This window comes from Thamnophis sirtalis, unplaced genomic scaffold (genome assembly GCF_051295495.1).
Source record: "Thamnophis sirtalis isolate CommonGarterSnake01/CBP01778 unplaced genomic scaffold, rThaSir2_p1.2 scaffold_9, whole genome shotgun sequence".
NCBI classification, from domain to species: Eukaryota; Metazoa; Chordata; class Lepidosauria; order Squamata; family Natricidae; genus Thamnophis; species Thamnophis sirtalis.
Window position 1 is genome coordinate 61,936,648 of NW_028261389.1, and position 565,901 is coordinate 62,502,548.

A 565,901-nucleotide genomic window follows, 5' to 3' on the forward strand; every position below is an offset into this window, starting at 1 on the left:
TGTGTGCACACGCATGCACAGTACAACTAAAATTGCTCTGAGCATGCGTAAAAGCAAAAAACAAGATGGCAGTGTCCATGGTGTTGCCGGGCAAACTGGTTCAGGGGTGTGGCAGGCCTGGGTCACTGCTGGTTTCAGCGACCCAGGCCACCAAGTTACTACCAGTTCAGCCAAACCGGTCCGAACCGGTAGGAACCCACCACTGATTTAGCTGCAAGAAAATCCCACCAATAACTTTAAGGCACTTACATACAAGGCTTACATAGATTAGTTCTGTGCTTCTGTGATTCTTCATGGCCTCTTCTGCCTTCTGCTCAAATTGGCGTTACCTGACTTGCAATGCAGAACTCTTTATGTGTTCCTGAGAAAATTGACTTATCATTGGTACAAACACCCGCCAATCTCTTTTTTCTCTTTATTTCTGCTGCAATTGTTAAGAAGCTAGAGTGCTTTGATGTTTTCACACCAGGTTTCAGGACAATCTTGCCCTCATAAAAAGAAATCTAGCATGAGGGAAGAAATATGGTGATGAAAGACAGCTGGGGCTCTCTCATTGATCAGCTGAGGGAAACCCTGCTTGGCTCATCTTGAGTCTTCATAACAGCTATATTCTAAGTGAGAACAGTGGTAAGACTGCTATTAAAAATTTGAGATGGATCGGCCGATATGAATAAAATCCATATCGCTGGAGAACTCATTCTGGACTATCAACGCATTCTTTTTCCAATGGCTTTTATGCATTTTAATCAGAGCTTAAAAGTAGCCAGATTTGCTAAATTCTGAATTGTCCATTGATGATTTGAATGAATTTGCCATGTTTGTAGGAATTACAATGGGAAGCTAAAAGGATTGCTTTCCTGTTTGTTGTAGCATGTTTGCATTCCTCTCCCCCATTTTTCTTTTCCAAGATGAAAGCAGAACAATTTTGGCAATATTTTCCTCTACAGATAATCCTCACTTAACAATCAGTTGAATTTAAGAAGGGCCTCTCCAGAACTACTTGTGACTTGGTTTTAAAGTTCTGATGGCCACACATGCACACGGCCTGATCATGTGGTTGTATTTTGAGCTCTTGGCAACTGACTCGCATTCATGGCTCTTTGCAGAGTCCTGTGGTAAATGGAATTTTTTGCATTTTTTTTGCCAGTTTCTGGCATCTATTTCCAGTTTCTGGCAAAAAAACAAACAAACCAACCATTGGGAAATGGGCTCACCTAATGACTGCCACATTTGCTTAATGTGTTTGCTTAACAATTGCTGCAAAAATTATTGTAAAATTGGATGTAGTCACATGATGACTCACTGAATGACTCCCTTAACATGCAGCCATAATTCCAGTTCACTTATCGATGTAAGTCAAGAACTACCTGTTATTTTTTGGGGTGTGCTAATGGGATCCAATTCAGGATTTCTGTCAGTGATGATTATATACTGAGTTTTCCTTTCTTTGTTAAAAAGTGTTATTTTATGACTTCTAAAACTGAGAGGCCCCAAAATTGCCCAATAGATGTTTTCCCAGTATTTGTATTTCTGCAATGGAATAATTAGGAGTGCAAAAACTTCTTTAAATAATTAAAACAAAGAGATTGCTTGTATGATGTCAGAGTGTGTTAGAAATGATATTTCCTCTGTAGAATAATCAGAACAATCCTTAAAGCATTGTTTATAATATCATACAATTCAGTTAAAGCAGTAAAAACAAATTAATTAAGAGAGCTTTGGTGATAGTAAAGTAGCTAATTGGTTCATATTGTAAGATTAAATTCTGTATATGAGATGCACCACTGAAGATGAAAAAGAATGTTTCAGTGAGCTCGATATAAGTAATTTGGGGAAAAAATCTTGTTATTTTTAAAAAGAGAATAGTAAAACATGAAATACATTTCTCTTTAAAATTCAGTATTAGTATTATTGTTAGATGGCTCTAATTCAATGTTATTCAAAAGAACAGAATCACAAAAGTTTGCAATTCTTGTTTTTTCTAATGATGCTTGTGCATGTTAAAATTTAACTTATTTTGCATGTTCCAAGCCAAGGAATGCTGCTTTGGGAAAAGGTTTGAGGCATGATATATATGCTTTTTAAATTTATTTTGTTATATATGTCTATTGCTAAAAACATTTTGACACTGTATCGAGAACTATGGAATAATAATAATAATAACAGCATTAAAAGACTTATATGTCCTGTTTCAGGAAAATAATGAATTCTTGAGGGAATTTGGTACACAGTTTCCCCACTGAATTCTTACTCTAGAATAATTCAAATTAGCTTTATAATGATGTAAAGTGTAGATCTATTTCTCTGTATGAAGTTCACATAGCGATTTCAGGTCAATTAGTGTTTCTCAGCCTCACAGTCTGTTATGTGGGAAAATGGAAATGGTATAATGCTGAATGAAAGGCAGGAGATAAACCAGGGGTGAAATCCAGCAGGTTCTGACAGGTTCTAGAGAACCAATAGCAGAAATTTTGTGTAGTTCAGAGAACTGGCAAATGCCACCTCTGGCTGGCCCCAGAGTGGGGTGGGAATGGAGATTTTGCAGTATCCTTCCCCTGGAGTGGGATGGGAATGGAGATTTTGCAGTAACCTTCCCTTGTCACACCCACCAAGCCCCACCCCCACAGAACCGGTAGTAAAAAAAAAATGAATTTCACCACTGAGATAAACCTAATAAATAAATATACTGTATGTTGAATGGAATTATTGGTGACTTATCCTAGCCCTTTCAATCTAAATTATTCAATTGAAGTAGAATCTCCCCATTAGACATCTGATAGTGGGTATATGTTCTGGAAGGATAGCTAGAAGGATAACTATTTTAAGTGTTTAGAGAGTTTGTGTTAAACAATTTGGAAACATTTGGGGCTTTCCTCCTAAGCTCCAAGCCTTTACAGGAATGTGACTGGATATTTCCTTTTGTGCAAGTCATCAGCTGTGGGAGTTTTATCTACATCTATTTACTCAAGAGCTAATTATTAGAAGAAACAAAGTTTTGTTTTTCAACATGCTGAGTACCATTTCTTTTCTCAAAAGCAGTATAAACTTGCCAGGAAAATTTCTTCAGCCTCTTGGGCCAAGAAATCAGTTAAAAAAAGAAGGAGTGCCTTATTCTGGATCTCTGATATCAAGCCGCTTTTATTTTGTTTTGCTTTTTTTAATCTTAGATATTAATCATGTAGTGCTAATCTTCATAGCAGTCATTGTTTTTTCTCATGGTGCCCTTGAACGATGTCGCCTCGGGCATGGTGGATATATAAAATGGCAATCAGCACAGTAATTCTTGGAATTGATTTGATTGTCACTGCTGCCAAAGACATGGAAATGGCATAATAAATACAACAGACACAAATGATAAAGGAAGTATTGTTCAATGGTAGCACAAGTACTTTGCCTGTAAAAGGTTCAATATGAGATATAGCAAATTGGAAAGAGAAGGTGGATATTCAGAAACATACCAATCTTTTCCAGGCACATTGGAGACTTTGCAAAGTGGAAATAAGTAGGGAAGTGCACAACCTCCTCTCTTGACTTATGTACAAATATATACACAGTTTTAATGGGATTTTGCCTGACTGAAGATTGAAAGAACCTATTCAAGGGTACCCTATGGAAAAAAATGAAAAAGAACAAGAACAGGGAAACCTGTGCATGCTTCCCCCCCGCCCCCTTCCTGATTATTTGCTCCAGTACGACTCATAAAATGTTAGGACTTGAACCATATGTCAAAATTATAGATGTTATTGTTTGGCAATGTCATACCTCTCCCATCCCCGATGCATAATTTCTAACTCATGTACAGCATTGCTACTGGGTATTTAGCAAACAGGTTAGAGCTATACTCCTTTTCTATTGGAAATGGAAGTTTGTGCATGTGAGCATTCCTGGAAGTAGAAATCTAACCTGAGCAAGGGTTAGTGAAGCATGTTTTATAACAATTATTTAAAGAAACACATTTTAGAGACAAACAAAGTGTAATACCTAGCTAACTGTTCTACCACGAAGAGAGTCAAAGAGCATGATGGCAGCTTAAGAAGGAATTTATTTCAGCTTAGAAATCTGTCAGCTGAAGAGCAAACAGAATTATAGATAGAAAGATGTAATTAATTATCTATTTACATCTCAGTGTCCCTTGTGGTCAGTGCATCATGAAGTGCTTATAGTCAAAGCCATGGGATTTGGATCTTCAACATTTGCAGCACAAAATACATTTTTTTTAAAATGTAACCCCCCTCCCTTCTGGTCCTTACAGTAAGAACCCCTTTACAATAAGGGGTTCCCCAACAAATAGATGACTAAATCATGCTTCAACTCTCTCATCTTCAAATTGGTGCTATTTTGGATAAGATTTCTCCTAATATTCAGTTGTAACCTAAGCTTCCAAAATTGGAGGGAGCTTCTTTGAACTTCTGTATTTTGACACAACAGAGAACAGGTGTTTGTTTCTTTTTTTAAATAAAACCAATCGTCTAGTTATTTTATCACTTGAAATTGCATTTCCCTCTACTTTCTCTTCTGCGATTTTGAGTCTTTAAAATATGCTTTCTTCTCTGGCTCTCTTTTTGAGTCTTCTTGGGAAACTACTTTGTCAAACACAACATGTGGATGAGTTTATCAGAAATAAGCAATATATTTCATTTTTTTTAAAAAAAAATCAGTTTTGCACCACATGCAGTAAGCTTCCTTGGATTTGTTGGTTGGGCTGTTTTTCTCGCCCGTCTCACACTATGTCTCTCATCAGTCTTGCAGCTCCAAAAATTGAAGTTTTCTCATGTGCTGAAGTATTACTGAGGTGCTAGTATTTGTGTTGGGGGTTTCTCTTGCCTGCATTTCTCGCATCTTCTTAACTTGATTTTTTTCTTAACACATCCACTCATATGTTTTCTTTCCTAGGTTAGCTTGTCCTTCTCTTTTATGATTCAATACTCCAAGAGAGGGTGGTACTGTTTTAACCATCCTTCCCAGGCATCAGCAAAACTCTGGAACTCAGGAAAGAACTCCCCTATGATCCCTGGATGGTGAATCCACTCTTCTGCACTTTCTTTTTTTCAGACTTTGAGAAAGACAGCATCTTTACTGTTTAGATTTGTGCAGAAGTTTGAAAAGGGTTGGGCTACCTTAAGAAGTAGCATAGTAATAATGTTGTTCTTGCGTGAGATCCAAAGCATCTCTTGCCTGTAATTTTTGAATCATGTGCAACTCCAATGCATAACAGTGCCTCTGGAATATGTTGATTTAAATATAACTAATAGTGGGGATCACATATTAAGATAAATCGCTTTGTCAAAAATTGTACTATAACCCATAATGGCCTGGTTCCCATAAAACACTCCATTTCAGAGAATGTTTTCGCACATCATTCTATGTTAAAACCAAGCAATCTCTCTTTATGGAACCCAGCCAATTATCTGCATACATCTATAATCTGTCCCCTAAAACAGAGTTTTTCTGTGCTACATGTTTTTATGTATAATTGAGAAAAAAATAATTACAGTCTATTCAGATTTTCCCCATAGGTCTTCCAGAGAACTTTAATGCTGCGAGTCAAATAAATATTGAGTTATTCCATCTTTTTGCCTTTAGTAGATTTTTTTTAATTATACAGAAGTATAGAAAGGTTAAAATGAACAACAGTACTATAAAACCTAACCTGAAAGCATATCCAGTCTGGTATCCAGCTAAAACAAAGATATAGAGTGTTTTAGCTGAAGGCATGTTTGGACTTTTGAGACCATATGGTTGGGACACTCAGAAGATGACTCTCATGGGAGATCTACCTATTAACAAAAATAGTTATCATGGGAGCATGACCAGTCTCAAAGCACCCATTTACTAGATGATGAACCATTGTTTTGAACTGAGCACTTCCTACCATTCCAAAGGGATCTTGTGGGGTTGAAGAGTATTGCTATAAATAAATATGCTGAAGACTAGTGCTTTGCGCTGTGCCATATTCCGGTTTATTTCTTTAAATTAAAACCATATATTTAAAGCTTTAATTCAGGGAGGGAATCTGGTAGTGAAATCGGCTATGAGCATAATCTTGAGAGACAGAAAGAAGAATTGCAGACTAGACAATATTCTGATGTGGGAAATCTAGGTCCAAAGCAGGAATATAAGCCTCAGAATTGACCCTCCCTAGTTTTCTGGAACATAAAGAAAGAAGAAAGGAAGTACTTTCAAGATTATGTTATTGTAATCTTACAATAGGATTGTATTAGTATTCTTGATTTTGATGTCCTAGTCTGCAAACTGAGTACACCAAATTTGCAGGGGAGCTGTGGGGAGCTACCAGCTTCTTGGCATCATGCTATTCATGCCCAATTTAGAGATCTAAATCTAAATACAATAGGAATTGTATTTATATAACTGTATCCATCCAACTATTTATCAGTCAAAGAAATATTTTAATAGTTGTGTTACAATTTGATGGCTTTATAATACAGACCTAACCTGTTAATATGGTTTTCATTAAATATTCAACACTATATCTGGTACTTATATTTGCCCAGACCTATAGAACTAGGATGCTTAGAAGGTTACAAAAACAAATGAACAGATCTCTGGGCTTAGATTAATGTGTGTGCACAAACTGAAGAACTCTAGCATGGTTATAATTAAAAGAGAACAGTGTTTTGTAATGAATGTCTGAAATAGGACTTCCTGTATGCCATGCTCCACTGATTTTTTGTGCTTTGGGAGCCAATGTTTTGTCCATCTTTAATCTATCACAGTTATGAATGTTTGTTTCAAGGCAGTGATCATGATAACTTGATGATCTATTTTGCCACCAGACATATTTTCAATAAATAATTTCCACAAGGATGCTCATGATGTTAGTCTATTGGCATAAAACCAACAAAGTATTGTGTAATATTAGAAGAATTCTTACATATTATGTCATCAACTTTTACAGAGTCCTCTACTTGGAGTTGGAGGGAGGTTAGGTAACATAATGTTGTATCAGGAGGCAAAGTCCTTGGGTTCTGTGCTTACGTCAGGTATTGGGATGTGAATACAAAAGGGTGGAGTTGATGTTACGATGTCATGAAATGACAGAGTCTCAGTTTGCTGAGAATGCCTCGCCTCACATATATCATTTCTAGTGTATGACAACTTTTCTCCAGAATATTGACTTCCCAATATATTAGGACTACAACTCAAGGAATTTCCAGGTAATGTACTACTGGGAAATCTGAGGCTGTAGATCCAACACTTCTTGAAGGGAGGTCATACTAAGGCCAAGAAACGACATAGATCAATCCAATCAGAATTTAGTTCTCTATTTGCTTAGACACAAATACGGAATCTTGCCAGATTAAGTCTTTATTACTCCAAACCTAATGAATATATGGTGGGAGATTCTAGGGAGTGCCTCTCCTAACTCTCTTCCTCTGTCTCGTATCCTAGGCGGTGCTGCCTATCTTGTCTCCCTACCCTGGATGTGCTCCCTCCTTCCTGTGAAACTGCCACTTATGCTACTGTGCATCACATCAACTCTCCTTTCATTGGCACCATCCCTTAAAAGGTATCATATTGGGAAAGGTAACATATGACGTAGTAAACATTGCCAGGGGCATCCATGGAAAGAAGGATGTCATAAAAATCAGGATGGTGACTGTGGTGTGATTGAAATCCCAAGGATTACTTGTCATCATGCTGCAATCTTGACTTTTTTAAACCTTTCCCCATGGATGCACTTGAAGGTATAATATAGTTCCTGAGGAGCATAGTGGCTCATGAGTGCAATAGAGTTCCTGAATTTTCTTGATCAGGTTTCTGAACCATGGTTTGTACTAGATATTATTTTGTAAATCTAGAAAGCTGTGGTTTATTCATAGTTTATTAGATTCACATAATACTAGTAACCATAGATGTGGTTAGTTTAGTTTAGAAATCACACTGGCTAGATTCCCACAGAATAGGAACAACAATAGGAAAAAAAAGAAATTGTGGGGAGGAGTTGAGGACCTAAAACTGCCCCTAAACTGTTTTATGTGCTTGTTGGGGTCCTTGGTGACCCTTCTGCTGAAAAGTGATTGAATGGTTTCCTTCAATTTACAGGTAAGAACATGAAATCTGTAATGTAAGACTAAAATAGGCTTCATGTTGTTATTTTAAGGCAGGGGTGTCAAACTTGATTTCATTGAAGGCTGCATCAGGGTGGTGTTTGATCTCATGGGGGGAAGGGGGCATGGCCAGCTTGACATCACTCATGTTGGAGGCACCTGTGGTGGCCCATGCACTCTGCCAATGAAAACGAGCTTCTGAGCTCTATTTTCAGCTGCAACTGCCTTCTGTAACCCCCTGCCAGTGAAAACGGAACTTGCAAGGACCATACGCAACCCTCCTGAACTCCATTTTCACAGGCAGAGGCACCATGTGCCTTTATTATTTCCAGGGAGACTCCACGGGCCAAATCTAAGCACCCTGAGGGCTGGATCCGGTCCCCAGGCCTTGAGTTTGACACCCCTCTTTTAAGGGGGAAAGATTCCATAACTCCTATCCAGTTTATAACTAGTATGTATGTTTTATGAAATAGGCCTCTTTTGCATTAAGATTCCCCACTCCCTCCCATAAAGATAAGACAAACAATGAAATGCAGTTCAAGAGGCTAATTCAGAAAAAGAGAAATAAATAAAAATGTAATCTGGCATATACGAAAATAAACATATAGAATCTGAGTCATTAGCAGGTTTCTGCTCAATTGGTGAGAATTATTATGTGCAATGGAGCTTTCCAATATTGATATTTTTATTGGTCTAATTCTGAGATTTTATTAATTTTTGAGAAGCAAGCTAAAAGTGCCTTCAGGGGATGCCAACAAGGAAAGTGTTAGACAAATCAGAATCTTCTTTTCTAATGATTCAATTTTGGGTGTCTTTAAAATTAAGGATGATGTTTATTTATCCCATAGCTATCCAATACTGAACGTACACAGTATTGTGTGCCTCTGAACTGGGATTGTTCTTTGCAAGGAAGAAATTGCCAATCTTCTGACAACTAGTAGAAGCAGCAGTAGCCAGCTGTTTGAAATGTAAATTCATGTCAGCTTCATTTTGTATCTTTCAGCTGTTTATACCTGTAGACTCTGTGAACAATAAAAACTATGAAATAAAAAGGTGCATTGGTTTGGTACTAATTATGTGATTGAACAAAATTTGGACAATTTTATTTTGTCAAAGCCGGAATGTCTATCCACTATATACCCATTAGGTTGAAGAAGGCTGTTCTATGCTGATAAATAAGCTAGATTTGATTAGTGACTGTGATTTTTCTTTTTGAAATATTAAAAAGAAATGTATATATCCTAATCCAATGAGATGGAGGCCAACAAACTTCTATTGAAAGAAGCCTAGTATAAGCATTGATTAACAGAATAACAGAATTGAAGAGGCTTTGGAAGTCTTCCAGTCCGCTGCTCAAGCAGGACACCCTATACCACTTCAAACAAATTGCTGTTCAATCTCTCTTTTAAAAAACCCAGTGATGGAGCACCCTAACCTGAGGCTAATAGAGATTTATAGTTAGGCAAAATTGTGTTTTTTGATCAGGTAAATATGGAATATGTTTACTACATCAAGGTACATTCTTGATTTTAATTCTGTTTCTTTCAAAATTGTCCAAATCATCCTTGGTTTGGGGGTGTCATTCTGGAAAAATCTACACCAAGAAACTCCAAGTTTTCTTTTTTCTAAGCCTTACTGAAACAAGAAGGGTATGACAAAATAAAAACATACATTTTGGATTTTTCTTCATTTATTTCAAATATATATCAAAGTTCTTAATTTTTACCATCTTTTATCAAAGCTATTTTAAAATGACAGGCTATAAGAATGATAAGGAAAAAGATGTATACAAAAGAAACTGGCTGATATCTTCCCAATTAAAAGTGACCTTACAAGACAGTGACCTGGATAATTTTCCTGTATTGGATTTACAAAAGTGGCTGATTAAATTTTTGAAGAATTTGTGGTAAGGGACAAAGAAAAGGTGAACAATGAAATCTAGGACATTGTTTGAAGGGACTAAATATTAAGATTGTTAAAAGTAAAGGGAGGTAATATAAAGTTGATTCATTTGATCAATGTTAAGATGGATATGTTGTTATCTCTGGTAACCTTTAATGGCTTTTGCTTTATTGACAGCAGGACTAGGTGACATTTTATGGATTTGTTTATAGAAAAGCGACAAGAAATGGGAAGAGAACATTTGTTATACTTTCTGTTCCATTTCTTACTGCAGAGAGGATAAGGTTAAAAGATTCCTTAGCAACCTATCCAAAATAACCTTATTCTCTCTGCAGTAAGAAATGGATGGAACAGAAAGTACAACTAATTTCTCTCCCCATGCCTGTCACACTGTGATAGATATAAGAAGACCAAGATTACTGAAGTCAAAACAGAAACAAAACCAGTAATCAGCACATGCAGAACAGAAGGTAACCTGATTGTTGGTCCTGGCAGACAAATTTGATAAAGTTTGTGAAAGATGTTTTCTCAGAAGTCTCTTCCAGAAGATTACACATGCTCAAAAAACAAAAGGGAAAAAAGAAAATTATGTTTTCACTCTTTCAGCTGTCCATCTTGCAGCAGCCAGAATTGATGAAAGAACTGAGATGAATGGTTACTCAGGGAGGCCCTTCTTGTTTTACAGAGCTATAAAGTAAATAAGCAATTTCGTTTTGAAAAGTTTTTTTAATGACAACTTTAAATTCAGGAAAGTATGATTCCAGTACAGTTTCCCCACCTGTTCACATGAACCTTTTTAAACGATCAGTAATTGCTTTTCCCTCTCTAGTCTGTCTCTCTTCCCTTTTTACATCCCCTTTGTAATTTAGTTTAAGTGCATTTCTATTTTCTTTCCTTTAGAGGTTGTATTAGTTTTAGGATATATTCATTTCTTCTTCTTCTTTTTGTACATTTCCTGTGGCATCTCGTTCACATCTTGATTTGAATTGATTTCAATTTTATTTTGATTTTAGAAATTATAATGGGATGATTTGGTAAAAGAGAACATGAGACATCTAGAGCACCAAAGGAAAAGATAATCAATGACGTCAGCTGAGGACAGGTAAGAACCTTCATTAGGACTTGCCTTGTGGTAATAAGGTGGCAAAATCATCTTATTTTCCTGTCCGTATTATGTTTACAGATAGATATCCAGTAGTCAGATTTTGGATGACTAGATCACTCCTGGATAAGGAGGAATCAGGAGATCCTTGCAGAGATACTATTAAGGATCTGTGAGAAATAGTCATTTGGCTTCATTCTGAGTTGCCACTTGGCTTCATTCTGAGTTGGACTCTGGACAGATCCTTTTGAAGTGATAAAAACATATCTAAGCTTTTTAATTCAAGACGGTCAATCCGATGTAGTTAACAGTCTTGTGGCTTTGAACTTGGATCAGAGGTGGTTGCCATTTTTTTTACTACCAGTTTGGGCGTGCTCACACACTCATGTGCATGCACACGATGCTTCTGCACATATGCAGAAACATCCAGATGGGTGGGTGGAGCCTACCACCGCTGCTACTGCTAGTTTGGATGGTTCGAGCTGAACCAGCAGCAACCCATCTCTGGCTTGGACACCTGTATTCTAAATTCATACCCCTTCTAGCTGGTTAAGGTCTCCTGGGAAGAGTTGGATCCAAGGAGTGGTTAATGGCTCAGTGTGGGAGAGGGAAATACCATTTGCCCTGAACAAGAGAGCAGCGCACTCCTTTCTCAAGAGGCTATCCTTGGACTCAGTCTTGCTATATAACTTTTGTCCAATCTTCAACCTTCCCTTATTTGAGAAAGGGTGTTGAGAGGGTGGTTGATGTTTAGTTTCAGAGGACTCTGGAAGAAGTGGTGTCAGGCCTGCAGCAGTTCGTTTGTGTGTTTCACAAACATTTTCGATAATTTCTTTGCTGTGGTGCCGAAACCCAGGAATTGACAAGTGGATTAGCTGGACATTTATCAGTCTGGATTCAGGTTGGGATATAATACCAAGATGCCATTGTTCCAGTGGTGGGTTTCAAAATTTTTTGGAACCTCTTCTGTAGGTGTGGCCTGATTTCCGGGTCCACTGGTGGAACCTCTTCTAACCAGTTTGATAGATTTGATGAACCGGTTCTACCGAATAGGTGCGAACTGGTAAGAACCCACCTCTACATTGTTCACACTTATGGATGACCTCTGAGGGGATCATGATGGGATTTGTGTAGCCATCCTGGCCCTCTAGTATATCTCAGCAACTTGTGATAGCATTGCAATTACGTGGGGTGAAATTCAGCAGGTTCTGACAGGTTCTGGAGAACCGGTAGAGGAAATTTTGAGTAGTTCAGAGAACCAGCAAAAGCCACCTCTGGCTGGCCCCAGAGTGGGATGGGAATGGAGATTTTGCTGTTTCCTTCCCCTTCCACAACTACCAAGCAACACCCACAGAACTGGTAGTAAAAAATTCTGAATTTCACCACTGGGATTAGGTGGTACTATTTCACAGTGATTCTCTTTTCTCCAATGAGCCTTTGTGTTTTAGAGAGTTTAGCAAGTATCCACATGCTAGTGAAATACAGACAATAGTATTTAACATTTTAACTATTTAACTCTCTAGAGCGGGCTGTATTTTTATTTAGCCATTATACTTCATGAATATATGGGCATACTGAGCAGGAAGAACAGGAAACCGATGGTCTGCATGACTGAGAACACACAGAATTAATTTCTCCCTTGAGCTGGTCCTATTTTTAGGCAATGATGGTCAGTGGTTCCTAGTTTATGGCAGCTTCTTATAATTTTGTGGTCACAAAGAATAAAATATTTGGGAGTAAAAATAGGGTGTCCCCTATTTTTGAAACTATTGAGGACCTACTAAAGCTGTGGGAGCAGTCTGGTGTGAGTTGGATCTCCTTTAAACTAGAATATATGAATGTGTAATATGTTTCTGCACACATGCTACTCTTTAAAATATTGTGGGTTTTGTAAACAGAAAGGCCTCTTGTTGGTAGAAAAAAAAACCAATGTATTGCTTGAAAAAATGAACCTGTCTTTGAACACAAAAGAAGTGATGTTCTCACATCACTTGGCTTCATAAGAAACAATGTGGATCATCCATCCAGCTGATCAGTTGAGGTGCACATTTGTAACATGAGCAGTAATTAGTCACCTGTTTAAACTTTGCTTTTGTTAACTCCCATCTAAGCTTTCCAGTGTCTGGGTTCACTGCACTAATGCAGCTGTTGTTATCCAATGTGTCAAGAATATGTAAAATTGGATTAAGTGGGTAAACCATGGTTCGGTTAACTGCGTTAATCCCCTCTGTGATATTGCTTCCTTTTTACTGAATAAGATTGATTTTTAAAAATACTATCCACTGTACAATCCAACTAAATTTAAATATTGCTGTACAAAATTAATCATTTTCCTAGCAACCAACAGCCTCATTCCAGGACCATCTATGAATCATCCAAGTTTTGCATTATTTAACATTTCAAAATAACATATAGGCAAAGTCTAAGAAATCAGAAACCTGAATTTATTTTTAAAGCAGGAAAAATGCAATTCCAAAAATCCCATAAAGATATTTTTAGATTAAAAAAAAGTTGTGGCTGATCTTCTTTTCCTGTAATATTGTCTAAAGAATAATAGTTTCACAGAAATACATAAATAAAAGGTCTAGAATCCTCAACACTTTTAAAATGAAGGACACAGGATCAAAAGTGTGTGCCTCTTATCCACTCTTTCCAAGAGCTCATCAAAAGCTATTCAACAAGTGGACTGATAAGCTGTTTGCCAATATGACTTGACGACAATGTTCCTATAGTCTGCAAATAAGTATTGATTTAATCTAACACTGATAACATAATTAGCACTATGGGGTGTTAATATGTTAATATTAGGGGAAATTTGTTCTTTGTCATTTCCTACTAAAGGCATTGTGTTCCCATCCCATTTTGTTAATATGAAATAAAGAATAACAGCACTGCTTCAGAGATGGGCTTCACAAATTTCAGCAATGGGCTCTCTGCCCGGTTCCTGGGTGGGCATGGCCATAGGGGGCGTGGCTTACTCGGCCTTTACACCATGGCGGGGAGGGGGGTGTTTTCATCTTCCCCAGGCTCCGGAGGCTTTCCTCAAGCCTCTGGGAGGGCTAAAACTGCCTCCCCGGGCTCCAGAAGCGCTTCCGGAACTTCATGGAGGCCTGTTTTTCCCCCTCCTTGAGCCTCCAAAATGGGCCATGTGGAGACTCCTGGGAGGGATGGGGTGGGGTGGGTGGGGCCAGCCAGGGTTGGCAATTGGAGGTTCTCCGAACCAGCAGTAATGTTAGCTACAGGTTCTCCTGAACTCAGGTGAACTCATAGCAGCCCTCCCCTACACCAGTACCATCCCTATAGTCAACTCAGGCAGATCTGGAAGGGAGCCCTGAGAAATAAAAACAGAGCATTCTTGTTCACTGAAATGGTCCCTAATTCTGACCCTAGTAATACGTAATGTAACACTAATAAAACAACTGTCCTTTGTTAACTTACTTATGACCAGGGTCAGAATTTTACATAAGAAATGAGAAAATATTTTATGTGAATGAAAAAACCAAATGTCTTGGACCATCTAAGAGTGTTAGTGCTAGTGGGATTCCTATCTTCAATATAAGCTGATTGTGTTACTTTATTTAAATAACATTTTAGTGAGCGAGCCAGAGAGCTAATTTTTAGGCCTAACTGAAATGTTGAACAAGTTCTGCCCTAAGTTGAAGAGGGGATATTAAAACTGGCAGGCAAAGTGAAGAGCTGTCAAAATGGAACCTGGGGCTTCTGCAGAACTGTTTCCAGCCATCTAAAATCCTACAAAAGCCTATTTGATGGCAGTTTACCAATGTCTTGGGATGACAATGAGCAACAGCTGATTGGCTGATATTTCTTACCCAGTAACAGACTTTACAATGGGAAAAATCGGTGAGACTCCAGAGGTTGCAAAAAATAATAGCTGTGCATCAGAGGAAATCAACAGGTAATGCAACAGCATAATAGATGAGCCCGTTTTCACTGGCAGAATGCTCAAGCCACCACAGATGCCCCGATATGAGTGACGTTGAACTGGCTGTACCCGCCCTGGCCACGCCCCCGTGCCTTCCCCACAAGGTCAAAAACAATTCTGATGCACCCCTCAATGAAAACAAGTTTGACACACACCTGACTTCGTTTTTTATGATGTCTCCACGTTTACACACATGCATATGTTTACATTGAATTACATATATTTAAACTGTATTATACTGTATTAAAGATACAGATGCTGTGATCTTGAACCAGGATGTTGCAGAATACTGAACAGCCCCAAAAGGTTGTTGTTGTTGTTGTTGTTGTTATTAATAATAATAACAATGACAAGTCCACAAAGTCACTGAATTTATTTATAAAACAGGAATTAGAGTTATACATTTAAAGACATTACAGTGGAAAATTATAGAGAGAGCAACTATTTAGAATAGAATAGAATGGAATAGAATGGAATAGAATGGAATAGAATGGAATAGAATGGAATAGAATGGAATAGAATGGAATAGAATGGAATAGAATGGAATAGAATGGAATAGTTGGAAGAAACTTTGAAGGTCTTCTAGTGCAAGCCCTTGCTTAGGCAGAAAACCCTACACCACTTCAGACAAATGGTTATCTAATCTCTTCTTAAAATCTTCCAGTGTTGGAGCATTCACAACTTCTGGAGGCAAGTTGTTCCACTGATTAATTGTTCTAACAGTCAGGAAATTTCTCCTTAGTTCTAAGTTGCTTCTCTCCTTGATTAGTTTCCACCCATTGCTCTGGACAATAGCTTGACTCCCTCTTCTTTGTGACAACCCGTGAGATATCGGAACACTGCTATCATGTCACCCCTAGTCCTTCTTTTCATAAGCCTAGACATATCTAGTCATTGACATATTTAAACAATGGCTTAGTAGAAATAGATTTTGTATGAGAACTACTTCTGGGGGTAATAATTTGTCATGTTGGAGGCAAAGGAATAAAACAAGCTAGCCATTTAGGTGGGGGAAATCATATATTCAAAAATGCATATTTGCAATCTGAGATTTAAAAACAAAAACAATCCCCCCCCCCATGAACTATCTTCCCATAGAAGTGGCACAAAGTTACCCAAGTCAGCATTTACTGAAGAGAGTTGTTGGAAGCGAGGCGGCATACAAATAAGTTGTTGTTATTAGTTACACAGACATCCAAAACTATGTAGTTGCACTTTCAGAAACCAAAGCTGCTTATTACTTTTCTGCTATAAATGAATGTAATATTTCTCCAAGTCATCTACTGAAATTAATAGCAAAGGAGTAATTTACTCTTCTACTGTTCCACATTGAATGGGATTATATCCTTTAATTTTTTTTCAAGTAAATTAATTGATTATAATTCTTTAAAAGTAAGTCTTCTATATTTACCTAATGAGATGCAAAATATCCCCACTTACTGAATATATTCTTTCCTTTCTGGTTTTCTATGAATCATAATTAAATCCTAATAGTTAGGGACCTGGGCTGTAGTGCACGTGGCCGAAGGCAAGAGCAGAATTTCTTCCCTTTCATAATCTCATTTTACATCACTGCATTCAGCTTAATTTCCCAAGTCTTCAGAAGTGCTGAGAGTGTTGAAGGGAAGAGGAGCAGGAAGCTCATATTAAACCCCTGAATGCATACCTTTTTCTTAGAAATTTCTATAGATTCAATTTAAAGTTTTCAAGCTTTCTCGCTTAGGGTCTTCCAAATCAATAGGATGTTTGCTGTTTAACGTGCTTAACAACTATATGCTATAATACCATAGCTTCTCTCAGTCCCTTCTCAGAAATGAATTCCAGATTGGATAGAATTGCACTCTTACAAAAATCATTTGGCAATACTAAAGCTATGCTTTAAAGTATTTCTCCCTTGAACGATTTTATAAATTTAGATATAAACAATTACTGGTTTAATGCATCTGGCTAAATCACGAAGTATGAATCACGATTCCTGGTCTAAACTCTATTTCTTGTGTTTACACAAAATACCAAGTGTGAACCATACTTTATATACTTGCCTAAGGCAAAGCATGAGCAGTCTATGACTAAGAATCAGTGGCTGATTTAAGTGAACTTACATCTACTACATGCAGACAATCAGAAATGACAATAACAATATTCCCAAGGAACAATGGAGCTGTTTACAGTAGTTCTGGTTTAACCACCACTCATTCAACCATTATTCAAAGGCACTGAACAAGTAGTCCTTAGAACCCATCCTCAAAGTTCTTGCCACGGTGGTCACATGATCAAGATCTGGGCACTTGGTAAACAGGTCACACTTACAATGGTTACAGCACCCCACCACTATTTTACCTGCTGGCTTCCCACAAGCAAAGTTAATAGGGAAGCCAACAAGAAAGTTACTCATAATCTCTGATGCCTGGCAGCAGCCACTCATGTTCTAGCCACACTCACACTCTGCTGGCCACATGTTCAACCTCCTCTGCCTGGCATCAGCTTCTTGACTTGCTTGTAAGTCACATGAAACTCACTTAACAACCTGTGATCCTCGCTTAACAGTAGCAACAGGAAATAAAGGGATATAGTCATGTGATGTCACACTTTATGACTGCCCCCCTTAGCAATGGAAATCCTAGTCCCAATTGCTATGATTAAGTAAGGACCATCTCTATATTGAAGACAAAGGAGAATTAAATGCAGTAGGTAGAATGGACAAACTGAATTATAAACCTGCAGCCTTAATTGATCAATTCTTCAATCTCCTTGGCTGGAATATTGCCATATGGGAAGATAAATGCTCAGAGCGTATTTCTAGGAACAATGTCAAGCAATTTGATATTCTCTTTATGAAACATGGGTCCTGAAGGTGATGGAGCTTCCAGAGCTATCTCTGAAGGCTCTTCAAAGTTTCATGAAAGGGATGCCTAAAGCAGGCCTGGCTAATTAGATAAAACGCCTCCTTGAATGTTAAAATTACACACACCTTCCTTCCGAGGGTCCGCTAGCTATAACACCCCTTACTGAGCTGCGTCACAGACAGTGGTTGATAACAATCAATTATGCAGCAGTCAATTTAATTAGGTTGAAGCAGAGGGCTGGGCTGATCATTTTAAATGGCTCAAGGTTGAATGATGAATCTGGAGAATATACTTTTAACTCTGGAAATGGAAGCAGTGTGGCAGGCTATGTATGATTGTTTCTGTGTGTTTAAAGAACCATGTTAAATATTTTCAGATTGGCTTCCCAATTTCAGTGATCATCAACCTCTTACTACAGAACTCATTCACTATAGGCATTAGGGACTGTAGGAGAAATTGCCCACAAGCTGCTACCCTGAAGCTAGTAGCATGCTCTGCATTTTTTCCCAGTGATTTTTGATGGCAGTTTCAATGTCTTCAGTGTCAACAACAGACGTTCAATAAGTCTTACACATTGGGAGATGAATCAATATTTTCTTTCTGTACTTGGCCTATCTACAGGGAGATTTTTTTGTAGAATGCACAAACTTTGTCTTCCATGCTAAACACATTATGACCATGGCCCTGCAGCGACCAATTAAATTCTTTTAGCTCTTTAAATATGTCAGCCAAATAGCCAAGGCAGGACACCAGAAGACATTTTCCAACTTTTCTACTAGGGGTTTGAAACATTCATCAGGAACAGGTGCGTTTCATCTCCTAGCTCAAATAATCTCGATAATGTTCAAATAATCTTGACAACCAATGTACTTCTTTATGAAAGAGAAGAGAGTTGTGCTCAGAATCAAATCCTTGCATAATTGTCAGAATAAACACCATTGAATGGCCAGCTTTTGATGAAATGTATTATTTTTGCAGCATCCTCCAAAATCTCTTGTAATAATGAGCTCATCCGTATAGAAGCAAGTACATGTCTATGCAAGATGCAATGATTTGAAACAATGGAACTATTTCTTGGCTTAGCTCATGCTATCATACCAGAAGCTATTCCTGTAATAACTGCTGCACCTTCGGAACAAATTGCTACATATCATGTCCATAATATTCCGTGTTCACTGGAAAAATTATTGATTATTGTGAATATCTTTTCCCCAGTCATTCTGCCAGTAGTTGGCAGCAAAATAATACATGTACTAATATATTGTCCAAATCAGGAACACGCACAAAGACAATTAATTGTGCTTCACCAGCAATGTCAGTGCTTTCATCCAATTGAAATGCAATTTTTTCTGCTGTCATGATCTTTTCCACTACTGGGGCCATATCTTGTATTCATCTTTGGACAGTGTTATCAGAACATGGAATATTACGAATAGCATCAGCCATTTTTTCATAAAAGAGAATTGAAACAATTGCAATGGCAGATGGAACCACAAGTTTTCAACAATTGTGTGAGGCTTATTCGTTTAGCTACTATCAAGCACAGGAGATTTTTTCAAGATGATTGTGAACTTTATGAAAGCAGAATGGCGTTTTATAAATATCTTTCTCTTCTTCATGAAAAATGCTACTGGCTTTTCTGTGTGTTCTTTATGTTTTGTTGTTAAATGTCTCGGGAGCAAAGAAGGCTTCGTGGAATGCTTGGACAGTACTTCACTGAGATAATATGAACAGGAAGCAGCTGATCGTTTTCTTCCACAAAATAAAATCCAAACTTCAACTAATCTTTACTGTAATTTTGATTTGGTGCCAGTTTTAATTTCTTCAGTGGCGGTTCCTTTGCTGAATCACTTTCCCTTTGCACTGAAAAACAAATTTATCCATATTTATTAATATGCACCACTACTTTGGGCTCAAGTCACACACAGTGGTAGCGAAACTGAATAACCGGAAAGGAGAAAAATGACATGGCACATGGCAAGGAGGAACCCAGTGGCATGTTGTGGTTGGTAAAGCGTAGGTGGGTAGGGGTGGAGCCGACTTATCAGCCCAGAATAGACACTTTGACCTTGAAGTTTCCTGCCTTTTCTTATATGTACTATTTTAAGTGCAACAGGAAACGGTGAGTCATGGGTTGGAAACCTTTCACCTCCTTCACGGAAAATATGGAGCCAAATCCACAGATAGTCTTTCCAATCCAATGAATAATACATGATGACTCATGCACTGTGTTTCACATTCAAAACACTGAGAAAAGTGTAATGGTATTTTCTTGCCTTGGACAATGTCGCGTGCCATCTGCCAGGTGCCAAAGTACCACCAGTGGTATGCATATCACTGGTTGAAAAGCACTGTTTCAGCTTACTAAGAAGTAGCTTGTAGTCTACTTTGTCAAGTGCCTTACTGAAATCTATGTATATTATATCCATTGCATTTCACTGGTCTACTAATTTAGTTATTTCATCAAAGAATGAAATAAGATTTATTTGGCATGAACTGTTTTTGACAAATCCATGTTAGTTTCTGGTTATGACTTTGTTTGCCTGTGTGTATTTGCAGATTTGTAGTTTGATGATATTTTCCAGAATTTTTCCAAGTATTGAGGCCAGGCTGATTGGTTTGTAGTTTCCTCCCCACCCCTTTTTTTTTTCTTTTTGGAGGTGGGAATCACATCAGCTCTTTTCCAGTCGTCTGGTCATTCCCCAGTGCTCCAGGATCTTTGAAAGATATGGTACAGTGGTTCTGAGATCCCATCTGCCAGCTCCTTCAGAACTCTGGAATGTAATTTGTCAGGTCCTGGTAATTTGATCTCGTCGAGAGTGGACAGGTATTTTTTTGCCATTTTCTTTCTCATTTTAATTTGTATTCCTAGTCTGTGTTTTACGATTCTATTTTTGGTAGGTTGGTTTGTATTTATTTATTTATTTTTGCATGAAGATCGACGCAAAGAATGAATTCAGCAGCTCTGCTTTCTCCCTACTGCCTGTTGCTTCCTTGCCATCTTAATGGAATGGATGGAATCTTATGAGATCATTTTAAACCAAATGGGCAAATCATGTAGTGCAGGAAATGTTACTGCTTACATAAAGTTAGTAATGTATTCAGTGAATGTGTGCTGAAATGCAGTGCCACACAAATAGATGTTATTTATCTTCTACATTCTCTCAAGAACTACTCAACCCTCGAGAACAGATTTTGAAAAGATTCTTGAAGAGGAAAGCAGAAAAGATTTGCAGTTTCTTTGAGAAAAAGGCATCTGGCAACAGAAAAATTAGACTGGATTTCACCCACAGAGGTAAGGTAACTTCTAAAAGTGTTGCCTATGTTGTACTGTAGTTAAGTATTAGACTGATTTATATTGTGAATTATGTGGTTCTTCACCACAAAGGTTAGTAGATAGTGTTGCTTGAGTATGCCAAGAGTTGGAATGAATTGTCAGTGGACGTACAATTTCCTTTACTAATGGATTTATAGAAACGCCTGTCAAGGCTGGTGAGAAAAGTAATAATAAATAATTATTAGTTATCCCTTGTGGTGCTTACATATGATTTATTAAATTGTGCGAATTAATTTACAGTATTACTATCATTCTCCAATATATCAAATGGGGAATCCTTAGGATTCTCTTTTCCTTCATCCTGAATTTCAAGACAGGGAATTAATGGGAGCTGATGTCTGAAGCTGTATTTTAGAGATTTCCCCCCACAAATCAACACACATTCAAGGAGTGCAAATAATTTTTACTTTCTGTTTAGTATGCCAGTCAGCCAAGTTCTTAACTATGTGAGTTGGGATTTAGAACTCACCTTGGCCATTATTCACTAGTTAATCTTAGTCCCACCATTATCATTTACCTGCCAGCATTCAATCACAAAATGATGTACATATTTCTTATCCACCGCACATGCAGATAACAATAAGATACAGAAGGATGTAGGTCTCTGACAACTTTCACACTTGGAAGAGAAGGGATCGGTGGCAATTAGATTACTTGTCATTCCTTGCTAAATTTTGCTGTTTTTTTAATCCAAGCTAAACCATGACTTATTTTTATATCTGTTTAATATATAGCACCAAGCCCAAGACAATCATTTAGAAACCCCAATGGCTACAATCATACAAACTAATTGTTGGCAATTATTCTCCTTGTGACACTCTATAGAAATGAAAATTGGGCTTTGGAAAAACAAAATAGAAAATGATTGACATTGGAGAAGATGCCTGAGAATAACAGGGAGAGCCAAGAAAATAAATAGATCAAAGAACAAATAAATCTGCTGATGTGCAAATGACTAGGTTCTAAAACCAGGTTTTGGTAACATTACTGTATGAGAACATCTAAATTTCTTAAGAAGTCTGTAATGAGGGGAAAGTAGAAGAAAAGAGAAGAGGACATGCTTTAGTAAGATAGATGGAATTGATTATAATGGGTGTACTGATGAAAGATTTGAGGGCTGGATTAGGCATTGGTTAATCTGGATAAATCCTAAAAATTGATACCAGTCTGATGTCACATAATCCAAACCCAAGCAAATTACACTATTAGCTGTTGTGGCCCAGCAGGATCTGGTTGAGCTGCTGATGGACTCGGATAGCGAGGAACCATATGAGTCTGCCAGGGAAGATGTGGAGGACCCTGGGCAGGGTTCAGACTCAGAGCAGGGACCAGTGAAGCTGGTTGGCCACCAGGAGGAGCCTGAGGCATGGAGCAGTAGGGAGGAGACAAGACAGTTTATACCTGACGCAAGGTTAAGAAGGGCAGAGAAACAGAAGCAGCAGCTCCGGAGGCAGACTTAGAGATGATAATTAAGCCCAGGTGGTTGTGTCTCGGCACCTCCCAAGAGACTATATAAGTGGAGAAGTTGGGAAGGGACATTTGCAGGACACAACCATTTGAAACAGTATTGGAAAACTCTGTCTGTCTTGTATCCGTGCCTGTTGTATTTTGGGTTGCTGCCAACTATTCTTGTATGTGAGTCTTGTCTGGACCTTCAGTCAAAGGAGTCGATAACTCCGTGATGAAAGAGTGGCAAACAGCCATGCCTATGTCTGGGTGATTCGCAGGCTGGAGGGGGGGGGGGGCAGAACAGTTTGTGTCCTGCCGCATACAAAACGAAAGCTACATTGAGCCACCATGGAACAGCTCCGTGCTGACAATGCTCAACTGGCACAGCAGCTGGCTTTGCCGGCTGGCCAGATCAACGTGCTAATCCACCTGTGCCTCCAGATAGACGTCCAGTTGCAGAGGCAGGGGCCTCACCGTGTGTCCCAGGAGACCAGTGGGGTGCTGCCAAACCCTGCTTGTCGTGAACTGAGATGGATAGACGGCACACAGGAGGGTTGTGTTTTTATTGCGGGGATCTTGGCACCTGGCCACAGTTTGCCCCAAGAAGAGTAGGGAGCCTGCGAGGTCTGGGGCCTACCCCTCAGTTCCAGAACAACTTGGTGGGAAACAGGCAGAGCCTGATCTGAGGGAGACCTTAGGTCGGGGGCACACTTAAACAGAGATTGACGGCCCTCTCCGGCACATGATCTTGGCAGCATGCATTCTCCTGTCTGGTAGTCTGTTGGGGATTCCAGCCCATGCCTGATTGATTCCAGGGCTGCCACGAACTTCATGGACGAAGCATTTGTGACCAAGTACGCCATCCCTCTGTGTCCGGTGGACCCACCGATGCTGGTTGAGACCATTGACAGCCGGGTGCTCCTGTCAGGGCCTATCAAGGCTGCCACGCAGCCCTTGCACCTGGTCCTCGGGGATCACGAGGAGGCCATCCAGTTTTACATTGCTTCGGGCCTGTATTTCCCCATGGTCCCGGGCTTGGCTTGGCTGCGGGCGCACGACCCTCAGGTTTATTGGTCCCAGAACCTGGTGACATTCCCGTCCCTGCAATGTGTCGACTACACCCATCACATCTGTGCAGGCCAGGTGCTCAGTTCGCCCAGGAGATCCTTGCCGCCAGACTTAGCGGAATTCATGGACGTCTTCAGCGAGCAGAGGTGGACCGCCGGTGCCGCCGCACCGGTCTTATGACTGCCCCATTGACTTGGTACCGGACGCGAAGCTCCCTGTGGGTCGCCTGTACTCCATGTCCAAACCAGAGTTGGCTGCATTGTGGGACTTTCTGGACAAGAACCTCGCCCGGGGTTTTATCCGGCCCTCGTCTTTGCCACTTTCTGCCCCAGTCTTGTTCATCAAATTGCAGGGATGGGGACCTGAGACTCTGTTGCGATTATTGTCAATTGAATGTCATCAAGGTGCACAACCGTTACCCACTGCCCCTGATTCCTGAGTTGTTGGAGCGGCTCCGGGAAGCGACGGTGTTCATGAAACTGGACTTGCGTGGCGTTTATAACCTGGTCTCAGTCTGGGGGGAAGAAAGTGATATTTCACTGGGGGCCCACAGAACAACATGTGTTGGAGGCCCTGAAGCATGCCTTCACGAAGGAGCCGATCCTGAAGCACCCTGATCCCCATCGTCCATTTGTGGTGGAGGCGGACACGTCTGACATCTTGGTGGGCGCAGTATTACTGCAGGCTCACGCCCCTGGCGGTACCCTTTTCCCTTGCACTTTCTTCTTGCGGAAACTCAGTCCTTCCGAACGGAATTACACCATCTTTCTGTCAAACAATTGACAGTGTGTTCTGGTGTTATAGCTACTTAAGGTTAGACCAAGATGTTTTTCCCCAGTAATTTTTGCATCATGATATTTTCAATGCAAGGTCTCAGTGAACAGATAGAGTTAACTTATTTGTATTACCTTGCTTTTTACCCGTGTGTTCACAGGACAGAACCAATACAATATATGTTATACATATTAATGTTAATCTTTATGACAGGCTGTTTTATTTTTATAGTCTATTACATCCATTGGATCAAGAATTAGTGAAATTTAAAATTGTGAATCTGGAAGATCTTCTAGCTATGGTACAGAACTAAATAACATGTTCCTAGTCTCTTTCTCATAGCTCTTCTCTAGTAGCTTCTAGGGTACTGTTGTTTTAAATTCCAGGAAGCAGATTTGCTAGTGGTCCATGTTTACTGTAAATATTAAATTGATTATAAAAGGCCACAATTTTTCATGCTACTGCATAAATCAAAATCTTTTTCTTCCCAGATTTATTTTTATCCAAGCAAATAGTCTTGTCTAGTCGGTTTAATGACAATTGTACATTTCTGCCTTCTAATAGGTAATCCTTAAAATAGCAGTTGTCTGCTGTAGTGGAATTATTATCTGCTTTAAATGTCAGCTCTGTGAACTACACAATCCTATGATGGCAGTTTCCATTGAAGAAATCTGTTACATATTCCGTACTAGCACAGATGTGGGTGGCAAGACAAAATATCAGATATCATTATGCTCATCACTGTTTATTGGGAAAGGCTTGTGAAATCCTTTAAAACTGAAATCAGTCAAATGGGAATGGCAGGGCTGTCTTTGCTTGACAGCAAGGAAAAGATTTAATACCACACCATGGAAAAATTGAAATTCAGGTCTTAGCTTTCTGAAAGCACAGGACTAAATTGATGACTATAGAGCAGAAGCTTCTTATACCTGCCAACTTTGGCAAACCCAACAAACATAGAAAGAGGCTTCATGCACACTCATCAATTGGCAACCATCACAACAAGTAATGACTTACAAGTGTGAATAAATCACAGATTTTATGGCTCTGATGCCACCTGGAATATAATGTTTTTTGTTAATGGGGTTAAATCAATATACTTGGTTATCATTCACTAATCATGACTTTGGTGGCAGTAATTACAATAAAGGCAATTATTATATCACTTTCTGCCACTTACCCCAAAACCCTCTAATGTTCAATTTACACTCATTTTAATTTCCTACAAATCGGCTCCACTTACACCTTTCCATTGTGTAAAATACACAAATCCCTGTAATCTTATCCCCAAGGATAGTTATGCACTCCAAGGATGAGTGTGCATGAAACATCTGTATCATCTAGAACAGTGCTGTCAAACTCCCCGCCCACGGGCTGGATGTGTCACACGCTGGCCACACGCATGCCTGATTTAGTGAAGGGCACCGTGACGACATGCATTTGACACCTCTGATCTGGAATAATGCCAAATGTATTAGGTAAATTAGCTAATTAGCTGTCAACCTATGGTATTGATTAGTACTGATAACTTTGACCGGGAATACCTAAACTAGTAATGACATCACAGGGAAGGAGTCTATGACAACTCACCATGGCCAACTCACCACTGCCAACTTGCCACGGGACAGCTCACCACAGGAAAAGAGTTACACTAATACTGAAGAAATAGTGGCATAGACTCATGAAAGAAAGGATGCCAAAGGAAAGACAAAATGAAATGTGAATGACAAAAATTAAAACATTATTTAAAAAAATATTTTAAATAATTAAATTGAATTCTTGAATTATCCTGCAGTGACTTGGCCATCACGAGTTGGCCATGGTGGCAACTTGGCCATGGTGAGTTGGCTGTGGCAAATTGTTCCGTTCCGCAGGGACAGCCTACGACAACTCGGCATGGCCATGGTGACTTGACTGTGGCAAGTTGTCCCATTCCGCAGGGAAGTGATTGAAGATGGTAGAGTACATCCATTAGCTGATCCATTCATGGTGCATGCTCAGAAAAGATGGCAAATTATTTAGTATGGTAGTAAAAGTTTCCTGCCTGTCTTAGCTAGGATTCCAGTAATCTTTCCAACAGCAAACTGAAATACACATACCCTGTGGGCAAATTATAATTAGGCACATCTCTTGAATGGTACAGAATAGTTACATTCAGCACAAAAGTGGTATGTGAGAAGAAGAAGGGTGCCATATAAAAGGAAAGCAGTAACTGAACAGCATAGATACGTTTATTTAACTGAAAAAGAATGTGGGAACCAATGGTTTGTTAATTTCCTATCTGAGCTTATCTATTGCTTGTTTTAAATGTATTTACCTAAACATGGTTCCACATTGTGATCAATGCTTAATGACAATCTCAGATGTGGACCATGAACTGATGACATAATAAGCCTAATAAGAAATAGCCAACTTTCTAAATTTAGTTTACTAGGCATGGTTATTATCTGAATAAAATATATCAACTCATATTGAATTCAACAGCAGAAAGGGAAAATAAAAAAAGCAGCATTGTTGAAACAGCAGATTATTTATGGTATTTCATGTTGACAATATTCATTTTTAACTGTTGATAAGAGAGTGTAGATAGCAAGATACAATGCAAGATATCAAAGCAACATTGAATGTAAAGGATGCCTCTATGCTTCTTAAAATAAAAGAAAAAAACATTCTAAGTAAATGCTTAGAATTATCATATCTGCTTTGTTCAAATTATCATAGCTGCTTTGGAAGAAAGCTCCAGAGCACTTTATTCTTGTATCCTGCCTGCACTTTATCATTGATGCCCTTATCACCAAATTATCCAGCCCTGTTTTAAGGCCCCCTATTAAGCCCTAGCTCTAAGAGTCCTAGGAATATAAGTATTCTTAGATAATAAAATAGTTCTTGTTTTCCTTTTACACATATGTAAAGATAAAGGTTCCTCTCGCATATATGTGCTAGCCGTTCCCAACACTAGGGGGCAGTGCTCATCTCCATTTCAAAGCCAAAGAGCCAGCGCTGTCTGAAGACATCTCCATGGTCATTTGGCTGGCATGACTCAATGCCAAAGGTGCACGGAAAGCTGTTACCTTCCCACCAAAGTGGTTCCTATTTTTCTACTTTCATTTTTACATGCTTTTGAACTGCTAGGTTGACAGAAGCTGGGACAAGTAACTGGAGCTTATACACATATAAATACAAAAACTCTGAGAAGTATTATGTCAAAGCATCCAAGTCATAATGAATATTCATTTGCTTGCGTTCTCAAGATCTGTTTCTGGGATCAGTATAAAAGATACCTTTCCATACCAATATGTTCCTCACCAAGGTTAATGCTAAGAAAATTGTTTGTGTTTTTATAGTGCATTGATCCACAAAGTAGCCGGTCACATTTTAGCTGAGGGCATTGTACAAATTCAGATTATAGGATTAAATTATGGTTGTGTCTATCATATGAACTGATAAAATTGGATTAATCCATGGATAAATACAAATTTGAACACAATTTCAGGGTGAATTGGTAGAGATGCACCCTAATTCACATAAAGATGAATTTTGCAACTGTTACACTTATTCTAAATCCGATTAAGGAAATTTCACCAATATTAGTATGGTGCAATCAAACAATGTAACTGCATAGCTACTTCTTCCTAATAATTTAGCCTTAAACCACAAGCACATGACTGTTCCAATATAACTATGAATAAGCTTACTGTACAACTATATTGATTATCTCTATGTAGTTGGTATGAAGTTAACCCAGTAAAAATTAAGATACATATTTTAACTCCTGTGCATTATTTCACATTGATAAATTTATGGTACAAAGGTTCAGTATCTTTTAAATCTTCTTCAATATCTATAACTTCTGAATTGTGTTTCCCTCAAAACACAGAACATTCATCTGCTCTTGAAGGTCATGTGGCAATCAAATCTTTTATTGCACTTTTCAGTCATAATAGATTTTTTTTTAAAGTGATGGGGGCATCTTAGTGTACTGACATTTTAAGACAGAAAGTACATGAAATGCTAATAAAAAATTAGTAAAGAGAAATGAAGCACCAAACTGGGAGAAAAAAACATTAAAAAGCCTAGCTTTCGATGTATACACAGCAAAGACTCATCTTCTTCAGTCTCATCAACACTTGACATGGATGATGATTCTGCGTCTAACCATGTTTGGTGCAAATCATGATAGTTAGTGGGCTTCTACACTTTTTAAAAATCTTCTCTATCTTTTGATTTGCGAAAAGAGTTGTAACCTTTTTTTTTTTTTTGCTGTGAAACACAAGCGCATTCTGTTCCGCAAGAATGGCTGAAGAACAATGTGCAACATTATTTCAGTCTAAGTTAGTGCTACAACAAAATAGGATAGTCCCATGAATAATTCCTTTGAAAGGAGAAGCGAGGTGTAAATACAAATTCCTTTCGAAAAAAATATCACCTGAGTTTCATTGCATGAGTCTAACTTTTTAACTATATTTTTAACCGCGTTAACCATTAAAAACTAGATCAGCTGTAGTTGTGTGTGGGGAATTCCAGTTACAAGTCTTATTATCCATATACTGTACTTTTCCATTTTCAATTTACAACCCACTTGACAGCATTATAGACTGTGCTAATAATTACAGACTGTTTTAGAACAGGATGTTACAGTGACATACAGAATGGATATTTACATTTAGGGAACCACTTGCCATTGTTTTCCTTTTTTGGTTAATAGACAACTGCCAATCAAACTGTGCTGCAGAAGACATTTGCCAGTTTTTCCTATGCCATCAACTGCTAACCCCTACCCTCATCTATGAAAAAGAACACATTTTGACCAGTGGTGGGATTCAAAAAATTGTACTATCAGTTCTATGGGTGTGGCTTGGTGGGCGTGGCTTGGTTGGACATGGTTTGGCAGGGGAAGGATACTATACAATCTCCATTCCCTCCCCAATCCAGGGGAAGGTTACTGCAAAATCCCCATTTCCTCCTGATCAGCTGGGACTTGGGAGGCAGAGAATAGATGGGGGCAGGGGACAGTCAGAGGTGGTATTCTCCAAATTATTCAAAATTTCCACTACCAATTTTCCAGAACTGGTCGGAACCTGTTGAATACCACCTCTGATTTTGACCCTTCTAGGAATTAAACATTGCAGCATGTTAGTATATCAAACTTTATATGCCATGCATCCTGCATTTGGGCTTCTTTCTGAGGATGCCAGTACAGTGAAAAAACAGGTGGGAGGCTCAACATGCCAAGCAAATCCTCCAATACATTTCCGTGTGCACAAGGCAGCATCATGTTCTTACCACTGCAATGATATTTTGCTTTGGCAAAATGTGTTTTACCATCTGCAAGAAAAGCCAATTGCAGCCTAGCTAGCACTATTTCTTTTAAGGGTCTATGGAGATTCTCAATCTTTCAGGTCATAGTTGTCCCAAGGGTGCTTTTCAAAAGGCAACTGGACTTTCTTGAGTTTTTTCCCCTTGAAAATGTGTTGTTTCTCATCCAAGAAGCTGCTTCTTCAGAACTGAAAAAGCCTGAATGAGAAGTGAAATGTTTTCAAGGGGAAAAAAACCCAATAAATTCCAGCTGCCTTTTGAAAATCACCTTTGGGTCATATTGCATCTAAGTTGGTCAAACTGGGAGAACCTCTAGATGTCAATAAGGAGTTTGTGATTTCTGCACAATTTGCTGTCCTCTGGCAGCCCTAGCTTAGCTTTGTTGCACATTTCTCATTAAAGGAGAGGAACTTTGAAGGATCTACTCCTCTTTTTGGAAGACCTTAGCATATGTTTCTGTAAGGGAATGGCTGATTAGGCATAGGAAGGTCTTGTCTTGTCAGACATTCTGTAATAAACACACACACACACACACACATCACTTTAGTCTTTACTTTCCACATCCTCTGTGGTTCCACCTTCAGGCTCTGGTACTTCTCAGATATTTTATACTTTTTTTCTGAAGTTGTTGTTACTTAGCACTGCTACATCTTTAACTACCACCATATTTTGATCCTTATCTACTACCACTGGTTGATTGATTAACAGATTAACAGAGTTGGAAGGGACCTTATAGGTCATCTAGTCCAATCCACTGCTTAAGCAGAAAACTGTACACCATTTCTGACAAATGGCAGTCCAATCTCTTCTTGAAAGTCCCAAGTGATGAAGCCCCCACAACTTCCAAAGGCAAGCTGTTCCACTGGTTGATTGTTCTCACTGTCAGAAAATTCCTCCTTATTTCTAGTTTGAATCTCTCCTTCATCAGTTTCCATCCATTATTCCTTGTCTGGCCTTCAGATGCTTTGGAAAATAGTGTGACCTCCTCCTCTCTGTGGCAGCCCCTCAAATATTGGAACACTGTTATCATGTCTCCCCTTTATTAGACTAGCCATGTCCAGTTCCTGTAACCGTTCTTCAAATGTTTTAGTCTCCAGTCCCCTAATCATCCTGGTTGCTTTTCTCGGCACTCTTTCTAGAGATGCAACATCTTTTTTAAAGTGGGGTGACCAAAACTGGATACAGTACTCTAGGTGTGGTCTTACTAGGGCTTTATACAGTGGGTATTGGTACCTCACTTGATCTTGATTGTATCCGGTATTGATTGTCCAGTACCTGCATGAATCTGGGAGTCTGTGGGATCTTAGTACTGTTATTCTCCATCACCTTCTGTAGAATCTTCCATCTGGACTTGTGAAGATCTAGCTTATGCACTGCAGAAGTTCCTATACACAATGCCAGCTACTTGGTTATATCATTCATTGTATGCTGTTCCCACCTGCATCTTACATTCTGCCACTATCTGTGTTGGACTGTCTCTGACGCCTCCCTTCATAGTCTACCTCATTTCCTGAGCAGAGTGGTAGATCTTGCTTCTGTATATCTGGTGCTTAGTGACTGTTCTTGTAGTGACTGTTTCTTGATTTGATTTGATTTGATTTGATTTTGATTTTATTGAGATTTGTAGGCCGCCCTTTTCCCTGAGGGGACTCAGGGCGGCTCACATAAAATCGGGGAAGGGGAGATACAGACAATAACAAAGACACATATAATAAAAACAGTAACCAACATGCATTCATCATTCGGGGGGGGCAACTATCTTCATCCCCAGGCCTGACGGGCTAGCCAGTTCTTCAAGGCTGCGCGGAAGGCCTGGACGGTGGTGAGGGTACGAATCTCCACGGGGAGTTCGTTCCAAAGGGTCGGGGCGACTACTGAGAAGGCCCTCCTCCTTGTAGTTGCCAGCCGACACTGGCTGGCCGATGGAATACGGAGGAGGCCCAATCTGTGTGATCTTATTGGTCGCAGGGAGGTAATTGGCAGAAGGCGGTCTCTCAAGTATCCAGATCCACTACCATGTAGGGCTTTATGGGTGATTAACAGCACCTTGAAGCGCACCCGGAAGTCGACAGGTAGCCAGCGCAGCTTGCGGAGGATAGGTGTAATGTGGGTGAACCGCGGTGCACCCACTATCGCTCGCGCGGCTGCGTTCTGCACTAGCTGAAGACGCCGGATGCTCTTCAAGGGCAGCCCCATGTAGAGCACATTGCAGTATTCCAGCCTAGAGGTCACGAGGGCCCGAGTGACTGTTGTGAGTGCCTCCCGATTCAGGTAGGGTCGCAACTGGCGCACCAGGCGTACCTGGGCGAATGCCCCCCTAGCCACAGCCGTCAAATGGTGGTCGAATGATAGCTGTGGATCTAGGAGGACTCCCAAGTTGCGGACCCTCTCTGAGGGGTATAAAGTTTGGCCCCCCAGCCTGAGAGATGGAATATTGGTGGAATCCTTGGGAGGGAAACACAACAGCCACTCGGTCTTTTCTGGGTTGAGCACAAGCTTGTTAGCCCTCATCCAGTCCATAACCGCCTCCAGACCCCGGCTCATCACGTCTGCCGCTTCATTGAGTTGGCACGGGGCGGACAGATACAGTTGAGTATCGTCCGCATATTGATGGTATCTAATCCCGTGCCTGCGGATGATCTCTCCCAGCGGTTTCATGTAGATGTTGAATAGTAGGGGGGATAAGACCGAGCCCTGAGGCACCCCATATGTTAGGGGCCTAGGGTACGATCTCTGCCCCCCCACTAACACCGACTGCGACCTGTCCGAGAGGTAGGAAGAGAACCACCGCAACACGGTGCCTCCCACCCCCACCTCCCGCAGTCGTCGCAGAAGGATACCATGGTCGATGGTATCGAAAGCCGCTGAGAGGTCAAGGAGAACCAGGATGGAGGAATGTCCTCCATCTCTGGCTCTCCATAGATCATCAGTCAATGCGACCAAAGCGGTTTCAGTGCTGTAACCGGGTCTGAAGCCTGACTGGAAGGGGTCGAGATAGTTTGCTTCCTCCAAGGACCGCTGGAGCTGAAAGGCCACCACCTTCTCAACAACCTTCCCAAGAAAGGGAAGGTTGGAGACTGGACGATAGTTATTAAGGACAGCTGGATCCAAAGATGGCTTCTTTAGGAGGGGTCTCACCACCGCCGCTTTCAGTGCGGCGGGGAAGTTCCCCTCCCGAAGAGAGGCGGTCACGACCGCCTGGATCCAGCCTCGTGTCACCTCACTGCTGCTGGTAACCAGCCATGAGGGACACGGGTCCAGTACGCAGGTGGAGGCACTCACAGCCCTCATGGCCTTGTCCACATCCCCGGGGGTAACATCCTGAAACTCAACCCAGGGGTGTTCCATCTGATCCTCTTGTGCCTCGGCTGGAACTGCAGGGGTGGAGTCCAAGTCCGACCGAAACCGAGCAATTTTGTCCGCTAAGAATTGGGCATAATCCTCAGCTCTGCCCTGTAAGGGTTCCCCCGCCTCCCTTTTATTTAATAGGGAGCGGGTTATCTTAAACAGGGCGGCTGGGCGGGACTCAGCGGACGCAACCAAGGTGGCTATATGGGATCTTTTCGCTGCCCTAAGCGCTCTGGTGTATTCCTTGGTGCAGGTGGTTACCATTGCTCGGTTCGATTCGGACTTATTGGACCTCCATCGGTGCTCTAGGCATCTCCTCCGGCGCTTCATCTCCCGGAGTTCCTCGGTGAACCAAGGAGGTCTCCGGGATCCGCCGCCTCGGAGGGGCCGTAGTGGCGCAATCCGGTCGAGGGCCTCTGATGCTGCCGAATGCCAGGCAGCAGCCAAAGTCTCTACCGGATTGTGGGCGAAAGAATCAGGAATGACCCCGAGTTCCGTCTGGAACCTTAATGGTTCCATGAGTCGCCTGGGGCGGAACCACCTGGTCGGTTCCTCCTCCCTACAGTGGGGGTTTGGCCTCCGGAAGTCGAGCCTCAGTAGGCAGTGGTCTGTCCACGACAGGGGTATGATGTCATTACCCCTCAGACCAAGATCACAAATCCACTGCTCCGAGAGGAATACGAGGTCGAGCGTGTGCCCCGCCGAATGGGTCGGGCCCCGAATTACTTGGGTCAAGCCCATGGCCGTCATGGAAGCCATGAACTCCTGCGCCCCGTCAGAGTTTTCACCGAGCGACGGCAAATTAAAGTCCCCCAGGACCATCAACCTAGGGAACTCAATTGCCAGCTCGGCTACCGACTCGAGGAGCGAGGGGAGGGCTGCTGCAACGCTGTTGGGAGGCAGGTACGTTAACAGCAGACCCACTTGACCCTTGAGGTCCAACTTTTCTCAGTGCTGTCTTTTAGTCCAGCCCTTTCCAGCCACTGTTAAATTTACTAATGTCTGCTACCTCAACTATCTGACAATGGTGCATTCCATGTAGGGTCTTGTCTTTCCATGGCATTTCCTCTTCTTGATATTCTTCCATATCACCTGCTGCCTTGGAAATTCTCTCAGCACTGATCTTTGGGTGACATCTTGATGATGTATTCATGAATACTGTGGTTTACATTCAGGACAGTAGTTTTGGCGCTCACCAGATCCTGCCTGCCTTCTTTCCAACTGGTATACAGTCTCTGAGGATAGAACCTCTATATACTCCAAGAGGCTTCTCAGTCTTCACATTGGCAAGTTCCAGATTCTCCTTTGGCCAGCTCACAATACTGGAGGTACATGTTCATGACATGGATCTTGTTTTTCCCATTGAGGTGGCTCTTCAAGATCTGCCTTATCTTTTGTAGGCCCATGGGTAATACTACTTTCCTTGCCTCTTCATCTGGTTCCTTTGTGATTATGGGGATACTAAAGTGTACATAGCCATATGTCTGCTATGTGGCCTGCTGGTAGTTTCATCCCACTATCTTTCAGCTTCAGATGTTGCCTACACACACAGTTGTTCTTCTGGATCCTGTTGAGTCCAAGATATAATATGTAGTTGGTTTAAGAGCAGTTGTAAGAGCAGTTTCAATTTCAGTAGGTTGAAGTGTGTAGGAGATGACAAGGACGAAGTCAAGCGCGTCCTGAGTTTGGAGTCCCTTCATACCCATAAGACATCTAAGTCCAGCATTCCTTGAATTTTGTTGACCCTTATCTACCACCAATCTGCCTTGATCATTAGTAATTCACATTCTTGTAGAGAGATAGCATGAAATAAATTTATATTCATTTGAACAATCCAGCTTCACAATTTCTTGCATCTTACATTAGTTATTTCTCTGTTAGTGTGGATAGATGCAGGTCCTCTGTCTATCTATTGTTCCCCCATACATTTACTATATCCCCAGTCATTAGATCTACTGTGGTAGTAGTATTCCATCAATTCCACGTTCTCTAGTTTCATGCATGTAAGGTTTGTTCTAGCAGTCCATTTATTGTCAGATTGTTCTGGTTCTACAACATCGGACATGACCCTTGTTAATCTGTGTAAAAGGTTCCCCTCATGCATATGAGCTAGCCTTTCCTGACTCTAGGGGGTAGTACTCATCTCTGTTTCAAAGCCAAAAAGCCAGCGTTGTCTGAAGACGTCTCCATGGTCATGTGGCTGGCATGACTAAATGCCGAGGATGCACGGAAAGCTGTTACCTTCCCACCAAAGGTGGTTCCTATTTTTCTACTTGCATTTTTATGCGTTTTTGAACTGCTAGGTTGGCAGAATCTGGGACAGGTAACAGGAACTCACTCCGTTCCTTGGGCGCTAGGGATTAGAACTGCTGAACTGCTGACCTTTCTGATCGACAAGCTCAGCGTCTTAGCCACTGAGCCACCGCGCGTCCCTTTAATCTGTGTAACATCCGAACCAGCAACACTCTCCTAGATCAGAGTATCCCAACCTTTCTGGCTTTCTGCACCAACTGGTGGGGGAGAAGGGATGGCTACACCTGAGCAGCGGGCAAGTGTGCACACAACTCCATTTGCACGAGTGGTGAGTATGTGTGCCCAATGTTCATGCAAATGGAGCCTAAATGCCACACTTGCCTGCTTCTTCTGCAAATGAAGATACAGACGCTCCCCTGCCACTTCCGTGGTCTGGTTCCGAAAGGCTTGAGGTCTGGTAGTAGGCCGCAGCCTGGGAGTTAAGGACCCCTCTCCTAGATCATGACAGATTCATTTTTGAGATAGGCAGATGAAACATTAGTGGATATTTCCCAAGAACCATTTCTGTAAAGAACTATAGCCAGTGGTGGGTTTCAAAAATTGTTCGAACCTACTCTGTGGGTGTGGCCTCCTTTGTGGGAGTGGCTTGCCACCCATGTGACTGGATGGGAGTGGCTTGCCGCCCATGTGACCGGATATGAAAATGCCGACGACACTTGTCAGAACCACCTTAAATTACCTCACACTCAGCACTGGCATGCATAAGAATATGATGTAAACTTGTTTTTTAAAAGGCATCTTTGGTTTGCGCTAAAACAACTTCAACACACGCAATGTTCTGATTGCACCACAAACTCAGTAGTCATCCTTACCTTTCACAGAGGCACTGAGTTTTATAAATATGAGCATGATAGTGTAGAATAATCATATCCAAGGACCAGTGGTGGGTTTCAAAAAATGTTGGAACCTCTTCTGTAGGTGTGGCCTGCTTTCCGGGTCGACTGGTAGAACCTCTTCTAACCGGTTCGGTAGATTTGACGAGCCGGTTCTACCGAATAGGTGCGAACTGGTAGGAACCAACCTCTGACTATAGCTACCTGCCAGGATTTGAACTCAGATATCCAATGTCAAAAGCAGCATCCTGATCTGTCTATCTAGATCCCTCCATCCCTCCAACCACAGTCATGCAGGCAAGCAGGCATTCTGTATTATTCTGAGGCATTTGCAGGATGGCATAAACCAGATTTAAGGTCTTGTTAATCTCCAGTCATGGGTTTTTAGAGCTCTATGCCTGTCAACTTTCAGTGGTAGGTTTTCTGCCTATAGGTGTCAGAGTACAGTTCTTGTCAATGCTAACTCATTTTTCCTTAATTAAAATGTCATGGTTCTGTTGTCATTGACTTCTGTTTGTGACATTCCCTGGGCAATGGTTCAAGTATGTCTAAACAGAAAGATAATACAAATATAAAACAGTGCAGCGTTTGTACAATGAAGAGGAAGTTGAAACAGCAAGGCGTTGAGGTCTGTAAATATTTTTCATGCCATAAAACCCACATTTTATAATTTGCACAACGTTAAAGTGACGGCAAGTAGATTGAAAATGCTCTTACTTTTATCACAGTATTTAGAAATAGCTTTTTTGCATGCACCTAATAGCATATTAACATTTCACAGATGTTGATCTCATATTCTAATTCATAATTTTGCCCACATTTTGAAAATCAAAGCCCAGGATTTTTTTTTTTTTTCAAAAAGCTCTTCCGATACAGGATCCATGACAAGAATATGGTCAAAAGCAAAAGTTAATTTAAGTAAGCCAATAATTTTTAAAAAACATATTCTTATCCCCACTCCCCCCTTCTCTCTCACACACACACATCATCACTTCATCCTGTGACTAGAAGAAATAGAAACCAGGCTTAGAGAAAGCAGATATTTTATTGCTTGCTGCTTAAAGAATGATGATTTGGGAGAAAGGCTGGGTTCAAACATTATGTTAAGATTATCAAACATTATGTTAAGATTATCAAATGGATGCCATGATATCTTCATCATCCTCATATATTTGAGAAAACCCCCAAAATTAAATTAAGAATACTTTTAAAATAACAATGGCAGCCTTGCAATATTTTCACAAGAACACCAACCTCTCCCAAAATTTCAGTATTTACAGGTAGTCCATCCTTAACTATGTTCTGTTATGATCCTGCTGAATAAATAACTCTATGAGCAGTCTTCAGATTTGCAATTATAGCTTCAATCCCATGGTCACATGAACAACAGAAGGGTAATTCACATCCAATTGGGCTTTATGACTGTTACAGTATCCCATATCATCCGATCGCCATTTGCAACTTTCACAGCTGGCTTCTGACAAGCTGAGTTAATAGAGAAGCCAGCAGTAAAATCGGAAAACCCAAATGCCTTGCTTAACAACCTGGGCTGATTTGCTTAACAATTGCTGCCGAAGTTGGGCAAGCTCATTGTGGTGTCGATGTCTTGCTGAATAACTACGTTGCTTAGTGACACAGTTTCCAGTTCCAATTGTTAAGGGTGTCAAACTTGATCGTGCCACGTGATGTATCGCGATGTATCATGATGTTTTTTGTCTTTGCAGTGGCGAGGTGGGCGTGGCTTGCATGCGATGCATCTGGCCCGCGGCCACCAGTTTGACACCCCAGGTTAAGGACAACAACTATTCCAGAACTAGGCCTGTACTTGCATTGGCATAAAAGTGAAAAGAGATCATGTAAATCTAAGAGAGCTGTGGTGTTCCAACTACCTTTCCCATCCTTGTTCATTTATTGTCTGGCATGATTTGATTTTAAATTCATCTTATGTTGTATTGTTGTTCTCTCTAGGTTCCAAATTAATTACTTTGTCATTTGTTCTGGCATCTTCTGCAGCATACCGCTCAAATCAATGAGATAATAAGCCTGTACATCTTCTTGCTTCCCTTCCTGAGCTGCAGCAATATAACCCACCCCCCAAGGCTGCTTGCTCCATGGTGGCTGATTTCCATTTATTTTATTAAGCTAGCAAGATGCTTCTTATTAGAATCTCCCAACAGAATTTGAGAAAATACTTTGAATCTGTGGGGACATTTGTTGATTTACCCCAAGTCTCAGAAGGACTGTGGTACAGCTGTAGATATGTGAACCCAACCATTACAGTTGGCACACCATGTTTTATGGCTTACCGCTATATGTAAATGAAGTCAGAGCAAATCATAAGTTAGTGCACCTATGAGATCTTGCCTACATAATGCAGACTTTAAGTGGAATTCATGAACTAATAGATTGAATGGTAGCAATTGAGATGGTTGTGGTGGATGCTAGTTTGGAGGTCTTCTCTATATTAAAACACACTATAAATTAAACACCAGAGACTGCATGAGATACAAAGTTAAGAGACTTATTTCCACCAACCTCTTTTTTAATTACACACTGTTTTCAAGGGTCTAGGACATTTAGGTGCTGACCCTTGGCAGTGCCCGCTTTGTTCCCAGCTAATCACCATTGCCGAACCACAGCAGACTTTCCACCTCTGATGGTTGTCTGTCAGCAATTGTTCACTTCCAGTGACCCCTCCTGGCCCTCCACCCCCGGCCTTTCATCTCGGCCCCTTTTATGGATGCATGATTTGATCCAGGTGTTTTGCTGCACTGGACAATTATCCACCAGCCAATCAAATGATGGGCAACAGTGATGGCATGGGGGGGGCAGTGCACAATTAATAGTGGGTGGGTGGAATTGTCTGTGGGGGGCAGCGCACAATCAGCAGCAAGCAGTGAGAGGCAAAGCATGGCAGCAGGCTGTGGGGGGGGGAGAGAAGTGAGAGGGTTGCCAATTTTTTTACTACCAGTTCAGGCGCGCTTCCCCACGTGCACAATGCTTCTGCACATGTGCAGAAGCGTCCGGGTGGGTGGGCGGAACCTCCTGCCACCGCTACTGCCTGTTCTCCCAATCCAGGCCGAACCGGGAAGAACCCTTCTCTGGAGGAGGGGATATCTGATAGTGCTTTCAGATTTGAGATCCACTGTCTGAGAGGGAAGGATGGGGGTGGGGAGGAGGGTGCCCCCTCCTCCCTGCTCAACCTGCTGTCTCTGCAGTTCAAAAGACAGCACAGCTTTAATACTGTCCAATAAATGATTTGAAAAGAGGGACTGGGAAGGAGACAGTTCTTGTCAGCAGCAGAAATATCAGTTACTGTGCAAAACTGTTTGATCTGGGAAAAAGGTTTTCACTGCATAGAGAGGAAGCAAAGACTCCCGCCAGCAGACAGACAGAGCCACAGCCCACAGCTCACCACTCATCCCCCAACAGCCCCCACATTGCCTTGCTCACCTGCTGCCAATTGCATGTGCACCCCCAGCCCCTGCGATCACCTTGCCTGCCTGCCACCGATCACATGCTGCCTCCACAGTGTCTGCAATTGCCCTGTCCACTGACAATCATGCACTAACCCCGCTGGATTGTCAGCAAAACACCCAGGTCAAACCATGCCTCAGGGACTGGGCAGAACTGGAGGGCCAGGTGGCCATTAGCAGTAGATAATCGCTGGGAGTTGGTTGGGTGCAAAGTGGGTAGGACTAAGGGCCGGTGCCTAAACATCCAATTCTAGTTTTCAGACAACAAAGTCAACCACATGGCTTGAGAATGGGAAAATGACAATACCAGCATTCTCATTAACTGGACTTGTTTTTTGTTTAGCATGTGCACCAATCACATATTAGCAGGAGAAAGATCCTGGTGCAATCCCTTTTCTCCCTGGCTAGTTTTCTGGGTGATTGATTGATTGAAGCCTCTCCTACCTCTTCTCTGAAATGAATCCTCAGGATGTGCTACTTTTCCACCATATTGTGTTTAAGCTGACCTGTGAAAGCTGTATTATGAAGATACTGGATTGATAGCCATGGAAAATTACAAGGCCTTTTGTGTGTCTTTTGGTATGTTAGAATGCAGAAACAAATGGATCTGAAAGAAGGGCATTTTTACTACCTTGCTGCAATAAAAGGCTTGTCTCCTTCAGCCTGAGAACAGAATGTTTTGCGTCAAAAAAATGAACAACATTAACTAAACAGGCTGCCAATATTCCTTCACAGTTGACTGCTCTGGTATTTTATTTAAACATACACACTGAGCACTGTGGATGACATGGCCGGCTTATGAAGGATTACTGATTAATGAGTGACAATGCAGATACATGCTAGCAGAGCTTTCTATTAATGCTAGAGATCTCCAATGAGCTAAATTTGGTCAGCAGCATTGATTTTGTCAAATAAGCTAGCAGAATCCGTGTGCTGGAAAGTCTGCAGTTCTCCATCAAGAGATAAACAAAAGTTAACTTAAGTGGCATCGAGAGCCTAAAGGGAAATTATAATAAATAATGGTTGGAGCTTTGTTTGTTGCTTGTATGCCTGCTAAAAAAAAGAGCTAAAAGCTTTCTAGCCTTGAGAAGTCAGCAAATTCTTCCAGCCGCTTGAAAGTCTGTGAGCAAAATATGTCAAGAGTGGAAGATAAATTTTACTTCAGACTTTTAATCAATCTACATCTTTTGATCGCAGTGAATCATTAATTGACCTCGTAAACTCTAATTAGTGGAAAGATTTAAAATATAGCAAGTGAATATAAATACATAACAAATACATGAATGTTGCATAGTTGCTGCATACATATAAATGCAGATATTATACATATGTATACTTCATATTTCTCACAAACACACACATACAGAATACATATATACATAATATGAAATCAAGACGAAATGGTGTGTGAACTTGTCACCTTTCTGTTGCTTCTGCAGCAGAGGTGGTATTCAGCAGGTTCTGACCAGTTCTGGAGAACTGATAGCGGAAAGTTTGAGTAGTTCGAAGAACCCGTAAATACCACCTCTGACTGGCCCCACTCCCATCTATTCTCTGCCTCCTGAGTCCCAGCTGATCGGGAGGGAATGAGGATTTTGCAATAACCTTCCCTGGAGTGAGGAAGGAATGGAGATTTTACAGTATCCTTCTCCCTGCCATGCCCACTAAGCCACACCCACCACGCCGCGCCCACCAAGCCACGCCCACAGAACCGGTAGTAAAATAATTTGAATCCCAGCACTGTTCTGCAGGCATTTTCAGCTCCCTGAAAAGGGGGTAATGTAATGGGAAGTGTTAGAGAAAAAGCAATTCCCAATTTACTCTCATTCAAAGTCTGCTTATTGAAGCAAAGCTCAGGGTCAGTTGCATGCATTTGATCACAAAGCACATGTTTTGCGTGTTGAATTTTGGGAATCAATCCCTGACATTACCTGGGCATGTCTTTTTGAAATATATTTGGTTTAGGCTGCTTGGACTGCGAGTGCGATTAAGTATGGCTGTATGGCTGCTCCGACCCTCTGGAACGAACTCCCCGTGGAGATTCGTACCCTCACCACCCTCCAGGCCTTCCACATAGCCCTTAAAACCTGGCTGTTCCGACAGGCCTGGGGCTAAAGATTCGTCGCCCCCTTTCGAATGGTATGATTGTTGCGCTTTTTAACTATGTATTGTTTTGTGTTGTTGTTAAACTGTCTGTATCCCCTTTTCCCTTCTTTGAGTTGTGAGCCGCCGTGAGTCCCCTTAGGGAAAAGGGCGGCATACAAATGAAATAAAACTCTAAAACTCTAAACTCTAAACTCTATGGTCCTATCCTTTAATAATAATAATAATAATGAGGGTGTGCACAGAATGCAGAATGCCTTTCCTCTCTCACAAGTAATTGCAGCCATAATGTCACGTATGGAACTGAAATAAAGAGATCCAAGGCCAGAGTCATTTCCCTGAACTACAGTCCTCTTTTTGGAACTAGGCTGTTAGTCTATACTAGGATATCTAATTATGGGTTACCATGGCACAACATGAAAAGGCTTGCCGTCTCCCAAAGGTTTACCAGCTGAATTTGAAGATTGTTAAAATATCTGAATCACCACTCCTTTCATAATCGGTCCTATCCTCTCCCTTCACTGAAGACGCTTCTAAACCCTTTTGTGATCTGGAAATTCCACAAGCCCCCAGCAAAAATTTAAGCGGTGCCTGTAGAGGAACATCTGTCTCTTAGCAGCATTGCTCACATTCCTGACTGTGGGCTCCCTGCAGACTTTTTAGCTTCTCTGCATGCTCCTTCCTGAACTACATACATCCTGGTTATTATTTCTCAGGACTCTCCAGAACATTTTCCTTCATCCTTCTGTTTTCTGCCTCAAATCTCCCATCTTTTTAGTCTGAGGCGTTTCTGATCGAGAGGGCAAAGATATGCAGTTCATGTCTCTTCCCAAGGTTTGATGAACAGATGGAATTTCATAAAATATGGGATGTACTCCACTAGCAAAGACACTGGAGGAAAAGTCATAGTATTATTGCATTTCCCCTTTTATGGCTGCGACCATCTGGCTGAGGCTCCATCTACAGCTCTTCCAGGATTCCTTACCTAAGCCACACTATTTGCACATGGTACACAAGTCATGTCTTGGCCCTCAGCCAATAGTGAAGCAAGTCTGATGCGCCATTGCAGTTAATTTGCTTTGCAAGTGTTGTGTGTTAAAGCTAAATTTAGCTTTCACTAAATTAGCTAAAGCTAAATTCTAAATTTGTAGATAGTTGCAACCATGCAATTTCTAATGTCTAAGATAAAAGTTCCCCTTGCACATATGTGCTAGTTGTTCCCGACTCCAGGGGGCAGTGCTCATCTCCGTTTCTAAGCTGAAGAGCCAGTGCTGTTCAAAGACGTCTTCATGGTCATGTAGCCGGCATTACTAAATGCCGAATGCGCATGGAAAGTTGTTACCTTCCCATCAAAGTGGTCCCTATTTTTCTACTTGCATTTTTACATGCTTTTTAACTGCTAGGTTGGCAGAAGCTGGGACAAGTAATGGGAGCTCACTCCGTTACGCGGCACTAGGGATTCTAACTGCCAAACTGCCGATCTTTCTGATTGACAAGCTCAGCATCTTAGCCACTGAGCCACCGCGTCCCTCTAATGTCTAAGCAAGTATAAAAAAATGTGCATCTTTCTAGAATCTATCATGAATTTGGAAAGTAACCAGTTGTTATATGAAAGCCTGAACTGCAGTCAGGTTTCTTCTATCCCCTACCTCAATTGTTCTTTTCAATACCTAAGTCTGAGTTTTCCTTTGAAGGGTGTCTTTTTGTAGTTTAGTGGTATGAAAACATGCTTAAAAATGTTGACGATTTACATAATTAGATTTTCTATTTGTTTAGTCTTCTGCATCAATTGGATATAGATCTGCTAAAAGTTTTGATGAAGAGATGAATATGAACGGACTTGTAATCAACAATTTGAGACCCGTCTTTGCAAAGGTAAAGTCAACCTAATTCAGTAAGAATGACTTCGCAATAGAAGTGCATGGGATTGAACTATAAATTGTGCATCCCCAACTATGCCAGATTTATAATTTACGTTGAATTTTACCTGTGTTTATCCTTTGATGCAGGAATATGTATTTAAAGTAAGCTCAAACAGACAGGCTTTCCTTACGTGTAGGCTGTGTGCTGAATGCAGATGGAGCCTGTCACATTCAGTTGCCTCCAGCTGTTGTTTCTTTGTCTGCCCAACCTAAGACCAGAGATGAAAAAAATTCAATGATCTTTGTCAAAAGAGGCCATACTGGCCTTCCATAAAGATCCTATGCAACAGACTTCCATCAGCCTCTGTTATGCATACAAAAGATGTGCTTGCAACAGCATAACTATTACTATGGATTAATTCAGAAGCTGGGTCTTAGACTGTAATACAGTGAAGGGAGAAAAACACTTATTCGCCCTGCTATCAAATAACTTTGGGATTCAATTATTTCTCATGCAATAGATAGTCTCTTCCCCACCATCTGCAAATGAGTGATATACTGTCCACTGTATAACATGATATAATCCCATACAATTTTTCCTCCTTTGAACTCTATTCCATGCTAACAAGATATTCACTGTGTGTTGTTTGCAAAGAAAGATAATTAATGTCCATGAAAATAAAGATGCATTTTCTGAGTTTGCAAACTCAGAAGATGTATTTTTGTTTTCATGGACATTAATTATCTTTCTTTATCACTCAGTACAGGTAGTCCTCAAATTTGCCTGTAATGGAGCCTGCCCATCATGGTCATAACTCATGATGGCCGTAAAGTGTAGGCAAGTCTGACCAACTGATTTGATATGTAACTGATCTGATTTTTTGCAGCAGTGAATGCGATGGTCATAAAGCGAATGCGGTGGTCGTTAAGTGCATGTTGCAGTCATTTGGGCCAGTCCCCCCCCCATGGAAGTAAATGCTGAGTTTTGGCAAAACTGCTTGAAATGTGGTCACATAAACCATAAACCATTAATGCAGCTCCGTTGCCAAGAGCTTAATGTGTGGCCACCTGACTACATGGGTGGAATTTTGAATCCAGGTTGTAAGTACCCCTCCAGGAGATCCACTGGAGCTTTGAATGGTGACTAAGACACATAGTGGTAAGTTGAGGACTACCTGTATTATGCTAGGATAAGAGGTATGTCTGATTCATCTACTGGAAGAGGTACAAGTAGAGCAGTGGTGGGTTGCAGGCGGTACACCCCGGTACGGCCTGACCAGTGCCTGCCCAGAGCACCGGGTACCATTCTGGTACGGTGCTCTGGAGGGCCCACCCGCCCGCCCTTGCTCCTTACCTGTCTTTAAACTCTGGCGCTTCCACGCATGAGCACGTTGGAGCGTTGCGGAGGTGTTGCTGGATGGTTAGACGCATGTGCGCACTGCGCACGTTCATGTGGAGGATGCCAGGCCCCGTTGCAACTGTACCGGTTGCAACAGGATCCAGAACCCACCACTGAACTAGAGCCATATAAAAAGCATTTGACTGCCAACATGCATACCCAAGTTCGTAAGAGTGCATGGACATGATAGAAGACTTTCAGAGGATGGAGAGAAAATTGACTTTTTAAAGCTGTAATTTTCCATATTACAGACGATGACCAGTACTGAGATAGATGGCTTGAATTACAATGGAGCACACCATTGGAAAACTGGGCTGGGAACAGATCATCTGCAGATAATTTATCTGTGCTAAGAGTCAGCAGAGGCTTCCTGGCACATAATCAAAGCAGAAAGCGAATTTAATTGCAACTTATTATGTATGTATATGTATCGATTTACATGTATGCTTTATGATGATGAGTGTCTTTGGGTTAAGTCCCTAAGGTGAAGAACACTGTAATTTACTTAAGAGAAAGCATGCATTGTCAAGGTAGCTCCAACAATTGAGTTGACCAGGGAAATCTTTGATGCATTTAATGCTTTCAGACCTTATTATGGAAGACATGATGGAATCTCATGAGATCAGCTTGGAGGAGCCTTCTCTACCCTTCCTTTGCCACCTCTGCTTGCCCGTCATCATACTCTTGCTATTTCCCAGGGTGCAGCATGCCGGCTTTTTGCTAGTTTGTTTACAGTTTTGTTTTTGTATTATTAGCTGGCAGGAATGAGGGCAGATGGCAGCAGGTGGTTACAGCTGAGCTGTCACACTGTGCTTTAGCTGGAATGCAAAAAAGCTGCAGAGATCTGCTGCCTAGTGTACAGATACTGGACTGTGGCCAGCATCTTCTCAGTACAATTTTTCTTTAAAAAAAAAAAAAAAGGCCTCCGGAGCGTAGATTACATTTTAAAATGTCAGGAACAACTTTTCTCCCCCAAGTATGCAAGCAAAAAAGCACAATTCCCCCCAAGCTCTGTAGATGTACACAGGCAATGCATATAAATATAAACCAGGTGTAGAAAGAACATAGAAGGCTAAACAATATTATGTGCCTGAGTCTTGCAAAATCAGTGGAAAATTATGTGCAATTCTTGATGGTGCATTGTACAAAGAGAATATGGTATTATGATTTTTTTTCTTTTCTCGGTGTATTTTTCATCTTCAGTAATGTTACACAACAGATTTTCCAGAAAACTACATTGTTGTATAAACTTGAAAGAAGCAGAAATTGTATAATGTGCAGTTCTTCAAAGGGAATTATTGAAGTAATTGGTATTTCATTAATTTTTAAAAACGTTGCTTGGATTATTTCTGTGTTCTGTCTTCCATAGAATGGAAAGATATGAGGTTGGTAGATGTTTTCACCACCAAGGAAAACCAGTAGACATATAAAAGACCAAAGGAAACATACTTAATTTTTTTCTACATCAGTGCTGTTCACAGTGTATATCATGAAGTCCTTTCTTTTATTAGTATATTTTTAGAGCATGACATAAACAAATCTGGAATGGTCTGTAATTTTTTTTCAAATTTAGGGCATAAAAGTTGTTACACATGGAGAAGGGATGTGGCTGCCATTAATTTTGCTCCCAGCATGCAGGGAAGGCATATGGGGTGGGTTTCTGCTGGTGTTACTGCCGGTTCGGTGCACGATTTGCACGCTCCATGTGCATGTACAGTTGCCTGTAAATAGGTCTGCACATGCACAGAACATAAAATATGTCAAACAAAAAAAAACCATGCTGCAGCGACCAGGGAAAGTTTGGAGGCGTGGCGAGCCTGCTGTCCCTACCGGTTCAGCAACCCAGTCGCAATTTCCACTACTGGTTCACCCAAACTGGTGCGAACCGGTAGCAACCCACTTCTGAGGGGCATCTGTCCAAAACATAATGCTTACCCTTCCATGTACCTTTTATTTTACGTAACAAAACTAGATTTTCAGTATAAAGAAGGAATAATGGTAGCTGCTATGTCATTATCCATATACAAAATCCCTTAAACCTGTACCCATCCTGCAATATTCCACTGTAGATTCTTGAATACAAAGAATCTAAAAAATATGTATCAGATTACATATGAAAAAGAAAGATCTTAAAGTAGAATAAACTCAAGAATATTAAAAGAAGAACATTCACACTAGAATATAAGCCAAGTTCATTCTCCTAAATGTAGCACTACAAAGTCTCAACTATATATAGATGCATGTTGAAGAGCAGATGCCTCTAATTTGGTAAATGTTGGTAAACAAATATGAGTGCTGAAAATCTTAGGCAAATTATATGGGAATCTGAAAATTCAAAAGCAATATCAGTGAACATTCAACTATGTCAAAAGTGCCTGTCTCACAAAATGGAAGGTACTAGATCCTTATGAGCATTTCTAGACTTCTAGATAATTTTAAATACTTTCAATTAATGTATTTGGTGAACTGGGTGGAGTTAGAGGCATCTCATAAAGTGTACAGGAAATCTTTGTTTTATCACTATTTTTATTTAACCTTTATATTCAGTGGCTGGAAAAACTGTGATGTCATGAATATGGTCTGACCTAAGCATAGTATAAATACTACACCATAAATATGGTCTGACCTAACCATAGTACACACAATTGTCTGCTACAATGTCCTACCTGTCAATGACTACTCCAGCTTCAACCTCAGTAATACACGGGAAAACAATAGATACAAACTCAAGGTAAATTGGTCCAAACTCGATTACAGAAAATACGACTTCAGCAACAGAGTGGTCAACGCCTGGAATGCTCTACCTGACTCAGTTGTTACATCCTCAAACCCTCTCAGCTTTAACCTCAAACTGTCTACTGTGGACCTCGCCCCATTCCTAAACACCTTCCGTAAAAGGGGTGTGCATAAGCACACCAGCATGCCTACTGTCCCTGTCTTACCATCCCCATTTACATGTACTCATTCCGTGTTCATGTTTATACTTATACCTGTTACCTTGTACATGTTTGACAAACTAAATAAATGAAAATAAAAGAAATAATTATTTATATAATTGTCTCACTGTTCTCCATATGATCCAAGCATAGTGGTGGATGTTCTAAAGAAGGTGTCAAGACAATTGTGAACTAGATGGGATATTAAATTGAATTGAATTTACATTAAAGTTTAGCCCAGTTTGGGACTGTTTGGATTGATGGTCTCTCTAATCAGGGAGGTGATATTCAACTAGTTATGGATCAGGGGCGGTTCCTGCCAGTTCTAACCTCTTCTATAGAAGAGGTTCCACAAACCTACTGTGCCATTTAGAACCGGTTCCAGCTTCCTTCCCCCGCCCGTCCGCACCATCCTTGCCCTGCCCACCACTCATTGATTGGCTGGCTCACCAATCTCCCCGCCCGCCTCTAAGAGTCCTATCTAAACTTAAAGTCTTAAAGCTGTCAAGTTTGAACATCCCTGGGGTTTTTCCCCCTAAAGAGTTAGGGATGCAAGGGTCTTGTAATTTGACAGCTTTAAGACTTGCACACTTCAGTGCCAGAGTTCCTGAGCCAACATGACTGGAGGAGGAATTCTGGGAGTTAAAGTTCACAAGTCTTAAAGCTATCAAGTTTGAACACCCCTGGGTTTTTTTTCTAAAGGGTGAGGGGTGCAAGGGTTTTGTAACTTGACAGCTTTAAGACTTGCGTGCTTCAAATGTCAGAGTTTCTGAGCTGACATTTTGGTTATTAAGCAAGAGCATTGTTAAATGAGTTTCACCACATTTTACAAGTTGGCCACGCCCACCCAGTCACATGACTGCCAAGCCACTCCCACCCAGTCACATGGCCAGCAAGCCACTCCCAAAAAGCAGGCCACACTTACAGAAGAGGTTGTAAAAAAATTTGAAACCAACCACTGCTATGGATACAGCTGCACTCTGTACAAATCAGGTTTGCAGTTTTATATGCTTCCAAGTTCAGGTTTGTTTATGGGTCTGTGATGCCATGCAAGGTCTTTTACCTATTTTAGTTAATATGTCTATTTATTTGAAATAAACATTGTCAGCTTATTAATGTTTGAATTGATAAATATCCTATCATATTTTATTATCTTGTTTAAGCCACAATCTATCCTTTCATACCTTTCGATAATGTTTTCAAAACATTGAAATAATTTTAAAGTGAGATTCTTACAGTAATCACCATAGAATCATTAGCACTAAAAAGAATTTGCTGAAGATAACAAATATTTTAAAATGTCTTTTCCATCAAGGTAACTTCCAAAAATTACAACTGCGGTACCAACAAAAAATCTCTGCTGAAAGCAGTGGAATTTAGGTTAGATATGTTTGAAGACAAAACAGCCTCTAAGTCAGGGCTGTCAAACTCCCAGCTCTTGGGCCAGATGTGTCATGTGCTGGCCATACCTTTGCCCGATTTAGCGAAGCGGAAAAAGTCCCGATACATCACATGATGACACCATGACACCATGAGTTTGACACCCCTTCTCTAGGTACTTCACTCTTAAGCTATGAGGAACTTTCAAGATTCAGAATAGAATTCTGAACAAACTGGGAACTAATGCAATTAAGAAAAAGAGGGAAATGATGAAAATGTCCTGTGAAGTTGTGCTATGTTCTATGTAGATGTGCTAAGCTTGCAATCTTTGGAAGCATTTCATAACTTCTTCCTTTGAGGAAATAGACTTCATCTCGACTTGAACACTGGTTTCTATATAACGAAATGAAAATCAATGATGAGAAAAAATAAAGTTCTACATTTAGGCAATAAAAATCAAATATAGAATATGTAGAACCTCGGTCAATAGCAGGAACCATGAGAAGACTGTTGAAGTCCTAGTGGACAGTCCTTAAATATGATCCAGCAGTGTGCTGCAACAGGAATTGGGTATATCTAGTTTAATGAGAAGGACTGGGGTGACATAATAGCAGTATCTACAATATCTAAGAGGTTACCACAAAGAAAAGAGGGTCAACCTGTTCTCCAAAGCACTTGAAAGCAGAACAAGAAGCAATAGATGGAAACTAATAAAGGGGGGGGGGACCCAATGTAGAGATAAGGTGGAATTTCCTGACAGTTAGAACAGTTAGTCAGTGGAACAACTTGTGTCCAGAAGTTGTGGGTGCTGCATCATTGGAGGTTTTTAAGAAGAGATTGGACAACCACTTATCTGAAGTGGTATAAAGTATCCTGCTTGAGCAGGGGGTTGAACTAGAAGATGTCAAAGGACCCTTCCAACTCTGTTATTCTGTTAATACTTCTCTTAATCTTGTCTATGAACTATGTATCTTTTACTTTCTGGATTTTGCTTGACTTTCTGCAAAATGATAATGTTTACAGAAGTCTTCCCCAACCTGGGCTCCCAACTGGATGTGTGGACTTTAACAACCAGAGTTCTGACCATTGGGAATGCTAGTAAACGATGTCCACACATCTGGAAGGGGATGACTGGGGGAAAGCTAAACTACAGAATCCACGAATACTAGGGTACCCTACACAATGAATTGAATTACTACATGTCAGAAAAGCTAACAGTTTAATTTAGGGCTTGGATAAAGGCTTTTCTTGCTAATTTGTAGCCAGAAACTACTATATGTCATCTGATGATCTACTACTAGATCAAAACTACAATTTATCCACCCTTAATAATACCATGTGCATTTGGCTCTTTCTGCTAATGCACTGATCCTCATTCGACATCCCATTTAGTGTGTTGGGGCAGCGATCGAACAGACAGCCCTAATGCTCTGTCACATGAACAGAGCTGAGGATATGTGTTTAATCTGACAGTGAGTTAGATCAGCTGCACTGCAGGTAAAGCAAAAAGAAGTGAAGTAACATTCAAAGCCTCCACTGGAATGGTGTAACAATGCAAAACCTTGCTGAAAAGAAAGGGATGAGTGAGACCTTCCCCTTTGTGTCCCTGGGCTAGTTTCCAAGTTCTAACAGCAGCATTGTAAATGACTGGCTGTAGTTCCATTGTGGGACTGAATCTAATCAATAAATCATCTGTCGTTTGTTGTTATTCTACCTGTCATTTGATTATTTTTCACTATCTATATTTATGGTGTTTAGGGGATTGTTTTTTTCTTGTTGTACCTTTTCCACCTCATTAGTTCTACATTAAAGTGTGGTTATTCTCAGGTCAGAGTAATTGGGACAAAATCAAATTCCATCTGTTTCTGTCAAAAGAAAGAAGTAGAATGAGGTAATTCAACAGGAATTTTCATTTGCTTTATATTGCTTGCCTTCCACAGCATCATAACCTCTTCTGATTGATGATGATGATGATGCATTAATAGTAATAAACATACAGTCTGTTTGTCCAAGTTATGACTACATTATTTTTATCAGATCTTTTAAAAATGTGGTCTTTTTAATCATAATTCAATTCTAACCAGGGGTGGGTTCCTGCCAGTTCTAACCTCTTCTATAGAAGAGGTTTCACAAATCTACAGTGCCGTTTAGAACCGGTTCCAGCTCCCTCCCCCCACCCATCCACACATCATCAAGATGAAGAGCAAGAGGAGAAATTCTGGGAGTTGAAGTCCACAAGTCTTAAAGCTGTCAAGTTTGAACAGCCCTGGGGGTTTTTTTCTAAAGGGTTAGGGGTGCAAGGGTCTTGTAACTTGACAGCTTTAAGACTTGTGTGCTTCAAATGCCAGAGTTTCTGAGCCAACATTTTGGTTGCTAATCAAGAGCGTTGTTAAGTGAGTTTCACCAAATTTTACAAGTTGGTCACACCCACCCAGTCACATGACTGCCAAGCCACTCCCACTCGGTCACATGGATGGCAAGCCACTCCCATCCGGCCATAGGCTGGCAAGCCACTCCCACCTGGTCACATGGCTGGCAAGCCTCTCCCACAAAGCAAGCCACAGAGAAGAGGTTCTTAAAAAATTTGAAACCCACCACTGATTATAACTAAAAGTAAAGGTTCTCCTTGCACATATTTGCTAGTTGTTCCTGACTCTAGGGGGTGGTGCTCATCTCCATTTCAAAGCTGAAGAGCCAGCGCTGTCCGAAGACGTCTCCGTGGTCATGTGGTTGGCATGACTAAATGCCAAAGGCGCATGGAATGCTGTTACCTTCCCAACAAAGGTGGTCCCTATTTTTCTACTTGCATTTTTACATGCTTTTGAACTGCTAGGTTGGCAGAAGCTGGGACAAGTAATAGGAGCTCACTTGGTTACATGGCGCTAGGGATTCGAACCACCAAACTGTCGACCTTTGGGATCAACAAGTTCAATGTCTTAGCCATTGAGCCACCATGTCCCTTCAATTATAACTAGCGACTAGCATATTCTTATCAATAGGTAAACTGACAAAATCATGCAAAAGAATCTACAGTATTGATTTATTTTTTCTCATTTAGATTTTTAGTTCTCTGAACGTTTCATATAAATATAAGTTAGAAAATGGCAAAATGGATAAATCTAACATGCACTACAAACTAGACATGTCTCATGTGGAACATAAATTTCAATGGGTACAATGGTGATTTACACCATAATAAGTGTATTTAGAAGTTCAGGTTTAGATATATTCCATTGAGTGTGCTTTATTTTGACTTGGTTCAATTGAGGCAGCTATAAATGCTGGGGGGGGGAGTAAGGATAGTGTCCCACAAAATCCAGTAATGGTTAAAAGCATTCCATGCAATAAATCTATGTTTTACCAGTTTCTTTTCATTTTCAGTGAATCACTGTGAGTATTCTGTTGATTTGTGGGTTCATGTACACTTACATACAGTTCATTTACCCTAGGAAGTGTTCAAACTAGAATGATTGAAGGCTGATTAGCAAAACTGTCAAGGCAGGACTGTAAGGCAGGCATTCAGGAGAACCACTCACTCAGCAGAATCCAAGATCACCAGATTAGCAGTTTTATTATCTCAAGAATGAACATCTGATAAGATTTTGAATTCTAGAGTTTAAACTAATAGTGGTAGAACATTGATACTGAAACAGAAACTGTAGGGTATTTTATTTGAATACCTCAAAAAAAGGCAGTTAATAAATTATGTTTGCATGAGTCACTGAACCACAAACTGGTTAACCACATTTTATCTTTGTCTTTGTGTGCATGTTTGAAGATAGATGATATATGATAAATAGATAGATAGATAGATAGATAGATAGATAGATAGATAGATAGATAGATAGATAGATGATAGATAGATAGATAGATAGATAGACAGAAGCAATAGCAATAGCACTTAGACTTATATCACACTTCACAGTGCTTTACAACCCTCTCTAAGAGGTTTACAGAGTCAGCATATTGCCCCCAACAATCTGGGTCCTCATTTTGCTGACCTTGGAAGGATAGAAGGCTGAGTCAACCTTGAGCCGGTCAGAATTGAACTCCTGGAATGAGCAGTGAGTTATCGTGCAATACTGCATTCTATCCACTGCGCCACCACAGAGATAGATAGATAGATAGAGAGATAGAGATAGAGATAGAGATAGAGAGAGAGAGAGAGAGAGAGAGAGAGAGAGAGAGAGAGAGAGAGAGAGAGAGAGAGATGGAGGATGGATGGAGGATGGATGGATAGATCTCTGAGTCCTATGTAACTGGTAATTCAATAAACAATGGGTGATTTATTAGAAATTCATGTTTTATATGAATTCTGTTGTCCTGGGAAGATAGATATGATATCCCATGATATTTTAATGTTTTTTTTAAAAAAGTTTAATATTTAGATTCTCCATCTGTATTTAGGATGTTTTAATTTTTTGAGTGTCAAGTTCTAACTGGGACTTGGATGTTCATATTAGAGAGTAGCAAGTCAAGAATAAACAGAGTGGTAACACATAGAATACAGTATTTTCCAATGCCACTATTTTACTTATTTTCTTCAATTATAAGCTAGATATCTTCTGAATAGTATGATATGGTAGTAGGTCATGAATTCACCAATGCTACGTGATGGCATTTAAAAAAATACATTAAAATTTATAGCATAGTGAAAGCAGAAAGAAAATATTATTGGGAGCAGACTGCGTATCACAGTTCCAGAAAATTATCACCTTCCAAGATCAATTTCTCTATTTTTTCAATCAGACCTGCTTTCTGATTTGAATTGATTCTTTGAACATTCTCCTTTTTTGATGTTCTTGGGGTATCATATTCCAAGGGCTTGAGATGAAAGGTGGATTTGCACAATGCCCTAAAACATAAGGATGTTATTTTTTGGGGGGGATGAGCATATTGTGTGGAGTCTGTCAATTGTGGCTTTCTCATCAAACAATCCTTAAAATAATGGCTTGTGGTACTGTGTGATCTCAGCTAAACCCTCTCTACGTGAGATAAAGGCCATATTTGCACAAAATGCTTAACCAAAAAATCACATGTGGCTGTCTGCAGGGTGCTATTTTACTCCCCTGCTTCTCACTCGTCTAACTGAAGGATAGACAGCTTGTTCAAAAAGTATTCACCATTATAAGTGAAATTACAATTAAAAAACCACACATAATGACATGGAATAAAAATGATATCATGGTCTCATTCATGGGAGTCTCTTGCTGAAGGTGTCACATAAATATGACCATGTTACCCATCCTCCAGTGCCCTTGAAATATGGAATGTACATATAATAAAGTAACAATTCTAGCAGCTGTTTGCTTTCTTCAGTGAAACCTATTTAAGGCCTAATTTTAATTAGTAAACAAGAAGTCTAAGTTGCTGAAATCTTATTAAAAGATGCAAGATGAAAAAAAAAAACATAGCCATGTATAATAATGATAAAGCAGCAAATAATATCCCCATTTTGCATATAGCACTAGCAGCATCTGTTGGGCTGGGTACATTAAAATCAGCAAGATGGTAGGTGTGGCATTGCGAAATTTCAACCACAATGTCATACCCACTGGGTTTCTGATGTTGACATCCTCCATGAACATCTAGGGATGATGCAACCAATTCAGAAGGTGTCAATAATTTAATAGCCAAATGCTCAAGGTAGCTTCTCCCTGCCAGATAGTCTGCAGAACTTGCAATTCCCAGAATTGTTTGCCAGTTGACCTTTGGAATTTCAATCTCAACTAACACATGGGAGAATGTCAGCTAATAGAAAACCTGATGAAGAAGTTGAGTCTTGAAGTCACATAACATGCAATCTGTTTGTGGATTAAGAGAGAACCCAAGTGTGAGTATCTCCATAAAATGTTTATGAACTAGAAATTAAAGCAATTCAGTTCATTTACATAAGGCTTATAAGAACTCGAGTATAGAGTAGTTTGCCTTGAGTACAGCTAGGCTAACAACATAGGTTCTCAGAAGCCATGTGTGCATAGTTTGACATGGTCCTATTGGAAGAAGGTTTTTCATGAATAACTATATACTTGTAATGAATTCCACTGAGTATAAATTCTTTATGGAAGCATTCACATTTATCTGAAGACAATAGGTGTGATCTGTAATTTTCCTTCCAGCTTTAAATTAATCTTGAGTGGTATTTAGGTCTCAGAATGACTCTGACTTGCTGACTTTGTGACTCCCAACAACATTTTAGCATGTTTTGAATGGATCCTTTCCCTATAATTTGGTATGGTCTCTGGCAAAAGATAAATAAATGGATGAAGGTAAAGTAGTAATTGTAGACTACAAAGTAAACAAGGAATTCCCAGGTGTGATGATGCAAGTTAAGAAAAAGTTTCCAGTGTGGTGTTTGTATATGAAAAGAAAATGAAATCAGAGAAAGTGACTGAATCAAGAACTGTAGAAGCTTTATTTTATTGTTACCATCTCCTTTAGAATGGAATGGAATGGGATAGAATAGAATAGAATAGAATAGAATTCTTCATTGGCCAAGTATGATTGGACACACAAGGAATTTGTCTTCTGTGCATATGGTCTGAGTGTACATAAAAAGACAAGAAACATTTGTCAAGAATCATAAGGTACAACGCTTAATGATAGATACAGGATACAAGTAAGTAACCAGGAAACAATATCAATATAAATCGTAAGGATACAAGCAACAAAGTTACAGTCATGCAGTCATAAGTGGGAGGAGATAGGAACGATGAGAAGATTAATAGTAATAGTAATGCAGCCTTAGTGAATAGTTTGACAGTGTTGAGGAAATTATTTGTTTAGCAGAGTGATGGTGTTTAAGTCACTTGGATCACTTATCAACAAAAACCACATATTTAATTGAATTTAAGGTTTGCTATCCTTACCTGTATCTAAATCCCCTTAATCATGTCTAATTAGGATACTGATATAACTTCCTTCCTTCCTTCCTTTCCTTCCTTTCCTTCCTTCCTTCCTTCCTTCCTTCCTTCCTTCCTTCCTTCCTTCCTTCCTTCCTTCCTTCCTTCCTTCCTTCCTTCCTTCCTTCCTTCCTTCCAATCTGCTTTCTCTCTGAGCAGCTAATTTCTCTTTAATTCAACACAGTAAAACATTTCACTTAGGCTATCAAACCATACAGCCCGTCTCCCGATATCGAAGGGTTTGGTTCTGAAGGTTCCGTTTTCCCCTCGCCTCTTTTAAATCAAGCGGCAGGGGAAACAGATGATGGTGACAGCAGAGAAAGATGACTGAGGCTTGAAGGTGACAGAGCCCGGAGGGGGGTTACAGCGATAGCAGCGAATGGGTTCGACGCTCCCTGCCGTCTCGACAGATGCTGAGGCAGGAAGGGAAGAAGAGATCCTGCGCTCCCACTGTGATTTGCTGAAGATCGCGCTTGGGAAGAGGGGGAGGGAAAGGAAAGGAAATGGGCGGCGAGGGCGCCGGGGGGGGGGGAGGCCAAGGGCAGGGAAAGTGCTGTTTCCTTTCTTCGTCTTGAATCACTTTCCCTTGTTCTTTCCCCCGCCCATAAGGGCCGGGAAGGAGAATCAGCCACTCGTCCCTAAGGGCAGGGACAGCGAAAGGGCTGTCTCTAGGAAATGGCTCCCGGGCGTTAATCTCTAGCATAAGTGACCAGGCGGGTCATGGGAACTGCTTTTGCTTTCGGTCCTTCTGGGGCCAGGCTGCAGCCCCGGAGGAGTGGGAACCGAGCAATAAAGCCCTGGCGCCGCCGGCGCCGCCGCTCTTGCGAAAGGGAATGGCGAAATAGAAATAGACTGGGACAAACGGTTACTCCTACAGACTAAGTTGCCCTTGGCAAGCCAACCATGCCGAGATGGACCAGCCTGAAAGAGACGGCGCTCGAGTGGGTGGCGGCAGGAGACAGCGCTGGGCCAGGCCTATGAATGAAGCTAAAATCCTGACCATTGTCTAGCCATAATTCTGTGCGTCTTTTCGTGTTTTTTCTCTCCTGAGAATGGTGATCTCGTGTCACTGCCTTATAGAACAGATTGACCCAGTGGATTAAGCCACGGTGTGCATGATGTCGGGATAAGTCTGCTATTGGAAGCCAATTAATGATCTGCTATGATATGCCACCTAGCCAATTGTTGAATCAAACCATGATTAATCAACCATGCCCTGTGAACGCTGTAAGTAGCCTTAAGCAAGCTATTAAGCACAATCTAATTCATGATGTGCTCCATCTCCAACACTAATTAAATAAACGAACTTATTGTGACATTGTTTGGCTGATCCAGTAATGGGGCTTTGAATTCTTGGGGGGTGCCACCCAGAAATAGAGGTGTGGTTTCCCTCTGTTTTGGGGCAGAAACCAGGTAAAACGCTGCTGCATTCACACTGAATTATCTTTTTCTCCAAAACAAAGCCTATCTCCACCACCTGGAATCTTTGTCACAACTGCTGCAGTTTTTAGCTGTTGCTAAACCGGTCTTAAAAGTGCAGTAACCAGTTGCCAAACATTTTCCCATTGTAGTACTGAAGGCTACTGTAAATATTACAGTGATAATATATGGCATGTATTTTGAACGCTTGAAATGCATTCTGCTTGCCATGTAAGTATTATTATTACAGTCTAGCAACCTGCATCCATGTGTAAGAAAATAAGTATTGTGCTCATGAAGCCTTCATTAAATAACTAAGGCTATAACAGTAAATACAATTATAGTAACAAACTAATCTTACTTGGAAATAGGGGCTACTTATTTCAATAAGATATACCAGTACTTCCAAGAAAATGGAACTAGAATTTAGCTGTTTTATGATGACCCGCTAATCACTGCACTTACTTCAGAGTAAGCAGGTGGTGTTTCATGTTAATAAGGAAATCTATATAATCACCCAGAAATTATATAGATTATATGTATTCTATTATATTACTCAAATTTATTCTTTAAATGTCTCACTTTTCTTTCCTCCAGGATCCATCAAACCACAACTTTCTGAGTTTTGTCTCCAATAACTCTCACTTTTCATGTATTTGATTTGCTAATCAAATACATCTAACTCTCCAAGGTTAATTTTAGACCAACAATCAAGTAAGCAATACCTCAATCAATAAAATTGCCATAGCCATCATTAAAAAGCCCAACCAAAGAATCTCTAAAACCACCCTCATCCACCCAGATAGGCAAGACACCAGAATATAAACAGCAAATAGCACTCTTTACTGATGATGTTACCTAGTTAGGGTAATGAAATGTCTGCAAGAAAACAAGCAAGCTCAGAGAGCATCAGGACCTCTTATTTAACTCCCATTTGTTCTTTCTAGATGAACAAATCATCTCAACTTCTCCATTTTTGGTACAGCTAAGATGTTTGTATTCAATCCACACTCATTCATTCATCATTCATCCATTCTTCACCTTGCCTCTTCTTCTAATAGATGTATTTCTTAAATAACCCATTCCCAGTGCATTCAATTCACTTGTTACAATTCTCCTCACAGCCAACTCCTAAGTGTGTCAATATACTGCATGTACCTTTTGTATACATAGCTGCTATAGGGTGAGGTAAGTGTTGAAATATGCACTGTAATGTCATGACCTTGAGATGCAAGACAGGTTTTCTGCTGTGTTATTTCATTGTCATTTAGTTGCTTGCAGACACCTAAGCTTAGAGACAAGACAACAATAGCTGAAATCTTATCCTTGTACAGAAGAGCAAGAGTCATTGCAGTTATGGCATAGGAACAAAATGCCTCAAAGCTGACCAGTGTTTTTACCATTAGCAGGAAATGCTGACAACTTTTATCTGTTCTATTTTCCTAAAAAGACGTTGCGTGGAAATTTATGTAACACTCAAAATAACAAACTTTCTAACTCTTTGCTAATCTATTGCATTCCAATTTAAAATCTTGGGTAGGTATGCAAATGTCACAGTAGATGGCACCACTAGCCAACCTTGGCTGACCTTGGAAAACATAAGCTGGATTGGATCAGTGTAGTAAGTAAGGGGACCACAAAGAAATGAAACCCCAGATCTGGGAAATACCTAAGAAACAAAGGAAACAATGATACAGGGGTGGCTCCTTGGGTTCCCAGGAAATGATATTGATCTGATGAAGTCTTTATTAATTTTTTTTAAAACAATGGTAGATCTCCAGGGTTTTTTATTGTTTTTTTTTTCAGATACAGGTCTTCACATCCAGGAATAAAAAGTCATTAATGAGCAAGGAAACAGCCTATAGGTGATGGTGATAAATAACTTATAACTTCATAATGTATGGACATACATTTTCTGTGTATTCCTTTGCAAATTTCCACTGATAGGAGTAAAAAAAATTCACAGCGCTGTTAGGAAGTATAAAGAAGAAAGCAAGTCACACTTAAAAATACAATATTTTGCATGAAATGCGGGCGGGCGAGAAAACTCCCAATTTTTTTTTTCCAAGCCACCAATGCGGCTTAGGAGAAAGAAAGGCGCGCGTTTAATGGCCTTTCTTCAACCGGCCGCTTAGAGAGAGAGGGGAGGAAAGCTCTTTAACCCAGCCGTCAGGTCAGACGCAAACTCCCGAGGCCCTACAGGTCCCAATTCAGGTTCCGGAGCCAAACCGGGCCCAACCTCCTTACAAACAGCGGCGCGTCCTGGCGTCAGCAAGCCGAAGCCTGAGCGGTGGGGCAGAGAAGCCCAACGAAGCGGAGAGGGAGAAGCGAAGGCCGCCCTCCCCATTCCCGGCGCGCGTTCCATGCCTTTTTTTTTTTAATCCGGAGATTTCTAGTCGCGGCTACCGACTTTCCACGGAGGCGTCGGGCGCTAGAGGGCGGGCGGAGAGCTTTCCCTCTTTCCCAAGCTGCCAGCTCGGCTTTGTTATTTCTTGGCCCCCCTCCGCCTCCCACCCACCCCCCCTCTCCCCGGCCTGGTCCCTCCATTTCCTGTCTGGCTTTGTGCGGGCGACGGATATGGGCAGCAGCCTCTTCAGGTGTGTCTGCTACGGGCTGTTTTCCTCCTTTCCCGCGGCGGGGCTGGCAGGAGGGCGCGAGCAGAGGCGGGCGCTCCGGCGCATCATGTGACGAGCCCCTCGCTCTCCCTGGCGGCGTGCCTCATTCCCGCCCGCCTTGCCTTGCCTTTTCCCCCCCTCTTCTTTCGCGGAAGGCGCCGCTTTCGGTCCGACTTGTTGGAGGCGGCTGTCTGGCTTCCAGCGACGGCAGCCGGCGAGGTTGCTGCCTCCTCACAGCATGGGCAGCCCGTTGAGCGCGGCGACTCCTGCCGGTCTTTGGAGCTGCCTCCGGGAGCTGCTCGGTTGAGGCGCAGCCGGTCGGGAGAGCGCGGCTCCAGTGCCGGGCGGCGGCGGCGGCAGCGCCTGCAACCCGAAAAGAGAGCCGCGCACACAAAGGCGCGCCCGGCTCCTCCTCAAGCCTTCCAACTTGGGTAAGTTTTCCTCCCCCCTCCGTTCTCGGTCCCTCCTTTTGACAAAAGGGTGGCTCCACCTGTTGAAAGCCTCGAAAACCCCTCCCGGGATTCCTGATTTGCTGATCCGCCGAGCAAACAAACAACCCAGCCTCTCTCGGAAGCTATCCGCTCGCCGCTTTCCATTCCGAGGACGCCTTCAAGTCGGTGCCCCCTGCGCTCGTCGGTTTCGCTGGAAGGAAGTTCGGGGCTTCGGGACCGCTGGGAGGCAGGCAGGAAAAGGGTAAAGAGGACTCGATTTCTCTCTCTCTTCCCCCCCCCCCGGCCCGGTGGTGTTTCAGTAGAGCGACCGCCGCTCCTTTCCCCGTGCTTTTTCTTGAAATAATAAGCGGCCGTCCTTCCATGTTTGAACAGCAGATGGTTCCCATTAAGGGCAAGTCCTGGCTTTCGCCGCCGAACTCTGGCTGGCGGTGCTGTGTGATCCAGCTCGTTGGAAGCATCAGGTTTGGTTACATGTGAAACTTTCTCAAGATCTGCGGTGTGGACGCGATCTCTCTCTCCCCCCACCCCCCTTTCCCATCGCGCTTGTCACCATTCAATCCTTAGGGAGAGGGAGAGAGAGAGGGTTGGGTTGAGGGAATTGGGGATGGCAAGAAGTTTTTCGGTTCCTTTTCAGACCTGTGGAAGAAAGGGTGTTTCCCCCCCTTTTCCCTCCTGGAGTTTGTGTCTGTGTGATTACTTTCAGAATACCAAGCTGATTTTATCATGCCTTTGCGATCCGCCCGAGTTATAGAATTACACAAAAAAACCCTTTTCACTCGGCTCCCATTCATTCCTGCTGGTGGGAGTCATTGGTTTGAGCGGCATTTCAGCCCACTTGGACTTGAGATCTCTGTTTTGACACACTCTGAGATTGAAGGCAGGTGGGGGGGGGGTGTTGGCGTTTGAGGGGGGGAGGAAGGCGAAGGTTTAAAACGAGCTCATAAAGCGCTTCTCTTATTTTGCTGAAGGGAACTGGGCTCTGTACTCCTCGTTTGTGACTCACTCTCACTGGGTTTATTTGCTTTGGAACCGGGTAGTTTTTGTCTTTGGGGTTTTTTTGCTCTGCAGTTCGTTCTCCCAGTGACTCTTTCCAGGCATGAGATTGTGACACCTGCAGTTTGTATGGGAAGGTATTTCATTGGCTTGTCAGTTTAATTAGCCAATAAAGGGGAGATAACCATCCTCTGGCTAGGGTACACATACTACAAAATCAATCTTTGTGCTTACTTTGAATATTTTATGCCCACACCTAAGATAGCATGTTAATAACCCAGTTGTGGATTTTAAAATTGGCAGTTTAACTTGCTATCCTTTAAGTTCCACTCATTCTGTCTGAAATTCAGCTGTGTAGGTGGCCTAGAAATTTAGATTCCACCCCCCCCTAGTTGCTTTGCCAAAAAAATGAAAGATAGTTACTCTCTTCTAACTTATGCTCGCCTGATTTATCTGGCTAAATTCCAGTTTCTATCATATCCCTTCCCATAATCCAGCATATCAGGACATTTTTGTGGACAAAATTGCTTTTACTTCCCCTTTTTTGCACCTATACAGGTATTACAATGAAGCAAGGTGCCTCTAGAGCAGCAATCTTGTTATGGTTTAGGTAGTTGCACTTTGGACAGGCTTACTCAGAAGCATACCTTGTTGAACTTCAAATGCGGAACTCCCATGAAGCTATGACAGGCATGTATAGGATGAACTAGTTTAGTTTTCCCCACCCTTTGTGTTTAGATATTTTCATGTTTTAATTTTGAAAGAACCTTCCTCTTCCTGGTGAATTTTAGATTTATTCCTAACACAGAATTTGCACAGTAGCATACTTCCAGATGGTGGTTGCCAAAAAGTGATCAGTGGGTTAGAATCTAATTGCTTCTCACATGCTGGGCTTCTAGATCATGACATAGCAAGGTTAAAAATACAATTTAGTGCATAATTGAAAATAGCACTAGCACAACAATTCCACCATAAAAAAAGAAGGAAAGGCTCTGATTTTGAAGAGGGACAAGTGGCTGAGAAACTGGGAATAAAGAGATAATAGAGGTTCTCCTTTGAGGTACAAGCTTTTGTGATGAGGTAAAACCTAGGGATGTGAATGCTGAAACAAACACTGGTTATAGGTTGGGTCTAGACTTAAGTCATCTTGAACTTTTTCCAGGGCCTTTTTGTAAATCTGACAGACATAGGGCTCTATGTCCATTTCAGTACCCCCCCTCTCCCTTGCTTTGCAGCATCCAAGATTGTGTGTGTGTGTTTATTTTAGTTTAACATTTTGTCCACTAAAGAAGCTCAGTAAATGAGAGTGTGTGGGAAAGAAGATTTTCCCTGCAAGAAAGAAGACTGCAATACAATTCTTATCACTGTTTCAAAATATTTGTGTTGATGCCTTGATTGAAACATGTTGCTCCGTCTCCAGTTTCAAATGGAATATTTTCATCAGGACTCACCCTGTGTTTGACATTAAAGCATTTGTTGCCATTCGTCCCCCCCCCTTTAGAAGACTTTGAATTGACCCTATGGTTGAGCAATGTTTAATGCTATTCTGGAAAGTTCTTTGCACTACTTCCCATTGCAGAATTCTAGGCAGATATGTAGAAACTATAGGGTACATTTGTGGTTGATAAATTTTACCATTTGAACATCAGTTACTTTTTTATTACGGTATTTCACTGTCTAGCATGTAGACTTAATGATAAGTAAAATAGATGGTTTGCTTAAGGATCTTGCCTGCTGTTCCCTCTATCTATTAAATAATTATTTTCTGGTGAAATCATACAATAGAGATAGACAAGCTAGATTCACACCGGTATTTTTCTTGTTTCTGGGTTAACACATTGCTATTGTGGTTTGTAAACTTTGTTTTGCTAATATATGCATCCTGTCAATAAAATAATACATTCAGAAATATATAATTATAGAAATCTTGCTTTAATGTCGTACATGTACAAGGATATAGGTTAGGAATATGGATATAATAATTCATTGCAAGGTATAAGAAAATTATTGAAGTTGTCTTTGATGTTTTGCTGATACACAGGAATTATGTCAAATTAAAAAGTGATTGACTTTATGAAGAGTTTCCTTAATCACTTTCATAATTTCAAGACTACACAACAAAATGCTGGTTGGGTTTGATTCTTTCGCTACATCTCTTCAGCTTTGCTTCCCTTCCTTCAGCCTCTGCTCAGAGCTCATTTGGGATTGCTGCCTAAATATTAAAGTGGTAGGTCTCTTGCTAATTAATTTGGGGCCCAATCCACTAGGATTTTAATTAAGTTGCACTTAAAGTGATAAAGACAGACAATTATTGCCCAAATACTCCTCATTTTTACAGATAGGATATATTTATTATTTACATTGGGTTTTTTTAAAAAAATGTATCTTAAAGGTAAAGGTTCCCCTTGCACATATGTGTTAGTCATTTCTGACTCTAGGGGGCGGTGCTCAACTCCGTTTCAAAGCTGAAGAGCCAGGGCTGTCTGAAGAGGTCTCCTTGGTCATGTGGACAGCATGACTAAACGACAAAGGATGGAATGGAATGCTGTTACCTTCCCACCAAAGGTGGTCCTTATTTTTGTACTTGCATTTTTACATGCTTTCGAACTGCTAGGTTGGCAAAAGCTGGGACAAGTAACGGGAGCTCACTCCATTATGAAGCACTAGGGATTCGAACTGCCGACCTTCCTGATCGACAAACTCAGCATCTTAGCCACTGAGCCACCACATAATGTATCTTACTATTCCCCAAAGAACATCAAAATTTCAACAATAATATAAAACAAAGAATAAATGTAAAATATATATCTACCTATATCTTCAAATAGACATCATGATAACTGAAAAAACATTTTGGCCTATTGAGCTCCATTCAGGATACATTGAGAGGATAGTCTGAAAGTGATCCTTAACATATTGGGTTTTCAGCTCATTATATTTATTTATCAGTTTATTTTATTTATTAAATTTCTATACCTTTATATCATCTCACCTAAGTGACTCTGGACATTTGTTGATAAAAGCATAGAAATACATGGATAAAGGCATAGATTAAAACAGAATTAAAATATTAGAACTTCCAAATAAAGATCAAGATACCAAATTCAAAAGACTAGGGGTTAACAAGGAGTGGGACATTCACAGCCCACCCACCATCCCCAGGGTTTCCTTACATTTTTAGACTCCCATGCTAATTGGAAAAACCAGATCTTAACACTCTTCTGGAAAACTGAGTTGGGGCTCCAGGGATGGTAGGATATTCCATTGGGTTGGAGCAGCAACTGAGAATGTTCTCCTCCTAGATCCTTCTGGCCAAAACCCTTTGGCTGATAAAGAAACACAGCTTGTCTAGCTGGGACATATCAATGTATTTGGGACAAGACTGTTCCTCTGGTATCCTGGTCCCATGCCATGAAGGGGTTTAAATGTCCAAAACCTTGAATTGGATCCAGAGGCAAACTGGTACCCATAGCAGCTTGTGTAGCTTGTGTTATATGCAACATCCTAGGGGCATCCAAAACTGCTAATGCTGTTGCACCAGTTTCAGCTTCCAGATACTCTTCAAAGATAGCCCCCAAAGTAGAGCACATTGCAGTAGTCCATCCCAGAGATGATCAGGGTATGATTCACTGAGAGGAGAGCTGCTTGATTTTGAAAAAGGATGTAACTGGCACACAACCCAAAATGCAGTAATCACAACTGCCACATGTACCCCAAGCAAAAGTCATGAGTCCAGGAGCTGACTACTCACAGCCACTCTGCCTTAGCAGGGTTCGGATAAAGCCTGTTCTCCCTCATCCAGGCCTCCTCAGCCTCAGAGCACTGAGAAAGGATATCCATCGCATCACTTACTTTGCTTTTAGTTTTATAGGAAGCTTAAATGAAATAAAATAAATGTTTATTAATACAAATCAAGCAGAAAGGGAAAGAAAGGATCCTATACCAGCCTACGATCAGGCAACAGCGCTTTATACACAATTTATATTGTTGATTTTGTTAAAGTTTCCATTTAAGCATTTTGCAAGAATTCTAGCAGTTTATCACTTGTTTATTGTTGTTGTTAGTTGCAAAGTCATGTCCAACCCATCACGATCCCATGGACAATGTTCCTCCAGGCCTTCCTGTCCTCTACCATCCTCCGGAGTCCATTTAAGCTCACGCCTCCTGCTTCGGTGACTCCATCCAGCCACCTCATTCTCTGTCGTCTCTTTCTTCTTTTGCCCCCAATCTTTCCCAGCATTAGGCTCTTCTCCAGTGAGTCCTTCCTTCTCACTTGTTTGGTCCTACTTAAATTGGGACTTTCATTTTGTTCTGTAAGAGAGATTTTATTCATATTGAGAATGACATGGCTCGTGTGTGCAAAGTCTTCATTTGTGTATTCTTTTTTGTATTTCTGCCTATTTGATTATAGTGGGAGAATGGATTTGTTCTCATTATTAACTTTGCTAGCCCTTGCCTCAAGGTTCTATTTTTAGCCTTCAGGGCTGCAGTCATTTTAACACTTTCCTCGGAATAGTCTCCATTAAACTTATCCGGGTTTTCTTCTTGGTAGACCTCTACTGTTAAACTTTTTAAAAAATCTCTGTGATCATTTTTATGCCTCATATTTTGCAGCAGAATAGAATATCCAAGTACAATGCAGACTGTTTCTTATATAGCCACATTTTTTTTAAAAAAAATTGATTCTTTGTTGTATGGGAAATTAACAAATTTAGCTCTTCAATCTTCACAGAGTCTCAATAAAGTTATACCAGATCACTTACCAGTTGCTAGTAGTTTAGACACAAGTCAATTATGGACTTGCTGGCTTCAAGCTTATAAAGGTGCAGTATTTCGATGTCCACGTTAAATGAAAATTTGGAGGAAGGGAAGACTTGCTGCTGCCATTAATTGAGATCCAAAAATATTTTCAGATCTAATTGTGATTATTAAGAGCTCTAGTAATAAATACAAACTATTAACCTTTGTATTACTGATATCTATTAAAGATCAGTGCAGTGATTTGAATAATATGTATAATATGCAAATCTACACATCAGGTTATTTAAGAGCAATAGCACTTAGACTAATATACCACTTCACAGTGCTTTTACAGCCCTCCCTAAGCGGTTTATAGAGTCAGCCTCTTGCCCTCAACAATCTGAGGCCTCATAATAATCTGGGCAGTATTTTTACTTACTTTTTTAAAAATATACCATTGCAATTAATGTACTTTGATTGTGGCCAATTCCTATCATGTAAATTCTGGCATCCTGCAATAGCAGTATACTTTTCTTTTTTCTTCTTAAAATTCATCTACAAAATATTTTTTAAATCTTTACAGTTTTCATTTTCTTTTTGTGAAATTTCTTTTTTAACCCTTTTGCAAGAACAATATGTTTTTAGGTACTCACGCCCACTCACACGTAAGAGGAACAGAAGTGATTCATTCATAAAGATAAGTAAAATAACTGAGAGAAACACTGTTCTTTCTCACTGCAACTCACTGAGATGTTCTCATAGATCCCTGAAAAAGTTTTCCTGAAATTCTTGGTTAGCCAAGACAATAAACATAACTCTACAGATAGTTCTTCCTTTAGATTCAATAAGGACTTTTTCATTACTCTGACTTCACTAAGTAGTCTGATGGAAACTGTAGTTTCTACAAACTTACCTTGTTGCTTGGTTGTTTAACACGAGTTTTTGACATTTTTCGTTCAATTAACTTGATGTCCAATAATTGTTAGATCAAAATTTTAAAATAGATCATTCAGCATTTTAACTGGATTAGCAACATTGCTAGGAAGTTCATTCCACATACAGTTTGTAATGTGTGTAATTCTGAAAAGGAGGATCAAGCTAATTTTTTATAAAATCTGGGCATAGAATTTTGTCTGCACCTTTTACCCTTTATCTTTACAATATCTGGGGTTAAAATTGCAAATCAAGTTAGAAGTTATGGTCATCAAATGGGGATGACAGATCCCTACCTAGAATGGCCATGGCCATTGGTTGTGCCCTTCCACAATTTGATTCTTTTTCAAAATTAGGTAGAAAAGCTAATTTTAGGAGAGTTTGTTTTAATGATCTCATCAAATCTACAAACTGTAAACTTCTGTTACTGTGCCTTCCCAAAGATCTTAGTGTTTGAGCCAATCTCAGTCTATCTAATGATAATGTTTTTGAATAAACTTTAACAGAGTTTTAACTTTAGCTTTATGGTTTTGAAATACATTTGAACATAAATTGCTGTAATCCATGATTATTCTGTTGAAACATATTTGCAGCCTGGTCTCCTAGAAGTAAAGTTAAGAAAATGTGTGCTTTTAATTTGAAAAAGAAAAATTGTGCAGGAGGGTGAATTGGTGACATAAAGCAAAATAAGTATAACTGAATGATGGATAATTCATCAAAGCACTTTGTATATGAGAGTTTTCATGATTATTATAGCATTTTAATTTTTCTTGAACCTCTCTTATCTGTAATAACAGAAATAGCAGCTACATGGGTAGTAATACATAAAACAATAATAATAATAAATAAACATTGCAGGCTTTTGAAGCACTGCCAAAATGCTGTAGCAATGTGGCCAAATATAATATTCTTAATAGCAGTGTCATAAGATGAATAGATATTTTTCTTCTAGTTGTGCTTTCATTCTTCAAACAGAATAAAGCTCTATAGATGAATGTCCACTGCGGGATAATGCAGTTATCATATTTAAGTCCCGATCATAGTAATTTTTATTAACCACAGAAAGGTTGCCTGTAGAACAAATACTTTTGGATGATTCATACACAGACTATGCAGAGAAAAGCAAAATGAAGCGAAGAAATACTTTCAGTGCACTTCCTTTGCCAGTTGTAAAATTTCTGAAACCACTGAAGTGATGGAGTTTATGCTGTTTACTTTGACCCAAAATGAGTTTTCTCTCTATATGGCACTTTTGATTTCAGTGTTCCAAGATTTTCATACTCTGCACATGTTTAAAGTGAAATGCATAAGCTGAAGCCAGAGATCATGTTATCCTTGAATATCTTAGATATGGCCCCAGAGACCTTTTATTAAATTGTAATTTTGAATGAGACAAAACAGAAAAAGCATTCAATGAATAATTAAACAGTGTGTTGTTAATATTCATAATTAAATTAAACTTAATTGTATATGTATAATCATAGACATGGAAGGGATCTTATAGGATATCTCATCCAATCCCATACTCATGTTAGCATTCATTACATTAAAAAAATCTGAGTTTTTCCTTTTTTTGGTTTGTCAGTTGAGTAATTCTTTTCCCAAAATCCTGAAAGAAAAGCTTTCTTTCTATTTGCTGTACCTTTAAGGAAAAGGTAGAAATACAGTAGTTCTATGTCAGGGGTGTCAAACTGATGGCCACACCCACTCCAGCTCCACAAAGGTAAAAATGTTGCAAAATGTCACATGACAGCAATGTGACACGGCAAGTTTGACACCCAGATTCTACATCATGTACTTAGTCAGTAAATGGAAAATAATCTCTTCTTGGTCAAGTTACCATCCATTCATCCATTCATCCATCCATCCCTCCCTCCCTTCCTCCCTCCCTCTCTCCCTCCCTTCCTTCCTTCCTTCTCCAAAGAACTATTTTTTTTCTATATCCCTTTTCTTTTAATCCAGAAGGAAGCTAAGAAAGAAACTGTTTCCTTCTTTTCCAGGCTAGTAAAAATGTTCCAGCTCTATTGAGTAAGGTGATTCTTTCTGTTGTGGCCCACCAGTGGCCAGCGGAGCTGATGGCAGACTCAGACAATGAGAAGGTTGGGGAGAAACATGGGCCAGTTCTTGAGTCCTGGGAAGGCTCTGTGTCGGAAGCAGAGATAGGGCCAGGGCCGTCCAACAGTTATCAGCTGCCTTCAGTCGGAGATTAGTGGGGCAGAAATGCTGTAGCCTATTCCTGATGTGCACATGCGCAGAGCAGCCAGGAGAAGGGAACAGCTAAGGAATAAGGGCCAACTTGGAAGTAAAGGCACAGGTGGATGATGAATGGCCCCTCCCACATGGAATAAAGAGAAGCGAAAGAGGATTGTTGCTACAACTTGGTGTTTGAAAGATATCGGCCTGACAGCTCTGCAAGCCTCATAAAGGTCTGTAGTTGTGAACTCTCATGAAAAACTGTTTGCCAGTACTTTGCTGGAGAGGAATTCCCTTTAACCTAAATAAAAGAGGTTTTATCGGGACAAGGAGTCTGCTTCATGATCTTGGGAAGCCTAGTTCAGAACACTTTCTCTCCTCTTGACCAGAATCCTCTTTTCCACTTTCTTTCCAAAAACACGACCTGCTGTTTCTTCCATTCTCAAATTAAGCTATGCCCCTGCTCTCCTTTGGTATAAATATGTGTGAATACTATATCTTTAAACTTTCTGCCCTTTTCAGTCTGGTGAGAAGCCTTGATGCTCTTCATCTTTCTTTCATTTAACTAATGTTCTAAAGTCCCCGCAGACTACTATTCTTTTTAAATAGCTGTGTCAGCCTTTCATTTGTTAACTGCTTAAGGTATCTGTCTTTGTAAACTATTAACTGTAACTATTGAGGGCAAAGTAATTATTTGCTCATATGTGATTGCCTCTGTGTCATTAGCGTCAGATATTATCTTATAGAATCATTTATTGGAAAGTAGTTTAGAGGTTATCTAGTCAAACTTCTGTCTCAAGGCATAATCCATTAGAATAGTTTTCACAGGTGATAATCAGAAGCAGAACTTGCTACTTCAGTTTGTTCCATCTTCTCACATTCTTAAAGTCAACAAGTTACTCTTGATGTATCGCTTGAATCTACTTCTGTGTGATTTCAATTACTGGGTTTGCTTTTGTCAGTAAACTCCTGGAAACTATCACTGCTATCCAATGATGTGCGGTGAGGATTATGGTTGGTGAGGTAAGAGCGCGACAGCGGCAAGAAGCAACGTCCCCACTACTGTGTCCAACAGGCCAGGCGTCTCGCGTTTATGTCTGCCATAAACGCGAGACACCTGGCCTGTTGGACACAGCAGTGAGAACGTCCCTGCCGCTGCCGCGTTCTGCTGCCTTCCCCCCCCCCATGCCTCCTCCGACCCCACCGCTGTGTCCAACAGGCCAGGCATCTCACGTTTATGGTGGACATAAACGCAAGACGCCTGGCCTGTCGGACACAGCAGGGGGGGTCAAGGCGGCAGCCGGCAAAGAAAGGGGAGAGGAGGAGGAAGAAAGGGAGAGGGGAGCAGGACGGGGCTCCCAGTGGGGGAGAGACGGCTGCCCCTCTCTTCTCAAACAAACTCTCTCAAATTGAGTGAAGAAAGAAACACACGAACACACAGACATACACAAATTACAATAAAAAATTACAAATTAAATTACAATAATTTTGAATCCCCCCGCCTCCCTCCGTCCGATCCACATACCTTTTCCAGCTGTGGATTTCAACTCTCCTCTTGTCTGCCCGCCATGATGAAAATGTAAAAAATTAAATAAAAAGGCAACTTAGGCACGATTTGCTGCTCCCAGATCAGGAGGCAGAGAATCACGTGCCGCCTTTGCATAAGGAATTTTTCGTCTTTTAACCCTTGCTTAACTCTGAGCAAGGGTTAAAAGGTGAAAAATTCCTTATGCAAAGTAGGCCCGTAGTTCTCTCGCCTCCCCCTGCAGTTAGCACTAAGCAGACTCAGAGTCATCCACTGTGACTCTGGAGTCTGGCAGCAACTACCTTAGCCTTTTTCCTTTTTATTTTTCTTTTTTCTCTCTCATGATACTGGTGAGGTCCCACCTCCCCTGCCTCCCCTGCCTCCCCTGACTGCACGTCCCTGCTGCTATCAATGACTGGTAATCTTCTGTCCACTAAATGAGAATCAGTGCTTGCTTCTACCCAATGCATATGCTACATTCTATTAGGATAGCCATCTGCATTTATTTGTTCTTATTAAGTGGGTTGTTCAGAAATAAAAAAAATCAGTTCAGGACTGGTCTTTTGTATGTTTTTTAAACCTCAAAAGTTTGCAAAAACCAGTTGTTATGGTCTCTCCTTGAAATTTAGGTAGTGGTTATAACTGCTAGCACTTTCCTGGCTTAGAAAGAGAAGAGGATTTACTGAAGAGAAAAGAATTTTTCTTTTAATGTCCTCTTGAATCAAATGATCAGTTTTTTATAACTGATATTTTCAGAGATGGGTTTAGATCACGGGTGTCAAACTCGATCGTGTCACAGGCCAGATTGTGATATATAATGATGTTTTTTAATGGAGTCAGGATGGGTGTGGTCTGCGCAGTGCGCCAGTTTGACACGCCTGGACCATTAGATGAAGCAGGAAAAGCTTGGTAGGAGAAAACTGGAGATGCAGAGAGATGAACTGACAGGACCTTTATCTCCTTTGCAACCTCTTCTCTTTTTTTAAAAAAAAGTTTTTGCTTTTTAAAAGTACAATTCCATGCCTTCTTTCTCTGGGGCATGGGTGTCAAACTCAATTTCATTGAGGACCACATGAGGGTTGTGTTTGATCTCAGGCGGGGGGGAGGGTGTGTGTGGCCAGGATGGGCATGGCCAGCATGACATCAGTCATGTTGGGGGGGGGGTCTGTGGTGGCTCGAGCAGTCTGCCACAAAAATGGGTTCCCAAACTCCTTGTTTTCACTGGCAGGCTCCCAGGCTGCGACAGCCTCCTGTCAGTGAAAACAGAACTCCGTTTTTGCTGGCACTGGTGCCATGAACCAGTCCGCTATCCAGGATAGCCCTGTTGGCCAGATCTAACCCCTGGGCTTGAGTTTGACGCCCCTGCTATAGGGCAAAGAACCTGTAATATCTTGTTTTTTCTGACTTTCTAGAGGTCTGATGACAAATGTATCAGTAACATTTTCTCTTGAATTGTTTTGGTTACCTAATAATATGTTCTGTACAGTAGTCTATGGTTCCAATTGCACTGAATTTCATTAAAATTAAGCAAAGTTTCAAACATTAACATTGTTTCAGTGAGCTTTTTTTTATAATCATGGATTATAAATTGATTTGTGGATTAAATTGTGGATTAAGAAAATCTATCACATGCTTTTCAGAGTCTTTGGGTGGGGGTGCTATTCCATGCTCCCCAGGGGTGGGTTTCTCGCCCCGTTCCAACCGGTTCGGTTGGAACGGGGCCGGCGGCGTCCTCGTGCACGTGCGCAGTGCACGCAGGCGTACTAGCATCTGTGCAATGCTCCAGCTGCTCCTGGAGGATCGCACAGGCGCTGTATGCGTCCTGCGCATGCGTGGAAGCACAGAACTCTTCAAAACCGGGTAAGGAGCGCGGACGGGCGGGCGGACCCTTTGCCGTTCCCGGAAGTTACTTACTTACGGGTTCGCCGACCAACCGGTTCGCGGGGACCGCCGCAAACCGGTTGAAACCCACCCCTGATGCTCCCACAACTTATCTTTTTTCCTTTTTTCCCTATGCGGATGATCACATTTTAGAATGCTTTCGATCATTGTCAGCAAGTGCCTGTATTTTTAAGAAAGATGATATGTGGCTGATAAGTATTGCAGAAGGTAAAGAGGGTTCTACAAACCGAGTTGTTCATTGTAGTTTGTCAGTTTCTTACTGGGCACTAAAGCAGGGGTCAGCAGCCTGCGGCTCTGGAGCCGCAGGTGACTCTTTCATCCCTCTCCTGTGGCTCCCTGTTGCTGGTCGGCACCACACTTTTGAGAGGAGCTTAAGGTTGTGGGGTGAAACACAGTGTGCCAGGAGGAGACTCTACGGCAATGGACAGGTTTTCCATTCGACTTCACAATTGATAGGACTTTCGGTCAGGACAGGTAAATGGAAAAGGACACCGTGCCAGAAGGAACTGGACACCGTACTCTATGGTGGGGGAACTGGACTTCCGGTTGACTCCAGAATTGAATGGGGGGCTTCCAGTTAGGACCTTCGTGGCTCTTTGAGTGTTTAAGGTTGCCCAGCCTTGCACTAAAGAAACATTGCTATCCTGGTCAGGATTTTGCCTGTCTCTAATTTAGGAAAATCATTCAACATGCTTTTCAATCTGTCCAATATCTATACACTGTGGAAAGCTTAGTAAAATCCAATAGGTATTATCAAAGAGTAGTATGCAAAGTCCATTGTTGTACTAACTTGGAATTTCCAGAAATGAATAAATCAGTTTAGATTATCTTGAAATCAATACTGCATGTTTTAAGAATTCAGAATTAGTTTTTAACTGCCTCTTGGGAGGAATTGCTTCCCTGGTCTGAATTAAAAATCTATCTCTTGAACAACAAAATTTTCCTTTTCTTTTTTGCTAATAATCTCTAAAGCAGGAGTGGCTAGCAGTATGAGGTTAACAGACCTGACATTAATGACATTTGATGGAATAAAGGCGATAGAATGAGTCACATGTATGTTGAAGGCATCAAGGTTTTTTTCTGCTTTCCACCTTTTGTGAGCTGGGCAAGATATTTTTTTTAATAATTTTAGAAATTTGGTTTAAATTTGTTTTAAGCCTATTTCAGAACATATTTGTGTTTTCTGCTTTGAAATGATAGAACCTATTCAGCCAAATTTAGCAGATCTGGATGATGGGATGGGAGGGGAGGATTCAGCTCCAACCTGCAAAGTTAGAGGCAGGACTGTTTGTCTTATTCCAGGATGTAAAAACATTCTAAAGCTCTTTTAAACAGGTGTGACTCCTCTATTTTTGTTTTCTCGCTACAGTGCTATAGAAATATTTTTTTATAATCTACTTCCCTTTTGGAGTTTCCCAAAGGGAAGCAGGTTATAAAACAAAAAAAAATGGCTTTTGCTTTTTTATTTCTTTAGGACATTAGAACAAAACTAATGTATCATGGCTTTTTATTTCTTTAGGATATTTATAGCTCACATTTTGACAAAGTTTGCAAAGCTGCCAACAATCTATATACATTTTTTAAAAAAATGCATCAGTCATTACATTATTAAATACATAAACATATACATTAATATGGAGACGAGATTAATGCTGGGAAAGATTGAGGGCAAAAGAAGAAGGTGATGGCAGAGAATGAGATGGCTGGATGGAGTCACTGAAGCAGTAGGCATGAGCTTAAATGGACTCTGGGAGGTGGTAGAGGACAGGAAGGACTGGTGGAACATTGTCCATGGGGTCTCAATGGATCGGACACAACTTCACAACTAACAACAACAATACATTTATAACAATGTAAATGTTATTGAAAATGAACAATAGAATGTACTAAGATAAATTATTGAAGAAAATGCCAGACAAGGCACTTTGGGAGAGTTGTTTTAAAGTCAAGTGCCATGAGAGACACCTCCCTGTCCTTTTCTTTATATTAGATTTCAGGGGAAGTATAAAGTATAAGATTTTTGACCTTCTGAAAGTCTAGCTAGATAATATGTGAAGAAAAAAACACTACGAATGTTTTTGAAGCCTTAAAGAAGTTTTTGAAGTTACAATAAGCTTTCTTTTTGCCTGGAAACCTCTCCGAAGTCAGTGCAGTTGAATAATGTATTTAAAATAGTTTGTATTAAAAGTGTTACAGCTGTGATCCAAGCTTACTAAAACGTTGGACCATTTTGAAGAGAAGAAACATATATAATGTATTTGAGTACTAACTTAAATAGAGGAAATGTTGATCTCTAAAGGAAATGTTGAAACATGAATTGAAAGCTAAGATATACCTTGGATGGATTCAACCAACTATTAAATAAAATGGACCAATTTACCCTTGGTTACTTTCATCAGCCCAAAGATTCTATTTACATATTTTAGGGAAATACTTTGAAATGACACAAGCTTTTGTAATAAACATATTGGCGATGTCCAGAGATGCATTCTCAAGTTGTTTACTTGTCTTCTATTTGCTTTTCCACTTCCAGGTTTCTTGGATTCATTCTAGGCTATGACTCTTATTCTGGTGAAATTTCTTACAAAATATATTTTTATAAAAGAATGGGGTCTATTTTTAATTTTGTTCTCTAAGCAAGATTAAAATGAGATACCCTGTATCTCTTGTCTTTCAATAACAAGAGTTTGATTAATTTAGGTGAGAACTGATTCTGTCAGACTCTGATGAATGTTAAACTTGAGTAGTTGCATAAAACTATTGGGGAGAGGAAAATAGTGAACAGTAATCCATGTATGGAAAAATAAGTGAAATAGGTTTTCAAAAGGGTTTGTCTATGGAATAATGCATAAGCCACCAATTTATAGTGAATTGATTAATGTTCTAGGGGTGCGGTGGCTCAGTGGCTAAGAACATGAGCTTGTTGATCAGAAAGTTTGGCGGTTCGAATCCCTAGCACCACATAATGGAGTGAGCTCCTGTTATTTGTTTCAGCTTCTGCCAACCTAGCAGTTCGAAAGCATGTAAAAAATGCAAATAGAAAAATAGTGAAGGTAACAGTGGGAAGGTACGCCTTTGACGTTTAATATGGTGTTAGGGTTGAAGTAAGTGAAGTAAGTGAGAGTCCTTACTACAGAGAAACAGCCACATGACCGCGAAGACATCTCCGGACAATGCTGACTCTTTGGTTTTGAAACGGAGATGAGCACCGCCCCCTAGAGTTGGGAATGACTAGCACATATATGCGAGGGGAAACCTTTACCTTTACCTTTGATGAATGTTCTGGGAAATCACATCCATAATTTCTATTTTGGAAAATACCAGTTGGGCATTATGTGAGGTGAAGTCCAAACCAATGAAGTAAAATGAGATTCCAAATTGCTTCTCTAGGAAGTAGCATTGTGAGGAGGGAAGCTTACAGCTCATTAAATATGCTACAAACAGCAATCAGTGAATTTCCTTGTTTTTGGTCATTGATACAGTATATTGTTATTAAAACTCATAGTGTAAAATCATAGTGTAAAATCAGAAAAATATTACATCTAGTAGGATTCCATTTGTTTTATTCTTTTGTAGATATAATGCATATTATCTTGTTGTAAGTGCAGAATATCTGCATGCATAATGTTTGTATTTGCATAAAATATGCTATAAGTGCAGAACAATTTCACTAGAACAGGGCACTAGGAGGGGTGTTACATAGTAATGTTGATTTAACATAGTAATGTTAAATAAAATCCACTCTGGGGGCTCATAGTCACATTATGTTTGGGCTTAAGTTAGGCTGGTATAGAATACATAGCCATTGGGGTAAGCTCTTAAATCAATATAATGAAAGAGAAAAGTAGACAGTAGTAGTCAGGCATTGATTTTATTTATGCCAACAGTTTCTGCATGGCTTCTCCTTGGTAGTTAAGGTTAGAGGCAAAGTGTCTATCCCACTGAGTATAAATGGCCGAACAAATTTTGTAAAACTGTGAATTTATTAGAATAACCTTACAGTATTTTAAAGATCAAGAATTCAGATACTAGCAGCATGGATGTTTTTCTTTCCCAGAAGAGGTGTGAAGACATATTTGAAAAGTTCCTGAAAAATAGTAATTCACACTTTATTTTTCCCCCTAATATGCAGAAAATGAAATACTTGCATCTTATCATTTGGGGTGAGATGCAAGTAGAGGGATCAAACTTTATTTACAAAATATGGTGTTAGGGTTGAAGTAAGTGAAGTAAGTGAGAGTCCTTACTACAGAGAAACATGTTTTGTAAACAAGGAACAGATGCGGGAAACCTTGAAGGCCAGAAATAATCAGCAAGACTGTTGCTGAAATGATGAAAGAAGGCCCAAGATTTAAACTAGAGGATTCCATGCAGCTGTTAGACTCAGAACTTCTTCATATGTGCAGCTTATAATTCTCTGGAGTAATTCCAGATGTCTACCATTTCTTTGATTGATTGGGAATGTGGACTATGGGAAGAATTTAATTTCATTGCTAGATATTGGCGGATCAACCCAAAGTCTTTTTTTCTTGAATATGTGTATCTAAAGGATTGTTTGTATGTAGCTTACCATGGAATTCCAAAATGTGTTACAGCCTGTCAAGTGTGATTGATGTTCTTTGATGGCTGAATGAACCTGAATGGATTGAAAAAAACTTTATAAGCATATTTAGCTAATACAAACAATAGTATTATTTATTCTGTTTTCTGCTCCCGCACATTCTACTCCTGTGGGAAGGGGAAATTATTTCTTTTGTACAACGCACAATGCTGGGAAAGATGGAAAAAAAGAGAAGAGGATGAGTAGCAGCAAGGTGGATGGGTTCAAGTACACAAAAAGCAGTTGAAAAGGGAGTGTGGAATTAGAATTGAATTTAAATGCCTAGTAAGAACGTGTTTTATGGAAGAATGGATTGTGACTTCCTGGAGTAGTCAAACCTACTTACCTTTGTAGGTCTTGTGAAAGAGCTGTGGTGGCACAGTGCTTAGAATGCAGTGTTGCAGGCTAATTCTGCTGGCTGACAGCAGTTCGATTCTCACCAGCACAAGGTTGATTTAGCCTTCCATCCTTCTGAGGTCAGTAAAATGAGGAGCCAGATAGTTGGGGGTAATATGTTGACCCTTAGAGAGGGCTGTAAAGCACTGTGAAGAGGTATGTACGTCTAAGTGCTAGTGCTAGTGCTTCCCTAACATAAAATACAAAAAACTTCCAGAAACGTCATAGAATGTCAGTGATCCTTCTGATCACTCAAATGATTACAATTAATCCTGTAAGATGTTAGCTTTTTTGGGGTGATGGTTGTCTAGAGCATTTTCACAAAATGGTGCCTAGGAGTGGAAAAGGCACTGGAAATTGCAGTTTATTGTGACCAGTAGCCCTTCTTTTCTGTATCTCAGAAGCAGTTCGCTCTAGTGGTTAAGGGACTTAATAAGAAACCAAAGAACTCTTGACTACTAGTCCCACCTTAGGCATGAAAGCCAGCTGGGAGACTTTGGAGCCAGTCACTCTCTTCCTGTCCAGCCTACACCACAGGATTGTTGTTGCAGGGAAAATAGGAAGAAAGCATAGTAGATATCCCTTGAGTTATAAAACAATAAAGATGAGATTAAAAATAAAATAAATAGAATAATAAACTTCACCGAAACAGCCACATTGTGTATTTTATATACTTGATAAAAGAAACAATAAAATATCTGCACAACTTGCTAATGAAGATATAGTATTGCTCAAGATAATATCAGAAGCTCAGTGAATCCTTTTCACATGACTCAGCTATCTATGGCCAATCTTTCTCCTGTTTGATTTCATAATAACCTTTGCAATGGCCAGCACATACTTATTTTTCTGTTGGCTTGGAGCTGGGATAAAGATTCATGGATGTCTGCCCCCTACCCTCCACCCCCAAACTGCAATCTAATCAACTTTACAGAGTCCTGCATCCTGTGTTGTCTTTCTGGAACATAGATAAATTAAAGTAACCTATTGTAAGCTGCAATTACTAACCAGAACATGAAGATCTGCAGGATAGAATATTCAACAGTTGTAGCCTTGTGATTTTGATAAAGCTAGTACTTTAGAAAGGAGACTAATTCAGTTTAGGAAAGAAAGCATTGCATACTACTAATTTCACTGTGGATTAAGTTCTGAGTTAGATGTTCCATTAAAATATTGATTGTAGTGAACTTAACTGCATATGTATGTTTTCTTTCAGTGCAGCATTCCTTTTTCAATATTATTTTAATCCATGCATTTAAAATGCATTGTTACATTATTGTAAATTACAACAGATACTTCCCCCCCCCTTAAAAACTGTTATTGAAACATAATATTTCAGTTGCTCTAAAACTTTGCTGGTTAATTATCATTTTGGTATTTGTTCTGTGTGCTGCTGTTGTTCAGAAAATTATTCTCTGTAAGGGATGGTAAATTTATTTTTCTCAGCTGAAGCAATTAGTCACTGTCTTTTCAGGCCTGCAAGTGCATTTTAGGTGACTAAACAATTGCTAAATTGTTAGTGACCCATCCTGTACTAAAGTAGAGAACGAGATCATCTGGTCTCAGTTGCATACATAGTCCTTTAGTAACAATCTGAAAAAACGAAGCAAGTTTGTTTTATTTTGTGTTTCTCATGAATACATATTGCATTTTTGCAGATTTTCTCAGGATATTTGAAAAGAGATGAATTGTGCAAGACCTAACCGCATCAAAGCTATGTTGCACACTTGTGTTCACATATGTACATGCATACATACACACTGTAATGGTTAATTGAAAAAGGCTGCACATTATGCAAAACCAAACAGGTCCCATTATGGCTTAATGTGAAATGTGGACTATTATACTTACCTCTTGAAGTGTGCACAAAAGGCCACCTTGAATCTGATTTAGGTTCCTTCAACCAAACATAAAAGGTAAAAATAAAGATAGAGGTTCCCCTCGCACAGATGTGCTAGTTGTTCCCGACTCTAGACTTAACCAGATTTACTGTATATTAAATATGTAGCAGCCATTATTTAAAGCATAAAAACAATAGTTTCCTTACCTTTTGAGTGGTGTGTGTGTGTGTGAAGGAAGATATGTGGGGAAACAGTTTAAAACTAATAAAGGTTAGTCTCAGCTACAGCTGCCACAAAAACACAACTGAAGCCACAAGCTGCTGAAGTTATAGAGTTGTCTTAAAAGATTTAAGTTGCTTCTGTTCAGCAGCTAAGATCTTAAGCCCTTTTTAAAATAAACAATAACAACAACACACAGATAGTGAAATGAAAAACAAACCCTGGAATGATTAAGGGACTATAAAAACAGTTTAGAAAGCATAATCAACCAGGATTTACAAATGTCTTTGAAATAGTATTTTTAGTCAGGTATAGAAAATCGTTAGCAAAGCTTGGATTAAATCCGTTTCTCTTCAGAGCACATCACAGGATAGGGTTCCCAACAATCCAGTAGGTCTTCCCTCTACCATAGATTTGCATAGCTGTACTTTGTCAGATAACTTTAGAGCACAGGGATAAATCTGCAGGAATAAATGTTTCCTGTGACAGGAAGGTCCAGGAGATAAAAGGCGTAAGAAAGTTGAATTTATAAGTGGGCACTGCTCCTATTAAGAGTAGGACTTTGTACTCCTGGTGATCTTCTCTCAGTAACTACATGAGCAGCCAATTTAACAGTATTACTGCCAGCACGGAATCACTTTTTTTCACAATCTGATAAATCTTCATTAATTCTGAGTTACTGAGGCCAATTAAACAAGTGGATTTCTAAGCTATTAATATCTAAACTTCTGAAGGGATGCGGTGGCTCAATGGCTTAATGAAGCTGGAACTGCTGGCCACAAATGATCTGCACTCTGGTGGGTGGAGTGAGCTTTCCTTGCCCTATCCCTAGCTCTTGCCCATGCAGAAGTTCGAAAGCATTCAATATTGCAAGTAGATAAATTGATACTACTTCAGTGGGAAAAAACCTAGGTGTGTTTGTGTGTGCTGAGAGTGGAGGCAGGCCAGGGGTCTGTTTTGCATTTTGTTACCACTGGTTCGCCGCCCATGTGCACCTCACTTCCATGCATGTGCCCGGACTTCTGCAGCCAAGGTGGCGCAGTGGTTAAATGCAGCACTGCAGGCTACTGCTAGATCAGCAGGTCAGCGGTTCAAATCTCACCGGCTCAGGGTTGACTCAGCCTTCCATCCTTCCGAGGTGGGTAAAATGAGGACCCAGATTGTTGGGGGCAATATGCTGACTCTCTGTAAACCGCTTAGAGAGGCCTGAAAGGCCTATGAAGCGGTATATAAGTCTACTGCTATTGCTATTGCTATTGCTACATGCGCTGTGCTCTCTGTCGCACCTTCCGCGCATGCACCTGGCCTGAAAAACGTGCCTAAATAGGAGGGCATAGAGCTGGGGTGGATGGATAGGCTATCAGATTTCCGCTACCAGTTCAGGTGAACCAGCTGAATACCACCTCTGAAGCTGGCGCTATATGTGGCCAGATGCAAGGCATTGCAACACAAGGTGAGGTGAGACCGGTGGAGGAGCCTGGAAGAGCCAACAACACAAGCTCTGTTAGTCAGCTGGTGTAAGCTAGTTCACTCCCTGCAGTGCCCCAAGGATAGGAGTGCAAGTGCCGAATAAAATGAACTAGCAATGTAGATGTCAGTACTGCATTGTGTATGTCTATCATGTGTAGATTTCCCTGACATTGTATGCCATATGCTAAATAAATAAATAAACCTCTGAGGTGAAATTTAAGAATGGAAGCATTTAAAAAAATGATTCTGGTTTTAGAAACTGTACTAACAGAGCTGGGCATGAAATCATGGTTCCTTTCAGTTTTTTGAAGGATATCAAAGGTGAAGGATATAATATTCACAATATTATTCATAATATTCATCTAGAATAGTGTTGCCTTTTATCCCTTCCTAATACCTTTTGTGCTAATTAAAATGCAAACCAAATAAAAATTCTGTTTTGTGGGTTCATGCAACTCCTGTCTTTCAATCAGATTATCAAATTCTGATCGCTGTGGCATTAGCAAGAATTTTAGCAGTAAATGCTTGGGAATCACACATGGAATAGATGTGATCTAATTTCTGCAATTTGTCTACTTTTCTTGCTTCTTCCATGCTTTTCTTATAGTTTTAATGTCTTTAATAGTCTGGATTTTATCAAATTGAATCCTAGACTAGAACCCTAAATGTCTTTTAATGTCTCTCTTCTTAGTGTTGTTGGTGAATATTTTACAATATTCTTGCTAATGCACTGAAAGGTCTTAACCTGCTCTTGTGGGAATTTCTTAACTAGCAAGCTGAGCTGGTAGCATTCCTTTTCCTTTTCTGTGAGATCACTTCATAACCCTTGGCTTTTAAATCTCGAGAAAGAGGTGATAATTTGTAGAAAAACAATATCCTTGCCAGGTTCTTCCCAAAGCAGTTGTAGAATAAATAAAGCACCTAGCAGCTATTTTTGTATCCCTTCCCACTTTATTTGAAAATAGTAAGAACTCTGAACTATTTTTCACCCTCTGTGGCGCATGTGTTAAGACATCTTAACTATCACATTTTTTTCATAAATATGTGACTGGACTTAAAATTAAAATTTGGATACTTCATTTTGGACACGTGAAAGGTAAGCATATAAAAGAACTAATGGAGACTAAGCTGTTCCCCAAGACAGAACACATTGCACTTTGGTCTGCTAGAGTGCCCAGATTCAATTAAGCTTAAATTTTCACTTCAATTACTGTAATTCCCCCTTCTTTCTTCCACACTGAATAGAGATGCATGAAAGTTTGTTTCTCTCCTTAAGGCAGAGGTGGGGAACGATGGCCCCTTTATGACTTGTGGGCTTCAACTCCCATAATTCCTGATCACTATATACTTAAATACAGTTTTAAAAATGATAATTATTTATGAAGAAGTTGTGAGAGAACAGGTCTATGCCAATCCCATTACTATTCAAACTTGGAAAAAAATAATGTAAGCAAGATACAGGTTGAGTCCATGCCAAAATCTCACTCATGAAAATTGAAAATGAAAGAACAGATTGGGGTCAAGTCTGTTTGTTCAGCCATCTTTTGCATACTGTGTGCTGCAGTTCTTGCAATCTGTTAATTGGACGCCTTTAAAGAAATATTAGGCCCCTTCCTGAGGTTAACTTACCCAGGCTGGGATCATGAATACAGCATAATGGTCTCATTTTGTCAGAGAGCCAGTTGTATTTGATAACAGAAAACCAAATTGGAGTAGTGAAAAAGTATTCCTTTCATTCTAGCCCACAGATATCATTGTGGAAAAAAACTAGAATACTTTATTGCATTTTCCACTGCGTCAGACTATATTTGAAATAAATATAATGAATGAAACCTTCTTCCCACAAAGCACTCCCATATTAATTGAGGACCCAATAATTTTTATTTTATTTACAAAAATACAATTGGTTTCATAAAAATATGTATTTCTAGCCCCATAAATAGTAGTGAACACAAGGTCAAAAATGATCAGAAGGGACTCAGAGTTCAGGATACAATCATATGAAGTATTACATATCAGTTTTACTGCCAACCTGCCTTCCATTGAGGACCTGTACAATGCAAGAGTCAAAAAGAGGGCTGTGAAAATATCTAGACCCCTTGCATCCTGGACATAAATTCTTTCAACCCCTATCCTCAAAAAATGCTATAGAACACTGCACAAACCAAGGTGACTAGACACAAGAAAAGTTTTTCCCTAAATCCCATCACTTTGCTAAACAAATAATTCCCTCACCATGTCAAACCATTCACTTAAGGCTGCATTTCTATTACTATTAATCCTCTCATCGTTCCTATCACCCATCTCCTGCCACTTATTACTCCAGGACTTTGTTGCTTGTATCCTTACGATTTATATTAAGCTCCCCTCTCTTGCGCAATTTTTAAATTGGTATGATGAGTGCATGAGATTGTATGTGATTGAGTGAATGTCCCACTTTTACTATTTGTTACCATTGTATTTTATATGTTTTAACTTTTATGTGGGGACTGCTTGGGTGAGTGAATGAGTATGTCTGATTCGGAGGACCTGGCGGGGAAAGTGGGGGCCATTGAGGTGGTTGGGGGGACTATGCCCACGGGTGAGGGTCGGAGCATTGCGGTCATGACAGGGAGAGGCAGATATGGCGGGGACTTTAGGGCAGGCCATCATCGGGGAAGGAGGGCTCGCTGTGTCATAGAGATCCCTCCTTCCGGCCCTAGGAGTCCCACTCCAAGGTCAGATGGCGCGGGTGTTCAGGACCCTGGTCTCAGGCTGCTGTCGCTAAATGCCAGGTCTGTTGTTCATAAGGCCCCCCTCATCCGGGACTTGATAACTGATGAGGGCGCAGACCTGGCATGTATTACTGAAACATGGCTGGGCCCTGAGGGAGGAGTCCCCCTCGTCGAGATGTGCCCAGCCGGATTTCAGGTGCTACACCAGCCGAGAGCCCAGGGAAGGGGTGGCGGTGTGGCTATTGTAGTCCGGGAGTCTTTAGTACCTCGTAGGATCCCTGCTCCGGAGCTTGTCGGGTGTGAGTCCCTGCTAGTGAAGCTGGACCTCAAGGGTCAAGTGGGGTTGCTGCTTACGTACCTGCCTCCCAACTACGTTGCAGCAGCCCTCCCCTCGCTCCTCGAGTCAGTAGCCGAGCTAGCGGTTGAGTTCCCTAGACTTATAGTTCTGGGGGACTTTAACTTGCCTTCGCTCGGTGAACACTCTGATGGAGCGCAGGAGTTCATGGCTTCCATGACAGCCATGGGCTTGACTCAAGTAATTCGAGGCCCAACTCACTTAGCGGGTCACACGCTTGACCTCGTATTCCTCTCGGAGCAGTGGAGTTACGATCTTGGTCTGAGGGGTAATGAGATCATACCCCTGTCGTGGTCAGACCACTACCTACTGAGGCTAGACTTCCGGAGGCCAAACCCCCACCGTAGGGAGGAGGAACCGACCAGCTGGTTCCGCCCCAGGCGACTGATGGATCCTGTTAGGTTCCAGACGGAGCTTGGGGTTATTCCTGATACCCTCGCCCACAGTTCGGCGGAGACCCTCGTCGCTGCCTGGCACTCGGCAGCTTCGGAGTCTCTTGACCGGATTGCGCCGCTACGGCCCCTCCGGGTCAGCGGCCCCCGGAGGCCTCCTTGGTTTACTGAGGAGCTCCGGGAGGTAAAGCGCCGGAGGAGACGCCTAGAGCACTCGTGGAGGTCTGATAGGTCCGAGTCGAAACGGGCACTTTTGACAGCATGCACCAAGGAGTATATTCGGACTTTAAGAACAACAAAAAGAACATATATTGCCTCCTTGGTAGCGTCCGCCGAGTCACGCCCAGCTGCCCTGTTTAGGATAACCCGCTCCCTCCTAAACAGGAGGGAGACGGGGGACTCCCTACAGGGTAAGGCTGAGGAGTATGTCCAGTTCTTGGCGGACAAAGTTGCCCGGTTTCGAGCGGACCTAGACTCCACCCCAGTAGATCCAGCCGAGACACAGGGAGAAAACTTGGCAAACCATCTCTGGGTTGAGTTTCAGGAAGTTGCCTCTGGGGATGTGGACAAGGCTATGCGAGCTGTGAGTGCCTCCACCTGCATACTGGACCCGTGTCCCTCCTGGCTGGTTGCCAACAGCAGTGAGGTGACACGAGGCTGGATCCAGGCGGTTGTTACTGCATCTCTTCGGGAGGGGTGCTTTCCCACCGCGCTTAAGACAGCGGTGGTAAGACCCCTCCTGAAGAAGCCGTCTTTGGATCCAGCTGTTTTAAACAACTATCGTCCAGTCTCCAACCTCCCCTTTGTAGGGAAGGTTGTTGAGAAGGTGGTGGCTCTCCAGCTTCAGCGTACCTTGGAGGAAGCTAACTATCTTGACCCCTTCCAGTCTGGCTTCAGACCCGGTTACAGCACAGAAACCGCTTTGGTCGCATTGACTGATGATCTCTGGAGGGCTAGGGATGGAGGCCATGCTTCCATCCTGGTTCTCCTGGACCTCTCAGCGGCTTTCGATACCATCGACCATGGTATCCTTCTGCGACGACTGCGGGAGATAGGGGTGGGCGGCACTGTTTTGCAGTGGTTCTCCTCCTATCTCTCAGACAGGTCGCAGTCGGTGTTAGTGGGGGGGCAGAGATCGTCCCTGAGGCCCCTAACTTATGGGGTGCCGCAGGGGTCGGTCCTATCCCCCCTACTATTTAACATTTACATGAAACCGCTGGGCGAGATCATCCGAAGGCACGGGATAAAATATCATCAATATGCGGACGATACTCAGTTGTATCTGTCCGCCCCGTGCCAACTCAATGAAGCGGTGGACGTGATGAGCCGGGGACTGGATGCCGTTAAAGACTGGATGAGAGCAAACAAGCTGATACTCAACCCAGACAAGACCGAGTGGCTGTTGTGTTTCCCTCCCAAAAATTTGACCACCATACCATCACTCAGGCTGGGGGGACAAAATTTAAACCCCTCAGAAAGGGCCCGCAACTTGGGAGTCCTCCTGGATCCACAGCTAACTTTTGACCACCATCTTTCAGCTGTGACCAGGGGGGCATTTGCCCAGGTTCGCCTGGTGCACCAGTTGCGGCCCTACCTGAATCGGGAGGCCCTCACAACAGTCACTCGAGCCCTTGTGATCTCTAGGCTGGAATACTGTAATGTGCTCTACATGGGGCTGCCCTTGAAGAGCATCCGAAGACTACAGCTAGTCCAGAACGCGGCCGCGCGAGTGATCGTGGGCGCACCACGGTTCGCCCATATAACACCGATCCTCCGTGAGCTGCACTGGCTACCTGTTGGTCTCCGGGTGCACTTCAAGGTCTTACTCACCACCTATAAAGCGCTCCATGGTAGTGGATCTGGCTATTTGAGAGACCGCCTTCTGCCGATTACCTCCCTGCGCCCCATCAGATCGCATAGAGTTGGCCTCCTCCGTATCCCATCCGCCAGTCAGTGCCGACTGGCGACTACTCGGAGGAGAGCCTTCTCTGTTGCGGCTCCGACACTATGGAACAATCTCCCCGTGGAGATTCGTACCCTCACCACCGTCCAGGCCTTCCGCACAGCCCTCAAGAACTGGCTAGCCCGTCAGGCCTGGGGATAATTTGATTTTGCCCCCCCCCGAATGCTGAGTGAATGTTGAGTTTTATTATCTAATCTTTACTTTGTGCACATTTCTTTTTTGTTATTGTCCCACACTTCCTTTCCCTTTGTGACTGTAAGCCGCCCTGAGTCCCCTCAGGGAAAAGGGCGGCCTATAAATAAATAAACAAATTCATTCATATTGAATGTTTCCTGATTGCTTATTTCTACCCTGTGACTATCATTAAGTGTTGTACCTTCTAATTCTTGACGAATGTATCTTTTCATGTCTTTTTATGTACACTGAGAGCATCTGCACCAAAGACAAATTCCTTGTGTGTCCAATCACACTTGGCCAATAGAGAATTCTATTCTATTCTTATTATAGCGTCCAAGCAGTATGTTGACTGTGGTGCCATAGGTCAATACATCAAGATATTGTGAGGGTGACAGATTTAGAGATCATTATGCTTTTATTTATATTCCTTATATCTCTTATTTCCACTGCAACAATTTTTAAAGAGAGATTTGCAGGTTACTGGACAATATGCTGATTACTTTTAGGAAATTCTTAAAGGTAGACACCATCCTGAGACACACACATACACGAACACACCCCAAAAAAGAAAATAAAACTTGAAAAGACATGAAAAGCATTATAATGTTGTTAGGCTTGTTCCACTTAAGCATCCATCTGTCCAGGCATACTCTCCCTCTCTCTCCCTCCTTCTCTCCCCCCCCCCCCCCCCCGCTCTCTATCACACACAATCACTGTCATAAAATTGGAATCATGCAGTGGCTTTTGAAGAAGCATCTTTGTGGGTTTTTTTAAAAAGAACATTTAATTCAGTTGCTTGTGCTCTCCTTGTTTTAAGTTATGACTTTGTTGGACATGTATTTTTAGAACCAACCATGTCCTTCAAACAGCAGTGCAAAATTTTTAAGCCTCGTTTAGACATGTCCCAAAGGTGCTCTTTGAAAAGGCAAGATTCTCTTTGTTTTTCCTCCTTTTCCTTTGGGACAACCATGACCTGGATGACTGAAAAATCTCCATAGATACTCATTTAGACATATTAAAATGGACCTCTTGAATTTTCTTGATCATAATGCTAATTGCCAGTTCCAAATTTAAAAAAATGCCAAATAACAATTAACTCCCCGATGCATAGAGAAAACTAGCTAATAAAGACAAAAATTTACTAGCTATGATATTGTAGAATGAGCCAAATGAGAGGATTAGAAAGGTTACTGGAGCTTTTGTTTCAAAGGCAGCACAATACTGTGTCTCACTTTCATTGGTTCTTATCCTACATGCAAAGCATCACATTGCTACACATATACATTTCCTAAACAATCATTAAGAAGCCGGCTTATCATTTTAATTTCATTTCCTCATTTTAAAGTTCCCTTGACATGCATTTTAGATTAATGGTGATTATTTCCTTGTATCTGAGTTACTCATCTAGAAGTATTAGTGGAGAGTCTTTATTTGTCACAAGTTTTTCTTTTCTTTTCCTACACAATAAAGTATGTCCTAGGATAAGGCAGGGAAACGTTTCTCAGTTTTAAGAAAGTACCTAAATATATGGTAAAGGTAAAGGTTCCCCTTGAACATATGTGCTAATTGTTCCTGACTACAGGGGGCGGTGCTCATCTCTGTGTCAAATCTGAAGAGCCAATGCTGTCCGAAGATGTCTCTGTGGTCATGTGGCTGTCATGACTAAATGCCGAAAGTGCATGCAACACTGTTACCTTCCCACCAAGGTGGTCACTATTTTTCTACATGCTTTCGAACTGCTAGGTTGGCAGAAGCTGGGAGAAGTAATGGGAGCTCACTCCGTTACTCAGTGTTAGGGATTCGAAACACTGAACTGCCAACCTTTCTGATTGACAAGCTCAGCATCTTAGCTACTGAGCCACCACATCCCTGTATACCTAAATATATACTAGAAGGAAATATTGTCCCTTTCTCTTAGTTATCCAGGAAATTATCTCGTAGCTATTGAACAGTAAGAAACAATTACTTGAAAGTAAGGTTGATGGAGTGAGTCAGATATCTCTTAATTTTTACATTTTTTCCTAAGGGCAAGGGATAGGTAAATACTATAGCTCTCTAGTGTTCACAGGAAGAGAAATTTAGTTTTTAGAGTTTAGCTAAAACTGAAAGAAACATGGAGCTTCATTGACAAGCTCTTTACTGTGTCGCCATTTTGACTGGCTTTTCACAAGGGATGGATGACAAAAAGCTCCAGGGCTTATAAACATGCAACTGCATGGCTTTTATCTGACAAAGGCAGCTAAGAAGAGGCCCAGAAATTAAACCTGGTGCCTAGCAAACCCATTTATGGTTGGGTTTATAATGCATGGTAAATACACTTAACTAGCATTCCCATATCTGTTTGGAAATGCAAGGAAAAAAATTATTATGTTGTGAAGCCTTGTCAGAGAATATCAGAACAAGCTGCATACCTGCTATTGGTCCTAAGAACCTGGGTATGTAGAAATGGTATCTTTCCCTAGAAATATCTTGGGCAAAGTTTTTTTCTGGGGAAAAACCATTTAAGATGCCACAGGAGATACTGAGTTCCCTGAGTCTTCAATTGTATCCAAAGCCAACATAGTGTTGGAAAAAATGTCCATCTGGGTTCAGTTCCAAGTGGGGGAAAAGACACTGGAAACATGGAGGCTATTTGGAAAGATGGTTTAATGCTGGGGGACCACATGGTTTGAGGTTGTGGGTAATCAAGCACATGGGTGAAAGAGAAAGGGAGAGATTTATACCTTTTCTTGGACTTCGAACATGCTTCCTGTTCCTGTGTAAGGGCAGGTATCACATTGGTTGCTATAGGGGTCATGTGCAAATACGTTTGTCTGAGAAAAGTGTTATTGGGCTGATGTAATATCCCTAGGTACAATGAGCCCTGCTTTTAATAGGTAGTGGGCTAATCCTATCATGTCTTGAGGGCCATATCTTAATTCCATCACCCTGGAGCTGAAGTGGGGGCAGGGAGCTGCTTTGTTTTTAAAACATGTTTCTCCTTTTCTCATCCAAGAAAATATAATATTCTGTCTTTTTAAATATTTCCTAGAATATTTCATTCTTCTGAGAGGGATAGGTTCTAACTTTCTTCGGTAGGACAACTATTTTCCCTTTTTGGAAATCATCTCCTTAGCATTGAGTTCTTGGAAGGTCATGGTATTTAATAGAAAACTCCTCAGACTGCTCGTACTTATTTAAAAATAAGGGTTGATTAAAGGTGTACATAGTTGAAGTAGAATTCTAGGAAAATTCCAGTTCATTTCACTTTAGAAAAGTACTCCAAGCAGAAAGAATCAATAATAAATATAATATTGTAGCTTTGATTGATAGGGAATTCAAGAAACTATTATTAGATTATGTCTATTGGTTGCACTGTATTGTGTAAAGGCATTTTTTCCTAGTAAATGCTGAGTTCTGGAGGTAAATAAAAGGTTAGTAGAGGTGTTTTTTTTTTTTTGTTCAAACTATTAATCAAATAGTTGCAAATTTCTTTCCAAAATATTTGAATTGAGAATAGTTTGCTTATTGGAAAGCTAGATTGTATAGCAATGCAATATAAATACAAAATACTATTTGTATTTATTTTGATTAAAAAAAGAATATAAATTGAAAATTCAGCAGGTATAATGTTCTGCTAAATACAGTCCTGTTCTATTCAATGGATAAAATGCTGTGCTTTATCCTCATGATAAAAACCAAAGTGAAGAATAACTAAGCAGTTAGATATTATAGGTGTACAGATCAGACAGGTCCTCTTTGACCACTGATTTAAATTGTTGGATTGATTTAATTCAATTTTTGGTCAGTAATATTTCTTAAATATTAGGAGCCGAGGTGGCACAGTGGTTAAATGCAGCACTGCAGGCTACTTCAGCTGACTGCAGTTCTGCAGTTCGGCTGTTCAAATCTCAGCAGCTCAGGGTTGACTCAGCCTTTCATCCTTCCGAGGTGGGTAAAATGAGGACCCGGATTGTTGTTGGGGGCAATATGCTGACTCTGTAAACTGCTTAGAGAGGGCTGAAAGCCCTATGAAGCGGTATATGTCTAACTGCTATTGCTATTGCTATTAAATTCACACAGTTGTAATTTCTAAATTGATCTGTAAAATGGAACTAGTTTGGGGTGTTGATTTGACTTGGAAGAAAGCCTGTCTGAACATGTGTAAAAAAAAATCCCAAATCATCAGATCAATTCGGAGGCTAGTGATTTGGTTTCATTGTTTGATCAGAGTTGATGATTCAGTTAAGAAAGTTGATTTGATTTAGTGATTCAATCACTGGTGCCTTTAAAATGAATTTTATAGCAGTGCTTCTCACTATATAATCTCTACATGCACACTTCTTTTCTGAATCCTCCTACTTCCACCTTTGTTTTAGAGGTAAGATAAAAATATGAATTCATAATTGAATGATTGATTTCACTCTATTTTACAATCTATAGAAAAAATAACTGTGCTATATATTTGCATTTTGGTATCTGTTACTATAAAATGTTGACTTTTTCTTCCAATCTCATCTACAAGCATACTCAGTCACACGCATGCGCGCGCGCACACACACACACACACACAGAACTTTGAACAGTAATGTTTAATATACAAGACAGTCGATTTTATAGCATAGAACTGAGAAAAAACTATTAAATCAAAGCATTAAAATATCTTGCTGTAATAGATTAATTTTCTGCATTTGCAGATGACACAAAAAGTGGTAACAAAGATGCATAATGGAGCAGCTATTACACTGATAGCATATTTAATAGAGGAATGGTTTTGTAAAATATTTTTCAGGAGCCAAATGTTTCAACAAGAAGACCCCATAGCACTTTGAAACAAAATTACCTATTCATTTCAATGGAAAAGAGTGGTTGGTTTTTTAAATATATATATATGGATTTAAACATGTTTAGTCAAATTTGAAAATGGGAGCAAAGTTTTTAAACTTATGCCCATCCGAATAAACATGACAAAATCCTGTTGAACTGGTTTTTTCAATTGTTCTCTGCTATGGTAGTGGCTGTAGGAATAGCTAAAGGGATGATGTAGCTGCATGCTTTTTATGTTATCTAATCCTGTGCGCAGAAGGTGCCACCCACAGCAACTGCAGTTTTGTTTTTCTTGTGGGAGTCAAGAGCTGACTATATTTAATAGTATGAATTCTTTAAGAAATATGTTAAGAAAATATTCAAGTGCTCTGAATACCAGTATATGTATCTACCAGCAGTGCAGTTTCTTTCTTATCTAGAGGAACATTTGATTCTTAAGAAGATTTTAGACTGCAAGGAAATGTTCAGTTCTTGAGAATAACAATCTGGGTCTAAATTTGGAGCACGTTATGCATATTAATTGCCATGGGATTGTTTTCAGAAACAAAATTGCGTAGAATGCAGTTATTTTCAGTAGCTTATTAAATATACTCCTGTTTTGACTTGGAGTGTCCATCATTCCTTACTACTGACTGTGCTGGGAGGTGTAATCTAAAATGTTTGGGGAAAACCAGTTTTGACTACTCAGACTAAAAATTACTGTGATCCTTGGGAAAAAAAAACCTTGGTATGTTCAACAGCCGTAACAATATAAATTTGTGTATGATATTGCAGGTTATCTGTCTTGAAAACTATTCCAGAAATTACATCTAACATAAGGCTGAATGCATTAAGCCTCTAGTTCTGCTCACTCTTTACAGTTTTCATTCTCTTGTTTAAATTGTGAACCCAACAGAGTTACAGTCTGTTATTAAATTATGTAAGTTGGGGAAAAATGCAAAACTATTTTTCTCTCAAGATTATTGTCTTGAAAAACTTCACTTTTCATTTTATATTTCTTTCACATTCATTTGTTTCAATTAGCATGTTACCCTCCCTTCATCGGTTTTCTGGAATAAAAATTCAGTAGCCGCTTCTTTGGGAAATTTCCCAGAAAGTCTTAAATATTGTTGGGAGGGGAAGAAGTAAGAAAAATGCCAAAAAGGGGGGAAAACAATAATTGTCTGGCTTCTATTTCCTTCCCTGGAATGCTGCAGAACATGGGCTACTCACCCCATTTTTATCTATTTTTGGGAATATCTATCCCTTCTACTTTCTATGTGCCCCCTCCAATATTCTATTTTCAGTGAACAAGTATGAATATAATGGCATTCTGTCCTCTTCTCAGCAAGTGTTTTGAATGTGAATTAATCTCTGCAGTTCTTATTTAGCTTGATTTTTGACATATCTCCAAAGAAATATATAGTTCTAACATTAGTAGATGTCTTAAAATAATATTTCAGATGTCATCTATAATAAATAAATAAACAAACAAACAAACAAACCGAATCACAGTTGGCTACTTGCTGCAAATATATTTCATGGTATATTGAGGTACACATTTTTTTTTTAATTATTCAGACATATGTTGAACATAAGAGAGTAAGGTATTTTAATACGGTTTCTAGAAAACAGATGTATTAGTAATTACATATCTTAAGGTTGATGAACATCTGTGAATGAGCCTTGATTTGATCAACTGGAGAGTTGAGATTCAAATGGATACAAGATTTGCTCCAACGGGAATACGATTCACTTTAAGGTACTTCATCAAAAAAAATTTCAAAATGATTCAGCCACAGATTCCAATGGGAAAATGTCAAAAAAACTTCATTTTGTGGCAGCATGGGAAAAATAATAGGAATATTATTTTTACTGAACCATTTAGAGACATTTAACTATGTTGAAGTTCATCTGGATATCTCAAGATTTTTATCGGTATATATTTTTCACATAGCTCTCATGCTTCTTTTAGGTTGAGATAATATTATAAATGAAAAAGTGACAGCATGATGGCCATCAGAATCTTTAGTAAAATCTTTTAGCTTGAGCTGTATAACTTTCTCTTATAGAGAATGGGCTTAGAACAAAGAGATGGGAGTGCAGAGTTCCCAAGGTACTTAATATCAACCCCCAAGTCTTGGTAGGTTAATATTTATTTTTCACAGCATAATTAAACTAGTATTTATTAGATTATTTTCATATAGTAAATGTTTGAGGATCAATGAACAACCTGAAACTTCAGTGAGCTAAAGAGCTTGGAGACCCCTGGTCTAAGGCTAGAGCAAAAACAAATTTTGATCTGAAATAATTTAGTTTTAATTAAAACCTATTTGAACTGCATGTGTGATTATTCTCCATATTTTAAAGATATTTTCCCTTTTTTATAGTATTGAAAAGTATCATTCAGGACATTTTTAGAGGTGGTCTGGAAAACACTTGAAAAATTTGAGGGTATTTGTAGACATATAGCATTAATATAATCGTCCCTGCAAATCTGTTGAGAAATAAAATGTCCAAATTGAAATGACCTTTTACTGACAAGCATCTTATAAATATAATAAGGATTCTGGTATGCAATTCTTATGCTTTGCTCTGCAATAATAGAGCAATCTTGGATTTTACCACAAAATATGTATAATAAGAGTCTTTGGGACATTCAAATCCTTTTATATTATTACATAGCCATATTGTTTGAGACCACAGAAGATAGTTTCCAAATAAATACATTTTCCTTTCCTTTCCCACATATAGTTACTGAGACATGAGTGTTCTAGTAATTTCCAAATCCTTTCATCAGATGGATTTAGCAGTGTGTGGGTGGTGCAAAAAATGTACTTGAGCCATTTGTTACACTAAGTTAGGCGTGTGCTATTCTATCTTGTGAGAAATGTAGCATGTGGAGGAACAAAGGCATCTCATTCATCAAATTGTATCATGGTGTCACTAATTCTATTTTTGAGTTATGAATTGTGGGTGAATTTATGAAAGATACTGGAAGAAGAATCCATCTGTCCCTATGACAAGATGTTAAAAACTTATAGTACGGTACAACAGACGGAAAGACTATTCGACATGAGTAAGTATTGCTTCAAAATACTTACAGAAAATTTAAGTTTTTAACATGAGAATTTAATCCACTATTTTTGATTTGATATAAACAGCTACATGTACATTACTTGCTATTTATTAAAACTACAAAATAGTGTTAGCCTCGCCTTAGGAATATGTTCTAAAAGCATTGGTGGGAAATGAGTTATATCTCCAGTTTTTTTTAAAGATAACAAGTCAGAAATTATAAAGTGGAAAGAAGCTCATAGATAAGCTTGATTAAGTTAATGGCTAAACTCATTGTCTAAATGATTGCTCTGCATTATGAGAAAATTGTTTACCTCTCCTATTGTAGAGAACTTAGCCTGCTGCATTAGGTAGAACCAAGATTTTATGCTAAGAATAATACTGACTCTAAGCAGAATTTAGAAAATGCATTTCTTGAAGTCCCATGCTGTGTCTAGAAATTGTTTCTTAACCATCTATTGTCCAATATGTCAGCTTATTTGAATGATACAAGGATCTATTTTTCTGCATCACATTTTGTATAGAACAAAAGCAGTGGCTTTTCTTTCAAGTACATTTATAAAGACCATAGTAGTACTAGAAAATTCAGTCCAGAGGATTTAAATGGTTTTTTTCTAAAAGAGCTATGTATCATTGCTATGGTGTAGCAATGGATGATAAGAACGTCTTTAAAAAATACCAATAAATCAGATATGATTTTAATTTCTGAAGATCTATTAATTACTTTTGAATAAGATTCAAAATTCTTTTGCAAGAATTTTGCATGTGCAAAATTATGATACCTAGATACATCAGATTATGTAGTGATATATCCAGATATAATGCTTTGTGTGGAAAATTAAAGATATTTGGAGACATCCATATCCAGTATGCCATCCATAGGAACACATCCGTTTTTGTATATTGAATGTTAAAATCATCCGTAGCTACAGTGTTTTCTATGACATAACCAGGGGTGTGATTCAGTTGGTTCAGACCAATTTGGGCGAGCTGGATGCTAATTTTGTATTTGGTTTGCCGAACCGGTAATTGGAAGGAATGGCTGGCCCTGCCCATCCAAACCCTCCCCTCCCAGGATTTTCCACGCAGCCTGTTCATCATGCCAGGTAAGTGCAGGGCCTGCACAGAGGCTCTGGGAGGGCGAAAAATGAACCTCCCAGAAGTCTGGAAATGCGCCTTTGGACTCCAAGGAAAACCTCTGGAACCCGGGGAAGGCTAAAACATCCCCCCTCTTGGTGCAGGAGGCTGAATAGGCCACATACCCACATGGCAATGCCCACACAGCAACCAGGTGGAGAACCAATCCCACCCCTGGACATAATATATTCCTTGTCAACCTCATTTTATTTTTTGTTGTTGTTCCTTAAGACAGGGGTGGGCAAATAATTTTCCCAAGAGACGACATGAAAAATTGGGACAGTTATGTAGGGCTACCACTGCCCCGCCCTTTCTGCCACTGCCCCACCCTTACCACCAATGCTACAGTCCAGGCCAAGACTGCAAGTGTGGCCTGCAGGCCATAAAATGTCCAGATCTGCTTTAAAACCCAGCCTTAATTCTTAACAATGAGTATAATTATTACATTCTAAACTCTGTTTTATTTAGGTTGCAAACCCCATTAAATTATCACTAGATGTCCTATAGAAAGCTCTAATTCTTTGGGGTCACTATTCTAGGTACTCCTTGACTTATAATCACAAATGGGACCAGAATTTATGTGGCTAAGCAAGGCAGTTGTTAAGTGAATCATGCAATTGTTAAGCAAATCGAGACACCCCTCCCCCTGGTTGATTTAGCTTGTTGGGAGCTGGCTGAGGTCCCCAATGTAGATCATATAATCATATGACACTGCAGCTGTCAAACAAATGCTGGTTGCTAAGCATGCAAATTTTAATCACCCTAACCATATGCTTCAATAGTCATAAGTGCAAGGACCAGTCTTTAGTCAATTTTTTTTCAGTAATATTGTAACTTCAAATGGTTATTTAACAAATGATTGTAAATTGAGGACCATCTGTAATCCAGGTTCACAGTGCCACTTTTAGAATGAGTTTCTCTTAGTGTGGTACTGCTAATATATTCTAAAAGATTGTGTTATATGTCTTTACAGGAATCTGAGTATCAAACTGAGATTCCAGGAGTTCCCATCTGGAACTACATAGTTTCCATTCCCATTCTGCATTCTCATTTAAGATCTATTTGTTATCTGAACAAAAATGTCATTTCAAAAAACTATGGGTGGGGTGGGGGCTGGTGAGTGAGCCTTCGGCAACATTCGCTCTATAAGATGCACAGACATTTTCACCCACATTTTGGGGGGGGGGATAATTAACTTTTTTGAAACACTTATGGAACACTTATGGCCTCCTCCGGGTTCCATCTACTATCCAATGCCATCTGGCTACTACCCGGGGGAGGGCACTCTCTGTGGCAGCTCCAGCCCTCTGGAATGAACTCCCCGCAGGGATTCGGACCCTCACCTCTCTCCAGGCCTTCCAAAAAGCCGTCAAAACCTGGCTTTGCCGGCAGGACTGGAGGTGATGAGTTCCCTCCCCTCTCGACTTGTATGATTATGTAACTTTTGCTTATTTTAATTATCTGTATTTCGTTTTATGTTCCCCTTTTTCCCTTTTTGAATAGTTCGCCACCCTGAGTCCTCCCGGAGAAGGGCGGCATATAAATAATAAAATTCAATTCAATTCAATTCAGTTCAACAGCTGGAATCTGAAACTGAGTTTAGCTGAACTGTGAATGTAACTGGGTTATTATTCATCAACTCAATTATCCCCAACTTGCTTCTTGTGTATGCTGGCATGTAAATCTAGAATGAGATGTTCCCTTGTACCATGGCCAGTAGCTACACTAAAAGATAAATTAGTTTGATCTTTTTGCTATTTTATTGGCATTTTTAAACATTTCAGGTAGGGGTGCTGCTAGGGCTGCAAAAAAGATTCACAAATTACACTTGCTGAATCCAGATCCCACTAATCAGAACTGAACACAGTTTCTTCAAACATTCTGTAGGAAACTGATGCTTGGAATGCTGCTTGAATGTTCACCAGTGAAAAATGTTGATTTCTTCCAACTATTTGGGCATCTGACTACACAAATTAAAATAATGTTGTTTTTGTGTTGGGTCTAATAAACTTCATTTTTAAATAATCTAGATGCTTTTACATTCATCACCATCATTAACATCATGATCAGGCTGTAAGAGCCACATCTCTGTCATAATCAGTATGTCCAACCTAGTCAACTTTAAAACTTGTGAGCTTCAACTCACAGAATTTCCCAGCCAGCATGCTGGGAAAGTGCATTAATCTTAAAATTACCAAGGTTGGAACCCCTGGTGTAAACAGTGAGAAGCCATAATAAGGCCTTTCCTTCCTTCAGCAAGAGGAGAGGTAGCAAAGGGAGTTGCACTATGTACCCATACAGAAAGGAGTCATAGCCAAAAGGGTGTGGCCAGGAAGGTTGAGTCCTTATCAATCACATGCCCTATCCAAGCCCTATCCAAGGCTACATTCCTCAGTTATCAATTTGATCAGGAAGGTTATGGCTTAAGAAAACTAGATAAATTGCTAGAGTGATGTTTATTTATGTATTCATCTAATTTTATTTATAGACCATCCTAGCCTGTTACAACTCATTTTAAGAGGAGAGAGCCAGATGCATTCATAATGAGTTCCTAGAGCAGGTCTGTGTGCCTGATAAAATGAGGCACGAAGCTGAATGGAAAGTAATCCACAGCTTCTTTCTACAAACCTCCTGCTTTGCTATTTGATGAGATCATGTGGCCCATATCCTATCACTCTCATTTTATATAAAATAATCAAAAAATCCTGAATATTTAAAGTCAATACTGAAAGCCTGTATTTCTCAGTCACTGTTACTTAAAATAAATTGCTTGTAAATCAACAAGCCAATCTTCCAAATGCATAAGGTAAGGATTATGTTCAGAAACCCAAAAGGATAAAGAGACATTTCTACAGAGTTAGTATAAAAATTATTAGAATATATGTATTTTTCCACCTCAGTTTAACAATGGGTGCTTTTTTTATACCTGAATAACACATGACAAATGACAAGTACATTGCAAGAGTAAACAACTTTATGGTGATTCTAGTTTCTTATCATCAGTGTTTGTAATAGCATTTATAAAAACCAAGAATATATTTTTATTTTAGGAAAGGTGTCATCCAATTTGCCTAACTAATGGTAAAATGTTACATACATTTTAATAGACCCAAGGTCCACTCCACTAAATAATCCATATTGGGATTACTTCCTTTCCCTAGGAAGGCTATGATAACATACATAAGGTGGTGATTGAATAATTCCCAACTAGGTAACTACAACATAAACCACAATTCATGGTTTACAAACCAAAATTGCTAGTTTTACACATTCTAAACCTGAATCAGCTAAGCCACATTACGATTTAGCATTTTGAGTAAACTTAGCTTGGCTGATTTTTTTAAATATATGATTGCACATTATAGGCTCCTCCAAAGTATGAAATGGACAATGGATGACCACTTATGAATGCCTGATTGTCCATCTCAAAGTACTCCTAGCTCTTGATAATTAGAAGACATTCCAAGATGTAGACTGCAATCACAAATCCTCTTACAACCACTTCAAGACTAAAAGGATCGTAATTATATCTAGTGAGGCACTCAATATCCTCTGGACACACCATCCAGTCTACAATTTTCACATCATTTCAAGGAATTCTAAAGTGAAGGGGAAATGCCTCAATCTGATTCAAATATCAAATTAGAGCTTGTTACAAACTCCATATGACTTAGAGCAAAAATCAATTCAATTCAGCAGCTATAAAGAATAACTTTGTCCACATTACGTATGTTCACTTATGCATTAATTGATCACTTTATCTTTGAAGAAATGGTCAAGCGTACTTAATCAGCCACAAGACCAATAAATTAAGAAACTGAAGGAGCATAGTAACAGCACATACTATATTTTTCGGACTATAAGACTCACATTTCCAATCAGCTACTGTATGTCTATGTTCCTATTGATTATCTTTTTCTTATTTTGTTCATTTACATATTATGGTCATTCTAGGAAACTTGAGAAGTCTTTTCCCTTTCGTGCTTTCTAATTCATTATGGATACTGTGTTGTGAGGAACAAAATGATTTGATTGACAGGAACTTACCTCCAGAAATGTCTGTTGGCTTGTTAGGACAGGGATCCCGCCAACCCCGGAGCCACGGCCCACTACTGGGCCATGGCCCATTTGGAACCAGGCCATGGAAGTGGCAGGCAAGCATATACGCAGTTCCATGTGCATCTCCCATTTGCATGAACAGTGGGCGCACATGCATGCCATTGGTGAAAATGGATCTGCATGTGCTTGCCAGCCACTCACGCTGAACCATCGCCTCTCCTGCCCCTGCAGTCTTCAAATCTGGAATGGTGAGGGACTGCTGTGCTATGATAATAAATAATACAGTTATCTTCACATTGTCTTTTGTTTTAAAACTCCTAAATTAGGACATCTTGGTTTAAAAAATTGCTTCAGGGTAGAGAGGATCATAAAAAAGTAGATATTACTGGAAGCAGAATATTCTGAATATTTATAATATGACATAAATATGTTATTAGGAATAGACAGAGAACGTAATTTCATATATAGCTGGAGTTAGGTTTAAGATGACAACACAGCTAGAGTAACCAGAAATTTATTTTATAATCAAATGACTTGATTATCAAATGACTTGGCTGTTTACTAAGCAACCAATTCTGTCGGTGCAAAGTTTAAAGTGTGTTGGTTTGTAAGAGGTCATTAAAAGACAACATATAAATGGTGAACCAAACTTGATATGCTGTGAGGTACTTCCTTATAATATTGCTGGATAACCTGTGACCATTGAAGAACATGAAGCAATCATCAACATTCTAAAAAGATCAAAATTCAGAAGAGGTGAATGATAGTATTTTATTGGAAGATAACTTTCTTCCAATGTGGCCACCAGCATTTTCCTTATCATTCTCCAACACATATCCATGTATAAAAATGGTGGTGGTGGTGGTGGTGGTGGTGGTGGTGTGTGTGTGTGTATGTGTGTGTGTGTTCCAGCATAACTCTAGAACGCCTCAAGCAATTTCAACCAAACTTGGTACACAGATGACTTACCTTCTGGAGAGAAATACTGGGGGGGGGGGGGGTAAGACACTCCTAAATCCCCTCAGGGTATGCGTTCTGTTAAGATACTATCTGTTGTGCCTTAAAATGGCTTCTACTGTACTGCCATAAAATAGCTTCTACTGTACAGTGCAGTGTAGTTGCCATGGTAACGGCCTCACAGTACTCCACAAGGGGTCTCCCTCTGGTAAGGGGGAAAATCCAACATTAGAAATTACGTTTGGTCCAGACATTTCCCCCCTATAAATAAATACCCAGGCAATGCCAGCTTATCAGCTAGTTGTAGTTAAATGAAAAGCCCTTATCTCATATTAATATCCAAGAATATCTTTGAGCCTCAGATATATTCTTAGCTGGATATTCTTAGCATGTCCAGAGAAAAGATGATAGAGTCTGGAGGCTAAATTGTATGATGAATGACTACGGAAACTAAGTAAGTTTGACACCATGGGTGTCAAACTCATGTTGTCACAGCAGTGTCATGTGATATATCGGGACTTTCCCCCCGTCAGTAAACTGGGTGTGGGCGTGACCAGCATTTGACGCATCTGGTCTGTGGGCTGGGTCTACAGCCCTGGTCTAACCTATTGGGAGAAGGATTGGGGGAATATGATAGCTACCTTGCAGTACTTGAGGGGCTGTCATAGAAAAGAGGGGATTGACTTATTCTCCAACGCACAGGGCAGACAAGAAGTAATGGGTGGAAGCTTGTGAAGGAGAAATCCAACCTAGAACTAAGGATTTTTTCCCTGATGTTTAGAACAATTAATCAATGGACTAGATTGCTTCCCAGAGTTGTGGGTGTTCCACCACTGGAGATTTTTAAAAATAGACTGAACAACCATTTGATAATTTTATAGGGCAGGGGTCAGCAACCCGCGGCTTTGGAGCCGCATGTGGGCTCTTTCATCCCTCTGCTATGGCTCCCTGTTGCTCAAAATATGCGTCACAACTGCCAATGTGCGACATCCACTGGCACATGATTTATTGAGCTTTTCAAATCCCAGTAGGCCAACCATGATTAAATGTAAGAAAATTAAAGTTTCAGAAGAAAAGGTCCCTTTCAGTATTATGTATCTATGCTCTATATTCTGTATTCCAATAACAATAATTGGTAATTATAGCCAACTGCTATTTGTTTACATTTATCCACCTTTACATGTTTTATGATTTGCTATAACTAGCTGGCAGCAATCTTGTAAAAGGGAATAGATCCATGAGTTGTGGCCATTTCGTGAGAGAAGACAAATGCATTTGAAATTTCAAATAGATACACTGTCTACAGAAAGATAGAACATTCCTACTGTATTCTATGTGTAACATTGTTTTTTTATTTAATATAGTTTCAAATTGGAAACAATGTAAAATAGGGAACTATGTTGATTTTGTAGTTAATTTGGTCTCCTTTTGAATATGAATACCTGGATCAGATATCTTCCATTTTAAAAGTTCAAGTAATTTTGCATTGGTTTTCCGAAAACATTTAACTTTTGCTATTCTGATCTTTACACCCTGTAGAGATGTGTTTCTGACATCTGTTGCATACTTTGTATAAGTTCTGCAAAAGAATATTTGTTCATCCTGCATAGATGATGCTAGAGTGATTCTTTGTGGCAACAATTCTTAATGTGGTCATTGCATATGTTCTTACTGTGAAGGTAAGGTAATCAAAGCTATGTTATAATGCTGTAAAACTAGGCTAGCATTGTTAATAGTTGTTAATATGCGTTGAAGATACACAGGTTCAAGCCCCTATCTGATTCATAGATCTATAAGTACTGTTGGTTTTCTGATAAATCTATCCTTATATTGATCAGTAGCTTACTTGTATTAATTTTAAGGCAATCAGATAGACATGTTTTCCTTTTAAGGTTTTTAATAGTTTTTTTAATATAATTTTTCTTTATTTTTAAACAAACATAAACAAAACATAAAACATAAAAGCCATCCTCCAGTTACATGTATGTTGATTGGTCACAAAACTCCTGTGCCTCCTCACCATAGTCTTCACTTACAATTTATATAGAATCTCATATTATCAATCTAATATATATGTATACAAATATTATCATTATTAAACATTTATTTGACTATAACTATTATTACTTCCTTTTATGTGAGATATTCTAAATTTTGAATAAATTTATATTATGGTATTTCTTTACATCATCCTAAAACCATCCAGTAATATTACATCTTTATATTGTATTCTATATGAAATTGTTTATCTTTGGTTACAAAACTTTTGTGCATCCTCTCCATAGTCCTCATTTACAATTTATATAAAATTTCATATTATCAATCAAATATATATATATATATATATATATATATATATATATATATATATATATATATATGTGTGTGTGTGTGTGTGTGTGTGTGTGTGTGTGTGTGTGTGTGTGTGTGTGTGTGTGTGTTTAATTTGTGGTGATAACTAAATAAAGGGAGACTAGTATAGATCTATTTCAAGCTATTTAGCTCTCATCAGCTAGCCACACCCTTGTTGGGAATCGAACCTGAACCTGTGCTCTACTACTGTGAACCACTGTCACACATCTGCCTAAGATGCAATACAGCACAGGTTTGAATCCCTGTAAGGGTATGGCTAGCTGATGAGAGCTAAATAGCTTGAAATAGATCTATACTAGTCTCCCTTTATTTAGTTATCAGCACAAATACAACACATACACACACACACACACACACGCATTATTATCATTGTTAATCATTTATTTGACTATAACTATTATTACTTCATTTTATGTGTAATATTCTAAGTTTAACTAAATTTAAATTAGTTTTTATTATAGCATTTTATTACATCATCCTGTATCCTTCCAATAGTAGTGCAGTCTTATATCTCTTGCCATTTGTAGTATTTGTGTTCTAATTGCTTTCTTGGTAGATCTTATATGGACACCTCTTGGCAACTTGTTTTCCATTGCATATCTTGTAAAGACTCGAGACCTCTCGTCTGTTCCTTCCATCAACTTTCCTTTGGTTATCACTGATGCTTCTGCAAAAATTTCTAACATTACTTCTGCCCAATTTTCTCCCTTTTCTTCTTCTATATTCTGGAATCTGAGGTAAAATTCTAATCTTGTCAATCTCCCATTCCGATATTCCACTCTTGTCTTTTCCAACCACACTCAATCTGCTGTTGATATCACCAATTTTCTTATCTATTTGTTCATCTTTTTCTTCATTTTTTAAAAATCGCATTTCATCATCGTTTGGTAAATATTCTCATTTTTTTCATCTATTTTTTCTGTTCTTTGTTCAATATTCTCCATTCTCTTTTCAATGCTCTCTGTTCTTATTTGTATTTTTTGATTTTTTTGCATAATCAACTGCAATGTCACTTCCTTTTCTTTTTTGTGCTGTGACATTCTCCAGATAGTAAACCCTGCCACTATATAGAATCCAAGGCTTTTTTATTAAGTTCCAAACAAGTTCACTGCAGTTTTCTCTCTTTCAAGTCAAGGCTTTCTTTTCACTCCAGTCCAGCTATTGATAGTACCCTGGAGGAGCACCTGTATAAACAATCCGTGCTCATCCCGCTATCATTTTCAATAAACAAGCTCAAAGACCTTGAAATGTAGATCAAATGTTCAAAGAAAGAAAAGAAAAACAATGTTTCCAAGCCCCCAGGCCTCTAAGTGGCAGTGTTACTTCTTTTCTTCTACTTTTACTCCCCTCTTTATATTCCAAACTTAAGGAAAAAAAGAAAAGTTTTTAAAGAGAAAATGTAATAGAGCGTTGAAAAAAGAAAAAGAAAGAAAGTCTTAATCAATAAGTATTAGAAAAAGAAAAATAGAAGAAGAAAAAACCAGGTCCAATTTAAAAAGTAAGAAGTGTTTGTAAAAATTTCATCAATAAAAAGATTTTTAAAAAATAACACACTAAGTTTGACTCAGACTTAATCTCACCACTTAACCTCTTCTGTCTTCAATTTTAACTTTACTTTTGATCATTTTGGGTATTCTCTTCTCTAATAATAAAATTTACCTCACCAATTTGACACACTTTCTCTCCCCCTTCCATTCTGGAGCTGTCCCAACTTTCAGCAGCTTCAATGGCTGCTTCTCTATGGCCAGAAAAAAGGGCTTCTCCTGAATCTGCCAGCGACTTTGCGATGTCCCTGGGATAAGCAGGAAGTGCCCTTCTCTATCACCGTCTCTACTGGATGGTTTAGGTCCAAAAGGACCATCCAGCGGCAGAGATATCGATGGCGATCCTGGAGCTCTAAGATCGTATGTCGTATTGTCGCAACATCAGCCATTTTTAATAATTTTGAGTGTAGGTTAAGATATTTGAAGCCCATACTATATAAACTATACTAACAATGGGCGTATTTGGAATTTTATGAGTGGTAGAATGGTAAGGTCATTCTGGTTGTAAGCATAGCAATGAAAATCCATACATCAATTTACTAGGTTAAAAGATAAATTGAAGTAGGTGCCTTTTCCCAATCATTCTTAAAACAAAGTGCTTCCATAAATAGTGTTAATTTTTATAGTGAGTGTCTTGTCCTCTTGTGGGATCAGTTCCTGCTTACATTTACAACAGAGGACTAAATCAGGAGAAAGTGCCCATCTATATTGGAATCTTTTTCACCAATTTAGCAATAACTTTTTCAATAGCGTAGCAAGAACTTGTCTATGGTGCAAATTTTGATCCTTCATATCAAGGACCGAAACTTCTAGTTTGACATCAATGTCAAATGGTATAATGCATATACCGGTTGCCTTCAACTTCAACACAAAAGATTAAAAATGATGATTTTTTTTAAAAAAAAATGGGTAGGGTAATTTGGACCACAGGATGTATTTGGACCTCTGCTTATTTTTCTGCATGCTTATTATATGTGCAGTCTCATTTTAAACTGATGTGTTTGTCATACCTTCTAAATTACAGGTAGTCCTTGCTTAAAGTCATTCATTTAGTAACCGTTGAAGTTTCAGAAACACTGAAAACAGTGACTTATGACTGTTTTTCACACTTATTATGACCGTTGCAGCATCCCTGTAGTCACATGATCAAAATCTGGACACTTGGCAACTGGCATGTACAGTGTCTCAGGGTCATGTAATATCCTTTTGAGACTTTCTGGCAAGCAAAGTCAATGGGAAGCCAGATTCACTTAACAATCGTATTACTAACTTAACAGCTGCAGTAATTCATCTAACAACTGTATCAAGAGATCTTGCAAATGGGGCAAAACTCACTTAACTGACTTGCTTAGCAATGAAAATTTTGGACTTGTTTGTCAAGGATTGTCAGTATGTGCTGTATAATTTGAATCTACACATTAGGTTCCAGCTTGGGAAAAACTATGGACAACGATATATTCAAGATATGATTTCCAGCATCCATGAAGACTTGTTTACTTAAGACCAAAGAACTAGAGTAAAAAATTAAAGCACAATGGCAATTCCAGTGTGGAATTTCACACTGGTAGTTCCACTAGGGCAATTCCAGTGTGACAGGCTTGTAATGAAAGTAGTTACTCTCAAGAAACAATATGCTCTTATATTTAGTATCACTGCTTTGGTCGATTAAGGTGGCTTTTTTTTCTGTTGGTTCAAGGTTTATTGCTGAACATTAAAAGCCTTTTATTGCAGCCTTTGGATGGATGATTATACATAAAACTGACACCACTGACTTTATGGGGATGCTTTTAAGGCACTGCATTTAGCTGGCTGGATGAACTAGAGTTTGATGTCTATGAAATTATATTAATGTATTATATATAAAACTTTGCTCATCACAATCCATATTCCATTCTCTACAAAAGATCTATATGTTCCTTGTGGATGAACTGTGAAAGCTTGCTATGTTGCTCTTGATTTTGGAACTAAAACAGCCAATGAAATAAGTGTCTATTCTATAAACTTCTAAATTAGTTTTATTAAACTGTATTACATAGCTTTGAAATAAATCTAAAATCCTCAGATGACTTCTGCCTAAACACTCATAAAGCATGGTGGAGGGATCTGTATCATGATGTTAAGAGGTAGGACTACAGTATCATGTCCATTGCAAATCTCAGTGTCGTGTAATGTGATTGTCCTAAGTTGTCTCTGGAAAAATTGGTTTCTCCCTTTGAAAACTTTACTATACATTGTTTACAAGTTTTATTTGGAGTATAACAACTATTTTTTATCTTCAATTAATGTACAAGAGCTAGATGACAACTGGAAGTGTTAAATGTGGAGGAAGAGAAGAAGCAATGTGTTATACGTTCTATAGGAGAATGAGCTTAGAAAGAGTCATTTCTGCCAACTTCTCAGAGATGTATATTTCAAACTAATATGCTAATATTTATACCAAAGATTGGTTTGTGTGACAGACAGGTAGCACTTTCATTGATGACATATCAAAGCACATCTGTTTAGTCTTGTCTTCTTTAATCAGAAAAAGAAAAAGGTAGATACGATTTTTAAAATTGAACTTGTTTGGTTCTTCATTACAGAATGTAGAGTAGTAAAGATGTTGCAAAATTGGTAGCATTGAAAGAAAAAGCAGGTTGAGTAGGAGGGGCACTTCTACTTCTGATCTGCTAATCAACTTTTCTAAGGAAAATTATAATTATATAAACTATGAAAAATTTCAATATTTTTCCATAGGTGAACCGCTATCAAGCTGCCTGTGTTTTGTTTGTTTAATACTGTACGTGACTCAGCATTTAAGTTCTGTTGTTTGAATTAATTTTGCTGCAGCTGCACGGTGGGTTTATTTCTTAAATATTATTCAAAATAGAGTATTATAATTGGATCAATAAACATTTTATGTTGATGGCATTTAAATTATAGCAGTAAGTTGCAAGGTTAAACAGCTTGGTTTGTTAACAATGAAATGATATTAGCTCTCAATGCACAGATTCCACTTAAGATTTATAGGAAATCCTGGCTGTGGTGCAAAAGTTGTACATAATAAAGCTTATCATAGATGTGAAAAAATGAATTGGTTATCTATAATCAAGAATGTGATGTGTTTTAAATCTATGAAATTCGAGAGCTGGTGCCTCAGTAGAATAAAATCTGCAATTGATCAGCTTTGCCACATCACAAGTGACATCACTTTAAAGCTGGCTTTGTTTTAAATTATTAAAAAGACTTCCTCTTTGTTGCCAGGTGGCTAAGCGCTTTGTAATGCTATTTTCCAGGAGAAAAAGGGCCCATTTTGCACCAGTATGATGGGCTGATCTGATTTGCAGAAGTAGCTGATTTTATATTAATGCTGCATTTGATTCTGAATTTCTGGATGATTTGGAGTTGTCAGGGATGGCAACCCAATTCAGGTTTTCTCCACTGACTGATTTCCCCCCATCCTTCCTCCTCCCACACACTTCTCTTAGAGTAAAATGGTTACTTTTGGCATTGCTAAATTGGAAACATTATCAGAAATTATTCAAAGAAAGTAATCCTTATAAAAATAATGTATACTCAGGGCTGGGAGCATGCAGCACAATGTTTATCTGAATCAGCTAGAAGTTCTTTATAAATTGCAGAGCTCCACTAAGAAAAGTCATGTGTGACTATGGATCTTGGACTAGAATCAGTTTTTTATTTCCTGTCCAGCTGCATACCAGGAATGCTTGGCAGTAGCATGAGATCTAATCTGAATAATGAACTGATTAAACTTTTAAATCTGGCATAGTATGGGCACCGGCAATTTCAGTTGTCAGTTCAAAAGATACTGGACTCAAGGCATGTTTAGTTAACTCTGGATAGGTAATGGAACAATTATATGGTTGCTAGTTAAAAGTTTATTGTAGGTCAGCCTTTTCCCCCTGACTGTCTTTATGGGTTTGTTTCTGATCTGATGTTATTTTGGATTGTGTTTTTATGTATTGTTAGCTGCCCAGAGTTGCTATAGTGATTGAGATAGGTAGCCGTATAGAAAGAGAAAAAAAAAGAAAAGGAAGAAAATCATTTCACATTTAATAATTATTTGACAGGGATGGGACATGTTTCAGAGTGCAGCTCGTATTTCATCCTGGCTAACTTTGAGACAGATGTTAGTCTAGATTAGCAGAATCAAAGCAGAGAGGAGAAGCAGTCTTCTTTCTTTCTATTTGCCCTTTTTGCAGATTGCTTTCATACTAATGAAGAATAGAAAAAAGATCCCTTCAATGCAAATGGAATCTTTTTCATAAGCCTCTCCCACAATTTATCTGAGTTTAATCCTCCCTTTCCAGTTACCCTCTTTTGAAATCCTTTTTTCTAACTTAGCAGTTGCCCATCAGAAAATCCCCTTATATAAATGGAAGTAGGTAGGACTGGAGGCAGGATCCAGAGGTTCAGCGGGGTCACTCTGGATTTTAAAAAAAAACCCAAATTAATTGTAGGGCAGGGAAACAATTGATAAAATAAGCTCTACTATTGATTTGTACCAGTCATTGCCTATAAAAATATTGCATATTGTCCCTAGTGTAAATAAAAATGATCAACAGATTATTTAGAGATTTTCATTCTACATTTTAGAGGATTTCTGGTGGGAATGCTATATCATATTAAAGTACGTTTATTTCAATATGTTGTACTCACTTTTTAAGATTGATTTTTGTTCAGCTGGATCCAGTGGTATCTAAACCTAAACATTCTATTACCAAGCCGTGGCAAATATGTAGGAGTCTCCAGAAATTTTGGATAAGAATATAATGATAGGGAAAAAAAGGAATGAATGGACTTAAAGGTCATCACCACTTTTCTTTTAATTAACACATTTAATTAAAAAGCATAATATCAACTTTGATAAATATGACAGTAGGTGCACTAACATTAGTCATTGTGTATATATTAGAAGGAATTCCTTGGCACGCCCAAGGTAAAGAGGTGGAATGCCTATCTAGGATATGTTGGTACTTGATTTCTAATGAAGTTGAACTGGGAGAGAGGAAATAATCAATATATTTCATATTTTAAATTGAAACATGTTTTACTTTATATGTGCTAATGCATTTCTCATGCACCTAAAAAACTAATGAAGGTTTCAGTATACTTTACCTAGTGTTTAATAAAGTTAATTACATGTTACAGATGTTTTATTTTTGGAATAAGAGTTAAAGATTTATATTTAGACATCCTGCATATAGTGACTCTGCAGGATCTAGAGACAGCTGCATTATTGGGTGATGTTAAAATTATGCACAATAATTTTTCTTTGTCAGTATCTGAAGTCAGATCCGTGTCAGAAAATGAAAAGTATCATTTTCCTTACATTATATAGAGGGGAAAATTAAATGAATCATTTTCAGACACGTTGAGCTGAAGAAGTCCATTGTACAGCTCAATCTTCAGCTTTGGCCATGCCATGTGGCCCTATGATCACACATTGAGTCACAACATCTTCATGATTGTGGCCTTTGCTTATATATCTGCCCAATCTTGACAAGCCTAGAAATATCCAGATTTAATAGGATTGTCATTTCCAAAAGTCTATTCCAAATATCCTTTCCAAAAGTCCATCCTAAAGGCCACACAGACTAAACATTCTTATCTTTTACTGCATCTGCAGAACATAAAACTTAGAAAGCCAGATGCAGAAGTTTGTATTCTGTCCATGGAAATGGGGACAATCAGATTGGAATATTGGAGGTATTGCAACCTCACATGGTCACATAACATCTGTAATTACTCAGAAGGATGATATAAGGCATGATTCCATGATATGCTATAACTGTAATGTTCTAGTATGCTGTGTCACTTAGGCTATTAAATGTCAGCCTAAAAAATTCTTTTCCCAGGGAGCTCACTCTGTAACTTTACACCAAGACCAGCCCTACCTATCTCAATGGTTTCTATGAAAATAAAATCTCCCTCCTTCACCCACATTGGAAAATCCCTCTCTATCTCTCCTAATGAAATAGCCCCAGGGCTTCAGTCTTCTGGCAGTCAATACTACTGATGCATATTTTTCATTGTCATCTAAATCAATTTTCTGGACACTTGGTATTTCCCAGGGTTGGGCGATAATTTGAAATGTAAGAAGGCTAAAGTAGAGTTTTAAAAAAGATTCTCAGTCAGGGAATATGGAATGTCAGCGAGGACATTCAGTCCCAGTGTTTTCAGTTTTTTATCTATAAAATGGAACAGTTGAATTAGGAATATTGTTAGTGTAAAATCTATGAATGAGTGATGTTCCTGTAATTTAAACGGTGGGGAAGGTGGCTACCCATAGGTTTTATCTCAGCATAAAAAGCATTTTATATCCTTTTAAGATAATTTTCCTTTAGCAAAATTAGCAACGTTTTATCATTCAGTGATTTCATGAATAATTGAAAGACCATTGAAACACTCCAAGAAGAAAATTCCAGCCTGTGAATTGCAGTTGCAAATGATTAAAACTAGGAGTACATTTTTAATAAGACTGAAAGTCATTCAGTTGCTTACTTGACAGTGTAAACTGGTAGATGTGAAACATTTTCTGTGCATTAACTTTTTTAGGTAGAATATGACAAGAAACAGACAAATGTATTTATAAACATGTTCTAAAAACAAAACTTCAGGGTTCCTGTCTTATATAACTGGCAAGACATGAAAACTCAGTTTAACGTCTGTATCCATAATGTATGCTGCCATATGCTATATGTTTCCATTCCTTGTATTTGAGGAAGCGTGGGATTGTGATAGTTGTGCCAATTAATTCCTCTTTCTACATGTGATCTATGCGGTTCTGCGAGTTCTACATGTATTCACTATCATTTTCTTAAATCTTCTGCGTTACACATACATGTATTTTAACGGCATTAACTATTAATTCTTTTGCAATAATGTAAAACTAATATATCTAAAGTGAGCTACCATGTCTCCCCAAAAATAAGACAGGGTCTTATTTTTTGACCCCCGAAATAAGCACAGCCTTATTTTCAGGGAGGTCTTATTATTTTTGAGGTGCAGGAGGCAGCGAGCATGATCACTTCATGGCTGCTGCTGTGTTGCAATATTTTTGGGGAGGGTCTATTTTCAGAGGAGGTCTTATTTTAGCGCATGCGCTCAAAAGCCCAATTGGGCTTATTATCCAGGGAGATCTTATTTTTGGGGAAACAGGGTAGTTTGGTATAGTGGTTGAGGTGCCAGGCTAGAAACCAGGAGAGCTTTCCTGCCTTAGGTATAAATACAGCTGGGTGACCTTGGGCCAATAATTCTCTCTTACCCTTAGGAGGAAGAAGGCAACGGCAATGACTCCTGAAATCTTGCCAAGAAAAGTGCAGGGACTTGTCCAGGCATTTGCCAGGAGTCAAAGCTGACTCAACGGTGTGTGCGCGTACACACACAAAGTCTAGAAGAAAGAATATATCTGTGTCATATGAATGTCATAATTCAACCAAACCTGAAAGCAGGCTTGGCATATCGCCTCCCTTTAAGAAAAACCGCCATTGAATGATACATCAGCAATACCTTGCTTTCTATTAGAAAGCAATTGTATTGGAACACTGACAGCCAATTAGCTTGGTAGCATTAAGCATAGCCTCATTTTCATGTCTTTCTTGGGACATCTTAGAAATGCATTCCAAAGTTTTATAGCTTTCTCAGTTAAATTATCTAGAGGACTGTCTGATTATAATTTTTGGAGGCATTTGTAAAAGAGTAACACCTGCATGGCTTCTAAATTTGTACTTCCATGCCGACGACTGGTAGTAATTACCATTCTGAGTCATTCTCTTTTTGCTCATTGCAGCTTCCTAGTAGAATTTAATTAAAATTCTGTGCCCTAATCTGGCAACGATCTAATGTTAAGAGCCAAACTCATGCCTTTGCTCATGATCTTTGGAAGACATAGCCCCCTCTTCTGATATGAACACTTTCTAATTCATATTCTTAACTGTTTAAGTGCAGATGCAACATTTTAATCAGTTTTTACTTATAGTATGCTGAATATAAATTTATCTTAACTACAGGTTCTATTTCTTCAAACTTGTCAATTTAGATGTAATGAAAAGAGGCCATTTAAGTAAAGATTTTGGGACCAGTTTTCTCTGTGGTCTGCACTTATTCTTAGCAAAAGCTGCATCATACTTGTAACATAATAGGGTATTGGGGGAAAGAGAGAGGCTGGGGAGAACAGGACATATTTTATCCCAATTTTTTGTGGTCAAGACAAATTATATGACAAACAAGGGACTTTTCATTATTTACTCTATGTAGACATCTGAAGCAGGAGCCAAGGATGTGTTTCTTTGTGTTGCAATATCAACTCTGTTCCTTACATAGTTCCATTACTAACACAAATACAAAAACTGAGCTTTTATCATGACCACACAATGTGCCTTTTATTGTTTTGACAGTGCTGTGGTTAGGAATAGACATGTAGGAGAACTGGCAGAGCTAGGGAAAGAGGTGAAAAGAGGGATCAGCCTAGAACCATGATGGTGAACATATGCACGTGTGCTACAGGTGGCACATGGAGCCATTTTTGAGGGCGTGAGAGGCATTAGCTCCAGCATGGGTGTGTGCCTTGGCCAGCTGATTTCAGCCTTGATTTTGGACCACTTTTAACCCTCTGGAGGCTTTCCTAAAGCTTCCGGAGGGAGAAAAGCAGTCCAACGGGCAACCCAGAATTCCATTCCCGAACTTCCGGTTTGCATGTTGGGCTATTTTTCACCCTCTGGAGGCAAAAAACAGCCCAACATGCAAACTGGAAGTTGGAAAATGGGCTATTTTCACCTATGGAGGGCCGGAGGAGGCTGTTTCGCCCTCTCCAGGCTCCTAGAAAGCGTCTGGAACCTGGGGAGGGCAAAAAATGGATCTACCATGCCATTATGAGCCAAAAGAGGAGGAGAGCAGGGGTTACACATCCATGCACGGGGGGGGGGGGTCGCAGATGCTTGTGTGTGGGTTTGCGCACATGCACGGGGGAGGGCACATAGAATTATAGGTGTGGGCATGTGCACGTATGAAATTCCCCCTCCCCACACTCCCCATGCTTTTTGCACATGATGGCAAAAAGGTTAACAGTCACTGGCCTAGAATCACATATGTAGACACAACTATCAGTAAAGGAGAATATTTGTAGGTAAGGGTTGAAATGGTCCTTGGTCCTCTCTGAGCTTGCTTGTTTTCTTGCAGATATTTCATTACCCAACTAGGTAACATCATCAGTGCTTGCACAATACTTAGTTTTGCCAATGAAACAGCTGCAAGTAAACAAGCAAGCTCAGAGAACACCAAGGACCCCTCAGACACAACTATGTGCTACACCCCTTGACTGCTGTTGACCTTTATCTGACTCTAACTAGATGTTGACCATAAATTGAGAAGATTCTTATGCAAAGGCTTTTAGCAATAAATCAGTTAAATTGAACAGTCATGTGTGGACCTGATCTTCTGCAACTGACAAGATGCCTAGTTACACTATTTTAGAAAAATTACATTTATTGAAAAATTGGCAAGTGTGTTGGGTGTTTTGGCCAGCTAAGTAACATCATCTACCCGATCTTGACTGATCAAATCTAATTAAGATGGAGTCTGGTTAGGACTGAAATGAGAGACTTTCAGAAAATTCCAAACTGTGAAATTAAAAGAACATATGTGAAGAAGTGCAAAACCACTTTCTAAATATTGCCAAGAAAATGAAATGAGTGTCTATTAAGTTAATGGTGAAACTTAATTTGAAGGAGACTTTTGATTTTTTTTAAATGGAATTATTTTATACTATTCTATACTAAATGCAAATATTGATACTCTTACCTGTTTTTTTATGAAAGTAACAGAACTTGGCCCAGAATTCTCTTTCATATTTTATTTTATTTTATAAATATAAGATAAATATCCACTGAGTTTGCAACAGAGTTCTCAACAAGTATAGTTTCCCTTCTGTAATTCCTCCAGGAGCTGATTGTATTCCTATTCACCAAAAGACCACCTTTTACTCATCCTTATTTCCTAGATTCCCCCCCCTCCCCAGTACTGTATGTACTGAATTCAGAATTCATTGTGTTCATTCAATAAGTAAAGAACCAAGCTGTTCAACATTAGTCACCCTTGGTTTTCTACAGCGAGGCATGCCCCATTCCCAATTGGGTGCAAGATAATGAGAGGTGAGCAGTATCAAAAGGTTAGTGCTACATCAACCTAAACTGCTATGCTTTTAAACAAAAATTCTCTGTAGGTAAAGAATTTATTGGAGCTTCTAGTCAAAGCAAGTACTTCTGTTTTTTTAATATATATTTGGCCAAGAGGTATGTTGTTGACATACGTGGGCAATGTTCAACCTGAGAATTGTATGTGACCTTTGAGCCTTGTTTTGTAATCCTTGCAGCACATTTGACCATAATTGCTAAAACTGTTGAGGTAGGGTAAGAAAATAGTTAAAATGTGTAGTGTGAGTGACCACACCATTACAAAGGACACCTCACCCCAAATGTATTTAAGACTACAACCTTTTGTGGGAATGATTCCATGTATATTGTGGTGAATGTTGAATTGGTAGTCTGAGAAAGTACTCTGTAACTTTCTAATTTTTGTTTCACCATTTCCTCTGGAGGGAGTAATGCTGATTAAGTTGTTTGCCAACAGACACTTAATCGAGCACTAACTGTTTCTAAAGACACATGTATTAGGGAAGACAGGATATTCGGAAGAATTCAGGAAAATGGTGAAAAAGGAGTAGATTATTAGTACAGTTAGCATGGGATGGGGGAAGGGAAAACTCCTTGGTACCAGCCATAGTGCCAGCAATGAGTCTTTTTAGATGACAAAAATGAAGTAAACAGGAAGTGTCAAATGTCAGGGGACAGGAAAGCCATAAAAAAGAAAATAAATTTCAGAAAAAAATGTTTTCAGATGCATCTCAGATCAACAGTTAATTCCAAGAAGAGGCTCAGTGAGAAGGCTCACTTGGAAGTCTCTTGGTTGGATTTTATATAATATTGGTACTTGGCCACTGTATGGCAAAATTTAAAATGATCTGATTGCATACCCCAGGAAGCTGGAAAGAGAGACTGATCTTGAGCTAGGAAAGTATTTGCCAGCCAAATCTTATTAATGTATCCTGTGCCATCCACCCTGTCATTTCTTAAAAGGTCAATAACTAATTCTTTTATTCCATCATACGCAGGCAGCATAAAGCCATTTTCCCTCTTACATAAATAAATATTGCTGTGCCTTTGATTTTCATCCATTTTTTAAAAATGCATATTTTGCCTTTCTGCCAAATCACATTCAAGGTGGTCTTACAAAATGCCATAATAGCATAAGAGCAAAGAGCACATCATGGTAAAAGAATATGGTTAAAAATGTAACAACTAAAGAGCTGATTCCATACATCACAGCAATGTTGTTGTAATTCTTACCTTTAGATGCTTCAGACTGCTCACTGTATGGATGATGTTGGTTTGATGACCACTGAATATGCCATAAGATGATGGGTTGGCATGTGTATTAAAGAGCTGCTATTGAAGAGGGACAGCCAAAGTTATTGAATCTTCTTATCATTATGACTAATACAACTATGTGAACTATGATGAATTGAATTTATAAATTGCACTGTCAACCAGCATATCTCCAGGGAAATGAACAATAAATGTGTCAAAACGTATCAAACCAACTTACTCCATTAGGGACATGTGCTCTTGATGGGTACATCTTTGCCAGACCTTGCTTTCTGCATGAAAATTAGTCTCACTCAAAACATTATTTTCAAAGAAAGGATTGGCTTGTTTGCCTTTGATTTCCAGGGTGACACTGTTCTTTTTATTGTTCTAATCCCAAACCATATTTTGAAATATAAGTAGATGATATACATAATCAAGTAAGCCTCTAGATTTGATACATGCAAGTCAGTTGCAAGAAAAGCATTTTCATTCCATTTTGATAGATTAAGGGAAATTATTTATACACACACACAGACACACGGACACACACACATATATATTATAATATAACACAACACATATGGTGTGTGTGGTGTGTTTTAAAATAAGTTTTACCAAATTGTATGATATTTTCACTAAAGTTCACTAATCTGCAGATGTATCAGATTCTTTTAGAAAAGCCAAAGCTACAGTATTAATTTGTGTGAAGCTTGAATATGAATAGTGGCTGTAACAAGGGTAATTCAGGATACACATTTTAAGAATATCAGATTTTTTCAATAAACTAGATTTGGAGACTAGCCTGTTAGAAAAGGAAACTGAATAGAATGAACTTAAGTGTGAACATTTACTGTTAAGATTTTTTTTTTTTGTCCAATGAAACAATTGGCCAAATAAGCTAACTTGTTTAGCTTATAAAGTCTTTGAGGATAAAAAGCTTAAAGAGATCAACTGTATTCCTTAAGGTAAAGGTAAAGTTTTCCCTTGCACACATGTGCTAGTCGTTCCTGACTTTAGAGGGTGGTGCTTATCTCCATTTCAAAGCCGAAGAGCCAGCACTGTCTGAAGACATCTCCGTGGTCCTGTGGCCAGCATAACTAAATGCCAAAGGTGCACGGAACACTTTTATCTTCCCACCAAAGGTGGTCCCTATTTTTCTACTTGCCTTTTTACATGTTTTCGAACTGCCAGGTTGGCAGAAGCTGGAACAAGTAATGGGATTATTTTGTACTATTGTATAAGAACAATGGCCTGTAGTTGTTCTGCTTGTAAAATTTGGATAGGTATTGTTAGAATTCTAAAATTGGAATAAAATTCTCCCTATCCTCTTCACCCAACTAGATACCCTCATTAACTTGTATGTTTATGAGTAAACATGTTCTGTTATATTAAAATCAATATAGATTATTCCAGGACATAAATAACATCGCTAAGTAGTTTTTTTTTACATAATTAGGAAGTCTGTTCCATGTTTCGGCTGATATTTATTTAAATTTAATAAATTGTGCCATGAATATTCTCATACATATTATTGTTAAATTAATTCATAGTGACCTTCCAATTCAGGAGATTTTGTGGAATCTTTATTTCCATGAAATAAAACCATACATATTTCCATATGAATAATCTACATATCAATATTTCTCAAGCTTTTTGAAATATATACACATTCATGGTGAACTGGGAAAATCAGAATTTGAAATGTTTAATTGTGCTTTTACCATTTATAATCACCCCCATTTCAATTGTGCTTAGCACAAAAATTTGCCTAATTTTCCACTAATTGGATTGGAAGCACCTTCTTCACACTTTTCGCTTAGCTGAGTGAATCTATGCGGATACCAAAAAGAAAATTACTTATGACCATTTTTCACACAACCATTACAGAATCCCCATAGTCGTGATAAAAATTACAAACATGTATGCATGCATGCATGCATTCATGCATGCATGTATGTATGTATGTATTTATTTATTTATTTAGTGTCACAACCCCTGGTATGCCTAAATATGGGAGGAAGCCTACTGCTTCCTATCTCTGTCTATCGGCTCGTCACAAGAGACCATCCAGAGAGAAACCCAATATTTTTACTGTTGCCTTTGTTACATTTGGGTTGTATTTGTGCTGATCTCCCTTTATTTATTTATCAGCACAAATACAACACGTATGTATGTATGTATGTATGTATATGTATATGTATATGTGTGTGTGTGTGTGTGTGTGTATCAGAACAAGTAGCTGATACTTTTTTCATAATGCTGCTAGATGCAAAGAAGCACACAATATTATCTTCATTTATGATGGAGAAAGACATATGGCCATACACAATGTTCATTTGGATGGGAGTAGAATCATGACAACATCAAATCAACAAATGATGAAGGAGACTTGACATTCAGTCCGATCAGGTACTGTGAAGCATCAATATATTTGATGGCCATTTATTTTTTTTCTTGGTAACAGCACAGAAGTTGTTTTCCACCCCATTCTTACAGATTTTATTTTTAACTTCTCATTCTAACAAAAGTTATGGCATCCCATTGGACTATTTATTCAAGACAAAGAAAAAGCTTTCACACAAAATGTGATTGATTGTAGGAATGTGTTTCCACAAGATAATGAAGATCACTACCTGGAATGGCTGTTAAGTAAACTGACAGAAATTCACTGGCATCACTGAGACATATGGGTTCAAAACTGGGGAAAAATTAAATACTTGGTCTATTTCACCTAACAGCACTCTTTCTATGTGCTTGTATGTCATCTTGTCTTTCTGTAGTATAGGATGAGTAGCAAGTGAGTTTTCATTTGAAACCAGATTTGCGAGATTATTCAGCTATGTCTAAAATGAAGAGCAGGCATATTTTGCACTGATTCTTTAACTTTTTTATTGTTTTCTGGAAGTATGTATTTCCTGTCAAGTCAGTCAGCCTGCCAAGATAAATAATCTTAACTACAGTATCAAGAGTATATTTCTGTGTTTGCTCAGAATCTTTACTGCTGAATCTGTGTCTGAGGGAGAATTAGGAAATACTAACTTTTTTTTAGAAAAAATATATACAAAATATGTATGTAGATAAAGTAGACCAGAAAGCTGAAATGTTTTTTCTCATAGATTTTCACGGGTATATATATGCTGGTCTTGTTGCATTAGGGTCTTTTCCAGTGTAAGATTGAGATTGTCTTGGCAATCTGTTTCTCACTTGCCATCTTCAGGCTGGTGCTTTGGGTCCAGTTTTATATATGTATATGGCATAAATTTAAAGCATAAAAAGCTGCTACAATAGGTATTTGATGATGGCACACACACACACACACACACACATATGTGTGTGTGTGTGTGTTTTATTTGTGTTGATAAATAAATAAAGGGAGACTAGTATAGATCTATTTCAAGCTATTTAGCTCTCATCAGCTAGCTATACCCTTACTGGGATTCGAACCTGTGGTGTATTACATCTTAGGCAGACATCTTAGCCATTAAGCCACGGTTCTCCTCCTTATCAGCTGAAGCCAGGGAAAAGTAATTGTAGTTACAGTATTATAATTTCAATAAAATGTAAATAATTTAGGCTATGCTATAAGGGGTCTGCAGGTTTTGTAAGGTAATTTATCAATCATCAAATTAGTTTAATCAATGCAGATAACTATGGATAACTAAGGAATATGTTGGACTGGAGCTGGCAGATGATGGTGATGAGGATTTTAAGAGAGTTGGGTAGTGAAATTAACAGGTTTATGGGATGTTACCATGTTTTCCTGAAAATAAGACCAGGTCTTATTTTCTTTTGACCCCCAAAATAAGTGCTTGGCCTTATTTTTGGGGAGGTCTTATTATTTTTGAGGTGCAGGAGGCGGCGAGCATGGTCACCTCATGGCTGCTGCTGTGTTGCAATATTTTCAGAGAGGGCTTATTTTCAGGGGAGGGCTTATTTTGGCACATGCACTCAAAAGCCCAATTGGGCTTATTATCTGGGGAGATCTTATTTTAGTGGAAACAGGGTATATGTGAATCAAAGTATCCCTTCCTGTAATCAGATTAGTTTAGATAATAAAGGCAAAAGTAATAATTTATGATCCAGTGTGATGAAAAATGATTCACTCTTCTATATTTGTTGCCATCATCAAATACCTATTGTATTAGCTTTATATGCTTTAAATTTATGCCACAATAAATGATAATACATGTGTGGCAGAACAAGGCAACTGGTGAGGAATTAACATTATTTTCCAGTTGGGGAAAGATTCATGCTTTGGCCAAAGGGGGAATTCATGTTAATTATAAATAAAAGTAGGTCTCACCCTAAAGCCCTGGGCCACTGAAAATTTTTCCTTAGATTTGCCTTCCCTTCCTGAAAACAGGAAGTTTTACATTCAGTTCAACATGCATGGGACGCTTTTTGGGCTGACATCTAGTTTTTGAAAAGGTTTAGTTTATGGGAAGTGACACAGAAACCACAACAGAAAAAGTGCATGGCTCCTGAGTTCAGTTGAGTTCAGTAGAAATTCTAAATGAGAAGGCAGGGAGACCTTTGGTGGGTATACAGTGAAGGTAAAGGTTCCCCTCACACATATGTGCTAGTTGTTCCTGACTCTAGGGATGGTGCTCTTTTCTGTTTCAAAGCCAGCATTGTCCAAAGACATCTCCGTGGTCATATGGCTGGCATGACTAAACATCAAAGGCGCACGGAACACTTTTATCTTCCCACCAAAGGTGGTCCCTATTTTTCTACTTGCATTTTTACACGCTTTTGAACTGCTAGGTTTGGCAGAAGCTAGCACAAGCAACAGGAACTCACTCTGATGCGCGACACTAGGGATTCGAACTGCCGAACTGCCGACCTTTCTGATCATCAAGCTCAGCATCTTAACCACTGAGCCACTGCATCCCTTTGGTGGGTATATGATGAAGTTACATCCCCATAGCAGCTACATAGCAGGCACATACTGCTCTTGGAATATTTCAGTGTAGAATAATGTTTGGAAAAAGAATGCCAGAGATCAAAGTTAAGAGAAAAGGAAAAGGAAAAAGAATGTCACAGTTGAATTTTGTTACTCAACACATAATCAAGATGGCAGATAATGTCATGCTTTAAAGCTCCGTTTCCTAGGTAAAGAATTCTGAAATATAACTCACCAAGCCCAAGTACAAAGGCAAGATCTTCAAATGGCAGAAATGTCAACAAGTTAAATATTTTTTGGATTTCTTCCAGTAAGCTTGTTGTTAGTAGGAGTCCCAGAGGAAAGAGATGTGATTAAAAACAGAATAATTAATGCTATGAAAGACTAAAGCTGAGAAACTTCCTATAGGAATAGACCTCCACTTTTAGATGCAATTGTATTTTGTCTTGTGTGGACATGCATGCGAGCGCGCGCACGCGCGCGCACACACACACAGATAGATACATGATGTGTGAATTTTTAAAAAAGGTTTCCTTGTTATTATTATTCAGAGATTCTGTCTGATATATATTTAAAATGAAAAATATTTGATGTTGCAAAATATGAAAAAGATGCTAATAACCTGAACTGCTGTTACTCCCATAAGGGAAAAATATAGTTTTTAAAAGGAAAATTGTTCTTTGTGTGTATATTTAGTTTTAATATCTACTGTAACTTTCCTTATAATTAATTGCTTTAATACAAAAAATTTTCCTCTGAAGTATTTATCCTTGACAGTCTGGTTTAAAAGTAGTTAAGGAAACAAAGTATTTTAATAGGTTTGTTTTGAAAATATACTAACCTCCTCTTCCTTCTTATTTTCTCACCTTTCACCTTCTATTCTACATCATCTTATTTGGTTACTTAAGTCAGGTTTAGTGTTCAGTAAATTTAAGCAGAATGAAATTTCTATAATGTTACTGGCTAACTTGCATACTAGCTAGGTTTAAGTGGATTACATAGATGTACTGCTTTACATTAAGTTGGTGACAATTCCAGAGTTTGAAATATGCCACCTGCTAGCAGAATGCAATTACATTAATATTCCTATTCTTACATGGTGGGAACTGTTATTAATTGTAAGAAGAATAGTGGACTTAAATTGCTTACTTATACCATGGTAAGAACTGCATGGTGCAACTCCATAGATGGGTCACCTAAAGGCCTCTTGGAATTGCCTTGTTTGGTTCTTCACATTTCATATAAGAACTACTTCAATGCATCTAGAATAAAAGAACAAGATGTTCTTTCCTTAGTTTGCATTGCAATATCCTGTCACTTCAGACTTTTATCTTATGCCCTATATATATAAAAAATCAGAAAGCGACTAACTTCAAACTCTGATGTAATGTCTAGATGTAATGTTCAGTGAACATGTCTTTTAAAAAGCTAGTATGTCCTATGAGTTTTTTCCCCCTGGATTTCAGAGTCAGTATTTAGATTGCATCCGTCATTGCAATAATGGATTTGGTGTCTGGTAGGATTTGAAAACAGCCATACTGGTGCTGGATTTAAAGCCTGCTGCCCGTATTTGAAAAAAGAAAAATAAAGGAAATGTGATGGGGAAAATGTGAAGGAAAATGGTTTATTGCTGCCATTATTCCTTTTAAGGTCAGTAAAAATTGAGGTACATTCTCCAAACATGCTGAGCTTGGTAGTTAATTTTAGGTGTGTGTGTGTGTGTGTGTGTGTGTGTGTCTTATCATAGAACCCAGTTTGTAATAATAATTAGCTTATAATTCAATGCATTATGAAAACTCAGAAGATGAATTTATTCAGTAGAAAAGTTAACATATTATGTGAATGCATCCTACTTGAACTATTATATAGACAGGATGTAGAATCATAGGGCTAAAAGGGCTCTTGGAGGTCTTCCAGCTCAACCCATTATTGAAGGGAGGAGACCTTCATCCCATTCAAGTGACAACCCGGTCTATTTTTTGAAAACGTCTATTGTTGGAACATCCACAACTCTGGGAGGCAAGCTATTCCATTGATTAATTGTACTCTCTGTCAAAAAAATTGTCTTTACTTCTAAGTTGGATCTCTCTTTAGCAAGCTTCCAACCATTACTTCTTGTCTTGCTCTCTGGTGCTTTGGAGAATAGATTAGTCCCCTCTTCTTTGCCCTTCAAGTACTGGAAAACAGTTATCATGTCTCCCCTAATCCTTCACTTCACTGGGCTAGACATATGAATCACATTAGTTTATATTGTTTTTCTGGTTTATACTATTTTGCACTTTTCCTTCTAAGTTGAAGTTTTTCCAGTTCTGTTTCTTGTCTACAATTCTCATGGATATGTCATAACTCCAGCTAAGCGAATCATAGCATAAGTCAGAACCATCTAGCTAGCCGGACTGTGATCTTTTGTTGTTTTCCACTTTAGATGGATGCGTAGTGAAAGTCATCTTTCATTTTCCTAGTTTTGATAAATGGAATGGGTAAATCCAAACCTTTAAGCTTGTTTCGTGGATATCTGATTAATTACCAATTATTATTTGCATTATTCCATTTGTAGACCAAAAAAAAGTGAGTATTAAAACTGTCCAAATTTCTATTTTTCCCACTGCCTTATTCTGGCCTTTACCATTACTGGTTTTCCAAATGAATTGCTTTCGTCATGCCTCTTCTTTATCAGTGATCTTGGTCCTTCATTGTCTGAATCCAGTCAACAGTCTCACTTTGTCTAATCGCTCGCTATTCCCCCCTTTATTTCCAGTCTCAGCTTTTCTTACTTCTCTTTTATCTTATAATTACTACTGTATGGTTGAGGATTCATTATTTCTTCTTTGTCAGCTACCTTTGATTTTGTGCTTCTGATTCAGAATATTCAACTGATAGTTCCCCAGGAAGCATTTCATTTCCTAAAGTCATTTGTTCTGCAACTAGATTGTGAGATGGCCAAAAACACTTAGAGAAAACAGAAATCTCTTAATACAGGCAGTCCTGTTTTACAACCATTCATTTAATAACAATGGCACTGAAAAAAGTGACTTACAACTTTTTTTCACACGACTGTTGCAGCATCCCCATAATCACGTTATCAAATTTCAGATGCTTGGCAAATTCTTTCATATTTATGTTGCTTGCAGTGTTGCAGGATTATGCAAGTCAATGCAAGTCACTTTACAACCATGTAACTAACTGAACAACTGCAATTATTCACTTAGCAACTATGGCAAGAAAGGTTGTATAATGGAGCAAAATTCACTTGACTTAGCAACAGAAATTTCTCATTTAGCAATGTTGGGTTATCAGTTATTATCAATTATGATTCTAAGTTGAGGACTACCTGTTTTCCTAGTTAATCAGTTCCTATTGTTAGTTCCTATTATTCCTGATTGTCAGAAACATCCCTCTTTTTATCTATTTGGTTCAATACCAGGGTGGATTTGATTTAAATCACTAGTAAAAAAGATTGATTTAAATAACTCGATTTAAATAATAATTTTTAGAGACCAACTGTCATCTCTGTCCTGCAACAGCTCCTCCTCCGATCCGTGGTTGACTCACAATGTTGCAGAATCTACAGCCTCATGCTACATACCTAAGCTCCATTGCATGCTGAATAAACGAAATTATTTGTTTCTTAAATAGAAAACTATCTTTAGATAGTTTTTTTCCCTCCAAAATAATTTTATTAAAATTAATGTAATAAAAAATCTGACTTAAAGTTTAAAAAACTCTGATTTTTTTATTTTTATTTTTTTAAATCATTGATTTTTATTCACCCTGTTCAATGCCTCATAGCCAGCATGTGATTTGCCAACTGCAGAAAACTACTTGTAAAACAGCAAACAATTATTTAGTTATGGAACAGAACCTAATATCCCCCTATAGGTTCTCCTCACTTTAATTAAATTATCTATCTTTCTCTGTCTTCTAAACCAGGGGTCTCCAACCTTGTAACTTTAAGACTTGTGGACTTCAACTCCCAGGGTTCACAAGTCTTAAAGTTGCCAAGGTTGGAGACCCCTGTTCTAAGCAGATTTGTTAATCAACTCCTACGTCAGTTGACATTTCCAAAGAGATTCATACTTCCATTTCGATTTCATGGTTATTATTTTGTGACTTTTTCTAACTGTATTGTAAGCGTGACATAATAAACTTTTCTTTTGTAGTGACGCCCAAGGATGGTCATGGGATTAAAAACCAAGTTTTCTGATAAGAAACTAGAAGAATTAAATTATTTGGCCTTGAGAAAAGAAACAAGCTCAAGAGAACCTACTGTGACTTCACAGAGTCATTTAAAATTGTGCAGGAGCAAATAAAATTATTAAATAAGATCCCACACAGATTCCTAGTGCAGAAATAATGGCCTTGAATTACAGGAAGAAAGCTTCCAAGCTGAATAATAGACAAACAAAAAAACTAACAATAAAACACCCCCCCACACACACACACCCACACCCCACACACACACATGTAAGAGCAGTTTCAACAATGGAACTCTTGCCACAGAAAATGGTGAACTATCTTTCAGTGGAAATGTTTAAGCAGAACTTGGTTAGTCTTCAGTCAAGTTCCCTTCCCCCCAATTCATATTCCTGGGCTGAGCAGGACTTGTATTCAGGAGCCCAAGGGGGCCCTTCCCATTGTATAATTTTGTGAAGCTGTTGTCTGCAAAACTGTCCTTTGCAGACCAAGCAAAGATTGGATAATAACCAGTTTAAGCTATTGAAGGAATGGGAACATGGCAAACATCCCAGAAAGGACCGCCAATGGTTTCTTGAACTACAAAGGTGAGGACAGAGACATATACTTTCAGACTTGCAAGATGTTGTTATAACACTACCATAAATGTAGTGTGAGTACTCATGGTTGGTACTTTTTGTGTGGGCTGCCTCTAGAAGGTTGAAATCAATCTTGAAAATGTCAAATTACAATCTCTCCCACTTTCCTTCAGAATTAAAAAAAAAACTAGGATAGGTTTTTATGAGATGTTTACCATGCTTCTTTTGCTTCTATGGGGTAAACTGTCTCTTATCTAGGTAAAGGTAAAGGCTCCCCTTGCACATATGCGCTAGTCATTCCCAACTCTAGGGGGCGGTGCTCATCGCCGTTTCAAAGCCGAACAGGCAGTGCTGTCCGAAGACGTCTCTGTGATCATGTGGCTGGCATGACTAAATGCTACCCTCCTACCAAAGATGGTTCCTATTTTTCTACTTGTACTTTTTTACATGCTTTTGAGCTGCTAGGTTGGCAGAAGCTGGGACAAGTAACGGGCGCTCATCCGTTATGCAGCACTGGGGATTCAAACCATCAAACTGCCGACCTTTCAAACGACAAGCTCAATGTCTTAGCCACTGGGCCACCACGTCCCTCTGATATGTCTCTTATCTAGAGGTTGCCTAGTCTTCCTCCTCCTCTTGTCTCTCAGGGACGTTCTCACACATTATTACAGATTGAGAGATCCCATAACTAACTGAAAAACAGGTAATCCTTGACTTGCAAGCATTTGTTTAACAATACTTTAGATTTATGACGGCCTCCAGAAATGTATCTTACAATCTGTCCTTGAAGTTACAACCATCGCAAAACACCTGCAGTTGCATTATTGCAATTTAGATGCTTGGCAACCAATGCGCATTGAACAATAGTTGCAGTGCCATGTGACGGCAGTTTGCTACCTTTCCAGCCAGCTTCTGACAAGCAATGTCATTTGGGCAAGCTGGATTCACTTAACAATGACCTGATTCATTTAATGACCATGGTAGAAATGGCTGTAAAATTTAGGCCAGTCATGTGACTCATTTAGCAACTGCACTGCTTAGCGATTAAAATCCTGGTCCTGATTGTAGTTGACTGCTTGTTGTGTGGTAGAATAGATCACTCATGGTGTTCCCTAAATTCCATAGTAGTTGGATTCAAACCCAGGAAGTATATATAATCATAACTAGGACTGGTGACAACACTGCTACCAATAGGATTTTCTTGTGGAAATCCCAGTTTTGCAACCATTGGATACTTTATTGCTATTTTAATATGTGCTAAATCACCCACTTGAAATAGCAGCTGCTTTCCCTAATTAAGCCTAAATACAGAAAATACAAATTACTAGTCCTACAGGGCTTAGATGAGTGCTTAAAAATATGGTTTCTCTGTTTATGTATATACAGCTTGGAAACAAAATGTGTAGATTTCAGTCCCCTGAAACAGTCTCTAATATGACCGTGATCACATGTTGTAAAACTCAAGGAATTTGGCCAATTTATACCACCAAAATTCTGCAACTGAACCAGAATGCAGATAGGAAGTTGCAGGTGTATTTTAAAGCATTCGGGATTCTACCTTTTCCAGGACCTGTAGTTTATTCTCACTTTGTATCCCTATATTGCTAGTGATGCTTGTGTTAATTACTATTTTTGAAAGAGGATGTTGGTAGGGGGTATGGTTTTACTAATTACATTCCAGGGTGAAATTATATGATTGAAAGCAGAGCAGATGAGCATTTTGTTACATTTTATTTTAAAGACCTGAGATTGTTTTGGAACACTACGGAGATCTAGGAACTTTCCCCCCTTCCTGCTGTGGGCCTAATTGGTACATAATAACATTTTCAGATTACCCCTTTGCCCTAAGTGTTTTTGAGGCAACCATACCTATTATATTGCATTTGCAAAAGTACATGGTAAGATGCCTTACCGTCTTGTCTTTTATGGCTAGTCTATTGACTTTTATTACTAGTCCATTCAATCAGACCTGGGTCTTCTAATCTTAAATGCAATCAAAGTTAATTCTTTAACTTCTAATTCTTAAATGCAATCAAAGTTAATACGACTCTTCCTTCTGAAAACAAGGGAGAGCATTCCTGGATTAATGAAACTCTCATTTGTGCAGCAGGTTAGCATATTTGCATTAATACTATGTGGTGCAAGGGCTAATGAAGACTTTTCTAGGTAAGAATTAGAAGTTGAAACTTCTTGTAGAACTTAACTCCAGAAAGATTTTGGGTTGGAGAGACATTTGTGTAAACATAAACTCTTCTCAAAATATAAGAAAATTACTTCTGTTTCATGCCTGAATTAATCACAAGTAAGTGATTACTCAGCAAATTAAGGTATTACTACAGGGTAAATTCCAGTAAAATTAACTAAGTTTGAAATTAGCTTCCAAATAGAAACTGATCACATCTGATTTTCAGTGTCATGTAGTACAACCATTTGTTTAGCAATTGTTTCAAGTTACAATGGCACTGAAAAAAAGTGACTCGAAATAGGTCCCTGCTGTTACAAACATTTCAGCATCCATCCTCATTGTTACGTGAACAAAATTTGGGTGCAAGGCAACTGGCATGTTGCAACACCTAAGTCATATGATTGCTGTTTGAGACACTCCCAGCAAAGTCAATGGGACAAACCAGATTCACTTAATGATTCTATGATTCACTTAACAATGCTGGTGATTCGCTTAACATCTCCGGTAACAAAGGTCATAAAATCAGGGATGACTCATTTACTAACCTCTGTGGTTAGTAACAAAAATTCTGATCCCAGTTTTAATCGTAAGTGGAGGACGGACTGTAATATGGATTTGAAGGGAAGATGGTGATTTGAAATGTTATGGACATGCACATTAGACCTGCCAGTATGTACTTAAATCAGTTTCTTTAAAGGTTGTTGGTAGCTTCATCCTGATTGCCCATATACATTCCTAATCATCCTTATCCTTTTGGAATACCGATCACTGCAAAGTCCCACTGATTCATTTCAGCTTGGGCATAAAACTTCAAGGAAACATGTAAAGGACTAAATATAAGAAGCTCTCCCGCCCACCATCCTGATGGTCCTCGGTTTTATACTTTGCCTCCATGAAAGTCAGTTGTTTAGCAGTTGCTACAGATTTACATTTGGTAAGTCTTACTTCATTAGATTTAATCAGCCACTGCTTCAGCAACACATTAAATTGTGTTTCTAGCGCTACTGTTCTTAATTTTATTTTTAGACCCAATTTGCAGCTGTTGGTCTTTTGGATCAGTGACTATTAATGCAAATTCGAGCAGATTTTGATTATAAATTTTAATGTCTTCTCAAAAGCTGTTAAGATTTAATGTGTCAAATCTGTACCTTTCATTAATGGTCATTTAAAAATGTATGCATCTGTGCGGTTATTAGATAGAGAACGTAATTCAAGAACATTATCTCTAAGCTTATGCACGGCTTCAACTTTTAAATAACTTTTGAAAATATGTTGTGCAACTTGTTTCCTCTGTCTGTGATCCAAGTCTATTAAAGAATAAAAAAGCCAGATAAGATTTCTAGGGTTACATTAATCCAGTGTTTCTCAACATTGGCAACTTTAAGATGTGGAGACTTCAGACAACATGGGGAATTGTGGGAGTTGAAGTAAACAGGTGCTAATTGCTAAGCTTGAGAAACACTAGATTATACATATACATACATATACATACACACACACACACACACACACACATATACAACATACATACATATATATATATGAAATTGCTTCTTGTTTATTGGGTCTAAACATTTATTGTATACGAATTAATTAAGAAGAAAATCAAATTCATTTGTTTCCTAGCAACTACTAGAGTATAATAGCTACTAGACTCATCCAAGTCCCCTTCATCAAATTCATATTTCACTGTTTTCATTTACATGGCACCTCATACTCATGTGCCTGTAATATTTCCCAGTCCCTGAATTAAGAATAGCTGGCAAATTCTTGCTCTTAAATATAATCTTTATTGTCATTGTACTTAAATACAACGAAATTGGTCTTGGCTCCAAAATTCATTTAAATTAAAGAACAATGGCCAGTATTAGAGCTTTTCAGTGGTAACACCCCAATTATGAAATTCTATGTTAGAATAAGATATGACTGGCTACTCACTGCCTCTTTTGAAAAACAATGGACACCATATTTCTATCCAAGCTGTTGTAGGATAGCTGCCTATTCTGAAACTGGATTGTCTTTTAGATTGTACTTTCATTTTCTTTGTTGCAGTAAAATTTGTGCTTAGTACATTTAAGGATTCCCATTTTTAATGATATATTTATTTAATACAATATTTACTGTTGTTTTCATTATCTTCTGATTTTACCTAAAAGAAACAATGGCATAGGAGACATATTGATGGATTTGTCTGGCTTTCCCCACAATAATTGGCTGTCACTCAAGGGTGGAATACACAAGACAATGTCACACAATCTTTTGTGGAACAACTAGACAGGTTGATGTTTTAGGAACTAGCTCTGTGTAAAGCATGATGTTTAGTCCTATTCTGATTAGAATCTTAGCAGCATTCTGCTTCAAAAACTATTCAATCAGATTCCTTGGCCCAGGGAAACGTTGCTTCCTAATTTTTTTCAGACAGTTTAAATTAATGCAGTGTTTTGGCTTGACAAACAAAACTGTTTGTTTCTGTTACACTAATTAGCTACTATTTCTGCTCACTCATAGAAAATAGAATGAAAGTTTTCTGAGAACAAATACATATACTTCCAATTAACAGTGTCAGTAGTTCCAAAATTGTACACATGTTTCTTGCCAGGCATTTTGCCCCAAAGCTTGATAAACTGCCGCTTATTTGTGGAGGCGCAGTCTTTAAATCTCTGCTCTTTTCATCAATGTGTACATTTGACATGTCTGTTGATGCACCGTAACTTCTACTTCATGCAAATAGGCATGCAAAGCTCTAGAATATATGAAAAGGTGGATTATACTTAAGAGTTTAAAAATAAGCATTGTGCTCATATGCTAGTTAGACCAATGCCCTCAAGCAGTACTGAGAGTGAGGCCAGATCCAGGTATCCTGTTGCTGCCTCTTTAACTAAAGTACTGTTGGTTTTCCCAGATACAATGTATGGCTGTGAAACTTGGACCATAAGAAAAGCTGAGCACAAAAGAATTGAGGCCTTTGAATTATGGTGCTGGAGAAGACTCCTGCGAGTCTCTTGGACTGCAAGGTGATTAAACTGGTCAGTCCTAGAGGAGATCAACCCTGACTGCTCTTTAGAAGGCCAGATCCTGAAGATCAAACTCAAATGCTTTGGCCACCTTGTGAGAAGGAAGGACTCACTGGAGAAGAGCCTAATGCTGGGAAAGATTGAGGGCAAAAGAAGAAGGGGACAACAGAGGATGAGGTGGCTGGATGGAGTCACTGAAGCATTAGGCGTGAGTTTAAATGGACTCCAGAGGATGGTAGATGACAGGAAGGCCTGAAGGAACATTGTCCATGGGGTCATGATGGGTCGGACATGACTTTGCAACTAACAACAACTATTGGAAGAAATACGCAGTCCAATTCCAAGCCGGGAGAAAGACACTGGAAACATGGAGACTGCTTGGAAAAATGGTTTAATTATGAAGCAGAACCACATGGATTCTGGGTGGCTGAACACATGGAATTGAGAAGGGGAGTATTTATACCTTCTCTTGGGCTTTGCACTTGAACTTCCTGTTCCTGTGCAATTGGCTGTTGTAGGGGTCATGGCTGGTTTGTAAGTTGTCTGAGCTACGTTTGGTTGAAGTTTGGAGGATGATTCAATGAAAGGGCTTGGGCAATTCCTATTGTGGCTGAGGAGTAACCTACTGGTGTTTAGACTTTGCTGCAGGGAATTTGCTTAGGAATAGAACTATCTCTTAAGTGCTGACATCTCCTGAGGGCTATTAAGAAAGGTGGGGACTATTGAGAGTGAGTCTGCTTCCTGCCTCTAAAAAAACATGTTTTCAGGGAAATATAATATTCTGCCTTTATTTTAATTTCTCAAAATATTTCATTCTTCTAGGAGAGGGGTGAGTGCTAACTTTCTACAGCACATATGTACCCAACATGTGACTTCAGGAACATTCCTTGCTCAGCAAGGTGGTTGTTCTTAAGTCAGATGTGCCTAGTTTTACAACCTTTTTTTGCTATAGTTGTTAAGCAAATCATGTGGTCATTAAGTGAATCTGCCTTCCCCCATTGACTTTGCTTGTCAGAAGCTGACCAGGGAGGTCACAAATGACAATCATATGACTCTGGGATGCTGCAATAAAAATAAGTACATGTTTGTTGCCAAGCACCCAAGGTTCGATCACATGATCATGAGAATGCTGCGACAGTCGTAAGTGCGAGGACCAGTTATAAAGCACTTGTTTTTAGTGCTGTTGTAACTTGAGTGGTCACTAAATGAATGATTGTAAGTCGAGTATCTGTATTTTCTTGATACCAAAGAAGAGATATTTTTGGTAAGAATGTACCAGCAGGTGCAGTGGGCATGTCCACAAATGAGGAAATCTTTCTGCTTCAGATCCAACAGCTGCCGATCGCTACTTAAACTGTATTTAGAGTATTTAAAAAGTCTGGTTTCTACTAAGCATTTGTAAAGCTCAGCACTCAAGTTAATGTGGTAAATTTCTTGCTATTTGATTTTCCTTCTCACTCATACTTTTAATTATCAGAATCTGTCACACTTGAGTACTAATTAAAAATCATTAGTTTACAGCTGGTTTAGCAGTTGATGAAAAATTGATTCTAAAATTAAAGTTTTGCCCTAAGGCAGGCATCTTCAGATTTTTCTGAGCTTTATTATTTAGTAGTAGTAACTTTGGAAGTATTATCAATAATGCAGTCACTCAACCAACATTTCTGCAATTTTTGTACAACAGTTGCAATGTTCAAATATAGGTAGCATTTTATGCACAAAATAGTTTATATTTTAGTAAATTGGTTTTACACACCTAGACTTTTTAATATCCTACAATGAACTACAGGTAATCCTCAATTTACAACTAAAATTGAGCCCAAAATTTCTGTTGCTAAGTGAAACATTTGCTAATTGAGTTTTGCCCCATTTTTACAACCTTTCTTGGCACAGTTTTTAAGTGAATCACTGCAGTTGATAAATTATCGTATTTTAGGAGTATAAGACACACCTACCCCCCAAAGCAGGGTGAAAATCTGGGTGCATCTTATACACTGAATACAGCATTTTTGGCCCCCTTCACAAAAATGGGTGTGCAGAGGGTTTGGGATGCCTGCAAAGTGCTCCTGGGGGCTGGGGAGGGCAAAAACAAGCGAAAAACAGGGTGGTTTTTGCTCATTTCCCCCCCAGCCTCCAGGAGCACTCTACAAGCCTTCTAAAGGCTATACCTGACCTTTTTTTGGCAAAAAATGAGGCGTGCAGAGGGCTTGGGAGGTCTGCGGAGTGCAAAACCTTTTTTTTAATTTACCTCTTCAAAATCTTGGTGCTCCAGTGCGTCTTATACTCTGAAAAATACAGTAGTAATACAGTTGTTAAATGAATCTGGATTTCCCATTGACTTTGCTTGTCAGAAGGTCATAAAAGGTGATACCATGATCCCCAGGACACTGCAAATAAATATAAATATGAGTCAATTTCCAAGTGTCTGAATTTTGATCATGTGAATATGAGGATGCTGCATCAATCGTAAATATAAAAAACGGTAATAAACCACCATAAGCTGTTGTAACTTCAAACGGACACTAAATGAATTGTTGTAAGTCGAGGAGTACTGTATAAAATACTATAAATGAAAGTTGTAGGATATTAAAAAGTCCAGGTGTGTAAAACCAATTTACTAAAATATTTTGTCTATAAAATATTAAAATACTATGCCCCTAAATAGCAATAGCACTTAAACTTATATACCACTTCACAGTGCTCTAAGAAGTTTTACAGAATCAGCATATTGCCCCAACAATCTGGGTCCTCATTTTACCCACCTTGGAAGGATGGAAGGCTGAGTCAACCTTAAGCTGGTGAGACTCGAACTGGCAAATTGCAGGCAGCTGGCAGTCAATAGAAGTAGCCTGCAGTACTGCATTCTAACCATTGTGCCACCTGCACATATATAAGCACAGGCATAAACGAATATGCATTTACTTATATATATATATATAAAGATGCATAGGAAGCTAACTAAATATGCATATATTGATTGTGTGAAACTTCTAAAGGTGGTTTTTAAAAATCTGTTCCCTAAAAGCACTCGTTTAAAATGAACGATAAAAACTAGGTATTCTATTTCTTACTATTAGACAACAAACCTACATTTATTTATTTGTCATTAAGTCTCACATGAAGTCAATTAGACTTTCAGGATACATTTAACTGCTCTGCAACTAGATTATAATTCAAAACAGCTGAGTTGCCATCATATCTTCTAGAAGGCAGTGGAAATATTATTTGTGGAAGTGTCCCAAAATCCATTGCTATTTTTATTATACAGAAGATTTAAGAAAATAAAACTTTCATGTGAAGTTTTTTTTAAAAAAAAATCACCAGAATAGTTTTCTGATTGAATTAGAACTATTGTCCTGAATTGGCAGCTTTTACTATTTCAAAGAGAAATCTAAATTCCTTTATCTAAGTCCAAAAAGATTCTTCAAACCATTTTTTCTTGAGGAAACTTACAGTATATTAATGATATGCAGTCTATGCATGAATAAATAATTTGATGTTTTAGAATAAATTGCGTGAATTGTAATATTTTCCTTTTTAAATTCCTTTCATTTGCTTATTTACTTGCACAAAAACTCAAGCCCAGTAAATGATGATAAATCAGATAAGAATGTATGTGGTCCAGAATTTATGTCTAAGGAAATCTAAGATGATGTTTATAGTCCAAATTTTATTGAAGGTAGCTTCCTACAATTGCTATACTTTTTTATGGAGTCACTAACTGTTACAAAAGTATTGCATCTGATACCCAAAACGCAACAATGTTAAACTGGTAACCTATGTGAATAAGATCTTCATTGAATCTGCTTTATACCATGTGATAATGATAACAATGAACAGTTTATTATTCATTGTATTATTACAATTTGTTTAAATGCACGGGTATCATTGAAACAAAAGTTCAGAATTAGAAAAAAATATTAAAAGAGAAAGAAAGAGAAACAAGAGATGTCCTACATTGTTTGAGATTTTATAGCAATACGTTGCAGTCAAAGAAAGATGAAATGTTAACTCTCCTTATTCGATAACTGTTAATTTGCCTTCAGCATTTATATTGACATATCATTTGTTTTATTTATATTTGGTCTCCAGTATTTAGTTGTATCAGCAAAGGTTAAAGTATTCTTTAAATTTACCATTTGTGCTACTTTTTCAAATGCTTGTTTTCTATATAAATTTTCCATTAAAACACTATTAATCCAAGAAAGTTGTAATGTTAGTTTTCAAGTTCCATAGAATATATATATCGGAGATAACAAAGAAAGTTGAATTAATTCACTGTGTTCTGCCTTTGATAGGTCATAAAAATATAGAAAATAATTGAAATTAAAGGTTGTACTTTAGGAGGCTATTCATTTTTTTCAGTTTGTGTCTTTTCCTAGTTGTGCACAGTGTAGCTAGTACAATAACTGCCTTGCCTTTTAAGCAATGGGCAAATCTCATTAAGGATTATATTGATCTCATATGTTCCATTATACTTGGAAACAATAAAAACAGAATCTATTATGTGTAATAAAAATGGTTTCAAATTGAAAACTTTTATTTTTATGCCAGGTGAACAAAGTTAGAAAGTAAGACTGTTTTGACTACAACTAGGAATATGTTTGTTCTTCAATCATGCTATATACACTATATTGCCAAAGTATTCGCTCACCTGCCTTTACTCGCATATGAATTTACTGTAAGTGACATCCCATTCCAAATCCATAGGGTTCAATATGACGTCGGTCCACCCTTTGCAGCTATAACAGCTTCAACTCTTCTGGGAAGGCTGTCCACAAGGTTTAGGAGTGTGTTTATGGGAATTTTTGACCATTCTTCTAGAAGCGCATTTGTGAGGTCACACACTGATGTTGGACGAGAAGGCCTGGCTCTCAGTCTCTGCTCTAATTCATCCCAAAGGTGTTCTGTCGGGTTGAGATCAGGACTCTGTGCAGCCAGTCAAATTCCTCCACACCAGACTCTGTCATCCATGTCTTTATGGACCTTGCTTTGTGCACTGGTGCACAGTCATGTTGGAAGAGGAAGGGGCCAACGCCAAACTGTTCCCACAAAGTTGGGAGCATGGAATTGTCCAAACTGTCTTGGTATGCTGAAGCATTCAGAGTTCCTTTCACTGGAACTAAGGGGCCAAGCCCAGCTCCTGAAAAACAACCCCACACCATAATCCCCCCTCCACCAAACTTTACACTTGGCACAATGCAGTCAGACAAGTACCGTTCTCTTGGCAACCACCAAACCCAGACTCGTCCATCAGATTGCCAGATGGAGAAGCGCGATTCGTCACTCCAGAGAACACATCTCCTCTGCTCTAGAGTCCAGTGGCGGCGTGCTTTATACCACTGCATCCGATGTTTTGCATTGCACTTGGTGATGTATGGCTTGGATGCAGCTGCTCAGCCATGGAAACCCATTCCATGAAGCTCTCTGCGCACTGTTCTTGAGCTAATTTGAAGGCCACATGACGTTTGGAGGTCTGTAGCAATTGACTCTGCAGAAAGTTGGTGACCTCTTCGCACTATGTGCTTTAGCATCCACTGACACACGCACCCCCATCAATTTACATGGCCTACCACTTCGTGGCTGAGTTGCTTCCACATTCTTATAATACAGCTGACAGTGGACTGTGGAATATTTAGGAGCGAGGAAATTTCATGACTGGCTTTGTTGCACAGGTGGCATGCTATCACAGTTCCATGCTGGAATTCACTGAGCTCCTGAGAGCGACCCATTCTTTCACAAATGTTTGTAAAAACAGTCTGCATGCCTAGGTACTTGATTTTATACACCTGTGGCCATGGAAGTGATTGGAACACCTGATTCTGATTATTTGGATCGGTGAGCGAATACTTTTGGCAATATAGTAGGACAGCCTTCTCCAAACTAATGTTTCAAATATGGAGTGCATATGTTTGAAGAAAAATTAGTATATGATATACAACCTTGAAATATCCCAGGTAATTGATCTGCAGTTAAAGTAGATACACTATCCATAAGCACAATTAATTGTTAAAGTCATCAACGTCAACTCTGAGCTGGCAGCAGAGTTGGACAGTGAAGAGTTTGGGGAGGTTCATGGGCCAGCCCTGGAGGCTGGCGAAGGCTCAGACAAGGGCTCTGCATCAGAGGCAGAGGTGAGGCCAAGGCCATCTGGCAGTTCTCAGCTGCCTTCAGAGCTAGACAGCAGTGAGGCAGAGGAACAGCTGGAGCCTGTTCCTAGTGTGCGCATGCGCAGGGCGCCAGAAGAAAAGAACAGCTAAGAAATCAGAGTTGACTTGGAAGTAAAGCCACAGGTGGATGGTGAACGGCCCCTCCCATAGGAAATAAAAAAGGAGTGAACATTCATTTGTTGGTTCGTTAGTTCATTTCAGGAGTGTGAATCTCAGAGACTCTGTGCCAAGTCTTTCCTTGCATAGCACTGCATTTGGAAAATACCATATTTTTCAGAATATAAGAAACACCTTTTCCCTCAAAAAAGAGGCTGAAAATCTGGGTGCGTCTTATACACTGAATACAGCATTGTTGGCCTACCAAAACCCTGCCCCCTTTATAAAAATTGATGTGCAGAGGGTTTGGGAGGCCTGCAAAGTGCTCCTGATGGCTGGGGAGGGCAAAAACGAGCAAAAAACAGGCCATTTCTGCCCTCCCCGCCCCAGGAGCACTCCACAAGCCTCCCAAAACTTCTGCATGCCCCCTTCCCCCCCAAAACAGCCTGTTTTTGTGAAAAACAGACCATTCTTTTGCTCGTTTATGTCCCCCCATCCCCCAGGAGCATTCTAAGAGCCTCCCAAAGCTTTTCATGCCCCCCTTTTTTTGCAAAAAACAATGTGTGCAGAGGGTTTGGGAGGCCTGCAGAGTGCAAAAACTTTTTTTTAAAAAAACCACTTCTTCAAAATCATGGTGCATCTTATACTCCATTGCATCTTATAGTCCGAAAAATACGGTATTTACATTGCAGCTTTCTGAGCTAGATAAGGTCTGTGGTCATAACTTCACCTTTGAAAGACTGTTTGCCGGGCCTTTGCTGAATGTGAATGAAAGGAATTCACATTTATTTAATAAAAGGGGTTTTGTCGGTACCAGGAATCTGCTTCGTACTTTTTGGGGAAGCCTAGGTCAGAACAACTGTCCAAGATTTTTCACTGTGCAACAGGCCTTTTCTCATATTCAATGTTTGTTATTTTGTTTCATTGCACATATTTAGTAACAAAAGATCAAGTACAATTAAAACATAAATGCATTTTGGACATTAGCATTTGATCTTCAGCAGATCGCAACACCTAGCTGATCTCTGGACTCAGAAAACGAATAGGGTGATGTCTAGTTAGTTCTTGCGTGAAAAAAAATCAGAGAAAACCATAGCTGTAGGTTAGAGTCCAAAGAACTCCGGAAGAAGGGAATGGAACCTTGCAAAGTTTTAAGTTTCTAAGAAAAGTACATGAATACGTGTATCTACTTATCAGGAGCTGAATTTGTTTTGAAAGGGATTTTGCGTTTCTTGATCTACAATCTTAATTTGGATTCCTTAATTCTGTAAGCTCTAACTAATCTTTTTTGTTGTTATTGTTGAAAGCACAATATCGCATATCTTGGAAATTTGGCTCTAGTTACTCAAACCAGTTACTTACCCTGTAATAATATGCCAAGCCAACCTTTTAATTTTCAGAAGGGTTTCGTTGATTTTTATATAGTTTTTTTTAAAATCTCATTGTAATCTGACAGATTTTTGCTTCAGTTACAAATTAAGTGTATGGCTAATATTTATATTCCAGTTACAGGTAGTTGCTACATAATGACTGCAATTGGGACCGCCAATTCTGTAACTAAGTGGCACAACTTGCAATTTTATTTGCTAGCTTCTCCATTGATCTTCTATGCAGGTAAAATGGCAATCCAATGGACGTTATGGTGGTTTATAGATGCTGCCCGTTGCCTGAATCTTGATCTTGAGATTGTAGGGACACTGGATCCATAAATGTGACAACAGATTGCAAAGTTACTGTTTCAGTGCTAACTTTGAGTGGTTGCTAAACATTTGAATTAAGTGAGCACTACCTGTAATTAATACGTTCCTTGAGAGAAATTTAGGATTTATAATTTCTTATATTTATTTTTTGATCACTGACTGACTAATTTGTTTGTTGGTTTGTTTGCATTTTAAAACTGCCCACAGAGGGACTTCTTAGTATTAGGAGTAAACTAGGATAATCAGGAACCTGCAGTTCCCAGCTTGAGGAAAGCTTTATGTCAATATAATCCAGCTTTTTTTCATGAAGAAAACAACCAAATATCAACCCATTCCAAAGGGTGGATGGAGGAAAATAAATAAAATATAAACCAAGAAACATGCAGCCATATGTAGCTTTGATTGCTGGAAAGTGCAGTAGACAATCTTGTGTTTCTTTATTGTCTATTGTCCGGGACCCTTTCTGGTGAGAAGTAAGTTATTGAATAAAGGTTTAAGTATCCGGAGCTGAGATTCATTTTTCTGTCTGGCTTGAAGCCAACCCTTAAAACTGATTTAGACCTCTGGTATGTGATAGGTTGTCTCTATAGGTCCTTAATTATGGGGGACATCTCAAATCATCCTCATATAATTATGTTTCACAAAAAAACCCAAAAAACCCTGATGGAAATAAAGGCATTTGCTTCTCTTCCAATAAGGCAGGATTAAGCTACTACACAATGAAAAAGTCTGGATATTAACACACAATGCTGCAGTCTAATTCCAGTCCATTACAAAGGGAAAGATCATGTTTGTGTTGATAAACAGCAGGTTCTGAGATGATCACTGCTGTTTGTCAAAAATGATTTTTATTGATTTCCTTTTCCATCTCTTTTTTTTTCCCAAGGGAAAGGGAAGAAATCTACATGGCTCATCTACTGAAAAATAAATGTTCATACAATATCATGCTAATTTTCTAGTGCTCTTGCTTGGAAAAAATTTGTACAACTTTTATCTGCCACATTATGGGTTTTGATATATGGTAACATATCTTCTTAAATCAGACACACACACACACACACACAAAATTTCTTACTTGCCCAACAATAGCTGCATAGCTTGCCTGAGAGTCCATCTGAACTTACTATTCTGAGGGGAAAATATTTTGTGTTTCTATCTTTAAGCACTAGAAAGGAATATGTATTCTTAAAAAGATCCTTTGAATTAGTGGAATCTCAATTTTAGAGGCAAAGAATGATTGACTTATATGAGTAGAAGGAAAGGATATTTAATTCACTGCTGGAAAAGAAAGTGCGCAAACTAAGAAGCATTTGTTCACACTGGAATAAGGTAGTCTTTGAGTTTTTAAATGAATTAAAATCAGCATCTTTTCTATGTACTTGAAGATAATGATTCACTCTGGAACTCTTTAAAAAAAAGAATTTTCCATCATGCCCTTGATGTTTGCTGTATCACTACTTCAAATAAGAGAACTTTTCACATGTTAAATTTTTAGTTAGATATTTTTGTAATCATGTTAGCATCTCAGTTACACAGTATTGTCTGAAAAATGCCTATTCCAGATATTAAACTAAATAGCTAAATAAATGGATATTTTATGGCATATAAAATCAACCTTAATGTAATTATACAAAAACACTGTGTGTCTTTCGTAATGAACTTTCTTCAATAAACTGTTTATTAATTTGTTTCATGATACAACAGAAACTTTGAATTAATATTTATACTATATAAATATATATAATTTATAATTATATATATTTATAATTTATATTGTATTAAAATAAACTATAATATAGTTACATTATAATTTATTACTTAAAAAACTTGTAACAAGGGAGGAGAAGCTTTTAAATATGGACATAACCTTGTTTACAGACAGTTTTTCTGCTGAATAGCTTACATTAAGAATTAAAACAAAAGTATGGAATTCAAAGGTATAATTATTCACAAAGCCACATTTAGAAAGCACCTGAAAAGAGAGGAATGGACTTTTCTGTATAATACAAGTAGGTAGGGTACAAAATAATAGTATTAAATTACAAGAACATAAATTCAAGTTAAAACTTAAAAAGAATACTCTGACTGTTATGGGGATCTTGAGGGTAAAACCACTTCCAAGTGATATGGTAAGGTCACCTTTGTTTTATCCTGTATGTCAAGCAGAAGCTGGATGGTCATCTTTTATTTGGATTCATGGAAGGGGACAAGAACATGACCTAATTTGCTGTGCCAACTATATGCCCTTTGTAGACTTTTTTCCCATTTCAACTGCTTTTCTCCTGAACAGGGAAAGCAGTTAATTTACTCTCCTGTTTTCACTCCGCCTCCCCTCCCCCCCACAACTGCAACTTTTCTTTTTAACAGTGACAATGTTATGGAGAAATTGACAGGGAAAAATTGTTGAGTTGCTAAAATTGCTTACTTGGATGTAACTAAATGGTTTGTGGACAATATTAGTAACTCGTGAATGGTATACTTTAAGAACATAGCTCAAAGCAACTCATGAATATTGGAATTCCAAGAAAACTCATAATTTTTTAATGACCCTTGTTGAAAGGTCGAAGACAGCATTTATGCTCTTTCTTCTTCTCAGTAATTAGCAGTCTGAATGAATAAGTATGCCAATTTAATAAAATAGCAGCTCATTTGGGGATGCAGAAAATTAATTCAGGATTCCAATTAGAAGTACCTATATTGTAGTAAATGACATTTTTTAAATTCTGTAAACAAATCATTTTAGTGACTTTAAAAAAAATTAAGACTTACAAAGTGCAAAAATACTTGCTTCCTTTGGACATTCTCTTATTTTTCCTCCCAATGAATTAACTCAGCTGTGCCTTCATGCGATATCTAGTTTTCACTGTAACTGTAACAAATTAATAATTGCCAAAGAAGTTTAAAGGGATATTCAAAAATGTTTACATCATCTGATGTGTGATAAAAGAGGCTTTAGTATTCCGGAGTTTAGACATAAACTTGTCTAGATAGTAGCACATATCAAATATATAATAAAATATAAAACACTACAAATTAGCAGGAAATATAATGAATAGATTATATCCGGTAATTAAAATGTTTTGAGAATAAGAAAAATGTCTTGACAATAACAAAAATGTTTTGATCTGATCTTTACAAACAAAAATGTTTTGATCTGAAGTTTACAAAATTTCATCCTTGGGGCAAAATAAACTATCTTTAACATACCCAAGAAAGTTGGAGAAGAGCTTGCTTAGATAATCTTATAGAAGGCCACGATGAGTTAAGAAAAGAGTCATATATTTGTATCTGAAACCATTAGTACTTGAAAGATTGAATGGGACTTGGAATGATAATAGACAGTCATGTGGCTTCCTCAGTAGCTTCATAACTTAGCTTAATTGTGATTATAGGTAAAGGTAGAACAGAATTCCTTCATCTTCTTGGTTAAGTGCTTATCCATGTATTCCATGTATATATTGAAAACTTATAGGATGAGATGGAGCTTTGGGGAACCCTACAGCATAATCTTTTACCTTATGTATAATCCTGCTCATATCCCTTCATGGCTTTCTTTATTTGTGTTGCTTTAGATCACAGGGTGCAACCAGTTTAGCAACATAAAATCCATTTTAAGAATAAAAGGATGTTCAAGAATATTCCATTATGTTCGTGTTCTGCGGTATAAGTATATGGATGGCGATGGTGGTACAGTAATGGAAGTAATATACGAACCAAATCTCTAAGAATATTTAAAACCATAGAAAGATTAAAACATGTTTACCATGTAATGTTTGGGTCCTTTGTCAAGAATTACATTAGGGATGGAAAGCAGAATGCAAAGGCTTGAACAGTTTTAAATATAGGCATGCAACTGTCAGCAAGGAAAAGACAGTTATGCTTAAAATAAATGCTTTCAGACTTACCACCACCCACAAGATAAGGTTTTTTGCCAAAGGAAATGAAATATAATACATTTGTTCTCTGGAAAAAAAAAGTGTAGTGATATCACCACTAAGTGGCATTTCAGGCTACAAAAATAGATGCTTCGCAGTGTGAAGTCTTAATAATATCTGTCTGTAAATTAAATGTTAACTTTATTATGCACTACACATACAGCTGTAGTATTCACTATTTAGAATTACAGCCTAGTTTCTAGTTTAGAAAAGCCAGTGGACATATTTATAACATACAGTGCTATCAGTGGCAGCTCAGTGGAGCATCTTGCAGTAAGAGACCAGTATATTTTTTAACACTAAATATTGTGGGCCATGTGGATCATAGAATTCATGCAGTATATGTACATGTACACCTGGTTAACAATAATGGAAGTAGTGTATTCTTACTTCTAACTGCAGTGCAAGAAATCATCTTTATTGCAGCCACATTGCTTTATTGTACACAATGCTCACATTCAGTGTTCAGTTGTTTAGTAACATAGCTTTTCATCATTCACACAAGGCTGGTCCTCTGTTCTTTCTTCTCTCTTGTTTCCTACCAATTACATAGATACAAAACATCAGAATTTGTGTGTGACTAGTATAAGAGAATACAATGTGGCTGTGAAATACTTTGCTTAATAATGTGGAAAGGCTTGAATGTCTCTGTTGGCTATCAGCTAAACATTTTGGTTAAAGTATATACTTAACCCTATTAATATGCCAATGTTGTTACAGGGGTAGCTCTAGGTAGCATACAGTTTGGTTTCTAGTATTATTGACTATGTAAAATTCTTTCTCTTGGCAATATAGGACAGTCAGATTCAGTCTTGGCAAATAAAATGTAATTAATTACTTCCTAGACAAGCAGTAAACACAGATTTAATTGATTGCAACAGAAAAGCCAATGACCTTACTTGCTATGCTGTGTGTGTCTATAGGATAACCTAGATCTAGGGGAAAATTTACATTTATTTACTTTGCAAATGCCAAGTGATTTATTAAAGACTGAAACATATAAAAGTTTATATTTCTAAAGAATCATTTAAAGACATCTAGGGGAAAATGGAGGCTACAGAATTATAGCCACACAGTTCCTGATACTTGAAATTTTATCAAAAAGAATTTGAATATTCTTGGGTTGACTAAGTCAAACAATATACATTTATTCTGATTCTTGCTTGGGATCTTCCTTGCCAGGTTTGAATAGATTGTAAGTAATGACGAACTTGGCAATAATGTGGTTTACCTGTGCTGAAATTGTAAGTGTATTTTGACTGCTTGGTATGCTTTGAGTAACACAACCATAAAAAGAAGCATGTTCAAACAGGCACAGTTGTAGTTGGATTTAGGAAATTATATTCCAGAACTATGTTCCTGGTTGTTGAAGTCCCTTCCTCTGTTGATGAAATTTAAGGGCACACTTTTTCATAATTTTTAAATGGCAAATGAAGTACAAATCCTATAATAGACCTAACAATGCCTTTCACAATGTAGCCCTGAGCTTTGCAAAAGCCTAACTACTCCAACAGACATAGTCCCCAGTTCAGCACAGTATGCTAATAATTCCATTATTTATGTTTCTCAATAATTGACACCTAAAAATAAGAATTAAGGTAAATATGTTACCATCATGACCTTTAACTACCATTATGAAAGCTGCAGGGATCCCAACCTCATCTAGATTTGAAATACAACTGAGTGAGGCCTTATTATTACTTGGAGACAATATCATCAGAGAACACTAAAAATGTAGACTTGTATTGGGAAGCTTAAAATAAAAGTTCCCAAAGATAACAATAGGTCAAGTAATACCAGATAATATCCTAATCCCATGAAATCATTAGAATCTGCTCTAACCCTAACTCGGAGTGTCTTTACCACTACCTCCATGAAATAGCTGATATCAGGCACCATTTTGTTAATATAAACAAAGCATGAAATAATGTCTGCATATTTAGAACTTGTCCATGCCTTAAAATCTTGTCCTTAGGCCCATCTCTGAGAACTTTTTTTTTAAATCAGTGATGTGATATTCAGGTATAAGGAAGAAGGCTATCTTCATGGGCAATACTTTCCACATAGGGGCATCCCTCCCTCAAACCAGATTTATGTAAGCAATTTTCTTGATATTGTTTGTAATTATTCCATTATTATTTGCAATCAATTGAGTATAGAATTACTGATGCACCCACAGATGCATTGTTGTTATCCTTACCGTATGGAATAGTATGATAGTATGATAGTATGATAGTGGGGCAGTGGCTAGAATGCAGTACTGCAGGCTACTTCTTTGACTGCCAATTGCCAGCAGTTCAAATCTTACCAGCTCAAGGTTTACTCAGCCTTCCATCTTTCTAAGGTTGGTAAAATGAGGACCCAGATTATTTGGGGCAATATGCTGAATCTGTAAACTGCTTAGAGGGGGCTGTAAAGCACTATGAAGTAATATATGTCTAAGTGATATTTTTATAAGCAATGTTATACAAAATGTTTATGGAAGTAAAAGTAGGAAAAATTAGGCATTTAGAGATAGATAGATAGATAGATAGATAGATAGATAGATAGATAGATAGATGATAGATAGATAGATAGATAGATATGCAGATATACAGATATACAGATATACAGATATACAGATATACAGATATACAGACAGACAGACAGACAGACAGACAGACAGACAGATAGATAGATACCCGTATTTTTCGGAATATAAGACGCACCAAGGTTTTGAAGAGGCGATTTTTTTTTAAAAAAGTAGGTAGGTAGATATAGGGATAGAGAGAGAGAGAAATAGAGAGAGTGTGTGTGCGTAGGTAGGTAGAGGGATATATAGAGAGAAAGAGAGAGAGAGAGAGAGAGAGAGAGAGAGAGATACAGTAGATAGGTAGGGGGAGAGAGAGTAGTTAGGTAGGTAGGTAGATAAAGAGAGAGAGAGAGTAAGGTAGGTAGATAAAGGGATAGAGAGAGAGAAATAGAGAGAGAAATACAGTAGATAGGTAGATGTGTCTGTTGGTACAACACTTGATCAACGTAATTCTCATCAATCAGTTAAAGAGCTTTCCAAAATGGAAAAAAAAGGTTTTCACATTCTGAAAACCTCCCAAAAATGGCCTGTTTTTCACAAAAACAGGCCCATTTCCCCCCCAAAAGGCATGAATAGTCTTGGGGGGGGGCTTGCAGAGTGCTCTGGGGGGGGGGGGAAACAAGCAAAAAATGGCCTGGTTTTTTGCGAAAACAGGCTTGTTTTTTGTCAAAAAAATCACACACATAGCCTATGGAGGCTTATAGAGTGTGGCTGGGGGCAAAAAAAAGGCCCATTTTTGGCTCATTTCTGCCCTCCACAGCCGCCAGGAGCTCTCTGAAAGCCTCCATAAGGGTATGTGCAGCCATACCCTTATGGAGGCTTTCATGCACGAACAAGGGGCAGGACTTTGGGAGGCAAAAAATGCTGTATTGGGTGTATAAGACGCACCCAGATTTCAGCCTCTTTTTTGAGGAAAAAGTGTGTCTTATATGCCAAAAAATACAGTAAATAAAATACTAGTCAACAAAACTGTCATTGGAAAACCATCCTTATTTCCAGAAAGCTCGTACACTGAGTCATACTTTTCATGTTCTTCTATAAACTTATTGCCTCCCCCCCACCTTTTAAGGATGTCATCAGTGCATCCATGCATGACTTTCTTGAACATTCCTTTATCATGACTCCAATACTCTTCCTATATATGTTTCTTTTGCAAAAGTTACGCTTCAATCCTTTTTATTCAACCAGACCACCTCAAAGTACTTTTCACATGTTTGTGACATAATTATTTGTTTTATATTTCTCATATTTGTATCCCACCAGAATCCAAAGACCTCTTTTAGACAACATTATATACAATCCATCATTATTCATCACACAATCTTTCTTGACCTCTCTTGTTTTAACACTCAATTTTCTTAATTCCCTCCTTCCCACACTATTCAACATGTATTTTTACTGGCTAACATTTACCTCCATATAACAAAATAAGCAGAAGGAGATAGCCCTTTTTGCATGTTTCAACAACAAAAATATGTTTCATATTGTAGGCAACATTCAATACCTTTCTATCATCACTTACACATGTTAACATTTATCCATCCCTTTTCCTATCTTTAATACAGGTAGTCTTACCTTCGCAATCACAGTTGACTCTATTATAAGTCATTAAGTTAAGGCCATTAAGTGAGTCACTATATGATCCAACTTGTTTTTACAATGGTTTTTATAATGTACCAGTCATAACCTCTAGAATGGGTCATAAATTTAGTCTAGTTTATTTTCTTTATTGATTAGCTCATGGGCCAAATCAAAGTGCAAAGTTCCAAACACAAATTACTAAAATCTGATAAAAACAAGTTAAAATGAGACTGGAACAAAATATAATAACTTAATATATGGGCAAATAAAACACAGCAACATATTTCAGTGTCACCCCTACAATCTACCCCAATCAGTCCCACATAGGCTAATCTAATTAAATTATTGAAGTAAATTATCTTAGGTACTATTTTAAATGGAGGCAGATTGGATGGGTGCCATATATGTCAGTTTTATGTAATTAATACTGCTAAGTTGAAATAATAAGGAAAGTAAACACTAGTAAATTTTCATAATGCATTTTAGATAATCATTTCACATGTATCCTGGAATGCCTAAAATAAAATGTTTAAAGAGTTCTATTTGATACATTCTGCTGAGCATCTAGTTATTATGACCTGTATGAGATCCATTTTAATTCTGTATTTTAAGTTCTATATTAGTAAGCCTAGGGTATTGACAGTATCAGCATGAAATTGCTCTTTAAATGCTTGGTCCTAATCTTAATTTCAGGTCATTTGAGAATTTGGGCTGAACAAACTAAAGTTTTCTTTAAGAGAGAAATTTTCAGAAGTGCAGAGTATATAAGCATGAGGCATCAGATTCAAACTGGGTCCTCATACAGCAACCCATCCTTAATGCTATTCTGAATCAATATCCATGGCAGGTCCAGTTTATGGGAATCCTGCAGTCAAGGAAAGAAAGATAAAGTGCATATGTAACTTGGTTGTAAGTCAATACAAAAGCTATTCTGACAACTGACTGTTCCTAAATATCTGTGAGGTTAACATGTTGGTGTGAAGCGACTGCCCCATCTACCAATATCTTGATATTACTCCAGAACATGTAACTGTAAAATATAATTAACATCCAGATATCTAAGAGATTACCACTGTTGCATTAAGGAATCAACATTGTAAAACACTCAGCAAATAATACAAAAATGTAATCCTGAGTACGCTTTCATACTATTGTTCAACAATACATTATTCAACAATAAATTGAATAACATATAAAAGCTGATTACCTATCTACTGTAAAGATTTAATTTTATTTAGAAAATTAGACATCTGTTTACTTTCCTAAACTGGTAAACTTTGAACAGGACTTAATAATTAGGAATCTAGTATATTTTGTTTACATTATATAGATGCAGAGATTATGCCATGAATGCATCAAGTCAAACTGAGAATCAGAGTTCATTTAATTGCCCATCTCTATCCTACAAAATTGCCCAGTTCTTGAATGATGTGATCCTACAAATATATTGGAGAGATTGTCCCTATGAATGATTCTCTTGGCATCAATCGCAGATGGAATATAGTATCATATAAAATAGGAGAATACTGTATTTGGAAATAAAGTGCTAAGAGGCAAAATATGTACCTCAAGTTTGTCTCTAGAGATCTTTGCAATTTTGGCATGTCTTTGTCAATGTGATCGTTTTATTTTGAATGAGCACTCAGAATCATAGACTGCAGAGAGAAGCAAGACATTTATTCTGTAAATTGCAAAGCAGCTTGTCAAAACCTAGATCCTATTTCTTTGAAACTGGTAGATTGTTGCATTAATCCTCTACGTGTAATGTCTTTTTCAAACTGGAGCAATGCTAATGGGCTAATCCATAGGTCCCGGACTACTCTAAGGATTTAGGAGTCTGAATTAATGAAATTCTCTTTCTTACTTTGAATTGCATAATTCTGGAAAAAGTGCTTATTATGCCTATGGAAACCATAAAATAACAACAACCCAACCTCTAACTACAAAACCTAATGTCCTGCTTAAGAATCATGACTGATATTACAATTCAGATGGTAGCACCGAATTAATTACACAACTTTCTAGTCTGATGAAAATGTATTTCAGTTGGGTAAATCAAATCCAGTTATTTACCATTTCTAAGTTCATAAAAAGTTCCAATTTATTTATACTTCAGGAAGCTTATTAAGGCATCACAAATCATTTCAGTGAAAGTAAAGCCTTTGCACAGCTATGTGGATGGATTTGTCAACAGGTAATCCTCAATTTACGATTGGTTGCTTAGTGACCATTTAAAGATATGGCAACTCCAAAAAAAAAGGTACTTATGACCCAGATTTGAAGTTCTGACATTCATGTCCCACAGGCATGTGATAACATTTTGGGCAGCAACTGTCTCACATTTATGGCTATTTGCAGCATTGTATAGTCACAGATCCATGATTTACAATATAAATGCTGGAAACCGACATTTACTTCGGCTTTCTTCCCAAAAAATCTATTGTAGACAATGGGTTTGTGTAGACTGTGTTATTCATTTAACAACTGCTGCAAAATAGTGTGAAATTGGGATGGTCACATGATGACTTGCTTAATTACCAACACCATAATGACTATAATTCTGGGATGAATTACAATCATAGGTTGAGGGCTACTTGAATAGGCACGAATATTAGCATTCAACCTGCCACCATCTGAGAGCAAAACCACATATTTAATAAAAGCAAGTAGCTTCACCCTAGACCAGTGATGGCGAACCTTTTTAGCATCGAGTGTCCAAATTGGAACACATGTTCATGCACATGCATGTGTGTATGCCAGAGCGCTGGTGTGCCGGAAAACCGAAGACCAGATGCCCGGTGCACATGCATACTCTGACCTTTGGGTTTCCAGCGAGAGCTAGGTGGTCTTTGCACACACCAGAACATCGGAAATCTGAAGACCAGCTGGCCAGCATGCGCATACCTCTTTTTTGGCCATTTTTGGCCATTTTCAGATCATTTTTTTGTTACTCTGGTGCACGCGAAGAGCAGCTGGTAACGGCATGCGTGCCCACAGAAAGAGCGCTACATGACACCTCTGGCACGCGTGCCATAGGTTCACCATCACGGCCCTAGATCATCTAGTATAGATCTGTTTCTATAATCTTGCTTATTTTCTTAAACAATTTATAATTTCATGTAATAAGTCAAAAATACTGTAAGAAAAGGGCCTTTTTCTGTCACCTTGTCTGTCTTGAAGTGTAATATTTCAGACTATGAATGACAAACGGCCTCTTAAAATGTCCCACACATTCTCTATTCAACAAACAAACAAATATTTTTTTAAAAAAATGCATAATGCATATAAAGTGAATCTCTTCTGCAATATATACCATTCTTTTACTTTTGCTTCTTGCTTTGGAATTTAAACCTGCAATTCTTACATCTTCAGGCATCTCCCTCATTGCTTTGGTGTTCTCTATCATACCTTCTACAACTTGATTAAATGCCCAAGAGCGGAGCTAAATCAGTTAGGAGCACAATATGCATATTGGGTTTGGGAAATTCTCTTAGATTCAGACTGCAGACAGCTTATTATATTTTTAGAAAGATTAATGAAGAGATGCAAAATGTAAGAGAGCATGGGATAAAAGAGAATTGAAACCAGCATTTAATTTTTAAAGAAATATCTCAAACCATACTGAAAGTTGTTTTTTATGCAATATTCTTTTAGACAAGTTGACAGAAGGTGTGAAGCTTAATCAGAGTTTTTTTTTATTTAAAAAGGGCATTTTCATCCTGCTCTTAGGAAATAGCACTTTGATTTTTATGTCAACTATATTTTAGTGCAAACTTCTCATTTTAAAGCTGGTGAACACAATTGCCAAATGTTAAGCCCTTACTTGAAATGCTCCCTGAAGATCTAAACTCACTTCTGCTTACAGAATCCTCATCTGGTGATTATTCTGTCTTTCACACATACCTTCCTCATTATGCCAACTGGGTATAAACAAGATCAAATTAACTGAAAAGCAGATATAAATATATTTTATTGTTTTGCTTGAAGGATACCTAATGCACAGGCTTTTCTTTAATTTAAAACAATGTACTTAGAAGCTTTCATGGCAATGAAATTGCTGAATGGAACACTTTTATTCCAGCTTTGTGTAATTTGGCAATTTTTCTTTCAAGAATGAGGCTTTTTGGTAATGTGTTCAGTAATCAACTAATAATATAATGTGGGAGTATTGACTAAAAATATATTTGAAATGTAACTTCTGACTAAAATTCTATTTCATTAATAAATATTTTAAACAATGTCACTGGGATGGCACTGATGTTTAAAAGGTATGAGTCGTGTGTGTGTGTGTGTTGTATACATACAAACATACATACATACATTTTTTTTCCAATACAGTGACCTATTTTCTTAGATGTATCTAATTCTGTGATATAAATAGGAAAGTAAATCAATATTCTTTCTACAAAACAGGAGCTAGTATATTTCCCAGCTTTTTAAATTATATAAGTAGTTTGCAAACTTATTCTGGACAATGATCTGAAACTGGAAATATTTTCAGAGATATGTATTACAATTTATCATCTTAAAGTACTAATTGCTTATTCAGTCTTAACTTCTGTCTACATGGAGGAAGGCTTCTCAGAACGTACGGTAAGTATTTATTACTGTTTGATACATTTTTATTTATTTGTTTAGAGCATTTATATTGCCACCTACTCACACATGGCTACTCAAGACGGCTTACAAGATAGAAAAGCATAATATAGAAGAAATAAACTCTCACCACAGAGAAGGCACTTTTTCTGGTTCCCACCAGATATATCTCCTTAGGGACAGGACCTGCATTATTCCTTGTCTCCCCTCTCTGTGAAACTCCAGATTACACAAAGGGTCTGTTTGGGACAGAGCCACCGTATCCAAGACTAAAGATAGCAATTCTCCATGGCCCAAAGAACCCTAAACCCAGAGTCACTCGGTCTTGCCAGGGTTCAATTTCAACCTGTTGCTCCCCATCCAGCCTCTAGGCATTGCCTTCAGGCATTGCAAGAGGAGGGTCACAGCATCGCTTAACTCATCAAGGATTGAGATATTGATGACATCTCAATCCATGGTGATGGGTGATCTCACCGAATGGCTTCATGTAGATGTTGAATAGGAGCGGAGAGAATACTGAACCCTGCAGAATCCCGCAAAGCAGCGGGTGAAGGCTGGATCTCTCACCTCCTATTAACACCGAGCGGCCACAGAGGAAGGAAGTGAACCAGGATAGAACAGAGCCATCCACTTCCAATCCCTGAAGCCACTCCAGAAGGATAACATGGTCGATGGTATTGAAAGCTGCCAAGTCAAATAGAGCAAGGATGGATGCACTACCCACATCCTGCTCACACCAGAGATCATCAAAAAGCATAACCAATGCCATTTTTGTCCCATATCCAGGCCTGAATCCTGACTGGTAGGGGCCTAGATAATCCGTTTAATCCAGAAACCTCTGGATTGTGATTATTGTGGGTTGCAATTCATGAATTGTTTTTAATGTGTTGATGTCATTAAAGTTGTGGGTTAAATATATTTTTGTCTTTCTTAATTGTTGTGGCTGTAGTTATTCTGTTGTAATTGTTTTTCTTTACTTTGATTTAAACGACATAAAATGTCAAGATAACAATATCCCAAAGTCAGTGCTGTAATTTCTTTCCAACCAACCCATATTTCTTTCTGCTTACGTTTCCCTCAACCTTGACAAGCAAAGTTTTTTTCCTAACTCATCATCCGCTTACATATGTTTAAAGTATGTGATATTCTCCTTGCTGATCATTGCCTCGAAGGAACAATCCTTTATTTAGTTTAAGATTAATTGAATTTTTTTTTTGAAGCTCATGGTGCTCCAAATCCATAATGTGAAGGTGCCTTGTCTTCTTTCAGTCAGTCTTTTGATGTCTAGCATACAAAGCATGCTTGGATAGGAAGCAGTACAGTACTGCTGGAATGATTTTTTTTCATTAGCTATTGTGATGTTTAATGTCATAGAAATATGTACTGTAAATCTTTCATGATCTTGACTACGTTTGTCATTGCTTTCCTCCCTATGTTTGATCCCTTTATTTTTCTAGTGTAATGCCTATTTTTATCTATTCTTGAATTTAAAAGTCAAAGAATCTTTGCTTAGTTAACACATCAACTTTTAAATCCACTAAGCATGCTGGTTGACATCACATTTCTCTTCTCAATATCAAATATTAACCCATATTTTTCACTTTACATTTTAAATTCTTAAGGCTTGCTTGGCTAACACAATTAAGTTGTCTACTTTGATTCCAGGTGTCCTTTCACTGTAAGAATTAAATAGATATTATGTATCTCTATGTATTCTTGTCCTCCTTTTCTATTCTGAATCACTTTTTCTCCCAGATTAAGTCCTAAAGAAGCTTATCATTCACAAGAACAGAGGTGGTATTCAGCAGATTCTGACCAGTTCTGGAGAACCAGTAGCAGAAATTTTGAGTACCGCATTTTTCAGAGTATAAGACACACCAGAGTATAACATGCAACAAGGTTTTGAAAAGGCAAATAAAAAAAGTTTTTGCACTCTGCAGACCTCCCCAAACCACCTCGTTTTTGCAAAAATGGGCCTGTTTTTTTTAATAAAAAAGGGCATGAATAGCCTTTAGAGGCTTATAGAGTGCTCCTGGGTGTTGGGGGGCCCAAAATGAGCAAAAATGGCCCATTTTTCGCTCTTTTCTGTACTCCCCAGCCCCCAGGAGCACTCTGCAAGGCTCCTAAAGGCTATGAATGGCCATTTTGCTGAAGGGGGCTGAGTTTCAGGAGGCAAAAAATTCTATATTCAATGTATAAGACGCATCTAGATTTTCAGCCTCTTTTTTGAGGGAAAAGGATGCATCTTATACTCTGAAAAATATGGTAGTTCAGAAAACTAGTAAATACTGACTGGCCCCGCCCCCATCTATTCTCTGCCTCCCGACTCCTAGCTAATTGGGAGGAAATGGGGATTTTGCAGTATCCTTCCCCAGCCATGACCACCAAGCCACAACCACCACACCCACAGAACCAGTAGTAAAAAAAAAATGAATCCCACCACAGAAAAGAACATTATGATATCTAGTACAACCATTTACTTTACTGTATTCCACATTCTGTTATAGTCTATATGTAATCTGCTTTCCAGTTTGCAGTCTCATTCACACAATACCCATCTCCTTGATGTGTTCACAGTTCTTGGTCATACAGCATTTGATTATTCCAGATCTTCTGCTTTGGAAAATTAAAGAATTCAGTCCTTTTAAAAGAAAGGAGAGATTTCTAGAGATGTCTTTGGAGAGAAGCTGAGTTAAAAGTAGGATTTTCTATGTCCCATCTAAGCAGCCTCTGAGTAACATATAAACATTGCAGAAGCTGGAGACAATCAGGATATTGAAATCGAAAAATGCACAATTTAGGTTTTTGCCATTCTTATATAAAATATATAGCCATTAATTTGTATTTAGGATTTTGATTTCCTGTAGTGTGCTTAATTCTAAATTTCTACATGTCTTGATAATCATTTATTTATTTTATTTGTAATATTTAGAAGTTGCCCAACTACAAAATCTTTGGATTACTTATATATTAAAGCATACGAGACAATTTTTAAAAATAGCGAAAGTTAGAATCGTTTAACTTTATTCTTGCATCAGCTTTCAGCTTTTTAAATTTTTTTAGAATCTTCTTCTGAACTAAAATATTTTATACTATCTCCAAATTAATTAGTCCTGGCTCAGCATAGCTCTTTCATTTTTTAAAAGTTTAATCTATATACTTGATATCATTAATTTGCGGTTCATTTCACCTTCTGCATCTTGAAATGTCAAGGCTGATCAGTCTGAACTTCTCTGTCTTCTGCTTCTTATTAGGTAGCCCTTTTGAGTTCACTGTTGTTATTTGATATCCTCATATAGAATGTGTGTTTATATCGCTAAAAAGCAGCTGTGGCAACAAGCAAGGAATTCTTTTCTTTTACATCCCATAAATGTTATTCCATTTGCCAGGCAAAATATTAATGCAGTTCCAGGTTCTTTCCATACATTTTTAAAGTATAACATTTAGAATCTTGCTACTTAAGATTCTTGCTGCCATAACAGCATCGCTATTTCTATTTTTTGTTTTTAAACTGTTTATTGGAAATCAAATTGGTAAAATTAATATACCTATTGCATTTAACAATACAGGTAGTCCTAGACTTATGACCACAATTGAGCCCAAAATTTCCATTGTTAAGTGAGACATTTGCTAAGTGAGTTTTGCCCCATTTTATGACCTTTTTTGTCACAGACATTAAGCGAATCCCTGCAGCTGATAAGCTAAGAAAGTTAAGATCTTTCTTGCCATGCTTGTTAAGTGAATCTGGCTTCCCCATTGACTTTGTTTGTCAGAAGGTCGCAAAAAGGGATCACATGCAGGACACTGAAACCGTCTTAACCAGTCATCGCCAAGCATCTTAATTTTGATCATGTGACCATGGAGATGCTGCTGTAAGTGTGAAAAACGGTCATAAATCACATTTTTCAGTGCCATTGTAATTCTGAACAGTCAATAAATGAATGGTTGTAAGTCAAGGAATACTTGTATTCCTTGCTCACCAGTCTAGCTTCACTCCAGCTTTTTTGTGAAGTCAGGCGTATTTCTAAGCATCTCACCCAGTTCTTTAATTTCCCTAGTACACTTAATGTACTTTGTGGAGGACTTGTTATAAAGATCCTACTTGTATTTTGCTTGAGGCAAGCCAGTTAACCCTTAAAGAAATAATAAAAAAGTGATCCAAGGAGGATTAATGGACATTGAATAAGTATTCATGGCCATACTTACTTCTGTGGATATGAAACTTCCTGCTTGGTAATCCCTGACTATTTTAATAGGATGTTTTGGGCATTATGCAAGCAACAGGAGTGCATCATTGCAGGAGTAAGTAGAGTGACACAGTGCAGCTTTAAGACAACATACATGGTTTTATGGCTACTCTCTTCAAAAGCTCCAAGTAAAGCTTGTCTCAAGCTTATTTTTCTGTCCCTTGATGTGGTGTGGAAAAAAAAAATCCACAATCATCTGAATAGCATAGAATGTCTACTATTTTTTTGTGATACATTTTGTGAATTGGATCTTGACTTGCTTTAGAATTAAAAATAGCAATAGCACTTACATTTACATACTGCTTCGTAGAGCTTTAACATATTGCCCTCAATAATCCGGGTCCTCATTTTACCACTGGTGAGACTCAAACTGCTGGCAGTTGGCAGAATTAGCCTGCAATACTACATTCTAACCACTGCTCCACCATTTATTATGTAGGTAATGTAATATGCACATTACTTATATTTTATTTTCCACTTCTAAATAATGTAAGCAATCAGATGTACTAATCAGATGAATTTGCTTTATATAACCTATTTAGAAAATTTGCTTTATTTAACTTATTTATTAAATTTAGGCATGGCACATCTCACTGTCCAAGTGTCTCTGAGCAATTTACAAATACAATCATAAAACAATATAAAAAGGGAGCAGAATGAAGGATATAATTAAAACCTAGTTTTAAAATGTGTTGAAGGGCCAAGGGATTTATATTTATAAATATAAAAATGATCTCAGAAAGCTGAATCTCTATATTATGAATGGTAGAGGTGGATGAAATTAATGTGGTTTATATTTTATTTTTATTTTTCTTCAGTTCAATCATGTCTGATTCTCAGAGACCGCCTGAACAAGCACCAGCTGGCAGACTTTGGGCCAGTCACTTTTTCTCACCCCTAGGAGAGAAGCATTGGCAAACCATTTTTTTGGGGGGGGGGTGAAACCTTACCAACAACATTGTTGGGATTTGTCCAGGCAGCCTCTAAGAATTCAGTGGAAGATCTCTCTTCCCCCCCTCTCAAATTGTGTATAAAATATGTACAAATGTTTGTGTCAAATATTTGCCAATAAATGCAGAAATAGGTAAAACATGTTTTTGTTAGAAAATGATGGATGTTACAGAATGTGACCCAGATTAATCCTTCTACAATAGATATTCCTCCTTCCTTATTAAAATGATAAACTATGAAACCAATTGCTACATTGGGTTATTTTAAGTTCATCATTCTAATGAAGAATTCTTTTTTAAAAAGTAGGATATAAACAATTTTTGAAATAGAAATTGCCTATTATTTTATTCCAGTTTGAACTACTTCAAATATCTCTTCTAGTGACAGGGTAAACGATGACTGCTTCTTCACTGATGATACCTTGTAATTTAGGTTTTCTCCTTTTTAATGATGATATTTTCAAAAAAAAAACATTCTGGCAAAATGACAAGAGGGATTCACATGATTTAATGAAAGAAGGCAGGATGCAACTGCCCATATGGAGAGGCAAATACTTGATGCTCCATAATACAGCTGACAAAAAAACTGAATTTTCTTCAGTGAATTTCACTGAAATTCACTTTGTGATATTTTATGTGGGGAAAGAAACAATTGAAATGACAAGCCTTCTGAAAGGGAAGATCTGCCTTTTCATGTATCATTAGTTTGTACCCAGGAAATGTTGGTATTTTCAGTTCTACATGCTTTTTGTGTATAGCCCTAAGATACTTGATGACAGGCAAATACACATTTGGATGGTAATTTTGTAATATTGATAACTTCAGTTACAGCTGTACAGTGAGTGATTTGTATTGGGAAGTCAGCAGAATAAATATGTGCCAGCTACTCTTATGAAATGCCTCTGCTGTTCTCATGTGGCTACTGTTTATCTGAGTATTGCTTTCAGTCAGTTGTGACACTCTGTGTGTGTGTGTGTGGATGTGAAGAAAGGGGGGGAGTTATTGCAGGTTTTTTAACAGAAAATTGTTTTTAAGCTTTCTGCAGAAAAGCCACAAATAGCTGTACAATCTGCTTTAGAGAAATAGGCTATAATGCCAGTGGGAAATGTGAACTGCAGAAATAATTTCGTTCTCTCTCTTTGCCTTTCTGTGATAGAAAGTAGGATAGACTTTCTCATCATCCTCTAGTATGCATTCATTGGAAGTGGGATATAGGAAAAAGTACAGCAGAGTGCATTTTAAAATGAAACCATGGCTTTAATTCCAAATATTGAGGCCAGTTATATTTCATTGCTTCTGAAAAAGTCTGAGCAGAGAAATCATTTTATTCATTTATTCAAATGGTATTAGAGCAATCTCACACAGTGACTCTGGGAGGCAAACACCGATTAAAAGCTACACTACAACATATAACCCATGACACCTGGTGAAAACACAAGCACCAAAATGTCATCTTACAGCTCAACTATCAGAGGTGGGTTCCTACCAGTTCGCACCTATTCGGTAGAACCGGTTTGTCAAATCTACCGGACCAGTTAGAAGAGGTTCCACCAGTGGACCTGGAAAGCAGGCCACAGCTACAGAAGAGGTTCCAAAAACTTTTGAAACCCACCACTGCTAAAGGGTTAGGGGTGCAAGGATCTTGTAACTTGACAGCTTTAAGACTTGCATGCTTCAATGCCAGAGTTCCTGAGCCAATGTGACTGGAGGAGGAATTCTGGGAGTTGAAGTCCACAAGTCTTAAAGCTGTCAAGTTTGAACACCCCTGGGGTTTTTTTTCTCTAAAGGGTTAGGGGTGCAAGGATCTTGTAGCTTGACAGCTTTAAGACTTGCATGCTTCAATGCCAGAGTTTCTGAATAGCTATTTGGACCGACCTAAGTACTAATTCATAATTTCATAATTCATTAATTCATAATGCCACATGGGCAGCAAGCCACTCCCATCCAGTCACATGGGCGGCAAGCCACTCCCACAAAAGAGGCCACACCCACAGAGTAGGTTCAAACAATTTTTGAAACCCACCACTGTCACCTATGTTCTTGGCCCAAATGCCTGGGAGAATAACCAGGTCTACAGACTCTTAGGGAAAGCTAAGCTAAGCAAGTTGTATCCATCTGTATCTCTTGGGGGGGATTTATAGGGCAGGCCTTAGCCACAGAGAAGGCTCCCCATTGCAAGGTTTAAACATAGCAGTAAAGTATTTTCAAAATCCTTGTCTCCCCCCCCCCTTTCCAACTTTTTTCTATGGATGTTGTATGCAACAATTATGGGACTCTTCTAAACCATATTGAGAGTGTGTGCGCTGTGCCTTGTTTAGTTTGGGTTAGTTGTGTTGTCTGGCTTGTAAAGTACAACTTGTGAGTTATTGCTTTGTGCAGTTGTGCTTCTCTTTAGCAAAACACGCTTAAGTAAAACTTAATCTTAGTAAGGTATGATATACAAACCAATTCTTTGTATTTATTGATATAGGTGTAGGAGAAAAATGTATTTTGCATTTGAAGATGAAATTATTTCTTTTCACTTTCCAGACTCACGGAAGCACAATAATTAAATATTTCTAAATCTCTGAAGATTCATTATGATTGCTGATGTTGATAGAAGTTCAAATAGAAACTGGATGCCTGGTCTTACTTTCTCGTTACATGATAATACTGATTTTTGCACTTGTGGTTGCTATTGTGGTGTTGTGGCCTGTGGGCTGCTGGCCCCTCCAGCCGCCAAATTAGAGGAGGAGGCCAGATGGGAGTCAGGGGTCAGCATCAAGCTCTGAGGGAGAAGTGGGAATGGAGCTGGCAGAAAGATAGAGACAGAGGGGGAGCCTGGGCCAGCCGTCAGCCCTTGGATGGAGAAACAACAGCCCCATGTCTGGAGGTGGCTGATGAGGAAGAGAAAGAACAGCTGGGTCCAGTGTCTGACGCATGGATGCGCAGAAAGCAGAAGAGAGGAGAGCAGTGGAAATTTGTGGGCAGACTTGTTGGCTGAATTGAGAGAAAAAAAATTTGCGCTCCTAATAAAGGAATCACTGATTTAAATACAGAGGGTTTGTCGTGTTTGAGAAGCTGCGTCAGAACAAGTAGGTTTACAGGAAAAATCAGTTTTAAGTTATATAAAATACACATGGTCAGGGTGAATATATGAAACAACACTTAGTAAACTTGTCATCTAAAAATTATTGGTCATGTTTTGGAAAAAAAAAGCCGTTTGTGGATACAGTGTTTTTATTATTTTTTTAATTTATTTACTCTATACTTGTTAAAGTTTTTCATATGATAAAAAAATAAACCGAAAGAAAAATGAAAGAAAAACAGAAAATGACAACAAAGCTAAAGAAATATACCAGTATCTTCTAACTTTCTTTTCAACACATAATTAGACTCTTATTTTCCCCTTAACACTTCAATATTTTATGAATCCCCTGACACACACACACACACACACACACACACACACACACGGTCCACATCTTTCTTAATATTCAATTCTATAAATGAGAACTTCATTTTTTCTTCTTTCTGCCAAAATTCCATATAAAGTTTCAGGTGTTTTTAGAAACAAAAGAGTTTTGTGTGCTGACCAAACAATTTAGTTTCCTATTTCTGCAAGTTCTGACATGTTCACAATCCATTTCTGACATAGTCACTTTTTAAAGCACATGCCAACATTTGTCACTTCCTCCAGTATCAAACAGGTCATAAGCAGGCCAGACATTTTTAAAACTGGTTTATTGACTTTAGTTTAAATATATATGCTCATTCCATTTACTGTATTTAGAACTATTATAATTCTATTTTATGCCTAAACTGAGAGGCCATCTAAATCCATTTTAAGAAGTGATCTAGACTGTGTTTTTAACAGCTCAACATATATCTTTGTGTTTGTTTTTCTTTGCTCCATATCTTTCCCTTTTTTTGCTCAAATAGATTCATTCGTTCATATAATAAAATATTTAACTATTTTGTGATCACTTGCCAGAATCATTTTACTGGCTTTTCCTGTGCAATTATGCATCAATTAATCTTGGACAAAAGCATTTAAAAATGCACAGAAGAAAAATGTGTCTGGTGAGAAGGATTTCTCCCTCCCTCAATTCCTTTCTTAAGATGACTTAAAATAAATGTGCTGTAGTCTGAATATTACAGCATAGAAATAGGCAGTCAAATATCATCCAGGTATCCTAAACCAAAGCTTTTTTTTTACACTTAGCTATTACAATCGGGAATTATGGGTTTTAGGTTGATTATCATGTTACAGCAGCAGAGATTTCAAAGAGGGTTAGTATTAAAAATATTCCTGCCTCATTAGCATTGTTTTATATTTAGTACATGTTATAAAATACTTTATCAATAGAATTGTTCAAAACTGGGATTGAATTGCTGAGCATGCTGTCATGCAAATCAGAAGCAATTCATTTAGGTAATAAAAATGATGGTACAGGGGATTTTTCAAATTTTGAAATAAAGTAAGTAACAAATGGAAGTTTTCAAAATGCTAATGTCTGTTTAGTAATCTGACTACCTCTCTTTCTAATTAAAATTATCTTCCCTCTCAATATTGATAAATTCAGTTTGACAGATAATTGCATTCTTTTACCTGTTCTCATTGTTTACTTACCAAACTTTCTTAATTTTCCAAAGTTATTGAAAATCTTCAGGCTTCACATAGTAATTTTCTTATTCTGGTGTTTTTTTTAAAAAAAAATGTTTACACTACTGTAACATTGAAAGTATTTTACTCCAAAGGTAATCTACAAAAAGCTCATATAAAAACCAGCATTTTCAATTTAACTTCATAAATTAAGAAGCTACCATATTTTTTAATAATGTTAATTTTAATATAGGGTTTTGAAACATATTGACAGTACAAATGAAAACCCATGTTAAAAATTCTACTTTAAAAGTCCTGTAAGTTTCATAAGACTGGCCAGCAGTTCGAGGACTAAGAGATTCTGGGAGTTGTAGTTCAAGAAAATCTTAATGGCCATAGATTCTAAGATTCCACACCTTGTGCTATACAGCTAGTTCCAAAGAGTCTTTGTATATCAAATGTTTTAATGCATAAACTTAACGACTACAGATAGTCCTCAACTTATGACCACAATTGGGCCCAAAATTTCTGTTGCTAAGTGAGACAGCATTGAGTTTTGCACCTTTTTATGTGCAAAATAACTGTGACTTTTCTGGCCACAGTTATTACATGAATCATTGCAGTTGTTCAAGTTAGCAACCTGGTTATAAAGTGAATCTGGTTTCCTCATTGAATTTCCTTGTCAAAAGACCACAAAAAGTTATCACATGGCCCTGTCATAAATATGAACCAGTTGCCAAGCATCTGGATTTTAATCATGTGACCATGGTAATGCTGCAACAATCTTAAGTGTGAAAAACAACCATAAGTCACTTTTTTCCAATGCTGTTTTAACTGCAAATAGTTACTTAAAAAATGGTTAAGTCAAGGACTTCTATATTTTGTTAAATTGCACCACTTAGACACTGCAAGTAGATATGACACTCAGTATCATTGGGCAAAATATAGGACAGTTGGAAGAATGTCATAGGAAATTTCTAAGCCAGTGGAAGAACCTTCCATGAAAGAAATGGTTTTATGTGATCTGTACTGTGTGACCCTGCACAACTGCTCTAGATATTTGGGGATCCTCTAAAAAGGGGGGGAAATGATAGCACTTGCACAGGAGGAATTATTGGCATTTGGTATTCATTATCCTTTTTGCTAAAAGAAGAATTCTGAAAATTCCACTTAGTAATGCTAGTGTTGATTGGGGATGGGGGTGGGGAGGTCACTGACAATCCAGTCTAACTTTACAGGAAATATCTTTCATACACCGAGCACATTCCTCCTGAAAAACATTAGGAGTCCCTCAAAGTCTGCAGTCAGTGCTGCTCTGATGTGAACCTTAGCCAGAGTAGGCTCCACATGGTACATGAGACTTTACTTCATTATGGAGCATGATGAGGTCAGATAAACTTTTATGCCCCGGTGCTACCTTTAAATAGCTGTATACAAAACAATTTTCTCTAAAATCTTATTATGAAAAGTCTTCAAAATAATTAACTGGCAGATGGAGCCAGATGTTGCTTCAGTCTCTGGTGTAGAGGAGAATCCTTATTTTATTCCAATGAGCCTTTTTCTACGCTTGGCTCCTTTGTTGGCATTCGCAAGTAAGATGTTGACAGAACAAATTTTGATTTAATTTTCAAGCCAGATCAATCTTTATTATAGTCATAGATCAGCATACGTTTTAGTTTTAATTAGAAAGAGAGGCAAAGAAAAAAAAAACTAGGATTAATTTTCATCTTTCAAAAACTGGGGGGAGTGGCTCCATATAAATCATACCTAGAGCTGATTTAGAAATATTCCATTGTGTTTATTATAGGCACCACTGAAAAATGTTCTCAAGATTAACTCATTCATTTTCTTCTGGTGCGGGTGCTGCTAGTAATTGCTAGTACTACAGCAGATCCCTTACATTTAGTGGATGCTCATATACTGAAAAAGATGTGGGCTATCTTGGTTAAGTTGCTGTTTATTCTTACACTCTCAAAGATTGTTGCAGGCAAAATCATAACCTTCTTATAATGAAAATGCATCAAGGAGCCTTCCCTGTGGTGGGTAGCCCTTTTGCTGAAAGGGTAGCATGCCTGTATCTAATATTCTGTTTTGGATGAAAATCTGCTTTTTGTTATTTGGGAGTTGGTTTCCAGTAGAGGAATGCAGAGATAAAATTGACAAAGGAATGCAAGAACTGTCAGCAGAACTGTTAAGAGATAATAAACAAATGTGCCAAAGAGGACACAGCTCCACAAAAGGAGGATGCATGAGAAAGAGAGTGAAAACAACCCTGTCTTGATTCTATATAAGAGATACATTCTGGCAGGCTTTCAAGATTCTTATATTATACCCTATAGCAACTTTGTGGTGTCTGTTTCTGTTCTGGTCTACTTTGAAGAACTGGCCATGTCTTTTGCCATTTCTGATTCTGATACTTGTTTATTTCTTTGTGGTTTCCGAGTGTGTGATTTTGAGCAATTCATTAACTGTTTTATTTGGTTTTTACTTTACTTGTTATGGTTTCTCTCGGCAACAGGCAAACTATAAATACTGTACACAAATAATAGTACTCCTTTTTCATAGTTGTTTTGTAGTAAGAATGAAAACCCCTACATATTGTATTCAAAATCCTGTGATCCTCTATTAAGGGGCAAAAGAATGTACATGACAAATTGAACATCAGTTTATTTTATCTTAGCTATTCATTAAATTGTTGCTCCCTTTCACTCAGAAATTCAAGATAGTACATATAGCATTTCCTTCAGTGATTCTCCCCCACAATAACCCTATGGCAAATAACAACCAATAATCTTTATTACAACCCAAGATCAGAAATAAGTTGGACTGAAAGCAGATGGTTGGCTGAAAGTGACTCAAGGAGCTTCTATGAAGGAGGGGAAGTAGAACTGGAATGAATCTCACTCCTCATCCCACACTTAAACCCAGTGGTAGTCAACCTGGTCCCTACTGCCCATTAGTGGGCGTTCCAGCTTTCATGGTGGGCGGTAGGGGTTTTGTCTGATATTGAAGCATTTTCCTTTTTAAAAATTTCATTGACTTTTTTAAAAAAATTCATAGCATTATTTAAAAACATTTTCATTAGGTATTCATAAAATCACCATTTTACTACTAACAGAGATACAAAAGTGAGCGGTAGGTATAAAAAGGTTGACTACCCCTGCTTTAACCACTAGATCACTGGTTCATGTTTGCCTATGTTTGTCACTTTCTCCTATGGCTAAATATCCCACTTATTTGTCCCTTTTTATTGGTTTCCTCCAGAACTGAAAGCTAGAGAGCCAATTAGGAGTAGTGCTTAAGGCAGCATGCTAGAAACTGGGAGACTCTGAGTTCCAGTCTTGCCTTGGGCATGAAACTCGGCTGGAGAGAGAGAGAATTCACAGCAAGCCTGTTTGGAGTTAGGGGAAGAATAGTAAATTGTGAAAGACAATCAGTAGGGGGGGAAGCTAATCCTTCCTTTGGCTATATGTAAATGGGTAATAATGTACTGTTGATAAGAGCAGAGATGCCAGTAGAGCTAAGGGTCATCACTTGTGGCAGGTAGAGATTGCTAAATGCATGGAACCATGGCCCAAAAGTGCATTTAGGTTTAGCTATATAGGTATCCTAGACTTAAATAAAAGGGATGAACTTTCCACTTCTGTTTTGTAAGTCTAAAGTACCGTAAGGGGAAAAATATGCAGAATACAGGATGCTGTTATCTTGGGTAGACAGAGAGTTGAAATGTTAGATTGCCACAAGACAATGTTTTTCTTGATTTCAAGTTTTAAAAATCATATCACATGAACAGCAATGTTGCTTGGGGGTATAAATGGATCGTGTCTGTACTTGCAACACCTGCCTTGGTACTTCATGACATTTCTGAATATGGAGATGATTCACTTAGTGTTTCTGGAGGCATTTCGAGCCGTGGTCTGATTTCTCTTTTCAGAACAGGTGCCAAAGAAATTTAAGTTTTCTGTACCATCTTCAGCAACCAAAAAAAAAAAAAGCAGAAAAGAAAATGAAACAGTTTTTCTCAAGAAGGTGTACGTTTCGTTTTTAACAACTTTGCATTCCCCTTCTGTTCTTAATATTTCACTGTTCAGTAAAGACCCCTTTAGTAGGAATGGCAAACTGCTTTCAGGAGTATAGGTTTCTTTGCTAAACCTTAGGTTGCCCAAATGTAGCAATTTTAAGATCTGTGGACCTCAGCTTCCAGAACTCCCTAGCCAACCGTGCTGGCTGGGAATTCTGGGAGTAGTCCATAAGTTTTAAAGTTGCCAAGGTTGGACAACAGGGTGTTAAACATAATCCTGTCCCCTGCCTTCCTTTTTCCCCCCCAAACCCAGTATTATGTGCAATTCTCTCTCATTGTCTGTGTCTGTTGAGCTACTGCCTAAAACCATTCTTCCTCCTCCATTGGCATCCATATTAAACCAGAAGTTAATTTTATTAACTCCCAAGCCAGGATTAAGAGCTCTGTACGTTTCTTGGTGCATCGCAGTAGCTGGGAGCTGCCCAGTTCTCCTTACCCTGGGAAATCTGCCATCCAAGCAGAATGAGATATCGTTATAATCAAGAAAATCTCTGTTGCAAGTCAAGAGCATTCACTTCTTGACAGAAAATGCAGGATAGGGTTGCACATACTCTATTTTGCATGCATGCTGGGAGTCAGTATAGCAGACATTAAAGATAAACACCTCTCTAGAGTGAACTAGGTTACCAGTGGTGGCAGGAAGCTCTTTTAAATCACTCCTCATTGAAGGCAGAAGTAAAGAATATTTTAAGCAGGGATTTCAGTTCTGATGAGGTAATGAAATATATGTAGTCAAACGCTAAAATGCAGGAAATGAGTAAAAGTCAATATTGGAAGGAGGGTATATTACTGTAATGATTCATACATAATATACAACTTAATGATTTAGGAGATAGATACTGTTGACATATCGGCTAACATGAATATTCTCTCTCTCTCTCTCTCTCTCTCTCTCTCACACACACACACACACACACACACACACACACACAGACACACAGACACACACACACACGAATTAATATTAAAATACCTGATTATTTCACTTCAAAATTTATGATCAAATTTTCTGGAACAGACTCCAGCGCTAAAAACAAATTTAATTTGATAACTGATTGCCATGGGTTGGGGAGGAGCTAAGGGGCAGCATTCACAATGAGTCAGAATGAGCATACAATTCATGTTCAGTAGGTTGATTTAAATTTAAATATTTGATTATTTTAAACAAGATATTACTTGTCTAAATAGATATTAGAGGAACATAGTGCTTAATTCTTTTTCTTCAAACAGATATAAAGCAAAGGCCAGGTGACAGGTGACATGGTGTTTTTTTTCAGTTTCATGACTCTTGAGAATAAGTCATCAAGATGCCACCCAAGTGTTCTTCAGGTAAAAGCCATGTAGCTTCTCCAATAACAACTAAGAACAGCTGCAGGACCTATGAGGCCTTCTCCAGACTTGCTTTCCCCATCTTTGCTAGTGCCATCTTAGTTATTTCTGGGTTATTTGTCAAAATTACCTAATTTCCTTTAGATTTACTTCAGAACTCAGTTTTGTGTCTTTATTCATGGCACCTATCTTGACATGCTCATGTTTGAATGCAGAACACATTTTCTGTCACAGCCGAAAATGGAGCTCAGAACCCTATTTTCACTGGCAGAACACTTGGGCCACCACAGGCACCCCCGACACAAGTGATGTTATACTGGCCATGACCACCACCCCAGGTCAAACACAACCCTGATGCTGCCATCAATGAAATCAAGTTTGACAGACCTGATTTAAACAGAACTTGCCTTTCACATTTGTAGAATTCTTCCACAAGAGAATGGATACAGCCTTCAGCTTTCATTCAACATTGGATAGCTGCATCCAGAAAAAGAGTTATATCCTCTCTTTATATCTGCCATTTAATAAACTCTTCTCCTAGTTAATAAACTGTGGGTGAAACCCAAAAACTGAAAAGCTAGTTATGTAACCTGGAAACTTGAGTCTTCAAGTGATCATCTGTGAATTCTCACAACTCACCTACTATCTCATTTGTTGTTAGGTAACTAACATTCCTTCTTGGTTCACTCATAGATTTAGTCACAGATTCAATCATGTTTGGAATGCGTGAAGGATGAGATTCTTTCCAAAAATACTATACACTCCGGAAAACTCCAAGCTAGCTTTGTGCATAATTAAAATTAATAATTTGTATGTGAATTCACTGAAGATTACTTTAAAAACTCAGATTACCAGCCAGAAACTATTTCTTGCCCATGAGCAGTGTTCCTGAGAATTTTAGACTAAAATATGCCTATGGCAAAAACTGGTTTTCAAAGATATTTGAATTTTAAAAATTGTATTTTTGCATTTTTACTATATAGTAGCTTGTCAGGTTTTAAAGTTTTAGAAACTTTGATTAATACATAAAGTCTGGAGAACATTTTCTTCTCTTCTGGGAAGGTGACAGAATTTATTATTTTTGCTAATAGCTATTTGCAATTTGCTAGGCTATTTAAAAAAAACATTCTATTTAAATCTGTCATTCATCTTACTTCTCAGTATTTGAAGAAGAGGACTAAGCATGCAGGATAAAGAGAGAGAAAAACTATCATTTGTGTTTAATTGCAATTTTATTTCCATTCTTTAATTAGAATTTTTCAGTATATCAAATGACATTCTTTGTCCAATGTTCAGAACAGCTAAAAATAGTGAATAATAAACTGGATGCAAAAATGACCTTCCGGAGGAATGTCCCTGTTGCTCACAGTTCTCTAACTTCCTAAAAGAGTATATCACAAAAATAAAAATAATCTTTCCTCCCTTGTTTCAGATAATTAGACACATTTCTTGACACAAAGTTCATTCTCAAGATTATCCTTAAATTATTGGTCTATATTTTCTTTATGCTAGTGGGAGAAGACTTCACACAAAAATAGCACAAATGCATTTCCTCTTTCTTCTTTAAATACTTTGGACCTAAGCCATGGACATTGCTATACCACTTAAATGTTGAAATAATTAAGTAGTCATCTGCAGTATTATAACAAACAGTGGGGAGCATCATAAAATTAACAGCTACAATTTTGCTCAAAGCTTGTATGGAATTATAAAGCCTTAACAACCCTTCTGAAAAGTCCATTGATATAAATGTGGTTTCTCCTAAAAATCAGTTTAGGATACTTCAGACTTAGTGTAAGAAAAATCTCCAATTTTAGTTCTCTACAATATGGTTTCTATTTTATATAGAATAATTTTATTAAACATTACAACTAGATAAAAAGTAGTACGAACTAAAAAAAAGAATAGAAAGAAAAATGGAAAATATAAAAAAGATGAAAATTGAAAAGAAATAAAAAGATAAGACTAAAGAAATAGAAAATAAATATATAAAGAAGTAACTTCTATCTTGATCATACCAAATATCAACAATTTTAGCAACATATTACTTTATCTTAAAATACAACAAATGATCTCTCTTTCCCATATTCTCTCTCTTATCTATAAACAAATTCTTAAAACTTCTTATTTAGTCTGGTTTGCAAAAATCCATTAAGAACTATCAGAGATAACAATATATCTAGTTCAACTTTGATTCTAATACACCAAATTTATATTCTTTCCTTTTATTTTTTACAGTCTCATTCTTTAATGCTTTTAAATACCCACTTGAAAATCTGTATGGGTGTAAATAGTTCTCTAACTAAGAATTTAAAGTGTTAGAGAGGGTTGTATTCTAGACCAATGCTTTGTAAACAGTCACGTTAATGAAACGTCAGGATCCCTGTATGCTTCATATGCCAAAGTTCCATGATAAATTTATTAATATTCTTTTATATGCTGATAGGGTTTTAATGAGGTAATTTCAAATTGGTTTGTAAAAACTGTTGTGAAAGCTGAATAGCTATCCTGGGTAAGCTGATTTATCAAAGTTATTTCATATTTTCTACCCAATATTTATTGTCTCCCTGGTAAATGACATTTTTAAACAGAAAAAGTTAGATATCAGATATTTTTATTATAGATATTTTTTTTGTATTTACCAGATATGCATTTTATCATTGTATTTTCTTTTTATCTATTTTATTCTGGGATTATATGTTGTATTTACCCCTATTTTACTTTCTTTGATATGGTCATAAAATTAATAAATTAATAAACTACTGGTAGATTACTACCTGAACACTTTTCAATGGAACAGAGGCAGGTGCTTTAACAAACAATATTTGTGTTAGGAAAGAAATAGAAATATCAACCTAGAAATAGTCGTTAATAAAGAACAAGAGTTGTCCAATTTAATAAATTTTATAAAAACAAGTTTTACATAATTTTTTCTCATTTTTTTTAAATTGCAGATTTGGCAGCTCTATCCAGAATTAGAATCATTGAATGCCAGGGGAGCCAGTACAATTTTTGTATGGATATGCTTACAGACATACATTCTTCCTGTTTTTAGAGCATTTTATGGTACTTGAAGAAATCCTGCAGGGGATAAGCGTCCCAGTTATCAAGGAATTAACATATGAATCACTACAGGTAATAATTTTATTTTTTTTCTAAACAGTATTAATGTGTTATATAAGAACAATACTTTGATAAGAAATTATACCAAAACATTGATTTATTTGACCAGCTAGGAAGAACGGCTGTCCATTGTAGTTGAATATCTACATATAGATATTCAACTACATATATAACTAAAAGTACCTACCTACCTACCTACCTACCTACCTACCTACCTACCTACCTACCTACCTACCTACCTACCTACCTACCTACATACATACATACATACATACATATATATATATATATATATATATATATATATATATATATATATAAAGCAAGATATATATTTGTTTTTACTGTTTATTTTATTCACATATTGTTTATGTCTCTGTATTGCACCCCCCTTTTCCCATGAATGTAAGCCGCCCTGAGTCCCCTCAGGGAAAAGGGCGGCCTATAAATCCCAAATAAATGAAAATGAAATGAAAATCTTGCTTAATTATTTAAGTATATTTGTGTCAATATACAATTACAAAAATGAATAACTATTTTACCATTTTACCAAGGTTCATTGAATAAAAAGTCATATTCTGCTGTAATTAATAAATTATTTTTCCAAACTTAAATATTTTTGAAGTGTAAAAATATATTTAATCAGTGTGTATGCATGCAATAATCCAAAGAATCACCAAGCCCTTCATTATTGTCATTAAAATGAATACTCTTGAATCCTTTATAGACATATTGAGATTTAATATTCTAATAATCTAATAAATAAATAATCATGGTTTGAGGTTTTTAGCAATATGGATTCCCCCCAGCCCCTATGTTGATAATAAGGTGCTTCAATCCACATCAAAAAATACTAAAAGACTCCTTGTCCTTCACTGACTGTAAACAATGTTTTAAAATATCATCAACTATTGCATTTCATGAACTGGTGAATATGGAATTCATGATTATTTTTTGGTACTTCTGGATAGTGGAAAAGATTCTGTTCAATTGTCATGGCCGTCAACATATCTTGTGTACCATGTTTAGGATTCAATACTTTTCTTGATATTTGAAGAACGATGTATGCAGCCTTTGATGTCCCTATTGTGGAATGCTTTTGAGTATGGTTTATCTATGGTTCATTCAGTCAACAGATCTGGGATGGCAGAGTTATGCATTCTTTTGAATCAAGCTTGATTCCTGGTGACTTCATATTACATGTTACGGAATAATTATTTCATAACCAATAAATAGTAAAGCAATAAAGAGAAAAAAATTATTAGCCATGATATCATAGGACCTGTCCTATATGACAGGGTTAAAACGATTATAGTATTTATAGCTTCATGCACAAGCAGACCAGAGTACATTTATTTCATTGGCTACACATATATAACAAAACGTTTCATCGTTATGCATATGTATGTACATGCATAGGTATATTTTCTCTAAATTCTAAATTCATTTTTAAATCATTTTTAAAAATAACTATCATTTCAAAATCACTGAATTGCCATTTCCACATCTTGTAACTGTCTTGACATACTTGGCGAATTTATTTCTTTGCTTGTTTATTAGATTACTACCTTCCCACAGTTTAACAACTCTGAATCACTATAAACTAAGTATTATGGTAGTCATTTCCTTGTATATTACTTTCTTGTCAAAAGATCCAGTCCATCACTCCTCAATGATTGTTGTGTGGAAACAGGAAGAGAGAGGAAGAGAGTCTATTGCCTTGAGTTCCAATATAAAAGACCAAATTTATTAAACAAGCCCACAATTGTTAATATGGGCTTCCGCACAGCCCTCAAGACCTGGCTAGCCCGTCAGGCCTGGGGACAAAGATACTTGCCCCCACCCGAATGATGAATGAATGTTGCTTATTATTTTACTTCTTTGTATTGTGTGTGTCTATTGTTTGTATACCCCCTCCCCTCATTTTATGTAAGCCGCCCTGAGTCCCCTCAGGGAAAAGGGCGGCCTATAAGTATTAATAAATACTCAAAATACTCAAATAATGCTTCTATAAACAATGGGAAATGAGTTTGTGGAAGTTTGTCGATATGCCATCTTGTTGTGATAATGAAAATTGCACTTCTAGCAATAACTTGAGGGGAGCAAAAGAGTTAGGAAGAATATGGTTTTTTAAAATAAAAAAATGGGAAGTTGGGATGGATTAAGGCAGTGGTTCCCAAATTTGGCAGTCAGCTCTGCTGGCTGGAGAATTCTGGGAGTTGAAGTCCACAAGTCTTAAAGTTGCCAAGTTTGGGAACCACTGGATTAAGGAGTTGGTAGGCAGACAAACAAGCAAATATGGATCGAGCTGATCCAGGATCATTGAAGGGGGCGGGGGATGAGGCAGTTTGGGATCAGTCTACCTGCCACAGGGAGAAGATCCAAAGAAGCAGAAAGATTCAAGTTTTATTTATCACAAGTAGTTGCAAGAGTAGTTTAATGAAAATCCTCCATTCATGCTACAGGCAACTGAACAGCAGCTACATTTTAGCATAAACCTGCTGTTGTATTATCAGGAAAGAAAATAGTTAATCTTATGGATTTTGCAACAATTAACGTATTTCATTGTCGCAATGAGGCTTGGCATAGTTTACCTGAATGATGCTGGCACAGTTACCTGGCCAAAATAATCAATCTCACAGAGTAGCTATTATCTTTTTATTCATAATTATGCTTTGAGCAACATGAAAAAAAAGTTCATCTAGTTGGTCCTTCTTGTATGCTTTGTTTTGTCTGGTGAATCTTAAACGAATGAGGAGATTTTGAAATTTTGCTCTGTTTGCCTCAGCTCTAGGTTGATGTTTCTATTCTTGATTTACAACTACCAGCTATATTTTGGGAGGAGTGGACGGTGGAAGCAATGCCTCTGTTAAGAAACTCCATTGACTTTCTTGATGATAGTATGAAAATGATTCACTTTGGTTATTTCTAGGACGGTTTTAAATTTTGAGCCTAGCCTACAGACCAGATATTCCCTGGTAGTTTCCCACCCACTAAACAACCCTTTCGTTATCCTTTCAAGGTCAGCTACGTGCTGCCATCTAGCTGGCCATTTATGTATTAATGACCCTAAATCATTTAGGAAATGAGTCCTGTTGAAAAACAAGGAGAATCTTATAACAGAGACAGCAGCAAGAAGAGGAATTAAATAACACTATGAAAAAAACTAAGTGGATTTGGCATTCCTACTTGTTAATAGGCAAGTGGATTCTGTCATGATGCACATAACCAGCTGCAAATGAAGTGCTTTTTGTTTTAGCATAGGTACTGAGCAGAAGTTTAAGCTTTCCCTTAGGAATAATTTGATGAAAACATCTGCCTCTAATTTACAGGCACCTGAAAAGGAAAAACAAGAGAGAAAATTTAATTATGGAATCTAGATTCAGACAATGTGGTTAAATGAAGGGAACAAGGTTTTAACATTTTGTACTTTGAAATATGCGTGACCAGAATAATGTCATAGAAGCTGCTGTGTGTGGTTTTTATTTTTAACAGTCACTTTCATATTTTCAGTTTGATACCAATTTCAGATATTTTAAGCCTCTTTTTGTAGCTTGAGGAGCCACAGAACAACAAATGCCGGTGGTGGTTAGCAGTGTGTTACAGTGGTCTGAATGTTAGATTAGATTCAGGAGAATAGATTGAAATCACTGGTCTACCATGAAGTTCTGACTTTAAACCAATCATTTTATCTCAGGCTCCTCATAGGGTTATTGTGGTGAACAAATGCTGGTGGGGTGAAGTAATTAACAATATTAATTCCTTAAAGGCAAAGGTCCCATCACACATATGTGCTAGTCGTTCCTGACTCTAGGGGGCGGTGTTCACCTCTGTTTCAAAGCCGAAGAGCCAGTGCTGTCCGAAGACATCTCCGTAGTCAAGTATCTGCCATGATTAAATACCGAAGGCGCACGGAACACTGTTACCTTCCCCCCAAAGTGGTCCCTATTTTTCTACTTGCATTTTTACATGCTTTTGAACTGCTAGGTTGGCAGAAGCTGGGACAAGTAATGGGAGCTCACTCCATTACACGGCACTATAGCAATATAGCAATAGCAGTAGACTTATATACCGCTTCATAGGCCTTTCAGGCCTCTCTAAGCGGTTTACAGAGAGTCAGCATATTGCCCCCAACAATCTGGGTCCTCATTTTACCCACCTCGGAAGGATGGAAGGCTGAGTCAACCCTGAGCCGGTGAGATTTGAACCGCTGACCTGCTGATCTAGCAGTAGCCTGCAGTGCTGCATTTAACCACTGCGCCACCTTGGCTAGATATTCGAACTGCTGACCTTACTGATCGACAAGCTCAGCATCTTAGCCACTGAGCCACCACGTCCTTTATAATTACTTAATCCTGTATAAAAAAGATTATTTGGACTTTGAACAAACTAAAGTCCAAATGCAAATTATAAATTAATGTTGTGAAAATTATTCACATAGACATTTTATCTACCACCTGTTTCAAGGTTAGGAAACTTGGTGATGGTGCCTACTAGTGTACTTCAAATAATTCCTGCTCCCTAATTTAAAAAAAAATGGTACTTTATTTAGATACTTTTGGTTAACAATAATAAATTAGAAGCTGGCATTCTGCAGAACAAGCAGTCCATTTTTAGAATCAATTTGTTTGCAAGAATGCCTGGCATAGCCCTTCTTATAAAATTAAAATGATGGATGAGTGGATCCTGGTTCTTTGTTAGGCAGTATGCCCATCTCTCTGCGGAGGGGAGGGTGGTGGCAAGGCAGTAGTAGACATCCGGAAGATCTCTAGAGATTGTGACCCTAACCCATAACCTGCCATATCATATGGTGAATGTGTGACTGCCCACACTAGCCATTTTGCAAGAAACAAACCTCACGGCATATCCTAAAGTTTTCAATTTGCCCATTAGAAAAGAAATTAATTAACTTTACATCACTTGGTAGATTAGATCAGAAGATCAATTCCACATGAATATTAGAACTATTTTATTTTCTTTCAAGTCTGACTAGGCTACACTCCCCCCCCCCACTTCCTTATTATTCCAAGGTGAATCACGAAAGCATCTCCCTGAGTTCTTTTGGAATATTACCTTGTTTCCCAGGGTTTAAAAAAATGTTGTAAACCTTTGGTCTATCTAAGTTTTTGGATAATTCCATCAAATCCTCTTCTTTACTCTCTGCACTTTATTTATTCATCTCTACTATGCAGATTTCTTCTAGCTATAGAAAAAGTTTTCAGATTCCATCACCCTGTTGGCTTTTTGCAAAGCTCTAAAAACCAGGCTATATACCTGGGGCTTGGAATGTGTTAAGGGTCCTGTTATTTGCCTTTACTATTAGTTGATTAATCATCACGGCTGCTGTTTGTATTTATTTATTTCGTGGTGTTTTAATGTTTTTTAAATTGTTCTAGAATTTTAGAATTGTTAGTTGCCTAGAGTTACTTTGTTTAGTTGTACAGTGAAAGAAAATGAATGAATGAATGAAAATAGACAAATAAATTCATTTTCCGATATACTGTATTATGCTGGAAGGAACCTTATGGAAGGTATATTTATTAAGAAAATAACTTTGACCCATCTTGCACTATATCAAATCTTTAAATCATCCACATTCAAGTTAGTCATTGCCTAGTATTCTTTAATTACTATGCTGAATGAAGTAGAATTTAGCCAGAATTGACTCATTGATTAATGACTTGTACACTGGTTCTAATAAAAATAATAATAACAAGGATGAAATATTAAGGTAATAGAAGGCTAAATTCTTAAGCAGAGATGTATTGGTTAAAACATTATGCTAGAAACTAGGAGACCATAAATTTTAGTCCTACCTGTCAGGCACAAGGAACCAGAATGACAACATGAGCTGACCAAAGTTACTTCTTTATTGCTGCATGCCAATTTACAACCATCTGGCCTGCATTCTCTAGGGAGCAGATGGATAAAGGTTTTAAAATACTGGGGGAGTGAGATCCCTGTCATTTCCTGCTATGCAAGGGCTCTAAGCCCACCTCCTTCTTGACACCTCCCCCCCTAACTGGATTCTTCTCCCACCACACACTTTAGGCACAAGATTATTTGGGTGACCTTGGGCCCATCATTCTCTCAGTCCTAAGAATGATATAGTGACAACCAGTTGTTGAATTTTGCCAGGAAAACTCCCGAAACTGGTCCAGGCAATCACCAGGAATCAAAACGAGTCAAAGACACAAAAAACATTTTTTTAGCAAACTAAGTTGCATTTAGCAAATTCCTTAGATGCAAACTCTTTTACAGAGATGGTGGATAGTAATTATTTTAAAATCCATACTTCCTAGTGGTTTCTGAACAAATGATGACCTACTTCCACCAAGGTGCTATAAGCTTGCATCAGATTCCAGGTTTAAAAACAAACCTGGAGTGAGAACACCTTCCTCTCCCAAAAAAGCTCATTGCACTAATTGTGTTCAGTGATTATGGAATTCTGAGTGACAGCTAAGAAGGAGCCAGAAAATGCGAAAGTAATTGTAATGCTGGGAAGAGTTTGAATTTTATTATTTGTTACTACATGACCAATACGATCAATTAAAAGCCTATGCTGCAAATGCATTCCAGAGAGTTTTCCACAATATGAAATTATTCTCATAATTAAATTGATTCCCTGGGTTATTTTCATTTGAATTTTAGAGGAACTAAAATTCAATACATGTTCTATGCAGTCTTTTTTTAAAACAGTTTTTCTTGCTTTTAAAATAATAACAGAACATAGTTGGCATCGGACTCTCATGGCACAATGTACTGTTTTCTGGTAAGCATCACCACTGCAAAAGAACCAGTATATTAACAATAGTGAAACTTAGTAGGGAAATAACATATTGTAGTGTAATATTGTCAAATGTAAGCCCCTTGAAATTTAAAGGACTTTTTTTACATTCATAATCCAAATCTCATGGTAAAGGATAAGGATAAAATAAAAGCCAGTTTCTCAAGGTTATTTCATTTAATATTTTGATTAATCCTTACTGAAATGAATTATTTTAACCATTAGAATTGCTTAATCTGCCTAATAGCTTGTGAAAATTAGTTGGCATTTTATAGGGGGAGTGTTTCCCTTTTCTGCTGTGGAGAAAAGAAGACATTAATGATGTATTTTCGGTCCCAATGAGCTCTACTAAAAATTTTCACCTGGGAATTGCTGATGAGGTTAGTTAGGAAAAGCAGGGAAGAGGTTTTGACCTTGAGAAAACATAGAAAATCATCAAAGTGTGCTATTGGACCTCTAAACATCCTTGTTCAATTAGAACATATTAGTCAACATACATCAATTAACTTTTTGGAGTGCTTTAACAATATGCCTATTTGCAATCGCCTTTTCTTCTTTCCCATTGCTCCAGACCTTGTGTATTTCATTTTAAAAGCTTTACATTTATTTTCATTAATATTGGAACATAAGTTTATGGTGGTTATTATGCCACATTCAACTAATGGAGAAATTTCTTTTTTTCTAATTATGGAAAAGGAATAGGTCCCAAGAGAAGCTAGCGAGATTGCCTTCTAGGAGCAGAATGAAAATTCAACAGGCGAACAAAACACTCAGCTACTGAGAGAGACTCTCTATAGAATTGTAGAGAGGACATAGAAATAGTCAGTAGATTTATTTGCATTTTGTATGGAAACTATTAAAGAAGGACAATGTGTTGTGGGATTTAAAGTAGTCTGAAATATGCAGAGCAATGAGGCATGGTGGATGTTTGAAAAATGGAAATCTTGCTTTGAAATGAAGTCACTAATTTTCTATGTACCGTATAGTAAATAATCTCACTATTTGAGTTCAAAAGTATGCAAATATCTTTTTTTACTGGAGCATGAGTTATGACTGTAGTAATGTTCGTGAAGGAGAATATTTGCCTTTTGGCATACATTTCCTCTAATACAATATAAGAGGAGCTTTTATGTCAAATTTGTTACATTTATTTTGTATTCCTATGACACCTTGATTTTTGGAAAGAACTTGTCTGCAGAACTTATTTTTGCAATCATACAGCTTTCAAAGTGCAAACTATTTTGATATCATGCATGTTAAAACTAGAAAAGGAAAAAAATGAACAATGAAGATTAAAATATTTTTTTCATTACCAAATATTTAGTATTGGTAAGAGGAACTAGAATTAGTTAAAGAATTGCAATTCATGCTTCAATATTTCAGTTCACTAGATGCAGGAAATACATTTATTCAGGATCCAAAGATCTGTGCATATAAACTAGAAAAATGAAAGAAACACATATACAATTGGGAAAGGTTCAGTTTTTCCTGAATTAGGATTTGATTGAATTATTTTTCTCTTTGTCCAAATCTTCTAAGTTTACATCATTTTTTCTCAGTGATAAAAAACAATGATTTTTTCTTTTCTGAAAGTTTCTTCCTTTCATTCTGATGCCCAGATGAAATGATGAGTTACTGTATTTTGAACGTAGTATTTTCTTTTAATGTGCCCTTATTTTTGCATGCATGCATGAGAGAGAGAGAGAGAAAGAGAGAGAGAGAGAGAGAGAGAGAGAGAGAGAGAGAGATGGAGGCGGGGGGGGGCAGGGGAGAGAGAGAGAGAGAGTCTGAAGTACTTCTACCTTTTTAGTTTGCCTCAAGGTTAATTAATAATGTAAAGATCTACTTCCTGATTATCAATGAATCTTTGGAAGAAAATCTAACCATATCAGTCAGAGAAGAAATTAAAACATATAGCATACCTACAGAGAGAAATAGCTGAGTAAAAATTATTGGCAGATGCCAGTAATCTAGAGAGCTGTTTCAGTTGTCTTTTATATGTACAATGTTGTTCTTTCTGTGAAATATTTTAATTACATAAATAGCAATAGCAATAGCAGTTAGACTTATATACCGCTTCATAGGGCTTTCAGCCCTCTCTAAGCAGTTTATAGAGTCAGCATATTGCCCCCAACAATCCGGGTCCTCATTTTACCCATCTCGGAAGGATGGAAGGCTGAGTCAACTTGAGCCGGTGAGATTTGAACAGCCGAACTGCAGAACTGCAGTCAGCTGAAGTAGCCTGCAGTGCTGCATTTAACCATTGCGCCACCTCAGTGATGGGATTCAAAAACTTTACTACTGGTTCTGTGGGCATGGTTTGGTGGCCATGGCATAGCTTGGTGGGCGTGGCAGGGGAAGGTTAATGCAAAATCCCCATTTTCTCCTGATTAGCTGGGACTTGGGAGGCAGAGAATAGATGGGGGTGGGCCAGTTAGAAGTGATATTTACCAGTTCTCCTAAGTACTCAAAATTTCCACTACCGGTTCTCCAGAACCGGTCAGAACCTGCTGAATACCACCTCTGGATTGAATGTATCTTTAAACCATCATGATTCAACTTGCTACTTTTAAAATGTGGTAGGGAAAGGGTGGAAAGCATCATAAACAAAAGTTTTGCAAAATCCTTTCTTGCTGACAATGTGAATGAAATCCCAATAGCAGCTCTATTTTTAAAATGTTTTTGGTGGAGATTTATTTTCTGCTCACATAAGCGTGTTTTCTCAGAATATTGATGGATGTGATAACGTCAGGGAAGCTTTGCTGGAGATGTTTGATGGAACATGTGTGGAAACCAATTCTGATCTGTTGTGAGAAGCAGAGTAGCATGTGATGGTTTTTAATAATCCTGTATAGTTTTTTTCCCAAATTCTACAACTTCTGTGTTTGAGAAGGAACTTTAAAGCTGCAAATTAAACAAATAATTGTTCTCCTTCAATAGATTTTCTTTTTAAACATGGGACTTCAGCTGCATTTGTATAACTGAAAGGTTGCAGCTGAATCTGGTAGTATAATTGTACATTTGCACTGATTTAATTGCAGGGTAAAACCACATTATTATCCTTCAAAGGCCCAATGATACCCTGACTCTTTTTCTCCCCCCATATATATGGCAAAGAATCTCTTCACAGTAATGGCCATTAAGTCACTGGCAGCCTGACAACTAGATTGCAGGGTACTATTTCCTCTTTCTTTTTCCGAAAAAGAAAAAGGAAGAGAGGCTGGCACACATGTGACCCAATGAATCAGACAATGGAATATGTTGCAAAATAAGAATCAAGATTTGCCCACTTTATATATATATTCCTTGTTGACAGTATAATCTGTATGGTAGTTGTACAAAAACTGTTATGAGACAACTGTGTCAAAAATCAAACTTTCCAATTAGAGGTTCCTGTGATGCCAACGTACGTAGCCAGAGGCGAAGTTGTTATCATATTTCTATAAGATTTGGGCTTTGGTCTGCCTTTTTTAGGCATTTTGTAGTGGAGGTTGCAAAATTCTGCTGCGCTGCTGGATTTGGTACAGTAGAACTGTTCAGCCACACTAGTATGGATGTATACAAGAATTATCTAGTATCTGAACCAGCTGCCTTTTCACATAGCTCAGGGATTATTACAATATATACATCAGCTAAAATTTTGCAGATTCCTGACTGAATGTCTGCATTGTGCTCTCGTAAAATTTTGGAGATAACTTCAACCATGAATCCACAATGTAGCCTTCGGCAAAAGAGGATCCTAATGATTTACTGTTTTATTAAAAGGATTCTGGAAAGTATGTATGGAAATTTTAATGACTACTTTAAGTACTGTGTAATAATTCTTCAGTCCACCCATTAAATTGTACAAAAGTGTCCATATAATTTCTTACAAAATCCCTGTAACTTCTGACCCTCAGCAACCCTTAGCCACATTCCCCAAGAAGAGACTGGGTAAGAATTGTCGAGTATGGCTCAGTGCAGAGCTTGCCCCTTAAGTACAGAGTATTCCAGTGCCCTTTTAAGGAATGGTGACCCTAAAATCCGCCTGAAATAAGACAGATTCATAACTGCCAAACCTACTTTCATGTTTCCTTCCTGACAGCTATTATGAGGGTAAAATAAACTCTCATTTTAAAGACAGGCAGAATGAAATGGAGACCATTCAAAAGCATAATTCATATTCCTGTTTTGTGAATGACAAAGAATGAAGTAGAGAGATTAAACAAAGTATATTTTATTTTTGAGGGTCCTTGGTGTTCTCTGAGCTTGGGTGCTTTCTGATAACACTGGTGATGTTACCTAATTTCAGAAACATCTGCAAGAAAATAACCAAGCTCAGAGCCACCTCATTTCAATCCAGAGCTACAAATATACTCCTTTATTTTTTTAATTTTTGTTTTCAATCTGACTTTATGTTATAAAAAATATTGGGAACATAGCAGTGGTGGGTTTCAAAAAATTTTCGAACCTACTCTCTGGGTGTGGCCTCCTTTGTGGGAGTGGCTTGCCAGCCATGTGACCTGGTGGGAGTGTTCTCTCTCTCTCTCTCTCTCTCTCTCTCTCTCTCTCTCTCTCTCTCTCCTTCCTTTTGTCTCTCTGTCCCTTTTTTCTTTTTTTCTTTCATCTCTCACTTTTTCTTTCTTTTTTATTTATTTATTTATTTCTTCCTTTCTTTCTCTTTCTCTTTCTGTCTCTGTGAGTCTGTCCGTCTCTCTCTCTCTGTATGTGTGTGTGGGGGGGCTCTTTGCCTCTCCCTCCCTCTGTGTCTCTCTATGTGATTCTCTCTCTGTGTCTGTCTGTCTGTCTCTCTTTCTCTGTGTGTGTGTATCTCTCCTCCCTCCCTCTGTGTCTGTGTCTCTCTCATTCCTTCTATCTCTCTGTGCCTCTGTCTGTCTGTCTGTCTCTATCACACACACACACACACACACTCACACACACACTTAGACACAGAAACAGACACACACACACATACTGTGGTCACCTTGTTGAGTGTTCCAATCACATTTGAAACACTCAACAACTGGCCTCTATTCATGGTTTTTTTGCAGCATTCTGCAGACATGGGGGCAAAATATATGGTTAAAAGTACTTGGCAGCGGCATTCTTCCCTGGGGGGCTCTGCAGAACATCCCAAGACCAATGGCTCCGGTTGAGGGGCGGAATCTTTGCCGTGGGCCAGTAAAGCTTCGTCCACCAGAGGCAGCAGGACCAAAGCCCCTCTCCCAATTGGCCCTTCCTCCCTCTGAGGGCGAGGGACCCGGCTGCCCCACTGCTTCTGGCTTCCTTCCGAGAGTCTCCTCTCTCCGGGGCTGTAATTGTGCAGGCTGTGCGTGTGTGCTTATGTTTTCCACGGGGGTGATGGATGGGCTCTGGAATCGCTCCATGCCTTGGAAAACATAGGCGCGTGCGGGCAGTGGGACAGCCGGGACAAGGGAGTGCAACCCGCATGGCTTGTTCAAATAGCAAAAGAAGGGACAGGAGAGGAGGCTATTTGAAAAGCCCCGCTTGGAACTCCTTTCCTTTTCCTTCTTTTGCTGTCTGTACATGCAGTGCGGGTTGTGCTCCCTTGTCTTTCATAGCCAGCTCGTTTCCAATTGGGGTGGGGATCCATGGAGAGGGACGGAAAAAATCAATTTCTTCCCCCCTCCCCCAATTGGAAATGAGCTGGCTATGAAAGACAAGGAAGCACAACCCGCACGGCTTGTTCAAAGAGTAAAGGGACAGGAGAGATGTTCGGCTGTTTGAAAAGCCCCGCTTGGAACTCCTCTCCTGTCCCTTCTTTTGCTGTTTTTACATGCCGAGTGGATCATGCTGCCTTGTCAGCAAGGATGCTTTGCAGCAACAGGGGTCAGGAGCGGTACCGGCGTTCCTGGAAGTTAATTACTTCCAGGTTCACCGACCAACCGGTGCACATGAATCGGGGCAATCCAGGAGTACCCACCCCTGGAACATAGTAAGGTCTACTGGAGACTACTGAATCAGTCAGTTCTGGTCGTTCCACAGTTGATTCCTCCCCCTTTGAATAATGCTGAATTTAAAGAAAAGCAATAGCACTTAGACTTATACACCACTTCAAAGTGCTTCACAGCCTCTCTAAGTGGTTTACAGAATCAGCATATTGCTCCCAACAATCTGGGTCCTCATTTTACTGACTTCAGAAAGATGGAAGGTTGAGTCAACCTTGAGGCGGTCAGAATCAAACTACAATACTGCATTCTAAACACTGCACCACCACGGAAACTTAATTATGGTTTTAAAAACTTAAAACATAATTCAATGGTTCTTATTCTCAGGAAAGCATATTCATGTTGTCAGTGAAAGAACTAGTGTAACCCAATAAATAAAAGACTGAAAATAAAGCAATACCTTACCTGATTCAATTTTTTTTCTTGGCCATGAATTGATTAAGTAGTCTTAATAATGATCCCTCTCCTTACCGTATCTCTGGAAATACTGTAATATACTATATATTAGCACTCTGAACACTTGAAAGTATATGCATTTTAAATATTAATAAGTTCTATCTTAGTTGACTTAACTGTTGGAGGCAAACACTTTGAATAGTTGAAAATAAGACACTTTTCAATATATGGTTTACATGAGGAGATCTATAATGATTGAAAGTTTATCACATAAACTTTATACCAGAGGTGGTATTCTGGAGAACCAGTAGTGGAAATTTTGAGTAGTTTGGAGAACCGGTAAATACCACCTCTGACTGCCCCCACCCTCATCTATTCTCTGCCTGCCGAGTCCCAGCTGATTGGGAGGAAATTGGGATTTTGCAATATCCTTCTTCTGGAGTGGAGTAGGAATGGAGATGTTCCCCTGCCATGCCCATCAAGCCATGACACACCCACCAAGCCATGCCCACAGAACTCGTGGTAAAAATGTTTGAATCCCATATATAAACAAATAAATGCAAATCCATATTTTGAATGATGGATGAAACTGTACTGTGTACTCAAAGTATAGCACTATATTATAAAATGGAATTATTCTAGAGTCACATTTATTAAATCATTAGTCACATTAGTTTAAAGAAGCAAATAACTTAATGTTTTATACCACATTATTTAATTGATTTAGGTACACAGCTGGTGTTGAAAGAGAAAAATGCTGCACTGCTTTCTTGAATTTCATTGTTTGTTTCCCATATCATTTATTGCTTCAAAGATAAACGGTTTCATTATCTTTCTTCAAGACTTACATGACTGCAATGTAGTTATAAGTTTTTAATTAAATAAGTTTTTAAATTAATTATACATCAGCTAACAGTTTGTAATGCTGAGATCTCTGTAAAGACCAAAATAGGCTTTTTTAAAAAGATGCCAAACTATATCAGGGGCTGCAGCTTGTAAAAGTAGTAATTGCTGAACTCTTGGGCTTCAAAGCAACTTGTGATGTTACAACTGTTTAAAAAAGCAAGCATAGCATTGCAAAAAGGTAAAGGTTTCCTCACACATTTGTGCTAGTCGTTCCCGAATCTAGGGGGTGGTGCTCATCTTCGTTTCAAACCCAAAGAGCCAGCGCTGTCTGAAGACTCTCTGTGGTCATGTGGCCGGCATGACTAAATGCCGAAGGTGTATGGAATGCTGTTACTTTCCCACCAAAGGTGGTCCCTATTTTTCTACTTGCATTTTTACATGCTTTCAAACTGCTAGGTTGGCAGAAGCTGAGACAAGTAACGGGAGCTCACTCCATTATGTGGCGCTAGGGATTCAAACCACTGAACTGCCGACCTTTCTGATCGGCAAGCTCAACGTCTTAGCTACAGCCATCGTGTCTCTTCTCAGCAGTGCATACAAGGCTGTAGATAATCTAATGATTGTCATCAACTTACAACTCACCATTTTATTACTGTTCAAAGTTATTATAACAATAGCAATAACACTTAGACATATACTGCTTCATAGTGCTTTAGAGCCATCTCTAAGCGGTTTACAGAATCAGTATATTGCCCTCAACAATCTGGGTCCTCGTTTTACAACATCGGAAGGATGGAAAGGTGAGTCATCCTTGAGTTAGTAAGATTCAAACTACTGAACCGCTGGCAACCAACATTCAGCAGAAATAGTCTGCAGTACTGCATTCTAACCAATGTGCCACCACGATGGGTGCTATATAGCCTGTAAAGCACCTTTGATCGTTGTATAATGTCACATCTCTCTTACTCCCCCCCAATGGTCATATAACTGCATGTCAGGTAAGACCACCATCTTGCATTTATGACTGGTTGTAGCATCCCCTGATGCTTTTGCTGCTTTCTGGCATATTTTTTTTGCCAGTTTTCTGCAAAAAAACACCAGCTTACTTAACAGTTATGCCATTCACTTAACAACCACCTTGAAAAACATCAGAAAAATTTATTCAGTGATGTGGGTGCCTTGACCTATGACTATAACCATATATGACTGAAATTCTGGTCCCAATTGTGGTCATAAGTTAAGACTTACCCCTATGGCTTTTTAAAAATGCAAGAAATTTATCCTATTTAAGTCACTCTTAACAATTTAGCCTCTAGCATAGTTTACATTAAAGCAAATTGAACTTAGAAATCTAGATATTTTTTAATGGACCCTTTTCCTTAAAAAAAAACACTGGCACTTTTCATTACAAAATCTTTTTCAGCAATATATTGTCCCTACCTATATTGTAAAAAATACAGTGAAAATGTATTATATTTCCAAAAAGGTTACTTTGCAAATGTTGGTGTGGATAGCCTTTTGAGATGGAGTAGATGAATGAAATCATTTGGAAAAAATGTAGAAGATACTTTATTTTAGTTGGAAACATCTGATCCCTGAATATGTCTTAATTGCTTGTTATAATAACATTTTCCATTTCAGAAATATTATCTAAAGTAAAATGAAAATAATCCAAAGGAGATCAAAGTAGTGGCCATGATGATTATACATTATTATTACCAATAGAACATGAAATTAGCCATATATACCTTTTCCCCATGGGAGGGTATTCTTGGATCTTGCTTTGGAGATTATTTTTAGCATCTGTTTGGGTTCCCATGGAAAAACCATTTGCTTCTAATTCTTTTGATGTAATCCATCCAATTCTTGGGATGATTTGAAATTAACTAGAGCATAAAATATTATTAATTTGGAATAACCTTTAAATATACCATAACTTAAATGGAACTTGCACTTAAATTACAAGTTTTCATTTTAGCATAATACAGTACTAAAATATTAACTAAATCCACAGAATTATATTAATCTGTACAGTTCACAAGAATTTGGTTAGACATCAAAGCCTTGGAAAAATATATATTATAGCTGTCTACTCTGTCTTTAGCATTCAATGATGAAATTATACTTTTGCCATTTTGTTAAGGGTGATGACGAAAATTCATTTGTAATACATTAAGCTTGTCACACTTTATTGGGATTAGTAATATTTAAAATTATTCTTTGCTATATTTTAGCAGAGGAGCGGTATTCTATAGAAACAGAACAAATATTAAGCGGAATCATTTTGGAATATTTTGATGTTCTCTAAAATTAATCTGCTGTCAATTTTCTTTTGGAAACACTGAAGATTAATGGTAATGATAGAATTTTAAAAAGCATGGGAAATGTAAAAATCTGTAACTTAATAAGTGCTTTTAAAAAGAGATAATGTATTTGCCATTTTTGCATGAATTATATTTCCCCACAAATTATATTCTTCAGCATTCAACAAGTACAATTATATCTAAAAATAATGTAAGGTATCAACTCTCCACATAATATTTGTTGAAGAATATTTATAAGATATTTGAAATTCCCAAGGTTAAATCTTTGCTAGCTTGCCACTAATAATTTTCCATCGTTTTTCATTTTTTCTGTATAATACCGTTTGGATACAGATTGTGGTCAGATTTACCATATGTTGAACTTTCCCTTACTGTCAGCTTTGCTCATAAATGTGTGCATAAAACTGGATAGTATCAGGAAGAAGTAAGAGTGCTGAGGAATAGCTCAGCTATCCAGTCCTTTGTCTTTAAGGTCCCTATTGTTCTTTCCCATAATATACTGATAGGAAAATAAATAAATAAAAGTTGATGCAGTTGAGTTGGCCAGATAATTGAAGTTTGATATGGTCTTCCAAAAATATTTCGTTATTTTATGTTCTTCGTCTATTTTATAAATGTTTTAAACACACAGACACAGTGAAGTGTCTGCAATTTGAATATAGCTGAAATATTTTGATGTAGAGATTATGTTGAGTATTAATAATAAATAGTGAGGTTATGAATATAGAATGAAGAAATGAAGATTTTTTTAAAGCTGATTTGAGAATTCCCAGGAATAAAATGTCAGGGAATAAATCAAATATTTTTTTAAAAAAGTTCATTTCCCCTCACTTCAAGAAAGACAATTAATTGAGAGTCAGGTTTTATTTATATAGCATATGATTTTAAATGAGAATGTCACTAAACATCTGACCCAGTAATCATTATTATTATTGTTGTTGTGTATATATTTAACACTTGGATTATATATTGACCACATTGTACATGCTTGTTTATTAATAAAATATTTTGTACAAATCTTTGGACAACAGTTTTACATTATTGTGAAGCATCAGGTTGAACCAAATCTTGAAGTACATTAACAGGCATCAGATATAGAGAACACTTCTTTTGTGTGTTAGTTTGGATTCTACATACTTCACTGTGTCCTTGATTTCCCTTTGTTGAGTTTGAGTAGGATCTGTGTATATATAACTCCTTTAGAAAAAAAATTTCTTTTCAACAGCAGATTTTACAGTATTTCTCCGAAGGAAATAACAAGGCTTTTATGAAGGTGTTCTAATGTTTAGTTAATGCCTCAATGTAAGAGTAGATTTTCCAGCTTGGTAAAGATTGATAAACCAGCTACGTATGTTCCTATTATTAGTAAAGAGACCTGTGTCTTCACAAATTCATGTGGAAAACAGTAGAAAGAGAATCAGAGAATATCCATCCTAATGAACATGGAGATACATTGGTTTTCAGTTAAACTCACAAACTAATAAATTAACTTGCTTAAATTCTTGTATTGCTTACCATTAAGCCATATATATATTTTATAAAAGAGAATAGGAAATTAATATTTTGGTGATCACTGATGTAAGCCATTCTGTGTATGTTATAGATTTCATTTTAGAATAACAAAGTTTACTTTTAACTTGGTGCTGCCAGATGTGTTTTGAGGTTCCAAACTGTAGAATTCCCAGCTAGTGTTTGATATATGTATTGGTTAGGAATCCTTTAAATTCAGCACATCTGGAAGACACCAGGTTGAGTAAAGCTAGAATCTCTCATTCCAAGACTGTTTTTTTCATAATCTGTTCTTTTCTTATGTAAGTAGGAGTGTGCTGAGTATTTACTAAACTAAAGTAGTACACTTTTCACTGTGACATCAGAATGCTGTTTGAGAAAAAACAAATATGATTTGTGTAAATTTCATATGTTCCATAAGCCATAGGCTTTCATTATGCTTGATTTTATTTTATAGCTAGGAGCATTGGACCAAATTCCAAAACTATGCCAAATTTCATTTAAGTCACTTGAGTGTTAGACATCTGTGAGTTTTAATAAGAAAAGGAAAGATCAATTTTTGGCGGCTGTCTAAAGCATGTGTATGAGATTGAATGCACTTTGGGAAATAAAGCATGAATGTATAAATACAGGAGAAAAAAATGTTGTCATCTTTCAAGCATTATAAATAACTTCCTGCCTCATAATCCTTGTGCAGAATTATTTCTCCATATGCTTGCTTTGTATGTAATTTAAATATTGCTAAATAACTTTTATTTTGAACTGCAAACTTTTTTATTAATTACTGTGATGTATCTAAAGATATCTTAAAAGATTGTCGCCACTACAGATAAGATTCAGTCCAATGAATCTTAAGTTTTCTCTTTATGCTTCTCCCAGGCATATGGGAGAATAATCTCCCAATTATACTGCCTTTCTTTATATATCTGGTTATCAACACCCAGGAGCATGTGGTATGGATTCTCTTTGGAATCTACCCAGATAAGAACATGAGTAACTTAAAAAGAAAGCAAATGATTTATTTAGGTAATATAGCACCCAGAACAATTGTTATTTGAAACAGAATATTTTTAGCTCTTTAATAAAACCTTTCCAATGTCACTTAATTCTGATTGTCTCCTTAAAATTCCTTTCAACAGTATCAGATCATCTGAACAGATTTATCTTCCCATTCTGTCAATTGATTCAATTAATTTTTCTGTTCAAATAGTATATTATAATCCATTGTTTCAATTTTCTTATAATAAATAAGAAATATTTTATCATTTTTACTTCAGAATAAAAGGAAATGTCTTTTTAAATTTCATGTACAACATAGAAATACTTCTTAAAATACAGAAACAAATACATTACTGGAACATACCATTTAAGTTAATATATATACTAGTATCAATCTGTAGGTTAATGATTCAAGCTTATTTTCTAAACATACTTTTCTTTAACTTACGATCAACAGGAAACTGCATATTTCTTGAAAAGTACCATATAAAATATTAATGCTTTTAATGATGGTTATAGAGCTCTAGGTTCAAAAAGTATTTGAGATATCAGGCTTTGTATAATGCTACCTTTGAAACATTAATGCAGGCACTTTGCTTCATAATAAAGTACCATGATATATTGATTTTAAATTTCCATTCATTCCCTACCTCCCAATTATATGCTGCAATAATTGCTGCTACTTCTTAATGTGTTTGCCCAGATTGTGAATATTTTAAATCTCATTTTTAATCTAGCATGTCACTTTATTCCAACCTGTTTAGTTGATTTCAAAAGAAAACAAGTTTTGCTTAATTAGTGTATAGAACTTTATATAAAGAGAATTGGATTTTAGAATCCCTGAGTGGAGCTTTAAAAAGCAAAACTATTGACTAGGCTTTTAACTAGCTTCAGCAAATTATCTACATACTTTTGGCTTTGTTTCAATTTAGTTAATGGGGAAAAAGTTTCTTTTCACATGAATCTATGGAGAACGTGTTTTAGTTTCTCACAGAATTATGTTGGGAAATTCTAAGTGGCAGTTTTTATTTTCCTATTAAGTTACTTTATGCATTGCATGAAATCTCATTTCATTTCTCCTAAACGAGACACCAGAGGTGATTGAGTGTTTTAAACCATTTGCATATCACATGTATCAAAGATTAGTACCTTTTTTGGTAGGCCAGGGTTTAACTAAATAGTTTTAGGGAAGTAGATGCTCGCCTGGGTCTAATAGAGATATGAATTGAATACAGTATGGAATATATACTTTTATAAGCAATATTTGCTACTGTTTTTCTTGATTCTTGGTGGAGTTTTGTCAAATTTTGTTTTCCATTTTTATCACATCATGATATTTTCTGCCTTATATTAAGATTTTATGTGCTTCATCCTCCAAATGGTAGTAAACTCTGATTTTAGTCTTTTATAATAAGAAAAAGTCTTGTGGGCTTCAAAATAACAGAATTGGGGCAGCACTAGCCTGCACCTTCAGGCCTTGAATTTTTCAAAAAAGTTATGTCTGCAATCACCTTTGGAGCAACAGTGTAGTTTCAAACATTGCTGTACAGTACTTAGAGAAATTTATTCTGTATGTGTATCTTTCATTTGAGATACAGTTGGTTACATAATAAGCTTGCTGAAACATTTATACTTTTGCTGCATTGCATGGGAAGGTTTTAGATACATTAATTCAGATTAGTTTTATATTTTGTGTAGTCCATCTCTTGCATGAACTCAGTGTTCCTTTCCTTAATGCCCTCTTAAGAAAAATGCTAAGCAGTTGAGAGGGAAAAAATGGATTTTACAAATTAATTTGTCTATCAGCAGGGAAGTTTCAGTTGAGTATTTGTTTCTTTATATAACATATCACACAAAAGGAGCTGAATCTCCACCACAATCAGCCTAACTTAACCTTGAAATTGCTTAATGATTCCTGACATGAGTAACGTAGTATACTACCTTTACAGTTTGTATTACATTCATTATATTGAACAGCCAACTTAAAATGGCATTGATCTTATAAAGTTGCTTCTTTTCACAAACTCGAATGCTTTAATTAAGGCTGTTCTACACTAGAGATCTTTTGGTAGGATTAATTTAATGCAGCCTATTGTATTTATGATATTTTTGCTCATACTAATTATTCAGATGACCTTTGCAGAAGCTGAAGGAATGTTAAAAACTTTGTCCTGATGTGTTTATATGTGAAAAGGAGTGCAAAAATTCCATGATGATAAAGGTGCTCTATAATAATAAACCCTCTGTTTCAAAGCTGAATTTCATGCTCATTCTGATGTAAACATCCATATCAATGTATATGTAACAAGCCAGAGTAGAAAAATATATGTGAACTAAGCCTAAGTGAAAGGTGGTTTTATGTCTTTACTCCCACAAAGTCTGGAATTTGCAATATAATTTTGTATTTCATTCATAGAAAATATAACATTTTTCTTCCAGAAAGTGTATTTTGAGTGAAAAAAAAATTATACATATACAAAGAGGCTTTTTTCCATTGCTTTGTCAAGTATTCCAGTGGCAATGCTTCCAGCACTATTTGGAGTTGGTGAGGACTGATCCAGAAGTGGTATTCAGCAGTTCTGACCAGTTCTGGAGAACTGGTAGTGGAAATTTTGAGCAGTTCAGAGAATCGGTAAATACCATCTCTAACTGGCCCCACCTCTAACTAGTGTCTGCCTCCTGAGTCCCCGCTGATCGGAAGAAAATGGGGATTTTGCAGTAACCTTCCCATGGACTGGGGAGGGAATGGAGATTTGACAGTAACTTCCCTTGTCCAAGCCCACCAAGCCACACCCACAGAACTGGTAGTAAAAAAAATTGAATCCCACCACTGGACTGATCTTGGGAGCATATTCATATACTGTCAAGCTCTTTCTACCACTGAGTTGTGAACTGCTGATCTATGATTTTTTTCAGAATAGTATAAATACCTTCCATTTTTAGCTTTTCTGCTGAAAATTTCTGCTTTCCTTTCTGCTTCTTGTTAGCTTCTAAACCATTAAAGAAGGGGTGTCCAACTTTGGCAACTTTAAGACTTGTGGAGTTCAATTCCCAAAATTCCCCAGCCAGCAACTCTGAGGGTTAAGTCCATAAAACTTAAAGTTGCCAGGATTGACACCCTTACTTTAAACAATATTAGCAGAAATTACAGAGCACCATGAAATTTCCATAAGGAGACTAGATATAAAACGTGTGTGTGTCTGTGTGTGTTTACAGGTCAAGGATTGTGATAATCTAATTCAGGTGCGGTTCTTGAGATACTGTGGTTAATCAATTGGGTTCAAAAACTGTTGCCAGTTTGTTCCTGCAAGCCAAGTAACAATCTTCTAGCCAATTGTGGTCTGCCATCTGTCCACTTTACTGTATCTCATCCATCATCCGGAGAGAGCTTTGATAAATTTCAAAAGGCCAATTTGACAGCAGGTAGTGTGGTATGTCCAATAAATTATTTAATACTGTACTAAAAATACTGCAATATGTTATATTCAGAACAGTAAAGAAAGTCTGAGAAGTTTGAGAGGAAATAAAACTGAGGTTATCATCCACAGATGACTGAATTGATGTTTGATGTTTAATGTTCATTGTCCACCTCCATATGGACATGAATCCCAAGATTGCTTAACTGAACAAGCAACATGCTTGACAGAAGTACAAGACAACAAGTCTAATGCAGTGAATTTAGATCCCCTGTCAAAAGTTAATTACTCACTGAGTTTATGCATATCTTATTATTTGCATATGTAATCTGTGAGTAGTGTAAGCATAAGCCCACACTGGTACATGATAACTTTATTTCTATATTATTTTATATTCTTCTCCATCTCCATTCAACATTAATTATTCTCTTATTATCAACATATAGATATTGCTTTCTAAAAATAGAAAATGCAGTTGTATTTTAATTATTTAGTAGATTTTTATTCTGCCCTTTTCCAGGATCTCTATGTGGTGCTCTCTCATTCCATTTCCCTGCCCTCCCTCCCCCAAAACCTGGGAGATAGGAGATAATGTTGAGCTATTTCAATCTGACAAGATAGCCAAGATCAAGTAACAGGCAGAGCAGGGATTCCAGCTGTTTATTGTTGTAGACGAGAATAACCAACAATGAAAAGAATATGAAAAAGAAGTCAATACATGCTTCATTGATTGTAGAAATGCCTTTGATAGTATCAGTCAAGAATGAGACAAAATTGTATATTGTCTCCTTATTCATTAGCAATAGCAATAGCAATAGCAGTTAGTCTTATATACCGCTTCATAGGGCTTTCAGCCCTCTCTAAGCGGTTTACAGAGTCAGCATATCGCCCCCACAGTCTGGGTCTTCATTTCACCCACCTCGGAAGGCTGGAAGGCTGAGTCAACCTTGAGCCGGTGAGATTAGAACCGCTGAACTGCAGATAACAGTCAGCTGAAGTGGCCTGCAGTACTGCACCCTAACTACTGCGCCACCTCAGCTCTCATTCCATGTATATGCTGAATATTTATGAAGGAAAATGAATTAGTTTGATTTTAAAATTGGAATTGAATATAAAGACAAAATTAATGACAACAGATACAACAACCTACCTTAGAATTGATCATCAAGATATAAAAGTGGTAGATAATTTTTGCTTTTTAGGATCAACCATCAACAGTAAAGAAACATACTTCTTTATATGTGCCTATATCTACAAAGATCAGACTAGAGCAACTATAGTATTTCCTGTGACATTCGATGGAAACAAAAAGTGTACTTTGAAGAAGCAAGACATGAAGAGTATTAATACTTTTGAACCTTAGTATGATGTCTGGGAAAACTCTGGATAGCCAAGAAAACAAACAAATGGATCATAAAACAAATAACCCAGCATATGGTAGCTTAGGTTGGACTTGAATATGAGTATCCCTGATGCCACACACACTCACAGACATAATATATGCATTTATAAAAATAGATGAACAATTCAGTGGTGGGATGCCAATTTTTTTACTACCGGCTCGGTCGCACTCACCCACATGCATCTGGGCGGGTGGGAAGAGCCTCCCGCCGCCGCTACTACTGGTTCGCGCAATCTGGGCCAAACCAGGAGCAACCCACATCTGGAGCAATTCTTTATATTTAAATTAGCCAGAATTGAAATATAGCAAGTTTTTATCTGTTGAAACTATATCTGTAACATTTTTGTGTGTACCGCTCTCTTAAAGATGATTTAAAAGAAAATGAAAATGTTGTTTTGGGTTAATAGCATGTGTGTATGTATAGTCATATAATTATTGGTATTGCATAGAAATCTCTTATTACTAATCTTGCTGGAAAACAAGACACAAGAGATTCATAATTTTTTTTAACTAGGAGTCTAGAGCTGCAATGTCTCATAAAAATCATAAAAAATGATTGCAGTTTAGGTCAAATGGGTAAGAAGCACAATATACATTTAGCTTCAGTTTAATAAAAATAACTTCTTAAGAATGAAGAGATATGACACCATGAGTTTATTAAACAAAACAAAAACAGCTCATAATAAAAGACTTTCAAATTTAACATATAATTGAACATTATTTCAGACTTTATATGGCAGTAAACCAGATTTGCTACTAGGTGTTGCATCAACCTAGCACCTTGATGGTGAACCTATGGCACGCATTCTAGAGGTGGCACACAAAGCCCTCTCTGCTGGCACGCACGCCATCGCCCCAGGTCAGATCTCCATAGCGTTTCTTTCGTGAGCTTCTGTTTCCCTGCAAACAATGAAACAGAAGCTCACACAAGAAAAAGATCTTACCTCTTGCCACACTGCCAGTGTTAGGATGCCCTGCTTTCTGCTGACCAGCTGGTCTTTAGATCTCTGCTGTGCATATGTTTAAGTTTAAGTTTAAGTTTTATTTTATTTATATGCCGCCCTATTCCCTAAAAGGGACTCTGGGTGGCGAACAACTTAAACGGGAAGGGGAAACATACAAGTGCAAAATAAACATATTAAAATGACCAACAACCACACCTGTCGAGAGGGGAGGGGGAGCTCATCAACCCCAGGCCTGCCGACACAGCCAGGTTTTAACGGCTTTTCGGAAAGCATGGAGAGAGGTGAGGGTCCGAATCTCCACGGGGAGTTCGTTCCAAAGGGCCGGAGCTGCAACAGAGAAGGCCCTCCCCCGGGTCGTACCCAGATGGCATTGGCTGGTGGATGGAACCCGGAGGAGGCCGGCCCTGTGCGATCTAATGGGTCTTTGGGAGGTAATTGGCAGCAGGCGGTCTCTCAAGTGTGCATGAATGTGCGCATGTCCACGCATGCATATGCACATTCATGCAAACCTTTCAGTTTGGGCATGCACACGCATGCAGCTTGGGCACTCGGTGTCTAAAAAGTTCGCCATCACTGACCTAGCACTTTGTCATCCCTTTCAGAATTTAGCCTAGTGCATCTAATACATACACATGTTCAAATTGAGTGAAAAAACGTTTGTTGAATTATGCGGATAACATAAGTTTAACTAAAACAAGTTATTGCTCCTAAAAAAGATAACAGAACAGATCCCTAAAATATATAACAGAAAAGAATTTAAAAAATCCCAAGAAAAAAATGGATCCTGTCCTTTCATTTTAACCTTCTGTCTATTCCTATCTTAGATTCAGAGCTATATTTCCTTTCTTCAGTATTTTGTATTTACTAATAGTAGAAATGAGTCCTGGGCATTTTAACATAGTGGATATGTCTCAGTTACTTAGTTATAACATTATTTTATTAATCAGATTTTTTTCCTTTTCAGTGTTATGGAGTTTTCTTCCTCAACAGGTAATCAGTATGGTGAAAGTTGAAAGGCATCATCTCTAGAAGCAAGACAGGCTCAAAGGAATGCAGTTTTTATATTTGTCACTCTCTTAATTACAACCTGTTTCTAGGGTGTGTGTTTGTGTGTGTGTGTAAAATGGTCTGGCTCATTCTTTCATTTCTATGAAAAATTGAAACTAGTCAACAGTAGCTGGTACGCATTTTCATTAACGTGCTAAGGCACAATCTAATATTTAGCAATAGTAATAACACTTAGACTTATATACTGCTCCATAGTGCTTTATAGCACTCTCTAAAAAGAGTCAGCATAGAGTCAACAGCTTGGGTCCTTATTTTACTCACCTCAGAAGATGGAAGGTTGAGTCAACCCTAAGTTGGTCAGGATCAAATTCTTGGCAGTGGGCAGAGTCAGCCTGCCATACTGCATTCCAACCACTGTGCCACCATGACTCCTAGAATTATAATTTATACTAATATATAAATTATAGAATTTATAATAATTTATTTAGAATTATATGTGTGATAGCTGAAACAAGCAAAAGAACTCTTTCTGATTTTCGTGTCATTGTTTGCGTGTAGAAAAATATAAATCAACAGTGATTTGCATGATGTCCTGCAGATGTTTTGGGCATAAGTTTATCTTGCTCCTTACCACCATTCCATGGCATATAAACCTTTCTTCAAAATCAGTTTAAGGCTGAGTTTACACATCATGCTAAGCCATTATGTTGCTTAGATTTTGTTTGTGACATTTACAAAGACTGAAATTAATAGTGGAAAATTTACTCTGGGGGCAAGATGAGTAAGAAGTTGTTTAATTATATGAGCATCTAAATAATCTAAGTTTCACATTCAGCCCCCCACCCATCTACCCCAAACTATAGAAATATGTAAAATAGATTTGATTTCAATGATTATATTGCCTCTGGTGATAATCAAGACTATCATTTAGGTTAAGCAAAAGAATGTATTTTTAAGATTTCACAGTTAAGTCTTTGCTTTATTGCTGTTGCAGCATAAGAGCTATGAAATATCTGACTGGATGAATTAAGTTGGAATCAAGCAATTTCATGGCTTGTTCTTTTGTTTACTGAGTGGAAGACAGGAATAAAAGAGGTGAGGATAGCATTGATGTGCTTCGAAATAGTCCTCAACTTTGCCTTTTATAAATAGTGTGAGGTAATTATTGTTGAATGAGTTTAATGCAGTAAAGCAGTATTTCTATGATACAAAACCTGATTGAGTCTTGGAGGTAGACTAGGAAACTCTGAACACACATATTTGTATTTGCATTATGCTAGCACTTTTAAAAAAGTTTACATTTACATGGTGAAATTCCCATAGTGAGATCAACAAAGCATTATAAAGTTGCATACATTAAAGTCTGTGTTTGTCAGGGTTTATTTCTTTTAAAAACAAAATGACAGTATATATTTAATATTGTGTTTAATGTTTCAGTTTGCTGTTTAAAAATATGTGTAGAACAATTTATGCATTTCCAGGTTCCCAAACTGATATAGTTCCGATGCAATATTTAATAGAAATCTGATGTTCTAATTCAAGTGTTTTTATATCCTGATTTTATCACAGAATTTAAGATAGTTTGTATAAAGTTTCAACCTTTTCTCCTTCCCATGAATTAAGTAGATGTAGTCAGATACTGGATTTTAAATAAGAAATCATAAGCCTGTCAATCATGAAAGATTTGATCATTATCTCTTTTATTCCAGCATCAGATTTTGCTCATTGATTACATTTATTATTTTATTTTATTAAATTTAGAACTTTCTGAAATGACTCTGGGCATCATACAAATTAAAAAGAAAGGTAGTGGAAGGTTAAAAAGAAAAGAATATATACACATGGACAAAATCAACCAATATCAAGGAAGGAAGGAAGGAAGGAAGGAAGGAAGGAAGGAAGGAAGGAAGGAAGGAAGGAAGGAAGGAAGGAAGGAAGGAAGGAAGGAAGACTGATTGACTGACTGATGCCAAGCAACACAAACCCCTGAGGTTGGGAGGAAAGCCAAGTTTTTAAAGAGGTCTCTCCAATGAAGAAAATCTCACTTTGGGCAAGTTGAAAGTGGTTCACATTGATTTCCTTACCTGTTTTTTATTTTCATCTGGTGAGCAGGTTAGGCTGTTTGCAGCAACTGATCCAAAGCCATTCAGCCTTAGATCTGAAACCAAGTAAAATTTTCAGTCCACTACTTTCAAATCCACAGAACTTTTCAAACATTTCAGATGCCATTCTTAACTTGGTTTCTAGGATACTTGCAATAGCTACTGTTGAAAATAATGGACTAGATTAATATTATTGATGAGCAATATCTTTCTTACCAAGTATCCAGAATATTGTGTGACATTTACTCTTACAGACTACTTAATTATTTGTCACTGAAGAGTATTTGCCTTGGGTTGTAATGGGAAACCAGATGAAATGGAAGAGTAAAAATTTGGTCCCAGTTCCATGACTTCATATTTATATTTTATTCTGGACCTTGAAATTTAGACACTTAATAGTGAAATAGTCGGAAGGAAGGAAGGAAGGAAGGAAGGAAGGAAGGAAGGAAGGAAGGAAGGAAGGAAGGAAGGAAAGAAGGAAGGCAGGCAGGCAAGACAAGACAAGACAAAATATAATACAATGAGGCTGGTTTCTGTAGAAGATGTTGCGGGGGGGGGAAGTTAACTGGCCTTCTTAGGCATTTAATCTGCATGGATTTTTACTTTATAAAATAGAATGAGAAAACACATATTCTTTACTACTAATGAGCAATAAGAGTTGTACAAGACATGGAATGGAGGTATGGTTTCTTTCTCCTCCACCCCGAAACTGCTATGAAAATTACCCAGTTTTCATCTTCCCACTTTTTATAGGACATAAAATTGGACAACACTCACATATATGTAGAAAAAAGAAATCTGATTCTTTTTCAGATTATGTTTTAAAAAGACTTTCAATGAACATAAAGGATTTGCAGAAGTAGTCTGGCCAGTCAATCAGAATAGTGGGCAGTTTTGTCTAGATCAAAGAAGAGACACAAATCTGAACACTCTAAAGATGCTGAGCAAACTCATTTAGCCTATTTCTCAATTGACATGGTAGACTGAAAAGAAAGAAAGAGTGTCGCTCTAGTCCTGAACTCAATTCTTGGATCAGTGACCAATTCATTTTTCAGCAGAGAAAGTTGTCTGCAGCTATCTTCTTTGTCCTGCCAGGACTGATAAATTATGATGCTTCTCATCCTGGGTTCCTGCATGTTTTTCCATTTTGCTGATGGTTGCAAACTATTTTGGTGGTGGTTTGTATAATAGATGATGTATTTCTACCTTCTACAGTTGTGACTTTAAAGACTGTATTTAGTAACACCAGTGGATGTCACATTTAATACTTTCCAAAAGTTACAAAATAGTTCTAAATATGGTTTATACTACAGCCAATATGTGAGCATTTTGTAATGTCTGATAGTTCCTCTCTTGTGCCTTATTGTCAGTAAATAATTGAATTTTAAAAAAAAAACATTTCTTTGTGGTTAGGACAGTTTTTGTGGCTTATTTGTAATATAGGTTGGTGCTAGCATGCTTTCTCAGTTTTTGACATTAATACAGGAAAACTCTTATTAGATCATTGCATCTGAACCAATTTCTAGTTTTATATAATTTCCACATTTATACTCTCTGGATGAAAATCACCCTTAATAAAAGTTATTAAAACTGATCAGAAGGCATTCTCCTAAAAGAAATTAAATTACTCTTGAAATCTGTTAATCTGCTTGTAACATGTGTATATATATATCTACCTTGCCTGCCTGCCTAGTTGGTTTTTGACTGTAAATCAATAACATTCAATAGAGTCTGATTTATTACTTAGTTAAGGTGTATAACTATGTCCACTCACTGGCTTTGGGGATAGTTTCATAAGGAGAGGCCAATATCTGTTGGCCCCGTTGTGTGTCAAATTGATTTAGTTCTTCTGTGACTCTGCTTTGTGTTTTACTGCTATTTCAGTTTAATGCCTTGCTATTTCTGTTGATGCCTCTGTGCCTTGGTTTATTTTTTTCCCTCTCACTTAAAGGTTGTAGCCTTTTTTCCCTTTGGTTCTTCTATATCTTTTCCTCTTCCAACATTTTGATTTAGATTTAGAGATTTGTGGGAAAAAATGTTTTTCTTTGTCCCTTGTGGTTTTTGCAGTTCAGAGACTTGATAGTCAATAAAATATAACATATGTTTGATGTCAGTATATTTTTATGATGAAGGCTGTTCTCCAAAGATATTCTGGTTATCTGTGGGAATCACCTTTAATGTATCATTTCTTCAAGTCAGCTTCCACTCTCCATTTGTCTATTAAGTGGAAGTTTTTATCTCTAGATAGATTTAATCAAAAATATGCAAGTTTACTTTTTCAAAATGTGGGTTCTACAATAATATGATGGGTACACATGAGAGACTAAGCACACACACATGCGCGCGCGCACACACACACACACACACACACCATACATTGTATATTATTAATTTTCTATCACTAGAACTTTGTTTGAATTTCATCATTTTTTTAAAAAAGCTGTCTAGCCTGAAAACTGCTTTTACTAACTTTTTACTTTTATTAAACATTATTTTTCATTCTTTTTTAATACTTTCCATTAGCCAGGTTCATGAGAAGATGTGCTTTTGTTTTTTTTTTAATAGAAATGCTTACGATTACATAGGAAGAAAAATGAAATCTTTTCATTATCCTTTATAGTCTACAACAATGTATCCCAACCTCACCAATTTAACGTGTCTGGATTTAGAGAATTTGGGGAGTTGAAGCCCACATATCTTTAAAAAAATGGAATTGGGAAACACTGGTCTGTAGGGCCCATTCATAAAGAAAAACTTTTGATTTGTTAAAAATAGAATAGAATTCTTTATTGGCTAAGTGTGATGGGACACACAAGGAATTTGTCCTTGGTGCAGATGCCGTACATAAAGAAAATAAAATGCATTCTTTAAGAATAAAAAATACAACACTTAATGATAGTCAAGGTTACTAATAAGCTATCAAATTGTACTAGGAAACTAATAAAAACAATATAAATTGAAAGACACAAGCAACATGGTTATAGTCATAGAGATAAATAATAGGAAGGAAGAGAAGAATAATAGTAATACAGTCTTAGTAAATTATTGACAGTATTGTGGGAATTAGTCGTTAAGCAGAGTGCTGGCATTCGGGGAAAAATTGCCCTAGTATCTAGTTGTTCTGGTGTGCAATGACTTATAACATCATTTTGAGGGTAGAAGTTGAAACAATTTATGTCCAGGATGTGAGGGGTCTGTAGATATTTTCACAGCCCTCTTTTTGTCCTTTTTGAGGATCTGTATTTGCAGTATACAGGTCCTCAGTGAAAGGCAGCTTGGTAGCAATTATTTTGTCTGCAGTTCTAATTTCTGTTGAAGTCTATTGAAGTCTTGTTTGGTTACAGAGCCAAACCAGACAGTTGTGGAGGTGCAGATGACAGACTCAATAAATATTTCTTATGTAGCCACAGAGTGATACACAGCAGAAATTAAGATATTCTCTCATCAATACATATTCTATGTGTATGTGCTGTTGAGGGAAGTCTTTTTGATGGGCCGCTATTAGTATGCAAGCATCTCTTTAAGAATTAGTTGGGATTTCTCTCCCCTTGTCTAAGAATCAGTGGTAAGTTGCTCCCAGTTCGACCCAGATTGAGCTAACTGGTAGTATTGGTGGTGGGAGGCTCCACCCACTGCCCGGATGCTTTGCACGGTTCCACCACAAAACCGCGGTAGACTAAAGCGCGCTCGACGAAAGCGCGTACCTGACGTCATCACAGCGCGACGAAAACATCACGCTGTGAGCGGTAAAGTTAAAATTAACGTGAAAACCTTACCCTAACCCCCCCAAACCTAACCCTAAACCTAACCCTAAACCTAACCCTAAACCTAACCCTTAACCTAACCCTTAACCTAACCCTAAACCTAACCCTTAACCTAACGCTAAACCTAACACTAACCCTTAACCTAACCCTAAACCTAACCCTAACGCTTAACGTAACCCTAAACCTAACCCTAACCCTTAACCTAACCCTAACCCTAACCCTAAACCTAACCCTTACCTTTACGTGAATCGGCTTGCTTTAAAAGCGCTTTTTAAAGCGCCCTTTTTTCTCCGTGGTTGTATTTGTCGCGCTGCTGATGACGTCAGGTACGCGCTTTAATCGGGCGTGCTTTAGTGGACCGCGGTTTTGTCGTGCCAAGGCTTTGCACATGTGCAGAAGCATCATACGCGAGTGTGCCCGAACTGGTAGTTTAAAAAATTGGCAACCCACCACTGCTAAACCCCTGATGGGATGTTTGTAACTGTTTATAACTGAAGAATGCAAAAATCATCTTGAATGTGATGTATGTTCAACCATGCTTTTTGCATTGTGGTGTATCATTTCAAGTGTTCAATGAAAAATGATAAACTCATTGATGTCTCGGTCTGTTTTATTATTAACTTAATTATGACCCTGAATTGACAGCCCATAAAACTACTTTAGGTAACCTTGTGTTTGTGTAAATCTATCTCAGAATTCATACAAAGCCTCCAGAAAGGATGACAAGTTCAATCATGTGAACCAACTTATTGCTTTTCTTCTTTTTTTAACTCTAGCAAGAGTCATCTCTCCACTGAACATTCTCATCCAAAGCGTAAACTGATTTCTCCATTACTAACTAGACTTGTTGCAACACATCTGTTTTACATTGTGCATGCCAGGTTTTTGCTTAAACCCCCCAAGCTTAGTGTTGTTTCCTTTTCCCCTTTTCTGAATCATTTATTCTGCATTCCAGAGCCAAGTTATTTGGTACGAGAGTGGTGTATGCTCAATTCACTATTTTGAAAAATTCAAAAACTGCTCCTAAGGAAAAGGTTTCAAGTGAGTAAACCTGCAGCTTATAAGTACAGAAATGAATACAGTTAGAAATTGGAGGCCACATAGGCCAGTTTGATCAATACAAGCTTTCCAAGAGATTTTTAAATGCCTTTATTGCCGTGCACTTCATATTGATTATTACTAGCAGATATTTTTCTGTGCATATTTTCATGTGTTATCTTTAATAAGGTACAGCCTCATGCTTGCAATAATTTGCTTCATGGGCTCATGTCGGTTTAATATTTAAATTGAGAATGATAAATGATAACATAGTTTGCTTTCAGAGGGACAATTGTAGCTCTGTAAACGTGTACATTTCTAAAATATAAGCTTGCATTGATTAGCTTAGCTCATTGTGCTTCATAAATCATTTATGAACAAATTAAGTTACAATTTAAAAGGTAAATAATGCCTTACTCTCCTCTGGAGGGAAATATTATTTTAGCAAATGAAGCAGTGATCAGTATCATCATTGGAAGATTTCTGCAAAAACAGCTTGTATTCTCCAAATACTAGAATGGGGTTTTTTTCTATCATAGTCAACATTCTGTAAAACACTTGGGGCATTTATTTGACAAGTCTGAAGTTATCTAAGACAAATGTAAATCGTTACATATTAAAAAAAACAAGCTCAAATGTATGAACAGCAGATAGGAGAAAAACAAATGTTTCTTTTTAATCTTATGTAAAAAATTGAATTTGAAGTATTTTAAATTAATTCAGTTTTGATCAGTGTTGCTTGGCAAGTTTACATTTATCTTTCTTTCACTTTAAAAAAGTGACTTAAAATTAAAAGCTCTTCTTTGAAATAAAAAAAAATCCACTGGTCTTATTTACAAATCACTCTAGTTCTGTTTAATGTATTTGGTTTTGCTTAAAAGTAGAGGGAAATGTATTTTCTTTATAAATTGTTTTCATATTTTTTTCTGAGCATTACAGTATAAAGTAGAACATCAATATCAAGAATTTGGTACAATTCCCTGCATTAAAACCGTGTCATTGGTTTTTTTTTTCCTAATCTTATATATTTTTCATGTGTGTTAGATGCATCATTCCTGCCCAACAAATCACTCTAATGGTACAGAATAGAGGACGTAAAGGGACACGGTGGCTCAGTGGCTAAGACACTGAGCTTGTTCAATCGAAAGGTTGGCAGTTCAAATCCCTAGTGCTGTGTAACGGAGTGAGCTTCCATTACTTGTGACAGCTTCTGCCGACCTAGCAGTTATAAAGCACGTAAAAAATGCAAGTAGAAAAATAGGGACCACTTTGGTGGGAAGGTAACAGCGTTCTGTGCCCCTTCAGTATTTAGCCATGCCGGCCACACAACAAAGGAGACATCTTCAGACAGCGCTGGCTCTTTGGCTTTGAAATGGAGTTGAGCACCTCCCCTAGAGTCGGGAACAACTAGCACATATGTGTTTACCTTTAGAGGACATAACTCTAGGAGACCAGAGACTAAACCATATGATGAACGGATTCAGGAACTGGGTATGTCTAATCCAAAATAAAGGATTAGAGTGACTTGAGAGAAATCTTCAAACATTTGAGGGACTGACACAGGGAAGAGGTGAGTCAATTTTTTTCCAAAGCACCTGAGGGCAAGAAAAGAAGTAATAGATGGAAATTTATCAAAGAGAGATCCAGTGTAGAAATAAGAAGAACTTTCCTGACACTAAAAACAATTAACTGTTGGAATGGCTTGTCTCCAGAGTTTTGGGTGATTCACTTAATGACTGACACAATTTATGCTTATAATTCCAAGCTCAACTACAATTGTACATTGAGTACTATTTGTTCTTGCTCTAATATGAACGTAGGAATTGACTGGGATTGTGCTATGTGTGAATCAAACTGGAAGTTGCCTGCAATAATTTTCCAACAATATGATCATATCAAATTGGGATTGGTTTAGTAAAGTCTTAGTGGGTTGCTTATGAATACAAATTGACCAGAGCACAATACTGTAAGAGAAGGTTAATGATTAAGCCTAATGAATCCCTGTATGGGCTTTCATTTCATACTCTTATGTAGCCTTTTAAGAACTGCCAGTGAAAAGGGCTGAACATCAAATAAGTGTAGAATTCTAGACGCTACTTCTGAACATATACCAAGGATGCCCTGTTAGCAATAGCAATAGCAATAGCAGTTAGACTTATATACCGCTTAAGCGGGTTACAGAGTCAGCATATTGCCCCCAACAACAATCCGGGTCCTCATTTTACCCACCTCGGAAGGATGGAACGCTGAGTCAACCCTAAGCCGGTGAGATTTGAACAGCCGAACTGCAGAACTGCAGTCAGCTGAAGTAGCCTGCAGTGCTGCATTTAACCACTGCGCCACCTCGGCTCCCTCTGTTGAAGGAAGGGCACCCTAGCATCTCGCAATTATCTGCTATATGTTTATAATTGCCTCCATAAATTGACTAGTTACATTTCATCATTTAATCCACATTTTTTAAGTAGATTATGATTTTATTGTGGTCGCTAAATTCTTTCTAATTTTTCCTCTTTCACAAAGGTCTTCCTTTAATATTTCAGCAATTTGGCTGTTGATATCTTAGAAGTTGGTATCTGTATAACTGTCAGATTCTTCTCTTTTAATCTGGCAAGAAACAGTTAATGCAAGGAAAAAGAATCCAAAAGGTTTAGTTAAGAGTATTTATTAAAAGGCAAATGTTTCAATACTAACTCCAGCAATTGTCCCACTTTCCAATGAGAGTCCTACATACAGACACTTTTAGGGAAGCAAAAGCAGGAGTTTCTGCATTCTTTCTATGTCTTTTTTGCGAAGGAGCTTTGGATCCATCTCTTCACTCTAAAGTTAACTTAGTCTTCTTAATGGTGTTAGAAATAACTCTCATTCTAACAGATATAGGCTTGTGCACTTAAAAGTGACTTTTCTCTTGGCAGCTGGAAAGTAGAAGAGACCTTTGCGTTCTCAAGTCATATGGCCTATGTGGTTGTATGTTTCGTTAACACTCTATTTTACTTTGAGATGCTGAAGTACTGTACACTATAATATGAATTGCTTGATTTGTCTTAGAATATTATGGCTTATCGACCATGATTTATAAATTAGCATATATGATTTTTTCTAAGTCTGTGTTCCTAAACACAATCCATGCTTGAGGATTTGCATTGTACACCACAGATTGCCTCCTAGATTGTACAACATACTGATAAATACCTTAATGTTATCAACCCTCCAGCTGCCCACTCACTTTTCCTCAGATGATATGTGGTTTGTTTAAGATTTGCAGAAAGTCTTATCTAAGGGAGGGGAACCATAAAAGCTCTTCTTGCATATTAATGTATGAAACTAGAATCAGATCTTCAAAGACAAGGGCAGCAACAACAGAAGATGGCCCTGGGTATAATGATTTTTCTCAATCCAGTCAGTCAATTAACAGGTTATTTAACCTCATGAATACAGGGCTTCTTATTTACACAAAACCATCTGCAGCTGTGCCTAATTAATATGTTGATTTAGGAAAATAAAATATTTTATTTTCTTTAAAAGGTTGATTTGTGACTTCTTTTAACTGACATTCCCATAGCTGTCTAGCTTTCCTAAAAAAGATAAACTAAGGAAAAACCTCTTTCTGAATTAAGGCAAAACAATATTAGGCTTGCTTTTATTTCATAAATCTCATGTAATATGGTGATATTTTTTCTATCTTGGTAAGAAAGGAGTGGAAGTTGGTACTTATTTTGGAATGAGGTTTCTAGAATATACTAGACAGCAGGAATCACACCTTATTTAGAGTTTGCATTGGAACGAGAGCTGATGTTTTTAAATACTGTATATGTGACAGAATTTAGAGATGATCAGTTCTTATTAAGAACTAGTTGATAACCCGGCATTGCCCGGATATTTATTTATAGGGGGGAAATGTCCAGACCAAATGTAATTTCTAATATTGGATTTGCCCCCTTGTGGAGTATTGTGAAGCTGTTACCATGGCAACTTTACTGTGCTGTACAGTAGAAGCCATTTTAATGCACAACAGGCTGTATCTTAATAGAACACACACCCCAAGGGGTGTTAAGGGTGTCTTACCCACCCTCCACCCCCACAGTATTTGTTTCCAGAGAATAAGTCATCTGTGTACCAAGTTTGGTTGAAATTACTTGAGGTATTCCAGAGTTATGTTGGACCACCCCCCCCCCCCACACACAGCCATTTTTATATAGATAGATAGTGTTGTGTTTAGATAATACATCTGTCTCTCTGTAGTGGAGTCCTATTTAATAAAGAAATGGGATCTTTGAAACTTACCTTTCTGTGTTACTAAACATGCCAATATGCAGGAAGTTAAAAATAGTTCATACTAAAAGGAGTAAGAAGTGGTTTTTATGTAACATTATTCCCTCATTTTTTCATTTCTGTGGTAAATAGAATTTTATCTAATAGAAGCCATACTGTTCATCAATACAAGTAGCTTGCAATTCCATTTGTCCTGCATGAATTTCATATTGCTTAGTACTAAACTTGCCTTGTTTCTTCTTAAGAGACATATTCTAAGAGCTAGCTACATGCACTGCTTATTTTACCGTGTAACTGGACTATATTTACCTTTTCCTCTTTTAAAGGTTGAATTTTAAAGCCAAGCATTTTTAAATAAAGCCCCCTGGATGTGAACTTGATCATATATATTGGCATCTTGATTTTAGACCTAATCAGAGAGTTATCATTGGGGAAGCAAGCTTTGAAATGGCAAATTGAAAAGTACCAGTTTAGTTCCATATTACTTCTTCTCATAGGAAGCTATTCTGTCCTAAATGTTCTAAACAAAATGGAACATCTTCATGTAACTGGGGGGAAAGGGCACCTTTGATTTGCACAACTCTTAGCACAACTCTGTATTCAGTTCTGGCTCAGTATATATATATTTTCTATATTTGTGTAGTTGATGGGGTTGTGAGAAATGCAAGGGGCTGATTTAAGGACATTCTCTCCTCCCTCCATTCTCTCGCCATGCAAAGAATGGCATGGAATCAGGCTTTTGGGTGGCAAGAAAGCATCTTTGGCTTTCAGCAGTTTCCTTCAAGAAGAGAGAAACCTTGAATCTATTCATCTTGATGGCCTGGTTACCCATAGTTCCACTTTGCAGTGGGAAGATGAGAGTGAGTTCTTCTCAGCTTTATTGTATTTATGAATCCCAGAATTATTACTAGTGCGAGTCTGAAGTCTAGTGTCATCTCAGTGACAGATTTAGACTGTGGGAGAGGATAAGACTAATCAAAGAATTGAAGCTTGTATAATGTTTCTTGACATCTTGGCTCTTCACCTTGTTTGGATTGGAATAGTGAATAGTTTTTCTTGGACCTGCAGGATAATTTAACATGTGTTACATTTGAAAGAATCAATCTGGGTAAGCAGAGTTGTGAATCCATACATTTTAAGAGAGGATGAAAACTTTATTTAAAAAATATTTCTCAGTTTAAATTAATCATTATGGCTTAGGGAGAAAAGAAGAGAAGTAGAGTTCAGTTGTTCTTTCCACAATAAACATGAAAAAACGTTTCAATTTTGTGTGATGGCCATTATAGAAGATTTTGGTAAGTTTTCCCAAATGGGAAGTTGGAATATAAATTGAATAAATAATGAGGGTATTGAAACAACAACTGGCTGGAGAGTTAGAGTGCACCAGATTGAGAAAGCATAAAATATCACATTTGGGATACTGGAACTATTTAATGTATAACATGTGCCACTTTTAGAAGCCTACCATTTAAGAAAATGTAGTCTAAGGAATAAAACCAACATATAATTGCTGCTACACTTGTGCATGTAATGCACATAGCCAAGAACAAGCATTTCTTTCTGCAAATGAAAAATTAATAGAGGGGATCTTTTCCAGAGATCCTTCACTGAATAAAACATTTCTGAATATGTTGCCAGATTGTCCACCCTTTTCAGTTTATTTAACAAAACAAGAGATAATGTGCTCTAGTAAATTCTTTTATCCAAAATGATGACTCTCAGTTTTCATGTGAAATTGTATTTGTATAAAAGAAATTGAATGTCAAAAATTATACATGTATATCCATTAACATTAATAGGCTTGTTCCATTAATATTAAACAAAGCACCTGATTAATTTCTCCTTTTTTCCTTTTTTGCCTAGAGAGTCATTAGGAATATATGGTGTTTTCATTGCTGATTCAAAATATGTAATTGTATTCTTGAATCCGTTCTAAAATGATTTTGTTGTTGGTTTTAGAAGTGAATGAAAGACTTTGCTTGCATCCTAAATAACCACACACAAAAATAAGCTTTGTTATATGAAGCCCTGATTGCTCACTGGTTAAAATGCAGTATTGCAATCTAATTTTCCCTACTGCCAAGAGTTCGATCCTGACTGGCTGAAGATTGACTCAGCCTTCCATCCTTCCGGGGTCAGAAAAATGAAAACTAGATTGCTGGATACAATATGCTGACATTTGCAAACTGGTCAGAGAGTGCTGTAAATATTGTGGAACAGTAATATAGGTCTAAGTGCTATTGCTATATTTTGTTGCATCTAAAACCTTTTCATAGGTTTAGTTGTAAGGAACCCATCAAGACATGTATAGTGTTCATATTGCACATATTGGGATCTATATAGTAATTGATGAGAATTCTGCATTTCAGTTGAGAACTAGTTTTAAATTCATTTAAATTAACTAATTTTAAACTTAAATCTGGTAGCATGGACAGTTTTGTATGCTCAGAAACAACAAATGTATACTGTTCTGCAGGCTGCATTGATTAGCAAATTGCTTCTGGTGATGGGACTGGTGATGACCTTTAAAGCCCTACGTGGCAAGTTGATTTAGAGACAATGTCACCTCAATTACATGCACAATCTCATCCTGTCCAGCGAAAGGCTGGGGTATGTTGCAGGTCCCAGCTTCATTTGGTAGGACCCAGGAGGAAAGCCCTTTCTACTGTGGCACTCATCCTTCTGCAACATTATTTGCCCCAAGTAAAGTTGGTCCCAACCCTTTTGTCCTTCCAGAAGGCCCTCATTGGGCCTGGGAATCCCATGGAGCCCATTAAATGACTGGTATACGTGTGATTGTATTCTTCCCTATCTTTTTGCTATTATTTAAAAAAAATCTTCTTAGCTCTTTTAATTCATAAATTATATTGATTTTTTTGTTTTAATTGTGTGAATTACCCAGATTCATATGCATGGACAGCTATATCTATTTAGCAAATAAATAATCCCACTGATATGTCCATCAAGAATATGAAAAAAAATATGGGAACCTTTCAGTGGAGAAAATTAATAGATAAAAAGATAGTCTATCTGGTCTCCTTCTGCTTCTTTTGTCAAAGCTTATCACTTAATCATGACAACAGTGTATAATGGGGGCTCTTTTAAGAACTAGCCAACTGGGAATATAATAACTCTAAGCACTACTTGCTTTTCCAATCAGTTTTGTAATCCAAACACTACTTTCTTCATGCAACTCCCATCAGTAAAAGGGAGTTGACTTTTTCCAGTCCAAACAACTGCAGAATAATTTCTGATTGTTCCTCCCATTTGTAAGAATGTATGAAGTGTAAGTAAGTGTAAGAAAGGGACGCGGTGGCTCAGTGGCTAAGACACTTAGCTTGTTGAGCAGAAAGGTCGGTAATTTGATGTTTCAAATCCCTAGTGCCACGTAATGGAGTTAGTTCCCGTTATTTGTCCCAGCTTCTGCTAACCTAGCAGTTTGAAAGCATGTAAAAATGCAAGTAGAAAAAATAGGAACCACCTTTGGTGGGAAGGTAACAACCTCTGTGAGCCTTTGGTCTTTTAATCATGCCAGTCACATGATGAGGGAGACGTCTTCGGACAGCACTGGCTCTTCGGATTTGAAACAGAGATGAGCACCACCCCATAGAGTCAGGAATGACTAGCACATATGTGGTAGGGGAACATTTACCTTTACCTTTTATGAAGTGTGTACCAAGCAACAGATTCGCCCATCAGAAGCTCTTAGCTGAATACATTTCTCTACAGGTGTTTTTGACTTCTTCACAAATATATGAGCTAATTGTAAGCATGTTTCTGGCCTATATATGTAAATTATATTCCTTGATTAATTAAATTTTTGTTCTTTTGTTTGGTTTTCATTATCCATAGACTTAATTTATTGGTGGCCAACTAATATTTGTCAAATTGATTGATTGATTGACTGAGAGACAGACAATAAATAATCTTGAAGCATACATATAGGAAAAACTGTTGAATAAATGTAAATTCAAACCACTTAGGCTTGGTATCATGTAATATAGCCATCTAGGGAAGGGACGCGGTGGCTCAGTTGCTAGGCACTGAGCTTGTCGATCAGAATGTCAGCAGTTCAGCAGTTCGAATCCCTAGCATCGTGTAACAGAATGAGCTCCCATTACTTGTCCCAGCTTCTGCCAACCTAGCAGGTAGAAAGCATGTAAAATGCAAGTAAAAAACTAGGAGCCACCTTTGGTGGGAAGGTAACAGTGGTCTGTGGCCTTTGGTGTTTAGTCATGTTGGCCACATGACCATGGAGACATCTTCTGACAGCGCTGGCTCTTCAAGATGAACATCGCCCCCTGGAGTTGGGAATGATTAGCACGTATGTGCTAGAGGAATCTTTCTCTTTCTCTTATAACCATCTGGAAGATTCTTCCTCGACAGCCAATTTATTTTAATACTAATGTTTTGAATGTTCATGATATAGAATATGCACGTAGTATGTATTGTATTCACAAGAGGCAGCAAGAGAGAGATTTCCAATTATGTCTGCTCGATCAGACCAGAGGCCTTTGGAGCTAAGCATTCCCTTTCCCACAGTGATGTCTCAGATGTCAAAGGGAACCTGAGGAACATAAGAAAAATAACCATTTCCCACGGTTGTTTTGCAACAAAAACTGTACAGGGTGGGTGGGTGGGGGAACCATAGTTGTTATGGTTAATGGTCACAGATAGCCTTATGTTTAATCCATGACTATATTGTTTCTTCTTGGATTCCTTTGTAATAAAAATTAGACAAGACATTTTTCAAACACTCACTTCAAACTTTTGCTTTTCTGTCATTTTTTTTTAAAACGGTATCATGACAACCAAGTTTCTTCTAACTTTCCTGCCTGTTGTATCCTTCAAAAACAACAATATAGCATCTTTTAAATAAATTCATTTCTTTTGACTTTTTGAATATTAGTTGTCATGTTCTGTGCTTACCTCCCACACAGAAGATGCTTCAATTAGCAAATTTGAAAGAGTTACAAGTTCAGGTCCCTCTCTGTGGATTTAGTAATCCTTTTTTTTAATGTTCTCTCTTTTCCAAAGATTTCTTGTTGACATGAATGTTTATTTATTTTATTATTTCAGAAATAGCTTCATTGTGCCCATCAATGCATTTCTAGAAGCGCCACTATATATAAAGATATAACTATCTTTCTAACTAGGAATGTTGATTTATACACACACACACACACACACACACACACACAGACACAAATCAACATTCCTAGTTAGAAAGATAGTTCTGAGTTTCTTTGTGGAAAAAGGCATTATCAGGTAATAAAACAAACAGGAAAATAGAATAAAATAGAATAAAATAGAATAGAATAACAGAGTTGGACGGGACGTTGGAGGTCTTCTAGTCCAACCTCCTGCTTAGGCAGGAAACCCTACACCACTTCAGACAAATGGTTATCCAAAATCTTCTTAAAAACTTCCAGTGTTGGAGCATTCACAACTTCTGGAGGCAAGTTGTTCCACTGGATTAATTGTTCTGACTGTCAGGAAATTTCTCCTCAGTTCTAAGTTGCTTCTCTACTTGATTAGTTTCTACCCATTGCTTCTTGTTCTATCCTGATGTGTTTTGGAAAATAGCTTGACTCCCTCTTCTTTGGAACATTGCTATCATGTCTCCCCTAGTTCTTCTTTTCATTAAACTAGACATACCCAGTTCCTGCAACTGTTCTTCATATGTTTTAGCCTCCAGTCCCCTAATCATCTTTGTTGCTCTCTCTGAACTCTTTCTAGAGTCTCAACATCTTTTTTACATTGTGGTGACCAAAACTGTATGCAGTATTCCAAGTGTGGCCTTACCAAGGCATTATAAAGTGGTATTAACACTTCACATTATTTTGAAATTGTATTTAGTAGTCCTGCTTGTTTTGTGGACATAGTTTTATGTTTTATGTTTTATATTGACTGATTAATTACTACAAATAAATGGCCACAGTTCTGTTTTGCAGCTGATGATTTCTATAATCAGTGAACATATCTGTTTCCAAAGAGATGGGCCTTCAGATTTCCTGTTCCAAATCGCTGCAGAAGTTTGTTGATAATGCATTCTTTTTACTACAATTTAGCTTATTCATCTTGAGATGTGACTCTTAATCATAGCACCAAGTGTAGTGGTTATCCGGAGTGTGTTATTTTTCCTAGAAGTTATTATAATTCAAGAGAACCTAAGTGGCTCTTTTGTTTCAAATTGTCAACATAGTGCCGTTCCTTTCGATGCACATATTAGCAGACACAGTTTAGCCCTCTTTGAGCCAAAGATATGAGTTTGCATGACCAGAATGAATTTAATTTATGAGTTTATCCTCCTAGCATGTATAAAGACTTCTGAGGGAATTGACTCTTTTACATTTAATGAGTGAATGCTTGTTACACTTTTTTAATAGATAATTAAGGCCATTGAAAATTCATATATCCATTTAGAAATCCACTGTTTTATCTATTGCCACTTCTCAAAGAATCAGTGGTATGTGACAGCAAAACTACCATTTTATGGATTCAGAAATACAGAAGATATTCACATCTAATTATTTTATTAGAAATTGTGTTTACTTTCAGCTAAATTCTCCAAAACAGGTCCTATGGGAAAGAAGAGGGGAAAAAGACTGGTTAAAATTGATTGATTACATGCCATCAAGTAATTTTCGACTCCTAGTGACCACATAGATTTTCTCCATTAAAATTGCACTGTTGTTATTCTGTCCTAGCCCTTCTTTCACTTGAAACAGCAAGAAACTGGAAGCTTTTGCTGAAGTTTCACTTTTGAACTGATTTGTTCTGATTTTTATACTTTTCCCCCTGCATGGACTGGCTGTTCGTGTAAAATTTCATTGGTACCCGGCCATCAGTTTTGCTACCTGTGGTAAAATTAAATGAAAGTATGGTGGAGGTTTCAAATCAAAACCAGAAGGAAGGTACTCTGGCCTTCTCTGCATACAAGGACATGTTCATCCACTTTGCTTTACTTGCTGTGTTACTTGCCATACTTTCCCATGCACAGAGAGCCAGGAACAGCTTGCACATGTGTTTTGCATGAACTCAGAAAAAGATACAGCTGCTTTAAAAATCTGGGGGGAAATGTTCTGTATGAGTTCCCGGATGCACTTCAAAGCATCTTTTGAGGGATTTGCATTGATCTATGAGCAATTTTGCAGTCAAACACATTTCTGTTCATATTTACTTGCTCATTTTCTATCTAGATTGTTGCTGAGTTGATGCTACTTTGATGACGTATAATAGAAAAAATAACTACAATTTACCTAATATTAAATAATGGTTTGTTAAGAAACTCTGGACATGCTAATTAACCTGAGTGCCAGGAAACAAGAATAACTATGGGAATTTTTATCAGTATATTCCAGTTCTTCATACTAAGATTCACAGTGATTTATGGAATACAGATAGTCCTCAGTTTACAACAGTTCATTTAGTGACTGTTCAAAGTTACAACGACACTGAAAAAAGCAACTTTCATTTTTCACACTTATGACCATTGTAGTATCTCCACAGTCACACAATCAAAATTTAGATTCTTGGCAATTAACTCATATTTGTGACACAGTTGCATTATCCTGGGGTCATGAGATTGCCTCTTGCAACCTTATGACAAGCAAAGTCAATGACGAAGCCAGATTCCATGTTACTCTTAACTAGTGCAGTGGCAATAAAGGTCATGAAACGGGGCAAAATTCACTTAACAACTGTCTTGCTTAGCAACATAAATTTGGGGTTCAATTGTAGTCATAAGTGGAGGACTACCTGTACAATGTACTATTTTGCATGCAGATAGGAGTTGGGATCAAAGAATGGAACGCAGAAACTTCCTTGATGAGCCAAGCTGACAAAAATGCAAGTTTATTTTAGACCTCTACAACCTATGGTTGCCTGAGCACTCTGCCAGCAAAAATGGACTCCTGAGCTCTGTTTTCACTGGCAGAGGCACCGTGGGCTGATCCTTCACTGTTTCCAGGGCAGCCCCAGGGGCCAGATCTAAGCATCTGTGGGCTGGATCCGGCCCCTGGGCCTTGAGTTTGACAGCCCTGTATTAGCATATTCAAACATTTTATGTTTGAGAAATATTCTCATTTCTGAGGATTAACTGCCATAGAGTGAATTATCAGTAAATGTGTTCATAGCAACAATTTAAATGACTCTGATTTGGCACAAAATTAGTTTACCACATTCATCAAGGGATAATGTAGGAGAAGAATGTGTGCAAAGACTTCTTCCATCCACTAAAACTATTGCAGGTAGGCCTTCATCTACGACCGGTCATTTAATAATCATTTGGCATTATGAGGGTCTTGGAAAGCATTTCCAGACATCATAAAATGTTATGCCTCCCCCTCCCCCATAGACACTTGACAACTACATTTCTCATTGGTTGCAATGCAATTCTAAAGTGACGGGACTGCAATTTGCTACTTTTTTGTCATTTTCCAGCAGTTTTTACCAGTTTCTGTCAGGAAGTGCCCATTTGGTAGAATCGCAGGATTCACTTAATAACTATCATAAAAACAGTGGTAAAATCAAGTCCAGTCATGTGGGTATCTTGTATTAATGACTATCATGAGTCAGCACTGATATTCTGGTCCTTTGCAGGTGAAGTTGACGATTACCAGTTAAAATGGTAGGAGAAAGACAAACCGATCACGATAACTATTTAAATTATATGAAAAGCACAGAGTTCAGTAATGGGAAGAATGAAGAAGTAACAGAGGCATAGTATTTAAACTAAAATTAACTGAAACATAACCAAAAATATTTGAAACCTCTTATGGAATGTTTTCAAACATATACATGTTTCCCCAAAAATAAGGCAGGGTCTTATTTTATTTTGAACCCCGAAATAAGCATTTGGTCTTATTATTTTTGAGGTGCACGAGGCCCCTTAACCTTGGCCCATGGCCTTCAGATCAGTTGATCGGTGGGGGGGGGGCAGAAATTATCTCTCTGTTTCAGGCACATTCTTGCCAGCCCTAGCTTCACTGGGCCTGCCGCTCTTTTTGCACTAAGAGAAGGGGCATGGTAGCGGCCTCCATGGGGGTTTGTGGGAGCAGCCTCCATGAAGCCATTCCACGTGGACGGCAGGTGCATGTGGGGCACCTGGGACATGTCCCCCCCAAAATGGTGTGGACTGGCTGCCCATGCATTTAAATATTTTAGGAGAGGGCTTATTTTTGGGAGATAGCTTATTTTAGGGCATGCGCTAAAGCCTGATTGGGCTTATTATCTGTGAAAGTCTTATTTTTGGGGAAACAGGGTAGTCGAAATTTTTCCTTTCAAATTTAATTAAACTAGAAAGCAATTTAACATAGGTCGCTATTGTCAGGCGTTTCAGATTTTTGTCCTCTAATACCTTCTAGCTATCGTATTGATACTGAGGGAATGACTACATCGCATTTTCCTTAAAAACAGCTAGGCAGCTTTTCACCATTTAACCTATATACATCTCAACATTTCGGCAATTTCTTTGTCTGCATATAGTTAAGTAATTAATTAATTATTACTTGATAATTAAATAGTATTTTAAAATAATCTTTTTACTTATACGCTAAAGAAGAAAAGAGTGTTTTAAATATGGAATAATGCAATGTTGTTCATTATGTGCACCAAATTGTGATATTCTTGGCAACAACAGGTGAGTCATAAAGTACTGGCAGATCACTGTTGTGACTGCATCTGTTTATCCTTTTCATGATGCTATTTCTACTCCATGAATGCCTGTGGTAGAGTAGACCACTTTTGGAAGAATGTTCTGAGAAAGGGCATTACTTTGCTTAACTAACTATTTCAATTCTGTTGTTCTTCAATCTGTCTATTTAAAAAGTCACTGGTCATGCAAGCAGAATTCTTTTATCACTCATAGTGGGACCTTTTCTCTTTGAACAATCTGCTTTCAACAAAAAAATTCAAAGGATAACATTTGTATCAATGTGACCATGCATTTCTAATCTTTATGCTACAGAAACTTCCCATTCATGGGTTCAAATTCCCATTCAACCATAAAATATATTTAAATCAGTCACAGTACTCAGTCTATGCTCCCTTATAAGCTGTTAAAATGCTTTTTAAATTCTTTACAAATGGGAATCTATCATACTTTTTTCTGATAATTTTAACAAGAGTTTAGGGCAATGATTAATTCATATTGGTTATGACAGTAAAATATATTATGTTGACATGAAACATGTTGAGTGTGTTTCAGGAAAATGAGGCTTTAATACATTCAATACATTGATTTTAATTGTCAGGAAGAGGCAGTGTTTTGCAGCAAATTAATGTCTGTGAAGTCCTCTGCAAACACATTCTTGATCTGCTTGTTTGTTTTTATTATCTTTTCATTTCAAATATTTTACTTCAAATAGATTAACCTGTGTGGGCCTAACTTGTTCAAATTTAGTAAAAAAAAATGTCCACAATATGCGAGGCAGAATAAAGCACTTTTCATTTTTCAATGTTATTTCAAATAGCCTCAAGAAAAAAGATCAAAATGTTAATATTACATTTACATAAAGGTAAGACGTATTTAACTGCATAAATACCTTTGAAAAGGTAAATTAGTTTAAAACATTATTTTTCTGTTATAAACTCATAATACTTAAGAATGTCTGAAATTTATTTTTAACTAGTGAAATAAAGATTTTGGTCTTTATTTTCTGAATTGTTACTGATAAATTCAAAGAGAGAGATATTATGTGAAAGAAATCAAAACCATGAAAATGAATCTTGAATTATGTGCATATAGCCATTAGACAAGGGCAGTTTAGCCTGAGCACTGTTTGGTGTCAAAATACTGCAGCTGAATGGATTATTTTATGAGACAAAAACATCTGCATTTAATATAATCCCATGGTATATCATGTGATTGATGATCTGCATAGGGGAAAATATGAGAGCCAATTTTAGAAAGCTTATTCAGAAGAAACAATGTCTGGATTATGATGCTAAACAGACATTTTATTTATATCCATGACTTTACTGTGTATCTTCCTGAATCTTCTGGAAGAAACATCTTTTGTAAACTTGTGTGGAAATAATGTGTGTAGTTTGTACAACCTTTGACTAGACTAGGGATCAGGAACTGACATTCTTTGGATTAAGATTGCTTTACTAAGAGATAAAATACTACTGCCTCAGTTACTAACCAGAAGCAATTTTAAAAATTATTAAAAGCTATTAATGGTTGATAATCAAGATTGCTGTTTTCTATTTTCCATTCTCCTGCATTGATGACTATATATGCAAGTTCTAATAATAAAGATGCAGAGATTTTCTATTGCTAAGAAATTAAAATGTAAACTAATTATACTTAGATCCTGTGTTTTACACAACAATATTTTGCTGGATCTTGCATTTAAATTCCACATGGTGTTTTGATCAACTCTTTATAAGCCTTTAGACCAGTGGTTCTCAACCTTCCTAATGCCGTAACCCTTTAATACAATTCCTCATGTTGTGGTGAACCCCAACCATAAAAAAAAAATTGTTGCTACTCTATAACTGTACTTTTGCTACTGTTATGAATCGTAATGTAGATATTGATTTTGGAAGACTGCTATCATATCACCCTTAAGTCCTTCTTTTCATTCAACCAGACAACTGTTCTTCATATGTTTGAGCTTCCAGTCCCCTAATCCTCTTGGTTGCTCTTCTTTGCACTTTTTCTAGACTTGAGTCTCCACATCTTTTTAATAGAGGCAGCCAACATCTTGTCTGCTCCTAAATTCTGGGTCTGAAAAGAATCACATCCTGGAGTCTGGACAATCTTGGCTGCTATACAGTCATACACACATATACACAGAGACACACAGTGGCTTTATTCCCACAGCCTCCTTAACTAAGTTGCCTGCAGCTGCATTCACAAACTTGCTTACCCTGCCTGGATGGATCTTCAACCTGGTTTGGGGTTGTTTGCAGGAGTGCTCTTAACCTTGGTGGTGGTGGTAAGCTTAACCTTAATTTATTGGGCAAACGTCGTGCATTGTTTATTTTTAATTTTTTTTTAAAGGTTTTTTATTTTCTTTTTCAAGTTCATTCACAAATATACATTCTTATAATTACCATTAATTATATCATTATCATTACTCATTTATCGTTATTTTCTTACAAATATATAGAATACAGTTTCACTTTCCTGCCACACCATTTTATTTTTCAACAACCTTGCTCCTTCTATCTTCTCTACCTCCCTTCTCTGCCTTCTTCTTTCCTCCTCTCCTTCCTCCCTTCTTCTTCCCCTCTCTTTCCTCCCCTCCTCCTCTCTTCTCCACCCTCTTACCCTCTCTCCTGCTCCTGATTCCCCTCCTTTACTCCCTCTGCTTTACCCTTTCTTCCTTTCCCTCCTCATCTTTCCTACTTTCCGTTGTTGCCCTTGCTTATTTACTTTCTCTGATGGGTTCTCGGGGTGGCATTTCAGGAAACCCAACTTTATATTTTCATACATATCATTTTCTCTGTTACATTTTATTTCTAATAATAATTCCACTTGTATCATTTTCTAAATTGTTATCTTGCATTGCATTTTATTTTTGCTCTTTTCCTTTGTGCATGGTTTATGGTACTTTTAGCAAGCAGGTTTTCATTGTGTGAATGGGGCTCCTGAGCTTGGCTCTTGATGACAGATCTGGTTGTGGATTTAGATATAGTTAAAAATACCTGGCAGCGGCGTGGAAAACATACCTGCGCGCACGCCCAGCACAATTACAACCTGCAGCAGGACCTAAGCCCCATCCTCCCTCGCAGGAACACTTTCCCTCCATTACGAAGTTTCTGAGGCTAATTGTACAGGGTGTGCACATGCACCTATGTTTTTTACGGCGTGGAGCCGCAGCGATGCTCTGCTGGGCCATTCCGGAGCCCATCTGCGGGGATTTCAAGGAACGCGAGGTGGAGTCTAAACTTTAGAGTTGCGTTGGTCTCAGCGACCCCTGTGAAATGGTTGTTCGAACCCAAAAGGGGTCACGACCCACAGGTTGAGAACCGCTGCTTTAGACAGACAAATCAAACTTCGTAGACAGCAAGTGTTTATGTAGTCTTCTCTTTGGTTTAAGGTTATATAGTCTAGGAAAGACTACTGTGATTGCCGTAGGGAAAAGCCCAGTAGGATAGATTACCCAGACAATGAAGTCTATGAACTTGGAGGTTAATGCACAGTTGGGACAACTGCTTGGATCATCCAGTCTATCTAAAAATGTTTTACAAAATTCGTATATACACTCTTAACAAGTATGTGGTGACTCAATGGCTAAGACACTGAGCTTGTCGATCAGAAAGGTCAGCAGTTCAGTGGTTTGAATCCCTAATGCCACATAATGGAGTGAGCTCCCATTACTTGTCCCAGCTTCTGCCAACCTAGCAATTCGAAAGCATGTAAAAATGCATGTAGAAAAATAGGAACCACCTTTGGTGGGAAGGTAACAGTGTTCCGTGCACCCTCGGCATTTAGTCATGCTGGCCACATGACCACAGAGTCGTCTTCAGACAGTGCTGGCTCTTTGGCTTTGAAACAGAGTTCAGCACTGCCCCTTTGAGTCAGGAACAACTAGCACATATGTGCAAGGGGAACCTATACACTCTAAATTACTGAAGGGATCCGTAATTACATTTTTACTAATAGCCATGCCTAGTTTCATGTTACATTGGCTGGAGAAATATGATGTGAATGAAGACTATCATTCCAAAGTTTACATGTTTAGTTTGAGCTAATAGCTATTATTAAAATTTGGTAAATCTTTTTTGTTGAGTTGAAACTCTGTATTTAGTGCATTGATTTTCTGTTTTCCTACAAAACCAGAATTGTTAGATATACAAAGCTCTCAGATCTTTCTTAGCCATTCCAGCAATTCTCTGTTTGGCTGTCAGTGAGTTTGTGCTGCAGTGTGATGGAGACTGATAAATTAAATGACAGTTAACCTTGATACCATTTCAGCCTTGAATACAATAAAAAAATATCCATCTGTCTGCCATAATCATACCTTTTGTGCATTGTAGTGAAATTAATATATTGTGAAGACTGGTTGAGTGATTTTGCACACTTGATGGAGTCAACCTATGAATTATCTTAAAGATGTACCTTGCAGAGTTATTTCTTTTTCATTTGTTCCTGTAAGGAAAGCATAGGCAATTCAGAAAGAAGAAATGTATTATTTTGCTCCTGCTGCAGACCTAGTCAATATTGGATTGCCAACACCTGCCGTTTACATTAACAAAAGAAATCTGTTTTAAAAAAACCTATACCCATCAAAGGGAGTATATTGCTTGTGCTTTGAAATAAATAGATGTATCTTCTGTGTTTAAAACAGACCACTAGCAAGACATCAGATGAGCATGATGGGAATTATAAATCAAAATACCTGGAGCATATGAGACCTGGTAAATCTGTTCTAAAGGTGCATGTAAGTTAGCATTAAAAATATTAATTTTAAAATAAAAGATTATCAAAAGAAAAGTAGGATTTAAAAAGCCAAATTCACTCTTCTCTACACCATTATGCAGTCTAATTATGAGCTGCTTCATGTCATGACGATGGCCAAATTATGAAATCTGTTTCATATTTAACAGAGCTGTGCAATTCTGGGATCTGATCTCTAAAAGATTGGGCTACATGTGACTATAGTACCTGCACCCATTACTTTAAAGTACAGGTAGCCCTCGACATACGCCTGCAATTGAGCCCCAAATTTATATTGCTAAGTGAGACAGTTGTTGTGAGTTTGCCCCATTTTACCACAGTTGTTAAGTGAATCGCTGTAGTTATTAAGTTAGTAACACAGTTGTCAAGCGAATCTAGCTGTCCTGTTGACTTTGCCTGTCAAAGGTCACAAAAATTGACCCCTAGACACTGCAACTATCATTATTATGAGTTGGTTGCAAAGTGCCTGAATTCTGATCACATGACCATGGAAATGCTGTAATGGTTGTAAGTATAACAAATGGTCATAAGTCACTTTTTCAGTGCCATTATAACTTCAAACGATCACGAAACAAACTGTAAGCTGAGGACTATCTGTATTCAGGTCAACAGCACAATTTCAAGAAGAGCAACCACTACTAATTGGCACTATGGGGACTGTCCTTGACCTGATACTTGTTCCAAAACTCTGTGTTGAAGATCAGATCTCAGGGATGGCCGGTCTTGTCACATAATCACAAACTTAAGATCCCATAGATTAGGCCTCCTCCGAATTCCATCAGCAGGCCAATGTCGACTGGCAACTACCCGGAGGAGAGCCTTCTCGGTGGCTACTCCGACCCTCTGGAACGAACTCCCTGTGGAGATTCGTACCCTCACCACCCTCCAGGCCTTCCGCGTAGCCCTTAAAACTTGGCTGTCCCGACAGGCCTGGGGCTAAAGACTTCAACCCCACTCGAATGGTATGACTGTTGTGTTTTCTTTTAACGGTGTATTGTCTTCATGTTTGTAACTTGTTTGTTCTCCCCTCCCCCTGAATTGTGAGCCGCCCTGAGTCCCCTCAGGGAAAAGGGCTGCATACAAATAAAGTAAAATCTAAATCTAAAATCTAACTCTATCCACCAAATATTCTGCCATTACCAAGAGAAGTTAAGTTTGTTGGATCAGAAACAAGGCAGACTCTCTGAAGATGGATTTCATCACTTAATATTTTCCCCCTTGCTTGGTTTCATAGCAGTTTTAAATTTGATAGTATGGCATTTGGATTTAAGATGGTTGATCTCATTTTTTTAATTACTTATTAAAATTTCCAATTCTAACTCATTTTGGGATGAATATTTCAAAATTAAAAAGCAATCCTAAACAATTTTTATATATGGGAAAACAAATAAATAAATGGCCCAGCCTTATTTAAGAGAAGGAGGTAGTAAAAGCAGATTTTTAAAAACAGTTAATAGTGACAGTCAAATAATATAAAAGGATGTATGCACAAAGCAGAAAATAGCAGGATGAATGGATTTGTACAACACAAAAACCAAGCAAACTACTCCGAAAAGTGATGCCTGAATTCAATCATCCTGTGATTTCAGGAGTCATTCTGAGAGTAAGATGGGCAGTCTTTCATTTGAATAATAAATAAAGGCTGTTTTAGAATCAGCAATTGTGATTTATAATTTAGTATAATATATAACAGTATCCAATTTTTACGATTATTTTATAAACCATTTAGTGACTAAGTTCATTCACTTAAAGCCATTGTATATCCAAAGTTTATTAAACATATCATGATTAACTCTGTATAACGTAGTAATAAATTGTGATTTACAAACTTCAGTGGATTTAAATAAAAGCCAAATAAATTACACGTTAGATGAATCAATGGAGTCCTTTGGAAATTAACCAGTGTGGGAAGCTAGCCGTGATAGTTCAACCATTTGAATCATTTAGCTTCCTATGACTTCATTTGTTCTATTGTTAGTTTTCAAAGAGAAACTTCAAAATAAATAAGAATTAATTTTAAGAAATTATGTTTTGAAGAATGCATTGATATTTAGAAAGTTCTGGCCTGTTTTCCTCTTTGGGCTTTTTTTTTGTTTGTTTGTTTTAAGGATTGCTTTGAACCACAGCTACGGACATAATCACTTTATGCTCAGATTGGCACAGCAGAAAATGACTCTTGATGTCTCTCATTTTATCTGTCTCACAGTTCTGGCCTTCCTCTTTTGCAACAACAGGAACACCGTGTAATCTGCAGACAGTTGTTACATGACTCAAATTTTATGTACAACTTAATATCCTTTTACATTACTGAAACATTTTGGGGGGGGGGGGGAACTTGCAGCATATTGCAAATTGTGCTACTGAACACAAGCCTGTATACTATGTTCTCTTGTTTTCCTTTTTAAGCAAATGGAGAAGATTAGGAATGTCTCAAAAGAAAAGGCTTTTGTTTGATTTAAACAAGTTAATTATTTGAAATCTACAAAGTTACGTAGTATTCTTGTCATCAGAAACTGCACTATGTAAGTCTAAAATGTTTACATTTGAAATAAAAAATCAGCTGAGAATCTGCTTCTAAAGTTAAAAGGTAGCAAGTCAACTAGGACAGCTTTGTGTTCTGTGATGTGGGAGAAGATACAAAGACAGCTTTGAGCTATTTCTTCGAAGTGATGCACCGTTAAACTTTTTAGTGTAAATCAGGGCTGTCAAACTCACTGCCTGCAGGCCTGATGCGTCATATGCTGGCCACGCCTACACCTGGTTGAGCAAAGGGGGGGGGAAGTCCTGATATGTCACATGGCACCACTGTGACGACGCAAGTTTGATAGCCCTGGTGTAAATGTATTTCTAGATTCCCTACTACCCATCCTTTCCTTCCTGGTTTCTCAGCTTCTTTATTCTTGTTCAAAATTGGCAGAGAGCTGCCGCCAAATGATATCTTCATCTCACAATATACGGTATATCTAAATCACATTGACGAACTTATTTTTGTTCTATTTAAGATAAAAAAGTAATGCATCTGCAGCAGGCTCAATATTATAATGTTCTCTGTTAAAAATAGCAATTGGTTTAATCAGTAGTAACTGCCTGCCCTTAGAGAGCACATGATGTGCAAATGAACATATCTGCACATTCATTCAGCCTTAGAAACAGTAAAGAAATGTTAAATTATACAAGAGGCACCAATTTGTTTTTAATGATACATTCATATTTTATTAAGGGTATATAAGTTTACCTGATTAGATATCACTGGCAAAACTGTGAAGCTTCCTTAAATTTAAAAACCTCCAACATGTAAATATTTGCAATGGTCATTCTCTCACATCTGTGTGAAGACTTCTCTCACATCTGTTGAGTGCAGCTGCCCTTTCAGTAGAGAGAAAGTTTTCTCCTTTCACTTACTTCCTTGATGATTTTGGAAAGTGGCCAGACCCCAAAAAATAAAACCCAGAAGTAGAGTCCATATAAAAACTAACTTTCTCTGTTCCTGAGGGAACACCTGTAAAAACAGCAGTAGCTGTTTCACTCCACTGATTACTATTCATAATAGAAGCAAAGGGAAGTGTCTGAGCTAAGGCCATTGTTTATTTCAGAAGAAGACTAGATACACAAATCTGTATCTATTGCTGCTATTTTTGAGTGGTTTAGTGTCAAGATTTCAAATGCCAAATCACTGAATATAAGCAATAATATAAAAGCTCACCCATCCCCCTTTCTAGTATTTTGTTCTACATCTCCATGAACCCCCATAACATTCTGAGTGAATTAAAGGTAAAGGTTCCCCTCGCACATATGTACTAGTTGTTCCCGACTCTAGGGGGCGGTGCTCATCCCTGTTTCAAAGCCAAAAAGCCAGCGCTGTCCAGAGATGTCTCCATGGTCATGTGGCTGGCATGACTAAACCCCAAAGGCGCAAGGAACACTGTTACCTTCCCACCAAAAGTGGTTCCTATTTTTCTACTTGTATTTTTACATGCTTTCGAACTGCTAAGTTGGCAGAAGCTGGAACAAGTAACGGGAGCTCACTCCATTATGCAGCACTAGGGATTTGAACTGCTGACCTTCTGATTGACAAGCTCAGCATCTTAGCCACTGAGCCACCGTGTCCCTTTATGTCCTCTATTCTGTACCATTAGAGTGATTTGGTGGGCAGGAATGATGCATCCAATACACATGAAAAATATTTTAAGATTAGGGGGAAAAAACCAATGACATGGTTTTAATGCAGGGAATTGTACCAAATTCTTGATATTGATGTTCTACTTTATCGTCTCTATTCTGAGTGAATTACAAGATGTTAAATATCACTGGTAGCAGGATCAGTTCTAATCCTAGGCAACCTAGGCATTTCCCTAGAGTGCCAAATTTTAGGGGAGGGACAGCAAGAAAATATACAATGTATATTTAAAAATATACAATGTGAGTCTAAAGTCTGATCATCTTCCCTGTAAATTTCTGCAGTTCACAGTTGCACATCACAAAAAAAATAATATATTACTGCAGCTCTGGCCCATAGAAAGCTGATCATACTACTGAAGCAAGGCAAAGGTCAAATAGGAAGGTATGGAGCAAGCACGTTGTTCCAGTGCAGATGCCTAAGGGTTAAATATAATTACACTGAATTGTTGCCATATTAAAACAATGAGTTGCTGATATAATTAAAATTATTTACTTTGATGGACAAGTAAATAGTACATTTTTTTTGTTATTTTGAACGGCCATCCATCTCACCATGTGAGATTTGCACATGGTGTAAAAAAATAAAGCAATTAAAATAATACAAACATTAAATCATAACAGCCAAGAATAAATCATCCACCTAATGACTAAATAAACCACAAAATGGGTCCCTGCATCACTCAGGAATCCTGGCACAGAGCCAGGACTTTAAAGATTTACGAAAAGCCAGCAGGATTGGGGCCATCCTGATTTCTGGACAAAGAATGTTCCATAAGGCGGCACTACAGCAGAAAGATATGTCTTCCAGGCTTTGCCAACTAACATTCCTTAGCTGACAGAACCCAAAGTATACCTCATCTGCCTGATCAGATTGGAGAGCTAGAAAGAAACTGCGGAAAGGTGGTCCCTCAAATAACCTGATCCCACATTATGAAAAGACAACCAGTATCTTGAATTGCACCTGGAATTGCAGTCTATGAATTAGACCTAGTTAATTCATAAACTGCAATTTATGAATTGCAGTTTATGACAATAACCAGCGCTATTTATTATCTGTGATACCACATTCTGTACCCGTTGAAGTTTTTGCATGCTCTTCAAGGCCAACCCCTATGAGTGATAATGAGCAGGGCCCTTTGGTCCAGAAATGGGCACAACTGGCCCTAAACTGCACACTAGTCAGTGCTATCTCATCCAAGACCAACAATGGAAAGCCTTCAACACCAGAAGGTCAAAAAATCCAATGTTGCTCATTCTTGTTTGGGTTGAGCTGAAGCCTGTTGCATCCCATCCAGGCCACCACAGAAAGGAAGAAAACCAACATTGCATTGTGCCACTTCATTCTCAGCATCGATTCAGGAAGGTAACACAATCAGTGGTATCAAAAGCCACTGAGAGTTCAAGAAGAGAGGAAGAATGTAGTACCTCCATGCCTATCCTGCCAGAAGTTATCTAAGTGTATGATCAATGCCATCTCTGTCCCACATTAAATGGATCTGAATCTGAATCCCGGCTAAAATATTTTAAATTTAAATATGCCATCTCTATCCCACACCTTGGCCTGAATCCTGATTAAATTATTTAATGTGATTTACAGTAAATAGGGGGACATGCCTGAGAAAAAGGGGAAAAATGATTGGGGCTGATCATAAGCATCAAGCTAAAATACTTAAAGAAACAAAGGGGTGCCTTTTTGAAATTCTTAACAAAATCAGAAGATGAACCAAACCATAATGGGGCACCAGTATATGACTTTGTCCAGGGTGCCAAAATATATAGAGTCAGCCCTGCCTTATAGATCCCTTTGTGGCATAGGTCTGACATCTGCTGGAATACCTATCCCCAACAGCATTTGCCAATCCTTCCTGCTCTAAGACAGGGGTGTCAAACTCGATTTCATTGAGGACCGCATCAGGGTTGGGTTTGACCTCCAGGGATCAGAGTGGGCATGGCCAGCTCGACATCCCTCATGTTGGGGGGAGGGCTGTGGTGTCCCGAGTTCTTTGCCGGCAAAACCAGGCTCCTGAGCTCTGTTTTCAGCTGCCACCCTCTGCCAGTGAAAACGGAGCTCCATTTTCTCTGGCAGAAGCATCACAGTCTGGTCCTTCACTGTTTTCAGGGTTTCCCATGGGCCAGATCTAAGTTCCTCGTGGGCCGGATTCTCCCCCCCCCCAGGCCTTGAGTTTGACACCCCTGCTCTAAGAGGTTGGGGTTCTCTGAACAGTGTTGTCTGGCAGGAACCCTTTCCCATTACAGTGCCTGCCTTCTGAAATGATTATCTACCCCTCCCCATATAGAATATACAGTTGGCCCCAACTCCTGTTTTAGAAAGGCTCTTAAAATATGATTCTTTCTTTGAGCACACAGAATAAATTAATTGGAGTTCCTGCCTAGATACATGAATTTAGCTTCCTGGCCATCAATTAATTGTTGTTGTTTAAACTGTAATTTAATAAACTAAATTGTTTATGTTTTGCTAATGAAGTAAACACTCCCCAGTGTTATAATTGCTCAAGCTGAGTGGTCATATATTTTCTTAACTAACTAATGACTTAAATAAATAAGAATCCTAGATTATACTTTTTAAATAAAGTCATCTTGAGAGTGCATGAACTAGAGTTTTGAATGGAAGAACTCTCTCCTCCCCCCCTCCCCCAAGAATTCTGAGGATCAGAATAATTTAATTGCATTCCATTTTTCATCAGGGTTATTTTTTGACGGAGCTCAGAATTCTTGGAAAGAATAAAAGTTGTTTTCACACAAGGCTGAATTCTACTAGCTTCTGTCTTGGAGTTTATTCTTAATATAAACAATAAATGGCTAAGAAAAGCTTCAGGCTTCAGACTTGATAGAGGCACTATAAAGTCTGAATGAGAAAAATATAAAATATAATTTTTGCACAAAGCTTTTGAAATAGAAAGTTCTAGCAGTTCATTCTGTTTCATCTGTCAGATGTTGTGAAACTTTCTAGACCCCAAATCATAGAACTGATAAACAATTTGGACAGAGGCATCTTGTCCAAGACACTACAGACTTGTCCTTTCAACTTTGCTAAAGTGGAAGACATAAGAATTGTTTATAAAGGAAGTTGTAAACATCTTGATAGGAGGTCAGGAATAGTTATAACTAAGGCTGTGTTTGTTTGAGCCAAAAAAGAATCGTGAATTTTCAAAAAATGAATCCTAGTATGATATCATTTTATGGGATGAATAATTTAATAACTAGAGATATTGCTGTTAATACATTTTTTTCCTTGCTTGCACTTTCTTTTGTGATAATTTAGCTAACAAGCCCATTCAATATTATCCAATATTTTAGGATACTCATTGGCAACATCTGTTCGAACTGGACTGGAGTTTCAAGTGAGATGCTTCATAGTTGCATTCTTGTTTCTAAGCTCAGTAGTTTTCAACATGAAAAAAGGAATATATGTCTTTGTGGTTTTTAACAGGACTTGGGAGAAATTGTTGTTGTTATGGTTTCTTGCACAGTGGTCCAAATGTTTAGACTGGATTTGGCATTTTTATCCACCTGTCGAGTTCTTCCTAAGAACGTAGAACTGGCAGATGTTGTTTGATGGAGTTAAATATATTATTGCAGGATCAGACTCTTCCAAATTAAATTGCATTTTGCAATTGACCACTAATGAGTCTGTCAATACCAGAAGTTTTGGGATTGCATCCAAAGGGCCTATCACTATTGGTGCTATCTTTGCTTTCTTTTGCCACAGTCCTTCTATTTCTATTTGCAGGTCTTTGTATTTTGTGATTTTCTCCAATTCTTTCGCTTGTATTCTGCTGTATAAAAATACTGCATGTTCATAATCCAGATTTTTTTTTGTATTTCTTATGAACAATTACATTTTGGGTCTTATGTGGCTGGTGTTGGTCTGTTTTAATTATTAAATTCCAAAGCAATTTATCTCCTTCACTTTCTATTATTTTATTTATGTTGTGGTTCCAGCAGGTTTTTTTTTTGCAAACACTTGGTATTTCTTAAAGATACTCCAGGGCACCATTGTTGGCATACTTTGTCATGCCATTGATGGTAGTCAAACTCTTGCGTTCTTCTTCTAGCAGCTAAGTGATCCACTGTTTCTTTAGCTTTTTTGCAGAGGTGGCACTTACTATTTATTGCTGTCTTTTCAATTCTGGCTTTTTTATTCACTTGTTCTTAAGGCTTGGTATTGTGCAGCCAGAATTATCCCTTTTTCCTCTTTCTTCAATTTTCCTGCTCTTAACCATTGCCAGGTCTTATTGTTATCTACTTTACCTGCTTTTTTTAAAAATGTATTTGCCTTGCCACATCTCTTTCCTGTTCTTCATTTGGTCCTTCTAGTAGCCCAGCTTGGTTTCATCAATATTTAGTAAATCTCCATGGTATAGTAGTTTCAGTAGTTTCTCATTATCCGTCAGATATTATTCCAATGCTCCTTTTTCTTTTTCAACATGGTGACATGCAATATTCCACATATTATTTATAAGTTGGAAAGCTTGCATTAATCTAAGAAAATTAAACCCAACGAAGTCAAATGCAGCATTCTATATTTCAATGAGAGCAATAAGAGAAATGTGTGCTGTATAGATATAAAATTGCAACAACGTCACTTGGAGAAATTAGGATGCAAGAGAACTCAATATTCAATTAACAAAGCAAAACATTAATTGACATCATACAAAAAATAAGTTAATGTAACTTTAGGCTACCCTAAAGAAACATAGTTCCAAGTCAGGAACATACAGATTATTTACTTTATTTTGAAATAGTGTGATCTCATCAACAAAATAGCAATTCTATTGAACGGTTCAGAAGAGTGCAACAAAAGTAGTTAGTCACAATGGAAACGAAAATCAATCAAAAGTATGTTAAGTATAAGCAGGAAGAGAAAAGTTTGAGGAGGTACACTGTCTTTTTTTAAATATGTGATGAGTTGACCAAAGCATTGTTCTTCACTTTCCGGGGGTCAGGAGGGGGAGATGTAATAGAGTTAAAGTAAACATGCTATAGCCAAAAAATGAAGACCTGGACAATGTGTGATGACTACATTGCAACAATTTAATTAATTTTGATAGTACCCACTGTCTGCTTGTTCTAGATTTGATTTAGGTTTGATAGGATGAATGACTAATTATAAGACTACAGGAATATTACTGTATCATGAAACAGTAGGTGTGGCATTGCAGCAAGCTGTAGTAGTTGCTGAAAACTTGATTTTATTCCAGGTTAGTGTTACATGTCAATGTAGGGCATGTTCAGATTAACCGTTTTAGCCTATTGTAATAAATTAGGATCCAAGAAACTCCGAGTTTTTTAATGCCAAACTCTTCATCTGAGTGTAGGCAAATCTCTCATAACAAAAATGTCATACTATGCTTTTCCTTACCATTGCATGTTTTATCTCAGCTTTTTATATCATTGCTCTGCCTTCAAAAATATGTCAAGGAATTGACCTTCTTTGTTAATTAGATTCTAGTTGTTACTTGGAAAGTTGGCAAATTTTTGCCTTTATATGCTCTAGAATCATTGCTTCATTATGACACTTCTCTATGCCTTGCAGTATTTTCTCAATGCATAGTTCTTTATGTTCCAACATAGGCAAGTTGTTTGTGCCTTGTTGAATTAGCATAACATTGCAGAATGTTTCTGTGGAATGCTTTTTAAAATCTTTATATAATGTATTCTATGATTCAAATAGGAAACATATAATGTTATGCATTTAGAATAAAACTGAGAAACAATTTGAAATTTGCTAAAATGAATAAAATGACTGAGCAGTCAATTCTACCAGGAGTCAGACAAAATTGCCTAATTTAAATTAATCATTTATTTTCTAAATATCTTATTTGTTATAGTAGGTATAAGATTAATATTTGTTGCTCATTTTTAGATGTAACCAAATAATTATAGTTAACATTCAATCATCAAAATCCACAACTTCAGAGAAACCACTGCTCGCTCTCTGTCTGTAGTTGTAAACACTAAGAACTGTTGCTGTTTTGATAAACAAATGTTAGCCATATACTTTTATTGACCATTTTCAAGTTGTGTTTCTCTTGTGTTGTGTGTGTGTGTTTAATTTTTATTAAGTACATTTTCAACAGAATCAAAGTAATAAATGAATTGAAGAAAAGAAGAATAAAGAAAGTAATAAAATAAAGAAGAAAGAAAATGAAAAAAGTAATAAAGCAATTAAAATCTTATAGAGTGTATATCACTCTATAAGAGAGCCCAGGTGGCGCAGTGGTTAAATGCAGCACTGCAGGCTACTTCAGCTGACTGCAGTTCTGCAGTTCGGCTGTTCAAATCTCACCGGCTCAGGGTTGACTCAGCCATCCATCTTCCGAGGTGGGTAAAATGAGGACCTGGATTGTTGGGGGCAATATGCTGACTCTGTAAACTGCTTAGAGAGGGCTGAAAGCCCTATAAAGCAGTATATAAGTCTAACTGCTATTGCTATTTTTTAAAAAACCGGGCCTTTGGCTTGTTTGGTTTTCAACATTAATTAGTTTTTCTGTTATCTGTTCTATGAGTTTACTTTGATTTGCTTTCTGTTTCAATTTTTTTTGACTATCTACATGTAGTACTTTTGGGAACACAAGGTTTGGGTTCCTAAATAGCTGAGGTCAGATTGGACAATATGATTGTCATGTAAAATATAGTAAACAATTTTAATGCATCCAGTTGTCAAAGGATTTGTCCACAACTGGCACATTTGTTTGCTACCCATAAAAATTTGCGGGAGGCTCATCTGCAAAGCAAAGTGATAAACATCACACTGGTAGTCATTTCATTTGAAAAATATTTGTAGTCGTTACCAGGGAAATAATTCACATGTTACCAGGAAACCATTATCAAAGAAGTAATTAGCAATCAGAGAAGTAATCTGTTACTGGGAAAATAATTTATATTTAGAATCTATGGTATTCCCTATTTTACTTCTGCTGATATCCATTTGTCTGTTTTCCTGGCCTCAGCAGTATATGCAATAGTTGCAACAACAGGTAAATTTATGGATGTGCTCCTCAGACTTAACTCTCGGACACTTTTTCCATCTTCCATCTCTTCTTCTTGGGCTATTTTCCCTGTGCAACTCTCAACAACTCTTTCTGTGTAAAACAATGGGTCAGATTTTATTATACAATTATTACTTGGTTATTTCATCACCTTATATATCATGATACATAGCAAGTTCTTTTTCTTTGACTTTAGTATAGCAATGGAAGAATCAGAACAGGAGCAAAAAAAATGTAATTAAAGCCCCGCCCTTTTTAAAATGTGCATCAGGATGCACTTAAGGTAGGCTTCAAAACATAGTGAGGTGGAAGCACATAACTGACTTCTAGTTCTTTCATGGGAATCCATCAGAAAATCTCAGGACTATAAACTAAGCCTCAATAGGTTGCAGTAGCTGCAGTGTCCAGGAGTTCTGGATTTGTCATTTGCAATATTTATAGTTGTTGTATAGTAGTTATAGTATAATCTTTTGTTGTCACCCTGCCAACAAAAGTGTGTATTGTCAAGGCTATGGTTTTCCCAGGTGCAATGTATGGATGTGAAAGTTGGACCATAAGAATGGCTGAGTGCCAAAGAATTGAGGCCTTTGAACTATAGTGCTGGAGAAGACTCCTGTGAGTCCCGTGAACTACAAGGTGATCAAACCGGTCAGTCCTAGAGGAGATCAACCCTGACTGCTCTTTGGAAGGCCAGATCCTGAAGATGAAACTCAAATACTTTGGCCACCTAATGAGAAGGAAGGACTCACTGGAGAAGAGCCTCATGCTGGGAACGATTGAGGGCAAAAGAAGAAAGGGATGACAGAGAATGAGGTGGCTGGATGGAGTCACAGAAACATTAGGCGTGAGCTTAAATGGATTTCAGAGGACGGTAGAAGACAGGAAGGCCTGGAGGAATGTGGCTTGGGGTCACGATGGGTCCCATACGACTTTGCAACTAACAACAACAAACTTTATAGGGTGTTTCTTAAATCCAGATTTACTTAAGAACAGCATGATTCATTTACAACTGTAATAACAACCATGGCAAAAGGTCGTAAAATAGAGCACAACTCATTTAACAACTGCCTTGCTTAGCCACAAAAATTTGGGCTCAATTCACATAAGTCAAGGACTATTTGTAAAACAGAATTAAAAATAACATTCTGGAAGAACACAGTGGCAAACCACTTCTGTATTTTTGCCCTGAAAATGATGTATTTAAAAATTCAACAGCAGCAGCAGTCAAAATGAGTTTAGAGAAGAATTTTAAGTTTTTACCTTGTAGATAACAAGTAATGAAATTTTGACTGATTGTTTTTGGTCCTAAAGTTATGACTAATAGGTTCCTTGTTCATGTAACTACTATGTAGAACTGCAGACAGACACACACAAAAAATCTTCTAAACAAAGCATGAAAAATTGGAAAAGTAAAATAAGAAATAAAGCCTGAGGTTGAGCATTTTTTTAAGCTGTTTTTAAAACTCTTTTTAATGTTTGTGGTTTTGGCTCTCTTTAGCTGGCCATTTACATTCATTTCCCAGAGAACACTCTTGAAAGATTAAGGAATGTCTGTGGTCACTATGAATTTCCTCCCTCCTCCAGGAACAGTAAATTAGTTACAAGAATTGACAAAGTCTCCAGAGTGAATTAACTCTTTCTTTTTGGAAAACAGCTCATCTTTCATTCCAGTTCTTTTTGAAAGGAAACATCACCAAAGTATTGTGTTTCCTGTCAGGACAAGTTGTCGGCATAATTGAAAAAACAAAACAAGACAACATTTTACAGACAAGACCATTTTTCTTGTTACTTGATTTATTTTTTGCTTAATATTGTTATTTGATTGTTGTCCCCCCCTCCCAAGTCATATTTTGTGAGATGGGTGACTGTATAAATTCAATAAATAAATATATTTTTTGTTTTAACTAAATATATGGTAAATATTTTATTGACTTTTATGGCTGGGTAGCGCATTTAGGCCTAAAAGCAGGTTAACATAACACAACACAACACATGTATTTATATGACAATTAGTATTAAGAATATTTGGGTTTCCTATAACAAACCTATCTTGTTTTACCTTAATTCTGGTATGTTCTGCAAGCCAACTGATATGCTGTAGTAATAATAAAATATCCAAACTAGCAATCATAGTTCTGAAAGGAACATAGATTATATCAAGATGCTTAAAATACAGGTGAAACTCGAAAAATTAGAATATCATTTCAGTAATGCAACTTCAAAGGTAAAACTAATATATGAGATAGGCTCATTAAATGCAAAGCAAGATAGTTCAAGCTGTGATTTGTCATAATTGTGATGATTATGGCTTACAGCTCATGAAAACCCCAAGTCCACAATCTCAGAAAATTGGAATATTACATGCAATCAATAAAACAAGGATTGTACATAGAACAATATCAGACCTCTGAAAAGTATAAGCATGCATATGTACTCAGTAATTGGCTTGGGTCCCTTTTGCAGCAATTACTGCCTCAATGCAACATGGCATGGAAGCTATCAGCCTATGGCACTGCTGAGGTGTTATGGAAGACCAGGATGCTTCAATAGCGGCCTTCAGCTCTTCTGCATTGTTTGGTCTCATGTCTCTCATCTTTCTCTTGGCAATGCCCCATAGATTCTGTATGGGATTCAGATTAGCTGTGTTTGCTGGCCAATCAAGCCCAGTAATCCCACGGTCACTGAACCAGGTTTTGGTGCTTTTGGAAGTGTGGGCAGGTGCCAAGTCCTGCTGGAAAATGAAGTCAGCATCCCCATAAAGCTTGTCTGTGGAAGGAAGAATGAAGTGCTCCAAAATCTCCTGGTAGATGGCTGTGTTGACCCTGGACTTAATGAAGCACAGTGGACCAACACCAGCAGATGACATGGCTCCCCAAATCAACACAGACTGTGGAAACTTCACACTGGACTTCAAGCATCTTGCAGTGTGTGCTTCTTCATTCTTACTTCATACTCTGGGTCCTTGGTTTCCAAATGAGATGCAAAAGTTGCTCTCATCAGAAAAGAGGACTTTGGACCACTGAACAACAGACCAGGTCTGTTTTTCTTTAACCCAGATAAGATGCTTCTGACATTGTTTGTTCTTCAGGAGCAGCTTGACAAGAGGAATACGACGTTTGAAGCCCATGTCCAGGATCCGTCTGTGCATGGTGGCTCTTGATGCACTAACTGCAGCCTCAGTCCACTCCTTGTGAAAGTCCCCAACACTTTTGAATGGCCTTTTCCTGACAATCCTCTCCAGGCTGTGGTCATCCCTGCTGCTTGTGCACCTTTTTCTTCCACACTTTTCCCTTCCACATAACTTTCTATCAATGTGCTTTGATACAGCACTTTGGGAACATCCAACTTCTTTTTGCAATTACCTTTTGAGGCTTTCCCTCCTTATGGAGGGTGTCAATTATGGTTTTCTGCACAACTGTCAGGTCAGCAGTCTTTCCCATGATTGTGATTCCTGCTGAACCAGACTGAGAGACCATTTAAGGCTCAGGAACCCTTTACAGGTGTTATGGCTTAATTAGCTGATTAGAGTGGGACACTTTGAGCCTAGAATATTGCATCTTTTCACAATATTCTAATTTTCTGAGATTGTGGATTTGGGATTTTCATGAACTGTAAGACATAATCATCACAATTATGACAAATCACAGCTTGAACTTTCTTGCTTTGCATGTAATAAGTCTATCTCATATATTAGTTTCACCTTTGAAGTTGCATTACTGAAATAAATGAACCTTTGCATGATATTCTAATTTTTCGAGTTTCACCTGTACATTGTAATATGCCCTAAATAAAACTAAGAGTACTTGCAGTTGGAAAAATGTACTAATTTCTGCTTCCCATAGAGTGAGTTATATTGCTTTTTTGTCCCAATTCTTTAATGTAAAAAAAATGCAGTCTCATCACAAATATATGTAGATTTATTAGGACATGTTATCCAAGGATATTTTTGGGTTTAGGAAATAAATGAAGGTTAAATCTATTTGTGTCTGCCTGAAAACTGCCTGAAAAATAAATTCCTCTAAGGCTTTGTTTCCCATCTGTTCCAAATTTGATCCCATATTCCTAAATAGTGGGGGGAGGGAGGAATATAGTCAAGAAGAAGAGAGAATTGGAAAGTTTCATTGTATAAATAAAAAATTCTTTGTACTACAGTGGTTGTCACGCGGGAAACACTTAATCTTTATCTTTACATTAGTTTGTGCTATTTAATCCCAAACTAAAATTTAAAATGGGGTGTGTACAAATTTTGTATATGTGTGTGTATGTCCCATGTGCTTGCTTGCTTTATATATTTATTTAAACAATTTATATATCCATCCAGCTCAACAATTTATCTGGGCAGTGTCACGTTATAAATAAGACTGTAAATATTAAAATAGTAAAATCTGAAGAGAGTTTATTACTGCACAAAATGAAGTGGGCAAGAATAAAACTCTAAAGCTAATACTGTATCATTCTATTTTGAAAATTAAAATGATGTTTACAAGATTTCTTCAGCTTCCATATCAAATTCAATAAAATTTCCCAAGGGGAACAATAAATAATTCTTTAAAATAATGAGTTTTGCTGCTGTTATTAGCTTCTGGACACTTTTGTTTTAAGTTATGTCATTTCAAAATATATTCATTGCCAATTAAGTGAAGATGGTGATTTAATACATTTTGAAGTATCCTTTTGATACCTAAAATACATTTCTAAAGAAAAAGGAGAAACTGATTTCTTTGCAAGAAAAGATATGTCGTAGACTGCTTTCATGCATTACTCTACTGTGCTTTATTTCTTATTTATGATCTATGTCCTGACACAAGGAAAAACCCTTTCAGTAAATAATTAACGCATTGGCAGTTCCAGCCTTGCTCAAGGCATCTTGTCTAAATGTTTTGTCTGGAAAATAATTATTTGGGTTTGAACTGATTTCTTATTTACAATTGGCATAGATCTGAAAGTAAGTGTTTTTTTTTTGCTTTCTGGAGTTAAGTGACAAGTATTCCTTTTGTTACAATGTTTGAGTCTCTGTGAAGAGTAGCCTTATTCAGGTTTGATACTTCAATAAAGTCAGGGCTTGAATGCAATTAAAATTCCTGCATAATCAGGAATCTTACCAATTAATGGAAATAGAGATACCAACACCACATCCAAAGCATGGAAATCAAAGGTGTGAAATATTACCTCTGCTGTGATTGCCCCAAGTGTATTACTCTATCATTTTCATATATAATTCCCCCAAAATTAATTGCTACCGTAAATAGTTGAAGAAAAACAAGGTTTGGTTTAATAGAATATATTAATGTTCCATAATTTTGGATTGCAAATTAGCTAAATTTGGTGTGTGTGGGGGGGGGGGGGAAATAGCATTACCATCTCCAAAACTACTACAATTTCCAGAAAAAAAAACATAAATAGAGGGCCTCCTTTATTTGTGGATTCCCTTGTTCACTTTTGTAGAAGTTGATGAATCTATTCCTGTCCTCTTGCTAGCCTAACTTGGTTGGCCTCAGAGGACTAGGGGTGCACTGAAGTGGGCAGCAGTCAATGTGGTCTTATTAGATCAGAAATGAAGAACTGATTGTCTGCCTCCTTAGAAGGATTAAGCAAGTTCAAAAGTTCTAGAATTGGGAAGAATTCCTCCTCCTGGATATTAATTGGGCTTTGGGATCAAGACAGATAAGCCAGCTGAAAGAAAGTACTGTGTTTTTTTTTTCTTACTGAAAAATAAAAATGTTCTATATGCTGAACTCACTGTTTTATTTCTTCTTCCATTCAGCTGTGTCCCAATTCTTGGAGACTGTTTGGAAGAGACCATTCAGAAGTGATTTGTTATTGTCCCCTTCCTAGAGCTGAGACAAAGTGACTGGCTCAAGGTCACCCAGATGGCTTTGTGCTTAAGGCAGGAGTAGAACTCACAGTCTCCTGTTTTCTAGTCTGATACCTTAACCACTGCACCAAACTGGCTCTCAACTCTGTCTTAACTCTGTGTTAGCTATACTAGTTTGTATTTGTTGTAATCAAATCTATACTGATATAATATAGTATAGTATAGTTATAATTGGATTCTTATTTGTCTGTGGTATGTTTAAATCACTCACCGAGACACAGCTTTAAATTTATAAATGTTCCATATTTATATGTTGATTAAACCAATGCATGAATTTTCTATAAATTCTCAAAAACAATTTTCTCAAACACACACAGAGAGACACGCATCATGAAAAAAGGCTTTCATCTTTTCTGACTTCAAAATTATCGTAAATTTATTCTCTCTAAACATATGCAGTCTAAATACAGGTAGTCCTCGAGTTATGAATGTAAGGGAGCCTTCCCATTCTATTTGCTACTAAAGGATTCGTGGGTGAGAATCTTGTACCTTGAATGGGATTACTCTTCGTTTCGCCCACACATTCTCTAATAGAATACAAGGCTCGTTAAGTGCACATAAGGCATTTCAGGATGTGGAAGACCATGGGGGGGGGGGGATAGTGATGGAACAAGCCACCTGCCTAAGACCACCCAAGGCCTACCCAACCCACTGAACTACCTCATGCTCCCCACAATTGCTTCCCAGCCACCCAACCTGCCACATTAAGTCACTTACCTTGCAAAGATCTAGCAAGCAGTCTCCTCTTGGCCACATGTGCCCCTCCAGCACTCCGGTCGGGCCTCCGTAGGCCTTGCCTGATACGTTGCCAGTTGAAATGGAACTTCTGAGAAGTGGATCCACCTCTCAGAATCTCCATGTCAGCTAGCAACATGCAGGACGAATTTTGCAGAGCCTGTTCAGTTGTTCGTAAGGGTGAACAACTGCTGTGGTGCTACAAGAGTTGTAATTTCAGGGGTTGTTTGTAAATGCTGAGAGGCCGCTTATCACGTAACTTCAAACATTCACTAAGGGAACGCTCATAATCTCAGGATTACCTTTAGTAGAATGCCTTGGAATCCCATTCATATTTCCATAATTACTTAATTCAGGAAAGAGCTAGACTAGCTTATTCTTGACCCTGAGAGACAGAGAAGTTAGGATATCTCTTCCCTACAAGCAGCTACCCATCTTGTTTCTCTTTCCTTTCAAAACTCTGTACTTATAGTTTGAGTCATTTTAGTTTCATTCATACATATATATTTCTTGGGTCTTCCTAATATGATCTTCAGCCTTTCTAGATTCACATAACCTGCTCTATTTGCAAAACTTGTGTGTATTCTTCAAAGCTTCCTTCTGCCTTCCCAAAAAATATAATACAATATCTTAGCTGTGAACTTGTTTTTAGCAATCTGCCACTTCACCACACTCCTCTGTCATCTACTTTTTCCCATCAATAAGATGGTTTTTGATTTAGCTGTCACTAGCCATCATTTTATCTATTATTTGTGCTTTATCTCCTTTTCACCGTGTTATGCTCTATAAATTAGAACGTTCCCCCCTTTCTTTTAGTATATACTGTCCTTAAGTGTCCCTTTCTTCCTTTCCTCATTTCTTATTTGGAGCCCATTTATAGATGGGGGAAACCGCACAAATCAATGGTGTGCTCTGTTCATACACATACACATTCTTTCATATGTTAGAAGCCAGAACAAGACACAATTTTACTCAGATGTGCAAAGAGCAGGTGTGTGTATTCATTTCACTGCTGGGAATTCACAAATAGGGTAGTTTGTAGTTGATATAATAGTTTGTTTATAACTATTCCAAACCAGGAAGCAGTTACACAAAGAGTTATAAAATTTTATGTCATGATTAAAGTGCAATTTTGCACACCTATGCAACAATAAAAAGTTAGGGGCAGTTTGATTCACATTATATAAAAGAATGTAAACTGTTTAATACAATTATTCACATATAAACCCATCAGTTGTCTGGCACTGATACGAATTCAAACAGAAAATAAAGGAAGGAAATGGTAGATAAGAGAAAGTAAGAACTAGAGAGGAAAAAAACAATCACCTGTTCCAGAGAAAAGGAAGTACAAAACCTTTACTTTGGCTTAATTTGTGTGGCATTTAAAATAACATCCCTAATACTGGCTACTTTTGAAAACATAGTTGCTGAAGCCTGTTAAAGCAATTTCCAGCACAGTTCTTTTTAAAGGCCAAAAAGAAATAAATAATTCCGAATGAAAGGTTTGGTTATGTTCAGAAAAAAGAGCCCTACATCTTAGACTAGTCAATAATTCCTGTGCGCTTGAGGTCTTATAGAGCAGATTTTGAAAGCCAGAAATTTATATAGAAAGTTTTTTTCTGCCCAACATCATAGAGGGGTTTTGAAAATAGGCCTTGCACTTGGCAGATGGTTTATAATGGCATAAAGTGCTCTTACAACATCTCTGGATTAGGAATACAACTAAGAGATCATGAAAAAAAACACCGTGATTGTAGCCCTGATGGAAGCACAGAAAAGAGATGGGGCAAGGGGAGAGCCAGACTAGCTAACCCAGGCAATAGGTAGCAAGACAAAGTAAGAAAGAGTAATGATTACTTCAATCTATCAGGGTCACCAGATTTCAGACAAAGGCTTCCAGAGGCTTAACATACTCAGGGCTGTGCTCAGGATGAGTCACAACAAAAATAGGTGTGCCTTCTATTGTAAAAAAAGAACCTCCAGAGATTTAACATTATTTTATCCAACAAAAGAAAAAGGAGTGTTGCTGAATACTCTTGCGATAAAAAGTGCTGTTGGAATGGTTTGACTTGCAATAGTTATACAGCAGGGTTGTAATATTTTCTCTGCCAGGTCTTTGAATAGGCCAATTCAAAGATTCTCCTCTTTGCTTCATTAGTGCAATAATGGTTCTTTCAGTCAGTATCGCGCTTTAGACATTTTTTCTTGGAAATAACCTTCATTCTAATTAGTAGAAGGGCACATCTAAAACTCCCTTAATTCAGTCAGCATCACAGTTATGTGGACAATAATAAACACAAATTTTTGGTTGCGGCATTTCTGCAAGTAACTTAATTAAACTGCACTTCCTCTACAGTGAAACCAAATTTGAGCTAGGATCTTTAGCTAATAAGTGAAAGCATTAGGTAGTATGCTTCGACATGTGACCCTGCATATTTGGATTTCCTTCTTTGCAACAAATGGCTAATCTGTGATGGAAAATGTGTTTAACACCACTCGATGTTTCTTTAAATGTCTGATCAGAAAATTTTACTTACATCTCGTGATAGCCAAATTCTTGTGCTGAATAGTATTAGCTTAATTAAAACCAGAAACAAAAACCAAGAAATCCAGATTAAGAAAATTATGGTATGCAGTAAAAGTTACACTACAAGATGCAATCTGAAACGGTCACGGGGGCCAGAATTTTAGTCTTCGACGTTTTCAGACTCATGCTGGAACCTATCCTCAGGAAACGTCTCTCTCATTGTTCCAGGCACCACATAAATACTATTCATGGAACTAGGAGTGGTTCCGGCAGGCCCTACTGCTGGTTCACTTGTGGGTGTGCTGCGCATGCACGCTTGATGTGTGCTGCACGTGCATGCACAGTGCAATAAAAATTGTTCTGCGCAGGCACAGAAGTGAAAAACAAGATGGCGGAGCCTATGGTGCTGCCCAGGGAACCAGTTTGGGGGCGTGGCAGGCCTAGCTTGCTGCTGGTTCCAGCGACCCACGTCGCCAAACTGCTACCAGTTTGGTTGAACCGGTAGGAACCCACCACTGCATGGAACAGCCCAGTGTGCACTTTGTGAATAAAAAGAAATTCTCTGAGGATGGGTTCCAGCATAAGTCTGAAAGCTTGGAAGACTAAAATTCTGGTCTCTGTGACCGACTCAGATTGGATCCTGCAACATTATCCTTGGGCATGTATATTTGCATTCATTCGTGAAGGGTTACACTACCATGTGTGATGGGATTTGGAGACAAAACAGATTTTCTGCATGAGCCCTATGTTACGGGATTAAAAAAAATAATACCTGTTGAAGATTGTCCTTGCCTTGAATTCAGAGAAATTGATGCAGTAATTGAGTTCGTAGTAGAAAACATCTTAAGCTGGTACAGTCCACTTTGGAGAAGTCACCTTAAGACTCCCAAATGACCAAAATTGTTGGATAGCAGTAATAGCAAACTGTAGTGCAATTATTGCTAGCAAGAAAACATGAAGTTCTCTAGAATTGGAAGAGGATTTGATTTATAGAGTTACTGTGATTTTATGGCAGACAGAGAAAAAGCATGGACTTTCATAACAAAGAGCCAACATTACTCCCAAAATTGAGTTCCTTTTTAGATATAGCAAAAAATAAAAAGCTTGATTCAGCCAGATAGATATGTCAATATGTTCTACCAACTCAGCTAATAATACAGAAAGAAAAGTTGACTTCAAACTTCCCCACACCAGCTTCATACTTTTTCATGTGAAAATTTGCCTTGCCTATTCTCTATTTTTATCATCAGGTTTGCATAATTTGCTTAAACAAGTTGAGAAAAGTTATGTTGTTGTTATTTATTTTTACTACTATATACTGTAATAAAACTTCTTGTTACTATTCTATAGACTATAATAGATTTTGTTTATGTTTTGCTTCTAAATGCAGCCATAACATTTTACCTTTTGATATAAATAATGAAAATCCCAGAACTGGTTCAAATAAAACACTTTTACACACCAACGCACTAGACCAGGGGTGTCAAACTCAAGGCTGGGGAGCCAAAGCCAGCCTGCTGGATGCTTTGATGTGGCCCATGGGGCTGCCCTGGAAACAGTGAAAGACTGGTCCGGGATGCTTCTGGCAACAAAAATGGGCCCCAGAGCTCCGTTTTCGGCTGCCAAGGTCTCCTGCAACGCTCTGCCAGTGAAAACGGAGTTTGGCAGGGCTGCTCGTTACCTCTTTCTTAGGACATGGGTGTCAAACTACAGGCCTGGGAACTGGAGCCAGCCCACTGGGTGCTTAGATTTGGCCTGTGGGGCCACCCTGGAAACAGTAAAGGACTGGCCCACGGTGCCTCTGCCAGCCAAAATGGCGACCTTCCCAAGCTCCATTTTTGCTGTTAGAGGGTTGCACAAGGCCGTTGCAGCTGAAAATGGAGCTCGGGAGCCCGTTTTCATTGGCAGAGCACTCGGGTCACCACAGGCACCCCAACATGAGTGATGTTGACCTGGCCACACACACACACACACACACCAAAGTCAAACACAACCCTGATGTGGCCCTCCATGAAATTGAGTTTGACACCCCTCCACTAGACAGAAAGTATTCCAAAAAATGTCCATTACTTTGTTGCTGTAAATTGACAAACTACACAAAAGATTTTGTAATCCTTCAACTGGGCTACCAAAGAAAACCATTATGGGTTGTGTCTGCCCAAAACCTGTCATTACAATTCAGCTTTTTGAAAATCCTTTTCTTAATTTTAGTTGTTTTATCCTAGGTTAACAATTCTGTGATGATTTCTGAATGGGTGTATGTTCCCCACATATTTCATACTATTCTCCTGATTCTTTTGTTAAATATTACAAAATTTAAGAAGTTATATAAGCCATAACCAGTTTCATTCCCACAATAATGCTAAAATGACATGTTATACAAGCTCTGTCAAGCCATGGAAATAGTAGGGCAGTGAGTTTCAGTGGACAGAATAACAACAGTAAATATTTGTGCTCAAGCTCTTTAATATAGAAACCAATTTTATTTCTCAGAGAGCCATGAGTCTTGACAAATTGTAGTGTTGGTTAATATCAAATTATGTTGAACTTCACAAATAAATTGGCTTTTCCCCTCCTAGCAATGATACATTGGATTTCTTTTCATGAGTTTCATGCTCTGTATATAGATTCAATAAGTTCAGCCACATGACTGAAAATGAGGGCAAGTTTAGTCATAAAAAGCCACTAGTGGTTACAGTCCCAGACTAGAAACCAGGAACCTGTTGAGTTCTAGTCCTTCCTTAGGCATGAAGAACTAGCTGGGTGACTTTAGGCCAGTAATTCTGTCTCAGCCCAACCCACCTTTGATTGTTGTTGTTCTGGGGAAAGGAGGAGGAGGAAATAGAATTTTAGATGTTTGCCACCTTAATTTATTTATAAAAATAATAAAGGATATAAATAAATGACCCAGCATTTTCTCATAATAATTATTTCATTATATCATAATCATATTTAGAAGTTTAATCCTGCAGACCACAGATGTCAAACTTGCAGCACCACATTACTGGCATGTGACATTTCATGACATTTTTCCCCTTCGTGGAGCTGGGGTGGGCGTGGCCTACGTGTGACGCATCTGACCTACGGGCCGCCAGTTTGACACCCCTGCTGTAGACCAAGGACAGAATTTTCTCATCACATGAAAATTTAAAAGTGCTCAAATACCTTTTCTTACAAATAGGTTTGGCATCATTTTCATTAATTTAGTGGTACATAAAATTGAGGCTGAGAAATTATTTAATTAATCTCAGTATAAATGCAATGATGTGTTGTAGCATGAGAAGTAGCATTGTCATTCATAACTATCTAATCCAGAATTATGTGGGTTGTGTTTTTATGTTGCTAGAATTCTGTTAATTCTTTGTATGCATAGATCTTTCCTGGCACTGAAAAGAGGATGAGTGATCTGCATATGGATACTGCTGCACCTCAGAATAATCTTTCCTTTGTCACTCAAAAGTATTGCCATGGATATTTTCAACTCTCCTAGCTTTGTAAAAGTGTGATTGTATTTAATTAAAGATCAGCCGTTCATAGGGGATATATCTTAGTACAGTGTTAATGACAGATGGCATTTATTTCCTTACACATGGTTTACTTTCTTAAAATATTGCTGTTTAATCAGGATGAATTGAAAGATTGTAAAGGATCAGATCTCAAAACCTGGGAGAGTTTTTTATTCCTTTTCTGTGTTGAAGCTTGCATTCCTGGAGTTTGGTGTTTGCCAGTTTTATTTCTTTCTGTGGGCTGCTGCCCCCCTCTCTCTCTCTCTCTCTCTCTCTCTCTCTCTCTCTCTCTCTCTCTCTCTCTCTCTCTCTCTCTCTCTCTTTCTCTTTCTCTCTCTCTTTGTGTGTGTATGTGTGTGTGTATTCTCCTGGGTTGGTACAATAGCAAGATTTGATTTCTACAAAGATAGACAGGCTCTATAAATGAAAATCCTTTGAAGTTTTTAGACAGTGACATGTGGGTAGAAGTGCTTGAAGTTACAAGACCAAATAAATATATTGACAGGTAATTTAGGTTGTTTATTTTCTTCACACTCTTCCTTTCATTGCAGCTACCTGGCAGCCTTGCTATGCTTTCTGATTTCTTTGCAAAGCTCAGTTGCATTGTCAGCACAATCCAACTAAGTGAAAGTAGTTCCTTCTTGCTTTCAGTTTGTCTACATTGCTTTCAGTAGATCTAATGAGTTGTGATGTTCATTAGTTAATTGGACCTGTTCGGTATGCAGTTGACTCCAATGGCTTGTAGTAGCTCATTAAATGTAGTTCTATAAAAGTACATTGATGTTGTTTTCTAAGTAGGAATTGCCACCTGATCTCATTTCTGAAAGGGAACCACATGTTTTTTCACAGTATGCTTGGCATTACATGACTGTCTTTGGCTTCTTTTTCAGATAACATAGAACACTAGGAATAAATGTGTATTTCAGCAAAGAGTATTACCCCCTATAAAAAAGAAAATATTGACTACAAAAAGAATTTGTTGCACTCCCTTACTATGCCCTTTGTTAAAGCCAGATATGAAATTTTGCTATCCTTTTGTTATTTATACCAGAATGTCAGTAAGCTTCTGATCTCAAGCCAGTGTGACATGCAATTGGCTGTGGTATGTTGCTGTCTATAACATTCTACTTTTCCTAACAGAAATTAATGGCAACTATTCATTGATGTATAAAAAATCATCTGTCAGAGATGTTTTAGTTTGGATTCCAGCATTAAGTAGGGGATTAAACTGAATGTGATGGCATAAATGTCCATTACAGCTCTGTGATTCTGTGATTTTATATGCTTTTACATTTTAAAATTGGAAACTCCAATTCTGATTTGACACTCACAGCAAGAACTCAAAACTGTACTTACAGCTGTAGAAATAATTTCAGTCTAGACCTCATTTAAACCTAAAGCTGGTTATGGGAAAGGACCTAACAATTGATGCAGCTTCCTGTTTAAATTGAGTCAGTGGCTTCTAAATGCCAATTTGCTATTTATCTGCTGCATTTGTGTAATAAGGATTTCTGTTTAAACAGCAAGTCTATTATAAACAAATATTCTGTGCACTTTTTGTTCTATATCTGGCTTCATATTTTAATCTAGTTCCTTTGAGTAGTCTATCAGTCTAACTCTCTGATAGCCTCCAGTGGTGTAAACCTCTACACATCCCAGTTGATGTGTATGCAAGTGGGCATTGCGAGGTCTGTGAAAACTGAGTCCAAAGCACATCTAAAACTCAAGTTTTAGAAATTCAAGTGTCTTCAAAAGCTGCTTGTTTAATATTAAATGTAATTTTTTAGCATGTTGTCTTACAAATTAGTAATAGTATCTCATAACTGGTTTTCCCCATGGACTTTAGTTAAGTATTGCACATCACATTTGTGCAGGCAATGAGTTTACTTTTAAAATTTTCTGAACTTGATCATAGGCCTGATCATTTCATATCATGGGATGGGATGATCAAAGCCTTTACACAACATTTGTATTTTGTGTCGTTAAAAACTAGAGAATCTCAAATTTGCAATCATTTTAATTTATCCCAACTGTAAAACTAGTTTTACTGTATGTTAAATAATGTTGCTTGCTGTTGAAAAAGGAAGCAGATGGCTTTCTCAGACAATTACAGTAGATCTCTGGGTCACAACTAATGTAAATAGGTTTTGTTTTATTTGCTCAGTTATGACAGCAGTTTTATTTCAGCAGTTATGACAGCAAAGGCTGCTTTTTTTTAAAAAAAGTAAGCTTTTGCTATAATGAGAAATACATTTCTTACATAATTAGAAAATAATTACAGCAATATTTTTATGCATTTAGGACTATCTTGTACATTTCCTTTAAATGAAAACAATTATGGCTGACTGTTCAATCACTTGTCTAAGAAACAGTGTACACCAAGTTAGATTATAAAGTATAGTCTTTATTGTCATTGTACAAAAGAAATACAACTAAATTGATTTATGCTTATATTGGCTGGGTATCTTTATGTTTAGCTGCAAGATGCATGATTTTTCCAATAGATGAAAGAGGTAAATTTGGCATAGGATTGCTAAAAGTAGTCAGCAAGATTGCCTTTTGTTTTAGACATGAAAGGTGAACTTTATGATAAGTAGAAATTGTTTTTGTAATACAAAACGCTCATATGAAAAACAAATTAAATTATGCCTTCAGTTCAGGTCTTTCTCTATTTTTCTTTGTTTTGTGCTGTGTGGTTTGTTCCACTATCTGGCATGTTTTATTTGTAGTTTTTCTTTTCTTCTTGTCTTTTGTCTTGTTCTTCCGTAAAAGAAGTAATTCCAAAATTCCTTTTATTACAAAGCCAATTCTTTTAAAGTACTCAGGGTTCATCCTACAAGGAAGATTTAATAAGTATTCTCATTCCTTTTTGGTTTTATATTTGAAGGATTACTTTATTTACTTAGTCATTCTTCCCTGCATATATATAAAATTGGCATCAAAAATATACAACTGTTTTGCAAAGAGGTTTGCACCACTGTAGGGTTAGGGTTAGTCCCTAAATCTCATAAAGAGAAGGAAATAATTTTGTCTTGTTTTTTAATGTATAAATTTGTAATATGTGCATACAGTAAACCTAACCTTAAAAATAGCTAAATATAACGTGAAACTGATAATACAAATGAGTCACTCATTTTATTAGTTTTCAATATAGTTTAGAGTACAGTCAGTATCAGCTGATGTTCAAAACATGGCAAGCAGATAGAAGTCATCTCGATGTTACAGCAGACCGTACACTTGAACAATTTCAAGTGTAGGAGGTCGACTTAAGGGCAGGGGGAGGCAGCCGAGGGATGGCACAGGCACCGCCCCGCCACAGAGAGCAAAGTCCCAATGGGAGAGAATGGGAGAGAGGGGCGGAGGGGGCTGAAGGGCTTCAGCTCCCCTTGACAAAAATGGCCGAAGCTTGTCGGAGGAGGGGCGGAAAGGGAAAAGGGTGCAGTCGCAGCCCAGCCACTCATATAAAGGGACCGTTGGGACAAAGCTGGAGAGAGGCCGAACTGTTCCGAATATACTATACTCACGAAATGAACGCTATGGTAAACAACACAGCTCAATTCCAACATAATGTCACACGAAATAATTACATCAAAATGAAAATAAATCAAAATCTGTGAAAATTCAATATAACAATGCAATCGGAAACATTGAAATGGAATCGTGAAATATTTAGTATAGTGTGTGTTGCTTTTACGTCCAACATATGGCGCTGGTTTTCAAAAAAGCATGTTTTTACCTGTCACAGGTGTGACATCTATACAATATAGGTATATAAAAACACGTGCATATTCGAATGCAACGTTGTGTCAAAATTTCAAAGCAATCGGTGAAGAACTTTCGGAGATTTAAGATTTTGAACAAACGAACATTTACATTTTTATTTATATAGATTGTTGCTTGACACATCTGAAGAACACCAGGTGGGAGAATGTTATATTATACTTTGTACTCTGCTGCTTTGGAATGTAGAGTAACACAGATGCCAAAAATGAAATCTGTAGTGCACACCGGAGATATTGTGGCTGAGTCTTTTGGGGCTTGTTACGTTTTCATTCCATTTGCCTTACACTGGAAAATGAATGTACCTGAGTGATGTGTAAATTGCTATAAATTGCAAATTAGTTAAGTGCAAATTACTTTAGAATTTATTTTTGTAACTGAATCCTGTAAATTAGATTACCCAATGATTTTGTGGGAGGAGGGAATTCCTGTTACATTTATATGATTGGGTACTTATTTTATATCACATAATGAGGACTGTATTAAAGCTGTTAAGTACAGCTGCCAAGAATTACCTTTCACAACTTCTACAGTGTCTTAAAGGCTGATGAACCTTTTTTCATAGATAAATCACAATTTCAGAAAGATACAAGAAAGCAACTGCCATAATATTATTGCTGTATTGCTGCTACAGCTGGATAATACAAAATATACAGTGGTATATATGATGGAGATCCCTGTGAGATGAGCTGAAATAATGGCAGTTCTTCAGTTTCATAAACAGTGGTGGAATCCAAATAATGTAACAATTAGTTCTCTGCCCTAATGACCAGCTGGGTAGGTGTGGCTCTGTCATCATGTGACTATGTGGGCGTGGCCAACTCCATCACTCAGGTCAATGGGCGCTTCGCCTTAGCTCTTACAATGTAAAAAGAATTAACCGGAGAGACAGTTTCTGTAAACAAGGCAATAAAAATTAGGCTAGAAACAACACCAGAATGTTTCTTTCCTGCTTTCCTTACAGGATTAGCTCTGTAAAGTGAAAAAAAACGAAGTAAGATTTCTTCCAACAAGTGATTTTCTGAACTGCTTAGAAAGTTAACAACTAGTTCTCCCGAATAGGTGTGAACTGGCTGAATCCCCACCACTGTTCAGAAATATATTGTTTCAAAAAGATCTGCTAGGAAAAATACATGCCAGTTTGATAAGATGGCTGACAGAATTTAAGAAAACCCATTTTCCATATTATTTGTTCAAAATACAGAAGGCGACTAGCTCTTACTCCTTAATATAGTGGTGTCTAATCTTTCTGGCTCATTGGATCAGAAGAAGCGGTGGCAGGGGTGGTGGAGAGGGGTGTGGTATGCAAGTGCGCCACTTTCATAAATGCAGTTTCGCGCGCCCCACACATTACCTCCTTGGCCTAATTCTGGGGTGGGTGGGTCTTGGAGACACCCTGCCTTAACAGAAGGCCTGTGTCTAGAGAATTTTGTTTCATTGCCTATCAAGTCAAAACAACTGAGTACTATGTTAGAATTTCTTAATGACACAATATGCTATTTTTGGATCACTTAAAACATATTTGAAGATTTTTGTTAATCAATATGTAAATAATTGCCTAATTCATAGGGAACCAGAGTTAGTTAACATGCAAGTAGGTTAAACAGCCTAAATACAGAGAGAAAGTGGTTCAAAGAATAATTGTAAGGGTATATCACAGTGATGGTGAACCTTTTCAGTACCAAACTGGAATGCGCATGCACATGCCAGAGTGCCAGAAACCCGAAGACCAGATGCCCAGCATGCACATGCCTGGTTTTCAGGCTGTTTTTCGGGTTGCTTTCAGGCCATTTTCAGGGCATTTGGGGGGCATTTTCAGGCCATTTTCTGGTGCTCTGGCACCTGGAAAGACCAGCTGCGTGGCCTCAGAAACCAAAAGAGCAGTTGGTGATGGAGTGCGTGCCCGTAGAGAGGGCTCTGCATGCCCCCTCTGGCATGTATGCCATAAGTTCGCCATTCGGGTATACCAGCTTTATAACATGGCTTATTCTGAGCTACAAAAAATTAGAACATGTTATGCATAAACTGAGGGATAGAATCAAGATCACGTGAAGTGTTAATGCCACTTTAAAATGCTTTGGTAAGGCCACACTTGGAATCCTGCATTCAGTTTTGGTCACCACAATGTAGAAAAGATGTGGAGACTCTAGAAAGAGTGCAGAGAAGAGCAACAAGATGATTAAGTGACTGGAGACTAAAACATATGAAGAATGGTTGCAGGGACTGTGTATGTCTAGTTTAATGAAAAGAAGGACTAGGGGAGACATGATAGCAGTGTTCCAATATCTCAGGGGTTATCACAAAGAAGAGGGAGTCAAACTATTCTCCAAGGCACCTGAGGGTAGAACTAGAAGCAATGGGTGGAAACTAATCAAGGAGAGAAGCAACTTAGAACTGAGGAGAAATTTCCTGACAGAACAATTAATCAGTGGAACAGCTTGCCTCCAGAAGTTGTGAATGCCCCAACACTGGAAGTCTTTAAGAAGATGTTAGATAGCCATTTGTCTGAAACAGTATAGAGTTTCCTGCCTCAGCAGGGGGTTGGACTAGAAGACCTCCAAGATCCCTTCCAACTCTGCTATTGTATTTTATTGTATTTTATTGTATTTTATTGTATTGTATTGTATTGTATTGTATTGTATTGTATTGTATTGTATGTTATAGACAAGAAAAACCTTATGAGTATTTGACCTTTAGATGTAGTTCTGTGCAACGCAATCCCTAGCCATAGCTATTCTCAATATCAATTGCTGCAACAGAATGTGAAATGAGTAAGCAGTGTAATCTCATTGTGTTGTGAAAGATACATAAGGGCTTTGGACAGAAAGTACAAAGGTGAAACTACTAAAATACTGACTGTAGTCATGCAGTGACTAATTGGGTTGAAAGTTAAAAAGCTGTATTAATGCAGAAGAAACAGGTATGACTCCATTTTTATGTACTTTAGTAACAAAAAAGATTTAGAATGACTTTTATTGCAAATATAAATAAACTCTGCCTCCTCCCTGAAAATGTAAAGATGTGGCCACAAAACCTCATTTGCAAGCAAAGTGGATAACAGTGCAGAAAGGAGTAGCCAAGATAGAACTTTTTCTCACTCCTCAAACATTGAGGCATTGTAAATATACTGGGTCGAAGTGGATTCTCTATGAGAGATCTGGAAATATTTATGGAATATTTGCATCCACAACTTTGGGGTGAATTTTTTTTACAGAAATTAGTTCTGTAAATCTGCTTACTTTGATTAACCTTGTTCTGCTTACTCACAAACGTCTCCTTTGGGAGAGAAACAGAATCTAATAACTAACATAATTCTGAACTTCAGAAATGGGAAAAGGGGATTGTTTTTTTACATAAACTTTAGAAGCATTTGATTCTAAAACATTTCAACTGTAGAAACAAATCAGTAGTGGGTTCCAGATCCCAGTATAACCGGTATGGTGCAACGGGGCAGGCGTCCAACACATGCACGCATGCAGCATGCACACAGCACATGCATACTTAATGCCAGCGATGCTCTGTGACAGTCCGCAACGCTCCGCCGAGCAGCTGGAGCATCATGGAGGTGCCATACGCTCCATGTGGGTGCGCGGGAGCGCCAATCAGCTCAAATACAGGTAAGGGGGGCAGGTGGACCATCCGGAGCACCATACCGGAATGGTACCTGGTGGTCCCAGCAGGCACTGGTACGCCCGTATGGGAGCATACTGGTCATATCCCACCACTGAAGCCAATTCTCAATTCTAAGGAAACAACAAAATTCATTCCGGTCACATCAGATTTGAAGGCATTCAGAAAGCAAATTTTAAGAAGAGTGAGTTTTGTACTTCTTCAATATACATAACTGCGCTCACCTCCATAAAAAAAACACAGTGGGAGATATGCTGAATTTACTGTGCATGTATGTGACATTGAACAGAAAATTGGACCATCTTGACCAAGAATATTTGTTCTGCCACTGGACAGCATGTTCCATGCAGTGTCTTTCTGAAAACTTTTACTCTTTTTAAGCTCAGAGACAATATCTTGTCTCTTAATATCATTTTAAAATGTATGGGTTTATATGGCTGTTTAGATCCCAGTTCACACATTATTTCATGCATTTAAAGGACATTATGCCTAAAATTCCAAATTCCTGAAAAATCCTTCGCATATACACAGCTGTACACATAATAAATCCTACATATCAAATGTAAGGAGTCAGAGTAGACCAGCGGATACTTCTTCCTTTGCCACTACTCATATCAATGCAAGTGTAGATTAAAGGGGATTAGTAAAACTGAGTACATACTAATTTTTTAAACATCTTTTCCACTTCCTGAATGCTTTTGCCAAGTCTTTATTTTTTATGACTTACAATGACGAGTTGATAGATGCATAAAATTAGTTTTCCCTCCAAATTAATGTACAAATGTTAACTTGTCATTTGTCAACAGGGGTGATGTGTGACATTTGCAATTCATGACACCAAAGGAAACACAGTTGCCAAAGGGCAACGTTAATATTTACAGTTATCTGAGCTCAAATTCCCACCTATGGTTGTGCTGACTCGTTTGGAGTTGCAGGAGTATTCCAAATTGGAAAAAGAAAAAGAAATAACTTTGACCCTTGTATTCTGACTGATAAATGCAAATGACAGAATCTTTTCCAAGTTTTGTAATTCCAAAGATTATAAAAAGGGTAGCAGACCAATCTCCAATTATGCACTGTTTATCATGGGTTCCCAACTGGGGATGTGAGACGATATTCCAGGGGGTGCAAAAACTTTGGTTTAGAAGTTTCAAAATTATAGTGTATATACATAATTCAAATCATGCATTTTACTTTTGTAAGTGGTGTGAGAATATCTCAGAAGTGTTCTACGACTGCGGGGTATAGAAATGTTTGGGAACCCTAGTTTAAGTAAGAATGGATTGTCACTTCAGTCATCATGCAGCTAACTGAAGTTATGAAGGGACTCCAAGAAATATGCAGCTGTTATGCAATCCAGTCATCTAGGACTTCTGAGGACATGGAAGATCCTGTGCCTTTTACACTTTGTTGAATGTGTGAAAAGTAAATCTAGGGCTGCTGTAGTGATCTCCAGTTAGGAACTGACCATATATGAAAAATTCTGTATTGGAATTTACATTATATCACTATTTCAAGTTTCTACATAGCCATGGAGTTCCCTATATGCTTGAGACCTGCCATTATCTTGCAATTCCTCAAAGATGAGGTATAAGTAAAAGAATGAAGCAATTGCTTTATTTGCTTAATATTGTCCAAATGATATTAATCTTATAAGAGTAAATCTCAGCTATTTTATTGGATGGAACAGATTATTAAATGACCAACTTTTAACTAAGACTGCTTGGGAGAAATGTGGAAATCAGTGATATAAAACAAGGAGAGGTAATGCTGTGCTTTCCAGAAATGTTAAGTCTTTTAACTGGGATTGAAGAAAGCTACAGTCCAGTCATATCCAAGTGGCATCAGATTGACTATCTTTGTTTGATAAATAAGTAATATTTTGGCAAGACTCATTGATTCTGCAGTTGATAAGAACATTTCTCTGGTATTTATTTCCTTAGCATTACTCCCTTACTTTTTTTTAAAAAAAACTAATATATTTCAGGGGTATCACTTACATGCTTTGCCCCAGTTTGCTCTGAGTTTTGAGTTGATTTCAACAGTCTGGAGATCACCATGGCAACATTTAGAAATTATATATGCTGTAGAGTTGAAGTTTCCTTGACATTGTCCCTGGGAGAGTTCTTGATTACCTCTAGGCTAATGGAGATAGGAAGTAGGAAAAGGGGGCAAAAGGTAAGCGAAGTCTGGTTTTGTATTTCCATGTGAACTTGGAAGATCATAGTAGGGTTGTTGCTCTCCTAGGGGGTAAATCAGAAACTAGTCTATACACATAATGGGTTTCTTAAAGTTCTGTCATCACACTGTGTGGTGTGCTTTTGTTTTTGAGTTTTGAGTAGTTCCTGTTAGTAAATTTCTTCTGAAGTATTTAATTTATGAAATACGTTTTAAACAATAATATGAAACAAAGTAAAGGTTGAAGTTGTATTCTGTCAAGGGCTGAAAATCTAAATTCAAAATTGAAGTAAATTGGAGTTTGTTTGTGCTTTCATAATATAAGCAGTAAGTTATGGACTTACTAAGTATATTATCTCAGTTACTCCTATGGTACTAAACACATTTATTCATACGTCCATCTTGTTGTTTTTGTCTCTTTTCCAAAAAGTCAAAAGTTGTACAAAGTATGAAAGTTGACAGCTTAAAACAAGGCTTTTGTGTCTTTCTTCATGAAGTTAATTTTAAAGATCCCCTTAAGAGGATAACTTTTTATTTTGGATTGGTTTGATTTTATGATGTGAAATCTTTATATTTTGTCACAAGAGGAATGGGGGTTGGATTGCAGACTTTGTGGGACCTAGAAGCAATAATGAGGAATTAAAATAACAAAAATTAAAGCATGAAGAAGGCTAGCAAAGTATCTTCCTGCAACTATAGTTGACGTTTTGCATACTTCTATATTATGGAAGTTCTGATTAAATCTAAAAGACATTTGAAATCTTTACTATGTTCTTATATTATTCTGACCCTGTTACTAACAAATTATTTGTGTCCTACAATGTGCTAAGTCTCAACTAGAACCATTTAAAACCATTTAAAACCATGTTAATACTGATGCAAGAGCAAATATTCTTTTGTGTCTCTAAATAATTCAGTTTTTTTCCTGGGGAAAAACATGACCAAACAGCCTTTTCAGTGACTTATACTTTTACCAGCCTACATGTTACTCTATGGAAAGATGCAATATATTGCTTTTTAGAAGAGATAAGGATTGCCTATGGTAACCTTACTAGAGCTATTTCAAATCCCTAAAAATCTATCTCAAATTTTGAATTTCCTATAAAGGGAAAAATATGTTTTTTTTAAAAAGCCACCTGAAGACTACTTTTGTTTACATTGGTTTACTTCAGTATCAGCTTGGAGAGTTCAGAATAAGTCCCAATATGCAACTTCCTCAAAATACCACTGTAAAGATGAGGTATTACCAAGTCAGAAAGAATTTTGTTTACTTGATCCTGCCTCTCACAACAGAATAAAGAACAGCTCTATAAAGAACCTATTTCATTTTACAAAATTCCCCTTTCCAGTCTGTATACTCCCATTGTCTCCCCCTTCCTCCAAGGTAGTTTATTCTATCATCTTGGCACCAATGATACAGAAACATGGGAAGAATAAGCAAGTAAGCAATATTTTTTAAGCACAATAAAAAGTAATAGGATATCCAACTGTGCAGAAAAAAGCAAAGAAGGTAAAAGAAACATCTCCTCAAATTGGCCTTATTCACAGAGCTTTTATGGTACCACAATCACACATTTAAAAATAATTGCTTCATAATTGTGATTCATTTCAGCAGCATGAAATGTCAGATTCAACATGGCAAACCCATTTCGTGTGTGAAAAGCAAAGCTTAGGTACTGTTAGCAAACTGTTAAAAGTGAGATTTCTTTCCAGAAAAGAAAATAGCAGTTGGATAAATTCACAGATTAAAATGGAGAAGGAAGCAGTTGATGCTTAAGGCAGAAGTTAAGGGTACATTTTGTTGGATTGAATTTCACAAGGTATCTTTACTAGGGCAAAAGAATGAGGAATCGATCCTGTTTCGGTAATAATGTGTGATGGCTGCTAAACAAGGATATGAAAAAATGTAACATATTTTAAGTCTTTTTCTCTTCCCCAAAATACCTTAGTAATAAATATTATACTAAAAGTAAGTTTGAAAGAATTACAAAGGATAAGATAGTTAGTATGTAGGGCAGCATTCCCCAGCCTGGTCCCTTCCTGATATGTTCCGTTTCCATCAGTCAATTATCCATTCTGTTTGAAGGATTATGGATAATAGTAGTGTTGTGTAGTGGACTTTAGTAGGCAAGAACTAGACCAGCATTGCTGCAACAGTATTTATTGACTCACAAATGGAACTGAGGAAATGTAGGCAGATGCCTGTGATTTATACTCTAGGCCCACAGGGCCTTAACCAATCATAGAACTAGAAAAAGCCCTCCCAAATATAAATGTTCTAATTTTTCCTCCAAAACAGTTGGGGTCATCTAAAGGTTAGTTTCACTTTAGCACAGTTAACAATTTAGGTCATCTAAAGGTTAGTTTCACTTTAGCACAGTTAACAGTTAGGATCTTCTAAATATTAGTTTCATTTTAGCACAGTAACACAACTATATACATTCAATACATAACAAGTAGTGCCTATAATAATAGGTGCATTGGGTGCAATTCCAAAATATCTAGAGCACCACTTGGACACAACCGGCTTTGACAAAAATCACCACCAGTCAATTGCAAAAGGCAACTTTCCTTGGAACAGCTTATGGCCTTTGACAATATCTTTAACACTGTTAAACAAGGTCTGGGATAGGGGGTAAAAATGCCAAATGCAGTCTAAACATCTGCCTGACTTTACAACAAATAAATAATAATAGCATAACAAATAATAGGAAATAAAAAATGAATCTGGAAATAACATAATGAAAACATGAACAGAATGCTGGCAAACAAAAGCTTTCATTACACGGTCAATTTCTACAGGAAATTGAAGTGGAAGTAGATAAAGATAAAGCCTAGCAATGACTTATAAATGGAACATTAAAATAGAAACTGAAAGGTTGGTTTTGGTTGCTAAAAAGCTAGCTACTCAAATTAATGCAGTCAAGACCAGAATTGAAAAATCATGAAATGATTTAAAGCGCAGATTGCACAAAATGCAGAAGAAATAGTAGATCATATACTCAGCTTGTATAAGGAGATCACACAAACTAATTATAAACAACATAATGAGGTCGCCAAAATGATTCACTGGCACATTGGTAAAAATCATCATGTACCAGTAATAAAACTTTGGTGGGAACATAGTGTTGAAAAAATAGTAAAAAAAATGAGCAGGTTAAAATATTGTGAAATTTCCTAATACAGATGATAAAGTCTTGGCTCATAACACCCCAAATTGCTGTGACCCTTAGAAAATCTGCACATTGACAGCTGTTAATTGCAAAAGGCCACTCTGCTTAGATCCACAGATATACTAAGTTGATACATTACAACACTGTGGGTTCTTGAGAAGAACTTAGTGCATCAGAAGGTCAACACAAGCTAAAGAAGTGGCAACTGTGGCTTAATGTTTTTGTGAACAGATTACAGTATAATAGTGACATAATAATTTAATAGTGACATAAAGAACCAGTAGGGAAGTGACATTTTTTGTATCAAAGCTGTTATCTGATCAGACTAATAGAATTTTCTCATATCTCCTATTAAATATCCGAGACTGTGGTATTTGTGACAGCACCATAATTTCCTGTTGTTTTGTTGTACTTGTTAACTATTTTTTGTTGTTGTTCATCCATTATTTGTCTTTGTACTCAGGAGCGTGCATAGGAAAGGTAGAAACATATCAAAAAAATGTATCCAAGTTCCCCTGTGTCATTAATTTGAAACAAATTCATTTGTTTTGGAGATGGTTAATCATTCCCCTATTTATATGAATTCATTAAAATCAATGCAAATAAAAATTAACCCATTGTTTAGTATACAGTATATGGACAAGACTGAAGTATTGGATTCTACTCTTAGCTTAAGCTGTGCAGTTTATTTCCTTTATTTTATTTTGACTTGCTATAAAGTTGTATGTAAATGCAGATTCAGCTTTAGGATTTTGTAGAATCATATTAATTTGCTGCCTTGTTACAGTGATATACACAACTGTGGTTGCACAATGCACATTTCATCAACGAAAATGGTTACAAGCTAATTACCAATAAACTTTGCAGCAATTAAATAAGGAAATGGGTACACATCAATTGCTACAACTAGTAGAATGCAGCATATTAAGAATTAAGGTTTTGATGTCTCAGCTTTTGTTATTGCTAGATAAAAAAAGAAAATAAAGTCTGCTATTAGAACCTGAAATCCTTATAATTGTTTGTCTGAACAGATTTTTCTTTTTTTCTGTCATTAAAGTCTGTAGAGATTCTCAATCATCCAGGTCATGGTTGTCCCAAAAATAAGGTGACCAGATTTTCAGATTGGTAAAGAGGGACACCATTGACCGGGGGGGGGGGGGGGCTTGATTAAAAAATTTATATTTTGTCAAAAGGTCACACAAGGCCCCAGGACACTGAAACTATCATAAATACGAATCTGTTGCCAAACATCAAAATTTTGATCACATGACCATGAGGATGCTGCAATGGTCGCTAAGTGTGAAAAATGGTCGCTTAGTGTGAAAAATGGTCGCTAAGTGTGAAAAATGGTCATCGGTCACTTTTTTCAATGCCATTGTAACTTTGGCCACTAAATGAACTGTTTGAAAGCTAAAGCTAGCTTGCATTATAATGCCTTATGCTAGCTTACATTTTCAAGAGAGAGAAGCTAAACTCCTTATTAGAATTGAAATAGAAATGAATAGAATAGAATAGAATAGAATAGAATAGAATAGAATAGAATAGAATAGAATAGAATAGTTTATTATCCAAGTGTGATTGGAGACACAAGGAATTTGTCTTTGGTGCATAGGCTCTTAGTGTACATAAAGAAAAATAAAATAGAATACATTCATCAAGAATCAGAAGCTATAACACAGTGATAGTCTCTCTCTCTCACACACACACACACACACACACACACATACACACAAACACACACACACACACTCCTCCTCTGGATTCACTGGGCTGTTTATAAATCCCCCCTCCTGTGCACACCTTCAGTCTGCCTCTCTCTCTTTCTCTCTCTCTCTCTCTCTCCCTCCCTCCCTCCCTCCCTCTCTCTCTCCCTCCCTCCCTCCCCCCCCCTCTCTCTCTCTCACACACACACACTCCTCCTCTGGATTCACTGGGCCATTTATAAATTCCCCCTCCTGTGCAAACACCCCTTCAGCCTCTTTCTCCCCTCTTTCTGGATTCACTCCGAAGTTTTTAAAATTAGCTCTTCTGTATAGAGACCAGGTTATCAGCCACGTGAGACATACACTGTGTTTCTATGGCACAATAATCCCCTCTCCAAACAACACACAATGCCAATTTAGAAGCCCCGAGGCAAAGCAGCAGTCCGGGGGAGGGGGAGGGGCTGAGCTTGGACAGCCTCGGAGGCAGCCGCCAGCTCCGAGACAGAGAGAGAGAGAGAGAGAAAGAGGGAGGGGGAGGGAGGGGCTGCTCAAAGCAACAGAAGAAGAAAAAATCCGTGAGGGAAGCCCACGGTCTCCACGTGGAGTAAAGTCTTTTCCTCCCTCAGCCATTGGCAACAGCTCCCAAGGACACGCGGGCGGGAATGCGCTCGGCTCGAAGAATATACGCTCCCAGTTGCTAGGAGAGCCTCAAGGCGGCTGGAGGCTTTTTCGTAACTTAAAAAAAATTGGGACTTTAAAAAAAAAAACCCGGGACACGGGACAAATTTTTCAAAAGAGGGACTATCCCGCTGAAATCGGGACATCTGGTCACCTTACCCAAAAATCACCTTTGGGACAACCATGACCTGGATGACTGAGAATCTCTACAGACTTTTAGCTATGGAATTTGAAATGAACACACTTTGAATGGTGAGGGAGTAGGAATAGATTTCCAGAGGGGGGAAAATTGCAGACTACATGAACCAGGAGCACTACTCAGGTGACCCTGAAGGCACAAATAAACCTCCAAGTGCTTCAATGACCCTCTAAAAGAATGCAAATGACCAGCTATCTGCAAGGAATATAAGTCCTTCTATTCTCCACTATCCTGTCAGAGCTGAAGAAGCTTCTTGGATGAGAGCGAAACATCTTCAAAGAAAAAACAAAAAAGTCCAGCTGCCTCATGAAAAAGCACCTTCTGGGATTTCTGTCATGAACTGATATAAATTAAGATAATTAAGGTTGCTGCACCTACAAATATCTATTTGTGGAAACATTGGATTGAGGTGCAAAGTTGGAAGAGTTGGTTGTATAACTAACTTTATTAAGGTCTTTGACCAGTGGGTGTGCACATATAAATACAATTCTAAATACATTATAAAGCAGCAAAAATAAGCGAATTAATTTTAATTTAATTAACTTTTTAAAGAGTTAAAAGAAAAGGGAAGAAATTTTAAAGGTGTCAAAGAAATTTTGTTTGTCAATCTTTTCTGCCTCACTCCCATAACAAGGAGACAAAATTTGGCTTCAATACAGATAATAGTGGTCTTATGTTTTACTATAAGATACTGTAGTTGAAGTACGATCTGTCATCTGTCCCTAGGAATTCCTTTTTGAGGGGCTAAATTAGCATATCACACATGTTCAAATAGAAATTGCAGTGCAACAAGACCTGCTTCACATCCCCTATGTTATGGGAATCACTCTGTTTTTTAAAAACTTGTTTTCAAAATTCTGCTTTTCCTAATATTGAGGCCAATTGTGAAAGGCAGTTGCTATCATGCTTAAACAGCTTCCGGATATTGGTCAGATCAGATCAATTTTATTATGGCCTTTTGTCATTGAATAAAACAGAAGAAAAAATGGGAGAAAAGAGGGAAAAAATGTATAAACAAAGATAAGCATACATAGCAATTCATCTTAAATCTTACTGTGCCAATATAGATAGAAAATCAAACCTTGCAATATTGAATATTTGTCTATTCATGAACACCATTGAAAATGCTGATTATTAAATAAAACTGCTGTGCAACGTTTACCCCAGATTACCTACAGTTCATCCATTAATTCTTATCCTGCTCCTCCAAGTAGCAGAAAACAAATGTGTTCCTTTGTCATAAGATGTTCTGACAACTTTTACATGTCTACATATCCCTTTCTCCAGGCTATGCATAATTGAGTCTACTATCATCCTCATTGGCCTAGTTACTAACAATTTTACTTAATTGAATAAGACTTTCTCCCCAGAATATAATGAAGTATACAGTAACTGGGAATGGAGGCAAAAGAAAAAAGGAAGTTGAGAGAGAGAGAGAGAGAGACAAAGAGAGAGAGAGAGAGACTATTTTCTAGTACATTTAGTTTAAATAAAAATATTTTATGTGTAGTGTCCCCTATGTTATAACTCTATAAATTGTCTGGATTCAAAAGTCATATATCATGCAGTAAAGGAATTGTGCTTAAACAAAAGATAATCAATAAAGTGTTGTTTCTTACCAGGCTAGAAAATTCACCATGTACCATATATCCAATGCAGCCATTGATTTATTCTGCCTAGATAGTATTCGTTCCAGCATCCTTTTCTTAAAGCAATTTTGTTTGCTATTTTTTTTAACCAAATACAAGTATATGAATGCTTTATAGGATTCTAGATTATCCTCTGTTAAAATGTGTTGTGAAAAAAACTTAGTGTTGCTTTTTTTGCTTAGATAATTTCAGTAATGTTTTTAGCATTTTGCAGTAATCTATTTTGATGAAAAGTTGTCCATGGAGATGTAAACTTTCAAGAAAAACTGCAGCACTTTTCAAGAATGAAGCAGTCTTGATGGACACAGTCCAGGCCGCACATCAATTTCCATGAGGAAAATTGAGGCTAGGATGATAGAAGCTTATTCTACATATGGATCTACCAGTTATCAGATTTTACGATATTTTCTTTTGCCAAATAGAAGTAGTTAAGAACAGAACCAACAAGCTATATTTTAATCCCTATCATAACAACATTAGAGAACCGAGGGAAAAATCACATATCTTATCTTAGCTAAACCACTCTGTAAGCATTCCATTTATTTTCACACGTTACTTCATTAAACCATCAACTTCCAACTAGATTCCCAGGAACACCATTCCATAATTCAAACTTGTTACACTTTCTCTAAACAAGCAAACATACAACATTTCTCACATTCATACATTTTTCAGTGACCTACTTAAGAGCAAAAATGTTCCCACAGCCTCTTCATGGTCGCATTCTTTGTCCTTTCAGTTAGAGTTCTGCAAAATTCTGAGATAGATTTAAGAAGCTAATACCCTGTTAAGTTTTGCTTTCATCCTTACTACCTTTCCCTTTGAGTACAGAACACTAATGGCACATTTCCAATTATTAAACAAGGATTCAATCTGCACACAGACATACACACTCACACAAAACAGATTGTAGAAGCAAACCACAGTTCTTCAGTTGGAACATTAATACCTACGGCTTTATCATTTTTCAGTTTTGTTTTATGTTTATCTTGACATACCCAACATGATATTTTTAAGCTTATGCTTCATCCTTTGTAACACACTAAATCTCAAAGATTTTTCTTAGAGATCCAGATGGCGCCCTACTTACCTACTTACCTTTTACTGCTTTGGAAAGCAGTAAAAGGAAGATTTTGGGAGATATTTAATTATACAATAATAATACAATACAATAGCAGAGTTGGAAGGGACCTTGGAGGTCATCTAGTCCAACCCCCTGCCTAGGCAGGAAACTCTATACCTTTTCAGAAAGATGGCTATCCAACATCTTCTTAAAGACTTGCAGTGTTGGGGCATTCACAACTTCTGGAGGCAAGCTGTTCCACTGATTAATTGTTCTAACTGTCAGGAAATTTCTCCTCAGTTCTAAGTTGCTTCTCTCCTTGATTAGTTTCCACCCATTGCTTCTTGTTCTACACTCTGGTGCCTTGGAGAATAGTTTGACTCTCTCTTCTTTATGGCAACCCCTGAGATATTGGAACACTGCTATCATGTCTCCCCTAGTCCTTTTTTCTCTTAAACTAGACATACCCAGTTCCTGCAACTGTTCTTCATATATTTTAGTCTCCAGTCCCCTAATCATCTTTGTCACTCTTTCCAGAGTCTCCACATCTTTTCTACATCATGGCGACCAGAACTGAATGCAGTATTCCAAGTGTGGCCTTACCAAGGCATTATAAAGTGGTATTAATACTTCACGTGATCTTGATTCTATCCATTTATGCAGCCTAGAACTGTGTTGGCTTTTTTGGCAGCTGCTGCACACTGCTGGCTCATATTTAAATGGTTGTCCGCTAGGACTCCAAGATCCCTTTCACAGTTACTACTATTGAGCAAGGTACCACCTATACTGAACCTGAGCATTTGGTTTTTGTTGCCTAAATGTAGAACCTTACTCTTTTACACCATTGAATGTCATTTTATTAGATAGTGCCCAATGTTCAAGTTTGTCAAGATCCTTCTGTATCTTGAGCCTATCTTCTGGAGTGTTGGCTATTCCTGCCAGCTTGGTGTCATCTGCAAATTTGATGAGTTCCTCATTTATTCCCTCATCCAAATCATTGGTGAAGATGTTGAAGAGTACTGGGCCTAAAACAGAGCCTTGGGGTACTCCACTGCATACTTCTCTCCATGTAGATGCAATTCCATTGAGGACTACATGTTGACTGCGGTTGGTTAGCCAGTTACGAATCCATCTGTTGGTGATGCTGACTAACCCAAATTTTTCTACTTTATCTAGTAGTAAGTTATGGTCTACTTTATCAAATGCCTTACTGAAGTCCAAGTAAACTATATTGACGGCATTCCTCTGGTCCACTAATTTTGTCACATTATCAGAGAATGCAATAAGATTAGTCTGGCATGATCTGTTTTTGACAAACCCATGTTGGCTATTACTTTGTTTGCTTCTAGGTGTTCATTAATTCATTGGTTGATTATTTTTTCCAGAATCTTTCCTGGTATTGAGGTCAGGCTGATAGGTCTGTAGTTTCCTGGATCTATTTTTTCCCCTTTTTTGAAGATGGGAACTACATCAGCTCTTCTCCAGTCCTCTGGTAGTTCCCTGGTGCTCCAGGATCTCTGAAAGATATAGTTCAGTGGTTCTGAGATCTTGTCTGCCAGTTCCTTCAGAGCCCTGGGGTGTAATCCATTTAAATTATGATTTAAAAACATTGGAGGAAGATGAAAGTATACATTAAGTTACCAGTTTGGTTATATCTATGCCACATGCACATTCCAAGGGGATAGTAAAAGCAACATTTGTCAGTTTGGGTCATCATGCCATCAAGTACGGAGAAAAAATAATTGAAAAGCAGCTATTTTTAATTTTGATAAAACAATTGTTTTACCTTGCATGCCCTTTTGCTAACTATATTTATACCTTACTTAATGGGCTTCCAGGGAAAACTGTGCTCTCTGTCTCTGGAGACACAAACTGTTCCTTTTGTTCTGGTAACTTTTCCAGTGTAAAGTAATTATATTACAAAAATGCAGGTGACCTTGTTTTTAGCCTCAGTGGTAATATATATAATCCAAAGACTAACTGTATTTAATATTAACCTATTTCAATATATTGTGTAACAAATGAAGTTTTGAAATCCACTCTCAAAACCACATATGTTTTTAGAGTAAACCAGGTGAACATCTGATAATTATTCTAATCAATATGAAATTATTGCAGGGTTTTAAAAAGCTATGCAAGCAATGTGAATATGCTTTTCTGTGATCCTTATGTGTAACAGTATATTACTATTACTTATTACTGTTAGTGTTACTTACTGTTACTTATGTGTCACAGTAATAATAAGTTTCTGGAGAAACTTAATATCCTTGCCTTTTATTTTTGAAATGGGAAACATTCAAGTCAACTGAATACAACCTGAATACAGTTTTTTTTAACAACTAGCTGTGTGAACTGGCAGTACTCCTATCTTTGTTCTGTATTATCCAGCTCTCTGACTTGCAATAATGTACTTGTTTGTGCATTTTCTCCACCAGTGAAGGTAAAGTCAAGAGATACAAAGAGTTGGATTCAGTCAAGCTGGAAAGAGAAGGATATTTTTGTCTAACATACACTGAATTTTTAAAAGAGCCTGTGCTGTTCCCTCAGCCATATATAAGTACCAAGTAAAGGAGATCTGTAATTTTCTCATCTGGGGACATAGCATTGACACAAAATTTCTATGCTACATCACTATTAGCTATTATGAACACTGTTAGTAAAAGCAAAAGTATATAGTGTCAATGTCTACTTTTGTGATGTAATATTATGCCATAGATGTAGAGGGTTTTTTATGTGAAAAACATTTTTATGTGGAAAACCCAAGTGTTTGGCTTCTGTTGAAATATATAAACTTAACCTCATTAAAGAATGTCTCTCTAAAAGAATGAAAATGGCTAGCTGTTTGCAAGGAATATAAATCCTTCCACTCCCCACCATCCAGTCTTGGGTGAGAAATGAAATGTCTTCTAAGAAAAACAAGGAAGTCCAGTTGCCTCTTGAAAAAGCACCCTTGGGATGACTGAGAATCTCCATAGACATTTAACCCCATTAAAGTTTTATTAATTAATTTTCAGTTAGGTTCAGAGCCGAGGTGGCGCAGTGGTTAAATGCAGCACTGCAGGCTACTTCAGCTGACTGCAGTTCTGCAGTTCGGCTGTTCAAATCTCACCGGCTCAGGGTTAACTCAGCCTTCCATCCTTCCAAGGTGGGTAAAATGAGGACCCGGATTGTTGGGGGCAATATGCTGACTCTGTAAACCGCTTAGAGAGGGCTGAAAGCCCTATGAAGCAATATATAAGTCTAACTGCTATTGCTATTGCTATTGCTAAATAATCAAGAATACCATTTTTACTGTTTTCTCCTTAAATCATTATGTATGCATTTACTTCTTCATTATATAGATTTGTGACAAGGAATAATCTTTGTGCAGCTTGCCCTAGGTTGCATCTATGCTGCTTGGCAGCTTTCCAAGCCTGTATCCATCCCTCTAGCTCCATTAGTTAGAGGTGATGGGATTATACCATCTGCAGGGCACTGGGTTGGCATGCCACACATTGAATAGAAAACAGCTGTTTAAAATATGCACATTTGATGTTGTATTTGACCTCTTCTGTAATTCTATAAACATAATCTAAATTAATTGATTGGCATCAAGTCAGTGTCAACTCTTAATGGCTACATAGATAGATTTTTCTCAGCATGATTGGTCCCCAGCCTAATTCTTTAGGTCTTCCACTGATTACTACTCTGAGTCCATCCACCTTGATGCCATTTGTCTTCTTCTTCACTTACCTTCCACTGTTCTCAGCGTTATAGACTTCTCCAGAGAGCTAGTTCTTCAATAATATGTGTGAAGTGTGATCATTTAAGTCTAGCCATTTGGGCCTCAATTGAGAACTCTGAGTAGGTTTGTTCAGTGATCTATTTAATTGTTTTTTGGTTAATAATCTAGATAGTAATCTTCAACTGGATTACTACACTTGAAAAAACAGCTTAAATGTTCCTTTCCAGTTCTGAGGTTCTAAAGTTGTGTGTGCATGGTGCAGAGGTGGTATTCTGCCGGTTTGGATCGGTCTACCCGAACCGGTAGCGGAAATCGTGGCTGGCCACCCTGCCTGGCTCTATGGCATCCTATTTAGGCCCTTTTTTAGGCAAAGTGCATGCACGGAAGCCTGAGTGCATGCACATTCACATTTGCGAACCGGTAGGGAAGGTAAATGAATACCATCCCTGTTGTGGTGTGTGTGTATTACAAATCAGTTATGTTGCTCCTTCAGTGAGTTCAATGTCAACTTGAACTAGAGAAGTCCAGTCATCAGATTGTTCTGTTATTTTTATTAGCTTTATAGAAAAACATGTGACCCTGGGTTCTTTTTCCTACGCAGACAAGGCAAATAAAAAGGGGAAGAATAGTTGCTATCATACTTTTAAGGCCTTGTAATATTTTTAAAATACTCTATGTATTAGAGTATTATAAAATAGCAACTGGGCTGATATTTCCTGTATTTTATTGTGTTACCACTAAAACAAATGCCCTACTCTCCTTTCAAGATACAGAGGGGGAAGTAAGGCCCGTCTTGCGAAGTCTGTCAAGGATTTAAGCCCAGCATTTAAACAAATTCCAAGCCTTGAAAGCCAGTCTCTTTCTATCTGCAGTATGGAAAATGCTGACATTTGCTCATTGACACATGAATTCTAAACATTTAACCATTTGGAATTGAACCCAAGCTCACTCTAACAACTTTTGTGTGATTTGTCTCTTACTGACATTTATTGTTGTCAAATTACAGCTGAAAGTCTGAATTCTTTCCATGTCTATCAAAATATAGGTAGTGTCAATTATTTGACATAGAATTACAAGAGCTATTTGGTAGCAAATATTTCAGGAATACATAAAATTGATGGATTGATAATGTACCGTCAGACTGGTGTCAACTCTTAGCTATCTCATAGACAGACTGAGGCATATATTTGGCAGAGAATATTTCTACAGTTAATATCTGAAACATGTCTTTCTATTTTCTGTATATACTTAATATGTATATTCTGTATATACTTAAACTTGTGTGTGTGTGTGTGTGTAGATGATAGCTAGTGAGCGAGGGAGAGAGAGAGAGAGAGAGAGAGAGAGAGAGAATGAATAAACATCTTTGTTATACTTTTTGTTTTAGCATCCGGTTCCAAAGTACAACTTTGTTCATGCAAGCAGAAATGTATTTTCCACACAGGTTGGAAGTTATGCAATTCAGCTAAAAATATGCATTCACAGAGGAGGCCACATCACTTCTAGCTTAGTGTCAGTAGCTCTTTTCTGACGAGTTGAGTTGACAACAGCAGTCTGTCTTGTATCAAGGTATTTGCTTCAGTGATAAAGTGGTCGTTGAAATGTTAATCCATCTATCGACTAGACAAAAAAAAACTTTTCAGGCAATATTTTCTATCTAAAAAAATATTCCAGTTTTTATTAAGATACTTTCACCATTGTTCATCTGTATGATATCAGTCATACTGTTTGACAAAAAATGAACTGCCAGTTCAATTCTGTTCATTAACCACAATAAACCTTTGTGTCTGTGTTTGAACCACTAATTGGTAATTTAGAATTATGAGTTGTACTCCAAGATGAATATTAACAATGTAAGAAGTAGGAGACAAAGCTATTTTTGTTAACTTAACCTATCAATGTAATCTGCTGGATTTTTGGCACATCACATACTGTTTTATAAGCACTAGACTTATCTAATCACAGAAATTTGGAGTCATAGGTGCGGGACTCAATATTCTAAAATTTTCTCTATCTTGTACAGATTTTCTACATAATGATATGCATAGTACTAGCTAGATTTGGAAAAGATTTTTGAGTGTTTGAGAAAAGTTTGGGGATAAATGATAATAGAGAAGCTTTCAAGGAGTAGAACTATAATGGTTTGCATAGCAATTAAGTCCTATCCAAAGCAAACAGTAGCAGAATGTTAGGAAAAAAATAAAACACAATTTTGTTTATTAATAACAGGAAGCCAAATCTGGCAATTATTGTTTGCATGTTATAGAAACTCCTGTTTAATGTAATTACTACATAATTTCAGTATTGGAAATGGCATAAGCCATGTGATTTTATGTAAATGCATCCCTATTCACTTACATTAGCTCAAGATGAGGGAGAGTGCAGAACAGAATGCAGAATAGACTATTTCATGTTTTACAATATATTTTTTAAAAAATCTTTTTTTAAAAAAATCCTAGAATAAACCATCAAGCTCCAAAAGTTCAGTCAAACCATTTTGGATCAGATGTGATTCAGAAAAATAAAATCCAGCATTGTACTAGATTTCAGCCAAACCCAAATTTGAAATGTTTTGGAAGAATCCTAGAGTGATTTTTGTGGGTAATTTGGGCAAGAGATTCATACCAGCTCCTCCCCACTCTCTTCCCCTCTTGTCTCTCACCTCCTTTCCCCTTCTGTAATATGGACCTTGGCATATTGGTCCATACATAGAATAAAACAGCATTTCTTTTTTTCCATCTATAGATCAAAACATCCCCAAAATATGCTGTGGGTTAAACATGGGTGATTTGAAGCCAGATATTCTGTATAAATGATTCATGCACATTTTGTACATTTCCACTGAAAAAAGCCTGTCCTAAGCTGGTTGTTTTGTTGTAACTGTGGTGCCAGGTAGTTGAAGCATGCATGGAGCCATATGTGTTTTCATTTTTCTTTTCTGTGTTTTGCAAATGCAATCTATAAGCTAGGTTTCCATTTCTTCATATTGTTCTAGCCATATTTTATTATTCATGGTGGCGGCAGTAAAGCTGAATGGCCTTTTTCCAATCACAGAGTTATAGCAGAGCCTCTAACCATGATTATATCAGACAATCTTGCGCCTTTTCATATTTTTCCTTTGCTGGGAACAGATCAATTTGGCCAGGTTTTTACAGTGTCTAGAAGTGGGTGATATTTAAAAACTCAAATGTTCTTCCAGTAGCAGAAAAAAGTACATGCCTGGTATTTATGCAAACGTCGTGTTAGCAATATTTCTTTGATGATACATTTCTTTGTATGTGTAATTATAGGTTTCTTCATGATTTCTGTGTATTTTTGACATTGTTAGAATTTAGTCTAGCTCAAATGAAAACACTGCACAGTGATAATTTGAAATAATTGAGGTGTACTATGGGATTATTTTTTATGCAATATGCACAAATTATTCAGCTTTATAGCAGCAACAGCAGTGCATACAAAACACCAATAAACTTTAATCACACTTATGAGTTTATATGTGTGTTGATTTCATTCTTATGTATTTCTCAAGTTGCATTTTGCAGTATAATAACCCAGATTTGATGGGGTTTAGAACTACAAGCTCTCCTCCTCAAAACAGTACCACAGCTAAAACTATAAAAAGGGGGATATATATATATACCCTGAAGAGCAGAGCAGCAGCATTCAAGTAACCCAGAATATTGGAGCTGGTGATAAAAGCTGCATACCAGAACTCTTGAAGATTTCTTTGCTAATTGGGCATGCAGTATAGAAGTATTCAAATCAAGATAGATCTTCAACTAAAAGAAAATGTAGCATGTGCTATCAACAACATGCCTAGTTTTATTAGCTTTGATGAATAAAATTATGATATGTAGACTGTTGCATGGAAATCTTTTTAATAGTTCTAAGTTGTCATAGAAGTAGTTAATATCCCACCCTGCAGTTGCCTAGCAACCCCAGAGGTTTTTATCCCCTCTGCTCCAGTTAAAAAAATGCCAGTGAGGAAGAGAAGCAAGCAGATGGTATACCATTTGCCTTATGAATCATCTATTCCTTCTCAAGAGCTTGCATTTGTACATGACAAATAATAGACCCAAATGAATTCTATACAGTGTACTCACATTATATTACATACCTACATATCCATCTTGTTATTTCCTTTGAGAGTAAGCAGAGCTATGCAAAGTGCCAAAAGGGAATAGGAAATTGTCAATCAAAGAAACTAAAGGTGTGAAATAAGAAAAAGAAAAGGACATCTTGTTTATACCAAGACCGTTTATTATATCTTGTCATACCTCTCTATTGTTGCAAATTATTCTTGCTGCTTAGATGGGGGAATAAAGGGAGAACTCATCAAATTTGAAGACAACACTAAAATGGCAGGAATAGCCAACACTCGCCAAGATGGCCTCAAGATCCAGATGGATCTCGACAGACTAACAATATGAAATCCAAGATAGAGAAAAGTAAGATTTTACACCTAGGCAAGAAAAATCAAATATACAGGCACAGATTAGGTGAAACCTAGCTCAATAGCAGTAACTGTGAGAAGGATGTTGGGTTCCTAGTGAACAATCACTTAAATATGAGCCAACAGTATGCAGCAGTGCCAAAAACGTCAACACAATCCTAGGTTGATTAACAGAAGGATAGAATCAAGATCACGTGAAGTATTAGTACCGCTTTATAAAGCCTTAATAAGGCCACACTTAGAATACGGCATCCAGTTTTGGTCACATTATAAAAAAAGATATACAGACTCTGGAAAAAGTGCAGAAATTACATATTCCAATATTTGAGGGCTACCACAGAGATGAGTGGGTCAACTTATTTTCCAAAGCACCAGAAAGCAAGATAAGAAACAATAGATGGAAACTAATCAAGGAGACAAGCAACCTAGAACTAAGGAGAACTTTCTTAACAGTGAGACAATTAACCCTTGGAACCCTTTGCCTTCAGAAGTTGTGGGTGCTCCATCATTGGAGACTTTTAAGAAGAAGACAAATGGACAACATTTGTGTGAAATGGAATAGGGTGTCCTGCTTGTGTTGGATTAAAAGACCTCCAAGGTCCTTTCCAACTTTTGTTTTTACATTTCTCATTTTTTTTATTTAATTGATACAATCACAACTTACTTGAAACTTCTCTTAAGTATTCTTTTTTGTATATTTATTTTGCAATTTGATGCACATTCCTTCTCTCTTGATATCCAAACAGTTTCAATGTACTGGTCATTCACATTTGTATTTAATGCACATTCATTCAACAGCCATTCATTCTTGACCTTCTCTCTTGTTTACTATCCTATTAACCAAGTACTGTTAGTGTTTACCATGGTAGGTTGCCAATATTTTTACTACCGGTTCGGACACATTCACACACATGCTCACGTGCACACTTATGCGCATGCGCAAAAGCATCCAGGCGGGTGGGCGGAGCCTCCCATCACCACTACTACCAGTTTGCCTGATCTGGGCTGAACCAGAAGCAACCCACCTCTGGTGTTTACTAACTAACACTTGGTTAGTGTTTACTAACCAAGTGAATAATTTCTACTGTCCTCACCCTCTACTCTTTCCAAAAGCATTTATTCCATTTATTTTGACACATTATTTTGTTACATCACATACCATATTAATGTTTAGCAATCAATTTTCATTCCCATGCAAAATATTTGTATGAATAGTAAGTTATATTTAGGACTCAGTGAGAGTTAAATGTAAATTTAATATTAAATTTAGAATTAACGATGGTTGATATGGTTAGCGATAGATTTAGATTTATCTCTTGGGTTAGGAAAATATTTGTGTTGAAACTACAGTTAATTTAAACAAGGGTTAAATTAGAGTTAATATATTTTGGTTAGATGTAGAGTTAAGGTTCCCATTAGGGTTGATTTTTATGGCTAGTGATAATGTTAAATTTACATTACAGATAAGATCTAGGGAAGTTAGTGTAGATATTTGAGTTAACATAAATCTAGGACTAAATTTTGCAATAAACGTCCATTGTTTGAATTTGAATTTGAATTTATTTAGCTTGTATGCTGCCCTACTCTCGGAAGACTCAGAGCGGCTAACAAATAAGAAGGGAAGGTGGGGGAATACAAGAAATAAAAAACAACAATTTAAAAATTCACAACAATCATAACTTAGGATGGGGCTGGATAATTCAACAGCCCCAGGCCTGCCAGAACAGCCAAGTATTGGTCACTTTGCGGAAGGCCGGAAGGGTAGCAAGGGTCTGGATCTCAACGGGGAGATCGTTCCATAGGGCCGGAGCAGCTATAGAGAAGGCCCTCCCCCGGGGGGTCTGTTACATTCATCCATTGCTCAGTGACTTACTAATGGCCATAAATATAATGTATGTACAACCTATCTGTTATTTTTTTCATCAACAATTTCTTGTACATGTAGTTACAACTGTTGACTTACAACAGTTCATTTAGTGACCATTCAAAGTTACAACAGCACTTCCAAAAATGACTTATCACATTTTTCACACTTATGATCAAGTCGACATCCCCATGGTCATGTGATCAAAATTCAGACACTTGGCAATTGACCCATGTTTACGATAATTACAGTATCCTGGGGTCATGTAATTCCACTTTGCAATCTTCTGACAAGCAAAGTCAATGGGGAAGCTAGATTTACTTAACAACCATGTTATTATCTTAAAATCTGCAGTGATTCACTTAATAACTGTGGAAAGAAGTCATAAAATGGAGCAAAACTCATGTAACAAACATTTCACTTAGCAACAGAAATTTGGGGCTCAATTTAGTTGTATGTCAAGGACTACCTGTATTTATTTATAGCAGACTGATATTCACATTCGTCTTCTACACACCACTATTGTTCCTGTACCTCTACAGTTTTCCTTCTAACATTCTCTCGTTTTAGTTCCATCCCAAATATTTCATCGCTTTTAAATTGTCTGTGTTAGAGATTCCTTTTTACAATTCTTTACCCACTTCCAAAACAAAATGTTATTTCCATCAAAATGAATTTTGGAATTGGAATTGGAATTTATTCAATTTGTAGGCCGCCCTATTCCCCAAGGGGACTCAGGGTGGCTGAACAAAACCCAAGGGAAGGGGAACAATTACAAAAAGTAAGACAAAACCATCAGACGATGCAGACAATTTAAAAACACAGCAGACACAGCAAATTCGAGTAGAGGGGGGGGAACTCACCCCCAGGCTTGCTGGGACAACCAGATCTTCACGGTCGCCCGGAAGGCCCAAAGAGTGGTGAGGGTCCGAATCTCCACGGGGAGCTCGTTCCAAAGGGCCGGAGCAGCCACAGAGAGCCACACTCTTTTATTTCTTTATTTTAATTTTAACCATATCTTTCTTTCTTCATTTATATTGCTTAATTTTTTTTTCTGCCTGTACATGTTTTTCAATCTTGGCAACTTTAAGATGCTGCCTGGGGAATTCTGGGAATTGAAGTCCACTCACCTAAAAGTTGACAAATTTGAAATCCCTTCTCTATATTATAATACTTTTTCCTTGCTTTTAACTTTTTTTACTCATATTTCTTTATTAGCTCATTCATTCATTCATTCATGTGCTGTCCATTTTGATGGCTCTTCCATCCTCTTTCTTTTTCTCCCACTTTCTATTTCTATTTCTAAGATTGCTCTTCCATACTTCCTCATAGGGGACGTACATTTTTTGTTCCCATAATCACTTACACTTTCATTCTTCCTTTTTCTTGCTTTTTTTTCCATGTCAGTTTTTCCCCAATTCCACTCTTCTAATACTACTAAAAACTGACAGCCTCACATTAAGAACTTTTTATCACCACTGAATTCTTCACTAATTCTCCTTCATCATAAACAATCCAACAATACCTTTACACTACTTTGCACTGAATTCATATGAACAGCCTGATATTTATGCCTTGTACTCAAATCAAGCAGACTATTTTTGGAGCAGATGCTCACCTACCATAATCTTGAATCTCCAAATAGCCTGATTTCTTTTTCTATATTCTACTATCATGTCCTACATGCGATTCATGACACCTAATGGAATAATTTCCCCCTTGCTTCACATTCATTGAGAAGGTTGCACTGTTTCTCAAAGTCATACTTTGTTCATGTGCTATCACTAGTCATTGGATTGTTGGAGGTATGGTTTCTGCTTTCATATGCATTTGGAACAATCCTTATGATATCAATTCAGACTTGAATACATACATAAATTTAGCTCTTTCATTTATAATTAATCATAAATTTTCTTCTGCCTTTATTTATCATCTCCATCTTCCTCATAGAAGAAGGTTTTGATTGTCATCTGATTTAATCATACTCGTACCAAATTAGTATTCCATGCTCACAATACAGCAATACTGACCAGTTTAGACACATGTAGACTAGTCCAGGTAGTCCTCAGCATGCAACCATTTGTTTAGTGACCATTTGAAGTTACAAAAAGCACTGAAAAAAGTGTCTTAGGACCATTTTTCACACATCACCCCTATGGTAATATGATCAAAATTGAAATGCATGGCAACTGGAATGTATTTATGATGATTGCAGTGTCCCGGGAGTCATGCGATCTCCTCTTGTAGCCTTATGACAAAGTCATTGGGGAAGACAGATTAACTTAAAAACCATGTTAATAACTTAATAAATGCAATGATTGATATAACAACTGTAACAAGAAATGTTGCAAAATGGGGGAAAACTCATTTACTGGGTTTCCCCAAAAATAAAACCTAACCAGAAAATAAGCCTTAGCATGATTTTTTCAGGATGCTCATAATATAAACCCTACCCCCCAAAACTAAGCCCCAGTCAAGATTGTCAGCCGGACAGAGACATTTAGTACCATATTTCCCCAAAATAAGGCCTAGTCGGAAAATAAGGTCTAATACGTCTTTTGGAGCAAAAATTAATATAAACCCCCCTTCTTATTTTCTGGGAAATATGGTAACAACTGCCTTGTTTAGCAATGGAAATTTTGTGGTCAAAGGCTGAGGACTACATGTATGGCACAACATAATAAAACCCAGTTTTATCACAGGATGCTGATACTTTGCTAGGCAAGGTGTGGTTTCTTGCAAGACAGCATCTCAACAATCAAAATGAAGACATATACACTATTCTAGATATGCATATATTCAGGATGCTGCATATAATTTTACAGTTTTGTTGTGTGCTACTTTGTAATTAGAAAAATATCACTTACTTTATTCATTTTGCTGTTGATAAAATAATAAACTAAATAAATCTGCCATTCATCTTTCCTCTGTAATTTCATTAGAGTAGAAGAACGAATTAAGAAAATGACATTACAACCTAATGTCTCTTTTCTGTTCCATGATAAAATATTGACAGAAACATTTTACACTTGAAACTATAAATCTACAGATCTATATAAAAATATGCATGAGCACTAGGCTAATGTAGCTAGACATCTGATCTAAGATAGGATATTCATTTTTAAAAATAGGTAAGGCTGCAAAAGGAACAAAAAATAGAATAGAAGCTCATGTGATTTTATATCCATCCATGTTTTGGCACGTAACATTGACATTTGTCCTATATGTGTATTTTTCATTAAAATTCAAGAATTTTAATTCAGATTTACATTTAAATTATCACATTTTACATTCTGTTTATGATGTAGAACCTAAATGCTCAACAGGATATTTTATTTATTTTTATTTATTGGAAGTCAAACAAAAACAAAAACAAGAATAAGAGAATAAAATACAAAGTTCAGAAACAAACTTCTGATTGGCCCACTGGACCTGTTTTTCACCCTCCCCAGGCTCCAGAGGTTTTCCTGAAGCTTGGGGAGGGTGAAAACAGTCTCCCCCCCAGAGGCCCTCTGGAATCCGGAAACGGATTATTTCCGAACTTCCAGTTGTCCCGTTGGGCCTGTTTTTGCCATTCCTAGGCTTCAGGAAAGCCTTCGGAGCCTGGGGAGGGCGAAAAACTTCCCCAACAGGCCAACTGGAAGTTAGGAAACAATCTGTTTCTGGCTTCTAGAGGGCCTCCGGGGGGGGGGGGGGAGGCCATTTTCACCTTCCCTATGCTTCAGGAAAGCCTCTGGAGCCTGGGGAGGTCAAAAATCCTGCCCCTACATTGGGGGGGTCGTACATACATTAACGGGGCGGGGGTCACGCATGCATGAGCAGGTGGGTGGGGTGCATTGAATTGTGAGTGTGGGCACGTGCGCGCACAATAGCACATGCGCACACAATTTTGGCACACCTTTACAAAAAGATTCTGGGGTAAGGCATTCCAGACTTAAAAATCATATTTTTTACAGTCAAGTTTAGAACAATTTACATTGCATTTAAAGTGTTCGTGTGCATATTATTGTGATTTAAACAGAAAAAGTCATTTACAGGTAAAACAATACTATTTATAATTTTGTATGCAACACCTAGGTCTGACCGTAAGCGATGCAGTTCTAAGTTATCCAAACCAAGAATTTTGAGCCTAGCAACATAAGGAATTCTATTCTATATTGCCTAACCTGATCTGCAAATGTTTAGAGCTTTGTGTTGTGCATGATTATGGGTAAATAAATCTGGAGACCAAAGTAGTGGAGAGATGGGTAATTTATTTTCCCCAGACGTTCGTGTGCTGAAACTTCCATTATCCTTGTAATTGGCTATGCTGACTAGAGCTGATGGGAATTGGAATTCAACAAAATCTGGAGACTCGTGTGGTGTTTATCCCTGGACTAAACTGTTGAAATATCAACTTGTTCCTCTAAACCCTTTTTTGTGTTGTGGAGAGAATGATACAAAGACAGGATTTGTAGTAATAGCTTTCGTTTTCAGTGTTTCTTCTGAAGTTTATGTTTTGAAAAATATCTTGCACCGGGTTTATAAATTAACAAACAAATAAAGTTGGAGAACCTGCAGCTCGGAGTTAGCCCAGAATGCTTCTTAATGTGAGCTGCTTCTCTTGGTAAGAAGGGAATGACTGCCTTGAGGGGGTGAATTTTCATTTAAAGATAGAAGGGAGCTTTGCAAAGTTATTGCTAGGAAACCTCCTGGGGGATAGTCTGGCCCTTTAGCTGAATTAGGATCCTACTTTTCTAAATAATAATGTATTAACTAGCAATATTCTGTTTCAATTCAGAATGCGCTGTATTTAATGAAAATGACAAAGATCAGGACATCATTAGGCAAGGTGAGAGGCTCAGAACAGAAACAACTGAATTCATGAGAATTGATTTATACAGCAAGTATGTAAAAAAATTCTATGTTTTCATATCTAACAGTTAAAAGTTTAAATGTTTCGGGAGGGGCTAGAATTTTTCAAACCTCTCTCCCACCTTCTGCCTACAATTCATGAGGAACTTTATGTTAACATTTTCTCATGCTTGCGGTGATTGTTTCTACTTATGCTTTCTATAAGAGAGATAATATTTCTGCTATGAATGTAGGCAGTATATCCCATAATCATTAGTGAGCTTCAGTAACATGCACAATTTTGCAATGCAGATAAATATGAATTTGATACTTGCAGCTTCTTTGTTTATATTAAGATCCCTTAGGCAAAAGGAACATATTGAATGGTTAAAAAGAGGTGAGCATATTGGCTACAATGCTGCTGGACATATTTGTTGCCTCCGAGCAAAATGATCAAAAGGTCACGTTTAGAATTCTCTCTCTTAGGAGACCCGCAGGAAAATATTCCTAAATCAGCAAGAATGCATATTCAGATGTAAATATATTTACATGCCACTCCCCAGAAAAAGATAAAAATAAAAATGTCCTTATGACAGAATCTTGTTGGACATCTCTCCAAAAATAAAGAATAATGTAATGGCCACAGTATATATCCATTAAAAAAAATACCATATTTTTCAGAGTATAAGACGCACCTTTTTCCCTCAAAAAGAGGCTGAAAATCTGGTTGTGTCTTATACACTGAATACACCATTTTTGGCCTCCCGCCCCCTTCACTAAAATGGTCGTGCATAGCTTCTAGGAAGCTTGTAGAGAGCTCTTGGGGGCTGGAGAGAGCAGAAATGCCTGTTTTTTGCTCAGTTTTACCCCCCCCCCCGCCCCCAGGAGCACTCTATAAGCTTCCTAATGGCTATCCATGCCCTTTTTTAATGAAACACAGGCCTGTTTTCGTAAAAAACAGGCTATTGTTTGCTTGTTTTTGCCCCCCCCCCCGGAGTACTCCGCAAGCTCCCTAAAGGCTATTCATGCCTTTTGGGGGGGGGACGGGCCCGTTTTTGTGAAAAATGGGCCATTTGGGGGAAAGTTTGCAGAGTGCAAAACCTTTTTTTAAAATTTTCCTCTTCAAAACCTTGCTGCGTTTTATACTCCGGTGCGTCTTATACTACGAAAAATATGAGAGATTGTTGTGTGAAATATGCAAATAATGCTTCTTCATACCTGCACTGAGATACTATTAAATCAATGGGCAGACTTGGTATTGCTAGCTGATGTTTGCTGTCATGCTAAATTATATATTTTTAATAATTTATTCTTGATCTTTGGTTTGGAATACAAATGTGATTTTCAACTCAGAACACTAACCTTATTAAACTTGATACACTTATTAGGATTTTTCAAAGTTATATTCCTCTTGGGCAGATATTTTATTTTGGGGATCTTTGCTAAGAAAAGCAAAAGATGCTATTGTTTGCACTTTAATGAATGTATTTATTTTATTTATTAAATTTATAATGCAGCGCATATCTGCTACACCGCCTAAAAAATTACTTCCGCGTGCTTTTGGTCATAGATGTGAATTTTTCCTTTTATGTTTTTTGTGTATCATTAAATAGACAGGTACACCCTGATAATACTGCATGTGTTTGATGCCCAAAATGAAACTTTTATTCATGCTGATATTGAATATGACCACACACATACGCGTGCGCGCGCACACACACACACACACACACACTCAGTATTCAGCCGGTTCGGACCAATTCTAGCGAACTGGAAGCAGAAATTTTGAGTAATCCAGCGAACCAGCAAATACCACTTCTGGTTGGCCCCACCCTCTTTCCCTCACCATTCTGTGTTCTATATTCCCTTGTTTTTAAGCTCAGCTGATTCGTGCAGCATAACAGATTGCCGCATCTCAGCTGAGCTAAACAACAACTCAGCTCACCAGCGCTGACATCGAGGGCAGTCTTTGCCTGCTGGTGCATGTGCAAAGCATATGTGTATTCAAAGCAAGTGCACACACGCGATGCTTGTTCTCATAGAACCAGTAGGAAAAGATTTGGAATCCCACTGCTGCACACATATCACAGACACACAAACACACAATTGCTTGGAAAGATACAAATGGTCTGTAGTAGACTTTGGTTGCTTTGGTCACTAATCAGATTGTATTCTGCCTATTCTGTTCTGTTGGGGATGGCATACTGGTCAGATTTTCTCCTTCTGGTTCTCCTCTGCCAAACTGAGATAATATACCTGGGGGCGGAGTGGTGGTTATGTTTTCTTCTTAGTCTGCTAAAGCTTAGAAGGGAAAACCTATAAGGAAACAATGGGAGCTTTGCAGTGGAAAGTTATGCGTAAGAAGGCCAGTAAATGAAACAAGGAAAAAATACAGGTAGACAAAACAGAAAATAAAAATCCTAATGAACAACAAGCCAGATAAAAATGGGAGATATGTATAGAACAGAGAAGAAAAACAAAACTGTCCAGTATTATGGATTAAAGCTACAATTGTTTCATACTTCTAAACCTAAAAATATATTCCTTCCTTTTATAGATAGATTTATTTGCATATGTGCTAGGCTCTATGTAGATTCCAAATAAAGAAAAACACTTCTTCTTTTGTTGGTTGGTTTACAAATTTTACAAATTGCATGAACATTTGGTTATGAAAAACCTCCAGAAAAATAGAAGTTAGATGTTTTGAGAATATGAGTGGAGTTCAAGAGGTGCCTGCTCCCAGTTAGAGATTTAATGAAATGTGATATTAATCTGCTGACACATAATCTGAATATTGTCAAATTCACAGATGATTTGAATTTGCATTAAGCATCTACAGGGCTGGTATTCACTTACTTTTCCTACCGGTTCGCAAATGCGAGCATGCATGTGTGTGGCTTGAAAACGTACCTAAATAGGACGGCATTGAGCCGGGGAAGGAGGCCCACTTGTGATTTCCACTACCAGTTCATGCAAACTGGTCCAAACTGGCTGAATACCACTTCTGAGCATCTACCATATTGATTTGGGAAAAAGAAGCAAATAGATTACTTGGATTTATGAAATACAACAAAACTGAAGTCTTTTTTATGACATAGTCCACATTTGGCTCAGTAATCCTTCAGTTACTCTGATAAAATATAATACATGTGTCCCAATTATAGCTACCAGCCATAGTTAAGATCTGTTAAAGTCTGTTCGTGAACACTGCTGAGGTTCTCAAGTCCCAACCCACGTAGCTGATTTAGTCCTCTCCATACCAATTCTTCATATACAGAAAGTGAAAATCAAAGTTGAAATATTTAATAGTCACAAAAGTATTCAATTTAAAAAAAATGTTAAAAAGAAAGAGTACATAATTAAACTTATAAGCTCCCACTCCTGATATGGAGACAACGTGTAGATTTCATTTACTAGTTTTAAATTTGCTCAGGGGCTATATATGGAAACAAGGCAATGAAAGTTTGTAAAATGTGAACAGTGAAAGCGTACACAACAATTCTGAAGCAGGTTTTCTGTGCAGTCACAGCAAAATGTATGTTGGATTTATGTTAACATTTGAGTTCTTCCTTTCTATTTAATATTAGTAGACCAAAATGATAGATTTCTTTGAAACTAAATTACACTTCACGTAGAACATAGAATAATGATGAATAAAAAGATTTCCATGTTTTGAAATATATATATATATATATATATATATATACTTTCATTTGAAATAAGAGTGCAATGAAAAAAAAATTACCACAAAGGCAAATACCATTTTCTGACCTTCCAGTGCATTGCTTGCTTGAATAATTTGTTCTAGTTTCGAAATATGTGTTCCTTTTTAAAGGTACACTGCAATAAGTGTATCTTTTAATTGCTTTTTATTAATGAGAAATATATTTGTTTAGTAGTATTGTTACTTAAGAAAATTATTGATAGACTAAAAATAGTCCTTTGTTCAGTAAATTTCTTGATGATTTTTTTTATTTAGTAAAGTTCTTCCTCATTTATTTAATCGAGAGACATTCCAGATATAGTCCTTGAAAATAACCTTTGAGTTATAAACAAACAAGACTTCACAGAAACATTGGAATAATAGCATCTAGTCCTTTTTATCTACTTTTATATAGCCAGAGATAAAGGGGCAGGGGATAAATTTGGGGGGGAGGGTTTCAATAAAAGGGCCATAGCCCTAGAGCACAAATCTGGACAGAAATATACATAAAAGGCATTTATTTGTAATTTTTAACAGTTCTCTATGATTAGATGCATTATCATTTGAACTTGATAGCAGACATATAACCCAAATTCTAAATTCAAAAATCTAGTATGCAGTTGTTCCTGCTTAAATTATAGGCAGGTTAATAAGTTGGTGAAAGAAAAATACATTTATTTTTTTTCCATTTAGCTTTCTACATTTCTGTTACACGCATTCAGTAATTATGATTATAGCTGTTCAATCTAATTAGGCCATGAAATTAATCCCATTCAAATAATGCTGATATAAACAAACAGGGTACAGTGAACTGGTTTGCATTCTTTTACACCCTTCACCTAGTTTTATTTCATTAAAAAATAAGAAAAAAATGAAAATTGGTTTTATCGAATGCAAAAGGGAAGTGAGTTTACCCAACCCTACTTTTATGGAGTAAGCATTTTTTCCCTATGTCTTCGGACCAAACTTATTTAATCTAAACTAGAGACAAAGTGTAAACATGACACCAGCCTCGTTTTTCTTTCCTTCCCCTAGCCCAGTGATGGCTATCCTTTTTCTTGTTGGGTGCCAAAAATTCGAGCGCATGCATGCAATAGCACACACACATGCTGGCACCCATAACACAAAGCGTCCCGACACATGCACATGCGCGTACAACCCTGCCCTCACACTCCCACACACATGCACCACACTGCTTGCCTCCAAGCTGTGCTTGATATTTCCTCCAGGGTGGGCAGGGGAGGATGTTTTCACCTTCTCCAGGTTCCAGGAAAGCCTCCGGAGCCTGTGGTGGGTGAAATACGGGCCCTCCCAGGCAAAAAACTGTTGGGCCTGGGCCTGTTTTTTGCCCTCCCAGGTTCTGGAGCCGTTCCTGAAGCCTGGCTTCCCCCAGCCCTCCGGAAGGCCAAAAAATAAGCTGGGTGGCATGTGCATGCGCTTTGGAGCTGATGGCTCACATGCCAGCAGATATGGCTCTACGTGCCACATGATTGCCATCATGGCCATAGCCTGTCTGCTTGCTTGCTTGATTTGATGAAGACTTCTTATGAAAGCAGAATTTGTTTTTGATTCGGTTTACTTTATAATATTAAAAACTAATGGAAGAAGAAAATATAAATTGGGTTGGTAACTGAGGGAAGAAAGTGAATTTGCATGAGTTAAAATTGCCTTGATATATTGCTGTGAAAGCTTAATTTTGCATATTAAATAAAGAATCCATGGGAAAGTTCATGCTGAAGGCACTGCTGAAGTTGGTTGGGATTAATGTTCTCAATGGATGTTATATAAGAACTTAAGAAAAGTGCTGCTTGATAAAAATACAGTAAGTCCAACATTCTGTGTCCCACAGTGGCCAATTGATTGCAGCTAAGAAGTTCACAGGAAGATCAGTCATACCTTCATGACCTCTTTTCTGTGTTACTGCAATGCATTCTACGTGGGGTTTTCCTTGAAGAGCATTCAGAAGCTTCAGCTGGTACAAAATACAGTTGCATGATAGTAAATGAGGTTGATATTTGACACCTGTAATATCCCTATTGCAAGTTCACTTCCAGGTGCAATTCAGGGTGCTAGTTATCATCTTTAAAGCCCTTCATCACTTGAGAAGGGTTTACCTGAGCTTACCTGCTATTTTTATCTGTCCAATTCATTCCAATTCATTCCGATGTATCCATGCAGTTAGTAGGACACATGCCTTTTTTTTTAACCATAGTTCCTGCCATCTGGAAAATTCTCCCTCCAGAGATTAGGATGGCCCCAGCTCTGCTGGCCTTTTCATATCTCCTCCTCCTCTCCCTCCCCCCAAGCATAGAATGTTAAAAGAAAGTTTTTTTTTTCAAATAATAGCAGAGACCTAGCTGAACGAAGTATGAATTTCCAAGGCAAGCAGTTCAAAGTCAAGCTTAAAATTTTTGATGCCAAATCAAGGGAATGAAGAAAACAACCTGGAATTATAAATACCTAAATTCTAAATGTCATGATATGCAATCCAGATACTATATTTGTTGTTTCTATCAAGAGAGCATTGTTGCTATGAAAACTTAAATACTCTGTCTACGGAGCATGCATATGATAAGTTCAATATCTTGCTGCTTGCTCATGAGTTACACACATAAGCAAAGTGCAAGAATCCCAGAAGAAGTTGCTGGGGGAGGAGGGAACAGACAAGTAAATACCTGAAGAGATGTTTGGAATGTGGTCTGGAGGTGAGGGGCTACTTTCCAGAAGGCAAAGAGGCAGTGTAGCTTAGAAAACCTGGCTGGCAGAAAGAGGGTTAAAACAGCTTCTCCCTACTTTTTCCCAGAATATATATGTAGTTGGCAAGATTCTGTCTACAGGTGAAGAACAATAAAGGAAACTCTTCATGTTCGAGTATATTAAAGCTCCTATTTCTTGATTATATTGATCTCTATACTTACATTTTTTCCTCAAGTTATATAGGCTGTTTATCCATGGATGTGTCTCATTCAAAATTGACTTTTATTTCTAAAACAAATTTCCCAACTTTATTATGCACTGGGAGGAAAGGTACTTTAATGTGCCGCTTCTGAATTTTCCAGAACCTGGTCTCAGAGATAATTTTGTGTTCTAACAATGTGGGAGAACGCCCCCACCCTTCCTCTGGCCTGGCCATGTTATCTACAAACATATTAGTTTTTCTCTAAAGAAGTGCCCCCCCAATGTAACAGAGGGGCTGAACTGTTTTTATGTGTGGCCCATTAAAATCAATTAGCTCTTGTTCATATTCCCATGAAGATTTAAAGGGTATATTAAAGAAAGGCAAGAAATCAGAGGAATGCATGCCATTCTTACTTGCCATTATACCCTAGGACTAGAGACGTTAGAATTTCAGAGTCTCTGATTCAAACATCAAATATAAAATAAAGAGCAAAACCAGAAAATGGTCACAACATTGGGGGAGTATAGCTCCTAGCCAGTACAACCATACTACATTTTATGTTCCATATTATGGTATATAGTTTTTCATGAAATATTATAAGATAATAATAGGCTTTAAAGTGCACAAGACTCTTTATTGCTTAAGAAAATTAAACTTCTTTACTAAAAAATATGACCCTATGGCTTGAGGGGGAAAATGGTACTTAGTTATTCTGGGAGTGCTAGTCAGGACATCAGTCTCCCGAAAGCCACTAAAACTGCTTGTTAATTATTGCTTAAAATATTATTTGTATATGTATGTCTCAAAAGTGTGGAAATTAATATTAGGAGTAGAAGAGTAGAGTGAGCAGTTGGCCTCTCACTGCACTTTAATTCAACTTAGAAATACTTGGTGCAAACAAGAAATTATCTTCTTTCTCATTTGACTGATTGATTCTGAATAAAGAATTGTTCATTTCCGTTCTAATTAAGACTTCAAAGGACCAAAAAAGATGTCTAATATTCACTATTGCAACTGTAAACAATTCATTAGAGCTTAGAGTTTTGTTCCAGAGTTATGCTGCTATGAATGGTATCATAATAGCATTCAGAAGGTATTATTAACTCCCTGAATAATATTGTTCCTTCAGCCTTTTCAGCCTTTTAAAAAAATAAGTTCTGAATTTCTACTATTGTCTAATGTCAGAATGCATAAATTTGAAATAAGGAAAAAGCTCATAAGCAAGTGGGGGGGATGGTTTTGCCCGAAGTCCATTTTGTCAGATTCAAGAATTGTGTGTAGGAGTATCTTTCTAGAGAGAATGAGTGAATTCTTTAAATCCAAGTAGAGCATATTGCTTAAATGCAGTCATCTGCCCATTCTTAAGAAAATGGATTATTTAGCAGTGCTGGACCTGTCTCAAAGGTGCATTTCTTGACAAGTCTAATTCACAATGTAGCAAAGAAACCACATCTAAGTGACACTTTCCTCTTCAGGTAGTCTTAAAATATATATTGAGTTTGGCCAAGGTTGTTCTCAGTTATAGTGGCATTATACACAAGTTGAAAAGGAAACTATTCATTTTCAATGCTTTTCAAATCCTCAGTAACTTTGAATAACACTTTAGAAGACCAGATATGTGTACGACTGAATTGTTCATGCAGTTTTTCTCTGCAGCTCATTATTGGGGATTTTTAAGTTAGCCAACGGGGGACTGAAAACATTTTATATGAACCTCACTTTTACTATAAATTCAACTTAATGTCAACATAAGTAGACATAATTCAGAGCTTTGGAGCTGGGCTTTGTATGCATGTGGATGATATTCACCTTTATATTTCATGAACTAAGCATTCAGAGGCAGTTTCAAAGCACTGAAACTTCAGTTATGATGCAGGATTCAAGTTGTTGAATATGAATAGATTGGAAGAAATCCAAACTAGCTGGAATAATTCCAACAGTAAGCAGAGACTGCTTCGCCTACAAAATATTATTTAGCTTTCTTCTCTGATTGATTTACGAAGGGTGGCCATTAGAGGTGATCAGGAAATCTGTGTCTCTTTTTCTTGTAATTGGAAGCATTGGTTATAGTTTATACAACAATATTTAGTCTATATAGCAGTGCTTCATTGAATGCCGAAAGCATATAAGAGCAAATCTCAACTATCTGATACCTCCTCTTATGAAAAATATAAATAGTCTTAGCAAGGAGAGGTATACTTGTTCAAGTATTATGCCTTTTGGGATATATGTCTTCCAAAATGCATATTATATTACTGTATGTATTAGTTTGCGTCAAGGTAGTTCCATACATATGATTTGCCAGGAAATTAAGTGCAATTTGTGAAATGAAACAAGAAATACCACATTGAAGAAATTGGGTTATCAAGATCTTGAAGTCAGTCACCCTGATTTTTCAGAAATCTCACATGGCAAAATGCCAGCTATTAAGAAGATTATGGTGATAATTGGACAAAGCCACGGTTTGGAACATGGAACATGTGTAAATTACCTTCTTTTAGAGGGATCCACATTCAAGTCAGACGCATGAATAACTGCAATTTGTTAGACGTGCTCTGGAGATATGAGTCTTTTGAAACATTGATTTATTTGATTGGGCACATCCACCTTCTATGTGGAGACAACCAGGAACAGCTTCCATATGAGAATGAAGGGCAGTTCTATGTTATTAATTCAAAAAGAGTGCTTGGAATGCATATTTGTGCATTACAAAGCAGGTTTTCTGAATGATTTGTAAAGAGATACACATTGCATATAATGTCTTTTTTCCCCAGTTTATATCCTCCCCAGAGATATGAAAGTTTTTAAACTGGAAAAAAACTTTACTGTGCAAAAAAACCACCTTCAGAGATATAACACGTTATTCCATTTTCTTTCTGTAGATTTTGTAAGGATTCTATATGCGGAGTGGAGATGTCCAAAACTTAGTCTTTGTACTTCTTAGTTGCTGCCCTTTCATTCTTTCATAAAAACTCTGGTAAGGATGACTTGTAACTTAATATATAGCTTCAGAAAAGTTGAAATAATATTATCATAGTATGAACTGTATATTAGTTACCGTACATAATTCATTTTTTGAAAAAAATCATATAGCTGAGAAATTGTGTTCAAAATCTTGTTAAGTGAGAATTAAGAGAAGTAATTACTTTTCATTGGTTCAAAAATATGACATATATAGTATATTTCAGATTTGTATTTTAATTATTTTTCATTACTGTTTATCAGTACTGCACTGGGCTATTAATAAATAGTGTACTGTGGTCAAAGTTTAAATTTAAATTTTAGTTTGATATTTGTCCCGTGATTCATTATTTTGTGTTCTGTAATTCAGAGAATATGACTTGTTTTATTATTTTGTAATAATTAGTTGGTCAAAAACATTAGTAGCAAAAAAATCATTTTAAGAAAAATCTGAAAGACTATTTATATGCTATATCTGGGATGGCAAACCTATGGCACGTGTGCCACAGGTGGCACACGGAGCCATTTGTCAGGGTACGCAAGGCGTTGCACTGTCAGCGTCGTTCAGCCTTTTTTTACGGCATGTTTCACTCTCCCCAGGCTCCAGAGGCTTTATAGGAGCCTGGGGAGGGTGAAAAGAACCTCCCCCCCTGGAGGCCCTCCGGAGGCTTCAGGAGCTTCCCTGAAGCCTCCGGAGTGCAAAAAACTGGCCCTATGGGCAAACCGGAAGTTCGGGAACGGACTTACAGTTTGCTCATAGTGTCAGTTTAAGCCCTCTGGAGGCTTCAGAGACCTTCAGGAGGCTTCCCTGAAGCCTTCAGAGGGCTTAAACCGGCCCTATGAACAAACAGGAACTTCCAGTTTGCTCGTAGGGGCATTTTATGCCCTTCGGAGGCTTCAGGGAAGCCTCCCGAAGGTCCCTGAAGCCTCTGGAGGGCCTCCAGGGGGCGGAGGAGGTTTTTAAAGATAGTAAAGGTAGAATTTCTTTCAAGTTAAGTTGGATTTATGAGGACTTTAAAGACCATATTGTATTTTGTAAAATTAAAAAAGATGATCTGAATTCCCCCATTCATAAGATGGATGAATGGTGGTTTTAAATGGAAAATGGATTTCTTTTATGTAGGACCCAGACTGTAATTTATAATTAAGGTTGACTTTATCAAGCACTTTCCAGATAAAATTATAGCAAAATTTATAAATGGAAAGTATTTTCCAACAGCTGCAGAAATCTGTATTTTTCCCACATCTGTTTTTTTCTTACTAAATCTTCTTTTTTACATCTCCAAATAGCTAAGTGGCAGCACCTAGCTGACCTGAGCTCATCTCAAAAATATGCAATAAAAGAAATTACTTTTCCCTTTAAAGTGTGTTATACGGAGATACTGTCATGTTCCAACATATGGTAATTCATCACTTCACACCTAATAAATCTTTATATGCAAGAGAAGTAGGTTGATATAACACTTCTCCTTTCCCAAGACTCTTGGGAAAACATCAAAAGGTGCATTCAAAGATGCAGAAAAGCCACAGGAAGGATTGATAGTTAAATGCTTTTGAACTATCAAGGATACCCAGCTTCAAACCAGAAAATTTCTGATCTTGGATTATTTAAAATCAGTTGTCTCCCAGCTATGTTCAATGGTGATTGTCTCTCCCCCCCCACCCCCAAATGATAATTACTATCCGCTAAAGCAAAGAGAATAATAATTGACCTTTGTATTGGAGCATAACATTTTGCCCAATGCAACTTGCTGGTGTTAATGAGTTAGAACTTTTTAAATGGAATATAATTGCCAGGTTCTTGTGTTTGCTCTGACATGATGATGAGCTTCTTACATTAGAGTATAGGATTATACCATATTCATTTCAGTAGACAGTGACTCCTGAATATTGCAAAGAATCATAAAAACAAGAATATGCTGCTTGGGTTGAAAAATATGAAACAACTGTCTTCTGCACTCCTGCAAAATTGTTAGATTATGTCTTTGCAGTTAGACGCTGATTTTCCAACACCATTTCTCCACAGAATGAATCGCATTTAGATATTTAATCACAGTTCAGGACTGTTGGCAAAGCACTTATAATTTTCAATCAGTTACTGATGATTCAATTTATACAGTTGGGAATGATTTCTCTGTCCTTAAGAAACCATACTTCTAATCATATTCTCCCTTATATATCAGTAAATTTAGGTATCCCATTGAACATAAGGATAGAAATTAGTCACACTTGGTTTATTTCCACACTCACCCCTGTGTGAGCAACAGGAAATGTTAGATTTGTTGGCTAGACTAGCACATCAGAAAACATCCTGGAAGAGGACAGTGACAAATTATATGCTTATTACTATTAAGAATACTACATGGATATGTTTATGCAGTGATCAAAAGTTCTGCTCAGTTCATAGGTCTCTTTTCCTAACAAGTGAAAACACAGAATTCTCTTCATAAGGAGATAAGGTTAAACCTCCCTGGAAAGATATATGATTAATAAGAAGATATTTATAAAATATTTATAACATGAAATGCATGTTTGCTGTTGTATTTGTTCTAATGTAGCTCTTAAATAGGATAACCCTAACCCTATAAGTGAAGATGCATATTCAAATATAGTACAGATGAACAGAGCTGTGAGTTGAGTTATGATTTGAAGTGCAATTTTATTTACTCCCATTTTCCTAGACTATAAAGTGTTCTATATACTCACTTAGTCCACAAAGTGATTTGATGTACAGAAATTCTTCTGCATAGCCAAATATGTCTGTGTGCATTCACACACATATATACATGCTGCATTTGGGCATATGGCCCCTAATTTTATTATTTAATTATGTCATGGCACCATCAGATCCCATTTCAGAGGAGGAGGTAGAGTAGTTGGTGCTGGGACCGTCCAATGGGGATGAGACATCTCCCTTGGAATGTTTGGATAGGCGAGAGACAGAGGAAGATGCTGTCCCAGTCTCCTCAGGCATTGGGGGAGATGATCAACTGGATAGACAGCTGCCTGTCCTCACAGATATGGAGGATTGGCTTTGGACAGGCAGTGGTTCTAACAGGCAGCAGATCCCCTCTGATGAGGAACAGCTCCCGCTCCCTCTTGATCCAAGGCACGGAGAGTAGAGCAGAGGCAAGATCAAAGGAAGGCTGCTTGACTGCTCGGGGGAAGTTCATCCCGCCCCTCTTCACCAGGAACACCTGCCATAAGTTGACTTAAGGAGAAGCCAGGGAGTTTATCTCTTGTTTGATTTGGCTTACGCTCCCCTGGCTTTGGAAAACTCAGCCTTGACTCTTGTTTCTGCCCGTGCCTTGCCTTTTGCCTTGTGGACATTATGGACTTGTCTTTGGCCTCATCGATCTGTCTGGCCTTTGGAATTGCATTGCTCTTTGGACCTTGACTCTGGATCTTGCCCCTTCTCTTTGGAATTTTTGGCTGCCCTTACAAATTGGTTTTGTCTAGCTTTTGTTTGTGGGACTGAGGGTGGCTGCCTTAAGGGAAGTGGGGGAACCTTGTAGGATAATTTGTTGTGGCAGCCAGTAGGACAATAAAGGACTTTATCAATGCCTGCCTCTGCCTAGGTGACCTGGATCATAGCATAATTAAAATATTGGTGAGCTAACTTTAACTTTAACTTTAAGAGGGATTAATAAGCCCTCTTAAAATGCCTTAAAACAATATTGTCTTACAAAAGTATTGTTATCTGCCATTAGAAATCCGTTCATATTCATGCACCATTCGAAGGGTGTTCACCCCAAAGGGCATAGCTAAATATCTATGGAGACTCTCAGTCATCCAGATCATGATTGTTCTGAAAGGTGCTTTTTCAAGAGGCAACTTGACTTTCTTGTTTTCCTTTGAAGATTACAGGAACCATTTGCTTTTCAGTTTAAGATGCACACAGACTCAGACAGACAGATTTGCACTACTCAGGGGGGACACAGATAAACCTCCAAGTGGCCTCAATGACTCTCTAAAAGGATGCAAATAACAAGCTCTCTGCAAGGAATATAAATCCTTCCATTCCCCACCATCCAGTCAGAGTTGAACAAGCTTCTTGGATAAGAAGCGAAATTATCTACAAAGAAAACAAGAAAGTTTAGTTGCCTTTTGAAAAAGCACCTTTGGGACAAACATGACCCAGATGACTGAGAATCTCCATAGACACTTTGGTTGGTAGAGTTTCCCCAAAAGAATAATTTCTTCTCTTTTCTTCCACTTTTTCCCAGAATCTTGAGATCTATATCTTTGCAAAAATTATTAGGATAATTTTAATCCAATCATTCTTGGTTCAAGTGAGAACTCTGATTGCTTTGATAAATGATTGTGTTGTTTGCTTTCTTAGTTATCCATAGTATTCTCAAGAATCTTCTCCAGCGTCAAAGTTCAAAAACATCAATATTCTTTCTACCCTGCTTGTGCAAACAATAGAAGGTGACTGTAAGAATCTTATAACAATAAAATAGTCAAGGCTGATAATATCTAGAGATCCTAACAGTTAAAACTTCTTACTTATGCAAAAGAAATATCAGAGCAGACATAAAGAGAATGACAGTACATTTCTCCTTGAAAACGCTGTACAAGAATAAATGAAGATTAATTAATTAAATTTTCAGAACTTTCCTAAATGTTGGCTTAGGCCTGAAAGACTATTTTCCTTGGCATCTTCAGAAGCTGGTTCATAAGAGATTTATTTATTTAGTTGCTTATTTATGTGTTAAACGTATATGCTGCCCATTTCACCAAACGTGACTCTGGGTGGCTTACAATGCTATTACAATAGCCCAGATGGATATCATTAAGCAAGGTATGTTTTTTCCAAAGAAGGCCACTGATTGCATACCAATTGGTATAAAGCAGTGGTTCCCAAACTTGGCAACTTTAAGACTTGTGGACTTCAACTCCCAGAATTCTCCAGCCAGCTGGTATAAAGAAATGGATCTCTCTCTATATATATAAATGGCTGTGTATGTGTATATTCCAGCATAACTCTGGAATGACTTGAGCAATTTCAACCAAACTTGGTACACAGATGACTTACACTCTGGAGACAAATACTGTGGGAATAAGACATCCCTAACACCCCTCAGGGTGTGAGTTCGGTTAAGATGCAGCATGTTGTGCCTTTAAATGGCTTCCACTGTCCAGCACAATGGAGTTGCCATGGTAACAGCTTCATAGAACTCCACAAGGGGGCTCTCTCTGGTAAGGGGGAAAATCCAAAATTAGAAATTACATTTGATCTGGACAATTTTCCCCTATGAATAAATACCCAGGCAATGCCGGGTTATCAGCTAGTAAGAAATAAAAGTCCTGGTTACTACAACTACTTGAGATGTCCTGGTTATTTTAGAGTCCAGAAGGATTCCCACAATCTAGAGTACTTGCCAGAAACAAGAGAAGGGCAGTAAACTAAACCGCAAACATGAGTCCTCAGTCTTCCAAGTGCTTGTTTCCCTTTCCTCAGACTGATATTTTGTTGAATGTCCAAAATAGTGTGACTAGATGTGCACTCAACCCACTCATTGGACCTCAAGGGTCAAGTAGGTTTGCTGTTAACGTACCTGCCTCCCAACAGCATTGCAGCAGCCCTCCCCTCGCTCCTCGAGTCGGTAGCCGAGCTGGCAATTGAGTTCCCCAGGCTTATGGTTCTGGGGGATTTCAATTTGCCTTCGCTCGGTGAACACTCTGATGGAGCGCAGGAGTTCATGGCTTCCATGACAGCCATGTGCTTGACCCAGGTAATTCGGGGCCCAACCCACTCAGCGGGTCACACGCTCGACCTCGTATTTCTCTCGGAGCAGTGGACTTGTGATCTTGGTCTGAGGGGTAGTGAGATCATACCCCTGTCGTGGTCAGACCACTGCCTACTGAGGCTTGACTTTCGGAGACCAAACCTCCACTGTAGGGAGGAGGAACCGACCAGGTGGTTCCACTCCAGGCGACTTATGGACCCCTTGAGGTTCCAGACGGAGCTTGGGGTTATTCCTGATACTCTCGCCCACAGTCCGGTGGAGACTCTGGTTGCTGCCTGGAACTCGGCAGCGTCGGAGTCTCTTGACCGGATTGCGCCACTACGGCCGCTCGGAGGCAGTGGATCCAGGAGGCCTCCTTGGTTTACCGAGGAACTTCGGGAGAGGAAGCGCTGGAAGAGATGCCTAGAGCACCTATGGAGGTCCAACAAATCCGAATCGAGCCGAGCACTTCTAACATCGTGCATCAAGGAATACATCAGGGCAATTAGGACGGCGAAAAGAGCTTATATTGCCACCTTGATCACCTCCACTCAGTCGCGCCCAGCCGCCCTGTTTAGGATAACCCGTTCCCTCCTAAACAGGAGGGACACAGGGGATCCCCTGCAGGGTAGGGCTGAGGACTACGTCCAGTTCTTAGCGGACAAAGTTGCTCGGTTTCAGTCGGAGTTGGACTCCGATTCTGCAGATCCAACCGAGGCACAAGGGGATAATCTGGTAGACCACCCCTGGGTTGAGTTTCAGGATGTTGCCCCTGGGGACGTGGACAAGGCCATGAGAGCTGTGAGTGCCTCCACATGTGTACTGGACCCGTGCCCCTCCTGGCTGGTTGCTAACAGCAGGGAGGTGACACAGGGCTGGATCCAGGCGGTTGTTACCGCCTCCCTTAGGGAGGGGGTCTTTCCCCCCGCACTTAAAGCGGCGGTGGTGAGACCCCTCCTGAAGAAACCATCCTTGGATCCAGCCGTTCTTAACAATTATCGTCCAGTCTCCAACCTCCCCTTTGTGGGGAAGGTTGTTGAGAAGGTGGTGGCCTTTCAGCTCCAGCGGTCCTTGGAGGAAGCTAGCTATCTTGACCCATTCCAGTCCGGCTTCAGGCCTGGCTACAGCACAGAAACTGCTTTGGTCGCATTGACCGATGACCTCTGGAGAGCCAGGGACAGAGGCTTCGCCTCCATCCTGGTTCTCCTTGACCTCTCAGTGGCTTTTGATACCATCGACCATGGTATCCTTCTGCGACGACTGCGGGAGGTGGGGGTGGGAGGCACTGTTTTGCAGTGGTTCTCCTCTTACCTCTTGGACAGGTCGCAGTCGGTGTTAGTTGGAGGGCAGAGATCGACCCCTAGGCCCCTAACATATGGGGTGCCACAGGGTTCGATCTTGTCCCCCCTACTTTTCAACATCTACATGAAACCGCTGGGCGAGATCATTCGGCGACACGGGATAAAATACCACCAGTATGCGGATGATACTCAGTTGTATCTGTCCACCCCGTGCCAACTCAATGAAGCGGTGGACGTGATGAACCAGGGACTTGAAGCTGTTAGGGACTGGATGAGGGCTAACAAACTCGTGCTCAACCCAGATAAGACCGAGTGGCTGTTGTGTTTCCCTCCCACCAATCCGGCAAGTATTCCACCTCTCAGGCTGGGGGGTCAAACATTATACCCCTCAGACAGGGTCCGCAACTTGGGAGTCCTCCTGGACCCACAGCTGACTTTCGAACACCATTTGTCAGCTGTGACCAGGGGGGCATTTGCCCAGGTTCGCCTGGTGCACCAGTTGCGCCCCTACCTGAACCGGGAGGCTCTCACAACAGTCACTCGTGCCCTTGTGACCTCTAGGCTGGAGTACTGCAATGTGCTCTACATGGGGCTGCCCTTGAAGAATATTCGGTGACTTCAGCTAGTCCAGAATGCGGCCGCGCAAGCGATTGTGGGTGCACCTCGCTTCACCCACATAACACCTATCCTCCATGAGCTGCACTGGCTACCTGTCGATCTCCGGGTGCGCTTCAAGGTGCTACTTGTCGCCCATAAAGCCCTACATGGTAGTGGATCTGGGTACTTGAGAGACCGCCTACTGCCAATTATCTCCACGCGAACTATTAGATCTCATCGATTAGGCCTCCTCCGAGTTCCATCTGCCGGTCAATGCCGACTGGCAACTATGCAGAGGAGAGCCTTCTCGGTGGTAGCTCCGACCCTATGGAACGATCTCCCCGTGGAGATTCGTACCCTCACCACCCTCCAGACCTTCCGTACAGCCCTCAGAATCTGGCTATCCCGTCAGGCCTGGGGCTAAGACTGTAACCCGCCCGAATGGTATGAATGTTGTGCTTTTTAATTATGTATTGTCTTATATGTTTAAAAGTTTGTCTCCCCCTCCCCCTTGGATTGTGAGCCGCCCTGAGTCCCCCCAGGGAAAAGGGCGGCATATAAATAAACTTCTATCTATCTATCTATCTATCTATCTATCTATCATCTCTGATTCTTCTCTGAACAAATGTTATGGGAAAACAATAAAATAATATTGGTTGAGCCATTCTAAATCAGACTCTTCCTGTTACAAATTTGATCTTTAAGATACGCTTTTAGATCTAAGGCATGGAATACAATTATCCTATTTACTCAGGTGGGCTTCAAAAATTTTAGTAAGGGGTTCTCTGCTCACTTGTGGGGTGGGCATCGCCATGGTGGGTGTAGCCTTGTTGGTCTCCTGCACCACAGGGGGGTAGTTTTTGCCCTCCCCGGACTCTGGAGGCTTTGCTTGATTCTTCAGGAGGATGAAAATGGCCTCCCCAAGTTCCAGAGGCCCCGATTTTCTGGTATGCCTGTTTTTCACCCTCCCCAAACCTCCACGCGTGCCCTACACTTACCTGCATCCAAAATGGGCCGCATGTGGACTCCAGGGAGAGGTGGGGTTGGCAGGGCCAGCCAAAAGTGGGATTTGGGAATTTGCTGAACTGCACAGAATTTTAGCTAGAGGCTCTTCTGAACCCCTGTGAACCCCCAGCAGCCCATCCCCGCATTTACTGTAGAAAACATTTTTAGTCGGAAAAAAACAGGTTTGATTTCTAGCAAATGTAACAGTCGTTTCATCGTTGCACAAGTAGCACAGCTTTTTATGTAATCTTCCACCTCCGATTCCATCTTTGGCCACCAAAATTGACGCCTGGCCAGGTGGAGTGTTTTTAGGAATTCAAAGTGGTCTCATAGTTCCACCTCATGGCTTTGCTGTAGAACTTCCAGCCTCAACCCTGTGGGGACGTACAGTTTTGACCTTTTCCAGGCTAATTCATTTTCCATCGTTAGGATATTATGGTTATTGTTGAGCCACTGGTATGTTGGGATCACCAATTTCATAGCTGTCATCAGCTTATCCTGCTTCAGTTAGTGACTTGGGCCCAGAACCTGCAGCACCTGCAGCAGAGACAAAAATCCCAGGGTTCCAACAAGTGCCCCCCCAAAAAACTTGTTGGGGGATGTTTTGTGGAGAAAACTGCAGTACAGGAAGAAGGAAGAAGTTGTTCACCCCAACATTTCTTCCTCCCACCAAAAGACATCCCAAGTCACTAACTGAAGCCAGGATAAGCTGATGACAGCTATGAAATTGGCGCTCCCAACAGACCTGTGGCTCAACAATAACCACAATATCCTAACGAAGAAAATGAGCTGGACATAGAGTTTGAAGACAGACGATACTGGAACCAGAATAGAATGACGTTCACATTTAACTAAGAGCTACAGTTTGGTCTTAAAATTGTTTTTGCTACCATTTGACCTGTATGAGCATTACAAATTATTTTATTGAAGTTTTTTTTTTTGGTGCTTCCAGAAAGATTCTATGATCAGAGAGAAGTTCTCTGATTTATCATTGAGGTGATTTACCATTCCATTCAAATTGCTGCTAATTCCTTACTAAATGGTTGAGTTTCAAATTATTCTCATAACATTTAAAAGAGAAATCATAAAAACTACTTTGGTGTTTCTTTTGCACAAAGTGGTTTCCTAAAATAGATAATAGAAATGAATCAAGCAGATAAAAAAATCAGTAAACAAATCAAATATGACTCACCTTGGCTGTTTATATATGTATTACATTATTTCTCTCAACAGGAATGTCAGGAAAGGTTGAAGCACAAGATGAGCTGCTTTATTATTTGGCAGGTTTTTAAAGACAAGAAAACAATGAAGGGATATCTATTATTGAGTGCACTTGAAAAGTTTAAAGCATTTAGGGGAGTGGATTTTCATAAGCATAATGCAATTGACAGTTTAATTCATATAACATAGTAGTTAAGCATGGACAGGAATTCATTTGTATTCCACTGACCATAAATAATAATCCAGATACCAAAATCTTATTTTTTGTCTCTGATATCTTTAAAATAGTAGTTAACTTCACTTTCCAAATATCTAAGCCCTCCTAATAGTCTGAAAAGGGACGTGGTGGCTCAGTGGCTAAGATGCTGAGCTTGTTGATCAGAAAGGTTGGCAGTTTGGTGGTTTGAATCCCTAGTGCTGCATAACGGAGTGAGCTCCCGTTACTTGTACCAGCTACTGCGAACCTAGCAGTTCGAAATCATGTAAAAATGCAAGTAGAAAAATGGGGACCACCTTTGGTGGGAAGGTAACAGCATTCCATGCACCTTTGGCATTTAGTCATACCGGCCACATAACCACAGAAATATCTTTGGACAGCGCTGGCTCTTCGGCTTTGAAACGGAGATGAGCACCATCCCCGGAGTCAGGAATGACTAGCACTTATGTGTGAGGGGAACCTTTACTTTTAATTGTCTGAAATCATTAGGTTTTTTTTTTCCTTTCTATTGTTTGAACTCTTAGGAAGACAATATTCTATAAAACACTGGCTATTGAGCTTGTTAATGAAAACATCTAATCATGTTCTTGGATCTTAACATTGGTTCAGTCATAAAAAGAAAAATGGCTGCTCTTTGTCTTGGGGGGGGGAGTCTCATCTTGGAAGACATTCTAAAAGTTACAATTTATTGTCAATGAAACTGGTACACTTAATATTCAGGCTTTTATTCCTAAAGTTGAAAATGAACCTTCTTATAAAGTGCCTGCAATGTGATGGAGCCATCTAAAATGGTTTCCATGCAAATTGTATTTTACCTTTCTTAATAACAACCATTTTCTTCTCCTGTTGTAAGAAAAGACACCTGCAGTGTGCTATCCTTTTGTATCCTTCTTTGACATTTCTTTTTTCAAAGTATTTTCTGCTCCTCGAAAATATTTTACTCTATAACTGAATATTGCTCTTTATAGTGCATATTTATTGGTAATAATCTGACAAATTTGATTTCCTGAGAAGGATTTGACTTAAACGGAATTGTAAATAAATAACCCCAGCCCCTGGAGAGTGTGAATGGGTAGAGGAAGAGAACAGGTTTCTCAAAACAGAATGCTTTGCAATTCAATTAATCCCAACAGATGTACAGGGCAAATGAGGGGCCTTGACGGTTTTCGGAGGATGAAAAAAGAATGCACACAGCTTGAGATTGAAACTGAAAAGAACTGCATAACTAATAAGGTTCTGTGTCAAAGACCCTTTATACCTCACAGTTCTGTGAGATTTCTGAGAACCGTCTTTAACTGGCACCGCTGTGGGATGGAAATTTAAATATGGCCAGAAAAGAAAGATTGGGTATCAGGCAGAGAATAAAGAAATTTTAATTCCACCAGTTTTAATTTATTTATGTATTTATTTATGTATTTATTTATTTATATGTCAGATTTAGATACCACCCATCCGACTCTCAGAGTAACTTAATATATGTGCTTTGACAAACCTCATGGATCCATTTCTAGTATTTCATATTAAACAATATAAGTTACCATCTTGGGACTTTCATCTCTTGAACAGGGAGCCTGCTTTATTATATTCTGTGATGTCCTTCTTCACAGGGGCTCAGATGCAGGGGACTAACTAAATAATCAGAAAAGTGCCATACCTAGCTGAGCTTGGAAATGAGAAATCAGGTTCAGATCTTAATTTTAATGTTGAAGCTCCTAAGGTGGCTTTGGCAAACTTGCAGTCTTTATCCACACAATCCATTTTAAAATGAGGAAAAAAATAGAAAATCAAGCATATATCTGTACATGCAGCAGTGTGCATATTGATAATGGAATAGACTAGAATTCTTTATTGGCCAAGTGTGATTGGACACACAATGATTGGAGTAAGCAGGGTATGTTCATATTACTGTAATGTTCCTTCGTCCGAAATTTTGAAATCATTTTATTTATTAAAATGTATTGAATAGACATGATTAATTTGCAAATAGTAACTGTTGTCATGTTTGAGAGTTCAAAACTCATCTAAGCAAATGGATTGTTCTATATAAAAAAAGAGGGGACAGTGCTTCATCTGGGCAATATTTACATGAATCCATGAAGCAGAAAACTGAAATGCTTTCTGAATTACCTCCTGCAGTAAAGGCAGCAGGTATAATAAACTTCTTTCACCCGAAATGAGAATTGCTGGGGCCAAAAGAAGGACTTTGTAAATTGTTTCAGGGCTGAGGAATTGTCTTCCTCTTGAGGTGCATGAAAAAATTCAGATTTTTTTGCATCTCAAGAGAAAGATCACTCCAGTGACCAAAATAACTGAACCAGAAAAGTCACAGATAGCTTATACGTGAAATAAATCATAAAAATGTATTTAAACTTTGCAGCAGATAGGCAAGGAATACAGCTAAGTGTAGAGTGTGTCTACATATGTTGTCTACCAGAGTTTGGAGAAACTGAAATAACATTTTTTCATGAATGAATCTTGAAAGTAACACTATTAGGATATTAGCAACAAAGTAAAATCTAAGCAAGGATTATAAAACACAAGTGAATTACTATGTCATGCAATGATGGCAAACCTTTTAGGCTTGGCAAGTCAAACATTTGGAAAATGCCTACTATGACTCTGCTGGCATGTCACACACAGCCCAAGCAAAATAGAAACAATTCTCTATCTGTCCCCATTTAGGCCACATAATAGCAGCGCCAAAGGTGAGCCTGAGGTAGAGGTGATTACTTTCAAGCAGTGTTTGCTTTCTGTTAACAGGTGCAGCCTCTGCAGCCTCCAAAAACTGTGAGAAGGCATGCCTTGTTCTTGCACGATTTTCTGAGGCAGTGGAGGCCAAGCAGGTTCACCATCATTGATTTAATGCTTACTAAATCATATTCGGCAGGAATAATAAAATAAACATTTTGCATCACCTCAGAGGACACTGTAAGGCAATTTTAATAAGTACTGACCTCTGGTGTGGGACACTGTTGAGTCTTTCTGATCTCATTTCCCTTCCCATTGATCTCACTGCATGGCATGGTCCAGGTACCCTTACTAAAACTGAATCTCTTTCACCTGTCTCTTGAGATCCAGATGAGATCCATCCTGACATGGTAAATCTTATTTATGATTATTGGAATTTTTATTCAGCCTCAATTTCCCTCAAATATTGGAACACTGCTATCATGTCTCCCCTAGTCCTTCTTTTCATTAGACTAGACATACCCAATTCCTGAAACCATTCTTCATATATTTTACCCTTCAGCCCCCTAATCATTCTTGCTGCTCTTTTCTACGTTCTTTCCAGAGTCTCAATATTTTTTTGTATATTGTTGTGACCAGAATTGGATGAATTATTCTAAGTGTGGTCTTATTAAGGCTTTATAAAGCAATACTAGAACTTCTTATGTTCTTGATTCGATTCCTCTGTTAATATAGCCTAGAATTGCATTGACGTTTTTGGTTGCCGCCGCACACTGTTAGCTCACTTTTAATTGATTGTCCATTAAGACTCCCAAGATCCCTTTCACAGTTATTGATATTAAGCCACGTTTCACCTAACGGGTACTATACAGTTTTTATTGCCTAAGTGAAAAACCTCACTTTTATCTCATATAATTTCATTTTATTATATAGGGCCCAGTGCTCAAGTCTATCGAGATCTTTTTGGATTTTGAGCTTGTCTTCTGGAGTGTTGATTATTCCTGTCAGCTTAGTGTTTCCTAAAAATTTGATGAGTTCCCCTTCTACTCCCTCATCTAGAACATTTATGAAGATGTTAAAGTGTGTGTGTGTGTGTGTGTGTGTGTATGTATGCATGCACCCACCTTCAACTCAATGATTACTCTTGGAAACGTCTCCTCAGTTTTCTTGGCCAATTATCAATTGTATTTGCCTCCTTCCTAGGTCTAAGAGAGACTGACTGAATCAAGGTCACCCAGCTGACTTTGTGCCTAAGGCAGGACTAGAGTTCATGGTCTCTCAGATTTTACCTTGATTCCTTAACACTACACCAAACTGATTCTATTGTTAGAGAGCCTAATAAATTAATTAAATTAAAAAATAAATCTTGCTGCATTCTCATGTAATGAAAAACGTATTTGTGTATTCCGAAGTATATTTATTATCAGCAAAGTTTAAATCCTTGATTCGGTGTAGGATTCAATAAGTCTCTGAACTTAGTAATGTAACGTAGTAATGAAAGCTTAGTAATGTAAGCTTTCCCTACATTTTCCAGAACTCTGCACATTGTTTCACATGCAACTTGAAAAGAGACAAGTCAGTACAACCAGTTGTAAAGCTCACCAAGCATTTAAAACTTTAAGATTACAGGGTATAATCAAGGCTGTAATTGAGGATAAGGTAAAGGTAAAGGTTCCTCTCGCACATATGTGCTAGTTGTTCCCAACTCTAGGGGACGGTGCACATCTCCGTTTCAAAGCCGAAGAGCCAATGCTGTCTGAAGACATCTCCGTGGGAACACGGAATGCTGTTGCCTTCCCACTAAAGTTGGTCCCTTTTTCTACTTGCATTTTAACATGCTTTCGAACTGCTAGGTTGGCAGTAGCTGGCACAAGTAAGGGGAGCTCACTCCGTTATGCAGTGCTAGATATTTGAACTGCTGAACTGCCGACCTTTCTGGTCAACAGGCTCAGCATCTTACCCACTGAGCCACCACGTCCCTGTAATTGAGGGTAAATATCAGCAAATCTGTGCTAAACAAAGGGTCTGCCCTTGTTACTATGTTATCTTTTATATTACCCATAATACTTATCAAGTCTCAGAGAAATAAATTGAAAAAGGTAGACAATTCTCAGCTAAGTTCAGATGAAGAAGAAAAAAAGATGCTTTCTTTTATCTGATTTTAATAAAGCCATATCAGAGAGTATAACGTTTGCAGAAAATAATCAACTAAAATTTACTAAATCATGTGCAGTTAGTTTTGAATTAAGATTTTTTTAAGCCGCTACTTTTTGCAATGTTAATGTATATAATAGTCAGTGACTATACTCATTTAATAAACAAACTTAAACAACTTTCCATTTTCTGTGGCTTCTCACTGAGTCTATGACTTTTCCTCTTCCTCCTATAACTAATCCTCAGCATTTCCTTTCTTCTGTTTTTATTACGGCATAGCTGGCTATGTGCCATGTGCCAGTCTTGCATGTCTATTAAATTAGTGTTCTCTAATAGCAGATGGAGTTTTGGTTGCTTCTGCATGTTCTTTACTGTAGGCTGTTGCTAGTGAGTACACTAATCAAGTTTATTGATTGTTAATTAGAGCTCAGATAAAAATAGCTGGGCTTTAAGTAATTACTGAGCTAAGAAGGCATTGGAACAATATAAGCTGACTTCCAAAACATAGAATAACCAGTGAAAGGTGAAGAGATCTACAAGAAGACGAGGGTTGATAATATGAAAAATTTAATTACATTCATTTTAACCAAAGCTTATCACAGGACTTTAATGTGCAACGTTTCACTACTACCTTCCCAAATAAAAAATGTGGCTTTAAGATGTTTCATTTAATTAAACTGATTATGAATTAAAAATTAATGTCAGTATAAACAAAGAGTACAACTCTAAAGCCCCAAACCAGTTATTTTGCAAAGTATCATAGATAACCAGGAGCTCGCTCAATAAATTTTCTGGACATTGTTGGAAACTCGAATATCAATGCAAAAACACAGATAATTGTCTTTTAAAGTATATATGACTTCCAGGTATACTGCTTTCAATGTTTGTTTTATGTTCAGATTCACTATTCAATGTGCGAAACTTATGTGTACCATATACATTTAAATAACTCAGAAGATGATGGGCTGAGCAGAAATGATAGAAATCAGAATAAACTAGGCTGCAGAGAAGGCAAATATTGGATCGCATAAACTCATTTTCTAGTTAAAGGAGTCATTTGATTTCAACAATATTTATTATTGTTTTCTGTGTCTACAATTTAAATGCCAAACTATGGACCTGTACATCTCAGAAACTGAAGCAAAAGAAATTCAAGGTTATACAGTGCATATTTGCGTGTGCCTTTATCCTATGGTCATTTTGTCTGCATTACTTTTTTCACATGGGACACTCATGTTGGTAAAGCATGACCTAAAAGCATCTGGGGAGAGAAAATGGGGGAGTATATACAATGATGGGCTGCTTCCGGTTCAGACCGGTCAGGCGAACTGGTAGTTCCGACAATCAGCTAGCCCCACTCACTTGCACCCGCCCTTTCCTGTCCTATATTTCCTTCTTTCTAGCTCAGTTGATTTGTGCAGCACAGCTGATTTACAATACAATACAATAGCAGAGTTGGAAAGGACCTTGGAGGTCTTATAGCAATAGCAATAGCAATAGCAGTTAGACTTATATACCGCTTCATAGGGCTTTCAGCCCTCTCTAAGCGGTTTACAGAGTCAGCATATTGCCCCCACAGTCTGGGTCCTCATTTCACCCACCTCGGAAGTATGGAAGGCTGAGTCAACCTTGAGCCGGTGAGATTAGAACCGCTGAACTGCAGATAACAGTCAGCTGAAGTGGCCTGCAGTACTGCACCCTAACCACTGCGCCACCTCGGCTCTTATTAGTCTTCTACTCCAACCCCCTGCCTAGGCAGGAAACCCTATACCGTTTCAGACAAATAGCTATCCAACATCTTCTTAAAGACTTCCAGTGTTGGGGCATTCACAACTTCTGGAGGAAAATTCTGCTCCACTGATTAATTGTTCTAACTGTCAGGAAATTTCTCCTCAGTTCTAAGTTGCTTCTCTCCTTGATTAGTTTCTACCCATTGCTTCTTGTTCTACCCTCAGGTGCTTTGGAGAATAGTTAGACTCCCTCTTCTTTGTGGCAACCCTGAGATATTGGAACACTACTATTATGTCTCCCCTAGTCCTTTTTTCTCTTAAACTAGACATACCCAGTTCCTGCAACTGTTCTTCATATGTTTTAGCCTCCAGTCCCCTAATCATCTTTGTTGCTCTTCTCTGCACTCTTTCTAGAGTCTCCACATCTTTTCTACATCATGGCGACCAGAACTGAATGCAGGATTCCAAGTGTGGCCTTACCAAGGCATTTTAATGTGGTATTAACACTTCATGTGATCTTAATTCTATCCCTCTGTTTATGTAGCCTAGAACTCTGTTGGCTTTTTTTGCAGCTGCTGCACACGGCTGGCTCATATTTAAATGATTGTCCAAGATCCCTCTCACAGTGACTACTGTTGAGCAAGGTACCACCTATACTGTACCGGAGCATTTCATTTTTTCTTGCCTAAACGTAGAACTTTACTCTTTTCTCCATTGAATTTCATTTTATTAGATAGCTCCCAATGTTCAACTTTGTCAAGATCCTTCTGTATCTTAAGCCTATATATTTCTGCGCCTCCACTGTTCTACTTACCTTAGAAAGAAAGCAGCTGAGCTTCAAATTGCTGTATTTTCAATGCTGCACGCAAGAGTGTTAGGTGCACAATCACCGAACCGGTTGTTAAACCAGTTGGAGCCCACCACTGAATGCATAGTACAGAACAGGCAAAAAAATCCCAGTTGTTCTCACTGAGTGGTGCCTTTCTTTAATTGACTTGTATGATTAGGGAAGATTCATGCTTAAATATGTAGCTTCTATTGAGTTTTGCCCTAACTCTTAGCACAGAAGAAGGGGCTGAAAAATGAAAAATTGCATGCCACCTTTGTTTTATTTCTTTTAGGAATTAATTAAATAGCCATGAAAGCATTAACCTTTCATGACAGAATTTCTCGAACCACCTTTAAAAAGGGATAGTGTTAATGGATGCACTTTATTAGTCCAAGAAAAAAATAAGTTCTGTTTTAATTAAAGAGTGAGAAGATATGGTTTTCTCTAGTGGCCTCCATGATTAGTCACCAGATTAACTGAATGCCAATTATTCCAGAATTCATCGTTTTATTTTCTCTTAATGGGCAGCGTTTCCCACTTCCTTCTCTTTCAGTGGTTTTGCAGATAATCAGTCGGGCCTCCTATGAGAGATGCAAGGAGTTGCTTGTTTTTCCTTTATAGAACCAGGAAGCGAATTAGCAACGATGAAATGCAGAATGCAAATGGCAGAACTTCACTTGTTAAAAACAAAGAATGATTGCCATTGATCGAAGTTCTGTGTCCACGTTTTCCTCACTGTAACATTCTGCTAAGTTTCTCTTCAGTGTTTTTTTTCTTTCTTTTTGTCAGTAATGGGAAAATACCAACAGGAATGGCATTATGTCACAGACTTAACTTTGCTACATGTTAGAAAAGACGGAAACCTGGGAGACATTTTCTGTGACAACCCTACCTTTTTAATATTCAGAGTCTTTCACATTAAATAGGTTTACGGTTTTGTTTTGTTTTCAAAGTATGTATTATAAAAAGTATGTATTATATAAAACAAAAAAATATTGTTCTTTACACCTTTCAGATTTTACTTAAAAATAACCTTGTGAGATTTCCTCAGGTTTTTTTTCCCCATTAACGAAAAAATGTTCTGTATTAGTATGCATTTTAGGCTATGATTTTGACATTATGAAATATAACTGTGTAAATAGACAGCATCATTTTCTATCTCCCAGCCTTCTTTATGAGTTATTTTATACAGTTTTCAAAACTTCAGTATGTTTTCATTGTTTTAAAGCTGTAAATCTCTACAAGGTTTGTATTAGACAAGGATATTATAAAGTTATCAATTAATCAAAATGGGCTGCCTGTTACTAGAAAGTAATTTTAAAAATCTCTGGGGTGAGAAGACAATACCTTCCTCCTGCCTCAGATTTATTTGATTTGTACTGCTTTCACACAATAAACCGTGATTTGGTCTTTGCCCAACTGGGTAAGATAATCTAAAAGTAAGTCTAAGTAATTTAAAACAATTAGTCCCTTTTAATAATTTAAACAATACAGCCAAAAGACAAACAGAGGTAGTGGCTCAGTGGCTAAGACGCTGAGCTTATCGACCAGAAAGGTTGGCAGTTCAGTGGTTCAAATCCCTAGCATCGTATAACGGAGTGAGCTCCTGTTACTTGTCCCACCTTCTGCTAACCTGGCAGTTTGAAAGCATATAAAAATGCAAGTAGAAAAATATGAACCACCTTTGGTGGGAAGGTAATAACATTCTGTGTGTCTTCAGCATTTAGTCATGTCGGCCACATGACCATGGAGACATTTTTGGACAACACTGGCTCTTTGGCTTTGAAACGGAGATGAACACTGGCCCCTAGGAACAACTAGCACATATGTGTGAGGGGAACATTTACTTTTACCTTTAATATGTTATTGTAATGTAGGTACTGATGAGTCAATATAGAATGAGCCAAGGTGGCGCAGTGGTTAAATGCAGCACTGCAGGCTACTGCTAGATCAGCAGTTCAGCGGTTCAAATCTCACCGGCTCAGGGTTGACTCAGCCTTCCATCCTTCCGAGATGGGTAAAATGAGGACCCAGATTGTTGGGGGCAATATGCTGACTCTCTGTAAACCGCTTAGAGAGGGCTGAAAGGCCTATGAAGCGGTATATAAGTCTACTGCTATTGCTAGAATGCTTGCATCTACCTCTGTTTGTCCTTGGCTGTATTGTTTAAGACTAAGTAGTTTAAAAGTGGCAAATCTTGTGACCATGTCCTGAAATAGCCACTCATAGACTGAATTAAGGTTTTGATGAGTACAATGATATGCCTTACAGGGAAGATCCCCAACCCCCAATTGGCAGCTGGTGCAAAACCCTGCCCTCTCCACCCCCACCTCACTGCCACCAATCCACACAACCAGAAAGGTTGTATGGATTGATCTCTGCTTTGCAGTTTAGATTTTTGGTATTTTTCATATTTACAATTTGTTCATTTTCAAAGGTGTGTTTTGTTTTATTTGAGGAATTCATAATGTAAACTCTTTTTTTTTCCAATTTTTGCTCATCAGGTACCACAGAGAAATGGCTTTATGGATTTGGTTATTGAGCATCCTGGGCTACTCCTGCATTTCTTGCGCATTACGGTCAAAGAAATTGGACACGTTCCAGAGTAAGACAGAACTTAGTCATCTAGCAGTGAACCATGATACGGGGACAGTCTATTTAGGAGCCGTAAATGCCCTGCATCAACTCACAAAAGACTTGAAACCCTCAATAGTTGAAGTAACCACTGGGCCACATTTGGATAACAAAAAGTGCACACCTCCCATTGAAGAAAGCCAGTGCTCTGACAAACAAATGACGGACAATTACAACAAATTACTGTTGGTGGACACGCAAGAGAAAAGAATAGTCGTTTGTGGGAGTCTATTTAGGGGCATATGCTCCATAAGAGAACTTGAAAATATTTCCAACAGGACTTACTATGAGACCGGCAGTGGGGAGAAATCATTTGTTGCAAGTAATGATGAGAATGTAGCCACTGTGGGGCTGATCACCTCCTTGAAAAAAGGCCGAATGATGTTTGTGGGGAAGGGCAATGGGGGGAATGACAACGGGGTCATAATCAGCACGCGGCAGCTTTTTAATGGAGATGGGAGAGAGATTTTTGAATTGTACGCTGATCCTGCTGCTATTAAATCAGCGTACCCTTACTCAAGCTCACAGCAGTTCCTCTATATCTTTGAGGACAATAAATTTGTTTATTTCATTTTCAATCAGAATGAGAGGCAGGCCACTATAAATAGGACACTTATTGGGCGACTCTGCAAAGAAGATGAACATTACCACTCCTATTTTGAAATGGACCTGGAGTGTAAAGATGACACTGGCCCTTTTAATCAAAGCAATGCAATCTATGCTTCTGTCCATGGAGAACTCCCAACACTTCATCCGGCATCATCAGAACAAGCTTTTGAGGCCCCACCCCAGGACAAGCTGCTCATTGGCCTTTTCAGAAGGATGGAAAAAGACTCTTTGGTGTCTGCCATGTGTGTTTATAATTTGAGCGATATCAACAAAAAAATGGAAGAAAACAGGGAGAAATGTTATACAAAGGATTCACGCAATGTATTTTACAAACCATTCAGAACAGAAAATGCTCCATGCAAAACTACGTCGCACCAGGTGAGTTGAAATAATTAAGTTGCTGTGGAAGATGAGCATTCATCTGATGTTTCCCATCCATAGGATAAAACCACAAGACTCAAACATCATTAGTAAGCCCAAATGTGTCTTTTTTTACCATATAGAGATAATCCTGTATAATATTTATAAAATCTTCTTTTTTCTGAGGCATTATTTCATATGAAAGACCCCTATTTCAAACTGCATTTCATTTATGTTTTTATGCTGGCCATTCAAGGGTTTCAAACAGGCACAGTTCAGTCAAACCTAAACACGTCCATGAATACCTTTCAATAAAATAATTCCAATTTAAAAGTGCTTCCTGTTGGCTGAATTATTATGCCTTCATGGTTTCTGTATCAAGGGACAGTAGTTGCTTCTGCAAATAGATTTTTTATAGGAGAAAAAAATATTGATTATATTAATGGCAGTGTATCAGCAGCATTAGAGCACCTGAGTAAAGATTACAGGTCCTGCATATGGGGAACAATCTTTCTAATGGCATGTTAACATTGTTGAACATAATGCAGTTTTATAATCTATTGATCAATTCACAACTTACTGAGATGTCATAATATGCAGCTTTTCTATTTTTCTGAAACACTTGAATTTTCAGATCGATCCTAGTTTCAGGGTTTAGAGGATAATATTTGTTTGAATTTGTGATTCCTAATTCATGCTTCCTTTCTTAGAATTCAAGTGTAACTTTTCCATGTGGCTCTGAACATTTACCGTATCCTCTGGGAAGCAAAGAAGGAATTTCTGCAGAACCTGTGTTCAAAAAGGAAGGGATAAATTTAACAGCAGTGACCTTTGCTGTGGAGAATGGGAAGACTGTAGTATTTGTTGGAACATCAGACGGCAGAATTCTGAAGGTAATTTCTTATGTAACTTAATGCTAAAAATTAGATGAGACAGAATACTAAAATTATGACCATCATAAATTGGCTATAGACCTAAAGTTATTCCAAGCGATTGTTTGACTTTTAAGTAAAATAAATGAAGCCAAAAGCATTTGAAGGATAAATTCTGAGAAGGCAATACAGATAGTTCTTGACTTAAAACCATTCACTTAATGACTGAATTCAGCATTACAATAACACTGGAAAAAAAACCTCATGACCATTTTTCACACTTACAACCATTCCCATGATCAAAATACATGGCTTGGCAACTGGTTCATTTTCATGATGGTTACTGTGTCCAGGAGTCGGATCACCTTTTGCAACCCACTGATAAGCAAAATCAATGATGAAGCCAGATTCACTTTACAACCATGTTACTAACTTAACAACTGCCTTAACAGTGGCAAGAAAGGTTGTAAAATGGAGTGAAGCTCACTTTGAAACAGTCTTGCTTAACAACAAAAATTTTGGGCTCCATCGTGGTCATAAGTCTAGGACCTTCTGTACCTTGTTTAAAAGATTATGATACTGATATATAACTCAGAAATTAGTTCCTCCCTCTGATTCAGATGTGCTTAAAGTTCATAAACTCATAGTTCAAGAATATAATAATCTGTGCATAACAATCCTACTTGGGGCAGTTTCTGTCATAAAGTGGTTGTTAACCAACTGTTGTGGCCCGCCTGCAGCCAGCAGAACTGGTAGCAGACTCAGACAAGTGAGGAGGTTGGGGAGGAACATGAGCCAGTCCTGGACTCTGGGGAAGGCTCTAAAGAGGGCTCTGTGTTGGAGGCAGAGATGGGGCCAGGGCCAACCAATAGTTATCAGCTGCCTTTGGAGTCAGGTATCAGTGGGGCAGAAGAACAGCTGAAGCCTGTTCCCGATGTGTGCATGTGCAGAGTTGCCAGAAGAAGGTAACAGCTAAGGAGCAAAGGGTCAACTCAGAAGGAAAGGCACAGGTGGACGGTGAATGGCCCCTCCCATAGGGGAATAAAAAGGAGCAAAAGGGGAGGGAAATTTTCAGGAAACAATTAGTTCAGTTCATTAGGGTGAAGATCTGTTCCTGACTTCTTGCCAAGTAATTGCTGCTACAGCATGGTGTTTGGAAGATATCAGCCTGGCAACTCTCCAAGCCTGATAAAGGTCTGTAGTTGTGAAATTTCAAGAAAGACTGTTTGCTGGGGCTTTGCTGGAGAGGAATTCCCTTTAAACTAAATAAAAGAGGTTTTAACGGAACGAGGAGTCTGCTTCATGATCTTGGGAAGCCTAGGTCAGAACACCAATACACATAAAGGCAAGAACTATATGCTCCTCCTCTCATACTGCTGTTATCTCCACTTCAACTTCCTGGTCATCTCCACACACTGCTCTGCCCTTTTGGCTGCTCAACACTCTGCTGCTTTTTCTTATGCCTGTCACCACCCACCATCCCTAGCTGATCTTTGGGGGGAGGAAGACAGCAACGATCAACTGGGGGAAGTTGTGGGACAAAGAGGAAACAGCAGTGGCATGCAGGATGGCTAAAAGGTAGGGATGGGAGAACATAACTGGATGGAGGAATTCAAATGCATGCTGCATTGATAAATGCAAGAGGACTGCTAGGTACCCAAATTTTGATCACAGGACTATGGGGCACTGTAACAACTGTAACTTCCAGGATCAGCCATAACTAGCCATTTTGTTTCCTGCTGTCATAATATCAAACAGTCACTGAATGAATGGACATTAAGTGAGGATCACCTACAGTTGAAATATAGTTTTCAGTCTAAAATCAGTGCAAACTCAACCTTCAAAGAAAACCTTTCCCAAAAGACAACGATCTATTAGTTTATTAGCCAAACATATTTGATTATGTTTTTCAGATTTTTTTAAAAAAAAAAACTCCTAAAGGGTATCTCTTGACTTTTGGCAGGAAGATTTAGGAAGATTTTTAGAGTTGGGGCAGGTATATTAAGCTTCTAAAAAACTTAAATTAGACATTGAGCATTAAAATATTGCTGAAACTTTTTTTAAGAAGGGGGAGACATTATAACTTTTGACGAATCTAGAAAACCTTTTGGAAGACATAAAAGGGACAAATAGCAAGAAGAGCTGATGGCAAATGGAGCACAGCAGTCAGAGAATGGATCCCACTTGATAAAAAGCATCCAGGAAAGGGACCTAAAACAAGATGGATCGACGATATCAGCAGATATTGTAGGGCAAATTGGCAAAAGAAAGCTCAGTACCGTATCTTTGGAGATGTACGAAAGAGGCCTTCATCCTGCAGTGGATAGACAATGGCTAATATGATGATGATGATGAAGAGGGTGATAGGAAGGCTGAACTCTAGGCAGAAATTCAATGTTGTCATTTCATTTATGGATTAATGTAGTGTATATACCAGACTAGTCATGGCTTAATTCAAAAGACTCTGGTTAAATCAGGGCCTAATGCAATAGTGAATGAGATCTAAATCATAGGTTTTCATTTTATCTTCTTCCCTTAGATACTTGACATCTGTTCACTGGCATAGCAATATGAGCAAACTAATTTATGTTCATTATGTTTGGCCTATTAACCAGGATTAGAAATATGCTTAAATATTATTTCCATTTTTAGTAGCTGTGCTTCCTGCAACAAAAACAGCTTTCTGGCATCTTAAAGACTACAGCAGCTGTTATTGGGAAAGCATTGGATCAGAGTATTTAGTGGTGGTCAAAACCCAGCAGAAAATATGTACAGTGGATTTTAACGAACTATTTTCTGGAGTGACACAGAAGCATTTTTACAATTATGAGTTAATTTCCATTTGAGGCTGGCAAGCAAATAATTTGTTTATCCTAGTTTGCTTACAAATTTGTCTTGTAATGATTAAGACCTACATGATAAGGGAAGAGGAAAGGAACATTGGTCCAAAATCCATATCCAGTTACTAAATAGCTTTTAATCAAATACTAATATCCTGTTATGCATGTGTTTGAATAAACACTTGGGACCTCAGGTAGCCTCCTTTCCCTCCTGTCCCTTATGTAAATAAGGTGTAACTTTATTTTCAACATGTCTTCATATGTCTTTATATAAGAATCAAAGTAGAGATTTAATTTTTATCTGCTGATCAGGATTTAAGCAGGTTTGCTTAACCAATCATGGTTTCTTTAAGTCTACGATATTTCTTATTCTGTAAGCAAAGTCTAAATCATGATTCTAGAATTACATACCATAAACTCTCACCCTGATAGTGGTTTTAACACTTTAATAGATATCTGCTAAAAATAAAATGGAACTATTGGAAAGTTGTTTGATAATATATTGACTTGCCTGGACCATATTGCTTCATAATACATCACAAAAAGGGCAAATCAAACTTTCCATTTGTCCTGGGAATAAAAACATTTAAAGTTATCAATACTATTTAAATAAAAACATATTTTCTCATTGCTTAAAATTATTTAATTAGATCATTTTAACTAACAAAAGGTGTGTATTTAAATACATTTTAAGTGAATAACCATTATTCTAATTTGACTGGAAACAGATAAAATAATATACCTAATCTGCATTTCAGGCAGCTTTGTCAAATCCTGCAAAGGAATATGCCAGCATTCTTATTGAAAAAAACAAGCCTATTAAAAAGGATCTTCTTCTTGATGCTGTCCATGAGAACCTATACGTGATGACTACAGATAAGGTACAACATCTTTGGTAGCAATAATGAGATCATAAAAAGTGTTGTTAAATGTGTATTTCTGCATCATAGGGCCTATCTGCAGGACTATTTAATGAGCCATCAACAAATTACTGTGATGCTAAATGAAAATTACAGCAATTGCATGTTTACCTTTACTGGCATGAGAAGCAAGTTAAGTTTTCTTTATTCTTGAATAAAATAAATAAAGTCAGATATTTGGGGAAATGTATTAAGAAATTTACAGCAGAGGGAATATGGCTGTTATATTGGCAGAGAGAACGCTTTTCCCACATTTTGTTTCCACAACTAACATTAATAGCTCTCCTTTAATTCACACACACAGCATCTATTTCTAACATAACATTTGGTTTGACCTTAATTCAAACCCATTATGAAAACCACTGGACCACAAGGCTCAGTTGCAAATAATTGTAGTGATTTATTGTCCAACTGTAGCTGGGAAGTACCATTAGAAGATGACATGCATCTTGCAGCAGAGTTAAGATAGCAACAACAATGATGCAATATTTGGTGCAAAACTACCCTCCCCCCCACAAAAAAAATATTAAGAATTATCAGAATGTTTGACACAGGAAAACAGACAATACAGATAGGAAGCCAGTATGTATCATATAGAGAAACCATTAGATATTTTCTTAAGCTCCTGCTACATCATTTCAGTCAGCAGTTCGACAGTTTGAATCCCTAGCGCTGTGTAATGGAGTGAGCTCCTGTTACTTGTCCCAGCTTCTGCCAACCTAGCAGTTCGAAATCATGTAAAAATGCAAGTAGAAAAAATAGGAACCACCTTTGGTGGGAAGGTAACAGTGTTCCATGCACCTTTGGCATATAGTCATGCCGGCCACATGTCCATGGAGACATCTTCAGACAGCGCTGGCTCTTCGGCTTTGAAATGGAGATGAGCACTGCACCCTGGAGTCAGGAACGACTAGCCCATATGTGCGAGGGGAACCTTTACATCATTTCTGTTAATATTATGGAAACCATGGAGCTGCTAGAAGCTTGAATCAAACTTTTATTCTTCCTGTACGCTATTCCAATTTTCATGTAGTAATCGGAGAATACCCACACCATCAATTCCCACAATCTCTTATGTTTTTGTTTATCATGTTATTTAACCAGATGTGGTTGTTCTCAAATGTAGTCTTCTAAATTAAAAACAACTCACACTAGTTATTATTGCTGTTCACTTGATGGCTTAGATTTCCTGCCTCCTCCTATTTCTTGAAAATGCTGTTAAGAATAATCAGCAGAAGTTTGTTTGTGAAATAGGTACAATTGGCAAAATTTACAGTGGAAAAATCTGTACTGAACTTTTTCAATCAATACATTCATATATAATTTGTATTGCGTTATAAATTCATAATGATTTGCTTCGAAAGTGCTGGGATTTTAAAATGAGTGCTTTTGTCATATGGCTTAAGAGCCATCTCTTTGATATTAAATTGCTTGAAGGAAGATATTGCAGGAACTTAATACGACTAACAGTTATGAAATATGACATTCTAATTCTTAGCACATTGACTTGAAATAAATCCTATTAGACTCCCAGAGTGGTGTCTTTAATAAGGATGTATATAGACCATAATATTCATTTCTCATCATGACTGAGTGTTGGGGAAACCCTTCACTCACCTCCCAGCCAAATTTGAAGTGAGGTTCAAAAATGTTAAGCCTTCTATCCCTCACTAATTATCATGAGAACTCCCATAAACAACTGTATGTTGTAATTATTTACAAAGTGTGTTCTAAACTTTTTTTTAATGAGGGCTGACGACAAAGGATCCCAAGTGTCTAAGGCACTTTGTGAAAACAATTTGATTAATGAAAATTTGGAAGTAAGAAATAAAGGGGAAGAACCCAAAGACCATTGAATTTTTATATGAACAATGAGAGTTTTTAAAAACTCTTGAGTGGCATTTTGAGGCTTGGAGGGAGGGGCTGGGTGGTACTATTAATTTCAGCTGCCTTGTGGTTGTATAAGCATCCAGTGAAATGCAATCTGCAACATACTTGTACTGACATTTCTACAGAAAGAAGTGATCATTGCCGTGACATGAAGGAGTACCCATTAATCCTGCACTCCTAGTTCCAAGAGAGTGCTTCCTTCCCTTCCCCCCAGCTCTCAATTATGCATTATAAAGGATAGAATTGTGGTACTTACTGTGCTAATATCGCAGCTCAGTGGGCAGAGGATGAGGAAGGGATGGGTGTTTATTGCTAGCTAGGAGTTATTAAAACTAAATGGAATCCCAGGTTCAAAAGCAGTTTATCACAGAAGATCAGATTGAGTGAGAATTGTTTCAAAAGGGGAAAAAACTTTGCAGTAGTTTTCAGCATAATACTACATCATACAAATGTGTTGTTAAGTAGGTATAAACCAATCCATCATTGGACTTTCATTGGATTGGATGGCTCAGAAGATACTGATCTTCCGGGGTTAGAATAGTATTGGAGAATGTTTGTTCCTGAGATTTTTTTGTTAAATTATTCAAGGAAAATGCAGGACAAATTGTGGATAAGCTAAGAGTACAAAATGTCTTGTTGGAATACCATTTGTGTGCAAACATCATTTTTCATGGTTTCTTTTTCAAAGTTACTGTGATATTCTTATTGGTTTCTTTTCTAGGTATTTCGTTTGCCTGTCCAAGACTGTGTTAGTTACTCCACCTGTAACCTTTGCATCCAAGCACGGGATCCTTACTGTGGCTGGTGTGTAACAGAAGGAAAGTAAGTGTTGTAGCAGCAGCTAAGAGAGAGATATCTTAGTATGCAAGTTAATTCTTTTCACAAGACCAGGACGTTGACTAATTTCTTCCAAGCATTTGTATGAGAACTGAAAAATCTTCATCACAAATTATCACAATATAAACATATAATGAGCAGCAGGGTGGAAACCAATTTACATTTTTTTCTTGTATAGTTTGAATATAATTTGCATGAAAATGGTAGTTGCCAAGCCACAGCTGGTGAACATTTAGTATTTATCTAGTGATAGTCTTATTCTTGTGTGTTAACCCTAAACGGTCGTTAATATAGCTCCAAAAATTATGCTTATAAATCATTAGAGGCAGAAGGGATAAACACTATGCCAAATTTTGCTTTCTTTTGTCTATGTTTCTAGCTAAAAGGTTTTTCATGTCTGAAGCATTTTCTAAAAAATTTTTTTTGCTACTGAAGGATAAACTAGAATTTGTAATGTTCAGCATGCAATGACAGAGACTTATCCAGGATTACGTCTGCAATGTGGTGGATGCCAGGTTTCCAAATCCTTTCACACTTGGCAGTTCCTTAATGGTGACAGTTTACATTAGTCAAAATTACAATTTGGTTCACCTGAAGCATAGACATTACAAAACTGAGTTAATGACAACAACAGAATTCTTGTGGGTTTTTTTTAATTTGCCCATTTAAGCATTGATACTTATTTATTAATTATTTATCAAATTTACATAATATGCAATCTCCCCTAGATGTATCTCTAGACCAGTAATTCCCAACATGGGGCCCATGCCCCACAGGTGGGCAGCTTGATTTTCAATGGGGCAATTTGAACCTTGTTTAAACCAAGGTAATGGCCTTTTAGGCTTCCTCTGTGCGAGTAGAGTTCACTTTTTGAGTAAAATAAGAGTTATATGTCACCGGGGGGTGGGGGGGTGGGATCAGGATTTTAGAGATGCTTAGGTAGGGCATGGCCAGAAAAAGTTTGGGAAACATTGCTCTAGACAGCTTACAGTCAACAAAAACAACAAAATTAAAAATTAAAACAATAAGTATTAAAACATTTGTTGTTAGTTGTGAAGTCGTGTCCAACCCATCCACTACCATCCCCTGGAGCCCATTTAAGCTCACTCCAACTGCTTCAGTGACTCCATCCAGTGACCTCATTTTCTGTCATCCCTTTCTTCTTTTGCCTTCAATCTTTCCAGTGAGTCCTTCCTTCTCATTAAGTGGCCAAAGTATTTGAGTTTCATCTTCAGGATCTGGCCTTCTAAAGAGTAGTCAGGGTTGATCTCCTGCAGGACTGACCAGTTTGATTGCCTTGCAGTCCAGGGGACTCACAGGAGTCTTCTCCAGCACCATAGTTCAAAGGCCTCAATTCTTTGTTGCTCAGTATTTCTTGTGGTCCAACTTTCACTGCCATACATTGCAACTGGAAAAATCATAGCCTTGACTATACACACTTCTCTAGATTTGCCATAGCTTTCCTCCCCAGGAGCAAGCATCTTTTAATTTCTTGGGTGTAGTCCCCATCTACAGTGATCTTGGAGCCCTTAAAGCCCTTAAATATCTTTAAACATTACCTTAAAATTAATAAAGATGAAAAGGAAGTGAGAGATAGCCACAGTGTTTTCAAACACATGTTGAAGGAACTAGAAACTAACCTAACTAATAATTAACCAGAAATATAAGCCAATTGATTAGAAAAATTATTCTTAGCACATTAGTTTCGGTTTTATGTTTATGCTTTCTTAGATTTATATATCAACTGTCCACTGGAAATTCAGTACCATTTCTCTTGTTTAAATTTGTGCAGCATACTGCATACAACATAATTAAAAAGTGAACTATTTTACCTGCCTATACACTCTCTGTGATTTCAGATTGATCTCTTCTGGGTTATGCATAAGATTAAATCTTACTTCTTGAAAAACCTGTGTCATAATCAGGGATGGTTATTCACTTACCTTCTCTACCGGTTCACAAATGTGAATGTGTGCACATCTGTGCCTGCACTTTGGCTTTAAAAAGTGCCTAAATGGGCTGCCATAGAGTCGGGGTGGGTGGGTGAAGCTACCCATGATTTCCACTACTGGTTCAGACAAGCCAGTCCAAACCGGCAGAATACCATCTCTGACCATAATACCAAAAGCTTTTAGGGAGAGGATCTCAACATATCACAAACAATAAATCCCAGTCGATATTGTTAAAAACACAAAATGTACAAACACAACCTATATATGCATATACAGGTTATTTAAATTTACAAATGTGAGTGGAGAGTTTTTAGGAAAACTTTAAGCAAGATTTTATTTCCAATTTGAATAAGTTTTCATTTTATATATATTACCTTTCCAGTCTATATCTTTTCCCTTTTTTTACCAGTATTAACATTTACAATTTAAAGGTATTATATGGAATTGCCTGTCTTTTTATTGTTTCTCTTTTTTCATTTCTAGAATTTACAGTCATTAGATAAAATTTCCAAGCTTTTACATTGCAATTTTGAGAGAAAAACAGTTCATGTTATTATTGTGTTTTTTTCACACAGTCAGCCAGATGTTTAGACTGGATTTGGTATTTTTATCCACCATAGGCAGTTGTTATTATGGTTTGTCATACAATCAATCAGATACCCATGCTATATTTGGCAGTTTTTGACCACCTATTGAGTCCTTCCCAAGGACCTGGGATAAGCAGGTGTGGATGTCTGATGTTGTTGCAGATATTATCACTGGATGTAAGCTGTTCCGAATTAGGCTGCCTTTTGCAGTTGACTGATGGTAATTTTGATCAATGTCAATGGTGTTCAAATAGTGCTCCAGATGTTTGGGATTGAAAGAGCCAATAGGCCCAGGAACAGCAATATCAATAAACTGTACACTTCGGCCCTCTACAACCATGATATCTGGCATGTTGTGCTCCAAATGACGATCCATTTGTATTTGAAAGTCCCACAAAATCTTATTTTGTTGTTGTTGTTGTTATTGTTGTTATTGTTGTTATTATGAGGTTAATCTTTGGTGAGATGGTTGGTAGTTCAACAGCTCGAGTCCTAACCAAGGACCTAGGAACTGTTAAGGTAATGTCGGAGGATATAAGCTGTTCCAAGTAGGGTGGTTTTTTTGTAGAATCAGAATATTCAAGTCTGATAAATTTAAAATTTCCAAATAGCGAGGTAGCCCTTTAGATATTTCTCCAAGGGCTCCAATTTCAATCAGGACAACGCACGATTTCTTTTTCCACATTCGCTCAACTTCAATTTGCAAGTTCCGGTACTTTGTGATTTTTCTTGCTGTTTATCTTCAATTCGTGCATCTCCAAGTATTGCAATGTCAATGAACCATAATTGTTATGTCAGGTGTGTTGTGGGCCAAGTGCCTGTCAGTCTGAATTCTGAAGTCCCACAAGATCTTGACTTTCTCATTCTCTAAAACCTTCTGAACCTGATGTTCCCAGTGGTTTTTGCTCTACTACTACTACTACTACTACCACCACCACCACCACCACCATCACCACCACCACTATCATCATCATCATCATCATCATCATCATCATCATATACTGATACTACCATTCATTCTACCAGCTACTGAACAATCTATTCATCACTTGACTGAAGATCAAGCATAGTAATTAAATGATATTTCAGAAGTATGCTTAAAATTTGCTGAACCAAAATTTTTGAATGTCTCTAGGCTTATTTTTAATCAGTAACAGAAGGAAGTATGGGTCTAAATTCTGTTTCTAAGTACAATTAACCCCATGGCAGAACCAAGTGGGATTTTGTGATATGAAGTTCATAAACTTGGCACACAGTTTACTTAATTATAGGAAGAGCTAGGTTTGGGGGATCCTGCTTCCCCTCTAAATATTTAGAAGATTTCAGCAAAATTACCGAAAAGTAGTGCAGTGCCAATGCATACTGTCTGAAATATTTGGTCATTGCCACCCATAAAATATGAATAAAATAATCACATTTCCTGGAAAAGTAGCTTTTCTTTTGGCTTCTGGTGATGACTTTTTCTCTCATTATTTTGAGGTATCAAAGATCTATGCAGGAAAATGTATGGTTTGATACATGTAGTAAAACCAAATCAAATCTGTGAGTGGCACCAACAAATATTAAATAATAGTGGCCTTGAGGAAAGATTTGAGACAAAATTAAAAAGAACCACATTAAAAAGATCAACATCGCTTTCTCAGGGATGTTTCAAGAATATACTAGAAGTTAGAACCTTAAAGCAGAATACAGTGAACATAAAATTTATTTCTTGTAGCATTGGATTCTTTTATTTTGGTTACAATGTTATAGTTCAGGGGTCTCCAACCTTGGAAACTTTAAGACTTGTGAACTTCAACTCTCATCTTTGCTGGCTGAGGAACTCTGGGAGTTGAAGTCCACAAGTCTTAAAGTTGCCATGGTTGGATACTCCTGGTATAGTTAATACTCTACATAGAAAACTTGTAGTATTCTAGCTAAACTATAACTCCCAGCACTCACCAACATTGTCCATGTCATAATTCAAATCTTGGACCAGGACCAAGGTTCCCAGATTCAAATTCTTAAGCAGTTATGAAATTCCCTTGGTATGCCTAAAGTAAAAAAAAATCTTACAGCAAAGACCTCTCTAATAAGGAGGAAAAAATGGATGCAACATATGCTGGACACTTGGAAAAAGCATAAAATACAAATGTTAACAGTTAAATGTGAAATAAAAATAATGAAATAGAGACATGCTTACCTTTTTTTAAAAAAAATATTGAGGAATATTGTGGCATATTACAAATTTCCTATCCTGGAGCTTAGAGCTCAAACTGGGGATTTCATTTGCCAGTAGTAACAGCACTTTGGTGCAACACAGTATGTGGTAGATACTCATTAGTCTTAAGTGTCAGTAGTGATAATGTCTTAATTACGTGAAGACAGCTATTGTACACTGCCAACATTTTATTTTAGTGTCATATTTACATAATCCCAGATTACATATGTCAGATTTCTACCATTTAGCAGTATGATGCAGATTATTAAATTCATTCATTCATTCATTTTATATGCTAGCTTTACTAAGTAGACCAGACAAGAAACACTACCAAATCAGCTAATTCTACTTCATTGTAAAGTTACATTAACAACTCTGAAGGTACAGATCTCCTCCTGCCTTCTTTACAAAATTACAGAGGGACACTTCTGAGTCTCTTGCTCTACCCACTATCCAGCTGCAGACTAGTTGTCTCTTATCTGATCATTCCGTAGGCAGAGTTTTGTGGCTTATTCTCACAAGGCCTTTCCCACACACCATTGCATTGTAGTCACCCATTTCTCATATGTGACTCTGGGCAGCTCACAGACTTTAAAATAGAAAACAAAAATAGTTACAAATAAACAATTACAACTGTTAAAAACCAATTCAAACAGTTCAAAGAGAAGGCCTACTGGTTTCATTGCCACATGGGATTGGCAGAAAATCTTGGAGGAAGCTCTAGAAAAGCATTGTTGGTCTGAGTAGACATTACTGAACGTATTCATCAGTGTTAGCTTTTCCCAAAGGTATAGGCCAAATAAAGTTTCCTGTAGTCCAGGAAAATTTATCATAACAATTTGTGACTCTGCCCAGAAGAGTTCGAAGTAAGATAGTTCTGTTTCTATTCTACTTTGCTACTTAATTAAAAATATACTTGATGTCTTGTATTAAGCATGTGATATTTTTTAACATGCAAGAAATAGAGCATACTAAAATACCCAAGACAATTCAACTAGAATTTGCAATTCAGGAGAGGTAACTTTCATGATCACTCACACTGAGCTGCAAATAAAAAGTTTTTGCCAAGTGTGCCATTCCGTGTGGGTTTAGACTCGTTGATAATTAGGTACTTACAATATCTCATAATATTTTCAGTTGTCTAGCTTCCCTGTGTCTGCTCATGAAATTTAGGTCTGCCACAGCTGCTGGTTTGCTATCCATCTCAAAAGATCTGCATTAATGGAATCTATTCCTGTAGAATGCATGTGGTTGTTTCATTGTATTTTTATTTTTATTTACATTTCATGCGTATGAGGCAATAAAATATTCAGCCACCCAAAGTCACAGTAAATTTTGATGGGCTCTCCTGCATTTAGCTCTATTTGGAGTTGTCGGTGCTATTCTATTCCTTAAAATTATTGACAAAACCTGAAAGTAGATCATATCTCAAGAACTTTGTTAAATTCATATTCCCTCCAGCAATGAAAAATAACAAATTCCAAAGCCAGAAATGTTTGCTTTTCTCTCTGGCACAGTAAGAGCCTAGGGAGCTAAGCCTCGGGCTAAAAATAAAGAACCAATGACAAATTTGAAAAGTGCTAAAGAATAATCAAAACAGTCCAGATTTATATACTTCATAAGCAGTTTAGCTTCTTAACAGCTAAAGCTACTTTTCCATTATATGTTTCTTGAATATTAGATTAGATTTTCCAGTACTGTACAGTAAATTGTATTTAAGATAATTATTTGTACACTTATTGTTGTCATTTTAAATGCTCATAGGTAATTATCTTGTCGTAAAGAACAATAAGTAAACTGAACGAAAAGAAAAATGAAATATTAAAACATTTAATGTGTGCCATCTGTCATTTATCAATTTGCATAGGTTTGAATGTCATTTCATTTTGACTGAGTGCTGAGTTAAAAATTTTAATTACTTTGGATAACATTAGGCGTTATTATTTATTCCAGATGCACAAGGGAAAAGGACTGTGGAAGATCAGCTAGGGAAAATAATTGGCTTTGGAGTCCTAATGGTGAATGTTTGAGTATTACAAGTGCTAACCCTCAAAATATGAGCCGGAAAGTTCTGAGCAAGGTAAATGTGCAATGAATTCATCATAAATATGGAAAAAAATGTTTGGGTGGTTGGGAAATAATTGTTGCATGGTCATACATAAATTCAGTTTAGATTATTTTAATTAGCATTATTCTTTGTGCTTGTTTAATTTGGTGTATTCTTGTGTTTACTACTGAGAAAATGCTAGTTTTATAGAAAGTCTTGAATTTCTATTTTTGCTTTTCAAAACATCTGGATGCAAAAAAGTGACATTTGCCTGTACCCAAAAAATTGACAGTTTAACAGACATATATAGAGCTATATTTTGAGTTGTGAGAGGCAAAGAGGTAGTTTGACTTAAAGATTCCAAGTTTTGAAAATACCAAAGTTTCATAATATCTACTTAGATATCTACTTGCATGGTTCCATGCAAGTAAACTAAGTACGATTATATCCTATGGCTTCTCTATTACTCTTAATATACTTTTAATATAGTGTTAATCAACCTTGAGATCTTTAAGATGTATGGATGTCAACACCTAGCTAATCTTGCAAGCTGATGAATTCTGAGAGTTGAAATCCACATGTTTTAAAGTTCCCAAGTTGAGAAACACTCCTGTAATATCTGAGAAAAGAGACATGCCAATTTTGCAGATTAGCCTTCCAATCAGAGCTTAAACTATAGCTAAACAAGTCAAAAACATTATGAGAACCTCAGCTGTTATAATAATAACCCTGTAAACCCAAAACTTTGAAAGGAAAAACGCAGAATTAAATACTAAAGAAGATCCTTCTTAGGAGATATAATATAGAATTAGATTTACTGGCTATTTCTAGTATATCCAAGAGACAGAAACATCTGTTGTTGACATATCTTTAGTAACTGTGCATTTTGCACAAAATGATCAAGAGATTTCCTGTTAGATAATTCCATTGTTCAAATGGTAAACTACAATTTGGGAGTCCTTTGCAATTAGGTATTTATAAGAAGGATACCGAAGCATGTTGTGGTGGGTTAGCAATTGAAGACTCAGCCTTAATAAGCAAGGTATCTTGCTGAGATCATCATTACTATAAAGCAGTAAAAATCCTAAGTCATGAATTTATTTTGTTTAGAAAGATAGGATACACAGGTCTGCGACTAAAAAGCTATTTGATTATTTTCATCTAATTTCCATGTATTTTGGTGTGCTGAAAACAAATAAAATATTGAAAAAACTCCTAGACGTCATGATTTGCCACAACATGCAAAATTGTGTTCAAATTTATCAAAAAAATTTAATTTTTGGTATTTTTTATATTATGGGTTTTTAACCAAATTTAAAGTCCAAATTACTATTAATTAATTCACATAAGTGCATTTAAGATATAAAATGGCAAAAAAAACCTTAAAGGGTTTGTCCGAGTTATGTAAAAAAAATATAGCACCATAAATCTGATGGTCAGCAATATATACATAAGCTACGCAAGTTTTAAGTCTGTGCTTCTGATGGTAGAAGGGGTTAATCTTTCCTGAAGAATCCAGTGGGAGGGAGACACAGGGCAGATAGCAGCAGGTCAGTGCAGGGGGCATGGCCAGAACTGTGACGTCTCATGTACAGATACAGAGCTGCTCTCTCCTGCGTGCCACACTTGTGCACAAATCACCATCAGTTTCTTGGTTCTAAGCTGTTCACACTTTTTCATTGCAATTCATGTTAGCTCATCATTCTTCAACCATTATGTTATGGCTCTGCGAAAGTGTATGAATTTGCCAGATGAATTTCTGTTTCATCTGTGGTGAATATACAGTGTTGAAGCAACAGCAGAATATTACAGACTTTGTGAAAAAAGTATACTTTGCATACTTTGGACTAAAAATCAAGATCAAGATAAAGTTTGGGCACCTCATAAAGTGTGCAAACGGTGTGTTGAGGACCTCCAAAACTGGTTCAAGGGTAAAAAAATCTTTCCATTATGGGATTCCTATGGTATGGCAAGAGCAAAAGAACCATAGTGATGACTGTTACTTTTGTTCATCTGATGTGAAAGGGTTTAATTCCAAGTGGAAGCATTCCATTTCATATCCCAGTCTTCACTCAGCAATTCGTCCCATCCCCCATGGAACAGATATACCAGTACTCAAGCCCTCTGCTACCTTGGAAGAGATACCTAGCTTTGATGAAGGTGAAGTCATACCTGAACCAGATGACGAATCAAGTTCTGACTTTGAAGATGATACAACACCAAAATTGTTTTCTCAGGAGGAGATGAATTATTTGGTAAGAGACTTGAATCTTCCCAAAGATGCCGCTGAGTTACTTGGATCAAGGCTGAAAAGCAGGAATTTATTGTTGCCAGGAGTGTCATCTTCATGGTTCAGGCATCGTGAAAAGGAGTTTGTTCCTTACTTCGCCCAGGAAGACAAGTTGGTTTATTGTATCAATGTCGAAGGTCTGATGGGTCAATTTAAAATCAAATATGATTCAGAGCAATGGCGTCTTTTTATAGATTCTTCAAAAAGAAGTCTCAAAGCAGTTTTACTCCACAATGGTTTTTACGCTTCCATACCTGTAGGTCATTCCACACACTTGAAGGAAACCTATGAGAACTTGGAATTGATTCTTCGTAAACTTAAATATGAAGACCATGGTTGGCAAGTATGTGGGGGCTTGAAGGTCTCGTGCATGCTGCTCGGGCAACAAGCTGAGTATACCAAATACCCTTGTTTTTCTGTGTCTATGGGACAGTCGAGACTGACAAAATCACTGGACCAAGAAGAGTTGGCAGCCGAGGGTGCTAACAGTCGGTGAAAAAAATGTCCTCCGAGAAACTTTGGTACCTTCCCATAAAGTTCTTCTATCACCTCTCCACATAAAATTGGGATTGATGAAGCAATTCGTAAAATCACTTCCAAGAGATGGAGAATACTTCAAATACTTGGTCACCAAGTTTCCATGCCTGTCAGAGACAAAATTGAAGGAATGTGTGTTCGTCAGACCAGACATTAGAAGACTTATAGTTGATCAAGAGTTTGTCAAAGCCATGACTGATCCTCAAAAAGAAGGGTGGATTGCATTTAAAGAAGTCACACAGAAATTTTTAGGCACTAACAAAGATCCTCACTACAAAAAGATCGTCGGAAGAATGTTGAAAGCATTTCAAGCTTTAGGTTGCCTGATGAATTTGAAAGTGCATTTCCTCCAGTCCCACCTTGATTACTTTCCTGAAAATTTGGGAGCTGTGAGTGAGGAACAAGGTGAACGATTCCACCAAGACATCAAAGAGATGGAAAGGAGATACCAGGGAAAATGGAGCATTACAATGATGTCAGACTACTGTTGGATGCTTCAGAGAGACATTCCAGATGCTACTCACAAGCGTAAATGTACCAAGAGGAGCCTCACAAGGAAGAAGAATTGAGCTTAGTGTGTGTAGGTGAGCTCATTTCAGTTCAAAAAAGGATTTTCATGAAAATAATAAAACTTTAATTTTATAAGTCTATTTTCATTTATTTTGAGGTATTGCCTTATTTAACATAGTTACCTAAATTGTCAGGAAACGTGATGTCCTATGACAAAATGGAGGTCATTTTCGGATTCAGCACACCAAAAAACATAAAGATTACGTGGAATAACCAAAACAGGTCTCGGAAAATTTTTTTTTGCAGACCTGTGATATATCCCCTTTTCTTTCAAGACAAAAATATTATACTTGGAGGGGAAAGGGTCACAATGAATAGGAGAAATATTATATTATGATTAATTATAGTACAAAAAGAAAGTATCTTTTCATCTCTTGCTCATTCCCTGACTGTATAGTTACATTTATCTGTTCCCATGGCTCATTTTTTTCAGTGTTCTGATTCCTAAAGGCAAAACTCTCTCACTTAGGAAAATAGGCCACACAATTACTTAAAACACACAGCAGTTAAAGGTGATGGCAAAACAGAATGGAACTGTGAAGTCTAACTTGTTGGAAGACGACGTCAGCAGTGTTTCTTAGGGAGCTAATCAAATCAATGAACTTCTTAACCCATTCCATACTTTTTTCACCTTTTTTTTGAGGATATTGATTTCTTAAGGTTGTAGGAATAATTGAATATTGGGGTGCACATTCTGAAGTGCTTGCAAGGCAACCAGGCGTCATCACTCTTCCTCAGAAAACATCTCATTTTTGTCCTTCACCAAACAAAATGTTGTGTCGGCTCTATTTGTTGGGAAGTTTGTCTTTGTTGTACTTTCAGAATAAGTTCCTTGATTATTTCCAGCCTGACTTGTAGCTCCCGCTGTGTGTTCTGGCTTATGCTGTTCTGTGGACAGCGTGCTTTAATTGTGCTGGAAAAGTTTAAACAACTTCTGTGCTGAATAGATGCTACATTTAGGCTGAAGTGAGAATTCAACAAAAGGCTTGTTGTATTCTGTAGAGACATAAAAGCATGAAAACAATGGCTTATGTCTTATTTCAAAAATATGCAAGGTGGGTTTTTAGGGGACAAAGCACCTTTGCAAGTTACAAAGAGAATTCCATCTAGAAATTTAAAAAGAAAAAGTTGAAATTCATGCAGACTGTTCCAAATTATGTTCTGCTGGGACCACCTTGTTGTTCTTTTTACAACAAGAATGAGGCAGTTCCAAAGGTTTATCTCAAAGTACATGACAGCAGACTGTATTATGGAAATATGATGACAACAGAAGAGAGAATGAGTAAAATCTATTAATAGTTTGATTTGGTTTCCATAATATCATCAAAAATATCATTCTTAAAATTAGAAAAAACATTCCAATATAAAAAGGGCAAAATTTATCGTACATTGGGCTTCTTGAAATAACTCTGTATCTAACATAAGGTGTCATTTGAAAGTCAGTTTATGAGTCCTTGCTGAACTATTCTCCTTGGAAATAGCTAATCAAATATATGACGATACCTTGAATACCCAAGATGCCTTAGATAGCAACAGATGGTTGGTCTATAAAGTTATTGGAAGCATCTGTTGTCTGTGTGATGGAATCCAGTAACATTAAGAGAGCCATAATTGTCTCTGTGATCTAAACAATATCTACTTCAACTAGCAAGGGATCCTCTACTGAGATCTTTGCCCCAAACTTTTCAAAATTGGTTCAGTGCCAAGTATTGAATCTTTTAAGCTTTTGTACGTAAAACCTGTGGCTGCTTTCCAAAATTAATTCAGTTACTAGTAATTCATTATAATGCCACTATTGTTTCATTAACTTTATGCATTGATCAGTTTTGCTTTATTTTTGTACAGAGTTTTACTGCGGCGCTTCTTTGTTGCTTTGTTAGAATCTGTACCGTTTCTAAGTATTGTTGGTTCTTACAATTCCAGGTAGAATTTACTATAAGCCCTTTGCCAGACTTAAATGAAGATGACCAGCTTTGGTGTCAGTTTGGTGAAATGAGGCAGCCCGCAGAGAAACAAGGGGATGCTGTTATCTGCCAACCTCCAAATCAAATTCCTCCAACAACCAAAGGCCAAGGTAAAGAGACAGCCCCGTGTTTAAAGCTCAAATCCAAAGTTTGAAGATCCTATTTTAACAGCTGCTTGAAACTACAAATGTTGTGTGGGTTTTTCTGTGATTCATTTTTCTTGGCATTAGCCTAAGAATGGTATCTTTAACATTTTTTTCTTCTTAGAAATATTAATAGCAATTTCTCTGTTAATTCTGTTTCATGCATTCCAGGCATATTTTCCTCCCTTATGCATACATTAAGTATTACAAAAAAGCTAAAAGGTGAAGGATGAACATCTCAATAGGCATTTCATTTCAAATTGAAATTCATTCAGCCTGCTACAATTGAGTTGTTTGTTGCCAGTAAACATCAGGGTATTTTTTTTAAAAAAAACATCAATATAGTAGTTACTCTTGATAGGATAGTCTCCTCCCAGAGGATGCATAACCTGAGGATCTTTCAGCAGTCATGATTCTTGCTGAAATAGCAAGTGTAAACCATGGCTAGGGAGACATTTGTTCAGTTTCAGCTACTGCACTTATCTTGGAAAAATATGCCTTGGCAAAGGTGACTCATGTTCAGTTCACCACATAGTAAGATTACTATAATACTCTCTATGTCAGGATACCCTTGGAGATTATTTATAAACTGTCTGGTTCAAAATTTCATTGACAAGACTCCTGATAAGACAACCATCAGAATGTAAATACAGCTGGATGAATTTTCAAAGTGCTATCCATCCATTTTTAAAGCATTGGATTATATCAGACAATGATATGTCAAGTTAGACTCTATCCATTCAATTCATCTTGCAAACAGCACTGTTCCCATTCCATGCATTTCATAACAATAGCACTTAGACATATACCTCTTTACAGTGCTTTACAGCCCTCTCTAGGCGGTTTACAGAGTCAGCATATTGCCTCCAATAGTCTGGGTCCTCATTTTATCAACCTCGAAAGGATAGAAGGCTGAGTCAACCTTGAGTCAGTGGAGATTTGAACTGCTGAATTGCAGGCAGCCGTCAGGCAGCAGAAGTAACTTGCAGTACTGCATTCTAACCACTGTGCCATAGGCTATGGATCAGATGCTAGTCTTTCTCGATGGTGCCAACTATTATTTGAAATACCCCATGCCCAAAAGTGAGGATGACATCCTCCATCCTTTTATTTAGGATACAAGTTCAAACTTTTAATGGGCATTTAGCCCCTAGTTTTCATGGTCATTACTTTGTATTTACATTTTATTGTTAATTTATTGAGTTAAACTTCCTATTTTGTTCTGGGTATACTGACTGTGTTATCTTCTGCCCAGAATCCTAGTTGATTGGGGCAGTTTATAAATATAGTATATAAATTCACAAATAGCAAAACCCAAAGATTATACTATCTGATCTTCTCAAATTTGCATTCCAGTATCTAGCCAGGGCATCAGGTTGAAAAAGTTGCCTTAAAAGCTATATCATATGGCAAAACCATTGGTTGACTAAAGCTAAAGTTAATAGTTGACCTAGACAACATTTCTATCTTGGGTAGTAGAATGATATATAAATGTCTGTCATAATTTCCAGGATAAAACAAGAATGTCCTTTACACTATTTGTCCCAAATAAAAATATATCTTAGGTTATTTTTCACTGTAGACTATACTTTGGAAGATCAGACTGTGACTGCTTCATAAATATTGAACATAAGAGAATTTCTGTTTGCACATTTTTCTAGCAAGTTAATAGTGCATGCCTTCTTATATAAAGCCATTTCTTGCAAATTGTTGCAAGTGGTTTCCTGGGGGGAATGTAAGAATTAGTGGTTTCCTGGGGAATGTAAGAAATGCTTCTAGTCACATTCATTTCTCCTGAGAAGATTTGATCAATGCAAATGATAAATATATTTTGAAAGCGACAGCTCTGAATTAACTGACATCTTTAAAATATATATTCAGTTTCCAGTTGACCTCTGAAAGTATGGCCTAAAGTGAAAAACATCCAACAATTTTCACTGGAATTTTTCATGAAGTGAGCTTAAATCTAAGCTGTCACCACTCTTTCCACAAGCTGAAAGCAGAGTTTGAAGTTGCTCAATAGCTTGTGAAATAGCTTGTCAGAGGATTTAATGATTTCCATAAGAGGAAGAGCTAGGAGTCTCATTGAGAAAGCCTCAATTTCTATAGATATTCATTCTTAATTCTGTAATAATTCATATTAGTAATGTATTAATAGAGGAAATATGTGCAATATATTGATGTTTTTTCACAATTCTAGTCTTAAATTACTATTTTCATAACATATTTGCTATTTGAGAAGCATGTTTTATTCATAAATGACTTGGGCAATATATACTTTCCATATACAATCTTTGTGTGTATGTATGCATTTATTTTTGAATCCATGTATCTTATTAAAAAACAAATAGGATTGTACCCTGTTTAGAAATTCAACATAAATTTAAATATGAGCAAAGTATTTTGCTATTCTTTAAAAGCATCCTAAATTTCTTCAGGTTTCCATGTAAACTTGATAAAATGATTCTGATTTTTTAAAAGTCACACTGACTTTTTACAGGCTTGTATAGAAATCTGAAATAAATTAGCGTCCTTTTTAATAAAGAGCAAATACTCACAATACTTGTGTGCTATATTCACACAAGATCCAAAGCACTTCGGAGTAATCATTTTTGAATTATTAACACAATTAAGAATCTAACAACAAAGATATTTTCATTAATAGATTTATTCATACATTTTGCTATCTGTGGTGTTTCTCTGGTGGCGTAGATTATTGCAGACTAACTCTGCCCACAGTTTAGAGTTGCATCCCAACAGGGCTAAAGGTTGACTCAGTATTCTTCTGAGGTTGGTAGAGACCACAGACCTAAATTATTGGGGGCAATACGCTGACATTATAAACAGCTCAGAGTATGGTAAAGCACTGTGAAGTGGTTTATAAATGTAAGTGCTATTGTTATTGCTATTCTCCTTTTGCTTTTATCTGACTGCATTTTTCAATAATAGGAAGTTTACCGCTTTGGGGGGGGGGAAGCATTTGTGCATTGTTAAAGCTTGAGATTCTAAAATATTTTAACATAACTATTGTCATCAGGTTTGATTTTATATGCTGTTAATAAAGAGCCAAAGATTCACGTCCTAACCTCACAAGTTCAATAAATGCTTCAGTAGGCTATATTATTGGACCATAAATTGAACCAAGCTATGTAAATTATAAAGCATCTTCAATCAAATTAATGTGGGGTGTTAATGTGTGGTTTGTTGTTGTTGTTGTTGTTGTTTTGTAGATTCTGTCCTGGTTCTGGTAAATCTAACTTTTGGAGATAATATATTTTTTGCATCGGGTACATACCCTTTTTATGACTGTGGAGAAGCTATAAATCGCATTGAAAATGAGCCGTAAGTATTTGGCTGCTGAACTTCATTATACTTTCCCTATTTGCACTCAAATATTATAATAATTAATGCCTTTGATTTCACTGTCATGTTCAAAGAAGAAGCCTTTTCTGTGAAGTATCACCAAAGGTGATGCAAACTATACCTTGACTTTTCCTATAGCTGAGACCTTCTGTATCTTGAGTAGGGGGAAAAAGTGTTTACCGTATTTTTCAGAGTATAAGACACACTGGAGTATGATGGATTCAGAGTCCAGACATCACAAGGTTCATTCCAAAATGCCTCCTCCTTCCTTCGGAGGGTTTATTCTTTTTATACAGTTTTTACAAGCAAAGCAATGAGCATATGGGCAACAGCATTGTAATTGGCTTATTTTCCTTGTCAATCTCTAAGAACATCCCACCCAGGGTAGAATCTCACATAACTCAATAGTTCCTGGTACTGCCTGGTGAAGCTAATTAGGTGAACTCATAGGTTAAGAGGTAACCAGCCACTGAGATCATGGCAGTTTACTGTGCATGTCTTTACATAACCTTTCCTCTATTCCTACACGAGTATAAGATACACCAAGATTTTGAAGAGGCATTTTAAAAAAAAAGATTTTGCACTCTGCAAACCTCCTAAAAACAGCCCATTTTTCACGGTAACAGGCCCGTGTTTTTTTTTAAAGGGCATGAACAGTCCGTAGGAGGCTTGTAGGGTGTTCCTGGGGGAGGGGCAAAAATGAGCAGAAAATGGGCCTGTTTTTTGTAAAAAAGGGGGCATTAGGAAGCTTACAGAGTGTTCCTGGGGACTGGGGGGGGGATTGAGCAAAAAATGGCCCATTTTTTGTTCATTTCTACCTCCCCCAGCCCCCAGGAGTTCTCTGAAAGCCTCCTACAAGCTATGCATGGCCATTTTGGTGAAGGGGCAGGGTTTCTGGAGGCAAAAAAAATGTTATATTCAGTGTATAAGACGCACCCAGATTTTCAGCCTCTTTTTTGAGGGAAAAAGTTGCATCTTAAACTCCAAAAAATACGGTACATACTGGGAGAAACCCCACTTTCCTTGAAGCATTTTTTGTCTGACCTTTACTACTCAAGCATCTAAGATCAGTCTGAGTTGTCTATTTTGCTTTGAGGAAAATATAAATAATGATCTTGATGGGTTAAGGAGCAATTGGTGAAGATGAATTTTGGAAATCTCTTGGCCCAAGAGCATGATATAACACTTGATTTCTACACTTATATCATCATAACAATGGTTACAAACCATTGTTCCAGCCTTAAAGTCATTTGTTCTGGTAGAAAAGCTGCAGGCATAGTATCATATACAGTTAAGATTTCTAATTGTTGGACCTTTGTGATACCATTAACTGTTTCTGAAGTCCATATATCAGAACATGTATCTTGTGTATCTGGAAGTTTGGGGAGATATCCTTGTTGAACTCTTGGGCTATCAATAGGCCATCATATACTTGTGATATAAGGCAAAAATGTGATTTGCTCCATATGAGAATGTCTGTATTGGTCCTGTTTTCATCTCCATAAACAGTCTTTTCCCAGAATCATATTTCAGCTGTGGGTTTAAAGATACAGCTGGTTTAAAGAGTGCATCCATGTACCTCAGGCGGTAATGATTATTTTTCTATCCTCCAAATGTCATTTTTGTCTCTGAAAGACTGCAAGACTTTGGATTTTTATTAATATTCAAAATGGCATTGGAAGTTATTAAAAAGGATCCAAAGATCATGCAAACTAAAAGCATTTCTTATTTATTCATGTAGGTGTTATTCCTGTGCAAGCAGTAGATGGAATTGCCAATGGGACTTGAAGAATCATGTCTGTGAAGATGCTTCTCTAGAGCAGGATGTGATTAAACAGAATATGGTAAATGTTGTAAGATGGAATCTTATTCAAGGCTTTGGCTGAACATGGATTTGATAATGTTTAGTATGGACAACAATCTTAAAATACAAATAAAATATAAATACTGTACAGAACTTTATTGAAAGAACCTCCTAGTAATATTTCACAACCAAGTGCGCATATAAAGGAATAAAATTTAGAAGTTCTGCAGATAATATTAGGATAGCAATCAGCTAATAAATCAGACCGTAAATCAGATATTGTATAGTATATCAGGCAATACAGCAGGGGTATAAACAATATATGGTAACTATATTGTGAAACTTGTCTAATTGCATTGCAGAGAGCCAAAATCAGAGTTGATTGGGCTTCACTGGAAAAAGATATAGACCTGTTTAAAAATCCCGATCATTCAGGGGCTAGATGAATGGGGCATAGATATGTGAGTTATAATTGTGTGCCCTTTATCCTTTTTCATAATTTTATTGAAAGAATAGAAAGTTTTCAAGTGTTAAATAGTAGTTCGGACATTCTAGCATACAAATTTGCATGCTTGTAGTCAAATCTAGAAAAATAATAATAACACACAAAAAAACATTGTGCAAAACATATTCTGATATATAAAATTTCTGTATTAATATGTATGAAATGTTTGCCCTCTAGGAAGAAGAATGTCCACACTTTTTAAATCCCAGTCCTGAAATAATACCAATGGAGGTCTCAACAAAAGTTTATTTTGAAGGAAAGAATCTAGACAATTATCAGGTAAAATTAAATAAATGCTAATATGTACTTAAGATATAAAACCTGATGGTTTGTAATTCCTTTGTTTAAAAATTAAATGTCATATGTTATGAGGAGCCTTTTAGAATGGAAAGAATACATAATTTATCATGTAATATTTAAAGTTTGTTTTGATGGATAATTTAAAAATATCTTACTAGATGAAAGTTATACATCACCACAGTCAAAAGTTCCAGTGTGGTGTAGCGCTGTGGGGTTTCTCTGGGTTTCAACAGCACATGAACCTGTACATCTATCTATAGGGATTCATATAGAGAGCTGCTTTGCATGTTAATGAACACTTCTATAAACATGGATATTTGATCACTGTATTAGAGGTCAGTGATTCATTAGAAATTGATCTGCCTGCAGATATGGTAAAAATCCACTTCATGCTTTAAGATGATGCAAAGAAAACAATATATGATAAATCATTTTTAAAGAAATGTGTTTTTTATGAATGAACATGTCCTGAGCACTGGTGTTTTTTTTCTGCACAGTATTTATTACTCCAATACTTCGGTTAATATTGAGGAATAAAGTATAGTAATAGTCCTTGGTGCATATTATGTACACTGTAGGAGATATGAGGAAATCTCTAAGGACTTGCCTCTCGTCTCTCCTCAAGAAAGCAGAACTCCTGGAACAAGCATTATTTCAAAAGGAAACTTTTATTGAGGGAAAGTGATAGCAAGGGTAGTAAGGCAGGATCTGAGTTTCCCACTCAAAGTCCATTTTGATTAAACATTGAAAAAGCCCCTCCCACATGTCCAATCCAAGTTGAGCCAATCCACAGGTATGAAGTTGTTTTGAGAACTTGAGCCGAGAAAGATGATAAGTTGTTCTCAGGCACCGCTCTGGCTGTTTCTTCGGAGATGAGACAAAACAGATGGTCCCAGGCAGTTCACTCCCTTTCCCAAGCAGGTACATCAAAGCAAAAGAAAAGCCAGAAACAGGAAAGGAGTTTTAAAGGAGCCTCCCTCCCTGTTGATTATGATTGTGCATCTGAGTAACTCTCCCCTATTATTGTTTTATGACAATTTTCCCTATCCTGACAAAGTGACCTTAAACAAGAAGGGAAGGGAAGAGAACAAGAGGACAATCACTAGCGAGATGGATAATCTCAATTACAGTAGCAATGAATGCACCATTGGAAGAGATGAAGGACCAGCTTAGAAATAGATCATTATGGAGAAATTCTTTCTCTGTAGTTGCTAAGAGTTGACAATAACTTCATTAAGGCAGTCATCATCATCATAATCATCATCATCATCATCATCATCTGGGAAGATTCTTTGAAAGAACCTTATAAGAAAACAAACAAAAGGAAAATAACAGCAAGAAATGTGAGATCCCATCTATGAAATAAGCACCCCTAAATAGAAGATAGTATATTTGCTCATTACACTGTTATTCTGGTAGAATTAATTTTGAAAGCAAAGCAAATGATTCAAGAGCATCCACTTTTTGAATCAGGTCCCATAGATCCCTATCTGGATACTGACATTCTATTACGTAGAGTTTCATTTTTCTTTTTAGTATTTGACATACCAGAACTAAAGCTTCTGTTGACTGATCAGAAATATAACCAATTTTTCCCATTAGGCAATTGAGATTCACATTTATCATACTGCTGCTAAAATTTTCAAGTTTAGACAAAATGAGTCAGTTTGGTATAGTGGTTTGAAAGTTAGACCCATTATGTGGATTCTACATGCTGTATATGTTTAATGTTAAATTTATTTCATATTTGGGCCATTTGATCTCCTCTCTATACACCAGTTTGTTTCTTTTTTAATTGTTGTTAGTGTTGGATATATGTTTTTCTGTTTTGCGTTTTATTCTTACTGTAAAACAAAATTTTAAAAAAGTTTGAAAGTTAAACCAGAGCAAGAAGCATGTGGTTAAATCTCCACTTGCATGTAAAGTTCAGTAGATGATTTTAACTCTTAGCCTATTTTATATCCTAAAGGGAATTTTGGAGGGTTGTAGAGAATAATCATGTCTGCTACTCATACTTATGTGGAAAGCAGTTAATCAGTAGTCGATACATATGATTATTTTACTTGATGTTTGGTAAAATGGCAAAAACTGTGAAATGTGAGATCAACAATACTTGAAGTTCAAGTAACCATTACGTAGAACATAATCATTTAAGCTTTACAAGTAGGGAAGTACTTGTGATCTTGATTTCCCTAAAGGGGGGGGGATTTTATGGTCTTGAATCCATCTGTGCAGAATCCCAAATTTTTGTCAAATTTTAGATAAGATCAAGTTTTTATCACTGTGGCTTACCAGATCATCATTATCTTATTTAAAATTCCTTGAATTAATATATATATCCCTCTTTCAGTAATCAAATTTGCATTATATTTATTATTATTAATTTGCATTAAATTATAATTGCTGTAAGTATTTTGTTTTTATTGCTTATCTTCATGTCTTTCTTTGTAAACTAAAAAGTCATTCAGTTTGTATGTATTATAATTAGGAGTTTCCTAGAAACATACTTTCAAGCCTCCAAGGATGGCTGTGCTCAAATGTCTCTAAAGATTTTCAAGCTTCCTAATAAATAAGAAACAATCATCACCTGAATGTATTTACAACATCTCTCCTTACCCACAGCCTTTAGTGCTCAGTAGTTTAGATTATGGTTCATTCTCAACAAGGCCATTTAAACAGCTAATAGCTGTATTCACATAACGTGATAAGCTTAGTTAGGTGTAACTTTCTTAGCATGTAATGCAAACCAAACTTGTTGGCAGCTTGAATGAACCCAACCAGAGTGTGATCAGGTGCAAAAGATCAGGGCACATGTGAATATTGCGTTTAGATATCACTAATGTATTGATTTTAAAAGTTAGTTTTGTACAAAATGTGTTTTTTCTATGAATTGAGTAAGATGTTTAATCTTCTATTAATGCTGATTTTGATCTTTAAAAAGAAACATTTAGAGCCATAACGTCTTTAAAAAGTTGAAAGAATTCAAGCAACAATTGAGACCTCAGTTATTGCTGATTGATCAGTAATAGGCATCACAATCTATAGGAGGTACATGACACTCCTGTTCTATACATAACTTCACAAATTGTGTTTGTGTGTGTGTGTGTGTGTGTGTGTGTTTATGTATGTTTTCATAGATTTTCATGGGAAAAGACCTGAATACAACAAGACCAGCATATATATATAGGTCCCACTTGCCATCTTCAGGCTGGCGAAATGCCGAAACATTGCCAAGAAAATCTCAATCTTACATGGGAAAAGACCCGAATACAACAAGACCTGCATATATATATATATATATATATATATATATATATATATGTATGTATGTATGTATGTATGTATGTAGGTAGGTAGGTAGGTAGGTAGGTAGGTAGGTAGGTAGGTAGGTAGGTAGGTAGGTAGGTAGGTAGGTAGGTAGGTAGGTAGGTAGATAGGTAGATAGGTAGATAGGTAGATAGGTAGATAGGTAGATAGGTAGATGATAGATAGATAGATAGATAGATAGATAGATAGATAGATAGATAGATAGATAGATAGATAGATAGATATAGATATAGATAACATCACTATCAAAGAGACTATCCTCAGCATATTCTAACAGTTAATATTTCCTTCCAGCCATTCTTATACTCAAAAGGTCCTCAATTTTACTGATGTAACAGGCTGATGGTTCTTATATCAAATTAAGATCAAGATGAGATAAAGGACATTCTTGATTAATTTCCACAAGAGGTCTGGATAAATGAAGAGATAACTTAATTTATAGTACATTAGCAAAAGAAATTGAGTAGCATATTTTTATCTTCTGAGTAGCAAATTTGTGTTGGGAAAATGCTTGGTATAGAAAATTCTAGTGTACCTTATCAGATGCCTTTTACACATTTCAGAAGGTGGGAAAACCCTCACTCTGATTTCTGAATGTATAAGCAGCTAGTTCAGGATGGATACTTTTGTTCAATCATGTTTGATTTGTAGAGATTTCTGAGACAAGCCTCTGTAGTTTTCTTCTCAAGGTTTTTCAGAAGTAGTTCACTTCCTTACTAAGGCTGAGAGAAAATCACTCGCCCAAGGTCATCCAGTTGGCTTTGTGCCCAAGGGAGGATAGGAACCCACAGTCTCCCAGTTTCTAGCCTGATGCCTTAATCAGTAGACCAAACTGGCTATCTATTTATATGTTTTATATTTATACATAGAAAAGCAAAGATTATAATATACTGTTATCTGTTTTCTATGAGCCAAGGACACTATTAAAATGAAAAACTAACTTTTGCTTTTATTATATAATGCCTGGAGGAGATGAACCAAAATACTATCATAGATAATGTCTGGCTTTGATTAAGTTCTTCTTTGTTTAATTAAGGAATTTAAAGGCTGTCAGTAAAAATCATCCTAACCTGCACACAATCATGACAATAAATAAATAAAAGAGGAACTTACTTTTTTAATGTATCAAACACTAACCTGTCTGCTTTAGTGCTAATAAAATTTTAATAATTTATACCATCTTTCCCCAGCCTGTCTTGTGTAATTTCCTTCGTACTTATACTTTCAATGATTCAAAATGAGTTTAATATGATAACTTTAAAGTTCTCATAAACCTTTATGGTATATAATATAAACAATAAGCTATATTTTTAATGGATATGAAGAAAACATGATTGGCATACTTTACCGATTGTTGACAATGAATGGCCTATTTTAGAGAATACATTATTTTTCATCCAAAGGATCTTTGTCAAATATAGCAGTAGCACTTAGACATATACCACTTCATAGTAGTTTTCAGCCGTCTCTAAATGGTTTACTTAGAGTCAGCGTATTGCTCAGAACTACTGGGTCCTCATTTTACTGACCTCAGAAGGGTGGAAGGCTGAGTCAATCTTGAGCAGATCAGGACTGAACTCCTGACTGTAGCAGATTTAGCTTGCAATATTGCATTCTAACCACTGCGCCACCAGGACTTCTTTATACAAAATATAAATATTTATTATAAAGGCAAAATACTGTAATAGACTAGAGGCTTTAATATTGTCAATCCACAGAATTGGCTCAATAGGCAGAAAAATAACTTGGACACAGTCTTCATTACTGCAACCAGTTATTGTTTGAGTTATACTAATTATTTCTAAATGTACATTTTAGATATATGCAAATTTCATGGAACTTTTGGGAAGTTAGCCAATTATATAAACTTCTTTCCCAGATACACACAGAACCTTTCATAATATTGGTCACAAATGTCATTTTTTTCTGCACCCAGGAAGTGGAATTTATATTGCTCAATGAAATAATATAAGTCAAATATTTATTTTCACAGGGTAGAACTTTCAAAATTGGAAATAATCAGTTTGAATTTGAGACCACAGTGGAACAAACAGAAAATGGAAAATATGTATTTGAAAGCCCAGAGGTAAATATTTTCTTTTTTAAGAACAATTTACTGTTTCTTTCTCTTTTTCTTTCTTTGCATTGTTATAAAACAATTAATCATGTCTTTTTTAAAAGGGAGTATGGTCAAAGGTTGATTAAGAGGGTAGTAGATTCACAATGAAGTTGATTTCATGTAATATTGGGAAAGTCCTATTTTTTACCTGTCACCTATAATTGGTATATTATTGGCTATGTTCAGAGAACTGTTGACAGTATTTTTGTGTGGAGAGAAAATGGCATTGATTTCCTGTTGGTGTGTTCATAAACAGACTATTTATGAATGCTTCTTTTGATCTCATGTGGCAGGAAATCTGTCATCTTTCATATAACGTATATCGTATGCCTCCTGCAATGGAGGTAAGAAAGTAGAGGAGGTTTGGTTGTGAAGACTTATCTAAGTTAAATTATAAACTCAGCTTTTGATGTCATTCAAATGTTCTTTGTCGGATAAAATGTACTAATGATAGTTATACATATGATGGAACAGATGGTTCTGGAAACACTAATCCCATGAGCTTTTGTGTGGGAAGAAAATTTATAGCAATTGCAGAAACTTTTAGAATGTAAAGTATGTTTTTGTCTGCTTCATTCATATTTTTTCTTAGTTCTTTGAAAGCCACATTTCTGAAACAAGAAAATAAATATACTTATGGATATTTTCAGTTCAGTTTATTAAACTTATATGCCGCCCTTTTCCCCCGAAGCGGGAAAGCTGAGTAAGCACTTTGCTTCACTTTATATGGTCCTAGAGTTAGTAAGTAAAACTAGATGTGAGTCAAGAAACATAGACGTGCTGTTTTCAGTTAATTCATGGTTAATTTATGGCATACACTGCCACAAAATGGGTAACTGAAAGGACCAGAGAATGTTGGTGCAGGTTAAGACTGCTTTCTAGCCATGATGATTACATATTGACTCTACTATCCAGAGACAGTATATTTCTCAATATTAGTTCCTGGTGAATAAAAGTAGCAAATTCCAAAGATAATTGGGGGATGACATTCAGTAAATACTTTAATCTAATTCAAGAATAGCTCTTCTGTGTTCCTATAACAGAGTAACATTTTTGGTGCATTTACTGGCTTTCTGCTGCACAATTCTTTTTTTCTGTTTGTTGGAAAAATGTAACTATGAATATAACTATTTAGATGACTAATATTGCAGTAGTAGCCATTTGGTTTTAGATATGCGGCCAAAAACTTTGGATAATTTTTAAATGAAATTGGTGGTGGTTACACACATTCAGCTAGATATTTAGGCTGGATTTGACATTTTTATCTACCCATTGAGTCCTTCCCAAGGACCTAGGATAGGAAGATGATGTTGTTCAATGATGTTAAAGGTATCAACACATAATATAAGCTGTTATCAGATCCAAACGCAAATACAATACAGTGAAATCCAATTGAGCCCAATCCAAACCCTATGCCCAATGGACAGATTCTTGCCAAAGAAAAGTTATAACCTTCTAAATTACAAGGTATATCCCGACTACTTTTAAGGGGCAGAATCTTTTCAAACTAAAATACTAGGTATATCTTGTGTATACCCCCCTCCATGGGAAAGCTCTGTGCTGTCAAAACTCCTCTCTCCGCTACACCAGGTACACATTCCATTACAACTGTTCCAAATAAAATTGCCTTTTGCAATTCACTGATGGTGATTTTTACAGTGCCAATAGTGTTCAAGTGGTGTTCCTGTCTTGGAATTGCAATCAAGGGGCCTATTACTATGGGTACTTATTATTATTATTATGGTTTGATTGCACAGTCATTTAGACTGGTCTTGACATTTTTTGTCCACTTATTGAGTTCTACCCAAGGATTTGGAGCAGGCAAATGTTGTTGAATAATAATAATAATAATAATACTGAAAATATCATCCCAGGATGTAAGCTGTTCCAAGTAAACTTGCTTTTTGCATTTTTTTTTATTTTCAGATTACCAATATTGAAAATGAAACTCTACCATTGAGTTTATTCATTAAAACAGATAAAGATAAGATTGATAGCAAGTTAATTGGTAAGTATCCAGCAACCAAAAATGAAGAAGAGATATAAAAATTGATGGGAAAGTTTTCATTTCTCAAAGGTTATATCTTTTCAGAGTTGTCCATTATTTAGATGATGAATATATACTTATCAAAAGGATGAACAATTAGTCACATAAATTGAAAACCAGGATACCATACAGTTAGTCCTCAACTTAAAACAGTTCATTTAGTGACTGTTAAAATTTACAACAGTACTGAAAAACATGATTTATGGGTGTTTTTCACACTTAACAACTGTTGCAGCATACCCATGGTCATGTGATCAACATTCAGACATTTGTCCTGTGTCATATTTATAAACGTTGCAGTATCCCAAGGTCATGTGATCACCTGTTACGACCTTCTGACAAACTGAGTCAATGGAGAAACCAGATTAACTTAACAACCATGTCACTACTGTATTTTTCAGAATATAAGACACACCGGTGTATAAGATGCACCAAAGTTTTGAAGAGGCAAATAAAAAAAAGTTTTTGCACTCTGCAAACCTCCCCAAAATGGCCCATTTTTCACCAAAAAAAGGCATGAATAGCCTTTAGGGACTTGCAGAGTGCTCTGGGCGGGGGAGCAAAAACAAGCAAAAAATGGCCCGTTTTTTGCGAAAACAGGCCTGTTTTTCGTGTAAAAAAATGGCATGGAGAGCCTTTAGGAAGCTTATAGAGTGCTTGGGAGGGTAAAATTGAGCAAAAAATGGGCCGTTTTCTGCTCATTTCTGCCCTCCCCACCCCCAGGAGCTCTCTAAAAGCTTCCTACAAGATATGCACTGCCATTTTGGTGAAGGGGGCGGGCCTTCGGGAGGTAAAAAATGCTGTATTCAGTGTATAAGGTGCACCAGATTTTCAGCCTTTTTTTTTTTTAGGGAAAAAGGTATATCTTATACTCTGAAAAATACAGTAACTTAACCACTGCAGTGATTCACTTAACAACTGTAGGAATAAAGGTTGTGAAATGGAGCAAAGTTACTTTAATAATTGTCTCAGTTGGAACAGAAATTTTGGGCACAAATGTGGTTGAAAATCGAGGATTCCCTGTAATTATTCTCACATATGAAGAGGAGATTAAAGCAATTGTTAAACTTTCTCATACCATTTACCAGTAGGATGAGAAAATTTTTAAAAATGTCTAATAATTTCTGCAGTTTTATGGAAGAATCATCTAATTCCTTCCAAATTCTGATATATCACGTCTGAGTCTAGACTAGCCCCAAGTTGCTATTGAAAATCATTCTGTGTATAAAAGGCCACAATTTCTTTTCTCATTTCAGACATTCCACTCTATAGACAATAAATCAGGATTTTTCTTTCGTTGTGATACCATTACCACTGCTTTTTTTAAACTTTAGATCAGTATGCATGAGGATATTTTTGATTACAATCTAGAAGTGTTTTTCTGAAAGCATAAATCCAGCCAGTATATTTCATGGCTGGGCAGGAGGGTCGATTACAATGAGTAATTAAACATGACAGAATCAAACCATAACCTTCCAAAGCCATTTTAGTAATCCTTTTGTTGGAGTTCAGTGTCATGTGTATCTGATATGTCCATATTCCTAATAAATCTTACAATCTCTAGCTATAATTTCGAGCAAAAGTAATCCTTTTTAATGGTTGTTAACAATTTCTAAATACGGTAAATATATTATTTTTAAAAAACATTAATATCCTCTCAACCCAAACAGATTACATATTATTATTTGTCAAGATAAATGAACCATTGATGGAATGTATCAGGGGTGGGTTACAGCCAGCTTTACTGCCCGTTCGCTTGTGCGTTTGCTGTGTGCACGTACACAGTTCAATTAAAATTATTTTGTGCATGCAAAAAGCTAAAAAAAAATTGGTGGTGGTGACTGGGGCTTCGCAGGCCTGGGTCGCTGCCGATTCCAGCGCCCCAGGTCGCCATAGGGCCGAACCAGTAGGAACCACCTCTGGAATGTATCAATCTTTTAAAAAAATCATAGTGTATGTTTTACTAAACATTCCCAGGGAAAATAGATAAAATATTGTGCAGGTGTAGGATACTGATATCCAGCAGCAAAATAGATGAATTTCAGTAATGCATTTCTTTCTTTTCCTTTTTCCCCAAAATTAAAATTGGGGATTGGAGCAGGGATTAAGTCTATCCTTAATCTCCCTCAGTTTGGAAAACGGCATTAAATCAATGGTTATTTGAGGTTAATTGGAGTTCTTTAAGAGAATAAGTCTGAGGATTGAATTGTTTTACTTCACAGTTCCTAAACTCTAAAAAAAAAAGAATATAAAATGGAACAGAAAAATAAAATCAAGTCCACCTCACCACACAATCAGTGCCACCCATGATTCAATAACAGTAACCTTAGAGTTGGAAGAGATCTTGGAGGTAATCTAGTCTAACCCCCTGCTCTTGCAGGAGACCTATACCATTTCTAATAGATGGCTGCCGAATCTCTTCTTAAAAGCCTCCAGTGTTGTGGCACTCACAATTTGTTCCACTGGTTAATTGTTCACACTGTTAAGGATGTTTCCTTAGTTCTAGGTTGACAATTCAGATATTGCTTACCACTTACTATATTACATAGCCCACTGGCTATCATTTTGTTGACCATGTTCAGAAAAAATAATAATTCATCCAATAATAATGGCAAAGAATAAGGCTCACTTCCTAAACTATATGCATCTAAGCAGTTAAATCCCTTTCAAGTGTGTTATAATCCCAAAGGAATATTTTAGAAATTCTGATTTCTGTATGTGCTCCTGCTTTATCTTTTAAAAAATCAATTGGAAATAACAGATTGCCATCTATCTGAAATAGCTTGTCAAGCTTAGAGGAAGTATAAAAGGAAATGAGAAACAAAGTGGGAAAGAGTTTGTTATCATTACAATCCATTTTCATATGGTATTATATACAATATGTGTATATTATTACTAAACTTAAATCTGAATGTAATTACATCATTAAATCAATCACTTTGGTTATTTATCTTTATTATGCATATTTCTATATTACCCAATTCTCAAGACTAATACTTACTCAGAAGAGAAGCAATTATTGTATTTCCAACCGTAAATGAATTCCTTTCTTTTGATCACCTATTTTAACTAAAGGAAGTAACATTGGTATCTAATACTTTTTTTATAGCTACTGGAGACTTTGAACAATGTTAAATTCAATATAGCCCTTTTATCCTTTGTCCTGTTTTATCAATGGTCTCCCAGCTAGAATCTAAAAACGATGGATGAGGGCTAGAATCTAATGTCAGGCTTGCTGCTGATACATTTAATGAGCTGATCAGTAACAAAACTTATTAACATTTTGAGCTCTGTATCTGTATTATACTGTATATAGCTGTGAGGACATTCAGTATATTACAAGTCTAATTTGGAGATGGTTTGAAGGCTGGCTTTTGCAGACACAGGAGTCATTCTCATTTCTGCATGCACAGATGAAATATATTTTGAATCACTTGGTTAGATATAGAGGACTTGCAGATAGATTTCTGATATACAGATTTTTGAAATGGAGTTCTATCAGCCTCTGTCATGACTCCTATCAATGTTCCCTTCAAATGGATAATATGAACATATCAATTTTAGAAGCTGAAATCAAAAAGGCCCAAATGATTTCCATTAAAACCATATGCCTTCTATCAGAAGTCCATATTTATACATATCTATCTTAGGAATTCAGAATCAAACTTAAGACATTATACTGTTTCTTTGTCAAATCTGACTATTAATCATACAGCTAACTTGTCTATTCATATATTTTAATGACCCAGTGCATCCTGTTCATATGAATTAATGAACCAGTGACAGGGAGCTTAGTGCTCAGAACTTTCTCAGGAAGAAAACTCAGATCTCTGATAGTACTTTTTCATATTAACAAATTTTATGAAAAGGGATAAAGTTTTATGAAAGTTGCTGAAAGCTTTGCTTTTTAAGAAAATTTGTTAGTGTGAAAAGGAACTACCAAACCAAAATCTTGGTTATAGTAAACTAACATGGTTGTGTTCCTCCAGATATCCAGGAATAAGGTAATGAAAAACAATGTCCGTAATTGATGCCAAGAAAACTAGAATGATGTTGTATCTATGAAACCACCATGAGTTGAGCTTAAATTAAAAACTTCCTTTTAATGGAGGAAATAATCTACAACTCTTGCAACAGGCAAGGGAAGAAAATCCATAAAGATAAGGGTAATATTTTGAGTCTGAAAATGTAGGTGAATATAAATGCAAGCTACATGATTGTAATGCAAACATATATTTTGACTATGATAGGAGAGATCTTCTTTTTCTTTCCCAAAGAGTATATTTTTATCTTTCAGACAAGAGGAAGAATGTGAGGAGAGAAAATATATTTTATTTTTATGGAAGACCTCTCACATTATTGCATCATGATGTCTGAGAGTGAGAATTATAACTAAAAATCAGTTGTAATTTGGGGCAAGACTGTAAAAAATTCTTTGATTCCTATGTAACTTGCAACCTTTTCTATTTCCCATCATATAATCTAAGGAGTGTTGGGCTAACATTAGGAAAATCCAACCCTCATGGATGAAAGATTCTTTCATTTCAGTGAGACTTTAGGCTAGTCACAGCCAGTGGTGAGTTCCTACCGGTTCGGACCTGTTCAGCCGAATTGGTAGTGGCATACAGGCCTGGGTCGCCTGAACCGGCAGCAACATAGGCCTGCCACGCCTCGGAACTGGTTCCCCGGCCACCACCACCATCTTGGTTTTCAGTTCTGTGCATGCGCAGAACAATTGTAATTGGACTGTGCATGCGCACGTAGTGTGCATCCAGCACGCCCATGAGCAAATCAGCAGTAGTGCGTGTCGCAACCCACCACAGCCCAACTAACCTGTTACTTGGAGGGGGGAATGGAGGAGGAAATACAACATATTCCTTGTTGAGCTGAGAAGCCAGATATAAATTTAATAAAGTTAAGAGCAACGTAGGAGAAATAAGAAATTTGATAATGATAATCAGTTGTATATTTCAGTTTGATGGCCACTGATGAACAATGTTTGAACACGCTGGTATTATTTGTTGCTCTAACTTTCCTGGACTAGTTTTCTGCTCCTATCCTTACAGCTGTGAATGCTTTAAATGAGATTTGAAAGCATTAAGAAGCTTGAGCAAAGCTCCTCCTTTAACCAGATGTGTCTTTTTTTTAAGATTCTGAACATATGTCAGCTCATTAAAGTTTTGTTGTTTTTGTGTCTCTGTAGTTTTCTTGGCCAGATTTTTTGGAAGTGGTTTGTCGTTACCTCCTTTCTTATTATAGTAGATATTTTTAATGTCACTGATTGAAACAGCTAGTCATTGTTGTTTTTTCAGGTGTATGCAGAAGCCTGCAAAAAAGATGCAGCTCTTTTTTAACAGAGTATGTATTCACTCAGAGGTGGGTTTCTGCCAGTTCGGCCCAGATCAGATGAACCGGTAGTGGCGGTGGTGGGTGGCTCCACCCACCCGCCCGGATGCTTCTGTGCATGTGCAGAAGAGTCGAACAAGCAAACTGGTAGTAAAAAAAATGGAAACCCACCACTGCATTCACTGTGTGGAAAAACCTCTTCCAGATTATTTTGAAACATGACCAGCACTCATATAACCATTTAACATGCTGGATTTACTAACTCTGTCCTGACATTAGAGGACAATGCCCTTCTTTTATGTCTAGAATTTATTTATTATTTGCTTATTAGATTCTTATCCACCTTTATTATTTTATGAGTAACTTTATCAGTGAATATACCTCATCATCTTCCTTCCTCCTATTTTCCCCACAACAATATTGTATTATTGCAAGATTGTTTCCTTCTGTAAATTCAGTTCCAGTTAACTTTATCCATCCACCAACACAAAACCTAAGGGGGACTATAGGCTTAAGAGAGACTCTGTCTTTCTCCATGATTCATGATCATGATAACAAAAAGTGGCAGGGCATTTTTTATCGGGATTTCAGTGCTCTGCAGTGCTCCCCTACCCATGGTCTCTGACCTTATCTGTCAACCTCAAAGCATGCCAGAATACTATTTGGATTCCCTTGACTTTAAATTGAAGTGTAAAATGTTGGAGATATAGATTGAACTGTATTGGTATATCAAAATGTTGAGTGAAAATTAGGGACTGCCTGGGTTTTTGCTAAAAATATGTTGTATTAGTTAAATAGTAGGGACTGTGTTCATAGTAGGAAGACTGAACTCTATAGAATGGAATGTCAGTACAAATTAAAGAAAATATGTTTTATTTGAAGAAAAATCTAAATCAAAACCATCATATTTAATGATAGTTTTGGCTTTAGGTGTTTTCAATATCTCATCCCCTAGTGTTTTGTCACATCTATGTTATAATTTACTTGCAGATTTCTTTTTCAGAATCTATATTTTTTTGCAAAATATAGAATAAATTGCTTTGTATTTATTCCTTATTTGCTCCAAACAACTAGTTTCCAGTTCTCTTTTTCCAGCTCCGCTCATTCACTGTTCTGTTTTTTTGCACTGGTGTTTCTTGACAAAACTTGTTTTTTTCTTCTCATCCTTACCTCTACTGGCTTGCCATTATCACAAATTGTTTGAGGGAATCTGGCCCTGAACCCTGTGTAGATGCCACAGTTACCAATGTAAGAACCATTTGAGAACTGATAAACACAAAACTGATACAGCCATCTCCATAGGTCAGTCTATAATGTGTCAATCTGACTAAAAAAAAGTCTGTTAAACAAATGATCAGTAGATTACTGAATGACAAGAATCAACTACATGAGAAGGAGAACAATAACAACAAATCTTCTTTTGTCCCTTCCTTTTTTCACTCAAGAGTCATTCTTACACAGGCTTAAATGGCTAAACACGGTCCACTAAATCTAAAAAGAAACTAAACAAATGAAAAAAAGACAATTGGAGCAGCATTTTGTTTCACCTCATTGCTTTGCTTTGCCTCTTATCTTGATCCATGCTTCCATTACAATTTGTTTTTGTGGCTCTGAATTGTGGACTAGAAATTGATACTAAGCAGATGCACATTACTTTTGTAGTGACTTTATATAGCTGTTCTTATGGTCGAGATGACTGCAGCTTATGTCTCGCGGCTGATCCACAGTACCAGTGTGTCTGGTGTGAAGCCAGGGATGGTTGTGTTTTCACAAAACGTTGCTTGTCTTCTACAACTACCTGCCCTGCTCCAGTCATTACTCAGGTAAATGAATGGTACATAATTTCATGATATTGTTCTGATTATTACATCAATTTGCCAGGCAGTGCTGGGAGCAGTTAGCAAAGTAGGTCATGTCCCATAATAAATAATCTCTGTATTTTCCCAACATCATCTGTATTTTCTTACCATCAAAATGCAAAGTGGTAAATAATAAGAAGTCTGAACATATGTTTCAGAAGGGGAAGAGTTCATAAAAGGCCTTCTGCAGTGCCATGGAAGATGGACGAATCCTATTGTTTTCAGAAGCTACTGATTTGTAGATTCCATCATTCCTCAGCATTGCTGTTTTGGTTTGTGTAAGCTTGAAGTGAATAAGAGTGGCCTGAGATGGGTAGCATATAAATTTAATAAATAAAAACAAATATCGTATTTTTCAGAGTATAAGATGCTCTGAAGTATAAGACGCATATAAGCTTTTGGGGAGAAAAACAAGGGGGGAAAATCTGCCTCTGCCTTCCAGCAATTTGCCTCCTTGTGACAAACAGCAAGCAGTACAGACGATGTACACTGTTTGTGGTGGTGTTACACTTCAGACTATACTTGTACAGATGCTGTTAAAATTGATCTGGCTTTCTGGAAGTATATGTTATTCTCTGCTATTTAAAAGAAGATACAATAGCACTGAGCCTCTTTAGATCACGTATTTATTTTTAAAAGCTTCTTCATTTTTTTAAAGTTGTCTAGAACAATAATAAAGCAGTCTTTAAAAAATAAGTCTAATAATTTGAACATTCTATAGGCATTTATAGTTATTGACACCTCCTTGCAGCAAACAGTCTGATTAGCACAAGAAAAAAAATCTGCCTCCCAGCAATTTGCCTTGTGCAGCAAACATCAAGTTTTACTTTCAATTTCAGCATGGGCCTCCCAATCATCAGCTGTTTCAGGCTGCAGGGATTGCTGTAGCCTATTGCTGCCTCCGCAAAGCCCATTTTCCCTGTTTGCTGCAAGGAGGTAAATTACTGGGAGGAAAAGGCCAAAGAGAGGGGACTAGTGGGTGGGCAGGGCTACATTCAGTGTATAAGACGCACCCAAATTTTCAGCCTCTTTTAGGGGGGGGAGATGTTTTTTCTATTCTGAAAAATTTGGTAAGTAAACATCTGGAAGACAAAATCTTAAGAGTACCTAAATAATCATCAGGATTTTTTTTATAGAGAAGGTGTCCTATCGCTTACAAAGATTAACCAAAATATGTCAACAGTGCCAAAGATAATGGCTTTTTTTTAAACCTATAATATATTTGATTATCCAAGTATCCTGGATCTATTTTTGTTTTTCCTGTCAGTTTGGGAACCTACTATTGTAAGCTAATTCAACTGCTACCGTGGCATTTCATATATGCTTATGTGACCTAATTATTCTATTGTTTTATATAATATAGGTGGCAATAATAATGTTTCCTATACATTTAGATTGAACCAAAGAATGGACCTCTAAGTGGTGGAATTTTGTTAACAATAAGAGGATCTAACTTGGGCGTAAAAGCTGAAGATGTCAAAGAAATAATGGTAGCCGACACTGAATGTCAATTTAGAAAAGAATTATACTCTGTTTCCACCAAGTAAGTAATTTCTGACAACATTGACAAAGAAGTAAAAACAAAGTCTATGTATCAATGACTACATGAATGTAAAATAAAGTATAAGTAAATAAACTTATATTTAAATATAACAAACATAATGCAGAATTTGACATATACAATAACTGTTAATATAGTTTTAATTATTATTCCACTTAAAATAATAATATTTGAAAGTATAATTGAAATATTAGACAATAACAGCCATCTATTTTTATAATTTGGGGGCTGCAATACAAGTTGTTTTCTGTTTACTTCATCAACTGATATTTTCAGTGATATCATTGAAGAAAGATTTCTGCACTTTGACAAAAAATGAGTTTTCTCTTGTTCAAATAAATGATATAACTATTGCTTGTTTATCATAATGGTCCTAGGATAATGAGACTATATATATTACACGCACACACACACATACACACACACACACATGCATACATTTCTTGGTTTTATGCTTAGGAATCTGTGTGTTCTTGTATGCATGTAGTTCAAAAATGGACTAGCTGGTAATATGCACTGTTAAATCTTTTTATGTTTTTATAAACAGAATTGTATGTGAAGTTGGGCATGGATCAACAGAAAAAACAGGCGAAATTCAAGTTAATATAAATGGACAATACGGCACATCCACAAATGAAGTACAATTTACATACCAGGTGAGTGTATATACAGGGTATGTACTCTGTGTATGTGTACATGGAAAATCTTATTAATTTTTTTATTTGCTGGATAGGGAACACTAAACATCATCTTCAAAGTAAATCAATAAGCCTATTGATATCATACTGAGAAAATTTATTGCATCTCTAGTGAAAAGCGGGAAGATAGACAGTTCATTCTATACATCTGGAATATTTTCCTATAAAGACTCTTCTGAAATCAGTGTAGAAACGCAATGTATTATTTTGCTATAATTCCACTTTATGCAAGACCAAAGTATTGTCATGTTAGGATACTATTAATTACGGTAGTAGGTAATATAGAACTCTAATGAAAATGAGAGTGCCCTGAAATTTTTCAGATAATGCAAAGAACATAATTTTCTTTCAGAAAATACCAGGTTAGTAATCTAATCCCATGTTATGTTGAAAAAAAAGTACCGTATTTTTCAGAGTATAAGCCACATTTTTTCCTCCCTAAAAGTGGGTGAAAATTTGGGTGTGTCTTATACACCGAATGTAGCCCTGCCCACCCACCCTCCTCCACCCTTTGGCCTCTGCCTCCTTGCAGCAAACAGCCTGTTTCAGTTTCAGCTTCACCACAGCCTGATTAGCACAAGCAGCTGATTGTCGATTGGACAACCTCCCAACCATCAGCTGTTTCAGGTTGCAGGGATTGCCATAGCCTTTGCCACCTCTGTGTGCACCTTTTTTGGCCTCTGCATCCCACGTGAGACCTATTTTCTGCCCATTTGGATTCCATCTACCTAGAATGGGTGGAAAATGGGGCACACGGAGGCCGAAAACAGGATGCAGAGGGTGAAAATGGGGCACATGGAGGCAGCAGTATGCTATGGTAATCCCTGCAGCCTGAAACAGCTATCATTGGGGGACCCAACAATCAGCTACTTGTGCTAATCAGGTTGTGCTGAAACCTAAATGAGCTGTTTGCTGTTTGCTGCAAGGAGGCAGATTGCTGGGAGGCAGATTTTTTTTCTTGTTTTCCTCCCCAAAAGCTAAGTGTGTCTTATACTTCAGAGCATTTTATATGGTAATGTGGTATATTTTTTGCCAGCAGGTGAAAATGTTAAATCTGAATTGCAGATTTCCTCTTGCCTATCTCTCTTCTTTAAGGTGAAATGTGTTTTGCCAGAGAAGGAATAGCAGTCAGTGGAGGTTGATAGGGCCAAGGAGAGAGAATTATTGATTCTGCTTTCAGTAATTTAAGCAGAGGTAGCTATGTTGTAGAATGAAATTATGACCTACTCCTAAGAAAACATTGAGCTGAGAAACAAGGTTACATTTTAGTAAATAGTTCATGATTCTTTCCTGAACCAATATAATTTCAAAAATTAGTGCATAGTTTTTGAAGAATAACTGAAGAATTAAAAATGAAACTATTTTTCAGGAGATTCTTATTTAAGAAAAACTTTCTATAAATGAAGCATTAAAGAAAAGTTAGCATTATGTAGCCACAAATTATATAGAATTATATAGTATTATATACAATCAAAGAACAGTCTGATCTGGAACCATAGAACAGAAAAATAAGACCAATGTGTCACAATTCACTTAGAAAAATAGTGCAATAATAAAATACTGTATAAAAAAATAAATATAAACTATATAGTAGTCCAAGGAATTAGCTGCTGCTGCATTTTCATTGCAATCACAATGTATTTAGTTATTCTTGTTATCTCGTGATTAATATTTGATTAAGGAGCATTATATAAAACTCATCTGTTCTCTTTAAAAATTACTGGAAGACAGATACGAAATACATTTCGCAAGTATAAAAATTGTAGTAAAGAAACACATGCTGTACAGTAAAATCCTCTATAGAATTATAGAATTACCCTGGTATAAATGTTCAGATAGTTTTTATTAAATGTACAGTACTCTACTTAAAAAGGGTAAATGGTAAGGCATTATCCCTGGCTGAAAAAGAAAACTTTCCTTAAACCAAAATAAATTAATGTGCTTAAATAGTTTATAGGTTTCAATGTATTCCTAGTAATGAGTATTCTAAAACTCTGTAAGAAACCAATTTCAGGTTGATGTTCTATGTCCCCCAGCTGTTGATAAATAATACTTTAGCCTGATCAGAGTCAGCAGAAAGAGATAAAAAATTATCTTTCATTAATAAAATAAAAATTATTTGGTTTTCAGCTGATGTAGCCCATCCTAGTGGAATCTGCTACACAATAGGTACGCAGTGGCTCAGTGACTAAGTCACTGAGCTTGTTGATCAGAAAGGTCAGCAGTTTGGCGGTTCAAATCCCTAGTGCCACGTAATGAAGTGAGCTCCCGTTACTTGTCCCAGCTTCTGCCAATCTTGCAGTTCGAAAGTATGTAAAAAATGCAAGTAGAAAAATAGGAACCACCTTTGGTGGGAAGGTAACAGCATTTCACGTGCCTTTGGCATTTAGTCATGCCAGCCATATGACCACGGGGACGTCTTTGGACAGCACTGGCTCTTCGGCTTTGAAACTGAGATGGGCACCATCCCCTAGAGTCAGGAACGACTAGCACATATGTGAGGGGAACCTTTACCTTTAGACAATACTGGAGTCAGTGGTAATGAAGAAAAAAATAGTTTAGAGATTTTTTTTTTTTTTAGAGATTTTATTAATATTTGTAGGCCGCCCTTTTCCCTGAGGGGACTCAGGGCGGCTCACATAAAATCAGGGAGGGGGAATACGAAACAATGACGAAGACACATATAATAAAAGTAATAAGCAACATACATTCATCATTCGGGAGGGGCGGCTATCCTTGTCCCCAGGCCTGACGGGCTAGCCAGTTCTTAAGGGCTGTGCGGAAGGCCTGGACGGTGGCGAGGGTACGAATCTCCATGGGGAGTTCGTTCCAAAGGGTCGGGGCTACTACTGAGAAGGCCCTCCTCCTTGTGGTTGCCAGCCGGCACTGGCTGGCCGATGGGATACGGAGGAGGCCCAACCTGTGAGATCTAATTGGTCGCAGGGAGATAATTGGCAGAAGGCGGTCTCTCAAGTATCCAGATCCACTACCATGCAGGGCTTTATGGGTGACTAATAGCACCTTGAAGCGCACCCGGAGATCGACAGGTAGCCAGCGCAGCTCGCGGAGGATAGGTGTTATGTGGGTGAACCGAGGTGCACCCACAATCACTCGCGCGGCCGCGTTCTGTACTAGCTGAAGTCGCCGGATGCTCCTCAAGGGCAGCCCCATGTAGAGCACATTGCAGTATTCCAGCCTAGAGGTCACAAGGGCCTCTACCAGTATGGCAGTACTATCCTCCAAGCCCTATATCCAATTCAATCCAACTCTGTCGGTCAGCCCCAGACCATGAAATCAACTCTGTAACACAACACTACTTTTATTGAGATTGGCTATAATAATAAGACTCTCACAAGTTTGATTGCAATGTATTTCCTCTCTCTTGTTGTAGTTCAGTGAATTAGAAAGATGTCTGTGGTCCTTTTGAATGTTATCTGGCCATCTTGGACTTCAAATATGTTTTTGCCCCTTGTTCTCTTGGCAGCAAAGCTTGCATATTTCCATTAAGGACATTTTCCTTACTGTATGCTGTCTCAAGCTTGAAAGCAGAAAGGATGGACCTGAAAAACTTAATTTGAATGACCTCTAAGAGGTGTTTTTTTTTTGTTAAAGGACAGCACAACTTGTACCTCATTTAAAAATCAGGATTTGGGCCTCAAAAAGTTTAAAATCAAACACCTTTCTCCCTTCTCCCGGAAAAAAAAAGAATCTTCTGATTGCCATAAAAGATTTAGATGTTTACACAAATATATTTTGTAGCGACTTTCCTGGAACTTATAGAGTAGAATCTCATTACAAGGTATTTAAAGATTTTGTTCTATACTATGTCCACCCAGATCCTGTTTGTTTCAGCTTTTAGGCAAAAAACTTTTCTTTATTTTAAACATTTAGAGGCTATTCAACTCATAATGGGTTCAACAACAATGTCGGGAAGAAAAAGATTCATTTATGAATTATTCATCATTGGCCAATATATAACAAAAAACTATCAAACTATCCCAAGGACTAGGATATTAGTCATATTTTTATTACTAGATTTATGATCAATTTATACAAATCATAGGTGCATAATAGTTTTTTATGCTCTCTGTAAGCCGCCTTGAGTTATATTCTGTAAGGCACCTTGAGTCACCATGTGTGAATAGGTGGCAAAATAAATTCCCTAAATAAAATAAATAAAGTATTGGAGATAATTTCTTCATCGTTAATGCAAACAGAGTATAGGTGTTTTGCATCCAGCAGTTTTAAAAAATGTAGTCCTGAGTACTGTAACATTCCTGACATCATTTCATATTTTTTTTGTTTATGTTCTAAGACATGCATTTAAAAGAGGATGATATATCAACACCAATATACCAAATATATTAAAACAATATAACATTAAAAAATAAAAGAAAACTTATACAGAAAAGTCTGAAGCAATTAACAGAGTAGGGAAACTGCCAGATTATTTATGCAAGCCATTGCAATTATTAAAAATTTAGCAACCTTATTGGAACTAGCTGAAGTTTGATTGCCAAGGAGAAAAATGACAATCTCCTGCTCAGAGGAGCAATTAAGATTTTTTTTACAATTGGTGTTATGATTCTGTCCTCCATTTATTGGATAGAGGGCATTCTAGCAGTATTTGTAAAATCAATTCGACTTCTAACATATACAGGTGGGATTTTCATAAGGGATACTGTAATTTGCCAATTGGGGCCAAGATGAAGAGTTTCCTTTGTGAAATATGTGAAATATTTAAAAGGCATATGGGAATCAGTGGTGTGTTCCTGATCCCATTCCAACCGGTACGGTTGGAACGGGCCCGGCAGCACCCACATGCATCTTAGCGCCTCTGTGTGCCTCCGCAATGCTCCAGCTGCTCAGCGGAGTGTCGCACAGGTGCTGTACGCACCATGCGTGGAAGTGCCAAAGACTTAAAAGACTAGTAAGGAGCTCAGGCGGGCAGGTGGGCCCTCTGGAGCACCGTACCAGAATGTTATCCGGTGCTCCGTACTGGGGCGTACCGCCTGCAACCCACCACTGATGGGAATGGAGCAAGAAAAGGTGATTACTAAGTTGTAATGGAAATGGGAAACTCTAAATCTAACTGGAGATCGAGGTAGAGTACACCAACATTTCGGTCTTCAGGGACCACTAAATTCATAATTTTAAATCCCATGGACCACTAATATGATCTGCCTAATTACTGGCTGGGTGGATGTGGCTAGGTGGTCAAGTGACTGGATGGGTGTGGCCAACTTGATGTCAGTCACATCGAGGGGAGCTTGGCTGACCTTTACTCACCCCCCCCCTACCCAGACAATCCTGCCCCAGTAGGAAGCAGCTGTTGGAGTTATGCAGTCACCATGAGAAAGAGTTGGCAAAACAGCTGTCTCAGTTCAAATTGGATCTGACCAAGAAGGAGGCTCAATAGAAGCACCTCACTGAGGACTATGAGCATAGACTTTCCAAGCAGAGGGAAAACTTTTGGGAGTGCAAGGCCAGGTATTGGCACCTGGAGGCTCTGTAGACTGAGATGGTCAGCCAGTTCCAGGGCATGATGCAGTCCCACTGGAACAAGGCCTTCTGGCTCTTCACCACCAGTAGCACTTCCACCAGCCTTCGCCCAAAGCTCCACACCAGGAGGCTGAAGCAGACCCCAAGTCAAAATTTCTGCCCTCCTCCAAACTGCACAGAAAAATCCCAAAGGGGGAGACTCTCTGCAGCAACACAAGCATTCATTGCATGTATCTGGCACAGGGGCCGTAGTTTGAGGACCCCTGATTTAGTGCAATATAAAAAAATGCAAATAATTTTTCTGCGGACCACCAAAATTTTGTCATGGACTACCAGTTGGTGATCACTGCTCAGGGAGATTATCTTGGGGAAAATAGGCAAAAAGCATTTGTAAAGAAAACATTTCTTAAATCCTGAGAAGCAGGATAGTACTCTGAAGAGACTTAGGCAAGCTCATTCCTGGGATATAAGAAGGAACTTAGTTTTTTGGGGAATTGGCCTGATCTGGAAATGAACACTACGGAAGAATTGAAGTATACTTTATTGAAACAAACTATAATAAAAGAATCATGTAAGCCTGGTTGCACTTTATCTATTCTTACTCTTACATACCAATGAATATTGTTGATTGTTGGCAAGGACATTTAAATTTTTAAATATTTAATCCCTGCAAGGAATTCTTTTGGAGTTGTTGCTTGAAAGTCCTTTGCTTGATTGATCCAATGAATAGACTTAGACTTTACACAAAGAAAATGCATGATAATTTTGTCTTTTATGCTTTGAGTGAAAACTCTGGATTGATCTGTTCAATGATCCATTTGATTGCTTTCTTGGTTATCCATGATGTTCTTTGCAACACCAAATTTCAAAAGCTTCTTTCTGCTTCCTCAAAATTCAACTTTCACCTCCATTGAGTATCACGGACAACACATCACCTGTATGATTCTGATCTTTGTAGCTATAAACACATCTTTTCCAAGGCTTTCAGGGTTACTCTACTAAGTGCTGGTTTATGGCATATTTCTTGACTACAATTTGCTTTCATATTGATAATTGATCCTAAAATATATCACTTCAGTAATATCATTATTACTGCATTTGGGGAGGGGGGGACAGCCAGAAAATTAGTTATAAATGGAAAGGATAGCGCAGGGGCAGAGGGAAGGGCCCAGCCAGTGATCACCAGGCAGTAGCCCACCACTGGTTACATTTAATCTTAATACTGTTTTTGCACTGAGTTCCGACTTTTATTATTGGATTTTGAAGGCTAGTTTGTCCAGGCACGTAGGATTTTTATTGTTTTCTTTTTGTTGTTCTTATTTTTAATACAAGCCAGCCAGAATAATTGTGGGATCAGGCATCTCTAAATCTCATGAAATATAAATCAAATGTTGATTTAAGTTCAAGGAATCCCTATATAAAGGAAACTGAATTGTCTAGATGTACAGTATTTGTTGTACAGGTGATACAACACAAGAATATGGTTGATCAGCAAATTCCCCATTTGAAATCCTTCATATTCCAATTCAGTTCTTCCATCCAGCCATTTCTGCCAATTCTGGTTCATATATCTAAAATAAAATGTGCCTATTATACTCAAAAGGCTAATAGATTAGATGAATCCCCTTACTGTCCTGTGAATAAGTGTAGCAATCACCTTCCTCTAGTCCTTGGGAATATTTACTGTTTGGAAGTAAATAAAGAAGAAAGACAAGGTGCCCATGTGTCAGAAAGCATATTAAGAAATTCTGTTAAGATACAGTTGTACCTGGGACGTAAGAAATCTGAAAGGGAGAGACCAGCAAACAAGTATCTTAACATGGTGAACAAGGTGATGTAACCATGAAGTCAGTCAGTGAATCATAGGGCCTTCATTTCAAAAGATTGAAATTGCCTTGAGATAAATAGGGTAGATTCCCGTAATACATGGATAAGTAATCTAGTGCCCACCAAGCATTTTAGGTTAAAGTTCCATTAGCTTCAGGTAATATAATCAGAAGTAATAAAAGCTGTAATTGAAAATATCTAGAAGGAACAAGTTTGCTTATCTCTGCTGTAATGCCTGTAAATTCTTGCTGAATGGCTTGCTGGATACTTCTTTTCCTCCTCCTCTTTCTCCTCTTCCTCCTCCTCTACCCCTCTTCTTTTACCACTTCTGGTGTCAAGGGAGAAGTTCTGGGTTTTGCTCTTCTAGTAGTCTCAACTATTGTTATTTGATGCTGTAGTGTGTCTTTGATGAAGTATATACATTGACTTATATTGTTAACACATCAAGAATTATGTTGTCTTTTTAAAAAGTTTGAAGTAAAATTCAAGAAATATATATTGTTACAGAAAATCAAAGTTAGCTTATTCTGTGGACTGTTTTTTTTTCCTGCTTGTGCACATTCAGCTTTTCTATTGAAAACCACAGAGAGGAAACATTAGTCACAAGAAGAAGGAAGTCTAATAAATATAGACTATTAAACCAGAATTAGAAAAAAAATAAGTATAGTTATGTTCCCATTCTCTATAGCAACAATAGGTTGCACTTAGATCCTTGTGACATTTGAGTTCTCATGAGCACTTTTATGCTTTCATTTTAAAACTCATCATTCCATGGCTATGTATAAAACTAGAGTAACAAAAATTCTAATATAACCTATTTTAACTGCATTAATCAACTTGCACTTTCTTCCAAGCAGCTGAGATTGACATCAATGAGTCTATTTTTATTTTGCTTTTCGTTTTCATAAAATTTAGTTGAGGCAGATCAGAATGACATATTCTGAGTGCAAGATCAGCTTATGCCTTTTATATGGATTTAAAGTCACATCTGTTTGATCAAAACCAAGACTCTAAGCCAAGACCTTATAGCACTTTGGACAGCAGTGTAATAGGATATGGCGAATGAAAAATTCCATGATTTCCCATTTTATTTTATTTTTTAAAGAAAAGGACTGAAATGATTGGCTTGCTAAGTTGCTTGCAGAATTATAATAAACAGACATCTCCAGATCTATGGTGTGAACTTTGACTTTTTTGTATTGCATTTTATTTGGGAAATTTGTACACCGCCTCAGTCTTGAAAAGCAGTTGATGTTCAAGCCAAGGGAGGGTTGTATTGTTTTAATAGCTTTTCTCCCTGAAATAGCCTGTGGCTGATGTTTGTGGGTAATTTATCCTCCATAAGATTTATTCTTTTTCATTTAGAGATCAGCTTTGATCTTAAATAGCTTGTTGCCATCTAGCCTTTTTGCTGCTGGAATAAAATTGTTCCCTGAAATACAGCCTTTTTAAAGAAAGTACAAAAAAGAACTTCTAATTTAGAAACAATAGGTGAAGGACACTAGTGTTTGAATTTTGGAGGGAAACCAGTAAACTATTTTCCATTTTTGAAACAGCAGTTAATAATATTTAAAATGTTATGGAGTTTACATCTACATATGAGGAGGAACTGTTATGACTCCATTATTTCAATAATTCACAAATCTATCCTTTAACAAACTCAACAATCATGGTTACTGCTAAGTCCTCGACTTGCGACCAGTCGTAGCTACGAATCTAACAGTTACCAGTCTTACTGATCTAGTTTGCTTCATTTCTTGCCTATTTATTTTCCATTTTAATTGTAGTCTGAAGCATTTCATAATAAACTCTTCTGGCATCTTTGATTTCTGCTGTGTCATTCTGTTGTGTCACTATACCTCATATGGAAATTCTGGGGTAATTCATTTCTCTAGGCCAGGTGTGGGCAACTATTGCCCCTTTATGACCTGTGGGCCCCAACATCCAGAATTCCTGAGCCAGCCATAAAAGGGTCAGAGTTGCCTAGGTTCCTTGATATTAGGAAATAAAGAGAAATGGAAGTATGGAAGATGGAAGAAGGTGGAAAGGAGGAAAATTGGAGATGATTGATTTGCGGACAATTTGTGAGTTTAAAAAAGGCTTGAGGGTAACGATGGGTAAAGGATATAGGTGATATATGAGAAGACTAAAAGAGTTTTCTAGAAAAGAACTAGAGAGAAAGTTGATGTTGAGATAGCAGCAACAGGTCAGGATGAAAAAAACATAGAAACTAAGGGCAGGATATATTTGATAATTAAGAATAGTGACTTATTCTTGAGCAGCAATGAGGTGGAGGAGGGTGACTTAATCCCTGCCATTTTGAGTCCCTTATCTCCACCAACACTTTTTGCCCTATGGCTATAAGTTCCTTTTTATATATATAAAATTTTATTCATTTCTTATTAAAATATTGGACACAGTGCGACCATCCTGGTGTTATCTACGCCATACACACTAAAATATGAAACAAATAATATAAAAGTAACATTGTCTTCATATATTAGTAATTATATATTATTATTCTACCAATATGCTCATTTATATTTACATATATTACATCACATTTCATATTCCCAAATCCTAGTTATTTCTTGTTCCATCTCCCAACTCTCATTTCCAACCATTGATAAAATCTATTCCATATATCATGATATTCTGACTCGCCTTTGTTTTTTTAATTATAGCGTCAATTTATCCATTTCTGCACATACAAATATTTTCTTTCTTTCTAAAGGTATATTATTATTTTTCCATTGTTGAGCGTATACAATTCTCGCTGCCGTTATAATGTGCAATATTAAATATATTGACCCTGTTGCAATTCCTAATAGAAATAATTCTGGTTTAAATTCTAACCTTTATTCAATCATTTCTTCTAACCACATCTGGATCCATTGACAAAATTATTTCTCTTTTTTGCATGTCCACCACATATGTAATACATGCCTGGCATTTTGGTGATACATTACTGAACATTTTGGCCAGTCTTGCTGGCGGAAGATGCCACCTATAAAACATTTTCTATAAATTGTCCTTGAATGATGTGGCCAGTGTTAATTTTCTATTTCTTTCCCATAGTTTTTCCCATTTTTCCCATTCATATTTCACCTAATTTTTTTAGCCCATGGCCATAGGTTCTGTACTCACAAGTACATGCAAGGACAAAACATTTTCTCTATTTATTTTTCAATGCATATTTCAAAACTTTGATTTTCAACAATAGTTCTTCCAAATAGAGAAATGAGGCTCTAAGAAGCATTCTAATTGAGTCTCAGTCTAGTAAACCTCCTATTAAGAGATGTGTATGTCTGGAGGTGTTCCTGTACACTCTGCCCAAGAAATTAATAGGATATATTCACCCACTAGTCTTTCAGCATACAGAGGGATGAAACTTAATCTTACTTGGAATAAGGATATAAAGCTTCACCCACCCGCTCTACACCCACTGTGTAGACTATGGGGACTAGTTCCTTTCTTGTTTTCAGTTCCTCTTGGTGATAGATGTTTAGCATACATTTAGATACATTTGATTTACTTAAAATATAGTTTTAGGACATGGTGGTTTTTTCATACCCTAAGACAAAAGAGTAAAATTGCTCGTTTAAGTTATAGAAACTATAATATCAGTGTGGTAATAATGGAGTTTGGTATAGGATCATATCTAATTCCTCACTAATTGTTTAGTATATGACTTGAAAGAGAAGAGGAAGAGGTGGTGATGGAGGCGGATGAGTCAAAGTTGCCTTTATTTAAGTGTATGGAACAATATGTGGCTATTCTGTACATCCACTTCAAAAATAATAGAATTAGCTGATAGGTTTCTGAACTTAAGCTTGACTTTTCTTCATAAAAAGAAACAGTCAGTTACTTGGAATAACTCCAGATGAGAAGGGTGGTACTTTTTCTCTCATGCTTTTATAAGATTTTCAGGGTGTTCGGATTTTTATACTGTATACATTTCTAACGAAAATAGGGTGTGCACATCTACAAAGAAAAATCCAATACCTGATATGCTCTAAGACTTAAAATTATGAAGTGTTTCTCAGTTATTAAGTTTGAAAGAATGGTATAAATCCCCATTTCCAGTCACAATAATTATTAATTTACTAGTTAGTACATGCATTATTTATAGAGATTTCCTATCTCTCCCTATTCCCCCTCCCCCCACATCACAGAACGAGACTGCATTAGAGCAAAGTTACATCCTCCCCTAAATTAATCTGTGAAACCTCATTATAAGTATACTTACTGTTCCTCAGTAAGTAAACAAAAGAAAACAAAAAAGATTTCCTAAAGCAACATTTCGAATGTGAATTGCAATTACTCGTAAGAAAATTAATTACAACTGCACCTGAAATAAGATCATATTTCTAGATAAATATTTGGGAAAGGGAACAATCAAAGTTGTTTAGCTGACTGCACCATATATTCTTTTATATTATAATTAAAAGAGAGATCAGTACTCTTCCTTGATTTCTGATAAGTTTCAACATACATACATACATACATACACACATACATACATACACACATACATACATACATACATACACTGTGTGTGTGTGTGTATAGATAGATAGATAGATAGATAGATAGATAGATAGATAGATAGATAGATAGATGATAGATAGATAGATAGATAGATAGATAGATAGATAGATAGAGATAGAGATAGAGATAGAGATAGAGATATTGTATGTATGTGTATATATATAATTTACATAGTATAAAGGTAGGTTATTTGAGGAACCATCTATCTCCTACAGTTTCTGTTGCTGAGTACATGCCAAGCAGAGTTGGCATACTCTTCAGTTCCTTTAATTAAACAGTGCCATCTATTGGGATCCAGAAAATATCCTTTGTTGCAGAGCCTGCCCCCTGGAATGATATACCCCCCTGAAAGGGTTCCACCTTGTTGGCATTTCATAACACCTTGAACATCTCATTAGGCATTTGGATCCTATACAGTAACCAACTCATATCTTGTATTGTGTTTTACTGTTTTGTGGGCTACCCAGAGTTGGTTTGGAATCAAACAATGCTTACGTTGATTTAAATAAAATAATTTGTACATGATGCACAAACATGGTAAAGACATGGTTACAATCATACCAAGCAAGTAATATTTATTTAAACTTTAATTTAAATAAAGCCAGTTTCTCTTATTATGCTAAAAGCATATGCCATAATGTATATGTTCAGCAATATTGCTCAGTGAAGACAGTTGTAACAGAATTTCTTGAAGTCCATGAAAGCAAGGAAATGGGTTTTGGTTGTATGTGACTTACGATAATATGGGAATGAATGAATGGGAGAAATGAATGAAAGTGAATGAGTAAGTGAATATTTATTATTTATTTATGTATTTGAATCGCTTCCCATTCATATTATATACAGGTAGTTCTCAACTTAAAACGGTTCATTTAGTGACCTTTCAAAGTTACAACAGCACTGAAAAAAGTAACTGATGACCGTTTTTTGCACTTACGACCATTGCAGCATCCCCGTGGTCACATGATCAAAATTGAAATGCTTGGCAACTGACTCATATTTATAAAGTTTGCAGTGTCCTGGGGTCACATAATCACATTTTATAACCTTCTAACAAGCAAAGTCAGTGGGGAAGCCGGATTCACTTAACAACCATGTGTTACTAACTTAACGACTGCAGGGATTCACTTAATAACTGTGGCAAGAAAGGTCGTAAAACGGTGCAAAATGTATTTAACAAATATATCACTTAACCACAGAAATTTTAGGCTCAGTTGTCGTAAATCGAGACTTATTTATATTTTGTATAATTACCTATCTCAGATAATGACTCTGGTGGCATATAATAAGACAATGAAAATACATAAAAATAATTAAAACAACCAGTTTAAATTAAAAAGATAAATTAAAAAGCCCAAAATTGAACTTTGGAGGGGCGCCCTCGCCCACCTGTGGCCCCGCCCATCCAGAGGTCTGTTTAGCGCAGTGTTTCTCAACCATGGCAACTTGAAGATGTCTGGACTTCAACTCCCAGAATTCCCCAGCCAGCATTCGCTGGCTGGGGAATTCTGGGAGTTGAAGTCCAGACATCTTCAAGTTGCCAAGGTTGAGAAACACTGGTTTAGCGCATGCAGGCCTCATTCACCAGTTTGCAGCACAAAACAGAGCTTTAGAGGGGCAATTTCCAGCCCAAAATGGAGCTTTGGAGGGCAGCCCTGCCAAAACAGGGTGCCAAGGTGAACCTCTGGAGGGGCACCCCTCCGGAGCTACGTTTCGGGCTGCAAAGGCTTTTTGCAAAGATGGCAAACAGAGGGAAAGCTTTGATGTTTCATTCCTTTTGCAAAACCTTTTGCTGCATGTCTCGTCCAGGCTTCCATTTGCTGAAAATTAAAAAAAGGATGGTAGTAAAGCATGCAATGTACATTTAATTGTTGTGTTTTGAAGTATTTATTTACTTATTTATATTTTGAAATAACCTTGACTCCTGGCAACTGCCTTGGACAAGTCCCTGCTGTTTTCTTGGCAAGGATTTTGGAACAGGTTTGCTACTGTCTTTTTTCTAGAGCCAAGGTACGTGATTAGCCACAGATTACTTGAACTGCATTTGTGCCTAAGACGGGACTAGAACTCATAGTCTCCTGGTCACTAAACTGGTACCTTAACCAGTACACCAAACTGGCTCTGATAATAATGGTAAAAAAGATCCATTGTTTCAGAGAACTTTCAGGTAAGGCTAAGGTAGAAAAAAAATATTTCAGAAAAGTTGGAGCTATTACCTGTCTTTTAGCATTACCTCAGTCAAAACTGAGAAATTTCAAATCTCATGGCTGTATATACTTTGATTCTAAGAAGAGCCTTTCATTAAATTTATAGCACTAAAAAGGTTTATGGCTTGCTTTATTGGCCTATTAAAAAAAACATTAGGTGTACTGAGGCAGCTTTGTTGAAAACTGGATAATTATGTTAAAAGTACAAGAAAGTACATGTCCCATTTTTTTCTGTTATAAAGAAGCATCTTCAAAATTTAAATGTGTGTGTATAATCTCTTTCATCTGTTTTTTGTTACTCTGTACATAATTTTGAAATGCATGCTAAAATAGGAAACACAGAAACCAAAAAAGAGCAAAACCAAGGTATAAAAGAGTCAATTATTTTAACTCTAATTGATTTTAGGAGTAGAATTATAGAGACATTCCGTTTCCTCCATTGAAATCAATGAGCCCTTGCTGCGCTGTGCATTTGATACATTGAATAGAAAGTTGAGCAAAGACTGAAGGGATCAGATTTTAAATCGTGATACAATCATGAAGCTGGCAGGGTAATTGAGACCAGTTACTGTCACTCCACAAAACCTATTTCATGTGGGGTTTGGGTAGACAAAATGTGCTTTGTGGGAAAGTTGTGTTCAATTACATCTGGCCATGAGCATTTAAACTTCCAATATCAGACTTTCAATTAACAGGTGCTGCTGAAGCTTTCTGGTCTGCTGTTATATTACTTTATTGTCTCTCCCACTTGAGAAATAATGTTTCAGTTATTTAAGATTTTATTATTTCAAAGGGATGATACTGACTTTTTTCTGTTTAACTTTTTAAAATTCACTGAATCATTCTTTTGGCATTAATTATTTTTAATCATTGGTTTTAAACCATCATCTAAAACAGAGGTGTCAAACTGAAGGCCTGCGGTACCTCTGCCAGCGTAAAAGGAGCTTAGGGGGGGTGGCTCTCTGGCCCCATTTTTGGCTGCAACAGCTTTCTGCAGCCCTCTGCCAGCAAAAACGGGGCCTGCTTTCATTGGCAGAGGGCTGCAGGAGGCCATAGCTGCCAATAACGGGGCCTGGGGGCCGCACACACCCCAAGCTCCATTTTCCACACCCAGGCTCCATTTTCACTGGCAGAGGGCTAGCTGCTAGCAAAACAAACTAAAAACAAAACAAAAGGAGAAATAGAATAGAATAGAATAGAATAGAATAGTTTCCCCTTTTGCATTTGAGGATGCAAGAAGGGACAGGAAAGGAGAAAGGAAAAGAGGAAAGACAAAGAAAAAGAAGGGAAGATGGGAAGAGAGCAATGAAGGAAAAATAAGGAAGAAGGGGAAGGAAGAGGGAGGGAGGGAGGAAGAAAGGAAGGAAAGAAATTATGAAAGTGAGGGAGGGTTTGAGGGAAGTCCTGCCTTAGAACTTGGCCACCACAGGTGCCCCCAACACAAGTGACTTCGAGCTGGCCACCCCCATCCTGGCCATGCCCACTCCAACCACTCCCCCTCACCCCAGGTGAAACAGAACTCTGATACAGCCCCCAATGAAATCGAATTTGACACCCCTGATCTAAACTTTTTTTAAATCAAATATAAATTGGGTTTTTCATTTTAATAAGTTTAACCCGACTTCTCAATGATTTTTTCATGATAAAGCTAGGCAGAAATATCATTCATATATGTTATAAATGCTGTTTAATTTGGCTGGTGAACTAGCAAGAAGACTAAGCTTATACTTGAATTGATTTCTGCATTTATATGCAAGTAATTATACAGGCGAAACTCAAAAAATTAGAATATTGTGCAAAAGTTCATTTATTTCAGTAATGCAACTTAAAAGGTGAAACTAATATATGAGATAGACTCATTACATGCAAAGCAAGATAGTTCAAGCCATGATTTGTCATAATTGTGATGATTATGGCTTACAACTCGTGAAAACCCCAAATCCACCATCTCAGAAAATTAGAATATTGTGAAAAGGTGCAATATTCTAGGCTCAAAGTGACCACACTCTAATCAGCTAATTAAGCCATAACACCCGCAAAGGGTTCCTGAGCCTTTAAATGATCTCTCAGTCTAGTTCAGTAGGAATCACAATCATGGGAAAGACTGCTGACCTGACAGTTGTGCAGAAAACCATCATTGACACCCTCCATAAGGAGGGAAAGCCTCAAAAGGTAATTGCAAAAGAAGCTGGATGTTCCCAAAGTGCTGTATCAAAGCACATTAATAGAAAGTTATGTGAAAGGGAAAAGTGTGAAAGAAAAAAGGTGGACAAGCAGCAGGGATGACCACAGCCTGGAGAGGATTGTCAGGAAAAGGCTACTCAAAAGTTTTGGGGACTTCCACAGGACTGAGGCTGGAGTCAGTGCATCAAGAGCCACCACACACAGACGGATCCTGGACATGGGCTTCCTCTTGTATCCTCTTGTCAAGCCTCTCCAAACAACATCAGAAGCGTCTTACCTGGGCTAAAGAAAAACAGACCTGGTCTGTTGCTCGGTGGTCCAAAGTTCTCTTTTCTGATGAGAGCAACTTTTGCATCTCATTTGGAAACCAAGGACCCAGAGTATGGAGGAAGAATGGAGAGGCAACATTGCAAGATGCTTGAAGTCCAGTGTGAAGTTTCCATAGTCTGTGTTGATTTGGGGAGCCATGTCATAGCAATAGCAGTTAGACTTATATACCGCTTCATAGGGCTTCCAGCCCTCTCTAAGCGGTTTACAGAGTCAGCATATCACCCCCAACAACAATCCGGGTTCTCATTTTACCCACCTCCGAAGGATGGAAGGCTGAGTCAACCCTGAGCCGGTGAGATTTGAACAGCCGAACTGCAGAATTGCAGTCAGCTGAAGTAGCCTGCAGTGCTGCATTTAACCACTGCGCCACCTCAGTCATCTGCTGGTGTTGGTCCACTGTGCTTCATTAAGTCCAGGGTCAACGCAGCCGTCTACCAAGAGATTTTGGAGCACTTCATGCTTCCTTCTGCAGACGAGCTTTATGGGGATGCTGACTTCATTTTCCAGCAGGACTTGGTACCTGCCCACACTGCCAAAAGCACCAAAATCTGGTTCAATGACCATTGATTACTGCTTGATTGGCCAGCAAACCCACCTGACCTGAATCCCATAGAGAATCTATGGGGCATTGCCAAGAAAAAGATGAGAGACATGAGACCGAACAATGCAGAAGAGTTGAAGGCCGCTATTGAAGCATCCTGGTCTTCCATAACACCTCAGCAGTGCCACAGGCTGATAGCTTCCATGCCACGCCACATTGAGGCAGTAATTGCTGCAAAAGGGGCCGAAACCAAGTATCGAGTAAATATGCATGCTTATACTTTTCAGAGGTCCGATATTGTTCTATGTACAATCCTTGTTTTATTGATTGCATGTAATATTCCAATTTTCTGAGATGGTGGATTTGGGGTTTTCACGAGCTGTAAGCCATAATCATCACAATTATGACAAATCATGGCTTGAACTATCTTGCTTTGCATGTAAAGAGTCTTATCTCATATATTAGTTTCATTTTTTAAGTTGCATTACTGAAATAAATAAACTTTTGCACGATATTCTAATTTTTTGAGTTTCACCTGTATATATTCTGCTTGGTTTAGTAGTCTTTGGAAGCCAGGTTTCTAAAATAGGTTCTTCTGTTGAGCAAGACATGAAGAAGCTTGTCATATTTGCACTCCATCAAAAAATTATGATATTTGCAGTACCCTTCACTACTCATCAAAGCTTTCTATCTTAGGAGTAAAGCTGTGTTCTCCTTACAGAACAATGCCTCCCCAAAGGGATTTCAACCTCACAGAAAATATCCCAGCTGTGTTTTTCAGCATCAGTCTTCATATTCTATGATGACATAGTATTTATTTAAATGCAATATATGTAATTATGTGCACAAGACATGTTCCTTTTCTCAGAAGTTGAGAATGCTGTCTTCAAGCAGCTTCTATTCATTTCAATTGGATTGGTACAAAGATATTCTAGACATATTAAACTTATACTAATGACAGTGGTTGCGTGTACTTGTCAAGTCCCAATAAGGACGTCAAACATCCTTAAATAATCTATTACACTGAAATAGTTGCAGAATCTAATCTGGATCGGTCACTGGGACCAGAGGTTTAACCTTCCAAGCTTTCGGATTCGTGCTAGAGCCCCTCCTCAGGAACTTCTTCCTAGAGTTTTGTATGGCATTTTAGTTGTTGATTAGGTGGCCGGCTATTATGTCATTGGCTGTTGTTTCCTTCTGCTGCCAAGCCCTCTATTAAGGGCTGAAGTCGTCCATTTCCCCCATAATGATGGAATCACGAAACATCCAGTATGAGAGTGTGACATAATAACAGTTTTATCTTTCTAGTCAGAGAGTTCATATAAAGGAAGATATGTTCTACTCAGAGGATGTATTATAGTTTGCTCCTCAAAACATTCTCCGTTTCTCTTCCAGGAGCTCTTAGAAAAAATTGAAGATGACAAAAACATGCCATAGAAATACATATTTTGCACAAAGTCACTGTCTCACGTCAGAGTAAATATCATACAGCATGTAGTTTTGAATATTTTAAAATCTTTTATAAAAGTACTGCAGTCTTCAGTAGCAAAGTGACTAATCATCCAAAACTTACCCTGTACTGCATGGACTTCTATTCTAAATCAGGAGTCCAAAAACTTGACCACCTTAAGACATGTGGAATGGGGAATTCTGTGAGTTACAATCCACAAAGCCTTCAAAATTGCCAAGTTAGGAAAGCCCTTTTCTGAAACAAACATGCTAAATATGAAGTACATTCCCCTTAGATCCTCCTAAGACTTAGGAGGCTGTTTCCCATGGTTCTTGCAAAACTAATATTCACAGGAATAAGGAAAAATGACCACATGTAATCTTGTGAGCCATTTCTTCTAGTTTAAATTTGCCCTAGACAAAAATCACAGACCAACATAGCCATATCATCAGCTGTTGTGAACTAGTAAGAGTCAGCTGTATTTCGGGCAGTAAAGTCCCAGCCATCAATCCATCACCTCTCCTATAAATACCTCCCTTTTCACATGCATCTGCATCAGAGGTGGGTTACTACTGGTTTGCACTGTTTCGGGCAAACCAATAGTGGAAATTGGGACTGGGTTGCCAAACCGGTAGGGACCGCAGGCTGGCCATGCCCCCAAACCGTTTCCCCAGTCACCACGGCTGCCGGCTTGGTTTTTAATCATTTTTTCATGTTCTGCACATGCACAGAACAATTTACACTCAACTACGCACGCACAGCAAAGCACGCACAAAGCGAACCGGTAGTAATGCCAGCAGCAGCCCACCTCTGATCTTCATTCCCCAATTTGTTGTGCTGTTAAATGTTTTCAGGCTGAGAATCCAGAGCTCCCTGTCTTCTCCCCAGCACTTCCCAAAGTTGCTACCTTACTGCATTTTCTTTTATCATGCCAGAATAATATGGAGAAGTGACATTGACCATATTCAATTCATTAAAGTGAATTTAAAATCAGATTCCATTTTGTCCTGGCCCCATTCACTTCTTGTCTTCCCACATAGCCTTCCCAATTCTCAGCTCTACAATTTTACAGCAGAGTTGCAATAAAGGGCCTAGGTTTCAACAGCCAATTTCAGTTCTAAATTAAGAGGAAATAAACATGTGGCAATAAATTGCTATGCTATAAAGCTCCCAAGGCATGTTTCATAAGAATATCTTTTTGTGCAGTCATTAAGGTTTCTGTAGCTAGAGCTACTTGTAATATCTATTTATGTAAGAAAGCAATAGGCAGTTGCACTTGGTTTCACTGTGTATAATGAATATATTCAAACTGCTGATAAATACCAAGTCTAGCCCTACAAAACTTGTTTTATGCCTTGTAAAATCAGGCCCAGGCCATTAAGTTTTGTTAAGAAAAATCCATCTAAACCATCTATTACTAAGCTTTCATGTGCAGGGTTCCTGAGTTGAAGCAATCCATAAGAGGTCATGCCTGTTTTGAAGTTTAATTGACATTATTATCATGTGAGATGTTTGTTCCATTACAAAGAGAAGATTCATGAGAGGAGGGGCAATTAATTGAGCAATCAGAGATAACAGGATACCCATAATAGACTAAATGTAAAGGTTTTATTTTTGTGGAGTCATCACTTTTTTGGCCATTTTAGCTTCTTGATCAACGGCTCAGTGGCTAAGACCGTGAGCTTGTTGATCAGAAAGTTCAGCAGTTCGAATCCCCAGTTCCACGTAATGGAGTAACCTCCTGTTACTTGTCCCAACTTCTGCCAACCTAGCAGTTCGAAAGCATGTAAAAAATGCAAGTAGAAAAATAGGAACCACCTTTGGTGGGAAAGTAATAGTGTTCCGTGCTCCTTTGGTGTTTAGTCATGCCAGCCACATGACCACAGAGACGTCTTCAGACAGTGTTAGCTTTTTGTCTTTAAAACGGAGATGAGCACTGCCCCTTAGGAACGACTAGCACAATCCGAGGGAAACTTTACCTTTAGCTTATTAAACAAAAAACTTTTAAAACAAAAAACATTCCCAATGCATTTGAACAAGGATACTTTGGAATAAAATGCTTAAAGTATTTTTCTATTAAATGATTGGTGTTTTTTTAAAAAAAACTGAATACAGATAGCCCTTGATTCACAACCACAACTGAGATCAGAATTTCCATTGCTAAGAAAGTTGAATATGAAGTGAGTTGCACTTGATTTTACATTGGTTTTTTGCCTCAGTTATTAAGTGAATCACAGCAGTTATTTAAGTGAATCAAGTTATCATTTGGCAAATCTGGCTTCCAGTTAACTTTGCTTGTTGGAAACCAGCTCAGAAGATCACAAATGGTGACCTTGTGATTCCCAAGATGCTGCAAACATTATAAATAGAGGCTATTTGCCAAATATCCAAATTTTGATCATGTGACCATGGGGTTGTTGCAATGGTTATAAGCATGAAGACCAGTTGTAGATAATTTTTTGAGTGCTGTTGTAACTCTGAATGGTCGCTAAACAGATAGTTATTAAACTGAGGATTACTTGTAGGTGTTTTTCTGATTTCTTCTGAAAGTTTTTTGACTTCCCAGTCTAGTAGTTCCCTTCTTTGTACTAAAACAGGTTTAACCAGGGGTGGTTTTCACTTACCTTCCCTACTGGTTCGCAAATAATGTGTGCATGCACAAGCGTCCACACATTTGTCCGGGCTTCCACGCATTTGTTTTGCTCAATAAACATCCCATAAACAGGACAAAATAGAGCCATGGCGGGTGGGTGGGCCCGCGATTTCCACTACCAGTTTGGGTGAACTGGTCCAATTTGGTAAAATACCATCTCTGGGTTTAACCCATTTTAACTTTTTAACATTAGTCAAAGCCAACCATGTCTTATTACCTAACTTAGCTTTTATAATTATAATTATACAAAAGCAAAACTGAAACTATATGCAGTATGTTTTTGGGTGCTGGGAATGTTCTCAGTTTCATCATTTTGTAGAGCTAAAGATGGCTTGTATCATAACAAAACAGATTAGCTTTTTAACACTCATGTGTGAAGTGATGTAAGATCATTAAACATTTGGGATCCAAACTCTAATTTTTATAATATACTCCTATATAAAAGGTAAAATGCCTTTGCTCAGGTTTAAATGCCACTTTGGCAGAGTTTTTAAAGGAATCCCTGATTCATTTGTGCTTATAGACATTTGGAAATAGATAGGGATCTCTATGGTATGAAATCTCTAACCACGGGCAAGATCCAGGTCTCTCTTGGCCATTTACCCCACAGTAACTGCATGAAACTGCTAAGCAAGGTCATCACTATCTTGATGAGACTAAAAGATTGCCATCTCTCAGACTAAACCAGAGATGTTGCTGAGGTCTTAACCAGAATATGGAAGTCCTGGGGGACTAGATGGATTGAAATAAACTCACATTAAATTCATGCAATGTAGAGAAGCTAGTTGTAGTGGGTGGATCTGGCTCACATCTGCCAACAATTTCTACTCTAGATTAAGTCATACTTCCTCAAAAGCAGCAGGTTTACAACTTGGAGGTTCTGTTGGATGCATTGCTTCTGTTCAACAGATGGACTCCTTTGGCTTCATTGGCAAGCCTTTCAGAGACTGGGAAGCTGTTAATGTCTATGGCCCTTTCCCTCATTTTCTTATATTTGGATTACCGCAATGTACTTAATGTGACCCGCTCCTCTTAATTTTGGTTGCTACATTGAACTGCCTGGGGTCTAAATTTTAATGGTTTCTCCTGTTGTGTCATGGAAATACTTTCAGATACCTGTAAAATCCTGGGAATTTGGAGCCTTATTATATTTCTGTTGTGCCCTAAACTAACAAAACTATAAAATTTCAAAGAATCGCCAGAAAAAAACCTGCATTCTTATTATTTCTTTCAGAGGGCAGAAAAATTTTCAATGATATTTTGGCACAAAACATTTTCATTCAGACACAGGAGATGTGTAGGTTACAGTTTTTAAAAAAAACTGTTAGTAGATCTGCTTACAGCAAATTCAGCAAGGTCACAGAACCTCATTATTTGTTTAGGAAATAATTAGTTTTGCACTGCATTTCTCGGCAGGAAGTTTTTATCAAGCTGGGGAGAGGCTATATCTGGTTCAGGAAGTCACACGTTATGCTGTGCAGGCCTGCTTTTAAGGTGCACACCTAAATGCTGCTTTCCAGATCAGCAAATGTTCTGATTTGAGATAGGTGGGCAGGGTTTCCTTATTGCACATGATAAAATTATCTACTGTTTTCACAGTTCCTTTCAAACTATGGGCTTTGCTGTTCATGCCACTGATGTGATTTTATCCAAGAATGTGCTGCAAGAAGCATTATAGCCAAGTCTGAAAAAAGCATCCTCTGAAATAATTTTTTAAAGAACTGAATGGGCAGCTTATCCACTATATAATTCCTGGGAACCTGATATTAGTAGCATCTTATAGTAGTCTAACCTTGAGAATGAGTTCTTTATAATAGTCTTTTTTTTCTTCTTCTCTGATCTGTTTTTGCACCCTTAAAATGTATTATTACAATGTTTGGAAAATGTATTGTTAGAAGAAATTCAGAATTTAACTAATCTATGGCTTTCTACATTACAGGATCCTGTACCTACAGGAATAAATCCCCTGAGAGGTCCCCAGGCTGGAGGAACAGTTCTAACTATCCATGGCACAAACTTAGCCACAGGTTCTATTCAAGATGTCCGTGCTTACCTCGATGAAGAACCCTGTAGAGTGTAAGTATAAGATCCCTGACCTATTCTTACTATCCCATCCTACCTTATCAGTGATGGGTTCCAGATCCCGTTGCAACCAGTACAGTGCAGGAGGACCGGGTGTCCACCACATGAATGTGCGCACATGCGCAGCACACACAGGCATACTTACTGCCTGTGATGCTCCAGCTGCTTGGCAGAGCATCGCGCAGGCGCCGTACGATCCGTGCACAGAAGCTCCAAAAAGCTCAAATACAGGTAAGGAGTGCGGGCAGGTCGGTAGGCTCTCTGCAGCACCATATCGGAATGGTACCTGGTGCTCCCAGCAGGCACCAGTACGCCCATACCGGGGCATAACGGTTGTATCCCACCACTGTGCCTTATATACTGTTGTGCTGTTTGCATCATGTATTCCAGAATACATTTTGTCAACAGAACAATTGGTTATCTTAGCAACATTTTGTTGTTTTTGATTTAATTGTATGGTGTTTGTTTTTCAATATTCTAGTCAGCATTGACACAGGGTTAGAAGTAACTATACTCCTCGCATGTCTAACCACTGGCCATTGATGTAAGTAAAGTAGGCATATGAACAAAACATTCCATATCTACGAAGTACCAACTTGATGAAAATATCTTGTTTAACAATGGCCATTAGAAGTTACAATAATACTGAATGAGATTTATGACCAGTTCTTGTAACTGCAGCCATCACAGCTTCCCTGAAATAAATTACCATTATTAAGTGAGGGATTCATGTATTTATTAAAGAGCCAACATGAAAAGGAATGGAGAGTATATCACCTTCAAAGAAAAGGCATCCAGAATAGAAAGTATCAAAATATGGTGTGGCATTATGATCCTTGCCTTATCCTTTGGGTTGTTGCATATACAGAAGGTGCACAATTTAGCTCATGATAACATTTTAAATCCTGTTACTTAACAGTAACAGATCAAAATGCCTCTTTATATATGGGCATGTTGTTTTTCTAGTTCCTTATAGATCCACCATTAATCTATAACTTTCCAGGCAAGAACAAGAATACTTCAAAATACAATAGTTTTAAAATGCAACTCTTGCCTCATTTTTATAGTGTGAGTCTCTGAAAAATGGCTGTGGTGATGAGTCACAGCAAAACCATTTGACAGGTGAATATACAGGGTTAATGAAAGATGGAAGTTACAGCTAATTATTTCTAATGGGCAACAAACAGGGGAGATATTTATCACTGCTTGGTGAATTAGAGGTGGAAAATATATTATCTACATAACTTTCAACAGTACAACAATTTGAGGTGTTTGCGGTTGTCTGGAAGAGTTCAGTAATAAATGAGTATTATCCACTTCAGAGAGTCCAGTTTGATGGAGGGGAACAGAATTGCCTTGGTTAATATGTCTTGCTATGCTTGTAGAATACTTGAATTGTCCTTCATTGAAAATTAGTTGGTTTGTATTGCTCAAGTAATTTGGTAATTAATCATGTGCTTCAGCCTTAATTAAGGAATATTTGCAATATGAGTGAATCAAGCTTTATCTATTTATCTATCACATTTGTATTCCATCTGGGTGATGCAGGAACAGTTTAGGTTCATTTTTAAGTTTTTCTACTTGGTACTTCTTAGATGATAATCTTGATACCACATTACCATTACATACATGCTTGATTTTAGGAAGGGCTGTACATTCTCAGTCTAGTAATTTTTTTCTGAAATGCACATATCTGGAGTGCTAATATTGTTGCAATATTAGAACACCCTCAAAAACTATAATTGAAAACACAGCATGGGTTACGTTAGCAGATGTTAATGCTGATGTTGAAGAAATGCACACCAGGTTGCAGCATTATCATCAAAAGAAATATAGAAACGTTTAAATTTGGAAATATAACTTTAAATGCTATAACGATTATGTATAATATATATTATGCACACACATACTTCCATGCAACATTTCCATGGACAAGAAAGTGTTGTCAGCAAACATTGTGTATATTCTGTTATACTGCTGTCTTAAATGAGGCTACAACTTGTGAGCTGGCTTTCACTCGAGAATATGTCTGGTCAGTTCAGACATAAAAGGAGACAATATTCTGTGAATTCTCAAGCAGTTTAATGGAAAGAGATAAGATTGAAACAGTATAAAAGAATGAATGAATCAATGAATGAATGAACGAACAAACCCATAGAGCCGAGGTGGTGCAGTGGTTAGAATGCAGTACTGCAGGCTACTTCTGCTGCTTGCCAGCTGCCAGCAGTTTGGCAGTTCAAATCTCACTGGCTTAAGGTTGACTCAGCCTTTCATCCTTCCAAGGTGGGTAAAATGAGGACCCAGATTGTTGGGGGCAATAGGCTGGCTCTGTAAACTGCTTTAGAGAGGCCTGTAAAGCACTGTGAAGCAGTATATAAGTCTAAGTGCTATTGCTATGAAAGACCATGCTGAAACTGAAAAAAAAATTATGTTGAAATAACTTCTATCTATGATACTGGCATTTTCTTTTTTTAAAAAAAGATATCCCAGTATTATTGAACAGCTTGCTGATCATAGAATCATAAGTCACTTCTTTGGGTATTTTAAGTAAGATGGTTTAGGTATGCAAAAGCCAAAGTGGACACTTGCAGACATCATTAATGCTCGCCCGTTCTTAATTGGTAATGTCTTTTCCTAACTAAAAATGAAGCATTTTTTTTAATCCTCTCCCTTTCACACTGAGCAAAATTACTATAATCTAATGGTAAAGCTAAATCCCAGACTAAATTGGACTGAAGCAGATATCCGGAAAGCATAAATAAATTGTAGAGTAATGCTGTGTTCTCTTCCCCCACAATAAGACACCTGTTTGGGTGGTGAAGGTGTTTTCTCAGGCAAATGATTTTCCTAATTCACTCTTTCTTTTTGAAACTCCTCCTTTCCTTTATCTAGATGTGAAACCCAAAATGGGTTAGTTAGATGTCTTAGTCAACTTGATAAAAAGTTATTTTATTGTTGTTTTTTTCCCTTTCCTCTACTCTTAAATAGTATCTCATTTGGGCAAGAAATTGTTTGTGTTACTGGACCAAACAGCAAGAAGGGGCCTGTTTCTGTAACCTTACAGCATGGAAACACCAAAAAAGAAATACAAAATGTACAATTTACCTATAGTGAAAACCCGACTGTTAGCAAGATCACTCCTGAAGTCAGCATTCGCAGGTAATAAAATGGTTCTGTTATAAAAAATATGCTCGGGTTTAATTAGATTTTTCCCCCCAGTGTAATTATTAGATAACTACTATTTTAGTTCTTGGCAGTCATAATAAATGTAACATAATTGTATCTTCCTTCTAAAATAAAAGTCATCAACTTCAGGGAAGGTAAATGTTTTCATCCATTTAAGAATTGATGAAAAAATTATCAAGCGCTTGTGTGACTGCTTACTTCACCTGAAAAAAGAAAAATTACCAATTTACAAAATTAAAGAGAAAACATTCAATGTGATCTTTAATATAGGCAGCTGTTTAAACTGTGTTAAACATTGGCCCATATGGTTCAGTTCTGTTTATGCTGGGTAACAGTGCTTCCGCAACACTTCAGTTTAGGGCAGTGCCCCCTCAGCATTGACAATTCTAAAATGTGTGTATTTCAACTCTCTGAATTCCTCAGCCAGCATAGGAGAACTCTGGTAGTTGAACTCCACACATTTTTGTTAAAGTTGTGAAACACTGTTCTTAAATTTTTATTAGTTATATCTGGAGACCAAACACAGAAATATGTGAAAACCAAAAGAATCTTGATGTTAACTGTATAATTGAAGTTAATTTTTTTAAAGAAATATCCTTTGTCCATAAGGTTTACCTGGATGTTTGAGTTTATTTTTCTAATTAGTGAGACTCGGGGTTGTTGCTGGATAGCATAAGAAAAATAAAAATAAAAACCCTATGCCAACCAAGAGCAACTGAGAATCAGGGACATGGATGTACGCCATGCATCTACAACTATGTGGTTTTTTTGTTTTTTTGACAGAATATCTGTTTGTTTTATCAGTGGTGATATGTAGTACCACAAGCAACTAATAAACATAATAAACCAGGTTATGATATCATATGCAGGGGGGGAGTCATAATTTATTTTTTAGTCATGTTACTGACTTTCTGTTATAAGAAAAAGAGCAAAAAGCTGGCATACCATTATTTGGAAAATGTCATCATTAATTCTTCTGGTGGCTCAGATTACTTTTAAAAAGAAAGATGTATGATAAAATAACATATCTAAAAACTAAGTCTACTTTTAATGATACTCTTCTATTATCTACAAACAAGATTCAGTGTGGAATAAAAGCAAGCTAGGTATTTTCAAATACCTGTCTAAAATCAGAAAACATACATTATGTTATTTTTAATTTTGTGTATTTTAGTGGAGGACGAAATATTACTGTACTTGGTACTGGGTTTGATATCATTCAGAAGTTCTCTGTGGAACTTAAATTCAAGCCTTTTGCAGATATATCATCAAGGAGGAGGAGGAGGAGGAGGAGACAAATAGAGAGGCATCAAAAGGTATTTCTTATCCTTTCTTTCAAAATACTGTCTAGCTTTGGAATAAGCAAAGTGATAGCACTTAGACTTACATACCACTTTACAGCACTCTTTGAATACTTTATAACAGCAGCATCTTGCCCCGAACAATCTGAATTCTCATTTTACCAATCTTGGAAGGATGGAAAGCTTAGTCAACTTTGAGCCCATCAAGATCGAACTCCAGGCTGTGAGCAGAGTTAGCCTGCAATACTGCATTTTCATCCCTGCTCCACCAGAGTATTTAGAGTCATACCTCCAATATTTAGATGTAGTGTAGATGCAAATGATCAGGTATTTCAGGATTGTAGTCAAAAGCCTCTAGAATTCCCACTATCCTGAAAAGGGATTAATCTTACCCCATGTTTCCTGTATTCAAGGCAAAATTTAATTAATTTTAGGGATGTGACAACCACTCATAATAGAGCTAGTTTTCAGCTACAACCATTCATTTAGTGACAGATCAAAGCAACCAAAACATCCAAGTAATTGAAATATTACAAATACCAAATATTAGAATTATATTTAGAATAGGAAAATAATTGAAATTGTGTGTCCTAATGTTTCAACCATTTTATAAAGTTCAAATTTATGTTGCAGTTTTTTTTCCTAACTGAACTTTTAAGGAATTACATTTTATCACATCTTAAAGAAATTTAGTTATCAGAAGATATTCAGTCCAAGGTAAACCCATATATAAGTGTGTTTCTTTCATTGTTTAGCCGGGTGGGGGGGAGCCCATTGATTTAGTAGGAATATCTTATCAAAAATCATTTATAAAATTCATATATTCAGGTGGTGAAAACCAATTGTACTTCTATTTTCATCATGCAATGCATTTTTCAGCTACTCTAAAACATCCTGAAGGTATTACAGATTTTTACAAACTACAATAAAAATACACTAAAATTTATGAGATTATTTGACGGCTTACGGTACTGGTTTCCTTTTCAGATACAAAATACATAATTTATAAATAGTAACAGGCAGTATTCTTTTCCTTTTGTTTTTCTTTAGTTTGAAGGAAAAACCATCTCGAAAATCAATGACACTGCATTAGTCTTCTTATCTCCACCAGTTCTGGAGGATCCAGAGCTTTATCAAATTTTTATACTTATTAAAATGGATGGTCATGTAGTGGAGCGTCAAGACTTTCAATATGTTGCTGATCCAACTTTTGAAAACTTTACTGATGGAGTCAAAAAGCAGGTCAACAAACTTATTCATGCAAAGGTAAATACTGATTTTTATGCTATGTGCTTGATTTTTTTATTATGACCTAGAATCTTTTAATAAATTTATCCTGATATTGTTTATGTGAATCCCATGGTCCTACAAGATTAACTGAGTAAGCAAAGCAATAGTTTATAAACAAGATCCAGCTTAGTGGAGGTGGTACCTAACACTATGTAAATTAAATCAAATAGATGTTAAATATACAAATATTTGTTGGTGTGAGAAAAAGATTGGAACATATAAACATACGTGATGGGATTGTGATAATGCACAAAACATATGGGGCATGGTGTTTAGGGAAATTGGAGCACTTTTGAATGTAAATTTAGCTATGTCACCGAGGATTGCATTACTGTTGCTGGTGGAAAAACAGGATATAAACAAAACAAAAAAGGAATTGATTGTAAATTTGATAATGGCAGCCAGATTAGTGATGGCTAAATATTGAGGATGAAATTGGGGTATTCAAAGAAATGAATGGTATAATGAAATTTGGAATATGGCAACAAATGATAAATTAACAACATAAATTAAATTTTAAAAGGGATGATTAAAGTAAACAATGAAATATGGGGGGATTTTATAAAAACAGTTTTGGTGGAAGGCAAAGGAAATAGACCTACTCAAGAATATATGGTATGTTGTTTTTGAGGGGACAAGGGCATAAATAGAATATATTGCATATCTTTTAGTTGTTATAGAAGAAGAAATATAAAGGAAAATGGTCTCAGTGGGGTGCACAGTAATATTTGTATTTTTTCCTATTTTTGTATTTAGATTTATATGTATTATGTTTGTATTATTTGTATTCAAAATGAAAAATATTATTAAAAAAAACAAGATCCAGCTTAGCCACAGACTCTAGTAAGTCAACTGCATTGAGTATCTTGATTTAATATAGTTATAAACTCAGTCCTTGCCTTTTATGATAGACATATACAATAGGCTAATGTATTGATCGTAAAATGTTTCTTTTCCATTGCTCCTTGTACCCATAAACCCTACTTTGAAAAAGATTTAAATTAGCAAATAACTAAAGTGGCTCATTTTGTTTTTCTATCTAGGGTAGTAATCTGAACAAAGCGATGACAATTGATGAGGCTCGTGCATTTGTAGGAGAAGAACCCTGCAACATAACAACTCTAACTGAGAAGGATTTATATTGTGAACCGCCTGAAGATCAACCTCTACCCAAGCGCAGGCAAAAAAGAGATACAGTCAACAACCTTCCAGAATTCATCGTAGGTCACATGTTTCTATATTTTTTTGCAATATGATGTAGAACAGGGGTGTCAAACACAAGGTCTAGGGGCTGGATCTGGCCCATGGGGTGCTTAGATCTGGCTCGCAGGGCCATCCTGGAAACAGTAAAGGACCGGCCCACAGTACCTCTGTCATGGAGCTCAGGAGGACCACACATGGACCTCCCTAGCTCTATGTTCATTGGCAGAGGGTTGCAGGATGCCATCACAGCCAAAACCGGAGCTCAGGAGTCTGTTTCTGCTGGCAGAGCGCTTGGGCCACCACAGACACCCCCAACATGAGTGATGTCAAGCTGGCCATGCCCACCTTGGCCACACCCACCCTGGTCCCCCGAGGTCAAACACAACCCTGATGGGGCCCCAATGAAATCGAGTTTGAAACCTCTCATATAAAATTTAATACAAAAAGTTGCAATTATAAATCATTTTGGTTTTCTCTTAAAATTTATTCAACACGAATCCTAATTCCATTTGCTATTACCTATTTTCAACAAACCACAAGGAAATTGTTGCCTTTCTTTGCCTAGACCACCTACAATCGAGGTCTACAGATTTTCAGATTCCCAATTATCAAGTTGATGATGATTACCGAATTCTGCAGGATGTTGATTTGGGCAAGGTTTCTATAGGCTAAAATTTTGGCTTGTATTCATTAACATTCAAGTTGTCACCTCAATGAAACACAATAGCATCCCTGGAATCTTCAATCACATAGTAAAGTGTCAAGTCCTCTTTATGTGAATTCAGCAGGCATCTCATCTGGACAATTCACGTTAAGCCAAGCTGACAAGTGATGACCACAATAAAAAATTAATTTGAGAGTGAAACACTCTTGTCTGGATTCATTCTTAGCATTAAACATAGGGTGATCTGTTCAATGTTAGCACTGTATTCTGCCATTGTGATTTATAAACTATAGTTTCTGCTTAACGTGTGTGATAATTAGTCCAGTTTAGTATGTTCAACAAATCATGTTTAAAACCAAATATGGTTTAGCATTTTGTTTTTATTGTTTTTTATACATTGGGTCATCAATTAAGTTTCTGGGGAACCACTTTCTCTCTTTGAATTTGCCTACCCAATTGCCATTTATATGGACATGACCAAATCTTTTCAATCTGGTAGTCCATATATTTCTTGCTTTTCTGATTTATATTATTTTTAAAATTTGTCACAAAATGTCTTAAATGGTCCATCACTATTAATTTGTTTATAAAACTTTCATACTGTTTCATTCACAATATACTCCTAGTAGTTTTGGTAAATCTAAACAGATCTGTTTAAATTCTCTCTTTGACATTGTTTTAGTTGATTTCATGTTCTTGTGTATTCTTGTTTTCATCTGGAAACTGTTTTAAGTGCCCTGAATGGGCTGAAAGTCTGTTGCTAACAATGGATATAATTAATCATTTTAAAAAACATTATAATTTGGACTAAATTCAACCTGTATTTCTATATTTCTTATGTATGGTCATATTCCGTTTCATTAATTATTGTCACTTTGCTGTCTTGTAAGAAGTGATTTTCTTTCCCAAACTAGTACATTCCAGTTGTGTTGGTGGCATTTCTTCAAAACTGTTGTCTACACTAGCTGGTAATTCTGAAGGTTTAATCCCAATACATCTGGAATGTGAATTGCATACACCAATGAGCTTTTATTATTATTTAAATTGCCCAAATAGTATATAACTAAGCATTGAATGCTTATCAAAATCTGTATATTTAAGAATTGCAATTTTCTCCCTAGGTAAAATTTGGCTTCAAAGAATGGGTCCTAGGAAGAGTGGAATACACTCAAGTCAGCGATGTACCACTGAGTCTGATCTTGACATTGGTAATTATCCCCATGGTGGCCATTATCATCATCTCAGTCATTTGCTACAGGTAAGTTTTTATTGTCATCAGCTGTTCTACAAATAATAAAGGCAAAACTGATTTTCTGAGAAAAATGTGGGAGGAATCTAGGCAGGCAAGGCTTTCTTTCTTCCCTAAACTTCTCACAGCAGTTACAGAATTTTCTCTAAGGATTTAAGGAACAATCCAGAATAGATATAGGAGCTTTTCTTAACTGGCTATTTTCTGACCATATCACACTAAATTGTGCTGGAGAAAGCAAGATAACCTCTTGTTATATATCTTTTCAAGGCAGCTGGTTTTCATTCACATCATACTAAAAATAATGAAAGGCAGGCTTTGGTTTTCTCCTGCAAGGAACTACTCCATAAAAGAAAATGTGCAACATATTACTTGGAAGATGTATGCGGATTCTGTAGATAGGGTATTGAGTTTATCCACTCCTGCTCTCAGGGATCTTTGCTAGAAACATCTTTATTGATTTTTGTTCCTTGAACGTGTTTATTTCCAAAATACTTTAGGCACCACAATTCTTGCATATTATGATTTCATTGCACACAAACATATCCTATGAGTTACTTCCAAGCTGTCTTTTCCATATCGTAATTTTAACATCCATGTGTTAAAAATTGTATTATTTTCTCTCTGGTCTTGTAGATTTATAGAAAAAAAACATATATTTAGGGGAGGAGAAATGAAAACATGACATGATATTTACATGTGTGTGTATTAAAAAGTTGAATTAATCTGGTTGTTGAGATCCATATTGGTTAAAAAAATATCACTCTGAATATTGTTTAAATTCATAAACAAATTTGGTGAAAGCTAGAAATAATTATAACCTAAATCACAACAATGTACTTTTGAGTAAATATAACAGTAAACATTTAATTAGTTTAGTTCTATGGGTTTATTTTATAGCTTAAGATAAAATATAATCCTGTACTTCTAAAGATACTTCTACTGTTATAAAATGATTTGTTTTTAGAGTTTGCAACTTTTCTGAACTTTTCTATTCCTTATAGACGGAAAAGCCAACAAGCAGAACGAGAATACGAAAAAATTAAATCACAACTCGAAGGCTTGGAGGAAAGCGTCAGAGATCGGTGCAAAAAAGAATTTACAGGTATGACTGATGCTGGATTTCTTAGAATTCTCCGGAGAATTCACAAGATGTATTGAATGCCTACTATTGTCTGCTTTAAACTGTCTTTAGAGAATGTGCAGGAAGCAAAAACATTTTTGATTACTATGTTAACTTAAGTATGGCTTATTCTTCTGGCAAATGATCCAAAAGCTATCCATAAAAAGATAATGTATTTTAAGCATTTACTGCATTTTTAAAGTAGAAATAAAAGAGTATATATCAAGAACTAAATCACTGATAATAAAATCCTCAAGATGTTTCTCTTAGGACATAGTAAATCAGTTTGTATTTCAACAGAAAATGGATTAATATTTGAAAGTTATGTTCCTGTTGACTAAAGGGGAAAAAGTAGAATCTCTTTTGAAATGAGCCCAGTTACTAGTGATTCATGGACTCATCCAAGTAGGATTCTTTACAACAATGAAGGTTTTGTCATTGCTGCCTTCTGGGATATTTTTTTCAGTACATTAATTGCCATAGTATTTCCTGGTCATCTTTCATATATGAACTTACAAGGTCATTACCTGCTCAGTCTTTTGAGGACAGACAAGGCTGATCAGCTTCAGAACTAGCTTCTCAGCTGGATAGGGGGGGTTCCAAATATTATTTAATTTGTAGAAGTTTAGTTTTGCAGAGTTTTAGACTGCAGGGAAAAAATCTGATAAAATAGAACCAAATAGAAATCATTTCTTTGCAGTTACAGACCTTGTTAGTATTTACATGGAAAATGACCAGGAAATATTAGGGCAGTTAATAGACTGGATCACTGAAAATATAACCCAAAAGGCAGAAAAGACAAGCCTTTGTTAAAGAAGCATCTCTTTACCCAAAGTACAGTACTGTATCTTACGTTAATAAAGAATAAAAATCATATTTATATATCTAAGATAGAAATCAAAGTAGAAATATGCTATCAATCCAGTTTTCAACAAGATATAAGTAATGCAGCCTAGATCACATTTAGGCATATGGTGTTTGTGTCAATTTAACACTTCACAATCTGGAAGTGGCTTATCTGAAAACTTCCATTTGTAAGAATTTTAGACATAATGATTTCACAGTTCTGGAATTTCAAAGTGCACACATCTGTCTTGAATCTATTGTGCTCATTATACATTCCAGCTAGCATATTTTGAAGCAGGCGAAGAAATTCTCACCTCTTTGACTCATGGATACCATCTATGTATAAGATTTATGTGCTGGTTCTTTGCCCATAGCAGTTCTAACTCATGTTTGGGAATTTGGGGGAAATCATATTGTTGATTTAATTTGGCACTATGCTGCACCCTCAGCAATGACTTCAGCCTACCTAAAGCCATAAAATTGTCATAGGCCTCATAGATCATTTTTGACTTTCAATCATTCGGAGGATGGTCTAGATCCATGATGGCGAACCTATGGCACGTCTGCCACAGGTGGCACCCAGATCCCTCTCTGCGGGCATGCCAGCCATCGCCCAGCTCAGCTCCACCACAGATGGGCGTGCACCTCCCTCTGGTCAGCAGATTTTTGGGTCTCTGCCTCACATGCGCAGGGGCTGGGGGGCATGTGTGAGATGTGCGCTCATGTGCTGCGGGGAGTGTCAGCTCATTTTTGGTCATAGGAGGCTGCAGGGAGGCCTGCTAGGCCCAAGGTGGGGCACGGGGATCACATGCACATGGCTGGGGGAGGCATGGGTGGTATGCGTGCATGCACAGTGGACGGGGGCATGTGTGTGCTTTTGGCACATGACAACAAAAAGTGTTGTGTGCCAAAAAAGAACAAAAAACTTGCGATTTATTACACAAGTAGAGCCCAAATCATGTTGTATGTATTATACTGAAGCCAGTTTTTTCTTTAGCATAAGGTACAAAGATATATTTTTGCCTAATAGGAATCATTCCGGTATAACAGTGGTTCCCAAACTTGGCAACTTTAAGACTTGTGGACTTCAAATCCAGTTGTGGAGTTGAAGTCCACAAGTCTTAAAGTTGCCAAGTTTGGGAACCACTGTGGTATAATAATATAATCCTTACTAATTATGTATAGTTCCTGCTCTCTTTTGCCTTGAAATTACTTCTCTTCTTTGATCTTTTTTCTTTCCACTGGTTATTCAGTTCTACTATCCAGTTCTTTGTCAACAGATGAGTACATTTGGACCACTACCAGCCCAAAATCTCTTGTAGGTGCTAAATTGTTCACTGAACAGTCAATTTCTTATTTTTTATTGCTATAGTCAACAGGAATTTCTGAGGTGGCAGGTTATTAGATTAATTAACTTGAAGATCTTGTCAACAGTGCAGACATCTTCTAGTATAAGTGAACAAAGTAATTGTCCCCTGTGTCAAATTTAAAAGAAATTGGATTGACCTAATGTGTTTTCCCTGATCTTTGTTAAATCACAGATATCAATCTTAGCTCTGCTGACCACTAACATACATATTGTTACTAAAATTAACATATTTGTTAATATAACAGAATTATGGAAACAGCATCTATGCTGCTAGACTTTTCTTGCCTTGCATGCTTTTAGTTATCTGCAATATTTCAGGAAAGAAATATGTTTACTTGTGAAAAGAGGGAAGGAAAGAGAACTCACCCTTGGATTCTAATTACTACTTTTCCTACAATAGCTCCAAACTAATATTTATGATAAATAGAATTTGAGTCACACTTCACAGTTCTGAAAGGAGACTTTTTTCTTTATAATCACTATATTGTATTACCCCCTGTGTATGTTTGTTATAGAAAAGTTAAGAGGTTTTCCTTGGTTTCTCATAATGTTAGGTTTTTCTATCCTATTTCCATCCATATATACTGTATTTTTCAGAGTATAAGATGCACCGGAGTATAAGACGTTAGGTTTTGAAGAGGCGAATTTTAAAAAAAAGGTTTTTGCACTCTGCAAACATCCCCAAAATAGCCCGTTTTTTGCAAAAATTCAAGAATATCCCTTAGGAAGCTTGTAGAGTGCTCTGGGGGGGGCAAAAATGAGCAAAAACTGGCCCATTTTTTGTGAAAACGGGCCCATTTTTCCCCCCCAAAAATGGGCATGGATAGCCTTTAAGAAGCTTATAGAGTGCTCCGGGGGGGGCACAATCGAGTAAACACTGGGCCCTTTTTCGCTCATTTCTGCCCTCCCCAGCCCCCAGGAGCTCTCTGAAAGCCTCCTACAAGCCATGAACAACCATTTTGGTGAAGGGGGCGGGGTTTTGGGAGGCAAAAAATGCTGTATTTAGTGTATAAGATGCATCCAGATTTTCAGCCTCTTTTTTGAGGAAAAAAGGTGTGTCTTATATTCTGAAAAAAACCTATATATATCAGAGGTGGTATTCAGCCGGTTCGGACCGGTTCACCCAAACTGGTAGCGGACATTGTGGTTGGGCCTGCCCACCTGCCCCAGCTCTATGCCGTCCTATTTAGGCACATTTTTGAGGCCGGGCAGGCATGCATGGCGAACCAGTGATAAAATGTGAAACCCACCACTGATACATACACTATATTGCCAAAAGTATTTGCTCACCCATCCACATAATCAGACTCAGTTGTGAGCGAATACTTTGGCAATATAGTGTATGTGTGTAGATATGGATGGAAATACTCTCACACACAGTTCTCAACTTAAAACCATTCATTTAGTGACTATTTGAGGTTACAATGGCACTGAAAAAATGTGACTTGCAACCAGTCCTTGCACTTAAGACTGTCTCATCATCCCCAAGATGACATGATCAAAATTTGGGCAGGTGGCAACTGGCAGGGATTTATAGTAGTTGAAAGACTTGAATCATGTCATTGCCATTAGCAACTTTCCCAACCAGAATTCTCGAAGTCAGTGATCAAAGCCATATTCACGTAATCACTGCATGGTGTACTTAAAAATTGCAATGATTCATTTAATAACTCTGGCAAAAATAATTTTAAAATCAAGTGCAATTCACTTAACCACCTTGATTAGCAACAGAAGTTCTGGTCCCAATTATGGTTGTAAGATAAGGACTGTTTGTAACATTGACATATGAACCCTTTCTGTAATCTTATTATACACACATACATACACACACACATACAGTATATGTATGTATACACAAACTAGAGGTGGTATTCAGCAGGTCCTGACCAGTTCTAGAGAACTGGTAGCAAAAATTTTGAGTAGTTCGGAGAACCAGTAAATACCACCTCTGACTGGCCCCACCCCATCTCTTCTCTGCCTCTGGAGTCCCAGCTGATTGGGAGGGAATGGGGATTTTGCAGTAACCTTCCCCTGCCACGCTCACCAAGCCACACCCACCAAGCCTTGCCCACAGAACCAGTAGTAAAAAATTTTGAATCCCACCACTGACACAAACACAGATACATACACACATACATAAATACATATACACACACATACTCATACATACGTATACATACATACACACCTGTTCCATCAAGAATCTAAAAAGCTGACCAACAAATATCTCTTTATTGTCACCACATGATTTCTTCTGTTTATATAGCAAAACATTGAACAATAGAGAAATCACAGAAGCTTTTCTTACTCCCAACTCAATGCTGAACCATTACCTTAAATGTTCTAATTATTCTTATTCATGCTTTATTTCTATCCTATAGAGCGGGGGTGTCAAACTTCCTGGATGCATCACATGGTGGCCACGCCCACCCCTGGTTTAGCAAAGGGTGGGAAAAGTTGTGATATGTCACATGACGACAATGTGACGCCACGAGTTTGACACCCCTGACACAGAGTATCTCTCAGCAAACAATCTTTAAGTACATACTTGTATATAGTATTCAGTAATTCTGATTTCTTTACTTTATCATATACGATTTCTAATTTTTCTAATTTACAAATGTACAATATACTTACTGTGATTCATGCATAAATTTCTCATTGGCCTGCTAAAGAGCAAAATGCAATACCCTATTAAGGATGGTTTTTTTTTCATAATGAACTAATATTTATAGCATTTATTTTGGTTTTACTCTTTAAGATACAAGTAAATGCCAGTTGAATGCTTAAAATAATTGTTCCAACACTCATCACATCAGCTTCATTATCAATCAATTCATAATTTTATATATTATATTTAAATGTATTACAAACTACTTGTTTACCCTACTTCTAAAATACTTTTTTTTTATTTTCATCTAAATGAAAGTGTAAAATTCTACACTTGATCTGCCTTTCAGTCTTAACTCTTCCCTGATGTTTGTCTACATTTTTTGCAACTCTTTTATACAGTATTGTTATTTGCAACAAACTCTTTATATGCATTTTTCTCATCTATTGCATGTTTCATTTTACTCTTCCACCAAGCACCCTTATTCATGCTTTATAATATAATTGTATTATATATAACCTATTATATATAACTATAATACAACTAATATAACTTTATAAGATAATTATTTTTCATTCTATTCCAAGCAGCTCCACATCTTTTTCAATCTGTTCACTTTGCATTTATATGGGCATAAGGCAGTACACAGTGCATCTGTGCTGGAAATTATATTTGGTAAAGCATCAAAGGATGATCCTTAAGAGACCTAAATCATTTTTGTCTTTTAAAAAAATTGATCCCAAATCTTGGAGTTGAATACTCATCACTCAAAATGAGCTAAGTCATAGATTCACTAGTTTTCTAAACCAGTGGCCGCCAATCTTTTGGGCATCAGGGACCAGTTCCGTGGAGAGAGATTTTTCCACTAACCACAGGGGTCATGATTTCATGCGTTATCTGCATCCCACAAATGGGGTTTCACTTCTTTGCGCATCCCAGTTTCTGGCATGTCACAGATCAGTGCAGGACCCCGTTCTAAACAACTTGGAAAAGATCTCAGTGTATGTCTATGGAAACTTGAATCCACCAAACCCAGTATTTTGGGATAGGATATTTTTTAATGATGTAATGTTAAGGTGCAGGCCTAGGGGCCAGGAGATTGTGAGTTCTAATCCCATCTTATGCATGAAAGCCAACTGGGTGACATTGGGCAGTCACACTCTCTCAGTCCAACTCTCCTCACAGGGTATCAGGCAGAGGGGGTGGTTTCAACCGGTTCGCGGTGGTCCCCGCAAACCGGTTGGTCGGCGAACCCGGAAGTAAGTAACTTCCGGGAATGGCGAAAGGCCCACCGGCCCGCCTGCGCTCCTTACCGGTCTTTGAAGGCTTCTGCGCTTCCATGCAGGCGCATGGCACATTCAGCACCTGCGTGATTCTCCGCGAGCAGCTGGGTGGCACATACAGCGCCTGCGTGAGTCTCCGCGAGCAGCTGGAGCATCGCGCAGGCGCTAAGACGCATGCGTGAACTGCGCACGTGCACGAGGACGCCGCCAGCCCCATTCCAACCGAACCGGTTGGAACGGGATTAGCAACCCACCCCTGGTATCAGGTATGTTCACTGCCTTGAGTTACTTATAAAGTACCAAAAAGCAGGAATAAGAATCAAATGAATAATAAAAATGGTTTTAAAACAATATTATTATTTTCCCCAGCACCCATTTCTCACATTCTATTATACTCTAACACAAGTTGAAAGAAGTTATCCATTAAAAAAATAGTTCAATATATTTACAATGTAACGTGGAAACTGCTTTTTCTTTTCTTTTTTTGTTAGTTCATTTAATGGTAGATCTATTCTGAGACTTACAATCCATTTGAAGGAAATTTAATCCTTCTCCCCCAAGGACTGTTTTAGAAAATTCATCTATTGAATATATACTCCTTTAACATTTAATTGGTGCCAATTACGTTTTTTTTTTCCAAAGGGAAGAAATAACAACAATGCACACAAAAGAAGGTTTTTATATATTTCCCAAACAAAAGGGTGGGGGAGATTAAATTCCCATACTGCTATGGTAATTTCCATTTCAGGTTGGCATTCATGCACATTCATGCAACATATTATATTGTTTTGCTTTTTAATGAAAAATAGCTACGTATCTAACATATTGAGTGGTTTGTCCCTATCCCAAAGCAAGACTGAGGACAAGCATGCTTGGTTTTTATTGTCACACTGTTATGGGTTGTGGAAGTGGGATCAGCTCAATGTCCCTGATGATGGATGCCCTCACTTTTCACCACTTGTGAGCAATGTTTTGAAAGCAATTAAAGATTATACTGAAAAAAGGACAGTGCTACTAGTATGTTCCATTCCTCTTCCAATCCCATCTCCAAAGCCATAGCAAGAGAAAGTCGGAGGGAGCAACAATTCCTCACTGCCTTTCTCTTTGGGGACATAATAGAACTAAGTCGGACTGCAACAGCAAGATGAGACATTGCCTTCCTATAGAAAAATAAAAGTTCAAGGACCTTTTGTTAGTAGATTGTAATTAAGAACCAGTTCCACTTTGTGGATAGAGAATATGACCTGGGAGATTTGGATTCATTCTGATCTAATTAACACAAAAATATCCTAGTCTCAGTGGGCTATGTGAGTGTGAATGCAGAGCTGTACACCCTCCATCTCTTTGTCCTCTCTCCCCTGCAGAAAAATCTTGTTTACAGCCTTCAGATAACATTAAAGGTTCACACCAAATTATAATTTTCATGTGACAGATGGTGAAAATTATTAAATACATGAACTAGAGATTAATCAAATTAGCCACATTTAATTTCAATTAAATTTACATATCAGTGTAGTGAAATCAGTTTTTGTCCTTGCCCTACACATTATTTTTGTGATGCAGCCCCAGGATAGGCCTCCAAAGTGTCACCAAGAAAAACAACTAGAGCTACTAAAGAAAGAGAGTTTTCTCTTCCAGTGATTTCATTCTCTGATTAGAATGGTGACAATGTTTATTCAAAAGTAATTGTAATCTAAATCAGACATTCACAAATGTGTTTAAAACCAAAACTGCTATTTACTGGTTGGGTGTAAATATTGTAATACGTTAAGAGAATTTTCAATTAAAGCATTTTAATATTTTGCTCAGGGTAGCAATAATCGAATCAATAATATTATTTTCTACTAAAGCTTGAAAATTGTTTCCTGTTGCATAGATTTAATGATAGAAATGGAGGATCAGACAAACGATATCAATGAAGCAAGAATTCCTGTGCTTGACTACAAAACCTACACAGACAGAGTTTTCTTTCTGCCCTCTAAAGACGGGGAAAAGGATGTAATGATCACTGGAAAACTGGACATTCCTGAAGCCAGACGGCCAACCATAGAACAGGCATTGAATCAGTTCTCCAATCTGCTCAACAGTAAATCATTCCTTATTAACGTGAGTGGAAAATAAAGGTCAACTTTTATGTTGCTAAAAAGCTTTTTCATTTGATACATCTGTTTATTATAATAATAAATTAATCTGCATATTTTGTGTCCTGAACATCTTGTAAAGCTGTGTATGTGATGTATAATAGCATCTTACATAATTTTGTTCCTGTACCTGTCATCTGTGGAAGAATGGTATTCACCAGAAATACTATTAGCCAGTACCCATTACATTCATCATATAGTTATGCCAACCATGAAATGCAATTAGATCCCACGCTTTTCGTACATATTCAGGGGTATCTGTGAAAGGTCAACAGCAGCAACCTGGTGGAAGCAACTGTCAAATGAAGCCTCCCCACCCTTTTTAAAGAAATATCAGACAAGACTTCAGTTGTCCCTGTTATTTTGATTTTGCTGACTTGCCTTGTTGGCACCCTGTTTAATATGTGCCAGGGATCAAATTAACCAAAATTAAAGCATAAACAGTCCTGAATATGTGCACGAAATTGTTGCAAATGGTAAAGTGAATGCAAAAGAGGTATATTAAACAAAGTCCTCATTTTATCTGGCCAGAACCACAAAAACTATATTAAATTCTTCTGGAATGTATTTGTATCCCAATTTTTACCTCATTATAGTATGTTTCCAGAAAGCGCAATTAAAAAGAATAAGCCTCAACTGTTTCATTCATATATCTGTTTTTGTTGTTGTTGTTTCTGTTTAGTTCATTCACACGTTGGAAAAGCAAAAGGAATTTTCTGCCCGTGCAAAAGTATATTTTGCATCTCTTTTGACCGTGGCTTTGCATGGGAAGCTAGAATACTATACTGACATCATGAGGACATTGTTTTTGGAACTTATGGAGCAGTATGTTGTGGCCAAAAATCCTAAACTGATGCTCCGAAGGTAGGGAAGGTTTCTTCAGTAATCTAGTACAATAAAAGTTGCCCCTTTAAAATTCTAATTTCTTTGGTTTTCTTTTAATCTTTACATACCTGAATGAATACACTGTGCAATCCAAGAAATGCAAGGGCTTGCTTTAATATATTACAACTAGGTGGGTCCAATATATTTTTGTTGTCCGAGATAAGATTAACAGCCTGCTTTCCCGCCCACTTCACTCCTCTCATGGAGAAGCCAAATAACCAGTTGTCTTGTTCCGGTGGTGATGATGAGATGCACCCACCATTTCATCTGAGTGTAGCTAGCTAGCTTGGGAGCCACAGGCAAGCACTGTTAAAAAAAAGATTTCTGACTTTCCAAATAAGCAACCAAGTTGTCAGCTTGAGACAACTGCAAAAATCTGACCATTCATCATTGATTAGAATTTAAAGAATAGCAACATTTGGTTATGAAAGTAAAGCCTCTGGTTTGGCCATATTATGGAATCTTGTATTTTTAAAAAAATATGCCATGTTGAACAGGTATATATAGTTTATTTAGTTTTATATTATTTATCTGTTATGTGAGGTCTACCATGTTTCTCACCTGTTTGGTTAAGGAGTTGTGTCCTGTTTTCTATTAAGTTCAGCATTTTTCTTTCTATTTTCTTGTGAATTCGCTGTTCCAGAGTATGATGTTCTCTCTCTTTCTCCTCCTCTCCTCCCTCCCTCCCTCCCTCCTCCCCTTCTCTCTCTCTCTCATGTTTTGCTTGTGGTGCTTTTGGTCTCCATAGTACAGGATGCAACTTTACTTAATTTTGAAATTAGAATATTTGTTCATGCCAATAATGAGAAGTAACCATCTTAGTCTGCACTTAATTCACTGCTGTACCTGAAGAATTTTTTTTTCTAGAATCTGTTTTCTGATATAATTATTTGAGAGGAAGACTCATGACAGCAAGTTTATCTTACTGACAGTTTTAGCATTACCCACAGCTCTCAACAAGGGTAGCTCCTATATTGTATGACAGCAGGAAAGTCAGCACATTCTTCACTGAGATCATGTTTTTTACTGTATTATTATTATTATTGATTTTTGTCCTGCACTGCCTCAGGAGAAGCTCACATATATACGGTTCTTCTCCCATGTTATCCTCACAGTGACCTTGAGAGAAAGGTTAAACAAGAGAAAGTGACTGGTCTAAAGTCACCAAGGAAGAAGTGGGAATTTCAGCCTAAACTTTCTAGCTCTGGACATTACTAATCCTGTTTCACTGCAACAGCAACACAGAGCAGAATGACTTGTTTTTGAGAGCTACAGAAATATTTTCAAGGGAGGGATTTTGAAGAATGCAAGCGCACATATGAAGCTTCTAATCATTAAAGCAGCCATGTCCTTTTTTTCCAAATTCACATAACTGCTATAAAGAATATAATTTTGATGGAGATATTATAGAACTATTGTCTGGGCAAAGGGGGCAGAAGCATTTTTAAAGCCCAGAACAGCCAGATAATATTTGGAAGTGACTAACACTGATCTCCACAGTTCAATGAAGTAATAAGGAAGAGGAGGAAATACAGCACAATCAGATTTACATGTTTGTGTTACAGTAGTCCATCTCAATAGAAATAGTTTTAGTCTTCTTGTGGAGTTGATTTCCTGATCTGGTTTAACTAGAGGAATTGACAACTGCTTCAAAAGCTGTCTAGATCATCCACAGATGCTTCATCAGCAAAATAGGATCAGCTTTCAAAGCCAAATTCTCTTTTGAAGGATTTGCCCTCATATTTTCCAAAGCCATTAGTTTGCATGGATTGGATATGGAGAAATGGGAGAAACATATAATGCATGTTTAGTTCTTGACATACTCATCTACAATTCCTAGTCATGTACCTCAACACAAGGTGTGGTTTTTTTTAAATTTTAGATCTGAAACCGTTGTGGAAAGAATGCTTTCTAATTGGATGTCCATTTGTCTGTATCAGTACCTCAAGGTAAGATCCAAAATGCATTCACTATACATTTATTTTGAATATCATATCAAGCTGTAGACTGATTTTAAGTTTTAGTTGATTGTGCCTTCTTCCGAGTATACGCCAAATAAGAATAACCAAACATACAACAGTAGTCTTGATCTGAAAGCAGTTACAAATGGTAGTTTAAATTCAATGGGAAAATATTCTGCAGAAATAATTATCTTAAGAAGTTTTTAAAAAATATTTAACAATGTGATGGGATGCTAATTGTCCATCAAAAAGTAGACTCACCTTTTTTCTCTCTTTCATCAACTTTATCAGGATAATGCTGGGGAACCTCTTTATAAATTGTTCAAAGCTATCAAACATCAAGTAGAGAAAGGACCAGTAGATGCTGTGCAAATGAAAGCCAAATACACACTGAATGACACTGGTTTGTTGGGAGATGATGTAGAGTATACACAACTGGTATGTAGCTTTCATTAATATTTGTTTTAGAATATTCAAAAAATGAAATGCTTCTGAAATATGACCTACTATTTTCTCACCACTCACAGTATGTATTTTGTAAAACGTGAATGATAAAGTATTATTACTATCAGTCAAATCAATTCATTGAAAGATGAAGGCTTGAAGGTTATGGCTCATAATCAAAATTCTGGTTCCGTGTGGGTTGCTAGAAACAACTTTTTCAACTTCCTGGTTCACTGAAAAGGAAGAGTGATTGGTCCATCCAGCTTCCACATGTAAGGAAGGACTAAAATCAGTGTTTCACTACTCCTGGTCCAGCACTTTAACAGAATAGTAATACTGAAAGACTGAAGTAAAGTGGAAACGGTGGCTTAATGGCTAAGACACTGAGTTTGTCCATCAGAAAGGTTGGCAATTCGGCGGTTCGAATCCCTAGCACCGCTTAACGAAGTGAGCTCCCGTTACTTGTCCCAGCTTCTGCCAACCTAGCAGTTCGAAAGCACGTAAAAATGCAAGTAGAAAAATAGGGACCACCTTTGGTGGGAAGGTAACAGCGTTCTGTGCACCTTCGGCATTTAGTCATGCGGACCACATGACCAGGAAGAAATCTTTGGACAGTGCTGGCTCTTCGGCTTTGAAACTGAGATGACACCCCCTAGAGTCGAGAACGACTAGCACATATGTGTGAGGGGAACCTCTACTTTTACCTTTAATGATTTGTTATGTTCAGTACTTTAATTGACTAAGTCAACTAATATATAATATTCAGGTACATGAAGCCAGCCTGCCTAAGTGAATTAGAGGGAAAAAAGGATTCCTTCTTCTTGAAGATAAGAAGTTGGGATGGCCATTGAAGAATAGTTCTAGACAGCTAAATATTAGTACAATTAATGATTTTCTTAGTTTGCTGAACAGAGGGTATGATTACATCAAAGGCTCTTCATTTGAGAGGACTGAAAAATCAAACTACTATGTCTTTGCAGAGATATTAATGTGTAAAATATATGTGGAATTGTTTGTTTTGTTTTCTTAAAACAAATTGCAGATTAGCTAATATAATCTTCCTTTGAAGATAATTCTGAATTAAGAGGAATAAATTTTGGGAGTTCACTTCACATAGGTGAAGTTGCTATTTGCTTTGGAGAGGAACTACCAAAATTTCTTCCTCTTAATTCAGAATTAGCTTCAAAGGAACGATTTTCTCAGGATTTCAGAAGCAGAGGAAAATATGAAAATCCTTTCCCAGTTCTTTAGCTGCAACTCTGAATTGACCAAATAACCATCTCTATCAGGCAGGGTTTCCAGTTGTTGATCATCAATGTGATTTCCAAACTATTATTCCCAAATTTATATAGGGAAACCATCAAGAACTTTTGGCCTTCTTAAACAATTCATTTTATACCAAGTTCCCATTTACTATTTAATTTCTTCTTAATTTAATATCTGCAAATAAATTGAAGCAAATGACTTCTATGGATGATTTGGTTGTAAGATAATAGTTTATCAGAATTATATGTTTTTTTCAGCCCATTTTAAGTGTAAATCTAATTGCAGGAAAGTAATTACTGACAAAGTTAATTACAAACATTAATCCACTGTACTCAGTAAAAATCAAGCATCTGTAAATGCTGCTTTACCTGCCATAAGCAGTGCATTGTAGTTCAGCCTCATTATTTGGGATCTCTCCCTAGACAAGAACCTTCTAGTCAAGTTTAAATATGTATCATTTTTAATTGCCAAATCAAAACTATGGAAGCTGTTCTGACCCCCTCCTCTGTTCAGTAACGAAAGCTGAGACAAGCGTAAAATGGAATGTCCTTTAATTAGCAAGTCCAGACTCTCGGTGGCTGAAAGCCAAATAAACAAACCGATAAGGACTTTGGCAGCAAGTCCGAAAAACCTTGGCAGCAATGCAAACAAACTCTGGCAGCAATCCAGCCTGCCAAGTTCGTTTCTCTTTAGTCCCAAACGTTGACTTCTGCAAGAAGGGCATGGCACAAGCAGTCTCTTTTATAGTCTGGGAGAGGAGCTTAATGACCATCAGCTGAGCGTAATTACCTCCTGTAATTACGTAGTTTTTCTTGACGCCGAGTAGCCCTTCGACGGTGTGCATCCTGGAACAACTCACAGTTGGTTTCTGGATCGCTCTCTCTTGTCTCCTCCCCACTGATCCAAGGCTCAGGTGCCACCTGGTGGCCAACCAGTCTCTCTGCGCTCTGCTCGGAGTCGGAAACCTGTCCAGGGTCGTCCACATCCTCCAGGGCCGACTCATAGGGCCCCTCACTGTCGGAGTCTGGTGGCAGCTCCAATGGCTCCTGCCAGGCCACAACAGGAAGCAATTTGTAATAAACCATATAGAGTAATTTTGCAGTCAACCGCATTTGGTGGACCAGCTGAAGCACATTTACAGATTGGAAAACTAGGCAGCCTAAATATCTTTGTAATAAAAGGATAGCTGGACAAATGTTCTGAACGCGGCAATTAAATTGAGGTTAACTAAACATTAAATTTACATAATGTGTGTCCATTTGCATATGCAAACAATATAATTTGCTGCAAATGGCTTAATTTTTGACTTAATGGATAAACTACTGCTTACTCAATTGGCTCATGAAAGCAATGTTTTAGTAGTGTGTATATATATGTAAGGGGAAAAAATGTTCACCAAAACATCTCTTCAATGTCATGTGTGTATTGTATGTTCTCTTACTGAAATGTGCTTGCTTGCCAGCTATGACTACACTTGCCTTTTCTCATTTAAGAGTCTATTTCAATCAAAACTGATATTTGGGGATTACAGTATTTGGAATTAAATGTCTGTGAAGCTTTACCTATCTGGAAATTGCTTTCTCTGCTGTGTTGACAGGGGGAGTTTCTAATATAGTGAGTGTCTTCCTGTAAGGTTAATGGACTAATCTAAGCAGCTACAAACAGTAGCTAGTGCCCTAGTTGGATGATGTGGCTCAGTTTAATTTTTTTTAAAAAAAATAAGTCTTCAAAATCCAATTGTGATGGTACAGAAATATATTGAAGGCTTTCTATATTTTCAATAGGTTCAGTGTTAAAGGTAATGAATAGTTTATTAATTCTCAAAGGAATCTCAGTATGACCCCGTTTCCATTAAAAAAAAAACCAGAGAAACGGGTAAGAAATGACATGAACTGTACCGCCTGTCTAAATGTCTATAAATAGACAAGTTTATACCAGCACTGACTTTTCTTGTGGGATTTTAATAACCCTGAAATTTCTAACCTTCCAGACTGTAAATGTGATTGTTCAGGATGAAGGCACAGAATCTACACCTGTAAAAGTGCTCAACTGTGATACCATTTCTCAAGTAAAAGAAAAGATCATAGAGCAAGTATATCGAAATCTGCCTTACTCACAGTGGCCAAAGCATGACAGTGTTGTTCTTGGTAAGTATCTGTTTTTTTAGAAATGTATTTTAAAGAACACATTGCTGTCAAAATGCAAATGTTTGCAAAAAGCAAAAAAGATTGTCTTAGTAATTCCATCTGAATCCATGGAATGATTTAAAAGTAAAAAGAAAAGTACTTTATCCACTAAACTCTACCCCAATTTTTTTCCAATTTCCATACATTCAGAAGTTCTCATTTACTTGAAAAATGCTCTCTCTGTCTGATAAAGAAGGTAAAATATGGCTCCCCTTGTAATTTCCTACTTGAAGAGATAAAATTTAGAGAGAAGCAAGAGCTGTAACTTAGTTTCTTCTGTTTGCCTCTCTCAGTGTTATGGTTAGTATGGCTTGTAGGTTTTATGGCGTTAAAATTTCCTTATGATAGTTATAACAATTTACTAATCTGTTTTCCATATAGAAATGCTACATTTGATGTAGAATCTATTTTAGTGTGTCCAGCACAGAGGTGGGTTCCTCCCGGTTTGGCCGAGTAGGTAGTAACTCGGCCATCCACACCCCCGAACCAGTTCTATCAGCGGCCATCTTGCTTTTTGCTTCTGTGAAAATGTATAACTCAGCTGAGCTGTAGGAGGAAAAAAACCTATTAAGAGTAATGATTATAATTATTTTTTAAAAAAAAACAATTTAAAAGCTGTAAGATTTTTAAAAATTTAAACCAGATAATTTCCCTGCATGTATTAATCCATTCCAGCCAACAGGATTAGACTACCTAGAAATATGCAACATCATAGACATACAATCGTATTTTATCTTCCCTTTATTTCATTAGTTATCTCCTGCTCTTTACATTTATTTCCTTTAACACTCCAAATTCTAATGTTCTATATGCCATGAACATTATCTGATATGACAGTAGTGTTTGACCTTTGTGGCTTTGGACAATCGAAGCTTTTACATGTCTCTCAATAATGCAGGAAAGGTACAAGCTAGGTTAATAGTCTTGCCTGAGCTACATGCAGCATTACCTAAAAAAGATAAAGATATAATTTTTAGCCAGTATCTCACAAGCACAATACGACCATGCATACTATGCAAGCTAAGATCTTTACTTTGAGATATACTGTTTCTTGATCTCCAAGAAAAAAAGAGTTGAATACAATATACTAACACAAACAAAATCATTTAATGGAAATAAATTTGGGCAGATATTTTATGCTTCTAAACATCTCAACTCTTAAATGGAGTTTTCTCCTCTAGTGATGATTTTGACTTTTTTTTTAAATGAAACATCTGGGGAATTACTACTTATAGACAACAACTGTGTGTCTATAATCTTAAAATAAATTGGATCTTAACTAGATAAGCAACTCACTTCAATAAAGATTTACAATGACATTGACAGACAAGTGTAGACCCTCCTTAATTCTAGCATCAGAGAGCAGCGAGTCTCTGTTGGCCATTATCAAATCAAGATAATCTTCTATGTGATCTCCCATTAAGACTAACCATCTTATTTATATTAGTATTTATTTTTATTCCACCTTTACTATTTTTATAAATAATTCAAGCTGGCAGACATACTTAATACTCCTTGCTCCTATTTTCCCCATAAAACTATCTGTCAGTGTTCCCAGTAATAATCCCATAGCAAACAAAACTCCAAGGCCAATATAGTTTTATTGGATATATCATTTCAGCACAATTCTGGTGAAAATTGACTCTGAAAGTTCCAGCGGTTTTCACCTCATTAAAAGTAAACGTTTTTCTCCTTCCCCAAACCATCAGTCACATGGTCCAATCAGGTGGCCATCCTGTTGCCTGGTAATGTCACTCCTCCCCTCTCTCTGACCAGGTGTGAGAATGTCCTTGGTTCCCAGGAGAAAATATTTTGTTTTGGCTACAAAACCCCAGCTATCTCTATTCCCTCCCTCCCTATCCCTCAGCTCCAGTGTGGCAACATTGAAGTTTCGGTCAGATCAGCTTCAGAGTTCACCTTATCCTTGTGAAATGGTTTGGGTTGAAAAAGAGTGAAAAAGCAGTAACAATACGGACTCTTCTAGCCTGACTTCCTGAGTAGGTGGAAGAAAAGGAACTATCCCACTGTACAATGCCTTGTCTCTACTACAGGAAAATAACTTTTCTATTAAATCTAATTTATCATTTTAAAAAACAGGATTGCTGGGGTGGGTGGATCCAGAGAAGAGAAGATAATTCTGCAAAACTTCAGTAATTTGCTAAATGGAAGGTTTCTTTATGTGCAGGGTGTTTTGGGGTGGGCACCTGTAAAATGTTTTTCTTCTTCTAATTGCTCCTCAGAGTGGCGTCCAGGATCTACTGCACAGATACTCTCAGACTTGGATTTAACGTCACAAAGGGAAGGGAGGTGGAGGCGCATCAATACCCTGATGCACTATAATGTAAGGAAGCATTTTGGAAACGTTACATTCTCCTTGCTGCTTTTTAGTTTTTCATTAAAAGTGATCTGTCTCAAAAAAAATGTTCCCTTTCCTTCCTATCATAGCCAATATCTATTTTCTTTGAACAAAGCCTAGTTTCAGAATCTGAAATTCTATTGCTATGCCACAAGTGGGCAATTACTAAATGCAGCTCTTTGGAAACTGGCAAATTCTGTATTAGGGATAAAATAAAAGTTAGCCTTGTTTAAAGCCAGCACAGAAATTGTTATCAGTTAAGTCCTTCCAGTAAGGCTTAAATTTAAGGAATCCAGCATATCTTCTCTAATCTCCATGAATGTCAGTTTTCTAATCTCAAAAGAATTTGAGGACCTTAATATGAGATTGACTGATATAAAAAAAAAAAACTTTTAGTAATGGGCAGGAACTCTGGGTAGAACTGTCCATGATACTTCCTTCCAAATGATTTCAAAGACAAGCTTAGTTTTATTATCCAATGAATATTTAGATGAAGAGGCCACTAAAATGGATGACTAGTGATTTTTTTCATCTCTTTCAGTGGCATACATAGAGTACATCAAAAAGAATAATTGAATGCATTGTAAAAAAAATGGCCCAGAAAGATGAATTTATTCTTATATCACATATTATGCTTACATCAGAAGTAGAAACTGCATGGGAAAAAGAGTTATTTTTGCTTTTCTCACCAATTTGTTGCATGTATGTTCTTGAAGGTAAGAGATGGTGCTACCCTCATCTTGTCAAAAATGGGGATTTCTCAGCAGCCAGAGGATCACCAACAAGACATGCCAGAGGAACGTAAGTATAGTTTAGGTTAGGTTAGTTTACTTTTTTCTCATTGCACCTCATACAATGAAATTAAATGCCATTTTCAGTATACATCATAAATAAGAAAACTATAAAAATAAAACAAAAACACATATCCTTCACATTCTGTACAATTGAATTGAAAACCTCTGATACTGTATTAATATTATATTATACCAGTGGTGGGTTATGGTTGTAACTGGGCCCGGCGTCCTCCACATGAATGTGCACAGTGTGCGTGCACACACGTGCAGCATGTGCATGCGTCCTACCCTCCAGCGACGCCTCCGCAACGCTCCAGCTGCTTGGAGGAGCGTCACGCAGGTACTGTACATGCTGTGTGCAGAAACGCCGAAGAGTTTAAAGACAGGTAAGGATGGATGGGTGGGACAATGATACTGGAACGGTACCTGGTGCTCCTGGCAGGCACCAGTACACCTGTATCAGGGTGTATCGCCTGCAACCCACCACTGCACTATACTGTAGAATTCAATATAGTTACTGCTCTGGAACATAAGCTTTTTTCAGCCTATTTGTCCTTGTTTTTATTATCCTGTACCATCTGCCAGATTGTAAAAGTTAAAAAAAAGGGTGTCCAGGATGAGATGGATCCTTAAGAATGTTTTGAACTTTCTTAAGGCAGCGGGAGCTATAAAGCTCTTCCAAAGAGGAGCGAGGGCAACCAATAATCCTCTGGGCAATGATTTTAGTCCTCTGGAGCACTCTCCTATCTGCCACTGTGCAATTAGCAAACCATACGCAGGTGCAGTAAGTTAAAATACTCTCTATGGTGCAGCGGTAGAAGGTCACCAGCAGTTTTTCATTCAGTTGTTGTTTCCTGAGAAGTCTCAGGTTGTATAATCTCTGCTGGGCCCTTTTGACCAGTGCTGCAAGGTGAGCACCGCAGGTCAGGTCCTCTTTTATGATAACACCCAGAAACTTAAAATTGACCACTGGGTCCACTCGGGTCTCCATTGATAACCAAGGGCTGGATGTCTGATCCATTCTTTCTGTAGTCCACTATAAGTTCCTTGGTCTTACTGATGTTAAGGACCAATTTATGATGTTAAGGACCAGTTATTATATCGACATCACAAAAGCAACCAGTCCGCCTCATCTTGATAGGCATACTCATCCCCACCCCAGAGATAAGTACAATCACTGTTGTATCATCTGCAAATTTAATAATAGTATTACTAGCATGAGTGGGAGTGCAGTCATGTACATAAAGAGTATAGAACAGTGATGGTGAACCTTTTTTAGCTCACATGCCAAAAGCGGGGAGAGCGCAGGGGGGTCGTGTGCGGGTGTGCCACACCCATAATGCAATGTGCCAGACACCAGCATGCATGCATGCATGACCAGCGCTCCTCCCCATTTTTGCCGTGCTTTTTTTTTTTTGCCCTCTCCAGGCTCCAGAGGCTTTATAGGAGCCTGGTGAGGGTGAAAACAGCCTCCCCCGCCCAGAGGCCCTCCAGAGGCTTCAGGATCCATAGGTTCACCATCACGGGTATAGAATAAGCATGGTAGTCTTTAAGTCAGGTTCTATTTTGTGATAGAAAACAAGCTGGATGTTGTGAGTTTGCATATATAATCATAGCATCTAGCTTGGGATATAGATATGTGCTTGTAAACAATCCCACTAGTAGTAAAGATAGAGCCTTCTATAGCTTTTAAACCACATGGGAAATGCCACGCAGAGAAATTCTGGAAAGCTAACATCTAATATGTAGCTAAGTCAGTTTATTTGAAAAGCTATAAACATTAGAGAAGTAGGCAAATCTGCAACTTACACTGACCATGATTTGTGGTGTTCTTCCTTGGCTAATCAGATACAGTGTTTTCCACTGAAAAAGAGATTGATTGAAATACTCTTGCCCGTTTTACAAAAAAAATAGTGGCTTAAAAAGGATTGTTTTGGGTTGACTCCTAGAGGTTTGATTCTCCTTTTAAAAATCAATTGGGATAAAACTAGAAACTGTTCAAAGTTGGTTTGTATTAAATAATAGGTAAAATAGGATTACAGCTCACTAAAAAGTATTTTTTGTAAATTGTTTAGCAGTGATGTTTTAACAGAGGTAAATTCAGTAGCTAATTACAGATCCTAGGGGATAAATGCAATAACATTTCACATTTCTAAATTAAATGACTGCAGTTGCACAAGTGGGACACTGCATTTGTTTCAGCAGGATTTTAAAAGTAGGAAAATTGGTTTGACTATTCCTTTTTTTGTATCCCTGTTCAGTATTTGATTTTTTTTCTAGTTTCTCACAAATGTTGCATTTATAGAAATCATTATAGTTTTTCTTTGTTCTTTTAATAATAATGAATATTTTAACTCAACTTCTTCCTCTTTATCCCAGGAGGTTTGGTTATCTCTGTATTGCATCTTGGTTATAATGACAATGTTCAATATTATTTTATAGATTTGTAAGTGAGATAAGCAATGAATCAGACACTTTCCAACTTACGGTATTTCTATAATATGGCTTCTCCTATTATATGATTCCAGCATCATATGTAGCATGCATGCTGAACTCATCTGTTAGTAGCCTAGCTATTAGTAACTATAGAGTTTTCTCCAATTGTAGAATGTTAAAACTGGTGTGAGGAACACAAGTTCTTTGTCTCCTTATAGATAAGTAAAAATGGAAAAAGGTCAGTGTGGTTTTGCAAAGACTGTCCATCCTAGATAGAGATACTAGTCTTTAGCTGCAAAATTCCAAACATTACTACTGACAGCAAAGTTTTCTGTGTCTCTTGACTGTCATCTAGTGGTTGTCATGATCTTTGCAGCTGGTAAACCTTGATTTGTCTTCTGGATTAGCAGCTACCATGATTATGGAAAAATGTTCTCTATGGTATTTTCAGACTTTTTTTAAAAGACTTGAATCATCCAAATACCATCGGTTTATGAAAAGGACTCTGAAAATAATGATAGCATCATCAAAGTGACAGTCCATGTGTTTGTTTTATAGGTTATATACGGGTTCATAGCAATAGGATTTAGACTTACATATTGCCCCAAAGCTCTTTACAGCACTCTCTGAGCAGTTTACAATATAAGCATTAGTTGCTTGGGGTCCTCATTTTATTGAGCTTGGAAGGATGGAGGGCTGAGTTGACCTTTAGCCTCATCAGAATTGAACTCTAGGCTGTGGACAGAGTTTGCCTGCAACCAGGCACTTTGCTTGTAATACTGCACTTTAACCACTGCGCCACCAGGGCTTATGAACTAAAAATGTAGCTTGTAGAAGCAAAAAAAAAAAAAATTAAAGCAGGATTTTGGTAGCATTTATAACAGACATTATACTATTATATTGTTTAGCAAAGTTAGACTTTGCATTTCTTTATATTACTGGTTTTTTGAAATCAATAGTTCTGCAAAATGGCAGTTATTCATTACTTTTTGGCCTGGAAATTATCTGTCTTACCCAAAGAAAGAACAATGTACCATAGTGGCCTTTTCTCTGATTGCTAAAAGTCATGATGCTGCTGTAAGCTGAATGAAAAGAATACAATTCAGAATTGTTAAAAATGTCATTGTGTACATATTGTTTATGCTTTGACTTTTCTGACATATATGCATTGTGAGTGTACTATAACTGTAATTAATTGGTTGCCAGTATTGTACATTTATTCAGCTTCATAGATCAAAAGTTTTATATTTAATGAGCAGACTTGTAATTGCTTGAACCTTTATATCATTCGCGGTGCCTATTTCGCTGTATATACAGTATAATTAAACAGATGGACTACATTTGTACTCTTCAAGAGATCTGGGGTGGAAAGTAGCTTTGTTTTAAGGTCTCCTGTTCCCACACCATGTAAGAATGCTTTACAATCTTTCTTTGGGAGAAAAAAAAATCAAATTGAGATGAACGTATAAATAGGTCAGTAAACGGAATTACACACTCTTTCGTGGTTTTTAAAATCGCAGGGTCCTATCATAAAACTGTGCCTGATTTTTCCTCTACACAGCCTGTTCTCTGATTTAAGAATCTCATTATCAACAAAAGGGGATGTGTTGAAATATATTATTTTGTAAATGAAGAGATTATGGTGTCTTCAGACATGAAGTCTATGCGACATTTCTAAAACATCAAGGCATTCGGGACTGTAGGAAATCAAGCATTTTGTAATGTGGATTTAGCCAGGGATTTTATCACTTCTATAACTGCCTAAGAATGTTCCAAGGCCTAAATATAAACATAGGAAAATAAATAGGAAGTGTATGTTCATCTGGGTATCTGCAGTTAGTCATTGATTTACAACCATTCATTTAGCAACATTGAGGTTACAACCACACTGACAAAAGTAACTTAAAATCAGTACTTAATGATCGTTTCAACATTCCCACGGTCATGTTATCAGAATTCAGGCACTTGGCAACTGGCATATATTTACAACAGTTGCAGCATACCAAAAGTCATGTGATCACCGTTTGCAACCTTCCCATTCAGCTTCCAGTTTGGAAAGTCAACAGGGGAAGCTGGATAGATTTAACAACAGCATGATTCATTTCACTGTTGTAATTTGCTTATCAACATGGCAAATAAGGTTGTAAAATTGGGCACAACTCAGTTAACAACCACTTTGCTTACCAATGGCAGTCTGCTCCCAATTGTGGTCATAAGTAAGTAGAGAACTAACTAGATAAGACTAAGGTTACTATTAAATTTTGTGAAGATGTGTTAAGCTTTGAATTGTTGGGATCTACTGTATATTTCTTAGGATCTATGAACAACAAACAGGTAAAAAGCAGTCACAAAACAGACATAGCTGGCTTTAACATAAGACTTTAGGAAATACTGGCTTATTTTACTGTTTTTGTGTTTTTCCTCTTCAAACTAATATTATCAACCATGGTCAAAAACAGCTAGGGTTAAAGTTATCTCAACTTTTTCATTTGAAAATCTGAACTTATAAGCAAGAGTAATATGAGCTTAGATTTTCCTTTCATTTGTGAAATACAAATAATATTTATTGCAGGCCATTAAGTATGCCATTTAGTTGCAACACAGTGGACATTATTTTATGCATGGCGATCAATTGCTCAATCCCTGGATTTCATTTCATCTGTTGATTGCTTTGAAATGTTATGGTTTATTCAGGACATGCTTTATTGGAAGAAGAAAATAAGATCTGGCATCTAGTTCGAGCAGTAGATGAAGTTGATGAAGGTAAATCAAAAAGAGGGAGTATGAAGGAGAAGGAAAGGACCAAAGCTATCACTGAAATCTACCTGACAAGGCTACTCTCTGTGAAGGTAAAATTGACTGCCAAGTGTCAAGTTTCACTATGTTTAAATAGATAGTGACTTTAGATGTAGATTTTTCCTTTAGAATGAAGATTTAAATTCAAAGGCATCAGCTGAATTCAGTTATAATGATACATAGACTAGCTGCATTGAAATTAATAGATTCAATTAAGCCTCATTAGCGTTAAAGAAACTCAAGGTTTTTTCATCTTTGCTTATGAACGTATTTTTTGAAAATTCCAGTATTAATACACTATATGTCCATTAGATAACAATGAATCCTAAGAGACAACAAACATTCCATATTTTTCATTTTCTTAAAAGAGGATATTATTGACTGGTGCGTATAAGAAGAGTTGAACTAATCTGACCCAATGGAGAACCAATTGATTTATTGTGACCTGCGTTTTATTTCTATTGTGGTTGTTAGTAGTATTTTCATTTAGCAATTTTTAAAAGAGAAAATAATTATTTAAAAAGATAGATAAAAGAAGTGTAAAAATACAGAAACATTTTTAAAGGTCATGAATAAAGAGAATATTTACAAACATTATAGAATTAGGTTAGAACTTCCAATATTTCATTAACTATTATTAAGTAATTGAATGTATTATTTTAAAAACTACAGATTGTTTTAAAATTAAAGCAAAATATAAATATCAACATGTATCAAGAGCAGTAGTCAGCACTAATAAGCATGGTGTAAATTTTACAATAAGATTAAAAGTTAAATTCTGTCCAACACCTTGTGAAAATCTATTCTGCTTGTGTAGATCCACTAAAAGTAGAATATGAAAACTTTATCTTAATAAAAATCCAAATTTTAGATATGACATAAGCTAATATATACTGACTTTGCAAAGAATGTAGAACTCTTACATTTTCCTTTCCCCTTTTTCCATTCCTGTTATGACCATGTCTAAAGTATAGCTGGGATCTAAAGTCAAGCAGATGAATATCTCAGTGCTTTCTTCTTAAAAACAAACCATACTTAGCCATTACAATATTTTTCCTCTAGTAATTTAAAAGGCTAATGTTATGTAGTTTTGAACCAGGTTTTTCAACATGGCATTTTGGGATTTGAATGTGCCTGCAGGCATTTCTCCTGTATCTTACCAGATTTCCTACTTCTCCTGACACTGTTCTTTTAAAAGAGGGGGGGACACTGACAAGTGAACACTAATCCTCATTATAATGATTATTTCTATGAATGAACCTTGGCATCAAGTGGGACTCATAACCTTCTTGTTGTTAGTTGCGAAGTCGTGTCTTGACCCATCGCGACCTCATGGACAATGTTCCTCCAGGCCTTCCTATCCTCCACCATCCTCTTTAAACTCACACTGACTGCTTTGGTGACTCCATCCAGCTACCTCATTCTCTGTCGTCCTCTTCTTCTTTTGCCCTCAGCATTTCCCAGCATTAGGCTCTTCTCCAGTGAGTCCTTCCTTCTCATTAGGTGGCCAAAATATTTGAGTTTCATCTTCAGGATCTGGCCTTCTAAAGAGCAGTCAGGGTTGATTTCCTCTAGGACTGACCGGTTTGGTCACCTTGCAGTCCAAGGGACTCACAGGAGTCTTCTCCAGCACCATAGTTCAAATGCCTCAATTCTTTGGCACTCAGCCTTTTTTATGGTCCAACTTTCACAGCCATACATTGCAATCAGGAAAACCATAGCCTTGACTATGCACACTTTTGTTGACAGAATGATGTCTCTGCTTTTTAGTATGCTGTCTAGATTTGCCATAGTTTTCCTCCCCGGGAGCAAGCATCTTTTAATTTCTTGGCCACAGTCTCCATCTACGGTGATTTTGGAGCCCAGGAAAGTAAAATTTGTCACTACCTCCATTTCTTCCCCATCTATTTGCCAGGAACTGAGAGAGCCGGATACCATGATTTTAGTTTTCTTAATGTTGAGTTTCAAGTCAATTTTTGCACTCTCCTTCTTCACCTGCATCAAGAAGCTCTTTAGATCCTCTTCACTTTCTGCCATTAGAGTGGTATCATCTGCATATCTGAGGTTGTTGATATTTCTCCCAACAATCTTAATTCCAACTTTTGATTCATCTGGCCCCATCTTTCTCATAACCTTAACAACTAAAAATTAAATTCTCCCTAGCTAGAACAACTACAGTTTTAAAGAATTCCCATCCCAAAAATGAGAAAAAGGAGAAATTGAAAGGAGGGCAGTAAGATGATGTGGTAACATCCTGATACCAAGTTATTGCCAGCCATTGTTTGGAGTTATAGTCATTTCCAATAGTTGCCACAGCATCAATTCCGAACATTTACACCAGCCCCAAAAAGGTTCTGAATAGCAATGTAATACTATTGCTTCAGTTCTGAAAACATCTGACTGAAGAAGAGAAATTTATTTATTTGTTTACTAGATGCATATATGTTTTCTATATGTTGGGGCTCTCCATAATAAAAAATTAAAATACCACAAAAAATGCAGTGTATAGCTATGATTAAACAAGTAGAAGCAACCAGAAACAGAAAACACTAGCTCATTTGTTTCCCCAGCCATTCTGACAATAAGGTTCCATTTTAATCTATTTCTAGAATGCTGTTCCTTATCTATTTCAAAGAAACCAAGCTCAGTTTAAACTCTGATTTTAAAGGGGGCCATAATACTGGAGCTTTTTAAAATTAGATATGTAGACTTATCCTCTCTATGTATTTATTTAGGCTATGTTGATAAATTCTAAATACTTGAGTTATCTATAAATAGGTATTGATAAATGTGGAAAATGGCAGGGTAGAATCCATTCTCCTCGGTGCTAAATACCTTTGCAGGCTCTGCGTGAATAGCACCAATTTCTGCAAAAGACTCTGGGTGTACATCATAGGTTTCTACCTCACGTGGTAGTCTAGAGCAGATCCCCTTGGTGGAGGTTCATGCTGAATAGGCAGAGTACCGTCCTAGGGATACATCATATGACTGATCTGTACGAACACCCTGCAGAATTGTTCATATAAATGGAAAGTTTCATGCCTAGATAGGGCTTAAATCAATTTAAAGCCCAAGAACAATTCCCCATGAGGTCCTCTTCTGTAAACATTAATATATCTATAGCAACTTGGTGTGTAATTTTATTTACACTATATTGAAGTTCATTTGTGAGCTGTTTATTGATATATAAAAACTGCTTAATAGTGTCTGCAAAAAATGTGACATGCAGAGCAGACAGGACCAGTTCAAATTTAATCAAGCCAAACTGATTTTTCTATGAAAATCCTTGGTTTATTAGCAAGATGTCCAATCAGATTGCAGGTGTTCTTGTTGTGTTTATGCATCCCAATTAAATATGGATTATTTTCCAAAGGTAATCCATCCTTCCTTCCTTCTTTCCTTCCTTCCTTCTTTCCTTCCTATCAACGTTTATTACGGTCACAGACAAGCATTACAAATAAAAGCATTTAAAATAATAATAATAACAATAAATAAAAATAACAAGCAGACAAAATCATGTATTATGATTAGGGTGGGCAGTTAGAGTCAGCCTAATTTTGCATACAATATAACAAAATTTCACTACATTCAAAGAATCTACTGAGTATAAGACGCACCTTTTTTCCTCTAAAAAGAGGCTGAAAATCTGGGTGCGTCTTATACACCGAATACAGCATTTTTTTGCCTCCTGAAGCCCCGCCCCTTCACCAAAATGGCCATGCATAGCCTTATGGAGGCTTTCAGTTAGCTCCTGGGGGCTGGGGAGGGCAGAAATGAGCAAAAAATGGGCTGTTTTTTGCCCCCCCCAAGCAGCACTCTATAAGGCTATGCATGCCTTTTTTTGACAAAAAAGGCCCATTTTTGCGAAAAACTGACCGCTTTTCGCTCTTCCCCCCCCCCCCCACTCCCTAGGAGCACTCTGCAAGCCTTCCCCAAGGCTATTCATGACTTTTATTTGGAAAAAAATGGGCCGTTTTGAGGAAGTTTGCAGAGTGCAAAACCTTTTTCCCTTTCGGAAAGCTGTTTACTTAGAGTGGTTGCTACAGGTTGTCAGCAATTTCCTTCTCCAGCACATGGATAAATACATCTGGAAACATCTACCTACCTATCTACTCTCTCTCTCTCTCCCTACCTACCTACTGTATTTATATCTCTCTCTATTTCTCTCTCTTTCTCTCTATCCCTTTATCTACCTACCTAACTACTCTCTCTCCCTACCTACCTACTGTATTTCTCTCTCTCTCCCTCTATCTACTTATATACCTACCTACTTACTCTCTCTCTCTCCCTCCCTACCTATCTACTGTATTTCTCTCTTTATTTTTCTCTCTCTATCCCTCTACTTACCAACCTACCTATTATCTCTCTCTCCCTACCTACCTACTGTATTTCTCTCTCTCTCCCTCTATCTACTTATATACCTACCTACTTACTCTCTCTCTCTCTCTCCCTACCTATCTACTGTATTTCTCTCTTTATTTTTCTCTCTCTATCCCTCTACTTACCAACCTACCTATTATCTCTCTCTCCCTGCCTATCTACTGTATTTCTCTCTCTTTCTCTCCCTCTCTATCCCTCTATCTACCTATCTACTTTTTAAAAACATTTGCTTCTTCAAAATCTGGGTGTATACTCCAGTGCGTCTTATACTCCGAAAAATATGGTAGTTTGTTCTGATCTGATAACAACAGTTGTACAAAAAAGAGATCAATATTTCCTGGTTATTTATTAGGTGGGTTGTTATAGATTGAGTCTGTGAGTGCATATAGAACCGTGATGGCGAACCTATGGCATGCCTGCCAGAGGTGGCACGCAGAGCCTTCTCTGTGGGCACGCCCGCCGTCGCCCGCTGCTCTTCTGGTTTCCAGCATACATGCTGGTCTTTGCAAGCTCTGGAAAATGGCTAGGAAAATGGCCTGAAAAACGGCCCAGAAGACGGCCAAAAATGGTCCAAAAAACAATTGGAAAATGGCCTCCAAAATGCCCAAAAAACAGGTATGCACGCACCAGCCAGCTGGTCTTCAGGTTTCCTGTGCTCTGATGCGTGCAAAGACCAGCTGGACGGCACACATGCGCTTGCCAGAAATCCAAAGACCAGCTGTGTACACCAGCCAGTTGGTCTTTGGGTTTCTGGCGCTCCAGCATGCACACATGCATGTACATGCATGCGCATTCCAGTTTGGGCACTCGGTGCTGAAAAGGTTCACCATCATTGATATAGAACCGGGATGGCGAACCTATGGCATGTGTGCCTTAGTTGGCACATGGAGCCATTTGTCAGGGCACATGAGGCGCTGCCCTGTCAGGCCAGCTGAGTTCACCCTTTTTTAAAGCCATTTTTCGCCCTCCCCAGGCTCCAGTCGCTTTATAGGAGCCTGGGGAGGGCGAAAGGAGCCTCCCCCCCTCCGGAGGCCCTCCAGAGGCTTCAGGAGCTTCCCTAAAGCCTCTGGAGCACAAAAAAACGGCCCTATGGGTAAACCGGAAGTTTGGGCCTATGGGGGGGAGGCTTTTTCCCCCTCCCCAGGCTCCTATAAAGCCTCTGGAGACTGGGGAAGGCAAAAAAAGGATGCAAAAAATGGGGGGGTCACGCATTATGGGTGGGTCATGCCCACGCACAACCCCCCTGCGCTCCCTCCACTTATGGCACTTGAGCCAAAAAAAGGTTCGCCATCGCTGATATAGAAGATTCAGTATAGCAGGAGATGAATTGTAATTTCAATGGCTCCTTGTCCGTGGGTAAAGTCTCAGCTCATATGGAGTTTTTTTGTATTGGCCTCCAAACCCGCTGTAAGAAGTGCATTTCAGCACACCAATGTTAATACCCTTCAGATTTTTGGGACAGTTATATGATATAAGTATCTCATTACTTTAAAAGGAGGAGTTTGATGCTCAAAAAAATTATTGAGAACAGCAAACATATTTTAATGGATTTTCAGATCTTTGATGCATTGTTTGAGTACACTGTGCACATTAATTTTCTTTCTTTCTTTTTATTTCTTCTTTTCTCTTTCTCTCTCTTTCCTTTCTTATTTTCTCTTTTTTCTTTCCTTCCTTCCTCTCTCCTTCCTTCCTTTCTTTTTCTCTTTCCTTCCCTCTCTCCCTTCCTTCTATCCATCGATCCACACACTGTTATAAGAAATGCTGAACTTTTTAATAATAAAGTTACTACATCATAAAAAAATAAAGTGCCCCCCTGTAAGCTCAATATTGTTGTTATAATATATCCATAAAGCTCAGTTGTAAGTGCATTACTCTCCCACCAATTCCTGCCATTGGTTGCCCATTTATTTCAGACCAGAGTCGTCTGTTCTCCCTGAGCCACAATGCTGAAATTGCCACCTCTTTATAAACAGAGGTGAGAATTATTCTTTCTGAAATCCTGGAACATTTGTTACGACTGTTCGTTTTTATGTTCATAAGAGCATTTATAACCCATTTATAGTTGAAAAATGCAGCAGTGGAGGCATTGTGATTCCGTGGCCATTTGAGATAAAGTCTTGTACACTATAAGTCCATTTCGGAAGCGTTCTTATAAATTGAAAGGATCTGCTGGAAAATGTTACACTTAACACCATTACCTGAATAATTTTTTTAAAATGTTTGTACTCTGTGTGTGCTTCCCCCCCTTTAGGGTACACTTCAACAATTTGTAGATAACTTTTTCCATAGTGTACTTGATTCACACCATGTTGTTCCACCAGCTGTGAAATATTTCTTTGACTTCCTTGATGAGCAAGCAGAGAAGCATGACATCAAAGATGAGGACACCATCCACATCTGGAAAACAAACAGGTAGCTGGGGAGGAAAATAGTACATAGTTAACTATCAAGAAGTTTGTTTCTTTTCTTTCTGTTTATTTGTTATTACTATAGGAGTGGGACCGACTGGAGTAGACTGTAGGGGTGGCACTGAAATGTAATTTTATCATATTTTATTTATTTATTTATTTATCCATATATTAAATTATTGTATCTTATTCCAATCTCGTTTTAAATTGTACATTTATTCCAATTTCATTTTAATTGCATTTTATTCCGATTCCATTTTAAATTGTTTTTTTTTAATCGGATTTTAGTAATAATTTGTCTTTGGAACTCTGCACTTTGAGGTGACCCATAGGCTAATCAATCAAATAAACAAACTAACTATAGGTAAAACAGGGATTAAGCAAACTTTTTCTTAAGCTTCCAGAGAGGGGTTCAACAGTTTTTCAGATATGCATTTTTTTATTCAATTTGTAAAACTGTCCAGTTCAGAATGACTCTGAAACATAAGAGTGTTGAAAGCAGATAAAAATGATTGCTTTTTTTTTTTTACTTTTAAAAATGTAAATGATTGTAATTTCATGGGATCTTACGCGAGAGACTTTTTTCTTTTTCTCTCTAACTGTGAACTAGCGAGCCTTTTCACTGAGAAAGGAAAGCCTTGCTCCTGCCCTTTTACACAACTGCTTTCTAAATCACTGGAAGCTTTCAAGAAGAGACTGGACTGCCATCTCATGTAGGGTCTGTTTGGGGGGGGTTGGACTAGATGACCTACAACAGGGATGTCAAACTTAAGGCCCGTGGTCCGAAACCGCTCCACAGGATGCTTAGATCTGGCCCACAGGACCAAACAGTGAAGGACCAGCCCATAGTAATGTGGCCAGTGAAAACAGAGCTAGGGACGTGGCCTCCCAGATTGTTTTCAGCTGGAATGATCTCCTGCCACTGAAAACGGAGCTGGGGGGACAGCCCCCTGAGCTCCATTTTTGCTGGCAGAGGGCTGCAGGAGGCCATCCCAACTGAAAATGGGGACACGCCACCTGCCAGGCCATACCCACCCCAGCCACACCCACCCAGCATCCCGAGGTCAAACAACCTTGATGCGGTCCTCAATGAAATCGAGATTGACACCTCTGACCTACAAGGTCCCTTTGAACTCTGTTAATCTGTATCTTTATCAGTTTAGGAATCAACCATTGCATGATCCCTTTCTAAGGTTGGGGAAATTGCTTTATACTTAATACTAAAAGAATATGCATGTACATATGGTCATAGTTTGTTTCAAACATAATACATTTTACTTACTATTTATTAAATTTTTATCCCACATTTCTATATTCAAGATAGCAAATAGAGGGTTCTTCCTTACTTTTATCCCCAAAGCAGCAGGTCTTGAGTTAGGTTGGGCTCTTAAAGTACAATTTCAGAGCCCAATCTATTCTAGGAGTGTAATTCAATAATTGGCCTGGGATGAAGATGGTTTGATTCTAAGACTTTCCAAACTAGTTCAGTGTTTTAACCACTACATCACACTGGCTGTTCTGGATACTCATATTGTTCAACCACAAACCTTAAAAATTCAGGCCAAGAACCTCAAAATCCAATGTAATTTAATTTATTAAATTTGTAAAGCTGCCCAGTTCACAATGACTCTGGGTGGCATAGAGTATTGAAAGCAGATTTTAAAAAATTACTAAAAAATGAAGTGATACAAAGATTTGGCAAATGAAGGAGAAATCAATAGGAATATGTTTAGCAAACTATTAAAGGAGAATGGTGGAAACATTAAACCGGGGATTGGAGATTTCTCTAATTTAAGTAGCCTTTTGTTACAAGGAAATATACCAATGATGGTGAAACTTTTCGGCACCCAAGTGCCAAAAAGATTACACGGAAATGTCACACGTGCATAGGCACGTTCATCGGGACCGCACTCCAGAAAAGCCAAACTTCTGGGTTCTCACGCACATGCGCACCCGACGATCAGCTGGCCTGTATGTGCAGGCAGGTTTTCAGCATTGCCGCACACGTTTTTGGGATTGCCGCACACGTGAAGGGATTGCACTCTGGAAAAGCCAAAAAGCCAAACTTCTGGGTTCTGGCACACATGCACACCCGACAATCAGCTGGCCAGCATGTATGCGCACACCAGTTTTTAGCACTGCCATGCATGCAAAGGACAGCTGATCATCATGTGGGCATGGGCACTAAAAACCCGGAAGACAAACAGGCAAGGCCACACGTGCTGGGTGACGTGGCTTCGCATGCCACTTTGGCCACGTGTACCATAGGTTCGCCATCACGGGAGTATATGGAGAACAGTCCCTCCTTCCTGTGATATCTGCAAAATACGAGGTGATGGGCTGCACGATAAGCCCCAACACTGCAGTGGGATCATAGCAAAGGATTTGTCTATAGAGTTGTCCAACTTTTCACTGAATTCACTAGGACAATTTTACAGAAGAGAAGGGCTACTCACTTCTGTTGCTATTGCTTGTTAGACCTGAAAAGTCTAGACGTGGCACAGAATATGTGGCAGCCCACATTTCTTTCTTGTTTCACTTTTGACTACCAAACGTTGAGCTCAATTTGAAAAACTTTATCTTAATACTTTGTGCAGCTGGACTTTCCTTTGGAATAATACATATCTGCAACATGAGCACTAAGCTTCTGCATTTTGACTGAGTCAAAAGATCCTTACAACTGCATACAAATCTTTATTACGGAGCAATAGAGCTTTTGCTAATAAGCCAGCATTTCTTTGGATCAGGGAGTGTTGGAGATAGATTATTTAAATTCTTTTTAGTATAAAAGCACATTGTGGAAGCTTGTTAACCCATCTTCTGGGTTGCTTAGAATAAGTAAGCTCTTTGGTGCACTCTGCTTTATTTCTTAACTGGTGCTTTTTCTTAAATAAATCAAGAAAACTCTATCAGAGACCGACTTAGCATTCGATGAAACCACACTCCGCTTTGTTGCTCTCCAAAAACCCCAAATCAGCATCAAGAAGCCCGTGAATATAAAGTTGAGTATAACAGCAAGCCAGTCAACTTGTGATTATTTAATTATTTGTGTTGCCGAGAGGCGCAAAGCAGAAATAATAATGTATTGACATCCTATTCATCCAAATGTCAGGAATTCCTGTTTATGATGATATGCAAAGAAACTTACTTTGTACCTACCTACTAATAATAACACTTTTTGCTTGTTAGCATTACCTTTTCATTCACTCCTGAATACCGTTCCAGTTATTTCTTGTTTTCTTTCCAGCTTGCCCCTTAGGTTCTGGGTGAACATATTGAAAAATCCCCATTTCATTTTTGACGTTCACGTCCACGAAGTCGTAGATGCTTCCTTATCAGTCATCGCACAAACTTTCATGGATGCTTGCACAAGAACAGAGCACAAACTAAGCAGGGTAAGGCTTCATCTCAGTTCAGTTCAGTTCAGTTCACTTTATTTGTATGCCGCCCTTTTCCCTGGGGGGACTCAGGGCGGCTCACAGTTCAAAAGGGGTGGGGGAAGGACAAACAATTTACAACATAAAAGCATTACATCATTTAAGAACTCAACAGTCATACAATTCGAGTAGGGGTTAGAATCTTTAACCCCAGGCCAGCCGGGATAGCCAGATTTTAAGTGCGGCACGGAAGGTCTGGAGGGTGGTGAGGGTCCGGATCTCCATGGGGAGTTCGTTCCAGAGGGTCGGAGCAGCCACCGAGAAGGCTCTCCTCCGAGTAGTTGCCAGTCTACACTGGCTGGCTGATGGAATTTGGAGGAGGCCTAATCTATGCGATCTTATCGGTCTAGTGGAGGTGATTGGCAGTAGGCGGTCTCTCAAGTACCTTCAGTTCTATGTCTCTGCAATCTGCAACTACTTCCCTCAACCCTATAAAATCCAACTATACTAAAGGAGTTAAAACTGAATACATCTAGAAGACACCAGGTCCACCAGACACCAATTTATTAAAGATTTGGTCTTATTTATTTTTCCATCCCCTGTCAGGGATATTTATGCTGCTTCACAGAGTCAGGGATATTTGTTTCCTGCAGTTTCTATAATGCATCTAATAATAGAATATTTGTAGTTACTTAAAAATTCCTGAGTGACAGCTACTTGCCCCTTCTTCTACAAAAACTGCCAGAGGTCTCTCTCTACCTGTTTCTCTGGCATCTGGGCTTTTAGTAAATCCACACAAAATGGATGGCTTTACTAAATTTTTCTCTACTTGGTTTCTTTCTGGTATTCCTGATATCATGGGGAAACAATGCTGAGTCTAGTCAAAACTTCTTGAACCCAGGGTTGAAGAAGTCTGGTTGATGTTGTGAGAGAGGTTACCTAGAGGTGGTAGAAGAAAAGATAGAGGGCAGAGAAAGAACCACAAGTTGCTGTTACATTTGAATAAACACATGAGCAGCAGGTAGCAATAAAGAAAATGTATTCTGAGGCTTCAGAATACTGATGCTCAAGGAGTGTTAATCTGCTCTTCAGAAATTGGATTCTCTATAGATGGTTTCATGGGCTGCTAACTTCACCGGCTGAAGAAGAATTGCTTTCCCAACAGCAGCAATGGATTTTGGGGAGGGAGGGGTATCTCTCTCTCTCTTTCATGCTTGTTTTGAAAGATAAATAACTTTTAAACGCCATGACTTTTCTTCTTGCTGTTGATATAACCTATCAATATTCTGCTTTCCAAATGGTGTGCAGCAGCATCCGTAAAGGAAGGAGAAAGTGCAAGATGATGGCCTCAGCATCAGAGTCAACAAGGGGGGTTAGAGCTTCAGTCATGAGCCTATACCTGTCACCAAGCAGATTTTGACATACACACTTAGACTTATATACTGCTTCACAGTGCTTTTACAGCCCTCTCTAAGGTTTACACAGTCAGCATATTTCCCCCAACAATCTGGGTCGTCATTTTACCCACCTTGGAAGGATGGAAGACTGAGTCAACCTTGAGCCTGGTGCAGTGGTGGGTTTCAAAAAATTTTGGAACCTCTTCTGTAGGTGTGGCCTGCTTTCCGGGTCCACTGGTGGAACCTCTTCGGTAGATTTGACGAACCGGTTCTACCGAACTGGTGCGAACTGCTAGGAACCCACCTCTGGCCTGGTGAGATTTGAACTGCTGAACTGCAGCTAGCAGTCAGCTGAAGTAGCCTGCAGTACTGCACTCTAGCCACTGCACCACCTCAGATCATGATGCTGTGACATACACCTTATTGAAGGCAATGGATTTTTCTACCTCAAATTTCTGCAATGCTAGGGAAAAACAAATATACGAGTTTCAAAAAATCAGTTTTTACTCCTTTCTGTTTTTCAGGATTCTCCAAGTAACAAGTTACTCTATGCAAAAGAGATCTCTACATATAAGAAAATGGTGGAAGAGTAAGTAGAGAGAACTACGGATTATTATTTTATATTCTCAGGGACAAAATGTTTGTTTCTCGCACCATATACTGCTTGGGGGCAAGTTGGTTCTAAATATATCCTGAATAAAAATTATCAAGATAAAAATAAAAATTTACTAGAATATTTATCGTACTAAAAATGACCTGGAAATTAGGCAAAAGAATGATAAACTCAAATAATATAGCAGTAATATATTCATTTTCAAAATAGATGGCAATTTAGCAATGCCAAATGAAACTGAATGATTTTTCAACATTTGAATATATTCATGGCTTTTAAAAATATCATGATTTTTGCCTTTTTTATTTTATTCTAGTATTTCACTGTGATGGTTTTTCCTTTTTGATTCAGGCATGTATGTAAGTTTGTGCATAGTATGGATTTAGGAAATAAGAAACTTACTTTAATTCCTCATCCAAGAAACACTTTCAAAAGTGAAAAAAGTATGACAGCATATCTGTCAGGAAGCAAAACTTCCTGTGCCATGGATTTTTATAAGGTATCATCTACTCTGAGATAAAGTTTTTCTAGGTAGGCTAGAAAAGATTGTTTTCCTTTGCTCTAAAGAAATCACTGAGTGTGAGATCAACAAAAGCAACAGAAAACATTTGGGGCTGAATCAGAATGAGAAATGTGGGCTTGTGGGTCCTTTAGGTAGCTGCACAGATTGTTCTACTGTACCTTTTGGTTTCTTTGGTTTCTATTGCTATTGCTATTCTTACACCTTGAAATGTGCTATGGGTATAGCAGATGCTCAGGTGAGCCTCATCCTTATTACAGTATCTCCACTAATGAATCCATTTGGGAACCACGATAAAGCATCATGCTAAACAGCTGATTAGGAAAGTCATGTTGAACCCTACTGGTAGTCTCCCTGTTATGACCATTTTTCCAGTGACCATTCACAATTATGACAGCGCTCATGCAGCCAAATGCTGCCTTAACAAATGCAAGGCAACATTTGGCTGCCCCAGGCCTTCTTCCTGAGGCCATATACACTGTTCTCCAAATCATGTGCTCCATTCCTTCACCAAATCATGTGCCTCATTCTCATGCTCTAGAAACTTTCTGGTCGTCTTCTGCAGGACTCACAAGAACAGGAACACTATTTGGAAATCATCAGGGACCCCATCGTCGTGGTGCTTTGTTAGACTTTATTCTCCAAATTGCATGAACCATTCATTCTCAAATTATGCATCTTGTTCTTATGATTCTTCAAAAACAACCTGGTCTTCTCCAGTTTTCACAAGAACAGGTGTTCAATTTGGAGAATGAGGAATTCCGAAGCACTGTAAGAACAGGATTCCTGCCGTTCTCCAAACAGCACATCTGGTCTTGTGAGGCCTGGGGAAGACTATAAGGTTTTTAAAAGATCACAAGAATGGGACATGCGATTTGGAGAAGAAATGGCACAAGTGATTTGGAGAATGCCATAAAAGCTTCAGGAAGAAGACTTGGCAGGGCGAGAAGCTTGGATACAGTAGGGTCAAGCTGAGTGCACCTTAGCAGCAGTAGGAAAAGAGTGAAGGGCATCTGGGCACAGTAAAACCTATGAAACCTAGGATGATGGGGCAGCTGGGGCTATGCAACACCCACCCTGCATGATCATATCCCGCGCCAGACTTCCCAGGGCTTCCCCCAATCCACCCATGGCACCCCCACACTTTTTACCCGGGACTCACTCTGCTTAACAATCTGTGATTTTAGATTAATGATAGCAACCAGCAGTGCCAGGATTGTGGTTGTTAAGTAATATGGTCATGTGACATCTCGCTTTATAACCACATCAGCTTAGTGATGGAAATTTTGGTCCAAATTGTGGCATAAGTCATAAGCCTTTAATGGATTTAAGAGCAGTCATCCACTGAAATGCTTAAACCAAGGCGTAAGGAAGAATGATGTAATAGAAGCTCTAATGACTTAAAAGCTCTATAGAACATCACCTACCTCTATGTCTTATCAAGCACCCTATTGGGTTAGCCCTGGCTTAAGTTAAAATGGTGATAAAAATGGATCTCTCATACTTAAATTCCCAACCAAAAATGTCCCAAATGTGATTTTTCTAGAGTTTAGACAGTTAAGAATAAGCATAGAGACGTTATTCCCTTAAAATAGACCAAATGTTGGTTCTATCTTTTCTCATGACAATAGCAAATAGTTTCTTGTAGACTGCCCCTATAATATTGCTAATCCCTGGCCTACGGTAATATTTTTATTCTGCATCCTAAGCAACTATTGCTATTTTTATTCATTTCAGCTGTCAATAATTGTTCTGAAAACCTACAAAATCCAGCATGGAGAAAACTTCAGGTCCTGACATTAATCTATAAGGAGGATATCAGACCTTTTTTAATAACTACATCTAAGATAAAAATCAGCAACCATCTTTTAAAAATTCTAGTTCAACATAGCAATGTGTATTAAGAAAATGTCATAAATTCAGTACAAAGTGTTAAAGTGTTTTTAAAGGTTGTTATTTCAACGAATGCATTTTTTTCTAGTTATTATAGAGGTATTCGCCAGATGGTACAAGTGAGTGATCAAGATATGAATACACATTTAGCAGAGATTTCTCGAGTAAGTACAAAATTGGAAACAACCCGTTTTAAATGTACCTGATAAAAGTAGAGCTGCTGGGTTATTTCTCTTGTCTTGAATTATTTGTACCATATCTTCTATTTTATATCAGTCCTCTGGAGTTTTTCCCACTTCCCCACCCCCAAGGTTTTTGCATTCCTAATAGTTAAGTTCAGTGGTTGACCACACTTGTGTTCAATGGGGTGTGGGGAATCTTCAGTAGTTTCAAATCAGTTTTATTTTCATAGTTCCCTAAATCAGGTTAACCAGATCAGACTGACTGACTAACTGACTGACTGACTGACTGACTGACTGACTGACTGACTGACTGACTGACTGACTGATTGATATATCTCTATTTTATATGCCATTCAATCCAATGAGCTCAAAGAAGCTTTAAATAAGACATAAACAATAGGGAGTGGAAATCAGCAGTATCTGATCAACAACCACCACATCCAATTCATAACAACTGGTTTATCAACTGTGATCTCAAGGACCCAACCAGAACTTTTTTGCAGCATCTTTTGACTGATCTGGCTATCCCAAAGCATCTTAAATTGCCCCCAGAATCAAACTTATCACTAGAAATCTCTTTCTGATAAGATGGTATCTGGGAAAAATCTATCAGTTCCCATCATTATGTAAGCCATTGCATTCTGAACCAGATGAAACTTCTGATTGGCCTTCAAGGGTAGCCCCTGTATAGTGCATTAAATTAGTCAGCATGCATCACTGTGGGTGGGGCATTCTTAAAAAGGCTATAACTGGTTTGACCAGATGAAATTGGCCAATGCTTTTCCTAGCTACCTTTTCTTCAAGTAGCAGCTATGCATCTAAAATGGTCCTAAGTTACAAATTACTTCTATACAGGACAGAACCAGAGAGATCCAAAATTGGGTTATCTCTGGTACCGGAAGGTTTCTGAATTCATAACTACTCTGTTGTGCTATCTATCTATCTATCTATCTATCTATCTATCTATCTATCTATCTATCTATCTATCTATCTATCTAAGAGCATTCGATGTAATGTTAATACCAGCCACAGACTTGAAACCTGCTGTAAGGGATCCAAACAATACATTTCCTCATAGGGTCTTTGCAATTATAGATCTATTATCTTTTCCACAGCATTCCTTAAAATGAGAAGACTGCAGTTAGAATGCTAATTATCCAACATCCAAAATGGATGTAATTTTTACTGCTTGCTTCATTCTGAGAGAGAGAGGGGGGGGAGGGAGGGAGGGAGGGAGGGAGAGAGAGAGAAAGAGAGAAAGAGAGAAAGAGAGAAAGAGAGAAAGAGAGAAATGGAAAGATTAGATAGGTAGTTGGGTTGGGTGGATAGGTAGATAAATTATGGATGGATGGATGGATGGATGGATGGATGGATGGATGGATGGATGGATGGATGGATGGATGGATAGATAGATAGATAGATAGATAGATAGATAGATAGATAGATAGATAGATAGATAGATAGATGTGTGTGTTTCTGTGTGTGTGCAACAAATGGAAAGATTAGAGGTGAAGCAGCTGGCAAATACATCTGCAGTGTTGGTTTCTGCTTAAGGTATTATAATTTCTACAATAATTCCTAAGGTAGGGACAACAGTGTAGTGGCTGTAACAAATCAGCAAAGAAGCTTGATGTGATATTTCTGATTAAAAAAAATAATCTTCACTTCCTTATCAACCTGGACACCTATTAAAATTGTGGATAGGAAGAGGAACAATATTACATCTGGTGCATCTATATAGGTTTCATTAAAGTTCTTGTGTAGCCAGCTCTTCTGTTTGACACAGTGTTTTTCTTGTTTAATTTAATAGGCCCACACAGACTCATTAAACACCCTTGTGGCTTTACACCAGCTCTACCAATATACTAACAAGTACTATGATGAGGTAAGCTTCCACCACTGAGTTTGTTTTATTATTATTCTGTAGAAAGTCATGAGATGGGTAAGATCTCAACAAGCTGGCCTGCCTCCAGGCTGATAATTTCCTGGCTTACTGGATGCTTGACTTTGACCAAGAGACTGTAATTCATATATGAGGAAAAATATACACCTTTAAAGCATGTTCAGAAGAATTCCATCTCTAAATATAGGTGTGTTTCATATGGGATTTTATATCCAAATATAACAGATTTCTTGGCTACCTTAAATAAGAACAGTGAAGGGTTGCTTATTAACAAAATGTCCAGGAGGCATCAAATGTCACAAACCTGGCTTACCACCCTTGAAATAGATAGAGAATACATTTTGCCATCCATTTGATAGTAGTTTCTTACATTTTGAAAATTCAATCCCACTGCTCACAATGAGGAAAATGGCTCTACAGATTCCTATTAGCAGGGAAGGTTCTTTCTGATTAATAGATAGCAGTCTTTTAAAACCCCTGGAGTATATTTCTCAAGAAATGCTTATAGGATCATATTGTAATATCTTGACTTGAATGTTCTCCTTTTTATTTTTATTTTAGATTATAAATGCACTAGAAGAAGACCCAGCTGCACAAAAAATGCAGCTTGCTATTCGATTACAACAAATAGCAGCTGCTTTAGAGCATAAAGTGACTGACCTTTGATTTGAAAGCTGCAATAAAAAAAGTCTGATCTGAAGATGTGTAAATTCATTCTCCCTAATAAGAAAATAGTGTTCTATTTTTTAATGTGTAATTACAATTTTAAATGAAAAAACAAAAGGCTCCTTTTTTATATAGAACCACTGTAATGTAAAGAGTTTTTACTGTAAATTATGCTTCTAATTAAAATCTTGTGTGGTGTATAAATGAATTTCCAGAGGGACATGTGGGAGGTCCATAAGGGGAAGGGAGGGTGGGGGGGCAGTTATACTCATTTAATCAAATAGTACAATTTTTGAAACATCGGCGTTTTTTAGAAATCATTATGCTAGTAAAATCATTACCTATAATTTCTTTATATTTTAAGCAATATTTGTACTAGAAAAAACAATAGCATATTGGAAAGATAAATGCAATATCCCCTTTTAATTTCAATAACTGGAAATAGCTTTTCCCCCTCTTTTTTTTTTAAAAAAAAACCATTCATCAATCTTCTGCTTCTGAGGAGGATATAAACAATTTATTTGCGATGACTTTCCTTTTAGGAGATTGCGGTGGATTGGGGTTCCATATTTCTTTTACATTCATGTGAATGTCAAATGCTAAAACACGTGGTTGTAACTATTCTCCCCAAGCCCCCTTTTTCACAATCTAAGGAGATGATGCTGTAGATCTATTGTGATGGTTTGGTTTTTGTTTTGTTTTTTAATCTTGGAAGGAGTCTACAAGTCTCTAAGAACATAAGTTTCAATCTTGAATGCCAGAAAATACTCAAGACTTTGGAAGATGTTTATATTGCTCAGTAGGAAATGGGATAAAGTCCCAAGGTACTTCTAAAGAGCCAAAGTTGATCCAATGTACCATTGGCACAAAGGGGAACCAGAAAGATAGAAAACCTTTTTCTCTGACTTTGAGTAAAGTGATTGTTACACATGCCAACCTACTGTTACATTTGGAATTGCCATTCACACCATGGGCAAGTTACCCTTGAGGCATAGTTTTAGCTGTGTCAAAGATAATGCAACATTCAAGGCTGCTTTTCTGAGTTAGCAAGTATCCAAGATTCAGAAATACTTGGATCTAGATCTGGATTAGATCTTCTTATTCTCAGACCATTTCTTAAAATCTCTGATGAAAAGAGTACAGACAACAAATTCTATTCATTCAAAAGTTTGTCAAAACAAACTGGCTTTTCCTTTTGTTCTTTTTTTAATTGTTAATTATTATATATATATGCTAATGTGCCTTACTTGTACTAATTATGTTGATCTGAATGGTTTTGTAAAGAGAATCATATCAAAAATATTTATGTGTGGTTTGATGACTTTTGTGAGAAAATTTGACCAGCAGAATGCCTGTAGTTAGCTTTTTGCCAATAATGTGCAGTTTGACCTGATTCAAATATGTGTATCTTTTGTTGAAATGGTTCATAGGATTTTTAAAATGAATTTTCACGTTATCCTGGGAAGATTGCTAGTAGATTGTTTTAAAACACAAGTAGAAACAAAGAATACCCTGTGTCTGAAATATAAAATACTAATTGTAAAAGAAATTCCATGCCTTGTCAAGGATAAACACTATCTGAGCCTTGGAAAACTGCAGTGAATAGAATTATTACCTTTGCAGTGGAAATTAAAGTACCTTATTGAATATGTAATGTGTGTGGACAGTATTAGCTTATAGGCAAGTTTATAAAATTTGATATGTAATCTTAAAATGTTGTTACACATGTATACACACATAAGAAATCTCGGTTACATTTATTTTTCACAATAAGATGGATTATTTTGGTCAATTCAATAGCATTTTCCAAGTAGCACTGTTCCTTGGTACCTTAAACTTGCTTTGCTCTTAACATGATAACAATTTTATTTGCTACCTCTCTCTGTATTGAAGTTGATCTCGACTTTTGTCCTGATGTCAGTTTTAAAATGTATTTTATTAATCTTTTGATTTCTGTAGAGTGAATTACAGACCGTATTGGCTGGTGACAATGTTCATTGCCTACTGTAGGGGAATTGCAGAAGCAAAAGAGGGAAACAGCATACTGCTTTTCTTGTTTTTCCTTTGCTTTCTTATTGTATGCACACCTCAGCATATGGAACTATGAATTGTTTGTATGAGATTACCTACGAATTCTGGGTCAAACTAAGCTTCTTTTACTCGCTTTCTGACTGATCAACAAACATGCTTACCTGCTTTGTTTTGTCATTGTTTGTAAATCCTGTTAATTGTAAATCAAATACAAGGGGTTTTTGTTTTCCACAAAGTGTTTTCCTTGAATTTTTAAAGTTTCTTTTTAATTCTTTTTTTAAAAAATAGATCTTGGCTCTTTATTAATATTCCTCTGTAACGGTGGTTGTGTATTAGGTCACAAATTAATGCCTCAGAAAAAAAAATACCTCTAGTTATTAAGTTATTAAGTGATCTCTAGGCTGGAATACTGTAATGTGCTCTACATGGGGCTGCCCTTGAAGAGCATCCGAAGACTACAGCTAGTCCAGAATGCGGCCGCGCGAGTGATCGTGGGCGCACCACGGTTCGCCCACATAACACCGATCCTCCGTGAGCTGCACTGGCTACCTGTTGGTCTCCGGGTGCACTTCAAGGTCCTACTCACCACCTATAAAGCGCTCCATGGTAGTGGATCTGGCTATTTGAGAGACCGCCTTCTGCCAATTACCTCCCTGCGTCCCATCAGATCGCATAGAGTTGGCCTCCTCCGTATTCCATCCGCCAGTCAGTGCCGACTGGCGACTACTCGGAGGAGAGCCTTCTCTGTTGCGGCTCCGACACTATGGAACAATCTCCCCGTGGAGATTCGTACCCTCACCACCGTCCAGGCCTTCCGCACAGCCCTCAAGAACTGGCTAACCCGTCAGGCCTGGGGATAATCTTATTTCGCCCCTCCCGAATGCTGAGTGAATGTTGAGTTTTATTGTCTAATTTACTTTGTGCACATTTCTTTTTTCGTATTGTCCTACACTCCCCTTCCTTTTTGATTGTAAGCCGCCCTGAGTCCCCTCAGGGAAAAGGGCGGCCTATAAATAAATAAAACAACTATTATAAACTCGTGTGTGAGTGTGGGTTGTTGTTGTGAGGGATTGACACGCAGGAGCCATGTATGCAAGACAGATCTTTATTAGTACCAGATGACAAGCGATTCAAAGATTCCCTGCAACTGTCAGGGTATTTATACTAGCCAGAAGCAACTGTCAAGCCCAACTGTCACGAGGCCAGCCAATCAGATGCTGTGCCTTGACCAACCAATTAGAATGCAACACAGGTTGTTGCTGGGTTATAACACTCCTTCCCCCCAGTTATTTGTATAATAACCAATCAATTGTACATTGTACATTTGCCCTTCTGTGTTGTACAATTCATTCACATTTTTTTTTCTTCCAGTTTTACCATTTGCAATTGTGTTCTCTCCTTCCCCCCCAGTCAACCTGATAACTGTAACCACTTGTAACCACTTTAATGTAATGCTTAACTTTGTAACAGAAGTAGACATTTAGCAACTCAAACAGAAGTAGAAATTTAGCAACTCTGTCCAGGAACATTCTGGGTTAGTAGCTTCAATTAGTTTAGTAAATTTCCTTACCCCCCAGTGCCTATTCACATTTTATTTCTTTATTTACATTTTTTTTCTATTTTTCCCTCACAATCCTGCACATGCCCAATGAATTCCCCAGTCCAGGCTCGTTGAAGGCCTCGAGCAGTGTGGGAAGCAGGTTTGTATCTTAGGAGACAGGCAGGACAGGAGGATTTCAGGCCCTGGAGGCAGCTAAGACAGGGAACGACGGAAGTCCGAGGAGGCGTCGGAAGTCCGAGAAGGCAGGCTTCTCCTTTCCCTTCGTTGAGGCGCAGAGCTGAGGCCAGGAGGCCGAGGAAGCAAGGCAGGAGACGGATGGCAGGGACACACTTCAGTCCTCCTCCTTCTTCCTCTCTCTCTCTCCTGGTCAGGCAGGCATTGCGGGGAGGAATTCGTGCCCTGGAGGCAGCGAAGTGGAGACAGGGGCTTTGAGATGCTTGCAGAGGCATCGCAGGGAGGAATTCGTGCCCTGGAGGCAGGCAGGACAGGAAGGCAGGCCCTGGAGGCCTGTAGGCGCCGCAGGCATGCAACGAGCGGCTTCGGCAGGAGTTGAGGCACGGCGGCAAGGCTCGCAGTGGGCGCAGGCAGCACGGCCGGAGAACGGAGGCAGCGACAGGCTTCTGGCTGTCCTGTGGCTCCTTACTAGTTGGCTGATGTTGTTTGGCTCCTGCGGGAATCGCATATCAATCCCATCCTCGTCGCCAGTATTATAAACTCGTGTGTGAGTGTGGGTTGTTGTTGTGAGGGATTGACACGCAGGAGCCATGTATGCAAGACAGATCTTTATTAGTACCAGATGACAAGCGATTCAAAGATTCCCTGCAACTGTCAGGGTATTTATACTAGCCAGAAGCAACTGTCAAGCCCAACTGTCACGAGGCCAGCCAATCAGATGCTGTGCCTTGACCAACCAATTAGAATGCAACACAGGTTGTTGCTGGGTTATAACAACAACAATAAAAAAAAAGTTGTGGAAGAGCTATATAGTAGCAGCAAGAGTCTTCAAAAAGATTGGCCATCAGATCCTTGAATATTTGGTTTAAGCAGAAGCTGAGCTGCCTCCATAACTACTACTTCAAATGTTGGTGACAACAGTGATATTCAATATGCTGACTCATTTAAGGTTTATTCTCTCTAAATCAGCACCCATAGGCTTTTTCAGATAAATTCCAGATAAAGATTTGTGTTAGATTTTGACTCAATATTTTCTGTTTATGTCTTACAACATTTAATGCTGTTACTAAAACAAAATTCTGTACATTCCCAAAAATTTCTCAGGATTTCAGTGGGATCAAATAATAACTCTTTATGTTTGGCCAAAAGAAGAGCTAATTCTGAAATCGCGTATTCCAGCCAGTGACTGAAAGGAGGTTACATGCCCAATGAACATTTTGAAAATTAAATCCATCTTTCTCATCTGGCAATTGTAATTTATGCAAGGAAAATCTCACAGGAAGTTGGTGCTGATAGCAAGTACTCTTATTAAAAGAATGTATTTCACATCTTTGAAGAATTGAAAATCACAATTTAAAGCAGCAGCAGCAACCCACAAATAGGTATACAATTTCTAAGTGCTACTTACAGTAGAAAGTAATCCTTTTCTAAAATAAAAATAGACAGGGAGAGAAGGTTGAAAGAGAAATGAAGATCTATTTTTTTCCATCAATCCTGTTTTGAGTGTTTTAGATCATAAGACTGCATTATGATTAAGCAATATAGTTGCTTTGATGAAACAAGAAAGGCAGGAATCTCGAATCAATTTGCCTTCAAAATGTTTATAAAAGAACTCTTTAATACTATGCCCATCTTAGTATTTATATATTTTTAATAGTGATTAGGAGAAAACAAAAACAAACATAAGGGACAAACTTTTCAGACATTTGAGGAAGCATTTTAACTGCTGAGACTAGGTCCAGTAGTCCTATATTTACATATTAGATTATGAAATTCAACTGATCCATATTGTGGAATTTGAGGGGAAACAGAATTCAGAGATTAAGGAAAAAGTGATGTAAAGAGTTTGCAATAATAAGCTTCAGTTTTAGGTTAGCAACATTATTTTGCATCAAAATGTTGATAGCCTTAAAAAAAGGAGTTTATTACTGCTCATTTTAAAATGCTGTTTTAAAAGTGATGCTTAAAATTATAAAGTATACCAACAGAATGAACAAACAGAAATAAATACCTGTTCCTTGTTTTTCATTAATTCTGATCAGTCCACCCTTTTAAAACATATAGAGATTAAAAGATGTAAAATAAAATAAGACTTAAGGGTAACCTTAAACGAAAAGACCCAAGAGAGTTTAACAGAATTAAATGATTCAACCAACATTCTATATAATCTGTGGGATGAATTGCTTTTTGAATCAAAAAAAGTCTTTCTTTTTTTTTTAAAGACTTAAAAGTATTTATCCGAAGACAGAGAAAAATGATTCATTGCTTGGGTAGAGCACAATAATAGCTCCTTTTTCAAGTTTTCTATAGCCTGGTTTTGAAGAGGAAAAATGCTACCAAGTCACATGCTGTGTTTCTAAAATCGCCTTTTCGCTCTTCTAATTCTGAACAATGTTTGGGACTAATTTAATTCTCTTCAAAATTGAACGTTGAGTGAAATGGTTACTCTCCCTCCTCCCCTTTTAATCCTTCATGTAGCAAGAAAGAAATGAAAGCGGGAAAGTATCCCTTTGATACTCTTAATCTTTTCTCTCCTGTAGCTTGGACCTATTCAGTGCAAGATCACATTTGCTGGTTTCATGGCCTGAATGCCAGTCCCTGAGACATTAAAAAAATATGTGTTTGCTGCAGCTGAGCGTAGGTAGGTTTGTGATGGTCCTGTCAATTGTAAAGCTGCCGCAAGGGGTTTCTAGGAACCTTACTCCCTAATGCAGAGCTTCTCAGCCTTGGCCAACCTGAAGATGCATGGACTTCAACTCCCAGAATTCTCCAGCCAGCTCTGGTTGGGGAATTCTGGGAGTTGAAGTCCACGCATCTTCAGGTGGGCCAAGATTGAGAAGCACTGCTCTAACGGTTCTTGATCTTTCATTGCTTTCCCCCCTGCTGTTCTAGTCTGTTCTGCATTGCACCTTTATGATTCTGTTATATGGAGCCGAGGTGGCGCAGTGGTTAGAGTGCAGTACTGCAGGCCACTTCAGCTGACTGTTATCTGCAGTTCAGCGGTTCAAATCTCACTGGCTCAAGGTTGACTCAGCCTTCCATCCTTCCGAGGTGGGTGAAATGAGGACCCAGACTGTGGGGGCGATATGCTGACTCTCTAAACCGCTTAGAGAGGGCTGAAAACCCTATGAAGCGGTATATAAGTCTAACTGCTATTGCTATTGTTAAATCTGCTTAAAACTGCATTTTTTTTTCAAACAAATCGAATGCATTAGAACTTTAATCACTGGTGAGGCAATGTTTGCTGTAGAAGGGAAAAAAGACCAGGGAAAAAGAAAAAAGATAATTATTTTTTTAAATGTACATGGAATTGTATTCCTATCCCAACCACTTTTTTTTTCCCAAGGCAAATAGATTTAAAATGTCAATGAGAATTTCCTTCAGGCGGGCTTCCTTAACATACTTGGATGACAATCCAATATCTGAAGTGTTTTCTAAGTCTTGAAAAATAATCCAGGAGAAGGAAGTTATTGACAGAAATGAGCATCCAGATCAATATGGAGTTAGAGAACATAGCTTAGACTTTCCTGTGGATTGATTAGATTAATATTGTTCATTTGGCAACGTCCCCCACTGCATGTAGCCAATCTTGCTCATCACAGTGAGCTAAGCAGTCTCTGGTGATTGGAAAGGCCCAACAGAGACTTCATTTCCTTAGAGTCCTGCAAAAATATCAGGGGGAACAAAGGCTGATGACCTCTTTCTATTGGTCCACCATAGAAAGTGTCCTCATATATTGCATTACAGTATCGTATTCTGCTTTAAGAGCTGCAGACAGGAAGGCACTACAGAGAATGATCAATTTGGCACAAGAAACCATTGGTTGCCCTCTGACACCACAGGTCTCACTGCTTTAGCAGAGTAAGGAAGATACTCAGAGATGATTCACACCCTGGTCAGTATCTCTTTGTACTTCTACTATCGGGCAGAAGACATCAAAGTATAGCCAGCCGAACAAATAGGTTTAAAGATAGTTTCTATCCTCGGGCTGTCAGACTTTTAAATACAACTACAATCACTCCATGCACACGCTAGGTTTTTTTTTTCTTTTTTCATTTCTGCTATAATTTTTCACCAGTGAGGTTAAAACCAATTTCATTGTATTTAAGTACAATGACAATAAAGATTATACTTATACTTCTATTACTTGGATTAGAGGTTGTCAGATAATTTAAAAAGCAAAATAATAGGAAGCAATGGCCAATTACTTCTATACTTGAAGGTATCCATGCAATTGCCCAGAGTCAAAAGTGTCTTCCCCTCCCCTCCAACCAATATCTTACTCTTGAGAATATGGGACGACAATTTGATATCAGGGACCAACTTTTTGTTTTTGTTTTAAATCTAATATCACACTTTGGATGTTTGGGAGAGGGAGAGAATGTTGGTGGATCTTTTTCAAATCATATACACATATTTTAAGATATCATGTACAATCTTCACCAGTTTCTCAATGGTAGGAAATGGTTTTATGAGTTTAGCTCTGTCATCAAAAGGAATTTAAGATCCATCAAAACAGAAGTAGATGAACAGAATTTGGCGCCTGTGATGTAAACTGCTATAGGGGATTAAAAAGGGAGCTGTAGGGGTCCCTGGTTATCTTTAAGGAATATAGACATGGAAAGCTATGACTCAATTAGCTGAATGCTGCAGTGCACTAAGCCTTTATGAGAACATTCAGGCAGGAATAGATGTAGTTACAAGTCGTTGTAGCAAAGACATTTCAAACTGTTCTGGTTATTATCTGGATATTCTTTCAAACACTATTTCAAAGGTACCCCTAATAACAATTGCAATCACACTTAGACTTACATACTGCTTCATAGTGCTTTACAACCCTATCTAAGCAGCTTATAGAGTCCGGGTCCTCATTTTACCGACATCGGAAGGATGGAAGGTTGAGTCAACCTTGAGCAGGTCAGGATCGAACTGCTGACAGTCTGCAGAATTAGCATGCAATATTGCTGTCAGCACTTCTTCATTCGATAATCAGGAAAGAAGACCACAAGACTCCATTGATAGAAATCAAGTGTACTTTTACTAATTATAAATGAACAGAAGCGAAGCGAAGTCTGATTATTTAGGCGCGAAAGCGAATAATATATTGAACAATTCATTCCCCACCCCTTGGCATCCCATGTACAGTCCAATCATAATTCTCCCAAGTGTCAGGTGTGAGATAACTTCGAAAGGCATCACCAGGATGGAATGCTGGTGCCGTTGGCCTTGGCGGGAAACACTCCTCCTCCACATGCACAGTAAGGTGGACAGTTCAAACTCCAGAATCTTCCTCCAGCACAACAATCAGTCCCCTCCCAAATACCATGCCCCGCTCCCCGTTTCAATGGCAGCCGAAGCAGTAGTAAAGCGGAGGCTGACAATTGCATTCTAACCACTGCACCATGGTCATTGTATAAGTTTCATGGGCATTCTCCATGTCCATCATAAAATATGCTGCTTCTTAGAAATCTGTTTGAGATGATAAAAATAACTGTTTTATTTTCCTTATATTCCCCCCCCCGGCTGACTATTTGGCTTGCATTTCCAAAGGTCAGTAATCCTGCTCTGTTATATTTGGCAAGTCAAGGGCTATGGTTGAATCCTCCTTTCTCTCTAAAGCTTTTATCTCAGTGTTACAGAAATGACTGCTTAATAGTGACAAGCAACTGTGTACTTACCCTCGTCTCTGCATTTAACAGAGAAGTGCATTAGCCTGTGATTTTTCTCTCTATTCGGTGAGTTCCATGCTTTGTTCTACTGAGTAGATTAGCTGTAGCAGTGTCCAATCATTATGTAAGTACTATTACAGCCCTCTACCAAGGTTGTAGCTTTATGTATACACAAGAATAATAGCCTTGCAAAGCTATGAATGAAACATTATGAGCACTTCACCTTTGTGAGACTCATTGAAATTAATGGAAATGGATGAATATTGGCTGTTGTGAGATGGGTTCACGGGTTTTGTTGCTTGTATGTGGAATATTTCACTGTATTTCAGAAGAGTTAATAAAAAGAAAAGTAAGCCTGCTAGCTGAGATTAGTAAAGCAGGCATCAGTTGGTGTTTTTGGTTATTTGTGTGCGTTTTTATCTAAAAACAAAGCACATCAGGATCTTCAGCGTTTATCTCTGTTTCTATTTTTGCAGAAAGCAAATAATATAGCAGGAAAATCTTAGATCACACCTGGTTTATATAATTGGGTTTAAATGTTGGGTTTTCAAGAAATGACCCAGACCAGTAACAGAAATACCACAATATTTTGTATGCAAAAGTTTCCAGTTATGTCCTTGGCTTCTCCAGCCAACGCACAGAAAAAGAGCTACCTGAAAGCATGGATGATGGAGCATCAGCGTCATTTCTGTCTACACTAGAGATGGCCAATTTGTCACAAGCTGAAACTGTATTTATTGTTTGGCGTTGGTTCTCTGATTAAGGATTACTATGGCAGAATCATAATCCAAACTAAATATGGATGACCAAGCAAAAAGAACATTTCAAAATACAAAATTAAAAAAGGACAAAATGCTTCCCTTCCTTTATACATTTGATTAAGTGGTAAAATAAAAACTTCAGTTAATTGGAAATTTCTTTAATCAACATCACTCAAAAGGATTCTGGGCAGTGGTAAAATTCAAATTTTTTTACTGCCGGTTCTGTGGGCATGGCTTGGTGGGCGTGGCGGGGGAAGGATATTGCAAAATCTCCATTCCCACCTCACTCTGGGGCCAGCCAGAGTTCTCCAAACTACTCAAAATTTCTGCTACAGGTTCTCTGGAACCTGCTAAATTTCACCCCTGATTCTGGGGCTGTTCCAAACATTGTGCAGACAATTTTTTGAGTCCATAGACCAATGATCTAGTTCAGCACAAGGCAGTTTCCTATGTTCCTGAGGTCTGAAACTAAGTGTAATTGCGGTTTTGTTTTTTAAAAAAACCTATCCACCGATTGGGTGAACATACTGTAAGAACTCACACAATTTCTTTCTGATTGTTTCCTTCCTTTGCTCTACATCAAGAGTCTCTGTTACTTGAAAACTCAAAATATGTCATTGACAAATACTCTGCTCCCTCTGTGGCACCGATCATGAAGTTACCGAAGAGCAGGAATATTTTTGACAGTTGTAGAAGTACATTTGTCAAAATTGAGCTTCATCTGGATGAGGAAAGTCAAAAAGTCATCTGCAAGAGCCATTATTTTAGAAAAAGAAAAAGGGAATCCGGCAGGAATTCTAGTTGTTATCAGATAAATGGGAAAGGATCGGTTTCGATTTAAAAATGACTTGAGAGTCTGTATAAAAGGAGGAAAATAAAGGCCATGATAATAAATATGTAAGATAAATATGTAACACTTTGCAAGGGGAGTGACTGAAAGAACAGAGATGTTTTAAAGGGATTCTTCTGAGATTAAAGTTGCCAGGAAGGTGGGTAAAACCATTTATCCAGTATGTAATTAGGTCTGTGCATCACACGTACAGTTTGGTCTTTTGTCCACTGAGAATTATTAGTTTTCTCAGACTTCTCTCTGGGAGGACTTGCAAACAGTACATTCTTTGTTCAAGCACCTACCTGGCTGCTACCCTTGTTGACCTGGACATTTTCTGTTATTAGATCCTTGTAACCTTGTGACTTTATCATCTAATCACTTGGAAGAAGAAAAAGGCTGTGAATGCTGCTGCTTTTTGCTATACAAAAATAAATCACCAAACAGCTAAACATGGGTTTATTTTCTACTGCAACCCAGGCAAGGAGGACAATTATGCGAAGCATCTGTGAGGCACCTTTCAATTAGGAGGATGAGGGAAATGGGCATTGTTGCAGCAATGAAAAGGCTAGGATGATTTATAATGGCTTCCAGAGCTTCCACCTCCCTCCCCATGCAGATTCAAGGTGACATACAGTGAAGGTTTATTGCCTTTAAAATATTTTTGGAAATAAAGTCTGGACTGAAGCTATAGAAGGCAATAGCTCCAGGCAATAGAAGCTATGGGCATGCCAGAAGACAAAGCTGGGGATGAGATGAAGCTGTTTAGGCATGTGATAAACTGAGGGGTGGGGGGAATAAATGTTGTGACCCGCCAGCGGCCAGTGGAGCTGGCAGTAGATTCGGACAGTGAAGAGGTTGGGAAGGAACATGGGCCAGTCCTGGAGTCTGGGGAAGGCTCTGATGAGGGCTCTGTGTCAGAGGCAGAGAGGGGGCCAGAGCCATATGCCAGTTATCAGAAGCCTTCAGAGTCAGACATCAGTGAGGCAGACGAATAGCTGGAGCCTGTTCCCAGTGTGCGCATGTGCAGAGTTGCCAAATGAAGGGAACAGCTAAAGAACAGGAGTCGACTTGGGAATAAGGCCCCTTCCAGAGGAAATAAAAGAGGAGCGAAAAGGGAGTGGAGTTTGCAGAAGACAATTAGTCTTCTAATTGTCTTCTGCAAACTCCATTGCTTCATTGGTTCGTGACTCCCCGAGACTCCTAGCCAGGTTTTGCAGATCTCAGCCTGGCAACTCTCCAAGCCAGATAAGGTCTGTGACTGTAAATCCTCCCTTGAAAGATTTTGCTGGATGTGAATAAGAAGAATTCATAGTAAATTAATGAAAGGGTTTTGTGTCAGGACAAGGAGTTTGCTTCATGTTCTTGAGAAGCCTAAGTCAGAACAATAGCAATTCTATGTGTGGTGAATGTAGTACAGGGCTGTCAGACCCATGGCCCGGATTCGTCACACGCTGGCCACACCCACGCCCAGTTTGATGAAGGGGGAAAAGTCACGATACGTCATATGACACTGTCATGAAAGTGCGAGTTTGACAATCCTGATGTACTACTTTCAATATTCCCAAATTGAAAGGTAAGTTAAGCTGAGCTCAGTGGCTCTTTTGATGTGCCTCTAGGCCACATCAGGGACCCTACACTTCAGTAATTAGCCTTAGCATCCTTTTCAAGCTCTTTACAAACTTTTATTAAATCAGCTTTCAAACATTGTACCTCCCTTTTTCATTTTGCTTTGATGTCATTTGTTTCAGATCATAAAAAGCAATGAAATGAGTTTCCTTTGAAAGATTAACAGGTTTTATGAGCACTACAAATTATATAAAGATTATTTATTTATATTACACATAAAGGAATATATACATATATATATCATACACATATCTCACAGTGAAGAAAATTAGAAGCAATAGATCATAACTTAAATAAATGTAGTTTCTGTTTCTAGATTCTATTTTGAATGGGAAAAAACCAAAGCACGATTGAAAGTACTCTAGGCTAGTATTTCTCAGCCACAGCAACTTCAAGATGTTTGAACTTCAACTCTGGCTGGGAGTTGAAGTCCACATACCTTAAAAGTTTCTGAGGTTAAGAAACGCTACTCTAGGCATGTAAGAGGTTGGGCAATCTCCTTCATTCCTATTCTACTGGACTTCTTGGAAGGTGCCACCCTCTCAATTCACAGAAGTAGGAAGGTTAGATGAAGAAAGTTTCCACCTTAAAAAAAATTATTCCAAGAGGTTGGGGAAAATTATTGGCTATGCTACGGGCATCATTCTGCAGTTTCATAAGCTGCTGTAACTGAGGTTTTTTATTCTCCTGGGCAAGAAGCATTTTAAGACATATTCTCATATATGTGCTTTTGTTTTTTTTCATGTATGGGTAACTTGATTTCCATTTTTCCTATTAGTACAAGTACTTTAGTCTTCAGTAGATTTATGTTGAGATATAGGTAGGTAGGTAAGTAGGCAGATATACAGATAGAGATTTGCAAATCATTCTTAAACATGTTGTTTGCATACAATGGTACATGTACATTTATGTTCCCAACCAACACATCTCTAATATCGCCATATGCATCTCTTACACCTAAATACATTAAAAATGGAAGAGACATCAAATAACTCCTTCCTCATTGCTCACTGCTGATCTATTCTTTAAACATTCCATTCTCAGGCATGATTTACTTCTCTCATATACCACTCTTATCACATTTAATAACCAAACCTCAAGTCTATCTTCATATGAAATATTCCGCAATTCATATCTTTATCTTGTGCTTTCTCTAAATCCACAAACTCGCCATAATTTTTCTACAGCCTGCTAAGCATTAACAATATCTGCCTCCAAACTCCCTCCTGCCATAAAGCTGCTGTCAGGTTTCTAAGTGATGAAACCCATTCAAAGAAGAAATGTGCAAAGTTCATCCTCAAAAACAAATTTCTTTGATTTAGGTAGACATCAAATTGGCAAAGTCTGTTGCAATTCCGGATCTGACACAAACTGGAATTATACCACATAATATTGTAAGTTAGAAACATCCCTCAAAAATCACGTTTTCCAATAAACACTCAACCCACGTTGTCCGGTGTCTTCAAACTCCACCTTCCATTCTCAGCAGGAGCAGCCTCTGTTCCCATGGGAAAGACGGGTCACCTAGCCAAAACAATCTTCACTATCTATTTGCTGCTTCCCCCCATTTTAAGAATGTGGCGACCGTGAAAACTCCCTTACATAGTAAAGAGAAAGAAAAAGGAATAGAGTTATGATGGTGAACCTATGGAATGCGTGTCACAGGTGGCACGCAGAGCCCTCTGTGTGGGCACGTGAGCCATGCATGCCTCTTGCCAGTCAGCTGGTTTTTGGGTCTCTGCCGGGCATGCACAGGGGGCTGAAATGCATGCAGAAGACGTGCATGCATGCATGGGGGTCGTGCACACATGTGCAGGGGCACATGGGGGTTGCGCACACATGCATGAGGCTGGGGTGCACATGGGGTTTGTGCGTGCATGGAGGGGCTGGCTTCACATGGCAGATTGTGCACGCATGTGCAGGGGGCAGGGCACATGGGGGGTATGCACTCATTGGATTGGTCTTTTGGCACGCAATGACAAAAAGGTTAGCCATCCCTGGAATAGAGTCTAATAGAGAGCTAAATAAAATGGCTATACATATGTCAAATTCAGGCTCGACAGGACTCAGTCCACATTGCCTGGTTTCTTCAAACTCTGCTTTCCATTCACTCTTGCTATCCAGGTCCAGCTTTAAGAAATATTTGCATCAGGAGGAGGTGGCACCCTCAATCAGTGTGGCCTGGGGGCACTATGTGGCTCAAAGTCACCATGTAGCTGCCTTTCTTTTATATAGGAGAAGGATAAGAGCATTCTTTCAATTGTCAGGCACAGATGAGGTCTTCACACAGACATGAACCGTGGCAAGGTCACTCCATAAATCAACCACAGCCATATTTTCATATTTCTCCAGTTAAGTCATCAATATCCCCGGTGTTAATACTTTTCAACATTCTTATCGCATTAGGCATTAGTATTGAAAGCATCAAGTTTCAGTGTTAATCTAACATATCGCTATCATTCCCAAACAATTTTCCAGCACTCCAATTTCTTCTCAAGTAATTTCATCACTTTATTTTTCATTCCAGTCATTAGCCCTTTTTACCCCTGCCCAAATTTATTATTTCCAACAGTCACTTTGCATTTTCTCTGCCTTTTTAGTCTTAGCTGTTCTTTGCACTTGACTGCATTTTTTGAATCTTATCTTTTGACCCTCAAGCATGGATCTTTCTCTCATCCTCATTTTTTGCAGTGATCATTCTCTTACGTATTTTTTTTTCTTCATCCACAGTACTGTGCTATCATTTAATCAAGTATTTTTTTCCTGCACTTTAAATTGCACATTTCATCTTCTATTCAATGGTGTCTGTGCAGTTTTCTTGACAAGATTTTTCAAAAGTGGTTTGCCATTTCCTCCTTCCTAGGGCCGAAAATGACTGACCCAAGATCACCTAGCTCAGTAATGTCAAATTTAAGGCCTGTGGGCCAAAGGGGCAGCCTGCGTGGTGTGCTTAAATACAGCCCACGGTGGCCGGTTTGGAAATATCAAAAGACCAGCCTCTAAAGGCCCAAACGGGCCATGCGGAGGCTTTGTTTTTGGCTGGAAGGGTGTTGCTGCAAGCCATGGAGGGCAAAAATGATGTGCCAGGGGTGTCTGTGTGACACACACACGTGCCCCATTTTGGTCGCTAAAGTGCTGCAGGAGGCATCCATCCCACCTCCCATTCTCCGCCCCCACTGGCCTATGGAGAACTACAATATTGATCTGGCCCTCGAAGAAATCCAGCTTGACACCCCTGATCTAGCTGGTTTGGTGCCTGAGGAAACAGTAGAAGACATGGTTTCCTAGTTTATAGCCTAATGTCTTAACCACTACAGCAAACTGACTGCAAATTAGACATATCTAAACATAATTGTGGTAGTCTGTAACACACATCTCTTCATTCTGTTTCAAGTAGCTTTTTTCTTATACAGGTACTCCTCGACTAATAACATTCATTTAGTGACCATTCAAAGTTACAATAGTGACTTACAACCGACTTTCATACTTACAACCATTGTAGCATCCTCATAGTCATGTGATCAAAATTCTGTCACTTGGCAACTGGCACAGATTTACAATGGTTGCAGCATGCTAGGCTCATGTGGTCACCACTGTTCCCTCTAAGGTGCGCGGGTGAGCGGCCGCGCACGTGGCAACAAAACACCATGCAGCAGTTTCCATCTGCCGCCCAGTGGTTTTTGTGAGACGCTTTCCAAAATAATAGGAGGGGAGAGCCAGCCTGGAGACCGCAATCACGGCAGGAAGTAGCTGAGAGAAGGGGTGTTGGGGTTGGGAGAAGGCATGGGACCGGCTCCCAGCAGCAGCTACTCGGATTTGCCATTTGAGAGAGAGAGAGGAAGGGAGGGAGGAGGAGGAGGGGAGGAAGGGAGGGAGGGAGAGAAGGAGAGTGTGAGCTTCCGCTTTCGATCTGCCGCCCAAAGACTGAACGGAGAAGCAAAGAGGCAGGAGAGACAAAGCAGGAGAGATGAAGCGAGAGCCAATCCGGGTCATTCCTTCCAAGAGGCAACTTTCCCATCGAATGACTCGCTGCCCTAGACTCGAGGAGACCCTCTGCAGTCCCTCTCACCCGTCCGGGATGCCAGCAAGAGTGTTGGGCTGAAGGAAGGAGGGATTCTCTCTCTCTCTCTCTCTCTCTCCCTCTCTCTCTCTCTCTCTCTCTCTCTCTCTCTCTCTCCCTCCCTCCCTCCCTCCCTCTCTTTAAGAGAGAGAAAGAGAGAGAGAGAGAGTTAGTTAGTTGGTGGGCAGACTTAGCACTTTGTTAAGTTTGTTTCTCTGTGTGTTGGATTTCTCCTCACCAAACCTTTAAGACTGAAAGAGTTAGAGTTGAAATATAAAGAGATTGTCAATCACCATACTGTTAAATTGATAGGCAATTATGGACTATCTTGATTATATCCTCCTTAGAAAGAATATGCTACTGTATGGTTGAGAAAAAGATCAAACTTCATTCCATGGAAATCCAACAAAGTTCATAGGGAGCATTTCTTTCTATGATGGGCTTTTTGGGTCAACGTGAATATCAGTTATCAAAAATGTAGGTAGAAAAATAAGCAGGCAATAGGCAATTACAAAAAGGGAAGCCAACTTTCTGAATCTGTTTCTTTGCACTTAGTGACTTATAAATAGACTAACGTTCTGAAAACCTGACCTAAATTACTATATATTTTAAATAGCTGTAAAGCTATGCTGAAAAAGTTGTGATAAATTAAATAAAAAGAAGGGAATTCTTGATGAATTTAAGGAGAAATGAGAGTATTGGATAGTAAATGGACAAATAAAATTACCAATCAAAGAGAATAATTGCACCTCAGGGTTGAAATGAGATGTTCTCTCCTACTCTCTCCTCTTCCTCTCTTCTCTCTCTGTCTCTCTCATCATCTTTCTCTTTGTCTCTCTTCTCTTTCTCTCTCCCTCTTTTCCATTCTTCTGTCACTTTCTCCTTCTCCCTTCTCTCTCCTCTTCGTCTCTTTCTGTCTCTTTCACCCTCTTTCTCTTTGTCTCTCTCTCTCTCCTTCTTTCCCACTCTTCTGTCACTTTCTCTGTCCTTCTCTGTCTCTTTCTGTCTCTCTTCCCTCTTTTTTTCTTCCTCTCTCCCACTCTTTTATCACTTTCTCTCTACTGCCCAACCTGTCCCCATACTTATCTTCGATTGATCATGTTTGCAATAATTTACCTTTTTTCCTAAATAGGCGCAGTTCCCTTACTGGATCCCTCGCTCACTCAAACACACACACACACACATACACACTCACGCACAAAACCATTTTTCTCCATTCCAATTTGGATCCTATAAATCAATTGCTCTGTGAAACATCTGTGAAAAAAATTCAGGTGCTCAGGCATGAAAATGTGCTGCTCAAATACTATACTTTTCCGCACACACTGAAAAAAAATTAGAGGGAACATTGGTGGTCGCCATTCGTGACCTTCCCAGCTAGCTTCTGACATGCAGCCAATGAGGAAAGGCAGATTTGATTAGGACCACGCAATTCACCGTACAACTGTAGCCATTTACTTAAAAGGTTATAAAATTGGACATGACTCACTTAACCACCACCTGGCTTAGTGACAGAAATTCTGGTACCAATTCTGGTTGTAAACTGAAGGCTCCCTGTATTCAATATTTTGTTCAATATTCCATTCGTTCTGTAGGAATATTCATCTAATAAGAGTTTTATAAAGGAATGTAAGGTCCAAAAATGGGATGCGGTGGTTCAGTGGCTAACACGCTGAACTTGTTGATCAGAAAAGTTGGCGGTTCAAATCCCTAGCACCGCGTAACAGAGTGAGCTCCCGTTACTTGTCCCAGCTTCTGCCAACCTAGCAGTTCGAAAGCATGTAAAAATACAAATAGAAAAATAGGACCCACCTTTGGTGGGAAGGTAACAGCGTTCTGTGCACCTTTGGCATTTAGTCATGCCAGTCACATGACCACAGAGACATCTTTGGACAGCGCTGGCTCTTCAGCTTTGAAGTTGAGATGAACACCCCCACCCCAGAGTCTGGAACGACTAGCACATATGTGAGGGAACTTTTACCTTTACCGTAAGGTCCAAAAATGCATTTGAGTCACCAGAATGCCAAAGAGAGACTCAAGAAGAGGCTTGAAAAAATAACCGTTTTCAGTTCTACAAAGAAAGAGTTGGGTATCCCATTCCACAACCTACAGACAAAGAGCATGCAGTGAAAGGCCACCTCAGGGAAAGTATGGAATCCTTTTATACCTTCAGAGATATCTGTTTGGTGCCCAATTCTGATCCTCTGGCCCATGCCTTTCTTTTAGCCCTGTGTGTCTCTGCTCTCCTCTGCCAGTGCAGCAAAGAAGAGGGGTGCTGGGGTGCTTAGCAACACAGGTTTTTGCCAGTGGTGGGATTCAATTTTTTTTACTACTGGTTCTGTGGGCATGGCTTTGTGGGCATGGCAGGGAAAGGATACTGCAAAATCCCCATTCCCTCCCCACCCCACTAACCTGCTTTCCAGCTCCGTTCTCCTGTTCAGAGCAAGTAAAGAAGATGAGCTAGGAGGCAGTGGGGGCAGGGCCAGCCTATTTGCCGGTTCGCCGAACTACTCAAATTTTCCACTACCAGTTCTCCAGAACCTGTCAGAACTGGCTGAATGCCACCTATGGTATTTGCCCAAGGTTCACAGGTATCTGAACCCTGCCAGGGACATACCCCACTTCTTGAGGAGGCATAGGGTACATTCCCCAGGCATAGGGTCGTACAGAAAAATAACCAATCATAAGTGGTTTTTAATTCTATTACTGACAGAAGCAAAGCAATTCTTACATAAGCGAAAGAGCAGTGAAATTAATTCTACTGATTCTATTATTATGTTCCACTAATTCTACCAATTCTATTATGATTATGTCCTTTCAGGATTAATTATTTCTGTTTACTTTCTTTTTCTCCCATGTATATTTTCCCTAAATCTACATGTCACTGTATCAGATACTGATTTGTCCCTCTTTCAGAACCTCTCACTTTATTTATGTATTTATTTATTTATTCTATTTCTATAGCCACCCTTCTCGGGCAAGTGACTCTGTGCAGCTTACAATTCTAATCACCCATGCTTTCTTTATTACTTTTCTTAGCCTTTCATCATAAACAATCAAATCAATCATGCTTCCAGGTTCATTCTTTTTCCATGTATATTTATGAATAGACTTATGCTTAAACTGTATATTGTATTAAAAACAAGCAGGCTTGTTTCTAAGTCAATACTTGCCAAACAATCCTATTGTGATTCATTCCTGGCCTCCAAATGGCCCAATCACCTTTTCTGTACTCCATCATCTCACTTCCATTCATCCATTCACACATTATATTCATAAAGCACCAAACTTTTTTCCACAAAGTATAGCAATATTGTTTTATTATCTCATCTGCTGGAGTGTATTGCCAACTTAGTTCTATTTTCACATGCACCCAGTCTTGGTTCATACTTTATGTCATACATTTAAGTACTAATAATTAAATCTGTACCTTTACTTCCCTGAATATATTCATCAACTCAACTTCACAAGACCTCCAACTTTGTCAAGTCTTTTGTAGCCTTCCTCTTTCTCTTATTTTCACAAACAATAAACCCTTCTTTTCTCCCTTCCATTCTTTCATATTTTTCACCTTATATTCCTCTTACATTTTGAATCACTCTTTTGTAGTCATAGTCATGGTTACCAGATGAGTCCTTACATATTGAGCTGCGTCAACAAACAACTAAAGGATGAAATCCAATTTACACAATTTATCAGTGTAATTTTTAAAAGACTGGGAAGCTACATATGAGTGATGAACACTATGGAACTGAAAAGAATTCTGCAGAGCCTGAAAAAACAACAGCAATATCTGATTTCATATTCAGTTAATATTTTCCTAACAAGGCAGTTCAATTTCCAATCCAATTTACATAATCAGGCAATATGACGAACAATTAGGTCCATTTTCTTAACATCTTCTGGAAAAAAAGAAGTGTTTCATTTCTGGGAAGGGAAGAATAAATGGGAAAAGGACAGGGGGAATGATTTGAACATGGACTCAACATCCCTAAGCAAGACACTATTTAAAAAATAACAACAAAAACAACCCAGCAGTGAGAATATCAAAGAGGCCAAATTATTAGACCTCTTAGTGGAATAAAACCCACACTTTCCATAATCCTATAAAACGACTGAAAATGCCATCTCTCTTGACTCATTCTGTGTTCCTTAGGTTGTCAGGGTTCCAAATAGCATCCAAAAGTAAATCAGAGTCCAAGGCAAAGTATTGCTCAAGTTCCAATTTATTAAGAGCCACGTTGGCACATCTTGGAAAACCCAAATCTGAAAGCTTCCCAGTTTTCCCCACCTAGTTGAACGTTCAAGATCCTGCCCCCACACCCACAAGTCCATCACATGGTCCAATCTTCCACTGTCATGTTGGCAGTTCCACCCATTCAGTTCCGGTCAGGTGCAGAGGTACAAAGACAAAGGATGACCTTGGCTTTCTAGAAAGACTTTTGTTAGGCTTCATATCATCTAACTCTGTACAATCCCCCGCCTCTCATTTTCCCACAATAGAAAATGCATAGTAGAATAGAAAGTGTGGCAGGCCAAAGATCCAAAAGAAAAGATGGCTGCAGGCCTGACAGGTAAATGGATAAGCACCTCTCCCACAGAAGAGGATCCCAAAGAGAAAAAGATCTTAAACTATTTAGAAGGATGAAGGTAAAAGCCAGCTCTTATCCTGGCTGGTTTATTTGATAAAGACTCCAAACCCTTGCTCTAATCTCCTGTTTCCTGTGAGAATTATATCTCTTTCTCAAGTCTCGGGACAGGTTTCAACATCAGGAAAAAAACATCATACTGCATTTACTGTAAATCAGCCTGTGGTAGGAATGTCTCATGTTAAAACTCTACTTCAGGCAAAGACAAAAAAATGGAGGTGGCAAATGAAATTGAGAAGACCGTTGAATTATAACTTTTCTAAATCAATAGACCTGCAGTATTAAGGAATTCAATTCATGTTGTGTATAATATTGGATTCCCTCATTATAGGCTGTTTGGGTATTTTTTTTTCTTCCCTCTCTTTCAGCTGCAAAAGATTAATCTAAAATGAAACATGCTAATCTTTAAAATTAGCTATACGGCTGTGCTTCTCAACAAATGTTAGTTGAAGTGTTTGTGATTAAGATCTCTTTACCGCAAACAGTATTTATTGCAGTACAGCTGTAAGGAACATACAATCTGATGATTGAAATGTAGGAATGCTCTATTAAGTACACAATCATTTCTGGCAGAGCTTTAATGTGCTTTCTAATGAAATGTTGATATCCCGAGATGGGGGACATGGATTTTCATTCAAAATATTATTACGTAGAATTCAATTCAGAATCATTGCAATAATGTAAATTGATGTCCTATCTAGCACAACCATCAATAGGTAGCAGAATAAATTGTAATTACGAAACAAACCAATAGAGCCAATGTAGATTAAAGTCCTGAATCAGGGCCAGGAAGCCCTAGGCTCACATTTACCTTCAGACATGGGTAATGTTCCCTTTGCACATCTTTGATTTGTAATCCAGCTGAACCCTTTCCTGAATCAGGATTCCCTTTGCTTGGTCACTCAAGCCCTAGTTGTCTGGTGTAAGGATTACTGCAATGCCTTTTACATGGGGCTGCCCATGGAATGCATTTGGATGCTTCAACCGGTACAAAGTGCAGCAGCATGGGCGGTCTTTGGGGCCCCTAGAATGGCCCATGTTACACCACTGCTTCACGAGCTACACTGGGTGCTAGTTTGCTACTGGGTGCAGGTCAAGGTGTTGGTTTAAATCCCTCCATGGCATGGCTCTAGGTTACTTGATGAACTGCCTCGTTCTGCAAAGACAATTCTGTCCTAGTCATGTTGGCGGAGGAGGCCTACTGTGGATTCTATTGGTCAAGGAAACTTGGCTGGTGGGATCCAGAAGAGGAGCCTTCTATGCTGTATTGTTAGCCCTCTGGAACCAAGCTCTCCAACATTTTCGGCTTTCCAGACCAGCAGGGGGGTAGGGGATCGTTCCATGTCAGTGGTAGGCAAGTGCGCCTGCCTGCACAGCTCTGTTTACACAAGCAGGGGGCGAGCATGCCTGCTGCTCTTGCAAATAGACTGCACGTGCATACATTCACCCACTGTTTAAGCAAGTGGGTGAATGTATGCACGGCTTGGTTCTGAATGGCTCAAGGCTGGTAGTGGGCTGGTGCCCAGGGGTTGGAGACCACTGCTCTGGAACATCCTGCCCCTTGGTATGAAGTTTTACCCCACCTTCCTATCCTTCATCAAGGATAAAAGTCTTAAGTCTCCCAGTTGACTTGGGGTCCCAATAAGGGAGTGCCAGGCTGGAGGTGGCTCAATAGTCTAATTAGCTGGAATTTTCTTTCCTCTGCGCTTCCTGCTCCCCATCTATCCATCTTTTAATTGGTATTATTGTACTTTTATTGTGCATTTTTTCATTGCTCTGCTATTGTTTCTTTACATTTTTTAAATTATTTTTTCCCATTTTACAGAGAAGCCCCAGGTGAAGTGAGCAGCAAATAAATTAAACAAACAAACAAACAATACTAAGTTGCTGATCAAAAACATTTTTAACCTTCCATGATTTAATTTCTCCATTTCTCAATAGATATAACTGCTCAAGACAGTAATGCATGTTTCTCTCCTAAAGCCTGTTCAGGAACCAAATTAATTGCAAAGCTACACCATAATATATGCCATGAAGCATGTTTTTCTCATTGATTGGCGTATACGTATTTTCAGGCCAATGACTGTGGTCGATGCCCAATTAACAATTGACTGGTCTCCCCCACTGTTGTAATTGAGCTGTGGCCATACTTCCCACATGCCAGAGCCACATGGCTGCTCATATATGGCAATTCAATAGATGAGCAAAGACAGCATTTGCAGGATTTTGCCCAGAGAGTTCAACAGGAGGAATGGAACAGAATGATCAGACAAATTGTATGTTCTGATGGACTGTGTGCTGATGTATGAAGAATGAAAAAGTCATTTTATAAATAGCTGCTGGTTGTAAAGAATGTGTTCTGTTGATTGGCCATTGTGGACAGTGGTGAGATAAAACCGGTTTGGTGAGTGTGTGTTTTGCACATGCACACAGCATTCAAAAAACAACCTTTTTAAGCTTCAAAATTGCCTTCTATGTCAGCACCTGTGAGTAAAACAGCTGATGCGATGTGCCTTGTGAATCAGCTGAGCTAAAAAAACAGGGAAATATAGGACAGGAAAACGCAGGGGCGGGTGGGCGGGCCCAAATGCTCACCGGAACTACTGGTTCGCCCAAACCGATCCAAACCAGCTGAATCCCACCCATGATTTTGGATAGCAATAGCAGTAGCAGTTAGACCAGTGTTTCTCAACCTTGGCGACTTTAAGTCCTGTGGACTTCAACTCCCAGTGCTGTGCTGGCTGGAGGATTCTGGGAGTTGAAGTCCACAGGACTTAAAGTCGCCAAGGTTGAGAAACACTGAGTTAGACTTATATACCGCTTCATAGGGCTTTCAGCCCTCTCTAAGCGGTTTACAGAGTCAACATATCGCCCCCACAGTCTGGGTCCTCATTTCACCCACCTCGGAAGGATGAGTCAACCTTGAGCCGGTGAGATTAGAACCGCTGAACTGCAGATAACAGTCAGCTGAAGTAGCCTGCAGTACTGCACCCTAACCACTGCGCCACCTCTGCTCTGAGAAAACAGATTTTATGAGGACTCTAAGATGGCCAGGTTCTAGAAAGCAAGCCCATTACAGGATCAGGAATAATTTAAAGGACATTGCCAGGAGAATCCAACAGGGGAATTGGTATCGGTTAAATAAATGTTGAGAATAAGATTGACAGACTGCAAAAATTGCTGAGAGTAAAAAACAAATGTTAGATTTTAAAAAAATTAATACAGAAAAATAATGAAGAGTAATCAACTCCTGTTTTAATTTGAATGCAGAAACACTTGCTTCGACAGAACGTTGTGGTAGATTGAAACTTGTGATTGATAGACCCAAGGTCAAGGAACACCTCTGCTTTAAATTCCAAGATCAGTTGAATTTCATCCAAGGATATTGAAGGAACCAACGGATGATCAGGCTGCACTCGTTCCTGAGAAATTCTGGAGAGAGGGAAGGAAATTTCCTTATCTTCAAAAGGGGGAAATTAAAGATTTAGCAAATGACAGTCTGAACATTCTAGAGCAGTGATTGTTAACCTTTTTGTCCTCGTGTGACGAAACAGTGCGCATGCAACAGCACGTGCACATGTGCCCATACCCACAATGCAATATGCTCCACCCCCTGCACATGCATACATAACCCCCCTGCACTCCCCCTACCCCCCATGCATGTGTATGCAACCCCCCCTGCATGCACATGTTTCTCCCGTATGCACAGCAGAGACCAGAAAATCAGCTGGTCAGCCGGAGGCAGGTGCACATGCACAGTGGAGCTGAGCTGGGCAATAGCTTACATGCCCGCAAATAGGACTCCTTGAGGTTCGCCATCACGGTTCTAGAGTAAATTATAACATTATCAGATTGCAAGCACCCAGTAAACAGCAAGATTTACTAAGAAGAATATGGAAAGATACCAGACTTAAAGTAAGGAGGTTGGGGTTATTGTACTGTATATTGATGAAAACAAAAGGAGTAAATATTCTTAAGCACTTTAAAGATTCAAAAAGAGTGAAAACTGAATAATGACAGCTATGATAGCCCATTTTGTGAACCATCATTTATAATGAACAGATTTTGTTTTGTAACTAAATAACAAGGTTTTTCATCATATTGAAGTGGGTAAGCAACTTAGTTTAAACCTTCCTCTGTCTCTCTCTTTAGTTAACTTGCTTTATAGAGTATGGGATATAATCTGTAGGATAATATATTTTGTGTGCCTTAACCCAGAAAAGTCTGATTAAGAAGCTATTTAAGTCAGGACTGGGTTGCATGAAAATTAAATAGATACATAACTGGCTCAAAAATTGCTCATAGAATGTTCATCAGTTACTCCCTGTCAGACTGAAACAAGGTATTCAGTTTGTGTCAAAGGTTTACTATTGGCCCTTGACTCCTCAATATCTTGGTTAATATTAGGATGAACAAGTGGAAGGAACTGTTATCAAATTTGCAGGTGATTCAAGCTGAGTGGAATAAAGAATGCAGAAAGGAAATTGAAACCAATCTTCACAGATTAGGGGAGAGGGAAATGGCCTCATTACCCAGCCAGCCATGCTGAATGGCCACAAGGCTTAAAGCTGCCAAGGTTGGACGTTCCTGAAATATGTAGCCCTCACTTTACATCCACATGTAGGACAGGAAACTCTGTCGCTAAGTGGCATGGTTGTTATGCGTTATGTCACATGACTTAGCAATAACCAAGCAATGTGGTCCTGTGAGGTTGCACTTTACAACTGTGTTTCTTAGTGACGGACATTTGGTCACAATTGCAGTTGTTAAACAAGGATTGCCTGTCCTGAAGAGTCAGAAAAACAGAAATGGACTATAAAGGACAATTGGGATGACCCGGAAGTAGTAACTGGCAATTAGGTTAATAAGGAAAGGAGTATTTCCATGGTAATCAAAATGCCCACCTTTTCCCATGTACGTTGTATGTGGCACTTATATTAAAAGGAGGTGGGACTTAAATCACCCAACCAGGCCTGCCATTTTAATACCTTGAATGAAGGCATCTGAAGACCCTCAATCATAGGACTAGAAATTAAGTGGATGAGCTCAACTTCATCCATTTCATCCACTTCCTTGCACTTTTCTCTAACAAGTAACAAGTGTGGTTGGGAGGAAGAGAAACTAGGATGCTGCAACAGTAATCTAATTGAGATTGACACACACACACACACACATACAGACAGCTCTGTATTGCTTTACTTTGCCTCACTCCAAGGTTTCACCAATTGCTTCCAAAAAGGGGATCTGCCTATGCAGAATGCAGGCATCCAGAGTCCCACTCTGAGGTATAAGATGGCCACTTGTACATCTCTAACCACTACACCCCCACAAGGTGTTTTCTGGAAGAGTGGGCCCAATGCTATTTACACTCTGGGCTGGAGCAGGGTTGGGCTTCAAAAATTGCAGCAATGGGTTTGCTCCCCCATTGCTGGGTGGGTATGGCCATGGTGGGCATGGCCTAGTCAGGCTTCTGCACCACGGTGGGGAGGTATTTTTCTCCCTCTCCAGGCTCTGGAGGCTTTCCTCGAGCCTCTGGGAGGGCAAAAACTGTTTCCCCCAGACACTCCCTCTGGAGGCTGGAAACAGGACCATTTCCGGACTTCCGGAACCTCTAGTAGGCCCGTTCCCCACCTCCCTGAGCCTCCGTGCGGGCCCTGCACTCATCTGGCATGATGAACAGGCTGCGTGGAGACTCCTGGGAGGGGAAGGTCAGGGAGGGAGGAGAGGGGCAGAGTGGGTGTGGCCAGCCAGGGGTGGCATTTGGTGGTTCGCTGAACTGGGCAGAATCCTAACTAGAGGATCACCCGAACCTGTGCAAACCCCCAACAGCCCACCCCTGGGCTGGAGGCAAGATAAGGCGACCACCAGGAGATCCTGAGAAGCTGAAGTCATCAGGGCAATGTGAGCTGCAGGTGATGAGTGAAACTTTAAGATAGCACAACCTTGTTTCAGCTGCAGCAAATTAAAAGGTGGAATTTCAGTTTTTCATATTTGCCTTTCAGATCAGTTTAAGCTTGTCATACATAAACACCCCAAATGGATCATTTCCATGCATAACAATTGGCGTTCTTCTGCACAATCCTAGCTAAACGCCATAAACAACTGCGCTGGGCTATGCCAGTGTTTTATACACTAAAGTGATTGATTTGTGCGTCTCCAAAACAAAAACAGAAAAAACCCAAAGCACTGGAATGGAATACCACACCGTACTGCTGCTGCCCTTTCGGTCCCATTTATTTTCATAAAAGTGAGAACGTTTTCCAAGCTATCAGTTTGGTGCTTTTTCTGAGCATTAAATTCATGTTCAAAATGTGAAGTAACAATATTAAATCAGTAGTCACCTGGTAGAGATTTCCAAACCACTGAAGAGGTATAGATGGATTTCATTATGGGGGAAAATTAGATTTCTCTAGAACTTAAATGAATTCAAGCCACTCTAGGATCCAAAACAAACAGCTTTAGCAGCTTATTACATTAACTTAGCAGGCTGAATGTGAATTGCTAGTATAAAGAAGGACCTGGGCCCAACAACACTATGACATTTTGCTTTAGAAATTCTATATTAAAAAGATACTTGTGTTTAAAAACTGATGATACCTAAATCACGTGGATGCATGTTTTATTCCCTAACAATCTCTCTTTCTATTTTCCATAAATATTCAGTGAAATTTCAGTGGGTTTTGAACCAGGTGTGGGTTCTGGCAGGCACTACTGCTGTTTTGGTCATGTGTGTGCTTTGCGTGCAAACGCAATGCAATTAAAATTGTTTTGCGCATGTGCAGAACTGAAAAGCAAGATGGCACTGCTGCCGCCCGGGGAACCAGTGCGGGGGCATGGCAGGCCTTGATCCCTGCCGGTCCGAACCAGTAGGAACCCACCTACTGGTTGAGCATGTCAGGCCGTTCAACGGAATCAAGGATTTGATATATTTAATGGAGACTATGTTTTTAAAACATTGAAGTATTCATTGATTGGCTTCCTTTTTTCTAAGGAACACAGATTGATGCAAACGAAGTCTCTTTTGCTGCATTCTTAGATATATAAACATGACATTAAATGTACATTTAGAAAGCCACTTTGGTGAATGTTGAGGTAGAAAGATAGGAAACACAACCAGATAAACTAATTCTACTTTATTGTAAAACTACATTAACAGAATCTTGCAACTGAAAGTATAATTCTCTTGCTGTCTCTTACAGCCCAAGAAACTAGGGAAGGTCTCTTCAGAGCCTCTTGCCCCGCCCACTATCCTGCTGTGGTCTATGCTGTCTCTTATCTGATCATTCCCTAGGCCAGCTCTTCTTCACCCCATCTCCCAAGGTCTTTCCCACAGCTATTACAGTGAAGAAGTCCACCTCCATGGGTAATTTAGGGATTTGGGTGTTTGGAAAGGGAAATGAAAATATACATTTTAAACTGTTTGGTATAAAACAGAAAGTTCTGCTTGGATATGATGGGGAGAATCAGAAGTTAATACTGTATTGATATAATTGGATCATGTTTGTGTGTATATACATTCACACACACGCACACACACACATACACACACACACACAGACACACACACTAGCTGGATACCTGTGCTTCACTTCGAAACTATGTGATTGGGCTTGATAAATTGACACTTAAAGCTTGAAAATTAATATAGAATGGGTAACTCCTTAGCCTCAGAGCGTGTTAATATAAGGCAACTGGCAGTTGGAACTGAGTTCTTTTCAGGTGGGGAGAGGGAGTCGAATGTCTAAGCTCCCAGCCTGCAGGCCAGATGAGTCAAGTGCTGGCCACATCCATATAAGGCAACTGGCAGTTGGAACAGAGTTCCTTTCAGGTGGGGAGGGGGAGTAGAACATCTAACTCCTATGCATCGATGCATGTTAATATAATAATGTATAAGAAATATTGGTGATTTTGAAAAATCCTTTCTTAGCAAGCACCTAGAAGTCAAGAGGAACATACATGCCGAATTTCAAGTTTGTAGGCTTTATAGTTCTGGAGATTCCGTGATGAGTGAATGGTATTTGGCTTTTATATACATAGATATGTATGACATAATATAGCCAACCTTGGCTGTTTTCAAAATAAAAGCTACCTAAGTACTACTTTGGTACTTGGATGGAAGACCAGGAGGAAATCCCAAGCTGTAAACTTGATTGTGATGCCTGTACAAACAGGTGAGTTTTCAATCGCATAAACTGCAGTTGCAATCTTGACATTTTATATTCCTCCCGCCTATCATATCACAGTCCTCTGTGGCCCATAGAGAACTTGTTGACCTAAGCATCCCCTGTGCAATTTTGCTATCTTGAACACCAATCATGAAAAATATTCAACTCTGTGCCAACTATCTGTCTTCTCTGTCGATTACCTAGACTCCTTTCAGTCGGGCTTCAGGCCTGGCTACAGCACGGAAACTGCTTTGGTCGCGCTGATCGATGATCTCTGGTGGGCCAGGGATAGGGGTCACCCCTCTATCCTTGTGCTCCTTGACCTCTCAGCGGCCTTCGATACCATCGACCATGGTATCCTTCTGCGACGGTTGTGAGAGGTGGGAGTGGGAGGCACCGTTCTTCGGTGGTTCTCCTCCTACCTCTCGGACAGGTCACAGTCGGTGTTGGTCGGAGGGCAGAGATCAACCCCAAGGCCCCTCAACTACAGGGTGCCGCAGGGTTTGGTCCTGTCCCCCCTCCTATTTAACATCTACATGAAGCCACTGGGTGAGATCATACGCCAGCACGGGGTTAAGTACCACCAATACGCAGATGACACACAGTTGTATCTGTCTGCCCCGTGCCAACTCAGCGAAGCAGTAGAAGTGATGTGCCAGTGCCTGGAGGCTGTTAGGGTCTAGATGGGAGCAAACAAGTTGGCACTCAATCAAGACAAGACCGAGTGGCTTCTGATGTTCCCTCCCAAAGATTGGCCAATTATTCCATCTCTCAGGCTGGGGGGTGAAATTATACGCCCCTCAGAGAGGGTTCGCAATTTGGGAGTCCTCCTGGATCCCCAGCTGACTTTAGAACACCATTTGTCGGCTGTGACCAGGAGGACCTTTGCCCAGGTTCGCCTGGTGCACCAATTGCGACCCTACCTGGATCGGGAGGCCCTTCAGACAGTCACTCACGCCCTTGTGACCTCAAGACTGGATTATTGTAATGCCCTCTACATGGGGATGCCCTTGAAGAGTGTTCGAAGACTTCAGTTAGTCCAGAACGCAGCCGCGCGAGCGCTTGTGGGTGCACCCAGGTACACCCACGTCACACCTATCCTCCGCGAGCTGCATTGGCTACCCATTAGTCTCCGAATCCGCCTCAATGTGCTGGTCGCTACCTATAAAGCCCTACATGGCATCGGACCTGGGTACCTGAGAGACCGCCTCCTGCCGATTACCTCCCATAGACTGATTAGATCTCACAGGTTAGGTCTCCTCCGGATTCCATCCGCCAGCCAATGTCGGCTGGCGACCCCCCGGGGGAGAGCCTTCTCTGTTGCAGCTCCAGCCTCTGGAATGATCTCCCCGTCGAGATCCGGACCCTTACTACCCTCCCGGCGTTCCACAAAGCCACCAAGTCCTGGCTGCTCCAGCAGGCCGGGGGGCTTGTGAAACATCCAGCCCCACGGAAATTGTGAATGTTGCGGTTTTTGTTTTTAAAGTGTTGTCTTTGTCCAGTTTTCCCCTTGTCTATTGTGAGCCTCCCGGAGTCCTTCGGGAGTGGGCGGCATACAAGACAAATAAATACAAATACAAATTCTCATTTTATGATGCTTTTTTTAAAAATCCCTCCAGGTTGTTTACCTGAAATACCATTTTGAAAGGTAAAAGGGTTAAAATAAAATGAAGCCTCATTCCCAATTAAGTCTAATGTTTGACTTTAAATATAGGGAAGCAAATCTTTCTTTCTTTCTTCGCTGCCTTCATCTTTTTTTTTTCAAATTAACATTTCGATTATCCTCTCTCATGATCATGGCTGTAACCAAGGCTACTTCCAGGCCAAGAGCTCCTTGCCTTACCAAACAAAGGACACTGCAGTCTGGCTCATTTTTTTTCTTTCTGAACAGAAAAAAAAAGAGATGAAAATAGCAGTAGGAAAGCACTAGATCTTGATTGATTTTATTAAAAAGCATTGCTCTAAAATGCATCCATATAAAATATAGACATGCACAAAATATATAATGTAACAGCAGCAATCCAAGATCTTCAAAATGCTGGAGGTTTCGTAATTCTGACTAACAGATGCTCAAAATCATAACGGAGCAAAAAATAAATGATCCAGAAAGTTTTTAATTTTAAATGGAGATTAAATATTTTATTGAATGTAGGGTATTTATTAACATGTTTAGACCTACTAAAGTTATTTCCAGATATAGTTCATAGATTATTTTTATGAAATCATTACAAAAAATCATTATAGCAAAATATCTTTACCAAATTTTATTGAGATCATTAGATCATAACACTGCCCCATATAAGCCTGGTTCTAGTATGTGGAAAGTATTACATAATTATCTTCCAGAGTTTAACTTTTGCTTAAAGGTAAAGATTCCCCTCACTCATATGTGCTAGTCATTCCTGACTCTAGGGGGCAGTGCTCATCTCCCTTTCAAAGCCAAAGAGCCACTGCTGTCTGAAGACGTCTCTGTAGTCATGTGGCTAGCATAACTAAACCAGTGGTGGTATTCAAAATTTTTTACTACCAGTTCTGTGGTGGGTGGGTGTGGCATGACTTGGTGGGCATCGCAGGGGAAGGATATTGTAAAATCTCCATTCCCTTCCAACTCCAGGGGAAGGTTATGCAAAATCCCCATTTCCTCCTGATCAGCTGGGACTCGGGAGGCAGAGAATAGATGGGGGCGGGGCCAATCAGAGGTGGTATTTACCGGTTCTCCGAACCACTCAAAAATATCCGCTACCAGTTCTCCAGAATTGGTCAGAATCTGCTGAATACTACCTCTGGACTAAACGCCAAAGGCATATAGAACGCTGTTACCTTCCCACCAAAGGTGGTTCTATTTTTCTACTTGCATTTTTACATGCTTTCGAACTTCTAGGTTGGCAGAAGCTGGGACAAGTAACGGGAGCTCACTCCATTACGCGGCGCTTGGGATTTGAACTGCCGGCCTTTCTGATCAACAAGCTCAGTGTCTTAGCCACTGAGCCACCCCATCCCTATAATTTTTGGATACCTGGCAACTTTTAAATATTTTGTAACAAGAATATAGTGTATCACTAGTATCAAATCCCTTGTGTTTTTTTTCAGATTGTTTAGTTTTTAAATTATTTGAATGAATGAATGAAATGTAATATAAGGTCTATTGCAAGCAAGGGAATTTTGGGAGTTGAGGCCTGCGGATCTTAAAGTTGATAAGGTTTAGAAACACTGTTATAGTCTATTATATAATATTTTTATTGCAATATATAGGACAGGCAATGGAGTGGTGCAGTGGCCTAGAGATGGAGCTCTTACAATCAGGAGGCTGTGAGTTCAATCCTAGGTAGAGACAGATATTTATTTCTCTGGGCACAATGAGAATATATCTGCTGAACAAAACTCCGCATTGACATCAAGAAGGGCATCCGGCCAGTAAGCACTCTGCTAGCTCCATTCAGTTGCCCAGACTCCACCCTGATGGTGATATATATAATACAGGTAGTCATTATTTAAGTATCATAATAGAGACGAGCAACCCTGTTGCTAAGCAGCAGGGTAGTTAAAAGAGATTCACATGACCACGATAGACCTGAAGCCTCATTTCTGTCATAGTCATTAAGCAAGAAATCACGTGACCATAACTTGCAATTTTACTTCCAATTTCTCCAGTGAGTCTACATGTAAGAAGCTGGCTGTGGCTGCCAAATGACAATTACATGACTGCCATAAGTGCAAACACAAGTCTCGAGTTACTTTTTCACCACTATTGTAACTTTACATGGTTGCTGCAAAGATCAGTTATTAAACAAGTACATAGTAAGCAAAGAATTTTACGTGGTTCTGCCAAGATTCCTCATGATCAAGCTACATATTTAACAATAGATTTGTCTCTTTAAAAAATAATATATAACATCTATAGGGAAAAAAGACTGTAGTGATTGGCCTGAGACATATACAGAGTCTACTGCAGATGAACAATAAATTTAAATAATAATAATTGTGTTCTTTGTTCCAATGTTATAGGAAGCTTGGAATTACCCCTTTTTTCCCCAAAAATTCTTTAGGCATAGTTTGAAGGACAGGAAAGATTCTGCTGATGGTTGAATGGTCATGCAGAAATATTGTCACTGTCCTTGACCACAGGTTACAGATGATATCATCATCAATTATCCATTATGCGCAATCTGGTTTTATAAAAGATTGTTAAGCACTTAATCATATAAGATTAGATTGACATTCCGGATGTAATTTCAGTAAAACTGAATTCAGGAATGCCAGTCTTGATCATTGGCTCTATAAAAGGCCTTTGATCACATGCAGTGGAAATTTTTAGTTTATCGGTATTTATTTATTTTTTTCTAAAATGGATTAATATGTAGCACTTTTCTGTAAGGGTTATTTAAAAATGGAATTCAACTTTCAAGATGTTTCCTAGAACTTTTCAGTGACTTTTATCTTCTGTTAATATTGGAATGGTTGCTCTTCCTTTTTAAGCAAAAGGGAGATATTTTAGATCTAACAATCACTGGAATTAAATTAAACATTTAATTATATGCCAATAATATGTTCCGTATAATTGATAATTGTGTTTTTGTGTAATTTATCAAATTATTCAGTGTACTAGAATGAATAATATAGTCTTCTTATATGATGGAAATTTGAAAATATTAAAATGCTATTTATAGTTAGAATTCTTTTAAATATCTGGGAATAATTATTTCTAGGCAACAGGCTTAATTTGCTGTTCAAATATATCATTTTTTAAAACATATCTCAGATAAATAGTTAAAAATCCCACTGAAATTCTAAGTATATATAAAATATATCATTTTTAAAACATATCTCAGATAAATAGTTAAAAATCCCACTGAAATTCTAAGTATATATAAAATATATCATTTTTAAAAAACATCTCAGATAAATAGTTACAAATCCCACTGAGATTAAGGGAAAAATGAATATTGTAAAACAAATATTACCCTGAGAGATATTTTTCCTTAGTGGTATTCCAGTGTTAATACTTTTATATTATTTTAACCAGATTCATAAGTTAGTAAGATATGTTCAGCAGGAAGATCTTTATTATCTAAATTATCATAGAATTTCAACTTATCTTCTTTTAATAATAGCTCTGTTATATTTCCTACACTGAAATCTGCAAGGCACATTTGAAAGATGATGGGGTGGAAATATAATTTTTGACCCTTATTCACATGACAAATTTATACTGTGAGTCAATCCCAATTTGAAAAATGCAGGTAATTTTTTTTTTTAAAAGCAATGAGAGAATAGGATAATTAATATGTAGATCATCTTACTGAATCAAGTTTTTAAATCCTATTTGATTTAGTGTTGGAATATCTTGAATTGCAAGAGAGATTTGGTTTGCTTAGAATGGTAAGCTGGCCACGTATTCAATTAAATTCAGAGGTGGTATTCAGCTGGTTTGCATCGGTTCATGTGAAACAATAGTGGAAATTTGGCCTGGGTCGCCGAACTAAACCAGTAGTGACCTCTGGCTAGCCATGTCCCCAAACCAGTCACCCAGTTGCCACTTGCTCACCCCGTTTTGGGTATCTGTCAACCCCCGAAACTGCAAGCATCTGGCAGGCCATCTCAGGGTTGCCATTCAGGAGGAGGCTTTCATTTGGGGAGGAGAAGGAATGGAAAAGGAGGCAGGCATGGACTTATGGCGGCATGGGACATGAGACGGCAGAGAAACCCAACTGACGATCAGCTGAAGAATCGGCACCAATCAGCTGGGAGGCAGAGCGCCGGTCCGGGGCACTAATCTACTGGCAAGACGGAGCACCAATCATCTGGAGGGCAGAACACACATGGCTAGAGAGCAGTCAGACCTGAAAGGCGATGGATAAGCCATGTCTGCAGCTTCTCAGCCTTCCGCGGTATCCGGAAGCCGTGGGGCAGGGGCAGTGGTGGGTTTCAAAATTTTTTAGAACCTCTTCTGTAAGTTTGGCCTGCTTTGTGGGAGTGGCTTCTCACCCATGTGACTGAGTGGGAGTGGCTTGCTGGCCATGTGACCGAGTGGGAGTGGCTTGGCAGTCATGTGACTGGGTGGGCGTGGCCAACTTGTAAAATGTGGTGAAATTCACTTAACAACACTCTTGTTTAGAAACCAAAATGTTGGCTCAGGAATTCTGGCATTGAAGTGTGCAAGTATTAAAGCGGTGAAGTTACAAGACCCTTGTACCCCTAACCCTTTAGAAAAAAAACCCAGGGGTGTTCAAACTTGACAGCTTTAAGACTTGTGGACTTCAACTCCCAGAATTCCTCCTCTCGCTCTTCAGCTTGATGATGTGTGGACGGGGGAGGAGGGGGGCGAGCTGGAACCGGTTCTAAACGGCACTGTAGATTTGTGGAACCTCTTCTATAGAAGAGGTTAGAACTGGCAGGAACCCACCCCTGGGCAGGGGCCATGCAGGGGTTTAAATCAGCAGTGAAGCAGCAGCGGGTAGTAATGACTTTAATCACAGTCACTTTGTGCCAAGTTCTCAAGCCTGCATTAAATGCATCTCACGCCAAGGAGTGTGTTGCTTTCTGTTTCCTGGTGCTGGAGGCTCAGAACTTGACACGATCTGTATTCAACCTCTAGTTAACTAAGGAGCTGTACCAAAGTAATTTCCAAATAATCTTTAAAGGCAGCCTTATAGAAAATTCAACACAATAGTCTAAGGGGTTACTTTTATATCTTGGAGCGAAGGGAAGGACGCGACAAGAGACAAGTGAAAGTGACTTTATTCAGCTCATAGTAAACTGCGATTCGACGTGGCGTGGTTCGCGCCAAACATTTATACCCCCGGGTTTGAACGAGGAGCCAATGGGGCGTCGAGTAGCTCGACCAATCAGGGCGAGGATTGAACCGGCTCCGCCCGGGAACCAATCAGGGAAGGAGTCCTTTATTCGCGCGCTTGTATTTCCCGCGCTAGTATTCAACACCCCTCCCCCCCCAGTCAAAGAGTTCCTTTAGGAAGGGCAAACATAGTCCTGTAGGTAGGCGGGCCGGTGGCGTTCTCGTCCCGATCTTCGTGGCTCCCCGGCGGTTGTCGACGGGGGGGGAACCGCCGGTGGAGGAGTGTCCGTGGTGGGGCGGTGAACGTGCGGCGTGACCCCGAGAGGAGGCGCTGGCCCCGGGTCCCGTGCCCGATGTCCCTCTGTCCGGGGTAGCGTCTCCGTGGCAACAGGAGTGTCCGGTAGCGGCCCCGCGCAGTCTAGTTGGGGTGTAGGTTCAGAGTCTCGATAAGGGCTTCGAGGAAAAGAGTAGCCGGTTGGGGCGCGCCTGTCCTGCAAGTTCGCATCGGCATGCCTCCCGTTCCCCGGGTGGAAACGGTCCGTTGGGGAAAAGGTCAACGAGGGTGGCTCCTGGTGTGAGCGGGTGTCTGAGGGGCTTGGGCCGTCTGTTTCTGCGTGAAGGCGACGCCTTAACTGGTCCACGTGGCGCCTCCATTGTGTTCCGTCGGCCAGGGCGACCCTGAAGGAACAGGGGCCGGTCAGAGCTGTGATGGTTGCGGGAACCCACCGTGGATCCCCAGAAAAGGAACGGGCCCATACAGGGTCCCCTAACTTAAACGCGTGGGAAGGAAGAGCCCCCAGGTTGCTTGGCGGATCCCCTGCGTATAATGGATGGAGCCTGTCTAGGGGGGTCCGCAATCTCCTACCCATCAAGAGCTCCGCGGGACTTTTATTGGTCGTCGGACAGGGTATGGAGTGCTGGCTCAAGAGGTAGGCCGCTACTCTTTCTTGCCAGTCGCCCTGGTCCATGCGGCCCAAAGCTTCTTTCGCTGAGCGAACTGCTCGCTCCGCCCGGCCGTTACTAGCTGGGTGATAAGGGGCCGTGGCCGCGTGTCTGATTCCTTGTTCGGCCAGGAATTCTTGGAACGTGGTGGAGGTAAACTGGGGCCCGTTATCGGAAACTATCACATCCGGTAACCCATGGGTAGCGAACATCTTACGGAGGGCCCTCACTGTGCTCTCCGCTGTGGTGGAGGTCATGATTACCAGCTCCACCCACTTGGAGTAAGCATCGACCACTATCATGAAGTTCCGGCCGTGGAAGGGGCCGGCGAAGTCGATGTGTATACGGGACCATGGGCCTCTAGGGATTTCCCACTCACGAGGGGCGGCTGTGGGGGGATTCGGCCTAGAGTTTTGGCAGACCCTGCATCGGCCAACGTAGTCTGCAATTTCCGAGTCTAACAAGGGCCACCACACGTAGCTACGGGCTAAGGCTTTCATTCGCGCTATGCCTGGGTGGTTTTTGTGGAGTGCGGGCAGGATTCGTGCCCGTAGGGCTTTGGGGATCACTACCCTATCCCCCCAGACAAGACAACCCCCGTGAAGGGCGAGTTCGGCTTGTCGCGCTTTAAATGGGCGGAATTCTTCCGCTACCTTTTCCGTGGGCCACCCCCTCAAAACCCATGAAGCAACCTGAGATAGGACGGGGTCAGCCTTTGTGCAGGCTGCAACGTCCGCGGCCGAGACGGGGAGGTCGGATTCGGCGATGGACAGAACAGAGAGTGCGGGCACGTGGGCTGTGTCCGTCTCTGGCAGAGGGCAACGGCTCAGGGCGTCTGCGTGCCCTAGCTGTTTTCCCGGACGGTATAACAGCGTATACGAATACGCCGTTAGGAACTCCGTCCACCGAGTCATGCGGGGGGACAAAATGGGGGGAGTTGGCTTGTCGCCCGCCAGTAGCCCCAGGAGGGGCTTGTGATCCGTGACTAGGGTGAACTTTCTACCATAAAGGTAGTCATGGAACCGCTTAATGCCGGACACTGCAGCCAGGGCTTCTTTATCGATTTGGCTGTAGTTCCGCTCCGTGGAGGAGAGTGTCCGGGAATAGAAAGCTATGGGGGCTTCTGAGCCGTTCGGGAGGACGTGGCTCAGGACCACCCCTATGCCATAGGGGGAGGCGTCGCAAGTCAGAATTAGAGGCATCCTATCGCTGTACTGGATTAGGACTGCCGATGAAGTTAAAATGTCCTTTATAGCCGCGAACGCGTGCGCTTCACGGCTACCCCATTTCCAGGCCGCTGACCGGTCAAGTAGTCGGTGTAGCGGCTCAGCTAGTGACGCCTTGTGGGGGATAAAAGGGGCGTAGAAGTTTAAGAGCCCCAGGAACGCCTGTAATTCCGCCCTAGAGGTGGGTGCGGGTGCGTTTTTGATGGCGGCAACTTTGGAAGGAGTGGGGTGGATGCCTTGGGCATCAATGAGGAACCCCAAGAATTCAACTTTGGGAACAGCAATTTCGCATTTGCTGCGCTTTAATTTCAGTCCTGCCTCCCTGAAACGTGTGAGGACCTCCCGCAGTGTTTTCAGGAGTTCCGAGTGACTGGGGGCTGCGACCAGGACGTCGTCGAAGTAGGGAACGACACCTGGGAGCCCGTGGAGCAACCGCTCCATGAGGCTCTGGAAAATCCCAGGGGCAACCGAAACGCCGAATTGGAGACGGCGGCAACGGAAAGCCCCGCGGTGGGTGACGATGGTCTGGGCTGTAGCCGCATCATCGTCTACGGGAAGCTGCTGGTAGGCCTGTGCCATGTCTAGCTTAGCGAAGATGCGGCCCTGTCCTAAGGAGTGGAGTAGGTGCTGCACTACGGGAACCGGATACGGGTTTGCCTGCAGGGCCAAATTGATGGTCGACTTGTAGTCGGCACATATTCTCACCGATCCGTCGGGTTTGACCGGGAGGACTATGGGGGTTTCCCAACGGGCGTGATCTACGGGCTCGAGTACCCCTTGCTCAATAAGCTTATCAAGTTCCGCGTCTACCTTTGCTCTCAATGCGAAAGGAACCCTGCGTGCCTTCAACCTAACGGGAGCGACCTGGGGATCGAGGCAGAGAGAAATGGGGGTACCCTTGTAACAACCCAATTTCCCATCGAACACATCAGCGAACTCGTCTAGGACGCTATCTACGGGGAGGGGAACTACCCTGTGTACCCCTTCTATGGTGAGGCCCAAGGCGGGGAACCATTCTAACCCCAGGAGAGCGGGCAGGTTGTTCCTAACGACTAAAACTGGGAGTTTCCCTTTAAAATTCCCATATTCCACCCGGATGTGGTATATCCCAGCTGTGGGAATCCCATTTCCCTGATAGTCTAGGAGGGAGACCCCGGCGGGGCGCAGCTTTCTCTGGGGGACCCCGGGGCAAAGGCGGGAGAACAAAGCCCAAGAAAGGAGAGAACGGGATGAACCGGAGTCCACCTCCATTTGGCACAGCTGACCTTCGAGCCGGACGGCGGTGCTTATTTTCCGGTTGCCAGCGGGAACGTGGGATGCCTGGTAGACCACGCAGTCGGCGCTGGGGGGCTGGTAGGTTGAGTGGCAGTCCTCGGAGCGCCTCGCGGGACGTGGCTGCTGGCGGCGTTGCGGTGCCTGGCGCTGGTCGCTGGGCTGCATAAACGACGGGGCTGGCAGGAGAGCCCGGCATACTCTGGCGAGGTGCCCTTCTCCTCGGCAGCGGCGGCAGACGGCAGAGCGGAACGGGCAGGCTGCGCGGCTGTGGCGGCCGCCGCATCCGCGGCAAGGTGCGTTTGAGGCTGGCTGAACGGGCGTCGGCGGTTGCTGGGGTGGCCTCCGCTTCGGCTGCATCCTCATTTGCCCTACGGTTTCCTCCTCCTCCTCCTCGTCTTCAGCAGGAGAGAGATCGTCGACGAGGTTCGTCTGGGTGGACGGCCCCGCGGCGGCTTGCGCGGGGGGGTTTAGCTGGAGGCGTTCCATGTCGGCCGTGGATTGCTCGGAGAGTTCGGCCGCTCGCGCTGTCTCCACGGCTTGCATCAGGGTAATCTTGTGATTCCGGAGCATTCGGCTGCGCAATTGCACGTCGCGGACCCCGCACACAAACTGCTCCGCGAGGTTCTCCTCCAGGTCTGCAAAATCACACTGGGCGGCCACTGTGCGCAAAGCCTCCAGGAACTGGCTGATGGATTCGTTGGGCTTTTGCACTCGGCGGCGGAAAGCGAAACGGCGTGCAAAGAGAGAGGGTGAGGGAGCGTAGTGGTTCCTCAGCCTGGACATCAGCTCGCTCCACCCGAGTTTGTAGGCTGGCCTCGGGGCGGCCAGGGCTCTCGCAGAGGCGAACATGGAAGGCTCACAGCAGGATAGGAAGAAGCTGCATTTCTCCTCGTCGGTCTGAGCCTGGTTCTTCGAGGCGATCAGGTAGCACTCGAAACGTTCCATGAAACTGTCCCATGATTCTCCGCTGGCTCCGCCGAATGGTGCGAAAGGAGGAAGCGAAGATGCCATCGAGGTGTGGAGCCGGAGGGGGAGAGAGGAAAGGCGGAGAAAAACTTCGCGTTCGCTGCCGGAATTCTCAGTCTGAAGTTAGCGTTCGAGCTGGTTCAGACGCGGTGGCAGCTGGCTTGCTCTTCTCCGTGGTCGCGGGAATCGGTATCCCACCTTCGTCGCCAGTTTTATATCTTGGAGCGAAGGGAAGGACGCGACAAGAGACAAGTGAAAGTGACTTTATTCAGCTCATAGTAAACTGCGATTCGACGTGGCGTGGTTCGCGCCAAACATTTATACCCCCGGGTTTGAACGAGGAGCCAATGGGGCGTCGAGTAGCTCGACCAATCAGGGCGAGGATTGAACCGGCTCCGCCCGGGAACCAATCAGGGAAGGAGTCCTTTATTCGCGCGCTTGTATTTCCCGCGCTAGTATTCAACAGTTACTACCAAGAAGAGGGAGTCAACCTATTCTCCAAAGCACCTGAAGGCAGAACAAGAAGCAATGGATGGAAATTAATCAGAGAGAACCAACCTAGAACTAAGGAGAAATTTCCTGACCATTAGAACAATTAATCAGCGAGACAACATGCCTCCAGAAGTTGTGAACACTTGAGGTTTTTAAGAGGAGTTTGGACAATCGTTGGTCTGAAATGGTACAGGGTTTCCTGCTTGAGCAGGGGATTGGACTAAAAGACCTCCCAGGTTCCTTTCATCTCTGTTATCCAAATACTCTGTTAAATGAGATCTTACTCAGGCATGCAAGATCAAAATTCTCAGATGAGCAAAAAGACCTCAGGCCACTATTGATAACTAAGCATCCAGATCACGACTAGGTCAAAAGAACCTTCATCTTATTTTCTACAAAAGCTCTAGTCAAAGCATGCTAAACTAAATTTGTTTGCCTGATTAACAGCATCTTTGTCGTGTTTAGATTGAGATTTAATTTGTTAGCTCTTGAGAGGCCGTTCTTTTCCCCAGAAGCCCAAATCTCTGCAACAGCTTCACATGAAGGTTAAATAGCTTTAGGGACAAAAATACAACCTGTAGTTATTGATAGAAAATGGGTTTGAAACAGACCAATTCTTTGTAGTTATGTTTGCCAACAGTCTTAATTTCTTTAATATTCCAGAATTGTATTTTTGAAACTGGTGGGTCTTTATGGATCACCTCAGTCTGTCAATATAAGCTATCATTTCAAGAGAAAAATTATCAGAAATGATCCAGCCAGGTGAGCCAAAGGGGAAAAGCATTCACTGCAAAAGCTGGATTATCACTGCGCTCCTTGAAAGAACTCTTCAGTTTTTAGACTGAAATCAATAAAATTGCTTCATGGTCAGATCAATTCCTCTAAAAAGTCTTTTAAGACCAAAAAGAGCAAGTGGAATCTGAAACAAATGTTGCCAGGTGGAACCATTTCCTTTTTTTTTTTTTAGTGATAATTTTTTTGTATTTTAAACAGATATGCACATCAACAGAAACAAACACATAACTTAAAAACAACATAGGAACAATAAGTTCCATCGTATATCATACAGCAGTTCCAAATCGGTTTCTTTGCAGTTAGTATTTTCCCTACTATACATTTTTATCTTTCATTCATAATCTCCTTATTCGTTATCCATTTGTATGTACATTTCTTTATTTATTTAAACTTAGCTACTTATGACCAAATATTATTTACCTATATTATGCTATATATTTTTACTGTCATTTGTTCTCTTACATACAGATTATAGATATACATTCACATAATTATTCTTTTTCTTTGCCATTCTTATATTATTATTATTCCATTTGAAAGGTTATAAGGTATAGTTTAAAATGCTTTGTTTACCATCCTTCGCACCTGCTAAGACACCACCTTGTTTTCTCTTTGGAACCATTTCCAAAGTCAGTTGTAATTGTTGGAGGGGGGGGTGTTCCCTCACTTTAGCTCCTTTCCTTCCTCAACATGTAAAGGGGCTTCTCCTGGTTCATATGCAGAGAAGAGGCAGAGCGTGGAACCAAAGTCCTGACAGGAATCAGTCTGGTGTCCTTACATTCCCACAATCTATTCAAATCCAGCCCCCTTAAATTGTGTTAACTCTTATCTAGCACCAATTTAGTGTTGACTGTTAATTGATTGGCCATACATCTTCTTAACTGGAACTTTATAGGGATCGTGATTCTTTGCACCTGACATCAGCCCTCTTATTCAAAGGATATTTGACAACTGCAGAAAAGTGCATCAGAAATAATGGGAGAAAATGGGGATTGTGACAAGTTGGAATCCCTTTCAATGGCCCTTTTCCAGGTCAAGCCATTTTCCATTTTCCCCCTGAGATACTCAACCAGGCAGAACACAATTTGTCTCCTACTCTTGCTGATTACAAGCTTTGGGAGAAAAAGACAGGCAGAAACAGAGATGCAAAAACATTTGTGTGTGTGTGTGTGTGTGTGTGTGTGTGTTTTGTTTGTGTGTGTGTGTGTGTCTAAAGCAGCTGCCTTATCTCCTTTCCAGGACAAACATTTCCTCTTAAACAACAAAGTTATCCGATAACTGGTTAACATAACAAACTAACCTGCAGGAATATTTTATGATATTCTTCAATGAAAATAGCAAATTGAATAACCTAATATTTTTAGGGAGGAATATCTCTAAATTAGGATAGTCTCCCTCTCTAAAGAGGGATGCCATTGGGAGCAATACTCACATACGACACATACTTTATTTAGGCATTATCCTACTAAATTAGGATTAAAGATCCCCTCAGTGGCCTTGTGGCAAGGTGGGTGGCAAACAAATTTAATAAATAATTCTAATACATTGAAAAGAAATCCTTCTGAGTTACCATTAGGCAGGCAACACTAGTTGAGAGGCCACAACATACTGTAATATATTTTTTATCTAATGGGGAAAGAGTTTTAAATTTTTCCATTGTTAATGGGTTTGGGTTTTGGGGAAGGTTATTCTGCATACCAGATTCTTGTAATCTACCAAACTGAATGTTTTGAGCAATGTGACCATTTTCTTCTTCCCAACTTAAGAAGAGCTAATAGATTAAAAAATTATTGCTTTATCAAGAATATTGCTGACATCAGTGACTGCATCGAGCCTGGTGTTCTGTTGACTTCTGTTTCAATGCTCTTTTATTTTTTCCAAGCATCACAGTCTTCTCCAATAATTATGAGTCCAATTTTCTCCTGTTTCTAACTTGTCTATTTGATTTTTGCAGATGGGGGCAGAATATTGTAATGGTTGTGCTATTTCTCTTTCCAGCCATATTTATTCTGATCTCTCATCTATTATCTGCCTTTCATGACTGATGCTACAAACAATAAACTGGTAATTTCTTCCCTGAATGTCTTCATTTCATCCCACATTTCCTGACTCTTTAATTCCTTTTTCTGTTAACCCAATAATCAGTCAGCTCCTGCTAACGACTGAAGAGTGAAGTTATAGGTGGCTTGGAGATTGGAGAGAAGGTTGCCTTCAAAACTGGCATGAAGTACTGTACTCTCAGCTGCAATTTCTGCATAAATAATAGCGGCAGCAGCTGTATCAGGTTTCTATTGTGAATTCCCTTCGTTAGCCAGGGCTGAGGTCTCTATAGGCAGGCTGTCCAATAATTCATTTCTGGGTATGTTTACTTAATAAATTAAGATTCCTTTTCCAAAGGAAAGTTTCTGGCTCATTCCAGAGGAGAGGAAAAAACTATTTATCTGAAGAAAAAAATGTATAATTTTCATTCCGTAAAAACCTCGTCTACCCTAGGTGACATTGACTATGAGGGAGGAATCTACAGATGCACATTTAAACTGGAATATTGCCACTGACTTAATATTTAAATGTGCCCAAGGGAGGATTTCAGATTTTTATGTCAGTTTCGGTAATGAAGAAACCATCCACTGATGAGATTACAAGGAAATTTTACTCATTTCCTAGCAAAGATTCCTTCCCAACCCCAAGGAACATCTATTCAGCTGAGAGAAAATGGAAAAGAAACCTCAAGGACATATAGGAATTGGATAATTTATAAGCATTCAACAGGGTTTTGAGTCCAGAATAATAAAGGGAGATGGAACTACTTCAGCTATGGAACTATAGCATATAAATTGTTCAAAGTAAAAATGTAATCAGACAGGATCAGAAAAGGCTGCGTTAAAAATTATAGATATTTTCTCATTAAAATCAGATGAGAACGTTTTTTTTAAAAAATGCATGTCTTTTTAATGAAAATATAATTGTGACATTTAAAAACAGTGTAGTTATTCAATCCCATGCTAAACTAACATCTAAATTCATTAACATAAATTAATAACTTTATCACATGCTACTTGGTTGGCTTCATCCCTCGCACACTAGAATGTAATTTGATTTTGGTTTAGCATGTGGATATGTGAACTCAGTCCTTCTGAATTATAAGCCATGTTTTAAGGAGCCCTGGTGGCACACTGGTTAGACTGCAGAACTTCAGGCTACTTCTGCTGACTGCCGGCTGCCTGCAATTTGGCAGATCAAATCTCACCAGGCTCAAGGTTGACTCAGCCTTCCATCCTTCCGAGGTGGGTAAAATGAGGACCAAAATTGTTAGGGGCCATAGGCTGACTCTGTAAACTGCTTAGAGAAGGCTGTAAAAGCACTGTGAAGAGGTATATAAGTCTAAGTGCTATTGCTATTGCTATGGTGCAATAAATGTGAACCAAGTCATTGTGGTTGGCTTAACAAGCCATTGTTAAAACATATAACAGCATAAGGTGTCACTCATAAGTCCGTTTATTCTCCTTGTTTTTATAAACCAGCATTTATATTATGATCATATTTACATCATTATTTTAACACACATAAGAAGAACACTGGTTTAAATCAAGGTTTCCTTTTGGTGCTTTAAATTGCCTTGATTTAAATTAATCGACCCTTGAATTAAAGTATTAAGATATTACAGTTGTTAGATCCTCTTACAGAACACAAAATCCAGTATTGATACATATGGTGAAATATTGTCTGGATACCTACTGATAGGAGGGAAGGAGTGCATTCCAGAGGAATAAGAGGCAGCGAAGTTGAGATAGTTTGGTTGGGAGGAGGGTCAACTTAGAGTATATATTTATGATGCAAATAGTTTGCTTTAGTTTGGCAAGATTCTGTCTATACTGTGAGTAATAATAAGCTGCTTAGAAGTAATTCTGCATGTATTTTTTGGTTTTTTGAAGTACATTACACCTGGGCTTCATGTAAATACTTCCTCCTCTTTTTATTGTCATTGTTTAGTCACTTGTCCCCCTCTTTGTTGCTATTCACTGTAGCAACAGTGAAAAAGGAATTGATGTTTTATAACAAATGGGTAGTGCTACTGTTCATTCATAACTATAAAAGCAACAACTTTAAAACTAGCTATGGGTCTCCAACAAGTGCTTACTACCACCACCATCTGATGGCATTCCTGCTTCAGATGGGACAGGACAGAGGTTCAAAGCTACAGGAAGGTAGCAGGTTGGTGATCTTGATGATGTGCCACCAAGCCATTTTTTACTTATAGCAACCATTTCCTCCCCATGACAATCAATCCCAAATCACTTTGTTCAAGTCTTCCAACAGTGTACTTATCTCCATTGTAATTAAGTCCAGCCACCTTGGTGCAGGTCATCCTCTTCTCTTTCCTTCCACCTTTCCCAGCATTAGAGCCACTTCCAGAGAGTTGAGGTTTTGTATAATGTGTCTGATATAGGACAATTTGAGCCTGGACATTTATGTCCCAAGTAAGAACTCTGCGTTGATTTGTTCAGTGATCCATCTGTTTGTTTTCTTGGCTGTCAACAGTATTCTTCTCAAAAGTCTTCTCCAACACCAAAGTTCAAATCTGTCCATCCTCTTCCCATCCTGTTTCTTTAAAGTTCAACTTTTGCTTCCCATAGATTGTCACAGAGAATGCCATGGCATGAATGATTCTGATCTTACAGATTGATGATCACTCTTTTTAAAAATTGCACTGATATGGCTCTAGAGCAGTGTTTCCTAACCTCGTCAGCTTGAAGATGTGTGGACGTCAACTTAAAACCGATTAGAGGTGGTTGGAGATGCTAGAAGATGTAGCCACATACATCTGAAGGACATCAGGCTAAATCTACCCAAATTGTAAGAGAACTAATAATAATAAGGAGTAACACTGATCAGATTGCTAATTCACCTGCCGTTCTCACAAAAGCAATATTTCTCAAACTTGGTAACTTGAAAATGCGTAGACTTACAAGTCTTAGAACTTCCCAACTGGCCATGCATGCTGGAGAATTCTAAGAGTTGAAGTGCACACATCTTCAAGTTACCAAGGTTAAGAAATACTGTTTTTGCAAGAATGGCAGGTGAATTATCAGTGTTACTCCCTCTTGTTATTAGTTCTCTTACAATTTGGGTGGATTAATCAAAATCAGTATCCCCAACCTGATGTCCTTCAGATGTATGTATCTACATCTTCTAACATGTCCAACCACCACTTATCAGTTTAATCCAAACATATGATGGGTAAATGGGTAAATAAACTAATTAAGGTATGGAAACACCTGATACATATACCAATACATAAGCATAAGATCACTTCATGTGATTTGAAAATTAATAACTCATCAAGTTGAATATACACAAAATATTTTCTTACGTTTTAGATCAAAAACTGGAGTTTAGTGAGTCAGGATAATGATGTTGTTTCTTCTTTCCTCCATGGCTTTGGGAGAAAAGAAATGTAATGCACAGTATTGACATTATGAAAGATCTGATTTAACTTACCTCGCTACTCACTGAAGTATTTAGAATTTTTTTAACAGGCAACAATATAAATAAGGAACAATGAATAGAGTTGTAATGCAACTTTGCCTTGCCTTTGGCTAGGAGGCATCGCCCTCTGGCGGCAATCTTATGTTGCTAATATTTTTCAGCCTGTATTTTCCTTTTTGGTTTCCATAGCTTATAACAATCTCTCTCTCTCTCTCTCTCTCTCTCTCTCTCTCTCTCTCTCTCTTGATATTTCACTATTCTACAATTATACAAAAGTGTATATATTAAAGAACAAGCTGTTTAGCAAGCAATTGCTGTTATAAAGATTTATAAGTCTTCATAAGCCAGATTGATCCAGTGTTTAAGGCATCAGGCTAGAATCTAGGTGACCCGCCATAGGCATGAAAGCTGGCTGGCTGAACTGAGCCAGTCTCTGTCTCTCAGTGAAACCCATCTTACAAGGTGATGGTTGTGGGGAAAATAGGAAAAGGAAGGAATATTATGTATATTCGCCACCTTGCGTTACTTATAAAATAATAAAATTGGGATAAAAATCAAATAAATAATTACTTGACAAGTTTCCCCAGACTAATCTAGTCCACAGTTCAAATGGATAGTTCGTATATTATATTATATTATATTATATTATATTATATTATATTATATTATATTATATTATATTATATTATATTATATTATATTATATTATATTATATTATATTATATTATATTATATTATATTATATTATATTATATTATATTATATTATATTATATTATATTATATTATATTATATTATTATATTATATTATATTATATTATATTATATTATATTATATTATATTATATTATATTATATTATATTATATTATATTATATTATTATATTAATTATATTATATTATATTATATTATATTATTATATTATATTATATTATTATATTATATTATTAATTATATTAATTATATTAATTATATTACATTACTATATTATATTATATTATATTATATTATATTATATTATATCATATCATATCATATCATATTATTATTATAAAATATACCACCTATTCCTGAATCCTGAGGCAAATTTTGGTGCAACTAAAAACAAAATATGAGATTATTAATTCTAAAATGACTGGTGTATCCTCTCTGTATTTAGGTTTATATAAATTAATGGTAAAAGTGACCTATGACTGACTAAATTGTAGCCTTATATTATTTTGAATGATGATTTTTACCCAATAATATTTGATTAAAACCTTGGCTATATTTTTCAAAGAGCGATATAGAGCAGATGTAGTTCTGTGAAGTACTATCTTGGTTCTGAGAAGAACTGAGGAAGACCTGGGTTTCAAGTGGTTGAATTCTCAAGTTCTGTGGCTGGTAGGGTTTCCTCAGGAACGTTGAAACAAATTTAGTCTGTTTAAATGTCTTAGAAATCAAAATTGCCTGGCATTTTTGGAAAATAAAGCATAAATTAGAAATGCTTCATTTGCTGTACATAAATGACATAAAATTATATATTCCTCTTCTACACTTTGCCAAAAAGATACATGAACCACAACATGTAGTGGTCCCATCCCCTTCAGATCTGACATTGTTTTAATGATAGACATAGTTTCAATAAGAATGTAGAACTTAGATGTGGAAGTAGTTACTCTCTTATTGCAGACTATCCCCATCAACATTGTAAGGCCAAAGATGTAGAAACATGGATATTGGCCTGTAGGCATTCTTTTTTCAAGCACAAGATAGGGAAGAAGTTCTAAATCAGTGGAAAATGAAAAGATGTGAGCGGGAAAAAAGGTTTCATCTATTGATGCTTCAGAGGAAATAAGGGTTTAGGATTAGACGTTAAAGTCATTTGGGGAGGAGTTACCTTCATAAACATCAGGTTCACAATTTGAGTGATGATATGGCATGGTATGACCATGGTACTTTTTTCTTGAAGTTTTAGCCACCTTAGATTCCTATCAGTTAATCCATAAAGCAGATTCAATGCAAGAGACATTATTCAACCTTAATGCAGGGAGAAACAATTCTGCCCCATTGTCCATCTTCATTTGTTTTCTATTTTTGGAGGGAGGGAAAGTTGAACTGGTTTGAGTTCAGCATACTTCAAAAATGCCTCAGATAAAATGTACCAAATAGAAAAAAAATGTACCAAGCCTTGCATGCAAATTGAATGCAAATTTTTGTGCATTGTGTAGAGGTAGCAAATGTATTATCTTCAACAATGTTTTCCCAAGTGATTTCTCCACTGACAATTTGTAGTCCAAATTTGTAGTCTAAATCCTGTAATGCAAAGATTGGTCTCTTTGGCACAATCCAATTTCAATCACTTGTAGAGAACAAAACAAGTAAAATATATTCTTAGAAATGTTTCATTACTTTATATTTTCACCTCCATTTTTCCAAGTAAACTACTATAATGTTCTGAGTTTCTCATTTGTCTTGAATCCACAGAGATAATGCCACAAATATATTTGGATGTTGAGCAGAATTATAATCAATCACTCTGAACACGCTGTTTAAATCAGTTGTTTTATACTCTGCCCAAATATAATAATAATAATAATAATAGTAATAAAAAACCCTAAGGCATTAATAATTTGATGGAGATATTGGAAGCCATTCTTTCTTTTAAAAAAACACCAACAAAAAAATCAGTTTACATGTTTACAGAATCATAATGCTGGAAGGATTTATTTATTTAATTTGTATGCCACTGAGTTCAACTCTATATCCAATCCTCTGTTCAGTGTAAAAATCCAAATCTCCCACATATGTCTGTTTAGCCTTTGCTTGCTTGCATATCTGGAATGAAGGAGACTTCATTTTCCTTCATGATGTTTTTTCCATCACTTATTTCAACGTTGAATACTTCACTGGTAGAAAGCTGTTTTTGTAACATTCAAACAAATTGCCTTCCTGTAGTTTGAATCCCTTATTCCCTATCTTGGAATGACAGGGAAGGAAAGGTGTTGCTCTACTCCTGTGTGATCTCACCTTTCTGGTATTTGAAGTGCTGTCATGTTCACCTTTGGTTTCCTCTTGTCGAAGTTAACATTTCCGATGTCTTTGATCTATCTACACACAACTCAGCTTCTAGTCTCCAATCCACTTGTTTTCTGTTCCTGAAACAGTTGTTTATCTAGATCTTTTCAGATAAGGATTGAAAGAAAATAACATTATGAAGCTCGCGGCATAATGGACAAAATATGGCAGTCAAACATGAAGTAAAGAGCCCTACTTCTCAGACAAGTTGAAAGGTATTTAAATGACTGTTGATGAACTCCATATTCCCATTTCTAAATGTGATTAATAAATCTGCACATGTTACAAACAACCCTCCAAAGACAAGGCACAGGTTTTGAAAGAAAAGTTTGTGTGTTCCTTGTTTGAAAAAAAGGACAAAAAAGGAGGAACATTTTAAACATTTTTATTCAGTCAAGTACTTACAAAATATTCAAAATCCTATACAATACTACCTGCTACTTGGCATTGTTTGAATCACAGTGATGAGTCAAATAATCTTTTCTTATCAATAAGTTAGCTTTTGTTAGTTGCTTTGGACTTGCTGAAGAAGAACAAAGGAACTGGTAAATTATAAATATTGACTATGTAGTGATGTTATCGTAGAGACGTGATGACTCAGTGGCTAAGACACTGAGCTTGTCGATCAGAAAGGTCAGCAGTTCGGCACATCGAATCCCTAGTGCCACGTAACGGAATGAGCTCCCGTTACTTGCCCCAGCTTCTGCCAACCTAGCAGTTTGAAAGCATGTAAAAATGCAAGTAGAAAAATAGGAACCACCTTTGGTGGGAAGGTAACAGGGTTCCATGTGCTTTCAGCGTTTAGTCATGCCATCCACATGACCACGGAGACGTCTTCGGACAACTCTGGCTCTTTGGCCTTGAAACGGAGATGAGCCCCCTAGAATCGGGAATGACTAGCACATATGTGTGAGGGGAATCTTTACCTTTACCTTTAGTGATGTTATAAAAACAAACATTACCTTTATCAACTCTCAGATTAGCAGAGACATTTCCCTCTGCAGAAATACATAAAATGCTGCTACTGCTTCATGTCAATTATTACTTGTGGTTATTGGCTCACTCTGCCTAACAATAGAAATTCATAAGGAATTCAATTTTGTTCTATCCATTTTAACCATTAAAATAATTCATCATTATATGTGTAACAGTCATCAGACTCACATACTTATTCATCATACACAAAGTGTACAATGGTCAATGTATTTCAATAGGCCAAGCAAGAAGATTGAAATTGACAAGACATTGTATCTTGTGAGGATAATGGTAATTGTCCCCCAAGAGTCAGAATTGGAATAAGGAATTGTTAGCCCTCTGAACATTATTAGATCATCACTCATAATATTCTCATCACTGGCTATGGTGGCTGGGGCTGCTGGGACTTGTAGTTCAATAATATCTAGACTATCTAGTTTACCACTTCCTTTTTGAAAATATATATTTAATTCGAATCAAGAGAGCTTGGTTGAGATTAAATATATATTTTCAAAGAGGAAGAGTTCATCTGTATGAGAAGTACCATAAGGGTTTTTTGTAAAACTCGCACACAATTGTTTTCTTTTGTTCATTTCTATGCAGCCCTCTTACAGCAGCTCCACAAATGATTTCCATAAATGGGAACATCATTAAAATTCACTTAGAATGCAGAAAGATAGTGCATCTCCCATTCAACTTATGGAGTGTTACTGCATGTGACAGGAGGGAGGGGACAGGAGAATTATTATGAAGTGTGCCAAAATACAAAAATGAAACAGGCATTATGTCCACCTAAGTTTTCATGAAAGAATCAAGCTCTAACCCCACTTTTTGCATGAAAAAAACCCTAATCACTTTTCTTCTTTAATTAGCTGTGGATTTGGCATACTTTCCTCCACATGTTTGGGCAAGGACCTTCAGGGTGGAGCAGGATGCAGTGGGGAAATATTTGTAAAGGAAAATAGCTTGGATAAAAAGCTAGTGGCTCTGACAAAAGACAGATGGTGCTACTAATAAGACTCAAGTAGACAGAACGAGAAATATTTCTAAGAAGGCTCCATCAATTAAAACCAAGGACTAGCTTTTGTTGCCTGTTGCAGATTTCTAGACAAAAGTGTCCCAATCAAAGTAAACATTAGCCTTGTTCAAAGCCTGCTAATGTTTCCATATTGTACACCAAGCTGCATTCCTGGGTATAAATCTTATTTACATTTTAAGCATATTACACTGATCCTGCCTGCTACTTTTTATCTAAGTCTTTCTTTGTTCTGCTTTTCTTTTGATATGCTGGCAGGGATCTTGAAAATTGCACTGCAAAACACATGGAGTTCAAACAAACTGTTGAAGACCCCCAGATGTGATAGACTTCGATTCCATTTTCCATCACATCTGGATGGAGAAGTGTTGAAGAAAGCCAGAATTAGGGCTGCATGAGGCAGGCAGGAATTACGGTGAATTTGTGTTTCGGATTCAACTCATTCTGTCTCATTTACAGCACAGAGGTAATGTGGTTCTCTTTACTGAAGCATATCACATTGGGCGAGACGCCTCATCTGGTTCTTCACCCAGTTGGCAATGGTCTTTGCACATGTGGCACACATGTTGTACACATGCACAGCTTATTTTGTTGCCTAGCAGATGCTTTTAGACAACAGAAAGACTGCATGGATACCAGAACACTTCAGTTAGGATTATAATTTTATGAGGTAGTCTTCTTTGTGCTAAATGCCTTATTAAGGGCTGTGGTGGTGCAGTGGTTAGAATGCAGTTCTGCAGGCTACTTCTGCTGACTGCTGACTGCCTGCAATCTAGCAGTTCGAAACTCACCAGGCTCAAGAGTGACTGAGCCTTCCAAGGTCGATAAAATGAGGATCCAGGTTGTTGGGGGCAATGTGCTTAGAGAGGGCTGTAAAGCACTATAGGTGAGTTTGCTTGTTTTCTTGCAGATGTTTCATTACCCAAACTAGGTAATACCTCAGTGCTAGAAGGGAGTGGGGTTTGCAGAGGAGGAGGAGGGAAAAATCTATGGGATCCTTGGTACTCTCTGAGCTTAATGGTTTTCTTGCTGACCTTTCATGACCCAACTAGAAAACATCATCAGTGCTAGAAGGGAGTGGGGGAGAGGGGAAGAGGGAAAGGAGGGGGGAGGAGGAGGAGGAGGAGGACTGTAGCATCCTTGGTACTGAGATTGGTGATTTTCTTGTCTAACGCTAGCACTGATGATGTTACCTTGTTCGGGTAATGAAAATCTGTAGGAAAATAAGCAAGCTCAGAGAGCACCAAGCACCCCCCATGTCAAACTGAGCTCCAAATATTCTCCCTTATTAGTGCTTCACACAACCCTTTCTCAAATCAAAGTCCTCCTTTGAAGTTCTATTGTGCTCTAGGCATAGTATACTGTTCTTGTGGGGAAAAGCGTGGAAACTCATAATGGAATTTCTCTGACAACTTTATTCTAAAACCCAATAGGGGTGCAATTTTTGCTTCTGTTTCTAGAAAATATTCTTCCCATGAACAGAGTGATTGAAATGTCCAATATTATGAAACTGGAATGATGCAGAACAAAAATGAGTTGCCAAAGACATTGAAACGAGCAGGTCTGCGAAGCTATGGATGCCAGCAACTAATTCATTTTGCTAGAAATTATGCCACAATATGCATCTTTGGGGGAAACAAAATTTCACACTTTGTTGATGCTACCTTCCTTGAAGAATCATGACAAAACCAGATGTAGAATCGCGACAAAATGTTAAACCTGGAACTCTTTCTTCTGATTTCCCCAACTTGAAGGAAATGTTTAAAACTTGACTTCTGAATAAAGTTCCAACATGCCGTGTGCAAGGATAATTAGAAGAGATACTGCCCTGATTTTAATGCAAGAGTCATACATGCTGATTTTCTGGCACAGCCCTTCTCTCCCCATGCTCTGTGAAACTAAATAGGAAGAGAATCTCGATCTTTGTATACCAGAAAAGAAAAGCTGGCTGGAAATTCTTTCATGCTTAGGGCAGCTGGATGAAAGCGTGCATTCCAGCCGGCCTAAAGATCTATGCATATATTTGTCTAGATCAGAGAAGGGCAATGTGCAATTCCTCGCTGAGCTCTTTAAAATCCAAGAGCCAATTGGATCTGCATTTCAAAGACTATCTTTGCTTGGCAAACAAGCTAGTCAGAGCTGAGCAGGGGGAAAAAGTTCTGGAAAGTGCTGATCTGATAATATCCAAGACTTTAAAGTATGCAGTTGAGAGGCAGAGAGAGCAGGGGGAAGAGATGGGTTGCATGTAAGTGAGAAAGATAGTGTGTGTATGTATGAATGGATATCCATACAGTACTTAGATTGATTAAGGTAAAGGTAAAGACTCCCCTCGCACATACGTGCTAGCCGTTCCCAACACTAGGGGGCGGTGCTCATCTCCATTTCAAAGTGGAAGAGCCAGCACAGTCAAAAGACATCTCCGTGGTCATAAAGCCGGCATGACTAAATGCCAAAGGCGCATGGAACACTGTTCCCTTCCCACCAAAGGTGGTCCCTATTTTTCTACTTGCATTTTTACATGCTTTCGAACTGCTAGGTTGGCAGAAGCTGGGACAAGTAATGGGAGCTCATTCTGTTACTCGGCACTAGGGATTTGAACCGCTGAACTGCCAACCTTTCTAATCAACAAGCTCAGTGTCTTTAGCCACTGAGCCACCACATCCCCTTAGATTGATTATTTGCCTCAAATACAGGTAGGCCTTAACTTACAAACACAATTGAGACCAAGATTTCTGTTGCTAAGTGAGATATTTGTTAAGTGAGTTTTGCCCCTTTGTGGCCACAGATGTTAAGTGAATCACTGCAGTTTTTAAGTTAGTAACACGGTTGTTAAGTGAATCCGGCTTCCCGATTGACTTTGCTTGTCAGAAGTTCAAAAGATGACACGGGGACACTGTACCTGTCATAAATGCGAGTCAGTTGCCATGTATCTGAATTCTCATCATGTGACAATGGGGATGCTACAACAGTTGTAAGTGTGAAAAACAGTCATAAGCCATTTTTTTTCACTGCCGTTATAATTTTGAAGGGTCGCTAAATGAGCAATTATAAGATAAGGACTCCTGTAATGGCCAAGCTAGAAACCATATTGAATGAACACAGTTAAATGCAATTAAATTTAACACATATTATGCATTGAGAGAGCGGGGAGTAGGAAAGGATGTTTAAACCATTTCTTTCCTCATCATAGCCTACTCGGGTAACTCTTTGCCAAAAGAGTTGGAAAAGATGAGAACACACATTGTACCAAGCACCAAGCAAACTCAGTTTGAGGAAGTCATGGCAGGAGTATGCCTCATAGCTCCTGACTCTGTGCCCAGGGCTGCTGTCAGCACATGAAAAGGTCAATGATGCCACATTGAGAATAAATGGACGAAGAAAAGCCAGGTTACTGTTGTGGCCCTCCAATGGTCAGTGGAGCTGGCAACAGAGTCGGACAGTGAGGAGGTTGAGGAGCAACATGGGCCAGTCCTGGAGGCTGGCGAAGGCTCGGACGAGGGCTCTGTGTTGGAGGCAGAGATGGGGCCAAGGCTGTCTGGCAGTTCTCAGCTGCCTTTGGAGCTAAAAAGCAGTGAGGTAGAGGAACAGCTGGAGCCTGTTCCCAGTTTGCACATGCACACAGCTGCCAGAAGAAAAGAACAGCTAAGAAATCAGAATCGACTTGGGAGTAAAGTCACAGGTGTATGATGATTGGCCCCTCCCATAGGAAATAAAAGAGGAACGAAAGGGGAGTAGGCTTGTGCAGGAAACAATTTGTTTGTTGAGTTGTTAAGATTCGTTTCAGGAGTGTAAAGATCTGTCCTTGAATCTCAGAGACTGTGCCAAGTCTTTCCTTGCACAGCATTGCGTTTGGAAAATATTTATGGCAGCTTTCCAAGCTAGATAAGATCTGTGGTCATAAATTCACCCTTGAAAGACTGTTTGCCAGGCCTTTGCTGAATGTGAATGAGAGGAATTCACATTCGTTTGATAAAAAGGGTTTTGTCAGGACCAGGAATCTGCTTCGTGCTTTTTGGGGAAGCCTAGGTCAGAACTATTACTTAGAAAATCGCCAGGCAAGTGATATCTATGTAGGCATATAATTGCTGCTCCTAAGTAACACAATGTATTCAAACATCTTAAGCTAAAGACCAGATGCTTCTAGGCTAAAAGTCCTTTATAGGGTGTGGTACAGTGGTGAGGCAACAACCATGACAATTTTCGGTGTCTTGATTGCAAATCTTAGCTCAATCAGATGTCACCTGTCATAGCCTTTAATACATACATTCTAGGGCAGAGGTGTCAAACTCACATCATCACAGTGGCATTGTGTGATGTATCGGAACTTTTTTTCCCTTCACTCAACTGGGCGTGGGTGTGGCCAGCATGTGATGCATCTGGCCCATAGGCTGGGAGCTTGACAGTCCTGTTCTAGGGTTTGGGATTAGATTGATCACAATTCTATCATGAGTGCATCTACTAATATACTACACTCCTTGCTTTATTTGATCACTCTTGATAACCAGGGTTGGGGAAAATTTGAAGCCTCAGGAACCACAATTCCAACTGACAGCATTCTTGAAGTCCACAAGAGGTGATCCATATGTGTTAGCCATGCAATTAAATATTGTTGGCTGTTCTTTCCTTTAGGGGGAGGGAGATAAGTGGAGGGTAGAAATCTTGAGGTCACTGGAAGGAAATCATTCACAATCCTACCCTTTTCTCCTAGCAAAATGATTCCAGAATGTATATTTGGGGTTGATTTCAGAACATGTTGGTGATATTAGCCTCTGTGAAAAGAATTTTTTCGGGTGGTGTTATCTTATCCGTGGGACTCCTGAATGCTAGTATGCAATCGGGGGGATCCTTTCTTGTCCCTACTTGGTTTATTTGCTCACAGGAATAGAATAGAGCTGCTGACCTCATTGGGCACAGGCTCAGAGTCTTACTACATGAGCCACCATGCCCCCCTCTAGTAGCCTATTCTCCCATAAGCCAAGAAACAGTCCAATTAGGTTAGATCTTTAAAAAAATGGATGTTGGCCATTTGCAGCTGAGTGAAATAAGAGAGCAAACAGGGTAAATGTGATTCCTAAATATAGCCACATTCCCTTGATTTATTAGGTAAAAACAAAAACTCCATACCACCAAAACTGAACATTTTTCACATTTTATTTCAATACTATCATTTTGGAATATGGGCGGGGGGGGAGAGAGGGAGAGAGAGAGGGAGGGAGGGGAGAGGGAGAGGGAGAGAAATAAAATGCTGAGTCCACTTGTAGCTCATAATTGTCCTATTTTGCTTTAAATTTCTGGCACAGGACACCCAGGCGAAACTCACAATGAAAGTGACCTATTTTATCTGCTATTTGATCAAAGAGAGGTACTACACAGTGTGTAAAGATTTCATTAGACATTTAAAAATGTAATTAAGGTCAACATTTTTAATGAGGTAGTTATGCTAATAGCGTGACTGTCTATGCACATTCCAAACTGCCCATCAACACTGCATGCCTGTTCTCATCTATCCTAGATTAATCCATCCTGATGACAACTACACACAAGTCACTTCCTTGTAAGTATCCACAGGATGCCCTAGACAAGTGAAACCTTTTGTTTGCTTGTTATTTCTAATTTGATTTTGAGTACATGGAATAAATTAGATTATGGACCAGTGTAGAGAGCATTCTTCCCCCTTAAAGATGAGATGCTTTGATATGTGTAATTGGATTGGCTGTCAGGGGTATTTGGAAAGAATCTAGATGGAGAAGATGGCCATAGAATAACAATGGTTAAAAATAATGCACATTTGATGTGTGATCATAATTACATGATATATTCAAATTAATACTCTTGCAAAGAAAGAAGCAGAACTGTGACTTGATTACATAATAAAAGTGTTAAGAATGAATACTATATTGCATCAGATCAGCAAATCATTATGAATCCATGGACTGCGGATATCAACTAACTTGGCTGAACAGAATTCTTATTGACATCAAGGTAGCCAAGATGCTCAAGGTTAATTTTCCCTATTGGCTTTAGTGGAGGCTAATTTTAAATACCTTTACTGATGCCAATTGGGCTCTCTATACCACTTGCATTAAATAGGGAACTTTTACTTCTAAGAATGCCTCTGGCCTTAAACATTGGAAAGTTAAAATGGTGGATATTGTAGATGCATTCCAGGGCTTTTATTTGTATGCCTTCTGGGGAGGGGTGAATGGGGATATAAAGATAAAGATTTATGTGCTACTTGTTCCTGGCTCTAGGGGCTCAGTTTCAAAGCCGAAGAGTCAGAGCTGTCCAAAGACATCTCCATGGTCATGACTAAATGCTGAAGGCACATAAAGCGCTGTTACCTTCCCACCAAAGGTGGTTCCTATTTTTCTACTTGCATTTTTACATGCTTTCGAAGTGCTAGGTTGGCAGAAGCTGGGACAAATAATCAGAGCTCACTCTTTTATGCAGCACTAGGGATTCGAAACGGTGGACAGCCGACCTTTCTGATCGACAAGCTCAGCATCTTAGCCACAGAACCACCGTGTCATAAGGAAATAGAGTGAGAGATGATATAATTTTTAATGTTGAGCAAGTGTTATGTGGATGAAGACACAACTATGGTTATCATTTTGAGAACAGGCAAGTCCTTTCCCCAGTGGCAGCTGTATCCACTGCATGAGATGCCAATTGCTTAAACTGGAAGTGGTATATAAGTCTAAGGGCTATTGCTATGTATTGCTGGAGATCTTCAAACAGAGGCAAGATAGTCTTCTGTTACAGGTAGTTAATGAAATGTGCACTATGGAGGATAATGTCTAAAGTTCTTTCCAAATCTATTATTCTACTCTTCTCAGCTCTCTTCTCAAAATTCCAAATGTACCTGTCAACCAGAAAGTGTAAATGTATTTTTTTTAAAGGCTTATATTCCTTTTTTTTCCTCACCAAAAAGTATTTGCCTGTCAGTAAGTTTTGAACATCAGCTGATTGTGTCTACCTATTGTGGCTGTCTCATGCTTTTCCCCCACCAAATGTGTTACAGTTAGGCTTATCAATCAATGGTTGACAGTTATCTTTGCAAATGTATGTACCCATGCTGTAACCATAGCTAGGATATTGCACCAATCAGTTATGGGTATGGCAGGCAAAACTCTTTTGAACATGAGATTTTACCACCGTAGGGCAGAAAAGGAACAAGAGCTCTCAAAATGAATTAAATGCACAGTCTGAGAATTGTGTCACAGGTAGGCCTAGTGTACACATATATGCTCATATGGGCTTGGGAAGCTGCAAAACAGCTATAACCAGCTTTTAAGTAACTATAACTTGGAGGAGCAGATCCAAATTTCCTTTGATGCTTTACATGCAACTCTACTCGCAATATTACCAGAATGTAAAAGCTTTCATATACTTTAGTGCAGGGGTGAAATCCACTTACCTTTGCTACTAGTTCAGTAGCAATGTGAATGTGCGCCTCTACGCATGCACAGAACCTTCCGCGCATGTGCAGAGCATCAAAATGACGTCCGGGCGAGTGGGCAGAGCCTGCTAACTAGCACGCCTGGCAAGCGACTAAGCAAACAGTGAGGTAAGTGAACAGCGAGGAGGGGGGGGGAATCCGCTGTAGAAATCCTGCTTTCTAGCTAATATAAATCATGTGGCACAGCTGATCATCGGAAAACCTGTTTGCTTGAACCTGTAGCATTTTTTTTTACTACTGCTTCAGGCGAACAGCAGGCATCTTTGCTAATGGTTCAGGAGAACCGGTCCAAACCGGTAGCATTTCACCCCAGCTTTAGTGTCCCCCTAGTTAGAATGCAGAGATCAAGTCCCAACTATTTGGCACAATACAAAAAGAATTTCTAGACTTCAATTCAGTTTGCACCTTGGCTTTTATAGCCACATGCATGGTTTCTTTATTCTTCCCTCTCTTAATCTAATTCTCAAAGAGCTACTCTAAGCACTTTCAAATTAGATGTTATTTATCATGGAGCTCTGTATGTATTTTCTTAACTCAAAGCAGTGAGGATAAAGCTCAGAACTGCAGGCCACAGAGAAAAGAGATTTAACCCTTCTTTTTCAAAAAGCTTTTTCACCCTCAAAAGTTGTCATCCTTGTATTAAAATTTATGAGATACTATTGCTTGTTACCCCTCATATAAAGTAGGAATTATGCAGATGCTTCCCCTGTGTATTGTAGGAGAAAACTTATTTCTGAGTCTAAAAAAAATACACAGAACTGCATGTTACGTATTAAAAGTACACAGTTCTACAAAGCAGCATGTGAAATATTAATGCTGAGGGAAGCCAAATGTTGTGGTTCATGGAATTAGTTTGAAGAGAATTTGTGTTTTATCCTGGGACATTTGGATTATCAAGGCAAAAGACAACCATGCTATTATGCTAAGAAATATATCACGGACAATATCACTAAAGCTACTTGCCTTTAAATTCAGCAATTTAAAGAAAGTCATCATGTGCGAACTTAATGGCTTTTGTTCAAGGTCTTGTTCATAATGACTTATGAATAATATGCTTCATATTATAATATTTTAAAATGTCAGATCAAAAGGGCTGCTGTGTTTTGATTAAAAAGATGAGACGGGAACCAAGAAATCAAGAATTCAAATTGTGCCTTAGGGATATGAAACATTCAACAAAAATCACTTAAAAATTTATCTGTGTATGTCTCTATCAACTAGCAAACATATCACCCAGAAACAAACCACTTTTATATTGCAATGAGGAAAATAATATAGATGTGCCAATAGATCACCAGGAATCACTTTTAATCTGAACTTTAATTGGAATGTTTCAATCAACGTAGGAACCAACCATAATTCATTTGTTAATGCTTTTTACTGCAGTTCTCCTGAGACTGAAGCTATGCATAGGTGTGTATGTCATGTCCTCCCAGAATACAGCAACATCTTGCAGGAGACAAATGATGCAGGTCGGCATAGTGGTCCCTTTCCAATCCTCATAAATATAACTCCAATTAGTTTGTGCCAACAAAGCTGAGTCATAGTGATGGATGAGAAAAATAGTTGGAAATAAATTTGGACCTGGATCATATGTATTTGTACATCAACCAGTTTTGTAAATGAAGATCTGACTAGATGGCTCCTTTGAATGTAAATAATATAAATAATATTTAGTTCCCCAATCTGCACACAACTGCTCATTCACATTCACAGTTGGTTACATCAAGATGCCAATCATGTTCTTCACTGTACTGTACTGGTCCTTTCCACTCCTTGGTGTCTGCTGACTGGGCAGCAAAGTGAAGTGGGCAGAGCATATTTCAGCTGGACAAGACAGGTGAGGAGCACAATGCACAAAGCAGAGACGGACTCCTACCAGTTCTGACCGATTCGGCTAAGTAGGTAGCAACTTGGCAACCTGGATCGCTGGAACCGGTAGCGATCCAGGCTTGCCGCACCCACGAATTGGTTCTCCTATGGTAGCACCATCTTGTTTTCCGGTTCTGCGCATGCGGAGAACAATTTTCATTGATCTTTTTTTCATTTTTTTAAGGTTTTGTGCATGCGCAGACCTTTTTATTTGCAAATGTGCATGCATGAAGAGCGCACATCTGGCGTGCACGCAAGTGAAAGAAGCATGCACGCACAAAATTTTTGCATGCACCGAATCGGCAGTACTGCCGGCAGCAACCCACTCCTGGCCCAAAGAGTACAGCTGCTGTTTGAAATGGGGATCCACCCATAGTAAGAAGAATCTCTCAGTTCCCTTTGTCCATCTGTGTCAGGCCCAAAACCAAGAATAACAGATGGTAATTCTGCCAACTATATTGTTTCATACCCATAGACAAAATCTTAGACCCTGAAGATTCTATTATCTGCATCCATAATATACTCTGAGAACTGTTAGGGAGGCGTTGCCTTCACTCTTCCTCTCACACAAAAAAATCTGGCCTGAGTTGCCCCTTTCTTTCTGGAATACACCCCCTCCCTCCGGGGAATCTACCTCCTCATTAATCACACCACAATCTGGGCAAAAGCAAGAAAGTTTAGTAGGTTTCATGCATGAATTGCGATTTTCATGCATGAATTGCGATTTTGCTCATATCTGTTGAGTATATTTTAATAAAATAGTTAGAAGCTAAGAAAAATTAGTAGCACCACTGGCATGCCAAGCAAAAATTCAGGTACTACTATAAGGAAGATGGCTAAGTGAAGGACAAGCTATCTTACTGCATTTTGAGCCGGAGTGGGTTACTACCAGTATTATTGCCGGTTCAGCACACGAAATATTTTGTGCATGCGTGCGCTCACTTTACTCACGCACATGCCAAATGTGCACTCTGCATGTGTGCGCATTTACACCTAAACAGATCTGCACATGCACAGAACGTAAGAAAAGTGGGGGGGGGAATTACATGTCTGCAATGGAGAATGTTCTGTGCATGTGCAGAAGCAAAAATAAAAATGGTGCCACCGACAATAGAACCAGTTTGCGTGTGTGGTCAGCCAAGTTACTACCTACTCGGCTGAATTGGTAGGAACCCACCTCTGATTTTGAGTATGTTAAAGGGACAGGGATAAAACTAGGGGTGCGCAATCTAGAGGTCCTCCTGGATTCACAACTCCTACTTGAAGAGCAGGTGGGGGGGTCCCTGAACCGCTTTCTGTTGTGCACAACCTGTGCCAGTCCTTAGATCAGGGGATCTGCTCAGTGCCACTCATCCCTAGTCACTTCCTGATGGGACTATTCAGGGATGGTATTCACTTACTTTCCCTACCGGTTGCAAATGTGAGTGTGTGTGTGCATGTGCTCAGGCTTCCGTGAATTTGCTTTTGCTTTAAAAAAAGGCATAAATGGGATGCCATAGAGCCAGCCAGCCATGATTTCTGCTACCAGTTCGGGTGAACTGATCCAAAACGGTAAAATACTACCTCTTGGAATATTATAATACATGCAGCTGCCCTTGAAGAGTATTCAGAAATTTTAGCTGATGCAGAATAAGTTATATGTGCCTTTAGGGCAACACATTACATCTTTGCTCCACAAGCTGCATTACTTGGAAATTTGCATCCAGGACCAATTCAACATGTTGGTTTAAAACTTTAAAGCCCTTCATGGCCTGGGATCAGGTTACCTGGGGGAATTACCTCTCCCGAATTATATCTCCCCCATCTCATCAGATCTTGCCGAAAAGATATTCTCCTGTCAGGGAATTTCACTTGGTGGGTCCCAAGAGGCAGGCATTCACTGCCATGGTACTATATACCTATTCAAGGTGGCGCAGTGGTTAAATGCAGCACTGCAGGCTGACTGCTAGATCAGCAGTTCAGCGGTTCAAATCTCACCGGCTCAGGGTTGACTCAGCCTTCCATCCTTCCGAGGTGGGTAAAATGAGGACCCGGATTGTTGTTGGGGGCAATATGCTGACTCTGTAAACCGCTTAGAGAGGGCTGAAAGCCCTATGAAGCGGTATATAAGTCTACTGTTATTGCTATTGCTATTGTATGCTGCCAGAGTCACCTTTGGGTAGAAGAGCCATGATGGCGCAGTGGTTAGAATGCAGTATTGCAGGCTACTTCTGCTGACTGCTGGCTACCTGCAATTTGGCAGTTCGAATTTCACGGGCTCAAGGTTGACTCAGTCTTTCATCCTTCCGAGGTGGGTAAAATGAGGACCCAGATTGTTGCGGGCAATATGCTGACTCTGTAAACTGCTTGGAGTGGGCTGTAAAGCACTGTGAAGCAGTATATAAGTAGATGCTATTGCTAATTATAATCTATCAAAAAATAAATAGATAAAAACCCATAATTTCAATTCCTACATTGGGTTAATATGACACTTCAGTCAACTTGCCTAAATATTGATTCATGCAAGTTGTGTGAGGTGTTGTGTTTTTTGTTTTTTTTTACATGTAACATCTTCCCATTCTCTTTCTTCTCCTTCTTAGGTTTCTTATTATATTTATTATAATTATTCTAACCTACTTTTCTGCCTGGAGCGGCTGCTCTGTGTAATAACCAGCTTAAGTATGGTAACTATTGGCAATGTGTCATACTGAACTCGGGAAAATGTTCCAAATGCTTTTCAGGTTCATATGCTAGCCGGTTGTATCATTTTCTAGTAAAAATAGATACATTCACACTTTGGTTTAATCCTAATATAATACATGTTGCTTTATTAAAGATGAATAGCAAGCAAACAAGACACTTAAGGAAAGATGTGGAAATTGCCGCTTTCATCTATGCTGATCATAAGCTATCAACTACCATATAACATTACACAGAGGAAGCCTTAGAGTGAAAAGACTTTAAGGTTTATTAATACAAGAGGATATTAGCTGAAGGGTCAATAAACGGAAAAGGTTATTCCAAACCAAGCTAATTTGATGTTTCTTTATTTACCGAATGGGATTTGAGCAAAGATTTATTACTGAACTGTATATTTCTTTGACATCAAAGAGAAGGAAAGCTGTACAAAAACAAACTTATTAAATAATGAACTAAAACAATTACAAATACAAAAACAACGATGGCACGATGGCTCCACGGTTCTGCAGAGTCATTTGCAACAATGAGGCCAGTAAATGCAAATTCACCCACTCAAAAAAGACACCCGCCAGAAACCACACTAACCATAATAAACTGTGTTCATGGCCGGACCTATGCATATTACAATGTGCATGCTCCTGTGAGCTCCACGCAGAGGTCAAAAGACACCTGGATCGTGGAGAAACTGATCTATACATCGACTACCATGCTGACTATAATAAACACAAGACCGATGGCTCACGTCCCTACAACCATAACAACCCAATAACCAACAATCGACAATCCCAACAACCCAGCAACCCAACAACCAACAACCCCAACACACCAACATCCAAGAGTAGGCATGCACGCCCCCAAGATCATCCAGGTTCACCTCTACAGAACTTAAATGCAAACTACTCAACCCAAGAAGGCTTGCAAATAAAATGCCGGAATTTCTTCTTCTACTAAATACGGCTCAAGTTGACCTTATATTTGTCTGTGAAACATTGTTAAACAAATCCTTTCCAGACTCCATTACGGTGGTGAAATTCATTTTTTTTTTACTGCCAGTTCTGTGGGCAAGGCTTGGTGGGCGTGGTATGGCTTAGTGGGCGTGGCTTGGTGGGCGTGGCAGGGAAAGGATATTGCAAAATTTCCATTCCCATCCCACTCTGGGGCCAGCCAGAGATGGCATTTGCTGGTTCTCCGAACTACTCAAAATGTCTCTACCGGTTCTCTGAACTACTCAAAATTTCTGCTACTGGTTCTCCAGAACCTGATGGATGTCACCCCTGCTCCATTACCACTAAAAGTGACTACCATGTCCACCGATCTGACCGTGAAATCCAAAGAGAAGGTGGTTTTGCTATCTTCTACAAACAGTTCCTAGATCTGAAAAATATTCAAGTAACACAGGAGCTTGTTCTTCCTGAGACTATTATGTGTAATCTATCACGAAATACCACAATTCGCTTCCTATTATGTTACAGAGCCCCTGATTATGACCTTGATCATTTGAACACACTAGCTACATTACTAACATGAGTGGCCTCATACCCCATTATCTTTCTTGATGACCTCAATTTACCTCTTATTAATTGGACCCTAAATGAGTGTACAACTGAAACAATACATACAACCCTGTATAATGCCATCACTACTTTAGGACTTGTTCAATTGGTAACTATCAACACTAGATTCAACAACTGCCTAAATCTAATCTTCTGCAACAGTTTAAATACAATTTATAGCCTTCATATCAAATAACCTTTTTCCAAAGATTCTTTGATTTGTGACCACAGCGTGATTGACTTTTGTCTAAATTTACATCCATATAAAGAATCTCATAATAGGACTCCTAAATATAACTTCAAAAAAGCAAACTACAAACTCATAACTGCCAACCTCATTGGCAAATCCTATTCAACGGCTGCAGCACTGCAGAAGACTATTATAACGCTATTCTACTTGAGGTTCAAAGAGTCATTAATTTATATGTACCTTTTGTAACACCCAAAGCCAAAAGGAACAAATTACCCATATAAATAAGGAAACTCCAATCCCCCCCCCCCAAATCTCTTTGGCGGAAAAATAAAACTGGCTATGTAGCTAACTTCAAAAACTGATACAAAAACTTATGCCATCAATTAAAAACAGAATGTATCAATTACCACTGCAAACAGGAGGAAGAGCTGTTACACACAAAATCCAATAGAGCCTTCTACGCCAAACTTAAAGACTCAAAAACCATCCCACCTCTAAAAGGGCAAAGATTGTAACAATGATGCCATTAAGGCCAATCTATTCAACACTTTTTTCAGTTTAGTCTTTGTCAACAGCAATGGCACCCCCCCCCCCGTCATTTCCTAATCATATCACAACCAATTGCAATGATCTAATGTACATTGAATTTACTGAAGATACTGTCAAAAGGGCATTACAGAACCTAAAGCCATCTCTATCCATTGGTCTCGATGGAATATGTGCCTACTTTCTAGAAAGGCTCTCCATTGCCTTAGCTGAAACTCTAAGCACCATCCATGAAGTATCTTTTAGAATGAGCTCCTTGCCTGACCTATGGTCATTAGCAACAGTCATGCCTATCTTCAAAAAAGGAGTTGGCCTTGTTGAAAATTACAGACCTCCTTTTGCTGCATCCCCTGTAAAGTCATGGAATCCATCATTAATCAACCCATCACCCTCCACTTAGAGACAAACAACCTACTCTCTAATAAGCAATTTGGTTTCAGGAAAAAATTGTCCTGTAATCTGCAGCTCAGACACTGGAAAAATATTTGGACCTCTCAACTCGATCAGAGTAAAGCAATAGATGCAATCTACATAGACTTCTGCAAAGCCTTTCATTCAGTGATACATGACAAACTTCTGTTAACACTAAGCATTTCTGGATCTTTGCACAAGTGGATAGCTGCATTCCTATCAAACAGGCAACAAATAGTCAAAATTGGAAACGCTATATCAAACCCTGCACCAGTCAACAGTGGTGTTCCCCAAGACACCGTTCTAGGACCAACACTCTACTTTACCTAAACAACCTTTGTGATCATATTATAAGCAGCTGCGTCCTCTTTGCTGACAATGTAAAACTATTTAACACCACAGACAATTCTACTACCCTACAAAACGACCTAGATTATGTATCTGAATGGTCAAACAATTGGCAACTCCAAATCTCTGCTCATTTCAAAAGATCTAAGCCCCAGAGTTCACTGTAACAACATTGCCAAAAAGGCATTCAGAGTTGTCAGTCATATTTTACAAGGTTTTTCCTCTGGTAACGCTATACTGCTAACTAGGGCATACAAAACCTTTGCCAGACCTATCCTTGAATACTGCTCACCTGCCTGGAACCTACACTGCATTTCAGACATGAATACATTAGAGAGGGTCCAGAGGTATTTTACAAGATGAGTACTCAACTCCTCTGCTTGTAATAAAATAGCTTATACCACTAGGCTTGTAATTTTAGGTCTGGATAACCTTGAACTATGCTGTCTACGTTCCGATCTGAGCTTAGTACACAAGATTATCTGCCAAAATGTCCTGCCTGTTAATGACTACTTTTACTTCAGCCGCAATAACATAAGGGCTATCACCAGATACAAACTAAATAAAATCCGCTCTAATCTTGATTGCAGGAAAAATGATTTCAGCAATAGAGTAGTAAATGTCTGGAACACTCTACCTGATCCTGTTTTTAGTTCCTTTAACCCCCATATCTTTTACCTCAAACTGTTTACCATGGACCTTACACGCTTCTTAAAAGGTCCCTAAGGTGGTGTGCATAAGTGCATCAGCGTGCCTAACATCCCTGTCCAACTGTCCCCATTTATGTACATGTATATGTTTATGTACTCATTTTATGTGTTTATGGCAATGTTTTGCTTATTTATATCCATTTGTTTGTGCCATATTTTCATGTGATCATGTCTATGTCTATACTGATACTTGTTTCCTTGTACTTGTTGACTAAATAAATAAATAAGTAAATAAATAAAGAAATAAATTTAGGATTAACACATAAGCAGGATTCTATTTTGAATATAGAACAAAAGATAAAAACTATTCCTAAAGACATGGGTTTAAATAAAAGGCACTCTAAAAGTATGGGATAAATATAGAAAAAGAATTAGTCCGGATTTATGGTCTTTGTTTCAGTATGAAAATACACACACACACACACACACACACACACACACACACACACACACACACACACGGAGAGAAGAATAAAGAAATGTGTTCCATGTGATTAATGGAAGGATAACAATTGGTACAGATTGCAAGATTTTATTGTGAAGAAACACAGATGAAGTTCTTTGAGATACATTTTTTATAATGGCCAGAACTATCTCCCTCACTCCCTATCTATAAAAAAAGCTGTGTAGTTTTAAAAGAATTTCACAAAGTGGATAAAACACTTAGAGATTTAACTAAACTAGTAAAATGTATCATACAAAAAAAATAGAGAATTTATACTGGCTTATCTACAAATTGCTGTACGATTCAGAAAGGGCTGAATGATCAAATAGATGTGGAAGCTGAATAGAATAATTGTCATGCAACAATGGGAATATCTATGGAAGAAAAATATTTATAATTAGTATAACATATTCTACTAATGGTGCACACAAATAGGCTTGCCAAAATAGACCATTTGTTTTTTAAAAACTGTTGGAAATATAAAATCCAGATTCATTCTTTTATATTGATTACTAAACATAATTAATTAGTTTTGTACATGGTAACAGCTGCTAAAATACTCTTATCCTTACTATAGTAAAACACAAATAAATCTTGCTCTAGACATATGGCAAAGTTAGGAAAGTATTGAGTATAACTCAGTGGCAAAACTAATTTTATGTTTTAAAAAAAACAAATCTGATAGAGAATTTAACTCAATCTGGAAACCATGATTAGGAATAATCTTACAAATTGATTTGGGTATGGTTATGTGGGTTTTTCCTAACATAAGATTATAATATTTAGGGTTTTCTTTTTGATTTGCTAAATTCAATATTATTTCCAGATCAGGTAGAATTTTTGTACTTTTTTCCCCTTAGCTTAAAATGTAAAAATCAAGCCATGCTGGTTAAAATTGTCAATTACTACGCTGTATAATAATCCACTTTTAATATTCCTTTATTTTAACACTGATTTCTACTTTCCAACTGATATTTTTCAATCGATAAATTTATATTAGTGTCATTGCTTTCTTTCTTTTTCTTAATTTTTGCAGGGCTTATTATAAACCTCTTCATTTACCACTTGCTTCCGTTATATGTTTTCTTGCTTCTTTTGCCAGTTATATTTGCAAATTTGGTAAATAATAATTAAAAGAAAAGCAAACAGAGGGGTGTACTTGCTGACTTCTGCAGAAAGGAAGTGAGAAAGTCTTATTTGGCGTTCTTCCATACAGCTTCAACATTGCTGCTAAGAGCTGTTTGAGGGTTTGTTGTCACTGTTCTGGAAACAGGCTTAAACTGGCTTTAGTTAGCATACCATTTTTCAGCGTTATTTTTTTAAGGGGCAAAAAGGAAATGCTTTATAGCCCAGATGAAAAGATTTATGCAATTAAACATGTGGTGGGTGGGGGGTGGATAGGAGAAAAGCAGTAAAAGTCATCACCAATGTAAAGAATCGCTGGCCAAAAAATAAAACAAGTCTTTATAAAATGAAACACTTATCAGCCATAGTTGCTTTCAGCATTCATCCTTTGAAAGCTGATTGGATATGATTGAATTAATACCAAAGGCCAGGCTTACCTTTAAAAAAAAAATGAGGCAGTTATTCCACATAGCACAGCCAAACATGGGAAACAACCTTCTTCTTCTTAGTGATGTTGTTTTTCTGATCCTGTAGATATTAACAGTGTTAATATTTAAAGCTCCATTCCAGTTAGTGACTCTGCTTTTGCTTAAGAATAATACATGTGAAGACCCTTGACATATGAGAGCCGCTCTGGGGTCAGGGCTAAGGAATTGGACTAAACCTTAAGAGATTAGGAGAGATATTTTACGAGAAGGGTCCTCCACTCCACTGCTCGCAACAGAATACCTTATGCCACCACACTTGAAAGTTTGGGCTTAAACAGCTTAGAACTACGCCGCCTTTGGTCTGACCTAAGCGTAGTATATAAAATTATCTACTACAATGGCCTACGTGTCAATGACTACTTCAGCTTTAACCTCAACAATACACGAGCACACAATAGATACAAACTTAAGGTAAACCGTACCAAACTTGATTGTAGAAAATACGACTTCAGCAACAGAGTGGTCAACACCTGGAATGCACTACTTGACTCTGTGGTTTCTTCCCCAAACCCCCAAAACGTTAACCTTAGACTGTCTACTGTTGACCTCACCCCATTCCTAAGAGGTGTGTAAGGGGCGTGCATAAGCGCATCAACGTGCCTACCATCCCTGTCCTAACAACCCCACTTATTCGTATCCATTTCATGTATTCATAATCTTGTGTATGCTTATATCTATTATCTTATACACACTTGACAAAACAAACAAACAAACAAATAAATAAATCAAGATTTCCGTCCTTCCACAAAATAATGGAATGTGCTGAAATGAGTAAATTGACATTTGAAATTGGAGAACAGGAAAACAAACAATTTTATAAGATATGGGATTTATTTTATCAATGGTTAGATTAAAAAACATGGAAATGAAAGATGTTAGAGAATGTTATAAATACAAGAATAATAGAATGATACAGAATATAATATAAAGATATATTATTATTGGATAGATTTAAGATGATGTAATGAATTGTTATACTATAAATGAATCCAATACCTAGAATATCTCATTTAAAATGAAGGAATAATAGTGACAGTCAAATAAATGAGGTACAATGATGATAATGTATACAAAATATATTTGATTTGATAATATGAGATTTCATATAAATTGTAAGTGATGACTATAGAAAGGATGCACGAAAAACTTGTAATCAATAGACACACTGTATGTAATTGAAGATGGATTTATGTTTTATGTTTTGTTTGTCTATGTCTGTCTAAAAATAAAAACTTTCTTTAAAAAAAAGATTTCTGTCCTTCCTTAGTCATGAAAGCCAGGTGGGTAATGAGCCAATTGTTTTTTTTCTCAAGCAACCGAGTCCACAGGGTTATTGTTGGGAAAATAGGAGAGATGTCTTAAGTTGCACCAAATAAAGGTGGGTTAGAACTCTAATAATAAATAGAATAAATATTAGCAAACATAAGGACATTTCTTGATCAGCATGCTTTTATTTTAAATGGATCACTTGAAAAAAATACCATGGAGGATTTTCCCCTACTCGCTGCAGATGTTATTAGTGTAAACATACAAGGGTATTTATACCCCCAAACACTACTTTGTGCATCTTTACATTAAGATTTTACATGCTGCTTAGGCATTGTGGGAAAGGAGCTTTAACACAGCTGAATGGAAATCAGATTTTGAATGCCTGACTTAAGCTGTAGTATTCATAGTCTGCATTTATTGAATTTCATTTTCCACTGACCTTAATGCAAACTAGTTTAACCCTCTGTCACGTGCATGCAATATTTTCCTGCCAAGTTTTAATTACTCAATATTTGTAGGGGATTCTCTCTCCCCCATTTACACCAAAAGAAAATAAAATAAATAGTCCCTATCCTTTCATGTTTTTCAGTCAGCATGCATTCTGTGTGCATGTGTGAGAGTGTGTGCTTGATGAGCGGTTGCTCCTTGGCAGCATGAAAACATTCCTTGACATGTGAAGATTGAATGATGGTAATTTTGCAACCGGCTGTTTTTTTCCACGCACTATTGTTGTTGCATGTTCTAGTGACTACATTTAGCTGAAGAGGAAATGAAGGAAATAGACAAAGAAGATTTTGGGAGGCAAGATTACCATGGGTTAAGAGGGAAGCCACAAACAGAGAAAGGGATTTTTCGCAATGGGAATATCCTGGCAAAGTTTTCATAGGTGGCTTTGGTGATTTTAATAGAGATTTGAAACACTTTTGTTTCCATTTCCAATGAATTGGAGAAAAGCCGGAAATAAACTGATTCTCAAAAATAGACAATGTCATTAAAATGATTGGGAATGAAAACAATTCTGAGATGAGGCCCAATAATGATGTAGGGAGTAATTTTAATCTACAGATGTTCTTCGACTTACAACAGCCTCATTTAGTGCCCGTTCAAAGTTGCAACATCACTGACTTATGATTGTTTTTCACGCTTATGGCCATAATGCAGCATTCCCATGGTCATGTGATATATTTATGACAGTTGAAGTGTTCATCATCATGGGATCACATTTGTGACCTTCTGACATGCAAAGTCAATGGAGAAGTGTTAAGTGATCCACTTAACAACCGTGTTACCAACTTAACAATTGCAGTGATTCGCTTAACAATTGAGGCTAGTAAGGTCATAAAATGGGACAAAACACACTTAACAAATGTCTCACTTTGCAACAGAAATTTGGGGCTCAATTGTGGCCATAAATTGAGGACTACCTGTATAGTCCAAGATAGCCCTTTAAAATGGGACACATTACTCTCTTGAAGATGCTGTATATTAGTATTTCTTAACCTTGGCAACTATAAGAGTGTGGACTTCAGAACCAAAATTTCTCCAGTCAGCATGAAGTTCACACAAGGATGAGAAAATATCATTTTAGATTTACTTGAAAGTGACAATGTCATTACATTATGGAATAGAGCCTTGATGAATCCTGGCATAAACTGTGAATTGATATTTAGGAAAACCAAATATTGGCCAGCTTTCTGCAGTACCAATCTGCTAAATGGCAATTATTTTTTCAGTAGAAAGGGTTTCTTTGCATGCTGATCAGAAAATAAATAATGGGACTAGTACTCATGTGTCTATTTTTTTGTGGGGGTGTGTGTGTCTTTTTGTTCATTATTTGCTTGTATTTTGTTCATAATGCAAATTCTGCAATATTATAGTAGGCATATTAAAATAAAAGGTTATTAGTTCATTATTGTCCCTGATGATCAAGAATGCCATTATACTAAACAAACTCTTTAATGCAGAAGTTTAAATATTAAGCTCTCCAAATACTATTTGCTAGATTGAGTCAAATTATTTTCCCAATTATCTCAAAGCATACATATGTAGATGTCAGTTTAATTTGTTAATAAAACCAATTGAAGATATCTTTTGTTGAGATACTTCTTTTGAGGTGGAAAGTGGTAGAATTTAGCTATTGTTATTGAATCGTTTAACGAAGAGTTGGCCAAGTTTCCAGAAAATATGAAACAGAAAAAACCAATTTATCTTTCACAAAAGGATATACTTATTACATTTTTATTCTTTTCCCCAGCCCTCCAGGCTAACTAGGCCAACCACACAGGAAACACAACTAGATGAGCTAATTCTATTTCGTATAAGGCCACATTAACAAAACATTACAAATCTGAAAGTACAAATCTCCCACCATAACTGAGAAGTTAGTCTGGGTCCTTTCTAAGTCTCTTTCTTTGCTCATTATGCAGCTGCATACTATGCTCTCTCTTGCTTATCTGACCTTTGCCCCATCTCTCAAGGTGCTTCTCACATACCATTATTAATCTTTTGAATTGGCCTGTTGCAAACCCTTAACTATAATATGAATTGCTACATTGACCTTTGATCCTAACTAAGAAGCGCCATCTAGTACTGACTCCAAATTAATACAGAAACTATTGTAAATTGTTGTGACTATATTGTCAACATATCTTTACTTATTTTGGACTGGGTGATGAGAACATAATGCCATAGAATTTTAAAAAAATATTTGTTGTAGTCCTAAAATCCTAAATGCTTTCTTCCAACCAATCTTTTAAATATATTGGGCTCATTTGCAGAATTTCCAACCAACATTATTTCACCAGGTAGTGAAAAGCGAGGACATAGGCTTCAAATACAGGAGAAACATTTAAAATGGCATTCTAGTGGTTTATGGGAAATTGTGCTTTCAGGAAAATGAATTGTTGATAATTGCAAAGTCGTGCACGACCCAATGCGACCCCATGGACAACATTCCTCCAGGCCTTCCTGTCCTTCACCATCCTCTTTAAGGTCACACTGACTGCTTCAGTGACTCCATCCAGCCACCTCATTCTCTGTCATCCCATTCTTCTTTTGCCTTCAATCTTTCCCAGCATCAGGCTTTTCTCCAGTGAGTCCTTCCTTCTCATTGGGTCACCAAAGAATTTGAGTTTCATTCAGGATCTGGCCTTCTAAAGAGCAGTCAGGGTTGCTCTCCTCTAGGACTGACCAGTTTGATCGCCTTGCAGTCCTAGGGACTCGCAGGAGTCTTCTCCAGCACCATAGTTCAAAGGCCTCAATTCTTTGGCACTTAGCCTTTCTTATGGTCCTACTTTCACAGCCATACATTGCAATCAGGAAAACCATAGCCTTGACTATACGCACTTTTGTTGTCAGGGGGATGAAAATGAATACATTGTGCAAACTAAGGATCCATGAGGCATGTAATTTATAATGAAAGAAGGATGTGCTTACCATGATCCTGGAATTGTATTGCTTTTCATTTGTAGTGGAATGAAATTGCAAGTTGATCAGTGTCTACCAGTATCAATTCACAGATAAAGGAATCAGCTTTTGGGCTGCATAGACTTTTCTGGACAGACCCCATTTTGCCAGTTCTGTTTTAGAAACAAGGAGGCGTGTGTGCAACTGTGCATTTCCTAAAAGAGGAGGAAGTGTATCATTGGCAAAAAAAAAAGAACACAGCTTTGCATAACATTTTCTCTTGCTAACTTCTCCCTCAAGCCAGTGATTAAGAAATAAGTATTGCAATTTAAACAGCAACACAATAAATCTCACCAGATTTGGAAATCTTCCACATTTGCCTACTGTTTGTTTTCCAGATGTTGAGTATGAATAACAATTCTGAGATGCGGGCTTCTTACTGATGATTCTTCCACTTTACAGTGGGCTTGGAATGGATGTCCCTTAAGATGTAGGACTCTTTTTCTCTGGACCTCATAAAATGGTACTGTGACTACTTTTAAGATGCATGAATACCACAAAGCAGGTGATGATAGTTTCATACAAGGGTTCTTCACATTTACCCTTTTCTGCTGTGGCCCCCACATTCTGCAATCTGCTGCATTCCCCAGGTGAAGGGGAATTGTTTTCAAGCTTCTGAAGAGCCCTCAAAACCCAGTTATGTCAGCCAGCCTGGGAACCCCAGGGGAGGGATGAACTAGTAAGATTACTCCATTACTGTTAACATCTCTCCAGCTATTATTCCTACTTAACTGTTTTTTATAGTTTTTAAATGTTGTTAATATCAACAATCATTATTTTACATATTTATTGTTTTACTTTTGTTGTATACTGCTTGTATACTCATATACTCGGATACTTTAGCTTGTTGTATGCTCACTTGCTTGTGAGATGCGTGGTTCTATAAATTAGACACATAAATAAAAATAGAAGTTACATATAACTGGTTGGTAGCAGAAGGTACTTCTGAAAACTTCCAGTTTTAAATTTCAGCTCTGAGAGGAAAGAAACGTGATTTATCGTCGGATAAAGTGTTCAGGTTAGTTATAGATAACATCCTTGGAAACTTTATTGTGTTAAAACAAACAGACTTAATTTATTGAAGAAAGTTTTATTTTGTATAATAGAACTGCTCTCCAGATGGGAAACCCGAGAAAGGGACTTTGGACTTGGAGGCAGTATTTTTTAAAGGATTGCTCAACAGGCACTTGTGGGTGGAAAAGGAAAGGCCAGAATGTTACTGTTTGGAATCTGGAAGAAATTGGAAGGTCCCAGGAAGAAAATGAACAGAAAATAAAATAATCTCAAAGGCACCAAATAATCTCAATTTACCAAAGACACACATTGGAAATGAGGCAAAAGACATTTAGAGCAGGAGTCTCCAACTTGGCAACTTTAAGACTTGTGGACTTCAACTCCCAGAGTTCCTCAGCCAGTTGGCTGATGAATTCTGAGAGTTGAAGTCCACAAGTCTTAAAGTTGCAAGGTTGGAGACCCCTGAGTTAGAGTGTCTTCTGAAACATCGCATTGTTTCAGATGCACAAGGCCAGAATCCCTCAAGCAGAGATACCCTTGTGATGTATTAGGTTGGCTGGCTGGCCAATATGTGTGGTTTCAAGACTAGGGAAGACTGATGAGGTTCATAGGGTTTAAAAGGAAGATCATCATAAACAATTAAAGGTGACCTCAATATGGTAATCAAAAGATAATGATGCACACAGCTATTATTGGAGACATGAGTACGCAGGTATGACCCACGTCCAGAGATATTCATCAGTACTGTTTCATCTGCATTACAGACGCACTACTTTATAAGATACTGTAGATAATGTATCTAACAAAGTTGATAACTCACCATGCAAATGGAAGAGAACAAAGCATAAATGCTAGTTGCAGGTTGTGAAAAGGAAATTTTCGATTCATAGTAGTAAGTCATCCTTTGTTCCACTTAAGATTCCTTGGCCTTTAATATCTTGATAAGAACATTAAAATTCCTAACACCACGTCCTATAAATATTTACGTGGAAGCAATGTTAATGGGTTTTCTTGACCTCAGAGAACCCTATTCCAAGGAACAATGGATTTTAGTCTATTCAAGGTCATTCATCTATCAATTTAGTTGGGATAACATTTCCATTTCATCACCTAATCCAAATATAGCGCAAAATATAAAGTTCGCTTTATTCAAGATTTATTACTAATGACAGTGTCAGCATCTGCTATGTAACAAATATATTAACTTGTCAAAACTAACCTACAATATTGTATATATGTACCGGTATATGTATATGCAGATAGTCCTCAACTTATGACCACAGTCAAAGCCAAAATTTTCATTGCTGAGCAAGACAGCAGTTAAATGAGTTTTGCCCCATTTTACGAGCTTCTTACCACAATTATTAAGTGAATCAAAGTAGTTGTTAAGCTGGTAATATGGTACAAATGTTAAGTACGCTTGGCTTCCCCATTGATTTTGCTTGTCGCAAGATTGCAAAAGTTGATCACAATATATATTGCAGGACACTGATATATATGTGTATAGGGGCTGTGGTGGCGCATGTGGTAAAACACTGAGCTTGCGCTCTGCTGATGTCGGCAGTTCAATTCCCATGGGCAAATAAACCGTGTAGGGAAAGGAAAGGAGCTTCCCCCGATTGCCTACTGGCATTCAGGCGTCCTGTGGGTAAAATAACACCTCCTGAAAAAATTCCTTTCACAGAGGCAGCCAAGCAACTTCAGTGATTCCTGGCTGACATGTGCCGTGTGTGTGTGTGTGTGTGTGTGTGTGTGTGTGTGTGTGTGTGTGTGTGTAAATGAATGAATGAATGAATGAATGAGTTGTAATACAGAAAGCCTGGGGCAGCTTATCTATAACACAAAAGACCTTCACCCTCAGGACGTAATAGGATTAGACCTCTATCCATCTTACCAGATGGCACCTGGGAAGATTATATCACCTGGCAAGATTCAACCAAGCCTGGGACTCAAGACAACCTATAAAGTTAGCCTTGCATGGCTCCACGGGAGTCTGACAACCAATCAGAGTACATTTCTTACACAGGAACAGGAAGCTCCAAGGCAGGGCCCAAGAGAGGGTATAAATCTCTCTCTCTCTCTCTCTCTCTCTCTTACCCATATGCACCATTGTCCAGGACCTCAAACCATGTGGTCCTGTCCACCATTAAACCATCTTCTCAAGCTGTCTCCATGTTGCCAGTGTCTTTCTTCTCACTTGGAACTGAATCCAGATGAACATTTCTTCCAACACTTTGAATGTTTACTTTTAGCTTTCATACAAATCATATGCAAATTGTATTGCAAAGTTTATGTTAACAGATTCAGATTCTCCAATAAATGGAAGCTGGCTCTTTATTTTGGGGCATATTTAGGGTTTAGTATGATTATTTTAGTTGAATTTTATGTGCAAAATTAACTAAAGTTATTTTTACAGCTTTGTGTTCCTTGTCCAAAAATTTGATGAAGCATCACAAAAACAAAAACCCAGATAATCATGGGGTAATGAATTTGGAAATGTTCGTTAGGGAATTGTATCAATTTGTGTTAAATATCATGTTAATTTTTCTAGCAGAAAAAAGATGAAACAGTAAAAACATTCTAAGGGAGCATTTATTTAATCAGAGCCTATATGCAGTTGTTATGGGGGAAGATTGTCTGGATTAGTATAAATATAGACAGGAGTGTCAAAAAAGTCAAGGTGGTGGCTACATAATCAAAACTTTGCCCTTTCCTTACAGAAGTTGTCTTCTGATATGTTGGCTTAGATATGTTGATGACACTTTCGTGATTTGGCCACACGAGAAATAAAAACTGAACAACTTCCTCACACATCTCAACAGCCTACACCCCAAAATACAATTCACCATGGAAATAGAAGCAAACAACCAACTTCCCTTTCTGGAGGTCCTAATCTACAAAACCCCCAATGGCTCCTTAGGACACACCATCTACCGGAAAAAAACACACACCAACCACTACTTAAACGCACAATCCCATTACCATCCTGCAAATAGCACAGATCAACTCTGAAGCCAAGACCCTCATCTCCAGAACCAAACGCCTAGCTGACAAAGACCACCTGAAAACTGAATTACACACTCTCACAAATGTATTAATCTCCAACGGATTCCAAAACAATTACCAACCTAATCCAAAGGGAGACTCCCCCCCAAAATCGAGACACAGAACAGGACAACGGCATCGCCTTCCTACATCAAAGGCACCACAGATAAAATCAGCAAAATTCTCCAGAAACACAATATCAAGACAGCCTTCAACACTGTCCCAAAAATAGCCAATATCTTAAGAAACCCCAAAGACAAAATCCATCTAGAAAACCAAGGAGTCTACGAAATACCATGCAAAATCTGCCCTGCAATATATATTGAACAAATTAATAGGAGAATAAATGCACGCATTGCAGAACACAAGAATGCAGTCAGACAAGAAGAAAAAACTTCCTACCTTTTCCAGCACCTTAAAGCAACAGGAAATGAAATTGATTTTGAAGGAACCAAATTACTCTCCAAAACTGAACACTTCAACAAGAGAATAATTATAGAAGTTATCAAAATAGAGAAACACCCCCACAACATGAATAAACATGATGATACCTCCCACCTACCAGACATCTGAAAACCAGCCCTAGTCAACAAACGGGCCCCACCCACCACCCAGGCCGTTACAACATGAAACAACAATGGGCACACAGCCAGCACCAATCAACCAATCATGATACAGCCACACATCCAATCAATCCACTTACTGAAACAATGCCAGCACTCCACACACCCCCACCAAGATTTATAGAAAGATGGCAGCTCTGATCACACTTTGAGCCAAAAACACCAGCCTGAGGATGGTGAGTGAGACCTCGCCGAAATGTTGCCAAGACAATCTCAATCTTACACGGGAAAATAGCAATAGCAGTTAGACTTATATACCGCTTCATAGGGCTTTCAGCCCTCTCTAAGCAGTTTACAGAGTCAGCGTATTGCCCCACAGTCTGGGTCCTCATTTCACCCACCTCGGAAGGATGGAAGGCTGAGTCTAATCTCATCAAGGCCGGTGAGATTAGAACCGCTGAACTGCAGATAACAGTCAGCTGAAGTGGCCTGCAGTACTGCACCCTAACCACTGCGCCACCTCGGCTCTAGGAAAAGACCTGAATACAAGAAGACCAGCATACCTACACCCCTGAAAATCTACAAATATGTGTGTGTGTGTGTGTGTGTGTATGTATATGTGTGTGTGTGTGTGTGTATGGAGCTCCCACAACTTCCAAAGGCAAGCTATTTCATTGGTTGATTGTTCTCACTGTCAGAAAGTTCCTCCTTATTTCTAAGTTGAATCTCTCCTTGGTCAGTTTCCATCCATTATTCCTTGTCTGGCCTTCAGATGCTTTGGAAAATAGCTGGACCCCCTTCTCTCTGTGGCAGCCCCTCAAATATTAGAACACTGCTATCATGTCTTCCCTGGTCCTTCTCTTCACTAGACTAGCTGTGACCAAAACTGGATGTAGTACTCTAGGTGTGGTCTTACTAAGGCTTTACAGAGTGGTATTAGTGTCTCACTTGATCTTGATTGTATCCTTCTGTTAATGCAATTTAGGATTGCATTGACTTTTTGGCTGCCGCTGCATACTGCTAGATCATATTTAGCTGGTTGTCCACTAAGACTCCAAGATCCCTTTCACAGTCACTGCTATTAAGCCTGGTTTCACCCAGTTCATATTAACAACAAGTGTTTGTTAAATGAGGATCAATCTTATTATGCTGGTAGATTCTTCCTGGTAGCAATTAAGATCCCTAAACAAGGATATACAGCATGAGTAAACTCACTGAAACCCTTTTATTCTTTATCTATATATCTTTTTTTGCAACTACAGAGCCCTCTTCATTCTAATTAATAATTTTGGTAAAGAATTTTGTAGGAAGATTTTGAGGTTTTATTGCACTGCATATAATATTATGTCATCAATACTAGTTTTGGGTGTTTAGTGATAGAAACTAGCTAGGAGCTGGTACCATCTTATTTATGGAATTAAACTCAGTGGAACAATAACTCGGGGATTGCTGTTAAGCCCAGGGTCCTGTTTCCCTCCTTTTAATTAAAAAAAATATATAATATGATTTTCTCTCCCTAAACCAAAATTGGTGGGAAGGAATTGAGCTGGCTTTTCAGAAGATACAACAGTGGCAGAGTCATCTTTCATTGGCACAAGTTCAAAAGGGAGAGTATTAATGTCAGCAAGCTTTTAAATTTACGTGGGGCATTTCATGGGATAGCATTGAAAAACTGCTAATGGTCAATAGTAAGTTTAGTTCCAAATGGAAATATTTGCCATTGATGTGTCCCAGGTGAATTTTATTGAAATCTGAAGCGTAGCCTGAAATCAATATAAAAGTGTAATAAGGTGCCTTATCCATGCAAAACAGAACTGCAAACATTTCAGTGTTAAGAGAAAGACAATGATGAGGTGAATTCATTTTATTTTGATGCTGTTTTGACTCCCAAAGGAGTCTATTAAACTGTATTATACAAAAGGAAAAAAAAATCAACAGTTAAAATCCACAATAAAACCACTAATCCTGAACAAGACAAGGTAAAGATTCTGTAAAAAAATAATTTTAAAAGAATAGCCTTGTTCTGAGCAAATTGTTTTCCTATGTACCTTTCACACCCAGGAATTTTGCAAGAAACAGAGACAATCACATTGTATTAGCACTGCTGGTAGGTAAATCAGATAAGGAAATTGTAGGAAGTTAGCACCCATCCCTCTCCTACAAAAGTGATATTTTAGGAAATATTAAAAAGGAAGAATATTATATTTCCCTGAGAAAAGGAGAAACATGTTTTAAAGACAAAGCAGCTCCTTGCAGTTCCCCCCACACACACACACTTTGTCATTAAGGCCTGAGCCAGTCTATTCTACATAACAAAGATCTACAGTATTTTTTGGAGTATGAGACGCAACTTTTCCCCTCAAAAAAGAGGGTGAAAATCTGGGTGCGTCTTATGCACTGAATACAGCATTTTTTTTTGCCTCCTGAAACCCGCCCCCCTTCACCAAAATGGTCGTGCATAGCCTTTAGGAGGCTTGTAGAGTGCTCCTGGGGACTCTTGAGGGCAGAAAAGAGTGAAAAACGGGCCTTTTTTGCTCAATTTTGCCCCCCCCTAGCCCCCAGGAGCAGTCTATAAGCCTTCTAAAAGCTATTCATGCCCTTTTTTTAAAAAAGAAAAACAAGCCCATTTGGGGGAGGTCTGCAGAGTGCAAAACCTTTTTTTAAAATTTCCTCTTCAAAATCTTGGTGTGTCTTATACTCAGGTGAGTCTTATACTCTGAAAAATATGGTACTTACTTCAGGCAGAGCCATAATAGGAATCCCAAAGCCCTTTCATTACATCACCCAGCAACAGTTCAACCAAGCTTGGGGTTCAGAAGACAGACAGTCTATAAAGTTACTAACATTCCTGCCCCTGGGAGTCTGACCACCAATCAGAGTACGTTTCTTGCACAGAAATGGGAAGCTCTGGAGTGGGGCCCAGAGAGGGCATTAAACCAGGGCACTCTCAACATCTCTGCCCTTTTTTCCCAGCATCTCAAACCATGTGGTCCTGTCCACCATTAAACTATCTTTCCAAGCAATCTCCATGTTTCCAGTGTCTTTTTCCCCACTTGGAACTGAACCCAGATGGACATTTCCTCCAACAAAATCAACTCCCTTCAGAGAGGCACCCATGAAATCACCACTCTCAGGACTCACATCAAAGATCTAATACAGTGTCTAGAAACTATAGCATCCACACGCATGTAACTAAAAGTACCGATCCATTCATAATAATAAAAAAAAGAGAAATCACATATGTAACGGGATGTATGAATGATCTTGGAGAATGAGAAGAAGAGATGTAGGAAACAATCTGACAAGAAAGTCAGCAGTCCTCAATTACTTACCGGTCAGAGAAAAAGGTTTAGGAAGGATCCACCTTACTGTGTCAAACAGTTCAGAAGAGTCAAAAAAAATTGTGCCTTCAGATTTGCAAGATTGGTTCAAGCCCTCACAGGAAAACTAGACAGGAAACATGATAAGATGAACTAATTCTATTTAATGTAAAGCTATGTTAACATAATCTTGCAAGTCTGAAGGTAGAAATTTCTGGCTTCCACTGTTGGATTCATTAGGGCTGCTCCTTCCAAGTTTCTTTCTCTGAGTGTTAACTGACTATGGGGTCTTTCACCTTCTATCTGACTGTTCCCTAGGGTCCCAGCCACAGACCAGTACCACCAGTCCACGGCTACTGAAAACTGGGCTGTGCAAGCAGAGGAAAGTGCATTAAGTTTCATTTGTGCATGCACAGGATTAGGTTGTGCATGCAAAACCATTCCCTCCCCCCACACACTGCAGCCACCACCACTGTTGCTGGTCAATGAAGCCAGAAAAGTTGGGAGACCACTATCCTAGGCAGCAACATTTCCCTTACGAAGTGAAACAATCAAGATCTTCAAAGGAATAAAATTCACAAGGGGGAAAAAAACCAACACATTACCCTTCCTGGATATCCTCATCAGCAAAGGAAATGTTGACAAATTAGAAATGCGAGTCTTTTAAAAAAAACAACCCAGACTATCCAAGTCCTCCACTACCAAACTAACAACTCAACCTCCCACAGGAGAAGCTATCTAAGAACATTATGCAGATATCCATAAATACACTGCAGTGCAGCAAACCAGAACACCAGGAAAAGGAAACAGACTGCCTATACCTGTGATGAGAATGTATGGCATGACTGCCAAAGGTGGCACACAGAGTCCTCTCTGTGGGCACGCACGTTGTCGCTAGGTTCCAGGTTCCATCACACGCATGCATGCTGGCCAGCTGTTCTTTGCGCATGATGTAACCCAATAGTGCAGCTAGTGATGGCGCGCCTGCAGTCAGCTGCTCTATTCTGGATTCCATTGCATGCATGTACAAAGACCAGCTGGCCAGCGTGCAATTGCATGACAGAACCTGGAAGTGCAGCTGGCTGCAGACGTATACACACTAGCCAGCTGCTCTCTTCCGGGTTTCCTGCTCCAGCATCCATGTGCACATGTGCTCCTGTTTTGGCACTCTGTGCCAAAAAGGTTAGCCACCACTGTCCAATACAACATCTTTCAAGAAAATGGATACCCACGGAACTTTATCAAAATTGCCTGACCATTCAACCCACTACAGCATAACCAACCCAAGCTATGGAAAGGATACCACCATACATCAAAAACATCTCAGAAATGATCAACAGACTATTAGACTTCCATAGCACACTAACCAACTAAAGCCCTCCAAAAGAACTTAAATAAACCAAAGCACCTAGTCATTCAAGAAGAATTAAAAATCAGATGTCATCTACTATATACAGTGTAAGGACTGCAACAGTCACTATATACGGCAGATAAGCAGAAGATTAGCAGAGTGCATCCATGAACATCAAGTAGCAGTCAGAAGATACTCCTGAACTTCTTGATCTCATGAACACATGGACAGGCTCAACCATAGTTTCAGCTAGGAAACTGTGAGCATCCTAGGCCAAGCTAAATGCAAAACACTGGGGAATTCCTGGAAGCTTGGCATTCAGACAAATCAGCCCTCAACAGAAACAGAGAAATAAACTGTATATATACACCATCCAAAAGATACAATAAGAAGGCTAAGAAGGAAACAAAAAGACCAGAACATATCCTCTCTAGCAATCAACACCAGATAAATGGGGATTAACAGCAGGCAAACAATCAAGCAGAACACAATCAAGGAGAGAAGCAATATAGAACTAAGGAGAAATTTCCTAACCATTAGAACAATTAATCACAATTAGTTGTGAATTGTTCCAACACTGGAAGTTTTAAAGAAGAGATTGGACAACCATTTGTTTGAAAGAGTATAGAGCAAGGGTCGGAAATCTTAAACATTCAAAGAGCTACAAATGTCCTAACCGGAAGCTCCTTGTTCAATTCTGGAGCCGACCAGAAGTATGGTTCCCCCACCAAAGAGTCTCCTCCTAGTGTGGCCTCCTTTTTCCTCTAACTGAAAGCCCTATCAATTGTGTAACTGACTTGTGAGAGGGAGCCACAGAAGAGGGATGAAAGAGCCACATATGGCTCCAGAGCCGCAGGTTGCTGACCTCTGGTATAGAGCCTAAGCAAGTTTGGAAGTTTGGAAGTTTATTAACATTTGTATGCCATCCACTCCCTAGGGACTCTGGGCAGCTTACAGACAAACAAGGGAATATAAAAATTAAAAATAGAACTACAATTGTTTAAAATTACACAACATACATACTGCTTATAGTGGGGCTGAATGCTAATCAACAGCCCCAGGCCTGCTGGAACAGCCAGGTCTTAGTAGCTTTACGGAAGGCCAGAAGAGTAGTGGGGGTCCGGATCTCTACGGGGAGATCATTCCATAGGGCCGGGGCAGCAACAGAGAAGGCCCTCCCCCGGGGGGTCGCCAGCCGACATTGACTGTCCAATGGTACCCGGAGGAGGCCCAATCTGTGTGATCTTTGGGAGGTAAATGGCAGGAGGCGGTCTCTCAGGTAGCCAGGTCCTAAACCATGTAGGGCTTTAAAAGTAACGACTAGCACCTTGAAGCGTGTCCGGAGACCAATGGGGAGCCAGTGCAGCTCGCGGAGGATAGGTGTAACATGGGTGTATCTAGGTATACCCATTATCACTTGTGCGGCTGCATTCTGGACCAACTGCAGTCTTCGAGCACTCTTCAGGGGCAGCCCCATGTAGAGCGCGTTACAGTAATCCAGTCTTGAGGTGACGAGGGTGTGAGTGACCATCCCAAGGGCCTCCCGGTTCAAATAGGGTCGCAACTGGTGCACCAGGCGAACCTGGGCAAAGGCCCCCCTGGTCACAGCCAACAAATGATGTTCTAATGTCAGCTGCGGATCCAGGACGACTCCCAAATTGTGAACCCGCTCTGAGGGGTGTATAATTTCACCCCCCCCAGGCTAAGAGATGGAATAACTGGGCCATCCTTGGGAAGGAGCATCAATAACCACTCAGTCTTGTCGGGATTGAGTGCAAGCAGGGAGTTGGGCTAAGAAAAGCTCCCTTCCAACTGTTATTCTATTCTATTCTATTCCAGCACAATACTTTGATCAAGGAACTACTACATCTCCACCAGCAGCTACCAGGGCAAGCTACTGTATATAAACAGAAAGCAAGCCCCATACTCAAAACAGTTGTGTGATCAATTATTTTACTGCAGTGGGTTAAATTATTCTATTGCATGTTCTATTTTAATAATTGTTTAAGTGTGCTACAGAAACAGTGCAGGGCCTACAGAGACAAATAACTGAACAAACATAAGGAGTGGAAGAAGGTGTGTCTCCATTTACCAGAGTAGTTAACCACGAGGGCCCCAAATTTAGTTGTGGTTTCCTCATGCCAATCTCTCATGCCTCCCTGAATATTATATCTCATCTTCATATTTTACAGTAGTATTTAGGATGCCACTGTTGTAGCATCCACGTGACTTTCCCTGTACCGAGATATCAAAAGAAACCAAAGTCTCCCCCTTGGGATTTTTTATTTTATTTTAAGACTGAATTAATTTTTAATCCTATTCCTAGGGAAGCTACACATAGGAAAAACTAGTTTGGCGAGCCTGCGCACACCTATCCCTCTTCTTGTGACATCTCCCTCTGTCTACCTTTAGATTTGCATAGGAGCTTCCATTCCACCTGATGTGTCACCCCCATGATCTCTGAGTCTTGGATGTGCTGGGGAGAGAGAACGATGGAATTGGAGTGGGAAACACGTGGAAGGAAGAGCCGACTTGGGGGGAAGCAAAGTAGCGTTGCGTGGAGCAACCCTTTTTCTTTTAACGACCAAGGCCGGGCAGTGAGGCTGCTCAGCTCAACCAACGGCCAGGATTCAGATCGGGAACGGGAAATCCATCTCCCGGCTTCTCCTCTTCTTACTCTGCTCAGCCGCCCCGTTCATCTCCTTTCGCTCCCTCCTCCTCCTCCTCCATCTCCTCAGCGACGTCTGTTGGCCTCCTCCCTTCCCTTCTCCTCCCTTCCCCTCCCCCGGTCTCCTCCCCACCGGCTCAGTTTTGCTCTTCCACTTCCAGCTGTAACTCAGTCGCTGCTGCTGTCGCCGGCTCCGGAAAATGTCTGAGCGAGGCGGCTTCTATAAGCAGGATTTGAATAAAACGGTGTGGGAGGTTCCCCAGCGCTATCAGCACTTGACCCCCGTGGGCTCGGGGGCCTACGGCTCCGTGTGGTAAGGTGCCGGAGGGGGGGGGAGGCAGCAGGGCAGGTGCCGGGATGCGCTTTCGGGCATCTCTATCCGGGGCGGGAGGAGGATCCCCAAGTGAAGGCTTAGAGTAACAACCCCCGGCCCCTGCATTTAGGAACTAACAATGCGGAATCGCTTAACTCGCTAGAAACACACACACACAGACACACACACCACACACACGGCCTTCCTTGTGCTGGGCGTGTGTGGAGATGGAGGACGCGCACAATGGGAACACCCACAGCCGCGCAAGGCTCCGGCGGCATCTGAAGAGACCCCGGTTGCCGGCGTGGAATAATTGACAGGGGCTGGGGGGAGGGGGGGCCTGGGAGAGGCCGTGGCCACCGGCAGGTAGCAAGGCCGACTTGTGTTAAAAAACAAACGCGTCGGGAGGGGGACGACGACGACGACGGGGGACGGAGGTCACTTAGAGCCTGGTGCTTAAGTTTACACAATAGGCCAAGCTTGAGTTTTAATTTTGTCTGGGCTGCATGTGTTTGAGTGTGTGTGCGTGCGAGGGAGGGAGAGATTGCGCGCCTGTGTGCGTTTGGGGAGAGGAAGGGGGGTTTTTGCGACCCCGCAAGCCCTTCGTTTAGTGGTGTGGTTCACCGACTTGTACACACCGGCAAGTGGGTTACAGTGAAGGCAGGCGGGGAGTTTGGGTGGAGAGAAGGAGCCATGCAGCATCCTGAATTACAGGCCTAGATAATGTGCCAAAGAAGGACGGCTGGTTACCTTGGTGGGGTGTTTTGACTTAACAATAAGTGTTTATTCTGTGGCTGATGGCTTGCAGGAACCAATAGGCCAAAAGGGGGGTGGGGGTGGGATGGAGGAAATATTTGGAAGTGGGGGTAAGTGGGTATCAATGCATGGAACTTGATCCTGCTTAGCGTAGATAAAATAATTTATTTTGGGAGAATCAAAAGAGGCGCTCGAAATGCTCTTGAAAAAGAACTGCAAGTAATGAGGCAGATGGAGCAGGGCTGGGCTTTTAATAAAGTCTCGGGACCTTTTTCAGGCAGAGTTGACCATCTTTTGTTTGGAGCAAGTGTAGGCAGAGCTTGAGTGTGTATGGGTGGTGTGCAAAAAGGTGTGCGGTGTAGTGAGCTTTGTTTGTCTTGCTTGTTGCTCTGAATTGTGCAACCCAGTGGGTTTGTGTTCAGATTCCTGTCTCTTCCCTGCCCCCACTGGGCTTTGGAGCAGAGACAGGGCTTTCACAATGCAATTCAGCCTGGAATTCTTCCCAGGTTGCTAAGGGTAACCCCAGACCATGCCAGCTACCGAAAAGAGGTTTCCCCAGGCTATTTTTAAAGACCTTCCCTCTTTCTGCACTGAACTGCAACCGGGAATAGGACTTTAATTGGGGGATGCTTTTCTTCCTGCAGTTATTGAGATCAAATCTGAAGTGCTGTTTTAGAACCTGCTAGCAATATTTTTGGGGTGATGCACCAACCCTAATAAAATGCACTGTATAGAGAATTGAGCAAGATCATAGTTCAAACAATTGTTATATTTCCCCTTTATATATCATGTGATTGCTACATATCATGTGGTGTTCCTTTGGGTTGACTGTTATTCAAGTAATTAAAAATTATGCAGCAAGGTTTATGTTATTAGTGTTTATAATTAGGCCTCAGGCTTAAAGGCCATGTTTAAACAAATCTCTAGATGAGAAATCGGTTGGGGGAAAGTAAACCAAGGCATGTGACTTGGGGTGGCTAATAGAAGAAAGAAAATATATACATGCATTGTAAGAAAAAAGCATAACTTAGCTTTGTTTGTTTTCTTTTGTGCAGTCAGAAATAAATGGAGTTTGGGAATAAATGGAACAAGTTTTCAATGTGAAAGGAATTTATCTTAGAGCTGGTACTATTTAACTTATTAAAAATATGTGTGTAGTTGTCCTGGGCAGTAAGGTAGCCAAGTTTCTGAATGTCACCAAATAATTCTAAAGGGAAGTTTAAAACAGCTGGCCAAAAACCGCAGACATTTAATCTCTTAAAGTTGGATGTATGACTAGCAGAACAGCAAGCAAGATTCAGTGCAGTAAAGTACAAGGAGAGATATTGGGTGCCAGAGAGAAAAGTACTTTTAGATATACCCTAATGAAAATTCTGTAATTATCCAGAAGAGTTGATTTTAGTGGATAGTGGTAAGAGTTTAATTTGTATAATATGTATAGTTTATATAGTAATTTATAAATATGATGAAAACATAAATATGATGAATGACCTGACTAGGCAGAATTTTGTCTCATATAAATTGGGCAGCAGCAATGTAAAGACAGATCATTAGTTCACAAGATTTTATTACAAATATTTGGAATTTGTCATAGGATGTATTGATTGCTATGAGCTAAGTTAGTTTTAAAAGACAAATAGAACATTGTTGGGAAAATTGGCTTATCACTGTTTGCTCTGGATCTTTCATGTTCAAAGGCAAGAAGCCCAAGTAAAATGACCAAGGGTATATTTATGTCTTGCTTCAGAAATTCCCAGAGAATTTGGCTGACCATTTTATAAACATGGACTGGATAGATCAGACTATAAGAGAGGTAGTAGCTCTCTTTTACCCAAAGATAATTTTTTTCAAAAGGCAACTGGGTTTCGTTTTTTCTTGGAGACATTTCACTTCTCATTCTTGGATGAGAAACGAAACATCTTCAAGGAAAAACAAAGTGTCTTTTGAAAAAGCACATTTGGGACAACCATGACCTGGATGACTGAGTATCTCCATAGTCATTTAGCTCTCTTTTACGTTTATTAAGCTTTTATGAACTTTACTGAGGATTGAACTGTACTCCGTAACAGCCAAGTGTTGATTTTGATATAACTGTTGCTGAAATTATGCAAGTCACTCTGTTGATATATTTGCTGACAAGGCAATAGCAAACTTCTGCATTCTTTTTAAGAAACCTGCTAGGATGTATCCCTGTAGTCATCAAGAACTGAGATAAGTGCAAAGAGATCTTTAGCCATTATTCAATTAATCATGCAAACTTTTTCCCTTGGGGGTTAATGGGATCTTTTGTGTGTTAAATACTCTTGTAAATGCTTCCTCTACACTACATTCTAGTATGCAACATGGCCAATCACTGAGAGTTAGTATGGTGTAAAGTTAAGGAGTTGGACTAGACCTGAGAAAGGCAGGTTCAAATCCACCTATATATGAAGCTCACTGGGAAACTTTGGACCAACTATTACTTTTCAAACCAGACTTCCTTGAATGGTTATGATTGTGAGGAAGATTGAAGGAAAGCATGGCCTTTGTGCTACCACACACTCTTAGAGAGCAGGAAGGATAGGCATCTAATGAATTAAATCAGAGTGATTTTCAAGAAGTTTCAAGTAAAAGAATAATTTGATCACATGAATAGGAAGATGGTGAAAGCTGAAAGGTCTGGCTGTCTGGTAGTATGTGGTTGTTGTTGTTGTTGCAAAGTCATGTCCGATCCATCGTGACCCCATGGACAACATTCCTCCAGGCCTTCCTGTCCTCTACCATCCTCTGGAGTCCATTTAAGCTCATGCCTACTGCTTCAGTGATGACTCCATCCAGCCACCTCATTCTCTGTCGTCCCCTTCTTCTTTTGCCCTCAATCTTTCCCAGCATTAAGCTCTTCTCCAGGGAGTCCTTCCTTCTCCTTAGGCGGCCAAAGTATTTGTGTTTCCTCTTCAGGATCTGGCCTTCTAAAGAGCAGTCAGGGTTGATCTCCTCTAGGACTGATTGGTTTCATCACTTTGCAGTCCAAGGGACTCGCAGGAGTCTTCTCCAGCACCATAGTTCAAAGTCCTCAATTCTTTGGCACTCAGCCTTTCTTATGGTCCAACTTTCACAGCCATACATTGCAACTGGGAAAGCCATAGACATTGGTTTTTTACCAATATGTGGTAGTAAATGTCATTATTCATTCAAATGGCATCTGCATTTTCTGTCTTTCAGGCAAAAAACCAGACTTTTAGCAATGAACAGCTTGTGTCTTAACTGATTAATCAGTGGAGGTGTGAAACTAGAGATACATTATTTCTGAGAAATGTAACTATGTAATATTAAAAATAATTGATACATTCATACACACACACACACACACACACAGTAAAAAACTTTACTGGCTGTTTCAAGGTCTGTGGGGAGAGAGAGGGATCCTGAACTATTCAAGATAAAAGTCCATTAGTAAGTGTGACTATACAAAAGGCTCTGCTTGAAGTCCCCACCAAGCTCATCTCTCTTAAGAGGTAGGATGTATAATTGGGTTTCAGAAGACAAAGAAATAACCAGGCATATTCTTACTATGAAGATGAATCACAAAGCCACTGTACTTTATGTCAGAGAATCTTCTCTTCAGGCCTTGGCAAATTAAATAATCCATAAAAATCATTCCAAAGCCAGCTTGGGCATTTTTAAAATTGTGCAAATAACTCCTGAATATTTGAGCTTTAACCTAGGTTAGAGGTGAGGAAATTGGAAGAATACAAGAACATATTCAGAGTGTGGATCACAAAGTGTAGGGGAGACACATCATCCTCAGAAGTGAAAATGAATTTTTCTTTTCTCTGGATTGAACACACCGGAGCTTCTTTTTATCATCTTGAATGCTCTTTTCTGGACATGCTCCAGTTTGTCGATGTCTTTCTCAAAATGGGATATCCGGAACTGAACATGATATTCTAACTGCCATCTGATACAGTGGTGGGATTCAAAAAATTTTACTACCAATTTTGTGGGCGTGGCTTGGTGAGCGTGGGCATGGCATGGTGGCAGCGGAAGGATACTGTAAAATCTCCATTCCCACCTCACTCCAGGGGAAGGTTACTGCAAAATCTCCATTTCCTCCTGATCAGTTGGGACTCGAGAGGCAGAGAATAAATCGGAGTGAGGCCAGTCAGAGATGGTATTTACTGGTTCTCCAAACTACTCAAAATTTTTGCTACCAATTCTCCAGAACTGGTCAGAACCTGCTGAATACCACCTCTGGTCTGATATGGACTAGAGAAGAAGGATATCTTCTCTTCGTTTTGGTACTCCATATTTAGATTTAACTTAGATGAGTTCACCTTATCTGAGACTAGCTCGCTAGGAAAGGCAATTGATATGTCTTCTTCATACCAACTGAACCTTTGAACCCCACAAAACAGTGTTAATGAGGTATGGTTCCCTTTGTTTACATATCAACCACTTAGAAAATGATCTCATTGTGATCACAAATTTCTTAAGCACATTTATTCATATCCAATACTACTGAGTGATCTGCAGCTTTGGGCACTTTTTGAAATCACTTTGGACAGTGTTAGAAGAAATGCTATATGATCATAAGAAAATAAAGTGTATTTTCAGGTAGACTGTCCAAACATCGATTTTTTTTTTCTTCCTTTCCACTTTTGCCAGTGGTTTTTGCAGAGTCATTGCACAGTTTAATTTCTGAGAAGCTAGTGTAGCAGTGTATCAATATGTAGAATTATTTCAACAACTGCTTTAGATTCTACTGGTAAAAGTGGTAAGAAGAATTACTGTTTTCTGTCCTACATTGGCTATTTTAGGTTAGTTTGCTGGTTAGTTTGCTTGTCTCATGTTGCTAACTTGGTAATGTTTGTACAACATGCAGATTCTGGCAAAAGTGGTTTATAAGAGAGACGACTCATACAAAAACAGGCCAAACTATCAGTTGAAACAATACAAGGCAGTCCTCGACTTATAACAATTCATTTAGTAACTCTTCAAAGTTAAAGCAGAACTGAATAAAGTGACTTACAACCATTGCAGCATCCTCATGGTCATGTGATCAAAATTCGGACACTTGACAAGTGACTCATGACGGTTGCAGTGTCCCCGAGTCATGTGATTACCTCTAATAACCTGGCAAGCAAAGTCAATGGGGAATCCAGATGCACTCAACAGCTGTGCTACTAACTTAACAACTGCAATGATTCACTTAACAACTGTGGCAAGAAAGGTTGTAAAATGGGGCAAAATTTATTTAACAAATGTTTCACTTAGCAACATAAATTTTGGACTCCATTGTGATTGTAAATCAAGAACTACCTGTACTCATTTGAAATAAAATGCAGAACCCATAAGCTATAAGCTATACTACAAACTTTTGCAAAACTGAAGCCTTCCTTGCAACAATAGATTATTTCTGATCTCTTAATTGAACCATTCTATTGTCCATAATTTGGGTTGCTCACTGAGAAGTCTTTCCATTCTTCCTTAGGCAGCTCCTCATGCTGTAGGAAAATGCTTTCTTTTGAACTAGGATGCTCAAAAGTTAAGCAACCTTTCTATTTACATTCAACTCTTCATCGAATAATTTTGAATATATTTGATTCTCAGTTGCATATAAAAGGATTGCTATTTGATGCAGCTAATTGGGGATTCAGACTTTTCTGTTATCCAAATCTTGTATTGTTGTACTGTATTTCTCTGGGTAAATGTCATCTTCACATGACTTTTGTTCTTGGAGCAATTATTGCTTTGAAAGGTTTCTAGCTTGCACTCCCCCTTCTAGTTTCCATATTGCTAATTCAGGTTTATTCTGCCATTTTATGCCTAATGCACGTCACTTGAGAGGGAATGTTATCATTTTTCTTAGCATCTATCCTGCACGTTTACAGGGTCCATTTATTTTTGCAGTGCACTTATTTAGTTTTTGTAGTGAAGCTAATCAATGCATGGGGGGGTGTTGTCTTGTTTATCAGTTGACACTGATTTGAACTGAAAAGAAATGACTAGCTCAAGGGCAATTTCCTTACTTAACAGAGAACTAGAATCTACATCTCCCTGCTCCTAGTCCAGCACCATAACCATCATACCAGGCATGGCTGTTTTTGAATTTGAAACTCTTATATTCAGTAAATTACAATGGATTTGTGTAGTGATATTAAAATTCAAACATATTCATTGAAGTCAGTATTGGTTGCCACAATCCAGATGATGTCTGTAAATATGGACAAAATAAAAGTGAAAAAGACAGATTCAAGGTCTTAGACTGAAAATACTGGGTTAGAAACTGGATTCATATCTAACTTTAGATGTGAAGTTTGGGTTTCTCATGGTTTCTGCAAGGACGCAGGGAGATTTATGAAGGTGGTCTTTCCCTTACAGCCACATTTGGGTCCTGTACTCATATTGTTAAATGGTATAGTCATTAAAAAAGGGATGTGGTGGCTTAGTGTCTAAGATGCTGAGCTTGTCGATCAGAAAGGCCGGCAGTTCAGAGATTCAAATCCCTAGTGCCATGTAACAGAGTGAGCTCCTGTTACTTGTCCCAGATTCTGCCAACCTAGCAGTTTCTACTTGCACGTAAAAATGCAAGTAGAAAAATAGAACCACCTTTGGTGGGAAGGTAATAGCGTTCCCTGTGCATTTGGCAGTTTGTCATGCTGGCCACATGACCTCGGAGATGTCTTCAGACAGCACAGGCTCTTCGGTTTTGAAACAGAGATGAGCACCGCCCCCTAGAGTCAGGAACGACTAACACATATGTGCGAGGGGAATCTTTACCTTTATGGTCATTAAATGAGGTATCATATGAAAACACCCAATTTTATAACCTGCTTTTGCTGTGGATGGTTAAGTGAGACATCATATGACTGCAATTTGCAAACTTCAATTCAGACTTCCTTATTGATTTTGCTCAGCAGATGCCAGCTGGAAATGGAGATAAACGTATTAACAGGACACTGCAATGAGTTCTTGCCAAGTGCCTAGATCACAGTCATATGACTGAAACGTAAGTGTGAGGACTGGTTGGAACTCATATTTTTCAGTGCCATTGTAGCATTGAATAGTCATTAAATGAATGGTAACTTGTATCACTCTCCTGTAAGATGACAAAAAATCATATTCCCTATCATTGGCAGTCCATCAGATTTCTAGTCCCTAACTTCTCTGTCATTTAATTTCAGATTAAAGGTTCTGGTAACTCAAGCAACTTCTTTGATAAAATTCATTAATCAGTAACAAATTTGTTCCCATCAATAATAATTTGTTCCCAGCGATAATAACTTTAATATACGTTCATTCAGTTTCTGAACAGCATGTATGCAATGTTTGATTGAGGTTAATATAATGTTGTTGCTAATTAGTGTAACAAGTTCATGGCTTACATGTGGTTCAGATATGATTAGTGACTGACCCTTGGTTGTATTTTTGGATACCCTTTGAACTCAGAGAGAATCCTTTTTGTAATTAGGGATTGTACAATTACCTGGGAAGTGTTAACTCATCTCCAGACTTTGTTGTCATTTTTTCAAGTGGGGGATAGCGTGTTGTGCTTTGTATGTGTTAACTACCTTGGAAGCGACTAATGATTGAGTATAAAAGATCATTGATTATCTTTCACTTTGTTTGTTGTGAATAACTCTCTGTGAAAACTTCATAATAGTGGGAAAAGAAAAGAAATGACAGCATTCTAATCTTCACACTGACGAATATCATTCTTCATTACAAAGTAATCATATCAGTGGTGGGATTCAATTTTTTTTACTGCTGGTTATGTGGGCATGGCTTGGTGGGTGTAGCATGGCTTGGTGGGCATGGCAGGGGAAGGATACTGTAAAATCTCCAGTCCCTCCCCACTCCAGGGGAAGGTTACTGCAAAATCCCCTTTCCCTCTGGATCAGCTGGGACTTGGGAGGCAGAGAATAGATGGGAGTGGGGCCAGTCAGAGGTGGTATTTATCTGTTTTCCGAACTACTCAAAATTTCCACTACCGGTTCTCCAGAACTGTTCAGAACCTGCTGAATACCACCTCTGAATCACATATTGCAGGGTGGGAACCCTTCATTATAGCAATCCTAAAGGCTTTCTGACAAAGCCAGATCTTAGCAGCTTCTCTAAATGATTCCAGGATTGGTGCTTTATCTAACCTGGAATGGAGTTTTCTCCAAAGAGGAGGAAAGGCAATGCAGAAGGCATTTTAGGGGTCCGTGTGACCCCTAAATGTTATTGCTCCTTTAGAAATGGAATTGAAAAAGTGTTCTCCCTTCTAAATTTAATGGGTAGGCAGAGACCTTTGGGTGAAGGTGGTCTTGAAGGTATCCAGTTTCTGAGCTAAAGTTAAAGTTATAACTGGCATCTCGAATTGCACCTGAAAGCCAACTAACAGCCAGCCATTCTTGCAATAATGGGCACCCAAAACCGATTAAGTTGCTGTATTCTGAAGCAGATGTAACTTGATGGTCTTCAGGAACAGTTTCCTGTACAGTGGATTGCAATAATCCAATTGAGAGATGACCAAGGCATGAGTGACAAGAGCAGGCTTGCTATAATTCAGTAATGGTTTCAATAGGTACACAAGATACATTATTTTGAATAGGAACTGTTAGTCCAAGAACCTGTTATGAACTTGTGCAGTCCAAGGAGGAAGGACCACATTCAGAACCAAAGATGGAAAATTGCTGGTCTCAGTTAACAACCTATTTCTGATTTTCAGGTTCAGAATTAATTTATGTAAAACATAAGAATTATTTAATTCCCCACAGATTTCTCATATACAGTAACAAAACATAAAAACATTTTTTTTAAAAAATCTATATGTTCACATTTATCTTTGAAAAAAATCTAGTATTCTACATGGGTATTATAGGAAAATACCACTTCCTCACAATCCATATCAGATAAACAAGTGTCCTAATGTGACATTGAAACTTTGCATTTCTTAAGATACAGAAACATATTTCTGAATTCCAGCATAGAGCTTGAATAACATAGTATTTTAGCTCGAATTTCAGTACAAAGAATGTGTTTGTTATCTGTCCTTCACGTCAGCAAATTCTCCGTTTCAATTTAGAGAATTCTTGGGATGCACAAAAATGTACTTTCTTTCTTGTTAGCAACCAAAGATTTTCCTGCAAGGGTTCCTTGTGATCTAAAAGACTGTTTTTAGATGCTGCAAGTTTCTATGAAACAAAGAATTGCCTAAATGTAACAACTGTCAAGCCATAAAAACAATTCTAAGGTCTGATATGTGTATGTGTGTATTTGGCTTTGAACCGATGAATCGTAGCATTACATTCACATGTTTACAAATTGCAGTTGAGCACATCTGTTACTTCTTTGTAGCTTCCTATGACATTGTATTCTCTAGATGCTGGGCCACAACCCCTCTAATTGGAGAGAATGAATTGAAGAATACCACTGAAATCCTTCTGGTTTGCACAGACTTTGCTAACCTTACCTTTTCTCCCTTTTGTTCTGCACAACTGAGTATGCCTCATGGAGAATGGGTGTAGCTACAATTTATGTTCCAAGAAAAGAGGAATCTTTCGGCAGACGCAATAGTGATATTCCCAATCTTGACTTGTATTTCCTCTTACAACTAGGACAAGAACAAAATAATAGGAGATGATCTGTGTCTAGAGGCATGTCACATCCAAGCCCTTATTAAAGCCAAGGAATTAGGCTTTGGTAATGGCATATGGGAAGAATCAGGGCAGCTTGCAATACAGAGAGATAGACTTAAGTTTTCGCCAGCCTTTTTTTCCTATTTAGCTTGTCATACAGGGAAGTTGTTTGGTTTTCAAAGTCATTTAACTTTCTTGATAGGTATATAGTATGTGATCAGTCCTTAAAATTCTGCTGGTAAACTTGTATGCAATGTCTGAACTAATATTTCCTTGGATATTTAGTTGTGGGGATATGCTAGTAACATTGAACTGGAGCATGGGTTCGGTCTTCTCTAATGAAACTAATGGATGAAGAAGTAGTTTCCAAAATAAATAGTAAAGATTTTGTTTTGATTTGGTTTAGTCAAGCTTGACTTCAATGTGAATTATATTGTCAGAGCTTTGGGGATGAAACCAATGAATAAGACTTTACTATGGAAAGTCTTATCAGGTATAATATAGTTTGATCATGATCAGCTGGAAAACTCAAAGTTTCACTAAATTCTGTGGAGTTCAGCTCTCAAACACAAAGCTGAAGTCATGGATGTATCCGGGGTGAGCTGCTGGGGGTTCACAGAGGTTTGGGAGAACCTCTAAGATTATGTGCAGCTCAGAGAACCGCCAAATCCCACTCCTGGCTGGCCACGCCCACCCTCCCATCCCAGGCGTCCACATGCGGCCCATTTTGAATGCAGGTAAGTGCAGGTCACGTATGGAGACTCAGGGAGGGCAAAAAATGGGCCTACTGGAAGTTTGGGAAGGCCATTTCTGGCCTCTAGAGGGCCTGGGGAGGCTGTTTTCGTCCTCCCAGAGGCTCAAGGAAAGCTTCCGGAGACCGGGAAGGGCAAAAATCCCCCCCCCCCGCCATGTGCAGGAGATGACTAGGCCATGCCCAACATGTCCACGCCTACCCAGCAACCAGGCAGAGAACCCCTTGCTAAAATTTTTGAATCCCTGGCATGTATCCACATAGTTTTTTCTGGAAAGTGGCTTGCTTTTGTCTTTTTCCACAAAGTGTTTTTTTTTTCAATTTCCCAATCTACAAGTTGACTCAGTCTTCCTTTCTTCCAAGTTCAGTAAAATAAGGACCCAGATTGTTGGGGCAATATACTGACTCTATAAAATGCTTAGAGTGGGCTGTAAAGCACTGTAAAGCAGTATATAAGTCTAAGTGCTATTGCTACTTCATCTTGATAAGTCTCCCTTACAAGTATTAAGTAGGTGCAACATGGCTCAACCTCTGAACTAAGACAGGGTCACTTTAGTGCTATTACATGCTGATATTTTCAAAAACAAAAGATAGTTGGGATTATTATTTAACGAATTGAATAGTTGGTATTTTATCATTAAATCTTTATTAAAGATACTGTAGCTCTATATTTAGGTGATGAATTCCACAGAATTTAGTAAAACGTTTGAGTTTTCTAGCTTGCCATGATCAAGCTACGTGATGCCTAATAAGACTTTCCTTAGTAAAGCCCCATTCGTTGTTTTCATCCCCAGGACTGTGCACAAGGAGTTTTATTATGCTCAGTAACATAATTCACATTGGAATCAGCAAAATGTTTTATAATCCCTCAGGGGCATAAATAGAGGAAGAGGGTTTGGGAGGAGAACATTTGAAAATAGTGTTTGGAATGCAGAACTGTGCAAAAAAGACTTTCATGGAAATAACTTCAACAAATAAAACACTCACTTTTAACTAGTTCTACTCAATTGCTTCAAATTCCTCATTTTTTCTCTCTCTCTCACATGCTTTCAATTCAAAGACATGCTTCTGAAAATCAAACTAGGGAAGGGGTTGCCAGTACAAAAATATAGCAAAGGCTTTCCATATAACAACAAACTAACCAGAATTTTGTTGCATTTCTGTATGGCAGTGGTCCCAACCCTCGCGTGTGGCCCACTACTGGGCATTGAGCTGTTCAGAACCGGGCCACAGAAGTGGTGGGCAAGGGGGCATGCACATTCCCACTTGCACGAGCAGTATGTGAGCATGTGTGCACATGCTCCATTTTTGCAAGTGGTGGGTATGCATGCCTGCTATTTGCACAAACTTGTTAATGACATAATTCTTTGAGAGTGCTCTACACTGAAGTCTATCCCTGGAAGCTTACCTTTAGTCTCTGGTTTTTTTAATTGTTATTTTATTTTTTTAAAGTTTTTTTTATTTTTATTATTTTTACAAACATAGCAATGCATGAAAAGTATGGCACCTGAGAGTCTTACATTTTAGTACAAATAAAATAATATTCATATTTACTACAGTTGACAAGCTTATATACTTCTGGTAATAGTACACATATTTTGGTTGAATTATAATCTTTCATTATTTAGTTATTCGGTATTTCAACATATTATTTTTATGCCAATCATATTCTGAGTGTCATTTCTTTTACTACAAATAAAATATTAGTAATAATATTTGTTACATTTAACAGGCTTATTATATGGTTCTAATAATAATACACATATTTATGTTAAGTTATAATCTACCATTATTTAATTATTCAATATTTTGACATATTATTTTTATGCCAATCACCATATTATTCAAACATGCTTAATACTGCTATGATTCAATTCTGATTTCCCCTTGTTATTACTTCACCTTATTATATAAAAATATGTATTCCATTAATCCCCCTTTTCTAGTTTCCATCCCTATTCTAGCATTTAATTATGCCACTATTATATTTAAAAATATTCCCTTTCTATCCATCGTCCCTTGCCCACTTGTCCCTTAAACAAACCCTTGTTTGCTTCTTAGCTTGCCTCCCATATTCCTCTCTTGGATCTTTATCTCTATCTGCTTCCACATCTTGACCAATCATGTTAAACATTTCTCCTTTCTCTGTCCTACTCCATTATCTAATTTTCAAAATATCTACTCTTGCCCTATCTCTCGTCCAAAAAAGCCTTCCTGTAACTCTAGTTCCTCTTTTAATTCCCTTAAAATACTCGGCATGTATCATCAGTCATTATTTTATTTTCATCTCCTTCTTTTCATCTCATTTTGTTTATTGGTTTGTTCTGTTTTTTTCATCTACTCTTTCAATTGGCTCCTCCTCTTCCTGAATGTCTTGGTCGCTTGTCCTTTGTGTTATATTTTCCAGCTCTTCATCTATGCTCTGCATTTTATTCATAATCTCCTTGTAGCTTCTTGTCATAGTATCCTTAATACTCTTGAGTTATTGATGCCGTTTCTTCTCAAATTCCACTCATTTCTTGCTGGTGGAGCATCTCGTTTAGTTTCATTTTGTCCAATAATCCAAAAACCTTATATTCAAACCTATATATTCAAGCCGCAACGTCAACCGGAAGTCTGTTGTTCTAACTGAACTCAAAAGGGTTTGACCAGGAAGCACTTAGCCTTAGGAAATCTAGAGTAAGACAGTAGGAAAGATTTCCAGAGGTTTGTAATGAACAATCAAAATGACTTTTTTAAAGACTTTTAGGATGATTGGGACTACGCTTGAGTGCCAACATTTTGGATATTAAATACTTTGTTTCCCTTTCTCTCTCTCTCTCTCTCTCTCTCTCTCTCTCTCTCTCTCTCTCTCTCTCTCTCTCTGTGTGTCTCTGTCTCTCCCTCCCTCCCTCCATATGTGCATGCGCACACGCATGCATGCATGCATATGTGCTCTATCTCGCCTAAAACAAATATGGAAAGATTCATCAGCTCACTATGTTTCTCTCCTATTAAGAAAAGTTGTTACTTTGCATCTACTGGTTCCACCACAAAACCGCGATGCCCTTATCCGCGCCGACATAAGTGCGGAGGCAAATCCGCGGCGTCCGAAGCGCTAATTAAAAAACGACCCTACCGCCGCGACAACAGCGCGGTGACAGAAGGGCGTTCTACATGCTTCGTTCTTTGCCTCCAAAGGTAGCCCTCCTCCTCCAGCTGACAGCGGCAGCGGGCACGGGGCAAAGCGGGCTGCCCAGCAGCAGCAGCCCGCGGGAAGGGTCCAGCACAGCCGCGGGGGGCATCAGGAAGCGGAGGAGGACGCGGCAGCGGCGGCGGCTGAGGCTCTCCCGGGCCGGCGAAACGGGCTTGCCCGGCGGAGGCAGGCTGCCCTCTTCTTCCTCAACAACATCTCCTTGGACGGGCGGCCTCTGCCGCCGGCGCCTCCCCCGGAGGAAGAGGCAGGGCGGGCGGCGGCGGCGGCTCTCCCGGGGCCGGCGAAGCGGGCTTGCCCGGTGGCGGCGGCCGCCCATCCAAGGAGATGTTGTTGAGGAAGAAGAGGGCAGCCTGCCTCTGCCGGGCAAGCCCGCTTCGCCGGCCCCGGGAGAGCCTCAGCCGCTGCCGCTGCTGCATCCTCCTCCACCGCCAGCGTCGGCGGCCCTGCTCGGGCCCCCCGCGGGCTTCCTGCTGCCCCCCGCGGCTGAGCTGGACCCTTCCCGCGGGCTGCTGCTGCTGCTGGGCAGCCCGCTTTGCCCCGTGCCCGCTGCCGCTGTCAGCTGGAGGAGGAGGGCTACCTTTGGAGGCAAAGAACGAAGCATGTAGAACGCCCTTCTGTCACCGCGCTGTTGTCCCCGCGGTGATGACGCGCGATGATGACGTCGCGACTTTAGTGACGCGATTTAATCTCCGCTATTTTGCGTAGCGCGGTTTTGTCGTGCCACGCATCTACTGGGAATCTGAGCATGCTGATACAAAGGAACTGCCTATTTCTTTTTTTGGCAGCACACTCACTTACCTGCATGCAATCCTATATACTTTCCAGCATAGAATTCCTGGATTTCTACAGCGGGATAAATTACTCAATGCAATGCTTCATTAAATCTCAATGTCCAACACTTACAAATGCTTTACTAGGTAGGTTAGCAACATATATTTTAGAAAAAGAACTTTAAATGTTCAAATTGTGAAATATCAGTTGAGTTCTAAGCACGACAGGTTACTTAAATGACCTGTCATGCTTAAATTGAGCAAATATGCACAGGACCAATATTTGTAGTCTTGATTGTTTTGCTTCTGGTTGATGACAGTGGCTATTATTGTTTGAAAGAAGGAAGAATCACCCAAGGTTAACTTAAATGATCAAAGCCTTGTGCATTTATTGTGAAAGCTTGTTTACTGCCAGTGGCGCCTGGAGCAATTTTTTTATAGCATTTAAATTGGTAGATTTTAATTAATGATGTACATTACACGATTACATTACAGCATATCAATATTTGGCAGGCATAATTAGCATTTGATATATATCTAGACAGGGTGGCAGACTCACTAATGAATACAGGCTCCAATCCGTTCACTAGGGGCCCAGAATTCAGATCTCAATACTCCCAAGGCAACCTTTCATGGAAGACATTGAAGATAGGAAGCCAAATTAAGGAGACTGATTCTCTGGGTATTTGTCAAGGTAGATGGAAAAGAGGTATCACTTGGGAATAATCCTTGGATGGTTATTATAAAAAACATAAAAATTTGTTGTATATCAAAGGTTGCTTTTACAAAAAAATTAAAGACAAAACTTGGGATAGTTCCCTTGCCCCAAAAGAAAGCATAACTAAGGTTCATATATCAGAAATGTTTTAGCTTTAATTCAGATATTCAAGACTATTTTGGGAAAATGCAATCTGAACAGGAGAATCTGGGAACAGTTCAGTTTTTTCATTAAGTATTTTGTTCCTGAAAGATTAACCTGGGGGAACATTTATAAAGAGTTGCTGATGCCCCTATATCAGTGATGGTTGACCTTTTAGGTGCTGAGTGCCCAAAGCAAGTGCACATGCTCGAAAACGCAAAATGCAATGCAAGTGCCCTCCTCCCTGCCCCCCCACACCTATTTTTGGCTTCCAGGTTGGTATGAGGCCCTCCGCGCCCCGTTTTGGGCCTGAAACTCTGGTGCAGAATGGGGCACAGGGGCACTGCACGAGGCCCCAAAATGAATGCCCATTGCCCCCCTGTGCATGCACATGCACACCCCTCACATGCACCACACCCTCACGCATGTGAGGCAGAGACCCAGAGACCAGCTGGCTGGTGGGAGGCACATGTGCAGTGGAGCTGGGCTGGGGCAACAGCTGGTGTGCCTGCAGAGAGGGCTCTGCGTGCTATTTGTGGCACAGGTGTCATAGGTTTGCCATCATGGCCCTATATGAATTAAGGTTTCTCTGGTTCTGAACTGGATCCACTGGCGACATTCAAGTGATGGTCCCTTCCTGCATAAGGAGTTAAGTTTAACTCAACTTTGTGTGAGTGGTTATGTGCCGTCAAGTCACTTTTGGCTCCCAGTGACCACGTAGAGTTTCTCCATGACAATGAATCCCTAAACAGATCTTTCAGATCTTCCAACAATGCACTCAGTGTCATTGTAACTGAGTCCATGACTTTCATCCTTTTCATCCACATCTCTTTCCTTCTACTTTTCCCAATATTAGAACTTTCCTGTGCTATCTCAATCAACTTTAGATCGTCCTGGGGAAGAGATAGTGCTTGTGGTCCATTCCCTTCCTGAGAACAGAAAAATAAAAATTTATTTTAGTTTGTATATGTTTTGTTTTGTCTAATCACTGTCAAAAATCTATGTATTTATCTATTTATCAGTCTGTCTGTCTAGATCAGGGCTGTCAAATTCACGGCTCAGATGCCTCAAGTGGTGGCCACACCCCCGGCCGGTTTAGTGAAGAGGAAAGAAGTCCCAATATGTCATGTGACAACGCGGTTTGACAGTCCTGATCTAGGAGTTAAGTAGCAGGTCATAGTATAGAACTGCTAAGATAACACTTTTAAGGAATGCTATAGAGAGATTTAAATTCACAAGACACGGGGGAATGTTTTGGGAGAAGTTGAGCCTACAGAACAGAGATGGATTCCCCTTGAACTGGATGCTGGTCCTAAAATAAAAAACATGAAAGGGCAACTTTAAAATTGATCAGTAGGAGTTATCCAATGGGTACTGGCCAATACTTTTATCAGGGATAGAGTTGGTAACCATACCAACATTTAATAATAATAATAATTTGAAACTACACAGCTATGTATGAAACATGTAGCAGTGACACCCATTGTCATTGAGGCACTTGGCACCATGTCCAAGAATTTTACAAAACATATCAAGAAATTGCAGCTTCCTGCAATAACACCAGCGGAACTGCAAAAAACTAAGCTACTTGGAACATCATATATTTTAAGAAGATACTTGATTGATACCTAGAATGCTGGTAGCAATCCGTATCAACCATTAGCACCAGTCAATGGTATTTGTGACACATCTTTAAATGTTCACTTTACTAAATTTCATGTTTAATGAATAATAATAACAACAACAACAATAATAATAATCAGTAGCAGTAATAATGGTTGTGAACAAGAACACAAAACCCAGTGAAATAGTGTGTAAGAGTTCCAAATAACATCCAAAATTAAATCAGAGTCCAAGGCAAAGTATTGCTCTAAGTTCCAATTTATTAAAAGAGTCATGTTGGCACAGCTGTGAAAACCTGAATCTGAGCTTCCTGGTTTTCCTCACACAATTGAGAGTTCATGATCTTGCCCAACACCCACAAGTCCATCACATGGTCCAATCTTCCACTGCCATGCTGGCAGTTCCATCCATCCAGTTCCGATCAGGTGTAGAGACAAAGGACGACCTTGGATTCTAGAAAGGAATTTTATTTTGGCAACATCACATGCTACTCCTTACTATCCCCCTCCCAATACCCCACTAATGAAACAGCATAGTAGAATAGAATATTAGTGTGGCAGGCCAAAGATCCCAAAAGGAACTGGCTATAGGCCTGACATAGTGAGACAGTCATTCCTGAATGCAGATTTGTCCTGAATACCGAACAGGAAATGATGAGGTCAGAGAGAGATTTTGCTTAAGAAAGCATTGGAAGATGAGATTCCTGTGATAAAATATTGATCCTGAGAGAATGCAAGAAATTAGGAATGCATGCAGAGGAGAAGTTATTGTAACAATGGGAGGCTTCAGTTATCTGCGCATAGATTGGGGGCATTCAAGCATGGATGATGACAAAGAAACCAGACTGTTAAATAATTGTAAGTGATGGTGTCTGAGAATAGTCTTGGAACCAGTTAGAGGGGAAACAACTCTATACTTACTGTAATTCTAAGCGGTGTCAAGGATCCTCTGTAGAACCACTTGGAAACAGTGACTCTAATGCTCTTACGTATAGCAACCACACGAATGAAAAACTGCTAGTAAGGACCAACACTGTCACTGATGACTCAGCAGGAGAAGCATTTCAGAAACGAAAGAACTCGTAGGGAAAAAAGGCACCAAAAAGGAAAAGTGAAGAGAGACTCGTATCACTTCATAGTGCCTGAAGGTTAATTAAAGCTATAGTAACTAATTCTCTGCTAGATCGTATTCTGCAGTAGAAAAACAGATCAACCAAATGGAGGAAAAGGGCTAACATGGCTTCCCAGTAGTAGCATCTGGGAAGCTATAACAGTTAAGAAGTCATGCTTCTAGATAAGGAAAAATTGTAAGGAAAAAAGGAGCTCAAACTCTGATCAGCTCCAAATGTAAGCGATGATAAGGACTGCAAAAATAATATTTGAAGAACATATGGCAAAAACTATTAAAGGAAACAATAATTTCTTTATATATATTTGAAACACAAAATGAGCAACAGAACAGCTGGGCTGTTGGAGGATATGTAAAATGGATGTTTGAGGAGGTTGTGAATATTGCAGGGAACCTCAATGAGTTCTTTGTCTCTTTCTTTACTGCAGAGGATACAGAATAATAGGTTACCTGTTCTTTCTGTTCTCAGGGAAGAAAGAAACAAAGCAAATTGAGGTAACAAGGCAAGCTATTTCATGACACCTATAATGAATGTACTTGTACTTGTACTTGACACCTCTTCACCCATCGTGGGTATAGGCGACTTCCATGGAAATTTGACGCCACTGTTTTCGGTCCTGGGCTAGGGTGGTCAGGTGGTGCAGCAAGTCGCGATACGGATACGGCGATCCATGGAAGCTGTTTCGGCTGGATATACCCAAGGGGACGCCAGTCCCAAGGGTCGACAGAGCCCGATTGGTGTCGTTTGATAGTTGAGAGGCTTTGCAATAAGCGTTGCAATGAATATTTTGCGTATCAACTATCCTTGCCCCCCACCTATAATGAATGCACTGTAACCAATCACCAGTTTCTGATGACATCTTCTTTTAAACTGAAATTGTTGATCTGTTTGTAAAAATATGTAATATCTTACTCAAATTAATTGCAGTGCCATAAAATGAGAACAGGGGTCAGCAACCTGCAGCTCTGAGCCACACGTGGCTCTTTCATCCCTCTGCTGCAGCTTCCTGTCGCCTGTCGACTCCACAATTGATAGGGATTTCAATTAGGACAGAGGAAAAAGGATGCCGTGTTAGGAGGAGACTCTCTGGTGGGAGAACCAGACTTCCGGTTGGCTCCAGAATTGAACAGGGGACTTCCAGTTAGGACCTTTGTGGCTCTTTGAATGTTTAAGCCGGTCCCTGAACTAGAAGCTAGAAAGGGATACAGAGGAATTCTGGGAAATTCCCTTTCTATGTGTTTGAGATAGATTGATAGAAAGGCGTATTGTAGAATTGCTGCGTCATTGCTAGTTAAATAGCATGGTTATATATGGATGTTTAATGTTTAATAACGATGTGCAAAATGAAGCCAAGTTCTAATAAAGTTGCATTTTTCATGAAACGAATGAATGGCCATAACGGTTCGAAAATAGAACTAAAATAATTGCTGGTTTCAGTTTGAAATGTGAAAATAAATTGAAACGTTTGAGATGAATTTTGAAATATATTTTGATTTTGTTTCAGTTCAGCCTATGATACCAAAACAAGGCAGAAGGTGGCAGTCAAAAAGCTTTCAAGACCTTTCCAGTCTCTTATTCATGCTAGAAGGACTTACCGGGAGCTTAGATTACTCAAGCACATGAAACATGAAAATGTAAGTGGAAAGATGGTGTTATGTAAACCTCCGATAGAAAATGGCCATTTGTCTTTTGTTCGGTTTTACTGAAGCAGTAATCAGAAAATCCCACATTCATATAGAAGGATAATTTAGCAGAAACACTTGAACACTTGTTACACTGGTGTGTATCCTCAGTTAACCTTACATTCAAGTGAAGATCTGGTTTGTGGTTCTAACAGAAGCAGGCTTTAGCAGGTCTGAGCAGTTTGATTCAGGTAACCATTTAGTGTTCATTTTAAGAGGACTGGAATATTGGTAAATGAAGAGTACTGAAGAATAAGGATGGACTGCATTTTGTTTTTGATCTATCCCTCCCTCCCGCCCCCCGAACGGTGGCTTTAATTATTTCGGACAATTTACAGTGATAGCATTAAAGATATTTTTAAAGTTATTCCTGCAAAACAAATATAGCAAAAATGCATTTATTTTAGTGTTTTGGGGAAGGCTGAATTTTGAGATACAAATGCGGGGGCCGGGGGGATGCATTTACCAATAATGTAGAACTTTTTTTTTACATGATTAGCATCAACTGCTAACATTTTAATTGTACCACACACACACACAAAAAAAATCAGTTCATTTATAATGTGAGATCAAATAACCTAATTCATATACAGGGATTCACTTGAAAAGTTTTATTTCATTAAGTTTTTTTTCTTGCTTAAGAAAGAGCTGAGCTTGCTTTGCAATAATTATAGAGTACAGAACTAGTTCAGTTATAATAGCCCTAATAATTTCAAAAAGGGTGGGTCTCATATATTCCCTTCTTTCTTTTGTTCCTTTCACACCTATTTTTTCAGAAGGCCAGATTAAATTTGTCTTTTCCATCCAATTTTGAAAAGCCAGGATTGTGCATACATATCAAAGTTTTACTGCAAATTAGAGTGACAAACCCAAATAAATTTTAATTTGGGCATAGATTGTGAAGTAGAACAAAGTGCCATTTTCCCCCTAGGTTGAATCTTTCCCAAATCAACCAGGAGTATATATAGGTAGCCACAATGCTGGTTGTGTAGAAACCAGTGACAATATCAGTATCTTCATCCTGCTCTATAAATCAATATTTTCATGTTTTACTCTATTGTTAAATGCTTTTTTTTAAAAAAAGAAAAGGTAAATGAAAGATGGTGACTTATTTAAAGCATGATAGGAGGTCATAGGAGGTGGGTAGACATAGTAATGAACAGGCAGATACCTCTTAAAACCTGTTTCTGAGTTGGGAGCAATCTGAATCTGAGCTACAAGAAGAAGAAAATCAGTCCTAATTAACCTGTAAGTAAAATTGCACTCTTAGCAATTAGAATTCAGCAGTTTTTACAATTGATATTGTTGACTAAAGTATGCCAAACTACTGTTTCTAGTCTCCATTGTCTTTGTCTAGCAACCTGCAAATACAGAGTGTAAAATCTTGTAGTATCTTATGCATTTCATTCGATAAAATAGAATTATTATTTTTTGTTTCAGGTTATAGGATTACTAGATGTTTTTACACCTGCAGCATCAATAGAAAATTTTAACGAAGTGTAAGTAAAGTTTAAATTAGAATTGATAGTTGGCAAGTTATTGGGATGCGTAGCATTGGCATTAGAGAGCCAAAATCAAATGTTTATAAGTAGAATTAATTTCAGTGATATAATGAAATATGTAATTAACATTTTCTGTTGCATCTGTCGAACCTCAAAATATTTAATTATGATGAAGTACACCTATTGGTATACAGTTTTCTGATATGAAGAAAGTTAAAATGAGTTTTGGCTTGCTACTGGAAGTAGGATGTTGTAAGATGAATGATCTTTTTGTTTAATCTTCTTTTGTAAGGGGAGCAATTTTTAAAGGAATGTTAAATGGATTAAGATGCTTAAGAAAACAACTCACTTAGAGCATCTTAATAACTAACCACTTTATTATGTCCAGTCTCCAACCTCCCCTCTCTGGGGAAGGTTGTTGAGAAGGTGGTGGCCTTACAGCTTCAGCGTACCTTGGAGGAAGCTAACTATCTTGACCCCTTCCAGTCTGGCTTCAGGCCCGGTTACAGCACTGAAACCGCTTTGGTCGCATTGACCGATGATCTCTGGAGAGCCAGAGATGGAGGCTATGCGTCCATCCTGGTTCTCCTCGACCTCTCAGCGGCTTTCGATACCATCGACCATGGTATCCTTCTGCGACGACTGCGGGAGGTGGGGGTGGGCGGCACTGTTTTACAGTGGTTCTCCTCCTACCTCTCAGACAGGTCGCAGTCGGTGTTAGTGGGGAGGGAGAGATCGTCCCCGAGGCCCCTAACCTGTGGGGTGCCGCAGGGCTCGGTTCTGTCCCCCCTGCTATTTAACATATACATGAAACCGCTGGGCGAGATCATTCGGAGGCACGGGATTAAGTACCATCAATATGCGGACGATACGCAGTTGTATCTGTCCGCCCCGTGCCAACTCAATGAAGCGGTGGACGTGATGAACCGGGGCCTTGAGGCTGTTAAAGACTGGATGAGAGCTAACAAACTGGTACTCAACCCGGAAAAGACCGAGTGGCTGTTGTGTTTTCCTCCCAAAAATTTGGCTGACGTTCCATCGATCAGGCTGGGGGGGCAAAATCTGTTCCCCTCAGACAGGGTCCGCAACTTGGGAGTCCTCCTGGACCCACAGCTGAGTTTTGACCACCACTTGTCGGCTGTGACCAGGGGGGCATTTGCCCAGGTTCGCCTGGTGCGCCAGTTGCGGCCCTACCTGAATCGGGAGGCTCTCACAACAGTCACTCGAGCCCTTGTGATCTCTAGGCTGGAATACTGCAATGTGCTCTACATGGGGCTGCCCTTGAAGAGCATCCGGCGACTTCAGCTAGTCCAGAACGCGGCCGCGCGAGTGATTATGGGCGCACCACGGTTCGCCCATATTACACCAATCCTCCGTGAGCTGCGCTGGCTACCTGTGGATCGTCGGGTGCACTTCAAGGTCTTACTTACTACCTATAAAGCGCTCCATGGTAGTGGATCTGACTATTTGAGAGACCGCCTCCTGCCAATCACCTCCCTGCGTCCCATCAGATCGCACAGAGTAGGCCTCCTCCGAATTCCATCCGCCAGTCAGTGCCGACTGGCGACTACGCGGAAGAGAGCCTTCTCTGTTGCAGCTCCGACATTATGGAACAACCTCCCCGTGGAGATCCGTACCCTCACCACAGTCCAGGCCTTCCGCACAGCCCTCAAGATCTGGCTATCCCGTCAGGCCTGGGGATAGGATTATTTCTCACCCCGCCCGAATGTTGAGTGAATGTTGTATTTTTATGGTTTAATTTCTTTTAATCACGATTCTTTTTTTTCAAGTCTTGTCTTGCACTCCCTTCCCTTCATTGTTGTAAGCCGCCCTGAGTCCCCTCAGGGAAAAGGGCGGCATATAAATCCTTAATAAATAAAAAAAAATAAATAAATAAAAATTATCACATAACCTTTGTTAAGTTGATTAGCTTTTGGCATGCTACAGGACTTGGTATTTCTTGTTTTTGCCCCAGGAAACTAACCTAGTTATCCCTCTGAGGAATTTTACATGCTATAGTAAACTAAAAGGAAATTAGGTTCCTATAGGCATGTTGGTGTAGTATTGTTTCCATTCCTCTACCCCCGTAAAGCATTTTGAAGCTGGCTCTGCAATTGACTTTATTCCTGCAGGTCTTGCAATGATACTTTTTACCTTTAGAGTTAAATAATAATAACAAAATCAAAAAACCCTTGGTTAAGACTTGAACTGTTAAGGTTTTACCAGTCCCAGACTGTGAAACAACAACAACAATAATGACAATCCAAACTGCCAACTATGCAACGACAAAGTCGAAACTGTTTCACATTTAATATGTGAATGCAGCAAAATTGCACAAACTGATTACAAAGCTAGACACGACTGAGTTTCTAAATTAATCCACTGGTCATTATGTAACGGTGATACCCATTGTCATCTTGGTACCATGTCCAAGAATTTTACAAAACACATCAAGAAATTGCAGCTTCCTGCAATAACACCAGAGGAACTGCAAAAAACCCTGTTACTCGGAACATCATACATTTTAAGAAGGTACTTGGTTGAGACCTAAGACACTGGCAGCAACCCGTATCAACCATTAGCACCAGTCAATGGTATTTGTAATGCATTTTTTAATGTTCAGTTGGCTGACTTTCATGTTTAATGAATAAAGTTAATAATAACAACAACAATAATCCCTCTTCTTGTTGCTACCAAGAAATGTCCTTGTACCATCAGTGCTTTCAGTAAAAAGTATGCTTTTGGCCATTTTGAAAATGTGTAAGCCATTAGTATGAAATAAAAGCTCTCTGATCAGCAAGTTGTCACTCTGAAGCAAGTAAGAGTGTGATACCATAGTTTTACTGATACCGTTTTTCCCCGAAAATACGACAGGGTCTTATTTTCTTTTGCCCCACGAAATATGGTCTTGGGCTTATTATCAGGGAGGGCTTATTGTTTTGGGGTTGCTGGGCGCCTGGTCCCTTGCGAGCGGGCTTCCGAAGAGCCGGGTACAGTCTCAGGGGTGAAGCAGCCATGAGGTAACCATGCTCACAAGCACCCGCCCGGCAAACCCTCTCTTTAACCGGGCAGAGCACCATTCACTGACCCGGCTGGAGAGGGGGGTTGCGCGAGCGCCTGTTCTGCCCCCAGCAAGCATGCCTTCCAGCCTCACCATGCCCTTGCGCAGCTCTCCCAGGGCATGGCCGCCACCACGCTCCGAGCATAACTCCAAAACTCGGCTGACGAGTCTTCCAGCATCGGCCACTCTAGGAGTGCTCTCTATGGTGGGCCGGCTGCTGGAAGACTCTCTGTCTGGAAGACACTTTGTCCAGCAGCTGGCCCACAACCATGGTGAGGCTGGGAAGCATGCTTGCTGGGGGCGGAACGGGCACTTGCGCAATCCCTGTCTCCAGCTGGGCAGAGCTCCATGCACTGACCTAGGGGATATCCCTAATGTGCCAAGCTGCGGAAGCTGGTGGGTGGACAGAGTGGCACGTTGCTTGGCGCCTTAGGGATATCCCCTAGGTCAGTGAATGGCACTCTGCCCGGCTGGAGAGGGGGTTTGCCGGGCGGTTGCTCGTGAGTGTGGTCACCTCATAGTTGCTTCGCCCTTGAGGCTGTGCCCGGCTCTTCGGGAGCCTGCTCGCAAGGGAGCAGCCACCCAGCAACTCCCCCCTCTGGCCAGGCAGAACGCCACTCCCTAATCTAGCAGTATCCCAAAGGCTGCAAGCAACATGAACACCTTTCTCCCCCCCCCCTCCCCGGCTCCCGCGGCTTGGCACCTTCGGGATACCACTAGGTCGGTGAGCGGTACTCTGCCTGGCCGGAGGGGGGGGCTGTCCAGGGGGTTTATTTTTGGAGGTGGGCTTATATTTTTGCCCACATGAAAAATGTGGCAAGGTGTTAGTTTCGGGACAGATTGTATTTTCGGGAAAACACAGTAGATTTTCCCAGAATGGTAGCCATGGGTGTATATTAAATTGAAGAGCCACTGTGTTAGGTGGAAGTGGAGAAAGAGTAACAGCTTGTTTGACCCAGAAGCTAGGGTGTTCATGTTTGTTACATAATTGGGAAACAAACAACCTAGGCAATTTATTTTATAGTACAGGAATTGTGAAATTGACTAAAATGTGGGACTTGCCTGAAGAGTGCCTTGTGAACTCTACCAATAACCTTCAATGTTGAATCAGGTAAGGCAAGAATTCCTATGAATGAGAAAATGTTCGTATCATAAACCTGTAGACTCCAGTACAGACTGTAAATTGTAAATTATATTTACTTGAAGAGGTGCTGTAGCTGAGCTGGTACAACATCCAAATGGCAGCTTGAGGACAATCGGTCCTAACACACTTGTGTAATGATGACGTTTGATCCATGTAGTTGCCATTTGTGGAAGACTCTTAAGTATGAATTGAGAAGCTCCATGGAAACATCATGTTCATTAGAGTCTCCGAGCAGAATCTCCATTGTTGAGCATACTTAACGCAAGCAGTAAATTACTTCCAGTAATATATATCTTATAATGATTTTCTTCTCTGAGCCAAAGCTGGGATATATCTTGAAAGGATCATTGGGAATTCATAGGCTGGTACTTTATACAACTAGAGTATTGATTAGTTGTCCCTTACCTGGATTAATAAATAAATACTATCTTGACCCTGACTGCTCTTTAGAAGGCCAGATGCTGAAGATGAAACTCAAATACTTTGGCCACCTAATGAGAAGGAAGGACTCACTGGAGAAGAGCCTAATGCTGGGAAAGATTGAGGGCAGAAGAAGAATGGGCTGACAGAGAATGAGGTTGCTAGATGGAGTCACTGAAGCAGTAGGCGTGAGCTTAAATGGACTCCAGAGGATGGCAGAGGACAGGAAGGCCTGGAGGAATGTAGTCCATGGGGTCGCGATGGGTCACACATGACTTCATGACTAACAACAACAGCAACAATATCTTGACATTTTATTCTCCTAGATCAGTGGCCCACAATCTTTTTGGCACCAGGGCTGGGTTCGTGGAGGACAATTTTTCCTCAGATTGGAGGGATGGTGGTTTTGGTTTTGTTTGCTCGACTGCTGCTCACCTCCAGCTGTTCCTAACAGGTCACAGACCAGGACTGGTCTGTGGCCTAGGTGTTGAGGACCCCTATCCTAGATGACCTAACATTTATTTTCCAATATTTCCCTGTATGAGCAGTGGGAAATTCATGGCTATCCAGATACATATTTCTGGAATCTAATTCCCATTATATCTGATGACTATTATGAATACTAGGTTAGAGAGGAATTGGAGTTCTAGATAACCTTTGCTTTAATATAACCTCCCTGAAGCAGTTTCTTAGAGGGTGAGGGAGGTTATAGTATCCCTTTCCTTTGTCCTTCTCTTGTATACTATTGGCTTAAACTTCCACCAAAATCTGCACTGCAGCCAGAAATTTCCTTTTCACAAGGGAAAATCTTCTTTTCGTCAGAAGTGAACCATTGAATCTGATTTCACGGTTGTGTTTAATTACCCCTAATTTCCCTCTATCAATTAAGATTTCAGATTTGGCCATTAATCAGCCCCTAGTTGTATCCAATGCTTGTAAGATTCACAGCCTGGAAATTTAAATTGTACCAGTGAAATATATACAGTTATAATAAAGTTTTCAAAGCAACTTTAAAAGCAATTACGGTTGAAAAATGATTAAATCTATAAAACCATTAGGGCTGTAATTTAAAAAAAAAACCTATTAAGACTCTGAACTCACTGAGAATTACTTTGCAGTTGACAAGAAATTGCACTGTAAATGTCTTCATAATCTTGGTTTTGATTTGCAGGTATCTTGTCACCAATTTAATGGGTGCTGACTTGAATAATATAGTGAAGTGTCAAAAATTGACAGATGACCATATACAGTTTCTTATATATCAGTTACTTCGAGGACTAAAGGTAAAAGCCACGGGGACATTTCATTTAATTATTTATTTTAAAGTATTTGTAATCCATCGCAATCCAGTAGGATTTTGGGCAGTCCACCACACCATACATTCAAAGCAAAAGCAAGACAATGAAGTTAATATACAAATAGTAACAATCATCAATCAAAATCTTATGAATGAAGGCATATATACGTGCCCCCATGTTAATGCTGCAGGATCCAATCTAGCTCGATCACTGGGACCGCTAGAGAGAAGTTCCCTGAAGATGGACTCTAAAATGAGCTGAAACCTCGGAAATCAAAACCTCTGGTACCGGTCACCGACCCAGATTGGATCCTAAAATTATCTTACACATTTTAGATGTCTTTTAGAGAAACTAAACTGAAGACCAAATACTTGCTGACTGATTTTTGAAGATGTTTGTAGAATAGGAGCTACCTGCACCTCTGGTGGGAGAATATTTCTAACTTAACAACTTCAGTGATAACAACTGTGGCGAGAAATGTTGTAAAATGGGACAAAATTCACTTAACAAACTGTCTTACTTAGCATGAGAAATTTTGAGCTCAATTGTCATAAATCGAGGGTTTTTTAAAAAATTTTTTAAAGGAATTGAGAATACATATTTTAGTTGGTAAATTTTAACTCCCATTTGTAAGCTGACACTCAATGAATAAATAGTTACATTTATTTTCTTGAGATCCTCCTCCTTAGAGCAAGAACTGTTGGATCAATTATTGTATGCTTTTTATTCCACGGGATGCTGCTTATTTGATTTACAACATGAAATTAATTACACTACAGTGCTTCTTGCAGATTTCAGGGTTAATGATTTCCAATTTGGAAAGATATTGAATATGAAGCCTGCCATTTCAACACTACTTTATCAATTAATTAATTAATTAATTAAACAAACTTACATAACTGTCCATCTACCAGAAGGAATTCTGGGGAGCAAACAGACTAAAAATGCAATGATAAAAAATAAAAAGACCATTAGGGAACTGGAGGCGAAAACATATGAAGAACGGTTGCAGGAACTGATTATGTCTCGTTTAATGAAAATAAGGACTAGGGGAGACATAATAGCAGTGTTCCAATATCTAAGGGGTTGCCACAAAGAAGAGGGAGTCAAACTATTCTCCAAGGCACCTGAGGGTAGAACAAGAAGCAATGGGTGGAAACTAATCAAGGAGAGAAACAACTTAGAACTGAGGAGAAATTTCCTGACAGTCAGAACAATTAATCAATGAGACAGCTTGCTTCCATTTGTGAATGCTCCAACACTGGAAGTTTTTAAGACGATGTTGGATAACCATTTGTCTGAAGTGGTGTAGGGTTTCCTGCTTAAGCAGGGGGTTGGACTAGAAGACCCCCAAGGTCCCTTCCAACTCTGTTATTCTAATTCTAATTTAATACAATAAAACTCATATTCATCTATCAACCACTATGCCAGCTCCATCAACATCCTGGCCCCAGTGCCTTCAGAAAACCCAAGTCTTCACTACATTCCTGGAGACAGGACTATCCATATCTCCTGTCTCCCTCACAGAGCAACTCTGTACAGTTTCTAAATAAGTTATAGATAGAAGGGAGAGAAGGAGAGGGCGGGAGAGAAGGAAGAAAGGAGGGAGAGAGAGATTATGGAGACAGAGAGATTGAGATTGAGATTTCTCTGTGTTCTTACCAGCATTACAATTCTGTATTTTGAATCATGTGAAGTTGTTTCATATGGCAGGCACCATGATGGAGAAGGTACTATTGTATGTGGTTATGTATTGAATCATGTTTTGACCTGGAAATCAATCGATTTTCCCTTTCTGTATTACATTGTTGTTAAACATACCTCATACATTATACTATTATGGTACAATGGCATTTCTGTTGCACAGTATTGATTAAAGAGTATTAATACTCTGATGTTTAGACATCAAATCTTTTTGAATCTGATAGTTGGAGGTTAGCTATGGCTTTCCAACAAAACTAAGAATCATAGAACTGAGTATTTGAAAAGGACCCAAAATGTAATCTAATCCAGTCCCCTGCAATAAGCATGAAGACCAATTTGTAATATGTGAACAAAGGGGGTGCTTTTGCAGGACCCCAGCAAATTGAGAACAAAATGATTTTGCTTTTCTGAAATGCCTGGGAAATCCATATATATCCTCTGTATGTATACCCACAAATATCCACATACATAATATCCAGTCCCATGGTGATGCTATAGTATTCTTGCTTTCTAGAAAAAGATATTTTTTACAAGAGACAGAATATGCAGGTTTATATGTAGCAGAGTTTTTAAGACTTTGAAGTTCCATGCATTTTGGAGTAGGAATTAAAACAAGCCTGTCAGCCAAGAATTTAGGATCTTTTGTGTTAAACTGTATTCTCTTTTTCTTTCTCCGATAACTGTTTTCCAAGAAGAGATAGTTTTCTAACTGGCAATATTTATTCTCAAGGCCCCTAGATTGGGTTGCAAAGAGCGGTGGTGTTTGCACTCTAAAATGCCATTAAAATGTAATCAAAGTCCTTGTATGATTCATCCCTGTGGGTTTGTAATGTGGAAATAAATGCAGCGTCACTAAAACTTTACTTTGTAGAAAAATATGAGTCAAAGCAAATGGTTTCTGATAATCATGTTCATTCAACTGTATCTGATTTCTGATTTTGACTTTACTTGTTTTCTCTTCATGTTGCAGTACATTCATTCTGCTGGAATCATTCACCGGGTAAGTTTCAATCACTGTTAGGATGCTTCGTACACTTCTGCACTGACTAGTTTCATCGTCTTAAATTTAACCCTGTTTTAATAGTCTTTTCATTCTGATTCAGGACCTGAAGCCCAGTAACTTAGCTGTAAATGAAGACTGTGAATTAAGGGTAGGATTCATGCTATTTTGATTATTCCCCCCTCTCCCTCCCTCCCTCTCTCTCCCCCTCCCCCTCCCCCCATCTCATCTATCTAAATTTGCTGCCAATCTGGTCACAAGACAACTCTGGGAAGCTTACACTGTTCAAAGCAGTAAAACTATACAAACATACAGTAACAATAAAATTTTAAATTATGGTAAAGAGATGGAGAGGGCAAGGAACAAGATGTGCAAGCAAATAATTGTCCATTATTCCTTAAGCTAAATAACATTTACAGAATGTGTGATATTCATAGAATTATTTAATTTAAAAATGATAGGAATCTTCTTGATTATTAAAAAGGCTTCTGTGGAAGTTTTGGATCTTCATTCATGACAGTAATTGCATCTAAAGTAACTGCTCATAGTTGCACACTAAGCCTTGCAAGTATAAATGAAAGAATTCCATATGCTGGAATGAAAGCCTAACATTTGGAAAGGAAGATTAAACTGATATATATATTAGCAACAAATAGGAATCTACTGAACAGATGACAAAATTACTATTGTTTTTTTTTCTGAATGTTTATACCAAGATACGAAATTCAGTCTTAGGACATGTCACTTAATAATGTTTGTACACAAATTTAATAGTAATGCACAATAATGTTTTCTCCAAAGATAAATATGAGCATTGATAAGAATATAAGTAATTATACAATTATACAGAGCAGTTAAAATTATTCATCATTTGCATACTGTTTCATGGAATGTGAAAATGTGGCAAAAGACACAATCTGCACAACAAGAAGTTCCACTTGACCCAGAATGGAATCTGCGCACCAGAAAATGTTGCCATAAAATAATTCCCCTGTTACTTACCAGTTACATTTTCAAAAAATAATTCCCTGTCCAAGAGAAAATGATCCTGATAATTAAGTGAAGGAGAATATAGAAAAAGCCAAATAGCTTAAAATAATGTTATTCTGATTTTGATGGAAAAGAGGAGGGAAACAATTGGCATCATTACAACAGTTTACTACTACTACTACTACTACTACATCATCATCATCATCTTAGTTCAGTGTTTCTCAACCTTGTCAACTTTAGGATGAGTGAACTTCAATTCCCAGAATTCCCCAGGCATCATGCTGGCTGGTCCTAGTTAGCTGTCATTTGTTCATAATTGCTACAGAGCTCTAGAGCAGTCATAGATTACAAAAGAAAGGATATATTCCTAAAATATATATATAATCACAGTCTTATTTTATCTTTGGGTATTAATTCATTTAAAAATTATTGTCCTGTCTTATAAATGTAAAGTATATATTTGAATATGGTGAAGTTGAAAGCATGCTGATCCTGTATAAAGTTTCATGCCAATATTTGCATGATTAGATATTGTTAATCCCTAATTGGATTGTCTGGAATAAAGTCCATATATCTTTAGATTGCAGTTATCCCTTCCACCCAAACTCAACATGTTCTTTTGTAGTAGAAAATAATTCTCCCATCCCATGGTCAGATGATTGGAAGCCCTAGTTATATTACTTTCCCATTTCTAGAAATTGGAACCCCTGTTGTATGTGTAAGTTCACCTATGTCTGTGATGGTGAACTTATGGCACGCATGCCAGAGGTGGCACGCAGAGCCCTCTGTGCTGGCATGCGCGCCGTCACCTCTGTGGCATTTCTTTTGTGAGTTTCTGTTTCCCTGCAAATGACGAAACAAGCTCACGAAAGAAAAAGATCTCTTGCCGCACTGCTGGTATTGGGATGATCCACCTCCCACCAGCCAGCTTGTCTTTGGGTCTCTGCTGTGCATGTGCGCATTCACACACTTTTCAGTTTGGGCATGCATGCACGTGCAGTTTGGGCACTTGATGGATAAAAGGTTCACCATCATTGACCTATGTGATTAATAGGCAGATCCATTGAATTGACTTATAAAGAATTATGTCTTCAGATAAGGACTGAAATGGTGGCCTATCACTTCTATCATCCCTGCTTGTGGGCATGTTGAATTAGATCTACTGAGTTGAACAATGCCCAAGGGCCACAGGCTCCTCAACCCTGTGCTAAGCTATGCAGCCTAGTATTGGTGGGCATAAAGGTCTTTCTTCAAGGATATAAATCAGCCAAGTATTTAGATTTTAGCATCAAGGTACTATCTTAAAAATCCAGCCTCTCTATGATTTGAAGTGTACAGTGGATTAAAATGCTGGTGTTTTAGCCAGATATTTAAGATAATAGTACCATTCCACTGAAATCAATCTCAACAATATTGTCCTCCACTGTACGCTCTTTAGCATGTGGCACTGTCAAAATTCAGGTCTTTCTGCTAGTTTTATATTTGGGTCTGTGCTGGCTTTAAGAAAGAGATAGTGAGGAGATGATTGGAATAAGCTGAGATAACCCATTGCATTATGGTTCAACAGAATTACATGTCATTTTTCTTCAAACCACCCCTCAATTTGTTGTGCTCAATCTCAAGGCATTGTGTAGAGCAGAAAATTGCCATATAATCTGTCATGTAATTTAAAGGCAAAAGGGCTTTGTTAGTTAGAACAACTATTGTTTTTTTTCCAATTTCCCTGGATTTGAATCATGAGATGATGACAATTATAATTACATCCTCTCTTTGTTTTGTATAAGTCGAGGAGTGTACAAAAGCAGCAACTAGTTTCCCCAACAATAACAAACCTATGAATTTGTGGGTTGGGCTGAGGAAGAGTGACTGGAAAAGAGTCACCCAGTTGGCCTTCATACCTATGGGAAGACTGGAACTCATGGTCTCTTGGTTTCTAATCTAATACCTAGCCACTGTACCGAATTGGCCCCCTGGTTTGGTTGTCTTGTCGATGTAGTTTTTAATGAGTTACGATAATCAGACTAAAAAGCCGTGGGAACATTTAATATAACTAAAATGACAGGAAACTTTATTCATTATTCTGTAGATTTTAGACTTTGGCTTAGCCCGGCAAACTGACGATGAAATGACAGGCTATGTGGCAACCCGATGGTACAGAGCTCCAGAAATCATGTTAAACTGGATGCATTATAATCAGACAGGTAAAGTAAATAGTCTTTCTTATTGATATGTACAGTGGCAGGGGTGTCAAACTGCTTAGATTTGGCCCGCAGGACCACCCTGGAAACAGTGAAGGACCGACTCACGGTGCCTCTGCCAGTGAAAACAGAGCCTGGGAGGCGCACAGGACCCCCCCGAGGGCTGTTTTTGCTGGCAGAGGGGTGCTGGCCAAAAATGAAGCTTGTTTTCACTGGAAGAGCACTCGGGCCACCACAGGTGCCCCTCGACATGAGTGATGTCAAGTTGGCCATGCCCACCCCAGCCCCCTGAGGTCAAACACAATCCTGATGTGGCCCTCAATGAAATCGAGTTTTACACCCCTATACTCTGTGTGTGTGTGTGTGTGTGTGTGTGTGTGTGTGTGTGTGTGTGTACATGTACATACACACACAGAGGGAAGGAGAGAGGGAGAGGGTCTTGGATTGTACATTGTCTCTTGATTTGTTACACTGGTTACCGATCGGTCTCCGGATACGCTTCAAGGTGCTAGTTGTCACTTATAAAGCCCTTCATGGTATTGGACCTGGGTACTTGAGAGACTGCCTGCTGCCAATTACCTCCCAAAGACCCATTAGATCACACAGGGTTGTCCTCCTCCGGGTACCGTCTACCAGCCAATGCCATCTGGCTACTACCCGGGGGAGGGCCTTCTCTGTGGCAGCTCCGGCCCTTTGGAACGAACTCCCCGCAGAGATTCGGACCCTCACCTCTCTCTAGGCCTTCCGAAAAGCCGTTAAAACCTGGCTGTGTCGGCAGGCCTGGGGTTGATGAGTTCCCTTCCCCTCTCGACCTGTGTGGCTGTGTGGCTGTTGGCTATTTTAAATGCTTGTATTGTACTTTTGTGTTCCCTTTCCCCCTTGAGTTGTTCGCCGCCCTGAGTCCCCCTGGGAATAGGGCGGCAGATAAATAAAACAAATCTCAATCTCCATTTGTGTATTTATGTCTTGGCAGTTGATATTTGGTCAGTTGGATGCATCATGGCAGAGCTGCTGAAAGGGAAGGCTCTTTTTCCAGGAAATGACTGTATCCTTCTTCTTACAACCCCCCCCCCACTCCCCAACCCAACCCATGCACACATGCACATGGTAACAGATTGCAAATCTTGCTTTGCACTTAAAGCTTTTAAGGCAATATTAGACATTAAGCAAAATTGCTATAGCAAACACGTAGCAAATCGCTAAAGTGAATGTTTTTCACAACTGGTAATAGCCATAAAGGCTCAGAACATAATGTGTCCTTAAGCTGCAGTAAGCTGACTAAATTTTGTTCTTGTAGGTCTCATTTAGCTAATGACAAGCAAACAAGCAAAGCTTACAACAGCCAGTAGTTTGTGAGTTGATGTTGAAGGCCAAGGCTGCTGAGAGATTCATAATTTGTTTGGTAAACCTGAAAGGCAGCTGCTAATGGTGGCTCTTATAGGAAGCTGCCCTTGAAGCAAATGAAGGAACTGGGAAAATAGTTTATGATAGGATGTAATAGTTTTTAAATAACAAGACCTGGTAATTTTCACACTTCCCACCCCAATTTCTAGGCTACAGGGATTTTGGAGACTGGTGATACAAGATAATGCTGATTCCACAGCCTGGCCAATTTGTTAATAGAAGTGTCCATCATCTTTTTATTATCCTTTCTATTTTAGATAGAAGAACAAAAGAACTATGTGTGCGTGTGTGGCAGTTTATATGTGCCTATAACTCCTTTACTATCTTTACTATCTTTCTCGTAGTTTTCTTAAACTGTTACAGATATTGACCAGTTGAAACGAATAATGGAAGTAGTTGGTACACCTAGTTCTGAACTTCTCAAGAAAATATCATCAGAACATGTAAGTATGATTTATTAATAGCATCATAATTATTGTTTTAATTTAATCTGTTACATGACTGACACTCATTTCCTGACAATGTTCTTTTCAGTTGCATATTTTTATCAAGTTGATTGTCAAATATGAGTGATCTTATTTTTTTCTCTTCCAAAAACGCAACCTCCAAGGAATTGGTGTTTTTAACATAACCACATTGTGGGTTTCTGAGTATCAAACAACCAATAAAAACATTTGATTTCTAATTAACATAAGTAACCAATTGCTGAAGCAAATATTTCTAGAGAAACGCCCTGAGGGCAGTGCCATTTTTTAGAAAGATGTCATTTCTAACCACATTGTGGGTTTCTGAGTATCAAACAACCAATAAAAACATTTGATTTCTAATTAACATAAGTAACCAATTGCTGAAGCAAATATTTCTAGAGAAACGCCCTGAGGGCAGTGCCATTTTTTAGAAAGATGTCATTTCTACAGGAAGTCTCTATTGTTTTTTTAAAAAAATGTTCATCGTATTATATGGATCTTGTTTTTGTGTGCAACCACATTCTGGTAACCTGCGATGCATCTGAAACCAATTGTATTGGCTCTGCCATTCCATTGCACTATTTCAGCAACGTGGAGAGGGAGAATCTGCTGCTTGGGTAACAATCTATCCTCCATATTAATCTACTCAGGCCTTGCGCTGGAAAGGACACTCCAGCTTTGGCCTTTTTCCAGCCTTTTGAGACTGAAGGATGCCAATGCAATGTTTTTGTTGATTATATGTATCTCTGTTTACTTGAAATATATAAATTTGAAACATATTTAAAGGTAAATGTTTGTTGGCAAAGGTTACTTGCTATATTTCTTGTGGTCATCTCCTTTTAGTGTGAGATGACTACATCTCACCACATATTTATAGCAAAATATGGTGATTTTCAGGTTGGAAAGAATGTCTCCTGGCAGACCAAAGCATCTCACTATTTACATTCATTGTTTCACTTGCATAGAAATCTAATCTATTTGCTTATATAGAAACAAGAGGCTTTTTGTTGGCCTACTTTGACTTCTAACTTGCTGGAAGATATCTGCTGAAGAGCAGACTGGTTGCCTAATATAAGGATACAGTGAACTTCTTATACTTTGCTTATTATCACATCTCTTTCCATCAGAATTCTGCCAAACATTTCCTAACACGTTGCTTCCCCAAAAATCTCCTCTCTAGTTTTTTGCACGATAGAAAGAATGGCATTTTGATCTTTTTAGTCCTGCAAAGTCTCCTTTGACATTTATACTGGGGGTCCTTATGATAGTTACAATGTGCAGCTCGTGTGGGTCTTATTGGAGTAGAAAATTATGGCATCTTTTCTCTAATCATATCTGTCCTTGCTCTTTTTTTTTTTATAGATGTGCATATAATTAAGGAGATTAGAAAGCTCAGGAATTTTATTCTGTCTAATTAAAATCTACATTGAGCAGCAAAATAAATTAAAAAAGGATGAAAAATACTTTCATCTCCCGTTTCTCATTCTACTTTATAATTTGTACATTTTATAAATATTTGGGGGCATTTGATTGTAATTGAGTGCAGTCACAAGTCATATTTTCAAGGGTGAACCATTTAATCTCAGACTTTTAATTTATGCATGTTTATGAAATTTCACGTTTGCAGGCCAGAAAATATATAGAATCACTACCATATATGCCTCAACAGGATCTGAAAGTAGTATTTCGTGGAGCAAACCCATTAGGTAAATATTTAATGTTCACTACTATTCTTGGAGGAATAGTCACTTTGAATAGAAAAGGAATCATTACTGCAAATTTCCAAATATCTTCCGTTTAATACTGAGAGTGGTTATAAAAATTGCATTGGGCACAGACGTACTCCAAATTAATTACTCGTTTAGACCATTTCATTTATAAACCAAGCATTATTTCTTTTTCATTATATTGATTACTTTTAATATAAATATTCTGTGATGTGGAATAGGATGCCTGGGATATCTTTGAGAAAAAAGAAATAATATATAGATAGATAGGAAGGCATAGGAGTAAAAATATGGTAGTAATCTGCAAGTTATTATTATGTAAGTAGTTAATGAATCCTATATGTCAAGGTTCCTAAATATTTTGAAATGTAGGTACTTTTTGAATTTCTAGAGCATATTGTGGATGTATCACAAAACAGGTACTCAAGGGTTGTCCTTTCACAAAATAAACACTAGGTTACATAGATCAGTGTTTTTCAACCACTGTGCCGCGGCACACTAGTGTGCCGTGACATAGTGTAAGGTGTGCCATGGGAAAAACACCCTCTGGGTGTTTTTGCCTCGGGACATCTCTGTGTCCCGAAAGTTGCTTTCGGGACACAGGGATGCCTCTATTAAGTCCCTGCAGCCCCGTGTTTAGGGTTAGGGTTAGGGTTAGTAAACAGAAATATGAACAATTATAAAATAATTTCTTTTTGTTTATTTGATTCCTATTCAAGAGAATTACTTTATATATAGTCAATATAGGCACAGAGTTAATTTTTTTTAACATTTTCTAATGGTGGTGTGCCTCGTGATTTTTTTCATGATAAAAGTGTGCCTTTGCACAAAAAAGGTTGAAAAACACTGACATAGATAATGAAATATCTGCAGGCAAATAAGCAAAGCAAGCAAACAGCAGACAGAGAGCGCCAAGGATCCACGGTTCATCCCTAAACCACATATGTTCTTTTATACTGGAAATAAATTGTTACACATAATTTGTATTAATTTGCATTGCTGCCTGAGATTAGGTTGGAGACTTTGGCAGTGGAAGTGAAAATACCTAGACTTTCTTATTAGCTAATTTAAAATTGATCAGATGCTTTATATTAGTTCAATCTTTGATCTCTAGCTGTGGATCTTCTTGAGAAGATGCTCATCCTGGACAGTGACAAAAGAATAACGGCCTTGGAAGCACTTGCACATTCTTATTTTGCTCAGTATCATGATCCTGAGGATGAACCAGAGGCAGAGGTGTATGATGAATCAATAGAAAATAAAGAAAGAGTTATAGATGAATGGAAAGGTAAGAAAGTATTTTCTTTGGGACGTGAATCTTATGAAGGCTTAAAACATATTAAGCATTATTACCATATTTTTCAGAGTATAAGACATACCTTTTTCTCTCAGAAAAGAGGCTGAAAATCTGGGTGCATCTTATACATTGAATACAGCATTCTTGGCCTCCTGAAACTCTGCCCCCTTCACCACAATGGCTGTGCATAGCTTTTAGAAAGCTTTCAGAGAGCTGCTGGGGGCTGGGGAGGGCAGAAATGAGTGAAAAATGGCTTTCCCCCCCCTCATCCCCCAGCAGCACTCTACAAGCTTCCTAAAGGCTATCCGTGCCCTTTTTTTGACAAAAAACAGGCCCGTTTTTGCAAAAAATGGGCCATTTTTTGCTTATTTTTGCCCCCTCCCCCCCCCCGGAACACTCTACAAGCCTCCTAAGGCCTATTCATGCCCTTTTAAAAAAAACGAGCCCGCTTTTGCGAAAAATGGGCCATTTTTGGGAGGTTTACAGAGTGCAAATACTTTTTAAAAATTTTTCCTCTTGCTGCGTCTTATACTTGCGGGGGGGGGGGAGTAAGTATCACAAAGATAAATTGACGGAAACTGAGTCATACAGCCTAAGTAGCAGACTCGAGTATCAGCAAAAGATTAAATTGTCCCATATTCCCTTTTTCTTGCTCTTACTTTACAATCAGATATCCATCACATACTTTTTATGAATGGCTTAATTAGATTTTTGTGCAGAAGCTCAGAAAAATGTACATAGTTCTCCATCCTTCTGGTTATCCCCATAATAAGAATCCCCTAGGCTGAAAAATCACCAAATGAACTTTATAACTTTACCAGACTGTCTTTCATATATATAATTTTAAGATATAATTTGGATGTTAACATATTTGAGGTTAAAAGAAATTTTCAGTGCAGGGTTGCAAATACTGCTAGGACAGGAGTCTGCAACCTTAAACACTCAAAGAGATATTTGGACCCATTTCCCACAGAAAAGAAAACACTGGTAGCCACAAAACCTGAGTGGGCATGGCCACCTCAACGTCACTCAGTCCCGCCCAATCCCATGACCACCACCACCCCAGCCATGCCTACCCAGCCAGTCATTAGGGCAAAGAACCGGAACCTATCTCTCTCTCCCCCCCCCCCACCTTCTCTTTCTTCATCTCTCTCTCCCTCCCTTGCTCCCTTTCTCTGACTCTCTCTTCCCCTTCTCTTGTATCTCTCTCTTTCTCTTTACCTCTGTCCATCTCTCTCTTCCCCCTCTCTCCCTGTGTCTCTCTGTCTCTCTCTCCCCTTCTATCTCCTCCCCTCTCTGTATCTCTATGTTTCCCTCCCTCCTCCTCTCTAACTACCCCCCCCCTTTCTGTCTCTCTCTGGCCGACTGTGGTTGGGAGAGTAGAAGAAAGGGGAGGGGGGTCCTCCTCTGGGTGGTGAAAGTCCCCCACACAAGTTTTAAAGCCATGGCTGGGTGCTGCCAGCCCGTCCCCCTTTCAGTCATCCCCTCCTGGATCCCATTCCCACCCCTCCAGCCCTTGTGTTAGCAAAGCTGGTGTCGGTCGTGGCTAGGTTGGGACAGTATCTCGGGGCAGAGAGCAGGTTGTGTGTCTTCCTAAGTGACTGAGACAGAACTTGATGACAGCCTATTATCTGGTAGTTCTATGTATGTCTTGGTGTCATCTAGTATTCATGTGGATAAAAAATGGACAAAAAATGGAAAAGTGACACATAACTAAGGCACAGTATTAGCAGATAGCCTGAAACTGCAAAGATGAAGTCAGGAAAGCAAAGTCTTCGAATGAACTAAGACTTGCAACAGAAGTCAACGATAATTTTTTTTAAAAATTCTTTCAACATATAAATAACAAAAAAGTCAAGGAAACCGTTGGTCCACTAAAGAGAGAAGATGGCAAGGAAGTAACAGGCAGCAGAGATAAAGCAGAACTGCTTAGCTCATTCTTTGCATCAGTCTTCGCAAAAAAGAAACTATAGCTCAACCTACCAAAAACAACTGTAAAAGACAGACTAGAAAATTAAAATAAGCAAGAAAATGTTTGGATCTATCTGATCTTGATGAATATAAATCACCCGGACCTGATGGATTACACCCCAGAGTTCTAAAGGAGCTGGCAGATGTTATCTCCTTATAAAAATCTTGGAACATCAGAGAATTACATCAAGATTGGAAAAGAGCTGACATGGTTCCCATCTTCAAAAAAGGGGGAAAAACAGACCCAGGAAACTACAGATCAATGAGCTTAACATTAATACCTGGCAAGATAATGGAAAAAATAATAAACAGAGCTGCGAACATTTAGAAACAAACAAAGATCATGCCAAATCAATTCTATTTCATTATTTGAGAAACTGAATAAATTAGCAGACCAGCAAAATTCTGTGGACATAGTATACTTAGACTTTAGCAAGGCATTTGACAAAGTAGACCACAACCTACATCTTGGTAAGCTAGAAAAATTTGGGATAGACAGCATCATCATCAAATGGATTTGTAACTGGCTGACAAACCATACTCAATGAGTCGTCCTTAATGGTACTATATCTATATGGAGGGAAGTAAGCAGTGGGGTATCACAAGGTTCCATTTTAGGCCCAGTACTCTTCAATATCTTCATAAATGATTTAGATAAGGGAATAGCAGGGGAATTTATCAAATTTGCAGATGACACTAAGCTGGCAGGAATAGCCAATACCCCAGAAGACAAACTCAGGATCCAAAAATATCTTGACAGACTTAAACAATGGGCCCTAGCCAACAAAATGAAATTTAATCTGGTGAAAAGCAAGGTTTTACACTTAGGCAGGAAAAACCAAAGGTGCAAGTATAGATTAGGTGAAACCTGGCTCAAAAACAGTAACTATGAGAGGGACCTTGGAATCCTAGTGGACGATCACTTAAATATGAGCCAGAAGTGTGCGGCAGCAGCCAAAAAAAGCTAATATAATCTTTGTTTGTATGAACAGAGGCATAGAATCCAAATCAAATGAAGTATTAATACTGCTTTATAATGTCTTAGTAAGGCCACAACTGGAATACTGCATCCAGGTTTTGGTCACCATATCACAAAAAAGATGTTGAGACTTTGGGAAAAGTGCAAAGAAGAGCAACTAAGATGATTAAAGGCCTGGAAACAAAAACATGGAGAACAGTTGCAGGATTTGGGTTTGGCTAGTCTAATGAAAAGAAGGCCTAGGGGGGGACATGATAGCAGTATTCCAGTATCTGTGAGGTTGCCACAAAGAAGATGGGGTCAATTTATTTTTAAAGTACAGAGGGCAGAATAAGAAACAGCGGATGGAAACCAATCAAGGAGAGAAGCAACCTAGAATTAAGGAGAAATTTCCTAACAATGAGAACAATTAACCAGTAGAATAGCTTGCCATCAGAAGTTGTAGATGCTTCATCACTGAAGGTTTTTAAGAAAAGACTGAACAGCCACCTATCTGAAATGGCATAGGGTCTCCTGCTTGAGCAGAGGGTTGGACTAGAAGATCTTGAAGGTCCCTCCCAGCACTATTCTGATTGGATGCACACTGCCAAGATATAGTGCACTAGCTTTAACCTACATTCTCTTGATTTGCTGTTGAAATAAATACATAAAATAAATATATAAAGGAGTTCCCCTGCTGACCTTCTTCATACCAGCATGTGCCATTTAGCCATGGTGTAGTACTGGCAACTACTAGTGCACACTATGTCTACAGTAATTCCCCACTGAGTTTTCATCAAAACTGTTGCAAGAACATATAAATAGATTAAGGAAATTACTTTGTTTCATAACTTCTGGTGTGTATCAAGCTTCAGGAAATACTTTCCAGTAACGTTTTCCTTCCTTTAAAAATGCCGGAAAATGCTAGAACTATGTGAAAAATTCTTGTTTAAAAAATTGGTGGATATGGGTAATAAATGGATACTAGACTGTTTAATTTTTTTCATTAATCTTAAGTATATTTATTGACTGCATCATTAAATGCATATGCTTTCAGGATTCCAAATGCTAAAAAATTGAGTGTCCGTAAAGTCTCACGTGGATCTTTCAATAATTTTAAGGGTTATTTCTTTGTCAACTTCTAAGAAGCCAGGTTTTTTAAAAAGTAAGGGGTTATTACTATTTTTTAAAAGCCTCTATGATTCCATTTATTTATTTGAACTAAAGCCCTAGACAAAGAAACTCTGAAATCTCCTTAAGGTCTTTGGTTTTGTTGATATTTGAACTTCCAGTGGTGGGATCCAGTATATGTCTTTCTAGACATGTGTAGTTGTACCAGGTTTGTGGTTGTCATGGCAGGTGTGAGACTCCAAGTCACCCTTGACTAGGCAATTTCAATATGTATATTCAATCCCAAATCAAGATTTCTATGGTAATTGAGTTACTATCCCAGAGTTACCCTTACTAGTGACTAATACCCTGGAAAACACACCCATGCAGAGGAATGGATGGCATATGGGTAGTTTCCTACATCAGGGGTGTCAAACTCAAGGCCTGGGAGCTGGATCCAGCCCGCAGGGTGCTTAGATCTGGCCCACGGAGCTGCCCTGGAAACAGCGAAGGACCGACCTGCAGTGCCTCTGCTAGTGAAAACGGAGCTCACGAGGGCCACGTGCAACTCTCCTGAGCTCCATTTTCACTGGCAGAGGGTTGCAGGAGGCCATCGGAGCCAAAAACAGAGCTTGGGAGTCCGTTTTTGCTGGCAGAGCATTCGGGCCACCTCAAGCGCCCCCAACATGAGTGATATCGAGCTAGCCACATCTGCCCTGACCAGTGGTGGGTTTCAAATTTTTTTAGAACCTCTCCTGTAGGTGTGGCCTGCTTTGTGGGAGTAGCTTTGCTGATCATGTGACTGGGTGGGAGTGGCTTGGCAGCCATGTGACCAAGTGGGAGTGGCTTGGCAGTCATGTGACTGGGTGGGCACTTGTAAAATGTGGTGAAACTCACTTAACAACGCTTTTGCTTAGCACCCAAAATGTTGGCTCAGAAACTCTGGCATTTGAAGCATGCAAGTCTTAAAGCTGTCAAGTTACAAGACCCTTGCACCCCTAACCTTTTAGAAAAAAAACCCAGGGGTGTTCAAACTTAACAGCTTTAAGGCTTGTGGACTTCAACTCTCAGAATTCCTCCTCTCGCTCTTCATCTTGATGATGTGCAGACTGGTGGGGGGAGGGAGCTGGAACCGGTTCTAAACGGCACTGTAGATTTGTGGAACCACTTCTATAGAAGAGATTAGAACTGGCAGGAACCCACCTCTGGCCCTGACCATGCCCACTCTGGCCTCCAAGGTCAAACACAACCCTGATGTGCCCCACATTAACCCAGCCTCCCATTTGCAGCACCCCTCATAATCAGCAGACTATCAAATAATGCTTTTGAAAAGCAAGATAGAAACCTTATTTTAAAAGGTTCACTAATTATTACATATCCTCCAGTCCAGACAAACCTGGCTTGGAGAGATTAATTCCAGATCAGAATTTCATATAGAATGAAATTCTCAATAATGGAAGTTTTTCTAGCTATTCAAAAATGGTATTTGGGATCCATATGCATCATCACCAAAACATTCTTGGTTGGACAATTACATGAAGAGGAGGCCAGACACCAACCTAACATCCTTTCCCTAACTTCCAAGTTGCAGTCCTACAAAATATTTCCTGCAGTTTTCATGTATTTCTACTCCTTGAAGTAATTTTATGTGAAAACCACAGTGTGTTCATAAACCTATATGACAGTATGGTAATAAGAAGAATCTATATAGAAAATAATAAATCTGAGGCTGTAACAATAAGTAAATTAAGCCAAACAAAATGTTCGTACTATAGCAAGAAGTAAGCATTTCTCATAAGATCTTTTCACGTTTGTGGATTTTGTTCACGTCCTATAGCTTTTTAACTGCTAATATTTCATATTAAAATATTTCACATTTTCTCTCTTACCTTTGCTCTTTTTTTAAGAACTAACATATGAAGAAGTGATCAGCTTTAAACCACCTGACTTGAAGATGGATAGCCTTGAAATTGAACAATAAATCCAGACTCCTCTTTTTGCTATGCTTTACCCTGAAGACTATAAAACATCTAGCACTGCAATTCAATTTCCTATATGACAAGCATAGATTTTACAATCCAAAGATCTTGGAAAAGCTACAACAATGCAAGCAAAACCGTCTGAAGAAACATACATTGGGAAGGGAATTGTCTTGTACTACGAATGTAATAATTGCAGAACATTAAGTACTGCTTCATTCTGAAAAATGATGCACTGAAGTTTGTCTTTTTAAATTTTTTCTTCTCTGCATGTTCCCAGTGTGATGCCAAAAATTGTGGTTGTTTTTTTTAAAAAAAGAGATTATTTTCTCAAATTGTATAGTTAACGCATGAATGTATGTGAAGACAAATAGAAATCCATAGAAGCAATTTTGTTATTTTTAAGCATTAGAATGTTTTTCTTTTTAATTTATAGTTAGTGCCATTAGGAAAAGGAGCCAGTGTTGTAAATTAGACATACAGTAAAATATACTTGTAGTTTTACCTGTAGCAGTTTCAAGAACATGAGTGAGCAACAATTACAAATCAGTCAAATTTATTGTTTCCTGATAGTATTAGTTTGTCATTGTTTCTCCTGTAGTTGTAGAAAAGTGCAGGACACAAGTTTTATTGGGAATTTTGCACTACAGTACAGAGATCCACAGCATGAGGTCTGGAGGAATAGAGTTATGCTTGAGCTCTTTTGAAGGTAACTCTTTGCTAACACAATTTTTCCTGTAATTTTGCAGTGCCTCTCTTTCCATCTTCTTGTCAATAAACTGTTTCCTTTTCTAAATTCCTATAGCTTTTGTCTGGAAGTTGCATTTTAATCTAGTGAATATGGAATACTATGAATGGACTGAGAGAAGAGAGAGTTTCTGGAGAAAAGTTTCTTCATGGAAATATGCTGAGTACACTAGTGGGCAATCTAGCACATGATATTAGCTAGCAAAGCATGATTACATCGAAATTGCAGGACTATGGCCATTAAAAAAATGGTGTCTCCTGCGAATAACTTGTGAACTGGGATCCAAATGAATCTTTAATTTGCTTCCTCCATTCACCCTCATTTTATAAGATTGGGATTTCTTGAGGGAATACCTGGATGTTAAGATCTTCCTCAGCTCTCTTGCTTTGTCTGTGAAAATAAGACTAAATATCTGATGGCTAAGAATAGCTTCCTGGAGATCCCCATTGAACAGATTACAGGAAAAATTGAAATCCAGATTTTTGATGAAAAGAATGTGCACTGATTATCCTAAAGGGAATAGCAATAAACAATTAATTCCTATCTCCCTATCCCAATGTTTTGTTTTGCAAGCTTAAAGTAATGTAGGCCACTATTGCTTTGATATAAACAAAACAATGATAAAACCTACTCTTGAATAAAATTATAGGCAAAAATAAATTATCAAATACTAGTCATAGAATAATAATACTTTGTAAAGCATTTAACAGGCACTAACTTTGGTCTTTTTGATATTTTGCATTAAGCTTTACATTTTTTTAAAAAAAAAACTAGAACATTAAAACCATTGTAACAAGGTGCTTGAAATTTATTAATAATTTGGGGGTGTGATTTCATGGCATTAAAATGTTCTGGTAGACCTTCCCCGTCTTAAGATTACAGTTGCCTCATATGGAGAGTCCAGCCAGCCAGAAGAGGCACCAGGATTGTTCAGATAGGAAATGAACTCTTACAGAAGAGATTTCTTGGGTCCAGGGAAGAAGCAGCACGAAAAACATATGAACTCCACCTTAATTGCACTAGGTTTAAGTTGTTCAGGAGAATTACTTTGACAGGATTTCAAGATTCTGTTTACAATACTCTAGTAATACCCTAATAGTAATAATGAAAATGAGGAGCTTTCCTGAAATCCAAGTCGGCTTGATGCTGCCATTCTGATCATTGTATTGTGTGCAATAAGCCATCCTTCGGCTTCTCCCATCTGTCTTCTTTACCTGGCTGACTGTCTCTTCACAAATCACAGCTGTAATTATTGGGGGGAAGCAAAGCAACACCTCTACTAGAGATTTCCTGGAGTCCAACAGGGAAGAGGAGATTTAAGATGACATGATGAATTTCGTTGTATGTGTAAACTGTGTATATACATACAATGACGACAAAGTAAAGTATGAGGAGAAAGGTTTCACCAAAAGGAAGCTAACTCCCTTGCAACTCCAGAAGAAATGCCAAAAGGCAATAATTGCAGGATCATTGACCAGTGCATGTGCTGGTCAGCAAAGTTAACTAGTTCATGACAACAAAACCAACGGCATGATGGAGAAGGAGGAGTGCAGCAGTAATCTAGGCTGGTGCCAGAAACCTTTTTGTGCTGGAAACTCTCTTCCTTACCTGACCAACAAAAGAGGACACATCTGTGTATAGGATTCCCTTATTTTCAGCAGAATACTGCTAGGGGCACAATTTGTCCTCTTTCTAAATACGCCCTAACTGCTATATTAAGATGTCTATCTAGACTCATAAATAAATCTAAATTCAATTGTACTCTGTTAGTGAGTTCCCAATTTTACATAGGGCAAGAGCTCTCTTCTGGAGTTTACCAATCTCATCTGAGATGCTAAAATTATTTTCTGGGAATGCGCAGGGTAGATTTCTACAATTAAATTACATGGCTATACACCCAAACATTGGGGGAAAGCATGCCAAAAGCATTATTTAGGCAACTTGATCATTTTCAATTTCAAATAAAAACATAAGAAGGCATCATATCTCATCAAAACACTAGTCCTCTTGATGCATTATAAACTGGCACATGTTTACTTTTGTTTAGGAATCATGGAAAGCTGTTTGCAATGCTAGGCTCTGGGATGTAAGGAGCAAGTAAGTCACAAGGCATGTATTGCATTGTTCCCCAAACATTTCATTCATTTTTTAGGATACTCCACTATCTTCTGCCTAAAGTGTCTTACTCTGCCTAAAGTTGGGCTTACCCTGGAACTTTTAGACTGATCTTATAGAGGACTTAGGGAATGGCCTGGAAGTGGAGGAAGAAGAGCTGCAATAAGATAACAATAAGATAAAAGAAGCTTGAACCATGGGTCAAAAAACTAAATTGAGAAAACATATCAGACAAATCCTCTATATTTTACATGAAGATAAAATGGAGGGGAAAGGACACTTGGACTTACTAGATTCTGTTAATATAGCTATTGTACTAAAAATAGTTCTGACCTACATATGTCTTTGGTTTCTTAGTGTGGTCTTCCTTGTTAGGCTGACAGATCTGCAGGTACATTGGTAAGCAGTATTAAATTCTTGTGATTTTACATAAGGCAAATGACTGACACTATAAGGGAGACCAGACTAAGAAATAGACACAATGTAGACCAGGGGTGTCAAACTCACGCTGTCATGACATATTGTGACATTTTCCCCCTTCACTAAACCGGGTGTGAGCATGGCCAGCTCATTAATGCATCCAGCCTGCGGGTTTGACAGCCCTGGTGTAAACCTAAAGTCCTTTTTATTAGAAGAATTATCTTATTACAGAATTCTGAAAATCTGAATGTTTTTCAACTTTCTTATCGTCTTATTTTTATGTGAATGGGGGGGGGAGGGTGCTGTATGAGGTGTCTTCATAAACTACCCTCTTGAACTGGGTTCAAGTCACATCTATGTGATCGTTGCCTTGGCAATGAATCTTCCTTCTATCTCCCAAGGCCATCTTCTATATTCACTACAATGATTGATGAGAGTAATGTAATTTTTTTCTGCCTACAATTTATGCTCCAATGGCCATACAAGATTACAATACTGTCATTTCAAAGTAAAATGTGAAAGGTTAATTAGTATTTGAAAGTGAAAAAGAAAACCATCACTAATGTCACAGAATAAAATCTGTGTCCTAACCTATTAACCCTGAAGCCATCATTATTGATCCAAAAAATGGCAGTTTTGTTTAAATTTCATAGAAATGAATAGGATTGAAGAACGTTGTGATGAAATAGTCCTGTTGATTTTAATGAGCCTTAGAGGCAATTAATTTATTCTGCATAGGGGTTAACAGATTCAATGCAATTATTTTCAAAATTATGGGGCTTAGTATTGAATCTCCACTTATTAACTTGTAATATTATAAGTGTAAATGTCATTGATCAATGAGGCTGGCTTCTAATTGCAATTCCAATTTTCGGTACTTGCTTGGAAATAAATCTATTGAAATTACTTGTGCAAACATATTCACATTAGACTTTGCATCCAATTGGAAATAAGCTTTTTTAAACACACAGAAGCAGAAGTATGATATGTTTATGACTGTGTTTAAGTATTAAGGTCAATTAGCAAATGAATTGATGTCATTTTCCCCTTTATAGTCTGCCTTTTGTTCTAAGCAGGTTAAGGTAGGTCTTAGTCTATCACAATTCTGTAAAAGAGACTAAGCTGAGAAAAAGGGACTAAGCTGAAATCTCCAAGAGAATTCCATAACCAAGCGTGAATATGAACTTCATTTTTCCACAGCTTTTTTTAAAAAGTTAAAAATTTTAAGTAGCAATAATACAACATAAAAAGAGAGTGCTGTGTAGATAATAGATATAGATAAATGTCATTTCCATTTTTGAAAAAGTACATCAGTAGTGTGATCTTTGCTTGTTTTCTTTTTTTATCATAATCCTTTTGTTTAAAACAAGTGTTTTTTTAAAAAAAAATATTGTCTCTGAATGAACACATGATTACTGAGGTTATATAATTGTATATGACATTAGTAAATAATACCAAACAAAACATATCCAGTTGTTTTTATGATAAAAAACGTAAGTATAAATTGTTTATCTTAATCCCAAAATATCCACTATATTGTTTAAAAATGTTTTAAAAATAAAAAAAATCCTACAGATTATACAGATAAATATTTAGGTTCTGACTTCCTCCTTTTTGCACTTTAACCAAGCAGTCCCCATTGATGCAAGGTTTACAAATCATTCTTTAAATAAATGTTTATCAACCTTGGGAAGATGTGTGGACTTCAACTCTCAGAATTCCCCAGCCACTGTAATGGCTTTCCATTAGGAATTTTGGGAGTTGAAGTCCATCCACCTTAAAGTTGCACAAGTTGTAAAACATTACTCTAAATGTTTGTATTTATTTTGCTGTGCAATATACAGTATAATATATATGGAAGCCAATATTGCTTATTTCCAGGGCTGTTGTGATATCCTAACCTACTGGGATTTTAAATGACATACTAGGATCAGGAGCGCCCACAGGGTGTGATTTAAAAATAAGGCAATATAATGGCTGTGATAGTGGAACCAAAGCTCTGCCAAGATTCTGCAATAAGCCATCTTCTTTGACTTCACCCTGTGGACATTCCTGACTTCAGCTCCAGTATTAGAGAAAGAAACCCTGCAACAGAACCATAATGTGCCCTTGGACATATAGACTAGGTCAGGCATTCTGGCCAACATGGCCAAAGTGAAGGAAGCAAAGTGTCCTGGGTCAGTACCATCTATGTAGCCATAGGTTCCTCACCATAGATTAAATGACAAAAAAAACCCCATAAAACTGATTTTACACTATCTCTGTTACGCAGTGAGAAAGCTTTTGTTTTTGGCAACAATGAGAGCCAAAAGAGGAAGAAGATTCTCAAAAAGGGCAAACTCAGCATCTTCCTCAAAGCCAGTGAGGACCATGAAGTGTCTACACAGCATGCCATTTTTGAGACGCCTCTAAAGTGAACTCACAAGAAAGCAAGCCTAAATTGTTTTGTATCTTGGCAGGATTTGAAGGCAGCTGAATAAATGGTTCTACCATAATCCACGGTATTAACAATTAATTGCTCACAGGTAAACAAAGTACTCTGCCTAGGCACACTGACACAGCCTTGTTTAGAAAATTGGTCAAGGTCACTGAGCAGAAATTACTCTGCTGACACCATATTGTTCAATTATACAGTGAGTGTAGCAAAGTGCACTTTAATTATTGCTACTTGTGATATAATATTAAAATATAATTGATTTGTAGAGCTCCCAAACTGATCTAATTCGTTCAGAGTAGCAGCAGTCAACTGCAGTTAGTATATTGCAATGGCACACTAACAGCTGAAAGATTCATGCAGATGTAAAATCAGTATCTTATAATATTCACCTTCCTAACCCTCTCCCATGGCATCCAGAGTGCAGATTAAAAAGGGCATTGCTTCAATCGTTCAGACAGTGATGCTTTCTTGATATGCCTTTTTTTGTAATAAGTTTTTATTTTATAGTATACAAAAATTCCAATTTCAATTGAACAGTGTGTTGCCTGGGTACAAATCATTTTGGGAAATAATAATCAAAATGTTTATAACTATTCATTGCATTAATATCCATGGTATTAATATTAATAACAATAATAATCATACTATTTGTTTAACTAAGTTAACATATCTTCCTTAAATTACTGATCTTTCCATATATTTCCCTGTTTCCAACTCCTGTTTTTGTCATCTACCCATTGATAAAATAAGTCCCAGGTCAAAAAATGCTCAGTTTCTTTCTTTTCCTTAATTGTAAGTGTTAGCTTATCCATTTCTGTATGGACATGCCTTTTTTAATGTCCAACTCTCCCAATATTCCCATCCTGTTCCCTGCATTCAGTGGACAGAAATCATCCACATATAAAATGTATACAAATAAAGAAGTACAACTTCTCTTTTAATAAATTAATAGATGCAATGCAAAAGGGAAGTTTGCTTTCATAGTTAACCATTGTTGGCCCTGGATTATGGTGGCAGTTTAGAGAAGTAGGAGGAAAATGTTCACAAAAACCATTTCTCATGTCAAATTAGATCTTCCACGGAGCCATATTGTTGGAAGAAGTTGTGTAGGCCACCTAGTCAAATGTGACCTCCATGCAAAAATCCAAATTAAAATATCCCTAATAGCTCTGCAGATATAACCAGTAAACTGAATCTAACCACTACTCTTTTGAGTAATTGGTCCACTTCCTTCAAAGTCTTCCTGCAATTTACCATAAATCCATTTTTCCACATCTTATCTTCTTGGATTATAATGAGTAACCCTTTTTCAGTGTCAGCTTTTCACACTTTTTGATAAATTTCAGAAGTGACTAAATGCAAGAAAAGTGAAAACTAACTCTGAAATATGAAGAAATCTCTTGGTGGACTATTTCACTCTCTTTGGATATATGATCCTTGACCTTCAAGATTATCCTTATATAGTAAAGAGATTTGTGTAAACATAAAAACTAAGGCGTATTGCAAATGCTACTCAGAGACAACTAACTGCATTGGACTTAACGCAGTAGTAACGTCAGTTGGCAGGTTACAGCATCCCAGAAATAATGAGGAAGGGGAATGCAGAAAACAATTCACTATTAAAAGACACCCTAATACTGGAATGCACAACAAATTTGGCCATTCTCTCTGTCACCCAAGAACTAGAAATATATATCTTCTTAGAAGGTGTTTATCTAATTTATACATATCTAATTCTCTCTCCTCTCTCTCCTCTCCATAAAGATATATATGTATGTATATGTATGTGTATATATGTATGTATTTGTATATGTATGTGTGTGTGTGTGTGTGTGTGTGTGTAATCTTCTTAGCATTTAATCACAAATAGACAGTTCATTCAATATATCCCTGATCTAAAACTATGCAACAAAGCATAGCACACATCATCTCTGCCAAAGAAATATTGCAGACTACAGATGGAAGGTGCTCCCACGCAGATTTTATTTTGTATTTCTGTTATCTCCAGCTCTTGCTTTCCTATTGTCTATATTACTCAGATTTCTCATCCCATTAGATGTGTATCTTGAAGTACAACATTGGCTTGAGAGGGAAAAGGCTGCAATCAAACTCAACCCTTGGCCCAGATCATTTTCAATATACCGTAATAATATAGTATAGAAAGCTGGGCTTTCACCTTCCACTCTAATTTATTTTCCCAGCCTCAATAACATTAATCAGATGATCCCACTTCTATGATGTTGACTCAAAGTCTGGTAACAAATAGAAGCAATACACTTTTGAAAATCTTGCCCAAGATCAATTCTACTAAAGCAGGTTGTTCAGTCATCTTTTTTGTGCACCTGCTGTACTCAGGCAGGATTGTTTTAGGATCTTCTATTTATTGTTCTGTAACTAGAACTAGCATATAAGCCCAGAGGTACAATAGGAAATAGGTATTGGCAGTACTTTGTACAATGGCCTTTCTATCCATCAGCGATAGAACTGTCTGC

The 565,901-nt window shown here is 38.4% G+C and overlaps 2 protein-coding genes and 1 long non-coding RNA gene across 6 annotated transcripts; all 3 read left to right on the plus strand.

Moving 5' to 3' along the window:
- The first annotated feature begins 20,570 nt into the window (after positions 1–20,570).
- LOC106557072 (uncharacterized) lies at positions 20,571–48,124 on the plus strand. 2 transcript variants are annotated; one of them, XR_001314075.2, is made up of 4 exons: positions 20,571–20,689; positions 21,032–21,157; positions 43,656–43,754; positions 45,392–48,124. It is a non-coding gene; the product is annotated as an uncharacterized LOC106557072 (long non-coding RNA). The 2 variants fall into 2 exon arrangements; XR_015697780.1 differs by lacking the exons at positions 20,571–20,689; positions 21,032–21,157 and adding an exon at positions 36,770–36,928.
- Positions 48,125–60,620: 12,496 nt separating this feature from the next.
- On the plus strand, positions 60,621–427,946 carry PLXNB2 (plexin B2). 3 transcript variants are annotated; one of them, XM_087722148.1, is made up of 38 exons: positions 60,947–61,085; positions 170,287–170,467; positions 287,891–287,985; positions 307,948–309,064; positions 309,757–309,939; positions 313,517–313,639; positions 316,290–316,390; positions 323,098–323,224; positions 328,512–328,662; positions 331,926–332,037; positions 333,800–333,902; positions 334,545–334,646; positions 339,988–340,080; positions 342,040–342,121; positions 349,169–349,329; positions 350,760–350,908; positions 351,474–351,582; positions 374,809–374,945; positions 377,940–378,110; positions 379,312–379,453; positions 380,489–380,704; positions 381,772–381,948; positions 383,717–383,853; positions 384,849–384,949; positions 392,953–393,182; positions 393,900–394,081; positions 395,985–396,051; positions 396,355–396,501; positions 399,764–399,920; positions 402,200–402,300; positions 403,032–403,116; positions 408,240–408,394; positions 414,973–415,133; positions 418,377–418,524; positions 420,428–420,492; positions 423,018–423,093; positions 424,922–424,996; positions 425,576–427,946. In XM_087722148.1, exons 4-38 carry the CDS (start codon positions 307,961–307,963, stop codon positions 425,678–425,680), a joined length of 5,535 nt encoding a protein of 1,844 aa, XP_087578274.1. In that variant the 5' UTR covers positions 60,947–61,085; positions 170,287–170,467; positions 287,891–287,985; positions 307,948–307,960; the 3' UTR covers positions 425,681–427,946. The 3 variants fall into 3 exon arrangements, with proteins under 3 accessions (XP_087578273.1, XP_087578274.1, XP_087578272.1); XM_087722147.1 differs by lacking the exons at positions 60,947–61,085; positions 287,891–287,985 and adding an exon at positions 60,621–60,823; XM_087722146.1 differs by lacking the exon at positions 287,891–287,985.
- Positions 427,947–512,924: 84,978 nt separating this feature from the next.
- MAPK11 (mitogen-activated protein kinase 11) lies at positions 512,925–558,493 on the plus strand. The gene is made up of 12 exons (XM_087722149.1): positions 512,925–513,091; positions 533,282–533,411; positions 534,900–534,958; positions 540,758–540,869; positions 543,559–543,588; positions 543,692–543,739; positions 546,665–546,779; positions 547,750–547,821; positions 548,544–548,623; positions 550,275–550,353; positions 551,489–551,662; positions 557,618–558,493. The coding sequence occupies exons 1-12, from the start codon at positions 512,979–512,981 to the stop codon at positions 557,689–557,691; spliced, it is 1,086 nt and encodes a 361-aa protein (XP_087578275.1). The 5' UTR covers positions 512,925–512,978; the 3' UTR covers positions 557,692–558,493.
- The last annotated feature ends 7,408 nt before the right edge of the window (positions 558,494–565,901 follow it).

Coding starts and splice junctions, on each gene's coding strand:
- PLXNB2 (XM_087722147.1), top strand. Junction 309,940..313,516: donor CAGACGGCAGAATTCTGAAG/GTAATTTCTTAT, acceptor TCTGCATTTCAG/GCAGCTTTGTCAAATCCTGC. Junction 381,949..383,716: donor ACAACCTTCCAGAATTCATC/GTAGGTCACATG, acceptor TTTTCTCCCTAG/GTAAAATTTGGCTTCAAAGA.
- MAPK11 (XM_087722149.1), top strand. CDS start 512,979: ATGTCTGAGCGAGGCGGCTTCTATAAGCAGGATTTGAATAAAACGGTG. Junction 534,959..540,757: donor ATAGAAAATTTTAACGAAGT/GTAAGTAAAGTT, acceptor TTTGATTTGCAG/GTATCTTGTCACCAATTTAA. Junction 547,822..548,543: donor TCTTTTTCCAGGAAATGACT/GTATCCTTCTTC, acceptor AAACTGTTACAG/ATATTGACCAGTTGAAACGA.